Genomic DNA, 576716 nt, shown 5'->3' with positions numbered 1-576716 from the left:
CCAGCCTGGTCACCCTCCAATTACCCTCCCCTGCAGGCCTGGTGATCCCCAACTGCCCTTCCCTGCTGGCCTGTTCCCCCCCCAACTTCCCTTCCCTGCCAGCTATCTTGTGATGTGTGAGGGGGGTCATGTTGTGGCATAGGACCACCTAAGTTTTACTAGTATAGATTCTTTATTGTTGAAAGTGTTACATGTTTCCCCTCTGTTCCCTTCCAAATGCCCTTTTACAGTCCCCCACCGCAGGCCTTTACCACTCTATTGTCATAAGGTCTTTGGTTGATTACCTTTCACCCACCCACTCTTCCTCACTTTTCCCTCCAATATTCCAGTCTCTGTTCCTTAATGTATTCTTAATAGCCTTAGTATTTTAGTCCTTACCACATGCATTATAACTTAGCGTTCTTAATGTAGGAAATTGTTAGGGACTTTTAAAAATTGAAAGATAATGATAATATCAATAAAGATTTCAAGTTAAGGATACTATGTGACCCTAGGTATTAAGTTTCTAGCCTGGAGCTATAGGTAGCGAATTGCTCTTAAGCATTTATGATTGATTACTGGAGGTGTTAGTTGAATTTTCTTATATCTGGGGTATCCATTTTTTTGGTAGCAGATACTTTATTGCAATAGATTATATTGTTGCTTAAATCATTTGTCTGGTGGTTAATTTTTATGACAGTATACTTGTAATTAGGAAAGCAGAACTGAGTTATGGTAACTTCTAAGGGCAGGGAAATAAAAAATAAGCCTTTTGTGGAACTAAAACCAACAAAAAATGATAGTTTTGATTTATGTCTGACAGATTATTTGTAATAGGTATCTTTATCAAAATAGAAGTATTTGGGGAAATTTCTGTGTTTTTAGTAAAGGATAAGGAACAGATGGAAGAAAGTTCTTTCTAGAAAGTAGTGGTTAGTTTTTAAGATACTGGGGAAACACTAGTTCTGAATATGGTCTAATTGCCTTTTGATATAGAAGTATACTTATGATGATAAGTACTCCAAATCCATAATCTTTAGGAAAAATTGATAAATGTCCTATTGATTTGAGTTGAGTGGGAAATCAGATATTTGTCTCGTTTCTTTCTTTTTTTTTTTTTTTTTTTTTTTTTTACTGTTTGTAGGTCTGATTTATTCTGTTGCATTTATTTATTTTTTTTAATATATATTTTTTATTGCTTAAATTATTTCAAAGAGTATTGCATATTTCTCTTTTCTCCCCCCGCCCGCCCCCCCCCCCCCCCCCCCCCCGCCTTGACAATCCCCTGGCCTCCCCTACCCCCCAGTGTCTTATGTCCATTGGTTATGCTTATATGCATGCATACAAGTCCTTTGGTTGATCTCTTACCACCCCGCCTACCCCTGCCCCCCTCCCCGGCCTTCCTGCTATAGTTTGACAGTCTGTTCGAGGCAACTCTGCCTCTGTATCTATTATTGTTCAAAAGTTTATAATGGTCTCTGTTATCCATGAATGAGTGAGATCATGTGGTATTTTTCCTTCATTGATTGCCTTATTCCACTTAGCATAATGCTCTCCAGTTCCATCCATGCTGTTGCAAATGGTAAGAGTTCCTTCCTTTTTACAGCAGCATAGTATTCCATCATGTAGATGTACCACAGTTTTCTAATCCATTCATCTACTGATGGGCACTTAGGCTGTTTCCAAATTTTAGCTATGGTGAATTGTGCTGCTATGAACATAGGGGTGCATATATCCTTTCTGATTGGTGTTTTTGGTTTCTTGGGATATATTCCTAGAAGTGGGATCACAGGGTCAAATGGGAGTTCCATTTCCAGTTTTTTGAGGAAACTCCATACTGTCTTCCATGGTGGCTGCACCAGTCTATATTCCCACGAGCAGTGCACAAGTGTTCCTTTTTCTCCACATCCTCTCCAGCACTTGTCGTTTGTTGATTTGTTGATGATAGCCATTCTGACAGGTGTGAGATGGTACCTCATTGTTGTTTTGATTTGCATCTCTCGGATGATTAGCGACTTTGAGCATGTTTTCATATGTCTCTTGGCTTTCTGAATGTCCTCTTTTAAAAGGTGTCTATTTAGGTCCTTTGACCATTTTTTGATTGGATTGTTTATCTTCTTTTTGTTAAGTTGTATGAGTTCCCTATAAATTTTGGAGATTAGGCCCTTATCAGATATAATGTTGGCAAATATGTTCTCCCATGTAGTGGGCTTTCTTGTTGTTTTGTTGATGGTTTCTTTTGCTGTGCAGAAACTTTTTATTTTGATGTAGTCCCATTTGTTTATTTTCTCTTTAGTTTCAACTGCCCTAGGATCTGTATTGGTGAAGAGATTGCTTCGGCATATTTCTGAGATTTTGTTGCCTTTAGATTCTTCTAGTATTTTTATGGTTTCCCGTCGTATATTTAAGTCCTTTATCCATTTTGAGTTTATTTTTGTGTATGGTGTAAGTTGGTAGTTTAGTTTCATTTTCTTGCATGTATCTGTCCAATTATCCCAACACCATTTATTGAAGAGACTGTCTTGACTCCATTGTATGTTCTTGCCTCCTTTGTCAAATATTAATTGAGCATATTGGTTGGGGCTGATTTCTGGGCTCTCTATTCTATTCCATTGATCTATATGTCTGTTCTTGTGCCAGTACCAGGCAGTTTTGAGAACAGTGGCTTTGTAATACAGCTTGTTATCTGGTATTGAGATCCCACCTACTTTGTTCTTTCTCAGGATCGCTGCAGCTATTCGGGGTCGTTTTTTATTCCAGATGAATTTTTGGAGAGTTCGTTCTAGGTCTATGAAATATGCCGTTGGTATTTTAATGGGAAGTGCGTTGAATTTATAGATTGCTTTGGGTAGTATGGACATTTTAATGATGTTGATTCTACCAATCCAAGAACATGGTATGTTCTTCCATCTCTTTATGTCTTACTCTATCTCTTTTTTCAACGTGCTGTAGTTTTCTGAGTAGAGGTCTTTCACCTCTTTAGTTAAGTTTATTCCTAGGTAGCTTAATTTTATTGGTGCGATGGTAAATGGGATTGCTTTTTTAGTCTCTCTTTCTGCAAGTTCACTATTGGTGTATAGAAATGCCTCAGATTTCTTGGGGTTAATTTTGTATCCTGCTACATTGCCGAATTCTTTTATTAAGTCTAATAGTTTTTTTGATGGAGTCTTTAGGGTTTTTTAAGTATAATATCATGTCATCTGCAAATAAGGACAGTTTTACTTCCTCTTTTCCAATTTGGATACCTTTTATTTCTTCTTCTTGTCTAATTGCAATGGCTAATACTTCCAGGACTATGTTGAACAGGAGTGTGAGAGTGGGCATCCCTGTCTTGTTCCTGTTCTTAGGGGAAATGGTGTTAGTTTATGTCCATTGAGTATGACGTTGGCTGTGGGTTTGTCATATATGGCTTTTATTATGTTGAGGTATGATCCTTCTATTCCCACCTTGCTGAGAGTTTTTATCAAAAATGGGTGTTGGATTTTGTCAAACGCTTTTTCTGCATCAATTGATATGACTATGTGGTTTTTTTCCTTCAATTTGTTTATGTGATGTATCACGTTTATTGATTTACGGATGTTGTACCATCCTTGCATCCCTGGGATAAATCCTACCTGGTCATGGTGTATGATCTTTCTGATGTACTGCTGGATCCGATTTGCTAAGATTTTGTTGAGGATTTTGGCATCTATGTTCATGAGGGATGTTGGCCTGTAATTCTCTTTCATTGTGTTGTCTTTACCTGGTTTTGGTATTAGGGTGATGCTGGCTTCATAGAATGAGCTTGGAAGTGTTCCTTCCTCTTGAATTTTTTGTAGTAGTCTGAGGAGGATAGGTTTTAGTTCTTCCTTGAAAGTTTGGTAAAATTCCCCTGAGAAGCCATCTGGTCCTGGGCTTTTGTTTGCTGGAAGCTTTTTGATGACTGCTTCAATTTCTTCCATAGTTATTGGCCTGTTGAGATTTTTAGATTCTTCCTGATTAAGTTTTGGAATGTTGTATTTTTCTAGAAATATGTCCATTTCCTCCAGGTTGTCTAGTTTGTTGGAGTAGAGTTGTCCGTAGTATTTTTTAACAATCATTTGTATTTCTGTGGGGTCTGTTGTTATTTCGCCTCTATCGTTTCTGATTTTGTTTATTTGGGTCCTCTCTCTTTGCTTCTTGGTGAGCTTGGCTAGAGGTTTGTCAATCTTGTTTATCCTTTCAAAGAACCAGCTGTTGGTTTCATTGATTTTCTGTATTGTTTTTTTGGTCTCTATGTCATTGATTTCTGCTCTAATCTTTATTATCTCCTTCCTTCTGCTCATTCTTTGCTTTTCTTGTGGCTCTCTTTCTAATTCTTTGAGCTGTAGAGTTAGATGATTTACTACCATTTTTTCTTGTTTTCTGAGATAGGCCTGTAGAGCTATAAACTTCCCTCTCAGGACTGCTTTCATTGTGTCCCAAAGGTTTTGTATTGTTGTGTTTTCATTGTCATTAGTTTCCAGGATGTTTTTAATTTCTTCTTTGATCTCATTGGTAACCCAATCAATATTTAATAACATGCTATTCAGCTTCCAAGTGTTTGAGTATTTTGGGTTGTTTTTATTGTAGTTTATTTCTAATATTATGCCCTTGTGGTCTGAGAAGATGCTTGGTATGATTTCAATCTTCTTGAATTTGGGGTGTCTCCTGTTTCTTAATGTCTTTTTGAAAATCAAAAGAGAAAGGTTGTCTGTCTCCTTATTAAATTTTATTGTGAATATATAATATAGTCAGGGTTTGTTTGTTTTCACTTTTTCATAGTCAAAATAATTAAGTAGGCAACGTATTTATAGCACTGAGTTTTACTCAACCAATGCACCATCCTTTTATTTTGTAATACTTTTTAGGTCTCGTTGGTTGGTTCCTGTCTTGCCAAAGGGAGAATTAGAAGTACTTTTAGAAGCTGCAATTGATCTTAGTAAAAAAGGTGAGTTTTTAAGGTTACTATGTTTTTCATAATGTGTGCTGCACATATACTTCCACATTGTTCTTGTGGCTTTGCTTTTCTCTAGTGCAGCGGTTCTCAACCTGGGGGTCGCAACCCCTTTGGGGGTTGAACGACCCTTTCAAAGGGTTGCCTAAATACATCCTGCATATCAGATATTTACCTTATGATTCATAATAGTAGCAAAATTACAGTTATGAAGTAGCAACGAAAATAATTTTATGGGTGGGGGTCATCACAACATGAGGAACTGTATTAAAGGGTCATGGCATTAGGAAGGTTGAGAACCACTGCTCTAGTAGGAAGTTATTATGTATTCCAGAAACTATGCTATCTCACTAAAACTCCTTAGTAATGCTTATGTATACCTAGAGCAAAGGTTAATAGAAACTTTGGAGGGTTTTCAAGAACATCTGAATACTTAAAAATTTTAGATAGACTTTTACATTTCAATCATATTTCTAAGGACATGATCTCTTTCATTATATTTTTAAAGGAGTTGTTACTCAGAAGTTGAAAAAAATTTTCTAGAGTTGATTTAAAAAATCTGTTATGTGAAATGGTATCATTAAAGAATACTATATGACAATATAACTTCAAATAGAAGTCTTTACTTTTTTGCACTTATAGCATTTATAATTGAGAAATACGCTATTTTTTAAATAATTTCAGTAAAAAATATTTGAACTTGCCTATCTGGTATCACTCAGTTATTAAGGGTCCTCCCCATGAATCAAGAGGTTTGGGGTTTACTTCCCTGTCAGGGCACATGCCATGGTTTCAGATTCGATCCCCAAGAGGGGACATGTAGGATTCAGCATATCATGTTAACTCAGTATTGCGTGTTTGACTTTTTTAAAAACACACAGTAAGTTGTGAGGTTTTGTTTTTGTTTTTGTTTTTTTCTTGAAAAATTATGTATTTTGCAACCAGTATAGAAAATCTGGTATTTTTATTGTTGGCTAGAAGTAAAAGTTTGATTTTGGAATTAATCATTTTTCAGTGACTTTTCTAATATTGTATACAGATGAATTCTTTTAGTAAATGACTAATCTTTGTATTGATCTCTATTTGATCAAGGCCTTACAACTTAAAACAAAGGGCAAAAAACATTTTCTTTACTTGGTCATTAAATAATGAAATGGTTTATTTAGTAAGATGTATTTATTGAGTGGTAATGTCATTAGTAAATATTTTAATATCTTTGGTATATTAGGAATTTTGATGCTGAATCTGACTCTGGGAAGGGAGATCATTTCAATGAACCTAATAGCAATTATCCTGTGGTAATTTAAAGAGTGTTTTGTTATGTTTAAGTTTAATCTTATTAACATAATCTAGTCACTGAAAATATCTTACCAGTAAACAAATGTTTTTCAATACTCAGACTTACTTTATTTGCAAATTTATCCATTAATTATATGAGTTATGAACTAGGCATGTTCGAGGTAGAAGATGAGGAGAAATTGAAAATGTACATTGTTTCATAGGATTGCCAGTGAATGTATGTCATTAGCAGGAACTTTTCCCATTCTTTTTCAGGGACCATGGTTACGATAAAACAAAATTTTAAGTGTTTTTAAGGAAAGTCCTAGGTTTACATGATATATCTATCAATAATTTTATAATTAAAACCCAAACTTACTGTATTATATTGTGTACATTTCATATTTCTGAGTTTCAGTGAAGAGTTAAAAATTTTCTTTTTATATAAAGGCACATGAAACTATTGATTTTCTTAAATCAGAAGAAATTTAAAAAACTAAAAATTTTTAGAGAACAAAAAGTGAAAGGACTCATTAGGAATAAATGATAACTTTCATCTTTTAAATTTGGTGGTAAACGGATGATTTACAGTGATATGAAATTTTATTTATTTTTTTAAATATTTTTTTATTGATTTCAGTGAGGAAGGGAGAGGGAGAAAGAGATAGAAACATCGATGAGAGAGAATCATTGCTTGGCTGCCTCCTGCATACCCTCTACTGGGGATTGAGGCTGCAATTTGGGCATGTGCTCTTGACTAGAATTGAACCTAGGACCCTTCAGACTGACAGCTAATGCTCTACCCACTGAGCCAAACCTGCTGGGACAGTTAAATGAAATTTTAGCACAGTCATTTTTGTAAAGCTTTGAACTGTATTTTTTCTTAGTAAAGTGGTTCATTATTCTATCTCCCCAGTTGTCTTTGTTGAAAGTCCAGTATTACATTTGAAAGCATTTTCAGTTACTGTAATATTATTGACTTGATGTGGTTTAATGCAACTCAGTATTTCTAAAATTCATTAAATATAACATTTCACTTTTCTAGACTCCACATGTTTTCAATGTAAGTTACTTTTAATTTCTTATAATGCCATGTGTTGGTTCAAAAATTTTAGTACTATGTGAGTTGGAAACTATATAGCTTCTAAAAATTTGTATCTTTGTTCTTTTTTTTTTTTTAATCCTTACCTGAGGATATCTTTCCGTTGATTTTTGGAGAGAAAAAGACAGAAATATTGGTGTGAGAGAAACACATCGATTGGTTTCTCTGAATGTGCCCCATTCAGGGCCTAAGCTGGGCAGTAGCCTGCAATCAAGATATGTGCCCTTCACCGGAATCAAGCCCAGTCCATGGGTCAACGCTCTATCCAGTGAGCCAAACCAGCTAGGGCAGTTTGTATCTTGATTTTAAAAAGTGTTTTTATCGGTTTCAGAGAGGGAGAGAGAGATAGAAACATTAATGGTGAGAGAGAACCATGAATTGGCCACCTCCTGCATGCCCCACACTGGGGACCGAGTTCACAACCCAGGAATGTGCCCTGACCGGGAATCGAAGTGAGACTTTGTTTACAGGTTAATGCTCAACCACACAGCCATGCCGGCCAGGCTAAAAATTTATATCTTGAATGATATAATTGGCAAGAGAAATATTTTCTTTACATTGTTTATTTGAACTTTTCATCTTTTCTTAGGTCTTGATGTGAAGAGTGAAGCATGTCAACGTTTTTTCTGTGATGGGCTGACTGTATCTTTCACGAAAATTCTTATGGATGAGGCAGTGAGTGGTTGGAAGTTTGAAATTCATGTGAGTTTTGTCATTTCTTTTGAAGGATCAGATTGACATGGTGATCCCTGTGAGTTTGTCTCTGGAAAACATCACAGTGAATAATAATTAAGTTTGTTGATATATTTGACACAATTGAAGTACTTTTTAAAAAATAATAGTCATTTCAAATTAATTTGAAATTTTTAGTTATGAAACTGGTTTGTCACCTGGAATTCCAAGTGACTGTATATAAGATACTGTATTTAATCAAATGTATTACATTACATATTATAAGAGTTCACTATTTTATGTACCATTAAGAAAGAAAAATATCCAAGATAGGGAATGCAATTAGGGACTTCTAATCTAGCTGGGACACCAAATGGAATAGTTTCAGCTAAATACAGTCATCCTGCAGAAATGATAAGCAAGGAATCTTGTATGGTTTAAGCTTGGCAACTGGTAGAGAAAAGAAAGTTTTCTGTGGAAATTTGAACTAGACACTAGTATTTTCATTTTGTGTATTTTCATTAGTTTCATTCGTGTGTTTGATATTAATTCAAACAACGGCTTTAAAACAAGTCAAACAGAATTTAAAGTGTTCTCATATTGATAGAATCCTCAAGTGCCTACAGCATGAAGCACAAGTACTCACAGGAATACCTTCAGTCTATGACAAAAGTAATGCAAACTACTATAGACTAAGATACCTTCATTTTCTAGAAATTTTGAAAATGAAACAGTATGTATCTTATTAAAATTATTGAACTAATGTACTTCAAACTTCTCCTTATTAAAGAAAAATGGAATTAATCAGAAATTATGCAGTAAACATACTTTTTGTGGAGTTTGTTGTAGAAAACATAACTTGAACATTTCTCAAAAATGACTGTGGCATATAAGTTCTAATATTTTCTGATGGATGTGTAACTTTTTAGTTGTAGATATAGATACTTTGGAAATGACCTGTGACTTTTTAATTGAGGCTTAGATTACATCTCCACATCTTAGATAATGGACATGACTCTAAATGTTCACATTTTGAAATTATTGCCTTTAAAGTACAAATTCCGAAGAAAGAAAGTGATCATTTACATGTGTCCTATGGACATAGAGATGAAATAGCTAGCCTATAGTACTTAGTTCATTTGTAACCCTACTAAAATAGTTTTTGAAGTTTGGTGAGTTCAATGAAATACTAATTTATTTTTACTGATATATATTTATTCGATCACTATATTTGTGAAATTAAGCAGAATTTAAGTGACCAATATAGAACTACTAGGGGCCCAGTGCACAAATTCGTGCAGCTTGAAAGGAATGGTGGGCCATGAGGCTGAGTTGGGCACAGGGGCAGGTCTCAGCCCATCATCCGCGCTCCCACTAAGCCCCTCCTGCTACGGTCCCCTGTCTGCCTGTAGCCCTGTTCCCACCACCGCCGTTCCCACACGCTGATGGCGCCAGCCCCGCTTGCATTTGCTGACGGCGCAGAGCAATTGGGGCCGGCACCAGCAGCAATGGGGTGCAGACGGCAGCTGCTACCCTGATCGCCCCTCAGGAGCAGGGGAAGGTGGAGAAGCCCTTACGGTGATCTTGGCTGGAAGCCACCAATTGAACCCACTGACTTCGCTAAACATTCGAGACTGGCGTTGGGCACTGGAAGCAGGTGTGGGTGGCGGCTCTGGCGCCGGCAGCAGATGTGAGCACCAGGCAGGACCGCAGCATGTGGGAGCAAAGAATTTTCAGTAAACAACAGTGACCAGCACCCCTCCTTGGTCTGGCTCACCCGCTCACCTGCTCCACCATTCCTCCGTAGCCGATGCCCACCATGTTCCATGCATGCCCCTTGGTGGTTAGTGCATGTCATAGTGACTGGTGGTTCAGTTGTTCCACTGTTTGGTCTGTTTGCATATTAAAGTTTTATATATTATACTAGAGGCCCGGTACAGAAAATTTGTGCATGGGGCGAGTTTCTTCGGCCCAGCCTGCACCCTTTCTGATCCGGGAACCCCTCGGGGAATGTCTGACTGCTGGTTTAGTCAGACATTTGTCTCATAATCCTGGACCACTTGCTCCTAATTGTTCACCTGCCTGCCTGCCTAGTCGCCCCTAACTGCTCCCCCCGCTGCCGGCCTGATCGCCCCTCACTGCCTCTGCGTCCTGGCCTGAGCTCCCCTAACTGCCCCCTGTTGCTGGCCAGGTCACCCCAACGGCCTGCCTTCCCCACCCCCCCACCGGCTTGATCAGCTCTCACGGCTGCCCCACCAGCCTGGTTGCCCCATGCAGCCTGCTGTTCAGTCATTTGGTTGTCCCTCACTAACCCCCCTTCTGGCCTCGTCGCCCTTCAGTAACTCCTCTGCCGGCCTGGTTGTAGGCAGCCATCTTGTGAGGGTGTGAGGGTTAATTTGCATATTGTCTCTTTACTATATAGCACTAGAGCCCTGGTGCACAAAATTTTGTGCACTGGGCATCTCCCTCAATCCAGCCTGCCCCCTCTCGCAGTCTGGGAACCCTCAGGGGACATCCTCTCCGGGAAGTGACTGGGCCTCTCAGGGCAATGTGTTCCCCATCACCCCACCACTGCCGGCCACCACGGTGGCCTGCCCTCAGCCCTCAGAGCCATTGCCTGCCCTCAGCCCTCACAGCCATTGCAGCTTTGTCTGGAAGGCTGTCCGGAGGGACATTCGACTGTTTGGTCTAATTAGCATATTACCGTTTTATTATTATTGATAGATGAGGAGAAATTAACAACATTAGAATGTTTTTTTATTAGAAATTGCAATGTTTTCTTTTTCTGAATTAACTTTCCTTCTCTTTTTGTCTACTTCCCCTATAACAGAGGTATATTATTAATAATACTCATCGCCTAGTAGAGCTTTGTGTGGCCACATTGTCCCAAGACTGGTTTCCACTTCTAGAACTTCTCGCCATGGCCTTAAATCCTTATTGTAAATTCCATATCTACAACGGTACACGCCCATGTGAATCAGTTTTCACAAGTGCACAGTTGTCTGAAGATGAATTATTTGCTTGTTCTTCGGATCCTAGATTACCAAAAGTGTGTTGGTTTGTTATTATCAAAATTAAGTAGTAAAATTATTTTGTATTTGTGTCAACATTTAAATGACATGAACCTCCCTTTTAACATAACTTTGTTTTATATGATTTTCTGTTGAAAGACACATTTACTACAGATTGTTTATTAACATTCCCCACATGACCTGCCGCATTATAATTCATGCCTGAGCAAAGCCTATTATGTTACTTGGTTAATGAATATACCCATTGGAACTTAATCTATATTTTCCATAGCAGCAGTGATTCAGTGTTTGCTGCTTTGGTGTTAGAGAATATAACTAAGGAGCATCAACTGTACATGTTGATACTATTATATATATTTATAAGCATAAAACATACATTTATATACAGACCATGTAAACAAAAATGTTTAAGTTCTACAGTTTTGCTTTTATGTCATACTGTTAGGCTTTTTTAAAAAGAAATATATTTTTATTGATTTTTAGAGAGAGAGAAAGGAGAGCAGTAGAGTAATAGAAACATCGATGAAAGAGGAATATCATTAATTGGCTGCCTCCTACATGTCATTTACTCAGGATCAAGCCCGCAATCCAGGCATGTGCCCTGACCGGGAATCAAACTGTGGCCTCCTGTTTTAAGGCTTGATGTTTAATCACTGAGTCATACCTGCTGAGCCTATTAAACAACTTTTATGATGTTTTTTGTTTCATAGGATAAAATCTACAAATTATAGTATAACTAATTCAAGGAAGGTAAAAGAAAATAGGAAGAAAACACATCAACAGAACTAAGAAAAATAGCCAGAAACAGTGAACTAGCTAGTCCAGGCTATGTAGAAGGGTCCGTATTCTCTGAGTTTATTTTAAAACTAGAGGCCTGGTGCACAAATTCGTGCATGGGTGGGGAGTCGATCGGGGGCGAGGCTGGCCTGGGGGAGGGGCCTCGGGCAGTTGGCCGGGTCTGCTGCCCCCAGTTGAACTCTGGTTGAATTCCCTGTTGAGGGGACAATTTGCATATTAGCTTTTCATATTATACTAGAGGCCCAGTGCACAAAAATTTGTGCACTCAGAAGGTTTCCCTCAGCCTGGCCTGTGCCCATTCGCAGTCCAGGACACTTTGGGGGATGTCCATCTGTCGACTTAGGCCCACTCCCTGGGGGATCAGGCCTAAGCTTGCAGTCAGACATACTTCTGGCAGCCAGGAGGCCTCGGGGGATGTCTGACAAAGGCTTAGGCCCCCAAGGGATCAGGTCTAAACATTAGTTGGACATTCTTAATGCTGCCATGGAGGTGGGAGAGGCTCCTGCCATCACCACTGCGCTGGCCAACCATGAGCCAGCTTCTGGCTGAGTGGCACTCCCTGTATGAAAGCGCACTTACTACCAGGGGGCAGCTTCTGCATTGAGCATAGCAACCGGCCATTCTGTTGTTCAGTCAATGTGCATATTAGCCTTTTATTATTTTATAGGATGACCCTATTTTCTCCTTTTTTCCCCCTCTACCCATCTCTTGCCCCTCACTTCTGGCCATCACCATACTGTTGTCTCTGTCCATGGGTTGTGCATATATTTTCTTGGGCTAATCCCTTCTTTAAATTTTTATTTTCAGATAAGTGCTTATAACTGCACGATTATATATTTTCTATTATATCATTTAGAATTAAGATGTTTTTTAATTGAACCCTTGTAAATTTTAGCACAATTTAATAAATTATGCTAGAAGCAATTAGGAGATTTTTCATGTAATGCATACACATTTCAATATTTTATTAATTTTTAATTTTTTAATATTTTTATTTGAAATAATCTCATACATGTAAAAAAACCTAGAAAATACTACAGCATATTATATGTACCTTCACCCAATTTATTAGGTGTTAGTAATTTAAACATAACCATTATACAACTAACAAAATTTGGAATATATTTTTCTTATAATCTCTTTAATGTTACTTAATTGATTTACTTTGTTTTTGTTAATCTTCACCCAAGGATATTTTTCCATTGAATTTTAGAGAGAGTGAAGGGAAAGGGAGAGACACATTGATTGGTTGCCTCCTGCACATGCTCTGATAGGGATTGGGGATCAAGCAGCAACTGAGGTACATGCCCTTGACTGGAATCGAACCTGGGACCCTTCAGTCCACAGGCTAATGCTCTATCCACTGAACAAAACAGGCTGCAGCTTAATTCATTTACTTTTAATCTATATGTGTCTTTATATTTAAAGAGGGTTTTGTTTTTGATTCACCCTCATAATCTTTTATTTTTTTTATTTTTTATATTTTTAAATTAAATCTTTATTGTTCAGATTATTACATTAGTTACTCTTTTTTCCCACCATAACTCCCCTCCACCCAGTTCCAACCCCACCCTCTGCCCTCACTCCCCACCCACTGTCCTCATCCATAGGTGCACGATTGTTGTCTAATCTCTTCACTCACCCTCACACCCCTTTCTCCCCCGCCCCACCAAGAATAGTCAGTCCATTCCCTTTCTATGTCCCTGATTCTATTACAATCACCAGTTCATCAGATTATTTACTCACTTGATTTTTAGATTCACTTGTTGATAGATGTGTATTTGTTGTTCATAATTTGTATCTTTACCTTTTTCTTCTTCTTCCTCTTCTTACAGGATACCTTTCAGCATTTCATATAATACTGGTTTGGTGGTGATGAACTCCTTTAGCTTTTTCTTATCTGTGAAGCTCTTTATCTGGCCTTCACTTCTGAATGATAGCTTTGCTGGATAAAGTAATCTTAGTTGTAGGTTCTTGGTATTCATCACTTTGAATATTTCTTGCCATTCCCTTCTGGCCTGCAAAGTTTCTGTTGAGAAATCAGCTGACATTCGTATGGGTACTCCCTTGTAGGTAACTGACTGTTTTTCTCTTGCTGCTTTTAGGATTCTCTCTTTGTCTTTTGCTCTTGGCATTTTAATGATGATGTGTCTTGGTGTGGTCCTCTTTGGGTTCCTTTTGTTTGGGGTTCTCTGCGCTTCCTGGACTCGGAAGTCTATTCCTTTCACCAGGTAGGGGAAGTTTTCTGTCATTATTTCTTCAAATAGGTTTTCAGTATCTTGCTCTCATCTACTGGCACCCCTATAATTTGGATGTTGGTGCACTTGAAGCTGTCCCAGAGGCTCCTTACACTATCTTCATATTTTCGACTTCTTTTTTCATTTTGCTTTTCCGGATGGGTGTTTTTTGCTTCTTCATATTTCAAATCTTTGACTTGATCCTTGTGACCCACTGGTCTGGTTTGGGAATCTGTATAATATTCTTTATTTCAGTCAGTGTATGCTTAATTTCTAGTTGGTCCATTATCACAACATCGAGAGTCTCATTAGATTTCTTGAGGATCTCACTACATTTATCGGCGGTCTCACCAGTCTTTTCGAGGGCCTTACTCAATTTATCGGCGGCTTCTAAACAGTTCTTTAAAGACCTTAAAAGTGTGGTTTTGAACTCTATATCCAACAGTTTGCTTTCCTCCAATTCTGTCGTTTGTGTCCTGTTTCTTTGTCTTGGCATTTTTTATGCTTCGCTGTGTCGATAGAGTGCCTTTCTATGCTAAGTGTCCCAATTACCTGAGGTAGACACTCTTGGTGCACCCCCTTGTGGACTTTGTGCACAGTCTTGTTGTAATTAAGCCTTGATTGTTGTAGTTATCACTGTGAGAAGTTGACCTCCAGGCCAATTGGCTGTGAGAATCAGCTGTGTCTGCGGTGGGAGAACTTCTGTGCTGGAGACACCCCTCTGGGGCTAGACTTGCTTCGATGGGGCTTTGGTGCTCACTGAGTCTGCCCCCTGAGTGTGTCTTTTATGGTTCCACGGAGCTGCAAGCTGGATGGTCCCACGCTGACCTCTGGATTTCCAGGCTCCTGGATCTCTAGGGAGGTGCTAATCTAGCCTTTGCCTGAGGCTATCCAGCAAAAGCCTCCCTGCAGGGCTTGGGTGAGGTGGGTCCCACGGGATCACCAGGGCGGGGTTAGCAATTATGGCTGCTCTCAATCTTGCCCTCAGAGGCTCTGCTTCTCAGTGTCCCAGTAGTCGCTGCAAGCCCCATGGAGAGAAAGCTGCCCTAGGGTTCTGAGCGATGCCAGACAGTCCCACTTCTCCTGTATGATTGTGGGTCCTTAGAGACTCGCCTGGAACTGGAGCTCAGAGCCTGAAACTCCCTCCCGATTGAAAACGACAACCGCGCCCTCAGCCTCCAGCCCGCTCCGCATGCACTCCGAACCTTAGTATTTTACTTCAGCACTGCGCCTCCTCTGAGCCTCGGTATGCTTTTCTCTTTCCTCCTAGTTGTAGAACTTCCACTCAGCCAGCTTTCCTGTGGTTCTGGATGATGTCCGTTCCGTCTTTTAGTTGTATTTTTGAAGTGGTTGTTCAAGGGAGCAAACTCCCGTGTTTACCTATGCCGCCATCTTGGTTTCTCCCATAATCTGTCTTTTAATTGGTGCATTTATGCCACTGACTTTCAGAGTGCTTAGTGATAGAGTTACTACCATATCAGGTGGCTTCTGGGGCTTCTGGGGCCGGCCTGCTGCCCGGGATCGGATCTGATCACGGGCTGCAGGCAGCCGGCTTCTGTGGTTGCATATGGGGGCCTAGTTTTTGGCTCACGCTGTCCCGCCCTGCCTGCAGTATGCAAATTAGCCGCCATCTTCTTTGGTGGTTAATTTGCATGTTGTGCTGATTCGCCAGTGGGAGGTGTGGCGAAGATACGGTCAATTACCATATTTGTCTATTATTAGATATGGTAGGATCTCAATGGCTTACTATCTTTAATGGCTTTTTACAAATGTTTCAGATCCTATTTTAATTTATTCATTTGAATTAATATTTAAACCCATGGAAAAAACTGACCAGCAATAGAAACAGAAAACAGATGATAGTTTTAGTGCACACTCATGGGCACACATAAGCACAAATCAAGAATATAGAACAACATAGAATTTCTGTAATATAATTATCAGAGATAATTCTGTTTTTTACCTACTTGGATGCCTTCACTAATTATATAGTCCTGTTCACAATTTGTATTCCTGATTTGGTTGTGGTATAGGTTAGGTGTTATTTTGTACATTATATTTAGGCTATATACATATATGATGATATTTTGGCATACAATTATTCATAGTATGTGTTAATCTTTTTTACTTCTGTGAAATCTATAGACTTCTCTTCATTTCTAATTTTAGTTATTTAAGTATTTTATCTTTCTTCACCTAATTCATCTTTTTCAATAAATAATTCTTGGTTTTGTTGATTTTTTTTTTACCCCCCCCTCTATTGTTTTTTTTTGTTCTCAGTTTTGTTTAAGCCTTTCTATTTTTTTCCTCTTTTGTTGTTAATCCTCACCTGAGGATAATTTTCCCCTTTGTCTTTTCAGAGACAGTCGGAGGGCAGGAGGGTAATGGAAGAGAGAGAGAGAGAGAGAGAGAGAGAGAGAGAGAGAGAGAGAAACAGAAACATTGACTACTTGCTCCCTCAGTTAGTGCAGAGACCAAATCCAAAACTGAGGTACCTATCCTTGATGGGGAATCAAAGCTGAGACTCTGTGGTGTGTAGTCAGACAGTCTAACCATTGAACAACATCAACTATGGTCCTTTTGCTCTTTTTTAATTTAGTTTGGCATTTTGTTTTGGTTTTTCTTAAAGAGTAAAGTTAGATTGTTGACAAGATTTATTCCTTTAATGTCTTTAAAATGATAAATTTTCCTTTTGGCATTGATTCTTTTTTTGACAGTTAGTGAAAAATTTACTGTTGCCCTGGAAAGTTTGATCAGATGGAGGGAGTGTCATTCTGTGCAATAAAGGATTGCCTGTTGGATTCCTGATCAGGGCACATGCTCAGATCGCAGGTTCAGTCCACATTTGGGTTGCCTGTGGGAGGCAGCTAACCGTGTGTTTTTTATTTCATTTTTCTTGTTTTTTTTTTTTGTTTTTAATCCTCACCAGAGGATATGTTTCCGTTGATTTTTAGAGAGAGGGAAAGACAGAGAATGTGAGAGAAACACATCAGTTGGTTGCCTCATGCACTAGACCTGACCAGGGTCTAAGCTGGGGAGGAGCCTGCAACCAAATACATGCCCTTGACCAGAACCGAACCCTGGACCCTTTGGTCTGCAATATCAACTAAGACAAACTGGCTAGAGCAGTGTTTTTTTCTCTCTCTCTCTCTTTCTCCCTCCCCCTTATTCTCTGGAATCTATAAAGACATTTTTTTAAAAACAAATATTGTTTATTTCTATAGATTTGTTCATTTTCCCAGTTTCCTGCTTTTCAGTTAATTCCATTGTCATCCAAAAAGTTTCTATTATTTCACTCTTTTTTTAATAGACTTGTTCTGGCAGCATGTTTCATTGTCCTTAAGAAAAACGTGTATTTTGCGATACAGTGTTCTGAGATGTCTGAAAGGTTGAATTGTTCCATAGTACTATTGTGTTGGACCATTTCTTCCGTACTGATCTCTGTTTGATTGTTCTAGCCATTATTAAAATGCATAATTAGGTCTCAGATTAGTATTATAGAACTATTTCTCCAATATAGTAGTTGCTTCATATATTTGGACCCTCTGAAGTTTGGTGCAGAGATATTTAAATAATTATATCTTCTTGGTAAATTTATGCTTTATTCATTTGTAAATTTATCCTTTTGACTTAAAATGTATTAGTATAGCCATTTCTGTTCTCTTTTTGTTACTATTTGCATAGAATATATTTTCTGTCCTTTCATTTTTAAGCTATTTCCTTAAATCTGAAGTGACTTTTAAAGCCAGCATTTTATTGGATCCTGGTTTCTTCTCCATTTTGCTAACCTGTGTAGTTTGATTAAAGGGCTTAATCCATTTATACATAGAGTTATTACTCATAAGAGGATTTACTATTATTTTCTTTGTATGTCCTATAATGTCTTTTTTCCCCCTTCTACCTGCTTTTTATTTCTTTATTGTTTAAAGTATTAATATGTCTCCTTTTTTCCCCATTAACCCTCCCCTGCCACTCCCACCCCTGAGGGTAAGCCCCCACCGCCCCAGTGTCTATTGGTTATGTTAATATGCATGCACACAAGTCCTTTGGTTGATCTCTAATTCCCCCTCCCCTGTCATCTATCTCTGGATCTATTTTTGTCCATCAGTTTATGTTGATCATTATTTCCCACATCATGTGAGATCATGTGGTATTTACCTTTCTCTGACTGGCTTATTTCGCTTAGCACAGTAGTTCTGAACCTTCCTAATGCCATGACCCTTTAATACAGTTCCTCATGTTGTGGTGACCCACAACCATAAAATTATTTTTGTTGCTACTTCATAACTGTAATTTTGCTACTGGTATGAATCGTGATGTAAATATCTGATATGCAGGATGTATTTTCATTGTTACAAATTGAACATAATTAAAGCATAGTGATTAATCACAAAAACAATATGTAATTATATATGTGTTTTCCGATGGTCTTAGGCAACCCCTGTGAAAGGGTTGCTTGACCCCCAAAGGGGTCGCAACCCACAGGTTGAGAACCGCTGGCTTAGCATAATACTCTCCAGTTCCATCCATGCTGTAGCAAATGGTAAAAGTTCCTTTTTTTTCATAGTGGCATAGTATTCCATTGTGTAGATGTACCACAGTTTTTTAATCCACTCATCTGCTGATGGACACTTAGGCTGTTTACAAATCTTAGCTATGGTAAATTGTGCTGCTATGTACATAGGAGTGCGTATATCCTCTCTGATTGGTGTTTCTGATTTCTTGGGATACATTCCTAGAATTGGGATTACTGGGTCAAATGGGAGTTCCATTTTTAACTTTTTGAGGAAACTCCATATTGTTTTCCAAGTGGCTGCACTAGCCAGCATTCCCACTAGCTGTGCACGAGGGTTCCTTTTTCTCCTCATCCTTGCTAGCACTTGTCCGTTTGTTGATTTGTTGATGATAGCCATTCTGACAGGTGTGAGATGGTATCTCGTTGTTTTGATTTGCATCTCTCAGATGATTAGTGACTTTGAGCATGTTTTCATATGTCTCTTGGCCTTCTGCATGTTCTCTTTTGAAAAGTGTATATTTATGTCCTTTGCCCATTTTTTATTGGATCTGTAATGTCTTTATTGTGCATTTCTCCCTTGCTGACTTTTATTTGCTCAATTGATTTCTTTATACTGATATGTTTTCATTCCCTCCTCATTTTCTCTTGTTCTTTAAGGTTACTATAGGAATTCAATATAGCATTGTAAAGTTTCAACATTCTGTTTTAAACTGATATCAGTATGAATTCAGTTGCATACAGAAAACACTTCTTTGTAGCTTAACCACCCCATATTTTATGTTGTTGATGTTACAAATGTACATATTTGTACCCATTAGCAGATTTCTAATTTTTATTCTACCTTTTTATCTTTTAAATCTCATGAAATATAAAATTACACTAATACTGATTTTTATATTTGCCCATATATTTACCTTTAGATCTTTTTAGATATTTGTATAGCATTGAATTACTCTTAAGTGTCTTTAAGTTTGAAAGACTTTATTTAGCATTTTTTTATACAGTGGTTTCTAGTATGCTAGGCTTGCTCAGCTCTTTCTGGGAATGTTTTACTTCTTTGTTTTTGAAGAGCTGTTTTGTTGGATGTATAATGTTCATTTAACATTTCCCCCCCAGCACTTTAACTGTATCATCCTTATGAATTGCAGGGTTGCTAGAGGTATATCAGTTGATAACATTACTGAGGCTCTCTTGTATGTGGAAAGTCATTTCTCTCTTGCTGCTTTTAAGAGCTTTTTTATCTTTTTACTCCCCTGTTTTTGGCTTTAAACAGATTACATGATTACTCCTACTTTCTGAGAGTTCATGCCACTAGCTTTTAAAAAAAAGCCTGTGTTACTACTTATTTTTACTAATCAAAAGAAATCTTAACAGGGCTTTTGTTTTTATGAAAATAAATCTTATTGTACTAATGTAGGACTTTCATAAAGGTAAGGTGGTATACTGCGGACTTGGAAACTGGAGGATACTCTTCTCTTCACTTTACACTATTTCCATGTAGGAGAGGTTTCAAGGTAATCCTCTTTGGATAGCAGGGGAACCTGTAATGTATCTTAATGTGGGTCCCTTTGGGTGCTTCCTCAGTTTTGGGAAGGTGAGGAAATTATTTCTGTATAAGCTATTTGCCTTTTTTGATCTATTTTCTTTTGAAATTACTATAATGTATGTATTTTGATACTTGGTGGTCTCTCTTATGTGCCTTAAATAGTGTTCACTTTTCTTTAGCTTTTTATTGCTTCCTTTTTTTTACTCCTCAGACTTGAAATTCCAAATGGCTTGTCTTCAAGTTCAGTTTCTTCTGTCTATTTGAGTCTGCTGTTCAACCCCCTCTGGCAAATTTTTAGTTCAGTTATATTTTCATCTCCAGAATATCCCTTTTGTCTTTCATGTATATGTCATTTTGCTCATATTTCCTAGTCCATCTTTATTTTTTTTTGTATTTTTGTTTGCTCTTAAACATATTCAGCGCATTTGTCAAGTAAGTTTGATGTCTGTTTCTCCAGGAATGATTTCTGAAAATTTATATTGTTCCTTTTATGGGCCACAATTCCCTTTTTCTTTTTACAACTTTTGTTGAAAATTGGGCATTTGAAAAAGTGCCTACTTCCAGGTTTTGCAGACAGGCTACTTGCTAAGGAAGACCTTCATTAATAAATTCAGTATGAAGCCTTAAGATAGATCATCAGGGTCTTTTCTAGGCATGTGTTTTCCTTGACTTCTCTGTGTAAAAAGGCAAATAGCTTTTTTTTTCTTGTTCCTCTTTTACATGATTGCTTTTAAATGTTTTAATTCCTCCTTAATTAACAATTAGTAATTTGTCCAAGGAGTCTTGTGTATCTATTGTCCCTTTGTGGTTTTCATTAAATATGCCTGCTCTTTCCTGTGGCTTTCTTTATCCTGGGTTCCAAACCACTTTTGGTTGTTTTATTTCCAAGGTAGGTCACGTCACACAGACCAATTTTCTCAGGCCTCTAATGGACAGGCTATACTGTTACAAATTCAGTCCTTACTCTCTTCAGTTTACATGAGAGAACTGGTGATCAGCCCACTGCTTCTTTTAAACTGCGCTAGCAAGATAAGGAATAGAAATAAGTGAGTAAAAATACAGGGAAATCACTTAAACCTTTTGAATGGAATTTCCTTGGTTGCTATAAATTTGGGACTAGTTCCTAGAGCAGGGTGGATGCCAAAACCAGCAAAATCTCTGACTCAAAATTATTCTGCATGCCAACCCTAATTTTTTGAGAACATGTTACGCCTACTTGATACCTTGAAGAAATAATAAAATGCATTCGAGCAACAAAAACACAAAATATGATGATGAAAAATACATTTTTTAATGTATACATGTACACAGATAGTTTGACAGAAAACTTTATGACTCAGTTTGATATTATCAGTGGGACTTTTCCTGCTGCATCACTGATGACAGAGATTTTACCTCAGGTTTATATTTTGTGACCTTCAGAGATATGCATGAGCTACTACTTTCATCCGTCAGGCTACTCCTATTATGAGACTTAACAAAATTCATCACTGAGAACAAAGATTCACAAGCGTATGTTGATGAAAACATGGAGAGTAACGCTGTTGCAAAGTTGTTTAAACAGAAAAAATTTTCTGGAATGTATTCCAAGTCCTCAATAGTTCGTTTTCGACACTTCTCTCTGGTACTCCTGTCTCTAATCGCCTTTTTTCAGTGTTTTCCAAGTCAACTCTAAGGTCAATAAATTTCTGCTTCCAAATTGAGCTACTCTAAAATTCAATCAACTGCATTTCAAAGGCATCAATATCTATCCATGAAAACATTTGTAAGTTTAGTTCCTCCAGTTTCATGCTGTCTGGAAACCTCATGAATTTTGCTGTCTTTTCCAGTTCTCTGAATTTTGCAAATCTTGAGAAGAACTGCTCAATAGTTGACTCGATGATGTTTAAAAACTGCTTTTGAAGGCTTTGACAGTCTGTTCTGTCATCTTTTGGGAGGTCTTTGGATGTGCCTCTTGAGGTTTGGGAAATATCTAAATCTCTCACCATCCACATCCCTCTTAAAGACTTCCAGTTTCTTTTCAAAAGCCTTTATGTAACCAAACATAACATCAAGTATCTTGCCAGTTCCTTGTAATTTAACATTTAAGTCATTCAAATGTTCACAAAAATTGTAAATGGAAGATTATAAGAGAGGGATGGCACGTGTGCCAGGGGTTGCCCACCCCGTCCTAGAGCCTCATATAAAGTTATTTAACAAGCTTTTAAGATTCATAATCTACATCTTGCTGATGTCACTCCTTATATAAACCTTTTGAAACTAAAAAGTTAGGAAAATGTTACAGTAAATCCATTCAGAATTAAAAGTGTCAATTTACTGCAGTTTTAAATTTTATTTAGATTTGTATGATATAAAACCTAGAATCCTATATAATAAAAGCATATTATGCAAATTGTCCCCTCGACCAGGAGTTGTCTGGGAGTTTGACCAGGGGGCGGGCCGGCCAGGTGAAGGGAGGGAAGTCCTGGCCTGCAGCCACTAGGTACCCTACCAGTGCACTAATTTTGTGCCCTGGGGCCTCTAGTTAGGACAGTGGTTCTCAACCTTCCTAATGCCATGACCCTTTAATACAGTTCCTCATGTTGTGGTGACCCACAACCATAAAATTATTTTTGTTGCTACTTCATAACTGTAATTTTGCTACTGGTATGAATCGTGATGTAAATATCTGATATGCAGGATGTATTTTCATTGTTACAAATTGAACATAATTAAAGCATAGTGATTAATCACAAAAACAATATGTAATTATATATGTGTTTTCCGATGGTCTTCGGCAACCCCTATGAAAGGGTCGTTCGACCCCCAAAGGGTTCGCAACACACAGGTTGAGAACCGCTGAGTTAGGATTTAATGGTGTATTATTTAACAGATTTTAATAGCATTTCTCATGTATCTTGAATAATTTTTTATTTAAATTAAAAATTATTTCTACTTACAATTAATAGTAAAAAGCCTATCCCACTCCTGACACCAAAAAAAAAAAAAAAATAGTAAAAAGCTTGCTCTTTCCTGTTTTTTGTTCATATTTTCTTATTATCGTGGCACTTGGGCCCAAGCCAATGTGGCTCAGTTGGAGCATCCTCCTGTACATCAAAGTTTCATGGGTTTAATTTCCAGGCACATGGGTTCAGTTTCAGGGCACATACCCAGGTTGTGGTTTTTGATCTGTAGTCAGGTCAAGTACCTGAGGCAACTGATAGATGTTTCTCTCTCTCATCAATATTTTATTTCCTTCCTTTTTCTCTAATTTGAATAAAAAACATAACCTTGAGTGAGGATTAAAAAACCCCACAAAATTTTAAAAATGTGGCATTTTGGAAGGCGAGATTTGAAGATATTTCTTCCACACTTATGCTTGTACACTTGATTTTTGTATTTATGTAACTTTTCCATTTTTCATTTTTACATATGTAAATGTTTTTAGCTACATCACAACCCCTGCCTAATTCCTGTTTATGAGATACTATTGGCCCGGTGCATGAAATTTGTGCAGGGAAGTGGTGGGGGTTCTCCCTCAGCCTGGCCTGCACCCTCTCCAATCTGGGACCCCACAGGTATCGGGCTAAACCACAGTCGGACATCTCTCTCTCAGTCCGGGACCACTGGCTCCTAACTGCTCGCCTGCCTGCCTGCCTGATCTCCCATAACCACTCTTGCCTACTGGCCTGATCGCCCCAATCCCCTTCTGGCCTCATCACCCCTAACTGCCCCCCACCCCCTTGCTGGCCTCTTTGCCTCAAACCGCCCCCCCTGCCGGCCTGCTCTCTCGCAACTGCTCCTTCTGCCGGCCTGATTGCCCCCAACTGCCCACCCCCCCCGCCCTGCCAGCCTGCTCACCCCCCAACTGCTGCCCCCTGCCGGCCTGATCGCCTCCAACTGTCCCCCCCTGCCACCTGCTCACCCCTAAGCACCTCTCCCTCAGCCCCACCACCATGGCTTTGTCCAGAAGGATGTTCAGAATTTCTCCCAGTCTAATTAGCATATTACCCTTTTATTAGTATAGATACTTAGTATATGTGGGATATGAACAAAAAACCAGTCTTGCCCCTATAATCTCTGTAATTGTAACCTTAGCGTGGTTTTGTTTCAAGGGATGCAAGATAAGTTTTAAGTCTCAATGAATAAATATATGTATGATCATATAATAAAAATATTTTCAATTCTTTTTAAAGGTAACTTTATTATTGAATTTTCTAATTCTGACTTATTTTAGATATTAACTTTTTTATTTCTTTAAGGAAAGAATTAACTAATTATAAACTATGTTGCAGGGTTGGCTAGTGGATCTCATCAATAAATTTGGATCATTAAATGGGTTCCAGATTTTGCATGATCGTTTTATTAATGGATCAGCATTAAATGTTCAAATAATTACAGCCCTTATTAAGTAAGTTATATTTTAAAGTTAATATTTAGTGTAGTATAAAACTTACTGCCTTAAAATACACTGAAATTTTTCAAGTAGTGCTTTCTATTTTAAAGTGTAATCACTTGAATTTTTTCTAAGTATTGGAAATATTAGTTCAGTTTTGATAAAATTATTGGACATTACAGAAATTTATGTTTTCCTTATTTCAGACCATTTGGACAATGCTATGAGTTTCTCAGTCAACATACAGTGAAAAAATACTTTATTCCAGTTATAGAAGTAGTCACACAGTTTTTAGAAAATTTAACTGAAGAAGAATTGAAGAAAGAAGCAAAAAGTGAAACAAAAAATGATGCCCTTTCAATGATTATTAAATCTCTGAAGAATTTAGCTTCAAGGATTCCGGAACAAGATGAAACTGTAAAAAAATTAGAAATTTTTCGGTTAAAAATGATACTTAGGTAAGATATATCCCTCTATAACAGGAAGGCTGGGGAGTGTTGGGGCTGGGGCCGGGAGGTCGGGGGGGGGGGGCGTAAGAGATCAACCGAAGGACTTGTATGCATGCATATAAGCATAACCAATGGACACACAAGACACGGAGGGGTAGGGGAGGCCAGGGGAAGGTCAATGGGGTTAAAAAAGGAGACATATGTACTACTATTTATAATACTTTAAACAATAAAATTTTAAAAAAAGAATCAGAAGAATTGGATGAAGACTGAAAAAAATTTAGAAATTTTTCGCTTAAAAATGATACTTAGATAAGCTATTTCCCTCCATAAATAATTATTTGCTTTACTTTTTATAATAATACTTAATCCTAATTTCTCTTCTAGATTGTTGCAAATTTCTTCTTTTAATGGAAAGATGAATGCATTGAATGAAATTAACAAAGTTATATCTAGTGTATCATATTATACACATCGGCCTGGTAATCCTGAGGAGGAGGAGTGGCTGACAGCTGAGCGAATGGCCGTAAGCCCCTTTGATTTTTCTTTTAAGAATAAGAACCTGCTTAAGGCAAACATGGTGGACACCAATTGTTTGTAGAAACAATAACAAAAACTATTCATTGACATTGGGAGATTGATTCATGATCATTAAACCATTAAACTTTACAATAGTGATAAAAATTGATTTATTAGAAATGATAGGTAGCTTTAGTTAATATTTTTGTTTTGGGTTTTTTTACTTCAAGTATTTTTATTTTTAATTTTAATTACAGTTGACGTACAATATTTTATTAGTTGCAGGCTTACACCCAGTGATTACACATTATATAACTTACTAAGTAATCATCCTGATATATCTTATACTCATCTGACCCCATACATAGGTATTACAATTAAATGCTATATTCCCTGTGTTATATTTTACATCTTCATAACTATTTTATAACTACTAATTGTACTTCCTTGGTCCCTTTACCTTTTTCATCCACTCCCTCCCATCTGGCAGCCGTCAAAATGTTCTCTGAATTTATATAGTAGTGGCCTGTTTCTGATCAGCTTGTTTTTTTATTTTGTATGTTTAGATTCAGTTGTAGAGACATATATTTATTGCCATTTATTATTCATACTTTTTATCTTTTTTTTTCTTCTTGAAGAAGACCCTGTAACATTTTATACAGGGGGGAGGGACCCCTTCGGGAATGTCCCACCCCCCATTTAAACATCCTTCACACAGTCCTGGACTGCTGGCTCCCACCCACTCGCCTGCCTGCCTGCCTGATAGACCCAACCACTTCTGCCTGCCAGCCTGATCACTCCCTAACCACTCCCCTGCCAGCCTGATCACGCCCCCAACTGTCCTTCCCTGCCGGCCTGATCTCGCCTCTTACTGCCTTCCCCTGCTGGCCCGATCGCCCCCAACTGCCTCCCCTGCTGGCCTGGTCATCCCATCTGCCCTCCCCTGCCGGCCTTCTTGCGGTAGCCATCTTGTGCCCACATGGGGTCGGCCATCTTGTGTGAGGATGTGATGGTCAATTTGCATATTACCTCTTTGTTATGTAGGATAATGGTTTGGTGGTGATGAACTCCTATAGCTTTTTCTTGTCTGGGAAGCTCTTTATATGTCCTTCAATTTTAAATATCTTCATATTTAAATCCTTACTTATAGAACTTCTGTGCAGCTAGATTTCAGGTTATTCTTTGGTTTAGTTGTAATTTTGATGTGGTTGTAGGGGGATTTCAATATCATATTTACCTACTTTCCCATCTTGACAAGCATTAATTTACTATTGTTTAATATAGGTGTTTATATTGTGATTATCGTTTGGTGGTATAGTTAAAATAAAGCAGATACAGGTGATCTTCAGAATAGGTGGGTAGATTTAAAATTTAGTGAATAAATTGTCACCTCAGTTTAGTTTTAAAATGGGGATTACATTAAAAAATAACATTCATGGATTAATATTTTATTTTAATGACTGCATTTTTAAAATTACTGCTCTATGGCTATTGAAATTGAAAGAAAACTATTTACCATAAATATTCACATATTTACAAATGTGTGAATTTTTGTTGGGGCAAAAGTAGGCTCACACCCGTTTTTGTAGAAAGTAATACAATAAATAATAACATAATGTTTTGCATACTCAAAAACTATGAACCTACTTTGCGCAGTCTGTATTTTACTATTGAAATGAATAGCATGCAGTATACCACATGAGTTACTCAATAATATTGTTTGAGTGGGTAGTGTATGCCAGCACTTGGGTTATGTCTATGAAGAATAAGCTCTACATTAAAGAGGTCTATAGCTTAATAGTGTAAAAGATAAAATGTAATAAAAGTAATAAGTTTTGAAGACACTGGATGGTAGTGAGAAATAGTATTACTGTAGACCAGTGATGGCGAACCTATGATACTCATGTCAGAGGTGACACGCGAACTCATTTTTTGGTTGATTTTTCTTGTTTAAATGGTATTTAAATATCTACACTAATAAAAGAGAAACATGGTAATTAGCCTACGACCGCTACCCTTCCCATTGGCTAATCAGCATATCCTTATGCAAATTAACGTGTCAGCCAAGATGGCGGCCGGCAGTTATCCACTGAAACGAACAGGGAGGCTTGTTTGCTCCAGTGATGGCGAACTCCAAGGTTCCCCGCCTGACTTGCCGGCCTCTCAGCTGCAAGTCTAAGCAACTATGTTGCAAATATAGAAGCTAAACAAAACCCCAGAAACCGGCTTTTAGTCAGCTGGGCTTCCGCCAGCCGGACCGCAACATTGTATCAAATACAGAAGGTAAAGGTCAGAAACCTGCTTTCAGCAGTGAGGCCTCAGAGCTAAAGCTGGCCCAGAATAGAAAAAAAGAAAAAGAAAACAAGGAGCGGTTGGGAGCTTTAGTCACCCGCCAGCCTGAAAACGGCCCTCAGCCCCTCAGCCAGGCTCACCAGGCACCCCAGTGGGGACCCCCACCCTGATCCAGGACACCCTTCAGGGCAAACCAGCCGGCCCCCACCCATGCACCAGGCCTCTATTCTATATAGTAAAAGGGTAATATGCCTCCCGGCACCGGATCAGCGGAGCAGTGAGGCTCCCGGCACCGGGATCAGTGTGACAGGGGGCAGCGCCCAAACTGTGAGTGAGTGACAGGAGGCGGGGCCACAACCTCCCTATCTGCTCTGCTCTGTTCGTGACAGGGGAAGGCGCTCCAACCCCCTGATCAGCCCTGCTCTGTGCCTGATAGGGGGGAGCTCCCCAACCCCCTGATCGCCCTGAGGCTCTGTGTGTGACAGGGTGCGGCGCCCCAGCTCCCTACCCCCCTCCCCCACGGGCCCTGCTCTGTGTGTGACAGGGTAGAGCCATAACCTCCCCATCGGCTCTGCCCTGAATGTGACAGTGGCGGTCCCCCAACCCCCTGATCGGCCCTGCTCTGTGGGTGATAGAGGGTGGCGCCCCAACCCCTCTCCACGGGTCTTGCTTTGTGTGTGACACGGTAGAGCCATAAACTCCCCATTGGCCCTGCCCTGAGTGTGACAGGGTGCAGCGCCCCAACCCCCTGATCCGCCCTGCTCTGTGCGTGACAGGGTACAAAGCCCCAACCCCCCTGATGGGCCCTGCTCTGTGCGTGACGGGGTGGTGCTGCAACCTCCCCATCGACCCTGCCTTGAGTGTGACGGGGGCGGTCCCCCAACCCCCTGATCGGCCCTGCTCTTTGCGTGACAGGGGCTGGCGCTGCAACCTCCCCATCGACCCTGCCTTGAGTGTGACTGGGGGCGGTGCCCCAACCCCCCAATCGGCCCTACCCTGAGTGTGACTGAGGTTGGATCGCAATCTCTTGATCTGCCCTGCTCTGTGCATGACAGGGGGCGGCGCCCCAACTCCCTAATCGGCCCTGCTCTTACCCTGACCAGGGGCTGCACCTAGGGATTGGGCGTCCCCTCTGCCACCCTGGAGCAGGCCTAAGCCAGCAGGTCGTTATCTCCCGAGGGGTCCTAGACTGCGAGAGGGCACAGTCCGGGCTGGGGGACCCCCCCTCCCCCCCGAGTGCACAAATTTTTGTGCACCGGGCCTCTAGTATAAAATAAATATCAAAAATATAAGTCTTTGTTTTACTATGGTTGCAAATATCAAAAAATTTCTATATGTGACACGGCACCAGAGTTAAGTTAGGGTTTTTCAAAATGCTGACACACACGCCATCACTGATGTAGACCCATGTCCTGACTCAGTGATGGGGTCAAGTTTTATGTATGCAATGTTCCTTTATGGAGTGTCCATACTAAAACTACTCAAAATGCCCTTGAATTTTGATAGTTTCAGAAAATGAGAGTATTCAGAAACTTTGAAGCACTTTGTTATTCCTGTTACTTTTTTTTTGTTTTTTTTTTTACACAACATTGTTTCTAAAATTAGAAATAATACATAAATTGTCCAGTTATCTTAAGAAGTGTACTAAGATATGTAAATATATGTATACTTACATATGTATATATTCATGTCATATAATAACTGATAATTTATTAAAGGTTAACTATGGTCTAGGCACCATTTTAAGCATATCACAAATAAAATCTCATTTAATAATCAACACTAATAATATTTTTTCACACTAATAATAATTTTAAGAATATGTCAAACCTGTGAATGGAGGAAGAAAACCTCCCCCAAATTAATCTATAGGCTTAGTAAAATAAAATACTAATCCAAAAAGTCTGAATGTTTTCAGAAATAAACAGAATGGAATTGAAAAATATTTTTTAAATATTTTGATTGTGGTAATTGTAGAGACACTGTTATGGGTTCACTCAGCATGATAGACCACCAACTCAGAATTTAAATTTAAGAGCCTTTATTAAGCTGGCCAGCTGACCACCGTCACAGCACCCTGCTGAAGCAAAGGCTGAACTGCAGCCCAGACTGAAAAAGTTACCGCGTTTTTATCTGCAAAAACCACAAAGTTACAAAGCCTTGTTTACACTTTTCCCGACACAGTATAGCATTATCACCTTCCTATCTATGTTTTCCTGGAACAGAGAGCACAGCATATTGAGGAGGGACCATGAGACCATATCTCAAGGCCTGACCTGATGTCAGTACCTTCCTATCTATGTGTTTCAGGAACAGACAGCACAGCGTGCCCCGTCTGGCCGAAGTGCCAGATATGCAGCCCAGTACAACACATGCAGTTACTAGTATAAGAAAAAATATATTGAGGTTTGATCTCCCTGTTTTGCCCTTTTTTTTCTTAATAAGCTTATTTTTAGTTTCTGTATTCTTTACTCAGTTTTTCCAGTGGCAACTTCATGGGAAAAAAAATGGTAGGACAATATTACAACTATGATATTGACATTAACACAATCAAGATACAAAATATTTACATGACCACAGAGATCCCTTGTGTTGAACTTTATAACCATATCCACTTCTTTTCTGCCAATCACTTTCTCACTCGTACATCCACTAATCTAGTCTTTATCTCTATAATTGTACTTAGATATATTTATAGGAACATTTCTCCTGAAGATTTAAATTCCATGCAATTATTTATTGATTTTGTATTAAAACAAATAAGTTAATTACATTAATTGGGTTATAATTTGTAAACGAAACTACATTTTTTAGTATAATTTATGAGCACAAATAAATTTTTTTAACTTTTTGTTTGTTAATCAACACCCAAGGATATTTTTTTCATTGCTTTTTAGGAAGGGTGGGAGGAAGGGTTGGAGAAAGAGAAAGAGAAAGGAACTTCATTGTTAGACACATAGAATGATAGCTTCCTCCACAAGCCTGGACCAGGGCTGGGTAGCAAACCTGCAGCTCAAGGTATCGTACATGCCATTGGCCAGGAATTGAGACCCTTTGGTGCACAGACCAGCGCTCTAACTACTGAGTGACACTGGTCAGGATGGGTTTTTATTTGTTTAATGTTAGTTAGAAATCGGAACCATGTTGTTATTTTCATTTCTTTTTAGTTTTATTTAGGTGTAATTGAGATACATGTTTGTATAAGTTTAAATTGCACAGCATAATGACTTAGGTTTATTGTGAAATAATCACAAATTTAGTTAACTTCATCATCTTCTGCAGATACAAAAAAAGAGACCAAAGGGCTTTTTCTTGTGATGAAAACTTTTAGGATTGTTGTCAATACTTTCAATTGTATAAAAATAGCTGGTTAACTTTAACCATTATGTTATACATTATATCCCCAGTACTTATTTTTCTCAGAACTGGAAGTTTTTAATTTTTTACCACTTTTTATTAAATTGTCTCCCTATTTTGCCCTTTTTTTTCTTGATAAGCTCATTTTTAGTTTCTGCTTTGAAACAAACTATTGTATTACATTTAGGAATGGATACAACAGAACAATATCTTATCCATAGTCTTGCAAGATAATCTTCATCAACCTCAGTATGTAGAAAAGCTAGAGAAGATTCTTCGTTTTGTGATTAAAGAAAAAGCTCTGACATTACAGGATCTTGATAATATCTGGGCAGCACAGGTAAGGAATTTAAGATGATAGTTATTTCATTTTTATAAGAAAGAACAGTTTTGCCCATCTTGACACTATTTGCTAAAGGTATGAGTTATAAATTATAACAATTCTATATGTTAAATGTATATGTTTTTCCTGTGTATTAATAAAAGGAAACAAACATTAGAATAGCATTATTACATCACTTATAAAGACTTATGATTGTTATAGAAGTTGATAAGTTTTCATAAATTTATGTGACTTTCCTGGTCTCAGAAGGATTAATGTGTAATTTGTTTAATTAGCTTTATGACATGTTTTATTTTCAATGATTAGTTGGGAAGTATTAAGATTCAAATAACAAAGCTTTTTATTTTTATGAGAAACCTCCAAAATATTCATTATTGTTGTCATTGAGCACTTAGTTTGCAGGTTTGAAATGTTTACTATTTGGCCATATTTTTCTTAATTTTATTAGAAAACTAGAGTCCCGGTGCAGAAATTTGTGCACGGGGAAGGGTTGGGAGGACCCTCAGCCCAGCCTGCACCCTCTCCAATCCAGAACCCTTGGCTCCTATCTGCTCATCTGCCGGATCACTCCTAACCACTCTGCCTGCCTGCCTGATCGCCCCTAATCCATCTGCCTGTCTGCTTGATTATCCCTAACTGCTCTCCCCTGCCAGCCTGATCGCCACCAACTGCTCTACCCTGCCAGCCTGATCACCCCTACTCTCTCTCCTCTGTTGGCCTGATCTCCCCTAACTGCTGTACCTGTCTGCCTGATCGCCCTAACTGCCTCTGCCTTGGCCCCACCACCGTGGCTTTGTCTGGAGGACGTTTGGAAGACGTCCAGTCTGATTAGCATATTACCCTTTTGTTAGTATAGATATGTATTCTGTAATAAACTTTCATATAAATTCCTAAAGTGTGTTACCATTCATACCAAGAAATTGAGTATAAAATTAATGTAAATGGCAAAAGCTTTAAGCATTTAAAACACAAGGAGTTCTTAATAAATAACCTCAGATGAAGCAATTGGGAATGTTTTGTTAATAATGGAGGTTGACATATACACTATAATTTTTTGTTGTTTGCTTAAGTTTATGTAATATTTATTTTTCAACAGGCGGGGAAACATGAAGCTATTGTGAAGAATGTACATGATCTGCTAGCAAAATTGGCTTGGGATTTTTCTCCTGAACAACTTGATCATCTTTTTGATTGCTTTAAGGTAGTAGTAGTTCAAACAGTAAAGTAGTACCATTTCAAATAGAATTAATTATATATACTTTTTAGTAAATTAGCAATATACTTACTAACAAATTTCACCAAAGAATAAATTCTGTAATTTATTCCAATTCAAATTTAGTATTTTTATTACAATAATAATTTCCATCACAAATACAGAATTATACTTTACTAGAGGCCCAGTGCATGAAATTTATGCAATTGGGGGGAGGGGTTCTTCAGGGAGCACTTGGGGGATGTCAGGCTGACAGCTTAGCACTGCCATGGAGGTGGGAGAGGTTTCTTCCACCGCTACTGCACTTGCCAGCCTGTGAGCCCAGCTTCTGGCTGACCGGGGCTCCCCCTGTGGGAGCATACTGCATTGAGCATCTGCCCCCTGGTGATGGGTGTGCATCTTAGTAACTGGTCGTTCTGCCATTTGGTCGATTTGAATATTAACCTTTCATTATATAGGATTCCCTCATTTTCTCTGGCATTTTGTTTTTCTATAGGTTAAAATAAACAGTTCGATACAGGGAAATGTTATTTGTTGTAATGGAAAGTTTGACCTGGTAACAAATGTTGACCTGAAAATAAAATAAAAACAAAGTGGTTCCCTCAGGTAATGTACACAGGTGTATAGAAATTCCATTCAAACGGCCCTGGTGAGGCTCAGACGGCCCTGGTGAGGTTGAGACTACTCCAGTGAGGTTGGGACAAATAAAGGGGACCAGTATGGACTGATGAACAGGTGTAGATACAGAAGCAGAGCAACATTGAACAGAATGTTAAACTACAATGGGGAGCCTGGGGAGGGTTGGGGGGGGATTAAGAGACCAACTGAAGGACTTATATGCATGCATATAAGATTAACCAATGGACACAAGACACGGGGCGGGGGGGGCGGGGGGTAGGGGCCGGGGGAATATCATGGGGGGGAAAAAGGAGACATATGTAATACTCTTTGTAATACTTTAAGAAATAAAAATTATTAAAAAAAAAAAAAAAAAAAAAAAAAGAAATTCCATTCAAAAGAAAAGTCACATCTTTAATATCAGAGTTCTGAGTGGCAACCCCTCATAGCTGAGATCTCTTCAGAACTTCAGTTGCTGTCTGTGGGCAGCTGGTCAGCCCTTTCACACCTCTGCCCTTCCAACCAGTGTCTTAGGCTGTCTCCACTCTCCATATTGATTATCAGAGTTCTCTCCAGCTAGTCTTCAGTTGATAATTAAGGATGTCTTTTTTGTAATTGAGTTGTAATTCCATTTTGGTCCTGGGAACAAGTGTGTCTGTGTAGTACCCACCTACTACCTCTCATGTATTCTTTATTTTTTTTATTATTATTTTTTTAATATATTTTATTGATTTTTTACAGAGAGGAAGGGAGAGAGATAGAGAGTTAGAAACATCGATGAGAGAGAAACATCGATCAGCTGCCTCCTGCACATCTCCTACTGGGGATGTGCTCGCAACCCAGGTACATGCCCTTGACCGGAATTGAACCTGGGACCTTTCGGTCCGCAGGCTGACGCTCTATCCACTGAGCCAAACCGGTTCCAGCCTCTCATGTATTCTTTATATAGTTTCTTCAAATGGTAACATCTTGCCCAAAATGTAGTGCAGTGTAATAACCAAAATATTGATACTCATACAATTTTGGTATTGGACACATTTCCATCATCACAGACATCCCTTAATTTGCCTTTGGTAGCTACACTCAGCTTTCTTTTACCTCGTTTTCTCATTCACTCTGGTAATCACTAGTCTCTTCTCTGTTTCTATAATTTTGTCATTTTTAAATGGTTGAATTAATGAAATTTTACGGTCTGTAGCCTTTGGGGGTGTTTTTTCCACTCAGCATAATTCCCTGCAGGCTCCCAGTTCTTGTATAGTCTATAGTTTCCTTACTATTTAGTACATAATATGAATTTACTGTGATTTAGTTAACCACTCACCCATAAATGAACATACAAGGTGTTTCTGTTCAGGGGCTTACAAATAGAGCTGGCTGAACATAGATGCAGATTTTTATTTTATTTTTTGATAAATATAATCTTTGTTTTTCTGTGATTATATTGCTGGATTGAATGATAGTATGCATACAGTTTGATTTAGTTTAGTTTTTCTCAAAGCAGTCTCATAAAGATAAAATTTAAAAACTATAAGGTTTGCTTTTAAATGTACAGTACAGTGTATTTTAGTCTATTTTCACAATTATGCAATAGTCAAAATTATCTAATTTCAGAATATTTTCATTATCCCAAGCAAAGCTTTATATCCATGATCCTCATTTTGTCCCTCTTCCACCCTTTGTCTCCACTAATCTGTTTCTATGGATACGGTAGGTCCTCACGTCAGAGATCCGTTCCTAGATGCGACTTACCCGATTTTCGCCCTAAGTCAGAAACCACCTACATAAACACCTACGTCACTCACATGGAGCACACACACAGCAGTAAGAAAGTGAACCAGTAAAAAAAATTTAAAAGAAAGATAACAATTCCTGACCTTTACTTGTGGTAAATAAATAATAAAAAACATAAAGAACATATGTACAAACATCGAAATGATGGAAATTTTTTTTTATAAATACTGTAAATGGCAGATGGTGACGTAACGACATACGTTGAGTCCAATGTAACCTGAGGACTGCCTGTATTTCTATTTTGCACATTTCATATAAGTATATGGCTTCTTTTGACTGGCTACTTGCACATAGGATAATGTTATACTGTGTATCAAACTTCATTCTTTTCTTATTGCCCAACTAGAGGCCTGGTGCACAAATTTGTGCACAGGAGGGGTCCTGCCAGCATGCCCCGACAGGGACCCATCGGGCTGGGTGGTGGGGAGGAGGGGATGCAGGAGGTTGACTAACCAGCCCCGTTCACGATCAGGGTGGCGGGAGCTGGTTGGAGGCCAGATCGGCTGGGGGTAGGGACCGTGGGCCATTGGCCGGCTGGCCCTGCCCTGATTAGGGTTGGGGGGACCAATCAGGTTCCAGCCAGCTGGGGGGGGGGGGGGGGTGTCCCAGGAGGTTGGGGTTCAATCAGGGCCCCGATCAGGCTGGTTGGCCACCACAGTGTGCGTCATAGTGACAGTTGTTTCCATCATTCCCATCATTCTGGTCGCTTGGCATTTATATAGAGAGATTATACTTAGTATGGTCGGTAGTGTAGAATTATATTAAGAATGTGGATATACAACTTTGTTTATGTATGGATTAGTTAATGGACATTTGGGTTTTTACTTTTTGTCTATTATGATTCTGATGCTCTGAACATTTATGTATATATTTTTCTTAGAATACATGTTTTTTTGTATTATCAAATAATAATCTTTATATACATATACACATTTTATTTTATCCGATTGTCAGTAGGTGAACATTGGACATTTACCAATTTTTTGGCTCTTATGAATAATGCTACCGTTAACATTAATGTTCAGCGTTTTATATGGACTTAGATTGTTAATTTTCTTGGGTATGTATTTCTTGGAATTGCTAGGTCATATGATACCTCTGAGGATAACATTTTGAAGAACTTTCAAACTCTTTTCCAAGTGGCTGTACCAATTTATATTCCCAATAATGTATGTGGGTTCCTGTTTCTTCTTAATGTCATTTCTTATTATTGTCTCTTATTTCACCCTTTTTGAAGGCTGAAATTAAAGTGATATCTAGTGGTGGGTTTTGTTTTAATATATTTTATTGATTTTTTTACAGAGAGGAAGGGAAAGGGGTAGAGAGTTAGGAACATCGATGAGAGAAAAACATCGATCAGCTGCCTCCTGCATACCCCCCTACTGGGGATATGCCTGCAACCAAAGTACATGCCCTTGATTGGAATCAAACCGGGAACCATTCAGTCTGCAGGCCGACACTCCATCCACTGAGCCAAACCGGTCAGGGCTAGTGGTGGTTTTGAATTATATTTCCTCAGTAGCTAATGATGTTGAGTATCTTACGTGTCTATTGGCAATTTGTATAAATTTAAAGAAATTTCTACTCAAGTTATTTAATCATAACTTTTTAAAAAAATATATGTTACTGATTTTTTACAGAGAGGATAGGAGAATGAGAGGGATAGAGAGTTAGAAACATTGATGAGAGAGAAACATCGATTGAGCTGCCTCCTACACACTCCTTACTGGTGATGTACCCGCAACCAAGGTACATGCCCTTGACCAGAATCGAACCTGGGACCCTTCAGTCCACAGGCCAACGCTCTATCCACTGAGCCAAACAGGTTAGGGCAATTACTTATTTTTTTATTTTGGCTTTATAACAACTCTTTTGTTATTTCTCATGTCTTTTATATATTTTTTTAAATTTATTTTTTATGTATAAAAATTCTTCTGTATATTAATTCCCCTATCAGATTAAAATTTGCAAATATTTTCTCCTTTTAGATAGTGTCTTTTTTTTTAAATATATATTTTTATTGATTTCAGAGAAGAAGGAAGAGGGAGACAGAGATAGAAACATCAGTGATGAGAAAGAATCATTGATCGGCTGCCTCTTGTACGCTCCGCACTAGGGATTGAGCCCACAACCTAGGCATGTCCACTGACTGGGAATCAAACCCTGACTTCCTTGTTCATAGGTTGGCACTCAGTCACTGAGCCATGCCACCCAGACACTTTCACTTTCTTGTTGGTATCCTTTTTATAATTAAATTTTTTTTTCAGGTAAATTTCACATAACATAAAATTAACCATTTTCAAATGTACAACTCAATGGAATTTAGTACAACGGTTGTACAGCCAGTATCTTTATCAAGTTCCAAAATATTTCCATCATCTCAGTCATTTCTTCTCCTCCTTTCTCTCCAACCCTGAAATATAGCAGTCTGATTTCTGTCTCTAAAGATTCACATGCTGTATAATTTTTAATTTTGATTAATTTCTATTTTGCTGGTGAGGGTTTTTTTGTCACATGCTTTTCATTTCTTGTTTAAGAAATTATTGGCTAATCTGTAGCCTAAGATATTAAGAAAAAAATTCTTATTAGTTGCAGCTCTTTTATTTAGGTATGCATCCCATTTTAGTTAACTTTTTGCATGTGGTGGAATAAGACTTCTAAATTAATTCTTTTAAATGTGAATCTTATTTGTTCCAGAACATTTGTTCTTTCTTCTTTTCAACTGTCCTTGGCCTTCTGGTCTAAAATCAGGCATATCATACATAATTCTTTTTAGTTCTATTCCATTTATTATATCTCTGTTGTTATGTCAGTACCACATTGAAATGATTACTATGCTTTTGTAGAAAGTTTTCAAATTATTGAGTTCTTAAACTTTTCCTTTTTCATATTATTTGGCTACCTTTAATTTTCTGAAATTTTATGTGACTTTAAAAATTAGCTTGTTAGTATCTGGAAAGAAATTAGCTGGGATTCTGATAGAGATTGTGGGACAGTTTGAGATTACTTTGTATTGCATTGGCCTCTAATCCATGAATATGGAATAGCTTTCCATTTACTTAGAGAATTTCTTACTTAGGTTTTCAATTTCTTTCAGCCACTCTTCTTAGTATTTTTTGTATTTTTGTAAAATTTATACCACAGTAATCTGTTGTTTCCAATGCTGTTGTAAATGGAAGTATTTTCTTTATTTTTGGTTGGTTCTTATCTAACTTATGGAAAAAATACCTAATATATAGAAATACAGTTGATTTTTTAAAGTTCATTTTGCATCCTGCAACCTGTTAAAAATTAGTAACTTGTAATTTTTTTTTTTTAAATCCTCACCTAAGGACATTTTTCCCATGCCTTTTTATTTTTAACTAGAGGCTGAAATAGTGCACTGGGATGGGGAGGTTCCCTCAGCTTGGCCTGCACCCTCTTGCAGTCCGGGATTCCTCAGGGTATGTCTGTCTGCCGGCTTAAACCTGATCTTTCTCGCAGTCCAGAGCTCTTGCAGTCCTGCACCCATCACTCCTTTCCTTCCACCACTGCCACTGTGCTCTCTAGAAGCTGTGAGCCTGGCTTCTGGCTGAGTGGCACTTCCCTTAAGGGAGCACACTGACCTTGAGTGTCTGCCCCCTTGTGGTTAGTGCGCAACATAGGAATGGTTTGGTCAATTTGCATATTAGCCTGTTTTTATATAGGACTAGTGGCCCAGTACACAAAATTCATGCACAGAGGGAGGGGGAGGTCCCCTCAGCCCAACTGGTACCCTCTCCAATCCGGACCCTCTTAGGCAACAAAAACCAATTGATGTGTTTCTCTCATACCGATGTTTCTTTCTGTCTCCCTCCCTCTATAAAAAATGAAACACTTAAGTATAAAATACAAAACATGCACAAAATTTGTAAGCTAAAACTATACAAATTTCATCTTTACCTGAAATTGAATAAAAGTGTCTGTCAGGACTAAACTGGCAGGCAGACATTCCTCTCACAATCCTGGACCACTGGCTCCTAATTGCTCACCTGCCTGGTTGCCCCTAACTGCCACCCTCCTGCCAGTCTGATCGCCCTCACTGCCTCTGCGTGCCGACCTCTTCAACCCTAACTGCCCCCCGTGCTGGCCAGGTCGCCTCCAACTGCCCTCCCCCTGCTGGCCTGGTCACCCCTAGCTGTACATCCTCCCCGCCCCCACCCCCCACCCCCCTGCCAGCCTGGTTGCCTCTTACTGCTCCCCCTGCCGGCCTCCTCGCTCCCAACTGTCTCCCTTGATGGCCTGGTCACCTGGAACTGTCCCCCTGCCAGCCTGGTCACCCCTCATGGCCCCCCCACTCGCCTGATCACCCCCCACAGCTTGCTTTGCTTGTTCAGTTGTGTGTTCGTCCTTCACGGCTTCCCCTGCGGCCTGGTCTCCCCATGCAGCCTGCTGTTCAATCGTTTGGTCGTCCCTCACTAACTCCCCTGCTGGCCTGGTGGTAGGCAGCCGTCTTGTGAGAATATGAGGGTCAATTTACATATTACCTCTTTATCATATAGGATGTTTTTTGTACTCATTGAATAGAAACTTATTTGGCCACTAGGTAAAGCTAGCAATAAAATTACTGGTTCCCAGTGTGTTAATTTAGGGAGGGAGGACACAATGAGTGAGAGAGACATAGAGAGAGATCTTTGTGAGAGAGAATCATTGATTGGCTGTCTACCACATACACACCCCAACCAGGAATCGAACTTAAAACCTAAGCCTGTGCCCTGACAGAATCAAACCCAATACTATATTCTGGTATGGGACAATCAACTGAGCCATACCAGCCATGACACAAAATTATTTTCATAAAAATCTAATTAATTTATTTCTGTTTGAAGATCACACCCTTGTTTTGGTGTCAGGACTAAGAATTTGTTGCCTAAGTGTAAATTCCACAAAATTTCTCCTATGTTTTTTTCTGAAGGTTTTATATGTTATACTTAAGTGTAGATGAGAAGCTAAAGATTGCAGTGGATTTTTGTTTGTTTGTTTTTGTAACCTGTATATTTCCATTGTTCTAGCATTATTTGGTGAAGTACTCTCTTTTGTTTTCCTACATTAGAATATTTTTGCACTTGGGAAAATATCAGGAATACTTTATGGATATACTTTTAGGTTCCTTATGTAGTTACTTTTGTCTGTTTCTTGATTTCTATTTTCATGTATGTTTTGAAATCAGGTTAACAGAATCCTCTCATTTTTTCAAAGTAATTATTCTCCTTCTTTTGCCTTTGCATATTTATTTCAGTATATTCTGGTCCATGTGTTTGGAAAATATTGTTGGGATTTTATAAGAGTGCTTTAAACTTGTATATTAATTTGGGAAGAATTAACCTTTTTCCTATCACAAGTCTTCATTCCATAAACACTGTATAACTCTTTGTTAATGTAGATCTTTTTGAATTCCTTTTGTTGTATAGTTTTAGCTTACAAATTTTATGCATGTTTTGTATTTTATACTTAAGTGTTTCATTTTTTATAGTTACTGTATTATCAGTACTGATTTTCTATAATTTTATTACTACTGTACATAAATATTTAATTTATGTTTCCTGTGTTTTTGACAGTTTTTGCATAGGTACATATAATCTTATAAGAAGAGTTTTACTTCTTCATTCCCAATTAGAGTGTTTTTTATTTGTTTTTCTTATTTAATTATACTGGCTAGAATCATCTTTACCTGAAATTGAATAAAAGTGGTTAGAGCAAACATGTTTATTTTGTCTTGATATTAGGAAGACAAAGTCATCAGTGTTTAACTATTAGGAATGTTAGCTATATGTTTTCTTCTCTTTTTAAAAAAATATTTTTATTGATTTCATAGAGGAAGGGAGCAGAAGAGAAAAATAGAAACAACAATGAGAGAGAAACATTGTTTGGCTCCCTCATGCCTGTCCCCTACTGGGGATTGAGCCCGCAACCCAGACACGTGCCCTGACCTGGAATCAATGCTTAACTACTAGGCATATCGGCCAGGCTGTATGTTTTCTACAGATGCCCTTTACCTGGTTGAGAGAGTTCTCCATTCCTATTTTCTGATAGTTTTTGTCATGAATACATATTCAGTTTTGTCTACATTGATTTATGTATCATAACATTTTCTTTACTCTGTCAGTGTGTTGAATTACAAATTATTTTTCAACTAGAGGCCTGGTGCACAAATTCAAGCATGGGTAGGGTTCGTCAGCCTGGCTGGCGATCAGGGCTGATCAGGCCAGGACGTGGCCAGCCAGGGGGAGGGGCCACAGGAGGTTGACTGGCCACGGGAGATTGGCTCTGGGATCCCAGTGACCACCAGGGGGCATCTCCTGCCTTGAGCGTCAGCTCCCAGCTGGTCAGTGTGCGTCGTAGCTACCGTCTGGTCATAACGGTCCCTTAGGCTTTTATATATATAGACTAGAGGCCCGGTGCAGGAAATTTGTGCATAGGGCTCGGCCCTCACAGCTGCATCTGCTTGCCTCAGCCTTCACAGCCCTGGCTTCGTCCAGAAGGACATCTGGTCTAATTAGCTTATTACAATTTTATTATTATAGGTAGTTGAAACAGTCCGGCTGACATAGCTCAATGGTTGAGGATTGACCTATAAACGAGGAGTTCAGGGTTTGATTCCTGGTCAGGACACATGCCCAGGTTGCAGGCTCAATTCCCAGTGTGAGCAAGTGGCTATATTCAGGTCTCTTAAGAAGACACCTGAATCTACAGTAGCATTCATTTTATCCTGACGGAATGCCTGCTGATTTTCACAACTAGATCTAGTGGGGACTTTTTTTCCTTGTACTGTGCCACAGGTTGGGAAACCCATTGTGGGGTGGGATCCCTCAACCTTTAGGGGGGACATACACATGAGATATCCTGCCAATTCTTTTTTTAAAATATATTTTATTGATTTTTTACAGAGAGGAAGAGAGAGGGATAGAGAGAACACATCGACGAGAGAGAAACATCGATCAGCTGCCTCCTGCACACTTCCTACTGGGTATGTGCCAGCAACCAAGGTATATGCCCTCGACTGGAATCGAACTGGGACCTTTCAGTCCACAGGCCAACACTCTATCCACTGAGCCAAACCAGTTAGGGCCCTGCCAATTCTTAAAACTCGTGTGTGTGTGTGTGTGTGTGTGTGTGTGTGTGTGTGTGTGTGTGTCCCCAACATGTTTTGTGTCTCCACAGTCTATAGACTTAGCGTTTTCCTTACATCCTTAGTTATAGGAGTAATTTTAAGCTCGTGTTCAGGTGATTCTCAAGGTGGTTATTCTATAATTTAGTTGTAATTTTAATGTGAGGCCATCATTGCGTTTACTTACTCTTCCACTCTTTTTTAGGTCCTTCAAATGACTGGGGTTATTCATTTAAGCATTTTATCTCCCAACATATGTACTAGTATCTAGTGTTCTATATTTCTTTATTACTACTGCTTTCTTAATTGTCTACATAGCATGTAAATTTTGGTGTATTTGATTTTTTTTTTGTTGTTTTTTGTTAATCCTCATCTAAGGATATTTTTTCCATGGATTTTTTTTTTTTTTTTTTAGGGAGTTGATGAGTAGGACGGGAAAGGAGGTAGCGATAGAGACAGAGAGAAACATTGATGTGAGAGAGACACATCTGTTGGTTGCCTCCCAATATGCCCTAACCGGTTCTGGGGATCATAACTGCAAACTAGGTACATGCCCTTGGTAAGGAATGGAATCCACAACTCTGGTGCCAGGGTTGGTATCTTTTAAAACATATATAGATACTTGGTTTTCCCGTAGTAGAATATTTTTCTGACATATTTTGTTTTTGTTTTTCAATTATAGTTTGATTCCAGTATGGTCAGAAACACTTTGATGTTCATTCTTCTAATTTGTTGATGTTCATTTTCCGGCCAATGAAATTGTCCATTTCATTACATTTTCTGTGGTTATCTTCAAAGAAGGTGTATTCTGCTGCTTATGGGTGCAGTGTTTGTATAAATGTCAATTAAATCCTGTTGATGTTCTTGTTGAGTTCTATATTTTGCCCATTTTGTTTTGTTTTATTCTGTCAGTTGTTTAGGTTTTTATAATTATGGATTTGCCTTTTCCTCTGAATTATATCAGTTTTGTTTTACATGTTTTTCAGCACACACATATTTGATGCATACATATTTAGGATTGCAATGTCTTACTGATTTTCTAATCTGTTTTCATTATATAATGTCGTGTGCTCACTCTGGTAATGTGATACTTGTGCTCACTCTGATAATGTGATACTGTGAAACCTGTTTTATCTATGACTAACATAGCTAGTCATGCTTTCCTTTAATGTTTCTTTATCTTTTTGCACTCTTTTACTTTCAACCTGACTGTATTTTATAATATAAAGAAGTTAACACGTATACTACTGTGAATATTTCTCTCTTCTCCACGTCCAGCATGGCTAGAGAGCGGTCCGGTTCCTTAGTAGGGGCAGCTGGAATTGGAAAAATGAAAGAAACAGACAGACACAGAGATGGAAGAAAAAAGCTGGGGCCGGGTCGGACCACTGTCCTCTGATGATGAGACAGGAACAGGGACCCAGAGCCAATTCAGCGTGTTTATTTTATACAGCAAAAAATAGGAAATTTACTAAAAGTCAAGACAAAGGAGATTATGTGCATTGTTGGGTGGGCCCGAGTCATATTCATTCCTGGTGCTTGGCTGGATATAAGTAACAAAACCCACCCAATGGCACCTGGGCTGAAGGTCAAGCTGACAATACTCCTGCCTTTTGGCAAAGCGTGTTTCCAGGATGTGGCTTTGCCAACGCCACTGGATTCAGCTGATAGTAATTAAAGAAATGCCCATGTGCCTTCCCAGGCGCACTCTACCCAGTGATGGTGATCCTATGACACTCGAACTCATTTTTTTGGTTGATTTTTCTTTGTTACATGGCATTTAAATATATAAAATAAATATCAAAAATATAAATCTTTGCTTTACTATGGTTGCAAATATCAAAAAATTTCTGTATGTGAACGGCACCAGAGTTAAGTTAGGGTGTTTCAAAATGCTGACACACTGAGCTCAAAAGGTTCGCCATCACTGCTCTACACACTACTTAATGTGATTGTTGATATATTAGGGCTTAAGTTTGCTATTTTTCTTTTTGTGTTCTTTGTTCTCTTCAGTTTTTCAATTTATTTTCCAACTGAGGGTTATGTGTACATTTTTTATATTTCTATCACAGCTTTTCTTTGTAATGGCTACTTTAATATCTTTGATAATTCTAACATTTGTCATTACTTAGTGTTGAACTTTTTTTTTCAATATAATGTCTTCATGATTCTTGCTATTGAATAATTTGCAACTGAAACCTGGAAGTTTGATACTGTTATGAGATTGTGAGATTATTTAAACTTTTTAAGGGTTGTGTTTTTACCAGCCAGAAGTGTTGTATGTGTTTTTTTAATCTTTAAACAGAAATTCTGATTAAATTCAGTGTTAATTCAAACTCTCAAACATGTATTGGCTAAAACCAGTAGGTGCATTAGAGAAAAGCAGGCACCTCATAACAATTCTTTGTTGGAAAAATATTGTGCATACTTATACAAGCTGCCCTAATGGTTAATCAAGCCCAAGTTTTGTTTTTCAGAAGTAAATTTTAAGATCTATCAAAAAATCATACATACAACCTCAACAAGAAATCATACATACAACCTCAACAAGAAATCATACAGATGAACAAGAATAGATCTAGAGACAAATGGCAGGGGTGGAGAGGTATTTTTTTAAAAACCTACATACAAATTTTGGACCAGGAAAAGGATAACCTAGCATGACAGAAATCATTTAGAAAATGACTGTTCTATTTCAAGCCAACAGTTCAGAAAAAAATGTGGTCCATGAGTGGGAAGCCTGGATTTCATAAGGCTATAACAAAGTTTATCAACCCCTTCTGGGGTAACATAAGAGAAGGCTAAGAGGGGTGGAATTTGTATGTAGAAATTAAGGGTGTTTTTTCTTATATATAAACAAATTTAATATATATATAAAATACATATATATTTTTTAAATATATTTTATTGATTTTTTACAGAGAGGAAGGGAGAGGGATAGAGAGTTAGAAACATCGATGAGAGAGAAACATCGATCAGCTGCCTCCTACACACCCCCCACTGAGGATGTGCCTGCAACCAAGGTACATGCCCCTGACCGGAATCAAACCCGGGACCCTTCAGTCCGCAAGCCAACGCTCCATCCACTGAGCCAAACCGATTAGGGCACTAAAATATATTTTAAAAAAAAACACAGATATTCTATACCCATTCAACAATAACACCTCTTTCCACTCTTCCACCCTTCTTATTTTTGTTTGTATGACTTGACTGCTCAGTTATGTGTGTCATTGGGAAGAATCAAATATAAATACATGCATGGGTTGTGATATTTACATAATCTAAATATATTTTCTAGGCAAGTTGGACAAATGCAAGTAAGAAACAACGTGAAAAGCTACTTGAGCTGATACGTCGTCTTGCAGAAGATGATAAAGATGGTGTGATGGCACACAAAGTGTTGAATCTTCTCTGGAATCTCACCCGTAGTGATGATGTGCCTGTAGACATTATGGACCTAGCTCTCAGTGCCCACATAAAAATACTAGATTATAGTTGTTCCCAGGTATGGGAGAACTTACTTACTGCCTATTTTTTATGACTTTTTCCTTCACAATTAAGGTGGTCTATTTATAGAATAATTTCTTTTTTTTTTTAAGTAGTTTTGAATAATTCACTTATTTTTGTTATATAAACTTAGTTTCCTCCTCTTTTGTCAGCAAGTTTTTGTATCATTTAGGCTTTTTACCTACTTGCTAAAAGAGTTTGTATAAATTAAACAATTTGGTATAGTGGTATTATGATCTGTGAAAAAATAGGTTAGGAAGATATTTTGCTCAAGAGGTTAATGAAATTAACAGAATTTTCTAAATAGTGTCTTTTTTTATTTTTTATTGATTTCTTACAGAGAGGAAGGGGGAGGGATAGAGAGTGAGAAACATCGATGAGAGAGAAACATCAATCAGCTGCCTCCTGCACACTCCCCACTGGGGATGTGCCTGCAACCAAGGTACATGCCCTTGACCGGAATTGAACTTGAGACGCTTGAGTCCGCAGGCTGACGCTCTATCCACTGAGCCAAACCGGTCAGGGCATCTAAATAATGTCTTTATGAACAAATCACAGCAGCTTCCTTACAGGTAATTTAAGTCACTTATGTTGACTGATTTTAAGTATAAATTTCATACTAAATTTTACTTACATTCTTTTTTGTTAAATATATGTTTATTGATTTCAGGGAGGAAGGGAGAGGCAGAGAGAAATAGAAATACCTGTGATGATAATCCTTGATTGGCTGCCTCCTTCATATTCCCTTCTGGGAATGAAGTCTGAAAGGCATCCATGTGCCCTGATGGGATTTGAACCATGACCTCCTGGTTCATAGTTCGACACTCAACCATTGAGCCACACCAGTCAGGCACAATGATGTATTTTAATTTAAAAAAATATATATACTTGATAGGGTCTAACTTAAGGACAGGCATTCTGTTTGACTTTTAATTATGTCAATCAAGGTGAAAGGTGCTTTCAGATTTGAAAACTAATTTTAAAGGTTCAGAAGTATTTGTTGAACTCACTGCCTTAATCAAAAAAGTACCATCATATATACACACACATATATCTAGAAATAACAATCTAGAGAAAAACATTTTTACCTGAGATACTTGAAAAATTAAGATATCATTCTTCATAGTCTGTGAATTAATTTAATCCCACCTGTCCAAATAAAACTAATTTTTCCAGTTCTAAAGAAGATATAAATTAAAATTTGTTCTAGCCACTTTTCTTAATAAGTAGTTCAAAAATAGAGAGCTTTTTTTAAAAAAAATTGCAGACTGCAGTTATGTATTTGGAGCTTCAGATTTTTCAAACAAAAAAACAACAACTGCCCTAGCCAGTTTGGCGTAGTGGATGAGCATCAGCCTGCAGACTGAGAGGTCCCAGGTTTGATTCCTATCAAGGGCACATTACCAATTGCAGGCATGATCCCAGTAAGGGGTATGCAGGAGGTAGCCAATCAAATATTCTCTTTTATCATTGATGTTTCTATCTCTCCCTCTTCCTTCCTCTCTCAAATCAATTTAAAAATTTTTGAAAAAGAAAAAAAAAACACCTAGTTTAGTTGCCAGTGTTGTACTACTATACTTGGTTTTGACTATTCATTAAATATTCATTCAGCATCTCAAATGCTTATATAAACCTTGATTTTAGATTCTGTTTTATTAAGTATAGAATTGTAGAGAATTAGCAGTATATTTTCTGTAGATGCTCAACTCTTACTTTCTTTATTAGTTTTTCATATAATTGTATGGCTCAGTGTCTTATATGTTGCCACATTAAATTTAGTAAGAGTTTTCCTTTTGTAACTTCAGCCTTCATTTGTTATCATTATGGAAAACTTGTAAATATATCACTTTTTTTGACCTACACAAGGTGCTTTTAAGAGTTATTGACATATTAAGTATTCATGAAATATTTTTAATATGTAGGAATTCAGACTAGTAATTTCACATTCATAAATTTTTCCTAGAAAGTGATACGAAAACAGCATAATATGTACACACTAGGATATATTCCCCCAAGTGAGACCTTAAACATATATGCAGAATTGCCTTTTCTTTACTATGCATGCAAAGAAATAGTTACTTCAATTAAAAACTTTTTAGGTACTCAAACCTGAACTTCTCATGACTAGTGATCTTAGATTAGGCAAGTAACCCATGGCAGAATATTAGAAATAAACTTATAACATACTTCAACATTCTTAACTTTTCTTTAGGTGAATAATTGCACTATTTTATTTAACATTCACTGTATATTGATATATTTTTTTTTAGTGATTTTTTTTTTTAGTGATTTTTTAAAAATATTTTTATTGATTTCAGAGAGGAAGGGAGAGGGAGAGAGAGATAGAAACATCAATGATGAGAGAGAAACATGGATCAGCTACTACCTGCACACCCCATACTGGGGATTGAGCCCACACCTGCGCATGTGCCCTTGACCGGAATTGAACCCAGAACGCTTCAGTCTGCAGGCCAAAGCTGTATCCACTGAGCCAGACCGGCTAGGGCTTTAGGGACTTTTTTTTTCAAGTTACATCAACTTGGTTTTGTTGCTAATGTCATCATAGGATATTTTTTCACTGAGACTGGGAGAGAAAGAGAAAGAGTGTTATGAAAAAAACATGAAATTGAGAGGGCAGGTGAGGGAAACATGGATGTGAGAGAGAGAAAAACATGGAGGTGAGAGAGACACATTAATGGTTGCCTCCCACAACTCTAGATCGGGATCAAACCCACGACCCTTCAGTGTGCTGGCTGAAGCTCTAACCATTGAGCACAGCAGCCAGGGATATATTGTTTTTTGATGAGATATAATTGTCGGTGTTTCTTGCTCTTTTTAGAAAAATATGCACTATCATACCCCGTATATGTTAATATTTGGGATTCTATGTTTATCTAAGTGTCATAATAAGTAGAAACTTTAAGAACAATGAATAAAATACAATACCCATGTTTAATCATATTTTTAAAAATTTTCTGTGATTGTACCTAAGGTTGAGATTTTTTTTTAACTTTGTAATTCAACATATTTATTCATTTATTAAAAAAATTATTTTAGCCCTGACCGGTTTGGCTCCGTGGATAGAGCATCAGCCTGCGGACTCAAGGGTCCCAGGTTCGATTCTGGTCAGGGGCATGTACCTTGGTTGCAGGCACTTTCCCAATGGGAAGTGTGCAGGAGGCAGCTGATAGATGTTTCTCTCTCATCCATGTTTCTGACTCTCTATCCCTATCCCTTCCTCTATGTAAAAAACCAATAAACTATATTTAAAAAATTTTTTTTATTAAGTTATTACATATGTGTCCTTATCCCCACATTACCCCCCATCCTCCCCACCTAAGGTTGAGATTTAAAATCTTGGTGTAGATATACCTGACTCCATGAAACACTAGATTTTTGTAGTGGTGCTTCACACTTTGTAGTTTGGTGATTTCAAACTAAGAATCTATTTAAAGCATTTTTTAAATTCAACTATTATAATTATATCATAATTTTGTGACATCAGCTTAAGCTTTTGTGCTCAAATTCTCAAATAATTTGAGGAATAGTTATATCCATGTTTATCTTTGTTTGCAAGGATCGAGACACACAAAAGATCCAGTGGATAGATCGCTTTATAGAAGAAGTTCGCACAGATAATAAGTGGGTAATTCCTGCCCTGAAACAAATAAGAGAAATTTGTAGTTTATTTGGTGAAGCGCCTCAAAACTTAAGGTAAGTCCTTTAATATAGAAAAATTTCTAATTTTAATTTATATGTTATGTGGAGAATAGTGTATCAGAAAAAGTAAATTTAAAAAAAAAAAAGTGTGAAAACCAGAAGCTTAATGCTTAGTTCTTTGAACAAACACAATTCCTTAATTGTGTTCCTCTATTTTTATATTTATTATACAGAAGTTAAGTATTAGAATCAAGATTATTTTGGACTCTAAACAAAAGCCCTTGCTGGTTTTGCTCAGTGGATAGAGCAGACGGAAGGGTCCCAGGTCCGGTCAAGGGCACATGCCAGGGTTGCAGGCTCGATCCAACATGCAGGAGGCAGCCAATCAGCGATTTCCTCTCATCATTGATGTTTCTACCTCTCTCTTCCTCTCCCTTCCTCTCTGAAATTTAAAAAAAAAAAAAAATACATTTTTTTAAAAAAAGGTTATCTATGGCTCTTATTTCAGAATTGTCTTGATTTTCTAACATATATACAGACATTGTAGTATGGATTGTATTTATCTTTCCCTCCTTTTTAAACCTTCTCTGCTGCTTTATTTGGCTCAGTATTCTTTTTTTTTTTAAGTTGAAAGAATTTTAAAAAAAAACATATTTATTGATTTCAGAGAGGAGGGGAGAGGGGAAGGGAGATAGAAACATCAATGATGAGAATCATTGATTAGCTGCCTCCTGCATGCCCCCTCCTGAGGATCTAGCCGCATCCTGGGCATGGACTCTTGACCAGAATTGGACCCAGTACCCTTCAAATCTGCAGGCCGACTCTGTTCACTGAGCCATACTGGCTAGGGTCCTATATTCATTCTTAATTCCATGTTGTTATATTTATACAGTACTTATTAATTAGTTCCTTAAGTGTCCTACTCTTAACATTTCTCAAAAAATTTTATTAACCTAAATTTCATGCTAGGACATAGTAAGTTCCAGAGGGGGAGAGAAGGTTTCCTTTTCTTGAATTTAGAAATTAATTTTCAAAGATTGTTATGCCCAGATTTCAAGATCCCCCAAATGACACCACCAGGGAGCGCCGAGTCCGATGCAAAAGCATAGAGCCTTTATTCAAGCTGGCTTGGTCCCTCTCTGCCTCCGTTACTGGATGCGAGAGAGCCCGGAGTTTCGAAAGAACAAAGATTTTATAGGGCTTGGGGTCAGGGGGTGAGGGCTCACTCGGACCACTGATTTGGCCGATTCCGGTTGGTTGAGTGAGGGCCCAGGGCTAATGACGCAAGGGCAGGGTGCAGTTAGGATCTGGTTACACAAAGACGGGGTGACTAGCATACTCTTGCATTCCCATTGGCTGAGATAAGGGCAGGCTGAGTAACTGATACATTCTATGGCTTTTTCTTAGAAGAGGGGTTAAAGATACAGCTATCAGTCCTGTTCTGTCCTTTCATTCCCCCCTTGTCTTGGAACTTCCGGCTCAATCATGAGATGGACTGCATTTCTATTTCACCTTCCGTCGCTAGAGGCCTGTACTGGGCTTGCAAAACCATCAACTGGACTACCCCTATGCACTCTTTGACAAATTGGAGTAGTCCGTTAATAATGCAAGGACCGAAAGTCAACAGCATTAGGAGGATTACAAGGGGTCCGGCGAGGTCTGCTGTCTTCTTGAGGGTGATCTGCAGCGGGTGTGTCTCGTTAGAGGTCACCTTCCACTCAGGCTCCCTGCTGTCCTGGGCACAGAAGGAGCTGGGCTTGTTACCTGGCAGAGACAAACTATAACAAATGGTCCGGTGGAAGGGAAAGAAACCATTTTAACTTTAACAACTTCTATTGAAATAAGATTTTTCTTCTTAAAAATTCCTCTATGGTTATCAAAAAGCCAAATCAAGACTAATTTATCGACTGTATTCAATTTGGCCTGATGTTTGCATAAACACAACAAGAATGGTAACTGACTATCTTTGCTGGAATTTCATGATTGAATCTTAATGTGCCCCGTAGGGCCAGGAAGCCAAGCCATCCAGCTGCCATCAGGCCTGCCTGCAGTATCTGCTGAGTTAGGTGAATCCCTCACCTGTAGCCACTCCACCTGAGCCCACGCTCTAGGCTTTAAGGCCCATCTCAGTAGCCCTCCTACTCGTTTCGGCCCAGAGTGTATGGGGATTCCGCAGGGACGCAGAGGTGTCCTTATTGCTCCCCTTCTACTCTGACCAACCTCCAGTGATGTTAGGGCATGGGCCTGATGCTCCAGCGCCAGCCATCTTCAGGGCTCCCAAGCAGGATACCAGGCTTTTCCTGTGGCACTTTTATTGGCTTCAAGTTTTCAGAGTTCAGACAGATCTCTTTAAAACACGATACTCCAGTTAAAGTTTTCCATTAATAAAATCACTATTGGAAACTGGTCTTACTGAATTTATGCAAAGAAATGTATTGTCATGATTTATTTAGCATTGTCAAATTTTGGAGGAATTATATAAGGAGACATACTGACCTGACCTGCTCCAAGATTTTCTGATTTCCCTTGCCAGTCCCTTTTCATGGACTCTTGAGAGTTATAACAAAATAGTAACTGTTGGATTTCTTTTATCAGTCCCCCCTAAGTACTTTGGCATAACTATTTACCCTCTGTTTAGGGAGGCATAATGTAAATTATTTACTCTTTTTGGGTTACTGGCCTGTACTATTTGATTGATTTCCTTTTAACATTTCTCTTCTCCTCCTTATCACATACCTAATCTTTCTAAATTTTATACTTTCAAATTAGCCTTTAAACCTTCCTTCTATATCCTTTAAAAATGCATAACTATGCCTTAGACCTTCTACTCAGTAATTTCTTATAGGCTTTTACCAGTTTTCTACAGTTGAGGTTTGTACCACCTCTGACATGGGCATGGTCACGCAGGCTTGCAAGACAGTATACAGGCTGCCAACTGTCAGCTGTTTCTCAATAGAAACCAAAACCTGATGGGTATTCTTCTTTGCCCAGTTGGGCACCTGCCCTCTTGGCAGCTAGACACCCTTTACTTTTGGGGATTCACCCCACATAGCCTCTTTCCAGGACAGCTAACTCATAGCTATAACAATGTCCCTCATTGTGGGAGACTGGACACTTGCCAGTTACTCCCAAAGACTGCCAAGGACTGTAGACCATCACCGGTCTACAGCAACTGCTGGCTACATTTAAACCTGTAAGAGAATTGAAGGTTAATACAACATATTAATACAATGAAACATAATATTGGCACCATGGCTGCTTCAGGCAGCTAAATCTTCTGCTACTAAACATGAGATATGGTAGGGCTATACAAACATCTTAGGGAGGTGACTAAAGTCTACTCCTGACCTTCTTATATAAGGCAAAATTGTCCTTGTCTCTTTGGAGCCATGTCCATGAAGATGCAGGCATTATCTAAGTTTATTATACAGTTTTCTGCAGGTCACTGTCAGGGCTGTGCACTGTAGCCAGTTCTTCTTTCTAGCAATGAACACAGTCTGTCCAATTTCCTTAAAATGTATCCTGGCACATTTTGTATCCAAGCCCTGCCCCGAAGCACCCCCTGCACACGCCGCACTGTCAGCTCCAGCACCTCGGAGTTCTCCAGCTTGGCCTGCACCTGCGCAGGCAGGGGTGCCAGGTGGGGAAGGGAGGTGAGGCCAGGCAATGCCCTGACCCCCATCCGCCCGTGCAGCAGCCCGTTTTCTCCCCACTCTCTGGCTGCTGCTTCTTCTTTCAGGGCCGCAGTGGGCAGTTCAGGCATTCAGCCCCCTCTTCTTTGACCTGGCTCTCAGGGGCTGAGTCTGCCTAGCAAAACAGTTCTAAATCACCAGGGCGGCTGCGGATTTCAGCTTTGTACCTCCTCCGCTTTTCTCCTGGGAGTTTAGTTGTTTTTAACGTATTAGAATTTTTTTTTATTTTTAGACAAAACTAAGAACAGGTGTCGGTTTAATTTAGCATTGGAAGGGTTAAAATAATAAACCAGGGCAGAGAAAGACTATTTGTGCTTATAGAAAACTTGTTGTGACCTTGAAGTTCATTGATAAGACCTTTTAGGTCTGCAGCCATTAACATAACTGCCAACACTCCTGCCCCCCTTCTCTCAGCCCAGGCCCGTTGCTTTCCCTCACAGAGTTGGCCTGGAAAGATAACAGGTGCATAGGGAGATTTCTTGCAGACAGAAAGCCTGGAGAGCACCTGAAATCCAGTTACAGATGCTTTCAGAATCAGAAGGAGGGAGGAAGGGAAAGACCAGGTTATGTCCTCTATGAGGATTCTAATAAATAATTGAAAACAGCAAGTCAAACAAAATACATCACAGGCAGGTTAGGGCCAGTAAATCTCTCCGCCCTGTGGAGCTGTAAGCCCTTTGTGTCCACCAAAGAGATAAGAAAACCACAAATAACAAGTTCTTTGAAATTTATTACTTTGTTAATTTGCTAAGCAAATAGTTAACTTGAAGAGACTTCTTTCTTGCTTTTTTTACAAGCAATCTCAGAACTAAGCAATCTTGGAACCTAGCCAGCCTTTGCTAAACTTCTTGGGGTTGCAACCTTATACCTTTAAATTAGCCTTACACTTTTAAAATTTTAACCTAACACAGCAAAATTATACATCAGAGCAAAAGCAATTAAAAGTTCTCTACTGTCTTCCCCTTAAAACAGGGTTTTTCCTCATGTGTACATCCAGACAGCACAAAGTAGCTTTCGCTTCACACAGACTCTCACACTTACATTCATACACCAGACAGTCCAACTTTTTGACTTCTACCAAATGTTTACTCAGTTTAAGCAATCCATCCAATTCCTAACAATTTCCTAATTCCTGAGGGAGCTCTATAGCCTCCCCTAATCTCTTTGAAATGATCAATCATAATAAAACAGAAAAACGCAGAAATAGACAAACAAAAAGCCCCCCAAAAAACCAGCCTTCCGACTCCGCGGAAGCAAAACTGAAAGGCGGGAACAACCCGCCTTGTCTCAGATCCTTGTAAGGGGATTCCACATCCCTCCTGAAGGAGAGCGGAACGTCTTCCGACTTTCCCCGCCCGTGGTCCTTCAGCAGTGCGTCCACCTAGACCACTTCGGGCATTACAGAATTTCAGAAATGAGCTCACACAGGAAGAAACACACAACACAGGACAAAACATATAACACAGAGAACAGAATACACAACACACAGACACCTCCCGTGGTCAGTCAGACTCTCCGGATCAGGGTCCCTCGTGGGTCTTGGGGGTCCCAGCGAGCCCCCAAATGTTATCCCCAGATTTCAAGATCCCCCAAATGACACCACAAGGGAGCACCAAGTCCGATGCAAAAGCATAGAGCCTTTATTCAAGCTAGCTTAGTCCCTCTCTGCCTCCGTTACTGGATGCGAGAGAGCCCGGAGTTTCGAAAGAACAAAGATTTTATAGGGCTTGGGGTCAGGGGGTGAGGGCTCACTCGGACCACTGATTTGGCCGATTCCGGTTGGTTGAGTGAGGGCCCGGGGTTAATGATGCAGTTAGGATCTGGTTACACAAAGACGGGGTGACTAGCATACTCCTGGCCTTGAGTTTGTTTTCCCTTGCATTCCCATTGGCTGAGATAAGGGCAGGCTGAGTAACTGATACATTCTATGGCTTTTTCTTGGAAGAGGGGTTAGGGACACAGCTATCAGTTCTGTTCTGTCCTACAGGAAGATAAGACTACAGCAACTTAAATTGTAGAAAATGACAAGGCTTAAGTCTTAATTTATTTTAGCTAGATTTAAAAAGCTAATTTTTACATTACATTAGCTAAGTTGCTAATGTTATGTGTTTAAATTATAATTATTGCAATAATTTGTCTTTTTAAATTTGGGGATATATTTGTAATTAATGGCATGAAAATAAATGATATAGAGAACGTCAGGTATAGTGGCAATAATTATTTTCAATACAGTTAAGATTTCTGGTAGTGAACCACAGTTCTGTCTAATTAGCTGTAATCTTAGAATAATTCTCTGACTTTTCAGAAATATCTTTTGTGTGTATAAGACAGTTACAAGAATCTTTACAAATAACAATTGATGTGATTATGCATGTAAACAATTATATATTGTCGGCATTTCCGAAGGGAGCAGTGGCAGCGGGAGGGGCGGGCGGGGCCCTTCGAGAAGGCAGGGCCTTAGGGGTCCTTTCTGGCCTGGGGGGAAAAAAAGAGGAAAAAAAAAGAATTATATATTGTCATTTTGATGTTTTTATTTTTCAAGTTGAATTTTAATACCTTTTTCTAATGTTGGAAAAATTTCATGAAATTAAGACATTTCATGGAGATAAATATTAGAGAAAATTATGAAATTATCTTTTAATGTTATTTATTTGTGAAGGGTATACTTTGATTATGTTTAACTTACATTCTTATGTATTGTCAAAGTCTCCATTTTTTGGTTACTCATATACACAAAAAATACTACATATACTCTTCCAATCAGAAGATTTGATCACATATGTTATAATGTGAGTTGATTTGTTTTATTGAAAATGAGAAAATAGGAAAAGGAAGATAATTAGGAATCTTTTTGGTGATATCCGTAGCCATAACTGGCTTCAAACTCAGTGTTCCAGACTGATCTATAATGGCTAACATTTTTGTCATGTACACTTGTGCATGTGCTTTGAAACTAGTACTGTGTAAATTAGTCTCATAGGTAAAATTTGAGAATACTGGTTGGTGGTTTTGTGTAAAATAATATTGGACTAAATATGTTTTGAAGCATTGGTTATTCTCTTCCAATTGCTTGCTGTTTTATTATTAAAAGAAGGATATTGTCCTGAATGTAAGATGTTTTATACTTTTAAAGTAATAATTGGAATTTTGGTCACTGTAAACTTAGTTGATTTGCAACCGAAACTTGTTACAGTAGTGTTCATTTGCCTTATTATACTGATAAGTTCTTCTCGTTTTAGTCAGACTCAGCGAAGTCCCCATGTATTCTACCGTCATGATTTGATCAACCAACTGCAGCGTGATCATTCCTTAGTTACTTTGGTAGCAGGAAATATTGCAACTTATATGAATAGCATGCAACTATATGCTAGAGGTATGTATTATAAACTAACATTAACTATAGGGAATCACATGAGCTCTTCTTTCCTGTTTTTTTTTTGTTTTGTCCTTACATAATTTGTCCTTACCTCAGAGATGACAATATTTTTTTTCATTCGTAATATATTTTTTATTGGTAAAGATATTACATATGTGTCCTTATCCCACGTTACCTCCTATCCCCCCGCCCCGCTCATGCCCTCACCCCCCGTTGTCCGTGTCCATTGGTTAGGCCTATATGCTTGCATATAAGTCCTTTGGTTGATCTTTCCCCCTTACCCCCACCCTCCCCTACCTTCCCTCCAAGGCCTGACAGTCCAATCAATGCCTCTCTGTCTCTGGATCAGTCCTTGTTCATCAGTTTATGTTGTTCATTATATTCCACAAATGAGTGAGATCATGTGGTATTTACCCTTCTCTGACTGGCTTATTTCACTTAGCATAATGCTCTCCTGTTCCATCCATGCTGTGGCAAATGCTAAGAGTTCCTTTTTCTTCTTCCTCTTCTTAAAGAATACCTTTCAGCATTTCATATAATGCTGGTTTGGTGGTGATGAACTCCTTTATCTTTTTCTTATCTGTGAAGCTCTTTATCTGACCTTCAATTCTACATGATAGCTTTGCTGGATAAAGTAATCTTGGTTGTAGGTTCTTGCTTTTCATCACTTTGAATATTTCTTGCCACTCTCTTCTGGCCTGCATGGTTTCTGTTGAGAAATCAGCTGACAGTCATATGGATATTCCCTTGTAGGTAACTGACTTTTTTTCTCTTGCTGCTTTTAAGATTCTCTCTTTGTCTTTTGCTCTTGGCATTTTAATTATGATGTGTCTTGGTGTGGTCCTCTTTGGATTCCTTTTGTTTGGGGTTCTCTGCGCTTCCTGGACTTGTAAGTTTATTTCTTTCACCAGGTAGGGGAAGTTTTCTGTCATTATTTCTTCAAATAGGTTTTCAATATCTTGCCCTCTCTCTTCTTCTGGCACCCCTATAATTCTGATGTTGGTATGTTTGAAGTTGTCCCAGAGGCTCCTTACACTATCTTCATATTTTTGGATTCTTTTTTCTTTTTGCTTTTCCGGTTGGGTATTTTTTGTTTCTTCGTATTTCAAATCTCTGACTTGTTTCTTGGGATCCTCTTGTCTGATATTGGATCTCTGTATATTATTCTTTATTTCAGTCAGTGTATGCTTAATATCGAGTTGGTCTTTTTTCATATCCTCCAGGGTCTCACTACATTTATCGGCGGTTTCCAGAAAATTCTTGAAAAACCTTATAAACGTGGTTTTGAACTCTATATCCAGTCATTTGCTTTCCTTCATTTCTGTCATTTGTGACCTGTTTCTTTGTCTCCACATTTTTTATGCTTCCCTGTGTTGGTAGAGTGGCTTTCTGTGCTAGGTGTCCTATAGGGCCCAGTGGCTCAGCCTCCCCAGTTATCTGAGGTGGACACTCTTGGTGCACCCGCTTGTGGGCTTTGTGCACAGTCTTGTTGTAGTTATGCCTTGATTGTTGTAGGTATCACTGGGAGGAATTGACCTCCAGGCCAATTGACTGTGAGAATCAGCTGTGTCTGCAGTGGGAGAACTTCTGTGCTGAAGACACCCTTATGGGGCAAGACTTGCTTCAGTAGAGCTTTGGTGCTCACTGAGTCAGCCCCCTGAGTGTGTCCCTTATGTATCTGAGGAGTTGTAATCTGGATGTTCCCACTCTGACCACTGGGTACACTGGCTCTTGGACCTAAGGAGGTGCTAATCTAGCCTCTGCCTGATGCTACCCAGCAGGAGCTACGAAGAGATCTGCAGATTCCCCTTCCTTGTTTGGGATTTGGAGGTGCCCAGATGAGGCCCAGCTGTGAAGTGATGCAAGCTGCTGTGGGGCCTTGGGCCTTCTCTTGGAAGTTCTGTGTCTGTCTGGCCCAGCTGCAATTTGTTAGGTAATTTTCAGGTTGCAAAGGGCCAGGGCATTCATATGCAAAAGCTTCTGCCGCAGCCTGGGTGGGGTGGGGTCTCAGGGAATCAACAGGGCGGAGCAAGCAGCTATGGCTGATCCTCAGGCCTGCCCTAAGGAGTCCCGTGTCTCAGTGTCCCGGTAATTGCTGCAAGCACCTCTGAGGGAAAGCTGCCCTCAAGTTCCGAGTTCCGCCTGCTGCCAGACAGTCCAGTTTCTCCTTATATAATTCCTGGGTCTCCTGAGACTTCCCAGAACCGGAATTCAGAGCAGTCGGTAGCTTGTGACTCCCTCCCGATTCAAAAAGACAGCCACGTACTCAGGTGCCAGACCCTTTCCGCGCGTGCTTGAGCCTCCATTCTTCTGCACTTTACTTCCGCAGCTCCTCTGAATCTCAGTGTGCCTTTCTCTTTCCTTCTAGTTGTAGAATTTCCACTCAGCCAGCCTTCCTGTAGTTCTGGATGATGTCCGTTTTGTCTTTTAGTTGTATTTTTGAAGTGGTTGTGGGAGGCAGCAATTTCAGGTGTTTACCTATGGTGCCATATTGGTTTCTCGACAATATTTATTTTTTATTTGTTGTCAATATTACAGATGTCTCTCATTTTCCCTCCTTTTGCTCCCCTCCACCTAACTCCCACCCCAACCAAAACTTTCCCTACATTATTGTCTGTGTTAAGCATGGGCTAAGCACATATGCATATATCTTCTTTCATTGCTGTCTTCCTGCAGTATATTCTGACTATATTTTTAAAGGACCAAAAATGTAAGTGAATTATTTGTACAATGTTTGCACTTATGGATCCATTTGTCCTCCCATTTTTATGTGACCTAAACTCTAGGCTAGCTTTTTAATGCTGTTACTGAGTCCTGTTCCTCCCTGCTCACCCTGTTAAATTCGTTTCTTTTCTGTTGTATCTGGGAATTATATCTGCTTATATCTGAAATTGCTACTTTCTTGGGTATGTAATTTACTCATTTTAAATCCTTTTTTTTTTTCTGACACCACTGTTAACTGCTTTTCAAGGAAACTTGGTTATAACTTGCCAGTTGTTATTTTGCGCAGCTCTGTTTTTGCATACTTTACAGTAGTTTTTAAACCTTTAGTTAATGTTTTCTGTTGTTCAAAGAGTTTATTTAAAATTTACAAGGTTGTGATCACTATTAGTCCTGATTGGTTCTTAGGATATGAAATTATTTAAACATACTGGGATAGAGTTCCCTATAGTTATAACAGAAAAGTATTTAATATTTTTAATTTGGAGGGCTTTCTTCTGGTGCTTTACAGATCAATTTTATTTATTTGTTCTTTGCCACTTTTGTCAGAAATCTGTGTGTGCATAAGTATGAAGAATTCTTTGTACATTTATACCTCCAAAGGCTAATGTGCATCACCTTTCAGCATCTCGTGGAGTCAATGCCAAGAAGAATGCCGCAGTATTGAAGGCAAAAGGTGGCCCAACGAAATACTGATGGGGTGGTCATAATAATCTGGCCATTCAGTGTGTATCTAAAACTAAAATCTTTTAAATATATACACATGTCAATATGTATGTGTGTATATGCATTTATACACATACTTTGAATAATTACATGGATGTATATACATATGTGTGTACATATACATGCAAATATCCTATATAATAAAAGTAATATGCAAATTGACCCTAACAGCAGAACGACTGGTCACTGTCATGTGCACTGACCACCAGGGGGCAGATGCTCAATGCAGGAGCTGCTTCCTAGTGGTCAGTACACTCCCACAGGGGGAGCTCCGCTCAGCCACAAGCAGGCCTGATGGCTATGAGCGCAGCAGCAGTGGCGGAAGCCTCTACCACCTCCTCCACAGTGCTAAGGATGTCCAACTGCAACTTAGGGGGAGCGGGCCTAAGCAGGCAAGTGGATATCCCCTCAGGGCTCCCAGGCTGCGAGAGGGATGTTTGACTGCCAGCTTAGGCCCAATCCCCCGGGGAGCAGGCCTAACCTGGCAGGTGGACATCCCCTGAGGGCTCCAGGCTGCCAGAGGATGCAGGCCAGGCTGAAGAACCCCCCTACCCCCACCCACTCACCCCCTACAGACACAAATTGCATGAATTTTTGTGCACTGGGCCTCTAGTGTTTTAGATAATAGTCTTTTTAAGAGACAAAGAGCAGTCTATGGACAGTGGCAGTCCAAAGTTTAGTCAGAGGCTTTAATGTATGTGCTCAGGAAAAACAAAAACAGAAAACTTGTAGGTAGTAGAAAATAATTTTGGAGACCTGAGGTTTGGTACAATGAATTACTTTTGATGAAAGTAAGCAATAAAATTTTAAGATTGCTGGCTGATCCTTTGCATGTGGAAGTATAAAGCAATCATATTCTTTTTTTTTATTAATTTTATAGAGAGAGGAGGCGAGAGAAACATCGATTAGTTGTTCCACTTATTGATGTATTCATTGGTTGATTCTTGTATATGTCCTCAGGGGGGACCAAACCTGCAATCTTGGGATATTGGGACTAGTCTCTATCCGACTGAGCTACTTGGCCAGGGCAATCACAATATTCTTTACTAAATCCACACCCAGATCAATACATAACTAAACATTTTCTATGATCCATTTTTTTAGTGAGTCAGGATTTTACTTCTAATTGAGGTGTTTCTGATAGAAAAAATTTTGTCGTTTTGAAGATTCATTGCCTTTACCAATTTCAAAAGGAGCTGTTACAACAAATATTGAAAAGGAATTATATAACTTCCAAATTACAACTTCAAAATTTTGAAATAAATGTGTTAGATTCTTGAATGGCTAATAGCACTTAATGCAGTCATTTATTTTCAGTGTCTTCCTCTTTTACATAGCAAATTAATTTTGTCATTTCTAGACAGTTTTATCCATTTTTTCTAATTCTTTAGTGACTTTAATTTTCCTTGATATTGAATTGAACAGCCTATATGAATTTTTAAGCCATGCTTTTCATGTTGTAAACCCATATTTTAGTTGAGTTCTTCATTCTTTTTGAATGAAGCATATCAAACACTGATGAAACACTATCAATAGTATTTTTAGGACATAGGTAGTGTTTATTTTTTCCACTGCTTTTTTATTTTTTATCTTAGGGAAAAAGAGAGCGAAACATCAATAATGAGAGAGACTAATTGATTGGCTTTCTTCTTCCCTCAGTGGGTATTGAGCACACAACCCGGACATGTGTCCCAACTAGAAATCAAACTGACCTGGTTCATAGGTCGAGGCTCAACCACTGAGCCATGTAAGTCAGGCTCTATTGCTTTTTAATTGATAAACACTTAAGACTTTTCACTCAGTACATGAGGTTAATGAAGTACATCCAGAGTACTTTTTAGCGCTAAAAAATATTAATAATAAAGGATACCCAACCCTGGCCAATGGTTCTCAGGTGGGGTGTCATCCCATACACCAAAAGGATGCAGGTTCTATTCCAAGTCAGGGCTCATACCTAGGTGTTGTGGGTTTGATCCCCATTCTCTGTCCAATGTGCTGACAGGAGGCAACTGATCAATGTCTCTTTCCCTTCTTTAAAAAACAATAAAAGCATATCCTCCAGCCCTGGCCAATGTGACTCTGTTGGTTGCATGTCATGCAATGCAACAATGGGGTTGCCTATTTGATTTCTGGTCTGGTTGGGAAATATGCCCAGGTTGGGGGTTCAATGTGTCAAATGGGTGGATACAGAGGTAACTGATTGATGATTCATTCTCACATCAATGTTCCTCTGCCCCTGCATCTTTTTCCTTCCCTTCTCTAAAAATCAATTTAAAATGATTTAAAGAAAGAAAACATTTTTTCCAGTGAGGATAAAATAAAGGATTTTCAACCTAGGCTAGGAATACTTACCAAAATGTATATCTATATCTATAAAAGGCTAAGCGACTGCCCATCTGTCCAACCAGTAGCTGTAACACACACTGACCACCAGGAGGCAGGCACTCAATGCAGGATCTGCCAAGCGACAGCAATTTTGCAGAGTGCCCTCTCACACTCTGGGACACCTCAGGGGATGTGGGAGAGCCAGTTTCAGCTCCATCCCCAAAAGCCAGGCCGAAGGACCCCACCTGCCGGAGGGACCCCACTCACTCCGCAGACATCCTTTGAGCCATGGAGCCACCCCAGGTGTGGCTGGCTGGGGAAGGACTGCGGGAGGTTGGCTTCAGGGCATGTCTGGCCCGTCTCACCCAATCCACCCCACCAGCAACCATTTAATTAATTTCCTTTATATGTGCACAAATCCGTGCACCGGGGCACTAGTATATTCATAACCATAATGGTAGTGGTAGGTTTCTTGAATACTTGATCATAGTTTGTAATTGAGGTAATTGTGTGATCACTTCATCAAATGCAGTAACAGTTCTGTCACCCTAATTTTCTATGAATTCTTTTAATGGTATTTTGTACATAAAATACTTTTCTGTACAATGGTTGATTTTAATATAACAAGGAAAAATAAAAGGGGAAAAAATCACAGACTGTAGTTACAAATTGCTTTAAAATATTTGAAGAATGGGAGTTGTGCTTAAAAATTATTTTTAATACCACAGTTGATCATATTTTTCATCAGCTATGTAACAAGTTTATTTTTGTGGGGCAAATTGTATATATGTAAATATTATTACAGTTGACTATTAATGATGAATAATTATTGGCTTCTTAATTTTCTTTGTTTAAAGTCAACAGTGATGTGGATATACATGTGCATAATGCATTGTTTTTTTAAACTTCAGAACATGAAGATTATGACCCACAGACTGTAAAGCTTGGAAGTAGATATAGTCATGTTGAAGAAGTCCAAGAACGGCTTAAGTTCCTTAGGTTGGTTTTAAGCAATTTGTAGTGCTGTTCTCTTTTAAGGCACACATATAAGGAATGCAGTGTAATACTCCTCATAGCCAAGTCTTTCTCTTTTTTTCTTTTTCTTTTAATAGCTAAGTCTTTTAGATAACCATTCCACCCTGCAGCTAAATATTTTACCAAATAAATACTGTTGCCAAAAGTTAATTTACATTTTCTGTTTGTTGATTATTAAGTATTGGTTAACATTTAACTTTCTTAAAAAATTCAAATGGAGTTATTTGTGTTATAGTTTGTGTAAAAAAGTTTATTATACATTTTTCAAAGTTTGAACTATAGGACACAAAAACAGTCAGCTAGGAAATTGCATTTTCATTAGTGCTGTCGTGAGCAGTAAGGATTAAGATGGTTGGCGCTCTCTGGTGCTCTGTTTATTCTAGCAATGGCTGATATGATAAAGGCATAGGTAATAACATCACTTTACATTTGGATAAGGAAAAATTACCTATCTTTTAACTTAAGCCAAAGCTAAAGATAGTCCTAGGCTGAATTTGTTCAGTAATGCTTGTCTGTTGGTAACAATATATGTGTGTGTGTGTTTATGGATATATAACTTAAAGAATGACTTTTTTTATGAATGCAATTAACACATAATAAAGCAAGCATATTTGAAACATATGCTGTGTAATCTTCTGGGTTGACCTGATCATAAAATTTGTTGACTGGAATTTTTCTCATGTTTTTTAACAGCCTTGAAAAAAATGATTAGCCCTCCTGTGTTGAGACTCTCTTCCTTGTTATAAATGCATATATACTGTGTCACTTAGTTTTGTTGGAAAAGACCAGTGATTTAGAACTTATCTACTCTATTGAAGTTTAGAATCAGAAGACCCTTTATAGTTCCTGCTCAGTAAATACTTAGTACTGCAATTAATTCTTTAAAGGGTAAAAGGAGTAAAGAGTTAATACTTTATATTTAGCTTTGTACTTAGTAATCATTTTAATCCTCATAGTAATACTGGATTTCTGGATTAATCCAGTATGTCTCACTTTAAAGTCTCCGTTCTTCCTATGACAGCAGTGATTTTTCAGACTTATCATAGAGTCTTAGTTTGAAAACTATTGATTTTAGGGTTCTGGACCACATTTATAAATAAAGGTAGGAAAGATTAAATAAAATTAAGAGCTAGAAAAAAAGCTTCATACCTACAATTATGGTGACATTAGAAATCTAAATTTGGATCTAAATTATGGGGATATTAGAATACTTTAGTTAAGACACAAAAGAAGAAACCCACTTACATTAAATAAGCATGCTATACTCTGTTGGGCATGAAGCCACCATCATTTTGATAACAGAATTAAATGCGTAGTCATTTTTTACATTATTATTACCTTGTTTTGTTTAACTGTCATTCATGGAAATTGCAGACAATGGTAGAAGAAACTAGAATCTTACTGAGGAGACTGCTTGAAGCAGAATCTTCAAAACTTCATAATATTATTTTAATGAATAAACTAATAGTGACACAACTAAAAAGCTCTAGAGGACATTTTAAAATAAGCATACTAATAATGACTAACAGAAATAAGTTTAAATTATGTATGTATTGTGACCACCAGGTTTTGAGTATAATATTTTCAGAAACTTAAAAATTTTAAACAGCTTTATTTTGTAAAAACATTGTTATCTCTGAAAGTCATTTTTAGTATATTGCCTCATTTTTCAATGTATACGCATATATAGGCAGGGAAACCATATATAAGCAGGGAATTAATCAGTATCTGGTTTCAAAGACTGAACTTCTTTAGAACAAGGAAAAAGCTTTAATATTTATGTCAAGTCACCTAACTTTATAGTTTTCCCATAAATACATGCTTATTCACAAATGAACTACCTGATTATTTTTTACTTAGTTATATGGATTAGAAGTTCTTTTGAAAGAATATCTTTTTTGCTGTAATTGTGATAAAAGTATTATTTCAGACATATCAAAATAAATTGTCTTCGAGAATAAAATGATATAACCTAATTACTGACTTCTTAAATTTTTCAAGATTTTTACTGAAGGATGGCCAGCTGTGGCTCTGTGCTCCTCAAGCAAAACAAATATGGAAATGCTTAGCCGAGAATGCAGTTTACCTTTGTGATCGTGAAGCCTGCTTTAAATGGTATTCCAAGTTAATGGGGGATGAACCAGACTTAGATCCGGATATTAATAAGGACTTCTTTGAAAATAATGTGCTTCAACTTGATCCTTCCCTTTTAACTGAAAATGGAATGAAATGTTTTGAACAATTCTTCAAAGCTGTTAATTGTCGAGAAGGGAAACTAGTAGTAAAAAGAAGAGCCTATATGATGGAAGATTTGGAACTTATAGGATTAGACTACCTTTGGAGGGTAAGTTAGAAGTAGGAGCTCTTGTTCTATTCCCTTTCTTTTCCCTCCCTAAACCTTTTCCAGAGTCAGTCCTGAAACGTCTTTAAAGCCATTGGATTATAAACCTAGTTTTGAAAACATTGATTTAAATAAATAATTGATAAAGATATGCAAAAATTCCGGGTGTTATCAGGATTGCTCTTTCTATTGTATAAATTTTGTAATTTATTTGAGTTAACTCGTTGAAAACACAGCTTGGCTACCAAACTGCAAAGTTAAATAATATTGTTTAAAGTATATTTTATCATTTTCATTATTCCATTAATTCTTTATTTTAAAATGTATTAGACTTTGTTACTTGATTTCAGTGTCAAAATCAACTCAGCCTTAAATTCTTGAATACTCTTTAAAATAATTGAGCATATTTTTAAAATTTAAGTGTCAAATTAAATATATCTTCACTGTTACTTACACTATAATTTTGGATCTAGGTAGTGATTCAGAGTAATGATGACATTGCCAACAGAGCTATAGCTCTCCTTAAGGAGATATATACAAACCTTGGCCCCAGGTTACAGGTCAATCAGGTAAGCATTGAAGTGCATAAGAAGTTTCACTACAGTTAGTTTGAAAGTCATCTTGTGTTTTAGTATACTCTTTTTAAACTTAGTATTAATGTAAAAACTACGGATTAATTTTACTCTTGTCTAAAATATTTAACTATTTAATCCACAATTTACCCTTACATGATGCTAATTTAATGAATGATGCCACTTACCTTTAGGTGGTTAGGATTTTTTTAAATATAGTTAATTATTTTATAGGGACATTATAATTATACTAGAGGCCCGGTGCTTGAAGATTCATGCACGGGGAGGGGGGAGGGGGGAGGGGTAGGGGGGTTGGGGGATGGTTAGGGGAGGCCCTCAGTCCAACTTGCACCCTCTCCAATCCAGGATCCCTCAGAGAATGTCCGACTTCCAGTTTGTACCCGCACTTTTAACAGATGATAGCTCCATTGTTCTTTCTTTCTTTTCATGCTTAAACCCATTGGAATTACTAGGTATTCTAAGTGTGTTGTATATCTCTAGTCAGCAGTGAAAGGAACCAATGGCAGATTTGGAACCCCCAGACAGGGAACCTTGCTCACTCCTCGCATGTCTCCCTACTCTACTTTCCACCTTCGTGGACAGTGGGAGAATCAATGTTTTTTCTCATTAACTCAGAAAAGCACGTCCTGTCACCCACTGCCCGGCAGGAGTACGCGAGGCTCAGTCAGGGCAGGCTTCGCTCATGGGTGCCAGCACCCAAAGTGCCCATTCCTTCTCTACAGTCGCCCTGACTATCCCACTGTTTCACTGAGAGGAAAGAACTCCTCATCTCCTCTGGGTTCCCGATCTTGAACGCTGACCAAAGGCACCTCAGCGAGGGCTGCCTGCTCCCACGGTGTCTGTCCGCACCTTCTCCCGCTTCAGCATCTGCAGTTACCCCATGGAGGTGATCTTGTCGCAGCACTGGCCTTCACAGGAACAGGGCATCACCACTCCACCCTCTCACTGTCATCTCACAGGCGCCCACCCTTAGTACCCAGAACATCCAGACACTGTCCAAAGGACGTGTGCATGCCGAACTGTTGCAGGCGCGAGTGGGTGACCGCCCTGGGGGAAGTTCGCATGCCAGGCAGGGAGGAGAGGATGTGCGCACTGGAGGCCTGAGGCTTCGCAGACCCGAAGATCCCATTGGCTTGCCCAGGAGGATGTCAATCTGGCCTGCCACAGTGACTGTCCCTGCAATCGTGCACCTGGGCCAGGAGGCAGGCCCTGCTGGGTGCTGCCTGTGGGCCCATTTGCCTGCTCCCCAGTCGCCATGGCAATGGCCAAACAGGCTTTGCTGGGCGCTGCCTGCAGGCTGCACTTCCCTGCTCCCCAGGTTGCCCTGGCGACGGCCAAGCAGGCCCTGCTGTCTGCTGTCAAGCAGTGTTGCTGCCCTTGTCTCCCAGGGCGGCGATGGTCCCAGAGACCCAGGCTGCTTGGTGCCTGCATATGCAAATTAACCGAATAAAGATGCGTACTCCTAATTGGCTGGTGGGCATTGCAAGAGGTACAGTTAATTTGCATCTTTCTCTTTTGTTAGTGTAGATAATGTAAACTGATGTAAGAACTAAAAACCAGCTTTTCTCTGCTCAGTCTCCCCTATTTCCTTTTTCTTCCCCAAACCTCTTAGAGGGTCAGTCCTGAAACATCTTTAAAGCTCTAGGATTCGAAATATCCTATATAAAAAAAGCCTAGGTGGCATCATGCCCTCAGTGACATCATCACAAGATGGCTTCCACAAGATGGCCGGCAGGGGGGGGCATTTGGGGGCAAGATCAGGCTCTCAGGGGAGGGCAGTTGGGGGATGATGAGGCTGGCAGGCAGAAGCGGTTAGGAGCCAGCAATCCCAGATTGGAGAGGGTGCAGGCTGGGCTGAGCGACACTCCCGCGCGCCCCTCCCCCCATGCACAAATTCGTGCACCAGGCTTCTGGTAGTTTAATAAACACTGATCTAGTTAGATAATTGATAAAGATTTGAAGAAATTGCTGGCATTGACAAGATAATGTTATATTGGGTCAGCCAAAAATTTGTTTTACTTTAACACTTAGTACAGAAGGTTTTGGTTTAGTTTTGAAAAATAAATGCTTATTTTGTTATCAGGTTCTTTTTGTGTCTTATTGCTTAATAAAATATAATATGATTGAGAATTACCTATTAGTTGACATTTTTCTATCTTTAATTAGATCAGCATATATGATTTTCATGTTGCAAAACATCTTGACTTGTCTATTTCCCCTATTGGTTACAGGTTGTTATACATGAAGACTTCATTCAGTCTTGCTTTGATCGTTTGAAAGCTTCATATGATACATTATGTGTGTTGGATGGTGATAAAGACAGTGTTAATTGTGCAAAACAGGAAGCTATTCGAATGGTTCGCGTTTTAACTGTTTTAAAGGAATACATAAATGAATGTGATAGTGATTATCATGAGGAAAGAACAATTCTACCTATGTCAAGGTTTGTCAGATATTGACCTATCAGTGTTAACTTGCAATTATTTTTTATTTCCTTAACCAGTTTTTTAGGAAAGTAATGACAAACAGGTTGAAAGGATAGGAAAAAAAATTATTTTTTTTGTTAAATCTCACTTGAGGATATTTTTCCATTAATTTTTGAAGGGAGTGGAAGGGACGGGGAGAGAGAGAGAAAAACATCCATGTGCCTCACATCGATTGGTTACCTCCCACATGTGCTCCGACTAGATGGGGCTGGAGCCTACAACTGAGGTACATACCCTTGTCCAGAATTGAACCTGTGACCTTTCGGTCTGAAGGCCGAGGCTCTATCCACTGAGCAAAAGTGGCTAGGGCCAGAAAAATTTTTTATTTCTGGATTTCAATAACCTGTCTTAAAAATAATCATTTGCATCTTACACATAATTTATTTTTAAGTATATGGTCTTGAGATATATTTTGGTGAGGCATTCTCACTTATCAAGTATAGTTTTTCTCTTTATTGTTTCAATCTTTATCAAAAATTAAATGTGGCTCTTGTCTCCTCCTTGGATTGTGTCTTTAGGCATTTAAAATGATCCAGTGTTTGACATACCTTTTGAGGTGGTTCTAAAATTGAACCTAACCAAAACTAGGTTTTCCTGAACCCTGATAATAGAATTGTTTACCTTTTTACCAAGAAGTTTGGGAAAGCACTGTTATCTGCTTTTGTCCTGTGCCTAGGCCAACTTCCACAGAGTTCATGCTATGAGACCTAATGTACTTAAGAAGTTGTCTTACACAAAAATTACGTGTTAGCTCTGGCATGGTAGTTCAGTTGGTTAGAGTATCATCCCATTAAGCCAAAGTTACATTTAGATCTCCAGTCAAGGAACTTACAAAAACCAATCAATGAGTGCATAAATAGTGGAAAAGCAAATTGATATTTCTTTTCTCATTCCCTTCCCCTCTCTCTTTATAATCAGTCAGTAAATTTTTAAAAAGAAACAAAAAACATGTAATAGGCCTTTTGTGGAGACATGTGGTAAATGTGTCAACAGGATGAAGCTATTTTTATAGAGAAGCAGAAAGTCATTGTGAAAGTGTTGAAGTAAGCAGTCAGAAACCTAATTATTTTTTAAATTGAGCTTTTTTCAGTAAGAAAACTACTAAAAGGTTTGTTCTATTTTTTTAAAAAGTGTGACACTATTATTATGTAGTTGATATGATTTTTATTTTCATGTTATTTATTCATGCTGTTAAAAATAAAAATTTAAAAGTTGCTTATCCTGTTCTGGCTGGGTGGTTTTGTTGGTTGGAGCCTCTTGTATACCAAAAAGGTTGCAGTTTCTATTCTAGTCATCGAACCTAGCATGAAGGTTTGATCTCCAGTTGAGTGTATATGGGAAGGATGTTTCTCTTACATCAATATTTCTCTTCTCCTCCTTCCTCTCTCTAAAAATCAATGAAAACATATCCTTCGGTAAGGATTACAAAAAAAAAAAAAAAAAGAAAGCTATCCAGTTACCCAGTAATTTTTTACAAAGAATATTTGTAAATTGTTCTTGCAAAAATTTCTTTAAATTTAGAAATTAGAAATTTACTAACTCATATTTTAGTATAATAAATTATACACAAATTTTGTGATATAATTCATATCATTATAAATTAAGTAAATAACAAACTACATTATTTTATAATAGTTTAAATGGCATGTCTGGTTTTTGAAAAGTTTCTAGAATAACTTACCAGATTTTATGAAATTACAATGTTAAAAATGAAAAATATAAAATCTTGAATATGATTTATATTTACATTCTATTTTGTCTGTAAGAAGAGAATATGCAGTGATAAATATTTTTAGATGAATTTTGCTTTCAAGAATTTTTCCAGCCTCCCTGTTAGGCTCATTGGATAGAGTGTCAGCCTGCAGACTAAAGGAAGGGTCCAAGGTTGGATTCCCATCAAGGGCACATGCCCAGTTTTCAGGGTCCCCACAATAGGGGGCGTGCAGGAGGCACCCAATCGATGATTCTTTCTGTTCATTGATGTTTCTCTTTCCCTCTCCCTTCCTTCCTGAAATCAATAAAAAATATTTTTTAAATAGAATTTTTACAGGTTTTAGTAGAAACATTTTACCATATTTATTGATGCTTCCTAGCTGAAGCTATCTCTTTCAAAAATAACCTAGTGAATTGAGCTTTGTAGCTTATAATTAACTAGAGGCCCGGTGCACAAATTTGTGCACTAGTGGGGTCCCTCGGCCTGGCCTGTGGGATTGGGCAGAAACCTGCTCTCTGACATCCCCCAAGGGGTTCCAGATTGCAAGAGGGCACAGGCCAGGTCAAGGGACACCATCAGTGCACTATCAGGGCGGGGAGAGACAAAGGAGGTTGGCCAACCAGGAAGGGACCACCATGGGAGGGCTCCAGGGCGTGTCCGGCCCATCTCAGTCCTGATCAGCCAGACCCCAGCAGCAAGCTAACCTACCAGTTGGAGCATCTGCCGTTCCCCCTGGTGGTCAGTGCACATCATAGTGATCAGTTTACTGTCTGCCCCCTGGTGGTCAGTGCATGTCATAGCGAATGGTTGTGCAGCCTTAGCATATGATTAGCATATTATGCTTTGATTGGTTGAATGGACAACAAGACATTTAGCAGATTAGGCTTTTATTAAAGATAGGTTAATATATTACATCTATTATAAATATAAATTATTTAATTACATCTCTTTCTTATTAAGAAAATATTAAATTGTCATATTTATGTTCTTGAAAATCTTCAAAAGTTGATTATGTGTGTTTTTTTAAATTACTTCTTTTTTTCAGAGCATTTCGCGGTAAACACCTCTCTCTTATTGTTCGATTTCCAAACCATGGTAGAGAGGTTGATGACTTGGACATATGGTCTCATACAAATGATACAGTTGGTTCAGTACGACGATGTATTCTCAATCGTATAAAAGCAAATATAGCCCACACAAAAATTGAACTTTTTGTGGGTGGTGGTCTGATAGATTCTGAAGATGACGGAAAACTAATTGGACAATTAAACTTAAAAGATAAATCAGTAAGTACACATAATTTTCAAATTTTCTCCAAATATTAAACATGAAGGGTGTTTTTCATTGATTGTGTAAATGTTTTTTGAGCTATCTGTTATGTAGTCTAATAGTATGTTATGTGTTTTGGTTATAGACCTGATTAAGAAAGGTATCATGACACTGGTATGGTAGAGGAAATAAACTACTACATGGTATATATTGGATACTACTTTTAAAGTGTGTATTTCTAAAGTTAAAGCATGAAATATTTTTAGTCTTTTGTTATATCCAGTTGCTGTACTTTGTGAAGTGTTTTCCTATGTCTTTGCTACTAATATATACTTTCACTATTCAGGTAATTACAGCCAAACTTTCTCAGGTAAGTTCCAATATGCCTTCAAGCCCTGGTAGTTCTTCTGATTCCTCAACTGGATCTCCTGGAAACTGGTGTAATCAGTACAGTGATAGTCCCATTCCAGAAATGGAAAGTTGTTTGCCTGGAGTGGTAAGTAGCTATTATATGCAAAACATTACACTCTTCTTCAGAAAAACAAAGAAATGTGTAGGAGTTTCTGAGTTTAAATGTTTCATGAGTGGTCAAATGCCAAATAAATATAGTTACCTATTACCTTTTGGATGGATTTTTTAATTGTTGGAAATAAAATTATACACATATATATAGTATTATGTTTGCATAAAACTAACCAATTTTAGTTAAACTGTAATACTACCAAATATATACCCCAGATAATACTACTATGAGTCTTTCTTTAAAACTGTTTTTGCTTTTTGTTTTTGTTAAGTAGTTAATTTAATTGCTGATAAGTAGCTCACTTAAAAGACACATCTTTAGTATATTTCATAATTACAAAAACTCAGGAGAAAGGGATGAAGCTTCAGACTGATCCACATTTTAACCAGTCCTTCCCAAACATTTTCTCTTTTTAATCAACTTATAACTTTTTAAGGAAATACACAATTTGCTACCTTGCCTAGATTCTTAATGTATAACTAAAGAAACAACTCCTATCTTTCTTAGGCTTCCTATTTTTCTAGTTACCCTTGAGAATTATTATAGCTGTAAATAAAACCAGCCACTTGAATTTCAGAGGAATTTAGGTTCCTGCAACTGTTGGATTAGGATTTTAACCAGTAATAGTTATCCCTGACAAAATGAAGTGCTTTTTATAGTAAACAGTTTCTGAGTTCCATATTTTATAAAATAACAGAATGCCTCTCACAAAGAAACCACTCAAAGTGGCTTAGAAATCCTAATAAATGTAAGTTTGTATCATGAAGGATCACTGCATTTGTGAAAATGAAAAGATGTGAGGGAAACAAATTTTCAGGGAGTAAAAAATTGCATAGGCAAAGATGTGATGACAAGTAAGAAACAGGGACAGAGAATAGGTTAATTTGAATAAAACACTTTTTTACATAATTGATGCCTAAAACATTTTTTTATTTCATATTTCAGATAATGTCACAGCATCCCAGATACATCTCTTTTCTTTGGCAAGTTGCAGACTTAGGTAGCAAATTGAAAATGCCACCACTTAGAAATGGAGCAAGACTACTTATGAAACTGATGCCACCAGGTAAGAAAAATGCCTGGATTCCCTTAAATATTGCTTAACATATTTTTATGCGAAGTTTAGATATTATACACTGGTTTAGTGTAGTGTAGACGAAAATGTATTTCTTACATACTTTTGCATCCTTTTTTTCTGATCATCTAACAATTTTTGCTTAAATTTGAATTATTTACATTTTTAAGACTCTAAATATCTATACTAATAAAAGGGTAATATGCTAATTAGGGCAGATGTCTTCCAGACGTCCATTTGGACAAAGCCACAGCAGCTGCTCAGTCAGCCCTGGGCTCAGGCAGCTGCGAAGCCTGGGGTAGGTAGGATAGGATACGATAGGAGGGGATAAGGAAGGAGAGGGAGATGAGGCAGGCCTGCATGCAGACAGGCCCGAGAGGAGAAACAGAAATACAGAAAGGGAACAAGAAAAAGACAGGAATGGGAAAGGGAAGGAAACGCAGGGCTGCACGCAGGGGTCATAGAGGTGTGCCCAGTGAGGGGCAAGACATAGGCAGCCTGGAGTGGGAACCTGCCCGGACTGGGAGGAGGGCGGTGGCCCCCAGTGCAGCAGAGAGGTGCCCAAGGATCCCAGGATAGAGGAGCAGACAGTCCGAGGCCTTCTGAATGGAGGCGCTCCTGCTCCACTCCTGGCCTCGGCCTCCCCTGTTGGGAGGGGAGGTGCAGTTTAGCTGGGGCGGAGTTGGACACTAAGGAGGGTATCCCTTTCTCCCCAGAGTGCTGGACCCCAAACAGAGTGGCCAAAATTAGGTTGGTGGCACAATAAGTGTAGTTTGTTGACTAGAAGTTGGGGCATCCCAGGCAGGGAATGGGAGGAGGATGGCAGTGGGGAGGCCGGAGAAGAGGAGGACAACAAAGGCTGAGGCTTTAGCCTTGGGAAGGGGCCTCTTCAGCTCCGATTGCAGGCTCAGCCCTGCCCAAGAGCCCCAAGGCTCAGGCCCATCCTAGGCTGCTCAGGGCCCACACGGGGACTACCTTGGAGTGACCTGGGTGCCGATGATGTTCCTGGGACCCAAGGAGCTAGGCACCTACATATGCAATTTAACTGCCATCTTTGTTGGTTAATTTGCATAGTTGCTCTGATTGGCTGGTGGGTGTAGCAATGTGACGCCAATTTGCATGTTTGTCTATTATTAGGTAAGATGGGATTTTTAAATAGTTAACATAGAAAAAATTTTTCATTGACTTTTAGTTTTTTTATTGTAACGTTTTTATTTTTATTCTTCCTTTAGTTTTGTTTTCATTTTGTGGACACTTTACAGTGTTTTTGCTGTAATAGTGTGTTTGTATGTGTGTGTATATGTGTGTGTGTGTCTGTGTGTGTGTGTATAGATATATATATATATACACACACACACACTAGAGGCCCGCTGCACAAAAATTTGTGCACTCGGGGGAGGGGGTCCCACAGCCTGGCCTGTGCCCTCTCGCAGTCTGGGACCCCTCGGGAGATAACAACCTGCTGGCTTTGGCCTGCTCCCGGGTGGCAGAGGGCAGGCCCAATCCCTAGGTGCAGCCCCTGGTCAGGCTCAGAGCAGGGCCAATTGGGGAGTTGGGGCGCCGCCCCGTCATGCACAGAGCAGGGCGGATCGGGAGGTTGCGATGCCACCCTCAGTCACACTCAGGGCAGGGCCGATTGGGGGGTTGGGGCACCGCCCCCTGTCACACACAGAGCAGGGCGGATCAGGGGGTTGAGGAGCTACCCCCTGTCACTCACAGAGTAGGGCCGATAGGGGAGTTGGGGCACCGCCCCCTGTCACACACAGAGCAGGGCGGATCAGGGGTTGGGGCGCTGCACCCTGTCACACTGAGGGCAGGGCCAATGGGGAGGTTATGGCTCTACCCTGTCACACACAGAGCAAGGCCCGTGGAGGGGGCTTGGGGCGCCACCCTCTATCACCCACAGAGCAGGGCCGATCAGGGGGTTGGGGCGCTGCCACTGTCACACTCAGGGCAGGGCCGATGGAGACGTTATGGCTCTACCCTGTCACACACAGAGCCTCAGGGCAATCATGGGTTTGGGGAGCTCCCCCCTGTCACACACAGAGCCGCAGGGCGATCAGGGGGTTGGGGAGCTCTCCCCTATCAGGCACTGAGCAGGGCTGATCAGGGGGTGGGGCGCCTTCCCCTGTCATGAACAGAGCAGGGCGGATAGGGAGGTTGTGGCCCCGCCCCCTGTCACACACAGAGCCGCAGGGTGATCAAGGGGTTTGGACGCCGCCCCCTGTCACGCTGATCCCGGTGCCGGGAGGCATATTACCCTTTTACTATATAGGATAGAGGCTTGGGGGCCGGCTGGTTTGCCCTGAAGAGTGTCCTGGATCAGGGTGGGGGTCCCCACTGGGGTGCCTGGCCAGGCTGCCTGAGGGGCTGAGGGCTGTTTTCCGGCTGGCAAGTGACTGAAGCTTCCAACCGCTCCTTGTTTTCTTTTTTTTTCTTTTTTTTTAATTCTGGGCCAGCTTTAGCTCTGAGGCCTCGCTGCTGAAAACATCAATACAATGTTGCGGTCTGGCTCGCTTTTAGTCTGGCTGGTTTCTGGGGTTTTGTTTAGCTTCTTATTTGCAACATAGTACATAGTTGCTTAGAGTTGCAGCTGAGAGGCTGGCAAGTTAGGCGGGGAACGTTGGAGTCCGCAGTCACTGAAGCAAGCAAGCCTCATGTTCGCTTCCAGCTGCCTGGCTACCGGCTGCCATCTTGGCTGACAGTTAATTTGCATATACTCACTGATTAGCCAATGAAAAGGGTAGCAGTCATACACTAATTACCATGTTTCTCTTTTACTAGTGTAGATATATATATATATATATATATATACATTTTTTTTTTTTCTTTTAACGAGAGGAAGGGAGAGGGATAGAGAGTTAGAAACATTGATGAGAGAAACCGATCAGCTTCCTCCTGCACACCCCCAACTGGGATGTGCCTGCAACCAAGGTACATGCCCTTGACCAGAATCGAACCTGGACCCTTCAGTCCACAGACTGACGCTCTATCCACTAAGCCAAACCAATTAGGGCTCTAATAGTATATTTTTGTGTACACATAAACCTTATTGTTGTTACTGAGCTAGTCATAAAATTAGAGAAAAGTAGGAAATGCAATACAACAAACTTTTCTTCCTTAAACCAAATGAGAATAATTTGTTTCTTTGCTATTCTCTCATCCCCCACAATGTTCATTTGTATTTTTTTCAAACTAAAATATTCTTCTATATAACAACTAGGGGCCCAGTTTACGAAATTCATATACTGGGGGCGGGGAGGTCCCTCAGCCTTGCCTGCCTCCTCTCACATACTGGGAGCCCTTAGGGGATGTCCTCCTGATGGCTTAGGCCCGCTCCCTGCTTCCCTTGGGGAACGGGCCTAAGTGGCAGTCTGGCCTCCCTTTGTGGGAGGTGACTGGGCTGATGAGGGGAAGGCACCAGCCCCATCACCCCGCTGCTGCAACCACTGTCAGTCAATGCAGCCACCAAGGTGTTTTCATCAACACCAACTCCAGTCCCTTCACCATGAAAAAATGACAACTTTCTTTAGTCATTTTCAAGATGTGTCTTTCATAGGATATAACATTTCTTTATTATTTTTTTATCCTCACCTGAGGATATGTTTCCATTGATTTTTAGAGAATGTGGAAGAGAAAGGGAAATACAGAGAGAAACATCAAAGTGAGAGGAACACTTTGATTGGTTGCCTCCTACATGAGCGCTGACCTGAGCTCCCGCCAGGGAAGAGCCTGCAACCCAGGTACATGCCAATGGTCAGAATTTTGGTAAAATAATAGGAGTATGATATAAAAATTGTAATAGTTTGTCTTTTAGTAGGTGACAATTAAGATCTCCTGAATATCCACTCAGTCCAATTTGCCAATTTAAATCAGTTTGAAGTAACATTTCTAATTGCTTTCCAGTAAGGGGAAGGTAAGTACATTGGGGTTCTTGTCCTCTAAGCTGTCTGCAGCGTTTTTTAAGCTGAAATATTAATTGAGCCATAAGCTCTATATATGTAAGTACAGTTTTAGAGGATTGATGTCCTAGGTGGACCCATTCAATAGCAAGAGAGTTTTTATTTTGGAAGATGATTCCAGTGGGACTGTTTGCAGTAGGATTAATCTGTCCCAATAAAGGCAACTCAAGCAGTATTCGTGCCACTTAGGCTAAGGAGATTGCCTGCTCAATTCTTTGTAACTCCTTTCTAGCTTCATCTGTCAATACTCTCTAAGTATATTAAATAAATTTGTCATTTCTCCTGTAGAGCTTTTTAGATAAGGTCTTAAACAATGTCCCCTAATAATTTAAGGTTTTAAGGCAGTCTTTCCTTATTTCTACCTTCTGAGGCCTAATATATTGGTTTTCAATTATGGTACCTAGCTATTTAAAAGGCATTTCTTCTGTACTTTTTCTGGAGCAATTTTTAACCCTCATTTAGGAAGTTCCTTTTCTAATTGAGAAAACATTGCTAAAGTCTGTTCTTCCCGTGGACTCGCTAGGAGCAAGTCACCCATGTAATGGACAATAGAACATTGGGAGTATTTGTTCCTTAAAGGTTGAATAGCTTGAGCTACATATTTTTGACATAAAATAGGGCTATTGGCCATTCCTTGAGGCAAAACTTCCTGTTGATATCTTTTTGTAGGCTCTATATTATTAGTAGATGGCACTGAAAGGCAAATCTTTGTTTATCTTGCGGTGCCAAGGGAATGGTGAAGAAGATCTACTACTTAAGATCTACTACTATGTGGGACCAATCTAGAGGGATTTGTGAAGGCACTGGGAGTCCAGGCTGTAAAGCTCCCATGGTATGCATAGTAGTGTTAACGGCTCTAAGATCATCTAACAATTGCCATTTTCCTGCCACTTTCTTAGGTATTGTAAATATAGGAGTATTCCAAGGGCTATTGGAAGGCTCTGTGTGACCAGCTTCTATTTATTCCTGTGTTAACTCATGAGTATGATTTAATTTCTCCTTGGTTAATGGCCACTGATCCACCTATATAGGCCTATCATCTTCCATTGTATAGGCTCAGCATGGGGGTGAGGAGATTGAGCAGTGACCACTCCTAAAAAGGCTGATATTCTAATCCTTGTTTTCCTGTGTTTTCTTTGCCCTGAATGGGTATTTTAATCTCCTGATTATCTTTTCCTAAACCTTGACCAGCTTGATATCCTATCTGAGTTATTAACTGTTGTCTTTTGCCAGTAATAATACAAGCTTGTAAACCTTCTAAAATGTCTCATCCCCATAAGTTGACTGCAATTCCAGAGGCAATATAAGGCTGAAACCATCCTGTTTGTCTTCTTCATCTTTCCACTTTAACACTGCAGCCCTGCGTTGCGTGTTATCAGGAATTCTAACACCGTGATAGAGCCCATAGCTTCTACCATGGACCAACTTGGAGGCCAGAATTCTTGACTGATGACACTAATATCTGCTCCAGTGTCTACTAGACCTTTAAACATTTTTCCCTCTATTTTTAGATTAATCATAGGACGGGTCTTGCTAATTTCCTGTATCCAATATATATCTGAGCTTCCAAATCCTTGTGTCCCTCTCTTCCTATTTATAACTTCACCTTGCTGAATATAAGGTAAAAGCACGAGCTGAGCAATTCTTTGTCCTGGAATAATTTGCATAATATGTTTGCATTCTAAAATTACTTTGATTTCTCCCTTATATTCTGAATCTGACTCTAGGAAAAAGTCCTTTTAGCATATTTTCACTCTTTCCTAGGATTAAACCTGATATTCCTGGTGGTACAGGTCCCCAAATTCCTGTAGGAACAACTTTTCTAGCCATATGGGGGATCAGGGTGATTGTTATTGTGCTATTAAGATCAAAGTTAGCACTTCTTTCTGGAGTGACTTGGAGGAGGGGATCTGCTGTGGTCCTGGCAGGGTGGAACTTCCCCTTATTTAATAACAGGGCTTGGGGGAGCCCCTCTGGGCATTCCCTGTGCCTGGCCATTTCCTATGTCTTGATTTAATGGCTGGCCATTTCTATGAAATTTAGATCTACACCTACTGGCCCAAGATTCCCCTTCTTACATCTGGGACATAGACCTGCGTTACCTGAGTTAGGAGGCAGAATGTTTACACCTTCTCACTGAGCATCACCTTGTGTCCCTTTTGGTTGCTTACATTCCTTTTTAAAATGTCTTTATTGTCCACAATTGAAACATAATTTGTTTTTTGTTGTAGTTGCGGCAGCTAGTAAGCTTACCTGAAAAATGCCTGACTCCACATTCTGACATGCTCGGATCATTTCTCTAACGGTGCTATTTTTTCTTAGAGGCGTTAGACATTTCTTACAGTCAGCACTGGCATTTTCATAACCTAATTGCTGAGTCAAAATGTATCCTGCTGTCTCATGTTGAATTTGCCTTTTCACTGCTCGAGTGAGGTGAGCTACAAAATCAGAGAATGATTTAGTGGGCCCCTGCATGCACTCACTAAAGCAGGGTGGGCAAACTTTTTGACTCGAGGGCCACAATGGGTTCTTTTTTTTTTTTTTTTTTTTTTTTGCTAAAAGTATTACAAAGGGTATTACATAAGTGCCCTTTTTATCCCCCCCACCCTAGACAAACCCCTGCCCTCCCTTACCCCCCCAGTGTCTTATGTCCATTAGTTATGCTTATATAGATGCATACAAGTCCTTCGGTTGATCTCTTACTCCCCTCCCTTTTGTCCCCATGGGTTCTTAAACTGGACCGGAGGGCCGGAACAAAAGCATGGATGGAGTGTTTGTGTGAACTAATATAAATTCAAAGTAAACATCATTACATAAAAGGGTACGGTCTTTTTTTTTTTTTTTTTTTTTAGTTCTATTCATTTCAAATGGCTCACAGGCCGTAGTTTGCCCACGGCTGTACTAAAGGCTCCTTCAGGTTCCCCTTTTGCTGGTAAACTCCACCAGGTTTTTCATCCACAAAGTCTCATTTTCTCATACACCTGTTGAATGTATTGGAGCTGATTTTTGATGTCACTAAATTGTCCCTGTCCTGCAAGCATCTCAAAAGTTACGAGAACATTCTGTCTGAGATTTGAAGAAGCTTGTTCCTGACATTTCTCTAAAAATTTTCCTTTCCATAGCAAATAATCTCCTCCATCCAGAGTTGCATGTCCTAGAGAATACCAATCATGAGCTAGGAACACTTCAGAAATGTTAGCTATAATTTCTCCAGTAAATGGATCATTTGCACCATTCTGTATTACACTATCACGCAAGGCCTTTTTCATTTTAAAATCAAATCTTTTCATGCTGTCTTATTATTTGATTTGGGAATTGTGGATTAGCTACCTGTATAATAGGAAAAGCAAGTCTATCTTCTACTATCATGTCCTTTAATCCTTTTCTGAAGGCTTTTTGCATAGGTGATTCTGTTAGTGTCTATTTAAATGTTTCAAAATCAGGACGTGAAGACCACTCCAATTTATCTTTCTGCTTTTCTTTAGGAGCAGAGGGTGCAAAGGGAGGAGGTCTTTCTTTGAAAGGCTCTAACAAATGCAATATTGTTTTCCACAAAGAGAAACAATTTGGAGGCAAATTTTTCCCCTGCTACTGAGCTACTTACAAGTTCTGACCTATACATTCCCAACATTCAATATTCAATGTACCCTCATCAGAAAACCATGGATTATATTCTATAATAATCTGTAGAAACTGTAAAAGAAGATCTTCTGAAACTGCAACTCCCTTATCTTTTAATAAGCAAGCCAGAGCCTATAGGAAAGTCTTTCCTCTTTCGACAAATTCTGCCCCATTATGATCTGGCTGAAACAAAAGAAATCACTCGAGCACTTACAGATCCTCGGACTTCCACATCTGACATGAGTTTTGCACACAGTTAATTTTCCAACACAGAGTCCAGTGATATTTTCTGCTCTGGCGAAGCCTTTTTCTCTAAGTCCCAGTTCAAGAGTGCCAATTGTGAAAGGCAATGGCCAGCGTGGCTTTCAGGTTCAAAGGCTTGGAGAAAGAACTTGCACACAAATTGACACAAAGACAAGAAATATTAATTTTGAAATTATGGGGGAATACCAGGGGAAAACTCAACTGTAGTAGTCAAGTTCCACTTGAGTCTCTGTTCCTGTCTGCTTTTATTTAGTAGAATACACAATTGCCTTTTAGGAATGGAAATAGACATATCAATGGTAATGTTTAGTAAACAGTAAGATTATCAGGTTTTGGGGTGAGTTTGCTTTAGGCCATTGAGTCAGCAGTAGGTAATAAAATGTAAATATTCACCCTGTGAATATCAAAGGAGTCCAAGTCAGCCTTCTGCCTGACTCCTCGCATTTATATTAATTACTGTTGATCTTGGTTTCCAGCAAGCAGTGGCAGTGACTGGGGTGGGGCCAGCTGCCTGCAGCCTGGGGAAGGAAACCCAGATAGGCACTGATCTCAAGCCAGGCCTAGGGATCCTACCTGAGGGGTCCCAGATTGTGAGAGGGTGCAGGGTGGGCTGAGGGACCCTCCACATGCACAAAATTTCATGCACTGGGCCTCTAGTATATATATATATTCGTTTGATTAATCCTGTAATTTACTAGTCCCTTGTCTCCAATAGCACCCCTTTGTATATACTCTCCAGTTTTTTAGGCCAGACTGCCCTTCCACATAAAATTTAAGCAGAGCACTACCAAAAACTGTAATTATTGTCTTAAACATAACCTGGACAGTTATGCATGTACCTCAGTGTACAGGATCCTGTTTTTGTATATGTTATTCAAGGAACAAAAAAGAGGAGAGTGTACCAGCTTTGAAATAAGTTGGATTAAAGGTCTGACATGAGGGTCAACCAAAGAGTGGACATAAAAGGAAATGAAGATTGTTGTAGGTAGAGAGCATGGTAAGGCTGGGAATAGTTCACTTTTTTTTTTTTAATCATCAGCTGGAGATACGTTTTTTTTTATTTTAGAGAAGGAAGTGGGGAGACACATTGATACATCGATCAGTTACTTCTTGTAAGTGCCCTGGGTATGTGCTTTGACTGGGAATCAAACCTGCAACCATTATGTGTACAGCAGGACACTCTGAGTCACACTAGCCAGACAGGAGTTCACTTTTAAATTTCTTAAAGTCCAGTTGAAAAGGCTTTTGCCCTGCACAGTGTTTGCTAAGTGGTAGAGTGTCAGACCAAGGACTGAAGGGTCGCATGTCAATCCTTAGTCCCAGTTGGGTTGAATGTGGGAGGCAACCAATCCATGTGTCTCTCTCACATTGATATTTCTCTCTCTTCCCCTCTTTTTTCCCCCGTGTCCCCCATCCCTTCCACTGACTCTAAATTCAAGGGAAAGAAGTATTCTCAGGTGAGAATATTAAAAAAAAGATAATGGCTTTTATTCTTTCTATATGAATATTATACTTCTGTCCTCCCAATCTGGTTTCTTTGTCTAGAGTAGATACTATATGAACAAGTTTAACTTCGTATCATACTGTCATTATTCTTCTATTTGCCAATTGAAGATGAGCTAATTGGTTGTACAGAAATTTATTATTGTAGGACAGGCAATACTTTTTGTCTTACACTATAATTGGTAGGTTTTTCTTTGTTTTCTTTTCTTTCCAACATTGTTACCCTTATTTCCATTGAAACTTTTCCTGTGATTACAAAACCAACCCTTTATATAGTGACTAGGGGTCCAGAGAAAGAATTCATGCACCTTGAAAGGAACTGTGGGCTACGAGGCTGCAGTGGGCCCAGGGGTGGGTCTCGGATCATCCTCCACACCACTGCCCAGCCCCTCTTGCCGTGGCCCCTGGTCCCCTGTCTGCCAGCAGCCCCGCTCCCACTGCTGCTGCATCCACCTGACAGCACAAAGCAATTGGGGCCAGCGCCATCAGCGGTTAAGCAGCGGCTGCTACCCCGAGCGGTTAAGCAGCGGCTGCTACCCCGATCGTCCCTCAGGATTAGGTGATGTGGAGAAACCCTGAGGGGCAATTGGAACCAGCAGCTGCCACTCGCCCAGGTGCCAGGCTCTGGCAGCCAGTGCGAGCAGCAGGTCTGGGAGTAAAGAATTTTCAGTAACTACTAGAGGCTTGCCCCAGTGAAAGCAATTTGCTCCCCGCCTTGGTCTGGTGCCCCTGCTCCTCTGCTCCACCATCCACTGCGGCCAACACCCACGCCCTGGTGGTCTGCACACGTCATAGCGACTGGTTGTTCAGTTACTCAGTTGTTCCTCCATTTGGTCTATTTGCATATTAGGGTTTTAGATATATAGATAATATTGAAGTTACATAGAATAACACAGAGAATTTCCAAATAATGCTTGTTAACACTTGGGCACATTTGCTGTATCATTCATTCTGTATAGAATTTTTTTAAAACTTTGAATGTTATAGACAACTACACCTTTTTACCTATACCTATTTACCTAAATATCTCAAAGTGTTTTCTAAGATCAAGAATATTCTTACTTAATACTAAAGATTTTATTCAAGTCAGGAAACTAAGGTCTTTGATGACTGACATTTTGAAAGGTACAGAATAGTTGTTTTGTATACTCTCCTTCAAATTGGACTTTGTATGCTTTCTTATAACTATATTCAATTACCTTGCTTTAAAAATGTGTAAAGTGTGCATGACATAAAATGTACGATCTTAAATGTGTTAAGTTGTGGTAAGTTTTAAATGCATTTACATTGTTGTGCAGTTCATCTCCAGAACTTTCCATCTTGTGACACTGAAACTCTATCCCTATTAAATAATGACTTCTCATTTACCCTCTTCTTCGAGCCCTTGACAACCATCACTCTACTTTCTGTTTGTGTGAATAAGCGTCTTCATATTGTGTTTATCTTCATGTGACTGTCCTACTTTACTTGGCATAATTTCCTCAAAGTCCATCCATGTTGTAAGATATTTCAGAATTGAATTTTCTTTCTTTTTAAGACTGACTTGTATTTCATTGTATGTGTAACATTTTATTCATGAATGCATAAAAAACAACTTGTGCTGTTTCCATTTTTGGGTTACTATGAGTAGTGCTGCTATGAGTATTTGTATTTGACTTTTGGCACCTCTTTGCATTCTCTTGCAGATATACCTAGGAGAGAAATTTCTAGATAGTACAGTAAATTTATGGTTAACATATTGGGGAACTGCCTAAGTACTTTACAAAAAGAAAGAGTGTGTGTGTGTGTGTGTGTGTGTGTGTGTGTGTGTATAAAAAATATTGGTGTTCCAGTTTCCTCACATTTATTACCAACACCTATTATTAGGGTTTTTTTGGTGGTGTTTTGTATGTATGTTTTTATTAACTTGGTAACATAATCCTGGTTATATTAAAGTGGCCAAAGTGTGGTTTTGAATTGCATTTCCCTACTGATTTTGAGTATTTTTTCATTTGCTTTCTGTTCACTATCCATTTGTTGTAGTTTGGAGAAATATCTGTTTAGAGCCGTTTGGTTGTTTTTTTTTTTTTTTTTTTTATTAATTTCAGAGGGGAAGGAAGAGGGAGAAAGAGCTAGAAATCCTATATAATAAAAGTGTAATATGCAAATTGACCGAACAGCAGAATGACCAGTTGGCAGGGGGCAGGGCTAGAGAGCTGACAGCGCCAGGCCAGCCAAGGTGAATGCCAGCATGTAGAGAGAGGGGACAGTGATCTGGATGGGTGGGAGCAGTAACAAATAGCTGAGGTGGAGGGGCATTTGGCGGAAGGTGGGGTCATGCCAGCTGGCACCATCCCCTAATTGGCCACCCAGTCACCTCCTGCCTAGGGAGGCTGGCAACAGCAGGTTGATGGGGGTTGCACTGTCCCCTAATTGACCTACCCTGTTGGCTCCCACAGAGGGAGGCTGGCGTGGCAGCCACGGCAGGGTGATGGAGGCAGCGGCATCCCCTGATTGATCACCTGGTCGCCTCCGGCAGAGGGAGGCCAGCAGTGGCAGCAGTGATGGGGTGATGAGAGCAGTGCCCTCCCCTGATCGGCCTGCCCCATTGCCTCCCACAGAGTGAGGCCAGACTGCAGCTTAGGACATCCCTGAAGGCTCCTGGAGTGTGAGAGGTCACAGGCCAGACTGAAGGACCCCCCTAACCCCCGAGTGCATGAATTTTTGTGCACCCGGTCTTTAGTGTCAATAATGAGAGAGAATCATTGGCTGCTTCATGCACACCACCTACTGGGGATTGAGCCCAAAACTTGGGCATCTGCCCTTGACCAGAATTGAACCCAGGACCTTTCAGTCCACAGGCTGATACTCTATCCACTTGAGCGAAACTGGCTAGGGTTGCTTATTTTTTAAGTGTCTTATTTGTCTTTTAATTATTGAACTGGAGGTCTGGTGCATGGAAATTACACACAGGTGGAGTCCCTAGGCCTGGCCAGCGATCAGGGCTGATCAGATTCCCGCCTCTCAACCTCCTCCTTCCTTAGCTCCCTCGGCACCCCACTGCCACCACTAGATACCCACCATGTTCCTTGCCACCCCTTGGTGGTCAGCACACATTATAGAGAGAATTGAACTCCATGTCGAACTCTCTAGGGGACACTTTGCATATTAGTTTTTTATATAACATAAATATTGCTGTCCTCTTTTCATCTTTTCACTAGTGTCATATTTTGGACAAAATATTTTAATAGTGGAGCAGTCCATTTTTATCTCTTTTTTTCTTTCATTTATAATTTGGTATCATGTATAAGAAATTGCCTAACCTAAGATCATGAAGACTTACTGCTGTTTTCTTCCAAGATAGGATTTTCTTCTCAATGTATCTTTTCATAGTTTTTTAAAAGTGTCACATCTTTATAATATAACTAGAAGCTCATTGCACGAAGAGATTCGTGCAATAGGCCTTCCTTCCCCTGGCTGCTGGCACCTCCGGCACCCAGGACCCAGGCCTTCACTCCAGCCGAAGCGGAGAAGCCAAGCCTCTTCAGTCTTCAGTCTTTGTCGGGCTGGAGACTTCAGTCTTTGCTCTGTGCCTGTATATGCAAATTAGCCGCCATCTTTGTTGGGTTGATTTGCATACTCATCCTGATTGGCTGGTGGGCATGGCAGAGTGACACCAATTTGCATGTTTCTTTTTTTTTCCATTCTTTTTTTTTTTAATCTTTATTGTTCAGATTATTACATTAGTTACTCTTTTTTCCCCCCATAACTCCCCTCCTTCCAGCTCCCACCCCACCCTCCGCCCTCACTCCCCACCCACTGTCCTCATCCATAGGTGCACGATTTTTGTCCAGTCTCTTCCCGCATCTCCCACACCCCTTTTCCCCCCAAGGATACACCCCTTTTCCCCCCAAGAATAGTCAGTCCATTCCCTTTCTATGTCGCTGATTCTATTATAATCACCAGTTCATTCTGTACATCAGGTTATTTATTCACTTGATTCTTATTCATTTGTTGATAGATGCATATTTGTTGTTCATAATTTGTATCTTTACCTTTTTCTTCTTCCTCTTCTTAAAGGATACCTTTCAGCATTTCATATAATACTGGTTTGGTGGTGATGAACTCCTTTAGCTTTTCCTTATCTGTGAAGCTCTTTATCTGACCTTCAATTCTGAATGATAGCTTTGCTGGATAAAGTAATCTTGGTTGTAGGTTCTTGGTATTCATCACTTGGAATATTTCTTGCCACTCTCTTCTGGCCTGCAAAGTTTCTGTTGAGAAATCAGCTGAGGGTCGTATGGGTATTCCCTTGTAGGTAACTGAGTTTATTTCTCTTGCTGCTTTTAAGATTCTCTCTTTGTCTTTTGATCTTGGCATTTTAATTATGATGTGTCTTGGTGTGGTCCTCTTTGGATTCCTTTTGTTTGGGGTTCTCTGCGCTTCCTGGATCTGTAAGTCTATTTCTTTCACCAGGTGGGGGAAGTTTTCTGTCATTATTTCTTCAAATATGTTTTCAATATCTTGCTCTCTCTCATCTTCTGGTACCCCTATAATTCTGATGTTGGTACATTTGAAGCTGTCCCAGAGGCTCCTTACACTATCTTCGTATTTTTGGGTTCTTTTTTTATTTTGCTTTTCAGGTTGGGTGTTTCTCGCTTCTTCACATTTCAAATCTTTGACTTGATTCTTGCGCTCCTCTGGTCTGCTGTTGGGAGTCTGTATAATATTCTTTATTTCAGTCAGTGTATGCTTACTTTCTAGATGGTCCTTTATCACACCATCGAGGGTCTCATTAGATTTCCTGTATATCTCATCAAGTTTATCGACAGACTCTAGAAGCCTCTCAAGAGACGTCTAAAGTGTGGTTCTGAACTCAATATCCTCCCTTGATAGTTTTGTCCTGTTTCTTTGTCTCCGCATCTTTTTACGCTTTCTTGGTACACCCCCTAGTGGTCTTTGTGCGCAGTCTTGTTCTAGTTAAGCCTTGATTGTTATAGTTAATACTAGAGGGATTTGACCTCCAGGCCGACTGGCTGTGATAATCAGCTGTGTTTGCAGTGGAAGAACTTGTGTCCTCTAGGGAGGTGCTAATCTAGCCTTTGTCTGAGGCTATCCGGCAAATGGCTCTGCGCAGGGCTTGGGCGGGGCGGGTCCCACGGATCAACAGGGCGGAGGAGGGAGCAGTTATGGCTGCTCTCAGTCCGTCCCCAGAGGCTCTGCCTCTCTGTCCCAGCAACAGCTGCAAACCTCGGAGGGACCGTAGCCTGACAGTCCCGCTTCTCCCGTTTGAGTCTGGGTCCCTAGAGACTTGCCCGGATCTGGAGCTCTGAGTCTGAGGCTCCCTCCGGATTGAAACAGACAACCGCGCCCTCAGCCACCAGCCCGCGCCGCGCGCACTCCGCACCTTAGTATTTTACTTCAGCACTGCGCCTCCTCTGATTCTCAGTTCCTCCTAGTTGTAGAACTTCCACTCAGCCAGCCTTCCTGTGGTTCTGGATGATGTCCGTTCCGTCTTTTAGTTGTATTTTTGAAGTGGTTGTTCGAGGCAGCAAACTCCGGCATTAACCTATGCTGCCATCTTGGTTTCTCTCTATTAGTGTAGATAAAAGGAAAATGCAAGGCTTTTCTTTCTTGTAGCTATACATTAAATAGTTGTATCTTTAGTTCTTTTCTTGAAACTCACCTTTCTTTCAATAAAGCAAAAATAGCTCATGAATGTCATGTGAGGCAAATAACTTGGTGGAAGTAGCTGTGTCCAAGAAAAACTAATTCCTTTTTAGTGTTGTGGGGTTTTATAATTATTTATGTTTTCTGTCTCTTATATTTAAGGAGGACATGTTGATTTGAAGTCTGGATAGGAAAACTTTCCTTCATATTTTGGGTTAATGATGAAAAAGTTCTGGTTTATTATTAACCAGTTTAGTTCTGGTTAAATTTTTTAACGTTTTATCTTATAATCAGCCTAACTCATAATTATTATGTTTCAGATTAACAATAATACTAATCAGTATATCAATATATCCAATGTGATTTATAAGCATAAGAATTATATTTTAAACTAATCTGTGTTTTGGGTTTGTTGTTGTTGTTATTTGCAGATACCACAGCAATAGAAAAACTACGAGCTATTTGTTTGGACCGTGCAAAACTTGAAGAAAATGACCTTGTACCATCTCTTGATTCACTTTTCTTTGGTCCTTCTGCCTCCCAAGTGCTATACCTAACCGAGGTTATTTTTCTTTTTTTACAAAACTGAAATTTTTATTATCACATGGTAATATAAAAATATATAAGATAATCTTTTGAAATAGTTAAAAATGTCTTAGTAATGATGATAGAGGAAGTTAAGTTTTAAATTATTCCTGCCCTACCTAGTTTGGCTCAGTGGATAGAGCATCATCCTACAGACCAAAGAGACCCAGTTTCGATTCCAGTTAAGGGCACGTACCTCACATCTCAGTTGCAGGCTCCTCCCCCGCCTGTGCAGGAGGCAACCAATGGATTTGTTTCTCACATCGATGTTTCTGTCTTTCCTTCTCTTTTCTACTCTCCGTAAAAATCAATGAAAAAACAAATTTAAAAAATTATTAATTTTTTTTAGCACTGTCATTAACTTTATTTTTTATTTAGTTTTTAGTTTTTATTTTATTGGGGTGACATTAGTCAACATGAAAATAGAGGTTTCATGTGTGGATTACTAATTTAAAAAATCTGTATATAGGACCATGTCCCCACCACCCAAAGTCAAATCTCCTGTCACCTCATATTAGGACCCCTTTCTTTCCCCACCCCCTCCCTCTGGCAACCACCACACTGCTGCTTGTGTTTGTAAGTTTCAGTTTTATATTTCACATATGAGTAAAATCATATAGTTCTTAGCTTTTTCTGTCTGACTTATTTTACTTCTCATAATGTTCTCAAGATCCATCCATGTTGTTGTAAATGACACTATTTCATCCTTTCTTATGACCATGTAGTATTCTATTGTGTATAAATACGATATTATCTTTATCCAGTCCTCTGTCGTAGGGCCCTTTGGCTGTTTGTAGCTATTGGCCACCGTGAATAATGCTGCAATGAACATAGGGGTGCATATATCTTTGCATATAAATGATTTTGGATTTTAATTAAGTTTTCTTTCTCCCTCTTTTCTAGGTAGTTTATGCCTTGTTAATGCCTGCTGGTGCACCTTTGGCAGATGCTTCTTCTAATTTTCAATTTCACTTCTTGAAAAGTGGTGGTTTACCCCTTGTATTGAGTATGATAACAAGAAATAACTTCCTGCCAAATACAGATATGGAAACTCGAAGGGGTGTATTCCTCAATGGCCTTAAAATTGCCAAACTGTTGTTAACTGCCATAGGTTATGGTCATGTTCGTGCTGTAACAGAAGCTTCTCAACGAGTTGTAGATGGTACAGATCCCATAACACCGGTAATACATTTTTTTTAACTCTTTACAATAAATTTTATAGTTAATATTTAATTTTTCAATTCCTCAGTGTCTCTTACTTAAGCAATGTAAATTCAACTCAACCTATTAAGTTATATTTGTATTGAAATATAAGTTTTCTGTGCTGACTTCAGTATTCTCAAAGGACACTTCATCCCCCTAGCAACTTCACCTGAATCTTTCCTTAACCCATACTGACAGATATATAAAAGAAGGGTAATAAAATAAAATATTTAATTGGCATGAGCCTGCCTCTCCTCCCACTATGACCAATGTAACTCCTCAGACAAAAATTTTCTCTTTGTCCTAGAATCATCCTTGATGCATATTGTCCAATGTTCTGAAGATATACTAAGATTTGATGCAATAGTTGAATGTGGTGTTTAATTTTTACTAAAGCTGAGTTTATTTATGATTTTTTAAAATTACTGACTGAAGATAAAAATGGTTAGCAATACAGATTTTTTTTAGCAATGGGTTAGTTTTTAATCGGAATTTTGAGTAGCGATTAGATATTGGTGTTTAGAATTATTAATTTAGGTAGGACATCAATATTTTTGGGTTTTGTTTAAAAAGGTAATCATGCTAAGGCATTTCAAATAAAATAGAATGTCTACGATTTTCTCAGATAATACTGGGGTATCTGGGCAGAGTCAGTGACTGGGGGATTTAGTGAAACAAGTTACGCCTTCTGTTGGTAAGTACTGAGGGTACTAATATAGTCTCTCTATATTTATGTAGTTTTGAAATTTTATTATTTACAAAGGTTAGAAGAAGAGTAGTTTATAAAAGCAAATTAGGAAAGATATAATGCTTTGTCTCCACTCTAAGTTTGATTGCTTTATATTGTGGATTTTGTACATTAATAAATAAAAACAGGTAGGTTCTTGCCCAGCCAGTATAGATCAGTAGTTGGACATTGACCCATGAGCCAGAGGTCTCAGTTTGATTCCCAATCAAGGCACATGTCGGGTTGCCAGCTCCATCACCAGTGTGGGGCATGTAGGAGGCAGCTGATCAAACATGTTCTCTCACCATTGATGTTTCTATCTCTCTCCCCCTCTTCTTTCCTCTCTGAAATAAATTAAAACATATATATTAAAAAATAGGTAGGTTCCTATCGTGATCCTTCCACAGAAATCAGTGAGGTAAATATACAGTGCAATTTTATATCTCTATATCTTTTCTCTATTTATATACTAGAGGCCTGATGCACAAAGATTAGTGCAAGAATGGGCCTTCCTTCCCCTGGCTGTCAGCACAGCCTGCACTCCGGCTGGAGCCACCTTTCTGCCTTCCCACGCTGCCCAGAGTCCCAGAGCAGCTGGGGCAGTGCGGAACGCCTGCGTCATCACCTGCCCTACCCCTGGCCACTCAGCGTCTGCATATGCAAATTAACCTGACATCTTTGTTGGGTTAATTTGCATACTCACTCCTGGTTGGCTGGTAGGCGTCGTGAAGGTATGGTCAGTTTACATCTTTCTCTTTTATTAATGTAGACTAGAGGCCTGGTGCACAGATACATGCAACCAATGGGGTCCCTCAGCTGGGCCTGTGCCCTTTCGCAATCTGGGACCCTATCAAGGGTTGTTGGGCTGCTGGTTCCTGCAGGGATTGGGCCGAAACCAGCAGTTCGACATCCCCTGATGGATGTAGCAATGCATGAAGCAGCAGGCAGCTGGAGAGGAGCCTGAGCCTGAGCTGGGGCCCGGTGACACACCGCTCCCACTCATCCCAGCCCCACTACATCTGCTGCCTACGCTGCTGCCACCGCCACAGCTGTGCTCACCAGCATGAGCCTGGCTTCTGGCTGAGTGGGAGCGCACTGACCACCAGGGGTTAATTTCTGCATTGAGCATCTGCCCCCTGGTGGTCAGTGCGCATCATAGCGATTGGTCATAACAGTTTTATATATATATACTAGAGGCCCAGTGCATGAATTCCTCCATGGGTGTGGTCCAGCCAGCCTGGTCCCTATCGGCAGATGGTAGCCGGGCCTGTCAGGAGGAGGAGATGGCAGGAGGTTGACTGGCCGGCCTGTCCTGACCAAGGCCCAATCAGGGCAGGGCTGGCTTGGGGGAGGGACTACGTGCAGTTGGTCCGTGGGCACTGCCCCTGATTGCGGGGGGGCAACTGGGGGGAGGGCCAGCCATGGGGAGGGGCTGTGGGCGGTTGGCAGGGGCTGATCCGGGGTGGAGCTGGCTGGGGGTAGAGGTGTAGCATATTGGGGTGGGGTGGGCCCATCGGGGATGGGGACAGCCAGGGGGAAGAGCCTCGGAAGGTTGACCAGCCGGCCCCACCCCTGGTTCGCTGGCCACAGTGGGCGTCATTGCAACCAGTCATTCCGGTTGTTACAGTGTTCCAGTCATTGGCTTTATATATATATATATACTAGAGGCCCGGTGCACAAAAATTTGTGCACTCCGGGGGGGGGGGGGGTCCCCCAGCCCGGCCTGTGCTCTCACAGTCTGGAACCCCTCGGGAGATAACGACCTGCTGGCTTAGGCCTGCTCCCGGGTGGCAGAGGGCAGGCCCAATCCCTAAGTGCAGCCCCTGGTCAGGCTCAGAGCAGGGCTGATTGGGGAGTTGGGGCGCTGCCCCGTCATGCACAGAGCAGGGCGGATCGGGAGGTTGCAATGCCACCCTCAGTCACGCTCAGGGTAGACTGATTGGGGGGTTGGGGCACCGCCCCCTGTTATACTCAAGGCAGGGTCAATGGGGAGGTTGTGGCGCCACCCCCTGTCACGCACAGAGCAGGGCCGATCAGGGGGTTGGGGCGCTGCCCCCTGTCACTCACAGAGCAGGGCCAATCAGGGGGTTGGGACGCTGCTCCCTGTCACTCACAGAGCAGGGCCGATCAGGGGGTTGGGGCGCTGCCCCTTGTCACTCACAGAGCGGGGTCCATCAGGGGGGTTGGGGCGCTGCCCCCTGTCACTCACAGAGTAGGGCCAATAGGGGAGTTGGGGCACCGCCCCCTGTCACACACAGAGCAGGGCGGATCAGGGGTTGGGGCGCTGCACCCTGTCACACTCAGGGCAGGGCCAATGGGAAGGTTATGGCTCTACCCTGTCACACACAGAGCAACGCCCGTGGAGGGGGGTTGGGGCGCCACCCTCTATTACCCACAGAGCAGGGCCGATAAGGGGGTTGAGGCACCGCCACTGTCACACTCAGGGCAGGGCCAATGGAGAGGCTATGGTTCTACCCTGTCACACACAGAGCAGGGCCGATCAGGGGGTTGGTGCGCTGCACCCTGTCACACACAGAGCCGCAGGGCAATCGGGGGATTGGAGAGCTCCCCCCTATCAGGCACAGAGCAGGGCTGATCAGGGGGTTTGGGCGCTGCCCCCTGGCACGCTGATCCCAGTGCCGGGAGCCTCGCTGCTCCGCTGATCCCAGTGCCGGGAGGCATATTACCCTTTTACTATATAGAATAGAGGCCTGGTGCATGGGTAGGGGCCGGCTGGTTTGCCCTGAAGGGTGTTTTGGATCAGGGTGGGGGTCCCCACTGGGGTGCCTGGCCAGGCTGCCTGAGGGGCTGAGGGCTGTTTTCCCACTGGCAGTTGACTAAAAGCTCCCAACCGCTCCTTGTTTTCTTTTTTTTTTTTTTTATTCTGGGCCAGCTTTAGCTCTGAGGCCTCGCTGCTGAAAACATGGATACAATGTTGCGGTCCGGGGCTGACTGAAAGCTGGTTTTGTTTAGCTTCTTATTTGCAACATAGTAATAGTTGCTTAGAGTTGCAGTTGAGAGGCCGGCAAGTGAGGCGGGGAACGTTGGAGTCTGCAGTTCCTGGAGGAAGCAAACCTCCCTGCTCGTTTCAGTGCATGGCTGCCGGCCGCCATCTTGGCTGACAGTTAATTTGCATAAGGATATGCTGATTAGCCAATGGGAAGGGTAGTGGTCGTACGCCAATTACCATGTTTCTCTTTTATTAGTGTAGATAGACTAGGGGCCCAGTGCACAAATTTATGCACCTTGCAAGGATCTGTGGGCCCCGAGGCTACAGTATGCACAGGGGTCCGTCTCAGCCCTCCTCTGCATCCCCACCTGGCCCCTCCTGCTGTGGCCCCTGTCTTTCAGCAGCCCCGCTCTCACTGTCCCTGAAGAACCAGGGTTGGTGGAGAAGCCCTCAGGGGCAATCAAAGTCAGCAGCTGCCACTCGTACCCACTGATGGCTCCAAGCAATTGGGTCCGGCATGCCAGCACTGGCAGTGGGTATGAGTGGCAGCTCTGGCACTAGCTGCAGGGGCAAGCTGGGCCAACGGTGACAGTGGATTGCGAGCGGCGGCACCGGCAGCGGATGTGAGCGTGTCCATTGCTGGCAGCAGGTGCAAACAGTGGTTACTGGTCCCGATCTCCCCTCAGAAGCAGGGGAAAGTGAAGAAGCCCTGAGGGACAATTGGGGCCGACAGCCATCGCTCACACACGCTGACGGCGCCAAGTAATTGGGGCTAGTACCAGGCACTGGCAGTGAGTATGAACTCTGGTGCCAGCAGTGGGTGCAAGTGAGGCGGGCACCAGTGCTGGGTGGGACTGCAGCATTCTCAGGAGCAAAGAAATTTCAGTAACCACCAGAGGCTCGCCCCAATGGTAGCAACTGGCACCCCGCCTTGGTCTCGCGCCCCCGCTCACCTGCTCCACCATCCTACCACAGCTGACATTTGCCACAATCCACACAAGCCCCCTGATGGTCAGCGCACATCCTAGCTACCTGTTTGGTGGTTCCACCGTTCGGTCTATTTGCATGTTGCTTTTTTATTGTATAGAATAGGATAGATAGAAAAATGTGCCATTAAGGAAGCAAAGGTACATAATAGTGTCTAATTTCAGGTTTCCCACTTTCTAGTAGGGAGCTAAATACAAAATTAGTATTAAATATATTATTGCTACAGAAATGCCTATAATATAAAGAAGAAGGGTTATAATTTGAGAAATAGAATAACTGTTGAGTAAAATTTTAGCTATTTTTCCTCAGAGATTTAAGAATTTATTTATACTTTTTGTAAACTGAGTGTATCTTTTGCAAATTTTTACTTTTATTCCTCATTTAACATAATTTTTTTCTCCTGAATAGTCTGGGGACTTGATTTTTGAATAGAAAATATTTAATTCTGTAATATTATAGTTAAAGAAAACAATTATTTTTAACCTGCAGAGCATACCTAATTCTTATCTCAGTTTATTGAGTTGAATTGGGAAATGTATCAATGGTGATGTTATCAAGCAAGGTTTCAGTATAAGAAAAGTGTCACAAGACTTTACTGACCTAAAAAATAAACTAATTTATTGGTAAAAATGAATTACTAGTTTTTAAAACATGTAACCTCTTACTCATTCAACAAATAATCTACCATGTATCTATTATATTCCTCATACATATTGATAGAGGTAAGTTAAAAACTTACATTATTTCTACCTATGTGCAAGTTATTTTATTGGGAAATAGTAATGATCAAACCCCAGGTCAGATCATTACCCATGGATAAACATCAGCAATGGACTGAGGGTTTCTGGGTTCGATTTTGGTTAAGGACATGAACCTTGGTTGCAGGCTCTATCCCCCGCCCTGGTTGGGACACATGCGGGAAGCAACCAGTCAATGTCTCTTTCTCTAATATTGATGTTTCTTTCTCTCTGTCTCTGAGTGTTCCTTACCACATCCTCAAAAAAAAAAGAAAAAAATATCCTTGAGTGAGGATTAATAAAAGTTAAAACATATATATATATATACACACACACACACACACACACAGACATACACACATAAATGCTATATATTTTATACTAATTACTATACTCTGTCCCTTTTAGTCATTAATATAGCTATATTTGGTGTCAGTCTTACTACACCTATTTTATAACTGAAAATTAAGATAAAAAGAGATGAAATGACCAAATTGTGAAAGTGACCTGACACTTAACTCAATGAAGCATAATGGCTAACTCTGACACTGTACTTCCACCACTTACGCTAATTTTCTTACTTGAAATCTTTTGTAGGTAGCACATGGTAAATAGCACCTCAAATATTAATTAAAGGATTAAAATAATACCCATGTAACAATGAATAGACATCCTGTATAACAAAAGCCTAATATGCTAAGTGTCCGGTTGTCCAGTTGGCCATTCAACCAATCAAAGCATAATATACTAATGATATGCTAAGGTTGCTCAACTGCTCGCTATGACGTGCACTGACCATCAGGGGACAGACACTCAACACAGGAGCTGCCCAGTGCACTCCCACAGGGGGAGCACTGCTCTGCCAGAAGCCAGGCTCATGCTTGGCGAGCACAGCAGCGCACACTAAGGATGTCCGACTGACGGCTTAGGTCCCAAAGGCTCCCGGACATGAAAAGGCACAGGCCAGGCTGAGGAACTACCCCCACTTCCGAGTCCACGATTTTCATGCACTGGGCCTCTAGTATCCTATATTATAAAAAGCCTGTGGTTGTGACACCCTCACACTGTAATGACCGATCACTGGGAGGCTGTGTGCGTGGCAGGTGTGTGCGGGTGGGTGGGGACTTGACCAGAAGGTGCATCAGGGGAGTCCTGAGGCACCAGTCGAGGGGCAGGTCTCGGAGTCCCACGCAGCACCGGCCTCATGGGGCAGACTTCGGGACTCGGGAGTCCCATGCGGCACTGACCCTGCAGGGCAGGACCCTGGGACTCGAGGGATTAGCATGCAACATTGGGAGGGACTCGACGCTGCGTCCCCGTGGATGCCAGGGCGGGGGGGGAGGCGAGGGGGAGGCGGGGAGCTTGATGCTGGGTCCCCACAGAAGCCAGTTAGGCTTGATGCTGCAAGAGAAAGGGCAAATAGTGATATTGAAATATTTCTGCTAATTCTCTTTCTTTGTGCACAAATATGTGCTCCAGGCCACTAGTAAATTTATAAAAATTTAAACTCTGATTTGAGGTAAAAGAGAAAGGCTAGCAGCATTATACCTAGTAAGTATGCTTTGTCTCCCTAGTGACTGCAAGAACACCACCACAAACTCTTGTTTTGTTTTGTTTCTTAAAATCTTTATTGTTCAAATTATTACAATATGTCCCCTTCCCCCGCCTCCCCCCCCCCCCCCCCATTAATCCTTTTGGTGATCGAACAACCCTTTCACAGGGGTCACCTAAGACCATCCTGCATATCAGATATTTACATTACGATTCATAACAGTAGCAACATTACAGTTATGAAGTAGCAACGAAAACAATTTTATGGTTGGGTCACAGCATGAGGAACTGTATTAAAATGGCTAGAAGGTTGAGAACCACTGCTCTAAGCCTTCATCACCCTTTTGTCTGTGTCCATGGGCCATGCATATATACATACAAGGTTCTTGGTTGATTTCCTCCCACTCTCCCCTGCCTTCCTTGTGAGATTCCACACTCTGTTCCATGCTTCTTTGTCTCTGGATCTACTCCACTCATCAGTTTATTGTTTAAATTAGATCCCACATATGAGTGAGATCATGATACTTGTCTTTCTCTGACTGAGTTATTTCACTCAGCCTAACACTCTCTAGGTCCTCTATGCCAGGGGTCCTCAAACTACGGCCCGCAGGCCACATGCAAATACAAATATTGTATTTGTTCCCATTTAGTTTTTTTACTTCAAAATAAGATGTGTGCAGTGTGCATAGGAATTTGTTCATAGTTTTTTTTTAAACTATAGTCCGGCCCTCCAACGGTCTGAGGGACAGTGAACTGGCCCCCTGTTTAAAAAGTTTGAGGACCCCTGGTTTATGCTGTCTCAAAGGGTAAGAGATCCTTCTTTTTTACTGCTGCATCATAGTCCATGGTATACATGTACCCCAGCTGTTTAATCCACTCATGTACTGATGGGCACTTGGGCTGTTTCCAGATCTTAGCTATTGTAAATGGTGCTGCTATGAACATGGAGGTGCATGCATTCTTCCTGATTGGGGTTTCAGGTATCAGGGTTCTTCTCAGGGAATCTTCAGTTGATTAGTCAGGGAGTTTTTCTGTATTTTAGTTGTAATTCCAGTTTGATCCTGGGAGCATGTCCTTGCATCATCCACTTACTCCTCTGCCATATTTTATATCCCCACAAACTTTTTTGTTTGTTGATTTTTTACAGAGAAGAAGGGAGAGAGAGAGAGAGTTAGAAACATCGATGAGAGAGAAACATCGATCAGCTGCCTCTCGCACATCTCCCACTGGGGATGTGCCGGCAACCAAGGTACATGCCCTTGACCGGAATCGAACCTGGGACCCTTCAGTCCGCAGGCCGATGCTCTATCCACTGAGCCAAATCGGTTTCGGCCCCACAAAACTTTTTTTTAAAATTAAACTTAATTGTTATATTAAATTTATTGTGGCAACATTGATGAACATGAACATACTTGTTTCAGGTACAGGTTTCTATGTTACAAGATCTATATATTGCACAGTGTGCCCACCACCCAAAGTCAAATCAGTCACCTTATATTGGGTCCTTCTTTTTCCCCCTTTGGCAACCATCACAAGTTTGTGTTCACAAGTTTCAGTTTTACTTCCCACATTTGAGTGAAATTATATAGTACTTAGCTTTTTCTGACTGACATTTCACTTACCATAACTTTCTCAAGGTTCATACATGTTGTTTCATATGGCGCTATTTCATCCTTTCTTTTGACTAAGTAGTATTCCATTATATATATCTAGCATATCTTCTTTATCCAGCCCTCTATCACAGGACACTTTGGTTGTTTCCATGTCGTGGCCACTATGAATAATGCTGCAAAGAAAATAAGGTGCATATATCTTCACAAATCATGATTGTGAAGTTTTCGGGCATATACCCAGGAGAAGAACTGTTAGGTCATATAGTAGCTCTAATCTCAGGTGGGGTTTTTTTTTTTCAGGAATTGCAAGACTGCTTTCCACAGTGGTTGTTTCAGTATACATCCCCACCAGGAATAGATGAGAGTTCCCTGTTTTCCACAATCTCTCCCACACTTGTTATTGCTTATCTTGTTAATAATGGTCATTCTAACTGGTGTGAGGTGGTATCTCATTATAGTTTTGATTAGTATTTCCCTAATTGCCAGTGAGGTTGAACATCTAATATATCTATTGGCTGTTCATATGTTTTCTTGGGAGAGGTGTATTTTCAGATCCTCTGCCCACTTTTGAATTGCATGCTTTGTTTGGTGTTAAGTTTTATGAGTTCTTTATATATTTTGGAAATTAAACCCTTGTCAGATCTACTGTTTACAAATACCATCTCCCATATGGTTGCCTGCCTCTTTGTTTTGTTATCAGTTTCTTTTGCTGTACAAAAGCTGTTTAGTTTGATATAGTCCCATTCCTTTATTTTTGCCTTTACTTCCTTTGCCTTTGGTTCAAGTTCATAAAATGTTCTCTACCATCAGAGTCCGTAAATTTGCTACCTAGATTTTCATCTATGAAACTTACTGTTTTGGATCTTATACTTAGGTCTTTGATCCATTTTGAATTAATTTTTGTACTGGGAGACAAACTCGAATCTAGTTTAATTTTTTCCACGTGGCTTTCCAGTTTTCCCAGCACCATTTATTGGAGAGACTAGCTTTACTCCATTGTGTGTTTCGGGCTTTTTGTCAAAAATTATCTGTCCAAATACATATGGAATTATAGCTGGTTTCACTATTCTGTTCCATTGATCTGTGTGTCTGTTTCTTTGCCAATACCATGCTGTTTTGATTATCAGAGCTGTGTAGTATAATTTTAAGTCAGGTAATATGATATCTCCGATTCATTCTCTATTTTTTTAAGTATCACATATTTTTTTCTCAGGATTGCCTTGGTTGTTTGGGGTTTTTTGGGGGGTCTCTAGAACTCTGATGATTCCTCTTTTTTAATTCTTCAAAAAATGACATTGAGATTTTTATGGAGATTGCATTAAATCTATATATTGCTTTAGGTGATGTGGCCATTTTAGCTACTAGTATGTTGATTCCTCCAATCCATGAACCAGAGATATTTTTCCATTTTGTTGTGTCTTTTTCAATCTCTTTTAATAATGCTTTGCAATTTTCAGTATATAGGTCTTATACATTCTTTGCTAAGTTTATCCCCAGGTATTTTATTCTTTTGGTTGCAATTGCAAAAAGAATTGTTTTTTTCTTTTTTTTCTGGAGTTTGTTGTTAGTATAGAGGATGGCAATGGATTATTACACCTTGATTTTGTATCTTGCAACCTGACTGCATTTGTTCATTGTTCCTAAAAGGTTGTTCTATGTACAGAACCATGTCTTCTGCAAAAAGTAACACCTTTACTTCTTCCCTCCCTATTAGGTGCCTTTTCTTTCTTTCTTTTGCCTTATTGCTATGTTGAGGTCATCCAGCACTATCTGTCCTATATAATAAAAGACTATTATGCAAATTGACCAAATGGCGGAATGATCAGCACAACAACTGGTTGTTACGATACGTACTGACCACCAGGGGGCAGACGCTCAATGCAGGAGCTGCCCTCAGGCTCCAGGCCAGCCAAGGCGGTTGCCAGTAGGGGTCCCCTGATTGCCCCATCATTTGCCCCACAGAGGGAGGCGCCTGGCGGAGGCGGCAGGGGGCAGTGCCGGTGAGCAGGTGATGCCAGGCTGGCCAAGGTGGGTGCCAGAGGGGACCCCCTGATCACCTCACAGGGGAAGGCGACCGGCTATGGCAGCAGGGGACAGGGCCAGCAGTAGGTGGTACCAGGCCGGCCAAGGCATGTGCCAGCAGGGATCCCCCCTTTGCCCCGCCAGTTGCCCCACAAATGGGCCCTGATCTCCAGCCAGGCCTAGGGCCCCTACCCATGTACAAATTTCATGCACCAAGCCTCTAGTCTATACTAATAAAAGGATAATATGCTAATTAAACCAGGAAACCTTCCGACAAAGCCATGGTGGCAGGGCCAAGGCAGAGGTGGTTAGGGGTGATCAGGCCAGCAGGCGGGGGGCAGTTGGGGGCGAGCAGACTAGCAGTGGGGGACAGTTGGGGGCTATCAGCCAACGGGGAAGGAAGTAGGGGATGACCAGGATGGTAGGGGGAGCAGTTGGGTGTGAGCAGGCTGCCAAGGGAGGGGCAGTTATGGGTGAGAAGGCCAGTGGGGGGGAGGGCAGTTAGGGGCTAGCAGGCTGGCAGGCAGAGTGGTTAGGGGCAGTCAAGCAGGCAGGCAGGTGAACGGTTAGGAGCCAGCAGTCCCAGATTGCAAGAGGGATGTCCCAGATTGAAGAGATGCAGGCTGGGCTGAGGGACAAACAACCTCACATACAATGCATGAATTTCGTGCACCGGGCCATTAGTATATAGATAAAAGCCTAATAAGCTAAGTGTCTACCTGATCTGTTGACCCTTTGGTTGACCGCTCAACCAGTTGCTATGATGTGCTCTGACCACCAAGGGACAGACACTCCGACCGGTAGGTTAGCTTGCTGCTGGGGTACAACTGATTGGGACTGGATTCAACAGGCCAGACATGTCCTGGAGCCCTCCCACGATCCCTCCCCTTCTGGCCAACCTCTCACTGTCCCTCCCCAGCCAGCTGGCCCCCATCAGATTGGGACTAGGCAAGACAGACCTGATCAGCTCTGATCACCAACCAGGTCAAGGGGCCCCACCCATGCACAAATTTATATACTGGGCCTTTAATGTTGAAAAAGAGTTGTGAGACTGGACATCCATGTTCTCTTCCTGATCTTAAAGGAAAAGCTTTCAGTTTTTCACCATTAAGAATGATATTAGCCCTGACCGGTTTGGCTCAGTGGATAGAGCATCAGCCTGTGGACTCAAGGGTCCCAGGTTGGATTCCGGCCAAGGGCACATACCTTGGTTGAGGGCACATCCCCAGTAGGGAGTGTGCAGGAGGCAGCTAGCTGATCAATGTTTCTCTCTCATCGATGTTTCTAGCTCTCTATCCCTCTCTCTTCCTCTCTGTAAAAAAAATCAATAAAATATATATTTTTTTAAAAAGAATGATATTAGCTGAAGATTTATCATAGATGACATTTATTATGTTGAGGTACTTTCCTTTCCCTATTTTGTTGCGTGTTTTAATCATAAATGGATGTTGCAACATATCAAATGCTTTTCCTCTTCTATTTATAATAGTACATGATTTTTATCCTTTCTTTTGTTAATATGTTGTATTACATTGATTGATTCACATATGTTGAATCATCCTTATGCCTGTGGAATAACCCTATTTGATTGTGATGTATATTTTTTGGATGTACTGTTATATTTGACTAGAAGCCCTGTGCACGAAATTCGTGCACTGGGGGATGGGGTTCCCTCAGCCCAGCCTGCCCCTCTCACAGTCCGGGAGCCCTCAGTGGATGTCCTACTGATAGCCACAGTCTGGCAGCAGAGGCTCAGAGTAGGCGTCGTGTGTGTGTGTGTGTGTGTGTGTGTGTGTGTGTGTGTGTGTCTGTGTCCGTCCCTGGGGGCCTGTCCCCAGCTGCATTGGAGGCTCAGAGCAGGCGCTGTGTGTGTGTGTGTGTGTGTGTGTGTGTGTGTGTGTGTGTGTGAGTGTGTGTGTCCGCTGGGGGCCTGCCCCCAGCCACACCATGGAGGCTTGGAGCAGGCGCACCTCTGTGTTGAACTCTCAGGCTCCTGGCCTCCACTGCGTGTTTTTCTCTCCCTTGAGCTGTGGCCAGGATGGGGTGCTGCCTGCAGGCTGCGCTTTCCTGCTCATGGATTACCGGAACACTGCAGAGACCGGGGGCAGTCCCTGCTGGGTGCTGCCTGTGGGGAACTTTCCTGCTCTGGGATCACCATGGCAGGCCCACCTCGGGGATCCCTGTCCTCCGCACTTGCCTACTCTGGGATCAGTCCCACCTGGGAGCCACCTGCCCTGCGCACTTGCCCGCTCTGGGATCGCCATGGGATCCCAGCTGGCAGCAGGGCTTAGGCAGCACACGGGGGTCCTGGCTGGGGTGGGGCTTAGGCAGCAGGGGCTTAGGTGGCACACAGGGGTCCCGGCTGGGGCGGGGTGTAGGTGACGCAATCATGCTGCCTAAGCCTGGCCGCCTAGGGCCGCACACGGGGCCCGGATGGCGACGGGCGCCACTGCCTGCAGTATGTAAATTAGCCAATGGGAAGCGTAGCAAAGGTACAGTCAATTACCCTTTTTGTCTTTTATTAGATAGGATTAGCTAGTATTTTATTTAGGATTTTTGCATCTGTATTCATCAGTGATATTGGTCTGTAGTTTTCTTTTGTTGTGTTGTCTTTGTCAGGTTTTGGAATCAGGGTTATATTGGCCTCAAAGAATGTGTTAGGAAGTATTGCCTCTTTAATTTTCTGGAAGAGTTTGAGGAAGTCTAGGTTTTCAATTTTCTTTGAATGTTTGGTAGAATTCACTGGTGAAGCTACTTGGTCCTGAACTTTTGTTTTTTAGGGGGGGGGGCTAATAAAAATATCTTATACTTTAATAAAACTTTAAAAATTCAAAACAATTTTGCAACATAATAATTAGAGCATATTTCATGCCTCATACCATTTCATGGTAGGCTATGATATCAGCTTTCAGATAAAACTGTAGTACACTTTCTTTGGCAACCTGGGCCTTTAATCTTCCAACATGTTTCTTTTGAAAGAAAAACTGCCTGTTGAGGTTGCTGACATCAATAGTATCTAGTTCATTCAGGTCAATGTGGAAGAACACGGTGAGCATGAGGTTCTTGAGGAGCTCAAAGCCTATGCCGCCCACACCCACCACCAGCACCCAGCCCCTGGCCACAGCCTCGGCTAGCTCTTGGGGGAGCCCCCACATCAGAGCCATGGTGGGAAGACTACGAGCCGCAGTGGAGGCAGGAGAACTTCATGGTGATTTCAATTTCCTCACTACTGATCCATCTATTTAGATTTTTTTTAAATTCTTCATGATTTAATCTAGGAAGGTTATATAATTCTAGGAACTTACGCATTTCTTCTGGATTATTGAATTTGATGGCATATAGTTTTTCATATTATTCTAGTACAATCATTCATATATTTCTTATGTCTTCTGGTGACTTCTCTTTCATTTCTGATTTTATTTATATGTTTCTTTTCCCTTTTTTCCTTAGTGAGTTTAGCCATGGGTTTTCAATTTTATTAATCTGTTCGAAGAACCAGCCTTGTTTTATTAATTTTCTTGTATAGTCTTTTCTCTATTTCATTCATTTCTGCTCTAATTTTTATTATTTTCTTTCTTCTACTGACTTTTGTTCTTCCTTTTCTAGTACTTTAAGATGTGATATTAGGTTGTTTACTTGAGATTTCTCTTGTTTCTTGTGATAGGCCTGCAATGATATAAACTTCCCTCTTATTACTGCTTTTGCTGGATCTCAGAAGTTTTGAAAGTTGTCATTCTCATTTGTCTCTTTATATCTTTTAATCTCAACTTTTATTTCTTCTTCGAACCAGTCACTTTTTAGTAGTATGTTGTTTAATCCCCACATATTTGTGGATCTCTTTACTTCCTTTTCCAGTTAATTTCTAACTTCAAGGCATTAGTGGTCAAGGAATATGCTTGGTATAATTTTAACCTCTAGTATTTGTCGGTGGTAGTTTTGTGATCTAATGGGCACTGGAGAAGAATGTATATCTCACGTTCTGGAATAAAAGCTTCTATAAATGTCAATTATGTCCATTTGGTCTAGTGTTTCATTGAAGGCCGATATTACTTTATTGATTTTATGTTTGGTTGATCTATCTAGAGCTGTCAGTGAAATTTAAAGTTTCCAACTATGATTGTGTTTTGATCTGTTCCTCTCTGTAGTTCTATGTGTAGTTGTTTTATATATATCAGTGCTCCTTGGTTGGGTGCATATATATTAAGAATTGTTATGTTTCCTGATGTAGAGTTCCTTTATCATTATAACGTGTCATCTTTGTCTCTTGTTATCTTGAAATCTATTTTGTCAGATATAAGTATGGCTATACCAGCTTTTCTGTGGATTTTTTTACTTGAAGAATCATTTTCAACCCTTTTACTTTGAATCTACCTTTGTCTTTGCACCTTAGATGTGTCTCTTATAGGCAATACATGGTTGGGGAGATTTTGTGTGTGTGTGTGTGTGTTTTAATCCATTCTGCTACTCTGTGCCACTTTATTAGTGAATTCAGACCATTTTATCTTTTGTTTTCTGGTAACTCTGTGCCTCCATTTGTTTTGTTCCTTTGTGTTTCTGTCTGTTGGTTATTGCTTAGTGATATTTCATGCTACTTTTCTCTGCTTCCTCTTTTTTAAAACTATGTGTCCTGGTTTGGGAGACTTTTATGTGTCGCTACCATTTAGATGTATCAAAAATAAATTTACATATATCATCATGACTTTTTTCTTCTGAGTGCATCTGATCCTCATACTTCTATGCCAGTTCCCTTTTATGTTTTTTTTGTCATAAATTATCCCTCATAATGCTGTAATATTTTAGTGGTCTTCCTTGTAGTGTTGTGACCATCTGTTGTTTCAGATAGAATAATTTCCTTTAGTATTTACTGCAATGGAGGTTTTCTAATGATAAAATCCCTCAGCTTCTGTATATCTCTGAATACCTTCTTTCTCCTTCATATTTAAACAATTATTCATGGCTGGTAATTTCTCTCTTTCAGATGGTTGAATATTCAGTTCCACTCTCTTCTGACTTGTAGAGTTTCTGCTAAGAAGTCGGATGAAATTTTGATGGATTTTTCTTTGTAGGTCACTTCCTTCTTTTTTCTTGCTGCTTTGAGAATTTTTTCTTTGTCATTAATTTTTGATGGTATTACTAAGTGCCATGGAGAGGGCCTTTTGTATTGAGATAAATAGGTGTTCTGTTTGCTTCTTGGATTTGAGGATCTAGTTCTTTTCATAGGTTTGGATAGTTCTGATCCACTCTTTGTTTGAATAGACTCTGTCCCATGCTCTCTCTCCTCTGCCTCGGGAATGCCTAAATTTTTAATACAGCTTTTTCAAATGGAGTCAGAAAATTTTTTCATAGAGTTCTTTTATTTTTCTTTATGCTCAGGTCTCTCTCTTCTCTTTGCATCATTTCTTGGTTCCTATCTTCTATGCCATTAATTCTCCATTTGGTTGACTGGTTTCTATAGTCAATAGTTTATTCTTAATCTTCTTAGTTTCATGCTTCATTTCCAGGATTTCTGATTGGCTCTTTTTTAAAGTTTCAATCTCTGTGGTAAAGTACTTCTTTTGTTCATTGATTTGTTTTGAGTGCACTGAATTGCCTATTGGTATTTTCTCACATCTCAAGTATTTTCAGAACTGTAATCTTGAAACTTCTGTCACTTACATATTTTATGTTTTCCAGCTTGCTTTCTAAGGATTTTTCATTTTCTTTCTGGTCATCCTAATTAGTGTGGTTCTTCATGTTATTTGTTGTCCTCCTTTGCATATACATTTACCTCTGAAGATAATTTTCCAGTAGATGGCGATGAATTGCAAGATTTTTTATGTCTGTGTTCTCCCAGTATTGAACCTCCATGGCTTCTGTAAAGAGTGTACAGCTGTGCTGCTTGGAGTTAGGGTTTGTTTTGGCCTCACCTTAATGGCCTCCATAGGATCTCATCTGGGGGCCTGCCTTCCATAGGGTACCACACAAACTCCTCATGGCATCAGTCACAGAGGGAAGCAGGATTCTACTGAATCAGCCCTTGGTATACACGATTTCAAGGGCAATAGGAGGCGAGTTTTGCGAGTCCAAGTGGCGGCAGGGCTCTGTAGTTTTGTTTCTTTGTCTGAAAGACCACCATGGGCCCAACAGCCCACATGGCAGAACCCCATATCTATCAGGCATCTGCTAACTCAGAAGCTTGCCCTGAAGGGCTTCCTTATTACTTCTCCCCTGCCCAATTCCCCAGCTGCTCTCTGATTCTCCCAGCAGAAGGAAGTTCCTTTCACTGGCTTTCTCCCCTCTTCTGGCCTTCTGAGCCTCAAGCTCCTGACTGCAGAGCTGGTTCTGCCAGCCCTCTGTGCTTTCCTCCTTGCTTATCTCATCTCCCTGTATATCCCTGGTTGCCCACCTTTAGATGCTTCATTGTACAGGTCTCTCAGGCATGTGTTTCTGTTGAGCAGGGATTTCTTTTTTTTGTTTTGTTTTCACCTGATTGTTTGGCTATTTCTTTTTTTATTATTATTAAATTTTTATTGTTCAGATTACATTTGTTCCTCTTCCCCCCCCCATAACTCCCCTCCTCCCAGTTCCCGCCCTACCCTCCGCCCTCACTCCCCACCCACTGTCCTCATCCATAGGTGCACGATTTTTGTCCAGTCTCTTCGCGAATCTCCCATTCCCCTTCCCCCCCCAAGAATAGTCAGTCCATTCCCTTTCTATGTCCCTGATTCATTATAATCACCAGTTCATTCTGTACATCAGATTATTTATTCACTTGATTCTTAGATTCACTTGTTGATAGATGCATGTTTGTTGTTCACAATTTGTATCTTTACCTTTTTCTTCTTCTTCTTCTTAAAGGATACCTTTCAGCATTTCGTATAATACTGGTTTAGTGGTGATGAACTCCTTTAGCTTTTCCTTATCTGTGAAGCTCTTTATCTGACCTTCAATTCTGAATGGTAACTTTGATGGATAAAGTACTCTTGGTTGTAGGTTCTTGGTATTCAGCACTTTGAATATTTCTTGCCATTCCCTTCTGGCCTGCAAAGTTTCTGTTGAGAAATCAGCTGACAGTCATATGGGTATTCCCTTGTAGGTAATTGAGTCTCTTTCTCTTGCTGCTTTTAAGATTCTCTCTTTGTCTTTTGCTCTTGGCATTTTAATGATGATGTGTCTTGGTGTGGTCCTCTTTGGATTCCTTTTGTTTGGGGTTCTCTGCGCTTCTTGGACCTGTAAGTCCATTTCTTTCACCAGGTGGGGGAAGTTTTCTGCCATTATTTCTTGAAATAGGTTTTCAATATCTTGCTGTCTTTCATCTTCTGGAACCCCTATTATTCTGATGTTGGTACGCTTGAAACTGTCCCAGAGGCTCCTTACACTGTCTTCACACTTTCGGATTCTTTTTTCATTTTGCTTTTCCAGTTGGGTGTTTTTTGTCAAATCTTTGGTTTGATTCTTGTGCTCCTCTGGTCTGCTATTGGGTATAATATTCTTTATTTCAGTCCGTGTATGCTTACTTTCTAATTTCTTTATCGTAGCATCAAGGGTCTCATTAGTTTTCGTGAGGCTCTGCTCAAGTTTATAGCAAGCCCTCAAAATTGCAATTCTTAGCTCCATATCCTCCATTTCTGACATGTTTTTTTGTCTCCGCATCTTTTATGCTTTCTTGGTGCACCCCCTTGTGGTCTTTGTGCGCAGTCTTGTTCTAGCCAAGCCTTAATTGTTGTAGTTAACACTAGAGGGATTTGACCACCAGGCCGACTGGCTGTGAGAATCAGCTGTGTGGAAAACTTCTGTCCTCTGGGGAGGCGCTAGTCCAGCCTTTGCCTGAGGCGATCGGCAAATGACTCTGCGAAGGGCCTAGGTGGGGCGGGCTCAACAGGGCGGGGGGAGGGAGCAGCTATGGCTGCTCTCAGTCCATCTCCAGGGGCTCTGCCTCTCTGTCCCCACAACCGCTGCAAACCTCGGAGGGACCGTAGCCAGACAGTCCCACTTCTCCCGTTTGAGTCTGGGTCCCTAGAGACTCGCCCGGATCTGTAGCCCAGAGTCTGAGACTCACTCCTGATTGAAAACGACAACCGCACCCTCAGCCACCAGCCCGCTTTGCGCGCGCACCGCTGCACCACCGTACCTTTAAATTTTCCACACTGCGCCTCCTCTAATCCTCGTAATGCTGTTGTTTTTCCTTCTAGTTGAAGAGTCTCTCCTCAGCCAGCCTTCCTGTGGTTCTGGGTGATGTCCGTTCCGTCTTTTAATTGTATTTTTGAAGTGGTTGTTCGAGGCAGCAAACTCCGGTGTTTACCTATGCCGCCATCTTGGTTTCTCGAGCAGGGATTTCTTTGTTGAGTTATAGTTGGTTAACTTGTTAATATTAGAGGGACAGGACAAGGAGCTCTCTCACATCGTCGCCATTCCTCTGACACCACTCCCATAAACACTTGAATTTCTTCAAGCATGTATTAAAAAAAAAAAAAAAAACCTGCAAAAGAAAGAGAGGATAGGGGATTAAGCTGTGGAGACTTGAGCATGTTTTCAGATAAACATTACAGCTTAAGTAGCAAAAGTACCTTTGAACAAAATAAGGTACTTTTTGAAAGAGTGAATGAGAAAACTTAAAGATTAAGGGATAAGAGATTGAAAGTTTATTTATCTGGAATCCTCACTTTTCTGTCATATTATGGCAGGTATGGCCATCTGTTGAGAAAGGAGGTCTAAGGAGAGGATTTACCTAGAGACATGTTAAAAAGAGTTTTTCAAAGCTGGCAAATGAAAGTGAACCCAGTTGTAGGAACAATATTGAATTCATCTGAAATTCGAATTTGCAGAAGAGCATTCTCACTTGAAAAGGCAACTAAGAGAGGTTTACATTGTTGGTAATTTGAATTGTTTTTTATGCGAAACATACATTTACAGTGAATATGGCAAAAGGATAACATCTAAACAGTAGTACTGAATGAGGAGCAAATAGTTGAGCTTTTATTATGTACCTAACACTTGAAATTTAGTTATATACAAGTTTTTTACTCCTAATAAGATGGTTAACTTTTTTTTTTTTTTTTTTTCAGATTAACCAAGTAACTCACAATCAAGCAGTCGTGCTACAAAATGCCCTTCTGAGCATTCCTAATCCATCATCTGAGTGCATGCTTAGAAATGTATCACTACATCTTGCTCAACAAATATCCAGTGAGGTTAGTATTAAACTATGAAAGCTCTGAGATCTTGAATGTTTTATTAATCTGATCCAGTTTCTACTTACTCATAAATAAAGAATATCACAATTTCAGGTTAAATGTTCTGAGACAATTTCACTTTACCTCTTATTTTAGCTAAAGTTTCATAAAGTTGTATGCAGTGTTATCTGCTAACATTAGTACTTTATAAAGTACTTTTAAAAACTTTTAAACAGGCTTTTGAAGGCATAATTTATATTGCATAAGCTAAATCAAAATAAAGAATTCAGTGAGTTATGACAGTTATTTAAACTATGCATGATGTACTGAGCAAATAGCATTTGCATTACCCCCCAAAAGTTTTCTGCTCCTTATTCCAGGCAGTCTTTTATCTGCTTTTGTCACTGTACAGTCGTATTCACTTTCATGAATTTTACATAAATAAAATCATACAGTAAAACTTCAGTATAATAGACTAGTTCAGGTGAGGAGATGTCCTTTAAAACAGAAAGTCTATTTGTAATAGGTTTTCTAAATGCATATGTTAAAAAATTGACAAATTAGCTTACTTGTTTTTACTTGTGTAATTAAAATTAATGTGTGAAAAGTTTAATTTTACACAAAATTTTCATATAACTATAATTTTAAGTTTATACTGAATAGGTGTAGTTAATGCATACATTCACCAGTCACCTTGAATAAACTAATGCACACAGCTGAGTCACACGGCTTAGCACACTTTGGAACATACCCCACTCCTTCTACACATGTTAAAACTGCGGAAAGTTGCTCCACAAAACAACAGAACCAATTACTGCTTGAGGTGGGGTGTGATTACCTGCTAATCATTCCTTGAATATTGTTTACAACTGGTAACTCTTGGACTTAAATATATAGACTATAGGTGTAGATATATAATATTTATTTATTGTGGCAAAATTACTGGTGTTTTTCCAACATATGGCCTACTTGGTAAAACTAATAGTGAGATAATAACAAAAAATAACCTGTTAATTTAATTATAAGTAAATCTTAGTTAAAACCATTCTTAAATTGACTGGTTGTTTATTTTCATATGTGACATGTAGACCAGAAATACTGTTCATTAAATATGAAGTCCATTAAATTGAGGTCCACAAAATCGAGGGTTTATTGTATTGTGTACTGTTTAGTATCTGGATTATGTAAATCAGCATGATTTGTAAACTTTACAATGTTATTTTATATATTTGTAGTTTATTTAATTTTTTATTTCTTTATGGTTTTAAAGTATTAAATATGGCCCTAACCTGTTTGGCTCAGTAGATAGAGCATCGGCCTGCGGACTGAAGGGTCCCAGGTTCGATTCTGGTCAAGGGCATGTACCTTGGTTGTGGGCACTAGAGGATGTGCAAGAGGCAGCTGATTGATGTTTCTCTCTCATCAATGTTTCTAACTCTCTATCGCTCTCCCTCTCTGTAAAAAATCAATAAAGTATTAAATATGTCTCCTTTTTCCCCCATTGAACTATCCCTAGTTCTCTCCTCCTCTTCCACCCTCCCAACATATGCCCTCACCCTACTGTCTTTGTTCATGGGTTCTGCTTATACGTATGCATACAAGTCCTTTGGTTGATCTCTTAGGTCTCCCCCAACCCTCCACCCCCCACCTTCCCTCTGAGATTAGATGTTCAGTTCAATGCTTCTGTATCTCTGGATCTGTTTTTGTTATCAGTTTTTGTTGTTCATTATATTCCACAAGTGAGTGGAATATTCTACATGTAGTATTTATCTTTCTCTGACTGGCTTATTTTGCTAGCAAACACTCTCCAGTTCCATCCATGCTGTTGGAAATGGTAGGAGTTCCTTCTTTTTTACACCAGCATGTATTCCATTGTGTAAATGTACCACAGTTTTTAATCCACTCATCTGCTGATGAGCACTTAGGCTGTTTCCAAATCTTAGCTATTGAACATATGGTGCATATATCCTTTCTGACTGGTGTTTCTGGTTTCTTGGGATATATTCCTAGAAGTGGGATTACTGGGTCAAATGGGAGTTCCATTTTTAATTTTTTGAGGAAACTCCATACTATTCTCCATAGTGGCTGCACCAGTCTGCATTCTTACCAGCAGTGCACAAGGGTTCCTTTTCCTTCTCATTCTCGCCAACACTTGTTTGTTGATGATAGCCATTCTAACAGGTGTGTGAAATGGTACTTCATTGTTGTTTTGATTTGCATCTCTCGGATGTTTAGTGACTTTGAGCATGTTTTCATATGTCTCTAAGCCTTATGTATGTCCTCTTTCAAAAGGGGTCTATTTAGGTCCTTTGCCCATTTTTTTATTGAATTGTTGGATTGCTTATCTTCCTTTTGTTAAGTTGTATGAGTTCCCTATAAATTTTGGAGATTGAAACCTTACTGGATACAGCATTGGCCAATATGTTCTCCCATGGGGTGGGCTCTCTTGTTTTGTTGATGCTTTCCTTTGCTGTGCAGAAGCTATTTATTTTGATGTAGTCCCATTTGTTTATTTTCTCCATAGTTTCCATTGCTTTAGGAGCTGTATCAATAAAGATTTTGCTACGACATATGTCTGATATTTTGCTGCTTGTGGATTCTTGTAAGATTTTTATGGTTTCCTATCTTATATTTAAATCCTTTATCCATTTTATTTTTGTGAATGGTGTAAGTTGATGGTCTAGTTTCATTTTTTTACATGTATCTGTCCAATGTTCCCAAAACCATTTATTGAGGAGACTGTCTTGACTCCATTGTATTCTTATTCCTCCTTTGTCAAATATTAATTGAGCATAATAGCTTGGGTTGATTTCTGGGTTCTCTGTTCTATTCCATTGGTCTATATGCCTGTTCTTGTGCCAGTTCCAGGCAGTTTTGAGAACAGTGGCTTTGTAAATATAGCTTGATACCTGGTATTGTGATCCCTCCATCTTTGTTTTTTTTTTCCCCTCAAGATTGCTGTGGCTATTTGGGGACTATTTTTCTTCCATATAAGTTTTTGGAGAGTTTTTCTAGGTCTATGAAATATGCCATTGGTATTTTAATGGGGATTGCATTAAATCTGTAGATTGCTTGGGGTAGTATGGACATTTTAATGATGTTAATTCTACTGATCCATGAACATGGTATGTTCTTCCATTTGTTTATATCTTCCTCTATCTCTTTTTTCACCATCCTGTAGTTTTCCGATTATAGGTCTTTTCCCTTTTTAGTTAAGTATATTCCTAGGTATCTTAATTTTTTGTTGCAATGGTAAATAGGATTTTTTTTTTTTTTAAGATTCTCTTTCTGTGAGTTTGTTGTTGGTGTATAAAAAAGCCATAGATTTTTGGATGTTAATTTTGTATCCTGCTATATTGCCAAATTCATTTGTTAAACCTAGTAGTTTTTTGATGGAATCTTTAAGGTTTTCTATAGCATGTCATCTACGAATAATGACAGTTTTACTTCTTTTCCAATTTAGATGCCTTTTATTTCTTCTTCTTGTCTGGTCGCTATGGCTAGCACTATGTCGAACAGGAGTGATGAAAGCAGGCATCCTTGTCTTGTTCCTGTTCTTAGTGGAAGTGGTTTTAGTTTTTGCCTGTTGAGTATGATGTTGGCTGTAGGTTTGTCATAGAAGGCTTTTATTATGTTGAGGTATGATCCCTGTATTCCCACTTTGCTGAGAATTTTTATCAAGAAAGGGTGTTGGATTTTGTCAAATGCTTTTCTGCATCAATTGATATAATTATGTGATTTTTATCTTTCAATTTGTTTATGTGATACAACACACTTATTGATTTGCAGATATTGTACTAGCCTTGTATTCCTGGAATAAATCCCCCTTTGTCATGGTGTATGATCTTTCTAATGTAATGCTGGATCTGATTTGCTAGAATTTTGTTGAGGATTTTACCATCTATCTTCATTAAGGATGTTGGCCTTTCTTTATAGTGTCTTTATCTGGTTTGGGGATTAGGGTGATGCTGGCTTCATAGAAAGAACTTGGAAGTATTCCTTACTCTTAAATTTTTTGGAATAGTCTGAGGAGGGTAGGTTTTAGTTCTTCTTTGAATGCTTGTTAGAACTCCCTTGTAAAACCGTTGAACCAAGGCTTTTGTTTGCTGGAAGTTTTTTGATTACTGCTTCAATTTCATAGGTAGTTATCAGCCTATTCAGGATTTTTTTATTTTTCCTTATTGAGTTTTGGAAGATTGTATTTTTTAGGAACATATCCATTTTGTCTATGTTATCCAGTTTGTTGGAGTAGAGTTGTTTGTAGTATCTTTTTACAATCCTTTGTATGTCTGGTTGTCGGTTGTTATTTCACCTCTTTTATTTCTGATTTTGTTTATTTGGGTCCTCTCTTTGTTTTTTGGTGAGCCTGGCTAGAAGTTCATGTAGTTTATTCCATTTTTAAAAATTACATTTTATAAGCCATCCTGCATATTACAAGTTTTTGACCATTGGGAATAGAGCCATTATGAAACTGTTATAAGAAATATTATAGAGCAAGATTAGACATTAATCTGAAGTACACCAATCTATCTCTGATAAATGTGGTTTTTGCTTCATCTACATATATTTGACTTGGATAGAAGATACAAAAAAGGGGGTGGGAACCAAATCCACTTTGGATTTTAAAGAATGTGAAGATTTTCCGCTCTATTTACAGCCATTTCTACTATTCCTTTTGCAAAAAGAAATTTTTTTTCCTGATTATTTCACTTTATACTTACTCATTTTCTTTCAGGCTTCAAGACATATACCTGATACTTGTGTAATTATAGCTATACAAAAAATTATCTGGGCTTCAGGATGTGGGGCATTAGAGCTAGTATATAGCCCAAATGAAGAAATCACTAAAATTTATGAAATGGTAAGAATTATTACAAAACAATATTACTTTTATGTAAATGGTAATGTATCTGACTGAATTTCTATCATATCTGCCTCTTTAAAGCCCGAGACCCCTTTACCTAATGGTTTAAAATAAACTTCCAATAATTATTAAGGTGAGAATAAATATACTTCTGTTTTGAAAATAAAACAGTTCAATAGCTCACTGTAAGGCAGTCATTTTTTAAAACTTATTTTTTAAAACTTCTCATTGGATTGAGTATAGGTGTGCTGTAATGAATTTGGTTTTCCCAGTTTCCTTAATTATTTCTCTTTAATATTTTATCTCCTAAATCTTGATAACAGTAATTGTGGAATCATGACATTGAAGTATTTTACTTGATTCTTTTAGAGCACTCAAAAACAGGAAAGATTTCTTCCAGCATTTAGGTATTACTTCTAGTCTTTGTTGAAGTAAGCAAATTATTTGCAGAAATTAGATTTTGTTTATGTCTTTGATTTTTCTATCATATTTATTTGTTGTGTTGTGGATAGTCGCTTAGAAACTGTGTAATTGTACATCATTGATTTTTAGAATATTTGTATGATTATCTTATTTCAGACATTATCTGTACTGAATTTTTAATGACTAAAGGCAGATACGAATTTACTAGATACTTAAAGACCCAAACTACAGTGCAATCGTATTTTTTTTAGAAAGGAATCATGATTTTTGCAAAAGTAACAATATTTACACCCAGAAGATGAAGGAAGTGCTATTTTTAGTATTTACAGAGTATGCTCATTTAATCCTCTTAAAAGGTCTCAAAAGCTACAGGTAAAGAGACTGAAGATAAAGTGTCTTTAGTGAACAGATAAATTTTAAATGCTAACTAGAAGGATTTGTTGAGTTTTTAAAACTGTATGGTTTTTATTATAATTTTATAGACCACCAATGCAAGCAATGAGCCAGACATGGAAGATGAACAGGTTTGCTGTGAAGCATTAGAAGTGATGACATTATGTTTTGCTCTAATTCCAACAGCCTTGGATAATCTTAGTAAAGAAAAGTACTGGCAGACATTTATCATTGATTTAATATTGCACTGTCCCAGCAAGTAAGTGATTTTTTAAAAATTGGAATTCAAGCTGACCTAATTTTTTTTGGTTTTTTTTTTTGGTTTTTTTTTATTGCTTAAAGTATTACAAAGAGTATTACATATGTCTCCTTTTTTTCCCCCGCCCTTGACAATCCCCCTGGCCTCCCCTACCCCCCAGTGTCTTATGTCCATTGGTTATGCTTATATGCATGCATACAAGTCCTTCAGTTGATCTCTTACTACCCCCTCCTGCCCCCCAACCCTCCCCGGCCTTCCCGCTGCAGTTTGACAATCTGTTTGAGGCAGCTCTGCCTCTGTATCTATTATTGTTCAAAAGTTTGTAATGGTCTTTATTATCCATAAATGAGTGAGATCATGTATTTTTCCTTCATTGACTGGCTTATTTCACTTAGCATAATGCTCTCCAGTTCCATCCATGCTGTTGCAAATGGTAAGAGTTCCTTCCTTTTTACAGCAGCATAGTATTCCATCGTGTAGATGTACCACAGTTTTCTAATCCATTCATCTACTAATGGGCACTTAGGCTGTTTCCAGGTCTTAGCTATGGTGAATTGTGCTGCTATGAACATATGGGTGCATATATCCTTTCTGATTGGTGTTTCTGGTTTCTTGGGATATATTCCTAGAAGTGGGATCACAGGGTCAAATGGGAGTTCCATTTTTAGTTTTTTGAGGAAACTCCATACTGTCTTCCAGAGTGGCTGCACCAGTCTGCATTCCCACCAGCAGTGCATGAGTGTTCCTTTTTCTCCACATCCTCTCCAGCACTTGTCCTTTGTTGATTTGTTGATGATAGCCAGCCTGACAGGTGTGAGATGGTACCTCATTGTTGTTTTGATTTGCATCTCTCAGATGATTAGTGACTTTGAGCATGTTTTCATATGTCTCTTGGCTTTCTGAATGTCCTCTTGTGAAAGGTGTCTATTTAGGTCCATTGCTCATTTTTTGATTGGATTGTTTATCTTCCTTTTGTTGAGTTGTATGAGTTTCCTATAAATGTTGGAGATTAAACCCTTATCAGGGATAAGATTGGCAAATATGTTCTCCCATGTAATGGGCTTTCTTGTTGTTTTGTTGATGGTTTCTTTTGCTGTGCAGAAGCTTTTTATTTTGATGTAGTCCCATTTGTTTATTTTCTCTTTAGTTTCCAATGCCCTAGGATCTGTATCAGTGAAGAAATTGCTTCGGCATATGTCTGAGATTTTGTTGCCTTTGGAATCTTCTAGTATTTTTATGGTGTCCCGTCGTATATTTAAGTCCTTTATCCATTTTGAGTTTACTTTTGTGAATGGTGTAAGTTGCTGGTCTAGTTTCATTTTCTTGCATGTATCTGTCGAATTTTCTCAACACCGTTTATTGAAGAGACTATCTTGACTCCATTGTATGATCTTGCCTCCTTTGTCAAATATTAATTGAGCATATTGGTTTGGGCAAATTTCTGGGCTCTCTATTCTATTCCATTGATCTATATGTCTGTTCCTGTGCCAGTACCAGGCAGTTTTGAGAACAGTGGCTTTGTAATACAGCTTGATATTTGGTATTGAGATCCCACCTACTCTGTTCTTTCTCAGGATCGCTGCAGCTGTTCGCGGTCGTTTTTTATTCCAGATGAATTTTTGGAGAGTTTGTTCTAGGTCTATGAAATATGCTGTTGGTATTTTAATGGGAAGTGCGTTGAATTTATAGATTGCTTTGAGTAGTATGGACATTTTAATGATGTTGATTCTACCAGTCCATGTTCTTCCATCTGTTTATGTCTTCCTCTATCTCTTTTTTCAATGCCCTGTAGTTTTTGGAGTAGAGGTCTTTTACCTCTTTAGTTAAGTTTATTCCTAGGTAGCTTAATTTTTTTGGTGCGATGGTAAATGGGATTTTTTTTTCTTAGTCTCTCTTTCTGCAAGTTCACTATTGGTGTATAGAAATGCCATAGATTTCTTGGCGTTAATTTTGTATCCTGCTACATTGCCGAATTCTTTTATTAAGTCTAATCGTTTTTTGGTGGAGTCTTTAGGGTTTTTTATGTATAATATCATGTCATCTTCAAATAAGGACAGTTTTACTTCTTCTTTTCCCATTTGGATGCCTTTTATTTCTTCTTCTCTAATTGTAATGGCTAATACTTCCAGTACTATGTTGAACAGGAGTGGTGAGAGTGGGCATCCCTGTCTTGTTCCTGTTCTTAGGGGAAATGGTGTTAGTTTTTGTCCATTGAGTATGATGTTGGCTGTGGTTTTGTCATATGGCTTTTATTATGTTGAGGTATGATCCTTCTATTCCCACCTTGCTGAGAGTTTTTATCAAAAATGGATGTTGAATTTTGTCAAACGCTTTTTCTGCATCAATTGATATGACCATGTGGGTTTTTTCTTTCAATTTGTTTATGTGGTGTATCACGTTTATTGATTTTCGGATATTGTACCATCCTTGCATCCCTGGGATAAATCCTACCTGGTCATGGTGTATGATCTTTCTGATGTACTGCTGGATCCGATTTGCTAAGATTTTGTTGAGGCTTTTGGCATCTATGTTCATGAGGGATATTGGCCTGTAGTTCTCTTTCATTGTGTTGTCTTTACCTGGTTTTGGTATTAGGGTGATGCTGGCTTCATAGAATGAGCTTGGAAGTGTTCCTTCCTCTTGAATTTTTTTGAATAGTCTGAGAAGGATAGGTTTTAGTTCTTTCTTAAATGTTTTGGTAAAACTCCCCTGTGAAGCCATCTGGTCCTGGGCTTTTGTTTGCTGGAAGCTTTTTGATGACTGCTTCAATTTCCATAGTTACTGGCCTATTGAGATTTTTAGATTCTTCCTGATTGAGTTTTGGAATGTTGTATTTTTCTAGGAATTTGTCCATTTCCTCCAGGTTGTCTAGTTTGTTGGAGTAGAGTTGTCCATAGTATTTTTTAACAATCATTTGTATTTCTGTGGGGTCTGTTGTTATTTCGCCTCTATCATTTCTGATTTGGTTTATTTGGGACCTCTCTCTTTGCTTCTTGGTGAGCCTGGCTATAGGTTCATCAATCTTCTTTCTCCTTTCAAAGAACCAGCTCTTGGTTTCATTGATTTTCTGTATTGTGTTTTTGGTTTCTATGTCATTTATTTCTGCTCTAATCTTTATTATCTCCTTCCTTCTGCTCACTCTGGGCTTTTCTTATTGCTCTCTTTCTAATTCTTTGAGTTGTAGAGTTAGATGATTTACTACCATTTTTTCCTGTTTGTTGAGAAAGGCCTGTAGAGCTATAAACTTCCCTGTCAGGACTGCTTTCACTGTGTCCCAAAGGTTTTGGATTGTTGTGTTTTCATTGTCATTATTTTCCAGAATGTTTTTAATTTCTTCTTTGATCTCATTGGTAACCCAATCAATATTTAATAACATGCTATTCAGCTTCCAAGTATTTGAGTATTTTGGGTTGTTTTTGTTGTAGTTTATTTCTAATATTATGCCCTGAGAAGATGCTTGGTATGATTTCAGTCTTCTTGAATTTGACGAGACTTTGTTTGTGACCCAATATGTGGTCTATTTTTGAAGATGTCCTATGTGCACTTGAGAAGAACATATATTTTTGGCTTTGGGGTGAAGTGTTCTGAGGATGTCAACTAAGTCCATCTGATCTAGTGAGTCATTTAGGATTGCTGTTTCTTTGCCGATTTTTTTAATTATTTTATTTTTTTTAAAGATATATTTTACTGATTTTTTACAGAGAGGACGGGAGAAGGACAGAGGGTTAGAAACATTGACGAGAAAGAAACATTGATCAGCTGCCTCCTGCACACCTCCCACTGGGGATGTGCCCGCGACCAAGGCACATGCCCTCAACTGGAATCGAACCTGGGACCCTTCAGTCCACAGGCCGACACTCCATCCACTGAGCCAAACCGGTCAGGGCATGCCAATATTTTGTTGGAGGATTTATTTAGTGATGTCAGTGGTGTCTTACAGTCCCTTACTATGATTGTATTGTTGTCGATGTCTCCCTTGAAAACTCTTCCAGGAGTTTTTTTATGTATTTGGTTGCTCCTGCATTGGGTGCATATATGTTTATCAGGGTTATATCCTCTTGTTGTATTGATCTCTTTAGTATTATGAAGTAGCCTCCCTTATCTCTTGTTATGGCCTTCACTTTGAGGTCTATTTTGCCCGATATAAGTATTGCTACTCCAGTTTTTTTTTTATTTCCATTTGCCTGAAAGATATTTTTCCATTTCTTCACTTTCAGTCTGTGTGAGTCCTTTCTTCTGAGGTGGGTCTCTTGTAGACAGCAAATCTATGGGTCATGTTTTTTTATCCATTCAGCCACTCGATGTCTTTTGGTTGGAGCATTAGTCCGTTATGTTTAAAGTTATTATTGAAAGTTACGTGTTTGTAGCCATTTCTATTTTTTGTGGCTGTTTTCTTTCTGAGGTTTTTATTTCTTCTTTTTACACCAGTCCCTTTAGCATTTCTTGCATTGCTGGCTTGGTGGTGATAAACTCCCTTAGCGTTTTTTTGTCTGTGAAGCTTCTTATTTCCCCTTCAATTTTGAATGATAGCCTTGCTGGATAGAGTATTCTTGGATTCAGTCCTTTGGTTTGCATCACTTTGTATATTTCTGTTCATTCTTTTCTGGCCTGATGTGTTTCTGTTGAGAAATCATTTGATAATCTCATGGGAGATCCCTTGAATGTAACTTTCCGTCTCTCTCTTGCAGCCTTTAAGATTCTCTCTTTGTCCTGAACATTTGCCATGGTAATTATGATGTGTCTTAGTGTTGCTCTTTTCGGGTTCACCTTGTTTGGGACTCTCTGTGCTTGTGTGACTTTTTTCTATCCCACCTCAGGGAAGTTTTCTGATATTATTTCTTCAAATAGGTTTTCTAAGTCTTGTTCCTCTTTCTGTTGTTCTGGCACCCCTATTATTCGTACGTTGTTCCATTTCATGTTGTCCCATAGCTTCCTTAGGCTCTCCTCTGTCTTTTAATTTTTTTCTCCAATTACTGTTCAGTTTGAGTGTGTTTTGTTTCCCTTACTTCTAATTCGCAAATTCGGTCCTCCACTTCTCCTAGTCTACTGTTGAAACTTTCAAGGGTGTTTTTTATTGCAGCTATATCACTCTTCATTTCTTCATGGTTCTTACATAATTTATTGATTTTTTCATCTGTTTCTTGCTTCTTGCATAAGTTGTTGATTTTTTCCTCCATCCAGTTTATGCATTCTAGGATCCTTAATCTGAACTCTTTTTCTGTCATGCTGCATGCCTCAGTTTCACTTAGCTCCTTTTCTTTCCTTTGGGGGTTTCTTTGTCTACCCATGTTTGATCTCACCGACATATCTAGATGTTGAGTCGTTCAGTGGCTGCTCCCTGGGTGGCAGTGGCTCCTTGGGCTGCGGTTGCTCCTCGGGCGGTTGTAGTAACAGCTGCTCCTCAGTTTGGAGCAGCTCCTGTGGTGGGTGCTGTTCACTGCTGTGGTGGCTCCTCTGGCTTGCTGACCTTATTTTTAAGTATATATGAATTAATTTTTATATGAATGTATTTCAAAAATTAAGTATGGAAATTTTTTTCTTCTCTACATTAGAATTCTGCGTTTAGAATACTTATGTTTAACATATTTTATTTTTTTATTTTTATTTTTTAAATATATTTTATTGATTTTTTTTATAGAGAGGAAGGGGGAGAGATAGAGTCAGAAACATCGATGAGAGAGAAACATCTATCAGCTGCCTCCTGCACATCTCCCACTGCGGATGTGCCCGTAACCCAGGTACATGCCCCTAACCGGACTCGAACCTGGGACCCTTCAGTCCGCAGGCCGACGCTCTATCCACTGAGCCAAACCGGTTTCGGCAGTTTAACATATTTTATTAAACCAAAGATTATTTTTAATCTCTGCAAATGTCAATGTTGATCTTTTTTATTAGTTTTTTTAATGTATTGGGACACGTACACACAACACACACGCGTGCACACATATATGTATGTGTGTGTATATATAAATATATATAAATTTGCATTGTGTGTGAGTATACATATAGGGTGTCCCAAAAAATGTATACACATCCTATATATAAACACATACTTCTTTACATTGTGGTAAATTCTATACAGTATTCCTCTTTTCTTCGTGTAGCATATATACTAAGACCACACCCCCCCAGTGGATACGTTAAACCCCTGACAGCTCTAAGTCCTACATATGCTGTTATTTCTATACTATAGTCCCGATGCACAAAATTTGTGCAAGGTCTTTGGCCCCGGCCCCCATCCACAGCTGCCGCCAAGGCTGGGGGCCTCTGCTGCCTCTCCCTCGCCCCCGCCCGCTGCAGCTTTGCCAGAAGGAAGGATGTCCAATCTAATTAGCATATTACACTTTTGTTATTATCGATACTTAGGGTAGCATTTAATTTACAAAATAACAACAACAGGTAATAAAATAAAACAACTACAACAATATAAAAATTGTCAGTCTCTTTGATAACTGATCTGATAATTATGACAGCTACTAATTGACTAAAGGGTAAGGTGTATACACTGTGAAAATCCTGGGCAAACATGAAGTAGCATGGTGCAACGTTTTATCATGCCTCTCAGCATGAAATTTAAAACTTAATGAATTGTTTATTTCTGGAAATATTACTAATAGATTGTGGTTGACAATGGTAACTGAAACCATAGAAAGCAAAACCAAGGACAAAGTTTCATTATAAGAAAACGTTTTGTATTTTAACAACTTTTAAGTGGACAATTTGGTGGCCTTACGAACATTTATAATGTTGTGTAGTCAGTTAAGCACTAATTCTCAATTCCCAAGCCTCCTAGCCCTTGGTTACCTCTAATCTTTGTATCCTGTATCTATTAATTTGCCTTTTCTCAGTATTGCATATATATAGAATTATACAATACTAGAGGCCTGGCGCACAAATTCATGCACTAGTGGGGTCCCTCAGCCTGGCCTGTGGGATTGGGCCAAAACTGTCTCTCCAACATTCCCCAAGGGGTCCTGGATTGTGTGAGGGCACAAACCAGGCCAAGGGATGACACTGGGACATGATTGGGTCCATGGAGGGATGCGGAAGGTTGGCCAGCTTTGGAGGGACTACGGGGGGCTGCAGGGCATGTCCAGCCCATCTCACTCAGTCCCAATCAGTCGGACCCCGGCAGCAAGCGAACCTACTAGTAGGAGCATCTGCCCCCTGGTGGTCAGTGCACATCATAGCAATTGGTCAACTGTCTGTCCCCTGGTGGTCAGTGCATGTTATAGCGAGTGGTTGAGTGGCCTTAGCATATCGTTAGCAAATTACACTTTGAGTGGTTGAATGGGCGACCAGACACTAAGCATATTAGGCTTTTATTATATAGGATTAGTTTTGAGTATGTATATATTGGGGGATTTCACTTAGCATAATATTGTCAAGTTTCGTGCGTGTTGTAGCATGTTTCAGGACTCTTTCATTTTGAAGGCTGGATAATATTCCATAGTATGTATATATATCACATTTTTATTTATGCATTTATTGGTTGGTGGACAACTTGGACTGTTTTCACTTTGGACTATTGTAATGAGTGCTATTATGATTTTTGCTATGAACACAGATATTTGAGTCCCCATTCTCATTTCTCTTAGGTATATACCTTGACATGAATATACTAAATCCCATGGTAATTCTTTGTTTATTAACATTATAAGGACTCAACAAACTGAGTTACACAGTGACTTCATAATTTTATAGTTCACCAATAATGTAGAAAGATTTCAATTTCCCCATGTCTCCCATACTTGTTATTGTCTGGTTTTTAAAATAACAGCTATTCTACTGAGTATGAAGTGGTTATATCATGGTTTTCAGTTTAATTTCCTAATAAATAATGCTGTTGAGTATCTTTTTATGTGCTTATGGTAAATCTTCCATGGATAAATGTTTGTTCAAGCCCTTCTTAAAATTGAGTTGTTTATGTAAATTTTAGGATATGTTGGAAGAGATTAAATCTATAGATTGCATAGGGTAGTATTGACATTTTAACAATATTAAGTTTTTTAAGTACCTGGGCACAAGTGGTTTTTTTTTAAATTTAGATGTTTTAGTTCTTTCAACACTTTTGCAACTTCTTAGGTTTATTTATTTCTAAGTATTTTATTCTTTTTGCTCCTATTATAACTTCTCATTTAACAGACAATATTTCTGGTCCATATATCAAATGTGAAAATTAATATCCTGTTAATTTTAAAATGCTTTTAACTAAGGTTGGCTTATAATTAAATTAACAGGTCATTTTGTTTTGTTTCTGTTATTAATTCACTGTCTCTCTGTCTGTCTTTTCTCCTGAGATTTTAATATTTTAAATATTGGTTCTCTTTCTGGTGTCACTCTTTTTTTGTGTATGTATGTGTCACTCATTTCTTAAGCCTTTTTAAATCTTTCTTTGTTTGGCCATACTGTTCTATTTCTTTGTATGTTTTGTGATTGTCACTGTGTCAGAACTTTATATTTGACTATTATAATGTAGCTGTGAATATTTGATTTATCCTTTCTCTAGGATTTACTCTTTTTTGGGGGGAGGGCGGGTCCTCATCTGAAGATATGTTTCTTATTGATTTTAGAGAGAGGGAATGGTAGAGCAAGAAACCTCAATCAGTTGCCTCCCATACAGACCATGTATAGTGATTGAACCCTCAACCGAGTTATGTGCACTAACTGGAATTGAACCAGTCACCTTATGGTATAAAGGAGAATGATCCCAACCAACCAGAACTAAGACTTGCTCTTTTAAATTAATGAAGAGTTATATTTTGTTCTACTAGTGTTTTGACTGAATATAAAAGAAGAAATCTGTTTTGTAGATTGTATCTGTGTTAGCATTTTATATACATACAAGTGGTCTGGTGCACAAAATTCGTGCACGGGGTGGGGAGGGTGTCCCTCAGCCCAGCCTGCACCCTCTCCAATCTGGGACCCCTGTGGGTTTGGACCTAAACTGGGTCTAAACTCACCTTCTTGCCTACCTGCCTGAATGCCCCTAACCACTCTGCCTGCTGGCCTGCTCGCCCCCAACTGCCTCCTCCCCACCAGCCTACTCGCTCCCACCTGCCCTTCCCGCCAGCCTGCTTGCCCCCAACTGTCCCCCTCCCCCGTGCTGGCCTGATCTCCCCCAACTGACCCCCACTGATGGCCTGCTCACCACCAGCTGACCCCCCCTGCCAGCCTGCTCACCCCCAACTGCCCCCTCACCACCGATCTGATCACCCCCTTGCCCCTCTCCGCCCCCCCACCCCCCACCCCCCGCCGCCACCAGCCTGATCACCCACAACTGCTGTCCCATCCTGGCCTGATCACCCACAACTGCCCTCCCCTCTTGGTCCCTAACCACCTTTACCTGGGCCCCGCCACCATGGCTTTGTCCAGAAGAACGTCCAGAAGGTTCCTGGAAGGTCTCCCAGGCTAATTAGCATATTACCCTTTTATTAGTATAAGTAGAGGCCGGGTGCATGGGTGGTGGCTGGCTGGTTTGCCCTGAAGGGTGTCCAGGATCAGGGTGGGGGTTTCCTTGGGGGCGGCGTAGCCTGAGTGAGTGGCCTGTGGTGGTTTGCAGGCCGGCCATGCCCCAATTGGGGTGGGGGTCCCTGCTGGAGGCAGATGGCCAGCCTAGGAGAGGGGCTGAGGGCAGTTTTCAGGCTGGCCATGCCCCCCAGCAGGGACCCTCACTCCAGGGGTGGCATTGCCAGCCTGGGTGAGAGTCTGAGTTCCATTTGCAGGCCCCTTCCTCGGCAGCCGGCCTGGGCGACCCAAGCCTCCCACGTGCTCAGATCGGCTGTGGTCGCTGCCCACAGGTTCCTCCTTTAGCAGCCAGCCAGCGCGGGCAGGAAGCTGGGGTCACCCCTGGTATTGCCCGGGGAGACCCAAGCTTTCATTCACTATGGCTTGCTCCATGGCTGCCGCCCATAAGCCCCTCCTTCGGCGGCCAGTTCAGGCGGGCAGGAAGCTTGGCTTCCTCCATCGCCGGGGCGACCCAAGCCTCCCACCCACTCCTACTGGCTCTGTGGCCACTGCTATTTTTGTCCCGCTAATTTGCATTTTCCCTCTTGATTGGTGTGGGGTGTCGCAGAGGTATGGTCAATTTACATATTTGGGGTTTTTTTTAATGTATATACATATACATATTTTTTAAGATGGACTTTAGAGAGAAAGGGAGAGGGAGAGAAACAGAAACATCAGTGATGAGAGAGAATCACTAGTTGGCCACCTCCTACTGCCCACCACTGGGGATCAAGCCCAAACTTGGCATGTGCCATGACTGGGAATTGAACCATGACCTCCAGGTTCATAGATCAACACTTAGCCATTGAGCCACGTTGCTTCTTCTATGTCTTTAAAGTTTATGTGTGTTTTCTTCTAATTCTCACCTGAGAATATTTTTTTCATTGATTTTCAGAGAGAGTAAAAGGGAGAGCATGAGGAAGATAAAAAGAGAGAGAGAGAAAGAAACATCAATGTGAGAGAGGCACATTGATTGGTTGCCTCCTGCACCCTCCCTGAGGGGGGCCTGAGATCAAATCTGGAACCCAAGTATGTGCTCTTGACCAGAATTGCATCTGCGATCCTTCTGTACACAGACTGGTGCTGTAACCACTACAGCACTTGGGCCAGGGTTGTCATTTTAATTATGATGTGTCTTGGAGTATGCACTTTGGGTACATCCAGTCAAGGATCTCTATGCTTCCTTAACTTAGGTAACTTTTTTCTTCACTAGGTTAGGAAAATTTTTCAGCCATTATTTCTTTTTTTTTTAATATGTTTTATTGATTTTTTTACAGAGAGGAAGGGAGAGGGATAGTTAGAAACATTGATGAGAGAGAAACATCGATCAGCTGCCTCCTGCACACTCCCTACTGGGTATGTGCCCGCAACCAAGGCACATGCCCTGGACTGGAATCGAACCTGGGACCCTTGAGTCTGAAGGCCGATGCTCTGTCCACTGAGCCAAACCGGTTAGGGCATCAGCCATTATTTCTTAAAACAGGTTCTCTATTCCTTGCTCACTTTCTTCTTTTTCTGGTACACCTATTATGCTGATGTTATAACCTTTCATGTTGTCCTAGAGTTCCCATAAACTATCCTCCTGCTTTTTAGTTTTGTTTTTTCCATTGGTTTTTGAGACAGTGGGTGGGAGGGAGGGAAACATTGATGTGAGAGAGAGACATAGATTGGTTGCCTCCTGCACATGCCCTTACCAGGCCCTGGGATCAAACCTGCAACCCAAGTGCATGCCTTTAACTGGGAATTGAATTCCCAACTCCTAGGTGCCCAGGCCCATGCTCTATCCACTAAGGCAAACCAGGTAGGCCTGTCCTCCTGCTTTTCAATTGTTTTTTCTTTTTCCTGCTCTAATTGGATGAGGTTTTTCTACCTTGTCTTCCAAATCACTGCTTCAATCTTGTGCCTTATTCAGTCAACTTTTGGTTCTTTCCAGTGTATACTTTTTTTTGTTACTCTTCACCCAGAGGTATTTTTTCCTTTGATTGTTTTTGGGGTGTTTTTGTTTGTCTTTTTTCTTTAAAAAAAAGTGAAGGGAAGTTCGAGTGTGAAAGAGAGAAAAACATGGATGTGAGAGGGATACATCTATTGGTTGCCTCCCACATGTGCCCCCACAGTGGCTAGGAATCAAACCTGCAGCCCAATTATGTGCCCTTGAACGAGAATTGAGCTCACAACCCTCCACTGCACAGGTTGACTGACTCTGTAAACCAGGGGTTCTCAACCTTCCTAATGCCGCGACCCTTTAATACAGTTCCTCATGTTGTGACCCCCAACCATAAATTATTTTCGTTGAACTTCATAACTGTAATTTTGCTACTGTTACGAATCATAATGTAAATATCTGACATGCAGGATGTATTTAGGTAACCCCTATTAAAGGGTCGTTCGACCCCCAAAGGGATCTCGACCCACAGGTTGAGAACCGCTGCTCTAAACACTAAACAGTACTGACCAAGGCCCAGTGTATTCTTGGTGTCAGATATGTTATTCTTCTTTTCCAACTGTTTTCTATGTCTTGTTTCTTGTAGTTCACACTAAGTTCCTTGTAATTCTAAGTTCTTTGAGCATCTCTTATGACCAGTACTTTGAACTCTAGATATGAAAAATTGCTTTCCTCCTTTTTAGTTAGCTCTTTTTTCTGGAGTTTTTCCTTTTCTTTCACTTGGGGTTGTTTCTTTGTCTGCCCATTTTAGCTGTGTATTTATTTTTGTTTCTGTGTATTAGATAGACCTGTTATATCTTAGTGTTCACGGGGTGGCCTTAGGTAATAAGTGTTCTAAGGGATCCTGTAGTGCAGTCTCTTTGATCTTATGAGCTGGGTGTTCTAGGAATGTCCTTTGTGTAGGTTATTTGGGCTTTCCTGTCATAATTAGGTCATGATTGTTGTTGTCCCCTTTGTTAGTTGGATCTCCTCTCAGACTGTCTGACTGTGAGGCTTTCCCTTGACCACGTTATGCAAGTTGTTATGCAGGTGCTGACAGAAGAAAACAAAACAAAAACATACAAAAGACCCCTACAACAAGAACAAAACAGTTACAAAATAAAAGGGAATTAGGAAAGAGTAAAGAGAACAAGGGGAAATAAAGAAAAATAGTATAAGGAGGGGGAAGAAATCAGAATATGAATGGATATAATGAAAATTAAAACATAAGAATGAAGAATAGGAAAAGGAAAATTGTATAAAAGAAAAAATTATGAAAAGGAAAAAAGGGGAAAGAAGAAAGATAAAATAATAAGAAAAGGAAAAAAGTAAGCAGGAGAAAGAAGTAAAAATAGAGTAAGAAAAAGAAAGAGGAAAATAGGTGAAAGAAAAAGAAACAAAAATAATACAGTAAAAATGAAGATAGTAAAAAAGAAAGAAAGAAAGGGGAAAAAGTTAAGTGGCATTCATCTCAGCACAGGTTAGTGCATCCTGGAAGTTCCCTTTGTATCATGCTCTTCTGATAAAAAACAGGCTGATTCTTTCATCTGCCATTTTTGGGCCTCTCAGGTGGTACTTATTAAGTCAGCGATGGCGAACCTATGACACGTGTGTCAGAGGTGACACACAAACTCATTTTTTTGGTTGATTTTTCTTTGTTAAATGGCATTTAAATATATAAAATAAATATCAAAAATATAAGTCTTTGTTTTACTATGTTTGCAAATATCAAAAAATTCTATATGTGACATGGCACCAGAGTTATGGGTTTTTCAAAATGCTGACACACCAAGCTCAAAAGGTTCGCCATCACTATACAAGGTGTACCTGTTAGTAATGTAGATTTTGTACTCAAAGAAAACATGATAATTTCAAGAGAAAAATCAAAAGTGCTTTATTCAAAGTAATTGTAGTCCATCTCTAGAACTTTTCTTGTTCTGAGGCAAACCATTCAGAGACTCAATTTTCCGAAGCGATTTGGTCTTGCAGTCAATGTTGATGGTTGACTTGGATCAACCCATGATTTTGTGTGTTTAGAATTCTCAAAATAAATCCACTTTTCATCACTAGTCACAAAAAAGACTGTTTCATGCCGTTGAAGCAACATTTTACTGATGACTTCAGTTTTCCATTTGTCTTTCATTCAGTTGATGTGGCACCGATTTTCCTTCCTTTAAAATCTTTCCCATTGCTTGTAAATGATTGAAAGTTATTTGCTGAGCAACGTTTAATCTTTCTGCAAGTTGTTTTTGAGTTTGACATGCATCTTCATCCAATAATGCTTATAATTGTTGGTCTTCAAACTTTTTCGGTTGACCTGGACATTCTTTATCTTTCACATCAAAATCATCACTTTTAAAGTGTTTAAACCAGTGTTCACAAGTATCTTGAGATGGAGCATGTTCACCATAAGCTCCCCGAAATATACAATAACTTTGAGCAGCACTTTTCTTCAAAATAAAGTAATGAATTAAAACTTCCGCAAATGCTCTTTTTTTAGCACAAAATTCGACACTTTTAAGCATAAAAATATCTATGATGTTAACATCTTTAGAAAATTTGACATGAAATTTTGAAGCTTGCTGTCAATACAACAAAATAGCATACATGTGAAATTGCATATATATCAACCTATGTATAACTCCATCTATTTAAAAAAATCCGCATTATTAACCGGTGCACCTAGTAGGTGCTAGCCACTGTCATAAGCTACCCACGGTTGGTTCTCAGCAACCTGTGAAAAACTTCAAGCAATTCAGTTTGTGTCTGTCTCCACAAGGCCTAGCTGTGTGCAGGAGATTTCAAACTACTCTAGGGCCGAGGGAGGGGTCAGCAACCTTCTGTAGGTTCCAGGGCTCTGCCTCCCCCTGCTTTCTCCCGCCGCCAGCTGTCAATCTTTACCTCTGAAAAGGTTGTTCCTAAAAAATCTTTTTGCAGGAAAAAATTAGGCCTCTGGGTCTCCCATGGGCAGGAGGTGCCTTTCAGATTTCAGTGAAAATGGTAGATGTGTTTTCCTATCCCAGAGCTACTCCTCTGAGAGTGTCTCAGAATATTTCTCTGTCCTCAACTGGTGAGAGATCCTCGTATGCAGTCCAGTGGGATCTGCTGGAAATTGGAAATAGTTTCTATTAGCTCTCCTGTGAGGGGTAAGTACTAGTCATGTTCCAAGGACAGTGGGACAGATGGCTCCACCCCCAACCCAGTCACTGAGACTGAATTTTCCTAGCATCTTACTATCTTGCCTCATTATTTCTTCTGTTCCTCCTTTGTTACTTGTTTATATTTTTGTGGAATATTAATAAAATTGAATGAGACCTCAGTCAGCTTCCATTTCTGTAATGATGATGGGACAGAAGCAGGAGAACTGGATTCTTGGCTTTTGAATAATCAGACTTTGAATAGAAGCCTTTTATATTTATTATATCACGTTTTACATACTGGTAACTTTAATTTTGTTTCTCCTGGTATAAAATTTATCCTATACTCAAATTTCCTAATGAAATTTTTTATAAGTAAAGTTGACAGAATTTTGCTCTGAGTTTAGTAAGAATAGCAATCAAATAATTTCTACCATTTGAGGAAATATTTGAAAGTTATAAACTATCTATGATGGGTTTGCTATACTTTGTCTTGTTTCAAAAGGAAAATGCAAGACAATAAGAAAATGAAAATACAGCATTGAGGATATTGGAATAAAATTAAAGGAGGAAAAGTTAAGATGAAGCCAAAAGTGGGCTTAACGAGGGACTCTTTCCCCTTCCCCACATGGGAGTCTGTGCTGTGGTATTCTTTTTCGTCGTGGGAATCTGTACTTGTTCTTCAATAAGTTCTTCAATAAGTTTCCACCTTTCCTATTAAAAAAAGGGGGGGCAGGCTTAATGCAAGAAACTTAAAATTCTTTATATTTGAACTACAAATTTGTTTTAAAGGTTTAGCAGCTAGCAAATGAACAGAAGCATGGTATTTATTCACACAAAAATGGAACCATAATGTTTTACTCAGGCATTTTTTAGGCCCTAATATGTCTTTGGCTCTCTATTCTTGGTACTGGAGGCTCTCTCAAGAAAGCCTGAAAGAGCTTGCTTTTGACAAGCATTAGTGAGGTTGCTGATCAGTATCTGAAATAGACACATTAGTTGAGCAAGCAGTGTGGGTCATTGCCTTAGAAGATTTGCACAAGTCAATTGAAATTATATACAGATTCAGGTTATTCAGGTATAACTGCTTGTTGTGTGTTTTTTGAAGTCTGTTCCTGATTAATTGATTTTGCAAAAAAGGGCTAGCATTGTTTGGGTTGTTTTCAAAAGCTTTTCACTGAGACAGTTGTCCTTTACAAATTTTAACATGATGTTGCTCGCTTTATTTTATCATGACTACAGAACAATGTTTTTTCCCAAATTTGTGAGAACTTTTCATTTCTCTCTTTTTCTAAAAAAAATATATCTTTATTGATTTCAGAGAGGAGGGAAGGGGGAGAGAGAGGTAGAAACATCAATGATGAGAGAGAATCATGGATCGGCTACCTCCTGCACATCCCCTACTGGGGATCGTGCCCACAATTCGAGCATGTGCCCTTGACCCAAATTGAACCCAGGACCCTTCAGTCCACAGGTTTTCACACTGTCCACTGAGCCAACCAGCTAGGGCTCATTTCTCATTTTTTAATAGGAGATACAGACCCCTAGATTGTGTACAACTCGTGTTTACCAGTTACTGAGCACATCTTATATTGAAATGATCCAGTGTCATAGCAATAAATTAATTGCAGTTGATCTTGACCAGCCTGGGAGTTAGGAGTGCTGTGTATCTTCCTCCCCACCCCGCCCCCCCCCCCACAGTCAAAAATCTGTGAATAGGCCCTGGCTGGTTGCTCAGTTGTTTGAAGTGTCATCCCATACACCAGAAGGTCGCGGGTTCAATCCCCGGTCAGGGTACTTACAGGCAGGAAGCAATCAATGTTTTTCTCTTACATTGTTGTTTCTCTCTTTCTGTATTTCTTTCTTTCTCTTTCTTTCTCTTTCTTTCTTTCTTTCTTTCTCTCTCTCTCTCTCTCTCTCTCTCTCTCTCTCTCTCTCTCTCTCTCTCTCTCTCTCTCTTCCTCTCCTCTCCTCTCCTCTCCTCTCCTCTCCTCTCCTCTCCTCTCCCCCTTCCCCCTTCCCCCTTCCCTCTTCCCCCTTCCCCCTTCCCCCTTCCCCCTTCCCCCTCCCCCCTTCCCCCTTCTCTCTCTCTCTCTCTCTCTCTCTCTCTCTCTCTCTCTCTCTCTCTCTCCTTTCCTCTGTAAAAATCACTAAACATATTCTGGGGTGAGGACTTTAAAAACTCTGTGTATAATTTTTGACTCCCCCCAAAAGTTAATTACTAATATCCTATTGTTGATCATAGACCTTAGTAATAATTTTTTAATTTAAATCCTTTAATGTTTAAAGTATTACATATGTCTCCTTTTCCCCCATTGACCTTTTCCCGGTCACTCCCACCTTCCAACACATGACCTCACCCCCCTATTGTCTGTGTCCATTGGTTATGTTTATATGCATGCATACAAGTCCTTAAGTTGATCTCTTACCCTCCCCTGCCTTCCCTCTGAGGTTTGACAATCTGTTTGATGCTTATGTATCTCTGGATCTATTTTAGTTCATCAGTTTATTGGTATGTTGTTCATTATATCCCACAAATGAGTGAGATCATGTGATATTTATCTTTCTGTGACTGGCTTATTTCACTTAGCATAATGTTCTCCAGGTCCATCCCTGCTATTGCAAATGATGAGTTCTTTCTTTTTTGTAGCAGCATAATAGTATTCCATTGTGTAGATGTACCACAGTTTTTTAATCCACTCATCTGTGGATGGGCACTTAGGCTGTTTTCAAATATAGCTATTGCAAATTGTGCTGCTATGAACCTATGTGGTGAATATATCCTTTCTGATTGGGGTTTCGGATTTCTTGGGATATATTCCTAGAAGTGGAATTATTGGGTCAAATGGAAGTTCCATTTATAATTTTTTGAGGAAACCCCATACTGTTTTCCACAGTGGCTGTACCAGTCTGCATTCCCACCAGCAGTGAAGGAGGGTTCTTTTTTTTTCGCATCCTCACCAGCACTTGTCGTTCGTTGATTTGTTGATGATAGCCATTCTGACAGGTGTGAGGTGGTACCTCGTTGTTTTGATTTGCATCTCTCAGATGATTAGTGACTTTGAGAATGTTTTCATATGTCTCTTGGCCTTCTGTATGTCCTCTTTTGAAAAGTGTTCATTTAGGTCTTTTGCCCATTTTTTGATTGAATTGTTTATCTTCTTTTTATTGAGTTGTATGATTTCCCTATAATTTTGGATATTAAACTGATATTGGATGTTACCTTAATAATGATTTATCCCTGGTTGATTTGGCTTAGTGGATAGAGCATCAGCCTGCAGATTGAAGGGTCCTGGGTTCAATTCCGATCGGGGTCACATGTCTGGGTTGCAGGCTCAATCCCCAGTAGGGTGCATGCAGGAGGCAGCTGATTGATGATTCTCTCTCATCATTGATGTTTCTGTCTCTCCCTTCCTCTCTGAAATCATTTTTAAAATATTTAAAAAATAATAATTTAAACAGTCAATTAATACATCATTTCTCAGGTATATATAGAGGCAAAAGTAGACTTGTACTTTATTCTTGTATAATTTATTAATGTATTATTTTTAATAAGAACAACTGTGAATATACTTTTGCCTGACCTTTATTATATACTGTATTCTTACAATAAACTACAGAAAATAAAATGTTATGTGAATACATTTATAATTCTGTGAATATGTATTGAAAAATATCTGCATATACCAGTAAGTATACCTGTGCATTTCAAACCTGTATTGTTCAAGGTTCAATTCCAGGTAATCTAGAGAAATCAATACATTATACTACATTTTTAAAAAATATTTTTTATTCTGGGGGTTGGGGAGGCCAGGGGATTGTCAAGGGTGGGGGGAAAATGGAGACATATGTAATACTCTTTGTAATACTTTAAGCAACAAAATATATATATTTTTTTTAATTGATTTTTTTTACAGAGAGGAGGGAGAGGGATAGAGAGTTAGAAACATCGATGAGAGAGAAACATCAATCAGCTGCTTCCTGCACACTCCCTACTGGGTATGTAACCCGCAACCAAGGTACATATCCTGGACTGGAATCGAAACTGGGACCCTTGAGTCCGCAGGCTGACGCTCTACCCACTGAGCCAAACCGGTTAGGGCTATTTATACTACATTTTTAAAAGATATAGATAAATATAATCAGATGAAGTTTCTGTTATTAAGATTAGAGACTGATTTTTCTAAAACTTCTCAAATAGATATTATTCATTATAATACTTGGTCTTCAAATCTTGGTATATATAAAAATTATTGGGATTGCTTATTTAAATATAGATTGCTGGACCTCTCTCCCTGACTTCCTTAATCAGTAAGTATAGAATGGGGCCAAGAACTTGTATTTCTAAAAAGCTCCCACACTCCCACATTCCCAGGTAATGCTGCTGGTTTTCAGAACAATTTTTGAGAACCACTAAATTCTATAATAATAGTCTATGACAATAAAAGTGTAATATGCTATTTAGACTGGATGTCCTTCCTTCCAGACAAAGCTGCAGTGTGCAGGGCCTGAGGCAGAGGCAGCAGAGGCTCCCCACCCCCAGCAGTGACGGTGGCAGGTGGCAGGTGGAGGCCGCAGTACAGACCCTGGCTATGCCGGGCCGGGGCCAAGGCCCTTGCAAGAATTTTGTGCATCGGGCCTCTAGTCCTATCTAATAATAGACAAACATGGTAATTGACTGTACCTTCTCTACATCTCCCATTGGCTAATCAGCGCAATATGCAAATTAACCGCCAACAAAGATGGCGGCTAATTTGCATACTGCAGGCAGGGCGGGACAGCGCGAGCTGCCAGCCTGCCACCATCCAGGGCAGGCCCGGCCCCACCTTGCCGCCCGGGACCCGATCGGCGAGTCCGGGCGGCAAGGCAGCCCCACCCCAGAAGCCCCAGAAGCCAGCCCCTCCTTGCCACCTCAGAAGCCCCAGAAGCCGGCCCCGCCTTCCCGCCCAGGACCAGCCCAATCGGGCGGCAAGGCAGCCCCACCCCAGAAGCAGCCTGATATGGTAGTAACTCTATCACTAAGCCCTCTGAAAGTCAGTGGCATAAGTGCACCAATTAAAAGACAGATTATGAGGGTGAATCAAAAACAAAACCCACTTTAAATATAAAGACACATATAGATTAAAAGTAAATGAAATAAGCTGCAGCCTGTTTTGTTCAGTGGATAGAGCATTAGCCCGTGGACTGAAGAGTCCCAGGTTCGATTCCAGTCAAGGGCATGTACTTCAGTTGCTGGCTTGATCCCCAATCCCTATCAGAGCATGTGCAGGAGGCAACCAATCAATGTGTCTCTCCCTTTCCCTTCACTCTCTCTAAAATTCATTGGAAAAATATCCTTGGGTGAAGATTAACAAAAACAAAGTAAATAAGTAAGTAACATTAAAGAGATTATAAGAAAAATATATTCCAAGTTTTATTAGTTGTATAATGGTTATGTTTAAATTATTAACACCTAAGAAATTGGGTGAAGGTACATATAATATGCTGTAGTATTTTCTAGGTTTTTTTACTTGTATGAGATTATTTCAAATTAAAATATTAAAAAATTAAAAATTAATAAAATATAAATTGAAATGTATCTGCATTACATGAAAAATCTCCTAATTGCTTCTAGCAAAATTTATTAAATTGTGCTAAAATTTACAAGGGTTCAGTTAAAAAAATCTTAATTCTAAATGATATAATAGAAAATATATAATCGTGCAGTTATAAGCACTTATCTGAAAATAAAAATTTAAAGAAGTGAATTTATAAAAGGGATTAGCCAAAGAAAATATATGCACAACCCATGGACACAGACAACAGTATGGTGATGGCCAGAGAGAAGTGAGGGGCAAGAGCTGGGTAGAGGGGGTAAAAGAGGGAAAATAGGGACATCCTATATTATAATAATAAAAGGCTAATATGCACATTGACTGAACAGCAGCAGAATGACCAGTTGCTATGATGCGCACTGGCCACCAGGGGGCAGATGCTCAATGCAGGAGCTGCCCCCTGGTGGTCAGTGCACTTTCATATGGGGAGTGCCACTCAGAAGCTGGCTCATGGCTGGCCAGCGCAGTGGTGGTGGTAGGAGCATCTCCCACCTCCATGGCAGCACTAAGAATGTCCAACTAACAGTTTAGACCCGATCCCTTGGGGGCCTAAGCCTCTAGTCGGACATCCCCCGAGGGTTCCCTGGCTGCCAGAAGGATGTCTGGCTGCAAGCTTAGGCCTGTTCCCCCGGGGAGTGGGCCTAAGTCGACAGGTGGACATTCCCCAAGGGGTCCTGTACTGTGAATAGGCGCAGGCCGGGCTGAGGGGACAGCCCCCCCTCTCCCCCCCCCCCCCCCCGTACACAAATTTTTGAGCACCATGCCTCTAGTCTACACTAATAAAAAACAAAGGTGCTAATTGACCGTACCTTCACTATGCCCTAAGCCATGCCCACTGGCCAATCAGAGCGACTATATGCAAATTAACCCAACCAACATCGTGGCCGACAGCCACGGAGCTGGAGCAAGCAGGAGGCTTAGTTGCCCGGGCGCTGGAGGAAGCGAAGCTTCCCACCAGCCCTGAACCGGCGGAGGCCTCTGCTCGTGGCAACAAAGTTTTGATTATAGAAGACAAATAAATCCCAGATACCTGCTTCCAGCCAGCCTCTACTGGGAGCTTGGGTTCCTGGGGGTTGTGGCCAGCCTGAAAAGAGCTATTAGCCCCTCACCCAGGTTAGCCACATCCTCATGGGGTGAGGGTCCCTGCTGGAGGCTTAGCCAGCCTGAAAACGGCCCTCAGGCCCTCACCCAGACTGGCCAGGCACCCCAGCAGGACCCCCACACTGAAGGGGCTGTGGCCAACCTGAAAACAGCCATCAGCCACTCACCCAGGATGGCCAAACCTCCATTGGGTGAGGGTCCCCACTGGGGGGCTTGGCCAACCTGCAAACTGCCATCAGCCGCTCACCCAGACTGGCCAGGCATCCCAGCAGGACCCCCCCAACCCTGAAGGGAGTGTGGCCAGCCTGAAAACAGCCCTCAGCCCCTCACCCAGGCTGGCCTTGCACCCCAGGGGAGACCCCTACCCTGAAGGGGCTGTAGCCAGCCTGAAAACAGCCATCAGCCCCTCACCCAGGCTGGCCAGGCACTCCTATATAATAAAAAGGTAATAGGCAAATTGACCCTAACAGCAGAACCACTGGGAATGACTGGTCACTATGACACACACTGACCACCACAGGGCAGATGCTCAATGCAGGAGCTGCCCCCTGGTGGTCAGTGCGCTCACACAGGGGAAGCTCTGCTCAGCCACAAGTCAGGTTGACGGCTGCCAGTACAGTGGTGGTGGTGGGAGCCACTCCCACCTCCTCAGCAGCACTAAGGATGTCTGCAGCTTAGGCCTTCTCCCCGCTAGCAAGTGGACATCCCCCGAGGGCTCCTGGGCTGCCAGAAGCATATCTGACTGCCAGCTTAGGCCTAATCCTCTTGGGAGCGGGCCTAAGCCAGCAGGTGGTCATCCCCCGAGGGGTCCCAGACTGCGAGAGGGCATCGGCCGGGCTGAGGGACCCTTGTGCACTGGGCCGCTAGTATATATATAAAAGCTAAGCAACCAGAACGATCCACAGCCTGCCATCTTGTTATTGGCTCCCCAGAATCTGATAGGTGGTGGGACCGACCAACAGCTCACAGCTCCTCTCCCCCAGCCAGCAAATCGCTCTCGGGGGCAGGCCAGCCAAACTCCACCCATACATGAATTTGTGCACTGGGCCTGTAGAATAATATAGTTCATTGAAAACAATTCTGTGGGAGGACAAAAAAGTATAGCACATGCACCTTTTATAGCATTTGTAGATGTCATCTAGTATTGTATCTGTAGGGGTATTTGCAAAAGAAGTTTTAGATAAAGATGTGTTTTATTTACTTACATAAATAAAAGTAAAGATATGTTTTTTTCACGTTTACTTGTCCTTTACATGGTTTTTGTCCCACCCTTGATTTACACCACATATTAGACTCTAAGAAATTAAATATTAAACTAACATAGTGATTTTTATATTATATGGTTATTATTTCAGATTTAACTCCCTGAAATATAGCTTAAGTTGTCATGTTTAATGTTGTTAAATGATAATGGGGGTTAGCTTATATTTTTACTGTTATTATTTATCCTCCCAGTCAAAGATAAAACAATTTTGGAATGTTTTTATTTAATGAAAATAATAAATCACATAGAAAATGTTTTTATTTCAGAACTATTCGTCAGTTGGCACAGGAGCAGTTTTTTTTAATGTGCACCAGATGTTGCATAGGACACGGGCCTCTGCTTTTCTTTGTTACTCTGCTCTTTACTGTTTTGGAGGTGAGATTTTTTTTTATTTTTATGGAATTATCAATATGCTTTATCCTTAAAATGAAGGACATTGAAGAAATTACAGTTTTAACTTTTATTAAAATTAGGTCAATAAATATTTAAGAAATGTAATCTTTCCCACTATTTTCTATACCAGGGGTCCTCAAACTTTTTAAAGAGGGTGCCAGTTCACTGTCCCTCAGACTGTTGGAGGGCCAGACTATAGTTTAAAAAAAAACTATGAACAAATTCCTATGCACACAGCGGTGGCAAAAACACCCGGCAGGCCAGATAAATGTTTTCGGCGGGCAGCACGTGGCCTGCAGGGCGTAGTTTGAGGACCCATGTTTTATACTATTTGTGGACTTGTTCTCATTTGCTTTTTATAAATACTTAAGGAAAAAATATATATTCTTGGGAAAAAAGAAATCAAACATTTTATTGTTTTATGTTATTGATGTAAGGCAATGCCACTTCATTTACCAGTACTCTTTGTTTTAGAAAAATTAAATTTTGAGTATGGACTTGTAAATTCATACTGTATAAATTATTATATTTCAGAGTATAGCAAGAGAGAGCAGTAAAAATTCAGATGACTATTTCACTCTTCTACGGCACCTTCTTAATTATGCATACAACAGCAATATTAATGTACCCAATGCTGAATTTCTTCTCAACAATGAAATTGATTGGCTCAAAAATATTAGGGTATGTTACATGATACTGTTTATTTTTTCACTGTGAAATTATTTGCCTTATTTTAAAAGAATTTATAATTTTGATAATTTATGTTAAAAGCCCATGGGAATAATAAAACAAACAAAATATGTTCTATCCATTGATGAACTAATAATTCACTATTTGTAGAAAGACTGTACAACAAATTTTATATAAATACTAGAGGCCCAGTGCGTGAAATTTGTGTAAGGGCGGGGAGGGGGGGAGTCCCCTTAGCCCAGCCTGCACCCTCTCCAATCCAGACATCCCTCTCACAGTCTGGGACTACTGGCTCCTAACTGCTCGCCTGCCTGCCTGATTTCCCCTAACTGGCTCCCCTGCCAGACTGATCACCCCTAACTACCTCTGCCTTCCTTCCTTATCGCCCTTTACTGCCCCCTATTCCTCCTCCACCGGCCTGGGTTGCCCCTAACTACCACCTTCTACCATCCTGGTTGCCCCTTACTGCCCCCCCACATCAGCCTTGTTGCCCCCAGCTGCCCCCCTATGCCGGCCTGGTCACTCCTAACTACTCCCTGCCCCTTGCCAGCCTGGTCACTCGATGCAGCCTGCTGTTCAGTCATTTGGTCGTCCCTCACTAACCCCCCTGCCAGGTTGGTTGCTCCACGCAGCCTGCTGTTCAGTCATCTGTCCGGTTGTTTCGGTAGTGACAGTCCTTGGCTTTTTATATATTGGGATCCTTTTTTATATATATACTAGTAGCCCGGTGCACAAAAATTTGTGCACTCGGGTGGGGGGGTAAGGGATGGGGGGGTAAGCCCGACCTGCACCCTCTGTCATGTTCCGGGACCCTGGCCGCTCCTGGCCTAGGCACAGGCCTACAGGCTTGGGGCGGCCTGGATCCCAAGGCCCCATTTTATCAAGAGAACAAAGTCGGCATTAGTTACAGCCCTCACCAAACCCAGAACAGTGCATCTGTGGGTACAACTGCCTCATTCATGTGCCTGCTTCGGCCTACTGAATTACTAACATCTTGAGGACATAGGTCTTTCTTATCCTGCTTCAACTTCTGTGCCTGGCCCGGTGCCAGGGATCTGAGAAGGTTTGCTGAGTGAGTGAGTGAATAATGAGTGAGTGAATGAGTGAATGAATGAGCTCGTAAGTGAATGCACAAACAGCTACTGGCCCCACTCCCGGCTGCCTGACACCCACCCTAGGAAGTTCCCGCCCTGCTCCCAGCGGCCCAGTGCCCCTCTCCTGGCTGCATGGTTCGTGCCTCACTCCCAACTGCCTGATGCAAACCCCTGGAAGTTCTTTCTCCGCTCCCAGCGGCCCTGCGCCCCTCTCCTGGCTACATACTGAATTATTAACATCTTGAGGACATAGCTCGGTCTTATCCTGCTTCAACTTCAGTGCCTGCCTGGTGCCAGGGATCTGAGAGGGTTTGCTGAGTGAGTGAGTGAATGAGTGAATGAATGAGCAAGTAAGTGAATGAGCAAACAGCTACAGAGCAGGAACTTCTGGCTGCCTGATGCCCACCCCAGGACGTTTCCGCCCTGCTCCCAGCAGCCCGGCATTCCTCTCCCAGCTGCATAGTTCACGCCAGGGAAACACGGCCCAGGTTCTCCGCCTTTGCCCTGCCACCCGGATCTTGCCTGCCACCTGGGTTTCAGATCACTGTCAGCGGCAGGCAGCTTCTTCTGACCTTCCGCTTTCACCTCCCAGCATTGCGCCTATATGCAAATTAACCGCCATCTTTGTTGGCAGTTAATTTGCATACCACCCTGATTAGCCAATGGGAAGCATAGCAAAGGTACGGTCAAGTACCATGTTTGTCTATAATTAGACTAGACTAGAAGCCTGTTGCACGAAGATTTGCGCAATAAGCCTTCCTTCCCCTGGCTGCTGGCACCGATTTTTCTCTGGCACCCGGAACCCAAGCCTTTGGTCCGGCCGCAGCGGAGAAGCCAGGCCTCTTCAGTCTTCAGTCTTCACTCCACTGGAGGAGCCTTCAGTCTTCGCTCCGTGCCTACATATGCAAATTAACCGCCATCTTTGTTGGTTAATTTCCATAGTCACTCTGATTGGCTGGTGGGTGTAGCGGAGTGACACCAATTTGCATGTTTCCCTTTTATTAGTGTAGAGTAGAGGCCTGGTGCACCTGGCCTACAGGATCAGGTTGAAACCAGCTTTCCGACACCCCCCAAGGGGTCTTGAGTTGTGAGAGGGCGCAGGCCAGGCTGAGGACCCCATCGGTGCACGATCCGGTCCAGGAGGTACATGGGAGGGTTCCAGGGCGTATCCAGTCCATCTCATTATATCTAAGATGTCACTCCCCTCCAGCAGCAAACTAACCTACCGATTGGAGCATCTGCCCCCTGGTGGTCAGTGCACGTCATAGCAAGCGGTTGAGTGACCTTAGCATATCATTATCATATTGCACTTTGATTGGTTGAACAGATGACCGGACATTTAGCATATTGTGCTTTTATTATATAGGACTACAGGCCCGGTGCTCAAAAATTTGTGCACTGGGGCGGGGGGGGTCCCTCAGCCCAGCCTGTGCCCTCTCGCAGTCTGGGACCCCTCGGAGGATGAATACCTGCTGGCTTAGGCCTGCTCCCCGGGGGATTGGGCCTAAGATGGCAATCAGACATCCCTCTGGTAGCCCGGCAGCCCTCGGGGGATGTCCACTTGCCAACGGAGAGCAGACCTAAGCTGCAGTCAGACATCCTTAGCACTGCTGAGGAGGCAGGAGAGGCTCCCACCACAACTGCTGTACTCGCAGCCATCAGCCTGGCTTGTGGCTGAGCAGAGCTCTCCCCTGTGTGAGCGCACTGACCACCAGGGGGCAGCTCCTGCATTGAGCATCTGCCCTGTGGTGGTCAGTGTGTGTCATAGTGGCCAGTCATTCTCAGTCTTTCTGCTGTTAGGGTCAGTTTGCATATTACCCTTTTACGATATATGATAGAGGCCTGGTGCACAGGTGGGGGCCGGCTGGTTTGCCTTGAAGGGTGTCCTGTCAGGTTGGGGATCCCGCTGGGGTGCCTGGCCAGCCTGGGTGAGGGACTGCTGACTGTTTGCAGCTGGTCCCACCCCCTTCAGGGTGGGGGTCCCCACTGGGGTGCCTGACCAGTGTGGGTGAGGGACTAAGGGCTGTTGTCAGGCTGGCCAGCAACTGAAGCTCCCAGCCTCTCCTTTTTTTCTTTTTCTTTTTTTATTCTGGGATTTATTTTTCTTTTATAATTGAAACATTGTTGCCATCACTGGAGCTGAGAGCTGGCTCCAGCTCAGTGGCCACGGCCTGCTGAAAGCAGGTACCTGGAGTTTGTTTAGCTTCTATAATTGAAACATTGTTGCTTTCGGGCTCAGAGCCGGGCCACGGCAGGTGGGGAACCTTGGCTTCCTCCATCACTGGAGCAAGCAATCCTCATGTTCACTTCAGCTGCGTGGTTGCCAGCTGCCGTCTTTGTTGGCAGTTAATTTGCATATTGCCCTGATTAGCCAATGGGAAGTGTAGCGGAGGTACAGTTAATTACCCTTTTTGTCTTTTATTAGATAGGATAGTTTTGTTGATTTCAGAGAGGAATACAGAGGGAGAGAGAGAAACATCAATCATGAGAGAGAATCACTGATTGGCTGTCTCCTACACACTCCACACTGGGGACTGAGCCTGAAATCAGGGCATGTGCCCTGATATGCAAATGTCTTTAGAAAATGATATTTAGTTGTATTCATTTTGGTGTTTTTTTACATTTACAAACTGTCTTTTAATGAAGATTTTTTTGTTTGTTTATGTTGTTAATCCTCACTCAAGGAAATTTTTTCCATTGATTTTTAGACACTGGGAGCAAGGGCGAGAGAAACATTGATGTGAGAGAGACACATCAATTGGTTGCCTCCCACAGAAGGGCCAACGAAAATTGGGAATTGAACCTGCAATCCAGGTGTATGTACTCTTGACCAGGAATGCAACCCAAGCTTTTCAGTGCGCAGACGAATGCTCTAACTACTAAGTAACATGGGCCAGGGCTAATGAAGATTCTTAAAATTATTTTTAAGCAAGAGTCTGATCATTTCTCTTGCTCCCAATTTTTTTGAGGGGAGGCAACCAATATTTTTGGTGGCCTAAAAAATAAAAAAGTCTAATAAATTAGCATTTATATTATCTGCTTAATACGTTTTACTTATATAGAGTTCTATGAGAATATAGTTCTGAAATGTGTAGCTTTTTGGCTTTTAGATTAGCATTCTCCCAGTGCTTTATAAAGCCAATTTTTTTAATATGATTTCTTAATATTGGCACCATTAACATTTTGGATCAGATTATTCCTGGTTTTGAGGGGCTGTGCTAACTGTACACTGTAGCATGTTAAGCTGTACATCACCTGTAATCATTAGATAGTTCTTTAGTAATTTCTCTCTGTTGTGAAATCAAACATATCTTCAGACATTGCCACTGTCTGTCTTCTTAGAGTGAAATTATTCAGATTTACTGTTTGATAGAGTTCTATAAAATAAGAATTGGTAAGATTTAGGGAAATTATATCTGAGGTGTCACTCCCAGCCAGATCTTTTTTGTTCTGACTTCTTTTGTCTTCCTTTCCTGTAGTTAGGCCTTGTAATGTTTTGTCTTTGGCAGGATAATGTTAAAAACACAGGTGAAACAGGTATAGAAGAGCCTATATTGGAAGGCCACCTTGGGATAACAAAAGAGTTACTGGCCTTTCAAACATCTGAAAAAAAGTATCAGATTGGTTGTGAAAAAGGAGGTGCTAATCTCATTAAAGTAAGTTCTAAATGTAGGTACTAAACTGGTTATAATCCTTTTTTTTTTTCTTTGTCCTCCTCATGTGAGGATATATTTTCATTTATTTCTTAGAAAATAAGGAGGGGGAGAGAGAGAAACATCTGTGTGAGAGAGGCCTTGATCAGTTGTAACCCACAACATGCCCTGACCAGGAATCAAGTCTTTTTTTCAGGGGATGGATGATGCTCCAACCACTTGAGCCACCCAGCCAGGCCTAAACTGGTTGTGACCTTTTAAGTGTTTGTTAGATTTAGCTGTATATTATATTTTATCTTTATGATATCATCTTGACCTTTTTTCTTTATCTTACAAAAACCTTATCTCTGAATGTTAAATATTTTTTTTACATGTATGCCTCCCTCTCTTTTTTTTAAAATATATTTTATTGATTTTTTTACAGAGAGTAACGGAGAGAGATAGAGAGTTAGAAACATCAGTGAGAGAGAAACATCAATCAGCTGTCTCTTGCACACCCCCTACTGGGGATGTGCCCGAAACCAAGGTACATGCCCTTGACCGGAATCGAACCTGGGACCCTTCAGTCTACAGGCCAATGCTCTATCCACTGAGCCAAACCGGTTAGGGCTGCCTCCCTCTCTTAAGAGATTTTTAAGTTAACTAGAAATCAAAGTTCAGATTAAATGTTTTAGAAAGTTAATCAGCATTAGTGATTTTGCTATTAAGTAAATCTGAATTTTTATTTGATGATACTTTAAACTGAGGAGAATGTTTATCCTGCAAGACTTAATCTTTTATGACGTGTGTGTAATAAATTTCCTCAGGTATATCTTGCAATGCAAGGAAAAGTGTATTATTTTATTGTGTAATTAAGATAGTAGACTTACTTATATGTATATTTTAAATTCTAGTCAATTTTTTTAATAATTTTAAATATCTAGGAAATGGATGATGTTTATTATAGTAAATACTGTTTTGAAATCGAATTGTATTTTTTTAATTTGAAAATTCAAAATTGTTTTTGAGATATTTAATTAAAAATACTTCCTTCCAAGGATATTTTCTCCTAAAACATACATTATGCTAACAAGTGATCTGTTTCTTTTAACTCTTTAGGAATTAATTGATGATTTCATCTTTCCTGCTTCAAAAGTTTACCTACAATGTATGAGAAATGGAGAATTGCCAGTTGAGCAGGCTATTCCAGTCTGTGGTTCACCAGCTACCATCAGTGCTGGTTTTGAACTACTTGTGGCATTAGCCATTGACTGTGTGAGGAATCTCAAACAGATAGTAGACTATTTGACTGAAATGTACTACATAGGCACAGCAATAACTAGTAAGTATTTTAACTTGTAAAGATGGTTTTATTGGTTTATAGTAGTTACATGTTTAAGTTCTGGGTTTGTTTTGGTTCTTATGTGTATGCATAATCTACACTAATAAAAGACAAACATGCAAATTGACCGTACCTTCAGTATGTCTTAAGCCATGCCCACCAGCCAATCAGAGCGCCTATATGCAAATTAACCCAACCAAGATGGCGGCCGGCAGCCACAGAGCTGGAGCAAGCAGGAGGCTTGATTGCCCCAATGATGGAGGAAGCCAAGCTTTCTGCCTGCCGCGGCCGGCTCTGAATTCCACTGAAGGCAACAAATTTCAATTATAGAAGACAAATAAATGCCAGATACCTGCTTTCAGCAAGCCATGGCCACAGAGCTGGAGTGAGTAGGAGACTTGGGTTGCCCCTGGCGATGGAGGAAGTCATGCTTCCCTTCCACCCACCCTGGCTGGCTCTGCGCTCCACTGAAGGCTACAAATTTTCAATTATAGAAGGTAAATAAATCCCAGAATAAAAAGAAAAAAAGGAGAGGCTGGGAGCTTCTGTTGCCAGAGGGGCTTGGCCAGCCTGAAAACAGCCCTCAGCCCCTCACCCAGGCTGGCTAAACCTCCATGGGGTGAGGGTCCCCATGGTGGGGACGGGGGCTTGACCAGCCTGCAAACAGCTATCAGCCCCTCACCCAGGCTGGCCAGGCACCCCAGGGGGACGCCCACCCTGATTTGGGACACCCTTCAGGGCAAACGAGCCGGCCCCCACCTGTGCACCAGGCCTCTGTCCTATATAATAAAAGCATAATATGCAAATTGACCCTAATAGCAGAACGACTGGGAATTACTGATCACTGTGACACACACTGACCACCAGGGGTCAGACACTCAATGCAGGAGCTGCCCTCTGGTGGTCATTGTGCTCCCACAGGGGAAGCTCTACTCGGCCACAAGTCAGGCTGAGGGCTGCCAGTATAGCAGTGGTGGTGGGAGGCTCTCCCACCTCTTCAGCAGCGCTAAGGATGTTTGACTTAAGCTTAGGCCTGCTCCCCGCTGGCTAGTGGACATTTCCTGAGAGCTTCCGGGCTGCCAGAGGGATGTCTGACTGCCAGCTTAGGCACAATCCCCCGGAGAGCGGGCCTCAGCCAGCAGGTATTCATCCCCAAGGGGTCCCAGACTGCGAGAGGGCATAGGCCGGGCTGAGGGACCCCTCTGAGTGCACAAAAATTTGTGCACTGGGCCTCTAGTCTACACTAATAAAAGAGAAACACAGTAATTAGTGTACGACTGCTACCCTTTTCATTGGCTAATCAGTGAGTATATGCAAATTAACTGTCAGCCAAGATGGCAGCCGGCAGCCAGGCAGCTGGAAGCGAACATAAGGCTTGCTTGTTGCAGTGAAGGAGGACTCCAACAATCCCCGCCTCACTTGCCGGCCTCTGAGTTGTAACTCTAAGCAACTATGTACTATGTTGCAAACAAGAAGATAAACAAAACCCCAGAAACCTGCTTTCATTCAGCCGGGCTTTAGCAACATTGTATCGATGTTTTCAGTGGCCAGGCCTTAGAGCTAAAGCTGGCCCAGAATAAAAAATAAAAAAAAGAAAGAAAACACGGAGCGGTTGGAAGCTTCAGTCACTCGCTTCCGGAAAACAGCCCACAGCCCCTCACCCAGACTGGCCAGGCACCCCAGTGGGGACCCCCACCCTGATACAGGACACCCTTCAGGGCAAACCAGCCAGCCCCTACCCCTGCACCAGGCCTCTATCCTATATAGTAAAAAGGTAATATGCCTCCCGACACCGGGATCAGCGTGACAAGGGGCAGCACCCAAACCCCCTGATCACCCTGCAGCTCTATGTGTGACAGGGGGTGGGGCCACAACCTCCCTATCTGCCCTGCTCCGTGCCTGATAGGGGGGAGCTCCCCAACCCCCTGATCGGCCGTGCTCTGTGTGTGACAGGGTGCGGCGCCCCCACTCCCCCACCCCCCACAGGCCCTGCTCTGTGTGTGACAGGGTAGAGCCATAACCTCTCCATCGGCCCTGCCCCAAGTGTGACAGTGGCAGCTCCCCAACCCCCGATCGGCCCTGCCCCAAGTGTGACAGTGGCGGCTCCCCAACCCCCGATCGGCCCTGCTCTGTGGGTGATAGAGGGTGGCGCCCCAACCCCCCTCCACGGGCCTTGCTCTCTGTGTGACGGGGTAGAGCCATAACCTTCCCATTGGCCCTGCCCTGAGTGTGACAGGGTGCAGCGCCCCAACCCCCTGATCCGCCCTGCTCTGTGCGTGACAGGGGGCAGCGCCCCAACCCCCTGATGGGCCCTGCTCTGTGCATGACAGTGGGTGGCGCTGCAACCTCCCCATCGACCCTGCCTTGAGTGTGATAGGGGGCGGTCCCCAACCCCCCAATCGGCCCTACCCTAAGGGTGACTGAGGGTGGCATCGCAACCTCCCGATCCGCCCTGCTCTGTGCATGACGGGGCAGCGCCCCAGCTCCCCAATCAGCCCTGCTCTGAGCCCGACCAGTGGCTGCACCTAGGGATTGGGCCTGCCCTCTGCCACCCGGGAGCAGGCCTAAGCCAGCAGGTCGTTATCTCCCAAGGGGTCCCAGACTGCAAGAGGGCACAGGCCGGGCTGGGGGGCCCCCCTTCTGCCCCCCCTCCCCCAGTGCACAAATTTTTGTGCACCAGGTCGCTAGTATATTAATAAAAGGGTAATATGCTAATTAGACTGGACATCATCCAGACATCCTTCTGGACAATGCTACAGTGGTGGGTGCCGAGGCAGAGGTGGTTAGGGGCAATTAGGCCGTCAGGAGATAGCAGTTAGGGGGCGATCAGGCCAGTAGGGGAGAGCAGTTAGGGGCGATCAGGCTAGTAGGCAGAGGCAGTTAGGAGCCAGCGGTCCCAAATTGCGAGAGGGATATCCTACTGCCAGGCCTAAACCAGCAGTCGGACATCCCTCTAGAGGTCCCGGATTGGTGAGGGTGCAGGTGCTGGGCTGAGGAACACCCTGTCAGTGCACAAATTTTGTGCACGGGTCATCTAGTGTATATATATATGTTCCTAAGTGACTGTTATGACCGAACGACCAGAACGACAAATTGCTATGACATGCCCTGACCACCAGGGGCAGATGCTTAATGCAGGAGCTAGCCCCTGGTGGTCAGTGCACTCCCACAGCCAACCCCCCAGCCAGCCAACCTCCAGGGGTCCTAGCCCTGGCCAGTAGGCCCTGATCACCCACTCGGGGCCGGGCTCCAGGCTGGGACAGGAAACCTGTCCATCAGCCCTGCCCTGAGTGTGACAGTGGCGGTGCCCCAACCCCCTGATCGGACCCCTCGGGAGATAACGACCTGCTGGCTTAGGCCTGCTCCCAGGTGGCAGAGGGCACGCCCAATCTCTAGGTGCAGCCCCTGGTCAGGCTCAGAGCAGGGCTGATTGGGGAGTTGGGGCGCCGCCCCGTCATGCACAGAGCAGGGAGTGGGTGACAGTGGATGCAGCCCCTTTCCCAGGGGGGCAAGGGCCAGTTCCCTCCTCAGGGCCAGCAGCCAAATTCCCATGCCCCATTCCTTCCCCCAGCCAACAGAATCCAATTGGCCCGCCGCCCGCCATGGTGGTTGTGGTGGTGGTGCAGCAGTGAGGGAAGGAGGAGGAGGAAAGGGGGAAACCACGTGGTGGCCTAGGGACCCCACCTGTGCAAGAATTTCTTGCAGCAGGCCTCTAGTAAGATTATAATGGAGCTGAAAAATTTCTACCACCTAGTGACATCTTACCTGTCATGTCATGACTTAAGACATTACTTTTGGTAATGCTGGTGTAAATAAACTAACTGTGCTGACCGTCATATAAAAGTGTAGCACATACAAAACAAAAAACTGTTGCCCTAACCAGTTTGGCTCAGTGGATAGAGCGTCAGCCTGCGGACTCAAGGGTCCCAGGTTCGATTCCAGTGAAGGGCATGTGCCTTGGTTGCGGGCACATCCCCGGTGGGGAGTGTGCAGGAGGCAGCTGGTCGATGTTTCTCTCATCGATGTTTCTAACTCTCTATCCCTCTCCCTTCCTCTCTGTAAGAAATCAATAAAATATATTTTTAAAAAAAAACAGTTGGCTATAAAAGAGTATGCTATGGCGAGCTGGCATCGCTCCGTGGTTGAGCCATGAACCAGGAGGTTACAGCTTGATTTCCTATCAGGGCATATGCCTAAGTTGCTGGCTCAATCCCCAGAGTGGGGCATGCAGGAGACAATCAATCCATGATTCTCTCTCATCATTGATGTTTCTGTCTTTCTCTCTGTCTTTCTTCTTCTCTGAAACAAATAAAAAATAAAAACAAAACAAAACATTATGAAACATGTCAGCATCCTTGTACATAAACATTTCATCATGTCTATTAAATACCTTAATTGCATCATTTTCTCTTGTGTGTAATTAACACTTTGTTCACCATGTCTCCTAAGTGTACAAAATCTACTACTAATGTTATCAGTAAGAGGCCACATCTAAAATTTGATTGATCTGAAATTAAATTAAATGTAATTAAGAGCCATAATGGTGGAATGTCAGTGATGGTTATTGCTTTAAGTCAAGCATGTCCCATTCTGCCAAAGTTACAATCTTGAAGAACAAGAACAAGATGATAGAAGTTGTTAATGATCTACTTCATGAAGACAGCCAGACTATTAAAAATTTAAGAAGGGCTTGATATCATTGTGAGCACCCATTATAGTCAAAGCCAAATAAAAAATGTTGTTTGCAATGTCAAAAGAAAAGACAGTATCCAACTACAATTTTGAATATACCAAAAGCTCTGCATGATTTTCACAATTCAAGAATAGTTATTTTATAAAGTGATAGTGAGTGGTGAGTCTCCAAGTGTTACTATAAAGCCTGCTGAAGGATTTTTGGAAATTCTAGATAAGCTCATTATAGGAAAAAATTACTTCCCAGAACAAATATTCAATATGAATGAAACCTCCCTGTTCTAGAACCAAATGTCTAAGGGGACTTTTATCCATAAGGAAGCCAAGTCATTGTCAGGTTTCAGAGCCTCTAAGGACAGAAAATACATGCTTGGATGCAATGCTGCAGGCTACAAATTAAAACCCTTTGTGAGCTGGCTCAGTAAGAAGCCAGGGTCTTTAAGCATATCAATAAACACACTATCAGTGTACTACAGGAGCAATAAGAAGTTATGATTGCCCAGCTTTTCGTAGATGCTCTCCTGAATTGGTGTGCCAGTGAAGTGGAGAAGTTCTCTGTTTAGAAAATAACATGCTTTCAAGATTTTGCTTGTTGATAATATTGTTTTTATTGGTGATCTTCATCCCAAAATCAAGCTGGTGTTTCACCCTCCAAACACCACCTCTGATCCAACCAATGGATCAAGGATTTACTAGTATAACAGTTTTGAATTCCCACTAAGATCTAGTCCCCCACTTGTGAGGGACTTATATGAGAAATAGGGAGGCAAAGGACCTTAGCCCAGGCTATTGGTGCAACTGAGGGAAACACTAAGAAAACACTGGTGTATTTGGAAAAATCTACAAGAATTACAGTTATCAATGATGGCATCAAAAACCTTGCTTGACCTTGGAGTGATGTCACCAAAAAGTGTATGAATGTCATATGGGAACACACTCAAGAGTTTCATCCATGACTTCAAAGCTTTGCCAAGGATAAGATGGTTGCAAAAATCAACAAGGGGTTGGTTGTCAATGCAAACAGCTTTAACCTTGGTGTGGATGGGACTGACACTGAGAATATCCTAGAGGTGATTTCTGAGGAACTAATGATTTGTTGAAACAGGAACAGGAACACATAACTGAAGAGGCAAAAAAAAGGACCCTGTAAATAAAAAGAAAGAAGAATCCCAAGAAAATTCACAGTGAAAGGTTTAGCAGAAGGTTTTGCAGACCTTACTTACTAGCTCCTTAAAATGTTTGAAAACTTGGAACCCACACTGAAAGGTTTGCAGACCTAGATAGGAATATACAGGAATATAGCATTATCTATGTACTTACAAGCAAAATCTGTCATGAATAAAAGAAAGAAACCAAATCACCTTGGACATATTTATAAAAGAATGGCACCTCCTAACGCCTCATATAGGTTCTTCAGGAAGTCTTCTAGGAGAAAGTGTTGTTACCAAAGGATATGACAGCCTCGTGTGTTATTGCCCCTGAAAACCTTCCAGTAAAACAAGATGTGAAGGTGAAAGACAGTGATATTGATCATCCTGACCCTGTGCATGAGTAGGCTAGTGTGTGTGGGGGTGGGTGTGTCTTAGTTTATAATGAAATAAGGCTTTTCATTTAATAATTTTAAATAGGAAACAGCCCACAACATAAGGATATAAAAATATTTTTGGCCCTAACCATTTTGGCTCAGTGGATAGAGCATCAGCCTGCAGATTCAAGGGTCCCAGGTTCGATTACAGTCAAGGGCATGTACCTTGGTTGCGGGAACATCCCTAGTGGGGGGTGTGCAGGAGGCAGCTGATCAATGTTTTTCTCTCATCAAGGTTTCTAACTCTATCCCTATCCCTCTCTGTAAAAAATCAATAAAATATATTTTTTTAAAAATATTTTTGTACACTTGAGTGTATACCACACGTAGCGTGCTTCTCTTTGGTTTTGTTTATTTTGGCACTTAGTAATATATCAGCGCATAGTATATATCTATCTGCACATGAAAATCTTATTGTCTTTATTAACTACAGTTTGCAGCTCAGTATTACTATTAAGTAGTGGTTCATGTTATGATGTTTGTTTTTATGGTAATTGGAATATGATGTAAAGTGATACATAGCTCTTATATACCTTTTAAATACACTATCTCATTTACTCCTCAAAATAACATTGGGTGTATGAAAACCAGTTTTTACTTTTATACAGAAGATAAATAATATCAGGGGTAGGGAACCTTTTTTCTGCTAAGGGCCATTTGGATATTTATAAATCACTAGACACCCAGTGTGCGAAATTGCGTGGCCCTGCCCACCCACGTGCCTCACTGTGCTTACAGTCCTGCCCACGCATGCATAACCCACCCACTGCCCCACCACACTCATAGCCCTGCCTACCCACACGCGCCTCACCACATTTGCAGCCCCTTTTGATCCCACCACTGTGGGATCCATCAGTGCACTTCCTGGTGACCAATTGTTTGATCATTATGGCGTTATGGCCACGGGATCTTTATAATATAGACTAGAGGCCCGGTGCACAAAAATTTGTGCACTGGGGGGCGGGGAGGCCTCAGCCGGGCTTGTGTCCACTTGAAGTCTGGGACCCCTCGGGGGATGTCCACCTGCTGGCTTAGGCCCGCTCCCTGGGTGATCAAGCCTAAGCTGGCAGTCAGACATCCCTCTGGCAGCCCGGGAGCCCTCAGGGGGTGTTCACTTGCCAGCGGGGAGCAGGCCTAAGCTGCAGTCCGACATCCTTAGCGCTGCTGAGGAGATGGGAGAGGCAGCCGTCAGCCTGGCTTGTGGCTGAGCAGAGCTCCCCCTATGGGACCACACTACCACCAGAGGGCAGCTCCTGCATTGAGCGTCTGCCCCCTGGTGGTCAATGTGTCATAGTGACCAGTCATTCCCAGTTGTTCTGCTGTTAGGGTCAATTTGCACATTACCCTTTTATTATATAGGATTCTCAGGCCATATGAAATTATCCACTTAAAAAATAAGCCTTCTGCATTAGGTCAAACGTTTAACTCAGCACCTAATTCTTTGGCAGGGCCAGACCAAATGATTTTGCAGGCCTTACACAGCTACAATAGATACTCACTTTAGGATTACAGTTTTTGTGATACGGGACCCTGACTTGAATCTAAACAGTTTTAAATAACTTTAATATGTAATTAAAATGTGAAGTATAACATTTTGATTCAGATGTAACATTTTGATTTATTAAAAGATCTGACCCCAATGAATTGAACACACCTAACTAAGTACATAAGGTAAATCTATGATGACACAAAAGAAATTTAATGTTATACCACCTATATGGCTTTCTATGAAGATTGTCATTAAAACATATTGATAAAAATATAGACTAATCAAACAGTTCTGTACTACAGTGACACGTTATTAGGGGAAAAATTGAGTGTTCTCTTTCACAGTGTCTGTAGTAGTGATGGTGTTATTGCCAATATTTGTCAGCACAACAGAGCTGCCAGGGGACAGAATCATGTTCATGTTCCGAGAATCTTTTTTTCTTTTTCTCTCAGCTTGTGAAGCACTTACTGAGTGGGAATATCTACCACCTGTTGGCCCTCGCCCACCAAAAGGATTTGTGGGACTCAAAAATGCTGGTGCTACCTGTTACATGAATTCTGTGATCCAGCAGCTATACATGATTCCTTCCATCAGGAACAGTATTCTTGCAATTGAAAGCACAGGTAGTAATATAGATGACGATATGTTCAGTGATGAAAAGCGGGACAATGAGGTAAATTTTAATTATAAATTCTGCATTTTGTGTGTTTTAATATCTTATTTTTTCTCTTTGAATATTATAGTTCTTGTCAGATTTTTTTGAACTGCATTTGACGATAGGACAAAAATCTTTGAGTACCTTTGGCATATTATAGTGCTCATTAATAGAATTTAAACTGCAATTAATCTTTAATCACAGATTTTCTATTTATTTCTTATATAGCAGTTGATATAATCATGTTTTATGTTCCAGAAATTAGTTTGTTGTTTGTACAGTCATAAAATGTTCATTATTTTTAAAATATGTTCAATTTTTTTCTATATTTTTATTGATTTCAGAGAGGAAGGGAGAGAGATAGAAAAATCAATAATGAAAGAGAGCCCAGCCGGCATGACTCAGTGGTTGAGCGTCGACCTTTGAACCAGAAGGTCAGGTTTCAGTTCCCAGTCAGAACACATGACTGGGTTACAAGGCTCAATCACCATTGTGGGGTGTACAGGAGGCAACTGTTCAATGATCTTCTCATCATTGATGTTTCTATTTCTCTCCCTCTCCCTTCCTCTCTAAAATTAATAAAAAATGTATTTTAAAAATAAAAAATAATGAGAGAGAATCATTGATCATCTGCCTCCTGCATGATCAGGGACAAAGCCCTCAACCCAGGCATATGCTCTACCTGTAGTCAAACCGTTACCTTCTGGTTCATAGGTGAACACTCAACCCTATGCAACTGTTTCTGGGCAATATGTTCATTTCTTTTTTAATTAGGTTATATTTTCACTTTTTTAATGCTTTAAAGCAGGGGTGAGAAATGTCCGGCCCATGGGCCATATAAAACTCACAAAATCATTTGGGCTAGCCCTACCAAGGCAATAATAATGGGTGAGTTAATTAAATGTTTGACCTAATAATAGCATTTAATTTAATTTAATTTAATTTAATTTTTAAGTTGATAATTTTTAATAGTCTAGGAATGATGTTATAAATACCCAATGGCCCTTGGTAGAAAAAAGATTCTCCACCCTTGTTTCAAAGTATATTTAAATTCTGCCTTTTTTGATTTATGATCTGTTGATTCTTAGGGTATTTTATATTTTTCTCTGGTAAAGAAACAGACTTTTTCATTAGTTTAAATAATGCTGTATGGTCTCATTAACAGTATTAATTAACAATAATAGATATTCAGGCCATCAGTCCAAAGTATCCAATCCTATATAGTAAGAGTAATATGCAAATCAATCGAATGGTGGAATCATCAGTCGCTATGACACGCACTGACTACCAGGGGGCAGACACTCAACTCTCCTTGGTGGTCAGTGTGCTCCCCTAGGGAGAGCCCCGCTCAACCAGAAGCTGGCCTAAGCCAGCAGGCAGACATCCCCCAAGGGGTCCCGGACTGCAAGAGGGTGCAGGCCTGGCTGAGAGGATCCTCTCCACCCCCTAGTGCATGAATTTCATGTACCAGTCCTCTAGTATAATATATGAAGAATGTGTTATTTCTATAAGAAAAAATGGAAACCTAGAAAAGCTAGGTAACTTACTTCCCCAGGGTTACATATTGCAAACATTCCTTTGTCTCTAGTTTAATCTACTCACCTTTACCTCTTTCATATTATACAACCTTCAATAAATGTTCAGTATTATACTTTTATGATATTTCTATAATGACTCTCCTATGAAATAGTTTGTATAAATACTAACATTATAAAATGAAAGTTATGTGCTATAGATATACAAATTATAAAATAATGCAAATCATTTATTCACTATTTGTTTCTACTTATTTCACTGTACTCTCTAAGTTATATTATATAACTTCATCGATGATGTTTTTGGTCTCTAGAGTAATGTTGATCCCCGAGATGATGTATTTGGATACCCTCATCAATTTGAATACAGACCAGCATTAAGTAAGACAGAAGACAGGGAAGATTACAATATTGGTGTCCTAAGACACCTTCAGGTCATCTTTGGTCATTTAGCTGCTTCCCAGCTACAATACTACGTGCCCGAAGGATTTTGGAAACAGTTCAGGTAAGTTATGAGTGGATAATTTGGTTTTATGAAAACTCAATATACTAATTTTAAACTTCCAAAATATATTAGAATATATATACTCATTTAATATTTAGTAGTATTCTGTTTAAGTTTTTTCTTTATCATTGCCTCAATAGGAGGGAATAAAAATGATCCAAGTCTGGATTTTGTTCATTGCATTCCTGTGCTATTTTTAGTATTTACTGTTTTCCTTTGTTCCTGTATTTTTTAGGATTTCAGATCATATGGTTTGTGATAACTACTCAGCTCTGCTGTTACAACAACAAAGCAACCATAGATAATATGTAAATAATGGGGTGTGGCTCTTTCAATAAAACTTTGTACATGGACACTGAAAGTTGAATTTTATACTCCATATAATTTTTACATATAATGAAATACTGTGGTGTTTTTTTTTCAATCATTTAAGTATATATAAAACTTTCTTCCCAGACCTAGTGGATATGTTTGTATTATAATACTATAGTACAACTGAACCAAAAATGTGAAAAGAAGGAAGGGAGGGCGGGGGCAGGGGTGGGTGGGAAGGGAAGGAGGAGAGGAAAGGAAAGAGAGAGGTAAATTAAGAGAGAAAAGGAGAGAGGGAGGGAAATTAAGTAAGAGGGAAAAGGAGAGAGGAAGGGAGATTAAGGGTATGGAAATATGGGTTTGAATACTATATGATAACAGTAGAAAATTTGGTGGTGTTTTTAATTTTTGGGGTTTTCTTGAATCCTCACCCACCTGAGTATATGTTTCCATTGATTTTTTTTCAGAGAGAGTGGAAGGGAGGGGGAGAGACAAAGATATATGCAACCCAGGTACATGCCCTTGACCTGAATCAAATCTCAACTCTTCATTCTGCAAGCTAACACTATCCACTGAGCCAAACCAGCTAGGGCTGGTGGTTTGTTTTTAGTTATCTTCTAACATGACCTAGGTATTAGCAACAATTTTTTTTTTTACATCATACATGGTATTTTTGTTTTCTCAGCACTGGGCCTATTTTTAATCCATTTTCTAGCCCAGGCTGGTGTCACTCATTTGTTTGGAGTGTCATCCCCTATATCGGATGGCATTGGGTTCTATTCCTGGTCAGGGCTTATAGCCAGGTCAGGACACATGCAAAAGCAACTGATTGATGTTTCTGTTTCTCTAAAATCAATTTTTTAAAAACTAAATTAAATGAAATCCATTCTCTAAAACAGTAATGACTAATCTTTTCTCTTTTTCTTTGGAAATAATCCCTTTATTTGGGCATAAATAGCTATCAATTTTTCAATATGGCACTAAAAGTTGATGCAGAATTAACCATCCAAGTAGCATTTATAAGGTCCAAGCGAGGGTGACTTTTTCCTCTCATAATGATCTCTTTGCTTGAATTCAAAATACATCAATGTACTGATTTATCAAACAACTACTACTCTTATCAAGGGCTACCTATCAGCCACACCAATAATTTCATGGTAATTCTTTGACACAGGAGTACCATTTTTAATATGCTCTTCACTGTCATTATGATTGCCCCCCAATACATAGAATGTATTAGTTTGTTTCCACTTCTTTTATGAAGGGATAAACACTTAACATTTGCCCTAGCCATTTTGACTCAGTTTAGTCAGCACCTAAACTGAAGGATCCTAAGTTTGATTCTGGTCAAGGGCATATACCTCGGTTGCAGATTCCTCATCCCTGGTAAGAGTGTGCAGGAGGCAACCAATCAATGTGCCTCTCTCACATCAGTGTTCCTCTCTGTGTCTCCTTCTCCCTTCTACTCTGTCTAAAAATCAATAGGAAAAATATCCTCAGGTGAGGATTAACCAAAAAGAAAAAAGACTCAGCTTTCATTTCTAATGTTATTTTGGTTTCTGTTATGAAAAACATCTATTCTGCAATAGTATAGTACTTGTTTTATTCCATTTTCTCCTTAGGCTTTGGGGTGAACCTATTAATCTACGTGAACAACATGATGCCTTAGAATTTTTTAATTCTTTGGTGGATAGTTTAGATGAAGCTCTAAAAGCTTTAGGACATCCAGCTCTCTTAAGTCAAGTCCTAGGAGGTTCCTTTGCTGATCAGAAGATTTGCCAAGGCTGCCCACATAGGTAATTGCTATTTAATGTTTTTAATATATACTTTCTGTAGGTCTTTTAAAAAATTATGTAAATTAAATCTTCACTAGTACTTATGTATGGAAATAGTGCATGCCAGTTACTACTAAATGTCTATAATTGTGAAGGAGTTATATTCTGTGTTCTATTGAAATATATACATACTACAGGTCTGGTGCATGACATTCATACACTTGGGGGTGGGCAAATTCCTCAGCCTGGCCCACGTCCTTTGCAGTCCTGGAGCCCTTGGGAGATGTCCAACTGACTCGGCTTAGGCCTGTGGGGTCACAGTTGGACATCCTCAACACTGCCACGGAGACAGGCCGCTGTGCTCGCCAGGCATGATCCCAGCTTGTGACTGAGCAGCGCTCTCCCTGGTGGTCAGTGCCTGTCATAGCAACCGGTCGTTCCATCTTTTGGTTGATTTGCATATTACCTTTTATTATATAGGACTAGTAGCCCGGTGCACGAAATTCGTGCACTGGGGTAGGGGGGAAGAAGGGGCTCCTCAGTCTGGCCTTCACCCTTTCCAATCTGAGACTCCTCAGGGAATGTCCAACTACCTGTTTGTGCCCACACTTTTAACAGATAACAGCTCCATTGTTGTTCCTTTCTTATGCTTAAAACCATTGGGATTAGTAGGTATTCAAAGTGTATATACATTTTGGGGGGACACCCTGTATATCTCTAGTCAGCGGTGAAAGAAACCAACAGCAGATTTGGAACCCCCAGACAGGGAACCTTGCTCACTCCCCACATGTCTCCCCACTTCACTTTCCACCTTCGTGGGCAGCAGGAGAATCAGTGTTTTCTCTCATTAATTCAGAAAAGCACGTCCTGTCACCCGCTGCCCGGCAGGAGTGCGCTAGGCCCCAAGCAAGCGAGGCTCAGTCAGGGCAGCCTTCGCTCATGGGTGCTGGCACCCAAAGTGCACATTCCTCCTCTACAGTCGCCCCGACTATCCCACTGTTTCACTGAGAGGACGGAATTCCTCTTTGCCTCTGGGCTCTTGATCTTGAACCCTGACCAAAGGCACCTCAGAGAGGGCCGCCTGCGCCCACCAAGTGTGTCTGTCTGTACCTGCTCCTGCCTCAGCACCTGCATTAACCCCCTAGAGGTGATCTCGTAGCTGCACTGGCTTCCGTGGGAACAGGGCATCACCACTCCGCCTTCTCATTGTCATCTCACAAGGCGCCCACTCTCAGCACCCAGAACACCCAGACACTCTTCAAGGGACATGAGTGCATTAGAGGAGATGTGTGCACATCCTGTGGGGGTGTTAGGCATGCCGGGTTGATGGAAGTGCGGTGGAGAGGCGGGGGGAACTTGTGCATGCCTTGGTTTACAACTGTTGCAGGCGTGGGAGGGTGACAGTGTGCTGGGGGATGTTCGCATGCCAGGGTGGGGATGTGCACACTGGAGGCCTCTGGCTTTGCCGATCCACAAACCCCCATGATGCGGCCAGGAGGACGTCAGTCTGGCCCGCCACGGTGGCTGTCCCTGCGATCCTGCACCTTCTGGGCCAGGAGGCGGATCTTGCGCAGTCACTCCTGGGCGCTCATGGCTGCCTCCCCACTGTGAAGGGTCACGGATCCGAGTCCCGGGACCGTGCACAGCCTCAAGCGCTGCCCCCTACCCGGCAGGGTCACAGATCTGTGTCTTGGTCCCATGGACAGCCTCAAGCACTGCCCCCCGCCCGGCAGGGTCACAGATCTGGGTCCCGGGACAGCGGACAGCCTCAAGCACTGCCCTCCACCCGGCAGGGTGACGGATCTGGGTCCCGGGACAGCAGACAGCCTCCCGAGGTGCCGCCCGTCTGGCAGGGTCACAGATCTGGGTCCCAGACCGCAGACAGCCTTGCCTGCTGCCACCCGCCTTCAGTATGCAAATTAGCCGCCATCTTGTTGCTTCAGGGTGGGGGTCCCCACTCGGGGTCCTGGCCAGTCTGGGTGAGGGGCTGAGGGCTGTTTTCAGGCTGGCGGGCGACTGAAGCTCCAAACCTCTCCTTTTTTTTCTTTTTCTTTTTTATTCTGGCATTTATTTACCTTCTATGGCTGTCACTGGAGCTGAGAGCTGGCTTTCTCTCTGAGGCTCGGCTGCTGAAAGCAGGTTTCTGGCCTTTGTTTACCTTCTGTATTCGAAACAATGTTGCAGTCTTGCTGGCTGAAGCCTGGCTGACTGAAAGGAGGTTTCTGGGGTTTTGTTTAGCTTCTATATTTATTACAATGTTTCAAATTGCAAGCTCAGAGGCCAGCAAGGCAGGCAGGGGAGCTTGGCTTCCTCCGTCACTGAAGCAAGCAAGCCTCCCTGTTCGCTTCTAGCTGCCTGGCTGCTGGCCGCCATCTTGGCTGGTAGTTAATTTGCATATCTCCCTGATTAGCCAGTGGGAAGGATAGCGGCCATATGGCTAATTACCATGTTTCTTTCTTATTAGATAGGATATTTTTATTTTCAGTAAATTTTTGTTACTATTACTGTAGTAAGTATTTGAGTAAATAATTGAGGAGTAATAGAAACCAGTGATAAATAGTTGTATACTTTTTGGTTTGTTTTGTTAATCCTCACCTGATGATATTTTTTAATTAGTTTTTAGTGAGAGTGGAAGGGAAGGGAAGAGACAGCGAGAGAGAAACATGGATGGGAGAGAGACCCATCAATTAGTTGCTTCCTGCATGTGCCTCAGGTGGGGCCAGGGATCAAGCATGCAACCAAGGTACATGCCCTTGACAACCCTTCAGTCCTCCCACCTTCACTATAACCACTGAGCAAAACTGGCAAGGGCAAGAGTTGTGTACTTTTTCTTGTCTAGGACATTTTGTCATGAAATGTCAGTTTCCATAAATCAATAGTTATTACTTAAGATATTTGCCTGTCATGGTATAGTTAGAATAATAATTGAAATATCTTAAATAACTTTGGAAGATAGCTGGCAGTCTGGAGCACTATTTCCTATGGAAATTAAAAAGTTGCCCTTTAAATTATCATCACCTAGTGGCCTGGTGCACAGATTCGTGCACATTGAAAGGAAGTTAATTTGAAGAAATATTTTAATATCACTGTTCACCCTTTCTCTATATTAGAAGTGTCAACCAAATTTATGATTGACAATGACAGATCGAAACACACTCGTGATTGGCGCCAGCGGGAGCTTTATATATATATCACACATGCTTGCGACAATGTTTATTTTTAAATTGCCAGTGTGCATCATATATGCTGGCCGGTCAGTTGGTCAGTCATACAGATGGTTGGTCACTTAGCCTTATATATATATAGATCTTTGTCATTCTTAAGATAGGTTGGATGTGTTTGCACATCAAACCATTTATCAAGAGTTAAGACATTCTGTGTTATGGAGTTAATGAAAAGACAAATTGATTTATATAGGGCTTCTAATAAAAATTAAATTTAATACTCAGTTATTGATAGTTCACAAAGTTAATCAATGGGCACACATTTATTCTTACTGTGTGGAAGTTTTACTTTAGGGCTTGACTTGTGTTCACATAATGTTGATTTGAAATCCTTTCTCACCAAAATAATCAGTCTTATTCTCTAAACATTAGTTCTGTGTGTGTGGTTGGATAAAAGCAGGTTCTTTTGAAGATAGGGAAATCATTTGGGGAAATGTAATATTACATAAATGAGAAATTTTATCATGTCATTCTTTTCATAGTGCCATTCGTTTGGAAGTTGGGGATATACTTAATCACCTGGCTTGACCACTTTTAGTTCTTAGGAAAAGACATTTTACATTAAACAGACAATAAAAGTATACAATTCTTTATCACCTGTTGCTGTTACTCCTCAGTTATTTACTCAAATTAAGTACATATTTCAAGAAGTTCTAATTATTGTCGTCTAGACACCCAGTGCGAAATCGTGCAGGACCCAGACCTGCCTCGCCAGAGGGACCTATCAGTGTACCTCCTGGTGACTTGTCATTTGGTATTTACAGTGTTATGACCACTGGCTTTTTATAATAAAGACTAGAGGCCCCAGTGCACAAAAATTTGTGCACTCGGGTTGGGGGGGACCCTCAGCCTGGCCTGTGCCCTCTCACAGTCTGGGACCCCTCGGGAGATAACGACCTGCTGGCTTAGGCCTGCTCCCGGGTGGCAGAGGGCAGCCCCATCCCTAGGTGCAGCCCCTGGTCGGGCTCACAGCAGGGCTGATTGGGGAGTTAGGGGCGCTGCCCCCTGTCATGCACAGAGCAGGGCGGATCGGAAGATTGCGATGCCACCCTCAGTCACGCTCAGGGTATGGCTGATTGGGGGGTTGGAGCACCGTCCCCTGTCACACTCAAGGCAGGGTCGATGGGGAGGTTGCGGCGACACCCCCTGTCACGCACAGAGCAGGGCCGATCAGGGGGTTGGGGCGCTGCCCCCTGTCACTCACAGAGCAGGGCCAATCAGGGGGTTGGGGCACTGCCCGCTGTCACGCACAGAGCAGGGACCATCAGGGGGGTTTGGGCTCGTTACCCTGTCATGCACAGAGCCGGGCCAGTCAGGGGGGTTTGGGCTCCTTACCCTGTCACGCACAGAGCAGGGCCAATCAGGGGGTTGGGCGCAGCCCCCTGTCATGCACAGAGCAGGGCGCATCAGGGGGTTGGGGAGCTCCCCCTGTCATGCACAGAGCAGGGCCGATCAGGGGGTTGAGGAGCTCCCCCCTGTCACGCACAGAGTAGGGCCGATAGGGGAGTTAGGGCACCGCCCTCTATCACCCACAGAGCAGGACCTATCAGGGGGTTGGGGCGCCGCCACTGTCACACTCAGGGCAGGGCCATGGGGAGGTTATGGCTCTTCCCCGTCACACAGAGCAGGGCCCGTGGGGGAGTGGGGGTTGGGACGCTGCACCCTGTCACACACAGAGCCACAGGGCGATCAGGGGGTTTGGGCACTGCCACCGTCACGCTGATCCGGTGCCAGGAGGCCTCGCTGCTCCGCTGATCCTGGTGCTGGGAGGCATATTACCCTTTTACTATATAGGATAGAGGCCTGGGGGCAGGCTGGTTTGCCCTGAAGGGTGTCCTGGATCAGGGTGGGGTCCCCACTGGGGTGCCTGGCCAGCCTGGATGAGGGGATGATGGCTGTTTGCAGCTGGTCACACACCCTTCAGGGTGGGGGTCCCCACTGGGGTGCCTGGCCAGTCTGGGTGAGGGGCTGAGGGCTTCTTTCAGGCTGGCGGTTGTTGATTGAAGCTCCCAACGGCTCCTTTTTTTTAATTTTATTCTGGGCCAGCTTTAGCTCTGGCTCTAGCTCTGAGAGCAGGTATTTGGTTTGTTTCAGTTCTATAATCGAAACAATGTATAACTCCAGCTCTGAGATCCCGGCCTATATTTGTTAGAATGTTTCAAACTGCCAGCTCAGAGGCTGGCAGCGCAGGCGGGGAACGTTGCAGTCTGCAGTCCCTGGAGCAAGCAAGCCTCATGTTCGCTTCCAGCTGCCTGGCTGCCAGCCTCCATCTTGGCTGACAGTTAATTTGCATAAGGATATGCTGATTAGCCAATGGGAAGGGTAGCGGTCGTACGCCAATTACCATGTTTCTCTTTTATTAGTGTAGATACTTTAGTGCTACTGAAGAGTCCAAAGTATTTTTTATGTAATAGAACATTGTTTTAGTAGAGCATTCTATATTTTAAGAGAAATTGTCAATTCCATATATCCTCTAAGATTTCTTTTCTATTCCCTGTGGACTAATTTCTATCACAGTAGTATCATGCATTATAAACCATCTATAAAAACTTTTATTTGTACACGCATTTTATTTTTTCTTGACCCATTGTATGCCATAAACACCTATAGACGCAAGCAGTGGACCTTCCCCACACACCACGCGCGCCTATTGAAAAAAAAAAAAGTTTTCCCTACGTGGCAGCCCTGATCAACTTTAAAATCATTTTTTGTGAGAATTTTCAGCTGAAAATATTCAAAAACACCCGAATTGTAACAATTATTCTTAAAATATTCGTTGCAAATTATTTTTTAAATTAAATTCAAAATATCATGGAATGTGGGGATGGTTTCTGTTTTGGACACATGGCAGTTAACTGATTAATTAAAAAATTTCTAAATGTGAAGATTATGTCTAAAACAATATCTGTGTCCATAGGCTATGCATATATGCATATAAATCCTTTGGTTAATCTCTTCCTACCTCTCTCTTACCACTTCCCTCTGAAATTTGTTGGCCTGTTGCTTGCTTCTGTGTCTCTGGATTTACTATATTCATTAGATTCCACATATAAATGAGAATATGTGGTACTTGTCATTCTTTGACTTATTTCACTTAACATAATAATCCCCAAGTCCCTTCATGTTATCTCAAAGGGTAAGAAAGAAATCCTTTTTTATAGCTGCATAGTGTTCCATTGTGTAAATGTACCACAGCTTTATAACCTGCTCACCTATTGAGGGTACTTTGGCTGTTTCCAGATCTTAGCTACTGTAAAGTGCACTATGAACAGAGGGGTGTTCTGATTTGGTGTTTTGGGATTCTTTGGATATAGTCTTTTTTTTTTCCTTTGGCTATATTCTTAGAATTGGGATCACTGGGTCAAATGGAGTTTCCATTTTTAATTTTTTGAGGAAATTCCATACTGTTTACCACAGTGGTTATATAGTCTGCATTCCCAACAGCAGTGCACTAGGGTTCTTTTTTTCCCACATCCTCAGTAGTGCAGTGCGATGAAGTCCTGGGAAGAGGGCAGGAGCAGGGTGGAGATGTTCAACAATAAAGATAAATTTAAAATAAATCATATAAAAATATATAAATAAATAATATTCCCTTGTGTTTTAAACATGGTAGGCACTCTTGATATGTCTACTGCATGAATGGACTTAATGGTTGAGTCTGTTTTCCACCTTCCATTATCTGAGTTTATTAGTGTGTGTCATAAATTTCTAAAAGTCCCTTTTGTAGGATATCACTACAATTTGGAATGCTGACTTCATCCCACATTTATTCTTAACTAATTTTTGTGACTGTAGAGCAAAGAAGTAGAGGCATACATTGTGTTGGATCCTAATATCTAAGTGCTATAAATATTAATTGCTATTTTTCCATTATAGAAATGGTAATCTTTTCCTGAACTTTATGAATCCTTACCTTTATCTTGTCAATAATTACTATTTAAACAGATAATGCAAGTTGCAGTGTGAGAAAATATAAAGAACTTAAGCAATTAGGCCAAATAAGCTTTAACTTCAAATCAGCACTCTGCCTGTAATAAACTGGACCATATTAGTCTTTTTGACACCAAACCCCCGACCCTGCCTGTTTCCTCATGAGAGAAGAATTTATTCATAGCTCTTTTGGGGTTTTTCATGAAGGCAATGGAAAGAGATTATGTGTATAAAAAATCTAATACATTGACTAAAAAAAGATAACTGTAAAATATTAATAACACAGTTACTAATGCACCTGACATGATAAAGTAAATACTGCAAATTTATTTTTCATCAAATTCAAAACTAAAGATAATATTTAGAAACCAAAGTAATAAATCCTTTTGATTATTTCCTTTTTTTACATTCATATTACTGATCATATTATTTAATATCTTTAGATACGAGTGTGAAGAATCTTTTACAACTTTGAATGTAGATATTAGAAATCATCAAAATCTTCTTGATTCTTTGGAACAGTATATCAAAGGAGATTTATTGGAAGGTGCAAATGCATATCATTGTGAAAAATGTGATAAAAAGGTCTGTATGGTTCAATTTTAAAAAATACATATAATTGCGTTTAATAGAGCTGGAATACATAACAGTTGTTTGTGTCTAACGTAAAAATTTACCTTTGCTCCATCTCTGCTTTTTCATAGTGGTAACAGAGGTAGTCAAGATGATAACTGATTTAAGAATTTGTCAGGGAAATTATTTTGAGAGAAAATAATGCAGTGGACTAGGAAAAACCATTTCAGTTGGGTAATTAATTTTAGAAATCACTGTAGCTAAAAGTTGCAGTTACTTTTTATTTTGCCCTGAAGTAAGTTGCCATTAGCCAACTACCACCTTAAGAGTTGATAGAAAATATTTTTCCCTTTCTTACTCTAAGTTATTCTCCAAGTTTAGATGAACAGAATGCTAATTTTATTTGATTACATGAGATTTTTAAGTCACTTTTAATTTTAAAAAGATCTAGCCAATAATTCTTTAGATCCAGCCAACTAATTTTATTTCTAGCCACCAATTTTGTCTATCAACAGTTTGTGTGATACATTTTTTATGGCAAAGAGTAAACATTTATTTTGGCCCATCATGCTCTCTCATCTGTAGAGTATTTGCATTGGTTTGACTTGAAATGCCATTTAGATTATGACCTCTAAAGCCATTTGTTCTGCTACCCACAGCTCTAGACAGTTTCTTCTGGGTTACTACTTCTTTCTTTGCTTTTTTTTTAAAATATATTTTTTATTGATTTTTTATAGAGAGGAAGGGAGAGGGTTAGAGAGTTAGAAACATTGATGAGAGAAAAACATCAATTAGCTGCCTCCTGCACACCCCCCCACTGGGGATGTGCCCGCAACCAAGGTACATGCCCTGGACCAGAATCGAACCTGGGACCCTTGAGTCCATAGGCCGACGCTCTATCCACTGAGCCAAACCAATCAGGGCCCTACTTCTTATATATACACTCATAAATCACATTTTATTTTATTTTATTAAATATATTTTATTGATTATTTTACAGAGAGAAAGGGAGAGGGACAGAGAGTTAGAAACATTGATGAGAGAAAAACATCAATTCAGCTGCCTCCTGCACACTCCCCGCTGGGGATGTGCCCGAAACCAAGGTACGTGCCCTTGACCAGAATCGAACCTGGGACCCTTTAGTCCACAGGCTGACGCTCTGTCCACTGAGCCAAACCGGTCAGGGCATATTTTATTTTTTTATAAAAATAATAGAGGCCTGGTGCACAAAAATTCGTGCACTCAAGGGAGTCCCTCAGCCCGGGCTGCGCTTTCTCACAGTCAGGGACCCCTCGAGGGATGTCCACCTGCTGGTTTAAGCCCTCTCCCCTGGGGGATTGGGCCTAAATGGGCAGTAGGACATCCCTCTCACAATCCAGGACTGCTGGCTACAAACTGCCTGCCTGCCTGCCTGATTGCCCATAACCGCATCTGCCTGCCAGCCTGATCACTCCCTAACCACTCTCCTGCCAGCCTGATTGACACCTACCTGCTCCCCTGTCAGCCTGGTTGCCCCTAATTGCCCTCCCCTGCCAGCCTGGTCCCCCCAACTGCCCTCCCCTGCAGGTCTGGTTGCCCCCTAACTGCCCTTCCCTGCTGACCATCTTGTGGCGGCCATCTTTTGACCACATGGGGGAAGCCATCTTGTGTGAGGGTGTGATGGTCAATTTGCATATTACCTCTTATTATATAGGACTCAAGGCCCAGTTTATGAATTCTTGCATGGGTAGGGACCAGCTTTCCCCATCCCTTGCAGTGTGTGTAACAGCAACTGGTCATTGCAGTTGCTTAGGGTTTTATATATATAGATATATTTTTATTGATTTCAGAGAGGAAGGGAAAGGGGGAGAAACATCAATGATGAGAGAGCATTGATGTTCTGGGGATGGAGCCTGTTACCTGACCAGGAATCAAACTGACTTTCTTGTTCATAGATCAATGCTCAACCACTGAGCCACAGCAGCAGGGCATAAACTACATAGTTTATAGTAAGGACCTTAGTAGCACTTTTTTCAGAACATAAGATTAAATGCATTAACATATGCAGCCCCTTACCTGGCTTCTAAATGGCATACATAGTAGCTAGTTTTGTAGTATTTCTCTTGTTTGTTCAAATTATATTCTGTTAATTAGCATAAAATAAACATCAAAATACATGATTGATCAGTAAGCAGTAGTAGTATTGAGTCAGCTAGCTATCAGTTTCTGCATCACTAATCTTTGTAATTTGCAACCAAATGAGAAATTATTTACATATTTTTGTTTGCTGTGAACATTTTGAAAAAGTCAGTAGTTTGTTACCATTTATTCACCTATTTGTAAATAAATTCAGATAGATCATAAGTTTTAATATATGTTAAGTTGCTCTGTTGTATTTGATAAAAGAACATTGTTATTTTTTATTTATTGTAGGTTGATACAGTAAAGCGCTTGCTAATTAAGAAACTGCCTTCTGTTCTTGCTATCCAATTGAAACGATTTGACTATGACTGGGAAAGGGAATGTGCAGTTAAATTCAATGATTATTTTGAATTTCCACGAGAGCTGGATATGGAACCTTACACAGTATCAGGTGTTTCCAAGCTCGAAGAAAATAATGTAAACACAGATAGTCAGTCAATACAACAGATTTTGCAGTCTGGAAGTGAGACAGCAGAAAGCACAAAATACAGACTTGTAGGAGTGCTTGTACACAGTGGACATGCAAGTGGTGGACATTATTATTCGTACATCATTAAAAGAAATGGTAAAGATGGTAATAGAAATCGCTGGTATAAATTTGATGATGGAGATGTAACAGAGTGTAAAATGGATGATGATGAAGAAATGAAAAATCAGTGTTTTGGTGGAGAGTACATGGGAGAAGTATTTGATCATATGATGAAGCGCATGTCATACAGGCGACAGAAAAGGTGGTGGAGTGCTTATATACTTTTTTATGAACGAATGGACGTAATAGACCAAGATGGTGAGATGATAAGATACATATCAGATCTAACTATCACAAGACACCATCAGATTATGTCACCAGCCATTGAGAGAAGTGTATGGAAACAAAATGTGCAGTTCATGCATAACCGAATGCAGTACAGTTTAGAATATTTTCAGTTTATGAAAAAACTTCTTACATGTAATGGTATTTACTTAAGCCCTACTCCAGGTAAGTTTCTGGAATATAGCTTCTTGTTAATAAAGAATACTTTTTGTATCACAGACTTTTTTTATTAGGCATCTATGTTTATATTTAGTAGGTTGGGGTTTTTTTTAAGTTTTTCCCATAAATTTATTAGCATTCCAATTTTTAAAAAAAATATTTTTATTAATTTTAGAGAGCAAGTTAGAAGTTGAGATAGATAGAACATCAATGATAAGAGAGAATTATTGATCAGTTACCTCCTGCACAGCCCTCACTGGCGATCTAGCCTGCAACCTAGGCATGTGTCCTGCCCGGGAACTAAACCTTGACCTCCTTGTTCATTGGTCACTGTACAGTCACTGTACCATGCTGGCCCGACTATCATTCCAATCTTAATGTGTCAGCATTTTTAGTTCAAAGTCAAATATTTAAAATGCCTATACTTTTGAATAGTGATGTTCAATATTTAGAAACACAGAAGAGCTTTTACTTGTAAACAGTTGTTTTGACTCAAAAATTAGTTTGAAACATAGTTTGGTGAAGTGCTGAGATAACCACAAAAGAATGCTTTTACCTAAGATTTTATAAGCATGGGGCATTTGTTTAAACACATTTAAACAATTCTTTTTTATGTGTGCTTTTTATTCAAGGACAAGATCAGTTGTTGCCTGAAGCAGAAGAAATCACCATGATTACTATTCAACTTGCTGCTAGATTCCTCTTTACTACTGGATTTCACACAAAGAAAATAGTCCGTGGCCCTGCCAGTGATTGGTATGTGGCTTTGCCTTTTTTTTTTAATTGATTTTTTAGAGACAGAGAGAAAGAGATCAGTTTGTTGGCTTATGCATTTATTGGTTGATTCTTGTATGTGCCTGACTGTGTATCAAACCTACAAGGTTGGTGCATCAGGACAATGCACTGAGCTGCCTCTCTGGCTTTGCATTTTGTTCTTACTATTCTTATAGTTGGTTTAATCATTATTATAGTGCTTTATTTTTCCCTAACCAAGGGAATCTAATTTCAGATGTCAAAGATAATATAAACATCTGGTAATAATGTTGAGAGAAGTTATATTAAATTTCTTAGTGTGCCTTTTATTAAAAGACTGGAGTCCGGATGCACAAAATTTGTGCAGGGGGCGGGGATCCCTCAGCCTGGCTTGCGTCCTCTCAAAATCTGGGACACCTCGGGGGATGTCAGACTGCTGATTTAGATAGATCCTAAACCTGCAGTTGGACATCTCTCTCGCAACTTGGCACCCCTCGCTCCTAACTGCCCGCCTACTCTCTCCTAGCTGCCCTCCTGCTTGCTCCTTATTGCTTGGCTCGCCACTCCTTAGTGCTGCCACTGAGGTGGGAAAGCAGTGATTCTCAACCTTCTGACCTTTAAATACAGCTCATGTTGTGACCCAACCATAAAATTATTTTCGTTGCTATTTCATAACTGTAATGTTGCTACTGTTATGAATCATAATGTAAATATCTGATATGCAGGATGGTCTTAGGCAACCCCTGTGAAAGGGTCATTCAACCACCAAAGGGGTTCATGACCCACAGGTTGAGAACCGCTGTGGAAAGGCTCCTGCCACCGCCACTGTGCTACCAACCTGGCTTCTGGCTGAGCGGCACTTCCACTATGGGAGCACTCAGACCACCAGGGGGCAGCTCTTGTGTTGTGTGTCTGCCCCCTGGTGGTCAGTGCGTGTCATAGCGACCGGTCATTCTGGTCCTTCCGCCCTAAGGGTTACTGGGCTTTTATTATATAGGATAGGATTGGCTCCTCCCTGGCCAGTGTGGCTCAATGGAAGTATCAACTCATGAATCAGAAGATCATGGTTCAAATCCTTGTCAAGGTACATGCCCAGGTTGTGGGCTTATTCCCCAGTAGGGGACGTGCAGGAGGCAGCCAACCCATGATTCTCTCTCATCATTGATGTTTGTCTCCTCTTCCTCTCCCTCTCTGAAATCAATAAAAATGTATTTTTAAAATTTGGCTCCTGTTTTTATTGTATTTGTTGTCTATTTTATCACAAAATACTAAACTTTATCTCTACTGGAGAGAATTCTGGCTTATGTTTATAAAGGTAGACGATTATTAAATGGTTATAGTCTCAAGTTTCTAATTATAAAAGTATGGAGGACATTATAATACCTTGTTCTAACAACTATTTTTTAAAATATATTTTTATTGATTTTAGTGAGGTAGGAAGAGTGAGAAGGAGATTAAAACATCAATAATTGAAACATTGATTGTCTGCCTCTACTGGGTATCAAGCATGTCCCCTTGACCGGAATCGAACCTGGGACTTTTCAGTCCAAAGGCTGATGCTCTATCCACTGAGCTGAACTGGCTTGGGCTCTAACAACTATTTTTAGCACCGTTCAGATTAGAAGATGTTAAGGAGATAATCTGGATAAAGAAGAGTTTGATAATTTGTATTCACCTATACAAGTTCTCATTTAATTCATTTTGTGACTAAGATTAACTACATCAAGTCACAGACTGATAGTTATATTTCATCCAGCCATGACCATTAATTATACAAAAGATCTTTCCTCTTTATTTGGTTTATTAAATAAACTGGTTGGGCCCTAGCCAGTTTGGCTCATGGATAGAGCGTCGGCCTGTGAACTGAAAGGTCTCAGGTTCAATTCTGGTCAATGGCATTTGCCCAGGTATTGGGCTCGATCCTCAGTAGGGAGTGGTGTGCAGGAGGCAGCTGATCGATATTTCTCTCTCGTCAGTGTTTCTAACTCTCTATCCCTCTCCCTCTCTGTAAAAAATCAATAAAATATATTTAAAATATATATATATATACACACATATATATACACACACACACACATACATATATATATATATATATATATATATATTCAATAAAAAAAACTCTTTGGTTCACTATGGTAATCAGAATGAAAGCACATAAGTAAAAATTTATTTATTTATTTGTTTGTTTATTTTAGGTATGATGCATTGTGCATTCTCCTTCGTTACAGCAAGAATGTACGATTTTGGTTTACTCATAACGTCCTTTTTAATGTTTCAAATCGCTTCTCTGAATATCTTCTGGAGTGTCCTAGTGCAGAAGTGAGGGGTGCTTTTGCAAAACTTATAGTATTTATTGCACATTTTTCTTTGCAAGATGGTCCTTGTCCTTCGTCTTTTTCATCTCCAGGACCTCCTAGTCAGGTAATTAAAAATATTTTTGTAATTATGATATGCTTACAAGTAAGTCTGATTTCTGCAAGGTCATGTCAATAGACATAGATATCTGCTTGACATATTTACCATATATAAATCCAAGCATACATTATTGAATTCATTAAAATTGTTTCACAGTAATGAGTAATGGTTATTGGGCACTTCAAAAAACATAAGGAAAATTTCTTCTGTTTATTCTGTTACTTGTAGTTGTGTATAAGTCTTCAGATTCTGTATGTTCTGTTAATTTGACTTTTTTAAATATATTTTTTATTGTTGCTAATATTACAGATATCTCCATTTTCCCCTCTTCCCCCGCCCCCTTCCCAGCTCTTACCCATCCCTCTAGATCAGCGGTTCTCAATCTGTGGGTCGCAACACCTTTGGGGGTTGAACGATCCTTTCACAGGGGTCGCCTAAGACCATCCTGCATATCAGATATTTACATTACAATTCATAACAGTAGCTAAATTACAGTTATGAAGTAGCAACAAAAATAATTTTATGGTTGGGGGTCACCACAACATGAGGAACTGTATTAAAGGATCTCGGTATTAGGAAGGTTGAGAACCACTGCTCTAGATCTTCACTACCCTATTGCCTGTGTCCATGCATATCTACACTAATAAAAGACAAACATGCAAATTGACCATACCTTTGCTACACCTTAAGCCACTCCCACCAGCCAATCAGAGTGACTATATGCAAATTAACCCAACCAAGATGGCGGCCGGCAGCCACAGAGCTGGAGCAAGCAGGAGGCTTGGTTGCCCCAATGATGGAGGAAGCCAAGCTTCCCTCCCGCCCACCCTGGCTGGCTCTGTGCTCCTCTCAAGGCTACAAAATTTCAATTATAGAAGGTAAATAAATCTCAGAATAAAAAAAAAGAAAAAAAGGAGAGGCTGGGAGCTTCCATCGCCGGGGGGGGGGCTTGGCCAGCCTGAAAACAGCCCTCAGCCCCTCACCCAGACTGGCCTAGCACCCCACTGGGGACCCCCCACCCTAAGGGGGGTGTTGCCAGCCTGAAAACAGCCATCAGCTTCTCACTCAGGCTGGCCAAACCTCCATGAGGTGAGGGTCCCCACTGAGGGGGCTTGACCAGCCTGCAAACAGCCATCAGCCCCTCACCAAGGCTTGCCAAGCACCCCCAGGGTACCCCCACCCTGAAGGGAGTGTGACCAGCTGCAAACAGCTATCAGCCCCTCACCCACACTGGCCAGGCACCCCAGTGGGGACCCCCACCATAAAGGGGGTGTGACCAGCCTGCAAACACACATCAGCCCCTCACTCAGGCTGGCCAGGCACCCCAGCTGGCCCCACCTGTGCACCAGGCCTCTATCTAATCTAATAAAAGAGAAACATGGTAATTAGTGTATGACCGCTACCCTTCCCATTGGCTAATTAGCGAGATATGCAAATTAATCACCAGCCAAGATGGCGGTTAACCGCCAACAAAGATGGTGGTTAATTTGCATACGTAGGCACAATACAGGGATGCGAAGGGAAAGCACAGAAGAAGCCCCCTGCCACTGACAGTGATCGGAAACCCAGGGGGGAGCTAAGAGCCGGGCCACCTTTGCCCTGCCCCCCAGCCATGATCGGAGAATCGGGTGCCTTTGCCGCCCCGGCCAGTGATAGCGGGAAGTAGGGGTGGAGCCAGCAATGGGAGCTGGGCAGGGGCAGAGCCCACGATCTCAGGGCGGCTGCAGCTGTGGGTCACCGCTGCCCGGGCCTAACGCCTCAGCCAGAGGCATTAGGCCTGGGCAGGGGCGGAGCCAGCAATCATGGGGATCAGGGGCAGAGTTGCTGATGGTGGGAGCTTGGGGTCCCCTGCCCAGGCCTAATGCCTTGGCCACAGGTGTTAGGCTTGGGAAGTGGTGGAGCAGGAGATCCCTTGGAGAGCTGTGGGTCCCCTGCCCAGGCCTAATACCTGGGTGAGAGGCATTAGGGCGGAGCTGGCAATTGCAGGGAGCAGGGGCTGAGTTGGCAATGGTAGGGAGCTGGGGGGTCCCTTGCCCAGGCCTAATGCCTTGGCCAGAGGTGTTAGGCCTGAGCATGGGCAGAGCCAGCGATCGTGAGCAGGGGCGGCATGGGCGATCGTAGGGAGCTGGGGGTCCCCTGCCCACCCTGATCCAGGACACCCTTCAGGGCAAACCAGCTGGCTCCCACCCATGCACCAGGCTTCTATCCTATATAATAAAAGGGTAACGTGCACATGCAATTTTTTTTCAAATATATTTTATTGATTTTTTACAGAGAGGAAGGGAGAGGGATAGAGAGTTAGAAACATCGATGAGAGAGAAACTTTGATCAGCTGCCTCTTGCACACCCCCTACTGGGGATGTGTACGCAACCAGAGTACATGCCCTTGACAGGAATCGAACCTGGGACCCTTCAGTCCGCAGGCCGATGCTCTATCCACTGAGCCAAACCCGTTAGGGCGGTAATGTGCAAATTGACCCTAACAGCAGAATGACTGGGAATGACTGGTCACTATGACACACACTGACCACCAGGGGGCAGATGCTCAATGCATCTCCCACAGGGGGAGCTCTGCTGAGCCACAAGCCAGGCTAACAGCATCACAGCGGCTATGGTGGAGCCTGTCTTGCCTCCTCAGCAGCTCTGTGGATGTTCAACTGCAGCTTCAGCCCGCTGGCAAGTGGACATCCCCCAAGGGATGTATCACTGCCAGCTTAGGCACAATCCCCCGGGGAACAGGCCCAAGCCAGCAGGTGGACATTCCCCGAGGGGTCCCAGACTTCGAGAGGCCACAGGCTGGGCTGAGGGACCCCCGAGTGCACAAATTTTTGTGCACCGGGCCTTTAGTCTTATATAATAAAAGAATAATATGCAAACTGACCCTAACAGCAGAACAACTGGGAATGACTGATCACTGTGACACACACTGACCACCAGGGGGCAGACACTCAATGCAGGAGCTGCCCCCTGGTGGTCAGTGCACTCCCACAGGGGGAGCTCTGCTCAGCCACAAGCACAGTGGTGATGGCGGGAGCCTCTCTCGCCTCTTCAGCAGCGCTAAGGATGTCCAACTGCTGCTTAGATCTGCTCCCTGCTGGTAAGTGTACATCCCCGGAGGGCTGCCAGGCTTCCCAAGGGATGTCTGACTGTCAGCTTGGCCCGATCCCCCAGGGAGTGGGCCTAAGCCAGTAGGTAGACATCCTCCGAGGGGTCCCAGACTGCAAGAGGGCATAGTCCGGGCTGAGGGACCCCCGCCTCACCGAGTGCACAAATTTTTGTGCACCGGGCCTCTAGTAAGTATATAAGTTCTTTGGTTTATCTCTTCTCGATTCCCCAACCCCACATCAAGTTATGTCAGTCACTTAAATGTGGAATCTAATGAACAAAATGAATTGACCAACAATTAAGATCTGAAGCATGAAGGCAAGGAACAAGATTGACTTTTTAATGGATAAATATATATTCTTAGTTAGTTAACCTTTTTTTAGTAAAAATATGCACATGATTTGTTTTGGATATTTTTTTACAATTAAAATATAGTCTGGCTGGTGTTGCTCAGTGGATTGAGTGTCATCCCATGGACCAAGAGGTCTTTGGTTCAATTCCTGGTCAGGGCACATGCCCAGATTATGGTTTTCATCCCCAGTAGGGGTGTACAGAAGGCAGCCAATCAATGATGTTTTTCTCTTATCAATGTTTCTATCACCCTCTCCCTTCCTCTATCTAAAAATCAATAAAAACCTTTTTTTAAAATAACAATATAAAGTGTTTGTAATTAAATCTATTTCAGCTCTTCATTCCCTCTCTTCAAACGCAATTATATTTTACTAGAGGCCCGGTGCACAAAAATTTCTGCACTCGGGGGAGAGAGGGGGTCCCTCAGCCCATCCTGTGCCTTCTCACAGTCTGGGACCCCTCAGGAGATAATGACCTGCTGGCTTAGGCCTGCTCCTGGGTGGCGGAGGGCAGGCGCAATCCCTGAGTGCAGCCCCTGGTCGGGCTCAGAGCAGGGCCGATTGGGGAGTTGGGGCACCGCTCCCTGTCACACTCAGGGCAAGGCTGATGGGAAGGTTATGGCTCTACCCCGCCACACACAGAGCAGGGCCCGTGGGGGGGGGGGGGGGGGCGCCGCCCTCTATCACCCACAAAGCAGGGCCTATCAGGGGGTTGGGGCACCGCACCCTGTCACACACAGAGCTGCAGGGCGATCAGGGGGTTGTGAAGCGCTCCCCATCAGGAACAGAGCAGGGCTAATCAGGGGGTGGGGGCGCCTTGCCCTGTCATGAACAGAGCAGGGCAGATAGGGAGGTTGTGGCCCCGCCCCCTTCACACACAGAGCCGCAGGGCGATCAGGGGGTTTGGGCGCTGCCCTCTGTCATGCTGATCCCGGTGCTGGGAGGCATATTACCCTTTTACAATATAGGATAGAGGCCTGGTGCACGTGGTGGGGGGAGGAGGGGCTGGCTGGTTTGCCCTGAAGGGTGTTCTGGATCAGAGTGGGGGTCCCCACGGGGGTGCCTGGCCAGTCTGGCTAAGGGGCTGAGGGCCATTTTCAGGCTGGCAGGTGACTGAAGCTCCCAACTGCTCCTTTTTTTCTTTTTCTTTTTCTATTCTGGGCCAGCTTTAGCTCTGAGGCCTCGGCTGCTGAAAGTAGGTTTCTGGCCTTTACCTTCTGTATTTGATACATTGTTGCGGTCCGGCTGGCTGAAGCCCGGCTGACTCAAAGCCAGTTTCTAGGGTTTTGTTTAGCTTCTATATTTGCAACATAGTTGCTTAGAGTTGCAGCTGAGAGGCCGGCAAGTCAGGCGGGGACCGTTGGAGTCCGTCAGTCACTGGAGCAAGCAAGCCTCCCTGTTCGCTTCAGTGCATGGCTGCCGGCCGCCATCTTGGCTGACAACTGTTTGCTTAAGGATTTGCTGATTAGGCAATGGGAAGGATAGCGGTCGTATGCTAATTACCATGTTTCTCTTTTATTAGTGTAGATAAGTCCCTTCCTGATATTTGTGACTAATGGAGCCACATATATGATATAATTCTTTTTTATGCAAATTGAAGTATATTACTTTGCATCTCATTGCTGATGAAATATCTTATCCTTACAGGCATGTGATAACTTAAACTTGAGTGATCACCTATTAAGAGCAGTATTAAATCTCCTGAGAAGGGAAGTTGCAGAGCATGGCCGTCATTTACAACAGTATTTCAACCTGTTTGTAATGTATGCAAATTTAGGTAAGAGCTTTTTGTGTATTGTTTCATATTTATGTATTAAATGATGAGAGCATTTTATTTTTTATTGTGTTTTTATTGATTTTAGAGAGAGAGAAGGGAGAGGGAGAGAGAGAAAGAAACATCAGTGAGAGGGAGAATCATCTCTTTCGCTGCCTCCTGTATGCCCCCTACTTGGGATCAAGCCTGCAACCCAGGCATATACTTTGACTGGGAATCACACTATGATTTCTTGGTTCCTGGGTGAAGGCTCACCCATTGGTCCACCCCTCTTTGTCATGAAAGCATTTTAATGCAGTGATGACATTTTATTTTTTCTAATAGAAGCAGTATTCCATATTCATATTATTCAAAGCCATTTCAGTCCTAACCAGTGAGGCTCAGTTGGACATTTTGCAGTGTACCCAGAAGTTGCCGGTTTGATTCCCCCATAGGCACATTCCCAGGTAGGGTGCTCAATCCTTGGTAGGCAGTGTGCAGGAGGCAACTGATCAATAATTCCTTCTCATTACTGATGTTTCTGTCTGCCTCTCCCTCTCCCTTCCTCTTTCTCTAAAAATCAATCAACTATTCTTTTTTAAAAAAGGTTTGATCACTTTTTTAAAAATGCCATTATAGTTTTTCTGTATAACTTTTTGTTTTGTTTTTTTGTTGCTATTAATCCTCACCTGAGGATATTTTTTCCATTGGTTTTTCAGAGAGAGTAGAAGGGGTGGAAGGGAGGGGGAGAGAGACAGAGGAAAACAAGAGAGAGAATCATTGATGTAAGAGAAACATTGATATGAGAGAGCCTCTGGCATGCACCCCAACTGGGGATAAGGAGCAAACCCACAATCAAGGTATGTTCCCTTGACTGGGAATCGAACCTACAATCATTCAGTGTTAGGGTTGATGCTCTAACCACTGTACCTCACAGGCAAGGGCTTTCTATATAACATTTTTTAAAATATATTTTCATTGATTTTAGAGTGAAAGGGAGAGGGAGAGAGAGAGAAATATCAATGATGAGAATCATTGATTGGCTGCCTCCTGCACACCCCACCTGGGGATTGAGCCCGAAACCCAGGCATGTGCCCTTGGCCGGAATCGAACCTAGCACCCTTCAGTCCGCAGACCGACGCTCTATCCATTGAGCCAAATCATCTAGGGCAGTTTATATAACTTTTTAATGGTAATTTTCACCTGCTACTTTAAGATAATACACGTATCTCTGATAGTTTAATTATTTAAGGTCAGAAACTAACTCATTTTTTTACCTCTTCATTCTCATTTTAAGAACCTGATTTTCAGGTTATATGCCCTAGTCAGAATTAGAATTCCAAGGACTAAGAAAAGAAAAATGTATTTTCTCAAAATGGTTGTACATATCAGGTTTAAGAATCACTTCCTGCCGAAACCGGTTTGGCTCAGTGGATAGAGCGTTGGCCTGCGGACTGAAAGGTCCCAGGTTCGATTCCGGTCAAGGGCATGTACCTGGGTTGCGGGCACATCCCCAGTAGGAGATGTGCAGGAGGCAGCTGATCAATGTTTCTCTCTCATCGATGTTTCTAACTCTCTATCTCTCTCCCTTCCTCTCTGTAAAAAATCAATAAAATATATTTTTTAAAAAAAAAGAATCACTTCCTAAAGAAGTTGGCCTATCCAAAATGTTTTTTTGTTACAATAAAATAAATTTACAGGAGTGATAATATACATAAAATATTCACTAATAACTACATTTTTAAGATACTGTTTTTAGGGTAGCTTGCATCTATTCTTTCTACTCAGCGGTTCCAGATTCTTACCTAAGAAAATCATGCTGTGTTATTTTATTTTGTTTTATTGTGTGTTGATAATTTGTAAGTTTTTTGTCTTGTTCCCCAATCAGACTGCAAAATTTTTGTGACCAGAGCTTTGCACAGTAGCACCCAGTCACTACTTACTGAATAAATGCATTGATAATCAAGAATATACATCAGAAGTTTTCTCTTTTTTAAAAAAAAAAACAACATATTTTTTATTAATTTTAAAGAGGAAGCAGTAAGAGATAGAAGCATCAATTGGTGAGAGAGAATCATTGATTGGCTGCTCCTGCACACCCCCTACTGGGATCAAGCCTTCAGTTAGGGCAGTGGACGGCAAACTCATTAGTCAACAGAGCCAAATATCAACAGTACGATTGAAATTTCTTTTGAGAGCCAAATTTTTTAAACTTAAACTATATAGATAGGTACATTGTTATTAACTTAATTAGGGTACTCCTAAGCTGGCCTTTGCTAAAAACATCCTCAATCTGATTGAGAGACGTTCGCTGAGGTCGACCCCTTCCAACTCTCCCATCCACACTCGTCTTGTTGTACTTGTTTCGTCTATCTCCTTTCATTCATCCTCTCTATATGTCCAAACCATCTCAACATACCTTTCTCAATCCTCAACACTACATCTTCTTTCCCTCCACTACATTCCCTAAAATTAACTAAATAAAGTTTACTTAAAGTTTTAAGTCCTAGTTAAACTATAGATACGTTGAATAAAACTTGATATCATACTTAATAATGATATTATTTATTGATAAAATTAAATTCCTTACAATATCCGTAAAATTAAATCATGACAATGACTGACAAACACTAATGTGAACAATGGCCTTGCGTCTCCTTGGAAAGTTTGGGTAAGTCAGGTTTGTATGTTGTTTTTAATTTTAGGCACGATTCCAGGTTCTCATTAATAAGACGACTTTTCAATTTAATCTTGATAAGGTTCATGCTTGAAAATGATTGTTTGCATAAATATGTAGACACAAAAAGGAAAGAACTGCAAACGCTAGTTTTTTCAGTTGATTATATGAGTCAGGAATACTTTTCCAGGTGTTAAAAATCAACATATCTTCCTTCTACAGGTCTTTCAAAGCAGACCACTTGTGCTATGAACTAAGTTCACATTTGTTTTTCTCCAATATTTCTGTATCAGCACAAAGACGTTCAAATTTCGAGCTCCACAGTTCTTTGTTTTTTAAATCCTGCAATTGCATTTCAAAGTTGCCAATGTCAGTATTAAAGGGAGAAAAATGTAATTCTGTTACAGTAGCATTGAGAGGTTTTTTAACAAAGGCTATAACATCGCTTTGCTGTTTCTGAATTCTTGAAACCTGTTGAGAAAAGCTTCCCTCATATTTAAAAGTGTTGTTTTGAAATAGCAAATGTCAATATAACAATTATTTTCTTGGCGATGTTTCAACAGGCTTGGAAAGTGAATCAAAGTTTCTCTTTCTAACTCTTGAGCAAAAAGGATTTGTTTTCGAATGAAATAACTTCTAACATCGAAAAAATTGTGTTTTCTTTGCCCTGTAGTTTATGATTAAGTTGATTTAGATGAGACGTAACGTCTACCATGAAATAAAATTTTTGGATCCACCATTAACCCCCACCACCTTCTCACCAAGGCCTTTTTTTATTTCATGACAATCAGCAGGTATGTTTTTACCTGTCGCAACCTCATGCTCTATGAGGGACCTCACAAAAAAGTGTATCCTCTGCTCAGCCTTTGTCAATATCTTTAGCCATTCCTTTCAAGAACTTGTTTCAGTTTCTATGACATGATCTATTCTTAGTGAAGCCATGCTAGGGAGTCTTAAACTCTCACATTTTCATCCAAGTGACTCAGTAGTTTGCTCTCAATAAGGAGGGATTCTAACCTTACAAAAGCAGGTTACAAAGGACTTTCACAACCGCAGTTGCCTTTTTAGGAGATAACACTCAACTCTGTCTCAGGTTTATCCAAGTCCCTTTCTTTGTTTATCCATGCTACTTAGAGCAGTGGCCTCAGCCCTGGCTGCTCATGCAAACCATCTGAGGAGCTTTTAAAAAGCACAACAGGTGTCTGGACCTCATCCCCTACAAATTGAATCAAAACTCCTGTGAGTAGGGCCTGGGCACTGGGATTTTTGGTAGTTCCGTGGTGAAATGTGCAGCCAAGGCTGAGAGCTAATGCCTACAAGTGTCAATTAGAATTGTTTTGTTACCATCGCCTGAGCAAAAGGTTTTAGCAATATATTCCACTGAAATCCATCAGAATTTAACAAATGTTACTAATAATGATTTTGCATTTGCCTGTTGACTGACTGACTAACTCAACTCGTGCATGAGTCGCATGCACCTCCCCTGCACCGCGTCCCCCGTCGCCCTCTCCCTTCACCCGACCGACCAACACCCCCCACTTTTTCTAACGCCACTTCTTCAAAATAGACTTGCCCAGGCCAAAAACCGACTTCTGCGCATGGGTCAGGAAGTTTCAATCGCACTGTAATTGTGCACCCGCACGTAGTATTTTGTGGAAGAGCCACACTCAAGGGGCCAAAGAGCTGCATGTGGCTCACCGCGGTTTGCTGACCACTGAGTTAGGGCATGAGCCCTTGAGTGGTTCTCAACCTTCCTAGTGCCACGACCCTTTAATACAGTTCCTCATGTTGTGGTGACCCCCAACCATAAAATTATTTTTGTTGCTACTTCATAACTGTAATTTTGCTACTGTTATGAATTGTAATGTAAATATCTAATATACAGGATGTATTTTCATTGTTCGCAGCCACAGGTTGAGAACCGCTGCATGGGAATTAAACTGTGACCTCCTGGTTCATAGTTTGATGTTCAACCATTGAGCCACACCTGCTGGGCTACATCAGAAGTTTTCTTACATTTTCAGTGTTCTTTTAAATCATTGTTTATTACAGTTGCCAAGAAATTGAATATCAGTGATTCAGATGTTAATGAATCAAACACTCAGAATTATTTTTTTGATATGTAATCTAGTTAAAAGTTTTGAAATATTAATATATATTGGTTTCATTTTTATGAGGAATTGATTTAGACTGAGTTAGACTGTTTTGATAGGTCAATGTTCAACCACTGACCACTCTGGCTGAGCTTGAATAACATTTTTTAAATCACAAATACTTTTTATTTGGAATTACGTTTTTATACTAGTGCATTCCTTTTAAAGTGTTATCTGTATTAATCAGCTATTAATCACTATCATTTATTTAATTAAAAGAAAATTCTACTTCCCTGTCTCTTATTTTCCTTTGTAGTTTATTTTCCTGTCTCTGAGATTCTGAGACACTTGTAGGAAGCACACAAACAAGCATAAATGAAATCATTTTCTAATTCCAATTTTTACTGTAAAATTCCCAAATTTAAATGTTTGTTGGGGTATTATTATTATTGACTAAAGGCCAGTGCACGAATTCAGGCTGTGAGGCTGCGGTGGACACAGAGGCTGGTCTCAACCCATTTTCTATGTCCCTGCCCAATCCTCCCACCGCAGCCCCTGGTCCCCTGTCTGCTGGCAGCCCGCTGCTCTTACCCACTATTTGCAACTGTTGACAGCACAGAGCTATTGGGGCTAGTGCCAGGAATAGATGTGAGAGGTGAATGCCAGCGCCAATTGCCCTTCGGGAGCAGGGGAAGGTGGAGAAGCCCTGAGGGGCAATCCGGGGCCAGCAGCTGCTGCTAGCAACCGCTGACAGCACTGAGCAGTCAGAACCAGCACTGGGTGCCGGAAGCAGGTGCGAGCGCCCAGTGGGGCATGCAGGAGCAAAGAATTTTCAGTAACCACCAGAGGCTCGCCCGGATGATAGCAACCGGCAACCCACCTTGGTCTGGCGCCCCCACTCACCTGCTTCATCATCACGCTGTGGCCGACGCCCACCATGTTCCACGTTCTGCTGCCTGCTGCCAATGCCCGCCATGTTCCAAGTGTGTCCCCTGGTGGTCAGTGCATGTCATAGCAACCAATTCGGTGGTTCCGCTGTTAGGTCTATTTGTATATTTGGGTTTTATATATGTAGATTTGAGAGAGAGGGGAAGGCAGAGGGAGAAACACCTATTCGCTGCCTCCCGCATATGACCCACTGAGGATAGACCCTGAAACCTGGATATGTTCTCTTACCAGGAATCAAACCAGCCATCTTTCTGTGCAAGTACTAAGGCCCACCAACTGTGCCTTCCAGCCAGTACTGAAACTGTTAAATTTTAATCACTACCAAAATCCTGTTTTGTCATTTTCATTTTATTTATTTTATTTATTTTTAATCCTCAGCTGAGGATATGTTTCATGGAATTAAGAGAGAGAAATATTAATGTGGTAGAGAAACATGAATTAGTTGTCTTCTGGATGCACCCAACCCGGTGACCAAACATACAACCTGAGAATTGAATCAGCCTCTCACTGGAATATGGGATGACACTTCCAACCAACTAAGTCAGGATTGTAGTTTTTATTTTAGATAGTGCTTGTTCACATATCACTCACTCTTGGTCCATAACATATTTTATATATATATATATATATATATATATATATCCAAAATGCTGTGTTCAACCATTCAGTTGACCAATCAGTTGCTATGATGTGCACTGACCTCCAAGGAGCAGACCCTCCAACAGGTAGGTTAGCTTGCTGCTGGGGTCTGGCCAATTAGGACTGCGCAAAATGGGTCAGACAAGCCCTGGAGCCCTCCCCTGGTCCCCTTTCCAACCAGCCAACCTACTGCAGTCCCTCCCCTGCCAACCAGCCTCCATCATCCAGAAGTAAGTATAATAATAAAAGTGTAATATGCTAATTAAACTCGACATCGTTTCGGACAAAGCCAGGGCTGTGAGGGAAGCCAAGGTCCTGGGTGCCAGAGGGAAGTCCGTGCCAGCAGCTAGAGGAAGGAAGGCCTACTCTTGCTTGAATTCGTGCATTGGGTCTCTAGTGCAATAATAAGGAGAGAGGGAATTCAAAGAGTGTCAAGAATGAGGGAGTATATAATTTTAAGAACTCTATTTTTAGCTTCAAACAAAAAATATTACAGCAAATTAAATGCTCATGAGGACTAGCAAAATCAGAAACGTGGAAATAACAAGTGTAGGATTTGGAGGTTCCCCCCCCCCCCCCTAAAAAAAGTTTTACTAGAGAGGGAAGAAACTAGCCATTTACAAAAGACTTTTCATTTCTCTTGAAATTTAGTTTCTATATATTATTAATTTATTTAGATGAGAGTTGCTATCTAGGCTTCAGTAGTCTCTTTAAGATGTCTTACACAGTGTGTCTTTTTCTTAAAGTTTAGTGTAATTGGAATTCCAAAATCAATTACTACTTCACAGTTAGAATTCATTAAATCAATGTATTTTCTATTCTATTTGCATTCTACTTGCATTTCTGCGGTAAAAACAAAGAGGATGAACTTTAATCATAAATATTATAGGTAGCCACATTAGATAGTATTTTTTATTAGGCAACACAATTGTTTTGTTTATTTTCCTTATACATTTTTCTTTTTCCTTTTTTTTAAAGGTATGGCAGAAAAGACACAGCTTCTGAAATTGAGTGTACCTGCTACCTTTATGCTAGTGTCTTTAGATGAAGGACCAGGTCCTCCAATTAAATATCAGCATGCTGAGTTAGGGAAGTTATATTCAGTAGTGTCTCAGCTTATCCGCTGTTGCAATGTCTCATCAAGGATGCAGTCTTCAATCAATGGTAAAGTTGAAGTTCTTTTTTTTCTTTTTAATTTATTTCAGAGAGGAGGGAGATGGAGAGAGAGAAACAGAAACAATTATTAGAAAGAATCATGGAGTGGCTGCCTCTGCGCAACCCTCACTGGGCATATGCCCCAACTGGGAATCGAACTTTGACCTCCTGGTACATAGGTCCACGCTCAACCACTAAGTTACCATGGCCACTGAATGTTCTGTTCTTCACAGTAGTTTAAAAACAATGCTATTCTTTAATTAAGACTACTTAATTAAAGTTCTGAAGGTTTATAAAATTATGAGTCTGAAGGTTCATGCTTTGGTGTTATATTTTTATAACATTTAGTTTAAATGACACCTTTTAAAGCTTATTCCTCCCTATTATGATAAATCCTTTATTTATGAGATGGTTAGTTTAATAATTTTTAAAATTTATGGTTTTGCTTTTTGGTGGGTTTTTTTTGTTCTTCATTGTCAGCATTTCTATTTTTTCATCTTATCAGTCTTATGTGTCTGAATCTCATCATTTTAAAAAATATTGTTTTATGGTTAGGAGATATTCTGATATCTTTTGAAGTAAAAATTCAGTAATATAATTTTATGAAGAAATCTTCTTATTTTTCATTGATGACAAATCTTTTATAGGTAATCCTCCTCTTCCAAATCCATTTGGTGACCCTAATTTATCACAGCCTATAATGCCAGTTCAGCAGAATGTGGCTGATATTTTATTTGTGAGAACAAGTTATGTGAAGAAAATTATTGAAGACTGCAGTAACTCAGAGGAGACCATCAAATTGCTTCGTTTTTGCTGCTGGGAGAATCCTCAGTTCTCATCTACTGTCATCAGTGAACTACTCTGGCAGGTTAGCAGAAAATAGATATTTATATTATCTGTAATTTGACTCATTAGTCCTTTATGTAACAAATTTAACCAAGTTTTATCTAATTTTAGGTTGCATATTCGAACACCTATGAACTTCATCCATACTTGGATCTACTTTTGCAGATTTTGTTGATTGAGGATTCCTGGCAGACTCACAGGTAGCTATGCGTTTTGCTATCAGAATATTACCTTTTTCTATGTTCTAGAAATAAATGAAATTGCTAGTAGCCAAATATATTTTTTACTTCTTGAAGCTCTGTTAAATGGTTTATCTTTAAAAAATATGAACAAAATGAAAGAAAAGTCTCACCTTCTCTTGCAATTTTATTTTTATTCTTATTCCCCTCCCCTTTTTTTTAAAGATCAGTTCTTTTCTACTGTGTTTGTTTCCTGTGTTTCTTTTTTAAAAAAATATATTTCATTGATTTTTCTTTTTTTTTTTTAAATATATTTTATTGATTTTTTACAGAGAGTAAGGGAGAGGGATAGAGAGTTAGAAACATCGATCAGCTGCCCCCTGCACACTCCCCACTGGGAATGCGCCTGCAACCAAGGTACATGCCCTTGACTGGAATCAAACCTGGACCCTTCAGTCCATAAGCCAACGCTCTATCCACTGAGCCAAACCAGTCAGGGCTATTTCATTGATTTCTTACAGAGACGAAGGGAGAGGGATAGGGAGTTAGAAACATCGATCAGCTGCCTCCTGCACACCTCCTATTGGGGATGTGCCCGCAGCCAAGGTACATGCCTTTGCCCGGAATCGAACCTGGGATCTTTAAGTCCGCAGGCCGACTGTCTGTCCACTGAGCCAACCTGGTTAGGGCTTATTTTTTTCTCTTAAAGCTCTAGTTTTATACTTACTACTTCATTTTTCCCCCACTTAATATTTTTCACTCTACTTTTTTATTAAGATAACTAGCATAGGCTTTTGACAAGTACTCAAGTTTTATTAATACCAGTTTAAGATACAGTAGATCCTTGAACAACATGGGTTTGAACTGGATGGGTCCACTTATATAAGGATTTTTTATTTTTCAGTACACACCTACATTACTGTAAATATATTTCTTTTTTATTTTCTTCTCTCTACCTTTTTTGTAAGAAAATAGTATACACTACATATAATGCACAAAATAAGTGTTTGTCAACTGTTTATATTACCAGTAAACTTACTACAACAGTTTTGGGGAATACAAAAGTTATATATGAATTTTTGTAATGCTCAGTCAGGGGTGGGTATATCTAGCCCCTGCATTCTTCAGGGGTTATCTTTACTTGTTTTTTTAACTAGTTATGCTAGATAACATTTAGTTACCTAAAACTAATCCCTAGCCCTAGCCAGTTTGGCTCAGTGGATAGAGCATCAATCTGCAAACTGAAAGGCCCCAGGTTCATTTCTGCTCAAGGGCACATGCCCAGGATGTGTGCTCAATCCTCAGTGGGGGACTTGCAGGAGGCAGCTGATCCATGATTCTTTCTCATCATGTATGTTTCTCTCTCTCTCTTCCTCTTCCTTTCTCTTCCTTCCTCTCCAAAATCGGTAAAAATATATTTTACTAAAATAAAACTAATCTCTAGAATGTTAACTCCTTTTATTAGTACATAAAGACTCAAGAATGATAACTTTTGCCCTAACCGGTTTGGCTCAGTGGATAGAGCCTCAGCCTGTGGACTGAAGAGTGCCAGGTTTGATTCCAGTCAAGGGCATATACCTTGGTTCCAAGTACATCCCCAGTAAGAGCTATACAGGAGGTAGCTGATCAATGTTTCTCTCTCATCGATGTTTCTAACTCTCTATCCCTCTCCCTTCCTCTCTGGAAAAAAATCAATAAAATATGTTTAAAAAAAAATAAAAAGAATGATAACTTTTGCCCTAACTGGTTTGGCTCAGTGGATAGAGTGTCCCTGGGGACTGAAGGGTCCCAGGTTCAATTCCAGCCAAGGGCATGTACTTGTTTGTGGGCTCAATCCCCAGTAGGGGTTGTGCAGGAGGCAGCGAATTGATGCTTCTTTCTCATCAATGTTTCTAACTCTTAATCTCTCTCCCTACCTTTCTGTAAAAATCAATTAAAAATACATATATTTTTTTAAAATTGTAACTTTTAGTTGCTTAGGCCTTCAAATTTCCTTTCAGAAATTCTCTGTGTTCTTTGTAGTAAACTCAGCCTAAAAATGATAATACAGAATTAGTTGCCAGATCTTCCTGTTAACTCACTTTTCTCCCCACAGGAATTATTTTATTATGGTTTATTTTAGGAAATATTGTCACAAATTGTTCATTGTAATAACCAAAGAAGAATCTAAAAATAAATATAGGGGGTTTTTATGTGTGGATTTTAATATATATACTAGTGGCCCGATGCATGAAATTGGTGCACGGGCGTGGGGGTTCCCTCAGCGTGCAAACTCTCCAATCGGGAACCCTTTGGGGGATGTCCGATGGCTAGTTCAGTCCCACACTAGCCTGATCTCGCCCCCAACTGCCCTCCCCTTTTGGCCTGGTTGCCCCCAACTGACCTCCCCTTTCAGCCTTATCTTGCCCACAACTGCCCTCCCCTCCCTGTCTGATTGCTCCTAACCCCCTGCTGGCCTGATCGCCCCTAACTGCCTCTGCCTCAGCCCCCACCACCATGGCTTTGTCCAGAAGGCTGTCGGACATCTGGAAGATGGCCGGTCGATCTGTTCTGATTAGTATATTACCCTTTTATTAGTATAGATAGATTATATTGGATAGGATTCTTAAATAGGGGTAAAATCCTTTTCAGCAGGAGGAAATGCTCTTAACAGACAAAAATACCTAATCCCTATATCTGGATGGATAGCCAGCCATATGCACTATACTGCCAAACCAGTCATGAAAAAATTGAACCGCTTTCTTACACCTTACACCAAATAGCTGTTGCCCTTAAGACCCTTTTCAGCCCCCACCTTAGGTTCTGCCTTAGCAGTTTCTATGCCAGTCAGAGTCAAAAGCTCCGCCTCCTAGGCAGCCATTGGCTCCTGGCACTTCACCCAGATTTGGTTCTGATTGGTCGGTTTCTATACCAGTCAGCATTTCTGGGCCTATCTCTGGGCCTGATCAGAGAGGCATGGCTGATCAGCAGCCCCCTCAGAGGCCCTAAGAGAAACACAGGCGAGAGTGCTGGCAAAGCCAGGAGAGAAAGAGAGGAGCAACAGCTAATCAACAGCTGCTATGGAGGCTGCAGATTAGACCCTGCCTCTCTCTTTGGGCCTGATCCGCACCCCACTTGGCAGTCAGTGCTGGGTCACCATGCCCGGAGCAGGGGCAGTCAGTGCTGGATCGCCACGGCAACCCAGCCCTGACTGCAGGACTGACTTCCAGTCAGTCCAGCCTTTGGTCTTTAAGGACCCTGAGTTTTTATATATTAGGATTTTTAGTCCTCACCCAAGGATTTGTTTTAATTGACAGAGAAAGAGAGAGAAGCATCAATAGGTTGCCTCCCATACATGCCCCAACCAGGGATAGAACCCACAACTTAGGTATTTGCCCAGACTGAAGATCAAACTGTCAACCTATTGGTGTATGAGACAAACTCTCCAATCAATTGAGCCACCATGGCCAGGACTAAACGTATGCCTTTTTATAAGTTTGTAAAATTCAATGCTTAAATTAAGATATATCATTACAATCTTAAATTTCACAGGGACTGAAAATGTTAGACTTCTTGAATTAATGTTTTCAAATAGTCATCTAATTCACCATCACATATTTCAAATAAGTCATTTAATGCTGTCAAAATTGCATTACCCAAAATCAGTTGCCATGAAACTTATAGTCATTTATTATTTAGAACCAATTTCAGTATAATGGAATAATTGGATATTTTATAATGAGTTTGTTTTAATCGAATGTTTTTTAAGAACTTCTAAGCATATATTGTTTGTTATGTAACTTTCTTATTATTCTTTAAACTGATTAATTACACCCTAGTCTTGTCTCAAGCAAATAATAATAAATATATCAATACTGGAATAATGGCCCTAACCGGTTTGGCTCAGTGGATAGAGCGTCGGCCTGCGGACTGAAGGGTCCCAGGTTCGATTCCGGTCAAGGGCATGTACCTTGGTTGTGGGCACATCCCCGGTGGGGAGCGTGCAGGAGGCAGCTGATCGATGTTTCTCTCTCATTGATGTTTCCAACTCTCTATCCCTCTCCCTTCCTCTCTGTAAAAAATCAATAAGATATATTTAAAAAAAAAAATACTGGAATAATGTAGAAAGTACTACACTTCTGTGAATAAACCAGTAAAATGTTGTTATTATGAGCCTAAACTTTAAATGTTTTGTACAATTAACATTTATTCAATAAACAGTATTTAAGAGATATTCACAAATCATTTGTATGTCAGGCATTTGTTATAGTCAACAGAACAAGACAGCAAAGAATATTTTTTTAATATATTTTTATTGATTTCAGAGAGGAAGGGAGAGGGAGAGAGAGATAGAAACATCAATGATGAGATAGAAACATAAATGATTGATTGGCTGCCTCCTGCATACCCCTACTTGGTATTGAGCCTGCAACCTGGGCATGTGACCTTGGCAGGAATTGAATCTGGGACTTTTTAGTCCACAGGCAGAGGCTCCATCCACTGAGCCAAACCAGTTAGGGCAGCAAAGACAATATTGATTACTAGAGGCCAGGTGTATGAAATTTGTGCACTGGGGGACAAGGGATCGCTCAGCCTGGCTTGTGCCCTCTTGCAGTTCAGGTCCCCTCGGGGGATGACTACCTGCTGGCAGTCAGATATCCCTCTCGCAGTCTGGGACCCCTCACTCCTTACCACCCACCACCAGCGTTGCACTTGCAAGCTGTGAGCCTGGCTTCTGGCTGAGTGGCGCTTGCCCTGTGGGAGCGCACTAACCAAAAGGGGACAGCTCCTGCATTGAGTGTCTGCCCCTGGGTTGTCAACATGCCTCGTAGCAGCCGGTCATTCTGCCATTCAGTCTATTTGCATATTAGGGTTTTATTTTATAGGAGGATAGTAGTATGCAAAAGCAGTTGACACTAATGGATATATGGCAAAAATGTTTAAAAATCACTATTATTTAAAACTGAAGAATAAAAATAGGATATATATTTTATATTAAAGTATATAGGATATATACTTTATACTTAAATTATTTTTAATATAAGTATTACTTATGCATGTTATTTTTTGTCTGAAATTATTAGACTTTGAAAAATTATTGAAATTGTTTTTTATACAAGGCTGACATTATGATTTGTATACTGAAAAAAATAACAACAACTTGTCTTTGATTTGGACTATAATGATATTCTATTAAGTAAAACAAATTGTGTTAAGAAATTTTTCTAGATATTTTCTGTCCAGGCATCTTTTGTCTCATAAATAATTTTTAAGTTGACTGTGAAGAAAAACAGGACATAATTACCTTTATAAAATGTTCAGGTTTGGGAAAAAAAAAAAACTGCCGAAACCGGTTTGGCTCAGTGGATAGACCGTCGGCCTGCGGACTGAGGGGTTCCGGGTTGGATTCCAGTCAAGGGCATGTGCCTGGGTTGCGGGCACATCCCCAGTAGGGGATGTGCAGGAGGTGGCTGATCGATGTTCCTCTCTCATCGATGTTTCTACCTCTCTATCTCTCTCCCTTCCTCTCTGTAAAAAATCAATAAAATATATTAAAAAAAAAAAAATGTTCAGGTTTGCCCTAACCGGTTTGGCTCAGTGGATAGAGCGTCAGTCTGCGGACTCAAGGGTCCCAGGTTTGATTCCGGTACCTTGGTTGCGGGCACATCCCCAATGGGGAGTGTGCAGTAGGCAGCTGATCAATGTTTCTCTCTCATCGATGTTTCTAACTCTCTATCCCTCTCCCTTCCTCTCTGTAAAAAAATCAATAAAATACATTTAAAAAAAATTTTTTAAATCATAATTCTCCCTGATTTAAAAAATAAAATAAAATGTTTAGATTTTAAATAAATAAATAAATAAATAAAATGTTCAGGTTTGGTTAAAGCTAAATGAAATTATTGGTTACTAGAGGCCTGGTGCATGAAATGCATGCACGGGTAGGGTCCTTAGGTGTGGCCGGCAATCAGGGCCAATCTATAGGGCAATCAGGGGTCCACCACTGGCACCTGCCTTGGCTGGCCTGGTGCCACCCACTTGCCAGCCCCACTGCCGTCACTGGTCGCCTCCCTCAGCGGGGCAACCGGTGGGGCGGATGGGGAGGGGACCCTGCTGGCAATGGCCTTGGCTGGCCTGTGACCTGTAGGCTGGGGGCAGCCCCCGTGTTGTGCGTCTGTCCTCTGGTGGTCATTGTGTGGCATAGCAACCTATTGTTCCACCAATCATTCCACTGTACAGTCAATCTGAGTATAAAGCTTCTATTATATAGGACTAGAGGCCCGGTGCACAAAAATTTGTGCACTCGGGGGGAGGGGGTCCCTCAGCCCGGCCTGTGCCCTCTCACAGTCTGGGACCCCTCGGGAGATAACGACCTGCTGGCTTAGGCCTTCTCCCGGGTGGCAGAGGGCAGGGCCAATCCCTTGGTGCAGCCCCTGGTCGGGCTCAGAGCAGGGCCGATTGGGGAGTTGGAGCACCGCCCCCTGTCACGCACAGAGCAGGGTGGATTGGGAGGTTGTGATGCCACCCTCAGTCCCGCTCAGGGTAGGGCCGATTGGGGGGTTGGGGCACTGCCCCCTGTCACACTCAAGGCAGGGTCGATGGGGAGGTTGCAGCGCCACCCCCTGTCACACACAGTGCAGAGCCAATCAGGGGCTTGGGGCGCTGCCCTCTGTCACGCACAAAGCAGGGCCCATCAGGGGGGTTGGGGCTCCATACCCTGTCACACACAGAGCAGGGCGGATCAGGGGGTTGAGGAGCTCCCCCCTGTCACACACAGAGCAGGGCGAATCAGGGGGTTGGGGCGCTGCCCCCTGTCATGCACAGAGCAGGGCCCATCAGGGGGGATGGGGCGCCGCCACTGTCACACACACAGCAGGGCCGTTGGGGAGGTTATGGCTCTACCCGTCACACACAGAGCAGGGCCCGTCGGGGGTAGGGGGTTGGGGCGCCACACCCTGTCACACACAGCCGCAGGGCTGATCAGGGGGTTGGGGAGCTCCCCCCTATCAGGCACAGAACAGGGCTGATCAGAGGGTTGGGGTGCCTTCCCCTGTCATGAACAGAGCAGGGCGGATAGGGAGGTTGTGGCCCAGGCCCCTGTCACACACAGAGCCGCAGGGTGATTAGGGGGTTTGGGCGCTGCCCCCTGTCACGCTGATCCCAGTGCCGGGAGGCATATTACCCTTTTACTATATAGGATAGAGGCCTGATGCATGGGTAGGGGCTGGCTGGTTTGCCCTGAAGGGTGTCCTGGATCAGGGTGGGGGTCCCCACTGGGGTGCCTGGCCAGCCTGGATGAGGGGATGATGGCTGTTTGCAGCTGGTCACATATCCTTCAGGGTGGGGGTCCCCACTGGGGTGCCTGGCCAGTTTGGGTGAGGGGATGATAGCTGTTTGTAGCTGGTCACACACCCTTCAGGGTGGGGGTCCCCACTGGGGTGCCTGGCCAGTCTGGGTGAGGAGCTGAGGGCTGTTTTCAGGCTGGTGGGTGACTGAAGCTCCCAACCGCTCCTTTTTTCTTTTTTTTTTTATCCTGGGCCAACGCCTCTGCTGCTGAAAGCAGGTATCTGGTTTGTTTCGGTTCTATAATCATCTCCAGCTCTGAGATCCCTGCCGGCTGAAAGCTGGTTTCTGGGGTTTTATTTAGCTTCTATATTTGTTACAATGTTTCAAACTGCCAGCTCAGAGGCCGGCAAGGCAGGAGGGGAACGTTGGAGTCCTCCTTCACTGAAGCATGCAAGCCTCATGTTCTCTTCCAACTACCTGGCTGCCGGCCGCCATCTTGGCTGGCAGTTAATTTGCATATCGCCCTGATTAGCCAATGGGAAGGGTAGCGGATGTACGGCTAATTACCTTGTTTCTCTTTTATTAGATAGGATTAGCAAAATCAGCCAAATTATACTGTTGCCAGTGAAAATAGCTTTACCTACCCCTATGTATTCTAGTAATTAGTATTCAAGTTAATTTTGTACTGCCAAATTATAGGACTACCATGGTCATTAGAACCTTACTCTACAAATGCAATCTTAAAAAATGATAACTCAAATTATTCTCAACTGAAGCAGTCATGAAATCAGTTGTAGTTTAATTTAATTTAAAATCATGTAATATTGGTAAACTTAATTCACATTTAGTAATGCATTTAAATTATGATATAGCAAAATTATTTTGTATTAATAGTAATTTTTTAAGATTGCTGATTTTTGGGTCAAACTGTTAGCCAGTTCTCCATTTTGCTATTTCTGACATCCATAAGCTGTTTGACTTCTGTAATTGATTTCTCATCTATTAAATGAATTTATGAATGCTGCCTTCTTGGATAATTAACTCTAGAGTTAAATAGAGTAGATGATTAAATCAAAACATGTATTGAATGGCAGACAATAGTCACTACAATGTTAATCCTAGACATTACAAAATTTTATATCTGGTTCTTTTTTAGAATTCATAATGCACTTAAAGGAATTCCAGATGATCGAGATGGTTTATTTGATACAATCCAGCGTTCTAAAAATCACTATCAAAAAAGAGCATACCAATGCATAAAATGTATGGTAGCTCTCTTTAACAATTGTTCAGTTGGTTACCAAATATTACAGGTGAGAATTATTTCTTATAATTTTGTTACAATCTAAATCATAATTAATGACTGCTTTAAAAGAAATTCTGAAAAATTAGTATTTTAAGTTAACATAGTAAATTATTCCAAATTCTTTTACATAATTGTTTTTGTTTTGTTTGTTTGTTTGTTTGTTTGTTTTAAGAGTAATGGAGATCTTAAAAGAAAGTGGACGTGGGCAGTGGAATGGCTTGGAGATGAACTCGAAAGAAGACCATATACTGGCAATCTTCAATACGCTTACAATAATTGGTCTCTTCCAGTACAAAGCAATGAGACATCAAATGATTATTTCTTAGAGAGATCACATAGTGCTAGGATAACACTTGCAAAAGCTTGTGAACTCTGTCCAAAAGAGGTAAAAAAAAAAAAAAGCCACTAGTAGGCAGCAGGTAGAAATGGAAAAAAGAAGTTTTTTAACTTATAGTCCAGTGTTTATTGTGTAAATTATGTTTGTGTTATCATTTTATTGATTGTAATGGTTACCGTTGATTGGTTTGTTCTTAAGTAATCAAAGGATCTTGTTAACTCTAGTTATTTTGAACAAGTACCTATGAAATTGTCTAAAAATTATACATCTAGGAATCTGAGTTTTTTTCTCTTATTGTAAACTAGAGGCCCGGTGCATGAAACTCGTGCACAGGGGCTCGGGGGAGAGGGGGTCCTCCTCAGCATGGCCTGCACCCTCTCCAATCCAGGACCCCTCGGGGGCTGTCCGACTGCCGGTTTAGGCCCGATCCCAGGGATCGCCCCCTACACCCTCCCTTGCCAACCTGATTACCCCCTAACTGCCATCCCCTGCTGGCCTGATTGCCCCAAACTGCCTTCACCTGCCGGCCTGATCTCCCCGAATGCCCTCCCCTGCCATACAGATCACCCCTAACTGTTCTCCCCTTCTGGCCTGATCGCCCCTAACTGCCTCTGCCTTGGTGTCTGCCACTGTGGCTTTGTCCAGAAGATGTCTGGTCTAATTAGCATATTACCCTTTTATTAATATAGATTATTTTATCTACAGTAAATGGTAAGTATTAAAGAGGTCAGCTTTGTGGATTCTTCCCAAATTTATCTCAAAATAAGGAGATTAAGAATCCATTTAAAGTTGCAACTCCTATAAGTAATCAAATGAAGCTTGATTACTATAGCTGTTCGGGTCTGGCCTGGTGTGGTGAGGCAAGGCGAGGCGAGGCTCTTTGGGGTTAGCCTAGCCCAGAAGGGTCATGGTTATCTCTCTAAAGTAATTAAATGAAGTAAAATATTCCTTAACAGAGCACAAGACTCTGTGACCCTAAAAAATAATTCAAGTTCCTTTCATAATCAAATTCTTAATCTCTTTTTATATTTAAAATTAGGAGCCAGATGATCAAGATGCCACTGATGAGCATGAGTCATCTCTACCAGAAGATGTCCCATTATATCCTAATTCATCTGGATCTCACTCTCAACAGGTAAATAGTAGTTTGTTTCATTTTTATTTATCCCTAAACAAAGTTAGGGTTTCTTTAAAAGTATTTAACTCTTTTTTATATATATTTTAACTTATTAGCTATGCCTATCCTATATAATAAAACCCTAATATGCAAATTGACCAAATGGCAGAATGACTGGTCACTATGACACGCGTTGAACATCTGCCCGCTGAGAGGGAGATGACCAGTGGAGGCAGGGCCGGTGGGTGGTGCCAGGCCACCACCCAAGGCAGGTGCCAGCAGGGACCTCCCCATCTTCCCGCCTGCCAGTCATCCCGCAGAGGAAGGCAGGGGGCAGGGCTGGCCAGCAGGCAGTACTAGGCTGCCAGCCAAGGTTGGTGCCAATGGGGGCCCCCTGATGGCCCCACCCACTGGTCACCTCATAGATGGGTCCTGATGGCCAGCCAGGCCCAGAGACCCTACTCTATATATTGGAAACAGACTCTTAGATTTAAAAATTAATACCTGGCAAGGTTACTCTAAAACAAGATAGTGCAGCAATGACATGCATGGATTCTGACTTTTTGGCACCATTGCTGATTCTGATACTTACAACTTTGTGACAAAGCTAATTACTTAACTTCTCTCTGCTTCAGTTTTTCCACCCATAAGATGAGGAAAATGGTACTATTGCCTCAGAAGGGTCATGTTATGTACTACTTTTTTATAATTAGGGCAAAAAAATGTAACTGCCCATAGAACATCAAGATGCCTTTCACCTGTATACAAAATATGGTCACTGGTGCATGCAGCATTCCAGATTTCGAGAGGGATGTCTGGCCCCAAGGGTGCAGGTGGGGCTGAGGAGACCCCCCACCCCTGTGCACGGGGTCTCTAGTAAAGTAATAATGTGATTATCTAAATAGCGTAGACAAATGATCAAAAAGTAGTGGTTAAGGTGGGGTTATGTTGAAGCATGTTTGACCTACCCCTATGATATTATTTTTGTCAACCAAGGGCTAAGAGTTGTAGTTAATAAAAATATATTTCATCCTATATAATAAAAGGCTAATATACACATTGTACCCTTGATCGAGAGTTCAACCTGGAGTTCAACCAGGAGTTCAACCAGGGGGCGGGGCTGGTCCACCAACCACTCACAGCCCCTCCCCTGGCGAGCCCTGCCGCTGATTGGCCCTCCTCACCCCAATCGGTGGTGGAGCTGGCCAGCCAACTGCTCACACCCCTTCCCTCCAGCCGGCCCAGCCCCATCAGCCCCTATTGGGGCAGGCCAGTCAGACCCCACCCATGCACAAATTCGTGCACCGGGCCTCTAGTAGTAACCTAAAACTAATTATTAAATGTTAACAAACATACCTTGCTTTTGCTGCAATATTTAGTTGTAAAAAAAATTAATCAAAAATTTGATTTTATAATAGTTCACTTGAAAAAATAACATGAAATAGATAATGAAATTTTCATTCAAAAACAAAATTTTTAGGGAAAAATTTCTGAGATTTTTTTTGAGTTTATACCTCAAAATGTCACTAATTTGGATCTTTTAAGGTGATGATTCTTAAATTGAATGTGCCACAGAATCACCTAAAGGCACTTGTTAAAAACAGATTGCTGAGTACCCCTTCCCCACATTATTTAATTCAGTAGGTGTGGACGTGGGGTGCAAGAGTTTACATATCTAACAAATTCCTAAGTGATGCTGTTGCTGATGGTGTAGGGACCATACTTGGGAAATCAATGTCTTAGAAGAGCAGTTGGAAATAAGCACTCTTAAAACACTCTTGATGAAGGTTAAATCAACCTTAAAGATTTGTTTGCTTTTTTTTGTTCAAATACTATCGTTCGGTACTTAACTTTCTTTACAAAATGAGAATTGATATATAAATTATTTTAGAACTACTACATGAGTTTTTTAAAATATAAATCCCTAGAAATAAGAGATATACCTACTTTCAGAAAAATTTTAGTCTGTGATTTTTAATTTTAATGTGTGAAAAGTTTGACATGGAGATCTCTTTTACCCCCCAGAATAATTATGTGCATGGACAGCCATATACAGGGCCAGCAGCACATCACTTGAACAAACATCAGAAAAGTGACCAGCGAACACAAAGTGATGAAGGCAATGAAGATGTTTCCTCATCTCAAATGAGGGATCAGTGAAATGTCCATAACTGGTTCCATTAAAATCATGCACTCAGGCCTTACATTCCAAACTTTTTCTGTGTAACTAGTATCTAAAACAATTAGACAAATTGTTCAACGTGAATTGGATAGTCTATTCACTATCTCATTTGCAAAAATTTGCTGTCAATATATAAGCCACCTGCAGGAGAAAGTATATAGTGTTTTATAATTAGTGGTTGATAATATATAAATGGCAAAGGGGTATATAGTATATATTAATGTTTAACTTAATTCTTATGCTAAAATTTTTTTGATGGAATGACTGACAAATACAAAAAATGATTTTCTTGCGTCTACTGAATTCTGCAACCAGTATTGTCTGCTTCATGGCAGTTCAATCAATCCTTTACCAAAAAAATAAATAAATAAAAAGGTAACATAAGAGAGTGTATCCACATCACTCACACAGATAATGTGGAAAAATTTAACATGGCTTCACACTAAGTTTGTGTAGCCAATGAAGACAAAATTACCTGAATGATAGCAGTTTCCCAAAAGTGATAGCTATATTGCCCAATATTCAATAGTTATTGATATATAAATTATTTTATAACTATTCTATGATTTTTTTAAAATATAAATCTTCTTGATTTCTCATAACAAGAGTAAATAAAAAGCAAGGGGGAAATGTGACCAACAAGCACTTTTTATTTACACATATAATCTTCATACTTAATGGTTGACAATTCAGTCTCTAATGGAAAAAAGGATGTGAATGTATTGGTAATAGTTAATAGGAATTTTAAGGTTTAAAATAAATATGCAAAATTTTGCTATGCCAGAATATATAAAGCATAATAGAAGATCGTATTTGGTGTGCTTATTTTATCTTCTGATACAGTTTATTAGATGAAGTTTCTAAAGTTTTGCTTCTACTGGAGTCTGGTGAAGTGAATATCATCAGAATCCCACCATGGTGCCATAGCACTAAGATGTCTGCCTGATTTTCTAATCAGTCACATTTTTCCTTGAAAGAAAGAATTGTCCCAATTCCTTTTCCATTCAAAACTTACTGTTGTGGGGTTTAATTAAAATATGAATTTCTACCTTGTTAATATAATTCTGAAGTAGTATTTTAGAAAAAATCATTTGTTTCAGGATTCTAAGAAATTCATGAGTTAATACCATATTTAAAAAAGAATTGGTAACTTTTGAATGTGTGTAATATTTTAGAACTTGATTCAAACCCAAATGTCCCTGCAAAGAGGCCTGTCCTAAATATTTTGCTGTTTTATTATATAGAAATTATTTTGCTGAATTCACAGATAGAATTTGATTTATGAAGAATTTGTCATATGGTGCTTTTGTTTCCTGTTATCTTTTGTTTTGTTCTTAAAGATTGCACTTTAAAATTAATTCTTTGTCATACCTTGTCATGAATTCAACATTTGTGACACATTGAGGTTTTGTGCTAAACCTATTTGCCTTTTACCCTTTATTACAAAGATTTACAGAAAAGACAAAAGAGTATTAGCACCTTAAAATTTTCTTATACTTTGGGTACATTTTTATAAAAAGTCAATTATTTATTTACTTATTTAATTAAATCGTTGTTTTTGAAAGTATTATATATGACCCTCTTTTCACCCCTTGACCTCTTCCAGCTGGCTTCCACCCCCTATACCCTTCATGATCCTTGTCTGGGTCCAAGGGTTATTCATATACACATACAAGTTCTTTGGTTGATCTCTTTTCACCCACCCACCCTACCCCACCTTCCCTTTCAGATTGGACAGTTCCATGCTTCCATTTTTCTGGATCTATTTTGTTCATCAGTTTATTTTGTTAATTAGATTCCACATATGAGTGTGATCATGTGATACATGATGTCTTTCTCTGACTAGCTTATTTCACTTAGCATAATACTCTCCAGGTCCTTCATGCTGTCCCAAAGGATAAGAGATCCTTCTTTTTTACTGCTGCATAGTATTCCCAGTTAGTGTCCCAATTAGATTAGAGGAGTGACTTCCCTGGAGGCAGGTGTGTTGCCCCTGTCTAAAGTCCTTCTGTCCACCATACTTAATTTAAATTAAGCTAAGGGAAATATTCTGACATTTCCCCATAAGAAATTGTGGGCTGTGCTCGCTTCGGCAGCACATATACTAAAATTGGAACGATATAGAAAAGATTAGCATGGCCCCTGCGCACGCAAAAAAAAAAAGATGACACGAAAATTTGTGAAACGTTCCACATTTAGAAAAAAAATAAAGAAATTGTGGGCTTTCTTTGTCTGAATAGTTTGGGGAGAAAAGGGAAAATAGTTTCCAGCGAAATTGATATCCTGTCCATGTTTATTGACTTAATCATAAATCCAAACCCTTAGGTCTCATTTCAGAAGATGGTGATGCAGATGGCTTCTAAAGTAAGGCCTATATTGTGTGAGGAAGCAATTCAGTCAGTAAGGACATAGATATATGTTCTAGGAACAGAAACTTAAAACACAGAGGTTAATGCACACAGCAAATCATCAATCAGTTGTAAAGATTTCCCTATTCAAAACTTTTGCTGGAATGAAAGCATTAAATTAGTTAGAACATCTCTGGCGATGTCATCAGATGCTGAGGGAAATTTTCTAACATTTCCCCCCTGAAATCTGTATGCTATACATAGACATAGCCTTAAAAATACACTTGGAAGACAGCTGTAATGGAGTTTAATATCTATAGTTGGGTATTGTGATTTCCATTGAAACACAATTTTGTTTTTTTCTTGAGAGCTTGTTTGGAGGTTCTAGCAGGGGAGCGCAGCTACTCGTATACCCTTGACCGAGGACCGGTCCTCGGGGGGGAAGGTCGTCCTCTTCAACCAAGCGCGCAGCTTCGGGAGGGACGCACATGGATCGGTGAGGGAGGAGGGGGACACCCGCCTAGCCAGCCAGATCAGCCGAATCAACCCTGGCGATCAATGGGGTGACAGATGTCGCAGCCAGATCGCCCTCACATCCATTGTTTTTTTCCTAAGATTATCCTCACATTTAAGGAGACTATTAAATCCAGTTTTAGTTAGGCTTGGTTATTCACATAACCACAAGAGTAGTAATTGATCAAGTGGATTGCACAGGTTTTCTCAAATTTACTTGGCTAGAATTTCATTCACAAGGAATTCTTAGGTTGAGCTCTAGTGAGCAATCAGGCCCTCAAGTCAGAGAAGCCAAGGCCACAGTTAACCATCAGGCTGTGCCTAGACTACCTATAGGTTTGGGTCATGTCCTTAAGTCCTTGAGGCATCAACGGTGTCTTTCGGTTCCTTTCTTATCATCTATAAGGAAGGCAATCTTCATTCCTTCCCTGGAAAGATTGTCATGAACCACATGACCAAGCAAGACATCAGGTCATTTTTGCAATTGGCTCTGAGAGTCCATCTCAGTTCCTCAAGGCTTTTTGGCAACATCCAGAATCCAGGTATGTCTTAGACATCATGTTGTCTTACTGGATTTTTGCAAAGAAATGTATTGTCATGAATCATTTATATATACACTAGAAGCCCTTTGCACAAAATTCATGCACAGGGTGGTGGGGAGTGCTGTCCCTTAGCACAGCCTGCACACTCTCCAATCTGGGACCCCTCGGGGCAGTCGGACATCCCTCTCACAATCCAGGACTGCTTGCTCCTAACCACTCGCCTGCCTGATTGCCCCTAACTGCTTCTGCCTGTCAGCCCAATCAACCCAACTGCCCTCCCCTGCAGGCCTGATCTTGCCCACAACTGCCTTCCCTGCAGGCCTAATGGCCACCAACTGCCCTCCCCTGCCAGCCCATTTGCCCTCAACTACCCTCCTCTGCCAGCCCAATCTCCATCCACTGCTCTCTCCTCGAGGCCCAATCGCCCCCAACTGCACTCGACTGCTGGCCTGATCCCCTACAACTTCCCTGCCCTGCCCACCATCTTGTGGCACCATCTTGTGATGAAGTGAGGGCGTAAGGGCCACCTAGGCTTTTATTAGTATAAATGTAAATGTGAGTGTGTGTGTGTGTGTGTATGTTTATATTCATATTCATATTTATATTTATTGATTTCAGAGAGGAAGGGAGAGAGAGAGAAACATCAATGATAAGAAAGAATCATTGATCTCCTGCCTCCTGCACTCCACCTACTGGGGATAGAGCCCACAACCCGAGCGTGTGCCCTTGACCAGAATTTAACCTAGGACCCTTCAGTCCACAGGCCTATGCTCTATTCACTGAGCCAAACTAGCTTGGACATGATTCACTTATTAAGAATTGCCAGATTATGGAGGGATCAAGTAGAGAGAAAAGGTAAAAGTGAACAATTCTAATTGTTCCCTAGATTGGCAAACATTTTATAATTTTTAGAAACATAGGATTCTTTATTGGCAAACACATTTACACTTTAAGAGACATACTTCTGTAAAGATAGGTATACTAGGATAGTAAAATTCTATGCTTGTTGGTACTGATGGTGGCGGTGGATGGTGATGAATGTTGGTGGTGGTGAGTGGTGATGGTGATGTGTTTCTGTATAAAGACATCGTATTTAATATATGTTTTTTTAAATATATTTTATTGATTTTTACAGAGAGGTATAGTTAGAAACATTGATAAGAGATAAATATCAATCAACTGCCTTCTGCACATCCCAATGTGCCCACAACCCAGGTACATGCTCTTGACTGGAATCAGACCTGAGACCCTTCATCCGCAGGCCAATGCTCTGTCCACTGAGCCAAACCGGTTAGGGCTAATGTATGTTCTTTTTTTTTTTTTTACAGAGAGGAAGGGAGAGGGACAGAGAGTTAGAAACATCGATGAGAGAGAAACATCGATCAGCTGCCTCCTGCACACCTCCCACTGGAGATGTGCCTGTAACCAAGGTACCTGCCCTTGACCAGAATCGAACCTGGGACCTTTCAGTCCACAGGCTGACGGTCTATCTACTGAGCCACCCAGGTCAGGGCTAATATATGTTCTTGATTAACATTAAACTCAAGTCCAACAGCACTATAACTCATACCTAACTGATTCTTATCTATCACATGTGTTTTCTCCATTAGGCACATCCCAGGCTTCTTGTCCACTAAATAGCCCTTACATACTTTCCTTAGAAGGCATTTTAAACAGGTGTTAACATAAAAACACTCAATCCTGTAAAGAATTTTTGTGAGTTTATTTAAGCCAAACTGTTGACAAATCCGGGGAAGCAGAACTTCAACTGATTGAGATAATGCTCTGGAGAATGGCAGGTTACTTCTGCATTTATACATTGCAATCGAAGGGACATAGGTGGATTACATGAAATCCATTGGTGATAGACTAGAGAGGCAGGAGAAAGCAAAGTGGGGTAACCCCTAGGATTGGATAAAAAGTAAAATGATGGACACATACTTAGGTGGGTGCAGGCACATTGAACATGATATCAGTGAAGAAATCTGTTGTATCTGTCCTGGTGCCCAGCACATTTGGTTGTGCCCCAAGGGGTCCAGAAAAAGGGAAGTTACAAGTTAATCCGACATTACAAGGGTATGCTAAAAGACAGGTAGGCTCAGGTAAGGTAAAGGTTGACCTTATCAATGAAGATACCAGTTTAGGATGTGACTAAGCACCATAACTGCTTTTAGTTAGTTTAATTTCAGACCATCCTTTGTGGTGACTTTAGGTCTTGAGTTTGCAAGACCGCCATACTGGCCTTCCCTGAGCTTGTCAGTTTAGCATGTGGCCCCTTTCATCCACACAGGAAAATCAGAACCAAAAAGAAAAGAAATTACTGAAAATTGGTGCTCAATAGATTTTTAAAGACCTTTTATTATAGTGTGGGAGCTAAAATATGAAGGCAGGTTGTCACCTCATTCTGAAGCATAGTAACCTCCATCCTGGGTAAAAACTGCTGTTTAAAATTTAACCCTGCTATTCTGGCTTCTGTAGACGTTTGCTTGCTTAAATATAGGGAAAAGTAAGACTATTCCCCATTCCAGAGAGGCCATAAACTATGCCCCTGACAGATTTGTCAGTGCTGATGCTCATGGCCCTATCCCAGCACACAGGACTTTTTCTCAGAAGGTCCAGAAGTCTCCTTTTTTTCTTTTTTCTTTTTTTCATTCTGGGCCAGCTTTAGCTCTGGCTCTAGCTCTGAGGCTTCCGCTGTTGAAAGCAGGTATCTGGTTTTTTTGTGTTCTATAATCGAAACAATGTATAACTCCAGCTCTTAGATCCCGGCCGGCTGAAAGGAGTTGCAGCTCAGAGGCCGGCAAGTCAGGTGGGGAACGTTGGAGTCTGCAGTCACTGGAGCAAGCAAGCCTCATGTTCCCTTTCAGCTGCCTGGCTGCCGGCCGCCATCTTGGCTGACAGTTAATTTGCATAAGGACATGCTGATTAGCCAATGGGAAGGGTAGTGGTCGTACACTAATTACCATGTTTCTCTTTTATTAATATATATATATATATATATATATATATATATATATATATATATACTTTTCTTAAAGTAAGCATTTGGAATTTTCCAGTAAATAAAGTTGTTCTTTGAGAAGGGGGCTGTCAGAAGGTCCTGAGGTGAGAGAATGCTGGCCTTTGGATCTAAAGGCTCAGTGAGGTGTCCCTTTATCATGTCATAGAGGGGCTTTGTGAGAGAACAGATGTTGGGAACCCAGTGTTAGGCACATTCTTGTGCTCCGTTATGCCCTGCTTGGGGCTCTTGCCCCTCCCTGCAATTTTCCTGTTATTCTCATTACAGATCTCATGATTAACAGCTTTCGGCTTCCAGTAAACCACCTCACCTAGTTTCCAGTGACTGCCTACACCTAGCCCCCGCCTGCACCTATTCCCACTGGTTACTCTGACTGACCTTTACAAGGGACATATATATCCTGCTCCCCCTACTCGGCCCTGTTGATGCTGTTTTAGCCTCAGCCCTTCTGCTAGCAGATGTAACGATAAATTTGTAACTCTTTACCCCTTTTAGTCTTGTATGTTCCTCCTTCAGTCACCCTAACATTTGGTGCAGAAACCTGGGAGGGTTTCATTGGAAAGGGGAGATATCACTCCAGCTTTGGTCACCCCAAGTTTGCTACTGAGAGCTCAGTAGGCAACAGCAGCAGCTCATCCTGGGCTTACCTACAAATCATACTAGGGTGAGATGATTGCCAGCCTTGATTAGGCTTCCCTCCCAGATGGACCCTCCAGAACTAGCCAAAGAGGACACCAGATCAGGGACCTCTCCTTCCCACTGCTAACCCTGCACTCAACACTAGCTCTGAAAGGACAGAACGGGACTGACTCCATTTTATACTGCATCCTCCATCGTGTATAGCTGTGTCCCTGACCCCTCTTCCAAGAAGAAAACCACATAATGTGTCAGTTACCCAGCCCGCCCTTAAATCAGCCAATGGGAATGCAAGGGGAACTAACCCAAGGCCAAAAGTATGTTGACTACCCCCTGTCTTTGTGTAACCAGACCCTAGCCACACCCTGCCTTTGCATCACTAGCCCCTAGCCCTCACCCAACCAATTAGAATCGGCCACCAAGTATGCCCCCACCTCCCGACCCCAAGCCCTATAAAATCTTTGTTCTCTTGGGCTCTTCGCATGCTGCTGCTGCTGCGTCGGTAGGGGCGGAGAGACTGAGCTCAAGCTTGAATAAAGGCTCTTGGCTTTTGCATCGGACTCGGCTCCCTGGTGGTCTTTGGGGATCTTAAAATCTGGGCATAACAGCTCATTTCATCTCTGGTAAATGACAATTGGGTCACCCTTCAGGATTTTTGATTTTCCATCTCAGACAAAAGGTTTAGCGCCAGGCCAGAAATCCTCTCCTGTCCAGCTTCAGCCCTGTGTCCCACAGTCTTCCTCGTGGCAGGGTATGCTCACCACGTGGATTAGACTGTTCTCCTTGCTCCGGAGCCTGACTAGATGGTTGGAACACCCTCCTTCTAGTCTTGAACCCTAGGTCTCCCTTTGTTGCTTACCTTGTCTTTCTAATTTATACCATGGGGGAATTCTTTTTCTGTCCCCTCAAATAAACACTCCTCTGGAATGTCTCCTTCATTCTTTCCCACAGAGATCTGCCAAAGTGCCTTATTCACAATATAAATTAGACAATGATTACGCTGGCCCAAGAATGGAACTTTTGATTTTAATATTCTCCGGGACTTAAACATTTCTGTCACTGCAATGGGAAATGATCAGAGATCCCCTACATTCAGGCCTCCTTCCTTCTCTGCAGTCACTCTTCTTTCTGTCAGGACTGCACCACTTACCAAATTCTTCTTCTTCATGCTAAACCTTCCTGCATGTAATCCCTTCCTGATGAATCTCTCTTTGACCAAACCTACTGCTCCTCTCTTAACTATAGCACCATTTTTTCCTATAACCTCCTCTATTCTCTTCCAGGTAGAAAATCACAAAATTTCTTTCTTAAATAGTTAAAAAAAATCTCACCCTCAAACTTGAAAAAGGGAGATTGATTTTCTTCACCAATATCAACTCTGGGATAGAGAAGTCTGGCCTGTAAATGAATCTCAAAATTTAGCACTGTTCTCCAACTAAATTTGTGTTGCTCATGCTTATAGTCCTTTTACCAAGGTAGGGATTTAAGGAAAACTTTCCTCAAAGCTCTGGAAACTGTTTGCCTCTCACAAAGGCAGAACAGCCTTCTTTCCTCCACTCTTCACTCCTCTTTCCCAGGAAGCAGCAGCTCTTTAAGCCTTTCTTTGCTGCAACACTGTAGACACTGGCCTGCAGAACTATACGCACTTGTCTAACAATCCTGCCATTACCAGGAGCAGAGCTCATTATTGAAAGGTTCATAATGGGCCAGGGTCATGCACCTATAACATGAGGCCATAATGTACCAAAAGAACTTTTATTTCAAGCACCTGGGTGCTGATGGGCTGAGTTCAAAAAAAGGATCAGTGAAGACTGAAGTGAGAGGCAGGGTTTCATTAACTTCTGCTGGCTGCAAACAGTTCTGCTGATAAACAGAGCTTGACTAATGTGTCTTGTCTTTGGCTCCTCCTGACACCAGATGTCCAGTGGTTATCTGGGCTATGAGGTGCTCAAGGCTGCAAGCTTTCTGCAAGATATCTGCTAAGCACAATAAGTTTTCTCTGCCCTGTTTTATTCTCTTTAACCCTTTCATTCCCATCTTAAAGGGTACACATAAAGGACATAAAGGGGGATGGGGTCAGTTTCTCTTTGTCTGCTTCATGTGTGGAAGGGGCTGTCATGAACACCTAAGGAGTAAATTCAGGTTATTTCCTGGGGTATAGGCCTATAGGGTCCCTTCACCTGGGTAAGGACAAACTGTCCTATTGTCTGGTTAACTAGGACTTGTAATCTTGTTTATACAAATTTGGTAACTGCCCTGGAACTGCAGGGCCTGAAGAGGAGGAAGAGGAGAAATAGTGTGAGGGAGCCCAAAAGGGTAAAAGCCAGGTTATTTGGGCAGAGATGCTTGTAGGTTGGACCATATGGACTGCTCTATGCTGTCCTGACTGATCTCCTTGAGCCATTGCGTATTCTGTAGAATGCATTGTGTTTCTTCCTCTATTTGACCTGTAGAGTTTAGATGAAAACAACAGGAGGTGTTAGCAATTAAACAAACCCCTTTCTATTTGGCTAAAAGATAGTTTAGGGCAGTGGTTGGCAAACTCATTAGTCAACAGAGCCAAATATCAACAGTACAACAATTGAAATTTCTTTTGAGAGCCAAATTTTTTAAACTTAAACTATATAGGTAGGTACATTGTTATTAACTTAATTAGGGTACTCCTAAGCTGGCCTTTGCTAAAAACGTCCTCAATGTGATTGAGGGACGTTCACTGAGGTCCACCCCTTCCAACTCTCCCATCCACACTCGTCTTATATACTTGTTTCGTCTATCTCCTTTTGCTTGTCCTCTCTATATGTCCAAACCATCTCAGCATACCTTTCTCAATCCTGGACACTACATCTTCTTTCACTCCACAACGTTCCCGGTACGTGCACGCCCGCACGTGGTATTTTGTGGAAGAGCCACACTCAAGGGGCCAAAGAGCCCCATGTGACTCTCGAGCTGGGGTTTGCCGACCACTGGTGTAGGGCGGTGGTTCTCAACCTTCCTAGTGCCATGACCCTTTAATACAGTTCCTCATGTTGTGGTGACCCCCAACCATAAAATTATTTTCGTTGCTACTTCATAACGGTAATTTTGCTACTGTTATGAATCGTAATGTAAATATCTGATATGCAAGATGTATTTTCATTGTTACAAATTGAACATAATTAAAGCATAGTGATTAATCACAAAAATAATATGTAATTATATATTCAATATGTGTTTTCCGATGGTCTTAACGACCCCTGTGAAAGGGTCGTTTGACCCCCAAAGGGATCGCGATCCACAGGTTGAGAACCGCTGGTCTAGGGCAAGTAGGAGAACCATTTTAGGGATATAAGAGATCTGTGAAATTTAGAAGCACTATTACGGTAAACAAATAGATGTGATCTGGAGAGAAATCCTTTAAACCACTGGAGCCAGAGGTCTAAAATGAGTTTGAAAATACCTTGCACTGTTTGGATGGGATAGTCTGTGCCATGTGGGGGAATGTCACTAACAATCTGCAGGAATGTGGAAGCCTGTGTATATAATTTATTAGTTATTTGGCTGATATGTGAGAGGGGCTACTTTTCTCCAGGGAGACTAATGGGAGGGTTGGTTATCAGGGGGGTGAGGTTTTGTTTTCTCCAGTTTTGTCCATTGCTAGGCATCTGGAGCTTTCTGCCCTGGTGAGTTTCTACATCTGTGTCTGGCCTATTGTCCTTGCTCTGGGGGCCAAAGGATAAATGAGGCCTGGGCACAAAAGGAGGTTTTGGTGGTGTCTAGGGGTGGTATTTCCTGAGTACAAGTAGGGCTTGTAACATGGTGGAGACAAACTGTTTTATACACTTTAGTATTACTGGGGTAAAAGAATAATTAGAGTTATGATAAATGGTCAGATAGAAGGAAGGAGACATTATTTTGGAGAGTTGTAGTATAATGTATCATAATGAGGTTTATTCTCAAATCATTTATTCTTAAGTGTCCTTGGTTTAGAGAAGATAGGATTTTTTAGATGGTTATGGACTGCTGTTTTACTATTTCAGTTTCCCTATTCTGCATGTTTTGGCTTCTGGTCTGTGTCATTTATATGACTTCCTTTTAATATTTCTCCCTACAAACCTTCTATTACTTTCACAAACCTTCTTACAACTTTAACTCACTTTCTTTTTCCTTTAAAAATGCATGTCCATGCCTTCTATTATTAAAACCATACAATTTTTAAACTTTAAATTTCCAATGATAATCAAAAAGTAAACAGCCAGCATTTCTTAGATTGACATTTATGAACATTCTTACTTTTAAGAAATATATCTTTGCCGAAACTGGTTTGGCTCAGTGGATAGAGCGTCGGCCTGCGGACTGAAGGGTCCCTGGTTCGATTCCGGTCAAGGGCATGTACCTGGGTTGCGGGCACATCCCCAGTAGGGGGTGTGCAAGAGGCAGCTGATCGATGTTCCTCTTTCATCGATGTTTCTAACTCTCTATTCCTCTCCCTTCCTCTCTGTAAAAAATCAATAAAATATATTTAAAAAAAAAAAAAAGAAAAGAAATATATCTTTGCCCTAGCCGGTTTGCTCAGTGGATAGAACATTTGCCTATGGACTGAAGGGTCACAGGCTCAATTCCATTCAAGGGCACATGCCTGGATTTTGGACTCGATCCCAGTAGGGGGTATACAAGAAGCAGCAGATCAATGAGTCTCTCTCATCATTGATGTTTCTGTCTCTCTCTCCCTCTTCATTCCTCTCTGAAATCAATAAAAATATATATTTTTAAAAATATATATTTTTAATAAAGTATAGGATATTATATTAACTGTTCTAAATTTACTTTATATAGATTTTCTGTAATAAAATCTAAAATAAGATGAACTTGAAACTTGTTGAAATATTTAGATGTTTATAATTTAATCCAGCAATGCTCCAAAGTTTTTAAGTTGTCAAAGACTTTAGAAAATTATGTATAGGCATATGAGGCTGGAGAAAAGGCAGAAGAGGAGAGAGCAGGCCCAGCAGCCTGTTCCCAGGCCTCCTGCCACTTGGATTTAAAACTGCCACATTTTTCTTTAGAGATATCATGCTAAGGTTTGGGTGATAATGAGTTCAGCTTCTAATAGTAGCTGGACTGTTAAGTGTTTATAGTTTTGCAGTAAAGAAAGTTGTTCTTAGATGGCCCGGGAGACGATTCTGGAAATGACATCATCATGGCTGCCCAAAGAGAACGCCAAGTGCAGTTCAAACTGGTGCTGGTTGGGGACGGGGGCACCGGGAAGACAACCTTCGTGAAGCACCACCTGACAGGGAAGTTTGAGAAGAAGTATGTCGCGACCCTGGGCTTGGAGGTGCACCCCCTCGTGTTCCACACCAACCACGGACCCATCAAGTTCAACGTGTGGGACACGGCTGGCCAGGAGAAGTTCGAGGGGCTGTGTGATAGCTACTTCATCCAAGCCCAGTGTGCCATCATAATGTTTGATGTAACTTCAAGAGTTACTTACAAGAACGTGCCTAACTGTCATCTAGATCTGGTGCGCGTGTGTGAGAACATCCCCATCGTCTTATGTGGCAACAAAGTGGACATCAAGGACAGGAAAGTGAAGGAAAATCCATTGTCTTCCACTGAAAGAAGAACCTTCAGTACTACGACATTTCTGCCAAAAGTATCTACAGCTTTATAAAGCCCTTCCTCTGACTTGCCAGAAAAATAATCGGAGACCCTAACTTGAAGTTCATTGCCATGCTTGCTCTCACCCATGGACTCCACACTGGCAACACAGTATAAGCATGATCTAGAGGTTGCTCAGACCACCGTGCTCCCAGACGAGGATGACGACCTGTGAAAGGGAAGCTGGAGCCCAGCATCAGAAGTCTAGTTTTATAGGCAACTGTCCTGTGATGTCAGTGGTGCCGCGTGTTTGCCACTTTACTATATAGCTAAGCAAAGAAGAACCTGTGCTTGATCCTGGGATGCTGAAAGATGAATGGGCTTTGAGTGAATGTGGCAGTTAAAATACCTTCACTTTTTGGACCTGCATATTTAGCTGTTTTGGAATGCAGTTTCCTTATTGAGTTTCAACTATAAGAATGCTGCAGTCGCATCACAATACTCAGTGGTGAAACCTTGTTTGTTACTGTCATTCCCATTCCTTTTCATTTAGACTCAGAATAAAGTTGTATTTCAAATATCTAAAAAAGAAAAGAAAAGAAAAGAAAGTTGTTCTTTGGGGGAGGGGCAGGGGTGTGCGAAGGCACTGAGGACAGAACAATTTTCAGAGCATTAAAAGGATGAGAATGTTGACCATGGGATCTAAAGGCTCTGTCCCTTTGCCATGTCATGTCATAGAGGAGCTTTGTGAGAAGACAAGTTGGGAACTCAGAGGTGAGAGTACCTAGTGAGCCTGAGAAAGGAGAGTATTTCTTGTTTAGAGAAGGGGACAATGATGGAGGAGATAAGGAGTAAGTAGGTGACTGTCATTTGGGACAGCTGGGCTTTATGAGGGATACCTATACTGCTCCAGTCAGGCAAGGAGAGTGGATAAGGGGTACTTAGTAAGATGCAGTGTAGAGGTGGCTACTGACTGTGAGACTAATCTGTCAACCCCTATAATAGAGACTGAGGAGGGGACAAGCGTCCCCGCGAATTTGGAGAGGGCAGAATGAGTGGCCCCATTGCCAATTAAAAAGAGATTGACTTACCTGCCACCACAGTTGTTACCCAAGGCTCTGTCCTGGTGATGTAAGTCTGTAGGATTTAGCCCCTGACTTACGCTTGGTTGGAGGACCAGCACTTCGTTTGGTGCTCATGAGAGTGGTGGCTAGGGGCTGAAAGGCCTTTGTCTGGGCTTTGGCCTGATCACAGCTTTGTTTTCAGATTTGGGTCTCCTCGTCTCTATTATTAAAGACCTTAAAGGTCATGTTTAAAAGATCTCATTGGGGGGTTTGTTCCTTCTGGGCTTATAGGATCAAGATTGGTGTATTTTCTCATGGCCTGTGTAAGGCAAGAGAGGAAGATTGCTGGATTTTCATGTCTTTCCTGGATGACCTCTGCTAATGTTTCATAATTAACTGCTTTGTGGGTTGCCTTTTCAGGCTACTGAGACAGAGGAGCTGTAAGCTGGGGATCAGGAGATAGTTGGCGGGATCAAAAGTGGTAAAGGAGTTGGGGGGACACCCTGTATATGGCTCTATTCATTACACTGAGATCTACAAGGGGTAGATATAGGAATTAAACACAGGAAGATTGCTGAGCTGTCTCTAAAAAAATTGTTCAAAACCCATAGAAGTTGTTATTGAGTTCCTTCATTATCTCATGCCCTTCCTATGCAGATGTTTTACTCTACCACATGATTATTTAGAGCATGATTTTTGGCCTGGCCAGTCTGGCTAAGTGGATAGAGCATTGGCCTACAGACTGAAGGGTCACAGGTGAGGAAGGAAAATCTGTGAGGGAGAGCAGCTGTTACAGAGAGAATGATGTTTCCCTGAATGTAAAAAAATCCTGGATATATGAGACCTCAGGGTACTTGCCTTGCCTGTGGCAGGATAGTCAAGGTCAGTTAGGATTTGGAAATCGAAAGTGCTGTTTTAATTTATCCTGGGGCCAGACAGTATTGCAATAAAAAATTAGTCGCTTAAGTCCTGCTCGAACTGTATGGTCTGAAGATTTTTAAGTAGACACCCAAGGGGTCTGGGGAATGATGTGGGAATGGTTGACTGTGAATTTCCCATGGCAACTGTCAGTGGCTTAAGGTCTGTTCTCTGTCAAAGGTTAAGGTAGAGAAAGGTGTCCCTGTCTCCCCTAATGTTCAACAGAAACAGATGGAAGCCCTCCCTTTGTGACAGGTGTTCCTGTCAGGAGAGTGGGTGAGGGAACCTGTTTCCCCCGGAGGACTTGTCCCAACCAGTGCTGATTTCCATGGGGCTGGCCATGCAGTAACCTGGCTCCAAATCCAAAATTACTGTCTGGAACATGGGAAAACAGACTAAAGCCATTTACCCATGAATTTATGCCTGGTGTTGATGCAGGAGGAGGCGAGGCAAGGAGAGATCCACTATCCAGTCACACATGACCCAGACTAGTCTGGAGGAAGGCTATGGGGTCTTAAGCAAGTGTCGTGAGTTCAGCAGAAGTTCAGCCTTGCAGGAATGTGGCTGTGAGGCTTTCCCGAACACAAGGTGGGCTCAGGAGCTGGATGATCATGGTCTCTCTGAGTGCCAAGTGCCCAGTTGCTGGAATCCTGCAATGGCTCTTACTGGACCACTCACTATACCTTCCTGGGTTTCGGCGCCAAATGAAAGGTTCAGAGTGGGCCAGGGTCACGCACCTATAACATGAGGCCATAATATATCAAAAGAACTTTTATTTCAGGCACCTGGGTGCAGGTAGGCTGAGTCCAAAAAAAAGGAGTCAGCAGAGACTGAAGCGGGAGGCAGGATTTTATTAACTTCTGCTGGCTGCAAACAGTTCTTCTGAGACACAGAGCTTGACTGACGTGCCCTGTCCTTGGCTCCTCCTGGCACCAGATGTCCAGTGGTTACCTGGGCTATGCGGTGCTCAAGGTTGCAAGCTTTCTGCAAGATATCTACTAAGCACAATAAGTTTTCTCTGCCCGGTTTTATTCTCTTTAACCCTTTCAATTATCAACTAAACCTTAGCATGTTATATCTAGGAAATCCATAAAAAACATGTTAAAGAAATTATTTGTCTGTTAAGGGCTGAAAATTTTTGGAATACATTTTACCCAATAGACTGCCTCAGGCATTAGGAAAAATTACCAAAAGTAGCCTTAGGACCCTAGACCTCCACTGATGTCACTTGCAGTGTTTTTAACACCTATAACAGGGCAGAGAAACAGCAAGAAAACCATCCCATGAAAACAAAAGGCTCAGTTTTAAGCCATATGTCAGTCACCTCAAGGGCTGTGCCACAAGTTTAGCCACTGGAAGAGGGACTGTCACAGGGACTGAAAGATCCCCAGGACCACAGCCTACCCACACAGTGGCCTTAAACTGATAGGGCCCGACACTCCTGTCAGCCTCCAGTAAGGGCATCACCATTAAAGGAATGGAGCCAAAGGTAGCCCTCATTGTGACAGGTAAGAATTAAATTTTCTTGAATACAAGACTGCTTACTCTCTCACCAAGGACTCTTTCTTCCAAAGCCTGTTCAATCACTGCAGTAAATAGGCGTTCTCAACACTACCCTTAAAGTCTACCCCTTCAACTGCAGCCTGGAGAATCTTATTTTTAGCCATGCTTTTCTGAAACTACAGGGAGGAATACAGCCCCTTCCCTTGTAAAGAAAAAATATGGAGCTTTTGAATCCAAGCAGCTGGCAATGGTACAGGACCTGCTTCCCCCTCTTTTCCCACTCACCACACACACCTTTTTCTTTCTTTCTTTTTTAAAAAAATATGTTTTTATTGATTTCAGGGAGGAAGAAAAAGGGAGAGGTAGAAACATCAATGATGAGAGAGAATCATTGATTGGCTGTTTCCTGCACACCCCACACTGGGGATTGAGCCCGCAACCAGGGCATGTCCCCCAACTGGGAATCGAACCGTGACCTCCTGATTCATAGGTCGATGCTCAACCACTGAGTCACGCTGGCCAGGCCACACACCTTTTTCCTTCTTCTAAACAAAAAGGCTCCCTATAAGGTAGTCAACTATGACAAAGGTAATGAAATCACTAGTAGCTGTCTGTGGGAGATCAGTGGAGTGATTGGATGCCCACTTGCACCTGCCTTGGCCTGGCACCGCCTGCTCACCTGCTCCACCATCCTGCCTTGGTCCCGCTCTCATTAGGGTCCATTTGGGCTGACAGCACCTCCACTGTTGCCTACTGCCAGCGATATGCCACCAAATTCAGACTTGTTCTGTGCCACTCCCTGGTGGTCAGTGCACATCACAGCGAGCAATTTGCACATTAGGCTTTTATTATATAGGATCAGGCCTGACATATACCACAAACTTCAAAAAAAAAAAAAAAAAATAGACACAGGTCCACAAATCCCTCAAAAGACATCCTTAACCTGGCCTTTAAAGTCTTTAACACTTGGAGTGGGGGAAACGAGTTAAGTCGGCTCGCGTGAATTGCGCGTACTCCGCGGGAGCCGTCTTAACTCGGTTCATATAGATTTGCGGTGGAGTGCGGGAAACGTGTAAACTCGGGCCGATTGTAACTGCGTATTACCAAATATTTGTTTGTTTGCCGTTCACAAAGATACCTACCTGCGTATGCGAACCGTTTCATACCCATTGGGGTAATAGGTATCATAAAAATCCCTGATTTTGCGCGGGAAACCTAAATAATTGCCCGCGCCATCTTATATTTTGGCGGGAAATTCACCCCACACCGGAGTGTTAATAATAGAGTTGAGGAGACCCAAATTCAAAAACAAAAGTGAGATCAGGCCAAGGCTGAAGCAAAGAAGGAGGCCTTCCAGCTCCCCCACTCACAAACCCCAAACTAAGTGATGATCTTCCAACCAAGGGTAATTCAGGGACTAAGCCTTCTCTGGGCCCATGCAACAAGGAAGGACATGGGCCAAAACCTGGGGCTTGACCCCCCACCCCCCTGCTCTGCCCAAGGTCCGGAGGGAAGGCCACTGGAAATTAGGCTGTAGTCTGGCCCTCCAGCTTTAACTGTCCCTCTGGATATGATTTAGAGCTCCCAGACTTCCTGGGATTGGCCAGCGAAGATTGAAGCTGCCCAGGTCCTGACAAGGTCCCACAAACTTACATCACCAGGACAGAGCTTTGGGGAATGATTGTGGTGGCAAGTAAACTGATCTCTTTTTAATTGATAATGGGGCCACTTATTCTGCCCTCTCTGAATTCGGTGGGACCGTTGTCTCCTTTTCAGTCTCTATTATAGGGGGTGACAGGTTAGTCTCACAGTCATTAACCACCTCACCTCTACACTGCATCTTACTAAATAACCCCTTATCCACTCTTTTCTTGTTCTACCTCAGTGCCCAACCATGGCTACTGCACATGCCCTCATAAAGCCCAATTTTCCCAAACCACAGTCACCTACCTTGGTTTCACTCTCATCCCACAAAGTTAAGCCATTACATTGGACCATAAATGCCTTATGCTGTCCTCTCCTGTAAACAAGAAATACTCTTTTTTCTTTTGCCTCTGGGTTCCCAACTTTAGTCTTCTCGCCCCACAGACAGCTACCAGTAGCAGCGGTGGGGGGGCGGGGCCGCCTCCTGTCTCCCAGGCGCTGAGAGAGCTGGAGGGCTGGGGAGGAGCTGGCCCCAATCAGTCGCCTTGCAGGTGGGATGGTGGAGCAGATGAGGGGGTGGCGCCAGGCCAAGGCAGGTTGCCAGGCGGGACTGTGGGCATGCGAGGCTGGAGTGCGAGTTGGAGCTGCAAGGCTGAGGGTGCGAGTTGGGGTCTGATCTCTTCAAGCCACCATGAGGATAATGCAGTGAAGGGACCCCTCCCTGAGCTTTTAGATCCCAAGGCTAGCATTCTCACTGCCTTTAATACTCTCCTTGGTACTCATCTATGGTCTTTGCATCCTACCCTGTCTTCCTTTCTCCAAAACCGTATTCAGGCAATTACCAATAGATCCATAGGGGAAGTGATGCTATTCCAAAGCTATACTAGATAATATCTCCTTTCTCAAACACTGACTAATTAGAGACATCTCTACACCACACCTAAGCATATAGAAGCTACAGAAGAATGAGATAGGCATCCCTCATCAACCCCAGGGTGAAGCGGGGAATAGAAAGGCTGGAAAATTAGGCACATTCTTGCACTCCATTATGCCCTGCTGGGGGATCTTGCCCCTCCCAGTGATTTTCCCATTATTCTCATTGTCCATTTCATGATTAACAGCCTTTGTTTTCCAGTAAACCACCTCACCAGTGACCACCTACACCTAGCCCCCACCTGCTCCTGGTCCCACTGGTTACTCTGACTGACCTTTACAAGGGACAAAAATATCCCTCTCCTCCTCCTCTGCCCTGCTGATATTTTGGTCTCAGCCCTTCTGCTAGCCTATGTAACAATTACCAGGGGGCAGATGCTCAATGCAGGAGTTGCCCCTTGGTGGTCAGTGTGCTCCTACAGCAGGAATGCCACTCAGCTGACTGACCCATCCTGGTGACCCACCAGCCCTGAAGCAGCCACTCACTCCCTCAGTAGTCTTGCAGGTCCAATCTCCAGAGAACAGGCTAAGCACCAACAGACCTAGCTGGGACCAGAGCCACCAGCATGATCCTGACAGGGACGCTTAAATCTTCAGGGGCCAGTCCCAGGAAGTCTGGAAATCAACCTCGCGCACTGTGGCTGCTTCCCCATCCTAGATGCTCCATAAGGAAGAAATGACATAAAAGCAGGTGCCAGGTGGCTCCTGACATCTACTGTGAACTTCAGTGGGACAGATCTAGATCCCAGGCTGGCAAGGGAGTCCCACTGCCTGCCTGAAGGGCCGATCGTGCCCGTGCTCCCCCCTCACCCCACCTCTGCACCTCATGCAGGGCTCATGGATGATGAGCACAGCTGCAGCAGCGTAGCCTCTCCTAATCAGAACTGACTGGGCAGGAGACCGTGGCAGGCGCCTCAGGGCCAGGATGAGCAGGAGCAGCAGACAAGAGCAGTAGGCTGTATTGGACTGCTGGTTTCAGCCCAATCCCTGCCGGCCATACCAAGGGATCCTACCCATGCACAGTTCCTCTACTCCTATATAATAAAACCCTAATATGCAAATCAATTGAACAGTGGAACAACTGGTCGCTATGACGTGCACCGACCACAAGGAGGCAGATACTCAATGCAGGAGCTGCCCCCTAGTGGTCAGTGCACTTCCACAGGCGGAGGGCTGCTCAGTCAGAAGTGGCAGGAGCCTCTCCCACCTCTGCAGCAGTGCTAAGGACCCCTCAGGGCCTAAGCTGGCAGGCAGACATCCCCCAAGGGTCCCAGACTGTGAGAGGGTGCAAGCCGGGCTGAAGGGGTCCTCTACCCCCATTCACAAATGTTGTGCACCAGGCCTCTAGTACATTTATAACTCTTTACCCCTTTTAGTCTAGTATGTTCCTCCTTCCCCGACCCTAACACCCAGAAAGCCCCAGAAAGAGTATTTTTTGTCTAGAGGAGGGGATAGTCATGGAGGAGATAAGACATTTACATCTAAGGAAATGCCTCTACTTTGTGGGGTGAAAATGAAATTGAGATGACTGTTTCAGCAAAACGGGTTTTATGAGGAGATTCATGGTAGCCCCAGTCAGGCAACCAGGTAGAACAAGAAAAGAGTGGCTAAAGGGTACATTTATAAGATGCAGTGTAGAGCATTCCCCAAGACTCTGTCCTGATGATGTAAGTCCGTGGGGCCTTGTCAGGGTCTGGGCAGCTTCAGTCTTTGGTGGCCAGTCCCAGGGGTCTGGGAACTTCATACCAGATCTAGAGGGCAGTCTTGCTGGACTGGCTGAGGTCTGATCTGGAGAGGCCAGGCAGCAGTCTGATTTCCAGTAGCCTTTTCTTCCACCGCTAGGGCAGGGCTGAGATGCTGGGGAGGTGAGTGTGTCAAGTTTGTGCAGGACTTGGCCCGGTGTTCTTCCTTGTTGCTTTTAAAGCATGGGCCCAGAGGAGGCTTAGCCTCTTACTTACCCTTGGTTGGAAGACCGGCTCTTTGTTTGGGGTTCATTTGTGAGATGATGTCACCTTTGTCTTTTGTTTCTCCTTATCTCTATTATTAAAAACCTTAAAGGCAGGTTAACAAGATCTTTCTGAGTGGTTTGTGGGATATAGTAAGTCGAGAGCTGATTGGTATATAAAATGGTGTTCAGAAGAAGAGTTCCCTCTGGGTAGGTGGAGGGTCTAATGTGGTAAATTTCTGTAAGGCCTCCATGAGGTGGAAGAGGGAGAGAGCTGGGTTTTCATCAGGGATCTGAATGATTTCATTAAGTTTGTCATAGTTGACAGCCTTATGGGAAGCCTTTTTGAGTACGGCAATGAGACAGGTGATCATATAGCTACAGAGCCAGTACCTGGAGAATTGACCTGAAAGTCCCATCTCGGGTCAGTTTGGGTGACTGTGTCAGTGCCAAACTGGGTTGGCCACCATGACCTGTCTATGGAGGGTGTCGACATAGTTCTGAGCTGCTAGACAGATGCACTCCTTTCTTCTGGGGTGAGGACAGGATGACATAGATGTCATGTCAGGTTAGGTCTGAGGACTGCATCAGGTATTCAGATTCCTTGGTAAAAGTGGTTGGGTTGGTGGAAAAAGAACCTAGTCTTTCTTCAATCTGTGCAAGGTCGGACTTTGATAATGGGATGTGGACCTGGACTATGCCCTCGGTTCCTGTTATCTCCCTTGGGGCTAGAATGGGCATGGGAATAGAAGTGGCTGTTGAGGAAGGTGATCTTTGGGTGGCCCAGGTGCAAGTGTTAGATGGGGAAAAGGCTGTATTTGAACTTGAGTTTCTCCAGTTCTCTCAAGGGCCAGGGGAAGTGAGGGAAGGGGCACATAAGGAGGTGGAGTTAGGTGGTCTGTTAGGTTCAGCTCTAACCAGTTTGACTCAGTGGATAGAGTGTTGGCTTGCAGACTGAAGGGTCCCAGGTTTGATTCTGGTCAAAAGCATGTACCTTGGTTGTGGGCACATCCCCAGTAGGGGGTGTGCAGGAGGCAGCTGATCAATGTTTCTAACTCTCTATCCCTCTCCCTTCTTCTCTGTAAAAAATCAATAAAATATATATTTTTTAAAAAGTAGGTTCAGAATCAGAAGTGTTAGAGGTATGATGTTTGTGTAAAGAAGAAGGATATGATGGGTAGAGCAGGACTGAGAGGATCAGGACTGAAGGATGAGAGAGGCATGGATTTAAGGAACCTCTAACCATTTTCCATGGTGGTGACAGCAATTATCTTAATACTAGAGGCCCAGTGCATGACATCCGTGCATTAAGTGTGTGTGTTGTGGGGGGAGTCCCTCAGCCCAGCCTGTGTCCTCTTGCAGTCTGGGACCCCTGCCAACTTAGGCCTGGTCACCGAGTGGGTCCTTAGCGCTGCCTTGGAGGCAGGAGATGCTTCTGCCACCGTTTCTGCACTTGCCAGCCATGAGCCCGGCTTCTGGCTGAGCGGCACTCACCCTGTGGGAGATCACTGACCACCAGGGAACAGCTCCTGCGTTGAGTGTCCGCCTCCTGGTGGTCAGTGCATGTCATAGCAACCCGTGGTTCCACCATTCTATTGATTTGCATATTAGGGTTTTATTATATAGGATTGCACTGTGTAAAAATTGAATTGCTGTTTTTAGGCCATTTAGATTCATTATTTAGTTTATATTGTGGCCAAACAGTGTTACAAAAGAAAATGAGGGGCTTGGGCCTAATCTCCACCCTGAGTCTAAGGCAGTTGAGATTTTTTTTTTTTCGCTTTAAGTATTACAAAGGGTATTACATAAGTGTCCTTTTTTCCCCCCCGCCCTTGACAAACCCCTACCCTCCCTTTCCCCCCAGTGTCTTATGTCCATTAGTTATGCTTATATGCATGCATACAAGTCCTTCGGTTGATCTCTTACTCCCCTCCCTCCTGCCCCCCAACTCTCTCTGGCCTTCCCAGGCAGTTGAGATTTTTAAGGAGACAGCCAGGAGGGATCATTTTAGGGGTTCCCCATGATAAGGAGAATAAGCATGGCTAACAGGGGAAGGATGAGTGACAGACCACAAGTCCAAAGGTGACTGTTTAGGACAGGTGTCCCACTGCTAAAAAATTGCCATGAGAAACGAGGGGTGACCCTCCAGACTGGGCATCCCAAGTCCAGAAGAACCTGAGGCTGTATGTTCAAGGAGTCTTCTGGCTTAGTGCTAGGAAAACTCATTGAGAGTAAGTGGACAAAAGATTTGATACGAGGAAAATTGTGGAATGTCACTCACTTAGATAAGATTGGCTGGTGTGTGATGGTGGGTCAGCAATGAAGAAGAAGAGGTTCCCGATGCAGTGTCCTCCTTGAGTGATTTGAGAGGGCACATAATGGAGTGAGGCCTAATGCAGGCCAGTGATCATGTCACCCAAGTAGGATTCAGAAGTAACCCCAGAACAAGCTGCTGCTGCCTACTGCTCTCAGAATAGCAAACTCAGGGATCAAACTTAGAATAATGGCAACCTTTCCCCCTGGAATCCTCCTGGTTTTTTGACACCAAATGTTAGGACTGCCAAAGGAAGAATGCACCAGGGCCAAAAGTGGTAAAGGAATATAAACTTACTAGAGGCCCTGTGTACAAAATTTGTGCACTGGGAGCAGGGAGGGTCCCTCAGCCTGGCCTTTGCCCTGTCGCTGTCCAGAACCCCTCACTCCTTACCACCCGCCTGCTTGCTGCTCCTTACCACTCGGCACACTGCTCCTTAGCGCTGTTGCAGAGGTGGGAGAGGCACCTGCCACCGCCGCTACACTTGCCAGCTGTGAGCCCACCTTCTGGCTGAGCAGCACTCCTTCCCCCTTCCCCCTCCTCGCTATGATGCGCACTGACCACCAGGGGGCAGTTTCTGTGTTGAGTGTCTGTCACATGGTAGTCAGTGCACATCATAGCGACCAGTCATTCCACCCATGGTTCCACAGTTTGGTCAATTTGCATATTAGGCTTTTATTATATAGGATTAGGCCCTCTGGAAACCATATGGACTGAGCCCCAAAATGGCAACAGCATCCAGGTTCAGGGAATCAGATATTTTAGAGGACTCTAGGTGGACTTTTTTTTTCTTTTTAAATATATTTTATTGATTTTTTACAGAGAGGAAGGGAGAGAGATAGTCAGAAACATCGATGAGAGAGAAACATTGACCAGCTGCCTCCTGCACATCTCCCACTGGGGATGTGCCCGCAACCCAGGCACATGCCCTTGACCAGAATCGAACCTGGGACCCTTCAGTCCGCAGGCTGATGCTCTATCCACTGAGCCAAACCGGCCTCGGCTAGGTGGACTTTTTTTGGTGGGAAATTGTTTGGGAGGGTTGGGATCCTGGCAGAGTCTAGAAGGAAAGTTATTGGTCTTAGCAAATGGAATGTGTTGTAAGCAAAAGAGAATGTTGATTGTGAAAATGATCTATAGTCAGTTCCCAGGGTAGGGGTATGGATTTAATGATCAGACCTACCAAAGAGTACATTTTGCAATATGTGTAAGCAGTTTTGGTTTCACCATGATGGGCAAAGGCTACTAGTATTTTAGTAGGTAGTGGGCCAAGCACTTTAGATGTTCTGTAATGCAGTGGACAGTTCTTTGCAAAGAATCATTCACAGGGGTGAAAATCCGGTTTTTTTTCAGAACTCTGCTTAAATGGAGTCACTTTTGCTAAATCCATATTACCAAAACAAGACTAAATACTAACCAAATTGTAGTTTCAACCTGGCAGTCTGGAATTTCCTGGTCATTGGTAAGTGTGGTAATTCACTGGATGGACTCCTTTTGTGTCCCCTAAAGAGGGGTAACCTTGTCTGAAACGATTAACTTTATTCCTTCTGCCTATGAAAGCCTTTCATTTTGTATAGCTCCTGAGCTCCTTTTTGCTTGATGGGATTCATGAATAGTTGGATAAAGCCAATTTTATCAATTAATTTAGGTGAATTTTGTTTAACAACATAAGCAAAATATTTTTAACCAGTCTGAATATACTGGGATTTTTCCCCCCAGGACTTTTTGCAACTACTGTATAATTAAGGTAAACTTATTGTTTTCACCTTTTTGGAAATAATACCAGCAACAGGTGACACTATATACAAGAGGTATGAACAGGTTTTATTTCTATTGCCAAATGGGACAAATGCGAGACTATTATTAGCATGATAGTGTAGAATATTTACATATTTACTATTTAAATATAATTATTTTTATTACAAGTAGGTCATTTGGGGGAGAAATTGTGCATCAGTCGTTTTAATTTATATTGTCTATGAATTTAATTTCAGCATGATAAAAATGTTAGGAAAATATTTGCTATAAAAAGGGTTATTTGATTCAGCTGATAAGTTGAGAAAGAGTAAATTGTTAGAATCATCTTTCAATTTTGAAACTAAAAAAGCAGAAGTTTCTCTATGGTGTTTTGAGAATGGACTTATCACAATGGTAGCAGCAGGAGACCTTGATCAAGCATGGTGCATATGCAAAGCTAAGAGAAATGCAAGCGCATTTAAGGAACTGTGCACCTGCTGTCTCTCACTGAAAATCAGGGATTCAGTAGTGAATACGTTTTCTGACATTTGAGGATCATATAGTGCTGAATACGGAGTAAGGTACCTAGACGAGAGCTATTTCTTTCCATTTACCATCCACTGCAGTAGCCTGAGCGTCACTTGGAGCTTGGCTTGGTAACATCAGAATTTCTTTGACTGGCTGATTCCGCCCAGCCACAAAAAAACCTGAGCCCCTTGGCCCCCAAGAGGGTTGTTCACTATCCCTAGGGCCCTGCGTCTAGTGAAGCACTAGCGGCCACAGGACATGGACCGCTGGAGAATCGAAAACCCTATTGTAACCTGAATGCAGTAGCGTGAGGGGGTGGGGGGAGGGGAGGGAGTAAAGGCTGAGGGGAGGGGGGCAGGTCTCCAGGGAGATGAGTTAACTAGCGTCATTCGCCTTACAATTGTTTCATTGTTGGCTCACCACGTGACGCGGCGGCCGAGAGCAATAAATGCTCAGTCCCGGCTAGGAAACCGGAGAGGCCTGGGGTTCCTGGACAAGCCTGGCAGCCTGAGCCGTTAACGCCGGGCTGCTTCGGCCGCCCGGACGACCTGCGGTTTCCACCTCCGCTTTCCGTCCTCCCTCCGCAGAGTGCCTGCGTCCACTGACTCGTCTTCCACCTCTCCAGACAGAAAATACTACTCAAGTCATCGTTGATCGCTGTACAAAGGTATCTATCTACTCGGTTGTAGTGCATTTTGGACTAGTTCCGACTTTGGTAAAGCTAGTTAGAACAGAGAGGTTTTAAGAAATTTACGATTTCAGGAACTGAAAGGGAAGATAAAGCGGAAGATAAAGGGAAAGTTAGAAGAAGGAGGGGAACTGGGAGGGTAAAAAGGAGAGTGGGAAAGAAGAGGATATTTTAACCCTATGTTTAAGATTCTCCCGCTTAACAAAACTATCGCGAGTTTTGAGAGCTTTGGGAACGAGATTAACCAGAAAATCTCGCGACGTTTTGAGTGGAAGAACGGGAGTTAGAAGTAACGGTAGAAATAAAGCAGTTGGTGGTGGTCTAGGCAGGGGTGACGTTAAGCTCTTGTCGTCAGTATACTGCGGCTTTGGCCAAGTTTTCTACCTAGGGAGCTGTAGATATTCTGACGAACTGGATCAGCCGTCGGATACTCCGGATCCTCGCCTCTCTTCAGGCATGAGGCATGTGGCGGTGGAAAACGCGCTCGAGTTAGACCAGCAGGTAAGCCAAAATGTGTCTACAGACAGTATTCGTGGAACCCTTTTTCTTGTTTAACGTTGTTTGTGGCGTAGTGATAACTAACCACCGCCTTTTACCTTATCCTAGTTCCTGGTGGTTTGCGGTGGGTGTTACGGTGGGCGGACGGGGAAAGAAAGTAGGTTTATTAAACTTTGTGGAGGCTGCGTGGAGAATAGACCTTCGGTAGCGGTAATGTTGTTTGTAACTGTTTTTTGGGCCTAGGTGTAACTCGGCCGCGGAATTGGCGGCTTTTGTGTGCTTGGCGCGGTCATTAACTGACCAGTGATGGGATATAGGTTACGACAAAGCTTTTTTTTGTGTGTTTTTTGTATTGAGCTTAGCTCTCATTGACCGGCTCTGATTTAGGCTCTGAGACGTCGTTCACATGTAGGTGGAAGGAGGTTTTCGGCCGCGGAATGTGTGGTGAGGGGAACTGGCATAATGGCGGTAGTACACTAACAGAAAGCCCGGGCCTGTGAGACCCGGGTTGACAATTGACTAAAAAAGATCGCCAAATGGCTATCTTGCTCTCTCCTACGGGCTATTGCCGCTGGGTGGTACGGCAAATGAGGCTGTTTCCGGAGTGAAAAGTTTTGTGACGCAGAAAAGCGGAAAGGGATAGGGGGCGGTGGGTAAAATGGCCGTCGAGCGCTGCTTTTTACCAGTACCTATAGATAATGAAAGTTGGACCCTGGATGGCATTGCTCTGGGTGTTACAGAGTGGAACTGCCTTTTTTTTTCATTTTCAGACAGTAATTGAATGGCCATTTTAGCCGGGGATCCTGCGTTTGGGTGGGGGTGGGGGAGTTGTTACAGTAAGTTGTATGTGTTAGGCATTTGACTCCGGAATTTATCAGAGGAAAAGCCTTTGCATTATGAGGACAGGTGAAGTTTTTGTTCCTAACTTTGTCGTGCTTGAGAAAAACGTTGAAGTAGGATAAAGCCATAGCTTGTTCTTTTTTCTTTTGAAGTTTGGGAGTGAGGATTGGGATATGTGATCTGAAAGTATGTATTAGAGGCTTGTTTTCCAAAGCAGGAAATTTCGATATCCTTCCTCTGGTATTGCTTCCAGAGAAAGTCTCCAGTGAGTCCTTTAGACACTATAAGTGAACTACCTAGTCTTGGAATCTATCTTATACATTTAGTAGGTGGAATTGATTTAGGACAGCATTTTCAGTCTGTTTCAACTCATGAAAAGCATAAACTAATCACCAGAATTCTGCCACATACCAAAAAGATGTTTTAAAAAATTATTTTTTGTAGGGTGTGTGTGTTTTGTTTGTTTTTTCAATCTAAGGGAAAAAGACTTCAGTGTCCCTGACTGAATATCAGGTTTTAAAAATAATTAAGGCACACCAATTGAAAATTGCTGATGTAGGATATAAACCATTTACAAAAAATGTTTGACAAACTTCTGAATTGTAAAACAAAGTTTAATGACACAAATAGATTATACATCTTACTGTGTAACTTATTTGCAGAATTTGAAGGTCTGCTTCTTTTAGGATATTTTCCCACTAATTATATTGTTAACACGTGCAATGTGTTCAGACTTAGTATGTTAAAAAAGCGTATATATAGAAAATCTGATATCAGTATCGAGATCGCATTTGTAACGTTTTCTGTGTAGCTAGAATCCTATTGTTAAATTGTGCTATATGTCATTTGAGTTTAGTACCAAACTAATTTAATCTGGAAAAGTTTGATAATTTAAAGTAATATCTTAATTCATGGTTCATGTAATTTGAAAGTATCTTGAACTTTTTAATGCAGTGTTTTTTTCCTTTGCAAACAGGTGGCAAGCTTGCTTTTTATTTTGGTGTTTTGTGCTTTTTAAAACTTAATGTTTTGGCATGTATGATTATTGTACTGCTTCTAAATAGTTCTTGGTTACATATTACATAATGCAATAGAACAAAGATCCTCTTTTTCCTATGATATTAAAATCCATCAGTGTAAAGGGACAGATAGGAATGGAGATTAAAGATCTCTTTTGAAAGTTTGGGACGTGAGTTGTGCCATTTAGTAGCTTTGTCTTCATAGTGTGGCAAATGACGCAGTGCTAAATGAAATGGCAAAGTACTCTGACTATATGATGGGTGGTGGTGTGGCTGCTTAGGAATTTATCCAAATTAAAAACAGTTGCATAATCTTCAGTGGGTAAAGAAATTAATCTTCAAACTGCCCTAATGTTTTTCAGGTAGACCTTTAGTGTGGTTATTGCAGAACTTTTACTATGCATAGTTGTTACAGGAAAATTTGTTTCTAATGAATGTATTTTGCAAGTATTATACAGTACTAGAGGCCCAATGCAAGAAAATTTGTGCAATAATAGGTCTTCCTTCTCCCGGCTGCTGGCACCGGCTCCCCTCTGGCACCCAGAACCCCGGCTGGCTTCCCTTCTCCAGCTATCTGCAGGCACCAGTACCTGGGTGGGCTTCCCTTGGGCCACCGGAGGCAGCTGGCTTTGTCAGGAAGGATGTCTGGTCTAATTAGCATATTACCCTTTTATTGTAGACTTTAAAAAGCATTCTTACAGCCAGAAAGGCAGACAGGGCAGCTAGCCAGTGAATGCTACTTGGGGTAGAATTGGATTTTAGGACTTGATTTGTCTTTTGTAAGGCTATCTATACTAGACACTCACCCCACTCCCCAGCACACAGAGTGTATCAGCACGTGAACTGTTAACATTTCTCTCTTCCTAGTTTGCTGGTCTAGGCCTGAACACTTCTGATAATCAGAGTAAAGGGGGAAGTACAGCAAGCAGTAAGTAAAAATTACTTTGTTGTCTAGAATCTTTATTAGTACTTAATGTTAATATGTCATTGTAACTTTCTAATTTTAAGTTTAAATATTTCATTTTTTAACTATAAACTTTGAAGTATTCTGGATAATAAACTGGTTGGCTCTTTTTTGAGAGGAAACAGTTAATCATGTTGAAAAAATATTAAGGTAATACATTTTTAGAAAACTTATCTCCAGTATAAATTGTGACCAAGCATGAAAAGGATTAGGATGTGTCTATTTCTCTTGTGAGTTGACCTGAAATGTGTTCTATCTAATAAAGAGAACCTGTACATTTATGTGCTATAGCTACTGCTATTCATTTCCCATAAAGAACTGGAGACTTAATGATATAAGTAGATTGTTCTGATTCTTGGGTAGTAGTTAGAATTAAAATGTCAGCCAAGTTAAAACCTTTTGAAATGAAGATATTATGAAAAGAGGGAGGTGTTTTATTAATATAATAAGGCCCAATGCACAAAAATTCCCCCTGTCTGCCAACACCAGCTTCCCTCCTCTGCTGCCAGCAGGCACCCAGGACCCGGGCTTCACTCCGGCCCGGCTTCGGCTTCATCCCGACATCTGGAAGGATGTCCCATCTAATTAGCATATTACCCTTTTATTATAGATTTACTTACTTATTTTTGAGACTTAATAGTTTAATGTTGGCTAGGGAAAGGAACTTGGTGGTTTATTATTTGGCAGCAAGAGCTCAGCTTGTATCAAGGTTTACAACATCGGTTCTCAACCTGTGGTTCGTGACCCCTTTGGGGGGGTCGAACAACCCTTCCACAGGGGTCGCCCTAACATTTGGTGTGCAGGAGGCAGCCAATCAATGATTCTCTCTCATCATTGCTGTTTCTGTCTCTCCTTCTCCCTTCCTCTTTGGAGTCAATAAAAAAAATACACACTTAAAAAAATTTTAGCTAAGGATAACCACTTTTTAATATATATTTTTTAAATCTTTAATGTTTCCTCCCCCACCCCCCATGAACTCCCTCCAGCCTTCATAACCCCATGTTATGTCAATGGGTTATTAAACATAACCCATTTTTATATATTTTCCCCCAATAGCAAAGTATTTAAAGAAAAGCAGTTTTGAAAGTGTTTTTCTAGTATTTTTAAATAGACATTTTTATAAAATGCTGTGTTTTAGAGAATATGATAGACTTAATTTTACATTTTCTCTTCAGAAGGGCGCTATATACCTCCTCACTTAAGGAACAGAGAAGCGTCTAAAGGTAGGTGGTTATGGCAACTTGAAGGTAACTTTGGGAAACATACACACTTTTTTTCTCTTGTGCTTCTTTACGTTTCCTAATTTTGAAAAGTTGATCTAACATTGCAATAATGGGTTGTTCTTACTAGCATAATTTTACTATGTGCTTTTTCTATATTGATAAACAGTGATATGATTTCACTTTGAAAGAGGTGTTTTTGTGGGGGTGGCCAATTAGATAAAACCACATGGCAATGAAGTCCTACCTTATCGCAGTCTTGAAATGTTGCCAAAGTGAAAATGGGATTATTGCAGAATAGTTAGCAATTAAGATTACAATTTTGGGCACACTCAATAGGGTGGTGGGATTGGCTAGTGTCACCTTTTTGTCTGAACTTTGATAGTGTTTGCCAAAATGTTATTAAAATTTTGATATCTTTTTGTATCTTTAATGTAGAGTGATGAATCGTTAAGTATATGTTGTTGGGTTATTAAGGACATATTGTTGGGATGACAATTTAAGAGCTGTATATTTATAAGATAGGGATATAAAATTTTCAAAAAGGGAAAGTAAAGCCAAAAGGAAAGAAGATTGTTGATAATATAGTGTGTGTAGGCATAGTATTATTGGAAAGGGATAAAAATGAAATGTAGATTATATTTGGGTATTATTCCTTCACATGTAGTTGTAGTTTACAGCATGAAACATTTAAGTCTGTATGTGTTTACCAGGTGGCCACTTTGCTGATGATAGGAATATTCTTTTTTAAAGTAACTGCAGAGTTTTCTTTTTATCATGAGTACTTTCATTGTATCTGGCTGGACTGCATCCAAAATTTAAGTGTTACAGAGGGACTTAGCAGTATCTTAGGAAGTTAAGAAATGAAAGAAATCTAAAAAATAACAATCTTGCCTGGCCAGTGTGGCTTGATGGTTAAGAGTTGACCTATGAACCAAGAGATCGCTTGTTGGATTCCTGATCAGGGCACATGCCAGGTTGCAGGCTCAATCCCCAGTAGGGCACATGCAGCAGGTGACAATAGGTCTCTCTCATCATTAATATTTGTGTGTCTCAGCCTCTCTCTCTTCTCTGAAATTAATAAAATATTTTTTAAAAGCTAACAATCTAAAGGCTATTGGTTAACTGGCTGGCTACTAAAGGAACCATAAAGCAGAGGGGAAGTAACTTCATTAATTTGTAAATGGCAAAACATTTAATAAAATGTTTGAATGTAAACTTAATTGTTGAGTGAGCTTACCCTTGTTGCCTTTCTTTTATCGGTGTCTTCTGGAGTCATGTCCATAGAGAAATAAGGCAAGGGTGGGAGTTTTCTTTTTCCCCTCTTATACCTGATTCTAAGATTATACAGATAGCACAATATTGTTAGACACTTAGAATTTGAAAAACAATATGCATGCGTATGAAATACATTAAGGGTTCTTTTGTTATTTTGGTAATACTGAAACAGGAACTATGGCAATACCTCAGTATGAAATTAACTTTAAAACTTGGAGACATCCATGACGATAGATTGAGCAATTTTAGTTTCTAAATACAAAGGTTATTTACTTTTTAAAATATATTTTCATTGATTTCAGAGAGGAAGGGGGGGAGAGAAGAGAGAGAGAAACATCAATGATGAGAGAGAATCACTGATCGGCTGCCTCCTGCATACTCCCCACTGGGGATTGAACCCACACACAGGCATGTGGCCCCGACCGGAATAGAACCTGGGATCCCTTAGTCCTCAGGCTGACACTCCATCCACTAAGCCAAACTGGCCAAGGCAAAAAAGGTTATTTTTAATGATTTAAGAAGTGGGTTATGAATTTTTAAGAATTAACCTTGTATGGGAAAATCTATTTGCTCTAAATGTTTCCTTATTTTATATTTGTAGTTGTTATTTTATTAAGCATATTTTTACTGATTTTAGAAAGGAAGGGAGAGGGAGATAGAAACATCAATGGTGAGAGAGAATCATAACGGGCTGCCTCCTGCACGCCCTCTGCTGCTCTCATATGACCTGGACTAGAATCAAAACCGGGACCCTTAAGTCTGCAGGCTGATGCTCTATCCACTGAGCTAAACCAGCTACGGCAAGTAGTTATTTTAAATACTCAGGTGTAGTTTTTGTTTTTATTTTATATACTTTTATTGATTTAAGAGAGCAAGGGAGAGTGAGAGTGAGATAGACACATCAGTGACAGAGAATCATTCATTGGCTGCCTCTTGCATGCCCTCTACAGGGCATTGAGCCCGCAACCTAGGCATGCTGGGCATTTGCCCTGATCTCCTGGTTCGTAGGTCCATGGTCAACCACTGGGCCACACCAGCTGTGCTGTTTCATTATATTTGTTAAACTCTCAGGGTGGTATTCATCATTCAGCACATTGTTTTTAGATCTTGAGGTTACTTTGCTTAATACAATTTGTAGAGGAAAAGAGGATTAAATATAGTAAAACAAAAAACAACCTATTTGATACAAACCAATTATTTAAATCTTTTTCCAATGGTTTGATAAAAATAATCTTATTGACATTTTTGTGTCTCTTTTCCTCTTCTACCTCACCCCCCATTACGAGAGGCTAGCTGTGAATAACCACTTAGTTGAAGAGATAGGAATTTTCATGAAAGTATTGTCAACTTCTAATTTTTGCTTTTTTTGGAAGGATTCCATGATAAAGACAGTTCAGGGTGGAGTTGTAGTAAAGATAAAGATGCTTATAGCAGTTTTGGGTCTCGAGATTCAAGAGGAAAGCCCAGTTACTACAGTGATCGTGGAAGTGGATCAAGAGGAAGGTAAATTCTTAGCTTGCCACTATGTGTACGGTAGCAGCTTAGGAATCAACTGTTTGATATATTTTCATTCTTTGTACTTTCCTTGATCTTTAATTACGATGTTTTTTCCCCTTAATAGACCATCTTTCTGTTACAGATTTTAAGCAGTCTTTACCAGGTTTTTTTTATTTCTGATACACAAATTACACACAATAAGAACACACTATTTGACATAATGGATCTGTTACTTTTATGTAATTATGGGTTCTCTGTGGCAGACAATTCTAATGACTGTACCACTGTGAAAAATGGAACTTAAGATCTTAATATCTGTGATTATTCTTGTACAGTTTTTTTCACAAATAAAACTAAAAACCTTAAGTCTTATCACATAAGTTGCTTTTCCTGTATATCCAAATATGACCAGGATAGTTGACATTCATATCTTGTTTTCCTATTAAGTATATTTAGATTACTATAAAATGGATATGTAAAGTACATGTTATAAGTATTATAAAACAGCATGTAAGATTTGTTTAAGCTGAATAATTTTGTAAATAGTTATAAAATATGTATTTTTTTAAATAATTAAAGATGTATGTCATACAATAACCACTGATTAAGCAGAGAGTCTTATTTCACAAATGAGAATTAAAATTGAATGTTGACATCTTTCAAAGGACTTGTGAATAACAATTCAACTCATATAGGAGTACCTGACTAAAAGGTAGTAATATGATATTGGTTAAATGACATACTCTGATCAATTGCTTGTGCTTTTCAGGTTTGATGATCGTGGACGGAGTGACTATGATGGTATTGGCAGTCGTGGTGACAGGACTGGTTTTGGCAAATTTGATCGCAGTGGACACAGTCGATGGGGTGACAGATCAGATGATGATGATTGGTCAAAACAACTTCCACCAAGTGAACGTTTGGAACAGTAAGTTTTTGAAATGTATTTTGATTGTTATGAAACTTACTATTTATTGTAACGTTATAATCATTTAATTTTAGGGAACTATTTTCTGGAGGAAACACTGGGATTAATTTTGAGAAATATGATGATATTCCAGTAGAGGCAACCGGCAATAACTGTCCTCCACATATTGAAAGTGTAAGTTGTATTGTTTTATTTTTTTTTCAATTCTCTGAAGTTACTACCAAAAACTTCATTGAGTTATGAAAAAGGAGAGACTGAAATTAATGCCACCATTATGAGTAATCCTGGAGTAGAAAAATTTCCAAACATAATAAGAACTCAAAACTTTTTTATTGTACATTAGACTCAGAAATCTGTTTTCTTTATAAGTACTATGATACCTTTGCCTAAAATCAAAGCAACTGTAAATTCAATCACAACTCGACATTTAGTTGATTACTTTGTATTTATGTTAGTATAAAACGGGGGTCCTCAAACTGCGGCCCGCGGGCCACATGCAAGTACAAATATTGTATTTGTTCCCGTTTTGTTTTTTTACTTCAAAATAAGATATGTGCAGTGTGCACAGGAATTTGTTCATAGTTTTTTTTATACCATAGTCCGGCCCTCTAACGGTCTGAGGGATAGTTGAACTGGCCCCGTGTTTAAAAAGTTTGAGGACCCCTGGTATAAAACAAATTTCAGCAGATAAAGCATTTCTAGTTGTATATGTATCTGACCTAGTTAAATTTCTTTGACAGTTCAACGATATTGAAATGGGAGAAATTATCATGGGGAACATTGAGCTTACTCGTTATACTCGTCCTACTCCAGTGCAAAAATATGCCATTCCTATTATCAAAGAAAAAAGAGACTTGATGGCTTGTGCCCAAACAGGTAAATACTCTTGATGAAGAATAAAAGTTAATTTTAACTCGGTTTACTCTAAAAATAATTCTATATGGAATATAATTTGTCCTATTATGAGTTTTTTTAAACATTATTTTGAGTTAGATAAAGATTAAATGGAGCTGTCTTTTTTTTTTTTTTATCTTGTTTCTTTGGTTCCTTTTATCCAAACTAGGGTATCTTGAGAAATTCTGTATAAAATTGTCATCCCTCACATTATTGTAAAAGGGTGAAAATTTTGAATGCAGTGGAGGGAATATAATTGTAATAGGAAATATAATATCTTGGATGATCCTATGATCCATAAAAATGTGGATGGGGAAAAGGTGCTGTCCATCTTGCAGTATTTTGGAAATTGGGGAATGGAAGGGTTCAGGTAGTTTAATCTGTAAAACTTGAGTCATCTGTCATGGCTAATATATTTCCTTCTTTAAAAAATAGAATTTTTAAAAAAAAGTCTAACTAGGGCCTATTACCAAACCCAACACCTGTTTTTTAAATTTTATTGAAACAGTTAGACCCTTAGCTTTTATTTTACAAAGCAAGACAGACTATCATACAAAGCCCTTTACAATTTAGACACTTCAGAAAGTTGGATGGTTTACATTTCAACAGTTTATAATAACAAAAAAGTATTAAAATGGGAGTTGTACCAGTACAGGCAAAATGGTTCTTTGTACTAATTAAAATTCAAAGGAATGAATATTGCATTGTTTAAAAGGGATCACAGGCCTGACCACTTGTGGCTCAGTTGCATATCATTGAGTGCAATCAGTACACCCTGAGGTCCCCGGTTCCATTTCTAGTCAGGGCATACGCCCAAGTTGTGGGCTCCATCCGTGATAGGGGATGTGCAGAAGACAGCGATCAATGTTTCTCTCATTGATGTTTTTCTCTCTCTCTTCCTCTCCCTCCCCTCTCTAAAAATCAATAAAAAAATGTTTTTTAAAAAAAATGGATCAAAGAAGTCATTTGGCATTATGTGCTTAGCTGTAAATATACCATAATTTCCAGAAAACTTATGCATTAGAGTAAGTAAATTATCTTTTATTAAAAGAACATTTGAAACACTTTATTAATATTCAAATTTAATATGCCAATATTTTTTTAACAGGGTCTGGAAAAACTGCAGCATTTCTTTTGCCTATCTTGAGTCAAATTTATACAGATGGTCCAGGCGAAGCTTTGAAGGCTGTGAGGGTAAAGGTTTTTGTATAAAACAAGTTATTTCTTTGAAAACATTTTGTAAATACTTGTTCAGATCTTTCTGTAAACTATACCAAATACACTTTTTTTACATTTCAGTACATTTTCTTTTCAGTTTATTTCTTCAGTGAAAACTTGTGGGATTTTTTTATTTTGTTTTGATGTGATTCTTAAATTAAAAGGAATATTGTGTTAGGACTTTTAAAAGGAGTAAAAGTTTTAGGTCTTTGATTCTAATTTATAAAATTGTACTTATTTCTTAGGAAACTGGGAGGTATGGACGCCGTAAACAATATCCAATCTCCTTGGTGTTAGCCCCAACAAGAGAATTGGCTGTACAAATCTATGAGGAAGCCAGAAAAGTAAATATACATTTCATTGATAATTGGCATTTTTATTGATTCTAATGTCTTACGATAACCTAAACGATTCTTTGCTTATAGTTTTCATACCGGTCTAGAGTTCGTCCTTGTGTGGTTTATGGTGGTGCTGATATTGGTCAGCAAATTCGAGACTTAGAACGCGGATGTCACTTACTAGTTGCCACTCCTGGACGTTTAGTGGATATGATGGAAAGAGGAAAGATTGGATTAGACTTCTGCAAGTATGTTAATTTTTATATATGGGGTATACATTTAAAAAAATAGTGGTCATTAATTTTATAGCATATACTAATATTTTTAAGATGGAAAGGTAATTTTAATAATTTAACTATATATTGAAAATTAAAATTACTTTTTTGTTTTTTAGATTCAATTGTTGATAAATTTATTGCCATTGTTGATATTTTTATCTTATTTTTCTTTTTAAAGAAGACTCTCTAACATTTCATGTATTAATAGTACTGGTTTGGTAGTGATGAATTCCTTAGCTTTTTTTTGTCTGGGAAGCTAGTTATATGTTCTTTGAATCTAAGTGATAGCTTTGCTGAGTAATCCTGGTTGTAGGTTTTTGATTTTCATTATTTTGAATATTTTTTATTTCTTCTGGCCTGCAAAGTTGGCCAACTTTCTGTTGAGAAATCAGTTGGCAGTTGTAAGGGAGCTCCCTTGCAGTTAACTGCTTTTATTTTGCTGTTTTGAAGATTCTTTGTTTTTAACCTTTTGCATTTTAATTATGATGTGTATTGGTTTGGGCTTCTTTAGATTCCTCTTGTTTTGGACTCTATGCTTCCTGGACTTGTATGTCTATACCCTTCCCTAGGTTAGGGAAGATTTCCATCATTTTTTCAAAGAGGATTTAAATTTCTCCCTTTCTCCTGCTTCAAGCACCCCTGTGATACAGATGTTGGTACATTATTAATACAGAGGCTCCTTACACTATCTGCATTTAAAAAATTGTTTTATTGCTGGTTTGGTCAGGTGGGGTTTTTTTGCTTCCTTTTATTCCAAATTGCTTATTGGATTCTCAGCTTTATCTACTCTAATGTTGATTCTCTGTAAAATATTTATCATTTCACTTAGTATATCCTTCATTTCTGTGACTGGTTCTTTTTTTATGCTGTTGAGGTTCTTACTAAGTTCAGTGAGCATCCTTATAACCAGTGTTTTAAGCTCTTAATCTACTAGGTTGCTTGTCACCATTGTTCTATTCTTTCAATTTGGACATCTTTGTTTCCTCAATTTAAGCAGCCTCCCTTGTGATTCTATTAAGTCTGGTATTAAGTAGAGATACTATGTCTGGCCTTGGTACTGTGGCCTAACAGGTATACTATAGGGTATAGTGGCACAGCCTCCCTGATTACCCTCACTCGGCACTGGAGGTGTGGCCCTCCTCCCCATGTACGCTGTGTACATGTTCCTCTTGTTGAGCCCTTATTGCTGTTGGCACATCAATGTGAGATAATTATCCTCATGTCAGTTAGCTGTAAGGATTGGCAGCAATCACGAATCTCCACCTACGATGGAAGATCAGTAATGCAGGGGCTAACCCCACAGAGCAGGACTTATTTCAGCAGGGCTCTGGTGCCTGCTGAATTTACCCCTTGGGTGTGTCTCTGTGGAGATGATTATGTGGTGCTTCAATGTGGTGTGAAGCTGTCCAGGCTTTGCGGCATCGCAGGAGGTATAGTCCAGGGCCACTTGGTATGAGATACAAAGTGATTTGCAGATGGCTACTACTTGTGCTGGGCGTGGAGGTGTCTAGGTGGGTAAGATTAAGCTGTAAACCAAGCCTGATTGCTGTTAGTGCCTGTCCTGAGGCCAATTAGTAAGAGGTATGGGGCACACAGAGACCAAATTCTGTTGAAAATCTGAAGCATGAGCCAACACATGCAATTCCTATAGAAAAGCCCCTAGAAACTATTTGTTGAGTCGGGGTGAGGCAGGCTTCAGTGAACCACCGGAGCAAGTCAAAGAACGTGTTAGCCAGGTTGATGGAATTGTGGGCTTTGCGAGGAGTGATTTTCAGGGGAATAATAGCCAGCACTTAAGAGAAAATGCCTTACCCCACCCCAAGTGTTCACCCTGATGCCAAACAATTCAGTTCCTCCTTGTATGTCTCTGCTGCCTTTCAGGCTGCTGCCCTGTGCTGGAGCTCAGATCCAATAAATCTGAGTAAGTCTTTGCACATACCCTTGAAGAGGAACTGTCTGGGAATCCAGCAGCCCTCCCTACTAGTTTTCACAGCCAGAAGTTAGAGAATTTCCCAGGACTAGATGGCCTGGATTGGGACTGGCACCCATCCTCCTCAATGGGGGCTCCTCCAGAGCGGAGCTATTCCTCTTTATTCTTATTTGCCACAAGTGGGTGGGAGACTTGCCTTTCTTGGTTTCTGCCCCTCCTGTCAGTCTCAGTGTAGCTTTTTAAATTCCCTAGTTGTAGAACCCCAGTTACATTTCAGGCAGTTCTGTAGGATGGTTGCTTTTGTAGATTAGTTGTAATTTTGATGTGGTTGTGGGAGAAGGCAAGTACCATTTACGTTTATTGAAAATTATAACCAACTTGTATGATTCATTGGGAAAAATAATGGCTAGTTTGGTGCATTGGTTTTTGTGTTCCACATGTGTTGAAATGTGTGGCTGACTATAGAATGACTATATTAACATAACTATAGACACAACTATACTCAATGATCAGTTTTTCATAAAATTCTAAACTGAGTTTTTTATAACAGATACTTAGTGTTGGATGAAGCTGATAGGATGCTAGATATGGGGTTTGAACCTCAGATACGTCGTATAGTTGAACAAGATACTATGCCACCAAAGGGTGTTCGCCACACCATGATGTTTAGTGCTACTTTTCCTAAGGAAATACAGGTATTGGATATACTTCTTTGAAGACGTTTTTTGTTTACAAGTAATACATTTTCTTCAGATAATTAGAAAAACTGAAATAGATAACTTTAGGGTTTCTTCCCTTTTTCAGATGCTTGCTCGTGATTTTTTGGATGAATATATCTTTCTGGCTGTAGGCAGAGTTGGCTCTACCTCTGAGAACATCACACAAAAAGTAGTTTGGGTGGAAGAATTAGACAAACGCTCATTTCTGCTTGATCTGTTAAATGCAACAGGTAAAATCATCTCTCTGTATAAAACCCTAATATGCAAATTGATCTAACGGGGAACAACTGGTTGCTATGACATGACTGACCACTAGGGGGCAGGTGCTCAATGCAGGAGCTGCCCCCAGCCTGCAGGCCTTGACTGGTGGCGGTGGCAGGGATCGGGGCCAGTGAGCGACGGCTCCACGGTGGGTGTGAGCTGGGGGAACCCCCCCATCATCTGGCCGGTCGCCTCATATATTGGCCCTGATTGCTAGCCAGGCCTAGGGACCCTACAGTGTATGAATTTTGTGCACTGGGCCTCTAGTAAATAATAATAGTGTAAGTTCAATATTTTTGGACCTAGTTCCTAACCTGCCTTTTGCCCACCTTTCCTTAAGCCCTAAAACAAAGTTTATTTTAAATAACTCCAATGTGCATGCTTATTACTAAGGTTGAAGATAACTAAGCTGATAAATACTTAGGTCTAATCAATACTTTATGCTAAGTTGCAATTAATGAAACTTTTATATATAATTTTCAGGGAAAGACTCACTGACCTTAGTGTTTGTGGAGACCAAAAAGGGTGCTGATTCTCTGGAGGATTTCTTATACCACGAAGGATATGCTTGTACCAGTATCCATGGAGACCGATCACAGAGAGATAGAGAGGAAGCGCTTTACCAGTTTCGTTCAGGAAGAAGTCCAATTCTAGTGGCTACAGCTGTGTGTATATTTTCATTTTTTCTTAAGCATGTTTTTTTAAAAAAAAAATATATTTTATTGATTTTTTTTTTACAGAGAGGAAGGGAGGAGGATAGAGAGTCAGAAACATCAATGAGAGAGAAACATCTATCAACCGCCTCCTGCACACCCCCCACTGGGGATGTGCCGGCAACCAAGGCACATGCCCTTGACTGGAATCGAACCTGGGACCCTTCAGTCCCCAGGCCGATGCTCTATCCACTGAGCCAAACCGATCAGGGTTCGTAAGCATGTTTGAATATTGCTTTTTTTAAACGAAGTTTATTTTTCAGGTGGCTGCAAGAGGACTAGATATTTCCAATGTGAAACATGTTATCAATTTTGATTTGCCAAGCGATATTGAAGAATATGTACATCGGATTGGCCGTACGGGACGTGTAGGAAACCTCGGTAAAGTGTTTTTAGTTGACAATCTGACACAAAATCTTAAATACTAGAACACTAATTTCCAAAGGGCATCTGGGACCCCTTTAACATCAGTTGTCATACACTAAAAGTTTTTGTTTTAATTTCTAAGGGTTTAATTGCAAATAATGTTAAGTTTTTATGTTTTACATGTTTAACAATACAAGGCTACTTTATGGAAACCTACATTATATGTTTTTTGTTTGTTGTTTATTTTTCACTCTTATAGGCCTTGCCACCTCATTTTTTAACGAAAGAAATGTAAATATTACAAAGGATTTGTTGGATCTTCTTGTTGAAGCTAAACAAGAAGTGCCGTCTTGGTTAGAAAATATGGCTTATGAACATCACTATAAGAGTAGCAGTCGTGGACGTTCTAAGAGGTACAGATTGTTTTGAGCCTTTATTCTTACTACTATTTACACTGGAAACATAAGAGGAATTGACCACAATGGAAAATGAGTTGAAAAATCAAAAATTGGGATTTAGGGGAGTTAGATGTGTGAATTTTCATTCTCATAAACCATCACACAATGTTTTTCTTTATAGTAGATTCAGTGGAGGATTTGGTGCCAGAGACTATCGACAAAGTAGCGGTTCCAGCAGTTCTAGCTTTAGTAGTGGCCGTGCAAGCAGCAGCCGCAGTGGTGGTGGAGGTCACAGCAGCAGTAGAGGATTTGGTGGAGGTAATATGAATTTTTCTCTTTTATAACTTTGGAAGGAGCTTTTGCCCCCTTACTCTTGTTTTGTTTAATCTTACCTAAGGATTTTTGCCCCCATTACTTTTCAGAGGTAGTGGGAGGGAGGGATGAGAGGGGTCCAGGGAAAGAGAGAGAAACATTAATATGAGAGAACATCGACTGTTGCTTCCCAAACACATCCTGAGTGGGGTCACTGAGCAATTCTGTAACTCGGGTATATATCTTTGACTGGGAATCAAATCCATGACCCTTTGGTGTGAGGGTTGACGTTCTATCCCCTGAGACACACTAGCCAGGATTCACTTACTCTTTTTCAATGTGATAGTGAAGAAATTTTATTTTCAAAGAACACAAAATCCAATATAGTTTTTTTCTTTGAGCCTTAAAGTACTTGAGAAACAAGGGAGATAATTACAGTGGCTAACCTAATCTCTCTCTAAACATTTTTTAATAGGTGGCTATGGAGGCTTCTACAGTAGTGACGGATATGGAGGGAATTACAACTCCCAGGGGGTTGACTGGTGGGGCAATTAAACCTGCTCTACAGTCACATCACCCTTTTAAACAAGTTAATATGGAAACCACATGTAACTTAGCCAGACTATATCGTGTAGTTTTAAGAACTTTCAGTACATTACCAGCTGTGATTCTCCTGAAAAGCTATTGAAGATCAAAGTCACAAGAAGAAAGGAACAGTAACAGCTCCATTCAGAAGTTGGTTGAAAGACTTAATTGCTCTAGCTTGGATTAACTCCCATCCTGCTTATTTTCCATCCTAAGCTGCATTTATAATTTTGTGACTGAGAATCATTTGTTTGTTAATATACTGTAACTTTAGACAACTTATTATTTTGATGTTCTGTTTGGCTGAGTAATGCTCAAGGTATCAATTGTTTTGGAAAAATAAATTTCTGAACTTGGGCTAACACCAAACTTTTGCATAAAGCTGTGATAAACTTACTAGGAGTTACCAATTTATTAGTAAGTATTATAAGATTAAAAATAATTTAGGTAGTAGCTTCTTAGGACTTTTTGGGTATTTACTTGTAGACTGGGAAGAAGAACATCTTAAGCAAAATTAGATTCTAATGTGCCCAAATGGACTATGCTAAAGTTCTGATTGACTTCTCACTCTGTCGTGGGTAAGCACTTAGAAACTTTGTAGTAGTTAAATGTCATTCAGTCATGATGAAGTAGCAGGTACGAATATATCCATGCATTTTCAAAGCACTCTTCAAAACGAATGCAAGTAAATACAGCAATTCCTCTTTCAATGTTTATTAATTGTAAGCTAGGCGAGTGTGGGCGTACTATTATAGGGAAAGTTTAATGTTTGCTTTAAAAAATGTTTTGGGGGAAATTAGATTATTTTAATGCCTGCGATAACTAAAATTGAATTGGTAGAATGGCTGACCATGAGCAATGCCTTGTCTTCTTTATAGACCTGGTTGGATTTTGGTCTGAACTGCATGCTAGTGTTGTTTTTTGGTCAAGAATATATAAGCAGGGAGAATTATACACCAGGCTTTATTTAATGCAGATTCATGTTACTCTGTTAAAGCTGTATTGAAAGGTTAAAATGGCTTACACTTGTAGACTTAGTAAATTTTAGCAAACAAATCCTTGAGATCCCACAGGTTGGAAATATGTACTAAACTGCACCTGGTGTTATTTCTATATAGTGCACTTTTAGTCTTCTTTTAGTTGCATAGGTTTCCATTGTACTTATACTCTCTTTGCTAAATTTGGCCAAAGATGATTGTCCATCACTAAAAATGCCTCTGCCATTTGGAATTCTGTGCTGATTTTATAGCTAGAAAGCAGTGATATTTACAAACTAATTTTTACGGTTGCATAAGAAGGTAAAATTTTCTTAAAAGTGCAATAGATTTTTCAGGAGTATTGTGCCTTGTTCTAAAACTTTAAGTAGGTGCAGTTGACAGTATTAAGGTCATTTGTTACGGTGCTATTTCAATTGGTATATATTTAGACTCTTGTATACTTTGCCCATAACTTTTTACAAAGCACTTATTTTATTGCACATTCAGAGAATTTTATATATATATACATATATATATATACACACACACATATACATATATATATGTCTTGTTGTATGTGTCCTTAAACTTCCAATCTCATTTTATCTCTTGGAGATTGTTGAATGCAGCTTATAAACTAGATTGTAGAATTTTATTTGGGACCATGGAATGATAGTTATGAAGAAACTGTTTGCACATGACAGATTTTAGATACTTTTTGCTGCTAGTTTGTGTAATATTTATTGAACATTTTGACAAATATTTATTTTTGTAAGCCTAAAAGTGATTCTTTGAAAGTTTAAAGAAACTTGACCAAAAGACAGTACAAAAACACTGGCACTTAAATGTCACCATATGTGAAATAATATATTTTGGGGTAGTGTGAACTTTTAATGTTGAGTCCTGTTAAACTTGAGTTCTTATTAAGCAGACCCAGCATTGGCTGTGACTTTCTGACAAAATTTAAGTAAAATTGGCAACTTAAAATTTGCTAAGGTTTTGATACACTTGTCTTAAAAACATTAATGATACACTTTTAAATACTGGTAGGAAGTGTCCACATTCTCAAAGGTTTTGAGTTTTGTTTAATGTGTGTGGGTTTTTTTGGTTTGTTTTTCACTTAATGTCTGGCTTATTTGCAGTCCTCAAACATGTGGTTACCTTTGTAATTCCATAATCTGTGACTTTTACATTCCTTTTTAATCAACCAGTAAATAAGGGTTGGTTTAAACTTGCTGAGTGTAGTCATTGGACCTGAAGTCACTGTAGGTTTTGTAGTTGTTTATTGTATTAGTTTTAGATGCTAGCACTGCACGTGCTGTGTTTATTCTGGTTTTACTAAAATAAAAAGTTGAACACAATCTTTTTGCCATCAGTTGTGATTTAATAAGAGAGATAGAAAAGTCATTATACTCTAAACCTGAGGAATTGGAAATGTTTCGTTATTGGACATTTATTCGTTATCCACCAGAGCTATTTGTAGAGCAAGAAGTACTCTTGTGCTTTTAAGGTTGAGATATGTGAAGCCGAGTTTTTATTGTAAGTCATAGAAATCTGTAAGGCCCAGATTTCTGTGACTTATAATATGCACTGCATTAATCTGTAAAAGGATCAAGAATTAATTGGAGCAGGTCATTTATGCCGGAGATGGTATAGGTACCCAACTTTGATTTCTAATGTTGGTTAGTAATCCATTATTATCGCAGTGATGTAGGCAGCTATATGAATTAACAGATGTTGTAAGAGCCAAACCAGGTTAACATACATGAAAAAGTAAAATTTTTTAAGGGAACCACCCTCAGTGTTCTTTTGTGTCCCCTTCTTGCAACTAACTTGCCATCACTGTAAAGAGTAGGTACTATTCTGATGTCTAACTGTGTAGTTGGCTCTCATCTGTTATTATGCTTTGTATATAGTAAATTATAATTTATATCATACAGGTTCTTTCAGCATTATATCTGAGATAACATATTGTCTGTAGTTAGTCTTGTTTTTTAAAAATATATTTTAGTGATTTGAAAGTGGAAGAGAGAGGGAGAGAGAGAGAGAAACATCATTGATGAGAGAGAATCATGAATCGACTGCCTCCTGCATGCCCTACACTGGGATCAAACCCAGAATCCAGACATGTGCCCTGACCTGGAATTGAATGGTGACCTCCTGATTCATAAATTGACTTTCAACCACTTGGCCAACTTCGCTGGGCTGTTAGTGTTTTGATTGCTATGTAGAACTATGTTACATGCTGAACATCTGGGTTGAATGCAACATGGATTAGTGGGAATTGATAGCAAAGGAACAAGTTGGAGTTGGTGGATGGGAAATTGCTGAAAAGAAAATTGAGATAAGGATGGGGGAATTCTGCCTAACCTAACAAAACTCTTGGTGATGGCAGACCAGAGTTATTAAACAATACCTGGGGGAGAGGTATAGGCTGAGGGGATAGAATGGATAATAACCTCACTGTCATTGAAAGTGATGATAGTGAAGGTGGAATTCTGGCTAAGCTGTTTAGCGTTAGAGCTAAAATTGGACATTGCAAACATACTGCTATATTTTGTGAGTCCTAGGAGCTACCCTCGTCCCCCAAATTTTTAACTTAAGATGCTGACATATTTGAGATAATGATTTGCACTGACTAGGAAATCAAGCCTCCTTACAATAGCTGAAATATTGCTATGTGAATATTTGTATCTCTAACAAATACCATGGTATTGAAAATTTTAAGGATTTTACTGAGGCTCTGGCTTGTGTGGGTGGGCTCAGTTGCACCAAGAGATTGCTGGTTTTGATTTCTTGGTCATAGAACATGCCTAGATTGTGGGCTTTATCCCCAGAAGGGGGCATGCAGGAAGCAGCCGATCATCAGAGTTTCTCTCTCCCTCTCCACTCCCTCTACCTCTAAAATCAATAAAAACATCTTAAAGAAGTATTACACTATTTTGAAGTAAAAATCTGGAAAAATGTATATGACTTCTACATATATAACTTATTTTTGGACAGATTCTAATGCACATTTGCAAAAACTTTTCAGGGATATTTTAAGTTTTAAATGTGTAAATACAGAGAATACATCACACATTATAGTAATCTATGCTTGTCAACAGCCTTAAATACATATTTTATTGATTTTTTTACAGAGAGGAAGGGAGAGGGATAGAGAGTTAGAAACATCGATGAGAGAGAACCATCGATCAGCTGCCTCCTGCACACCCCCTAGTGGGATGTGCACGCAACCAAGGTACATGCCCTTGACCGGAATCGAACCTGGGACCCTTCAGTCCCCAGGCCGGCCGACAATATCCAGTGAGCCAAACCAGCCAGGGCTTATATATTTTACATTTTAAAAATTCTAGTTTTCTTAGTGCTGGTCAGGTTGTTTATTGGTTAGAGCGTCATCTAGATATGGAAGGTTGTGGGTTTGACCCCCGGACCAGGCATATGCTGCTGATTGATGTTTCTCTCCCATCGATGTTTCTGGATCTCTATCCCTCTCCCTTCCTCTCTGTAAAAAATCAATAAAATATATTTTTTAAAAAATCTCTGAGAAATAAAAATCTAGCACAGTAGTCTCTGTTAGAATTTAAACTAGAAAATCTAATATGAATATGGAAAAGTGGACTTAAATTTAACTGTTATATGTTTTGTTTTACAGATTCGCAAAGTAATAGTCCTGGGAAAAGCCATTTACAAGTGGCTATTCCCAAATTCTTGTTCCCTCTATTATGCAAAAGTTCTGTGGTCCTTAAAAGTTTAACTCAACCCACCTCTGTTAATTGTAGCTGTCTGCTAGAAAGAAATCTTAAAAAGTGAAGAGAAGTAGTTGCTTGCAGGGATGTTTTCTACTGACACCAAATTGTGTAGGGCTTTGCTCTGGCCAGTGTGTCTCAGTGTGTCAGTTCATGCACTAAATATTAAGGCCTAGAATTATACAGAATTCACAGTTTAAAGCCTCAATCCCACAAGATTGTTCCCCACATCATATGGCATATGTAAGGGGGGACCTATTCTACCCACACTTGCCTATTTTTAAATTTGGAGGTTTAATTACTTGCTAGTTAAACAACTTAGGGAAGCATGTAGTACTACCAGTTTATTACAAAGGATACAACACAGAAATGGGCAAATTGGGAGAGATGCATAAGCCAAGCTGTGGGGAAGGAAGGAGATGGCAAAGAGCTTCGATACTTTCTCAGTATGCCATCCTCCATGCACATTGATGGTTTCACAAACCGGGAAGTTCTGTGATTATCATTTTTCCAGACTTTATAAACCAATCTTCAGTTCCCTATGTTTCTTAGAGGCCAAGTGGTGGGAGTTGAAATTACCAACCCTCTAGTATGTTTGGTTGCAAAAGACACTGAATCATGTAGGAAATTCCAAAGGTTTTGAAGCTCTATGTCATTAGTTAGTGTTTGTAAGTTGACAATTCCTTTAGGAGATAATTTAGCATATTTCAAAAAGGTAAAGTCTTGCCCTAGCTGGTTTGGCTCAGTGGATAGAGCTTTGGCCTGAGGATTGAAGGGTCCCAGGTTCGATTCTAGTTAAGGGCACATATCTGGGTTCTGGACTCAGTCTCCGGTGGGAGTGTGCAGGAGGCAGCCGATCAATAGTTCTCTCTCATCGTTGATGTTGCTATCTCTTCCTCTCCCTTCCTCTCTGAACTCAATAAAAATATTTTTTAAAAAATGTAGTCTTTGAAGCATTCCACTGGGTTGCGGGCTCGATCCCCAGTAGGGGGCGTGTAGGAGGCAGCTGATCAATGATACGCTCATCATTGATGTTTTATCTCCCTTCCTCTCTGAAATCAATAAAAATATATTAAAAAAAATATTGTTGCATTATTTGTAATAACATACTGGGACCAGTCTATTCGTCGATTATAGGAATTGGCTAGCTTCTAATTTATAGCTGTTTAAAAGATTTAGGTAGAGTCCTGGCAGGTGTTCAGTGGTAGAGTGTTTCTTACATTGTTAATAATTACTGGGTCAAAGTAACAGGCAGATGTTTTCTTTAAGAGACCAGATTTCTTTCAGGTGCTGAGGAGATTCATTCTATATGTGGTGGGTGAGAGTAGGGTGGAAATAAAAGAAGCAACAAGGAAACAATAGAGAAATCTATTTGTTTTTTGTTTTCTCTTTGTGTTTCTATTTGTCCTAGTGTCAGAAATAGCCAAAACCAAATTCCATTGTTACATCAGAACATGTGACCAAATCTGCTGCTTTAGAAGAAGAAGCACTTTTTCCTGTGATGGTAAATTTGTAGAACTAGTGCTGGCAACTAAGACTACTCAATATGCAATACAGGGCGCCTCCACGATATAGGAAGTGTAGTTTTGGGACTGGGGACAAAGTAGAAAAAGAATATACTCTTTAAAAAATTAGTATCTCACTGATTTCAGAGAGGAAGGAAGAGGAAGACAAACATCAGTGATGACAGATAATCATTGATTAGCTGCCTCCTGCTCATCCACTATTAGGGATCGAGCCAGCAATCAGGCATGTGCCCTGACTATAGGTCAGTGTTCAGCCAGCGAGCCATACCAGCTGGGCAAATCTATATTAACACATTTCCTATGTTGTCTCAGAACTAGTTGGAGTAAGGTCATGCCTAACATTGGTTACTGTCTGATTATAGCCCAAAGTCTTTGTTTTGTTAATTCTTATAGGAGGGTATTTTTTCCATTGTTTTACAGAGAATGGAAGGGAGGGAGCAGGAAAAGCGGGGGGTATGGGTAGTTGGAAGAGAAACATCAAGGGTTGCTTCCTACAAGTCCCCTAATGAGGGCTAGGGAGCAAACCCAAAACCCAGGTACCCTTGACTGGGAATCCACCACCCTTTTGTGCACTTGCCAACACTTTAACTACTGAGCAATACCAGCCAGGGCTCTTTATTTTCTTAGTCCATCATGAAGATCTGGACCTAGTCTTACATCATTGCCTAGTCAATGGTCTTCCATACTCAAGTAACTCGTTTGAATTGGGTCCCAGAGTCCAATTGTAATTGTCCCAATAAACTGCGTTTTGCATAATTTTATTTTCTATTTGAAGATTCAACATGTTACCTGAATTCTCCCCTTCTCCCTGAAATCCATAAATTCAATTATGTATAATGACTGTAAAGTAGCATCAAAAGTTTTTTAGGCACTGACCCATGTCACTCAGATGGTTGGGCATGGTGCCATGCACTGAAACATTGCCTATTTAAGTCCTTTGCACTTGCCTGGGTTGAAGACTAAATCCCAATAGGGGGCATGGAGGAGGCAGCTAATCTGTTTGTTCTCATTTAGATGTTTCTCGCTCTTACCTTTCCTCTGTTTAAAAAATGAAATTTAAAAGAAAAAACAGCTTTTTAGGCTTTTGAAGAGCTGTTGAGTTAATTCTTAAATGTATGTAATAGAGATGTAGGAAAAAATTAAATACCTGCTTGCCCAGTTGGTGTAGCTCAGTGGTTGGGTTAACCAATGAATCCCAAGTCATGATTCCATACCTGGTCAGGGCACATTGCCTGTGGGCTCAGTCCCCCGTAGGGGTCATGCCGGCGCAGCCATCTTGATCTCATCCATGTTTGTTTCTCTCCCTTTTCCTCTCTGAAATCAATAAAAGTATATAAAAATAAATTATAGTGGGTCCTCAGGTTATGTCAGAGATCCATTCCTATAGCGTGACATAGTGGGAATCACTGTAAGTTGGAACCCATCTACATAAGCACCTGTCACTCACATGGAGCACATACACAGCAGTAATGAAGTGAAACAGTAAAAAAAATTTGAGAGATATTCCTGACCTTGTGGCAAATAATAAAAAACAAAGCACATATGTACATACATCGGAATGACAGAATTTTTTTTTTTATAAATGCTGTAACCACGAAACGACGTACGTTGAGTTCGACGTAACCCGAGGACTGCCTGTAATTACCTGCTTAATTTATTAATATTTACTCTTCAACTGCAGGATGAATTTACTTGCCTTATTAACTTTATATCCCATGAACAGCAATAGTGCCTTGCATGTACTATGTGATTAATATTTATTAAAAGAATGATACTGTTTGTTACAGGATTTTACAGGGTAAAGAAACAGATCAGTCCTACTAAAAATGTCCCAGAAGCAGGTTCCTACTAAAAATAAAAGCTTTTTAAGCCTTGAGACTTAACAATTACTCTTTTTAAAAAAAATATATTTTATTGATTTTTTACAGAGAGGAAGGGAGAGGAATAGAGAATTAGAAACATTGATCAGCTGCCTCCTGCACACCCCCTACTGGAGATGTGCCCACAACCAAGGTACATGCCCTTGACCGGAATCGAACCCGGGACCTCTCAGTCGGCAGGCTGACGCTCTGTCCACTGAGGCAAACCAGTTTCGGCCCTAAAAATTTAAAAATATTTTTAATTGGAAAAGAAAGCTAACCACAATGTTTAGTTTCAAATATACCTGTTAAAAATTGAAAATGGCACAGCAAACACATTTGCAAATAAAATGGCAAGAATGTAATGGAAAAGATGAATTACATTGGTAAGTTTATCATCTCTTCTGTAAAAGTACATAAGACATTTACAAGCCTGGATTTTACAGTATTAAATAAAGGTTATCAAATTCATGGATATATGTCTGAAATACTTAATCCCAGTGTCAGATACAGCAGGAACAATTCTTGGCTCTGCTGCTCTGAGTTGTTCTGATCGTTTCATGAATCCTGCCCACTGTACTAATTGCTGGGAACTTAATCCAACCAGCACATCTTCAGATCCTTGGGCCTCAGTTTCCCATCCTGCTATTGGCACTACGTGTCAGAGTCAGCAGGATCAATTCTCAGCGATAGGGCAGACGGAGAAGCCATGAGAGGTTGTTGTGGGTATATAAGAATTAGTCTATTGCAGAAGCCAGTGGCACAGCTAGTTTTACAAGTTTACGGAACATAAGAGTACTTTGGTGGTTTATCCTACCTCTAAAAGTAATGGTCCTTACTACAACTTTGTTTAGGAGTCTCCACCACCTATGGAACCCTCACCTAACAAACAAAACATATAGTAACTCCCTTTCTTATCTAGGCAGAAATAGCCCAGCAAAAGTGGGTGAGGATGAGGGTGGAATCAAGAGTGTTTTGCCTCAGTATTAAAAGCATTGTCGGTAGCCTTAGTATGTTATTCTCAGTGGATAGAGTGTTGGCCTGTGGACCAGAGTCCCAGGTTCAGTTTCAGTCAAGGGCATGTAGGCTCTTCCCACGCCACACCCTGACCAGGGTGACCGCTGGAGGCAATCAATAGATGTGTTTCTCTCTCATCGATGTTTCTCTCTTTCCCTGCCTCTTTCACACTCCCTAAAAATCAATAGAAAAATATCTTTGCTTGAGGATGAAAAAAAAAAAAAAGGCATTGTCTATGATCAAGAACTATTGCTTATATTTTTAGTAATGGCATGAGAAACTGGTTTTTAAACAAGAAGGAACTTCCAGGCTCTTTTTGCTTTTTTCCCAGTGTATTACAAACAGCTAACTATGTAAGTTAAAAATTTGTTTAGATATTGTAAAAAGTGGGAAGTAGATGCATTGAAGTTAATTTTGATGATATACCTATTTCTGCCCTGACCGTGCTAGGATTGTATGTTTGTAACCTGGACTATACACCATTTATGAAGGGAAACTGAAGCCTAGAACAGTGTCATCACTTGCCTGAGGACACAGAGCAATACATAATTTTCCCATTAATGTATTTTTAAAAAATAAAACAGGTGTCTTTTGCACCATTCTGTTCTCAGTTCCTGGTCCATAATATCTGATCAATTACTGTTTGTTGAACCCAACATATTATTTAATTTCATCAGTTAGCACTTCTCACATTCTTTGGTCTTGAACCATGTTACACTCTTACACTCCATAGCTCTCTTTACACTCTATAAGCCACTATAGTAAGTTATTTGGGGGTACTTAACAGCCTCTTGAGATCTATCAGTTTTTTTAAGCATACATGGAATAGATCTCTAATATTTTTATTGATTTCAGTGAGGAAGGGAGAGGGGAGAGAGAAACATCAATGATGAGGGAATCATTGATCGGCTGCCTTATTTATGTCCCACTACTGCAACTCTGGCTTGGGTTCCCACCATAACTGAATCATGACCTCCTGGTTTATAGATTGACGCTCAACCACTGACCCACAAAGGTAGAGTATGATTTTGCTTATACACAAATCATTCTTTGTAGATAATTAAGTTGAAGAACCCTAGGAATAAAGTTTGGAACAAAATGTTAGAAAAAAGGGGGGGGGGAGGTTTAAGAGAGTTGTAGTAAGTAATCCAGCCTGTAAGAAGGACGTGAGCTGAAGTTTCAAGAACTTTCGCCTTCTGTTTCAGTGATTGAGAATGGGGCAGAGGGCAAAGGGAGAGTCAGCCACGGGCCCATTACTTTCAGAGGTGCTAAAGAATCAAATCTTTTGACAGCGTAGGTTCAGTACTATGCATTGTTTATTAGTAACGGGAACCAGGCCAGTTCCCGAGGCTCTTGCTACCAGTGGTGCAGAGCAAGTAGAGGAGGTCCATGCGTCCTCGACCGCACTCGAGTCCTCTTCAGTATCTTTCTGATGTCATCCTTCCCCACAGCTTCTTTCTTTGTATATCTCTCGTGTCTGGTTACAGGCCCGGAATACTTCCTTGGGCGAAGGTAAATAGCAAAAAAACGACTTCGCTCATCTGGTGACTACCATTTAACGACAGATGTGTCCAACAACCAATTAGCACTCGCAGTTGCCAGTTCTCTTTCCCCAGCTCAGTGGGCAGGATTCCGGCAGCTAGCAAGTTTAGTTGAACTACAGCTGACGTGAGTCAACAAAGGTCACGTGAGACAAACCGGTCGCGTCAATTGGCAGCGCCTGGCTGCTTGGGACAGGGGAGGCATCACGGGAACTTTGGGTTCGCTCCTTGACACAATTACAACTTTGCGCTAGAGGTTTCGAAGTTTGTGATTCTACGAAATCCTCCCAGCACCGCTAGCTTCCGTCTGTTCTGGTGTCCCCGCCTATCCTGAGATGTGATCGGTAGCCAAGGTTCGTAGCCTTTGCATCCTCTGCTTTCGCCATCACCTTGGGATTCTTTTCGCTACGATCCGTGGTGGAGGCCGTGGCAGTGTTAGTGTTAGTCTCACACGGCAAGGGCGTCTTTTGAGAGCTAGACTGAGGGTTGGCGAGTTTCGGAGGTAGAATTTTAAATTTGTTGCTTTTCCATGAAATCCTGCGGAGTGACGCTTGTTACTGCCACCTCCTTCTGTGATGAGGGAAAGAAAATGGCGGCGGGAAAAACGAGCGGCGAGAGCAAGGAGGAGTCCTTAAGCCTGACAGCCGAAGAAGAAGAGGTACTCGGCGGATTGGACAGGTACGCACCACCATCACTTCCTTAACCGGTTCTAGACAGGCTGGCGTCGCTTTACCAGGTAGCTGCAGTGCAACGTGGGTCGGGTGGCAACAGGGGGGTTATCTCAGAGCTTTCCGGCGTCAAATACCGGAACCTTGGGCTCCAGAAGAGTCTAGACTAGACTCTAGTCAGTGGCTTTTATATAACCTTAACTAACGAGCTTCATGTATTTCTTATCATAGCCGGCTCTTTGGGTTCGTGAGGCTTCAAGAAGATGGCGCCAGGACGAAGACCCTATTGGGCAAGGTAAGGCAACCGCATGGGCCTTGTGTGTCTGCCCCTGTTTCGGCTCCCGCGGCTGCCAAGGCTGGTTTTCACTCATTGTGACTGCAAAGGGAAAGCAATATTTTTGGTCTTATTTCACTCTGGATAACTAGATTGAAACTCTGTTATATACTTTGAGGGGCAGAGACAGCGCCGCTTTGGGGCTCCAAGTTATTTTAGTGTATTTTGTGTATCTGAAATATAGAAATCACAATGTAAGCTGCTTTAAATATTTCGACTTCTATTATCCTCTTCTCGCCCAGTTATTTATTTATTTATTTATTTATTTATTTATTTATTTAGGCTCCGGCCTGGGATGGTTAATTTTAACTACACTTTTTAATGAGTTTCTTGTGTCCCTTTTCTCGGGTGAATTAAGCTACAGGTACTTTACAACTGTAAACAGTTCGGTTTTTTAACCAGTATCTTTATCAGTTCGTGTCTGACTTAAACTTATGTGATTTGTTTACTTGTTTGGGGCTACCTGCCACACATATAATGCTTTGAGTACTATTTAATTTATTTTTTTCTCTTGTGCCTTGTTTCTGATGGAGACCAGGCCTGGATTTTCTGTTTATGAGTGTGAAAAGTTCTGGCACTGCTATTTAGTTAATGGCTGCCCCTATCGGCCATGGCCAAGATGGCGGGAAATAGTGGGAGGAGAAATGAAGGGACAAGGGAAAAGATAAACAGGAACATAGTAAATATAAGTAGACCTTACCTTCTGCCTGAGTACTTTGTTGCTGTTTCATAAAGATTGACCACTATTATTTATAAGTAGTATTCTGATATCTTTACAAGCTTCTCACCAGCATTTTTAAATCTAAAATGTTCTCATTGCCCTGGATGGTTTGGCTCAGTGGATAGTGTTAGCCTCTGGCCTGAAGGGTCCCAGGTTTGATGCCAGTCAAGGGCACATGCCCATTGTGGGCTCGATCCCCAGTAGGGAGCCTGCAGGAGGCAGCTGATCCATGATTCCCTCTTATCATGGATGTTTCTATCTCTCCCTCTCCCTTCCTCTTTGAATTCAATAAAGAAATATATATATATACATATATATATATATATATATATATTTTTTTTTTTTTAAGAGAAAGAAAAGGAACTTCAAAGGGGACTGGAGTACACTTGGAAGTGATGAATTTGTATTATCTCGATTGTGGTGATGGGTTCATGGATATGCACATATGCCAAAACTTTTTGAGTTATGTATATTAAACGTGCAGTTTTATTTCATGTCAACTTTAACTCAATAAAGATGGGGGTGGGTAGAAGGCTAACATTTAGGAGGCAGAGATCTGAGAAATTTCTAGCATACTCCCCAGAATACTTTATTGCACTTTAATTTTTCAGTTAATGAGTCTTGACCTAAGCAGGTAAGAAATCATAAAAGTCTCAAAGCTAAGAGAAGTTAATCAAGTTAATTTATATTTCCATTTCACACAAAATATTCATAGTAGTTAAACAAAACATATTACCCTGTATCTTATGAATTCTTTCAACCAGTATTTCTGTTTCTTTTTAAAAATGTATGTATATTTTAAGCTTTTATTTAATTGACTTAGAGGAAGAGGAAGGAAGAGAAACATCAATTTGTTGTTTATCCATTTATGCATTCATTGGTTGTTTTTTGTATATGTCCTGACCCAGGATTGAACCAAAACCTTGGCTATTGAGACAGTGCTTTAACAAACTGAGTTAACTAGCCTAGGCTCTCTTTCCCTCACTCTACAATTAATAAATAAAATTGGTTAAAAGAAAAAAAAAATACAGTATCATTTTTATTAACATTTCTTTAATGTAATGCTAGACATCTGAGAAATCTGTCTCAAGAAACTATTGCTAAAATGCCCATTGTTGTTTATTTTGAAGTGTCTTTATCAGTTATTTCTTGTTTTAATTCCCACCTAAGAACATTTTTTTCATTGACTTGTAGAGAGAGTGGGAGAGGGGGAGGGGAAGAGAGAGAGAGAGAGAGAGAGAGAGAGAGAGAGAGAGAGAAAGGAAGATTGATATCAGAGAAACACATCAATTGGTTCCTTCCTGTACATGCAACCCAGGTACAGTATATGTGTTTGGAAATCTGAACTTGAGACCCTTTGGAGCTGGAGCCAATTCTCTACTGAGAACACTGTCTAGGGCTCTTTATCAATTTTTAGTTTGATCTAGATAATTTGTTATTGAAATTTTTTTCTTTCCTTTTTTTTTTTAATCCTCATCTTAGGATATATTTTTCATGATGAGAGAGAGAGAAGAGGGAAAAAAACCAAAACATTGATATGAGAGAGAAACATGCAACAGTTGCCTTCCACATATTTACCACAAAAACCTAGGCATGTGCCATGACCAGTAATTGAGCCACAACCATTGTGGTGTACCAGATACACTCCAACCAACTGAGTCACGCTGTACAGGACTGCCCTGGGGATAACTTTAGAATAGTTGGTGGTTAAATCTTTTTTGTTAATGGAAGTATTGTAAAATATATTAAAGCATGCATTTTTCTAAATAATATTCTAAATATTACATGGAGAACACTTTCTTGAAGTGTTCTTTTTTTTTTTAATCACTCACCCACCCTCCCCTTTCCCTTCCTTGAAGTGGTTTTTATACCGTAATATTTGGTGATTTTAAAGATAATTTTGCTTTATATATATATGTTCTGTTTATAAACATATACTCCTTTTCAGTTAAGAAGGTTGCGTTCAACTGACCATAGAAATAATGTCATATTGATAACCTAAAGTGCCCCAAGGTTTTTTCCCTGCAGTCATGTCTTATGATGCCCAAGAATGAGCTCTGCAGACCAGAAGATTTAAGCAAAATGTGGAAAATTTATTACAAGTTGATTCAGACTCCCTTCATGGGGAGAGGTGGCCCAATCATAGGCTGCCCATTGAAACCTTTTAGTCCAGAGGTATATAGTTTCTACATGTTTGGTTCCTGTGATTAGGCTGGCTCAAACTGCTGTGTCTGCTTTTACCTATGTCCCACCTGTTTTGTTTCCCTCTGGACCCCTGCCCTGCATGTTTCCATTTAACCCTGTCAATATTCTGTTACTTGGAAATTAAGCCTTTAATTTCTGATTAAAAAGGGTATTTTCTTGTTAGGAAAGTTGTCTTCTAAACAACATGGTTTTATTGTTTACATATTATTCGACAAGGTCTTTTTTTTTTTTTAATTAAATCTTTATTGTTCAGATTACACTTGTTCCTCTTTCCCCTCCCCCATAACTCCCCTCCTTCCAGTTCCCGCCCCACCCTCCGCCCTCACTCCCCACCCACTGTCCTCATCCATAGGTGCACGATTTTTGTCCAGTCTCTTCCCGCAACTCCCACTCCCCTTTCCCCCCCAAGAATAGTCAGTCCATTCCCTTTCTGTGTCCCTGATTCATTATAATCACCAGTTCATTCTGTACATCAGATTATTTATTCACTTGATTCTTAGATTCACTTGTTGATTGATGCATGTTTGTTGTTCATAATTTGTATCTTTACCTTTTTCTTCTTCCTCTTCTTAAAGGATACCTTTCAGCATTTCGTATAATACTGGTTTAGTGGTGATGAACTCCTTTAGCTTTTCCTTATCTGTGAAGCTCTTTACCTGACCTTCAATTCTGAATGATAGCTTTGCTGGATAAAGTACTCTTGGTTGTAGGTTCTTGGTATTCAGCACTTTGAATATTTCTTGCCATTCCCTTCTGGCCTGCAAAGTTTCTGTTGAGAAATCAGCTGACAGTCGTATGGGTATTCCCTTGTAGGTGATTGAGTCTCTTTCTCTTGCTGCTTTTAAGATTCTCTCTTTGTCTTTTGCTCTTGGCATTTTAATGATGATGTGTCTTGGTGTGGTCCTCTTTAGATTCCTTTTGTTTGGGGTTCTCTGCGCTTCTTGGACCTGTAAGTCCATTTCTTTCACCAGGTGGGGGAAGTTTTCTGTCATTATTTCTTCAAATAGGTTTTCAACATCTTGCTGTCTCTCTTCTTCTGGCACCCCTATGATTCTGATGTTTGTAGGCTTGAAGCTGTCCCAGAGGCTCCTTACACTATCCTCGTATTTTCGGATTCTTTTTTCATTTTGCTTTTCTGGTTGGGTGTTTTTTGCTTCTTTGAATTTCAAATCTTTGACTTGATTCTTGCGCTCCTCTGGTCTGCTATTGGGTGTCTGTATAATATTCTTTATTTCAGTCAGTGTATGCTTAATTTCTAATTGGTTCTTTATCACAGCATCGAGGGTCTCATTAGATTTCGTGAGGCTCTCATCAAGTTTATTGGCAGCTTCTAGCACATTATTGCAAGCCCTCAAAATTGCATTTTTTAGCTCTATATCCTCCATTTCTGTCATGTTTTTTTGTCTCCGCATCTTTTATGCTTTCTTGGTGCACCCCCTTGTGGTCTTTGTGCGCAGTCTTGTTCTAGTTAAGCCTTAATTGTTGTAGTTAATACTAGAGGGATTCGACCACCAGGCCGACTGGCTGTGAGAATCAGCTGTGTGGAAAACTTCTGTCCTCTGGGGAGGCTAATCTAGCCTTTTCCTGAGGCGATCCAGCAAATGGCTCTGCGCAGGGCTTGGGCGGGGCGGGCTCAACAGGGCGGGGGGAGGGAGCAGTTATGGCTGCTCTCAGTCCGTCCCCAGGGGCTCTGCCTCTCTGTCCCAGCAACCCCTGCAAACCTCTGAGGGACCGTAGCCAGACAGTCCCGCTTCTCCCATTTGAGTCTGGGTCCCTAGAGACTCGCCCGGATCTGGAGCTCAGAGTCTGAGACTCACTCCTGATTGAAACAGACAACCGCGCCCTCAGCCACCAGCCCGCTTTGCACGCGCACCTCGTTACCTTTAAATTTTCCACACTGCGCCTCCTCTGAGCCTCGTAATGCTGTTGTCTTTGCTTCTAGTTGAAGAGTCTCTCCTCAGCCAGCCTTCCTGTGGTTCTGGTTGATGTCCGTTCCATCTTTTAGTTGTATTTTTGAAGTGGTTGCTTGCAGCAGCAACCTCAGGTGTTTACCTATGCCGCCATCTTCGATTTTTTATTCGACAGGTCTTAAAGTAGATATTACATGGGATTGTTATAAAATTTTTTTTTTAATTAAATCTTTATTGTTCAGATTATTACAGTTGTTCCTCTTTTTTCCCCCCCATAGCTCCCCTCCAACTGGTTCCCACCCCACCCTCTGCCCTTACCCCCGCCAACCACTGTTGTCATCCATACGTGTACTATTTTTGTCCAGTCTCTTCCCATACCCCCCACACCCCTTTCTCCCCTGAGAATAGTCAGTCCACTCCCTTTCTATGCCCCTGATTCTATTATATTCACTGGTTTATTCTGTTCATCAGATTATTTACTCACATGATTTTTAGATTCACTTGTTGATAGATGTGTATTTGTTGTTCATAATTTGTATCTTTACCTTTTTCTTCTTCTTCCTCTTCTTAAAGGATACCTTTCAGCATTTCGTATAATACTGGTTTGGTGGTGATGAACTCCTTTAGCTTTTTCTTACCTGTGAAGCTCTTTATCTGACCTTCAATTCTGAATGATAGCTTTGCTGGGTAAAGTAATCTAGGTTGTAGGTTCTTGCTATTCATCACTTTGAATATTTCTTGCCACTCCCTTCTGGCCTGCATAGTTTCTGTTGAGAAATCAGCTGACAGTCCTATGGGTATTCCCTTGTAGGTTCCCTTGTAGGTAACTGACTGTTTTTCTCTTGCTGCTTTTAAGATTCTCTCTTTGTCTTTTGCTCTTGGCATTTTAATTATGATGTGTGTTGGTGGGGTCCTCTTTGGATCCCTTTTGTTTGGGGTTCTCTGCACTTCCTGGAATTGTAAGTCTATTTCTTTCACCAGGTGGGGAAAGTTTTCTGTCATTATTTCTTCAAATAGGTTTTCAATATCTTGCTCTCTTCTTCTGGCACCCCCATAATTTGGATGTTGGTACGCTTGAAGTTGTCCCAGAGGTTCCTTACACTACCTTCATATTTTTGGATTCTTTTTATTTTTTAATATATTTTATTGATTTTTTACGGAGAGGAAGGGAGAGGGATAGAGAGTTAGAAACATTTTTTTTTTTTAAATATATTTTATTGATTTTCCACAGAGAGGAAGGGAGAGAGATAGAGAGCTAGAAACATCGATGAGAGAGAGACATCGATCAGCTGCCTCCTGCACATCTCCCACTGGAGATGTGCCCGCAACCCAGGTACATGCCCTTGACCGGAATCGAACCCGGGACCCTTCAGTCCGCAGGCCGACGCTCTATCCACTGAGCCAAACCGGTTTTGGCGAGAGTTAGAAACATTGATGAGAGAGAAACATCGATCAGCTGCCTCCTGCACACCCCCTACTGGGGATGTGCCTGCAACCAAGGTACATGCCCTTGACCGGAATTGAACCCGGGACCCTCCAGTCTGCAGGCCGACGCTCTATTCACTGAGCCAAACTGGTCAGGGCTGGATTCTTTTTTTTCTTTTTGTTTTTCTGGTTGGGTGATTTTTGCTTCTTTGTATTTCAAATCTTTGACTTGATTCTTGCAGTCCTCTAGTCTGCTGTTGGAACTCTGCATAATATCCTTCATTTCAGTAAGTGTATGCTTAACTTCTAGTTGGTCCTTTTTCATAACATCGAGGGTCTCACTAGATTTCTTGAGGGTCTCACTAAATTTATCGGTGGTCTCACTAGACTTCTTGAGGGTCTCACTAAATTTATTGGCGGTTTCTAGAAAATTCTTGAAAAACCTTAAAAGTGTGGTTTTCAACTCTATATCCAGTGTTTTGCTTTCCTCCATTTCTGTCATTTGTGACTTGGTTCTTTTTTTTTTAATATTTTTTTATTTTTTATTTTTTTTGCTTAAAGTATTACAAAGATATTACATATATCTCCTTTTTTTTTTTTTTTCCTGCCGTTGACAATCCCTTGGCCTCCCCTATCCCCCAGTGTCTTATGTCCATTGGTTATGCTTATATGCATGCATACAAGTCCTTCGGTTGATCTCTTACCCTCCCCCCTCCCTCGCCCCCCACCCTCCCCGGGCTTCCCTTGTAGTTGGACAGTCTGTTTGAGGCAGCTCTGCCTCTGTATCTATTTTTGTTCAAAAGTTTATTATGGTCTTTATTATCCATAAATGGGTGAGATCATGTGGTATTTTTCCTTCATTGACTGGCTTATTTCACTTAGCATAATGCTCTCCAGCTCCATCCATGCTGTTGCAATGGTAAGAGTTCTTTCTTTTTTTCAGCAGCGTAGTATTCCATCATGTAGATATACCACAGTTTTCTAATCCATTCATCTACTGATGGGCACTTAGGCTGTTTCCAGATCTTAGCTATGGTGAATTGTGCTGCTATGAACATAGGGGTGCATATATCCTTTCTGATTGGTGTTTCTGATTTCTTGGGATATATTCCTAGAAGTGGGATCACAGGGTCAAATGGGAGTTCCATTTTTAGTTTTTTGAGGAAACTCCATACTGTCTTCCATAGTGGCTGCACCAGTCTGCCTTCCCACCAGCGGTGCATGAGTGTTCCTTTTTCTCCACAACCTCTCCAGCACTTGTCGTTTATTGATTTGTTGATGATAGCCATTCTGACACGTGTGAGATGGTACCTCATTGTTGTTTTGATTTGCATCTCTCGGATGATTAGTGACTTTGAGCATGTTTTCATATGTCTCTTGGCTTTCTGAATGTCCTCTTTTTTTTTTTTTTTTTAATATATTTTATTGATTTTTTACAGAGAGGAAGGGAGAGGGATAGAGAGAATCAGAAACATCGATGAGAGAGAAACATCGACCGGCTGCCTCCTGCACATCTCTCACTGGGGGTGTGCCCGCAACCAACGTACATGCCCTTGACCAGAATCGAACCCGGGACCTTTCACTCCGCAGGCCAACGCTCTATCCACTGAGCCAAACCGGTTTCGGCTGAATGTCCTCTTTTGAAAGGTGTCTATTTAGGTCCTTTGCCCATTTTTTGATTGGATTGTTTATCTTCCTTTTAAGCTGTATGAGTTCCCTATAAATTTAGGAGATTAGGCCCTTATCAGATATGACATTGGCAAATATGTTTTCCCACACAGTAGGCTTTCTTGTTGTTTTGTTGATGGTTTCTTTTCCTGTGCAGAAGCTTTTTATTTTGATGTAGTCCCATTTGTTCATTTTTCTCTTTAGTTTCAAGTGCCCCAGGAGCTGTATCAGTGAAGAAATTGCTTCGGCATATGTCTGAGATTTTGTTGCCTTTGGATTCTTCTAGAGTTTTTATGGTTTCCTGTTGTACATTTAAGTCCTTTATCCATTTTGAGTTTATTTTTGTGTATGGTGTAAGTTGGTGGTCTAGTTTCATTTTCTTGCATGTGTCTGTCCAATTTTCCCAACACCATTTATTAAAGAGACTATCTTGGCTCCATGTATGATCTTGCCTCCTTTGTCAAATATTAATTGAGCATATTGGTTCGGGCTAATTTATGGGCTCTCTATTCTATTCCATTGATCTATATGTCTGTTCCTGTGCCAGTACCAGGCAGTTTTGAGAACAGTGGCTTTGTAATACAGCTTGATATCTGGTATTGAGATCCCACCTACTTTGTTCTTACTCAGGATCGCTGCAGCTATTCAGGGTCGTTTTTTATTCCAGATAAAGTTTTGGAGAATTTGTTCTAGGTCTGTGCAATATGCCTTTGGTATTTTAATGAGAAGTGCGTTGAATTTATAGATTGCTTTGGGTAGTATGTACATTTTAATGATTTTGAGTCTACCAATCCAAGAACATGGTGTGTTCTTCCATCTCTTTATGTCTTTATCTCTTTTTTCAACATCCTGTAGTTTTCTAAGTAGAGGTCTTTTATCTCTTTCCTTAAGTTTATTCCTAGGTAGCTTAATTTTTTTGGTGCGATGGTAAATGGGATTTTTTTTTAGTCTCTCTTTCTGGAAGTTCACTATTGGTGCATAGAAATGCCATACATTTCTTGGGGTTAATTTTGTATCCTGCTACATTGCCAAATTCATGTATTAAGTCTAGTAGTTTTTTGATGGAGTCTCTAGGGTTTTGTATGTATAATATCATGTCATCTGCAAATAAGGACAGTTTTACTTCTTTTTTTCCAATTTGGATGCCTTTTATTTCTTCTTGTCTAATTGCAATGGCTAATACTTCCAGTACTCTGTCGAACAGGAGTGGTGAGAGTGGGCATCCCTGTCTTGTTCCTTTTCTTAGGGGAAATGGTGTTAGTTTTTGTCCATTGATTATGATGTTGGCTGTGGGTTTGTCATATATGGCTTTTATTATGTTGAGGTATGATCCTTCTATTCCCACCTTGCTGAGAGTTTTTATCAAAAATGGGTGTTGAATTTGTCAGATGCTTTTTCTACATCAATTGATATGACCATGTGGGTTTTTTCTTTCAATTTGTTTATGTGGTGTATCACGTTTATTGATTTTCGGATATTGTACCATCCTTGCATCCCTGGGATAAATCCTACCTGGTCATGGTGTATGATCTTTCTGATGTACTGCTGGATCCGATTTGCTAAGATTTTGTTGAGGCTTTTGGCATCTATGTTCATGAGGGATATTGGCCTGTAATTCTCTTTCATTGTGTTGTCTTTACCTGGTTTTGGTATTAGGGTGATGCTGGCTTCATAGAATGAGCTTGGAAGTGTTCTTTCCTCTTGAATTTTTTGTAGTAGTCTGAGGAGGATAGGTTTTAGTTCTTCCTTGAATGTTTGGTAAAACTCCCCTGTGAAGCCATCTGGTCCTGGGCTTTTGTTTGCTGGAAGCTTTTTGATGACTGCTTCAATTTCTCCCATAGTTACTGGCCTATTGAGATTTTTAGATTCTTCCTGATTGAGTTTTGGAATGTTGTATTTTTCTAGGAATTTGTCCATTTCCTCCAGGTTGTCTAGTTTGTTGGAGTAGAGCTGTCCGTAGTATTTTTTAACAATCATTTGTATTTCTGTGGGGTCTGTTGTTATTTCGCCTCTATCATTTCTGATTTTGTTTATTTGGGTCCTCTCTCTTTGCTTCTTGGTGAGCCTGGCTAGAGGTTCATCAATCTTCTTTATCCTTTGAAAGAGCCAGCTCTTGGTTTCATTGATTTTCTGTATTGTTTTTTTGGTGTCTTTGTCATTTATTTCTGCTCTAATCTTTATTATCTCCTTCCTTCTGCTCACTCTGGGGTTTTCTTGTTGCTCTCTTTATAATTGTTTGAGATGTAGAGTTAGATGATTTACTACCATTTTTTAAAAAATATATTTTATTGATTTTTTTCAGAGAGGAAGGGAGAGAGATAGATAGTTAGAAACATCGATGGGAGAGAAGCATCGATCAGCTGCCTCCTGCACATCTCCCACTGGGGATGTGCCCGCAACCCAGGTACATGCCCTTGACCGGAATCGAACCTGGGACCTTTCAGTCCCCAGGGCGATGCTCTATCCACTGAGCCAAACCGGTTTTGGCTACTACCATTTTTTCTTGTTTTTTGAGATAGGTCTGTAGAACTATAAACTTCCCTCTCAGGACTGCTTTCATTGTGTCCCATAGGTTTTGGATTGTTGTGTTTTCATTGTCATTAGTTTCCAGGATGTTTTTAATTTCTTCTTTGATCTCATTGGTAACCCAATCAATATTTAATAACATGCTATTCAGCTTCCAGGTGTTTTAGTATTTTGGGTTGTTTTTATTGTAGTTTATTTCTAATATTATGCCCTCGTGGTCTGAGAAGATGCTTGGTCTGATTTCAGTCTTCTTGAATTTGGGGAGACTTTGTTTGTGACCCAATATGTGGTCTATTTTTGAATCTATCCCATGAGCACTTGAGTGGAATGTATATTCCGTGGCTTTGGGGTGAAGTGTTCTGAAGATGTCTATTAATTCCATCTGGTCTAGTGAGTCATTTAGGATTGCTATTTCTTTGCTGATTGTTTGTCTAGAGGATTTATCCAGTGATGTCAGTGGTGTATTAAAGTCCCCTACTATGATTGTATTGTTGTCGATCTCTCCTTTGATATCTTCCAGGAGTTTTTTCTTATGTATGTGGATGCTCCTGCCTTGGGTGCATAAATGTTTACCAGGGTTATATCTTCTTGTTGTATTGATCCCTTTAGTACAATGAAGTGGCCTTCCTTATTTCTTGTTATGGCCTTCACTTTGAGGTCTATTTTGTCCGATATAAGTATTGCTACCCCAGCTTTCTTTTCCTTTCCATTTGCCTGAAAGATATTTTTCCATCCCTTCACTTTCAGTCTGTGTGAGTCCCTTCTTCTGAGGTGGGTCTCTTGTAGACAGCAGATGTATGGGTCATGGTTTTTCATCCATTCAGCCACTCAATGTCTTTTGGTTGGAGCATTTATTCCATTTACATTTAAAGTTATTATTGAAAGGTACTTGTTTGTAGCCATTTCTTTTTTTGTGTGGCTGTTTTCTTTCTGAGCTTGTTATTTCTTCTTTTTACACCAGTCCCTTTAGCATTTCTTGCATAGCTGGCTTGGTGGTGATAAACTAACTCCCTTAGCCTTTTTTTGTCTGTGAAGCTTCTTATTTCCCCTTCAATTTTGAATGATAGCCTTGCTGGATAGAGTATTCTTGGATTCAGTCCTTTGCTTTGCATCACTTTGTAAATTTCTGTCCATTCTTTTCTGGCCTGATGTGTTTTTGTTGAGAAGCCATTTGAATCTGATGGGGGATCCTTTGTAGGTAACTCTCTGTTTCTCTCTTGCAGCCTTTAAGATTCTCTCTTTGTCTTGTACATTTGCCATTGTTATTATGATGTGTCTTGGTGTGGGTCTTTTGGGGTTCATCTTGCTTGGGACTCTCTGTACTTGTGTAACTTTTTTCTTCCCCATGTCTGGGAAGTTTTCTGTCATTATTTCTTCAAATAGATTTTCTAATCCTTGCTGCTCTTCTTGTCCTTCTTGCAGCCCTATTATGTGTATGTTACTTCGTTTCATGTTGTCCCCAAGCTCCCTTAGGCTCTCCTCCTGCTTTTTAATTTTTTTCTCCAGTTGCTGTTCACATTGAGCTTGTTTCTCTGCCTTATCTTCTAACTCAATAATTCGGTCCTCTGCTTCTTTTAGCCTGCTGTTGAAACTTTCCATGGTGTTTTTGATTGTAGCTATATCACTTTTCATTTCTTCCTGACTCTTGCATAGGTTGCTGATTTTCTCATCCATCCGGTGAATGAATTGTATAACCATTATTCTGAATTCTTTTTCTGTCCTGTTGCATGCTTCAACTTCATTGATTTCCTTTCTTGGCGACTCCTCATTGTCTTTCCTCTGGGTGTTGTGTTGTCTCTTTATTCTGATTATCTCCCGATGATTCAAACGTCGAGTTGCGTGGGCCTGGGCCCTGTGCAGTGGGAGCCTCCCACCACCCTAGTTTCACTGAAGAGCTCTGACACTAAGATGTGTGGTTGTTGTGGGTTGGTTTTAACCAGGCTCTCTCAGAGTCAGTGTTGCCAGCGCTCAATGTGGGCTCGTGTGCGCCGTTAGAATCAGGGACCCTGCCTGCACCGTGCTGAAACAGAGACCCCCCTGGAGCGTGTTGAGAATCAGCGCCCCCTAGCGTGCTCCAGGAGTCAGAGTTCCCCAGGAATCCAGTATCAGAGTTTCTGTTGCTTCGCGCAACCTCGCCTTGAGAATCAGGGTTCCTGTGTGCCCTTGCACCAGGAATTGGAGTCACTGGCTCTTAGTATGAATGCACAGGGAATCAGGATCTCAGGCGCAGGTGATAAGAAACACAGTCATGTCACTGGTGCTTGGTGCTGCCTACTGCCCAGAGAATCGGGGTCCCTGGGCCTGTGCTCCGTGGGACAAATTCCCGGTGTTTGCACAATTGCTCCCAGCCCAGGGCTCTTGGAGCAGGCAGTGCGAGCAGGACCAGTTCCCGGTGTTGGCGCAATTGCTCCCAGCCCAGGGCTCCTGACCCTGGCCCTAAGCGAGATCAGTTCCAAGGTGCTCGTGCACTTCCAGGCTAAAGTTTCTGTGTCAGTGCTGAGGTCCTGGCAAGGGGTGGGTCTATCAGTTACTAAGGCGCTGCCCGCGAGCCTGTGGGAAGGGGGATGGGCTCTGTTACTCACGGATCTGCCGGGGGGATTTCTGAACTTTTGGTGTCCGCAGGTCTGATGCTGTGGTCACAGGTCTTTGTCCCCAGTGGCTGCAGGGTCCTGGTATGCCTCTGAGATCAGACTGGGTGGTGCCGAGGCCAGGATTCTAGTCTCAAGCAGCTCTGTTTCCCAAGATGGCGTGGTCGCTGTGCCCTTGCCGTGCCAGCTGCCCAGGAGTGTCCGTGCAGGGAGCAGGGCTCCGCTGCCTAAGACTGCCCGGTTTAGCAGCCCCTTAGAAGACCTGCAGAATTTAACTGTCCCTAGCTCATACACACACACACCACACACGTCCACACACTCCTCTATCACTTCCTTGCACTCTCACACTCCCTCCCTCCCTACCTTCCTGCTGGTCGCCATTTTTTTTCTTCTGACTTGTTTCTTTGTCTCCGCATTTTTTATGCTTCCCTGTGTTAATAGAGTGGCTTTCTGTGTTAGGTGTCCTGTAGGGCTCAGTGGCTCAGCCTCCCCAATTACCTGAGGTGGACACTCTTGGTGCACCCCTTTGTGGGCTGTGTGCACAGTCTTGTTGTATGTAAGCCTTGATTGTTGTTGGTATCACTGGGAAGAATTGACCTCCAGGCCAATTGGCTTTGAGAATCAGCTGTGTCTGCAGTGGGAGAACTTGTGATTTGGAGACACCCTTCTGGGGCAGGACTTGCTTCAGTGGGGCTTTGGTGCTCTCTGAGTCTGCCCCCTGAGTGTTTCCCTTATGGATCTGAGGAGTTGTAATCTGGATGGTCCCACTCTGACCACTGGGTACACTGGCTCTTGGATCTCTAAGGAGGTGCTAATTTAGCCTCTGCCTGAGGCTACCCAGCAGGAGCTATGGAGAGATTCCTCTTTGTTTGGGGTTTGGAGGTGCCCAGATGAGGCCCAGCTGTGAAGCAATACAAGCTGCTGTGGGGCCTTGGACCTCCTTTTGGAAGTTCTGGGTTTCTTATTCAGCTGTAGTTTGTTAGGTAATTTTCAGGTTGCAAAGGGCCAGGGCATTCATATGCAAAAGCCTCTGTGCACAGCTTGGGTGGGGCAGGGTCTCGGGATCAACAAGGCGGAGCAAGCATCTATGGCTGCTCCCCAGTCCTACCCTAAGAGGCCCTGCGTCTCAGTATCCCGGTAATCTCAGCAAGCACCTTTGCGAGAAAGCTGCCCTCGAGTTCTGCCGGATGCGACAGTCCAGTTTCTCCCCGTATGAGCCTGGGTCCCCAGAGACTCACCTGGAACTGGAGTTCAGAACAGTTGGGAGCTTGAGACTCCCTCCCGATTGAAAAAGACAACTGCGGCCTCAGCTGCCAGCCCTTTCCATGTGCGCTTCGTCCTCAGCTGCCAGCCCTTTTTGCGTGCGCCTCCGTACCTCTGCACTTTAGTCCCGCACCTCCTCTGAGTCTCAGTGTGCTTTTCTCTTTACTTCTAGTTGTTGAATTTCCACTTATCCAGCCTTCGTGTGGTTCTGGATGATGTCCGTTTTGTCTTTTAGTTGTATTTTTGAAGTGGTTGTGCATGCGAGGCAGCAATTTCCAGTATTTACCTACTCCGCCATCTTGGTTTCTCTCCTGGTTTTTTCTTTTAGTTTCTCAAACACACTTGCTCCTCAGGAGGTGGCTAACATTCAGCATCTCAGTGCAGGCTCCTGGCCCTTGTCAGGGGCTTATGGAAGGCAACCAATCCATGTGTCTCTATCACATTGGTGTTTCTCTCAGTCCGCTAGGTTCTCCTAAATTTTGATACAATACTGATCATAAAGATTGGGAAGGTTATAAAAAGTGTTTTCTGCCCTAACCGGTTTGGCTCACTGGATAGAGCGTAGGGCTGGGGACTGAAGGGTCCCAGGTTCGATTCCGGTCAAGGGCATGTACCTTGGTTCAGGCACATCCCCAGTAGGGGGTGTGCAGGAGGCAGCTGATCGATGTTTCTCTCTCATTGATGTTTCTAACTCTCTATCCCTCTCCCTTCCTCTCTGTAAAAAATCAATAAAATATATTTTTTAAAAAAGTGTTTTCTTATCTGATAACACAATTCAGAACTTTCAGGTTATAAACTGTCACTTTCAAGTTTCAGTTTAAAAATAATTAAATGGGTCTATCTCTATATAATCAAATAAAATGACTAAGGAGCCATAGCCAGGTGACTCAGTTGGTTGGATTGTTTTCCCACACACCAAGAAGTTGTGGTTTTGATTCCTGGTCAAGGAACATACCTTGGCTGTGTTCACATAAGAAACATTCAAACTTGTAAATAATTTTTGTGAGTTTATTTGAGCCAAACTGTTGACAGTTGTCAAGAAGCAGAATCTCAAGGCATTGAGACAACGCTCCAAAGAATGGACGTTTTTCACCTATTTTTATAAATTACTATCAAAGGAGGAGACAAAAGTGGGTTACATGAAATCTATTGGTGATAGATTAGGGAGGTGGGAGAGAGCAAAGCGGGGAAAACCTGGGATTATTGGATAAAAAGTAAAATGATAGACACATGCTTCTTTTGCATAGATGGGTTTAGGATAGTTTGCAGTTAAGAATTAACAAGATAACAATAACAACGAAGGAATTTGTTGTCTTTACCCTGGTGCCTGGCACATTGTTTGTGTCCTGAGGGGTCTGGAAAAAGGCAAGTTACAAGTTACCCTGACATTCCAAAGGTATGTAATATAAATGCAAAAAGACAATAAGTTCAGTTAAGATAAAAATTGATCTTTGTCAGCCCTAGTACATGACTACCAACTCACTATAAGTTGCTTTGTAATTTAAAAAGTCTTAATTTCAGACCATCATTTGTGGTTACATTTAGGTCTTAGTCTTCAAGGCCGCCATGTTGGCCTTTCCTAAGCTTGTCATGTTATCATGTGGCCCTTTCTGTCTACAGTTGTAGGTTTCCTCCCAATCATGCGCATGGGAGGGAACTGATTGGTGTTTCTTTCTGCTATTTCTTTCTCTTCTTCCTTCTCTTTAAAAATCAATAAACATATCCTCAGGTAAGGAGTAAAAGAAAAAAGACTAAGGAAATTTGTTGTCATTTAATGTACTGAGTAAAACTTTTACCAGGTATGAATTTTTGTAACTTAGATGATAAAAATAAAGCTTCACTCTAAACCAAAATGAAGTTTAGTGTTTGGTAGACTATAAAGTTAATGTAAATATTTTTTCAGATATAGATTATAAAATTTTTCATTTTGATGTTTGTTTTTGTGATGCTTTAAGCTCTTTGCAACTGATGCTAAGTGAACAATACTAATTTTGTCAAATGAGGTATCCAGAGAGCTAATTTGTGTTAAGAGAACCATAATACTGTTTGAAATGACAAATTAAGTCCTGTGTATGCATATGTATTTGTAGACTGTTAAGGGAACTTAGTTAATGATTGGCATATTTTATGACCTCAGATTGAGGCTTATAAGTTGAAACAGTAAATCAGAGCAATAAAGAGGAAGAATAATTTGCCCTCTAACGTTTTTAGTCCTTGCTGAGACCTGCCCTGTAATAAAAGACAAAAGAACATGAGAAAAAGAGGAGTTTTATGACATGTACATACCTTCTATTTACATAGGAAATAACCCAGGAAAATTGGGTAACTTTTCCAAGTGGCTCAAGCCTTATCTTAAATGCTATCTCCAGCTTTAGGCAAAAAAAAAAAAAAAAAAAAAAAAGATTTTGGGCTTGGAAGCTGGTTAAGGGAAATCATAGTAAATGTGGGTAAGATTGTTAAGCAAATTTAAGTTTGGGGCCTTTTCCATTGATGAGAGTTTCTTGTGATTTACAGTAACTCTCATCTTTCTGGTTAAATAGAGTCAACCTAGCAAAAGGAGTTTTCCCTTTAAATGTAAAAGACCCTTACAAAAGGGCAATTGCTACTCATTTTTAAGAGATTGTGTGTACAAGCCTCTCAAAAGTAATCAGTTCAGCCCTGGCAGGTGTGGCTTGGTTGGAGCATCCTTCTGTACAGTAAAAGGTCTAGGGTTCCATTTCTGGTCAGGTAACACACTGGGGTGCGGGCACGTGGAAGGCAACCTATCCATGTTTCTCACATCATTGTTGTTTCTGTCTTTTTATCTTCCTTTCTCTAAAACAAATTAAAATAAATAACAGATTTATTTTTTTAAAAATTAATCAAAATAATCCTGTAAAATATGGAAAATGCCCCAAACTTAAATTTGCAGTTATAAAAGGACAACTGCTACTCCTTTTTCAGAGATTCTCTTGTGTTTACAAGCCTCTCAAAAAGTAATCAGTTCAGAATAATCCTATGCCTAAGAGCCATAGTATGGGATGGCATAGTGTGCTACCCATGTAGCTATCTACACTAATAAAAGAGAAACATGGTAATTGGCGTACGACCGCTACCCTTCCCATTGGCTAATTAGCGAGATATGCAAATTAATCACCAGCCAAGATGGCGGTTAACTGTCAACAAAGATGGCGGTTAATTTGCATATGTAGGCACAATGCAGGGAGGCAAAATGGAAAGCACAGAAGAAGCCCCCTGGCACTGACAGAGAATCCTGGCCTTTGCCGCTCTGGCCAGTGATAGCAGGAAGTAGGGGTGGAGCCAGCAATTGGAGCTGGGCAGAGGTGGAGCCAGGGATCTTCGGGTGGCTGCAGCCACTGCCCAGAGCCCACGATCAGGGAGCGGTTGCAGCTGGGTGGGGGGGCGGCTGCAGCTGGGGGTCCCCGCTGCCCTAACGCCTCGGCCAGAGGCATTAGGCACGGGCAGGGGCGGAGCCCATCAGGGGGCGGCTGCAGCTTGGGGGATCCTCTGCCCGGGCCTAACGCCTCCGCCAGAGGCAAAAGGCCCGGGAGGGGCGGCTGCAGCTGGGGTCCCCACTGCCCGGGCCTCACGCCTCAGCCAGAGGCGTAAGGCCCGGGGCAGGGGCGGCTGCAGCTGCGGGGGGTCCCCTGCCCAGCCTAAAGCCTCGGCCAGAGGCGTTAGGCTGGGCAGGGCCAGCTGCAGCTGGGGGTCCCCACTGCCCGGGCCTCACGCCTCAGCCAGAGGCATAAGGCCCGGGCAGGGGCGGAGCCCACGATCGGGGGGCGGCTGCAGCTGCGGAGGGTCCCCAGCCCAGCCTAAGGCCTCGGCCAGAGGCGTTAGCGAGGCGTTAGGCTGGGCAGGGGCAGCTGCAGCTGGGGGTCCCCACTGCCCGGGCCTCATGCCTCAGCCAGAGGCATAAGGCCCAGGCAGGGGCGGAGCCCACGATCGGGGGGCGGCTGCAGCTGCGGGGGATCCCCTGCCCAGCCTAAAGCCTCGGCCAGAGGCGTTAGGCTGGGCAGGGCCAGCTGCAGCTGGGGGTCCCCACTGCCCGGGCCTCACGCCTCAGCCAGAGGCATAAGGCCTGGGCAGGGGCGAAGCCCACAATGGGGGGCGGGGGGCGGCTGCAGCAGCTGCGGGCGGTCCCCAGCCCAGCCTAACGCTTCGGCCAGAGGAGTTAGTGAGGCGTTAGGCTGGGCAGGGGCAGCTGCAGCTGGGGGTCCCCACTGCCGGGGCCTCACGCCTCAGCCAGAGGAGTAAGGCCCAGGCAGGGGTGGGGCCCACATCGCAGGCGGCTGCAACTGGGGGTGTCCCTTGCCCAGGCCTAACGCCTCAGCCAGAGGAGGTGTTAGGCCGGGGCAGGGGCAGCTGCAGCTGGGGGTCCCCGCTGCCCGGGCCCAACGCAGAAGCGTAAGGCCTGGGTAGGGGTGGAGCCCATGATCTTGGGAGGCTGCAGCTGCGGGGGTCCCCTGCCCGGGCCTAATGCCTTGGCCAGAGGAGGTGTTAGGCCGGGGCAGGGGCAGCTGCAGCTGGGGGTCCCCGCTGCCCGGGCCCAACGCAGAAGCGTAAGGCCTGGGTAGGGGTGGAGCCCATGATCTTGGGAGGCTGCAGCTGCGGGGGTCCCCTGCCCGGGCCTAATGCCTTGGCCAGAGGCATTAGGCCTGGGCCGGAGCAGTGCCAGTGATCATGGGGAGCAGGGTCACAGTCGCTGATGGTGGGAGCTTGGGGTCCCCTGCCCAGGCCTAATGCCTTGGCCACAGGCGTTAGGCCTGGGAAGGGGTGGAGCAGGAGGTCCCTTGGAGAGCTGTGGGTCCCCTGCCCAGGCCTAATGCCTGGGTGAGAGGCATTAGGGCGGAGCAGTCAATTGCAGGGAGCAGGGGCCGAGTTGATGATGGTGGGGAGCTGGGGGTCTCTTGCCCAGGCCTAATGCCTTGGCCAGAGGTGTTAGGCGTGAGCATGGGCAGAGCCAGCGATCGCGAGCAGGGGCGGCGTGGGCGATCGTAGGGAGCTGGGGGTCCCCTGCCCACCCTGATCTGGGACACCCTTCAGGGCAAACCAGCTGGCTCCCACCTGTGCACCAGGTTTCTATCCTATATAATAAAAGGGTAATGTGCACATGCAATTTTTTTCCCCAAATATATTTTATTGATTTTTTACAGAGAGGAAGGGAGAGGGATAGAGAGTTAGAAACATCGATGAGAGAGAAACTTCGATCAGCTGCCTCCTGCACACCCCCTACTGGGGATGTGTACGCAACCAGAGTACATGCCCTTGACGAGAATCGAACCTGAGACCCTTCAGTCCGCAGGCCGATGCTCTATCCACTGAGCCAAACCCTTTAGGGCGGTAATGTGCAAATTGACCCTAACAGCAGAACGACTGGGAATGACTGGTCACTATGACACACACTGACCACCAGGGGGCAGAAGCTCAATGCAGGAGCTGCCCCCTGGTAGTCAGTGCACTCCAACAGGGGGAGCTCTGCTCAGCCACAAGCCAGGCTGAAGGCATCACATTGGCGATGGTGGGAGCCTCTCCTGCCTCCTCAGCAGCTCTGTGGATGTTCAACTGCAGCTTTGGCCCGTTGGCAAGTGGACATCCCCCAAGGGATGTATCGCTGCCAGCTTAGGCACAATCCCCCGGTGAGCAGGCCTAAGCCAGCAGGTGGACATCCCCGGAGGGGTCCCAGACTGCGAGAGGGCACAGGATGGGCTGAGGGACCCCCGAGTGCACAAATTTTTGTGCACGGGGCCTCTAGTATATATATAAAAAGCCAGCGACCAGAATGCCATACTGTTGCTATGATGCCCACTGTGGCCCGTGAACCACCCAATGGGGGTGGGGGACTGGCTGGCCAGCCAACCTCCTGCAGCCCCTCCCCCTGACCAGCCCCACCCCTGATTGCTCTCCCTCTGCACTAATAGGAGATGGGGCCAGCGGCTAACCTTCTACAAACCCTCCCCCCCATTTGGACCCACCACAGATCGGACCTCCTACCCTGGTCACGGGCAGGGCCACCTGGTCAACCGCCTGCGGCCCCTCCCCCTGTCCCTGTCTCTGATGGGCTCCCACACACCATCCCGATTGGCCCGTGGCCCCTCCCCCTAGCCAGCTCTACCTCTAATCAGCCCCCCCCATAAATTGGGGGCAGGGCCCACTGGCCAATCGCTCTCGGCCCCTCTCCCAAGCCAGCTCAGCCCTGATTGGGTCCCGATTGGGGTGGGCTGGTCAGTCAACCTCCTGCCGTCTCCTCTTCCTGAAAGGCCTGGCCCCAATCTGCCTGGATCTGGGTGGATGTTTCTAACTCTCTATCCCTCTCTCTTCCACTCTGTAAAAAACCAATAAAATGTATTTTAAAAAAAAGATATATTTAAAAAAATCTGCAAATAACAGGATTATTTCTATTATATTCTAAAATATTTTCTCTGGCTCTAATTTGTTATCAGTTTATGTTGTTCATTCTATTCCACATTTGATTGATATCATGTGATATTTATCTTTCTCTAACTGCTTATTTTGCTTAGCATAATAATGTTCTATAGTTCCATCCATGCTGTTGCAAATGGTAAAAGTTCCTTCTTTTTTAGTGATGTAGTATTCCATTGTGTAGATGTACCACAGTTTTCTAATCCACTCATCTGCTGATGGGCATCTGCCTAGGTTGTATCCAAATCTTAGCTATTTTGAATTGTGCTGCTATGAACACAGGGGTGCTTATATCCTTTCTGATTGGTGCTTCTGATTCCTTGAAGCATTTAGAAGTAGTATTCCTAGAAGTAGGATGACTGGGTTAAATGGGAGTTCCTTTTTTAATTTTTGAGGAAACTCCATACTGTTTTTTATAGAGGTTGCACCAGCCTGAATTCCCACCAGCAGTGCAAGAGGGTTCCTTTTCTCTACATCCTCACCAACACTACTTGCTTGTTGATTTATTGATGATAGCCATTCTGACAGGTTTGAAATGGTACCTCGTTGTTTTGATTTGCATCTCTCGGGTGATTAGTGACTTTGAGCATGTTTTCATGTCTGGGCCTTCTGTATTTCCTCTTTTGAAAAGTGTCTATTTAGATCCTTTGTCCATTTTTTGACTGGGTTGTTTATCTTCCTTTTGTTAAATTGTATTAGTTCCCTGTAAATTTTGGAAATTAAAAGCTTCTCAGAGATCACATTGGCAAATGTGTTCTCCCATTCAGTGGGCTTTCTTGTTTGGTTGATAGTTTCTTTTGCTATGCAGAAACTTTTTATTTTGATGTAGTCCCATTTGTTTATTTTCTTCTTAGTTTCCTTGCCCTAGAAGCTGTATCGGTAAAGATATTGCTACAATATATGTCTGGTATTTTTCTGCCAATGGATTCTTCTAAGATTTTTATGGTTTTCCTTAAATTCTTTATCCATTTTGAGTTCATTTTTGTGTATGGTATAAGTTGGTGGTCTAGTTTCTTTTTTTTTGCATGTATTTGTCTAATTTTCCCAACACTATTGAAGAGACTATCTTGACTCCATTGCATGCTCTTGCCTCCTTTGTCAAATACGAATTGAGCATAATAGCTTGGGTCGATTTCTGGATTCTCTGCTCTGTTCCATTGATCTATATGTCTGTTCTTATGCTACTACCAGACAGTTTTGAGAACAGTGGCTTTGTAATATAGCTTGATTTCTGATATTGTGATCCCTCCAACTTTGTTCTTTTCTCAGGATTGCTGCAACTATTCGGCGTCTCTCTATTCCATATAAGTTTTTGGAGAGTTTTTCTAGGTCTGTGCAATATTCCGTTTGTATCTTACTGGGGATTTCATTGAATCTGTAGATTGCTTAGGGGGTAGTATGGACATTTTAATGAGGTTGATTCTACTGACCCTTGAGCATAATATATACTTCCCTTTTTTATGTCTTCCTGTATCTCTTTTTTCAATGTCCTGTAGTTTACTGAGTAGTTAGCTAAGGTTTTTCCTAGATATCTTAATTTTTTTATTGCAAAAAATAGGATTTTGTTTTTAGTGTCTCTTTCTGTGAGTTCATTATTGATATATAAAAATGCCATAGATTTCTGGGTTTTAATTTTGTATCCTGCTACATTGCTGAATTCATTTGTTAAGCCTGGTAATTTTTTTATGAAGTTTTTGGGGTTTTCTATGTACAGTATCATGCGGTCTGCGAATAATGACAGTTCTTTTCCAGTTAGGATGCCTTTTATTTCTTCTTATCTGATCAGTATGTCTAGCATTTCCAGTATATATCAAGTAGAAGTGGTGAGAGTGGGTATCCCTGTCTTGTTCCTGTTCTTAGAGGAAATCAGTTTAGTTTTTGCCTGTTGAATATGATGTTGGCTGTAGGTTTGTCATATATGGCCTTTGTCATGTTGAGATATGCTCCCTCTATTCCCATTTTGCTGAGAGTTTTTATCAAAAATGGGTATTGGATTTTGTTGAATGCTTTTTCTGGTCTATTCATATGATCATGTGATTTTTGTCTTTCAATTTCATTATGTGATGTATCACAGTTACTGACTTGTGAATATTATACCAGCCTTACATCCCTGGAAATTTTTTTCTATATTTAGGTGTTCCTATATTGGCTGCACTTATGTTTTCTACATGTAGAGCTCAGAAGGCAGTTTCCTGGGCTGTCATTCCTTCACATGACATGTAGCCTCTCAGGCTTTTATCCTCTTTGTGGATTGATACCTTTAATATTATGTAGTGACCTTTTTGTCTCTTGTGATGGTCTTCATTTTAAGGTCTATTTTGTCCGATATTAGTATTGCTACTCCAGCTTTATTTTCTTTTCTATTTGCATGGAAAATTTTTTTCCATTCCTTCACTCTCATCCTGGGTGTGTCTTTTGTTTTCTTTTGTTTTGAGGTCATTCTCTTGTAGAAAGCATATAGTTGGGTCATATTTTTGTATTCATTCAGCTACCTACTCCTTTTGATTGGAGCATTTAATTCATTTACATTTAGAGTTATTATTGAGAGGTACTTATAGCCATTTTAATTCTGTATGGCTAGGTTTCTCTTTTTTTTTCCTCTCAGCAATCCCTTTAGCATTTCTTGTAATACTGGCTTGGTGGTGATGGTGCTCCTTTAGCCTTTTATTTTTTTTTCTTTTTTTGTCTGGGAAACTCTTTGTCTATTTTGAGTGATAGCCTTGCTGGATATAGTAATCTTGGTCTCAGATCCTTGCTTTTCATTACCTTGAGTACTTCATGCCATTCCCTTCTGGCCTGTAGAGTTTCTGTTGAGAAATCAGGAGTCAGCATTATGAGAATTCCTTTGTAGGAAACAATTTTCTCTTGCTGCCTTTTAGATTCTCTCTTTGTTTTTAATTTTTGGCATTAAAAAATATTTTATTACAGAGAGGAAGGGAGAGGGATAGAGAGTTAGAAACATTGATGAGAGAGAAACATCGATCAGCTGCCTCCTGCACACCCCCTGGGGGTGTGTCTGCAACCAGGGGTGTCAGGGCCAGCCTGACAGGTTGAACTGGGCTGAGATAGGGAGATGGGAATTGAGAAAAGAAAGAAAGACAGGAGAGCAGGGTCGGGAGGACTACAGCTCATTTGAGAAACTGCAGCAAGTTTATTAACCACGCAAGGCCTTTTATACACAAGACACTGAATAGGAGGTCTGTCAAGAGGAATGTATTCTTTGTTCCTCTTAATCTCTAAGGGAGAGATAGAGCAGAAGGACAAATTCTCAGTACAGCAAATCTCAGTAAATAGTTACAGACTTCTTGGTAAGCCATGAAAGGCCATTCTCATTCTACAAAGGTTGCTCTCATTTCTACTGGTAACTGCCATCCAAACAAGCCTGGGAAAACTGTGTGGGTAAGGGTTCCAGCCTTGCTAGCCCCTTCAGGTGCAAGGACTATGTCAGCTTACACCTGGTCTCCAACACAAGGTACATTGCCCTTGACCGGAATCAAACCTGGGACCCTTCCTTCAGTCCCCAGGCCGATGAGCCAAACCAGCTAGGGCTAATTTTTGGCATTTGAAGTATGATGTGTCTGGTCATGGGCTTGTTTGTGTTCTTCTTGCTGGGGGTTCTCTTGCCTCCTGCACTTGTGTAACTTTTTCCTTTACCAGGTTAGGCAAGTTTTCTGCCATTATTTCTTCAAACACCTTTCTTATGCCTTTCTCCCTTTCTGCCTCTTCTGAGACATCTGCCATTCTAATATTGTTACATTTCACATTGTCCCACAGCTCCCTTAAGCTGTCCTCCTGCTTTTTAATGGTTTTTTCTTTTTGGTTCTCTAATTGAGTGATATTTTCAACTCTGTCTTCTAATTCGCTGATTTGATACTTAACTTCACCTAATCTGCGGTGTATTCCTTCCAGTGTATTCTTTATTTGTGTTATGTCATTCTTTATCTCAGACTGTTCTTTTTTCATAGTTACTGTATCTTTTTCATACTGATGAGCATCTTTACCATCATCATTCTGATTCAGATAAATTTCTTATCTCTGCTTTTTTATCTCTTCATCTGGAGAATTCTCTAGTTCTTTCATTTGGTGGTTGTTTTCTTGTCTCCTCATTTTGGCAGCCTGTTTTGGTTTGTGACTATGTATTAGGTAGATCCACTACACCTCTCAATCTCTAGTGCTGGACAGTGTCAAATGCTGTTTCTAACTAATTAGATGAGGCAAAGACTCAGCCTCTAGAGGAAGTATGTCAAACTCAAAGGCTAACATGGGCCAAATAAACAAGGTTTAAGTTTATGTGGGCTGCCAAAAAACAAAAGCTTCAATTTTCATAGAAACGTAGGTTTATTTCGATAGAGACACGTTGAATACAAAGGGCTGAAATAAATGAATAATCTATACTAATAAAAGGGTAGTATGCTAATTAGACTGGATGACTTTTGGACGACCTTCTGGACCTCCTTCTTGACAAAGCGGGGCCTGGGAAAAGCTGCCCGCCCATGGTCCTGGGTGCCAGCGCCTGCGGCTCCAGCCTAAGAGATAGAGAAAATCCACCAGTTCTGCAGTCTCGGGTACCAGCACCTGCAGCCCTGGAGATGGAGAAAAGCTGCCTTCCCTGCAGTCCCGGGAGACAGAGAAAAGCCTGCCGACCAGGAAATTGTGCTGTCCAGGAGATGGAGAAAAGCCGCCAGCCCTGTGGTCCCAGGCGCCAGCGCCTGCGGGCCTGGAGATAGAGAAAAGCCTCCCGCCAATGTCCCCTGTGGCTGCGGCCTGCCTGGGCAAAGCTGGCCCGGCTCCTGGGTGCTTGTGGCTGGCTGGAGGGGGGAATCCTGGGTCTCAGGTGCAGGGCTGAGGTAGAAGTGGTTAGGGGTGATCAGGCAGGCAGGCAGGCGAGTGGTTAGGATCCCGCAGTTCCGGATTGCTAGAGGCATGTTCAACTGCTGGTTTAGCCGGAACCCACAGGGATGGGGCCTAAACTGGCAGTCAGACATCCCCTGAGAGGTCCTGCCTCTGCCTGCCTGTCTGATTGCCCCTAACCCCTCTGCCTGTCTGCTTGATCGCCCATAACCTCTGCCTCCCTGCCTGATCGCCCCTAACTGAACTCCCCTGCCGGCCTGATCTCGCCCCCAACTGCCTCTGCCTACTTGCTTGTTCCCAACTGCCCCCCCTGTGCAGGCCAGCTCGCCGCCCACTGGCCCCCTGCCAGCATGCTTGCTTCCAATAGTCCCCGCTCCCCCCTCCCCCCCCCCGGGTCCTTCTTGCCCCCAATTGCCTCCTCTGCTGGCTTGCTCACCCCCAACTGCAGCCCACCCGCCGGCCTAATCGCCCCCAACTGCCCTCCCACCCCCCGCCCCCCAGCTCCGCTGGCCTGGTCATCCCTAACCATCTCTGCCTCAGCCCTGCCACCATGGCTTTGTCCGTAAGGACATTTGGAAGGTCTCCCAGTCTAATTAGCATATTACCGTTTTATTAGTATAGATTTTTTTTTAAATTGATTTCAGAGAGGCAGGAAGAGGGAAATAGAAACATCAGTGATGAGAGAGAATCATTGATTGGCTGCCTCCTGCAAGCCTCCTACTGGGGAACGAGCCTGCAATCTGGGCATGTACCCTTGACCAGAATTGAACCTTGTGTACCCTTCAGTCCGCAGGCCGATGCTCTATCCACTGAGCCAAACCTGCAGGGCAAAGTAGTGTATGTTTAATTTCTGACTGGTCCTTTTTCATATCTTTGAAATTCTTTCTAAAATCCTTGAAGTCTCACTAAGTCCCTTGAAGCCCTCTTTGAACCATTTCTTTGAACTCTATTTCTGATAGTGTACTTGCTTCCAGTTCATGTATTTCTGGGAGATTTTTTCTGTTTTTTTTTCACTTGTGACATTTTTTCTTGTCTCCGCATTTTGCCTGCTTTGTTAGAGCTGCTGTGTTTCCTGGAATTGTTTGTTGGCCTTTTATAGCAGGTGTCCTGTAGGGCCTAGTGGCTCAGTCTTCCCAGTCACTTGAACTGGGCTCTCTAGGTGTGCCCTTGTGTGGGCTGTGTGCAGTCTTGTGGTTGAGCCATGCTTGCTGTTGGCATTGCTGGAAAGAGTTGACTTCCAGACCAATGGCTGTGAGGACCAACTGTAATTACAGTGGAAGAGCTGCTGTGCAGTAAATACCTGCTGAGGGGAAGACTTGCTTCAGTGGAGCTTCGGTGCTCACTGAGTCTGCCCCTTGAGTGTGTTGCTTGTGGATGTGTAAAGTTGTAATATGGTATTATCTGAAGCTGTCCACTGGGTGCACCTGCTATGGGGACTCCTGGGAGGTGCAAAGTCAGCCATTGCCTGGGGTCACCCTGCTGGAGCTACCAAATGATATGCAGAGGGCTGCTATTTGTATTGGGCTTGGAAGTGCCCAGGTGAGGCCAAGCTGTGAAGCAAGGCAGGTTGGTGTTAGTGCCATGTCTTGATAGGTATGGGCCTCTTATTGATAGGTATTGGCACACTGAAGCCATGTGCTGCTTGTTTAACCCCTAGAGTGCCGGGGAAGTGCGATTGTGCTCTTCCTGTCTTTTGCCAAAAGTGCCAGGAGCGCTATCAAAGCTTTGAAATGGTGTCCAGTTCTAAGTCTGCTTTTATTAGTGTTGATGATATTACTAAATATGTCACTGTAGTAAAGGTTTCCTTAAGTTTTTGAATATGTAACTTAATTTACTTGCGATTCATAATTTTTTTCCTAAACTGCTGTAAAATCAGCAAAAATGCCTTGGCAATTTTAGCATAGTTCCTAGGATATTGGTTGGCACTCAAAGGGTTAAGAGATTTTAGGAAAGTCTAAAGCTGAGCCAGGACAGGCCATTTCTACGGAAAAGCCACTGCAAACAGCTTGGTGGGGCTGCAAATTAGATGGGGTGGGGTGCCAGGGTTTTTGTTCTAGCATTAAGAAGGGTTCAGCAATCTGGAGAAGGGGCTGTGTGTAATTAAATAAGAGTCCAGAGACAAAGCATAATTTTGAAAGGCATTTGGGGGGTCAGAGGAGCCTAGCTAAAGAAACTAAGATCTCCTCATCTCAGGACCCCATGCTTTTTATTAACATAAATTGTCCTGAGTTGAGGCAGAGATATACACATTAAAGGGTCAGGGTTTCTTATACAGAGTCCATTGTCAGAATGGGGAGAATTAGCCTATGGCTGTTCAGGTGTTTGGCCAGTAAGAGGCAATAACATGTAGGTTAAGATTCCCTGAGCTGTCTGGCAGCAAACAATCATCCTGTTACAGGTTTGCGGGAATGCCCTTGCCACTCCAGATGATTCAGCCTTTGCTGACATGCTGGAATTGGCTTCCAGCAGAGGGGTCTCAGGGAATCATCAGGGTAGATCAAACAGTGTGCTTCAGGCTGATGGAGACTGCCAGTCAGCTCTGGTATGGGGGAGGTCCCAGCACATGAACAGTGATTCCCCTTGAGCACCTAACTCTGGGAGAAAGCTGCCTCTGAGTTCCTGCCCCAGTGCCAAACAATCCAGTTCCTCCCAGTATGTCTTTGGGTCCTCCAGTGCAGCCAACCAGTGCTGGTGCTTAGAGGGATCAAGTCTGAGTAAGTTTGTGTGCCAGCCCTTTAAGAGGAATACCTGGGTCTCCAGCACTTAACCATAATCCCTGCTGGTTTTTACAGCTCAAAGTTATAGGGACCCTGGGCTGGGGTCTGGTTTGGGGCTAGGACCCCTTGTTCCTCATGGCAGTCTCTGCAGAGACTATCTCCCTCCTGATTAAAGCGTGTGTGGTACCAGCCAGTTCTGTGCCTCCTCTCTCCTACTAGTCTCAGTGTGCTTTCTTTTCACTTCTCTAGTTGTAGAGCTTCCTTTCAGCCAGCTTTCAGGCGGGTCTGAATGATGGTTATTCTGTATTATAGTTGTAATTTTGATGTGGTTGTGGGAGGTGGAGAGTTCTGACTTTCACCCACACAACCATTTTTATTTTCTCTGCTTTTTTCCTAATACACACACACACACACACACACACACACACACACACATATATATATATATATATATTTTTTTTATTTTTTTATTTCTAGGCCGTTCGCTGCTATGAATCTTTAATCTTAAAAGCTGAAGGAAAAGTGGACTCTGATTTCTTTTGTCAATTAGGTCACTTCAACCTTCTGTTGGAAGATTATCCAAAAGGTAATGTTTTTATTGTCTTTTAAAGTTAGTGCTTGAGTTGTTTGCATAATATATAAATGTCAATATCTTTATTTTTTTACCAAGGGCAAAGAGTTTTTTAGTTTCTTACATTTCTTCCAGTTAGTTCATAAATACAAATGACAATGTGAAAGAAAGAGTAGATGGAGATAAAACAGAAAGCAAAAAAAAAAAAAGCAACAAATGAACAAATAAAAACTCAGACACAGACAGTAGTATAGTGATTATCAGAGGGAAAGGAGGTAGGCGGGCAGTAGAGGGTAAAGAGGTTAAATGGTCTGACTCAGTGGTTGAGGGTTGACAAATGAACCCTCAACCAGGAGGTCAGTGAGGTCAGTGTTCAATTCCTGGTCAGGGCATATGTGGGCTTGATCCCCAATAAGGGGTGTGCAGGAGGCAGCTGATCAGTTATTCTCACTTGTCATTGATATTTCTATCCCTCTCTCCCTCTCTGAAATCAATAAAAAAATACTTTTAAAAAAGTGGTTAACACGTTAAGCGCCCAGCCTTATGATGACAAAAGATTTCACTTCGTATAATTCTATTGCCAACCAATAAAAAAGAGTAGATGGAAATATTAATGGAACAATTTTGTGAAAATCACAGCTTCAAAAGCATTTGGATGATATCACTTGGGGGATGTTAGATAGAAAAGATAATTGCTGGGACAGGAAATGGGGGAACAGGAGAAGAGAGATTTTATCTCACTCACTAAACAGAGAAATCAGCCACTTTAGGATTTGCAAACAGATGACCAAATATATGTATGAACATTCCTAGATAAGCCACAATTTAGAAACCTATATAGGGAAGAGTATAAAACCGTTTGAACTCCCACAGGGAGGAGCACTTAAATTAGCTGAATTGCTAGTTGTGTTCGATGCCAAGTGCATCTAAAAAAATTTTTTTAATTGATTTCAGAGAGGAAGGGAGAAATAGAAACATCAATGATGAGAGAGAATCATTGATCTGCTACCTTCTGCATGCCCCCCATTGGGGATCCTGCTGGAAACCAGGAATATGCCTGACGGGAATTGGACCCTCACTTCCTGGTTCATAGGTTGATGCTCAACCACTGAGCAACACCGGCCTGACAATGGCAAATACATTTTTAATAAATCCATGTGCTTTGCTTTAAGGCTGTTGTCTGCCACTCATCTGAAATCTTTCATACAAGATTGACAGGAGCTGAGGAGGGGACAGTCCCCCACTATTACTCAGGGGTATTTCAGGAAGAATGACCCCCAGGCTACTTTCCCATGAACCATACAGAGGTGGAGCAGGCCTCAGAGCTCTCCTCAAGACCTGAAGAAATGATCCATTACCCTTACCTCACCCCCCACCAAGATCATCCCAGGATGACCCAGAACCCCTAACCCACAGTGTTAAGTGACTTTGCCTTGTATCATCTGTAACCTGCACACACACCATTGGAAGTAGGATCTTGACCTTGAGAACATTTCAGCTTGACCAATTCTATAAACTACTTCCTTTCTACATTGCAAACTCCTGTTTATGCATTTATTATAGCCAGGGAGTGTAGCCAAACAAAGTGAAATACTGGGGTTCAGTAAAATTAATCTGTCTCATTATGTGAGAGGTCTCAGCCAAGAACTCAAAAAGATAAATAGGAAAATTTCCTTTCCATTAATTTACTGAAGAGTGGAATACAATAAACTATGCTACTAAGGCACCAAAGTAGCATACCACCATTACACTCTAATCCTAAAACAAGTACCCAATTGTTTCTGCTAGACATAATTGTTAAAAATAACCTGTCCAACTCTCACAAGAGATTTATGACCATAAAGTTTAATTATTCTTACTTATAAGATACTTTTTCTTTGATATAGGTGTTTTTTTGAAAGGGAAGTGAAGGCATTTTTCTTGGTGTCTTTAACTTACTAATAGAGCAGTGGTGTTGGGAGGATTATGAAAGCACACATCTTTTAAAGATTTATCTCAAATTATATACCCCTACCTTTTTCTGAGAAAAATATTTCAAATGAATAAAAAATGTTTTATTCAAGGCTCAAACTTAGAGAAGATTATGTCTATTACTATGCAGTACCATGAATAAAGTTTGATTTTATGACTAAACTGAAAAAATTTAAAGAAAATCAAGAGCAAAAATCATTTAGAATGCTCTTTGTTCGTTGTACTCAAATTTTTTTGGGGGCGAGTCTATAACCTCATTCCTGAATGATAGGGAATTATTTCATTATTACAGGCCCGGTGCATGACATTTGTGCACTGAGGGTGGAGGTGGGGGTCCTTCAGCTCAGCCTGTGCCCTTTTACAGTCTGGGAGCCCTTGGGACATGTCTGACTGACGCTTAGGGAAGCAGGCTTATGCCGTCAGTCGGACATCCTTAGCTCTGCTGCTGTTCCCAGCAGCCCATTGTTCCCTTCTTGCTGAGGGGCTCTCCCGCTGTGGGAGAGCACTGATCACCAGGGAGCAGCTCCTGCACTGAGTGTCTGCCCCTGGTGGTCAGTGCACATCATAGTGACCAGTCATTCTGTCGTTCGGTTGGTTTGCCTATTAGTCTTTTATTATATAGGGTTCCAGAGAGGCTTACCAGAGTTTCTGCTGATGAGATGATTTACCATGGAGCCCTTATGTAGCCTCAACATGAACTGAGGATAAGGGTGAAAAGAATGCAAAATAAACTCTTCAATGCTCAAATTTGATGAGTTTATGAGTTTCCAGGTTTGTAAATCAGCCCTAATTCCTCAGGAACAGAAACTCCTAAACTCTGCACACATCTAGACCTCACTTTGTTCAATTGGCTGTTCATCTGTATCCTTTACAAATCCTGTATAATAAACTGGCAAATATTCCCTGGGGTATAGTGAGTCATCCTAACAGATAATCAAACCCAAAGAAGGGGTTGTGAGAACCTCTGATTTAAAGCTGCTCTATCATTAACCTTAACTTGGAATTGGCATCTGAAGTGGCACAGTCATGTGGAAGGAACTGAGTCCTTTACCAGTGAGATTAACAAGAATTGAGCTAATTAGTAGGACACCACTGAGTTCTGGCTAGGAAAGAATTCAGTCAAGACTCAAAACTATAAGAAAACATCCTATATAATAATCCTATATAATAAAAGGGTAATATGCAAATAGACTGAACGGCAGAACAACCAATCAAAGTGTAATATGCTAATGACTAGAGGCCTGGTGCATGAAATTTGTGCACTTGGGTGGGGGATCCCTCAGCCCGGCCTGCAGTCCAGGAGCCCTTCGGGGCAGGGAGTGGGCCTAAGCCGGCATTTGGACATCCTTAGTGCTGCCTTGGAGGCAGGAGAGGCTCCCGCCACCACTGCTGCACTTGCCAGCCGTGAGCAGGGCTTCTGGCTGAGTGGCTCTCCTGCTGTGGGAGTGAACTGACCACCAGGGGCAGATCCTGCATAGAGTGTCTTCCCCCTGATGGTCAGTGCACGTCATAGTGACTGGTCTTTCCTCTGTTTGGTTGATTTGCATTTAAGCCTTTTAATATTTAGAATATGTTAAGGCTGCTCAACTGCTCACTATAATGTGCACTGACCACCAGCGGACAGATGCTCTAACTGGTAGGTTAGCTTGCTGATTGGGTCCAGCCAATCGGGACTGAGCCAGATGGGCCAGACATGTCCTGGAGCCCTTCCTCGGTCCCTCCCGCTGGCAAACCTCCCGTGTCTCTCCCTGTCACATCATGTACTGGTGGGGTCCCTCGGCCTGGTCTGCACCCTCTCACAATCTGGGACCCCTGGGGGATGTCGGAGAGCTGGTTTTGTCCTGATCCCACAGGGGGAGTGCCATTCAGCCAGAAGGCAGGCTCATGGCTGGTGAGCACAGAGGCAGCCTTTCCCGCCTCTCCTGCCACTGTGGCAGTGCTAGTCTGACATCCCCAGAGGGCTGCTGGACTACGAGAGGGTGCAGGCCGGGCTGAGAGTTCCCGCTCCTCTGAGTGCACAAATGTTGTGCACTGGGCCTCCAGTTTATTTATAAAATCATAGAGTAGAAGAAATGAGCTTAAGAAACATGTTATAGAGGCAAAGAAAGGACCCTTGGAAATTAGAAATGAGGTAAGTAAAAGTGGTATGCCTTGGGGGAGGGGTAGAGGGGAAGGGCAAGGAAAATGGAAAGGCCCTGGGAGGGTTTCCTGGCCTAGGGGTTTTAGGGGAGGTCCCAAGGGAAGATCTTAATGGAATAATCACCAGCTTTCCTGGTGTGTCCTTTCAGTGTCAGGGTCTCCACTGATTGATTGGTCCATGTCAGGACAGGGGGTCATTATTGAATGCCGCTGGCCCTGAGGTCAGCCATGGTCTATTTTTCCTGCTTTTCTGGGCCTGTAGCTGAAATACAGCTGAGGCCTAGATGTTATCTCTAGGGAGGAAAGGTGAGAGGGTTTAAATCCCATGAGCAGTGATATGCTAGGGATGGAAAGGTCATCCCCGGATGAGGTTTTACCCTTTAGTTGTCCTTTGCTAGGCACCTGGAGCTCTCCACTCTGGTGAGTTTCTGTACCTGCCCCATCTTTCTTACTCTTCTCATGTCTGTCTAACTGCCTACTACATCCATAGGATAGTATAGTTAACACAATTTATATTTCACAGAGATGTTAATTTTGGCAACAACATAACAATGAGGAGTACTGTGGTCTCATGGTGAGAGAAATACATCAATTGGTTGCTTCCTGCACACACCCTGACCAGGGGAGGAGCCTGCAACCGAGGTTCATGCCTGTGACTGACATTGAAACTGGCACCTTTCAGTCACAGGCTGTTGCTTTATCCCCTGAGCCAAACTGGCTAGGATGGCATTTAACTTCTTGATAGAATATTCTTGAGTCCAAAACACTGTCATCGAGAGATTTAGCCATTTGATAAATAGAAGTTGGCTTAATCATTTGTAATAGTAGAGAGGAAAGGGATCAGAAATATTCTTATGTATTTTAAATTTTATGGTGAATTGAAAGTTTTCTAGTTAAAAGCTCCCTGAGAGCCACCCATTTACAGTTTTCTTTCTCCTTCAAATAATTTGTTATTTGTTGATTGACTGCACCTTCACTAAGAATATTGACTTTAATGGGGCCTGGCCAGTATTACTTGGTGGTTAGATTTCTGGCCCATGCACGGAAGGGCAAATACCTGGATTGCAGGTTCTTTCCCTGGGCCCCTCAGGGTACGTGCAGGAGACATCCACTCAGTATGTTTCTCACATCAATATTACTCTTCCTCCCTCATTCCATTCCTTACACTCTGTAAAAATCAATGAAAAAAAAATATCACTGGGTGAGGATTAACAACAACAACACAACATTTAAAAATAGACTTGAAAGTTTAGGTTACTCCATGTTTTTTAATGGGTAGGTGAAATTTCTATGCCAAGGATGACAATGTTTGTGAAAGTTTGATGAGCTTTCTTCTCTCCTTTGGCTCCTTTGTCAGCCTTGCTGGAGTAACAGTATTCTGCCCTGGGATATCTTCTTCTATAATAATAAAAGTGTAATATGCTAATTAGACCAGACATCCTTCTGGATGATTTTCCGGACGAAGCTGGGACTGCAAGGAAAGCTCAGGTCCTGGGTGCCGGAGGGAATCTGGTGTCCGCAGCCTGGGGAAGGAAGGCCTACTCTTACATGATTTCATGCATTGGGCCTCTAGTAAAGTAGAACATAAACATAAAATGAGTGCTTTCTAATAATAGATCTTTGAATTTATCCACAAATAATTATTTAAAAAGGAAATCTTGGATATGGTAATATAATATACTACAGGCCCGGTGCACAAAAATTTGTGCACTCGGGGGGGGGGTCCCTCAGCTCGGCCTGTTCCCTCTCACAGTCTGGGACCCCTCCGGGGATGTCCACCTGCTGGCTTAGGCCCACTCCCTGGGGGATTGGGCCTAAGCTGGAAGTCAGACATCCCTCTGGCAGCCCAGGAGTCCTCGGGGGATGTCCACTTGCCAGTGGGGAGCAGGCCTAAGCTGCATTCGGACATCCTTAGCACTGCTGAGGAGGCGGGAGAGGCTCCTGCATCACCGCTGTGCTGGCAGCCATCAGCCTGGTTTGTGCTGAGCAGAGCTCCCTTGTGGGAACACACTGTCCACCAGAGGCCAGCTCCTGCATTGAGCATCTGCTCCCTTGTGGTCAGTGTCTGTCATAGTGACCAGTCATTCCCAGTCGTTCTGCTGTTAGGGTCAATTTGCATATTTACCCTTTAATTATATAGGATAGAGGCCTGGTGCACGGTGGGGACCGGTTTATTTGCCCTGTAGCATGTCCCAGATCAGGGTGGGGGTCCCGCTGGCGTGCTTGGTCAGCCTGGGTGAGGGGCTGAGGGCTGTTTGCAGTCTGGTCAAGCCCCCCAGTGGGGACCCTCACCCTGTGGGGGTGTGGCTAGCCTGGGTGAGGGGCTGAGGGCCATTTGCAGCCTGGCCACACTCCCTTTATGGTGGGGGTTCCTACTGGGGTGCCTGGCCAGCCTGGGTGAGGGGCTGAGGACTCTTTTCAGGGGGCCCACACCCCCTGGTGACCCAAGCTCCCAGCCTCTCCTTTTTTTGTTTCTTTTTTTTTGGTTTTATTTATCTTCTGTAATTGAAACTTCGTAGCCTTGAGTGGAGCCCAGGACCGGCCAGGGCAGGTGGGAAGCTTGGCTTCCTCCATCTCTGGGGGCAGCCCAAGCCTCCTGCTTGCTCCTGCTCCATGGCTGCTGCCATCATAGTTGGGTTAATTTGCATACTTGCTCCTGGTTGGCTTGTGGGTGTGGCTTGAGCATGGTGGAGGGGCAGTTCATTTGCATGTTTCTCTTTTATTAGATAGGACTAGTAGCCCAGTGCACAAAATTCGTGCACTGGGGTGGGGGGTTGGGGAGAAGGGGCTCCTCAGTCTGGCCTTCAGCCTCTCCAATCTGACACCCCTCAGGGAATGTCCAACTACCTGTTTGTGTCCACACTTTTAACAGATAACAGCTCCATTGTTGTTTCTTTCTTATGCTTAAAACCATTGGAATTAGTAGGTATTCAAAGTGTGTATACATTTTGGGGGGACACCCTGTATATCTCTAGTCAGCGGTGAAAGAAACCAACAGCAGATTTGGAACCCCAAGACAGGGAACCTCGCTCACTCCCCACCTGTCTCCCCACTTCACTTTCCACCTTCGTGGGCAGCAGGAGAATCAACGTTTTCTCTCATTAATTTGGAAAAGCACGTCCTGTCACCTGTTGCCCGGCAGAAGTGCGCTAGGCCCCAAGCATGCGAGGCTCAGTCAGGGCAGCCTTTACTCATGGGTGCTGGCACCCAAAGTGCACATTCCTCCTCTACAGTCGCCCCGACTATCCCACTGTTTCACTGAGAGGACGGAATTCCTCTTTGCCTCTGGGCTCTTGATCTTGAACGCTGACCGAAGGCACCTCAGCGAGGGCCGCCCACGCCCACCAGGTGTGTCTGTCTGCACCTGCTCCTGCCTCAGCACCTGCATTAACCCCCCAGAGGTGATCTCGTAGCTGCACTGGCCTCCGTGGGAACAGGGCATCACCACTCCGCCCTCTCATTGTCATCTCACAGGCGCCCACCCTCAGCACCCAGAACACCCAGACCCTCTCCAAAGGACATGAGTGCATTAGAGGGGATGTGTGCATATCCTGTGGGGGTGTTAGGCATGCCGGGTTGATGGAAGTGCGGTGGAGAGGCAGGGGGAACTTGTGCTTGCCTTGGTTTGCAACTGTTGCAGGCATGGGAGGGTGACAGTGTGCTGGGGGATGTTCGCATGCCAGGGGGTATGTGCACACTGGAGGCCTCTGGCTTTGCAGATCCGCAAACCCCCGTGGTGCGTCCAGGAGGACCTCAGTCTGGCCCGCCACGGTGGCTGTCCCTGCGATCCTGCACCTTCTGGGCCAGGAGGCGGATCTTGCGCAACCACTCCTGGGCGCTGATGGCCTGCAGGCGCTATTTCAGCTCAGCCTGCAGGCTCCGCTTGGCGTGCGCACAGCTGTCACCACCACCATGTGGGAGTACAGGCCGCCCTCTGCCGGCCTGCCTCCCCTGTCCAGAGGCTCTCTGTGTTGCTCACCTGCCAGAGTGATTGGGGCTGGGTGGAAGCCAGGTGTCCTGCCCTGCCCAACACCAGCCTATCCGCCCCTGTGCGAGCTGCCTCCCTGCCATGAAGGGTCACAGATCCGGGTCTCAAGACCGTGGACAGCCTCAAGGGCTGCTCCCTGCCCCGCAGGATCACAGATCCGTGTTTTGGTCCCATGGACAGCCTCAAGTGCTGCCCCCCCCCCGCCCGGCAGGGTCACAGATCCGGGTCCCGGGACCACGGACAGCCTTGCCCGCTGCCGTCCGCCTTCAGTATGCATATTAGCCGCCATCTTGTTGCTTCAGGGTGGGGGTCCCCACTGGGGTGCCTGGCCAGTCTGGGTGAGGGGCTGAGGGCTGTTTTCAGGATGGCAGGCGACTGAAGCTCCCAACCTCTCCTTTTTTTCTTTTTATTCTGGGATTTACTAACCTTCTATGGCTGTCACTGGAGCTGCGAGCCGGCTTTTGCTCTGAGGCTCGGCTCCAGCTTGAGGCCTTCGCTGCTGCAAGCAGTAATCTAGGGTTTGTTTGGGTTCTATAATCGCAACATTGTTTCAGTCTTGCTCGCTCCAGCTCTGCAGGCTGAAAGCAGGTTTCTGGATTTTGTTTAGCTTCTATAATTGCAACATAGTTGCTTAGAGTGCAAGCTCAGAGGCCAGCAGCAGCAGGCGGGGAACCTTGGCTTCCTCCATCACTGGAGCAGGCAAGCCTCCTGTTCGCTTCAGCTGCCTGGCTTCCAGCCGCCATCTTGATTGGCAGTTAATTTGCATATCGCCCTGATTAGCCAATGGGAAGCGTTCGGGGGTATGGTCAATTTGCATGTTTCTCTTTATTAGATAGGACTAGAGGCCTGTTGAATGAAATTTTGCACGGGGCAGGGGGAGGTGTTCCCTCAGCCCAGCCTGCACCCTCTTCTATCGGGGACCTCTTAGGGGATGTCTGACTGCCGGTTTAGGCCCGATCACACCCAACTGCTCTCCCCTGCTGGCCTGATCGCCCCCAACTGCCCCCTCTGCTGGCCTCGTTGTCCCAACTGCCGCCTCTCCCCTACCCCCGCTGGCCTGGTCACCCCTAACTGCTCTCCCCTGCCAGCCTGGTCGCCCCCAGTGATCCTCCCCTGCCAGCCTGGTTGCCCACACTGCCCCTCCCCTGCTGGCCTGGTTGCCTCCAACGGCCCTCTCCTCCAGGCCTGATCTTGCCCCCAACTGTCCTCCCCTGCCAGCCTGATCTCACCCACAACTGCCCTCCTCTGCCGGCCTGATCTTGTCTCCCAACTGCCCTCCCCTGTCCCCCTGATTGCCCCTAACTGCCTCTGTCTTGCCCCCCTCCACCATGGCTTTGTCCAGAAGGAAATCAGATGTCCGGTCGACCCGGTCTAATTAGCACATTACCCTTTTATTTGTATAGATTATATAGGATAGGATTGCTTAAATGGGGCGGGGGGGGGGGGGGGAAGCCTTTTTTAGCAGGAGTAAATGCTCTTGGCAGACATAAATACCTAATCCTGATATCTGAACTGATAGCCAGCCATGTGCACTCTACTGCCAAACCGGTCATAGAAAAATTGAACTGCTTTCTTTTTAAAAAAATATTTATTTTATTGATTTTCTTACAGAGAGGAAGGGAGAGGGATAGAGAGTTAGAAACATTGATGAGAGAGAAACATCGATCAGCTGCCTCCTGCACACCCCCTACCGGGGATGTGCCCGCAACCAAGGTACATGCCTTGACTGGAATCGAACCTGGGACCCTTCAGTCCGCAGGCCGACGCTCCATCCACTGAGCCAAACCGGCCAGGGCTTGAACTGCTATTGCCAAACAGCTATTGCCCTTAAAACCCCTCCTCAGCCCCCTCCTTAGGTTCTGCCTTCGAAGTTCACCTGGATTAGGTTCTGATTGGTCAGTTTCTATGCAAGTCAGCATCAAAATTCCGCCTCCTAGGCAGCCATTCGTTCTGATTGGTCGGTTTATATGCCATTCAGCGTCAAAAGCTGATCAGGCCCCCCTTCTCTTTTTCTCTGGGCCTCCCCAGCAGCCACAGTGGCTGCTGATCAGGACCTGCCTCTCTCACTAGGCCTCTCTCTGGGCCTGATTCGCAGCTGCCATGCCTGCCTCACCCTGACCATCCCACACCGCCCCACCCACCTGCTGCCGGCCTTGTGGGCTGTGGGGGAGGGACTGAAAGGTGCTCCATACACTTCCTGGTGACCGGTTGTCCATCTGGTCGTTTAGGTCATGACGGCCCTATGCTATTATTAGCATAGATAGTGTTCACATATGTCAGTATATCTTATTTATTATACACTAGAGGCCCATTGCACGAATTCATGCATGGGTGGGGTCCAGCCAGCCTGTCCCAATTGGGATGGAAGCCGTTTGGAGGCGAGGCCGTCTGGGGGAGGGACTGTAGGCAGTTGGCCTACCAGTCCTGTCCCCTGGTCAAACTCTTGATTCACCTCCTGGTCCAGGAGACAATTTGCATATTATCCTTTTATTATATAGAATATATATATATTATAACATACACTAGAGCATTGGTCGCCAACCGGTGGTCCGTGGACCACTGGTGGTTTGTGAGGTCCAGAAGGTTGGCGACCACTGGTTTATGGAAACCTTTGGAGCAGCAGTTGCCAACCAGTGGTCCTTGAGGCCTGAAAGTTTGGTGACCTTTGCACTAGAAGTCTGCTGCATGAATTCATGCATGGGTGGGATACCTGCAGGGGTTGTGCCCCAGGCTCGCAGCCCCAGCTCACACCCCCAGCCTTGCAGCCCTGCAACCCTGTCTGGCACACTGCCATGGCCTGGTGCTGCCCCCTCACCTGTGCCACCATCTGGCCTGTGGGGCGATCACAATCAGAGCTGGGCATTGGAGCTGGGCGGCAGCCTGGCCCCTTGGCACTGCCACTGGTTGCTGTCTGCAGGGTTATCGGCGGGCCAATCAGGACCCTGCTTGCACTTGCCTTGGCCTGGCATCGCCTGCTCACCTGCTTCACCATCCCTCTGTGGTCTCTCTGTCATCAGGGTCCGTCAGGGTTGGCAGCGCCTCCCTGCTGCCCGCTGCCAGCGCCACATGGCTGATGCTCGCCATGTTTTGCACTGCACCCTGGTGGTCAGTGCACGCCATAGCAAACTCCCGGTTGAACAATTTGCATATTAGGCTTTTATTACATAAGATTACATTATGCATAATATGTAAAATATAAAGTTATTAGACATTTCATGTATATGTAACATATTATATACAATATAACATAATTTATGTAATTACAAATATATACACTAAATCCTTTAAGTAGTAGTTATAAAGTAGCTGGCAATGCTGTTAGCACATACTGAACCATTGTTTCTAAGGGAAATGCAACATTAACTTCTTGTTAGCCTCTTTTATTAACAAATCACGTTTTTATTAACAAATCAGTACAAATCTTGCTTTATGTGTGCTTATTTAAAGGCATATGATTTAATATATATTGTTGAGCTATTAATATTGAACTCCATTGGAAGTGCTGTTACTCAATCCTTGAATCAAGTTACTAATCTGTGTTCTATGTAAGGCTCATTATATCCTTTTGAGTTTAGGAATACTAGCCCATCAACTCTTCTCAGGATAGCTACATCACTAATAAAAAGCACAAAAGTGCAAAAAAAAAAAAAGTAATATTAAATACACCATAGATAGGACTTTTTTATAGTGTGATTCCTAAAACAAGAAGGCAGAGCATTACCGTTGTGAGCAAGGGAGCATCCCCAAAAGGACACACACACACACATACACACACACACACACACATTTGTCTTTCCACAATCTCTGGTTTATTAAGGGAGACCTCCCAGTTAACCAACAGCGTCACATACAGAGCAGAGAACTTAATGTGATAGAAGTGATATGAGTGAGCATCTAATGTGAAGTCTCAGTTTGCAGATGGAGAGGTGGGTGTTGGTTTCAAGCCAGGTAGCTGCTGGGCCAGTATGCATTGTATGGAGTAGAAATATGTGAGAGATTTGAGTGTGACCCCAGTACAACCAGGCTTGCATGTTGGGAGGTTTGACCAGGGGTGGAGGTCCCTCCATATCATTGTCCACATGGAGGCCTTATCCAAGAGTTCAGACTTACAGTTTTGGGCCTTACCAGCCCCTTTTCAGGGCTTCCTATCACATCCCATTACTTTAGTCTTGAGTAGCACTTAACATAACTGTCATTACTGATTGACTCCATATTGGATTGTTAAAAGTGTCTCAGTCTTGGCCCTGGTTCAGTTGGTTAGAGCATTGTCCCAATTCACCAAAGTTGTGGATTTAATCCCTGGCCAGGGCACATACAAGATTCAACTAATAAATGCATAAGTAAATGTAACAACAAATCAGTGTTTGTTTGTTTGTTTGTTTGTTTCTTTCTTTCTTTCTATCTGTCTATCAGATCTATCTATCTATCTATCTATCTATCTATCTATCTATCTATCTATCATCTACCCATCCACCTATTCTCCCTTCCTCTGTCTCTCTAAAATCAGTAAAATAAAGTGTCCAAGTCTTCTCTGCTCTTGTTCTGTACATAATACATGACTTTTTATTCATGAATGTCTCCTTACTCATGTACTAAAGAATTTTTAGAGATTACATGGGCCCCAAAAGTCAGATGTAGTGACTTTATTGAGATGGTGAGGTTAGATTTGTAAGACCTGGGTTGGCTTGATGTTGGGGTCCAGCCCCAGCAGGTCCAGGGTTTCCCAAAGGTGTGGACGGAGTCGGCGAAGAATGAATGACACGAAGGCTGCGTTCAGTTGATCAGCAGCCTAGCCAGGTTCTCCAGCCAGATTCTATTTTTATTCTCCTGTTACATCTGAATTTATACCAGTTGATTTTAATCCTATCCATTCTATTCCAAAGGTTAGGGCGTTCGTTATCTCCATTCCAAGGTCCCTACTCTATTGTTCTGTTAAGCTACAAGGAAGTAACTGAAGGAGATTGTCCTAAATAAAGATTATGTAGGTTAAGCGTGATTGTTCGTAGTTAAAGAATTACCTGCCTGGCACTTAGTTAAGGGGTTTTATTCCCTTCCTTAGTCCTGTTAATCCCTAACTCCAGGGAAAAATCCCCACCTGGGGAAACAACCTTTCTCGCATAGGTGATCTTGGTTAAAACACATAGCGATAAGAAGGGGAGCAAACATATTAAGAACAGTATGCCATATACGCCAGGTCCCTTGAAACATATGCTGTGCAAATGTTTCTTCCCTGCAGTGACTGTGTCAAGCAGCAAGGATGGACCGGCTTCCGGTAGCTTGACTTTAAAGCCATTTATTTTCCTGCTGTCTCTCTACTGTCCTTCATTTCAAACTGTTGATTATTTCCTTTTTAAAAATAAGTTTTTGTTGATTTCAAAGAGAAAGGGAGAGGGAGAAAGAGATAGAAACATCAATGATAAGAGAGTCATTGGTCAGCTGCCTCCTGTACATCCCCTACGGGGGATTGAGCCTGTAACCCTGGCATGTGCCCTTGACCTGAATCGAACCTGGGACCTCCTGGTTCATTGGTTGATGCTCAACCACATGGCCAAGTGACTATATCCTATTTTTAAAATAAAGTCTAAAAGTATAATAATTTTAACATTAACACAAAACTGTATTCATTGTTTAAGATATATCAGAAAACTAACAAAAATTTTGAGAGCTTTGGCTCTATGTAGTTGTTTTCCTCTGCACTTATTTTGGTGGTAGATATAAACCATATCATGTCCATTTTATACATGCTTCAGTGATCCAGTTGTCGCAGTCTTTTTATAATTCTTATAGACTAATGTATCAGTATAAATGTTTTCTTCTAAATTTAAAGATATACTCTGCATACTAATTTTCCCATATCAAGTTATTGAAGTATATACACTGCATTTATAACTTAAAAAAATGTATAATTTCTGTGTAGTAATATATTTAGGTAATGCAATTTCTTATTGAGCATTTGTGCACTTTGCTTCTTTTTTTAAACTTTGTAATGAGTTTAATCTAGAAAAATTTCTGTAGTTTTGAATTTATTACATACTTGATTTATGTTTTGTAATTTTACTGATTTATTGAAGATACATTAGTTAATAAAATTATATAGGTTTTAGGTATACAATTCCATAATATACTATCTGTATATTGTATTATTCTCCACCCAAAGTTTAGTCTCCATCACATTTATCACCCTTTGCCCACTTTTACTTTCCCCACTCCCATTTGCCTCTGGTAATTACCATATTCTGAGTATTTATTTTCATCCCTTCACCTTTTTAAAAAAATATATTTTTATTGATTTCAGAGAGGAAGGGAGAGGGAAAGAGAGAGAGAAAGAAACATCAATGATGAGAGAGAATCATCGATTGGCTATTTCCTGCATGCCCACCACTGGGGATTGAGCCCACAACTTAGGCATGTTTCCTAACCGGGAATCAAACCATGACCTTCTGGTTCATAGGTTGATGCTTAACCACTGAGCAACACCAGCCAGGCTATCCCTTCACTTTTTTACCCAATCCCCCAACACCCTTCCTCTCTGACAGCTAATGTCTGTCCTCTATATCTATGAATCTGTTTTTATTTTGTTTATTTTGTTTATTAGTTTCCACATATAAATGAAATTATATGTGATTTATCTTCCTCTAACTAGCTCATTTCAATTACGTAATAACCGCTTGGTCTATCCATGCTGTAACCAATGGTAAGATCTTATTCTCTTAATAGCTGAATGGTATTCCATTGTATAAATGTACCACAGGTTTTTTTTTTTTTAACCACAGCTTTTTTATCCACTCATCTACTGTTGGACTGTTATCAGATCTTAGCGATTGTCAATAATGCTGCTATGAACATAGAGGTGCATATATTCTTTCTGATTGATATTTTGGGTTTCTTAGACTATATTCTTAAAAGGGATAGCTGGATAAAAATGCAGTTCCATTTTCAATTTTTTTGAGGAAACTCCATACTGATTTCAATCAGTCCATTGATATCCATCAATTTGTTGATTTTTTTTTATGGTAACAGGTGTGAGGTGCTACCTCAATTTTGCTTTTAATTTTCATCTCTGATCATGAATTACTTACAGCATTTTTTCATACGTCTCTTGGCCTTCTGTATGCCCACTTTGAAGAAGTATCAACTTAGGTTCTTTGCCCATCTTCATTCTAATCTTTATTGTCCTTACTTTTGATTGCTTTGGGTTTAGTTTGCTGTTACAGGATATTAATTTGAGATCCTATTCATTTTAGGTGTTAATAGTTATAAATTTCCTTGCGGTTTTGGTATGTTGTGGTTTTAATTTTGTTCAAATAAAAGTTTTTCTAATATTCCTTTGATATATTGGTTGTTGAAGAGTGTGTTTTTTACCCTTTTTGGGAATTTTCCAGTTTTCCTTCTCATATGCTTTTCTAGATTTTATTATAATTGGAAAGATGCTTTGTGGTTTTCCCCCTCCAGAAAAGAATATTGATTTTCAAGTAACTGCGCCATCAAAATAGGCTCCCTTCCTGCTCACTCTGCTGCAGCATCCTAGGGGGAGAGCCTCACCTTCCCTGAGAATGGGGTAGTCTATTCCCAGCCTGCTTTGTCCCTTGCTCCTTCCCAAGAGCATCTTGGAGTGGAGTATGGGTGCATAGGAGGCAGTGCGGGTGTTCATGGCGCTGGTAGCAGCAATGACCGATGTCTAAGATTGAAACGTTTAACAAAAACCCCCCACAGCTATCCAGAGGTAGTTTGTGAACAGGAAAGATGGAACCAGAACCTTAGGGAGTGGGGAGGACCAGGGGGTGGGATTGAGTAAGTCTAGCTTCTTGTTAGTGCCCCATGTAAGGGAGGGGAACTGGAGGCCTAGAGTGGAAGCAGATGGGGTAGGGGGTTCACACTCCTTCTGCTTTCTATCCTGTGTGTGTGTGGATGGGGGGAGGGGAGGGTGCTGTCCAACATAGTTCAGGGACTGTGCAAAGTGGGGAAGAAAGGAAAAGTAGGTGTGAGCCACTTCTGGTGAGACACTGGTTGGTTGGGGCATTTTGGGACCAAACAACCCTATCCAAGGCCAAATGTACTGGCTACTGCCAGTACAGTAGAATGGGCATGTGAGCTGGTGTTTGGGCTCCTTTAAGGCCAGGGGAATCCTCCCAGATCCCCTAGTGGGAAGCCAGATGTAAGAGTGGGGATGGGACCCACTAAAATCAGGAGTCCAGTCTACAGTGTACCTTCTACCAAGAAAGCAGGATGCAGCAGGCCAGGGGGTGGCAAGTTAATGCACATCGGTGGGTGAGGTATTGCTGGTAACCGAGACCAAAGGAAAACTTCCAACTTGGGCCACCAGGATCCGACTGGTATTCTGTGTAGGGTGCCATTGTAGGAGGTTGCAGATGGGTGGCAGTGACCCGGGGGAAAAGGGTGGGGGCAGTGGGTGCCGGTGTCTGGTCCCAGAAGGAAATTGCTCTCTGAGAATGAAGCAGGTGGAAGCAGGTAGGTGGCATGGCACAGTCACTGCTACTCCTCTGAATGACTTCTGCTAGATGCCCTCTCTATTCTCCATCTCTAGTTTTTTTTGGTCTGTTCCTTGGTTTCCTTCCCAGAATCATGGTGGTTTTCTGGGTTTTGAGAGCACTCATATGTTTTTGCTCCCCTTTGGTCTTTCCTGAAGTCTCTAAGGTGTTTGACACTTCACTGTACTCTCTCTGATTCCCTACCAGCAACATCCCAGGACTCATCCAAGGCTGCTAGTGATGCCTGCCCCCGAGATTCTCAGTGTTATCCTTTTCCTGCTTGGAAGCATCTTCCCTTCTCTACAGAGCAAGTGGGGAAGTGATGGCTGGGATGTGTGAGCTCAGTTGCCAGCCTGTAGTGGCACTCCAGACTGTTAGAAGCAAGGGTGCTGGGTGCTAAGAACCCCGCCTGGCCATCACTAGTAGTGAATGCAGATGCCGTCTTGGAGCAGCGCCAGTGCCAGAAATAGCCGGGCTGGGAGTCCTAATTAGAGGCGATACTTTGTCTTTAATATATTTTAAGGCCAATTTTTTCCTTAACCTATCATTTACCCTAGAGAATGTTTCATATGTGTTGAGGAGTAGATGTAATCTGCAGTTGGCAGGAGTGTTCTATAGGGTCTGTTAAGTCTATGTGTTTTATATGTTGGTCAGGTCATCTAGTTTTGTGTTGATATTATATAGCTGAACTATCTTGTTGAAAGTAGAATAATTGTTTCCATTTTGATGGTAAAATATCTCTTTTCTATCCATCTTGACTTAATACGTTTTTAGACAGTTGTTTGGTATGTCTTTATAATTGCATTATCTTGATAAGTTGAACCTTTATAAACATACTAGAGGCCTGGTGCATGAAAGTTGTGCATGGATAGGGTCAGTGGAGATTGGCCAGTTGTGGTAAGTTGGCTGTGGGAACGCCCTGACCACCAGGGGACAGCTCCTGCATTGAGCGCCTGCCCCCTAGTGGTCAGTGCGTATCATAGGGACCGGTGGTCCCGGCGTTCCGGTTGCTTAGATTTTTATATATATATATGGTCTAGAGTCCCGGTGCCTGAAAATTGTGCACTGGGGTGTGTGTGGGGGTCCCTCAGCCTTGATTGCAAGAGGGTGCAGGCTAGGCTGAGGGACCCCACTGGTGCATGATGGGCGTCAGGGAGTGACGGTGGGAGGTAGGCCAGCCAGGAAGGGGCTGTGGGAGGGCTCAAGGTATGTCCAGCCTGTCTCAGTCCCAATTGGCCGGACCCCAGCAAACTAACCTACCAGTTGGAGCGTCTGCCCCCTGGTGATCAGTGCACGTCATAGTGACTGGTCAACAAGTAAACTGTCTGCCCCTTGGTGGTCAGTGCACGTGGTAGTGAGCAGTTGAGTAGCCTTAACATATCATTAGCATATCATGCTTTGATTGGTTGAATGGATGACCAGATGACTGGACACTTAGCATATTAGGCTTTTATTGTATAGGACTAGTGGCCCGGTGCATGAATTCGTGCACATGGAAAGGGAATTAATTAGAAGAAATATTTTAATATCACTATTTGCCCTTTCTCTATAATAGAAGTGTCAGAGATTAAAGAAAATTAGAGAAATATATATGAAAGTAATATATAAATTTATTAATAAATAAACAATAACCACCTGTCTGGGTCCTGGTTGTGGGTGAATGGGATTCCTGGCTGTCAGGCTGCTGATATCAAGCTAACCAGTGGTCAATTCCACGAGAGATGAGGCTCCCGTTTCCCTACTGTGTGGGTCCTGTGTGTGGGTGTATGGGATTCCTTGCTGTCAGGCCGCCGAAGGCAAGCTAATCAATTGGTGATTCCGCAAGGGATGCATTCCTGTCACCCTCCTGTGTGGGTCCTGGGTGAATGGGATTTCTGGCTGTCAAGCTGCTGAAGGCAAATTAACCAATGGCCGATTCTGCTAAGGATGTGGTTACCGCTGCCCTGCTGTGTGGGTCCTGGGTGTGGGTATTAGGCTCCCTCCTCCCTCCTGTCAGAGTGTTGGGTGTGCTGTGGGACCAGGGTCAAGACCCCGCACACCTGTGCATGCCTCAAAATCACTTGAAACCCAGACTCAGCAAGCCCCACCCCACTGGGCAAGACCCAGGGGGACACACGCAGGCAGTGTCACGAACCTGTCTAGGGACGCAGGCAGATAGGTTCACCTCAGCACAGGGTGGGGATGCACATAGGCAGTGCCAAGTCTGAGGTCAGGGACACAGGCAGGCAGTGTCACGTCCCTGGTCAGGACGCAGGCAGCTTCACCTCAGCACCTGAGAGGGAAGCACATTGGCTGTGCCTTGTAGGCAGGCAGCTGGTGGCCACTTCCTCTGGGGGCCACACTACCTAAGCACAGGGTGGGGATACCGCGGGCCTGCTAGAGACCTCCAACCATCTGGCCTCCAGGCTGGGCGTCACCGCAGGCCCACATGTGCCCCTGCTGGTGGCCATTCCCACTGGGGGCTGCTCCCAGGACAGGCAGCATGGCATGCTTGCTCGTGAACCCCGGCCGGCGGCTTCCAGGCTCGGTGGCGCCGTGGGCTGGCGTGTTCCACTGGGGGCTGCTCTCTGGCCAGGCAGTGTGGCGTGCTTGCTCACGACCCCCAGACAGGTGGTGTGGCGTGCTTGCTTGTGACCTCTGGCTGGGCGGCGCGGTGGGCCCATGCGCCATTGGCCACTCCAGTCAGGGGCCCTCCTTGGCTGTGCCTGACTGGTCATGACTAATTAGCATATCTGGACTAATTAGCACATTCCATATATATCTAATAAAATAATATGCAAATTAACTATCACTCATCACAAAGATGGCGGCAGCCACGCAGCTGGAGCAAGCAGGATGCTTGGGTTGCCCCTGGTGATGGAGGAAGCCACTTCCCGCCTGCCCTGGCTGGCACTGGGCTCCGTTCAAGGCTACAAAGTTTCAGTTATAGAAGATAAATAAATGCCAGGTACCTGCTGAAAGAAAAAAAAAGAGGAGAGGCTGGGAGCTTGGGTCATGGGGGGTGTGGCCAGCCTGACAACAGCCATCAGCCCCTTACCAGGCTGGCCAAGCACCCTAGTAGGGACCCCCACCCTGAAGGGGGTATGGCCACCTGAAAACAGCCCTCAGCCCTCACCCAGGCTGGCCACACCCCCATGGGGTGAGGGACCCCACTGGGGGTCTTGACCAACCTGCAAACAGCCATCAGCCCCTCACCCAAGCTGGCCAAGCACCCCAGCGGGACCCCCACCCTGATGTGGGACACACTACAGCCTGCTGTTCAGTCATTTGGTTGTCCCTCACCAACCCCACTGCTGGCCTGATTGTAGGCAGCCATTTTGTGAGGGTGTGAGAGTTACTTTGCATATTACCTCTTTATTATATAGGATGTATATAAGTTTCATTTTTAGTTTCATTTTTCTGATGGCATATGAGTTGAAGGAAGCATCTTTTCATATGCTGCTTTTACTATTTGTAAATCTTCTTTGGAGGGTTTCTGCTTAGCTCAGTGGCCCATTTTTAATTGGGTTTGTTTTCTAATGGTTGAATTTTTGGTGGTGTTTTTTTTTTATCATGCTCTCTAGGATATTTTTTCCCTTTGATTTATAGAGAGACTAGAAAGGAGGGAGATGAGAAGAAGAGAGGAGGAAAGAAATAGTAATGTGTTATATTGATTGGTTGCCTCCTAATTTGACCAGGCCAGGGGTCAAACTGACAACCCATGTATGTGCCCTTGACTGGGAATTGAACCCAAGACCCTTTGTAATTGAACTGACACTCCAACCACTGAGCAACTCTGGCCAGACCAGAGCTGTATATTTTTAATAATAGTCCTTTATCAGATTTGTCTTGCAAATATTTTCTTCAAAATGTAAGTCTTGTATCCTGTAACATTAATATAATTTATTAGTTCCAGTAATTATATAATTTTCTTTCTCAGATTTTTTGCATAGATAATTGAGTCATCTTCAAACAAAGACAGTTTTATTTCTTTGTTCCCAATCGGTATTTTTTATTTCTCTTTCTTGTATTTTATCAGCTAGGACTTCCATTATGATTATGATGAAGAACAGTAGTGTCACAGGACATCCTTGCCTTATTCTTGATTTTAGTCTGAAAGCTTTGAGTTTTTCACCAATAAATATGATGTTAATTATAGGTTTTTGATAGATATTCTTTGTCAAATTGAGGAAGTTCTCCTTGATTCTCAGTGCCTTGTGTGTTTTTCTTTAATCACTAGAAGCCTGGTGCATGAATTTTGTGTACGGGTAGGGTTCATAGGTCTGGCTGGTGATCAGGGCTGGTCAGGGTCTTCTGGCTCCCAGCCAGGAACTTCCTTTGTTCCACCCCGCCCCTGGTGGTCAGTGCACATCATAGCAAGTGATTGAACTCCCGGTCTCCCGGTCGAACTCTGAGGGGACATTTTGCATATTATCCATATATATGATAGGTGTTTGATTTTGTCACATGATTGTCTATATTTTTATATGATCATGTGATTTTTTATTTTTATCATATTAATGTGACATTACGTGTTTTTCATTTAAAAAAAATATTTTTACTGATTTTAGAGAGGAAGGGATGGAGAGAGAGAGACAGAAACATCCATGATGAGAGAGAATCACCGATTGGCTGCCTCCCACACACCCCCTGTGGGGGATTGAGCCCGCAACCCAGGCATGTGCCTCCTACCGGACTCGAACCTGTAACTCTTCAGTCTGCAGGCCGACATTCTATCCACTGAGCTAAACCAGCTAGTGCTATGTTTTTTATTTTTGTACCTGCCTTTCATTCCTGGGATAAATTCAACTTGGTGTCATATATGGTACTTTTTATGTATTGTTGGATTCAGTTTGCCTGTGTTTATTTGAGGATTATTGCAGGTATGTACATGAGAGATATTGTATGTAGTTGTATGTCTTTGGTTTGGGTTTTAGGGAAATCTGGCCTCATAGCATGAGTAAGGAAGTACTTCCATTGTTTGCTCTTCCTTTAATATACTGTTTTCCTCATTTTATTTTGATTTTAAGCCATTGTTCATTTCTAGCTGTATTTTAGTCTGAAAGTCTTCCTTGGGGAACTTTAAGTAGTAAATTAAGAGACATTCTGATTGCATTTGAATCATTGCTGAGTTTCCTGTTTTGTTTTGGTAAGTTTTTTACCAAAATATGCTCATTGCTTGATTCCTGAATGTGCCCTGACTTTGTATCCAACCCACAACTTTGACATATAAGGATAACACAACTAAGCTGTACCCGACTAGCTCCTGTTTTTTTTTTTAACTGTCCCCACTAATTCTAATGTGTGTATGTGATTTCTCTGTTATCTTCTTAATTTTTTTTTTAATATATATATTTTATTGAATTTTTTACAGAGAGGAAGGGAAAGGATAGAGAGTTAGAAGCATCGATGAGAGAGAAACATCGATCAACTGCCTCCTGCACACCCCCCACTGGGGATGTGCCCGCAACCAAGGTACATGCCCTTGACCGGGATCGAACCTGGGACCCTTCAGTCCGCAGGCTGACGCTCTAACCACTGAGCAAAACCAGTCAGGGCTATCTTCTTACTTTTTATGTGCCCCTTTTTCAGGCTGGCATGAACTACTTTGTGTGATTATAGGCCTTTAATGTCTTTAGGTGGGTAAGAGAGTGTGGACATAACCATCTTGGAATTAGATTGATGCTAGTAGTTTAGGTAATGTTGATCATGTGAAGGGAAACATTAGAAATAAGGGTTTGATGTATCAGTGGTTTTATCTTTCTGGAAAGTAAGTTGCATTTTGAGAAGAAATTAGAAGATTCCATTTAATATGTAAAAACTTGAGAGAATTTACATGAGAATTAGTCTGTGAGAAAGATCAAGTTGATTGGAAGTAATTGCCAATATTTTACGTTTGTTTAATTATGAGATTTTATATGGTTTTATATAGCTGATCTACAGATCATTTATTTCAATTATAATTTTTATTGTCTCCACAAGTGATTAAGTTATTAATAAAAATACTAAATTATTTGGTGTTTGCTCTTTGCTGAGAAGCAGTATGATGAGCACTCTGTATTAAAATATTGATATCTGTGTTGTGAATTTTTGAAAGGGACATAATTTGACTACTAATTATTTTCTTTTTCAGCATTATCTGCATATCAGAGATACTACAATTTGCAGTCTGACTACTGGAAGGTTAGTAAGTACACACTTGAATGCCAGTGGTTTTTTTTTTTTTTTTTTCATTTGGGAACAAATTATGTAAGACACTGATTGTAATAAGTTAAGGTATATGGAAAAGAGGAAAGACATTATTTTGTGCCAACTATTTGAGTATCTTGTTCTTTATTAGTATTTAGTCTGACATTTTAAAATAAAAAACATTACATTCTTAATGTGATACTTTAATAGTAAACAAAATAATACTGTTCCTTTTTAAGTTTATAGCTGGGAATAAATGAAGGATAGAGGATGGTGATTTTGAAAATAAAGGTTGAGTTAGGCTGAGGCTAAAGAATATTCCTCCTTTTTATAGTTTCTCTATGATTGAAACTCAGGGGAGAATTAAAACTTAACTTTAGGACCTATCAAATAAACAGTTATGTTTAAGGATAAATTATCCTTTGTTATTTCAGTTTACTCGCTAAAGTTAAATTATGAGATTATAGCATGTATAATTTTAAGTGTGGTACAACTAGCTAAATAGTTGCTTTTAATAATATGTGTTATTAATACTAGAGGCTGGTGCACAAAATTTGTGCACTGGAGGAGTGATGTCCCTCAGCCTGGCCTGCACCCTCTTGCCAGGGGAGTGGGTCTAAGCCAGCAGTCAGACATTTCTCTCACAGACCGGGACCCCTTGCTTCTTACCACCTGCCTGCTCTCTGCTCCTTACCACTTGGCTTGCTGCTCCTTAGCGCTGCACTTGCCAGTCGTGAGGCCTGTGGGAGTGCACTGACCACCAGTGGGCAGCTCCTGCATGTCTGTTCCCTGGTGGTCCATGTGCATCATAGCGACTAGTTGTTCTGCCATAACAGTCACTTAGGCTTTTATTATATAGACTAGAGGCCCAGTGCATGAAATTTGTTCAGGGGGTGTGTGTATCCCTCAGCCCAGCCTGCACCTTGTCCAATATGAGACCCCTCGGGGGATGTCCGACTGCAGGGATCAGGCCTAAGCCAGCAGTTGGACATCCCTCTCACAATTCGGGACTGCTGGCTTCTAACTGCTCGCCTGCGTGCCTGCCTGATCACCCCTAGCCACCTCTGCCTGCCTGCCTGATCACCCCCAACTGCCCTCCCCTGCTGGCTTGATCGCCCCCAACTGCCCTCTCCTGTCGGCCTGATTGTCCCAACTGCCCACCTCTACTGGCCTGAGATGGCTTGATTGCTCACAACTGCCCTGCCCTGCTGGCCCGATTGCCCACAACTGCCCTCCCCTGCCCGACTGATCGCCCCTATCTGCCTTCCCCTTCCACCTGTTCGCCCCTAACTGCTTGCTCCCCCATGCCGGTGGCCTTGCCCCTAACTGCTTGATCTCCTGCGCCGGCCTTATCTTGCCCCTAACTGCTTGCTCCCTTGCTGGCCTGATTGCCCCTAACTGCTGGCTTCCCTGCTGGCCTGGTTGCCCCTAACCGACGCTGCCTCAGCCCCCGCCACCATGGCTTTGTCCGGAAGGAAGTCGGATGTCTGGAAGATGTCTGGTTGACCCAGTCTAATTAGTATAATACACTTTTGTTAGTATAGAAGATAACTTGTAATAAGATGTAACACATGTCAGTTTTATTATATATTTATTTATATTTAAACTAGAGGCCCGGTGCACAAAAATTTGTGCACTCGGGGGGGGGGGGGGGGTGTCGGGGTGTCCCCAGCCCGGCCTGTGCCCTCTCGAAGTATGGGACCCCTCGGGAGATAACGACCTGCTGGCTTAGGCCTGCTCCCGGGTGGCAGAGGGCAGGCCCAATTCCTAAGTGCAGCCCCTGGTCAGGCTCAGAGCAGGGCCGATTGCGGAGTTGGGGCACCGCCCCCTGTCATGCACAGAGCAGGGCAGATCGGGAGGTTGCAATGCCACCCTCAGTCAAGCTCAGGGTAGGGCCAATTGGGGGGTTGGGGCACCGCGCCCTGTCACACTCAAGGCAGGGTTGATGGGGAGGTTGCGGCACCACCCCCTGTCACGCACAGAGCAGGGCCCATCAGAGGGTTGGGGCGCTTCCCCCTGTCACGCACAGAGCAGGGCTGATCAGGGGGTTGAGGAGCTCCGCGCTGTCACTCACAGAGTAGGGCCGATAGGGGAGTTGGGGCACCGCCCCCTGTCACACACAGAGCAGGGTGGATCAGGGGGTTGGGGCGCTGCACCCTGTCACACTCAGGGCAGGGCCAATGGGGAGGTTATGGCTCTACCCTGTCACACACAGAGCAAGGCCCGTGGAGGGGGGTTGGGGCACCACCCTCTATCACCCACAGAGCAGGACCCATCAGGGGGTTGGGGCGCCACCACTGTCACACTCGGGGCAGGGCCGATGGAGAGGTTATGGCTCTACCCTGTCACACACAGAGCAGGGCCCATGGGGTGGGGGGGGGTTGGTGCGCCGCACCCTGTCAAACACAGAGCTGCAGGGCAATCAGGGGATTGGGGAGCTCCCCCCTATCAGGCACAGAGCAGGGCAGATAGGGAGGTTGTGGCCCCGCCCCCTGTCACACACAGAGCCACAGGGCGATCAGGGGTTTTGGGCGCTGCCCCCTGTCATGCTGATCCCGGTGCTGGGAGGCATATTACCCTTTTACTATATAGAATAGAGGCCTGGTGCACAGGTGGGAGCTGGCTGGTTTGCCCTGAAGGGTGTCCTGGATCAGGGAGGGGGTCCCCACTGGGGTGCCTGGTCAGTCTGGGTGAGGGGCTGAGGGCTGTTTTCCGGAAGCGAGTGACTGAAGCTTCCAACCGCTCCTTGTTTTCTTTCTTTTTTTTTTTTATTCTGGGCCAGCTTTAGCTCTGAGGCCTCGCTGCTGAAAACATGGATACAATGTTGCTAAAGCCTGGCTGACTGAAAGCCGGTTTCTGGGCTTTTGTTTATTTTCTTATTTGCAACATAGTAGATAGTTGCTTAGAGTTGTAGCTCAGAGGCCGGAAAGTGAGGCAGGGAACGTTGGAGCAGCAAGCAAGCCTCATGTTCGCTTCCAGCTGCCTGGCTGCCGGCCGCCATCTTGGCTGACAGTTAATTTGCATATACTCACTGATTAGCCAATGAAAAGGGTAGCGGTCATACGCCAATTACCATGTTTCTCTTTTATTAGTGTAAATCATCACCCAAGATACGTTTTTACTGATTTTTAGAAAGAGAAAGGGGAGGAAATACAGAAACATTAATGTGAGAAACATTCACCAGTTGCCTCCTATATGAGCCAAGACCAGGGATTGAACCCAAACATTTTGATGTATGGAATGATGTTCCAACGAACTGAGCCATCCGGCCAGGGTAATATCCATTTCAGACATAAGTAATATGAGTATCAGCTATATAGTGCTGTGTGAATGAAAGGAAAATTTTAGGTTACTTATTGACTTTGAAAGGCTGTGTATTGACCCCTGTTACAGGTAAGAACATTGGTGGTTTTGTGAATTACTTGCAGTGCAAAGAAACAATGAAAAATGAGGACTACTTAATCCAAAAATATTTGTATAAACTTATATTAAGTTATTTTTTAGAACATCATAATGAAAACATACCTATCATAAAACTCACCAATTTGAAGAGTATAATTCAGAGGAAATATATTCACAAAGTTGTGTAAGTGGTACCACAATCAGTTTTAGACTATTATCTTATACTAGAGGCCTGGTGCATGAAAATTTGTGCACTGGCGGGGGGGTGGGGCAGCGGGGAGTCCCTCAGCCCCACTTGTGCCCTCTCACAGTCTGGAACCCTCGGGATATAACGACCTGCTGGCTTAGGCCCGCTCCCTGGTGGCAGAGGGCAGGCCCAATCCCTAGGTGCAGCCCCTGGTCGGGCTCAGAGCAGGGCCGATTGGGGAGTTGGGGTACCGCCCCCCGTCACGCACAGAGCAGGGCCAATCGGGAGTTGGGGCTCTGTACCCTGTCACGCACAGAGCAGAGCCAATCAGGGGGTTGGGGAGCTCCCCGCTATCAGGCACAGAGCAGGGCCGATCAAGGGGTTGGGGCGCCTTCCTGTCACGAACAGAGCAGGGTGGATAGGGAGGTTGTGGGACCGGCCCCTGTCACATACAGAGCCGCAGGGAGATCAGAGGGTTTGGGCGCTGCCCCCTGTCATGCTGCTCCAGGGGCCAGGAGGCCTCAAGGCTCCGATGATCCCAGTGCTGGGAGGCCTCATGGCTCTGCTTGACACAGGTGCAGTGAGGCCTCGCTGCTCCGCTGATCCTGGTGCTGGGAGGCCTCGCTGCTCCGCTGATCCTGGTGCTGGGAGGCCTCGCTGCTCCGCTGATCCCGGTGCCAGGAGGCCTTGCGGCTCTGCTGATTCCAGTGCCAGTAGGCCTCGTGGCTCCGCTGATCTTGGGCGTGAGGCCTCGCGGCTCCACTGATCCCGGTGCTGGGAGGCATATTACCCTTTTACTATATAGGATAGGGGCCTGGTGCACGGGTGGGGGCCGGCTGGTTTGCCCTGAAGGGTGTCCTGAATCAGGGTGGGAGTCCTGTTTGGGTGCCTGGCCAGCCTTTATGAGGGGATGAGGGCTGTTTGTAGCTGGTCTCACCTCCTTCAGGGTGGGGGTCCCCACTGGGGTGCCTGGCCAGCCTGGATGAGGGCATGATGGCTATTTGCAGCTGGTCACACCCCCTTCAGGGTGAGGGTCCCCACTGGGGTGCCTCGCCAGTCTGGGTGAGGGGCTGAGGGTCGTTTTTAGGCTGGTGGGTGACAGAAGCTCCCAACCTACCTTTTTTTTTTTTTTTTTTTTATTCTGGGATTTATTTACCTTCTATGGCTGTCACTGGAACTGAGAGCCGGCTTTAGCTCTGAGGCTCGGCTCCATCTCTGAGACCTTGGCTGCTGAAAGCAGGTATTTGGTTTGTTTGGCTTCTATAATTGAAACACTGTTGCAACTCCAGCTGGCCGGCTGGCTGAAAGCATGGGGTTTGTTTAGGGTCTATAATTGCAACATTGTTTCTTGGAGTGCAAGCTCAGAGCCCAGCAGTGGCAGGCGGGGAAGCTTGGCTTCCTCCTTCACTGGAGGAAGCAAGCTTCCTGTTCACTTCAGCCGGCCCCCATCTTGGTTGGCAGTTAATTTGCATATCGCCCTGATTAGCCAATGGGAAGCGTGCAGGAGGTACAGTTAATGACCATGTTTGTCTATTATTAGATAGGACTAGTAGCCCGGTGCACGAAATTCTTGCATTGGGCTGGTGGGAGGGGGAAAGGGGGCACCTCAGTCTGGCCTTCAGCCTCTTCAATCTGCCACCCCTCAGGGAATGTCCAACTACCTGTTTGTGCCCACACTTTTAACAGATAACAGCTCCATTGTTGTTTCTTTCTTATGCTTAAAACCATTGGAATTTGTAGGTATTCAAAGTGTGTATACATTTTGGGGGGACACCCTGTATATCTCTAGTCAGCGGTGAAAGAAACCAACAGCAGATTTGGAACCCCAAGACAGGGAACCTCGCTCACTCCCCACCTGTCTCCCCACTTCACTTTCCACCTTCGTGGGCAGCAGGAGAATCAACGTTTTCTCTCATTAATTTGGAAAAGCATTTCCTGTCACCTGCTGCCCGGCAGGAGTGCGCTAGGCCCCAAGCAAGCGAGGCTCAGTCAGAGCAGCCTTCGCTCATGGGTGCTGGCACCCAAAGTGTACATTCCTCCTCTACAGTCGCCCCAACTGTCCCACTGTTTCACTGAGAGGACGGAATTCCTCTCTGCCTCTGGGCTCTTGATCTTGAACGCTGACCGAAGGCACCTCAGCGAGGGCCGCCCACGCCCACCAGGTGTGTCTGTCTGCACCTGCTCCTGCCTCAGCACCTGCATTAACCCCCCAGAGGTGATCTCGTAGCTGCACTGGCCTCCGTGGGAACAGGGCATCACCACTCCGCCCTCTCATTGTCATCTCACAGGCGCCCACCCTCAGCACCCAGAACACCCAGACCCTCTCCAAAGGACGTGAGGGCATCAGAGGGGATGTGTGCACATCCTGTGGGGTGTTCGGCATGCCGGGTTGATGGAAGTGCGGTGGAGAGAGGTCGGGGGAACTTGTTCACGCCTTGGTTTGCAACTGTTGCAGGCGCGGGAGGGTGACAGTGTGCTGGGGGATGTTCGCACGCCAGGGGTGGATGTGCACACCGGAAGCCTCTGGCTTTGCAGATCCGCAAACCCCCGTGGTGTGGCCAGGAGGACCTCAGTCTGGCCCGCCACGGTGGCTGTCCCTGCGATCCTGCACCTTCTGGGCCAGGAGGCGGATCTTGCGCAGCCACTCCTGGGCGCTGATGGCCTGCAGGTGCTATTTCAGCTCAGCCTGCAGGCTCCGCTTGGCGTGCGCACAGCTGTCACCACCACCATGTGGGAGTACAGGCCGCCCTCTGCTGGCCTGCCTCCCCTGTCCAGAGGCTCTCTGTGCTGCTCACCTGCATAGAGTGACTGGGGCTGGGCGGAAGCCCGGCGACCTGCCCTGCCCAACCCCAGCCTATCTGCCCCTGTGCGAGCTGCTGCCCCGCTGGGAAGGGTAATGGATCCAGGTCCCGGGACTGTGGACAGCCTCAAGCGCTGCCCCCCACCCGGCAGGGTCACAGATCTGGGTCCCGGGACCATGGACAGCCTCAAGCGCTGCCCCCCACCCGGCAGGGTCACAGATCTGGGTCCCGGGACCATGGACAGCCTCAAGTGCTGCCCCTCGCCTGGCAGGGTCACAGATCCATGTTTTGGTTCTGTGGACAGCCTCTTGCAGTGCCCCCCGCCCGCCAGGTTACGGATCCGGGTTCCAGACTGCGGTCAGCTTCAAGCACTGCCCCCCGCCCGGTGGGGTCACAGATCCAGGTCCCGGGACAGTGGACAGTCTCTTGCGTTGCCCCCCCATAGCAGGGTCACAGATCAGGGTCCGGGACCGCGGACAGCCTTGCCTGCTGCCGCCCGCCTTCAGTATGCAAATTAGCCGCCATCTTGTTGCTTCTGAGTAGACGTCCCCACTGAGGTGCCTGGCCAGTCTGGGTGAGGGGCTGAGGGCCATTTACAGTCTGGCGGGTGACTGAAGCTCCCAACCTTTCCCTTTTTTCCTTTTTTTTAATTCTTGGATTTATTTACCTTCTATGGCTGTCACTGGAGCTGAGAGCCGGCTTTAGCTCTGAGGCTCCACTGCAGCTCTGAGACCTCGGCTGCTGAAAGCAGGGATCTGGGTTTTATTGGCTTCTATAATTGTAACATTGTTTTGGTCCTGCTCGCTCCAGCTTTGGCGGCTGAAAGCAGGTTTCTGGAGTTTGTTTAGCTTCTATAATTGCAACATAGTTGCTTAGACTGCAGCTTAAAGGCCGGCAAGGCAGCGGGGGAACCTTGGCTTTCTTCATCATGGAGCAAGCAAGCTTCCTGTTCGCTTCAGCTCCCTGGCTGCCGGCCGCCATCTTGGTTGGCAGTTAATTTGCATATCGCCCTTATTAGCCAATGGGAAGAGTGTCGGAGGTACGGTTAATTACCATGGTTTGTCTATTAGATAGGACTAGAGGCCCGGTGCACAAAAATCTGTGCACTCAGCAGGGGAGTCCCTCAGCCTGGCCTGTGCCCTCTTGCAGTCTGGGACCCCTCGGGAGATAACGACCTGCTGGCTTAGGTCTCCTCCCGGGTGGCAGAGGGCAGGTCCAATCCCCAGGTGCCTGCCCCTGGTCGGGCTCAGAGCAGGGCCATTGGTGAGTTGGGACGCCACCCTCATGCACAGAGGGTGCACCGTCATGCACAGAGCAGGGCGGGTCGGTAGGTTGCGATGCCATCCCTAGTCATGCTCAGGGCAGGGCCGATTGGGGGGTTGGGGCACCGCCCCCTGTCACACTCAAGGCAGGGTCAGTGGAGAGGTTGCGGTGCCACCCCCTGTCATGCACAGATCAGGGCCGATCAGGGGGTTGGGGTGCTGCCCCCTGTCACTCACAGAGCAGGGCCCATCAGGGGGTTGAGGAGCTCCCCCCGTCACTCACAGAGTCGGGCCGATAGGGGAGTTGGGTCACCGCCCCCTGTCCCACACAGAAGAGGGCAGATCATGGGGTTGGGGTGCTGCCACTGTCATACTCAGGGCAGGGCCGATGGGGAGGTTATGCTCTACCCTGTCACACACAGAGCAGGGCCCATGGGAGGGGGGGTTGGGGCGCAGCACCCTGTCACACACAGAGCCCAAGGGCGATCACGGGGTTGGGGAGCTCCCCCCTATCAGGCACAGAGCAGGGCTGATCAGGGGGTGGGGCGCCTTCCCCTGTCACAAAGAGAGCAGGGTGGATAGGGAAGTTGTCGCCCCGCCCCCTATCACACACAGAGCCACAGGGTGATCAGGGGGTTTGTGCGCTGCCCCCTGTCTAACTGTACCCTGTGCCAGGAGGCCTCGCGGCTCCGCTGATCCCCGTGCTGGGAGACATATTACCCTTTTACTATATAGGATAGAGGTCTGGTGCACAGGTGGTGGCCGACTGGTTTGCCCTGAAGGGTGTCCTGGATCAGGGTGGGGGTCTCGCTTGGGTGTCTGGCCAGCCTGGGTGATGGCTGTTTGCAGCTGGTCACACCCCATTCAGGCTAGGGGTCCCCACTGGGGTGCCTGGCCAGTCTGGGTGAGTGGCTGAGGGCTGTTTTCAGTCTGGCGGGTGACTGAAGCTCCCATCCGCTCCTTTTCTTCTTTTTTAAAAAATTCTGGGCCAGCTTTAGCTCTGAGGCTTGTCTTCAGCTCTTAGGCCTCAGCTGCTGAAAGCAGGTATCTGGTTTGTTTGGGTTCTATAATCAAAACACTGTTTCAACTCCAGCTCTGAGATCCTGGCTGGCTGAAAGCAGGTTACTGGAGTTTTGTTTAGCTTCTATATTTGTAACAGTGTTTCAAACTGCAAGCTCTGAGGCCGGCAGCGGCAAGCGGGGAACGTTGGCTTCCTCCGTCACTGGAGTAAGCAAGCCTCCTGTTAGCTTCAAGCTGCCTGGCTGCCGGCCGCCATCATGGTTGGTAGTTAATTTGCATATCGCCCTGATTAGCCAACGGGAAGGGTTGCGGAGGTACGGCTAATTACCATGTTTCTCTATTATTAGATACGACTAGAGGCCCAGTACAGAAAATGCGAGCACAGGTAGGGTCCCTAGGCCTGGCTGGTGATCAGGGCAGCTGGGGCCTTGTCCTGCTGGCCGGGGCCTCCCTTTCCCAGCTACTGGCTGGGGTCTTGCTTCATTCCGCACCTCTCCCTGGTGGTCAGTGCATGTCATAACAACTGATCGAACTCCCAGTCTCTCGGTCCAACTCCCAAGGGGACACTTTGCATATTAGCCTTTTATATATATAGATGTAAAAGAAACCCCATATTCTCTCTCTGATTCTCCATGACCCCTCAACCATTAATTTACCTTTTGTTTCTAATTATTTTATTAGTCTGTACTTGCTTTTTTACTTTTTTATATGTATTTTTATTGATTTCAGAGAGGGAGAGGAATAGAGAGATCAAAACATCAATGATGAGAGAGAATCATTGATTGGCTGCCTCCTTTCTGCACACTTGCTACTGGAGAGGAGATTGAGCCCGCACCCTGGTATGTGCCCTTGGCCAGAATTTAACCTGGGACCCTTAAGTCTGCAGGCCAACGCTCCAAACTGGCTAGGGCTGGACTTGCTTTTTTAACTTAGTATGTTTGCTGAACCATGTATCAGAAGTATTTCATTAATTTTTATGGCTGTAAATTCCAGTATGTGGATATTAATTTTTGTTTATATTCCGCTAGAGGGCCGGTGCACGAAATTCGTGCACGGGGATTGGGGCGGGGAGGGTATGTCCCTAATCCCCGCCTGCACCCTCTACAACCTGGGACCCATAGGGGGATGTCTGCTGCCTGTGGGATTGGGCCTAAATGTGCAGTTAGACATCCCTCTCACAGTCCAGGACTGCTGGCTCCAAACCGCTCGCCTGTCTGCCGGCCAGATTGCCCATACTGCTTCAGCCTGCCAGCTTGATCACCCCCTAACCACTCCCCTGCCAGCCTGATCAACGCCTAACTGCTCCCCTGCTGCCCCGATTGCTCCCAACAGCCCTCTCCTGCAGGCCTCGTCCCCACTGCCCTCCCCTGCCGGCTTGGTTGCCCACAATTGCCGTCCCCTGCCGGCCTGATTGACACCTAACTGCTCCCCTGTTGGCCCGATTGCCCCCAACTGCCTTCCCCTGCTGGCCTGGTTGCCCTTAACTGCCCTCCCCTGCAGGCCTGGTCGCCCCCAACTGCCCTGCCCTGCTGGCTTGGTCGCCCACAATTGCCGTCCCCTGCTGTCCTGATTGACACCTAACTGCTCCCCTGCTGGCCCGATTGACCCCAACTGCCCTCCCCTGCTGGCCTGGTTGCCCCTAACTGCCCTCCCTTGCTGGCCTGGTTGCCCCTAACTGCCCTCCCCTGCAGGCCTGGTCGCCCCTAACTGCCCTTCCCTGCTGGCCATTTTGTGTCCACATGGCGGCAGTCATCTTGTGTGTTGGCGTGATGGGCAATTTGCATATTACTCTTTATTAGATAGGATTTTTTGTTGATGAACATCTTTATTCACCCTTTTGCAATGATGAATTATGCTGCTGTGAAAATTTGTGTACATATTTTTGTTAGAATACATATTTGTGTGTGTCTCTGTGTGTGTATACCTAGGAATGGAATTTCCTTGGTTAAATAGTAATTTAATATTTTTGATGATCTATAAGACTAATTAAAAACATTTTTATTTATGTCAGAGAGGATGGGATAAGCAGAGAGAGAGAAACATCAGTGATGAGAGCGAATTGATTGGCTGCCTCCTGCACACCCTACGCTGGGGATCCATTTGCAAACCAGGCATGTGCCCTGACTGGGAATCGAATTGTGACCTCCTCCTCGCTCATAGGTTGATGGTCAATCAAAGAGCTATGCCACAGTCTCATATCCAATGTATGAAGATCCCCATTTTTATATCATTAAAAAAAAAATAGTTTCATAGTTGAAACTTTTATTTTTACATCTTTGATCATTTTGAGTTAGCTTTTCTGTGTGTCATATCAGGTTTCAACTACGTTATTTTTTATGTAGCTATCTTTAATTGTCCTAGCACTGTTTTTTGAAGACTATTCTTTTTCCATTTGGATGGTCTTGAATGTTGTCACAAGTCTCTTGGCTATAGATGTGTGGTCTTATTTCTAGACTCCCCATTCTATCCATTGTTTATTTATATCATATCTCTGTATACACTTTGCGTACTATTTCTTGTAGTCTACTTGTACCTTTGAATTTGAATATTGTCTCATAGAGAACATATACATATTTGAGTCATATTCTATCTAATAAAGAGGGAATATCCAAATTGACCATCACATTTTCACAAAGATGGCAGCGCCCATAGCCACAAGATGTTGGCGTCCAGTTCCCTCAGCCCCGCCGGAGTCCCCCAATCCTTTTAGCCTTGCCAGGGGGCAGAAAGTGGCAGACGTGTTGTGTGGCCGAATCTGGTGGGTCCTGATGCTCTGTGCACCTGTCGCCAGAGTCGCACAATTCTTTCAGTCCAGCCAGGAGGAAGGCAGGCACATGGTGCGGCTGGACCTACCTTCAGCCCCCCAGCTGCCCAGGCCCTGCCCGAGGCGGATGGCAGATGCCCAGCTGCCCAAGGTAGGCCCAAGGTGCAGGCAAGCCTCGGATGTCGGATGCCCAGCCACTAAGGGCTGCTTGACGCTCAGGTAACCAGGATCGGCCGAGGTTGCAGGCAGTGGCATCAGCAGAAATGTGATGGGGGCATTGCCTTCTCCTGATCGCTGGGTCGCCTCCCGCCTCTGAGGGCTCCCGGAATGTGAGAGGGGGCAGGCCGGGCTCAGGGACACCCCCCTCTTGTGCATGAATTCTCATGCACTGGGTTCCTAGTTTTATTATAGTTGTTTTCATTGTTTCCCATTAATTTAAGCGTTTATTCTGAAGTATGTAGAATTGTAGCTGACTTGTATATTTTGTAATAACAGCCTTGCTAAATTCTTCCATTTAAATAGTTTTTTGTGTGGATTATTTTATATATCCTACTTAAAAGATCATGATATCTGAAAAATAGAGGTAAGTTTACCACTTATTTTTCAATTTGGTTTCTTTTGAAATAAATACATTTTTATTTATTTTAGAGAGGAAGGGAGAGGGAGAGATAGAAACATCCATGATGAGATAGAATGATTGGTTTGCTGCCTCCTGCATACTCCCCACTGGGGAATGAGCCCACATTCCAGGCATGTGCCCTTAACCAGAATCGAAACCGGGACCATTTAATCCGCAGGCCAACACTGTATACACTGAGCCAAACCAGCTAGGCTGGGTTCTTTTTATGTTTATATTCCTTTCCTTCTTTGCTTTCTTTCTCTCCTCTCTACTATAGAGTTTGTACTTACACACTCTAGTACAGTGATCCCCTTTATCTGTGGTTTTGCTTTCATTGGTTTCAGTTACCAGTGGTCCACTGTGGTCTGAAAATACTGAATGAAAAATTCCATAAATAAATAGTAATAAGCTTGAAATTATGCACCATTCTAAGTAACCTAGTGATAATCTTGTGTTATCCCACTTCATCTCATATAGGATTTATTTTTGTCTTTGTTCTGAATATTCATTCTGTATACGTAATTTGCATGTTAGTCAGTAGCTAGCTGTATCAGTTATCAGAGCAATTGTTTTTCTTTGAGAAAGTGTAAGATCTCAACTTATGAAGGAAAAAATAAAATTGGTATACTGAGGCCCTAACTGGTTTGGCTCAGTGGATAGAGCATTGGCCTGCAGACTGAAGGGTTCCAGGTTCAATTCCGGTCAAGGGCGTGTACCTTGGTTGCCGGCACATCCCTAGTGGGAAGTGTGCAGGAGGCAGCTGATCAATGTTTCTCTCTCATTGATGTTTCTAACTCTCTATCCCTCTCCCTTCCTCTCTGTAAAAAAATCAATAAAATATGTTAAAAAAATTGGTATAGTGAGGTTGCTAACATTCAGTAAAAATACATATTGCTTCTATCTGTTAAATTGTGAAAAACAAAAAAGTTTAATTTTGCTCTTGCACCTGAAATTGCAAAAGTCATGACCATATACTTACATAATCAAATACTACTTGGCCATTTAAAAAAAAAAGAACTCTTGCCCTGGCCTGAGTTACTCAGTTTTCGGAACATTGGCCCATACACCTGGATCACTGTTTAAATTCCTGGTAAGGGCAGGTACCTGGGTTGCAGGTTCATTCCTTGACAGCTGTATGGGTGATGTGGCTCTCTCATATTGAAGTCTCCTCTCTCCCCTCCATCACCTTCTTCCATCCTCACTAAAAATCAATGTAAAAAATACCCTCGGGTTAGGATTGAGAAAACAAAGGGGTTGTGTTGTTTGGGGAACACTTATCTTTTGAGACAGCATGGATGGACATGGAGAGCATTATGCTAAATAAAATAAGCCAGTCAGAGAAAGACAAGTACCATATAACTTCACTTACATGTGTAATCTAATGAACAAGATAAAACTAACAAACAAAATAGAAAGAGACGAATAGTTACAGAGAAAACCTGGACAGTTGTCAGAGGGGTAGAAGGTTTGGGGGCTGTGAGAAAATTTGAGGGGATTACACAAAAATGATCTCATAGATAGTGTGATGACTACTAGAGGGAAAGTGGGGAGGGGGAAATTAGAAGAGGGTAAGGACAGGAGAGGAGAAATATGATTGACTTGGGGTAGTGAATATACAGTGCCCCATACAGATGATGTAATATAGAATTGTAAACCTGAAACCCATAAATTTTATTAACCAACTAGAGACCTGATTTATGAAATTCATGCAAAAGGTGGCTTGGCCCACACTGTGGCTGTGGCTTCCTCTGCCTTGGCCCCGGTGGCTCTGGTGGCTTCCTCTGCCTCGGCCGCCTCTGCCTCGGCCTTCGTCACCCAGGTTTCGTCTGGAAGGACGTCCAGTCTAATTAGCATATTACACTATTATTTTTATAAACTAGAGGCCCAGTGCATGAAATTCGGGGTAGGGGTGGATGCCTCATCCTAGCCTGCACCCTCTCGGGTCTAAAACGTCAGTCAGACATCCCTCTCGCAATCCGAGACTCTGCCTGCCTGCCTCATCATCCCTAACTGCTCACCTGCCTGCCTGATGGCCCTAATTGCCTCTGTCTTGGCCCCTGCCACAGTGGCTTCATCCAGAAGGACGTCTGGAATGACCTCCGAAAGATCACTTGGCTGTCCGGTCTAATTAGTATATTATGCTTTATTATTATAGATGTCACCCCAATAAATTCAATAGAAACTCACAACCATCTATGATAATAATCTATAATAATAATAAAAAAGGATAATATGCGGATTAGACCCAATGTTTTTCCCAGTGTCATTCCAGATGTCCTTCCAGAGGAAGCCGGGGCCAGAGCGAAGCCTGGGTCCTGGGTGCCTGGCAGTGGTGGCCAGAGGGAAGCAACCCAGGTCCTGCGTGCTGGAGGGAAGCTGGTGCTGGCAGCCAGGGGGAAGGAAGGCCTACTCTTGCAGGAATTTTCGTGCATTGGCCCTCTAGTGGTTTACGATAAGTGCTTGGTTAAGATGGAAAAGGCATTATGTTTTGGGTGGAAGACATGAATGGAAAATGAGTAGTGATTGATTGCAACATGTTCCAGAAAGTATTGAGCCTGTACGATAATTTCATCAAGGGATCCCTTAAAACAACACTATTTACTGCAAGTTATGGGATGCTTACCTAGATTCAGGAATAAGTTTGTACTGAAAATTAAATTACTCAGGAGAGAGAGAGACCACGTTAGCATAACTTGTATTACAGTATTTTGTTATAATTGTTCTATTTTGCATTTTTGTTAGTATTTTACTGTGTCCAGTTAAAAATAAAACTTTACCATAGGTATGTATGCATAGGCAAAAAAGAGTAATATATGATTTGGTGCTAATTGTGGTTTTAGGCATTCACTGGGCATCTTGACACATCCAATTCCCTATTGTTCTTCTCCCTAGTAGTTCTATTCTCATTAAATATCAGATTAATATCTACAATATTGGTCAGTTTCCTACTTTTTGGGTTAGTTTTGTAGGTTTTGTTTTTAGTGTTTTAGTGTGTTCTCTTTCTTAGGTACAATTATTTTTATAATTGCTATATACATATTTTTAAAAATATATATTTTACTGATTTTTTACAGAGAGGAAGGGAGAGGGATAGAGTAAGAAACATTGATGAGAGAGAAACATCGATCAGCTGCCTCCTGCACACCTCTTACTAGGGATATGCCTCAACAAAAGTACATGCCCTGGGACCTTTCGGTCCTCAGGCTGACACTCTATCAACTGAGCCAAACTGGTTCGGGCACTATATATATATATTTTTATAATTCTTTTTTTTTTTTTTAATTTTTATATATGCATTTTTATTGATTTTTTTACAGAGAGGAAGGGAGAGGGATAGAGAGTTAAAAACATCAATGAGAGAGAAACATCAATCAGCTGCCTCCTGCACACCTCTCACTGGGGATGTGTTCGCAACCAAGGTACATGCCCTTGACTGGAATCGAACCCGGAACCCTTCAGTCCGCAGGCTGACGCTGTATCCACTGAGCCAAACCGGTTTCGGCTAATGTTTTCTTATAATCCTTGTATTTGTGTGTCATTGGTGTGATTTCTCTTTGAATTCTGATTTTATTTTATTATGCCTTCTTTTTTGATGAGTCTGATTAAAAGTTTATCAATTTTGCTTATCTTCAAATAACCAATTTTTTATTTTATTCATCTCTTTTATTGCTTTATATAATTTTTTTCTGCTGATTTTTTAAAATATATATTTTTATTGATTACAGAGAGGAAGGAAGAGGGGGAGAGAAAGAAACATCAGTGATGAGAGAGAATCATTGATTGGCTGCCTCCTGCTTGTCCCCCATTGAGGATTGTGCCCTGGACTAGAATTAAACCTGGGACTCTTCAACCCGCAGCCTGATGCTCTATTCACTGAACGAAACCAGCTAGGGCTCTGCTCTGATGTTTATGACTTCATCTTAGTTTGTGCTTTATATATTCTTTGTTTTCCAATTTTGGCAGACTCTCTGTGGTTTTTTCTTTGTATTAATTAGGTAAATCTTGCAAATTTTCCTGTCTTGACAGGCTGTATTTTTTGTAGTAGGTGTTCTGGGGACCCACTGGTACAATCTCCTTGGTCATGTGAGTTTAGTGCATTAGGATTGCCCCTTTTATGGGTCATACCCTCAAGTTATAGTTGGTCCTTGATTGTTGTTCATATTTCAGTGGGAGGGATTGACCCTGAGGATGAGCATCTGTGTGGACTGGTAATAACTATAGTGATTAAGATGTGTGTGGACTGATCCCAAGGATGAACTTACACTTTTGGTGTGTCACTGAGGATCTGATCCATGATCATCTGTTGTGGACTGAATAGGAATTTGTCCATTTAGCCTCCACCTATTTGAACGCTTTTGAGTGTTTTTATTTTTGATTTCTAATTTCATGCTATTGTTATCTGAGAAGTCACTTGTGATCTCAATCTTCTTGAATTGGTTGATACTTTGTGTCTTAACCTCTGGTGTGTCCTTGAGAATGCTCCATGTGCATTTGACAAGAATGTATAATCTACTGCTATGGAATAAAATGTTCTATAAATATCAATTAAATCCACATGATCTAGTGTGTCATTTAAGGCTCCTGTTTCCTTACTGATTACTGTCTGGAAAATAGAAACAGTGATGTTGTTAAAGTCCCCTACTATGTCTGTATTGCTGTCTGTCTTTTCCTTAAAGTGCTCCAACAATTTTTTTAATGCATTTCAGTGTTCCTATATTGGGTGTGTATATGGTTTCTCTTGTTAGATTGTACCTTAGGTATCCTATATAATAAGAGGTAATATGCAAATTGACCACCATGCCCTCGCACAAGATGGCTGCAGGGGAGGGCAGTTGTGGGCGATCAGGCCTGCAGGGGAGGGCAGTTGCGGGTGACTGGGCCTGCAGAGGAGGCCAGTTAGGAGTGACCAGGTCGGCAGGGGAGTTCAGTGAGGGGCGACCAGGCTGGCAGAGGGGAGCAGTTAGGCATCGATCAGGTTGGCAGGGGAGTGGTTAGGGGTGATCAGGCTGGCAGGCAGAAGTGGTTAGGGGCAATCAGGCAGGCAGGCAGGTGAGCAGTTGGGAGCCAGCAGTCCCGGATTGTGAGAGGGATGTCCCAGATTGGAGAGGGTGCAGGCTGAGCTGAGGGAGAACCACCCCCCCCCCCCCCCCAGTACTCGAATTTAGTGCACCAGGCCTCTAGTTATGTAATAAGTTTCTTTTTCTTTTTTTGTGGCCCTTGTTTTGAAGTCTGTTTTGTCATATTTGAGTATTGTTACCCCAGCTTTTTTGTTTCCATTTGCATGGAATATGTTTCCAATTCCTGCACTTTCAATTTGTGTGTATCTTTTGCTATCAGGTGGGTCTCTTGTGGACAGCATATAATTGGGTCATGTTTTTGTATCCATTCAGCTACCCTATGTCTTTTTTTTTTTTTTTTTTTAATATATTTTATTGATTTTTTACAGAGAGGAAGGGAGAGGGATAGAGAGTTAGAAACATCGTTGAGAGAGAAACATCAATCAGCTGCCTCCTGCACACCTCCTACTGGGGATGTGCCCACAACCCAGGTACATGCCCTTGACCAGAATCGAACCTGGGACCCTTCAATCCGCAGGCCGACGCTCTATCCACTGAGCCAAACCGGTTTTGGCTACCCTATGTCTTTTTCTTTTTAATATCTTTGTTGATTTCAGCCTCTCACCCGTATTGGCCAGGCACCCCAGCAGGTTCCCCCAGCTGTGGCCAGCCTGCAAACAGCCATCAGCTCCTCACCCAGGTTGGCCAGGCAACCCAACAGGACCTCCCTCCCTGAACGGGGTGTGGCCAGCCTGAAATCAGCCCTCAGCCCCTCACCCAGGCTGGCCAGGCACCCCAGTGGGACCCCCACCCTGATCTGGGACACCCTTCAGGGCAAACTAGCCGGCCCGCACTGTGCACCAGGCCTCTATTCTATATAATAAAAGGGTAATATGCAAATTGACCCTAACAGCACAACGACTGGGAATGACTGGTCACTATGATGAACACTGACCACAAGGGAGCAGATGCTCAAAGCAGGAGCTGTCCCCTGGTGGTCAGTGCGCTCCCACAGGGGGAGCTCTGCTCAGCGAAAAGCCAGGCTGACGGCTGCTAGTACAGCGGTGGTGGTGGGATCCTCTCCTGCCTCCTCAGCAGCAGTAAGGATGTCTGATTCCAGCTTAGGCCTGCTCCCCGCTGGCAAGTGGACATCCCCCGAGGGCTCCCGGGCTGCTAGAGGGATGTCTGACTGCCAGCTTAGGCCCAAACCCCCCGGGAAGCAGCCTAAGCCGGCAGTTAGACATCCCCTGAGGGGTCCCAGACTGCGAGAGGGCACAGGCCGGGCTGAGGGACCACCCCGAGTACAAAAATTTTTATGCACCGGGCCTCTAGTTCTTATGTATGTAGATAGAAATATTTGGCAAAGCATAAATTTAAGTGTAAAATGTTAACTTGGTAATATAACTTTTAATATGATTACCTTTGTAATGGTGATTAGCACTTCTATCACATTATATTATTTTTTAAATTAAATTTATTGTGGTTGAATTGGTTAATAAGATTGTGTAAGTTGTAGATGTACAATTGTATAATACATTACTTGTATATTGTATTTTTTGCTCTTCACCCAAAGTTTAATCTCCAGTTTCTAGATTTTTGATATCTTTAATAATTAAAAAAATTTTTTTTACTGATTTCAGAGAGGAAGGGAGAGGGAGAGATATAAACACCAATGATGAGAGAGAATCATTGATTGATTGCTTCTGGCACACCCCCTAGTGGGGATCAAGCCCACAACCAGGGCATGTGCCCTAACTGGAATCGAATGTGGGACCCTTCTGTTCACAGGCCAGTGCTCTGTGCACTTAGCCATACTGGCTAGGGACACCTTTATCACTCTTAAACCTCTCTCTAACCCCTTTCCTTTCTGGTAATCATCTTGTTGTTTGTATCATGAGTTTTTGTTCATTTGTTGCTATTTTTTTATATTTCATACTAGAGGCCTGGAACATGAAATTTGTGCATGGGTACGGTCTCTAGGCCTGGCATGTGATCAGGACAATCTTTCCCAGCTTCCCCCAGCCGGCCCCTGCCCCACTGCCACCCACCCCCAGTTCCTTGTTTGCCATCAGGTGATTGTTGCTTGACGGCCAGGTGAAGGGACCAAGAGGTTGGCTGTTCCCACCCATTCACTGGCCCCAGCCCCACAGTGCGTGGCCATCAGGCGATCGGAGCCTGCTTGCTGGGGAAAGGGACCAAGAGGTGGTCAGTGTGCCTCATAGTGACTGGTCCAATGGTCATTCTTGTCGTTCTGCTGTTAAGCTCAACTTGCATATTACCCTTTTATTATATAGGATAGAGGCCTGGTGCACGGGTGGGGGCCAGCTCACCTGCCCTGAAAGGAGTCCTGGATCGGGGTGCGGGGAGCCTGCTGTGGATTGGGGCCGCCGGGGCGGGGGCTGCAGCGTTTGCAGGCTTGCCCTGCCCCTGATCGGGTTGGGGATCCTTGCTGGGGGGCAGGGCTAGCCTGGGCAAGAGGCTGGGAGCTATTTGCAGACTGGCCCCTCCCCCAGCAGGGATGGTCTGGGTGAAGGGCCACCGTTGGTTTTCAGACTGGCCATGCCCCCAGTTGGGGTGGGGCCAGTCTGGGAAAAGGCCCAAGGTCCGTTTTTAGGCTGGGGACACCCCCATTGGGGTGGGGGAATCTGATGGGGCGACACTGGCTTGGGCAAGGGGCTGCAGGCAGTTTGCATGCCAGCCACACCCTCAATCGGTGTGGGAGTCCCCGCTGTGTGGCAGTGCCAGCCTTGGAGAGGGGCCTGGGGCGGTTTTCAGGCCAGCCCTGCCCCTGATTGTGGTGGGGGCCCTCGCTGTAGTGTGGGGCCAGCCTGGCTGAGGGCCTGAGGGCCGGTTGCAGGCTGGCTACGCTCCCATCGGGGTTGAGGTCTCTGCTGGGGGCTTGGCCAGCCTGCACAAGGGGCTGAGGGCAGTATGCAGGCAGAGCAAGCCCCTGGTTTTGTCAGGTAGGACATCTGGTAGACAGAAGATGTCCAGTCTAATTAGCATATTATCCTTTTTTTCATATAGATGAGTAAAATTATATATTTCTTTTTGAGCCACCGATGTTGCTGCAAATGATAGTGTTGTATCTTATCTTATGGCTGAATATATTTCACTTACATATGTTCCACATCTTATCCAATTATCAGAGGTCATTGAGGTTGTTTCCATATCTTGCCACCATGAATAATGCTGTGAAGTACATATATATCTTTATGAATAAGTGCTTTAAATTTGGGGAGTAGATAACCCAGAAGAGGATTGCTGCTTCATATGTTCACTTGTTCTTCATTTTTTGAGCAAACTCCATACAGATTTACAGAGTGATTGTACTGTTTTATACTAGCATGGTGTTTTTATTTGTTGTTAATCCTTACTTGTGGACATTTTTTCCATTTATTTTATTTTATTTTTTTTAGAGAGGGTGGAATGGAGGGAGGAAAGAGATCTGATATGAGAGAGACATATTGATTGGTTGTCTCCTGCATGTACCCTGACAGGATTGGGGATCGAACCTGCAATTCCAGTACATGCTCTTGACCTGGAATTGAATCCATGATCCTTTTGTGCTCAGGTTGCTGCTCTTACTGAATTGATCCCCTAATTATTAAAATGTCCTTCTTTGTCAACTTGTTTGAAAGTCTATTTTGTCTGAGATAAGTATTGCTACCCAAGCTTCTTGTTTCCACTTGCATGAAATACCTTCTTCCATACATTACTTGCAGTCTTGATCTGAAGTGTGTAGACAGCATATGTATGGTTATTGTTTTCTTAGTCAGCCAACTTGTGCCTTTTGATTTGACAACTTAATACTTACATTTGAAGTTATTAGTGATAGGTATGTAGTTATTATTTTATTATTCACTAGAGGCCTGGTTCACAAAATTCATGCACTAGAGGCCTAGTTCACAAAATTCATGCAGGCGGGGGGGGGGGGGGCGGGGGGGGCGGGTCCCTCAGCCTGGCCTGCACCCTCTCCAATTTGGGACCCCTCAGGGGATGTCCGACTGCCTCTCGTAATCTGGGACTGCTGGCTCCTAACCTATCGCCAGTCTGCATGCCTGATCACCCCTAATTGGCCTGATTGCCCCTAACTGCTTCCCTGCTGGCCTAATCGCCCCTAATCGCCTCTGCCTTGCCCCACACCAGGGACCCAGGATTTCCTCTGGCCAGTCGCAGGCACCTGGGATCTGGGCTTCCCTCCCTCAGGCTGGCGGCAGTCACCCAGGACGCAGGCCGGCTTCATCCAGGGCAAGTCGCAGTTGCAGGGGACCATAGGTGGGCGGCTTCACCCAGGCCACAGCCACAGGCACCCGGGACTGTAGGGTGGGCAGCTTGTCCCTCTCCCAGGCCGCAGCCCCAGTCGCTAGTGCCTGGGATCACGGGGAGGGCAGCTTGTCCCTTTCCTGGGTCGCAGGCACAGGCGCACCTGCTGGCGCCCAGTACACGGGGCGGGAGGCTTGTCCCTCTCCCAGACCGCAGCCTGGCTGGTCCCCATTCGTCTCTCGTGAGCTCCTTTGTGCCTGGCTGGTCCCCATTCCTCTCTCCCAGTGTTGAGTGTATGAGCCGTTATGGTGTGATGGCGTGAGGGTGTGATGACCATTTGCATATTAGTTCTTTATTATATAGGATTATATAGGATACTTATGATTTTTTCCTTCATTTTCTTAATCAAGTTTTTTTTTTTATTTCTTTGTAGTAGTTTTATGGTGATGAGCTTCTTTAGGTTTTTCTTATCTGGGAGGTACCTTATCTGTCCTATTATTCTGAATAATACCCTTTCTGTGTATAGTAGTCCTGTTTATAGGTTCTTTTCCTTCACTTTGAATATTTTGTGCCAATCCCATTGGCCTGAAAAGTTTTCGCTAAGAAATCTGTTGACAGTGTTATGGGAGCTTGCCTGTATATGTAAGTAACTGCTTTTCTTGTGCTGCTTTCAAGATTCTCTTTTTGTCTTTAACCTTTGACATTTAAAAAAGTTTTTTTAATTGATTTCAGAGAGGAAGGGAAAGGGGGAGAGAGAGAAACATCAATGATGAGAGAGAATCATTGACTGCCTGCCTCCTGCACGCCCCCACTGGGGATTGAGCCCGCAACGCAGGCATGTGCCCTTGACTGGAATTGAACCCGTGACCCTTCAGTTCTCAGGCCTACACTCTATCCACTGAGCCAAACCGATGAGGGCTAACGTTTGGCATTTTAATTATATGTCTTGATGTGAGCCTCTTCTGGTTTGCCATGTTTGGGACTCTGCATTTCCTGGGCTTGTATGTCTGTTTCTGAAGGAATTATAGTCATTAGTTCTTCAAATACATGTTTTCAATGCCTTTCTCTGTCTCTTCTTGTGGTGCAAATGGTGTTACATTTGATGCTCTCCCAGATGTTCCTTAAACTGTTCTTATTTTTTGGATTCTTTTTTTCTCTTTGCTGTTCTGACTGTTTTTTTTTTTTTTCCCCTTTCAAATTGCTGAGTTTATTCTCTGCTTCATCTAATCTGTTGTTGATTCCTTCTAATGTATTTTTTTATTATAGTTATTGTATTCTTTATTTCTGACATTTTCTTAAGATTTTTATGTTTGTTCAAGTTCTCACTTCATTCATGTCCATTTCCCTAAGTTCATTGAGATTCTTACAACTAGTGGTTTGAACTCTGTGCCTCGTAGATTGCCTGTCTACATTTTGTTGACTTTTTTTTGCTGGAGTTTTATCCAGTTCTTTGATTTAGCATGTTTCTTTGTCTCCTCATTTGGGAGCCTCTCTGTTTGTTTCTTTATATTTAGGTATAGCTGCTAAGTCTCCCACTCATGGTAGGATGTCCTTATGTAGTAGGTGTCCTGTTGGACACTTTGAAAGTGTCCAGAGGTGCATACTTTTTGGTCACCTGAGCTGGTTGCTGCAGTTGTAAGTTTAACTTTGATTATTGTTGGTACATCAGTTATGTGATTGAACTCCTCACTGGCTGGCTATGAGGACTGGCCATGACAAGCTGCTGTCTGGGATCTGACCCAGTGGAGTGGCATGTGCACCAACAAGGCTTTTCCTAGCTACCAAAACCATCATTTGGGTATGCTGATTGTGAAGTGTGCTCACAATTTAATGTGCTCAGGTGGTTCTCTGCTGTTATGTAAGCTCAGCTACTGGCATTTGGTTATGGTACCTTTTGGCAGGCACTCTGGTGCTGGCCAAGTTCATCTGCTGCTGTTCCTGCCCTATGTCACCTGGTGGTTTTAGTATCAGTCCTTTGTTCTGAGTCATCGGGAGAGACTCTAAAGAAAGGTTGCACTCTGAATCAAGGCTGGTGCCCCAGTGCGGGGCCTCAGGTTTCTCTGCAGTTGCACAGGGCACACTGATTACATCCACCATTTTCTTAGTGCCTGCGGGGTCTTAGAGTTTCTAGAAAAGTTTGTAGCGTGGGCCAACCTCATACCTTTGAGGCTCAGGTCACTGAAATAGACTGGGGTGCTATGTGAGTTGTGTTGGTCTGCAAACTGTGGTTGGGGTGAGTGGTGTTCACCTGGTTAAATCATATCTGGTGCTTATTTGTGCATGCAAATTGTGTGTGAGGAGGTCTCAGCAAAGGAACTATGATGGCTGCTCTTCAAGCCCTTGCGTTGAAATCACAATTCAGTTTCTTTGTGAATGTCACTGCATCCTTTGAGCTGCTGTTCTTTCACTGTTGGAGGTTAAGGGGATTGTTTGTACATAAGTGACATATGCAGACACTTGAAGTGGAAACCTGGCTCTCCAGTGATCCTTTGTCTCCCCCAGCTGGAATCCAGGCTGATTTTCACAGCTGGATGTTGTGAGGACTCCTTTTCCTGGCACTGGTGCTTCAAACTGTGTAGCGCAGTGTGGGCTTAGGATCCCTAAGCTTCCCAGGGTGAACTTATGCATTAGAGATATCTAAGTTCTTAACTGTCATGCAAGGTGTGGGACTAGCCCATTTATGTCCTTGCCTCTTCCACCATTCTCCATGTGGCTTTTTCTTTATTAGAGGAGTTCTGTTTAGTTACCTACAGATTGTTTTGCAGGGTGATTGTTCAGTTGTAATTTTAATGTGTTCATGTGAGGTGGCAAGCACAATCTTTACCTACTCTGCCATCTTAATTGGAAATCTCAGTATCCGTTTTTATTTTCTTTGAATAAATACTCAGTAGTGGAATTGCCAAAACAGTGTTAGATCTATTTTTAAGTTTGAGTAGTACATTATGTTGAACCAATTCACATTTTCACCAGGAGTGTATGAACTTTCTTTTCTTCACTTGTTATCTCTTGTCTTTTTGATGATAGCCATTCTAGCAAATGTAAGGTCATATCTCAATCTGATTTTGAAATTATCTTCCTAGTAATTAAATGTTGAACATCTTGGCCATTTGAATATCTTCTTTGTAAAAATATTGATTTAGTTCTTCTGTCCACCTGTTTATTTTTTGTCCTCACCTGAGGCCATCCTTAGAGAGAGGAAAGCTGACAGAGTGAGGAATATTGATGTGAGAGAGAAACATTGATGGATTGGTTACCTTTCATACATGCCATCCCTGGGGATTGAGCCTGCATTCCAGGCATGTATACTTACCGGAAATTGAACCAGTAACCTTTGAGTGCACACGGTGACATTCCAACCAACTGAGCCACTCCGGCCAGGCAGTCACTTTTATTCAGAATGGTTTTTTGTTGTTGCTCTTGATTTGTAAATACTGTATATATTTTGATGTTACTCCTTGGTTTACATATGTGGTTTTTACAGATATTTTCCTATTCTGTAGTTTGATTGTTTTTAATGTTAATTGTTACCTTTGCTCTGCAGAAGCTTTTCTGTTTGATATTTTCCTCTTTCTTGATTTTTGCTTTTATTGTTTACACTAGAGGCCCCGTGCACAAAAATTTGTGCGCTCGGGGTTCCCTCAGCCCAGCCTGTGCCCTCTCGCAGTCTGGGACCCCTCCGGGGATGTCCACCTGCTGGCTTAGGCCTGCTCACCGGGGGATTGTGCCTAAGCTGGCAGTGATACATCCCTTGGGGGATGTCCACTTGCCAGCGGGCCGAAGCTGCAGTTGAACATCCACAGAGCTGCTGAGGAGGCAGGAGAGGCTCCCACCATCGCCAATGTGATGCCTTCAGCCTGGCTTGTGGCTGAGCAGAGCTCCCCCTGTTGGAGTGCACTGACTACCAGGGGGCAGCTCCTGCATTGAGCATCTGCCCCCTGGTGGTCAGTGTGTGTCATAGTGACCAGTCATTCCCAGTCGTTCTGCTGTTAGGGTCAATTTGCACATTACCGCCCTAACAGGTTTGGCTTAGTGGATAGAGCGTCGGCCTGTGGACTGAAGGGTCACAGGTTCGATTCTCGTCAAGGTCATGTACTCTGGTTGCGTACACATCCCCAGTAGGGGGTGTGCAGGAGGCAGCTGATCGGAGTTTCGCTCTCATCGATGTTTCTAACTCTCTATCCTTCTCCCTTCCTCTCTGTAAAAAATCAATAAAATATATTTGGGGAAAAAAATTGCATGTGCACATTACCCTTTTATTATATAGGATAGAAGCCTGGTACACGGGTGGGAGCCAGCTGGTTTGCCCTGAAGGGTGTCCCAGATCAGGGTGGGCAGGGGACCCCCAGCTCCCTACGATCGCCCACGCCGCCCCTGCTCACGATCGCTGGCTCTGCCCATGCTCACGCCTAACACCTCTGGCCAAGGCATTAGGCCTGGGCAAGAGACCCCCAGCTCCCCACCATCATCAACTCGGCCCCTGCTCCCTGCAATTGACTGCTCCGCCCTAATGCCTCTCACCCAGGCATTAGGCCTGGGCAGGGGACCCACAGCTCTCCAAGGGACCTCCTGCTCCACCCCTTCCCAGGCCTAATGCCTGTGGCCAAGGCATTAGGACTGGGCAGGGGACCCCAAGCTCCCACCATCAGCGACTGTGCCCCTGCTCCCCATGATCGCTGGCACTGCTCCTGCCCAGGCCTAATGCCTCTGGCCAAGGCATTAGGCCCGGGCAGGGGACCCCCGCAGCTGCAGCCTCCCAAGATCATGGGCTCCACCCCTGCCCGGGCCTTACGCCTCTGACCGAGGCATTGGGCCCGGGCAGCGGGGACCCCCAGCTGCAGCCTCCCAAGATCATGGGCTCCACCCCTGCCCAGAGGGCAGGGGACCCTCGCTGCAGCTGCCCCCCCATGGTGGCAAGGGGACCCCCCCAACTGCAACCGCCCGCGATCGTGGGCTCTACCCCTGCCTGGCCGAGGCATTAGGCCCAGGCAGGGGACCCCTGCAGCTGCAGCCGCCCCTCCCGGGCCTTTTTCCTCTGGTGGAGGCTTAGGCCCGGGCAGAGGATCCCCCCAGCTGCAGCCGCCCCCCGATTGTGAGCTCCGCCCCTTCCCGGGCCTAACGCCTCTGGCCAAGGTGTTAGGCTGGGCAGGGGACCCCCCAGCTGCAGCCCCCGTCCCCCCATCGTGGGCTCCGCCCCTGCCCGGGCCTAATGCCTCCGGCTGAGGCGTTAGGGCAGCAGGGACCCCCAGCTGCAGCCGCCCCCCCCACCCAGCTGCAACCGCTCCCTGATCGTGGGCTCTGTGGGCTCCGGGCAGCGGCTGCAGCCACCCCTCGATCCCAGGCTCCACCCCTGCCCAGCTCCCATTGCTGGCTCCACCCCTACTTCCTGCTATCACTGGCCAGTGCGGCAAAGGCCAGGATTCTCCGATCATGGCTGGGGGGCAGGGCAAAGGCGGCCCTGGGGGCCGCCTTTGCCCTGCCCCCTGGCTCTTAGCTCCCCCCTAAGAGTGCCGGGGGCTTCTTCTGTTCTTTCCATTTTTCCTCCCTGCATTGTGCCTACATATGCAAATTAACCGCCATCTTTGTTGACAGTTAACCGCCATCTTGGCTGGTGATTAATTTGCATATCTCTCTAATTAGCCAATGGGAAGGGTAGCGGTTGTACGCTAATTACCATGTTTCTCTTTTATTAGTGTAGATTAGAGGCTCAGTGCATGAATTCATGCATGGGTGGGGCCCATCAGGCTGGGTTGGTGGGGAGAGGGGGGAAGGGAAGAGGAGAAGTGGGAGGTTGGCCAGCGGGCCCGCCCCTCATCGGGTGTGGGGGGCCAATTGGGGGTGAGGCTGACCAGGGGGAGGGGCCAAGGGTAGTTGGCTGGCCAGGCCTGCTCTCTGGTTGAACTCCTGGTCCAGGGGACAATTTGCATATTAGTCTTTTATTATATAGGACTTTTTCTCTAATTGCAAATTATTTTGTTAAGACAAGTGTCAAGGTGCTATTTCTACATTTTCTTTTAGGAGGTTTATAGTATCAGGTTTCATGATTAATATTACTCTCTGGTTGTTTTGAGTTAATTTTTTGTGAGTGATATAAGATACGGTTTCAATTTCACTTTTTTGGCATGAACTTTGCATGTGTTAATCTCTTTTCTTCACCACCTTTTGTTGATGAGACAACCCTCTTGCCATTGTGTTATCTTGGCTCTCTTATTGAATATTAGTTGAGTGTAAATGTGAGGGTTTGTATCTGTGCTCTGTGTTCTGTTCCTTTGGCCTGTTCTTTTTTTGATGCCAGTACCATACAGGTATTTTTTATAGCTTTATTGTATAATTTAAATTAGAAAGTATAACACCTCCAGCTTTGTTCTTTCTCTGGATTGTTTTATTTTTTTGTGTGGTTTTCACAAATTTTAAGATTTTAAAAAGTGTTTTTTTCTCTAGAGTTGATTAAAATGAAACTGGAAAGGTTTCTTCAAGCTTTTAGTCTTCTTCCATGTTTCCTGTTGACTCATGATTTTATTGTTTCTTTTAATCGTATTGTAAGATGTGAAATAATTTTTAGAATTTAGAAATCTAAAATGTAAAACTTTTACTATTCTTTTTAACAGAATGCTGTCTTTTTATATGGCCTTGGTTTGGTTTACTTCTACTACAATGCATTTCATTGGTAAGTTGACTTACAGTAGAAGCTTTCAGTGTGTGTGTGTATGTGTAAGAAATAAGTACAAAATATTTTAATGTAGACATACATTTCATTAGTAGCATATTTACTTTTTAAAACTTCCACTAAAGGTTAGCACTCATTCTAAACTCTCAGTATTTTTCAATTAGGATATGTCTTTCAGTGTTGAGGATTAACCGCACTAGTCAGTCATAAGTAAGATTTTGTATACTGTTTTCTAAAACTTTTTAAAAATTGGCTTGTTTTTTTTATTTACATGTTATGAGAATTCAAAGGAAGAGTACATGGCCAGTGTTTATAAGTATGTTGTCTAGATCATTCTGAATATTAATTCAGAGTTCTTAAATTTGCATTGACCAGATTTTCATGTCATTTTCCAGAGGTGAATATTTAGCTTTTAGTCGCACAATTGGACTACTAACTTACTTAACTTGTTGGCTTTGGGGTTTTTTAATTATGCTATGCTTGGATGCACTACATTGCTTACTAGATAAACTTGTGGATTGTAGATGTTACAACTTTTTTTTCCTGTTGAATGACACATTGCTTTGAGAGATCTTAAAATTAAACCACCCCCTTTATTTTGTAAGAATCTTATTTTAAAATGAGCCTAGATTAGCACCATTTTAAGGTCTCTGTAAATTTTCTGAAAAATCCTAGTCACGTAATTTACAATTCTGAACTTTTAGAACTAGAAAAGATCTTAGAGATCACATAGTTTTTTTTTTTTTTTTAATATATTTTATTGGTTTTTTACAGAGAGGAAGGTAGAGGGATAGAGAGTCAGAAACATCGATGAGAGAGAAACATCGATCAGCTGCCTCCTGCACATCTCCTACTGGGGATGTGCCGGCAACCCAGGTACATGCCCCTGACCGGAATCGAACCTGGGACCCTTCAGTCCGCAGGCCGACGCTCTATCCACTGAGCCAAACCGGTTTCGGCGAGATCACATAGTTTTTTAATTCTTTCTTTTTGTTGATAGGGGAAATAAGTTGTGTTAATTTTTACTCCATATTTTTTATCTATTTATTTAGGGACAGAAGCAGTTCTTGAGTTCAGGTCCCTACTCTATTAATTTAAAGCATACATATTCCGAACTGAAAGAAAAACATGGCATTTTTTTTGCACAACTATCAATATTATATTCATAGACTTGTGATCACTTATAAATGGAAAGGGGACAAGAGGTTACAGTAGTTAGAGATAGGACTTTATCAAGTTTATAGGGAAATTTTTTTAGAAAGAAATCTAATAGTTATACTAAATGAAATAATTTGTTGTGGTTTGTGCTACATGAAGGTGGAATATTGTCCATTTTTTAATCAGTACTTACAGTTGTTTGTTCACATAGATACAATTATTTTAGCTAGCCAGAACAAATATGCATAAAATTCAATGTGAGGCTGGTAACAAAGAACTTTACAGCAGTTTTACATAGTTAAGGTAGAAACCATGAGCCTCTTTAGATTGCAGAAAATAAAATAGTGAGCTAAGTTAGTTTACATTGAAAATATTAATTGCTTTAAATATAGCTTTGGACAAATTAGATTTATAATTGTTCAAATAAATAATACACAATTGATAAGTAATAATGCAACAATAATCTGTTTTGTGTGCTTACAACTCTAAACTTACTTTTGCCAACCTCTGAATATATGTGAAAATGTTTGTGGAGTAATGATTATAAATTTTTAGATAACTCATAAATGATGTCTTTGTATTTCCAAAAATGCTCAGTTTTGTAGTAAATGTATATATAGCCATGCAGTTTTAGAAATAAGACAAACTAATGACTTACTGAAGTGCTTTCTCTTCATGGTATGCACATCTATTTGTAGTACAAATAAAATTGACTTTGAAACATTAAGATTCTAAAAGTGATCTCTAGGGGATATAGTATTTGACATCAAAATGAAGTTTTTTCTTTTTGTCTTTTTTCATGCTCATTAGTAATTCACAAAATTTAAATGCTAAGAAATATTCAAAATGTGTTCAGTATATCTGGAATTTTTAATGGTAATCAACCCCTGTTAAAAAGACAATTAAGACAGAATACAATTAGGACAAAGGTAAGCTGATAGGTTGAGGTATGTAGACAAATCAGCAGTCTCTAAATCCTGGGCCATTGATTTATGGCAAAAGTGGCACTGCATTGCTGTAGACCTAAGAATAGTCTTTTCCAGAAATTATTCTCTTTTGTAGAAATTGAATATGGAAAAATTATATACTAGCCCCTAACTATTTTACATAATATTCTTACAGTAAGTAAAACTTCTGAAAGTTGATTTCTATGGAACAGTATATATCCAAGTTTTATTATTTTTATTCTCTTGCCCTCATAAACTTTCTTACTATACTATTTCTAAGATGTTTTGGAAAATTTAAATTGATTATTTACAATCAAAATGTTGTAAATATTGTTGAATTCAACTGACATTCCTTACGTTTTCCTAATGTCGTTTAATATTCATAATGTTTTAATAAAATTGTCATATTTGTAGTAAACATTGTTGTACCAGAATGTTTCTTGAATTACTAAGGAAAATACCTGTAAATAAATAGAATCTTACAGTTTCTTATGTCTATATTCTTTAAGGGCAATTAAGGCATTTCAGGAGGTGCTTTATGTTGATCCCAGCTTTTGTCGAGCCAAGGAAATTCATTTACGTCTTGGGCTTATGTTCAAAGTGAACACAGACTATAACTCTAGCTTAAAGGTAGGTGGTTGGGGCATTTCCTAGATATATTATATCTGTATTATTTCAGTTTGTATTTAAATAATAAGAATATTGAGAAATTTGCAATTTATATAACAATAAAAATGAATAATTTAGGATATGAACTAAAAGATTTAAAAAAAGGATTGGCTTTCAGGGCACAAAGTAGATTATACATATAATGCTAAGATTTGCACTATACCTTAAAACATATTTTTACTGATTTCAAAAAAAAAGTTAGAGGGAAAGAGAGATAGAAACATCAATGATGAGAGAGAATCATTGATGGACCTACCTCCTGCACACCCCACATTGTGGAACGAGTCAGCAACTTGGCTATGTTCCCTGACTGGGTATCAAACTGTGACCTCCTGGTTCATATGTCAATGCTCAATCACTGAGCTATGCCGAAATAACTTTTTAGTGCTTTATATTTTTTGGGGTTTTTGTTTTTAAAAAGATGAATACCAGAGTTTCTGACCCAGAAACAATGAATGTTTTATTTCATTTGATATGTAAAACACTTTTCTATATGTGATGGCCACCAGAGACATACAAAGTATATATGTTAGTATATGAAGAGAGTATGTATGTTAGTGATGCTGTAACTGGGATCTAATTATTAAGTTTACTTTCTTATGGGTCTAATTAGAAATTACCCACTTCTAGTTGGAGGGCATGTGTTATAGCAGAATGATAGAATAATAGATTATCCTTTATTAAAGCTTGTAGATTGCTAGTTGGTAAGTATAAAAACTTTGGGAAAAATAATACATTAATTTTAAGTGCCTTAATTCTGATGAAAACTTGATTTGTCAAAACTTCTAATTTTTCAGAGTTTCTGTGTTTGTGCTATCATTTTATAATTTCTAAGGTTTTTATGGGAATAGAACTTTCCTACCTGGCAAACATGCATAGCTCTTTGAAACAATATGGTTTTCTGGAAAAAAAAAAAGGTTTTGTGAATTTGTGATTATGTAGAATGTTTGTTCTTTTTTTTCAAATAGATCTGTTATACATTATCTTTTTTTTTTATTTTATTTTATTTTATTTTTTTAATATATTTTATTGATTTTTTACAGAGAGGAAGGGAGAGAGATAGAGAGTTAGAAACATCGGTGAGAGAGAAACATCGATCAGCTGCCTCCTGCACATCTCCTACTGGGGATGTGCCCGCAACCCAGGTACATGCCCTTGACCGCAATCGAACCTGGGACCCTTCAGTCCGCAGGCCGACGCTCTATCCACTGAGCCAAACCGGTTTCGGCAACATTATCTTTTAAAAAAAAAAAAAAATTTCTTTATTGATTACAGAGAGGAAGGGAGAAGGAGAGAGAGAGATAGAAACATCAATGATGAGAGAATCATTGATTGGCTGCCTCCTGTACACCCCCAACTGGGGATCAAGCCGGCAACCCAGGCATGTGCCCCTGGCCGGGATCGAACCTGGGACCCTTCAGTCTGCAGGCCGACACTCTATCCACTAAGCCAAGCCGACCAGGGCCTCTTATACATTATCTTGATTGCAAAGACTGTGTGCATGTGCCCAGTGTGTGTATGTGTGTGTGTGTGTGTGTGTGTGTGTGAGAGAGAAAGTGAGAAAGAGAGAGAGAGAGAGAGAGACTGACTTCACCCTGAGTTCCCCAACTTAAGGTCAGTCCTAGAACTAAGTTACTTTATGTTTTTTTGGTTTTTTTTTTATTACAGTAAGAGAATACAAATTAAAATTGTCAAAGGAAATAGGTACAAAAGAAAGAGTCCATAAAAATTATTCTTTGCAGTCCTGTGGATAGCACTAATTTCCCCACCTTTATGTGTGAATCATAATACATATGTACTATTACTAACCAGGGGCAGTACTCAAGCCTTTCTTTCCAGGGCTCTTTCTATTTTTTTTTTTTCTATTTTCTATTTAATACTAGAGGGCTGGTGCACAAATTTCATGCACATTGAAAGGAAATTAATTAGAAGAAATCTATATTTTAAAAGGCCTGTGGCCCTAACGCTATAATGACCAAAGACCAGCGCGGGTGGGAGGGGCTGTGAGTGTCACGAGGCCCGTGGGAAGGGAGGGCAGGGCTGCGCGATTTTGCATGCTGGCCTTCTTGTATTTTAATATCGCTGTTCACTCTTTCTCTGTTATAGAAGTGTTAACCAAATTCACGATCGACAATGACAGATGGAAACATATGCGTGCGATTGGCACCTGCAAGAACTTTATATATATAGATAAAGTTGCTTAATTAGACCTGCTTTCTGTTTTAACTGAACTTTTTTCAGCCCAGGGAAACACCCCAACTTCTCTTTCAGTTAATTGTCAGCAACACAGCAGTAAATGTCAACACCAAGCAGATTATTATTATAGATCATGCAGGGAGAACAAAGGATAAGATATTTAACTGCAGCAGTGTTTGACTATATTCTGCACGGTGTGAAAACCTGAAGTCATTTTCAAGATCCACCATTTATTACTTCTTTACAGTCTAGTCAACTTTCTAAATCTCTGTTTTTCTGCTACTGAAAAGAAAATAGGATTCCACTGAATCTCCTACCTACCTACTTCAGGACTTCTGTGAGGATCAAATGAAATGAGGCATGGAAAATGTACATTTGGTTATACAGACATTTGGTTACAGTGTAAAATGTTTGAACCTGGCTATAAAGCAAATCTGTTCCTGGGCTGAAGAAACTCCAAGGAGGCTAGTTGGGAGGGAGAGAAAGGTGGGAGTTGCTACATGATGTCATTACCCAGCACCCACAGCCACCTTTTCAGGGCTGGGCTAGGCTGTTGCAGGCTCAATCCCAGTAGTAGGTCTGTCTCTGTCCCCAGTCCTGTTGGGTCTCTCCCTTTCTCCGCTCCATCTAACTTGGTGGGCTCTGCCCTGTCCTCCTGGAATGTCTTTTCTGCTGCCTCCCCTTTCTTCTCTGGAGGTGGAGCTTTCCAAAGGCTGAGTGGGGCGGGGCTGTGGGGGTGGGTGAGGCTATGCAGGTGAGGCAGTGTGGGCGGGGCCAGGCAGCAGTGCGGAGCTCTGCAGGGCAAGCCCAGGCAGGGCCTTAGAGGAGAGCTAGGGATACAGGTCTTGGGGAGGAGGATGGAAGGATATGGAGCCTGTTGCGTGGGAGAGGCACCAGGGTCCCCCCATCCAGCATTTTTTCTAGGCCCCTGAGCAGCTGTCACCCTGTGCCCCTGTCTGCCTCCCACTTCCTTTCAAGTTTTGGGCTCAATTTCTCCAACACATCCTCACCCCCCTCTCTGCTGTGTCCTACCCACTCTTTTGGAGTAGTTAGTGAAACGTAGCAAATAAAAAGAAGCAGCTCTGCCCTAACCAGTTTGGCTCAGTGGATAGAGCGTTGGCCTGCGGACTGAAAGGTCCCAGGTTCGATTCCGGTCAAGGGCATGTACCTTGGTTGCGGGCACTGGGGAGTAGGAGGTGTGCAGGAGGCAGCTCATTGACATTCCTCTCTCATTGATGTTTTTAACTCTTTATCCCTCTCCTTCCGCTCTGTGAAAAATCAATAAAATATATTTTTTTAAAAAAAGAAGTTCCCGACAGCCAATCAGCCTGGTGGTCAAATCTCTCTAGTATTAACTGCAACTATCAAGGCTTAACTAGAACAAGACTGCGCACAAAGACCACAAGGGGGTGCACCAAGAAAGCATAAAAAATGCGGAGACAAAAAAACATGACAGAAATGGAGGATATAGAGCTAAAAAACGCAATTTTGAGGGCTTGCAAGAAAGTTGAGGAGAGCCTCACAAAACTAATGAGACCCTCGATGCTACGATAAAGAAATTAGAAATTAAGCATACATGGACTGAAATAAAGAATATTATACCTAATAGCAGACCAGAGGAGCGCAAGAATCAAGCCAAAGATTTGAAATTCGAAGAAGCAAAAAACACCCAACCGGAAAAGCAAAATGAAAAAGAATCCGAAAATACGAAGATAGTGTAAGGAGCCTCTGGGACAGCTTCAAGGGCACTAATATCAGAATTATTGGGGTGCCAGAAGATGAGAGACAGCAAGATATTGAAAACCTATTTGAAGAAATAATGGCAGAAAACTTCCCCCACCTGGTGAAAGAAATGGACTTCCAAGTCCAAGAAGCGCAGAGAACCCCAAACAAAAGGAATCCAAAGAGGACCACACCAAGACACACCATAATTAAAATGCCAAGAGCAAAAGACAAAGAGAGAATCTTAAAAGCAGCAAGAGAAAGAGACTCAATTACCTACATGGGAATACCCATACGACTGTCAGCTGATTTCTCAACAGAAACTTTGCAGGCCAGAAGGGAATGGCAAGAAATATTCAAAGTGCTGAATACCAAGAACCTACAACCAAGATTACTTTATCCATCAAAGCTATCATTCAGAATTGAAGGTCAGATAAAGAGCTTCACAGATAAGGAAAAGCTAAAGGAGTTCATCACCACTAAACCAGTATTATACGAAATGCTGAAAGGTATCCTTTAAGAAGAAGAAGAAGAAAAAGGTAAAGATACAAATTGACAACAACAAACATGCATCTATCAACAAGTGAATCTAAGAATCAAGTGAATAAATAATCTGATGTACAGAATGAACTGGTGATTATAATGAATCAGGGACATAGAAAGGGAATGGACAGACTATTCTTGCGGGGGAAAGGGGGATGGGAGATTCGGGAAGAGACTGGACAAAAATCGTGCACCTATGGATGAGGACAGTGGGTGGGGAGTGAGGGCGGAGGGTGGGGCAGGAACTGGGAGGAGGGGAGTTATGGGGGGGAAAAAAAAGAGGAACAAATTTAATCTGAATAATAAAGATTTAATTAAAAAAAAAAAAAGAAGTTCCCATGAAGAAGGGGTGCCAGAGAGCAATATCCCTTGCAATGTTACAAGATGGAAAACTAAAAAAAAGGAAAAAAAAGAAGCAGCTCTGAAGATTATAAATTGTGCACTGAGAACGCCATAGTCTGCGGAGGGTTGTGCAGTCCACGGCTCTCGGATCACCTGTAGCAGCCTCCTGTGCCATCTGGTCCCACCTGGCTCCCGTCCCTACCCACCTCCACCTGGGACTTGGGCCAAACCCTGGGAGCTTCCTGATGGCTCTCACCTTACACTTCACTTTCCAGTCCAGCCCACCAGTGCCCTCAGCAAGGTAACCTATCAGTTGGAGTGTCTGCCCCCTGGTGGTTAGTGTGCATCATAGCGACTGGTCGAACTCCCAGCAGAACTCTGGTTAAGGGGACAATTTGCATATTATGCTTTTCTTAACATAGGATTACTAATTATATTCTCTATGCTTTATTTTACAAAATCCTGTGAGTATTTATTTTATAACTATCTATCTGTACTTCTCCTCCCTTCACCTGTTTTTCTCAGCCCTGTAAACCTGTGCCCCTCTGGGCACCATCTGTATATTCTCTCTTATCTATGTGTTTCAGTTTTGTGTGTTCATTTATTTGTTCCTAGATTCCACATGTAAGTGAAATTATGTGGTATTTGTCTTTTCCTGACTGACTTATTCCACTCATCCTAATACCCTCTAGGTCAGCAATTTTCAATCTTTTGTCACAAGAATTTTTTTAAAATGGATTTATTTTTTCTCTGACCATTTTTTTCTTAGATTATCGAATAAAAAATGACAGCGACCAACACAAGAATCATCCAGTTTGTCAGATCTGAAAAAATTTACTTTTTGATGGGCCACAGAGTTTTAATAATTAGTTTAAATGTGCAATGAGATGAAAAAGTTGGAAATCATTGCCCTAGGTTCATTAATGCTATTGAAATGGTAGTTTTTTTTCTTTCTTTCTTTATTTTTTATTGCTTAAAGTATTACAAAGGGTATTACATATGTCTCCTTTTTCCCCCAGCCCTTGACAAGCCCCGGGCCTCCTGTACCCCCAAGTGTCTTATGTCCATTGGTTATGCTTATATGCATGCATATAAGTCCTTCGGTTGATCTCTTACCCCTCCCTACCCCCCCACCTTCTGCCCCCCTCCCCTCCCCGGCCTTCCCGCTGCAGTTGACAGTCTGTTTGAGGCAGCTCTGCCTCTGTATCTATTTTTGTTCATAAGTTTATAAGTTTATCCATGAATGAGTGAGATCATGTGGTATTTTTCCTTCATTCACTGGCTTATTTCACTTAGCATAATGCTCTCCAGTTCCATCCATGCTGTTTCAAATGGTAAGAGTTTCTTCTTTTTTACAGCAGAATAGTATTCCATCGTGTAGATATACCACAGTTTTCTAATCCAATCCTCTATTGATGGGCACTTAGGCTGTTTCCAGATCTTAGCTATGGTTAATTGTGCTGCTGTGAACATATGCGTGCATATATCCTTTCTGATTGGTGTTTCTGGTTTCTTGGGATATATTCCTAGAAGTGGGATCACAGGGTCAAATGGGAGTTCCATTTTTAGTTTTTTGAGGAAACTCCATACTGTCTTCCAGAGTGGCTGCACCAGTCTGCATTCCCACCAGCAGTGCACGAGTGTTCCTTTTTCTCCACATCCTCTCCAGCACTTGTCGTGTGTTGATTTGTTGATGATAGCCAGCCTGACAGGTGTGAGATGGTACTTCATTGTTGTTTTGATTTGCATCTCTCGGATGATTAGTGACTTTGAGCATGTTTTCATATGTCTCTTGGCTTTCTGAATGTCCTCTTGTGAAAGGTGTCTATTTAGATCCTTTGCCCATTTTTCATCTTCCTTTTTTTTTTTTTTAAATCTTTATTGTTCATATTATTACATTTGTTCCTCTTTTTTCCCCCCATAACTCCCCTCCTTCCAGCTCCCACCCCACCCTCCACCCTCACTCCCCACCCACTGTGTTCATCCATAGGAGCATGATTTTTGTCCAGTCACTTCCCGCATCTCCCACACCCCTTTTCCCCCCAAGAATAGTCAGTCCATTCCCTTTCTATGTCCCTGATTCTATTATAATCCCCAGTTCATTCTGTACATCAGGTTATTTATTCACTTGATTCTTAGATTCATTTGTTGATAGATGCATGTTTGTTGTTCATAATTTGTATCTTTACCTTTTTCTTCTTCTTCCTCTTCTTAAAGGATACCTTTCAGCATTTCATATAATACTGGTTTGGCGGTGGTGAACTCCTTTAGCTTTTCCTTATCTGTGAAGCTCTTTATCTGACCTTCAATTCTGAATGATAGCTTTGCTGGATAAAGTAATCTTGGTTGTAGGTTCTTGGTATTCAGCACTTTGAATATTTCTTGCCATTCCCTTCTGGCCTGCAAAGTTTCTGTTGAGAAATCAGCTGACAGTCGTATGGGTATTCCCTTGTAGGTAATTGAGCCTCTTTCTCTTGCTGCTTTTAAGATTTTCTCTTTGTCTTTTGCTCTTGGCATTTTAATGATGATGTGTCTTGGTGTGGTCCTCTTTGGATTCCTTTTGTTTGGGGTTCTCTGCGCTTCTTGAACCTGTAAGTCCATTTCTTTCTCCAGGTGGGGGAAGTTTTCTGCCATTATTTCTTGAAATAGGTTTTCAATATCTTGCTGTCTCTCATCTTCTGGCACTCCAATAATTCTGATATTAGTCCGCTTAAAGCTGTCCCAGAGGCTCCTTACACTATCTTCACACTTTAGGATTCTTTTTTCATTTTGCTTTTCCAATTGGGTGTTTTTTGTCGAATCTTTGGTTTGATTCTTGAGCGCCTCTGGTCTGCTATTGGGTATAATATTCTTTATTTCAGTCCGTGTATGCTTACTTTCTAATTTCTTTATCGTAGCATCGAGGGTCTCATTAGTTTTCGTGAGGCTCTGCACAAATTTATGGCAAGCCCTCAAAATTGCGATTCTTAGCTCCATATCCTCCATTTCTGTCATGTTTTTTTGTTTCTGCATCTTTTATGTTTTCTTGGTGCACCCCCTTGTGGTCTCTGTGCGCAGTCTTGTTCTAGCCAAGCCTTAATTGTTGTAGTTAACACTAGAGGGATTTGACCACCAGGCCGACTGGCTGTAGGAATCAGCTGAGCGGAAAACGTCTGTCTTCTGGGGAGGCGCTAATCCAGCCTTTGCCTGAGGCAATTGGGAAATGGCTGTGCGCAGGGCTTGGGCGGGCGGGATCAAGAGGGCGGGGGGAGGGAGCCGCTATGGCCGCTCTCAGTCCGTCCCCAGGGGCTCTGCCTCTCTGTCCCAGCAACCGCTGCAAACCTCGGAGGGGCCGTAGCCAGACAGTCCCGCTTCTCCCGTTTGAGTCTGGGTCCCTAGAGACTCGCCCGGATCTGTAGCCCAGAGTCTGAGACTCACTCCTGATTGAAAACGACAACCGCGCCCTCAGCCGCCAGCCTGCTTTGCGTGCGCACCACCTCACCACCGCACCACCGTACCTTTAAATTTTCCACACTACGCCTCCTCTGAGCGTCGGAATGCTGTTGTTTTTGCTTCTAGTTAAAGAGTCTCTCCTCAGCCAGCCTTCCTGTGGTTCTGGTTGATGTCCGTTCCGACTTTTAGTTGTATTTTTGAAGTGGTTGTTTACGGCGGCAATCTCCGGTGTTTACCTATGCCGCCATCTTCGATTCTCCCTCATCTTCCTTTTGTTAAGTTGTATGAGTTCCCTATAAATTTTGGAGATTAGGCCCTTATCAGATATGACATTGGCAAATCTGTTTTCCCACACAGTGGGCTTTCTTGTTGTTTTGTTGATGGTTTCTTTTGTTGTGCAGAAGCTTTTTATTTTGATGAAGTCCCATTTGTTCATTTTCTCTTTAGTTTCAAGTGCCCTATGAGCTGTATCAGTGAAGAAATTGTTTCAGCGTATGTCTGAGATTTTGTTGCCTTTGGATTCTTCTAGAATTTTTATGGTTTTCTGTCGTATATTTAAGTCCTTTATCCATTTTGAGTTTATTTTTCTGTACAGTGTAAGTTGGTGTTCTAGTTTCATTTTCTTGCATGTATCTGTCCAATTATCCCAACACCATTTATTGAAGAGACTATCTTGACTCCATTGTATGTTCTCGCCTCCTTTGTCAAATATTAATTGAGCATATTGGTTTGGGCCGATTTCTGGGGTCTCTATTCTATTCTATTGATCTATTTGTCTGTTTTTGTGCCAGTACCAGGCAGTTTTGAGAACAGTGGCTTTGTAATACAGCTTGATATCTGGTATTGAGATCCCATCTACTTTGTTCTTACTCAGGATCGCTGCAGCTATTCAGGGTCTTTTTTTATTCCAGATGCATTTTTGTAGAGTTCATTCTAGATCTGTGAAATATGCTGTTGGTATTTTAATGGGAAGTGCGTTGAATTTATAGATTGCTTTGGGTAGTATGGACACTTTAATGATGTTGATTCTACCAGTCCATGAACACGGTATGTTCTCCCATCTCTTTATGTCTTCCTCTATCTCTTTTTTCAACGTCCTGTACTTTTCTGAGTAGAGGTCTTTTACCTCTTTCCTTAAGTTTATTCCTAGGTAGCTTAATTTTTTTGGTGCGATGGTAAATGGGATTTTTTTTTAGTCTCTCTTTCTGGAAGTTCACTATTGGTGCATAGAAATGCCATAGATTTCTTGGGGTTAATTTTGTATCCTGCTACATTGCCAAATTCATGTATTAAGTCTAGTAGTTTTTTGATGGAGTCTCTAGGGTTTTGTATGTATAATATCATGTCATCTGCAAATAAGGACAGTTTTACTTCTTTTTTTCCAATTTGGATGCCTTTTATTTCTTCTTGTCTAATTGCAATGGCTAATACTTCCAGTACTCTGTCGAACAGGAGTGGTGAGAGTAGGCATCCCTGTCTTGTTCCTTTTCTTAGGGGAAATGCTGTTAGTTTTTGTCCATTGATTATGATGTTGGCTGTGGGTTTGTCATATATGGCTTTTATTATGTTGAGGTATGATCCTTCTATTCCCACCTTGCTGAGAGTTTTTATCAAAAATGGGTGTTGAATTTGTCAGATGCTTTTTCTACATCAATTGATATGACCATGTGGGTTTTTTCTTTCAATTTGTTTATGTGGTGTATCACGTTTATTGATTTCCGGATATTGTACCATCCTTGCATCCCTGGGATAAATCCTACCTGGTCATGGTGTATGATCTTTCTGATGTACTGCTGGATCCGATTTGCTAAGATTTTGTTGAGGCTTTTGGCATCTATGTTCATGAGGGATATTGGCCTGTAATTCTCTTTCATTGTGTTGTCTTTACCTGGTTTTGGTATTAGGGTGATGCTGGCTTCATAGAATGAGCTTGGAAGTGTTCCTTCCTCTTGAATTTTTTGTAGTAGTCTGAGGAGGATAGGTTTTAGTTCTTCCTTGAATGTTTGGTAAAACTCCCCTGTGAAGCCGTCTGGTCCTGGGCTTTTGTTTGCTGGAAGTTTTTGATGACTGCTTCAATTTCTCCCATAGTTACTGGCCTATTGAGGTTTTTTAGATTCTTCCAGATTGAGTATTGGAATGTTGTATTTTTCTAGGAATTTGTCCATTTCCTCCAGGTTGTCTAGTTTGTTGGAGTAGAGCTGTCCGTAGTATTTTTTAACAATCATTTGTATTTCTGTGGGGTCTGTTGTTATTTCGCCTCTATCGTTTCTGATTTGGTTTATTTGGGACCTCTCTCTTTGCTTCTTGGTGAGCCTGGCTAGAGGTTCATCAATCTTCTTTATCCTTTGAAAGAGCCAGCTCTTGGTTTCATTGATTTTCTGTATTGTTTTTTTGGTGTCTTTGTCATTTATTTCTGCTCTAATTTTATTATCTCCTTCCTTCTGCTCACTCTGGGGTTTTCTTGTTGCTCTCTTTATAATTGTTTGAGATGTAGAGTTAGATGATTTACTACCATTTTTTAAAAAATATATTTTATTGATTTTTTACAGAGAAGAAGGGAGAGAGATAGATAGTTAGAAACATCGATGGGAGAGAAACATCGATCAGCTGCCTCCTGCACATCTCCCACTGGGGATGTGCCCGCAACCCAGGTACATGCCCTTGACCGGAATCGAACCTGGGACCTTTCAGTCCGCAGGGCGATGCTCTATCCACTGAGCCAAACCGGTTTTGGCTACTACCATTTTTTCTTGTTTTTTGAGATAGGTCTGTAGAACTATAAACTTCCCTCTCAGGACTGCTTTCATTGTGTCCCATAGGTTTTGGATTGTTGTGTTTTCATTGTCATTAGTTTCCAGGATGTTTTTAATTTCTTCTTTGATCTCATTGGTAACCCAATCAATATTTAATAACATGCTATTCAGCTTCCACGTGTTTGAGTATTTTGGGTTGTTTTTACTGTAGTTTATTTCTAATATTATGCCCTCGTGGTCTGAGAAGATGCTTGGTCTGATTTCAGTCTTCTTGAATTTGGGGAGACTTTGTTTGTGACCCAATATGTGGTCTATTTTTGAATCTATCCCATGAGCACTTGAGTGGAATGTATATTCCGTGGCTTTGGGGTGAAGTGTTCTGAAGATGTCTATTAATTCCATCTGATCTAGTGAGTCATTTAGGATTGCTATTTCTTTGCTGATTGTTTGTCTAGAGGATTTATCCAGTGATGTCAGTGGTGTATTAAAGTCCCCTACTATGATTGTATTGTTGTCGATCTCTCCTTTGATATCTTCCAGGAGTTTTTTCTTATGTATTTGGATGCTCCTGCCTTGGGTGCATAAATGTTTACCAGGGTTATATCTTCTTGTTGTATTGATCCCTTTTGTATAATGAAGTGGCGTTCCTTATTTTTTGTTATGGCCTTCACTTTGAGATCTATTTTGTCCGATATAAGTATGGCTACCCAGCTTTCTTTTCCTTTCCATTTGCCTGAAAGATATTTTTCCATCCCTTCACTTTCAGTCTGTGTGAGTCCCTTCTTCTGAGGTGGGTCTCTTGTAGACAGCAGATGTATGGATCATGTTTTTTCATCCATTCAGCCACTCAATGTCTTTTGGTTGGAGCATTTAGTCCATTTACATTTAAAGTTATTATTGAAAGGTACTTTTTTGTAGCCATTTCTTTTTGTGTGTGTGGCCGTTTTCTTTCTGAGCTTGTTATTTCTTATTTTTACACCAGTCCCTTTAGCAATTCTTGCATGGCTGGCTTGGTGGTGATAAACTCCCTTAGCCCTTTTTTTGTCTGTGAAGCTTCTTATTTCCCCTTCAATTTTGAATAATAGCCTTGCTGGATAGAGTATTCTTGGATTCAGTCCTTTGCTTTGCATCACTTTGTAGATTTCCGTCCATTCTGTTCTGGCCTGATGTGTTTCTGTTGAGAATCATTTGATAATCTAATGGAAGATCCCTTGTATGTAACTTTCCGTCTCTCTCTTGCAGCCTGTAAGATTCTCTCTTTGTTCTGAACATTTGCCATGGTAATTATGATGTTTCTTGGTGTGGGTCTTTTCGGGTTCACCTTGTTTGGGACTCTCTGTGCTTGTGTGACTTTTTTCTTCCCCACCTCAGGGAAGTTTTCTGATATTATTTCTTCGAATAGGTTTTCTAATCTTTGTTCATCTTTCTGTTATTCTGGCACCCCTATTATTCGTATGTTGTTTCATTTCATGTTGTCCCAAAGCTCCCGTAGGCTCTCCTCCTGTCTTTTAATTTTTTTCTTCAATTCCAGTTCAGTTTGGGTGTGTTTTGCTTCCTTTTCTTCTAATTCACTACTTCGGTCCTCCGCTTCTTCTAGTCTACTGTTGATACTTTCTATGGTGTTTTTTATTGCAGCTATATCACTCTTCATTTCTTCTTGGTTCTTACCTAAATTATTGATTTTTTTATCCATTTCTCTTTGATTCTTACATAGGTATTGATTTTTTCATCTGTTTCTTCTTGCTTATTGCCTAAGTTGTTGATTTTTTCCCCCAACTGGTTTATGCACTCTAGGACTCTTAATCTGAATTCTTTTTCTGTCATGTTGCATGCCTCTCTATCACTTAGCTGCTTTTCTGGTGAGTTCTCCTTTTCTTTTCTTTGGGGGTTTCTTTGTCTACCCATGTTTGATCTCACCGACAAATTCAGATGTTGAGTCATTCAGGGGCTGCTCCTTGGATGGCAGTGGCTCTTCGAGCTGTGGTTACTTCTCGGGCGGTTGTGGTAGCAGCTGCTCCTCAGTTGGCAGCAGGTCCTTTCGTGGGTGCTGTTCACAGATGTGGTGGCTCTTCTGGCTGGTGGGGGGAGCCTTCGCATGCAACTGCTGATCCTCAGACAGGGAGTGTGGTGATCAGGAGGCTGCTGTTGCTTGGATCTTCCTGTGAGAAGCATGACTCCATGTAGTCACACTGTTCCAGATCCGGTGTCTTCGGGTTCGCAGCCGATCTCTGGATGCTGGGTCTTTGGGTGTACAGTATACCTTTCGAAAAAACAGCCATTCAAGATGGCGCGGTCTCCGCAGCTGAGCTGGTACTATGGGCATGATTTTAGCCGCAATCTCCAGCTTTCAGTCCGCTTTCTCCAGGATTCCTCCGCTTTTCCCGGCTGCAAACTGTCTCTCAGCTGAATATCCTCTGCTTATTTGAGCTGTTTGTTACCCACTTCAGCTGCTCACCCTAACAGTTCCGGGACAAGGCACGGGACATGTCCGTCTATACCTCCGCCATTTTTTTTTTTTCTGGTAGCGGTTTTTTTTTAATGGGCAAGTAATATTCCATTGTATATATGTACCACAACTTCTTTACCCACTATCTACTGATGAATGCTGCATTTCTTCCATATCTTGGTTATCTAGCTATATATAACTCTAATATGCAAATAGATCAGAAAGTGGAACAACCTAACAACTTGTCACTATGACTGTTACTGACCACCAGGGCGTGCGCGTGCGGAACATGGTGGATGTTGGCAGTAACGGGATGCTGGAGCAGGTGAGCAGGGGCTCCACACCAAGGCAGGGCAGTAGTTGTCATTGGGACGAGCCTTTGGTGGTTACTGAAAATTTTTTGTTCCTGTATGCTGCAGTCCTGCCTTGCGCTTGCACCTGCTGCCGATGCCAGTCCCACTTGAACCTGCTACCAGTGGCAGAGCCGCTGCTTGTACCCGCTGTTGGTGCCTGGCATCAGCCTTGATCACTCGGGGCCGTCAGTGAGTATGAGCGGCAGCTGCGGGCCCCAATTGCCCCTGGGGGCTTCTCCACCTCCCACTACTCCTGAGGGGTGATTGGGTCTGGCAGCTGCCTCTCACACCTGCTGCCAGCGATCTCCCCGCTCTCATCCGCTGCCGGCCCCAGAGCTGCTGCTGGGACTAGCCCCAATCACTCCACGCTTTCCTTGCATGGGAGCGGTGGCAGTGGGAGCGCTACTGCCAGCAGATAGGAGACCGGGGGCCACAGCAGTAGCAGCCAGGTGGGGGCATGGAGGATGGGCCAAGACCCACCCCTGTGCCCACACAGCCTAGTGGCTAACAGGTCCTTTCAAGGTGCATAAATTCGTGCACTGGGCCCCTAGTTTTAAATAACATAGCAGTGATCATAGCGGTGCATGTATTCTTTCAAATTATTTGGGTTATTTTGAATATATATGCAGAATTGGAATAGCTGGGTTATAGGCAGTCCCATTTGTTAATATTTTGGGCACCATCCATACTGTTTTCTATAGTAGCTACACCAGTGAGCATTCCCACCAATAGTGTAGGAGAGTGTTCTTTTCTCCACTTTGTCCCAGAAACTGAATTGTTGATGAAAACTATTCTGATAAGTGTGAAGTGCTGTGTCTTTGTGGTTTTAACTGGCACTTCTCTGATATTTAGTGACATTGAGCATCTTTTTATACATTGATTGGCCATCTCTATGTCCTCTATGTTGCTTGGATCTTTCTGTGAGAAGCATGACTCTTTCTGTGAGAAGCAGATACCTCTGATTGGGTATCTCTATTTAGATCCTCTGTACATTTTTAAATTGGATTGTTTGTTCTTTCTTTTTTTTTTTTTTTTTTTCTTTTAAAACATATTTTTATTGATTTTCCACAGAGAGGAAGGGAGAGAGACAGAGAGCCAGAAACATCGATGAGAGAGAAACATCGACCAGCCGCCTCCTGCACATCCCCCACTGGGGATGTGCCCGCAACCCAGGCACATGCCCTCGACCGGAATCGAACCCGGGACCCCCCAGTCCGCAGGCCGACGCTCCATCCACTGAGCCAAACCGGCCTCGGCTGTTTTTTCAGTTTGAACTAGTGGCCCATTGCACGAAGATTCGCGTGATAGGTCTTCCTTCCCCTGTCTGCCAGCACTGGTTTTCCTTTGGCACCCGGGACCCAGGCCTTGGTCCGGCTACAGCAGCGAGGCTTGGCTTCTCAGCTCCGGCTGCTCCCAGTCCCTCATTTTTTTTTTCCAGCTCCTTGAGCAGAGGCCAGGGCTGGCTGGAAGCTTGGGTAGCATCTTCATCCACTGAGTGGGTTGTTTTTATGTTTTGTTGACGGTTTCCTTTGCTGTGCAAAACTCTTTAGTTTGATGTAATCCCATCTGTTTTGTTTTCCTTGCCCAAGGAGATTTATCAGAAAAAATAATTGCTTAGAGAAATGCCTGTGATTTTAATGCTTATGTTTTCTATACCAGTAGTCCCTGACTGGTGGTCCGTGAGGTCTGAAAGGTTGGAGATGGCTGTTCTATACCATAGGAGCTTTATGGTTTCAATTCTTTTTTTTAAAAAATACATTTTATTGATTTTTTACAGAGAGGAAGGGAGAGGGATAGAGAGTTAGAAACACTGATGAGAGAGAAACGTCAATCAGCTTCCTCCTGCGCACACCCCACTGCAACCAAGGTACATGCCCTTGACTGGAATCGAACCTGGGACTTTTGCATCCGCAGGCCGACGGTCTATCCACTGAGCCAAACCAGTTAGGGCTGGTATCAATTCTTTTTTTTTTTAAACTATTGTCTAGTTACATTTTAAAAAAAATATATTTTATTCACTTTTACAGAGAGGAAGGGAGAGGGATAGAGAGTTTGAAACATCGATGAGAGAGAAGCATCGATCACCTGCCTCCTGCTCACCCCCACTGGGGATGTGCCCGCAACCAAGGTACATGCCCTTGACCGGAATTGAACCCGGGACTCCCCAGTCCCCAGGCCGACGCTCTATCCACTGAACCAAACCAGCCAGGGCTTTTTTTTTTTTTTTTAATAATATATTTTATTGATTTTTTACAGAGAGGAAGGGAGAAGGATAGAGAGTTAGAAACATCGATGAGAGAGAAACATTGATCAGCTGCCTCCTGCACACCTCCTACTGGGGATATGCCCACAACCAAGGTGCATGCCGTTGACCAGAGTTGAACCTGGGACCTTTCAGTCCTCAGGCCGATGCTCTATCCACTGAGCCAAACCAGTTAGGGCTGTTTTCAATTCTTACATTTAAAATTTGATTTCTATAGTCTTGCAGTATAATTGGATATCAGATATTGTGATTATTCCAACTTTGTTATTCTTTCTCATGATTGCTGTGACTACTAGTAGTCTTCAATGGTTCTATATAAATTTTTGGATTATTGGTCCTAGTGCTGTGAAATACACCATTAGTATTTTAATAGAAATTGCATTGAGTTGGTAGATTTCTTTGGGTAGTGTACACATTTTAAAGTTATTATTCCTATCTATGAACATGGTATTTGCTTCCACTTATGAGTATTTTCTTTATTTTTAAAAAAATTTTTAATGCATGTATATATTTTATATATGTTTATATATGCACATATGTATTTATTTTTAGAGAGAGGAAGGAAGAGGGATAAAGAAATAGAAACATCAACGATGAGAACCATTGATTGGTTGTCTCCTGCACTCCCCACACTGGGGATTGAGCCTGTAATCCTGGAATCTGCCCCAACAGGGAATGTAACTGTGATCTCCTTGTTCAATATTCAGCTAATAAGCCACACTGGCCAAGCTGTATGTTTCTTTTGACTTTCGTGGGTCTCTGGTAGACAGCACACATACTAGTATGGGTTTTGTTTTCTTATTTATTCAGCTATCCTATGTTTTTTGATTTAGGCACGTAGCCATTTATATTTAAAGAGATTATTGAGCCCTAGTCAGTTTTGCTTAGTGGATAGAGCTTTCGCCTGTGGACTGAAGAGTCCAGGGTTGCATTTCGGTCAAGGGCTCGTACTTTGGTTGGGTTGTAGACTCCTCCCCTGGCCTAGACCCTGGTCAGCACACTTGCAGGAGGCAACCAATGATATGTTTCTTTCACATTGATATTTCTGTCTTTCTCTCTTTCACTCTCTATAAAAATCATTGGGAAAATAGCCTTGAGTGAGGATTAAAAAAATAAAATAAAGGGATTATTGAGCCTTGGCCGGTGGCTCATATGGTTGGAGCATTGTCACAAACACCAAAAGGTTGTGGCTTCAAATCTCGTTAGGACATATATAGAAGGCATCTGATCCACTTTTCTTCCTCACATTGATGTTTTTCTCCCTCTCTCTAAAAATCAATGAAAACATATCCTTGGGTGAGGATTTAAAAAAGTGATTATTGATAGGTACATATTTATTGCCATTTCATTCTTTAAAATTATGGCCTTTTCTCATTGCTTCTTAGTTTTCTTTAACATTTCTTACAATATTGTTTTGTTGGTGATGAGCTTCATTTCTCCTTCAATTTTAAATGACAGCCTTGCTGGGTAGAGTAGTCTTGATTTGTAGGTTATTGCTTTTTATCACTTTGGATATTTCATGCTAATCTCTTCTGCCTGGAAAGTTTCTGTTGAGAAATCAGGTGACAGTTTTATGGGAGTTCCTTTCTAGGTAAGTCTTTGTTTTGCTGCTTTTAAAAATCTTACTTTATCTTTTACTTTATTTTTTATTGATTTTTTAAATAGAGGAAGGGAGAGAAACATTGGTCAGCTGCCTTTCACATGTGCTTCCCCTGGGAATAGAACCTGCCATCCTTTGGTGCATTGAACAACACTCCAACCAACTGATCCATACTGGCCAGGGCTCTTATTTTGTCTTCAACCTTTACCATTTTAATTAAGTGTATTGGTTTTGGGCTTTGGGGCTTTAACTTTTTGAGACCCATTCTACTTCACCATAATATGAGTTTTTTAGTAATTATTTTCAAGTAGCTTCTCAACCTCTCTTTTCCTTCCAGTTACTCCTATAATGCAAATGTTGTCACCACTTGATGTACCAGATGCCCCTTAAACTATACTTGATTAACATTTTTTTTCCTGTTTTGAGTAGGTGTTTATGCCACCTTGTGTTCCAGATCTCTGACTCAATTATGTGCTTTATCTAGTCTGTCATTGTTTCCCTCCAGTACTATTTATTCTTCATTTCTGAGGTTACATTCTTCATTTGTATCTGTTTATTATTATTACTAGAGGCCCAGTGCACAAAACTTGTGCACTGGGGGGGAGGGGTGTCCCTCAGCCCAGCCTGTACCTTCTCCAATCGGGGACCCCTTGGGGGAAATGTGACTGCCGGTTTAGGCCCGATCTCTCTCACAAGCCAGAACTTCTGGCTCCCAACCACTTGCCTGCCTGCCTGCCTGATTGCCCCTAACCACTTCTGCCTGCCAGTCTGATTACCTTCTAACCACTCCCCTGCCAGCCTGATTGATGCCTAACTGCTCCCCTGCCGGCCTAATTGCCCCCAACTACCCACCCCTGACAGTCCCGGTTGCCCCCAACTGCCCTCCCCTGTAGGCCTGGTCCCCCCTAACTGCCCTCCCCTGTTGGCCTGATTGCCCACAACTGCCCTCCCCTGCTGGCCATCTTGTGGCAACCATGTTGTGTCAACATGGGGGCAGTCATCTTGTGACCACATGGCTTGACCATCTTGTGTGAGGGTATGGTGGTCAATTTGCATATTACCTCTTTATTATATAGGATTATTACTACTAAAGGCCCGGAGCACAAAAATTTGTACACTGGGGGGGGGGGGGAGGGGCGGCCTCAGCCCTGCCTGTGCCCTCTCCCAGTCTGGGACCCCTCGGGGTATGAGTACCTGTTGTCTTAGGCCGGCTTTCCGGATGATTGGGCCTAAGCTGGCAGTCAAACATCCCTCTGGCAGCCTGGGAGCCCTTGGAGAATGTCCACTTGCCAGTGGGGAGCAGGCCTAAGCTGCAGTCGGACATCCTTAGCGCTGCTGAGGAGGTGGGAGAGGCTCCCACCACCACCCTCTGTACTGGCAGCCGTCAGCCTGGCTAGTGGCTGAGCAAAGCTCCCCCTGTGCGAGCGCACTGACCACCAGGGGGCAGCTCCTGCGTTAAGCATCTGCCCCCTGGTGGTCAGTGTGTGTCATAGTGACCAGTCATTCCCAGTTGTTCTGCTGTTAGGGTCAATTTGCATAGTACCCTTTTATTATATAGGATAGAGGCCTGGTGCACAGTGGGGCCCGGCTAGTTTGCCCTGAAGGGTGTCCCGAATCAGGGTGGGGGTCCCGCTGGGGTGCCTGGCCAGCCTGGGTGAGGGGCTGAGGGCCGTTTTCATACTGGCCACACCCCCTTCAAAGTGGGGGTCCCTGCTGGAGAGCCTGGCCAACCTGGGTGAGGGGCTGAGGGCCGTTTTCAGGCTGGCCATACCCCCTTCAGTGAGGGGGGTCCTGCTGGGGTGCCTGGCCAGCCTGGGTGAGGGGCTGATGGCTGTTTGCAGGCTGGCCAAGCCCCCCAGTGGGGACCCTCACCCCATGAGGGTGTGGCCATCCTGGGTGAGGGGCTGATGGCTGTTTGCAGGTTGGCCACAGCCCCTTCATTGTGGGGGTCCCCACAAGTGTGCTTCGCCAGCCTGGTTGAGGGGCTGATGGCTGTTTGCAGGCTGGCCACAGCCCCCAGCCACCCAAGCTCCCAGTGGAGGCCGGCTGGAAGCAGGTATCCGGGATTTATTTATGTTCTGTAATTGAAACTTTGTTGCCTTGAGCAGAGGCCTCAGCTGGCCATGTCAGGCGGGAAGCTTGGCTTCCTACATCGCCGAGGCAACCAAGCCTCCTGCTTGCTCCAGCTTTGTGGCTGCTGGCCACCATCTTGGTTGGGTTAATTTGCATACAAATGCTCTGATTGGCTGGTGGGCATGGCTTGGGTGTAGCAGAGGTGCCATCAATTTGTATGTTTCTCTTTTATTAGATGATATTATTAATTATTATTATTATATTTTATCCTGTTGGAGTTCTCACTAGGTTCTTTGAGCATCTTTATAACCATTCTTTTTACCTCTGTATCTAGTAGACTGCCTCCATTTTATTATTATTTTTCTGTAGATTTCTTGTGATCTTTTATTTGGGGTATGTTTCTGTTTGTCTTCATTTTGTCTGTCTCTTTGTTTTTGTTTTTTTATGTTATGTAGATCTTCTGTGTGTCCCAGTAGTAGCTGGTATTAAAAAGTAGGTGTTCTGTAGGGCTCAGTGGTTCACTTTTCCTTATGACCCGATCCCTATACATTTAAGTATCTCTTGTGTGGGTTTTATGAGCCCTCCTGTTGTAGTTGAGTCTTGATTACTTTTAAGTCATTGTGGGTGGGTTTGACTCTCAGGCTGGCTAGCTGTGAGGATTGATACCAAGCTTGAGCCCTCTTGTAGAGTTGATTACATGAAGCAGAATTTGCCCAAGCAAGGTCTGTTGCCTACCATGAACTTCCTTTTTGGGTGCCACTTGTTGAGTTAATAGGGTGGTGTTCTGATGTGCTATGAAGCCAGTTACTGGGTGTATGATTTTGGTGTCTCTTGGTTGGCACACTCATACAGGTAGGTCAATGTCAGATGCTGCTTGTAACCAGCCCTGGGCTACCTATTAGGCTATAGAAAGTCATCAACAATTGGTAGTTGCCTTGCTGGGCCTTAATGTATGTGGGAGAGGCCAAGCTGCACATTGAAGCTGTGTAGGCTCTGGCCAGTTGGCAGAAGACCCATGACTTACAAGGTCTGCTGCCTCCTTCTGGTTTTGCTTAGCCTCTGAAATAGCCTCAGACAGTTTTGCAATTGTGTGAGGCAGGTTCTAGTGGGTTACCAAGTAGCAGCAAGTGGTTTTCACAAGTTTAATACAGATTCTAACTCTGAGGACATCCAATAAATGTCTCAAGGTACAAGAAGACTAGCCACCACCATTCTGAGGATTGCATACCTTTACAATGGAGCTGTGTTTCAGGGAGTTAGGTTAGGACCAATAGATTAAGTGCTAAACATAATAAGAATTGGTAAGAGACTAGAGTGCTCTTACACAGTAGCTATGGTTCTTAGAGTTTTTCAAGAAAGATTGCAGTGGGGCTTAAGCTGACTTATACCAGCAGATGAAACCAAAAGATCTCTCCAACATATTCAAGGTTGGAAAGGTGAGGCCTCTGGGATTCTGCAGAGACACGTTAGTGCATGTTTCCAGGCTGATGTTTTATGGACAAAGGAAAATGACAATGGTGTAGGCCGGTGGTCAGGAAACTGTGGCTCGGCAAACTGAGGCTTGCGAGCCACATGCGGCTCTTTGGGCCCTTGAGTGTGGCTCTTCCACAAAATACCGGCTGTTCCACAAAACACTGACTTCTGCGCATGGGCCACGAAGTTTCAATCGCACTGTACGTGTGTGCCTGCACGTGGTATTTTGTGGAAGAACCACACTCAAGGGGCCAAAGAGCCGCATGTGGCTCACGAGCCAGGGTTTGCCGACCACAGGTGTGGGCAGTTTGGGACAGGGACTCAGCACAGGGATAGTGGTGGCTGTCCCTCTACTCCTTTCCCGAAGTTACTCAACTCAATCTCTCTGTGTGACTCTGGCACCTTCAAAGTTACAGCCCCTTTGCTGGATCCTAGACTGAGTGCTCTCAAGGAAAATTTTATGTGCCAGCCGGCTGAGCTGGAGTTGCAACAGTGTTTCAATTATAGAAGTCAAACAAACCAGATATCTGCTTTCAGCAGCCGAGGTCTCAGAGCTGGAGCCGAGCCTCAGAGCTAAAGCCGGCTCTCAGCTCCAGTGACAGCCATAGAAGGTAAATAAATCCCAGAATAAAAGAAAAAAGAAAAAAGGAGAGGTTGGGAGCTTCGGTCACCCGCCAGCCTGAAAACGGCCCTCAGCCCCTCACCCAGACTGGCCAGGCACCCCAGTGGGGACCCCTACCCTGAAGGGGGTGTGACCAGCTGCAAATAGCCATCATCCCCTCATCCAGGCTGGCTAGGCACCCCAGTGGGGACCCCGACCCTGAAGGGGGTTTGACCAGCTGCAAACAGCCATCATCCCCTCATCCAGGCTGGCCAGGCACCCAAATGGGACCCCCACCCCATTCCAGGACACCCTTCAGGGCAAACCAGCCGGCCCCCACCCGTGCACCAGGCCTCTATCCTATATAGTAAAAGGGTAATAGGCCTCCCAGCACTGGGATCAGCAGAGCAGCGAGGCCTCACTGCCCCTGTGTCAAGCGGAGCTGCGAGGCCTCCCAGCACCGGGATCAGTGGAGCAGCAAGGCCTCCTACCACCGGGATTAGCTGAGCAACGAGGCCTCACTGCCCCGGTGTCACGCGGAGCCTCGAGGCCTCCCAACACTGGGATCAGCGGAGCTGCGAGGCCTCCTGGCTCCTGGAGCAGCGTGACAGGGGGCAACGCCCAAACTCCCTGATCTCCCTGCAGCTGTGTGTGTGACAGCGGGTGGGTCCACAACCTCCCTATCCGCCCTGCTCTGTTTATGACAGGGGGAGGCGCCCCAGCCCCCTGATCGGCCCTGCTCTGTGTGTGACAGGGTGCGGTGCCCCAACCCCCCCATGGGCCCTGCTCTGTGTGTGACCGGGTGGCGCCACAACCTCCCCATCGGCCCTGCCCTGAGTGTGATGGGGGAGTGCCCCAAACCTCTGATTGGCTCTGCTCTGTTGGTGACGGGGCGGCGCCCCAACCCCCTGATCCGCCCTGCTCTGTGTGTGATGGGGCGGTGCCCCAACTCCCCTATCGGCCCTACTCTGTGCGTGATGGGGGGAGCTCCCCAACCCTCTGATCGGCCCTGCTCTGTGTGTGACATGGTATGGAGCCCCAGCCCCCCTGATGGGCCCTGCTCTGTGTGTGACAGGGCAGCACCCCAACCCCTTGATTGGCCCTGCTCTGTGCGTGACCGGGTGGCGCCGCAACCTCCCCATGGACCCTGCCTTGAGTGTGACGGGGCGGCGCCCCAATCCCCCAATTGGCCCTACCCTGAGCGTGACTTGGGGTGGCATCTTAACCTCCCGATCCGCCCTGCTCTGTGCATGACAGGGGGTGCTGCCCCAACTCCCCAATCGGCCCTGTCCCCGACCAGGGGCTGCCCTCTGCCACCTGGGAGCGGTCCTAAGCCAGCAGGTCGTTATCTCCCGAGGGGTCCCAGACTGTGAGAGGGCACAAGTGGCGGCCCCCCCACCCCCCCGCCAGTGCACAAATTTTTGTGCACTGGGCCTCTAGTAGAAATATAAATGTGTATAATATTGAGATAGTTAATGTAGACATGGAACACTATTTGATTGATCTTAGTTACCAGCCCCTCTAAAGTTCAAACTGATACCATATAGCCTTGGCTCCCACCGTAAGTAATATTGTCAATATAAGTTTTCCTGTTGACCCACGGTTCTATACAATAGCACACTTGTAAGACAGGATAATTGAAGAATTTATTGATCCAGGGCTAGACCTTTCTTTAATATGTAGGGTTTGGACAGACCATGAGTTAATCCCGTTGTGCACTCTGTACTCCTTCAGTGCCTTAGTTCTTTTTAGAGTTTTAAAGTATTAAAGTCCTTAAACAGTCTCTGTATTTTATGGCTTTATAAAGGAACTAGAGGCCTGGTGCATGTGCACCAGGGATGGAGGGTGGGGGGCGGGGAGAGGCTGTCCCTCAGCCCAGCCTGCACCTTCTCCAATTTGGGACACCCCTCTCGCAATCCAGGTCTGCTGGCTCCCAACCGCTCCCCTGCCTGCCTGATCGCCTTAACTGCTTTCCCTTGCTGGCCTGATCCCTCTAACTGCTCTCCACTGCCAGCCTGGTCCCTCTAACTGCTCTCCCCTGCCAGCCTGATTGCCCCTAACTGCCTCTGCCTCGACCCTGCCACCATGGCTTTGTCTAGAAGACGTCCAGTCTAATTAGCGTATTACCCTTTTATTAGTATAGATGATAGTGATCGCACACAGATATTCAAGAATATAAAACCATTGCAAGTAAACTGTAATAATGTAGATCATGTTGTATGAGAGTAGTTGAGGAATAAATGTAAGTGTAGTTGAATAAATCGAAGGTTAATTGCAACTGGTGCAGAGAATGGGATCGGATTTGTCAGTTTTCTTTCCTTTTGAAAAAATACATTTTTATTGATTTCAGAGAGGAGGGGAGAGGGAAAGAGAGATAGAAACATCAATGAGAGAGAATCATTGATTGGCTGCTTCCTGTATGCCTCCTACTGGAGATTGAGCCATTACTTTGGGCTTGTGCCCTTGACCGGAATCGAACCCAGGATCCTTTGTCCGAGGGTGGACGCTTTACCCACTGAACCAAACTGGCTAGGCACTTTCTAAGTTTAGAGCAACCTTTTTAAAACTGTGATAAGGAATATTAGTAGATTTGAAGAAAAGTACAGTGATGGCATCTTGTAGATTTTAATCCTTTCATACTGTGTTATATTAGTCTTTCAAAGATGTTAACATGTCTTACAGCAGAAAATAAATTAAATATGGTGTAATTTTTTCATAATATGGTTGTTTTATTTTGTAATTGCACTTTGATGTGTTTTCTTTGGAAACATATCAAAGTTAGAATGTGTAATAAAAAATGAGTGGGTAGCCCTAGCTGGTTTGGCTCAATGGATATAGTGTCGGTCTGTGGACTGAAGGGTCCTGGGTTTGATTCCGGTAAAGGGCACATGCCCAGGATTTGGGCTTGATAGCCAGTAGGGGGTGTGCAGGAGGCAGATTAATGACTCTCATTATTGATGTTTCCATCTCCCTCTCCCTTCATCTCTGAAATCAATAAAAATATATTCTTAAAAAATCAGTGGAGAAAAGATTAACTGAACAGTAGTACAGTGTTTGTTATCTATAGATGTAAAAGCCTAAGCGACTGTTTCGACCATCAGTGCTATGACCACGCACTGACCACCAGGGGGCAGACGCTTAACACAAGAATTGCCCCCTGGTGGTCAGTGCACTCCCATAGCCAACTTCCCGTGGCTGGCCAACCTCCTGTGGTCCCTCCTCCCTGGCCCTCTGGCTGGCTGGCTGGCCAGCCCCGATGGGCCCCACCCATGCACATAATAAAAGCCCAGCAACCATTACCGGTTGCTATGACATGCCAGCCCCAGGGGCTGCCACCAGCACTGCTACCGAGCCAGAGGGCCTCAGGGCCAGTTTCACAGCCACCGCCAAGACACTGGTAAAGAAGAACACAAAGGTGGCCAGCGTGAGTGTGCAGCTTGAGACGAAGGCTCTGTAGGACAAATTCAATCAGCTGGCCACCGAGATAATTGTCACCAAGGCTGGCAGGTCATGGCGCCCCTCTTCCTGCTATGACCCTCCCCATGTGGTGCCAGTCTTGGGCAGCGGGCTTTGGTCCCATCCACCCAAGCAAGACTGAGAAGACTCTAAAACAGTGTGTTCTGTTCCATGGAGATTGCTACCCATTTGTCTTAGGCCTAAATTCTGGGTGATTGTGGGCCTGGCTCTGCTACTGGGGCTTACGTCTTCCAGTCGGCCTGTGTTTGTTCTAAGGGCCCAAAGAGAAGAAGGGGAACACGTTTTTTGATGCAATATGCAAGTGCTGGGCTGTGTCTAATGTACACACAGAAACACCAGCTCAGTCATCCTGGCCAAAGGGAGCTTAGGGCCTGTTTGTAGAGTCTTCTGGTGGTTTCTGTTTCCTTGCTGAGGTCGTCCTCCCTGGGAAGCCAGGGGCCCATGCTCAGCTCCAGCTCAGTGGGTCTTCTCCAGGCCCCTCCTCCTGGCTATTCCTGCCCGAATGGCCCCTCTCCCACCTTGGCAGCGCTAAGGATGGCCGACTTCCGTCCCAGGCCCACTCCTCACAGGGAACAGGCTTAAGCCGTCAGTTGGACATCCCTGAGAGCTCCCAGACTGTGAGAGGGCGCAGGCCGGGTTGAGGGGCCCCTCTAAGAGCAAGAATCTCTAATTCATATGAAAGTGTCTGGATATGATGCTCACTTGTTTCAAGCTCTTTTAGTTCTATTTCTTTTGTTTAAAATCCTTCTAATTGGTGGGGACTGAATTTTGTCTTTGTTAATTCTTTTTCCCCATCAGAGAATATAATTTATTCTCTAAAATTTGATTTTTATACCTGGCCTGTGTTTAATTATATGATCTTATCTTTAATTAATTACCAAATAGAATTTTATATGTTTAATGGGTTTTGCAAATGATAATTCTCAATTGGTGTAGTAATTAAAACTTCATATGAACTGTTCCATTCCAAAATAACATTTTCAGTTTTTTCTCTTTCAGATAATTTTTCCTAATACATTTTGTGGTCTTTGTACCTGTACTGTATTAATTTTATTTTATTACCTTTTAATTTAAGTATTGTTGATAATGCATCTGGTCCCCAACATAAGTGAATGTTCAACAGTAGGGTTTTTCAAATTTATGGTCATAAAAAAGCAGTACTAGCCTCGCTGGCATTTCTCAATGGTTAGACTGTCAGCCTACATACCCAAGGGGTTGTGGGGTTTGATTCCTAATCAAGGACATGGCATGTATCTGGGTTGCATATTCAATCTGCAGCGCCAGTTGGGATGCGTGCATGACGCAACCAGTCAATGTGTCTCTCTCACATCGATGTTCCTCTCGTTCTTTTTCTCTCATTCTGTCCACTCTCTTTAAAAAGTCAATGGAAAAATATCCTTAGGTGAGGATTAACAAACAAATAAGTACATGGCCTTGCTTGGTAGCTCAGTTAGTTGGTTGGAGAATTATCCCAATTCACCAGAGTTATGGGTTCCATTCCCAATGGATGTTTCTCTCTCTTTTAATAATTTATAAAAATGTAAAGGAAAATAAAAATGATGCACATTCAGTAGAAACCTCACTTCAATTTTTGAATATTGATTATTTCCCTGGGATACTGATATGCTGTACTATATTCACTTGTGATGCTTGGCAGGGGCAGTGACTCACAGCTTCTCTCAACCACATGTTCATGAGGGTAAAGACTATTCCGTGTTGTCAGCATGTTTTGAAATACTACATTTTATGTTTGTGCTTACCATCATGCCTTAAAAACACCCATGTACATCTCTGGTGAGTAGAAAAGCAAGGTTGGGCAATTATCTTGACTCTTGAAATTAAAGTTAAGATAATTGCCCAATTGTAGATTAGTAGGTGTTTTGTCCACATTTAAGGTAGGGTAGGCTAGGCTATGATGGTTGGTAGATTAGGTGTATTAAGTGCATTTTCAACTTAATATTTTCAACTTATCATTGGTATAGTGAGATGTAACCCCATCCATCTTAGTTTTAGAAGCATCTGTATGGCTATACAATTAAATCTGAAGTAATGAGTTATCATTACTTTAATAAAAATAGACATTTTGACAATTTGCTCTATATAACGCAAGTTACTTTCCTATACTGTTAATCTGTTACAATGGATTCTTCTAGATCAGCAGTTCTCAACCTGTGGGTCATGACCCCTTTGAGGGTCGAATGACCCTTTCACAGGGGTCACCTAAGACCATCGGAAAACACATATATAATTACATATTGTTTTTGTGATTAATCACTATGCTTTAATTATGTTCAATTTGTAGTAATGAAATTGGGGGTCACCACAACATGAGGAACTGTATTAAAATGTCACGGCATTGCGAAGGTTGAGAACCACTGTTCTAGATGAGCATGCTGCAGGCATACCCAATTGATATATATGTCCTTGGAGATATTGGAGGAGCGGTTCCAGACCATTGCAATAAAGCAAATATTTTAGTAAAAGTCACATGAATATTTCAGTTTCTCAGTTCATATAAAGTTACATTTACACTATACTCTAGTCTGCTGAGTGTGAAATAACAGCATATGTCTAAACACACACACACACACACACACACACACACACACACATACACACACACACACATGCACAATGTACTGCTCTTAATTTAAAATACTTTATTGCTAAAAAACGTTTAACATCATGTGAGGCTTCAGCCAGTTGTAATCTGCTTAATAGTGGAGGGTTTTGCCTCAGTGTTGGTGGCTACTGATTGATGAGGAGGTTGGTTGCTGAAAGACAGGTGGCTGTGGCAATTCTTTCTTTGCTTTTGCAATGCCAGTCTTTGTCAGAAAATATATTTATTATTGATAGTTAAGTAAAGATGTAAGTATTCATGGCTGTATAAGCCAAGTTGCCTTATGTTGATTTTTTTAAAATGCCTTATTGTAATCATAAACATTATTCCAATAACCAGGTACGTTTTCTCTCCTTTTGGTCTTCTTACATAAAGGATTGACATAATCTCTCTATATGTTATCCTATATAATAAAAGCCCTGCGACCATAATGGTGGAATGACTACTTGACCAGTGGCTATGAGGTGCATTGACCACCTCTAGGTCCCCCCCCTCCCTGGCCGGCAGGCTCTGATCACAGCATGGTGAACAAGGAACCACAGGGAACTGGGGTTGGTGGCAGTGGGGCAGGACTGGTGAGCTGGCAGAATGGCTGACCTCTTGGTCTCTCCCCCTCCAGTCCACAGGTTGTGATCGCAGCATGGCAAACGGGGAACAGGGATAGGTGGCGGTGGGATGGGACTGGGGACTGACAAGTGGGCGGAACGCCTGACATCTTGGTCCCTTGCCCCGGCCTGCAGGCTCCCAATTGCAGCATGGCAAATGGGAACCACAGGGAACTGGGGCGGACTGGGGACTGGCGAGTTGGTGGAACAGCCAACCTCTTGGTTCCTTCTCCTGGCCTGCAGGCTCTGATCGCAGCATGGCAAATGGGGGGCCATGGGGAACTGGTGTGGATGGTGGTGGGGCGGGACTGGGGACTAGCGAGCAGGCAGAAGATGGCCCTGATCACAGGCTAGGCCTAGGGACCATACCCACACACGATTTTCTGCGCTGGGCCTCTACACTAATAAAAGGGTAATATGCTAATTAGACCGGGCATCTTCTGGATGTCCTTCCAGACAAAGCCAAGGTGGCAGGGGCTGAGGCAGTTAGGGGTGATCAGGCCAGCAGGGGAGGTCAATTAGGGGGCGACCAGGCCAGCAGGGGAGGGCATTTAGGGGGCATCCAGGCTGGCAGAGGAGGGCAGTTAGGGGGCGACCAGGCAGACAGGCAGGTGAGTGGTTAGAAGCCAGTGGTCCCAGATTGCGAGAGGGGTCGGGCCTAAACCAGCAGTCGGACATCCCCTGAGGGGTCCCAGAGCGGAGAGGGTGCAGTCTGGGCTGAGGGGACCCTCCACACATCCTCCCCCCCATGTACAATTTCATGCACTGGGCCTCTAGTTTATACTAATGAAAGGGTAACATGCTAATTAGGGCGAATGTCCATCTGAACAAAGCCACAGCAGTTGTGAGGCCTGGGGCTCAGGCAGCCGTGGGTTCAGGCAGCCGTGAGTCCCGTCGGCTGCGAGGCTCAGGGTTCAGGCCTCACAGTTGCCACGACCGACAGTGGCAGTAGCAGCGGGGTGCTGGGGGTGGCGCTTTCCCCTGTTCAGCCTAGTCGCCTCGCGCAGAGGGAGGCCAGACTGCGGTTTAGGCCCGCACTGAGTGGGCCTGAGCTGTCAGTAGGATGTCACCTGAGGGCTTCCGGACTGTGAGAGGGAGCAGGCCGAGCTGAGGGATCCCCCACCCCTCCAGTGCATGAATTTCATGCACCAGGCCTCTAATGTTGAATAAGAGTGGTGAAAGCATACATGCCTATCTTGTTACTGATTTTAAGGGAAACACTTAGTTTTGCCCATTCAATATGATATTGGCTTTGAGTTTGTCATATTTGGCCTTTTTATTATGTTGAAGTATAATCCCTCTACTCCCACTTTTCTGAGATTTTTTTTTTCATCACAAATTGTACTGGATTTTATCATTTTCTACAGTTACTAGTGTTAATAAAATTATATGGTTTTTTTAATGTCTCATGCTTATGGATTTGTACATATTTTACCAACCTTGTATCCTTGAAATACATCCCATGTGATCAGGATGTATAATATTTTATTTATTTATTTATCTATTTTAAATATATATTTTTATTGATTTCAGAAAAGAAGGGAGAGGGAGAGAGAGAAAAACCTTAATAATGAAAGAGAATCATGGAATGGTTACCTCCTCCATCCCCCATACTGGGGATCGAGCCTGCAACCTGGACATATACCCTGATGGGAAATTGAACCATGACCTCCTGATTCATAGGGTGATTCTCAGTCATTGAGCCATCTTTTATATGTATTATTGGATCTCCTTTGCTAATATGTTGTTGAGGATGTTAGCATGTTTATCAGGAATATTGGCATATAATTTGCTTTCTTTATAGTGTCTTTATGTTGTTTTGAAATTTGGATAATGCTGGTTTCCTAAAATGAGCTTGGGAGTCTTGCTTCCTGTTGAATTTTTTGGAATGGTTTGGGAAGAATAGGTGTTAGTTCTTGCAATACTTGGTAAAACTCACCTGTGAAGCTATATGACACAATGCTTTTTTTTTTTGTTTGGAGTTTTTTGATCATTGCTTCAGTAATATGTCTACGGTATTTAGACTTTCTGACTTAGTTTTGGAAGATTGATGTTTCTAGGAATTTACTATATCTTGCAGATTCTCAAATTTGTTGGGATATAGTTCATAATATTTTCTTAAAGTGTTTTGTGTTTATTTGTTGTCAGTTGTTACTTTTTCTCTGTCGTTTCTAATTTTATTTATTAGGGTCCTTGCTCTTTCTTTTTATGATGAGTCTGGTAAGGTTTGTCAATCTTTTTTACCTTTCAAAGAACCAACTCTTCATTGATCTTTTGCTGTTGATTTTAACTCTTCCATTTATTTCTGCTCTTTATTATTTTCTTTTTTCTACTCATTTTGGAATCTGTTGGTGTTTTTCTTAATTTCTTTAAGTCTAAAGTTAGATAGTTTATTTGTGATTTTTCTTGTTTCTTGAGATAGGCCTGTAATTTTATAAATTTTTTCTTATGACTACTTTCTCTGTTTCCCATAGATTTTGGGTTGTTATGTGTTAATTTCCAGGTTTTTCAAGGTATCTTTTTATTTTTTCTTTGATCTGATTGTTAATCAAGTCATTGTGTAGTAATGTATTATTTTGTCTCCATATCTTTGTGTGTTTTCATGGTGTTTTTCTTCTGATTGATTCCTATTTTTTTACTACTAAAATTAGAAACGATGTTTTATATTATTTTAATATTTTAAAATTTATTGATACTTGTTTTGTGTACTAACGTGTGGTCAGTTTTAGAAAATGTCTCGTGCTCTTATATATTCTGCAGCTTTGGGGTGAAATGCTCTAAAATGTCAATTAAATTTATCTTGTCTAGTGTGTCATTCAGGGCCACTGTTTCCTTTTTGATATCTGTCTCCAAGATTTATCCATTGATGTGAATGGAGTATTAAAATTCTCTACTGTGACTGTATTACTTTCATTCTCTCCTTTTATGTCCATTAAGACTTGCTTTATATATTTAGGTGCTCCTATGTTGGGTGCATAACTGTTTACAATGGTTATATCTTGTTGGATTGTTTTTTTCATTATTATGTAATGTCCTTTTTTTTGTCTCTCACTATAGTCTTTGCTTTAAAGTCTATTTTGTCAGATTTAAGTATTGCTACTTCTTCCTCTTTTGCATAAAATACCTTATTTTTCTATCAACTTTCGGTGAGTGTGTATTTGTCTTTCATTCTGAGGTGGATCTCTTGTAGACATATATGCATATATACGGATATACATATAATTGTAGACTAGGGGCCCAGTGCACAGGGGTGGGACAGTCCCCTCAGCCCAGCCTGCACCCTCTTCAATCGGGCCTAAACCGCCAGTTGGACATCCATCCCTCTCACAATCCTGGACTACTGGCTCCTAATTGCTTACATGCCTGCCTGCCTGGTCGCCCCTAACTGCCTCCCACTGCTTACCTCGTCGACCCCAACTGCCCCCTGCTGCCAGCCAGGTCACCTCTAACTGCCCACCTCCTGCCAGCCTAATCGCCCCCAACTGCCCCCCTGCTAGCCTGGTTGCCCCCAACTGCATCATCCTCCGCCCCCCCCCCCCCGTCCATCCCCCCGCCAGCCTGGTAGCCCCATGCAGCCTGCTGTTCAGTCATGTGGTCGCCCCTCATGGTCCCCCCTGCTGACCTAGTCACCCCACTCAGCGTGCTGTTCAGTCATTTGGTTGTCCCTCACTAACCCCCCTGCCAGCCTGGTATGCAGCCATCTTGTGAGGGTGTGAGGGTCAATTTACATATCACCTCTTTATATAGGATAGATACATATCCCATTTAATGATCCTGTGTCTTTTGAATGGAACATTAAGCTATTTACATTTAAAGTGATTATTGGTTGGTACCTTTTTATTGCCATTTTATTGTATCCTCTTCTCCCTTCTTATTCTTCTTTCAGGCCCTTAAACATTTCTTGTAATACTGGTATGGAGGTATCAAACTCCTCTTTTAGCTTTGTCTTGTCTGGGAAGCTCTTTATTTCTCTTTCAATTTTAAACGATTGTCTTGCTGGGTAAATGATAGCCTTGACTGTAGGTCTTTGCCTTTCATCACTTTGAATATTTCTTGCTAATCCCTTCTAGTCTGAACTATTTCTGTTGAGAGAATAGCTGACAGTCTTATGGAAGTTTTCTTGTAGGTAATTAATTGTCTTTCCCTTGTTGCTATAAGATTCTCTCTCTGTCTTTAAGCTTTGTCATTTTAATTATGATTTGTCTTGGTGTAGTCCCTGGGTTCATCTTGTTTAGGATTCTTTGCACTTCCTGCATTTGTGTCCCTTTTTCTTCAACAGATTAGGGAAGTTATTGGTCTTAAAATAGGTTCTCGATTCCTTGCTCTCTCTTTCTTCCTCTCTGTCTCTGTCTTCTTTTTCTTCTGGTACCCCTGTGATGTAGATGTTATATGTCATGTTATCCCAAAGGTTCTATAAATTATCCTCATTTTTAATTTTTTTGTTAATCCTCATCTGAGGATATTTTTTCCATTGCTTTTCAAGGAGAGTGGAGTGGGGGAGAGAGATAGAAAGAAACATCGATGTGAGAGAGACATATCTACTGTCTTCTTCATGTGCTGCAACAGGGGGTGGGGAGCGAACCCACAACCAAACTACAAGTCCTTGGACAGGAATCAAAACTGGGATCCTTTGGTGTGTAGGACAACACTCTAACCACTGAGCACCGTCCAAGGCTGTCCTCATTTTTAAAAACTCTTTATTTTATTGCTGCTCTGAGTGTTTTTGTTTTTTGTTTTTACTTTGCTTTTGAAATTGCTGGTTTGATACTTTGTTTCATCTATTTATTGTTTCTTTTTTTTTTAACTTTTCTTTTTTTTTTTTTTAATTAAATTTTTATTGTTCGGATTACATTTGTTCCTCTTCCCCCCCCCTCCCCCCCATAACTCCCCTCCTTCCAGTTCCCGCCCCACCCTCCGCCCTCACTCCCCACCCACTGTCCTCATCCATAGGTGCACGATTTTTGTCCAGTCTCTTCCCGAATCTCCCATTCCCCTTTCCCCCCCAAGAATAGTCAGTCCATTCCCTTTCTATGTCCCAGATTCATTATAAGCACCAGTTCATTCTGTACATCAGATTATTTATTCACTTGATTCTTAGATTCACTTGTTGATAGATGCATATTTGTTGTTGTCAATTTGTATCTTTACCTTTTTCTTCTTCCTCTTCTTAAAGGATACCTTTCAGTATTTCGTGTAATACTGGTTTAGTGGTGATGAACTCCTTTAGCTTTTCCTTGTCTGTGAAGCTCTTTGTCTGACCTTCAATTCTGAATGATAGCTTTGCTGGATAAAGTAATCTTGGTTGTAGGTTCTTGGTATTCAGCACTTTGAATATTTCTTGCCATTCCCTTCTGGCCTGCAAAGTTTCTGTTGAGAAATCAGCTGACAGTCGTATGGGTATTCCCTTGTAGGTAATTGAGTCTCTTTCTCTTGCTGCTTTTAAGATTCTCTCTTTGTCTTTTGCTCTTGGCATTTTAATGATGATGTGTCTTGGTGTGGTCCTCTTTGGATTCCTTTTGTTTGGGGTTCTCTGCGCTTCTTGGACTTGGAAGTCCATTTCTTTCACCAGGTGGGGGAAGTTTTCTGCCATTATTTCTTCAAATAGGTTTTCAATATCTTGCTGTCTCTCATCTTCTGGCACTCCAATAATTCTGATATTAGTCCGCTTGAAACTGTCCCAGAGGCTCCTTACACTATCTTCACACTTTCGGATTCTTTTTTCATTTTGCTTTTCCAGTTGGGTGTTTTTTGTCAAATCTTTGGTTTGATTCTTGAGCGCCTCTGGTCTGCTATTGGGTATAATATTCTTTATTTCAGTCCGTGTATGCTTACTTTCTAATTTCTTTATCGTAGCATCGAGGGTCTCATTAGTTTTCGTGAGGCTCTGCTCAAATTTATAGCAAGCCCTCAAAATTGCGATTTTTAGCTCCATATCCTCCATTTCTGTCATGTTTTTTTGTCTCCGCATCTTTTATGCTTTCTTGGTGCACCCCCTTGTGGTCTTTGTGTGCAGTCTTGTTCTAGCCAAGCCTTAATTGTTGTAGTTAACACTAGAGGGATTTGACCACCAGGCCGACTGGCTGTTGGAATCAGCTGTGTGGAAAACTTCAGTCCTCTGGGGAGGCGCTAATCCAGCCTTTGCCTGAGGCGATCGGCAAATGGCTCTGCACAGGGCTTGGGTGGGGCGGGCTCAACAGGGCGGGGGGAGGGAGCAGCTATGGCTGCTCTCAGTCCGTCCCCAGGGACTCTGCCTCTCTGTCCCCGCAACCGCTGCAAACCTCTGAGGGACCGTAGCCAGACAGTCCCGCTTCTCCCGTTTGAGTCTGGATCCCTAGAGACTCGCCCGGATCTGTAGCCCAGAGTTTGAGACACACTCCTGATTGAAAACGACAACCACGCCCTCAGCCACCAGCCTGCTTTGCGCGCGCACCGCCGCACCACCGTACCTTTAAATTTTCCACACTGCGCCTCCTCTAATCCTCGTAATGCTGTTGTTTTTCCTTCTAGTTGAAGAGTCTCTCCTCAGCCAGCCTTCCTGTGGTTCTGGGTGATGTCCGTTCCATCTTCTAGTTGTATTTTTGAAGTGGTTGTTTACGGCGGCATAGCCGGTGTTTACCTATGCCGCCATCTTCGATTCTCTCCTATTTATTGTTTCTTTCTTCCATTACATTCTTCACTTCAGATATTGTACTTATTTCTTATTGGTTTCCTTTTTGGTTTCTTTGTCCTGTTCCATGCTATTGAGCATCATTATAACCATTACTTTGAACTCTACATTTAATAAATTGCATACCTACATTTTATTTAGTTCTTTTTCTTTTTCCTCCTGTTCTGTCATTTGGGGTCTCTTTATTTCCCCATTTTGGCTGTTTCTTCATTTGTTTCTTGTTTTTTGTTTTTGTTTTGAGAGAGAGATATAGGAGAGAGAGAAATATCGATTTGTTATTCCACTTATTTATGCACTCATTGGTTGAATTGTTATATATGCCCTGACTGGGAATTGAACCCGCAGCCTTAGTGTATTGGTACAATGCTTTAACCAACTGAGTTACCCAGCCAGGACTCTGTTTTTTTCCTCTGTATTAGGTAGGTCTGCTATGACTTGCAGTCTTTGTAGGGTGGCCTTCTGTAGTAGGTGTCTTATGGGATCCTGTGGTGTAGTTTCCTTGAGCACCTGAGTTGGGTGCTTAATGAATGTCCCATGTGTGGGTTGTGTGGGCCCCCTTGTTGTAATTGAGTCTTGATTGTTATTGGCCCATTCATGTTTTGGATTAACCCTCAGGCTGGCTGACTGAGGCTCAACCCTAATGAGGGTATAGGAGCTGCTGTGCAGGTGTTTGCCTCAGCAGTTTGTCCTTGCCCAGATTTTCCTTTGGACTTGCAATTTGTGAAGCTTATTGTATCGAGATAGAGTGTTGTATGAACGTGGCCATTGGGTGTGTTGTTTCAGGACCTCTTAGGAGGAACTTGGTGCAAATTAATGTCAGATACTATCTATCACTGGCCTTGGTCAATCTGTTTGGAGCTACAAGTAATCCAAAATTACATTTTGTGGCTACCTCTATTGGGCCTGGGTGCATATGGCAAGCTATGCAGCAAGGCTGGTTTTTACCAGCATTGGTCCTTGGGGCAGGTCAGGAAAAGTCCCAAGGCACTCTGAGATTTGCTTTTGCTTGCTAGCTGCCTGTTAGGCTTAGTCACTGAAATAGCCTCTGGTGGTACTTGAGTTGCACATGATAGGCTCACAGTGCATCACCAGATTAATGCAAGTCTAAACTAGATGCCAGTGTTTAGTGTGAGGCTACTCAGCAAATGTCTGTAGGTATACCATATCTAGCTGTTATCTACTGGGTGCTTATACACCTTGTGTTGGGATGGAGTTATACAGTCATCACAGTGAGGCCAGCAGAGTTTATGAGGCCCAAACAGTAAATTTGACTATGTTAAGGGAGGCCTCTGCTTTGTTTAAGCTTGTGAGTTGGGAAGATGGGACTAGTGGATCTCCCATGAAGCGGCAGTAGTGATCAGGCTTGGGGAAGATAGGAGGTGTGGCCCTACCCAGAGCCATATACCTCATTCTGTCCTGATTCTGCCTGGATCTCAGCTGGGCAGAGCCACTAGGTGTGTGTGGGGGTATGCCAAAAGTACAGAGGGGATTGTACAATCTCCCTGTTGGGGAAGGGACAGTCAGAGTCATGGGAAAGTAAGGGGAATGGCCCAGTTCCAAAGTCAGACAACTCTGTTACTGACTCCTCACTAGGGGGTTAGCTCTGCAGGGTGGGGAAAGGGGTAGTCCAGAGGATGGGGCTGTTGAATTCCCCCAGGTTGATGCCACTCAGGGGGAGGGGAGGCACTCCACCAAGAAATATGATTCAGCACAGGGATCCTGGAAGCTCCCCCGCCCCCCCCCCCCCCCCCCCCCCCCCCCCCCCCCAGCAACAAACCCAATTCTCTCATGATGCAATTGTAGTTTGCTTCATCCTCCCTCCACAGGAGCCCAGGGTGACTGGCTGCAAACAAGATCTTGTGCATTGGCATTTTAAGAGGCAAAAGTGTCTCTAGCTGACTCTGTTTCTCCCTGGTGGATAGAATCCTCACTTATTTTCACATCCAGATGGGCTGCTCTTTCCAGCTCTGGTGCTGTGGGCTGGGAAGCCTGGCATGATGTTATAGCCCCAGTTTTTCAGGCGGAAGCCCCCTCAGCTGAGATATTTCTCTGGAATTATAGCCACCACCCTTGGGAGTAGGACCATCCCATTTTATATCTCCACCCTTGCTGTCACTCTTGATGTGGTTTCTTCCATAAATCCTTGGTTATAATATTTCAGTTCAGTTGGTTTTTCAGTTGACCAGAAATGGGTCAGAGTAACTGGCACTTACTCTGTAGCCATTTTGGAATCTACCACATCATTTCATTATTATATACTTGACCTTAAAAGCCTTAAATATATAAATCAATTTTATGCAACTCTAAATTTAGCGCATTAATATTTTTACTTTTCTGTTACAGCATTTTCAGTTAGCGTTGATTGACTGTCATCCCTGTACGTTGTCCAAAGTTGAAAGTAAGTATTTCTAAATACCATAGTTTTATTGTCTTTTTGAGGAATAGACTATGTATAAGACATTTCAAATCATGACCACGAATACCTTTTGTTGGTTTGTAGAAAACAAACCTGAGAGATACAAGACTAACTCACAGACTTTAAGGCAATTAGTTGATTTGAATAGTTTGTTTTTTAATAATAATCAATGCGTTACTTGATAACCATAAATAAGTCTAGTTTCTCACAGAACACTAACTCATAGTAGTTGACTCCTTTGTGTTAGATTATTATTAGTAGTTATTGTTATCTAATAGTGTCTGTCTTTTTAAATGGAAAAATTATGTCTTTTTTCTTTCAGTATTTTTTTTCATGGAAGGGAATTTATGGGTTGGGTACCTTGTGCAGTATTCTTTATTTTGGGTATACAGAATATATATTTATAATGCTGGGAAACATAATGAAACAGTATTAAAGCCTTCATACAACAGGCTCAATGAATCAGAATCTTAAAGAGCTAAGCACTGGTAATTTTTTTTTACTTCCTAGAAAGAAGTTTATCTTTACGTTATTCATTGAGATATATAATAAGAGAGAAGATGTGGGAAAAGAGAAGGAAAGAAGAGAAAAAGTCATTTTGGGATTTATATTAAATGAGAATTTCTGTTTTCTGTGAGAGTCTTTCTAGACAAAACCCATGTAATTAAATATTCTACATATAACTATTTTTTTTATTAATCTTCACTCTATGATATTTTCCCCATTTTTATTTATTTATTTTAAAAATATTTTTATCGATTTCAGAGAGGAAGGGAGAGGGAGAGAGATAGAAACATGATGAGAGCGAATCATTGACTTGCTGCCTCCTGCACGCCCCACACTGGGGTTCAAGCCTGCGACCTGGCCAAGTGTCCTTGACTGGAATCGAACCAGGGACCCTTCAGTCCACAAGCTGATGCTCTATCCACTGAGCCACACCAGTTAGGGCTCCATTTATTTTTAGAGAGAGAGAAAGGAACATCACCGTGAGAGAGACACATAGATTGGTTGCCTCCAGCATGCACCCCAACTGGGACTGGGGATCAAGCTGGCAACCAAGGAACATTCCTTTGATCAGGAATCAAACCCTTTGGTCCACAGCTGACACTCTAACCAGTGAGCCAAACCAGCCAGGGCATATTCTGCATATAATTTGAAAGTTTTTTCTAGTTAAAACCTAACCCAAAATAGAAAGGATATTTGTTCTTGCAAATAAGAACAGTATAACTCAAATATCTAGAATGTAGTTGTTAAACTTTTTGTGATTTTTTTTTATGGTCTTTGGTAAATCATTCATGCATTTTAGGAATTGGGTATCAAAAAGAGTTTATTTTTATTTATTTATTTATTTATATATATTTTATTGATTTTTTACAGAGAGGAAGGGAGAGGGATAGAGAGTTAGAAACATCGATGAGAGAGAAACATCGATCAGCTGCCTCCTGCACACCCCCCACTGGGGATGTGCCTGCAACCAAGGTACATGCCCTTGATCGGAATCGAACCCGGGACCCTTCAGTCCGCAGGCCGACGCTCTATCCACAGAGCCAAACCGGTTACGGCAAAAAGAGTTTCTTTTTTTAAAAAAAATATTTTTATTGATTTCAGAAAGAAAAGGAGAGGGAGGAAGAGAGATAGAAACATCACTGATGAGAGAAAATAATTGATCGGTTGCCTCCTGCATGCTCCCAACTGGGGACTGAGCTCGCAACCTGGGCATGTGCTCTGACCGGAATCAAATCCGGGACCCTTCAGTCCAGAAACTGGCGCTCTATCCATTGAGTCAGACCAGCTAGGGCAAGAAGAGTTTCTTTAAAAAGAAGCAAAATACTCTGTCTTGAAGTTTTCAGACATACTTATTTTATAGTCTTGCTTTTTAAAATTGGTTTGACCCTTTTCTTTTTTAAGTCACCTAACTCTGAAGAGCTAAAAAAAACCCAACAGTAAAATTATTTACTAAAAATGTTCAATAAACTAAAATAGTAGTAAAAAATAGTTCACTAATATTTTTTCTTGTGTATGACTTTTTCAAAAATATTTTTAGATAAAATTTACTATAAAGAAAAACTGTACTTTAAAAAAATCTTTGTTTAGTAAAGAGTAGCTTTACTATAATTATAAAGTGACAATACTGAATGCCATATGTCAAGATATTTACATTTAGAATATTATACTTAATATTGTCAGTTTGAACTTTGTAAATTTATTAATTACTGATTTCTATGGGTGCAAATGTTATTTGCAATTAAAAATAAGTGGATGAAATTTTTATTTAATATAATTATTTATTATTTAATAGTAAAGAATGCTTTTTAAAGCATGCTTATGATATTTAGTCAGTTTAGTAGATAAATAAAAGTTACACCTTCTAAATCAAATTTGTAATCTAGAGTTAGCATTTTATTAATTTGCATATTTTTATTATCTATTTTTGTTTATTGCCTGAAACTCGGATGTATTATAATTAATTTCTTTCTATGATTCTTTATAGTTCAGTTTCATATAGCTCACTTGTATGAAACACAGGTAAGTGTTTTAATTTATTTTTCTTAAAATAAGAACAAGAACTTACAACAGAATCATCACCATGTTTTAATTGAAATTATGTAAGATAAATATAGGTTAATTGAGTTCTGGGTATATACTGGTACTTTCATTTAATAGTTTACACTCATTGAATGTTTAAAATTTTGCTTAGTCATAAAATTTATAAGAGCAATAAGGGAATTTGGGTTTATATTCAATTAGTATAGTTTTTGTAACTACTTCAATTAACTGATTTAAAATATTTTCCACTCTGCTTGCTGTATAATAGAAAATATCATTTAATGTGATTTGCCTCTAATATTCGGTCATCTACATGCTGTTATATCACTCTCCTTAAGTTTTTTGCCCTCCTGATGATTCTGTCTAGTTTTATTTTAAAAAATATTTATGGACGTATGTCCTAAGGCATTGTCTTTGAATAATTTCTTCTGTTTTTCTCTTAACAATGAAATATCTTTAAACCACTTTTTTTTTTATTAACAAACAGTTTTGTCATCCTTTGGTATTATTATTATTTCAAGGTAGATTTTTGAAACTATTTCAGTTTAATTTTAGAATAGTTACTATATGGCAGATTGTGTTTGGTTGTTGAATTGAGTACTATAATGATATACAAATTTAAAGTCCGAGATAGAAAATAAGGAAGTTTGTAGGAGACTGAACACAATTATGTAGAGTTCATCCAGAATGTGTGTAGTTGAATGTTTATTATTATATTTCAATTATAAGATATTACATACATGTAATACAGAGTTCCAGGAGAAAAAACACTGGATAATAAAAATTTGTGAATTTCATCCTTTTGTTTTAACCCAAGTATAAAGTAATGGAGTGGAAAAAAAAATATATATATATGTATATACAAAGTAATGGAATTGGGATACATTTTATGCAAAATTATACTCAAAAGAGGAAAGATCCTTGCATGTTTTATTATTTATATTATTAAGGATATAATAAGATAGTTTGAGGTCATTTAAGTTAGTGGTTGCTAACCTTTTGGACCTCACAGACCACCAGTGATCCGAAGATGACCGGTTGGCGACCGCAGATTTAATTGTCTGGTTGCCAAACCCATTTTATGGAGTAAACATCAGGAGAACTTTAAAAATCTTTGTGTCAGTTATCGGTATTTCACCTGCCCCCTGCCACCTCTTCCGTCACATAGACACACCCCAAATTCCTATATTTACTTAATCAGAATTGATACACCATCAAGGTAGGAAATTTTGCTAATAGGGGATTATTTCTATTTTAGAAAATGCATGTTGAGAATTTTTAACCTTTTATGATTGTCATAGATAAAAATTCTTATTTTCCAACTGAATAATATATACAGTTTTTCAAATATTTATATTTTAATTTTATTAAATTCACTGACATGATATTGGTTACTAAAATTATATAGGTTTCAAGTGTAAAGTTCTTTTTTTTTAAATCTTCACTTAAGCAGTGAAGACATTTTTTCCATTGATTTTTTTTTTTTCAGAGAGTGTGGAAGGGGAGGGAAAAGGAGAGAAAGAGAGAAAGATTGACTGATTGCCTTCCACACACTCTTTTCACCGGGAATCAACCTACAACTCTTCAGTGCACAGGCAACGCTCTAACTGCCAAGCAGTGTTCCAGTATACAATTCTATAATACATCACCTGTATATTGCATTGTGTGTCCACCACCCAAAGTTGAATCTCCTTCCTTCATTATTCACTGGACTTCCTTGACCCACCTTTAGGGTTCCTTTTTTTCTGTTGCCTGTGCTTATGAGTTTCTATTTGTATGTCTTATTTGTTCATTTGTTCCTTTATATCCCATATATGCAGTGGATCTCAACCTTCTGGCCCTTTAAATAAAGTTCCTCATGCTGTGACCCAATCATAAAATTATTTTCGTTGCTACTTCATAACTATAATGTTGCTACTGTTATGAATCATAATATCTGATATACGGGATGGTCTTAGGTAATCCCTGTGAAAGGGTCATTCAACCGCCAAAGGGGTTGCGACCCACAGGTTGAGAGCCGCTGCATATATGAGTAAAATAACACAGTTTTTGATTTTTTCTGTTCAACTTATTTCACTTAGCATGATATTCTCAAGATCCATCCATGTGGTCCCAGATGGCAATATTTCCATCTTTTCTTATGCCTGAGTAGTACTTCATAGCATATATAAACTACATCTTCATTATCCAATTATATATAGAAGGGCATTTTAGTTATTTCCATGTCTTGGCTACTGTTCATAATGGTGCAGTAAATATAGGGGTCATATAATTTTGTGAGTAAATGTCAAATTTTTCAGGTAGATAAACTTTCCTTAATAGCTAATGAAGTTGAGCATCCTTTTATACATCTCTTGGCCATTTATATGTCATATTGGGAAAAGTGTTTGTTCAGACCACTGCCAGCTTTTAAATTGGATTGTTTGTTTGGTGTTGAGTTGTATGCATTTTCTATGTAGTTAGGATATTAACCCCTTATCAGAGCTGTTGTTTGGTTGGTGTCCTTTTTGTTTTGTTTGTGGTTTCTTTTGTTGTACAGAAGCCTTTTAGTTTGATATACTCTTATTCATTTTTGCTTTTAAGACCAAGGTCCTTAAATTTAGTACCAATGTTTTCTTCTGTGTGATTTATTGTTTCAGTTCTTATCCTATCTAATAAAAGACAAAAAGGGTAATTGACCATACCTTTGCTATGCTTCCCTTTGGCTAATCAGGGCGATATGCAAATTAACTGCCAAGAAAGATGGTGGTTAACCGCCAACAAAGATGGCGATTAATTTGCATACATAGGCGCAATGATGGGAGGCAAAAGGGGAAGGACGGAAGAACGGTGATTGGAAACCCAGGCAGCAGGCAAGAGCTGGGTGGCAGGGCAAAGGCGGCCCTGGAGGCTGCCTTTGACCTGGCCCTCAGCCCTGGATCTGAGAACTGGGGACACCTTTGACCGCCTCCAGCCGGTGATTGTGACCGAAGGTGCCGCCTTGCCTGCGGCCCTGTGATCTGCCATCGCGATCGCAGAGCCCAGCCGCAGGCAAGGCGGCACCCGGGCACCCCAGCACCTGACATGCAAAAGTCGGGGATGAAATGACTTTTCCCAACCACATCTGCAAATATCCTGGGGAAGGCATCACTGAATAGTTCACAACAACTCTCTTACTTGGCAAGGAAGAAAAAAGTTGGCAACAGAAACAATCCTTACATCAAAATTAAGGTCCCTCTGAGTAAAAAAGAATATTTCCAATGTAAAGGAGGAAGCAGATAAAAATAATAGGTTCTCATGACTTCCACTGAAGTTTGAGCATATGGCAATGTCAAAACGAACATATAAATTAAAACAGACAGTGGACATTCAGATGACCTGAATCAGCTGTCACTGTTTGTCCCAATAGTAGCAATGCTTATGTGATAATATAGTTTAACAAACATACAAAACAAGTCACATGATAAGAGAGGTTCAGCTTCTAAAGTAAATTCAATACATTCTTTAAAAATTCTCATGTCCTCCCCTCTGACTATAATTCTTAATTTTCCAGTCAGAAAATTACCCCAGGTGATCCAATAACATGTAGAACTCCAGTAACCTAACTTATTTAAAAAAAACAAACATCCCAACCATTTTTAAAATATTTAAATTGATATTTTTAGGGTTAAAATGATAGAAGATATTTAGATCCAAATATATTTTTTGAATAGAAAATATTTCCGTTTTTGATTTAAAAAAAATAAACATAAAAAAATATATGTGACACATTTTCCCAAGGAACTCTGAATTAGTACCTTTCCTCCTAACTTTCAAATTAAGAGAATCTATGGAGTTCCCTATACTGCACAAGTTTTAATGAAAGAAAATAAGACTTCTAAGAGCATCAAATACATGTTTTCTTATTTGCAAACATATATATTCTTCTCTCTCTCTCTCTCTCTCTCTCTCTCTCTCTCTCGTATATTCTTACTGATTCAGAGAGGAAGGGAGAGGGAGAGAGATAGAAGCATCAATGATGAGAGAGAATCATTGATCGGCTGCCTCCTACACGCCCTGTACTGGAGATCAAGCCCACAAGTAGTTTCAAAAAAACTAGCTTTTAAGTGACAAGAAAATAGTTATAGAAGAAAGTTTAAATTTAAAAAGAAATTGTTTTAATTAATTCAAGAGTGGGAACATCCTCCATGAAAATGTGTATCTTGACTGTGGATGGCTGGGTGGCCTTATCACACTTTAGGAATTAAAATGCTTTTTACAATGAAAAGAAAGAGAATTTCATCTCATTTCTCTCCCAGGGTAGATGTCTGTCAATAGAAGGTGGACATCAATAAAAGGAGGGCCTTGCACAATCAATCCAGGAAGTCAGCAATCTATGAATAATCCAGAACCCAGTATTTATCTCCTCTGCCACACACCCTCCCTCCCAGCCAATGAGCAAGATAATTACTCTCAAGTCAAGCTAAGTGCCCCCCAGTCAGAGTGGCCCAATGCTGACATACAAAGCATACAAATAATTCTCACTCTGGCATAAAAGTGACAACTTTCTTGGAAGAAAAGCAGATACTGTAAATTTCTCAAAGTCTTCCAGAAACATTTTTTAAAGTAATTTTTAAAGTAATTTTCTTTAGAAAAAATGCATACATGGCAAACCATCTGTAATAAAAGGCCCATTCTATATAATTTTACCTGGTCCTACTCATGTCTGCAATCATAACCATATTTACAGACAAATATATCTATACTAATAAAAGAGTAATATGCTAATTAGACTGGGAGACCTTCCAGGAGACCTTCCACATGTTCTTCTGGACAAAGCCATGGTGGTGGGACTGAGGTAGAGGTGGTTAGAGGCCAAGAGGGGAGGGCAGTTGTGGGTGATCAGGCTGGTGAGGGGTGGGGCTGTTGGGAGTGAACAGACCAGCAGGGGGGTCAGTTGGGGGCAAGCAGGCCATCAGTGGGGGTCAGTTGGAGGTGATCAGGACAGTGGGGGGGGGGCAGTTTGGAGTGAGCAGGCCAGCAGGGGGGCAGGTGGGGATGAGCAGGCCAGTGGGGAGGGAAGATAGGGGCCAGCAGGCCAGCAGGGGGGCAGTTTGGGGTGATCAGGCTGGTGGGAGGGCATTTGGGGCCAAGCAAACCATCAGCGGGCCGGCGGGGGGGGGGGGCAGTTGGGGGTGAGCAGGCCGGCAGTCAGAGTGGTTAAAGGCAATGAGGCAGGCAGGCAGGCAGGTGAGCGGTTAGGAGCCAGCAGTCCTGGATTGTGAGAAGGATGTCCGACTGCTGGTTTAGGCCCGATCCCTGTAAACTGGCAGTAGGACATCCTTCGAGGGGTCCAAAATTGGAGAGGGTGCAGGCCAGGCTGAGGAACACACTCTCCCCCGTGCATGAATTTCATGCACCAGGTCACTAGTATATATACATTTTTTTCACTATTAAAAAATATGTATTTTTATTGATTTCACAGAGAAAGGGAGAGGGAGGGTGTCAGAAACATCAACGATGAGAGAGAATCATTGATGGGCTGCCCCTGCATGCCCCACACTAGGCATCAAGCCCACAACCCAGGCATGTGCTCTGACAATGAATCGAACCATGACCACCAGGTTCATAGGATCACACTCAACCAATGAGCCAGGCTAACTGGGCTAATCTTTGCCACTTTTGTCCATGTTCCCAGATAGCCTTTTCTATGGGAGGGCCCACAGAAGATGTTGATGGGTAGACAGGCACCCCGAAACGCCTAACTCCATAAATTCTCCCTTTTAATGTCCACCAGTGTCCTGAGTTCAGGAGCTGACTCAGGCTTGGCTTATATGAAGAGCAGTTAACTTGCATTTCTGGGCTCCCATTTAGCTCCCCTCTCCATGCCCCCCTGGGTGGGAGAAGGCAGGGCAGGGACTGCAGCAGCTCAGAGACCCCAGGCAGGTTGAATGTCAAATGCACTCTGCTGGGCCCTTGGGTCTTCCTCACAGAGCCTGAGGCACCTCTCAACACCTCCAGCTGCATAGGAAATGAGGTGGGTAGAGGGTGTACATGAAGTGGTTCATTCTCCTCTAAAGGGTCTTGGGTAATGCTGGGCCAGAACTGCTTGCCTCTTCCCCTGAAGCCCCATCCCATCTTCAGTAGCTAGACCCTCCTCAGGGTAGAGAAAGGGGATGGCTGGGCCTTCAGCACAAGAAGCTGGCTTCAAACCAGCCACCTGTTCTGCTTAAAATGGGGCAATGGGCCACATGCAAATCTCTACCAAGGGTAACTGTGCAGTAGAAGGGAGAGCAGTCTGCTCTTGTTGAGAGAGCGCAGGGCAGACCCTGGGAGCTAGATTGGCCCTTTCCCTTAGGCCCAGGGAGCTGGTGATTAAAGTGGTGAGGTTTAGCCAGCTGAGGCTAGAGAGTACTGATAGCCAGGTGGGGCAGCTGGTCCAGTGGGTGCCCCTTCCACCTTGACCATGGGTCTCCAGTCCTGCACAGCTGGTTCTCAGTAGGGCAGGCCTAGGAGTCTGAAGACAACCTTCTCAATTGGGGTGGGAAGCACTCGGCCAGACCCTACCTTGAGACCTTGGGTGTCCTGCACCACAGCTGCGCTGAGGCCGTGTTCCGACAAGCTCATGCCCTTGGTCTTGACCAGAGCCTGCTTGGAGCGGTTTTAGTGGGCAGAGCCAGTGAAGTAGAGCAGTGTGCACACAAACTCGCTTTAGAGCACAGTGATGATGTCCAGTCATTGGTACCGTTGCCCTGGTCCTGGGAGTTTGCACACAATTAGGTACTTCTGCTGCTGACCATTCTCCTCCTGGCTCACCAAGTCATCAGTCAGGAGCCTTTACTGCTGAAGGCTGTCAAGCAGGTGACTGAAGATGCCCTGGTGAGATTAGCCATCTGGGTGACTGAGCAGCACGTGCAGATCACCACAGGTTGCTTTCCCCTGTTGGTAGGAACTGCATGGCACACGCAATAGCCCAGGCTTGAAATTCTGAGCTGATTCCTGGACTCTCTGCTCAAACTAGGCAGCCCCCTCCCTGGGCATGAGTTCCAGAAAGTCATCGAATTGCTTCAGGTCAATGGCCTGCTGAGTATTCATGGAGGCCTGGTTGCAGATGTCTTCTAAGCTCCCGAAACACATCTGGATGGTACCACATCTGGGTAGTCTTGGTTCCAGCTCCCCAAATATTAGAGAAGAGTTCTAAGACAGGCACACTATTGCTGATGTGGTCCCGCTTCTGCAGATGTCCAATTTTTAGGATCTCTACGATCTCCTTGGCCATCTGTTTCCCAATCCCAGGGATACTGCAAGCTTCCTATTAGGAGGTGATAGGCTTGTGGAAGCTCTTGAGGGCATTGATGACCTTGGCATAGCCAAGGGCCCTCCACTTGTCTCCCTGAACACTGTAGGCTTTGGCCAGCACTTCCAGTTTTTCTGTGATATGGGTTTTGTGGTTGGTCACCTTTTGATTTGAAGGCTGTGCTCAAACCCACTAATCCAGACCCTCAGGGGCTGGACTAGGCTCATCATCTCCCTCAGGAGGGATGGGGTAGTGGCCACTGATCAGGGCTTCCAAATTAGCTGCATTAACTTGGGTCTCTTCCTCATCACTGGTTTTATCACCAAAGCCAGGCTGGACTTGAGTGTTTGGAGTATCTTCTGTTCTCTGGTGCTTCTTCTGTCTAGTGGGAATAGAGGGAGGAAAGAGGGCTGTCCTGAGCAGATCCTTACAAGCTCCAGTAGAAGAGTCTTGGTCTGTCTTACTGAGCTGTGGTTGGTCCAGGTACCTGTTGGGGAGGAAAATGCTGAATCCTGCTGTGTCCACCAGCCTTCTCTCCTGTAGGCACATGCTCAGCCAGGTTGACTTTACCCCTGAGCACTTGGGGATAGCTGGGACAGTCTAAGGAGGCAAAGGGCTAGCTCATAGTCTATGCCATTGGCCACCACAATGTGAGTGACCCCTGGGACCAGGGCAGAATATATCTGGCCGCCATGTTGGACAACCTGCTTCTCAAAGAGTTCTGCCTCGGCTCACCCAATGCCAGTGGGTACATGGGCCCATAGGGAACTCAGCTACTCGCTTGCTTCTTCTCTGTACTCCCTCTACCCACCTCATTTCCTATGCAGCTGGAGGTGTTGAGAGGTGCCTCAGGCTTCTTGGAAATCTTCGTGAGTGCTTTTGATGATGGATTGGCATGAATTTTCTTCTGCTTGGGAAATGGCTTTCAAGATGTCCCTGGGGTCCATTGAGGCATGGTTGGATCCTGGCCTTTCTGTTTGAGGGTTGATCAGGGCAGCTGTCATGTAGAAATCTAGAACTGGGGTTCCCCAACTTCTTTGACTATAGAGGTGGGATCTCTACTGACCCCAGTTCCCAGGGTCTCCCCAAACCCATTTGAACTTCAGTGGCTTAGCCTAGCTCTATACTCACCAGACTTTCAAAGTCAGAGTAATGGGGCGAAGAATGGAACTATGGGGGGAAATATGAAGGGGTACTAAATGGTATCATTTTTCAGAGGGATTGCTCTAAAGATTCAGTGCCATGCTGCATCCCAAAGGGGTTTCCCTAAATGGGATGCCAAGTTAGGAAATGGAACTATATCTTTAGGAAGGACTTGGTCTCCCAAGAATAATGGAGATTGAGTGAGATTCTGCACCAACTCCACATAATCTTTCTCTACCTCCATCACTGACCTGCAGAGGTAAACCTGGGAGTGTGGGTGTGAAAATGAGAAGTTAGGAAGGCAGGGGGAACACCCTGCACCTGCCTTGGTTTCAGCTCTCTTGGCATGGCAGTGCTTAGCCCCTCAGGTGCAGGAAGACCAGGTGTGCAATGTCTTCTAGGACTGGGCGAGTCTCAGCCTAATAGCTGGAGGTGAAGACTCCAGCAGGTGTGGGGCATCTGCCGTGGTCATAGCTGGAGCGTGCTCACAACTTTCCCAGCTGGAGGTCATAGGAGGGTTGACTTTATGGACCCTTCCCTGAGTCCAGACCCCCACCCCAATCCCTGGATTTGGTCTAGGGTAGGGTCCACTTCAGGCCCAGCAAGCCACCCAGGGGTTAAAGCAATATACAAATTTAATGAAATCTCCATCAAAATCACATTGGCATTTTTATTTTAAAGATTTTTTTATCTTTAATTTCTTTATTTGTTAAGGTATTACAAATGTGTCCTCATCTTCCCATTAACTCCTAACCACCCCTCCACCCCCAAACTCATGCTCTCATCCCCCTGTTGTCTGTGTCCATTGGTTTGGCTTATATGTATGCATACAAGTCCTTTGGTTGATCTCTCCCCCTTACCTCCTCTCCCCTACTTTCCCTCTGGGGATTGACAGTCTGATCGCTGTTTCTCTGTCTCTGTTTTTTAAATTAATTTTTAGAGAGCAGGGAAGGGAAAGAGAAAGACAAACATTGGTGAGAGGGAAACATTGATCAGCTGCCTCCTGCATGCCCCCTACCAGGGATTGAGCCCACAACCCTGGCGTTTGCCCTGACCAGGAATTGAACTGACAACTCTTTGGTGCATGGAATAACACCCAACCTATTGCGCCATACCTGCCAGGGTGACAAAAGCACTTTTTAGAGAAAAAAAATCAGATTTCTATGGAATCAAAAGAGCCAAAGCAATCCTGAGAAAAAAGAATGAGGTTGGAGCTATCTCACTTCCTGACTTTAAACTATACTGCAAAGCAACAGTAATCAAAATTGCATGGTATTATCAAAAAAATACACAGTCCAATGGAACAGGATTGAGAGCCCAGAAACAAATTTGCATTAAATATGTGGGCAAATAATTTTGACAAAAGACCTAAAAACATACAATGATAAAAGAAAGCCTCTTTAATAATTGTGCTGAGAAAATTGGAAAGGCATATGCAAAAGAGTGAAAATAGGTAGCTGTTTGTTTCCAGTTTGTTTATTCTTTTGATGTAGGAAAAATGATTTTAAGTACATTCAATCTATTATTATCATTGTGCACTTTAGAACCTTAACAGTATCTTAATTTCATAGCATGCTCCAAAGAAGGAAAAGTATTAATTTTACACTTGATTACTAAATTAAGTTATAGAATTGCTGCATTTGAATTTTTAAAAATTGGAGTATGTCTGTTACTAAATTTTTAAATTGATGCTATTATCATAGAATGGGGCATAAATTCTGAATTGAGTATTCTTCTCAGAAAGGAAAACCTGGGCAGTATACTTTCACATGATATTTATAAGAATTCTTAATCTCAGTGGAAAATGTTTTATTATTAATGCAAGAAAATTCTCCTGTTAGAAAATTTTTACTTATAAATTTTAATGGTCATTAAAAGAATCTAAAACAAGTAGTTTGCTATGGATTTAGAAGTAGGTCTTTTTATTTTCTAATTTTTAACTGATAAGTGAAAGTTTTTATAAACACTTGATTTTCTCATATCTTCATTCTTATATTTCTGTCACATGATAATTCTATTTTCTGAAATTTGTTAGGATTAGTTTTTAATTTTTAAAAACCGTTGCTGCCTATTGAGATATTTTCTGAAGCTTTTTGGATAAATATAGGATTTTAACTGTAATACATTCTTCTCACGAGTTACACTGATTTTTTTTAAACTTAAAAAAGAGGAAGTTACAGATATGGGACAAGAGACAATGTGTAGTATTCACCCAGTTCTTCAAGTGGTTACATTTTGCATAATTGTAATACAATATTAACACTGAGAAATTGACATTGGCCCAGCCTGTTTATTTGATTGTATACTTTAGACTAGTGGTAAAGGTGATCATAGAGTCATATTGTATTTGCTGGAGAGGCAACTTACTGCCTTAAGTTTTCCTTCTTCCTTTCTTTTTTGGTCTTTTAAGTAAAGAGAACAATCTTTTCTTGATGCTTTTTTTATTTGCACCTGTTGTTTTCAAGTAGTATCTTTTCCAGAATGCAATAAGGGATATATTAGGCAAAACAAAGCAAAGTGAACAACAAAACACCAAAAAACAAAAGGAGACAAAGAAACCCAGGGAACTCACTGCTTTATTTTTTTTAATTCAAAGAGCAGTAACTGGTTTTCTTTTTCTTTTTTTATTTTAAATTAAATCTTTATTGTTCGGATTATTACAATTATTCCTCTTCCCCCTCCCCTACCCCCCCCCCCCCCCAATAGCTCTCCTCCACCCAGTTCCCACCCCACCCTCTGCCCTTACCCCTCCCACTGTCCTCATCCTTAGGTGTACAATTTTTGTCCAGTCTCTTCCCGCACCCCCCACACTCCGTTTCCCCCAAGAATTGTCAGCCCACTCCCTTTCCATGCCCCTGGTTCTGTTATATTCACCAGTTTATTCTGTTCATCAGATTTTTTATTCACTTGATTTTTAGATTCACTTGTTGATAGATGTGTATTTGTTGTTCATAATTTGTATCTTTACCTTTTTCTTCTTCTTCCTCTTCTTAAAGGATACCTCTCAGCATTTCATATAATACTGGTTTGGTGGTGATGAACTCCTTTAGCTTTTCCTTATCTGTGAAGCTCTTTATCTGACCTTCAATTCTAAATGATAGCTTTGCTGGGTAAAGTTATCTTGGTTGTAGGTTCTTGCTGTTCATCACTTGGAATATTCCTTGCCACTACCTTCTGTCCTGCAAAGTATCTATTGAGAAATCAGCTGACAGTTGTACGGGTACTCCCTTGATGGTAACTGACTGTTTTTCTCTTGCTGCTTTTAAGATTCTCTCTTTGTCTTTTGCCCTTGGCATTTTAATTATGATGTATCTTGGTGTGGTCCTCTTTGGATTCCTTTTGTTTGGGGTTCTCTTCGCTTCCTGGACTTGGAAGTCTATTTCTTTCACCAGGTAGGAGAAGTTTTCTGTCATTATTTCTTCAAATAGGTTTTCAATATCTTGCTCCCTCTCTTCTTCTGGCAACCCTAGAATTTGGATGTTGGTACGCTTGAAGTTGTCCCAGAGGCTCCTTACACTATCTTCATATTTTTGGATTCTTTTTTCTTTTTTCTTTTCTGGTTTGGTATTTTTTGCTTCTTCATATTTCAAATCTTTGACTTGATTCTTAGGATCCCTTTGTCTGCTGTTGGATTTCTGTATGTTATTCTTTATTTCAGTCTGTGAATGCTTAATTTCCTTTTTTTTTTTTTTTTGCAGTTTTATTGGCTGATTTGGTTTTTTTTTTTAATTTTTATTTTTCGCTAAAAGTATTACAAAGGGTATTACATAAGTGTCCTTTTTTCCCCCCCCGCCCTTAACAAGTCCCTGCCCTCCCTTACCCCCCAGTGTCTTATGTCCATTAGTTATGGTTATATGGATGCATACAAGTCCTTCGGTTGATCTCTTACTCCCCTCCCTCCAGTCCCCCAACCCTCCCTGGTCTTCCCACTGCAGTCCGACAATCAGTTTGAGGCAGCTCTGCCTCTGTATCTATTATTGTTCAAAAGTTTGTAATGGTCTTAATTATCCATGAAAGAGTGAGATCATGTGGTATTTTTCCTTCATTGACTGGCTTTTTTCACCTAGCATAATGCTCTCCAGTTCCATCCATGCTGTTGCAAATGGTAAGAGTTCCTTCTTTTTAACAGCAGCATAGTATTCCATCGTGTAGGTGTACCACAGTTTTCTAATCCATTCCTCTATTGATGGGCACTTAGGCTCTTTCCAGATCTTAGCTATGGTGAATTGTGCTGCTATGAACATCGGGGTGCATATATCCTTTCTGATTGGTGTTTCTGGTTTCTTGGGATATATTCCTAGAAGTGGGATCACAGGGTCAAATGGGAGTTCCATTTCCAATTTTTCAAGGAACCTCCATACTGCCTTCCATAGTGGCTGCACCAGTCTGCATTCCCACCACTAGTGCACAAGTGTTCCTTTTTCTCCACAACCTCTCCACCACTTGTCGTTTGTTGATTTGTTGATGATGGCCATTCTGACAGGTGTGAGATGGTACCTCATTGTTGTTTTGATTTGCATCTCTCGGATGATTAGTGACTTTGAGCATGTTTTCATATGTCTCTTGGCTTTCTGAATGTCCTCTTGTGAAAGGTGTCTATTTAGATCCTTTGCCCATTTTTTGATTGGATTGTTTATCTTCTTTTTGTTAAGTTGTATGAGTTCCCTATAAATTTTGGAGATTAAGCCCTTATCAGATATGACGTTGGCAAATATGTTTTCCCACGAGGTGGGTTTTCTTGTTGTTTTGTTGATGGTTTCTTTTGCTGTGCAGAAGCTTTTTATTTTGATGTAGTCCCATTTGTTCATTTTCTCTTTAGTTTCAACTGCCCTAGGAGCTGTATCAGTGAAGAAATTGTTTGGGCATACGTCTGAGATTTTGTTGCCTTTGTATTCTTCTAGAATTTTTATGGTTTCCTGTCGTACATTTAAGTCCTTTATCCATTTTGAGTTTATTCTTGTGTATGGTGTAAGTTGGTGCTCTAGTTTCATTTTCTTGCATATGTCTGTCCAATTTTCCCAACACCATTTATTGAAGAGACTATCTTGGCTCCATTGTATGTTCATGCCTCCTTTGTCAAAAATTAATTGAGCATATTGGTTCGGGCTAATTTCTGGACTCTCTATTCTATTCCACTGATCTATATGTCTGTTCTTGTGCCAGTACCAGGCAGTTTTGAGAACAGTGGCTTTGTAATACAGCTTGATATCTGGCATTGAGATCCCACCTACTTTGTTCTTTCTCAGGATCGCTGCAGCTATTCGGGGTCTTTTTTTATTCCAGATGAATTTTTGGAGAGTTCGTTCTAGATCTTTGAAGAAGGCCATTGGTATTTTAATGGGAAGTGCATTGAATTTATAGATTGCTTTGGGTAGTATGGACATTTTAATGATGTTGATTCTACCAATCCAAGAACATGGTATGTTCTTCCATCTCTTTATGTCTTCCTCTATCTCTTTTTTCAATGTCCTGTAGTTTTCTGAGTAGAGGTCTTTAACCTCTTTAGTTAAGTTTATTCCTAGGTATCTTAATTTTTTTGGTGCGATGGTAAATGGGATTGTTTTTCTAATCTCTCTTTCTGAAAGTTCACTATTGGTGTAAAGCAGTGCCTCAGATTTCTTGGGGTTAATTTTGTATCCTGCTACATTGCCAAATTCATGTATTAAATCTAGTAGCTTTTTGATGGAGTCTCTAGGGTTTTGTATGTATAATATCATGTCATCTGCAAATAAGGACAGTTTTACTTCCTCTTTTCCAATTTGGATGCCTTTTCTTTCTTCTTCTTGCCTAATTGCAATGGCTAATACTTCCAGTTCTCTGTTGAACAGGAGTGGTGAGAGTGGGCATCCCTGTCTTGTTCCTGTTCTTAGGGGAAATGATGTTAGTTTTTGTCCATTGAGTATGATGTTGGCTGTGGGTTTGTCATATATGGCTTTTATTATGTTGAGGTATGATCCTTCTATTCCCACCTTGCTGAGAGTTTTTATCAAAAATGGGTGTTGGATTTTGTCGAATGCTTTTTCTGCATCAATTGATATGACCATGTGGTTTTTTTCTTTCAATTTGTTTACGTGATGTATCACGTTTATTGATTTACGGATGTTGTACCATCCTTGCATCCCTGGGATAAATCCTATTGGTCATGGTGTATGATCCTTCTTATGTACTGCTGGATCCGATTTGCTAAGATTTTGTTGAGGATTTTGGCATCTATGTTCATGAGGGATATTGGCCTGTAATTCTCTTTCATTGTGTTGTCTTTACCTGGTTTTGGAATTAGGGTGATGCTAGCTAGCTTCATAGAATGTGTTTGGAAGTGTTCCTTCCTCTTGAACTTTTTGTAGTAATTTGAGGAGGATAGGTTTGACTTCTTCCTTGAAAGTTTGGTAAAACTCCCCTGAGAAGCCGTCTGGTCCTGGGCTTTTGTTTGCTGGAAGCTTTTTGATAACTGCTTCAATTCCTTCCATAGTTATTGGCCTATTGAGATTTTTAGATTCTTCCTGATTGAGTTTTGGAATGTTGTATTTTTCTAGTAATTTTTCCATTTCCTCCAGGTTGTCTAGTTTGTTGGAGTAGAGTTGCCCGTAGTATTGTTTAACAATCATTTGTATTTCTGTGGGGTCTGTTGTTATTTCACCTCTATCATTTCTGATTTGGTTTATTTGGGACCTCTCTCTTTGCTTCTTGGTGAGCCTGGCTAGGGGTTTTTCAATCTTGTTTATCCTTTCAAAGAACCAGCTCTTGGTTTCATTGATTTTCTGTATTGTTTTTTTGGTCTCTATTTCATTGATTTCTGCTCTAATCTTTATTATCTCCTTCCTTCTGCTCACTCTGGAGTTGTCTTGTTGCTCTCTTTCTAATTCTTTGAGTTGTAGAGTTAGATGATTAACTACCATTTTTTCTTGTTTTTTGAGATAGGCCTGTAGAGCTATAAACTTCCCTCTCAGGACTGCTTTCATTGTGTCCCATAGGTTTTGGATTGTTGTGTTTTCATTGTCATTAGTGTCCAGGATGTTTTTAATTTCTTCTTTGATCTCATTGGTAACCCAATCAATATTTAATAACATGCTATTCAGCTTCCAAGTGTTTGAGTATTTTGGGTTGTTTTTATTGTAGTTTATTTCTAACATTATGCCATTGTGGTCTGAGAAGATGCTTTTTATGATTTCAATCTTCTTGAATTTGGGGAGACTTTGCTTGTGACCCAATATGTGGTCTATTTTTGAATATGTCCCTTGAGCAGCTGAGAGGAATGTATATTCCGCAGCTGTGGGGTGAAGTGTTCTGAAGATGTCAATTAAGTCCATCTGATCTAGTGAATCATTTAGGATTGCCGTTTCTTTGCAGAGTTTTTGTCTAGCGGATTTATCCAGTGATGTCAGTGGTGTATTAAAGTCCCCTACTATGATTGTATTGTTGTCGATCTCTCCCCTGATATCTTCCAGAAGTTTTCTTATGTATGTGGGTGCTCCTGCATTGGGTGGATATATGTTTACCAGGGTTATATCTTCTTGTTGTATTGATCCCTTTAGTATTATGAAGTGGCCTTCCTTATCCCTGGTTATGGCCTTCACTTTGAGATGTATTTTGTCCGATATAAGTATTGCTACCCCAGCTTTCTTTTCCTTTCCATTTGCGTGAAAGATATTTTTCCATCCCTTCACTTTCAGTCCGTGTGAGTCCCTTCTAATGAGGTGGGTCTCTTGTAGACAGCAGATATATGGGTCATGTTTTTTTATCCATTCAGCCACTCGATATCTTTTGGTTGGAGCATTTAGTCCATTTACATTTAAAGTTATTATTGAAAGGTACTTGTTTGTAGCCATTTCTTTTTTGTGTGTGTGGCCGTTATCTTTCTGAGCTTGATAATTCTTCTTTTTACACCAGTCCCTTTAGCATTTCTTGCATGGCTAGCTTGGTGGTGATAAACTCCCTTAGCCCTTTTTTGTCTGTGAAGCTTCTTATTTCCCCTTCAATTTTGAATGATAGCCTTGCTGGATAGAGTATTCTTGGATTCAGTCCTTTGCTTTGCATCACTTTGTAGATTTCCGTCCATTCTGTTCTGGCCTGATGTGTTTCTGTTGAGAAATCGTTTGATAATCTAATGGGAGATCCCTTGTATGTTACTTTCCGTCTCTCTCTTGCAGCCTGTAAGATTCTCTCTTTATCCTGAACATTTGCCATGGTAATTATGATGTGTCTTGGTGTGGGTCTTTTCGGGTTCACCTTGTTTGGGACTCTCTGTGCTTGTGTGACTTTTTTCTTCCCCACCTCAGGGAAGTTTTCTGATATTATTTCTTCGAATAGGTTTTCTAATCCATGTTCATCTTTCTGTTGTTCTGGCACCCCTATTATTCGTATGTTGTTTTGTTTCATATTGTCCCAAAGCTCCCTTAGGCTCTCCTCCTGCCTTTTAATTTTTTTCTCCATTTGCAGTATAGTTTGAATGTGTTTTGCTTCCTTGTCTTCTAACTCACTAATTCGGTCCTCCGCTTCTCCCAGTCTACTGTTGATACTTTCAATGGTGTTTTTTATTGCAGCTATGTTGCTCTTCATTTCTTCTTGGGACTTACTTAAGTTGTTGATTTTTTCATCTCTTTCTTCTAGCTTCTTGCATAAGTAGTTGATTTTTTCATCTGTTTCTTCTTGCTTCTTGAACATCCAGTGCATGTACTCTAGGAACCTTATTCTGAATTCTTTTTCCGTCATGTTGCATATCTCTGCCTCACTTAGCTGCTTTTCTGGCGAGTCCTCCTTTTCTTTCCTTTGGGGGTTTCTTTGTCTACCCATGTTTGATCTCACTGACATGACTAGTTGTTGAGTCGTTCAGTGGCTGGACCCTGGGTGGCAGTGGCTGCTCCCTGGGTGGCAGTGGCTCCTCGGGCTGTGGTTGCTCCTTGGGCGGTTGTAGTAGCAGCGGCTCCTCTGTTGATAGCAGAGCCTCTGGTGGGTGCTGTTCACAGCTGTGGTGGCTCTTCTGGCTGGTGGAGGGAGGCTTCATACACAGCAACTGTTCCCCAGGCAGAGTGTGTGGTGATTAGGAGGCCGCTGTTGCTTGAATCTGCTGCGTTGATTTAAAGGCACAAAATACAACACAACAAGGCACAACGTACCAGGCACTGAACACTATTGCATTTACGATATTACTAACCCCAAATAAAGGTGGCCACCGGAGCTAAGAGAGTTAGGAGATAAGGGGGAAAGAAGAGAAAAATATAGAAGAGAAAAAAGAAAGAAAGAAAAAAAGGAGTGCAAAAATGAAATTGGAAAAAGGGAGGGGAAAAAAGAGGAGAAAAAAAAAAGAAAAAAGAAAAAAAAAAGTAAGAGAGAAAAGAGAATGAAGTATAAAAGGGGAAGAGACTACTTATATGAGGAGAAAACTCCTATAGATCCGCCACTAATACCAACAAATTACAGCAACAGATTCCTGGAGATGAATACAAACTACAAACAACCAATAATATCAAGCGACGCAAGGGAAAACAGAAGCACAGAAATAACGGGGGGGCGGGGGGGTATAGGGGCAGGAAAATAAAAAGAATAAGCAGTCTAACCTCACAAACAATTGTAAAAAAAAAAAACCCCAATAAACTCGTCAATCAAGCAAACAACAATAAAACAATAGCGAGAGAAAAGAAGAAGAAGAAAAAATAAAAATAAAAATAAAAAATAAAAAATAAAAAATTGGATAGTGAAGGAAGATAAAGGAAAGGTGTATAAGGATTTAGAGCAGGGGATTGGACGTAGGATATATAAGTAGGGTGAAATTTTGACAGGGGGTAAAAAGAATAGGGAAAATCAAAAGCTGGAGTAGGGTAAGAGGAACAGGACAGCAAAAGGGAAAAAGTGGGGAAGATTGTTTAGCACAGAGGCAAATTGAGGTAGAGAAAAATGTTGCTAAAGGAACGATGAAAATAGAATGGAGAACATTAGTCCCAAAATAAAATAAAGACAAAATAAAATGACACTTAAAAAATGGTAGCGGTAATAATACTAGTTAAAAATAAAAATGTAGTAGCTGAAAGGGCAAAATCAGGTGATGGAGAAAAAGAAAAAAGAAAAAAAAGAAAAAAGATGTTTTCTTAGTTAAAAGGAGAAAAAGTAATTTAAAAAAATAAAAATAAAAATGTGCAGTAATGCAGGTGCTTCAGATCTTCTACTCTTCTTATTGGCACGCCCAGAATTCAGGAGAATGTTGAATTTCCCTCTGATACACTGTTCCTCCGTGTTGTAAGCCACAGTCCTGATTTTAAGGCCGGCCGTAAAATCCCCTTATTGCCTTATCTGTATTTACAGAAGAGTCAGTTCGTGGCTCTGCCTCTGGGTGGCGGTGTGTCTGGATTGACCTCCGAGGCTATAAGTTCTCTCTGGCCAGGAGCTCTCTATTGTACCTGAACCAGCTCCGCCCAGAGCTGGTTCCCCAGGCGCCACTCCCAGCTCTGTTTCCCAGGCTCCCCGAAAACAATCTTCCCCTACAAGCTCTGCTAGTGACCCCAACTGGGCAATCACATGTACTGGGGTCAACAATCAAACTCACAGAAGTAAGAGGAAGTGTGTAAACAAGAGCCTGGGAAGCCCCTCCAAAACTGCGCGGAGTCTCTGCGCGCGCTCAAGCCCCTGGCACCAAGTAGCCGGCTATCAGGGAAACTCTGAGCTAGCCCTTTTGCATCCAGTCCAACTATGGGCTTATTTATAGTGTTACCTTCTGGCAGCAGCCCTGCGGGAGCCCGCCCCACTTGCGGGTCACGCTGGCCTCTATGGGCGCGGATTTTGGGGGGCGCAGATTTCCCCCCGCGCCCTCGCGCGCGTTCCTCGTTCCAACCTGAATTGCAAACCGCACCTTTGGGGTAAGTCTAACCTTTCCATGGAGGGATGCAGGTCTCCTCTGGGCTCTTGCAATCGTGCTGCTTTAGAGTCGTTGCCTCCGGGTTAGTAGCCGATCTCTGGATGCGGATAACAGCTACACAAGATGGCGCGGTCTCGCCACTGCGCTGGCGCTCAGGGGGAGGTTTCAGCCTCAATCTCTAACCATCCCCATTTTTTAGGAGTTCTCTGTCTTTCCTGGCTGCAAACTGTCTCTAAGCTGAGCCTCCTTAGCTTGATTGGGCTGATTGTTACCCGTTTCAGCTGCTCGCCCTTATCTGCTCCGGGACAAAGCACCAACACGTCCGTCTAAGCCTCCGCCATTTTTTTCCCAATCTGAATGCTTAATTTCTAGTTGGTCTTTTTTCATATCCTCCAGTGTCTCACTAAATTTATCGGTGGTTTCTAGAAAATTCTTGGAAAACCTTTTAACCGTGGTTTTGAACTCTATATCCAGTAGTTTGCTTTACTCCATTTCTGTCATTTGTGACCTGTTTCTTTGTCTTCGTATTTTTTATGCTTCCCTGTGTTGGTAGAGTGGCTTTGTGTGCTAGGTGTCCTATAGGGCCCAGTGGCTCAGCACCCCCCAAATACCTGAGGTGGACACTCTTGTGCACCACTTTGTAGGCTTTGTGCACAGTCTTGTTGTATGTAAGCCTTGATTGTTGTTGGTAACAGTGGGAGGAATTGACCTCCAGGCCAATTGGCGGTGAGAATCAGCTATGTCTACGGTGGGAGAACTTCTGTGCTGAAGACACCCTTCTGGAACAGGACTTGCTTCAGTGGGGCTTTGGTGCTCACTGAGTCTTTCCCTTGAGTGTGTCCCTTATGGATCTGAGGAGTTGTAATCTGGATGGTCCCACTCTGACCACTGGGTACACTGGCTCTTGGATCTAAGGAGGTGCTAATTTAGCCTCTGCCTGAGGCTACCCAGCAGGAGCTACGAAGAAATCTGCAGATTCTCCTTCCTTGTTTGGGGTTTGGAGGTGCCCAGATGAGGCCCAGCTGTGAAGCAGTGCAAGCTGCTGTGGGGCCTTGGTTCTTCTCTTGGAAGTTCTGGGTCTGTCTGGCCTAGCTGCAGTTTGTTAGGTAATTTTCAAAGGTCCAGGGCATTCATATGCAAAAGCCTCTGAGCACAGCTTGGGTGGGGTGGGGTCTCAGGGAGTCAACAGGGAGGAGCAAACAGCTATGGCTGATCCTCAGCCCTTCCCTAAGAGGCCCCGTGTCTCAGTGTCCCATGGTAATTGCTGCAAGCACCTCTGAGAGAAAGCCGCCCTTGAGTTCTGAGTTCCGCCCGCTGCCAGACAGTCCAGTTTCTCCCCATAAGAGTCTGGGTCCCCAGAGACTTCCCAGAACTGGAGTTCAGAGCAGTCGGGGGCTTGTGACTCCCTCCCAATTGAAAAAAGACAACCATGTCCTCAGTTGTCAGCCCTTGCCTCATGCATATGCCTCCGTACCTCTGCACTTCACTTCCGCACCTCCTCTTAGTCTCAGTGTACTTTTCTCTTTCCTTCTAGTTGTAGAATTCCCACTCAGCCAGCCTTCCTGTGGTTCTGGATGATGTCTGTTTTGTTTTTTAGTTGTATTTTTGAAGTGGTTGTGCGAGGCAGCAATTTCAGGTGTTTACCTATGCCGCCATCTTGGTTTCTCTGGTTTCCTTTTTCTTTGTTTTTGGGAGTCTTGTTTTATATGTGTCATGTTGAGTGACAGTGGGCTTTAATCGGGAGATATAAAGAAAAGTGTGTTTCCTGCATTTTGTTTGGATTTTGAAGTTAATATTGATCTTTCAAATTGTAATCAGCCTTGTGGTCCTGAAGTAAACAAAACTTGATCTAGATATATTATTATTATTATTATTATTTTAAATATATTTTATTGATTTTTTACAGAGAGGAAGGGAGAGAGATAGAGAGTTAGAAACATCGATGAGGGAGAGAAACATCGATCAGCTGCCTACTGCACATCTTCTACTGGGGATGTGCCCACAACCCAGGTACATGTCCTTGACTGGAATCGAACCTGGGACCTTTCAGTCTGTAGGCCGACGCTTTATCCACTGAGCCAAACCAGTTTCGGCGATATATTATTGTTTATATTATTTGACCTTCTTATTGGAAATTCAACCAAATCCAGATTGGAAGTATTCCAAAAAGAGTTACATTGTTCTTGATATGTACTATATAGTTTTACGTGTATGGAACATGTGCATACTATTCTTGCCATTATAGCCTAAGCAATACAATGTAACTGCTCTTTAGCATGTATATTGTGATTATGTATTACTAGAGGCCCAGTGCACGAATTCATGCACCAGTGGGGTCCCTTTGCCTGGCCTGTGGTATCGGGCCGAAACCAGATCTCCAACATCCTCCAACGGGTCCCAGATTGCGAGAGGGTGCAGGCCAGGCCAAGGGACCCCACTGATGCATGATTGGGGCTGGGAGGGATCGCTCGGCACCATCAGTGGGTGCGAGCAGCCACTGCCAGCTCCAATTGCCCCTCAGGACTTCTCCACATCCCCCTGCTCCTGAGGGGCGATTGAGGCCAGCAGCCACCGCTTGCATCCACTTCTGGCACCAGTCCTGATTGCTTGGTGCTGTCAATGGGTGTGAGCTGTGGCCAAAAGCTCTGATTGCCCCTGAGGGTACACCTGTTGGTGGTGCCGGCCCCAGCTGCTCCACATGCACCCCAATCAATCCACGCTGTCAGTGGGTGTGAGCAGGGCCGGCACCATCAGGGTTTGGGAGCATGGTGGCGGGAGTTGGGCTGCGGGCAGATAGGGGACCAGAGGCTGTGGAGGGAGGGGCCAGGTAGGGGCGTGGAGGATGGGTGGAGACATGCCCCTGTGACCACCACAGCTTCGTGGCTCACACTGCCTTCCAAGGTGCACAGATTCATGCACTGGGCCACTAGTAATTACATAATTTTCTGGTTATGTTGTGTTATTATTGAATAATTTTACATTGCACCCAGTCTTTGTAAATTACCTAATCCTTGTTTTTATTAGAAAGAATGTATATTTTGTTTTTCTTGGACAAATCATGGTAATATGTAGAGTTGGTAATATGTTGAGGTGTCCACTATATGCTTTTAAACTTATTTTAAAACTAGATGCCCGGTGCACAAAAATTTGTGCACTTGGGGGGGGGTCCCCAAGCCCGGCCTGTGCCCTCTTACAGTCTGGGACCCCTTGGGAGATAACGACCTGCTGGCTTAGGCCTGCTCCCGGGTGGCAGATGGCAGGCCCAGTCCCTAAGTGCAGCCCCTGGTCAAGCTCAGAGCAGGGCCGATTGGGGAGTTGGGGTGCTGCCCCGTCATGCACAGAGCAGGGCGGATCGGGAGGTTGCAATGCCACCCTCAGTCACACTCAGGGTAGACTGATTAAGGCGTTGGGGCACCGCCCCCTGTTACACTCAAGGCAGGGTTGATGGGGAGGTTGCGATGCCACCCCCGTCACGCACAGAGCAGGGCCGATCAGGGGTTGGGGCGCTGCACTAACAGAGCAGGGTCCATCAGGGGGGTTGGGGCACTGCCCCCTGTCACTCACAGAGCAGGGCCCATCAGAGGGTTGAGGAGCTCCCCCCTGTCACACACAGAGCAGGGCGGATCAGGGGGTTGGGGTGCTGCACCCTGTCACACTCAGGGCAGGGCCAATGGGGAGGTTATGGCTCTACCCTGTCACACACAGAGCAAGGCCTGTGGAGGGGGGAGTTGGGGCGCCGCACCCTGTCACACACACAGCAGGGCCGATCAGGGGGTTGGTGTGCTGCACCCTGTCACACACAGAGCCGCAGGGCAATTGGGGGATTGGGGAGCTCCCCCCCATCAGGCACAGAGCAGGGCTGATCAGGGGGTTTGGGCGCTGCCCCCTGTCATGCTGATCCCGGTGCTGGGAGGCATATTACCCTTTTACTATATAGAATAGAGGCCTGGTGCACGGGTGGGGGCCGGCTGGTTTGCCCTGAAGGGTGTCCTGGATCAGGGTGGGGGTCCCCACTGGGGTGCCTGGCCAGGCTGGCTGAGGGGCTGAGGGCTGTTTTCCTGCTGGCAGGTGACTAAAAGCTTCCAACAGCTCCTTGTTTTCTTTTTTTTCTTTTTTTTTTTTATTCTGGGCCAGCTTTAGCTCTGAGGCCTCGCTGCTGAAAACATGGATACAATGTTGCGGTCCGGGGCTGACTGAAAGCTGGTTTTGTTTAGCTTCTTATTTGCAACATAGTAATAGTTGCTTAGAGTTGCAGTTGAGAGGCGGGCAAGTGAGGCGGGGAATGTTGGAGTCTGCAGTTCCTGGAGGAAGCAAGCCTCCCTGCTCATTTCAGTGCATGGCTGCTGGCCGCCATCTTGGCTGACAGTTAATTTGCATAAGGATACGCTGATTAGCCAATGGGAAGGGTAGCGGTCGTACACCAATTACCATGTTTCTCTTTTATTAGTGTAGATTATTGCATGTCTATTAAATCAATTCTTGAAGAAGTATGTTAATGGAATTAAACATCGTTTTATGTATATTAGCCTGCTCTATCCCCTTTTGTATTACAAATCTCCTATTTTTGATGAATGTTTTCGATGAGTATAGAATTGTATTATTTTTCCACAGTTTGAAATTTGTATTCCATTGACTTCAGATTTTTATTCTTTCTTTATGAGAAGTCTCATGATTTTATTATTAATCCAAAAAATATTAAGTGCACCTTTACCCAGGTTTTGGTTTATTTTATTACTTCTTTTGTGGACTACTTAAGAATTTGCTTTATATTTGGTTTTCTGAAGTTTCTAATCATGATCTTAATTCTTTAGGATATCTTGTTTGTAATTTGCCGTATTTTTTGCGTCTGTATCTTGTCCTCTTATGTTGTGTAGGAGGTTACCTCTTTAAAATTGCTCTTCCTCAGTTGTTTTTCTTTTCTTTTTTTAAAAATTTATTTTATTGATTTTTTACAGAGAGGAAGGGAGAGGGATAGAGAAGTTAGAAACATCGACCAGCTGCCTCCTGCACACCCCCCACTGGGGATGTGCCTGCAACCAAGGTACATGCCCTTGACCAGAATCAAACCTGGGACACTTGAGTCCACAGGCCAATGCTCTACCCACTGAGCCAAACCGGTTAGGGCCAGTTGTTTTTCTTTTATCTGTTTAAGTACTTGTGTGTTACAGCTTTCACTGTCTCTCTTCTGGTTTTATTGGCAACTTTTTTCCACTTCTATGTTTATTTTCTTCTGAGTCTTATTTCAGTAGAATCTTTTTCTATATCTCACCTAAAGTTAAACAACTTTTGAGTTACTTTGTTTACTCTATTTTTTCCCCTAAAATTTTGGATGGATTCAGATATAGTTTATAACTCTGTGTTAAAATTATTCACCACTTATTTTTTGAGTATTTGTTTTTGTTAATCCTCATTTTTCCATTGGATTTTACCGTGGAAGGGAGGGGAAGAGAGAGAGAGAAATATTAATTGGTTGCCTCTCACTTGCTATCATGGCTGGGGGTCTAACCTGCAACTGAGGAATATGCCTTGACTGGAATTAAACTCCAGAATTTTTTTTGCCATAGCTGGTTTGGCTCAGAGGATAGAGCATCGGCCTATGGATTGAAGTGTTAGGTTTGATTGTGGCCAAGGGCACATGCCCAGGTTTCTGGCAGGTTCTATTATAGGGGTGTGTAGGATGTAGCTAACCAATGATTCTGAACATTTGGTGTTTCTATTTCTCTTTCCCTTTCCCTTTCTCTCTGAAGTCAATAAAATACATTTTTTTAAAAATAAATTTATTTAAAAAGCCCTCCAGAAATTTTAAAATACATTTTAGAGCTCCAATATTGGTTGCATATATTATGTTTATATCCTCTTGTTGGATCAATCCCTTTAGTATTATGTAATGACCCTTACTGTCTCAGTGGTTAGAGCATCTGCCCTATCACCGAAGGGTAGTGGGTTTGGTTCCCACTCAAGGGCAAGTACCTGGTTTGAAGGTTCACTTTCTGCCACCTGTTGTGGTTTGTGAGGGATACACTAGTTGATTTGTCTCTGTCACACAGATGTTTCTCACTCTTTTTCATTCTCTCTCTCTCCCCCACTCCCTCCCTCTCCTGTACTCTCTGAAAAGCAGTGGGGAAAAAATCCTCAGATGAAGATAAACAAACAAACAAAAAAAGAAATATAATTCACAAGGCTTTGGGTCTCATAGATAGTGTTAATTCTAATGCATCTGGTCCATGTAAATTGAAAATCTTCTGAAAAAGAGTTGCTATAGCCAGGTGGTGTGGTTTATTGGTTGAGCATTGACCTGTGGACCAAGAGGTCACGGTTCAATTCCCTGTCAGGGCACATGCCCAGGTTGTGGACTTGATTCTCAGTGGGGGTGTGCAAGAGGCAGCTGATCAAAGATTATCTTTCATCATTGATGTTTTTATCTCACCTTCTCCCTTCTTCTTTGAAATCAATTAAAAAAATAGAGTAACTGTAGATGCCATTAAGAACAGTTGTGATTTGTGGGAAGAGGTCAAAATGTCAACAATGAGTTGGGAAGAAACTGATTCAGCAGTTTTCATGGAGGATCCTGGCCATACAGTACTGTACATCCCCAGTTCTTGTCTTGCTTATAGGAATAAATTCAAACAAGAGACAACCAATGTTTGCAAAAGCATGGGAGGATTTCTTTGTAGGAAAGAAATACCCTCAGAAACAGGACCTTTGTGGGCAGCTGGCTGAGACCAAACATAGTGTTCCAATATTTGGGAGTTTTAGAGTATTTATACCCCTAGGCTGGAATGCTCCTAGGCAAGAAGCAAGTAACCCCCTCCTTCATGTCTCAAAAAAGTATATCTTTTAGCTATAAGGCCTCTTTTTTTTAGATGGTTTGCCACCAGTTAGACCACTTCCTGGAGGGCTCAGAACCTTTCCTCCTCACATAGTGGTCTGCCACTTCCATTGTGTATTTTCAGTTTTTCCCATCTCATACATACTCCAAGCCCCTACTATCTTTCTAGCTCATATCTTTCTGCCTACCCTAATAATTCCAGATCTCATGGTTGACTTTGAGGTTTTCATTACTACAGTGGAGGAAGTAACCATGAGTTGGAAATATCAAGAGAACCATAATTAGATAAAACCTGAGTGACTGAGGAGTTTCTTTTTATGGATGAACAAAGAGTGGTTTCTTGAGATGTAATCTACTTCAGGTGGAAATAATGAGAAGATTCTTGAAATTACAATTTAGGATTTAGAATATTACATACTAGTAAGCTTAGTTGATAAAGCAGCAGCAGGAATTGTAAGGACTGACTTTAATTTTGAAAGAATTCTGTGGGTTAAATGCCATCAAATAGCATTTTAGGTAATACAGAAATCTTTGTTGAAAATAGTGTCAGTTTGGCAAATTTCATTATTGTTTTACTTCAAGAAATTGCCCAACCACCTCCAAACTTCAGCAACCATCACTCTGTTAGGTTAGTAGCTATCAATATCAAGGCAAGTACCTCAACCAGCAAATAGATTGAGTTATTGAAGGTTCATATGATAGTTAGCAGTTTTTAGCAATAAAGTAATTTTTAAGTTGTTTTGTTTTGTTTTGTTTTGTTTTAGACATAATGCTGTTGCACACTTAATAAACTGGAAACCAAAAAAATTTGTCCCTTGTTTCATTGAGATATTCACATTATTGTCTTGAATCAAATGCACCACATCTTTGAAGTATTCCTGTAGTGAAATGGTCATATCATCTGTAAATATGGATAGTTTAACTTTTCCCGTTCCAATTTCAAATTCTCTTTTTCTAAATGTTCTGCAGGCTAGAATTTCCAGTTAAATATTGAATAACAGTAGTGAAAATGTATGTCCTTATCCTTATACTGATGAGCTAGTCTTTTTATCTTTTATCATTGATTCTTATGTTTACTGTGTTTTTAAAACAGTGATAAGAATAGGTTAACTACAAAATTGAGATGAAGGTACAGAGATTTCCCAGATATCCACTGCCCTACACAGTATCAACATCCCCTAGTACAGCGGTTCTCAACCTGTGGATTGTGACCCCTTTGGGGGTCGAATGACTCTTTCACAGGGGTCGCCTAAGACCATTGGAAAACATATATAATTACATATTGTTTTTGTGATTAATCACTATGCTTTAATTATGTTCAATTTGTAACAATGAAAATACATCCTGTATATCTGATATTTACATTACGATTCATAACAGTAGCAAAATTACAGTTATGAAGTAGCAAAATTACAGTTATGAAGTAGCAATGAAAATAATTTTATGGTTGGGGGTCACCACAACATGAGGAACGAAAGGGTCATGGCATTAGGAAGGTAGAGAACCACTGCCCTAGCAGAATGAAACATTTACTACAATTGATAATCTACATTGATACATCATCATCATTATATGGTCATGGCTGACTTAGTAGTTCACACATAATGTTGTACATTCTATGGGTTTTGGCCAATATATAATGATATTTATACTAGTAAAAGGGTAATATGCTAATTAGACTGGTCGATTGGATGTCTTCCAGATGTCTGACTTCCTTCTGGACAAAGCCATGGTGGTGGGGGCTGAGGCAGAGGTGGTTAGGGGTGATCAAACTGACAGGAGAGCAAGCAGTTAGGTGTGACATAAGGCTGATGAGGGGGAGCAAGCAGTGAGGGGGCGATCAGGCCAGCAGGGGAGGGCAGTTGGGAGCGATCAGGCTGGCATGTGAGGGGTTTGGAGCCAGTGGTCCTGGATTGTGAGAGGGATGTCTGACTGCCAGTCTAGGCCCAGTCCCAGCAGTTGGACATTCCCTGAGGGGTCCCAGATTTCGAGGGGCTGCAGGCCAGGCTGAGGGACACCCCCCTTGCCCATGCATGAATTTCATGCACCAGGCCCCTAGTGTTTTTATAATTGTGGTACCATGCAATTTTTTCATTTCACTAGAAATCTTTTCTGTACTCCTCCCCAATCAATCTTTTTACTGTTCACATAGTGTGCCTTTTCCAGATATCTTAGAATTGTAATCAGAGACTAGGTAGTTTTTTCAGACTGGCTGCTTTTATTCAGTTACTAGTAGCCCTGTGCATGAATCCGTGTGTCAGTAGCTCACTGCCACCCTCCAGTAGCTCTTTGCCTGCTGCCCCCCCCTTCTGTAGTTCCCCCCACACCCCTTCATAGACTGCTGCCCTGACCCCTACTATAGCTCTCTATCTGCTGCCCCACCCTCCTGTAGCTCCCTCCACCTCCCCGCCCCCGTCTCATAGCTTGCTGCCCTGCCCCCTCCTGTAGCTCTTCGCTGCCCACTTGTAGCTCCCTTCCCCACCCTCCTGCTGATCTGCGATATTGTCATTATGCGGTTGGTCGTTATGCTTCATGGCGTAATGACCATTTGCATATTACATCTTCATTATATAGGATATATATTCAAGGTTCCTCTTTTTTCTTTTTTTTAAGCCTGATGTCTCATATCTGTTGAGGTCTGAATAACATTGTTTGGATGTATCATAGTTTATATCTTCATTCACATACTAAAGGACAGTGGGGTTGCTTCCAAATTGTGGCAATTGTAAATAAAGATGCTATAATCGATTTGGGTTTTTATAAATGTCCTTCCTTACTTTAGGTAGTTTCCCTATATTCTTTTTTTTAATATGTTTTTATTGATTTCAGAGAGGAAGGGAAAGAGTGATAGAAATACCAACAATGAGAGAAAACCATGGATCAGCTGCATTCTGCACACCCCTTACTGGGGATCAAGCCCACAACCCAGGCATGTGCCCTAACCAGTAATCCAACCATCACCTTCTGGTTCATGGGTCAACGCTCAATCACTGAACCACACCAGCCAGGCAGTTTCTCTGTATTCTTAATATGCAGTGTTATTTATTATCAGTGGAACTGATCTTAGGGTTGTTTTTTTAAGTTATTCTATTAATGTCAAGTATTACATTGAATGATATGAGTATGTTGAATCATCTCTCATTGAGGGATAAAATCCTACTTTTTCATGGTTTATAAATTTCTTTTATTATGCCAGTAAATTAATTTTGGCAGTATGTTTGAAAATTTTTACATGATATTCCAAAAGGGTGTTGTCTTTTGTTTGTTTGCTTGTTTTTTGTTTTGTTTTGTTTTTCCAGGTCCAATCTTTGGTTTGGGGATCAGTATAATACTGACTTCTCAGAATATGTTACAGAGTGTTCCCTTCCTCATATTTTGGAAAGCACTTGAGAAAAATTGGTAGTTTTTCTGTAAATGTTTTGTAGAATTTACCAGTGAAGCCAGAGGATCCAAATCTTTTTTTTAAAGTGGAAATCCTCTCCCCCTTTTTAAGGTGGAAATATTTCAAATACTGAGTTAATCTCTTCACATATAAATTTGTTGAAAATTAACTATTTTTTAAAAGTTAGTTTTGATAATTTATGTGTCAGTGACAATTTAATTGCATCTGTTATATAAATTTATTATACAATTTTTATATATCCTGTAATAATTTATTTATATATTTTTAAATCCTCCTTGGAGGATTTTTTGTCCATTGATTTTTAGAGAGTAGAGGGAAGTAAGGAGGAGAGAGAGAGAGAGAGAGAAAGAGAGAGAGAGAGAGTGAGGGAGAGAGAGAGAGGAGGGAAAGGGGGGAGGAGAGGGGAGAAAGGAGAGAGAAAGAGAGAGAAAGAGAGAAAGAAACACCAATGAGAGAGATAGACGTCGATTGGTTGCTTCCCACATGTGTCCTAACCTGGCCTGGGGAACCTGCTACAGAACTACTAGTACATGCACTAGATTCTGAACCAAACCTAACATCCTTCGGTACACAGGCCGATGCTCTAACCACTGAGAAAAATTAGCCAGGGCATAACACTGTTTTTATGATATTAGTAGTGACTCACTTTAATTTATAAGAGTTAATTTTATCCTTTCAAAAGTCAGTCTACTAAATTTTTAAATTCTTTTGTACTTTTTTTCCCACTCATTGCTGTTTAAGGGTATGGTGCTTATTTCAAATACTTCTAATTTAATTAATCAGTTTTCTTTTTGTCACTCACTTGTGTTTTATGGTGGTTGGAGAATATATAATTGGTATAAATTTTTGCCTTTTAAATTTGAGACTTTATTTGTGCCCTGTCTTAAGCATGTTTCTTTAAAGGATGTATAATTAACATTATAATATAATATAATTAATATAATATAATATAACATAATATAATCTACACTAATAAAAGAGAAACATGGTAATTAGCATACGACCGCTACCCTTCCCATTGGCTAATCAGAATATCCTTATGCAAATTAACTGTCAGCCAAGATGGCGGCCGGCAGCCATGCACTGAAGCAAACAGGGAGGCTTGCTTGCTCCAGTGACTGGTGGACTCCAACGTTCTCCGCCTGACTTGCCGGCCTCTCAGCTGCAACTCTCAGCAACTATGTTGCAAATATAGAAGCTAAACAAAACCCCAGAAACCGGCTTTCAGTCAGCCAGGCTTCAGCCAGCCGGACCGCAACATTGTATCAAATACAGAAGGTAAAGGCCAGAAACCTGCTTTCAGCAGCGAGGCCTCAGAGCTAAAGCTGACCCAGAATAGAAAAAAAGGAGAAGTTGGGAGCTTCAGTCACCTACAGCCTGAAAATGGCCCTCAGCCCCTTAGCCAGACTGGCCAGGAACCCCAGTGGGGACCCCCACCCTGATCCAGGACACTCTTCAGGGCAAACCAGCCGGCCCCCAAAGGGTATGCCTCCCAGCACCGGGATCAGCGGAGCAGCGAGGCTCCAGGCACCGGGATCAGTGTGATAGGGGGCAGCTCCCAAACCCCCTGATCGCCGTGCGGCTCTGTGTATGACAGGGGGCGGGGCCATAACCTCCCTATCTGCCCTGTTCTGTTCATGACAGGGGAAGGCGCCCCAACCCCCTGATCAGCCCTGCTCTGTGCCTGATAGGGGGGAGCTCCCCAATCTCCTGATTGCCCTGCGGCTCTGTGTGTGACAGGGGGCGGGGCCACAACCTCCCTAGCCACCCTGCTCTGTTCATGACAGGGGAAGGCGCCTCAACCCCCCGATCAGCCCTGCTCTGTGCCTGATAGGGGGGAGCTCCCCAACCCCTTGATCGCCCTGCAGCTCTGTGTGTGACAGAGTGCAGCGCCCCAACCCCCTGATCGCCCTGCGGCTCTGTGTGTGACAGGGTGTGGCATCCCAACCCCCTCTCCCTCCATGGGCCCTGCTCTGTGTGTGACAGGGTAGAGCCATAACCTCTCCATCAGCCCTGTTCTGTGGGTGATAGAGGGAGGCGCCCCAGACCCCCTCCACGGGCTTTGCTCTGTGTGTAACGGGGTAGAGCCATAACATCCCCATTGGCCCTGCCCTAAGTGTGACAGGGTGCAGCGCCCCTACCCCCTGATCCGCCCTGCTCTGTGTGTGACAGGGGGTGGTGCCCCAACGCCCCTATCGGCCCTACTCTGTGCATGATGGGGGGAGCTCCTCAACTCCCTGATATGCCCTGCTCTGTGAGTGACAGGGGGCAGTACCCCAACCCCCTGATTGGCCCTGCTCTGTCCGTGACGGGGTGGTGCCACAACCTCCCCATGGACCCTGCCTTGAGTGTGACAGGGGGCGGTGCCCCAACCCCCCAATCGGCCTTACCCTGAGCGTGACTGAGGGTGGCATTGCAACCTCCCGATCTGCCCTGCTCTGTGCATGACAGGGGGCGGCGCCCCAACTCCCCAATCGGCCCTGCTCTGAGCCTGACCAGGGGCTGCACCTAGGGATTGGGCCTGCCCTCTGCCACCCGGGAGCAGGCCTAAGCCAGCAGGTCGTTATCTCCCGAGGGGTCCCAGACTGCGAGAGGTCACAGGCCGGGCTGGGGGACCCCCCCTCACCCCCCGAGTGCAGAAATTTTTGTGCACCGGGCATCTAGTATAATATAATATAATATATATAATTAATATAATATAACATATATAATATAATATAATATAATATAATATAATATATACATATACATATACATATACATATATCAAATACACATGTGGTATATACATGTCTATATCTAAGGATTTATAGTCAGGTTTGTAAATTTTATTTTTTAAAATATATTTTAATTGATTTCATAGAGGAAGGGAGAAGGGGAGAGAGAGAGAGAAGCATCAGTAATGAGACAGTATCATTGACCTACTGCCTCTTGCACACCCTACACTGGGGATGGAGCCTAAAGCTGGGGTGTAGGGGAGGATCCAACCACAAACTCCAGATTCACAGGTCTACACTGAACCACTGAGCCATGCTGGCCAGACTCAATTTTATTTTTTAAATTACATTTAACATTCAGTATTTTTTTGATGTATATAGCATAGTGGTTAGACCATGATATACTTTATAAAGTGATCTGCCTGCTATTTCAAATACTCACCTGGCTTCTGTGTAGTTATTATTATACTAGAGGCCTGGTGCACAAGTTCATGCATTGGTGGGGCACTAAGGAGGATAGTGGGTTGGGACTCGATTGGCCCTCTGGGAGGGTGGTAGGAAACCCTTGCCAGCCTGTGATCTGGATTCATCCCGCTGACATTCATGCCGGTTGTCAGGAGCCACCTGCTGGCCGATTTTACATTGTTTCTTCCTCGTAGAGCATTTAGGGAGGGGAAGCGATCATGATATCCGAGGCTGACTTCCAGGAGGCCAGCAGCACTAGTGGGATTGTGCAGGCGGCACTGATTCGTTGGTGCCTGGCCTGTTCTCTGGAGATTGGACCTGTAGGACTACTGAGGGAGTGAGTGGCTGGCACCGGACTGGTGGGCCACCGGGACAGGTCCATCAGTTGAGCGGCACAGTTGATGTGGGAGTGCACTGACCACCAACAAGCAGCTCCTATGTTGAGTGTCTGCTCCCTGGTGGTCAGTGCGCATCATAGTGATAGGTTCCAGTCTTTTGGTCACTTAGGCTTTTATATATATAGACTAGAGGCCCAGCGCACGAAATTCATGCACCGGTGTCGGGGGGGGGGGGGGCGGTGAGTGTCACTCAGCCCTGCCTGCACCCTCTCCAATCTGGGACCCCTTTAGGGGATGTCCACCTGCCAGTTTAGGCCTGATCCCTCTCACAATCCAGGACCGCTGGCTCCTAACTGCTCACCTGCCTCCCTGCTCACCTGCTAACTATTTCTGTCTACCAGCCTGATCACTGCCTAACCACTCTCCTGCTGGCCCGATTGCCCACAACGGCCCTCCCTGCCGCGACCCGCCCGGACTGGCCTCCTCCATGCTGCGGGGAGCCACAGGACCCCCGGGCCTCAGTGCATGGAGCGGCCGCCAGGTGCTGCCTCTGCTGTGTGCGCGGCCATCTTGTGGCGGCATTGCGCGCAAGGGCCACATAGGCTTTTGTTAGTATAGACTAGAGCAGTGATGGTGAACCTATGACACGCATGTCAGAGGTGACACGCGAACTCATTTTTTTGGTTGATTTTTCTTTGTTAAATGGCATTTAAATATATAAAATAAATATCAAAAATATAAATCTTTGTTTTACTGTGGTTGCAAATATCAAAAAATTTCTATATGTGACACGGCACCAGAGTTAAGTTAGGGTTTTTCAAAATGCTGACACGCTGAGCTCAATTCGGCACCGGTGGGGTCCCTTGGCCTGGCCTGTGGGGATCCAGCCAAAACTGTCCCTCCGACATCCCCCGAGGGGTCCCAGATTCTGAGAAGGCGAAGGTGAGGCCCAGGGACCCTACCAATGCAAGATTGGGGCCTGGGAGGGACATGGGAGGTTGGCCAGCCAGGGAGGGAGGGCTCCAGGGCGTGTCCGGCCTGTTTTGGTCAGTCCTGATAAGCCGGACCCCAGCAGCAAGCTAACCTACTGGTTGGAGCGTCTGCCTCCTGGTGGTCATTGCATGTCAAAGCGACTGGTCTAACGGTCGGACTCTCAGCATAATAAGCTCTTATATAGGTTTATTGACTACATTTCCTAGGCTGTGCTTTACATTCCTATGACTATTTTGTACCTATCAATTTGTGCTCAAGGATGGTTTAACACATGCATATCAATAAATTTAATCCATTTATGCTTAAAATCCTCAATAAAGTAGGAATAGAAAGAAAGTACCTCAACATAAAGACCATATATGATAAACCCTCAGCGAATATCACACTCAATGGTGAAAAACTGAAAGCTTTTACTTTAAGGTTATGAACAAGACAAGCATGTCCTACATTAGCACTGTTACTCAACATACTTCTAGAATTCCTAGCAGAGGCATAAGGCAAGAGAAAGAAATTAAAGTTGTCCAAATAGGGCAGGAAGAAGTAAAACTGTCAGTTTTTGCAGGTGGCATGATTTTGTACATGGAACTCTCTAAAGACTCCACCAAAAAATTATTAGAAACAGTAAACAAATACAGTCAAGTTGCAGGATACAAATTCAGTGGACAAAAATCGATTGCCTTCCTGAATACTAACAGATTTCTGAAAAAGAAGTGGAAAAAATAATTCCTTTTGCAGTTGGAATCAAAAGAATAAAATATCTAGGAATAAACATGAAAGATCTATATCCTGAAAATTACAAAGCCATATTTAAAAAGATTGAAAGAGACAAAACAAAAAGGAAAATATCCTGTGAAAGAATCAACATAATTTAGATGGCCCTATAATCCAAAGCCATAAACAGATTTAATGCATTCTCTATCAAAATCCAAATGTCATTTTTTAAAGAAATATGATGAGAAATCATCAGATTTGTTTGGAGCTTCAAAAGACCGCGGAAAGCCGAAGCAATCCTGAGAAAAAAGAACAAAGCTGGAGTTATCACACTACCTGACTTCAAATTATACTACAGAGCTACAATAATCAAAACAGCATGGTATTGGCAGAGAAATAGACTTACAGATCAACAAAACAGAATGGAGAGTCCAGCTATAAGACCACATTTCTATGGACAGATAATTTTCGATGGGGCCAGAAACACATAATGGAGTAAAGATAGTCTCTTCAACAAATGGTACTGGGAAAACTGGAAAGCCATATGAAAAAGAATGAAACTGGATTATAGTTTTTCTTCAAGTATAAAAATTAATTTTAAATGGATCAAAGACTAATATAAGATCTGAAACAATAAGTTTCATGTAAGAAAATATAGGTCCCAAACTAATGCACCTTGGTTATAGAGAACATTTTATGAACTTTATCCCAAAAGCAAAGGAAGTAAATGCAGAAACAAAGGAATGGGACTATCAAACTAAAAAGCTTCCACACCACAAAAGAAACTGACAACAAAACAAAGAAGTGACCAACTAGATGGGAGGTGATATTTGCAAACAATAGCTCTGCCAAAGGTTAATTTCCAAAATATATAAAGAACTCATAAAACTCAACACCAAACCAACAAACCACCCTATCAAAAGGTGGGTAGAAGACCTGAAAATATTCTCTCTCAAGAAGACATACAAATAGCCATTATGTATGTGAAAAGATGTTCAACCTCACTATCAATTAGAGAAATGCAAATCAAAACTACAATGAGATACCACCTCATATATATTAGGGTGATTATTATGAACAAGACAAGCAATAACAAGTGTTAGAGAGATTGTGAACTCTCATTCATGGCTGGTGGAAGTGTAGACTGGTATAATCACTAAGGAAAGCAGTCTGGCAATTCCTCAAAAATTAAGAAAAGTGTTACCATAACAATCAGCAATCCCTCTCCTGGGACTATAACCATAAAAGTTGAAAACATGTATTTGCAAAGATAAATGCACCCCTATGTTCTCTGCAGCATTATTCACAGTGGCCAAGACATGGAAACAACGCATCCGGTGATAGAGGACTGATAAAGAAGATGTGGTATATATAAACACTGGAATACTATTGAGCCATAAAAAGGAGGAAATACTGCTATTTGCAGCAACATAGGTGGACCTTTATATTTCCAAATGGATTTTAAGATGTTCTTTATTAATTTCTGTAAAAATTGCAATGTAATTTTGAAAGACATTACATTATATCAATCAATTTGTTTGAGTAATCTGTCAAGTTAATAGTTCCAAACCATGAATATAGTATTCTTTCCATTTATTTGTATCTTTAAATATTTCAATAGGTTTTGTTGTTTTTTTAATGTTTACTTTGCTAAGAATACTTCACATGAGATCTACTGTCTTAATATTTAAGTGTACAGTACAATATTAACTACATGTACTACGTTGCATTGTAGATCTCAGATCTAGAGCTTGATTTTTTTAACTAAAACTTTATTCTCATTAATTAATAACTCCCCAATACTATCTTCTCCAAGCTGGTAACAATCACTGTTTCACTCTTTGAGCCTATGAATTTTCACTATTTGTATGCATAAGTACAATTATGCCATATTTGTCTACCTATGACTAGTGTATTTCACTACTCAGATTATCTTCAAGTAAGTAAAATAATAAATATATATATCTACACCAATAAAAGAGAAAGATTCAAATTGACCGTACCTTCACGATGCCCACCTGCCAACTAGGAGTGAGTATGCAAATTAACCCAACAAAGATGGCGGGTTAATTTGCATACCCAGGCACCAAACGGCCAGGGGTGGGATGCTTTCATCATTGCCATGGCGATGACAAGGCATTCCATACCACCCCAGCCACTCCTAGTCTCTGGGCTGCATGGGAAGGCAGAAAGGTGGTGGCTCTGGGCCGGAGAGAAGGTGGAAAGGCAGCTCCAGCCCGAGTGAAGGCGGTGCTAGCAGCCAGGAGAAGGAATGCTCATTTTTGCAGAATCTTCATCATTGGGCCTCTAGAGTGTGTGTGTGTGTGTGTGTGTGTGTGTGTGTGTGTGTGTATGTGCCTAAGCAACTGTTAAGACTGGCCATTATGATACACACTGACCACCAGGGGGCAGATGGTCAACACAGGAGTTGCCCCTGGTGGTCAGTGCGCTCCCACAGCCAACCACCCACTGCCGGCCAACCTCCTGCGGTCCCTCCCCCCAGCCATGGGTCCAGCCAGCCAACTTCCCATTGCCATGATTGCGCCGGCTGGCCCTGATAGGAACTGGGCAAGATGGCTCTGATTGCCAGCCAGGCCAAGGAACTCCAATCGTGCACGAATTCGTGCATCAGTCCTCTAGTATTAAAATATTTAGCAATACACTTAAGTAGGGAGGTGAAAGATTTGTATACTGAAGAGTAAAAAACATTAATGAAAGAAGATATGAGCAACTGGAAAAACATCCCGTGTATTGTCAGAAGACAGTATTATTAAAATGTTCATACTATGGCTTACAGATTTTGTTAATTTCTGTCTGAATTCTAATGGCATAGTTTTTTACAGATATAGAGAAAAACAATTCTATAATTCAAATGGAACTATAAAAGACTACAAAAAACCAAATCAGTCTTTAGAGAACAGAGCATAAGAGAGCCAGAAGTAAATCCACATATGCATGGTCAACTGATAGTTGACAGGGTCCCAAGAATACACAATGAGATTGTTACTAGAGAATTAAACTCCCTGGTCCTTCATGGGAGTGAGGTTGTGGTTCTTCAGGCACCGATTAAGCATTTTTAGCAGTACCCCCTAGGAAGATGGGATATGGAAGAAGGCTTCATTGGCATAATGTTATATTTCTCAGGTTCCAAAGTCCCTGCCCATTAAGTCCTGAAAGAGATGCAGTTGGATTCTAGAAAGCCTACAAAGGGCCAATGTCCAATTTGTGTTCCATGTTGCAGCTGCGTAGAGTTAAGTATCCAAACTAATTAAAGTCTATTAGTTCATATGAGGAGTTCAACATGGCTATGAGCCATGTATGCAGTGGGGACATTTACATCTCCAAAATGTGAGATCACTTCAAATTTAAGATGGCTGTCACCAAAAACCAAACAATTTACAGATGAATGGTTATAGAAATTATGGTGTTTTTACAAGTCTGAAACATCCTTGGTAAACTTATTTTTCTTTTAAATTACTTTTATAGTGGAATTATTTTTCTTTGTTAATTCTTTTTAGTGTATAGAAAACTTTTTTTGTTGTTAATTTTGTATCCTGCAAATTTCCTGGTGTGTACTAGTATGCATGTACTTGCTTGCGTGGGGAAGTATTTAACCTTGTGTACATTGCCATCTTTTTGGAGTTGGTATCTTTATTTAAATTGTGGAGTGCTTATGTATTTGTATGTGTATACTAATAGCCCAGTGCACGAAATTCGTGCACTTGCGGGTGGGGGAGGGGGGCAGCCTTGCCTATGCCCTGTCACAGTGCAGGAGCTCTGCGATCCATAGGCCCCACCCGCCCATCTGGGGCTCCTCCATGGCCTCAAAGAGGTAGGCCGGAGCTGGGGGTCCCGCTTCCGCACCAGGAGGAGCTGCAGGACCCCAAGGCCTCTCTGCATGAAGCTGAGGAACCCCAGGCGCAGGTGTGCGAAGGCTTTCGCTGCAGCCCCGCCCTCGGCCCCAAAGCTGCAAGTCCCCGCCTACCCCCACCTGCTGTGCACTCAGCCTCCTGCTGATTGGTCTTATGTGTGAAGGAGTCCCAATCATGTGCATATTACCATTTTATTAGGGTAGATATGAAAAGAGATAAAAAAATAGTGGGCTGTTTGTTTTTTTCCCCCCCATTTATCACATTTAGAGTAAAAACTGAGGGTTTTTTTAGTCCCAATTGATATATGTATTTGAATTAAGTATATTACTCTATCCATTTAATACACATATCCGTAAATGACATTTCATCCTCCATTTATCATTCTTTAAAAAATGTCCAGCCCTGCCCAGCCAAAGTAGCTCATTTTGGTTGCAAGATTGATTCCAGATTGGGATGCATATGGGAGGCAACTGATGGATGTTTCTCACATCAATGTGTTTTTCCTCTCTTCTCTCTCTAAAACTCAATTAAAACATATCTATGGGTGAGAATTTTAAAAAATGCCTAAAGCCATTGGTTTTCCAAATGTGTTTTAAACATAAAATAATTTTATGTTTTTGTTTGGAGGAATTAAACATATCACAGTAACAATAATGTATTTTAGCCTTAGAAAATTTTGAAAGATAAGTGTAGGCATTGGCCTCATTTAGAAATTTGTCTGTACTTTAAATACTAACATTGTTAGATCATAACAACAGAAAATGTTATTTTTTTAAAAACATAGATCTTTTTCTAATAATATTTAGAAAGAGTATGTAATTGTTGAATAATGCAGTTTTGGATTTGCAGGTCCTTTACATTGATTTTTTTTCTTAATAAATACATATAGTACTGTAAATATATTTTATGAGTTTCTTAACATATTTATTGTATAAAAACATGCCCTGGCTTGTGTACTTAAGTGTTTACAGCACTGGCCTTTGGACTGGAGGGTCTCAGGTTTGATTCCTGGTTAAGGACATGTACCTGGCTTGCAGGTTCAATCCCTGGCCCTCGTTGGGGTACATGTGGAAGGCAACCAATAGATGTGTCTTTTCACATTGATGTTTCACTATCTATATTTATCTCTTTCTCTATCTCTGTCCCCATCCCCCTCCTGGAAGTCGACATGGATTGTTGACTGCATAGGAGTCAGCATTACCTTGTTCAAGAGTCAATTGTATTTCAAAATTAAGATATTTAACTACTTCTCTTGTCTTAGATTTGTAAAGGATAATAGCAGTGTCTCTATTTACTTATTAAAAATTTGTGCATATTTTTGAAAGTTGTTCTAGACTAAGTATATATTTGATGATAGAATAAACCTATAGCTTTGTGACGGTGAAATAACATGAGGTTGAAAGAATTTTCTAACTTTAGGAATACAGCAGATTTTTATAATGTCACTAGAGGCCCCATGCACAAAATTTGTGCAAGGAGCTCGGCCCCCCACCATCATGGCTTCATTAGGAAGGACATCCGGTCTAATTAGCTTATTATGCTTTTATTATTATAGATTTTGTTGACACCTTGTTATTTGGAAGGATATTTTGATTTTATTAGCTGTTATTCCAAACAAGGCTGTCCTGGTTTAAAGAATAATCAGTTAATAAGTTAGCAGTTTCAGTATAATAGAAACTTAAATTATTATTACCTAAATATTTATATACAAGCTAGTTTGAAGTATGTATTAGTGTTAGTTTATTTTATTACTTGAAAAGTTAACTAAATCAAGTCATCAGTTCCTTTTTACAATATAGAGTATTTCTATTTAAAGGTTTATCATCTTTTCCTATGAATATTCCTCTTTTTTTTTTTTTTTACTCTTTAGAAGAAGTATCATTTTGCAAAAGAAGCCTATGAACAACTTTTACAGACAGAAAACCTACCTGCACAAGTAAAAGCAACTATTTTACAACAGTTAGGTACATAAAAATTTACTTTTTATTATATATTGCATTAATTTAGAAAAGTTTGGGGTGCAAGGAAACAATTTTAACTTCCAATTTAAAAGTCAATATTTATTTAGAATTCTGTGTTTTAGTATCGTGACATGCATTATTTTGAAATTGCACTTAAAATGAATACTCTGTTATAAATGTGTTCTTCTGTTCAGAATTGGGATATTTACATCTAACGTCTAGCACAGTTAATCTCAAAGTGATTCCAAATATAGTACTTCAGTGCAGCTAATTCTTTTAAATTCTCAGTTTATATCCTACTACTTTCCCTTCTGAAGGATGTTTGAATACTTGCATATGTGTGTTTAGCACTCTATTTTAAATTGAATTAAAATAATTTGCATAGCTAGTAAGTGGCTTCTGATATGAATAAATGTAAACATCTCACCTAAAAATGAAAGAATATATTTGTTTTATAAGTTTATTATATTCTTATGTATTAAAAGAGAAAGATTTGATGTCCAAAGTAATTTTTATACTTAGGATTTTCCCAAGTAATTCATATTTTTGGTTATCATTTTTAGGTTTAATATTTAGGTTGGTATTGTTTGCTTTTCTTTTAGTTTTTATTTGGTCTTGATTAAATAATTTCTAAATTTTAATCAAAATTATGAGTGATAATATGAGTATTTTTATAATTACACTATTTTATTTATAACATTAAACATAATTAAAGTTTGCCTCAGTAGCATTTTTGCAAAGGTATTAAAATATACTTGAATTGACTCACAAGTGAAAAACTGGTTTCTATTTGTACTAAATGATTAACGTTTTTTTCATAACATAATCTTTTTATTGTGTTTGTAGCTGTAATTGTAAGCACTAGACTGCTTTGAGCCTGTTTTTCATTTAGATTTCAATATAGCTTTAGAGTTTTCCTGTTTGGTCTTTTTATTGTTGGTGAAATGTTAATGAAAATAACCAGTGATTTATCTTTGATTATCTAAGTTGTTATGTATTCCATAGAAATAAATATTGCTTTGCTAGATTTTCAAAAATACTTCAACCTTGTTGTTGTTTTGTGAATCCTCATGGAAGATATTTTTGCCATTGATTTTTAGAGATAGTGGAAGGGGTCGGGGAGAGATAGAGAGAGAAACATCCATGTGAGAGAGACACATCAATTGGTTGCCTTCTGCATGCAACCCAATCAGGTTGGGGGTCAGAGCCTATAACCGAGTTATGTGTCCTTGACCAGAATTGAACCCGTGAACCTTCAGTCCGCGGATGATGCTCTAACCACTGAGCAAACTGGATAGGGCAAAAATACTTCAGCCTTTAAAGGTATAGTAAATTAATCATGTTTATATTATTTGGCTCATAATTGGACTTTTCTAGTTAGTTTCTAATCTATTTAGTGCCAATTCAGTACCTGAAATCAGTTAAATTTTCTCTCTGTTCTTTACAAGACCTTGGTAGCTTTGGTTGTATCTTTACCTGTGAAATTTGGGAAGTTTGATCAAAGGTAAATAAAAATGTACTGAAAGAGTATTATAATTGGTGTTCTTCTATTTTTAAAGCTCATAGGATAGTTGAATTATGGGTAAATGGTTATAATTTTTAAATTATAGGATGGATGCATCATAATGTGGATCTACTGGGAGACAAAGCCACCAAGGAAAGTTATGCAATTCAGTATCTCCAAAAATCATTGGAAGCAGATCCTAATTCTGGCCAGTGTTGGTATTTCCTTGGGAGGTAAGACCAGACACTTGGATTATACTGCTTAAAGTTGACTTAAAATCCAAATTGTTAGATCATGTAATATAACCTGGTCAGTAACATTTTATTTAAAATACAATATAGCAAAAAGTCTTGGGAGATAAAACTGGGTCTCTTAAATGTGGTGCTTTTACTGAAAAATTATTTTGCTTATTTCTGTTTTCACATTGTGTTCATGTGATTTGAATTTTGCTCATTTTTCATTAAAAATGAGCAATAATTAGTTTTTAAAAGTTTTAAAGAATTTTTTTTTTAAAGAATCTTAGAGGATAGTAATCATTGATATTTTTTTATTCAGCATTTAAATTGTGTATCCCCCGATTTCTGTCATTTTTAATGTATTCATTTTTATTGATTATTTTTATTCTGCCTGATGATTATCAGTATCCTATAGAAAAGTTCACTTAACAGTCCGAGATCTCAGTTTTTATTTGGATTATATCTGTCAGACCTTTATTCAAGGTTATAAACTTAATTCAATTGTAGTGCTTTAATTGTACATTTTGCTCCAATTTAAAAAAAAAAAGAATAGTTCATTAAAAACTATGTGGAAGTTTATGATGAAGTGTAATTGAAATTTAGTTTTTGAGTTAACTTTAGATGTGTTATTTTTTAAATTTTGTAAATTTAAGTATCTTTTAAATTTTATATATTCGAGGGCAATTATTACAATACTTTAAAAAATTTATTAATCATGAAGTTAGCTACTTTCAATAGAATTCTTTAAAAAATATATATATTTAAATTACAGTTGACATACGCTATTTTATTAGTTTCAGGTATACAATGCCCATGATTAGACATTTATATAACTTACAAAGTTATATCAATCTAGAGGCGATATGACACCATACATAGTTATTACAATATGTACTTTTGAATCCTTTCACCTTTTTCTCCCATTCTCCCAAACTACTTCCCACCTGGCAACTTTCAAAATGTTCTCTACTTATATACAAGCTTTTATCTGTTCTGCTTTCTGTTGTTGTTACTGTTTTTAGATTCCACATATAAATGAAATCATGTGGAGCTTGTCTTCCTCCGTGTTATTTCACTAAGCACAATATCCTCTAGTTCCATCATGTTATTACAGATCACAACATTTCATTCTTTTTTATGGCTGAGTAATATTACATTGTATGCATAAGTTATACTTTACTCATCTATTGATGGACACTTTGCTTCCATATTGTGGCTATATTGTTTTATATGTTAGCATTCCTACCACTGTAGATTAAATGAATATGAATCTGGATATTTTATTCGTTGTGGCTAAAGATTTAAAATTGATAGCTTGAGATAATATACATAATGTAAGGAAAATTGTTGTTTAATCACAGCTATGTATGTCCAAGATACAATGAAGTATGTTTAGAAATGATAAACTTTTTCATGTCTTTGAGAATAGCAATCTTTTATGCAAGGCTTTTCATAATTACCTGAATTTAAAACATGACATGTGCTTTTATTTTTAATCTTGTTAGGTAACTACTGAATATACAGAAAACTTTTGATTTCTCAAATAGAAGATACTTTTTCTGAGTTCAGGATTATCATTTTAGACAGTAATTATTTTTAGTCTGTTATATTTTTTTATGATTTTTTTCTTACTCTCATCTACTGCCTTTTACTATATTGTTTTATTGTTATAGAAAATCAAGTTTGTCAAAAAGTTATATTTTAGAACTTATTAAGTTTCCAAATAAAGATTTCAATGTTAATACAATTGATTGGGATTTGATATCCCTAGTATTGGAGAAACTTCTTACTTCTGCATTCAGCTCTCTATTGCATATTGATATTGCATATAGGGTGTTCCCCAAAAGTATATACACACTTTTTGAATAATAATAAAGTCACTTTTTATTAAAATACATTTTATGTTCCATATTGAGCTATCAGCTGTTAAAGTGTTTAATTGTGAAGGTAGCTATGACCTCTCACAACATCCCACAGTCACAGAACTGTTAGAATTGGGAATGATCAGGCAGCACCTTAGTTCACCCTCCCATTTTACAGATGAGAGGAGTGGGTCCAAAAATAAAAAATGTTTTCAAGTTCACATAGCGAATTTGTGTCCCAGAAAGACATAGAACCCAGTTTACTCAGTTTGCTACTTCCATTAGATAAGCCAAACTCAGGGGAAGCTGGATAAATTGTGTTAGAAGAAAAGTATCTGGTGATGAAATCCCAAATATTGGTATCCCAATATTAGACACATTGACTTTCTCTTTGGACAATTTAAAATTTGAATGTGAAAATGTTGGTTTCAGAAATTACTTATTCCTCTTAGCATTTAGGAAGATTTGTATAACAATCTGAAATTTGGTTTTGTTAATAAAATATTTTTCTGTTATTATATTGTTTCTTATCTATTCTTGTTTGTATCACTGCAGGCACATAGATTGTTTTCACACTTTGAATTTGCTTTCTATTTTGTGCTGCCATTCTTTTATCTCCCAACCCACAAATTAGCCACCTTAAGGTTTACTTCTTTCCTTCTCTTATGTGCACCTTTAAACCACTCTGTCATATGGGTGAATTCTAAATTAAAATATCTAACTCTTAAGATGTCTGAACCTAAATTTTACTCTTCTTTTTACTGAATATTATAAAAGTCAATGCCATACATCTCAATCAGCATCCTTTTAAAACATCACTCATGTTCTTTCTCAAAGCAGTTACTTTTTTATTATTTTGTTTTGACATTGACTGATTTTTTAAAAAATACAGAGCACATTTAAAAACAAATTTCCTCAAATCTAATTAAATCATTGAGTCTTTATCAGTAATTTGGTGTTATTCTTTCATATAATTTTCATTATTTCCATTCTAGTCCTGGCTCAAGTGTATCAGCTTTGTAGTTTTATCTGAAATTTATTTTCACTTCAATCCCTTAATTTTTCATTATACGTTGTTATAAAATTGTTTCTGTAAAGTGCTTTGTTATGCCACTTACCTTTTTGAAAAGACAAGCCTCAAGTAGACCACAATTTGATCTAAAATTATCAGTTTATACACAGGCAAGTTTTGCTTCTAATATTCAAACCTATGTGAAATGCCTTCTGTCCTGTTTTCTGCTTAATCTGTGGTTCTCAACTATTTCTGCTAATTGGATTACCAAAATTTCAACAATTAATTATAGTGCCCAACTTATAGTTGCTATACAATTCAAGATATTAAAACTTTTCTTTTATTGCTATTTTCTATCATCTAATGCCATAAAAAGTAAAAGTATACAAATAGTTTTATGGAAACACACACACTCTATTCCTGCATCTTTAAAATAATGTTAAGGACAAAGAGAACTAATTATGGATATTTTTATGATAAATTCAGTTTTATTTCTTAATAGTTGACAAATAGAACAATCATTCTTTTACACACACAATATATATGTAATTTTGTATTTTTGTGTGGTTATTTGATTGATAAAACCACCACATTCTGGCCTTCCTCTTAATACCTGTACAAATGCTTTTTAAAACTAGAATTAAATTTTTATAAATTATTTATAATACCTATTGAATTAGATATTTATATGTTTTATATTAACTTAATAACATTAACTATCTCAGTTTTTTACTTTTCATGAATTAACCAATGTTCTGAGAGTTGGAAGTTCAGAAATGAAAATTCAGATCTGCTAAATCAAAATTAGTTTCTGTTTGTTTTTTTAGCTCTATATTCTTATTATGTAGGAAATCTTAGTTCAAATTGCATAAATAGAGCTCTGTGTGTTTAACTGCAAATATTATTGTATTGAACACATTTGGGCTATGATGGTTTCAATAAAGTTCATTAATACAATGTAATATAATAAAGTTCATTAATATAATAAGAGAGTTCATTTAAAAGCAAATTATAATGTGGACATATACACTGAGTGGCCAGATTACTATGACCACCTGACGTTTATAGGCAAATTAGCCATACACTCCATTGTATGGGATATGGAAGCCGAAGGCCTGTTCGAACACTTTTGCTGTCTGCAGTTACCATTATAAAATGTCTCCAATTTGCACAGGAACACAAGGATTAGACAGTCGAGCATTAGAAAAAAGTCATGTGATCCGATGAATCACGTTTCCAGTTGCATCATGCAGTTGGCAGAGTGAGATTTTGATGGAAACAGTATGAAAGCATGCACCCTTCAAGCTGGTGGGGGCACAGTTATGGTTTGGGGCATGTTTTCCTGGCATGATTTGGGCCTTTTAATTCGTGTGGAACAACATCTGAATAGCACAACATACCTAAGTATCATTGCTGATCAAGTTCATCCTACCATGTTGATGGCGTATCCCAATGGAGATGGCTTCTTCCAACAAGACAATGTGCCATGCCATAGTGCTGGTATTGTGCAGGAGTGGTTTCAAGAACATGAGGGAGACACTCTACCTTGCTTAGGTGGCCCCCACAATCACCAGATCTCAACCCAATTGAGCATTTGTGGGACGAAGTTAAAAGAGCCATCAGGCAGCTGGTACCACAACCATCAAATCTCACAGAACTGGACAGTGCTATTCATCAGGCATGGTGTCAGATTCCTCGCATCACCTTTCAACGTCTCATGGAGTCAATGCCAAGAACAATTGCAGCAGTACTGAAAGCAAAAGGTGGCCCAACAAAGTACTGATGGGGTGGTCATAATAATCTGGCCATTCAGCTAATACTAGAGGCCAGGTGCACGAAAATTTGTGCACTTGGGGGTGTCCCTCAGCCTGTCCTGCACCCTCTTGAAGTCTGGAACCCCTTGGGTGGATGTCCACCTGTCAGCTTAGGCCTGCTCACCAGGGGATTGGGCCGGAGCTGGTAGTCAAACATCCTTCTGGCAGCCAGGGAACCCTCGGGGGATGTCCGACTAACGGCTTGGGCCAAGCCTCCTCCCTGCGAGGAGCGGGCCATAAGCCATCAGTGGGACATCCTTAGTGCTGCTGCAGTGTGGGAGCCTATCCCGCCTTCTGCCGTGCATTGACCAGCCAAGAGCTGGCTTCTGGCTGAGCGGTGCTCCCCCTGTGGAAACTGACTGACTACCAGGGGGCAGCACCTGCATTGAGCGTCTGCCCCCTGGTGGTCATTGCATGTCATAACGACCAGTTGTTCCCCATTAGGGTCAATTTGCATATTACCCTTTCATTATATAGGATTATTATATAGGATATGTGTATTGTCTAGATATTAGCTTATTAATCTTTTTCCTTTCCATATATGTCATTTTGACAAATAAATGTTGCTTTAATTTTTAGTGGAATACTTCATATATATGTTTATGGCTATCTGATTTTCTCTATTTTTATATATATATGTCTCCTCTTTTCCCTTTACAGGTGCTATTCAAGTATTGGGAAAGTTCAGGATGCCTTTATATCTTACAGGCAGTCTATTGATAAATCAGAAGCAAGTGCAGATACATGGTGTTCAATTGGGTAAGGCTTGTGCACATAAGAGTAACAGCATTTCAATAGATACATAAATAGACTGAAATACATAAAGTATAATGTTATACCCAGTCAGTTTGCCTGTTCTTTGTTTCTCTTTCCAGTGTGCTCTATCAGCAGCAAAATCAGCCTATGGATGCTTTGCAGGCATATATTTGTGCTGTACAATTAGACCATGGGCATGCAGCAGCCTGGATGGACCTTGGCACTCTCTATGAATCCTGCAGTCAACCTCAGGATGCCATTAAATGTTACTTAAATGCAACTAGATGCAAAAGTTGCACTAATACCTCTACACTTGCAGGAAGAATTAAGTTTCTTCAGGTAAAAATTTTAAGTAGCATGTTTTACAAGACACATTTTAGTGTGATAACTGGTAGAAAGAGGGTGGCTGGGAAGTTTGTATATTTTTGTTTTGATGTCAATAATTTGTTTTCATAATTTTTAATATTTTGTGATATTTTACTTTTTATTTTAGTTAAGCTTGTAGCATTTAAAATATTTTTTGCACATAAGTTTTTTGATGCACATTAATTTGCATCATTTTTCAGTTTATTTGTTTTAACATTTTAGAGAAAAGAACACTTTTTTTTAGTTTTGCTTGAAATTTCATGAGAGAATACTCAAGAGAATTCTGAAAAACAGAACTTAGCTTTGTTCTGATTCACCCAAGTATAGCCTAGCCTCCCTCTTTATACTTAGCATATATCTAAAACCCCACAATTAAAATATGTTTTCTTTAAAAAATAAGTACCTGTAACATTCAGGAAGAGTTAGTGGACTTACTTTAGTAGGCCTGTGTTAAATTTGCTTTCTACATAATTTTTCCTAGGCTCAGTTGTGTAACCTTCCACAAAGTAGTCTACAGAATAAAACTAAATTACTTCCTAGTATTGAGGAGGCATGGAGCCTACCAATACCTGCAGAGCTTACTTCCAGGCAGGGTGCCATGAACACAGCACAGCAGGTGAGAAGTTGGGTTATGTTCTGTAGGTACCCAGCTTTAAGGGTTCTTTCCAGTCTGTGGTGATCAAAGTTACATTACTAAGAGCAGGATTGGCATTTTGAAAAAACTCTTTCAAATTTAATTGGAAAGGGATTTTAGATAAAAATAATGACTTCCTCTGATATGGGAGGAATCTTGACATAACCTTTTAAAACCTTAAAGTTTCTCATGCTTTTGGAAGGGATTTCTTAAGGGACTATCATACTGATTTGTTTAAATGAAAAAAAAAACACAACTTTTTCCATAGAAGGTACACAATTCTCCATTGATGATTCATTTGAGTTTGTTTTTCAATAATTTTATTACATGATGTTCACATAGTTTTGGAAATAATGTAGCTAAAAAAAAGTTTTATAATTGGAAGGAAGGAATTATGAATATGTAGAACCGTATTTTTGTCTTCTATAATCCTTAGGCTTCTAAAACTCATCATCCAAAAACTGAACCTGTATTAGGCCTCAGTCAAACACCAATTTTACAGCAACCCTTGCCAGTACAAATGATTCCTTCTAGCCAAGTTGATGGCCTGTCCAGTCCTGTCAAGAAGAAAAGAACATCTAGTCCAATAAAGGTATATGTAAATTTTAGAGAAATGAAAATTCCCAATCAAAAATGAAGCTTTTTCCCTGGTCAGGTAACTCAGTTGGTTAGAGCATTGTCCCAATATGGTAGTATTCCTGGTTTGACCTCTGGTCAGGGCAAATACAGGAATCAATCAATGAATGCTTAAATAAGTGGAACAGAAATAGATGTTTCTCTCTCCCTCTCCATCTCCATCTTCCTTTTCTTCTCCCTCTCCCTGTTCATCCTCTTCTCTCTCTAAAATCAATGAATTTTTTTAAAATGAAGTTTTTAAGTGTTCTGAAGAGTTACTTGTCTTATATTTTAAACTTCTTGTATACAAGGGTGAAAAGTTCTTTGGTTATTGGCAGTATATTCTGACATGAAGTTGTAGTATTATTTAAATACAAGAGCTTTATGTTCATCAAATCATTTTACTCATTTTCCTGCTTTTACGAAATTAATACTCGTTTTTCCACCACATTCTAACATTGTAATACATTAAATTTTGTAGATAATGAAACACCATGTTAGTTTTTCCAACCATTATTTAGTAGAGACTTTTTAAGGTGGACTAAGTTAAATTCATAGGTTTCTAATTTGATTATTCACTTAAAATTATTTTTAAATGATTTTAAAACAGAAGTCCTATGTATAAAAATTCTCCAGTTCTTAGTCTTATGATTTCTCAATACTCATTACAGTTAGAGTTTGAATTCAACCATATATTTTTCAGAATTAAATTTTTTCCAGAATAGTTCTGAGAACTCCACCAGTGGTCAGACTGTTTCACACACTTAACTATATCGCAACAGGCTAATGCATGGTATTTGCAATTACAGAAATTATAGATATGAAATATTCTATCAATAGTTTTTGCCCTATTTAAAGTAGTAGGAATCCTTTCAGATATTTTTAGATACTAATATAGCCATTCCATTTTAAATGGCAATAAGCATAATGAACCCATATTTTTCAGGCCAAAAAAAAACAACACCAAAAAAAAACAAACACCTGCAGAGTTTATAATTTTGTTTTGTTTTTTAATTCTTTTAATGAATTAATCCACTCATGTGTTTAAAATGTAAAAATTAATAGAAGATGGGTATACCACTTAAAGGCTCCTTACAGTTCCTTCCTTTAGACACTTAATATCCCTTTCCTTCCAATAATCAATGTAAATAACTTCTTTTGTGTTTTTATTTTTATAGATAATATTGTACATGTCCAAGAAAAAATGCTTGTATTATAGATCCTTTCCTATCTTTGTTGTACAGTAAATGTAGGTAGAATGTTATATATATTAGTATTCATGACTTTGAAAGATCTATGTATCTTCCAGATCTTTTTTGTCTATCTTACTACTTCTTTGTTCTTTTATAGCTACACTAGAGTACCAGTGCACAAAATTCAAGCACAGGTAGGGTCCCTAGGCCTGGCTGGCAATCAAAGCCGGCCGGGGCCTTCCTTCCCGGCCACCCTGTGGTGGTCAGCGCATGTCATAGTGAGCAATCAAACTACCTGTTGGTCACACTCTTGGTGGGTCAATTTGCATATTAGCCTTTTATTATATAGGATAGGACTAGAGGCCCAGTATACAAATTCGTGCACAGGGTTGTCCCTCAGCCTTGCCTGCACCCTCTCCAATCTGGTACCTCTTGGGGGATGTCTGACTGCTGGTTTAGTCCTGATCCCACAGGGCCAAAACCGGCAGTTGGACATACCTCTCGCAAACCGGAACTGCTGGTTCTTAATGACTTGCCTGCCTAATCGCCCGGAACCACCTCTGCCTCCCTGCCTGATCACCCCTAACTGCTCCCCTGCCGGCCTGATTGCCCCAACTACCTCTGCCTCGGCCCTGCACCTGGGACCTGGGCTTTCTTCCCTCTGGCTGGCTGCAGGCACTTGGGACCTGGGCTAGCTTTGCCCAGGCTGCAGGCAGAGGTGCCTGGGACTTGTGGTGGGACGGCTTTGCCTTGCTGTTGTAAGCCTGCCTGCTTCCCAACCACCTGATGAATTAATTTCTTAAAGTGAGGGCTGCCTATTATAGAGTTTGTGCTCCTGCCAGGCCCTGTTCTCATGGAACTCTCCAGCCCAGGGCCTCAGCTACGGGTGCCTGGGACCGGGTCAGGGCAGCTTCGCAGACGCCGGTTCCGGGGGTAGGGCAGCTTCACCTGGGCCGCAGTCACAAGGTCTTGGGACTGGGGACAGGCAGCTTCTCCCAGGCTGGCTTTGTCAGGAAGGACGTCTGTAAGGTCTTTCGGAAGACATCCGGTCTAATTAGCATATTACCCTTTTATTAGTATAGATATTACTTTTTTCCTCCATGTAAACTGCTGTTGATTTAACTAGATTCCTATTTTTGCACTTTGGTCATTTACAATATTTCTTCTACAAATAATGTTGCTTTTAAACTGCTTTGCTATAATACTGTATAATAAAAGGCTAATGTGCAAATCAACTGAATGGCGGAACAACCGGTCACTATGATATGGACTGACTACCAAGGGGCAGACACTCAATGCAGGAGCTGTCCCCTGATGGTCAGTGCGCCAGAAGCCGGCTCACAGCTGGCGAGTGCAGCTGCTGTGGTAGGAGCATCTCCTGCCTTCACACCAGTCAGACATCCCCCAAGGGCTCCTGGACTTCCAGAGGGCGCAGGCCAGGCTGAGGTGCCTTCGCCCCACCCCCTTCTCCTCCCACCCACCCCCAGTGAAAGAATTTCATACATCGGGCCTCTAGTACATTATAAGGTTAAATAGCTTTATTAAGATTGTAATTTCTTGCTCTAGCCAATTTGGCTTACTGGATAGAGCATTGGCCCATGGAATGAAGGATCCTGGGTTCATTTCCGGTCAAGGTTATACTAGGTTATAAGCTTGGAGTGTGTGCAGAAGGCAATCAATCAATGTGTCTCTCTCTGTCTCTCCCCCTTCCTTCCACTCTCTAAGAATCAATGAGAAAATGTCCTCAGGTGAGGATTAATAACAATAACAAAAAGATTGTAATTTCTTCTCTGCGAAATATATTTAACTAAAAACATAAATAACTTTCAGATGAATTTATGGTTTTTACCATTTTCCTCAAAGAACTTAATCTTTGCATTAATTAGTTTTGGTTAGAAATCATTATTATTGATCACACAAAGGTTCTGAGTTTATAGTCTTTTCAGTGATAGGTTATTTGAGAGTGTCTTATTTCTTAGATTTAACTTTGTATTCTTTTTCATTTTATTAGCACTTGGAACAACTACATGCAAATAAAGATAATTTAAATCCAGCACAGAAGCTGATGCTGGAACAGTTGGAAAATCATTTTGTTTCAATGCAACAAGTATGTATACCATTTTTATTCCAGTATTTGTTATCATGTTAATTGTTTTTCTGGACTAAAATGTTAGAGTATTTTTAATGCTCAACTTTCTACATATATTCAATAGAATTTATATATCTGAATTTAAATACTAATAAACAGATTTTTCTTTTAAATAGACATAAATAAATTTAGAACAAAACACTGGTATTTTGCTCTTTATTTGCATAACATTTCAGGCACATTCTATAGACTTATTTTTATTATTTTATAATAAACAATTACCCAGACTGAGGTGGAGCTATTTAAAGGATCGTTTGATAGCAAAGATTTGGCATACATGTAATAGAATGGAAATTTCAAGTCCACTCTAATGATGAAAAATAAGATCTGTATACTGCTTTTTATAATTTTCAAGTGCTTTTTTTGTCCTTATACCTTTAATAAAGTTTTCTTTAAAGAATTAAAAAGACTTCTACTTTACCCATATGAACATTAGGTGTCATTTTTAAAATGTATATTTTTTAATCTAGAGAGATTTAATGTTATACTAAGTTAGATGTGTATTGATAACATATTCTCAGAGTCACACAAAGCAGGTTTTATTTTTTGTTGTTGAACTTGAGACAAACTACTGGATTTCCTTATTTGCTAATAACTGATTCTTCTGTGCCTGCAAATTCTGTCTCTATCCAGCAACCATATTCTCTGCTGAGAGTATGTAGTGTCTCTCAGCTTGAAGTTTACTCTGCTTGTTTTGAAAAACCTTTGTCCAATGGACCTTTTTCTGCAGGCTGTGCTCCTTGTGGCACACCAAAAACACTAGGGAGTGCAGACACTATTTTGGTAGGCAATAATTAGGTAACAGGAAGTGGAAGTAATGGAAATGTGCCTTACCTACAGCAAAACACACTCACTCTACCTCATAACTGCATAAACCTGAGCAGCAGCACAGAAGAGTCATGGAGAAAACAGCTATATAACTCTACTCAGCTAAAAAAAAAAAAAAAAAAAAAGATGAGCTGTTTTGTTTGCTCTTACATACTCTTTTTTTGGCTTTTGTACATTTTAAAAAGAAATAAATATGTAAGGAATATTATTTTTAAAAACGCTTTTAATAATTCATAATTATATGAGAATTTTAAGTTTTATGGTATTATTACTATATTGCGGCAGTCGTCAAACTTTTGGACCTCACAGACCACCAGTGGGAGATGACCGCTGCTATGAAGTTAATTCAGTCTTTGTACCTTACATTCAGTTATATAATAAAAAATTATGTTAGGATAGAATGGAATAAAGGAATAGAAGAGATAAATACCAATAACCTTTCAGTTCTCCGAAGTATTATTAATAATTAAGTCATGAGGACCATGTATTTTTGTTTTGTTTTTTTAAGCCCCACCTGAGAATATGTTTATTGATTTTAGAGAGAGGAAGGAGGTTAAACAGAAAGAGAGAAACATTGATTGGTTCCCTCCCATACACACCTAGACCATAGATTGAACCTGCAACCTAAATATACAGTAGGTCCTCCGGTTACATTGGAGATCCATCCATTCGTATGGCGTGATGTAACGTGATTTTCGCCGTAACTTGTAACCCACCTACATAAGCACCTACGTTACGCACATGGAGCACATACGCAGCAGTAATGAAGTGAAACAGTAAAAAAAAAATTAAAAGAAAGATAACAATTCCTGACCTTTACTTGTGGTAAATAATAAAAAACAAAGCACATATCTACATATGTCGAAATGATGGAATTTTATTTTTTTTAATAAATAAATGGGAGATGGCAATGTAACCACTAAATGACATACGTTAAGTCCAAAGTAACCCGAGGACTGCCTGTATTCTCTGACCAGGAATTGAACCCACAACCTTTGGGTGTATGGTACAATCCTAAACCAACTGAGGCAGCAGGCCAGGCCTATGTTTTCTTTAAATATCTATAAACACTCCCTGAATAAGACCAGTATTATGCCTTGTATTAACATTTTTTTTTTTATCCTCATAAGAGGATATTTTTTCCATTGATTTCTTTCTAAAGAGAGAGTGGAAGGAAGAAAGAAAAGGAAGGGAGAGTGAGAGAGACACATCAATTGGTTGTCTTCTGCACATCCCTGACCAGAACAGGGAAATCCACTATCTCTGTGCCCTTGACCAGGAATCAAACCCACAGTCCTTCAGACCAAGGGCCAACACTCTAACCAGGGAGTGAAATTGGCCCTGGATAAGCATTTATTTTAATAAGAAAGAAAAAGACTACTAAAATGTTACTTAACAATAAATTACATTAAAATATAACCTGCAAAGTGGACAGTCAATGGGTCCGTGCTGCCTAAATGATATTATATTAGGGTCCCAGTACACAAATTTGTGCACCTTGAAAGGAACTGTGGGCTGCGAGGCTGCAGTGGGCACAGGGGCAGGTCTTAGCCCGTCCTCCATGCCCCTGCCCGGCCCCTTCTGCCACGGCCCACAGATCCCCGTCTACCGGCAGCCTCACTCCTGCTGTTCCACTCACACATGCTGACGGCCCCAATCGCTCCACGCTGTCAGCAGGTGTGAGCAGCGACTGCTGCCCTGATCACCCCATAGGAGCAGGGGGAGGTGAAGTGCTCAGGGGTGATCGGGGCCAGCAGATGCCTCTTACACCTGCTGATGGCTCCGAGCAATCAGGACCAATGCTGGGCGCTGGCAGCGGGTGCAAGTAGTGGCTCTAGTGCTGGCTGCGGGGAGAGTGGTGGCTTTGGTGCCAGCAGTGGGTCTGAGCAGGGCCAGTGCCATCAGGAGGTGCCAGCTGTGGCTGTTGTCCTGATCACCCCTCAGGAGCAGGGGGAGGTGGAGAAGCCCTCTGGGATGATCAGGGCCGGCAGCCACCACTTGCTCCCACTGATGGCACTGAATGATTGGGACTGGTGCCAGGCAGCAGGTGTGAGTAGTGACACTGGCCATGGGTGCAAGTGGGGCTGGTGCTGGCAGTGGGTGAGAGCAGCAGCTCTGGCGCCAGCAGCGGGTACAAGCGCCAGGTGGTACCGTGGCGTACGGGAGCAAAGAATTTTCAGTAACCACAAGAGGCTCGTCCCAATGACAGAAACCAGTGCCCCGCTTTGGTGTAGCGCCCCCACTCACCTGCTCCATCATCCCACTGCAGCCAACACCTGCTCTATTCCGCACACACCCCCTGGTTGTCACCCCAAGTCATAGCAGCCTGTTCCGCCATTTGGTCTATTTGCATATTAGCCTTAGGATATACCTATGTGTATATATATAAAAAACCTGCACTAGTGTGGGAAAGTGGCTTAGGAAAAATGAATATATTTAAGTCTTAGAAAATTGAGAGAATTAGAAACAGGAAAAGTCAGGTAAAATGTGGTTAGAGTATAATTTATAAATAGAGGGTGAGCCAAAACCGCTTTGGCTCAGTGGATAGAGCGTCAGCCTGCAGACTGAAAGGTCCCAGGTTAGATTCCGGTCAAGGGCATGTACCTGGGTTGTGGGCACATCCCCAGTGGGAGATGTGCAGGAGGCAGCTGATCGATGTTTCTCTCTCATCGATGTTTCTAACTCTCTATCTCTCTCCCTTCCTCTCTGTAAAAAATCAATAAAATATATTTTAAAATAAATAAATAGAGGGTGAAATGTGAACCTAAAGAATGGCCATAATTTATCTTGAGGGTAAATTGGAAACATTAAAGGTTTTGATGTAGAGGTTCTTGAATAACTTCTTTTTAAAGATTTATTGATCACTAGATACATTTTAGAGCATTTTATGTTTATTGAAGATTTAGCAGACATTACAAAAAATTCTCAAAACTTCCATTACCCATGGTTTTTCCCCATCTTGAACACCTTATAGAAGTGTAGTACTGATGCCAGGGGCACTAAGTGAGGCAAACAGAGTCCTCAACCCAATACCGGGATTCAGGTTCTTGTCGCCCTCCAAGAAAGGCTTTGAGAGTGTGAGAGAAATTTAACAAACATCAGTAAATCTATTAAAGCAATAGTATGCTCTCAAGAAGTGAGAGTGGAGACTTTGGAGAACAAGACCCAGATGGGGTCTGGGTCAGATGTTTTTATTAAATGGTAACAGGAGAATAGGATGGTCCTTGGTTTCTGATGTTGGTGGGATGACTACCTGTGCATCTTGTCCTCCATAATTGTCACAAAGTTTTGAGAACAAGTGTACTTTCAAAATTGTAATATAAATGTACTAGTGCCCCCGGTGCACAGATTCATATACATTGAATGGAAATTAATTAGAAGGTGCCTGGCAGGGTGGGACTGGGCGAGATGGACCAGACACGCCCTGGAGCCAACCTCTTGCAGTCTCTCCCTGGCTGGCTGCATCTTGGGCAGCACTGCAGCTTGAAGGGCATCTGTTGAGTGAGCATGGTCCCTCCGGCAGGTGGGGTCCGTTGGCCTAGCCTGTGGGGATTGGGCCGAACATGACAGTCCGACATCCCCCAAGGGGTCACGGATTGCAAGAGGATGGTTCTCAAGTGATGAAATCTGGAATAAGGCTCCCTCCTCTCGGTTAATCCAAGAACCACCCCTGCCAAGTCAATGCAGCTCAGTACCTCCTGTGTTGACCTGTGTGTCTGCCCCTGGTGGTCATTACGCGCCTTAGCTACTGGTCAGATGGTCACTTAGCCTTTTATATATATACTAGAGGCCCGGTGCACAAAAATTTGTGCACTCGGGGCGGGAGGGGCGGTCCCCCAGCCTGGCCTGTGCCCTCTCGAAGTCTGGGACCCCTCAGGAGATAACGACCTGCTGGCTTAGGCCTGCTCCCGGGTGGCAGAGGGCAGGCCCAATTCCTAAGTGCAGCCCCTGGTCAGGCTCAGAGCAGGGCCGATTGGGGAGTTGTGGCGCCGCCCCCTGTCATGCACAGAGCAGGGCGGATCGGGAGGTTGCAATGCCACCCTCAGTCATGCTCAGGGTAGGGCCGATTGGGGGGTTGGGGCACCGCCCCCTGTCACACTCAAGGCAGGATCGATGGGGAGGTTGCGATGCCACCCCCTGTCACGCACAGAGCAGGGCCAATCAGGGGGTTAGGGCGCTGCCCCCTGTCACTCACAGAGCAGGGCCCATCAGGGGGTTGGGGCGCTGCCCCCTGTCACTCACAGAGCAGGGCCCATCAGGGGGTTGGGGTGCTGCACCCTGTAACGCACAGAGCAGGGCTGATCAGGGGGTTGAGGAGCTCCCCGCTGTCATTCACAGAGTAGGGCTGATAGGGGAGTTGGGGCACCGCCCCCTCTCACACACAGAGCAGGGCGGATCAGGGGGTTGGGGCGCTGCACCCTGTCACACTCAGGGCAGGGCCAATGCGGAGGTTATGGCTCTACCCTGTCACACACAGAGCAAGGCCCGTGAGGGGGGTTGCGGCGCCACCCTCTATCACCCACAGAGCAGGGTCGATCAGGGGGTTGGGGCGCCACCACTGTCACACTCGAGGCAGGGCCGATGGAGAGGTTATGGCTCTACCCTGTCACAGAGCAGGACCCATGGGGGGGGGGAGGGTTGGGGTGCCGCACCCTGTCACACACAGAGCAGGGCCGATCAGGGGATTGGGGAACTCTCCCCTATCAAGCACAGAGCAGGGCTGATCAGGGGGTTGGTGTGCTGCACCCTGTCAAACACAGAGCTGCAGGGCAATCAGGGGATTGGGGAGCTCCCCCCTATCAGGCACAGAGCAGGGCAGATAGGGAGGTTGTGGCCCTGCCCCCTGTCACACACAGAGCCACAGGGCGATCAGGGCGTTTGGGCGCTGCCCCCTGTCACGCTGATCCCGGTGCTGGGAGCCTCGCTGCTCCGCTGATCCCGGTGCACTGGTGGGGGCCGGCTGGTTTGATCTGAAGGGTGTCCTGGATCAGGGTGGGGGTCCCCACTGGGGTGCCTGGCCAGTCTGGGTGAGGGGCTGAGGGCTGTTTTCCGGAAGCGAGTGACTGAAGCTTCCAACCGCTCCTTGTTTTCTTTCTTTTTTTTTTTTATTCTGGGCCAGCTTTAGCTCTAAGGCCTGGCCGCTGAAAACATTGATACAATGTTGCTAAAGCCTGGCTGACTGAAAGCAGGTTTCTGGGGTTTTGTTTATCTTCTTATTTGCAACATAGTATAAAGTTGCTTAGAGTTGCAACTGAGAGGCCGGCAAGTGAGGCGGGGACGTTGGAGTCCACAGCAAGCAAGCCTCCTGCTCGCTTCCAGCTGCCTGGCTGCCAGCCGCCATCTTGGCTGACAGTTAATTTGCATATACTCACTGATTAGCCAATGAAAAGGGTAGCGGTCATACGCTAATTACCATGTTTCTCTTTTATTAGTGTAGACTAGAAGCCCGGTGTCTACACTAATAAAAGAGAAACATGGTAATTTTTGTGCACTCAGGGGGGTGAGGAGGGGTCCCCCAGCCCGGCCTGTGACCTCTCGCAGTCTGGGACCCCTCTGGAGATAACGATCTGCTGGCTTAGGCCTGCTCCCGGGTGGCAGAGGGCAGGCCCAATCCCTAGGTGCAGCCCCTGGTCAGGCTCAGAGCAAGGCCAATTGGGGAGTTGGGGCGCCGCCCCCTGTCATGCACAGAGCAGGGCGGATCTGGAGGTTGCAATGCCACCCTCAGTCACACTCAGGGTAGGGCCGATTGGGGGCTTGGGGCACCGCCCCCTGTCACCCTCAAGGCAGGGTCGATGGGGAGGTTGCAGCGCCACCCCCTGTCACACACAGAGCAGGGCCAATCAGGGGGTTGGGGCGCTGCCCCCTGTCACACACAGAGCAGGGCCCATCAGGGGGTTGAGGAGCTCCCCCCGTCATGCACAGAGTAGGGCTGATAGGGGAGTTGGGGCACCACCCCCTGTCACACACACAGCAGGGCGGATCAGGGGGTTGGGGCACTGCATCCTGTCACACTCAGGGTAGGGCCAATGGGGAGGTTATGGCTTTACCCTGTCACACACAGAGCAAGGCCTGTGGAAGGGGGTTGGGGCGCCACCCTCTATCATCCACAGAGGAGGGCCGATCAGGGGGTTGGGGCACCGCCACTGTCACACTCAGGACAGGGCTGATGGAGAGGTTATGGCTCTACCCTGTCACACACAAAGCAGGGCCCATGGAGGGGGAGGAGGTTGGGGCGCCGCACCCTGTCACACACAGAGCAGGGCCGATCAGGGGGTTGGTGCGCCACACCCTGTCACACACAGCCGCAGGGTGATCGGGGTTGGGGAGCTCCCCCCTATCAGGCGCAGAGCAGGGCTAATCAGGGGGTTGGGACACCTTCCCCTGTCACTCACAGAGCTGCAGGGCAATCAGGGGGTTTGGGCGCTGCCCCCTGTCATGCTGATCCCGGTGCTGGGAGGCATATTACCCTTTTTCTATATAGAATAGAGGCCTGGTGCATGGGTGGGGGCTGGCTGGTTTGCCCTGAAGGGTGTCGTGGATCAGGGTGGGGATCCCCACTGGGGTTCCTGGCCAGTCTGGCTGAGGGGCTGAGGGCCGTTTTCAGGCTGGTGGGTGACTGAAGCTCTGAACTGCTCCTTTTTTTCTTTTCTTTTTTTTTATTCTGGGCCAGCTTTAGCTCTGAGGCCTCGCTGCTGAAAGCTGATTTCTGGCCTTTACCTTCTGTATTTGATACAGTGTTGCGGTCTAGCTGGCTGAAGCCTGGCTGACTGAAAGCCGGTTTCTAGGGTTTTGTTTAGCTTCTATATTTGCATCATAGTTGCTGAGAGTTGCAGCTGAGAGGCCGGCAAGTCAGGTGGGGAACGTTGGAGTCCACCAGTCACTGGAGCAAGCAAGCCTCCCTGTTTGCTTCAGTGCATGGCTGCCGGCCGCCATCTTGGCTGGCAGTTAATTTGCATAAGGATATTCTGATTAGCCAATGGGAAGGGTAGCGGTCGTATGCTAATTACCATGTTTTTCTTTTATTAGTGTAGACTAGAGGCCTGGTGCAGAAAAATTTGTGCACTTGGTGGGGGCCCCTCAGCCCGGCCTGTGCCCTCTCGCAGTCTGGGACCCCTCGGGGGATGACCACCTGCTGACTTAGGCCCGCTCCCCAGGGATTGTGCCTAAGCAGGCAATCATACATCCTTCTGGTAGCCCAGAAGCCCTCGGGGGATGTCTTTTTGCTGCAGTCGGACATCCTTAGTGCTGCTGAGGAGGCGGGAGCGGCTCCCATCACCACCACTGTACTGGCAGCCATCAGCCTGGATTGTGGCGGAGCAGAGCTCCCCCTGTGGGAGCGCACTGACCACCAGGGGGCAGCTCCTGCATTGAGTGTTTCACCCTGGTGGTCAGTGTGTGTCATAGTGACCAGACATTCCCCGTCATTCCGCTGTTAGGATCAATTTGCATATTACCCTTTTATTATTATAGGATAGAGGTCTGGTGCATGGGTGGGGGCTGGCTGGTTAGACCTGAAGGGTGTCCCAGATTAGGGTGGGGGTCCCACTGGGGTGCCTGGCCAGCCTGGGTGAGGGGCTGATGGGTGTTTGCAGGCTGGTCACACCTCCTTCAGGGTGGGGGTTCTCCCTGGGGTGCCTGGCCAACCTGGGTGAGGGGTGGATGGCTGTTTGCAGTTGGTCACACCCCCTTCTTAGTGGAGGTCCCCACTGGGGTGCCTGGCCAGCCTGGGTCAGGGGCTTATGCCTGTTTGCAGGCTGGTCAAGCACCCTTCAGGTTGGGGGTCCCCACTGGGGTGCCTGGACCGCCCGGGTGAGGGGCTGATGGTTGTTTGCAGGCTGGCCACACCCCCTTCAGGGTGGGGGGGCCCACTGGGTTCCTGGCCAGTTTAGGTGAGGGGCTGAGGGCCATTTTCAGGCTGGCCACCCCCCCCCCCCCCCCCCCCCCCCCCCCCCGTGAGGGAAGCTCCCAGCCTCTCCTTTTTTTCTTTTTCTTTTTCTTTTTTTTATTCTGGGATTTATTTACCTTCTGTAATTGTAACTTTGTAGCCTTGAGAGGAGCTCAGAGCCGGCCAGGGCAGGCAGGAGGGAAGCTTGGCTTCCTCTGTCGCCAGGGGCCCCCCAAGCCTCCTGCTTGCTCCAGCTCCTTGGCCATGGCCAGCTGAAAGCAGGTATCTGGGGTTTATTTACCTTCTATAATTGAAACTTTTTTGCTTTGAGTGGAGCTCAGATCCAGCCGCGGCAGGCGGGAAGCTTGGCTTCCTCCATCTTTGGGGCAACCAAGCCTCCTGCTTGCTCCAGCTCTGTGGCTGCCGGCTGCCATCTTGGTTGGGTTAATTTGCATATAGTCGCTCTGATTGGCTGGTAGTTGTGGCTTAAGGCGCAGCGAAGGTACGTTCAATTTGCATGTTTGTCTTTTATTAGTGTAGATAGCCTAGAGGTCTGGTGCATGAAATTGTGCATGGCGCGGGGCTGTCCTTCAGCCTGGCCTGTGCCCTCTCGCAATCCGGATGCCTCAGGGGATGTCCGACTGGTGATTTAGGCCTGATCCCACAGTTGGACATCCATCTTGCAATCAGGGACCGCTGGCTCTTCACTGCTTGCCTGCCTGCCTGATTGCCCCTGACCACTCACCTGCCTGTCTGATCACCCCTGACCGCCTCTGCTTCAGCCCTGCACATGGGATCCAGGTTTCCCTCTTCCTGCCGGCCACAGGCAACCGGGACCCGGGCTTCCCTCTCTCTGGCTGGCCGCAGTTACCTGGGACCTTGGCCCGCTTCGCTTGGGCCGGCCCTAGGCACCCGGGACACCTGGTGGCTTTGCCCAGGCCCTGGCTTTGTCATGAAGGATGTCCGGAATGACATCTAGAAGACGTCCAGTCTAATGAGCATATAACCCTGTTATTAGTATAGATTATATAGATATTAGAATGTCCCCGTTGGTTACTTTTTAGGTGAGTATGGTCACCAAATCTGGTTGAGATGGGTTTTGTTTGTCTTAATTACAGGAAATTGGGGAAGGCAAAAGGATATAGGTGGTCAGTTACATCAGTGATCTTCCAGCAAGACAGAAAAGGGGAGAGGTAGAACTTCAGGTTATTGTTCCCTATTCTAATTTTCCTGCCTCAATATATTAAATACTATATTATCATTAACTAAATCCCATAATTCACATTATAATTCACTCTTTGTGTGGGACATGTGAGTAAGCATGTAATGACCAGCACCCATATTCACAGCGATACAAAATACAATTCACTAGCCTAAACATACCTTGTGCTTCATCTATTTATTCCTCATTGCCTTTTCCAGAATGTCATATGGTTGAACTCATATAGAATGTATTTTTTTTAGAATAGTTCTCTTCACTTAGTAATGTGCATTTCAAGTTCCTCCATTTCTCTTCTTGACATCTTAGCTATTTTTCTTTCAAATATACACTTATTGATTTCAGGGAGAAAGGGAGACAGAGGGAGAGAGAGAAACATCAATGATGAGAGAATCACTGATTGGCTACTGGATTCTCTCTTGATTATTTCTTAGAAGTTACATCTGAAATGTAATTGCCATACCCAAGGTATCTAGATTTTTTCATGTTAACTTCTTAGCATTTCATACATTTTCATTCACTTTAACTTGATTTTTGTGAAGGATGTAATACCTCTGTGACGTTTCATGTTTTTAATGTGCTGTTTTTATTTCCTCATTTTTTGAAAAGACTACTTCTGTTCCATTATATTACATTGCTTCGTTATCAGTTGACTCTTGCCATGTGGGTGTATTTCTAGGCTTCTATTTTTTTCCATTAATGAATTTGTCAATTGTTTATGCCAGTAACATGTTGCTTTGGTTAATTTAGCTTTAGTGTAAGTCTTGAAATCAAGTTATGTCAGTCTTCTCTGACTTTGTTATTCTCCCTTTAAATTTTCGTAGCTCTTTTACCTAACAATGTAAACTTGAGAAGCACTTTGCCACCATCTATAAAAATAATGCTCAGCTTTTTATTTGCATATATTGAGTCTATATACTAAGTTTATAAGAACTGATGTCAATATTGAGTCTTCCTACCGGGGAACATGGAATGTATCTCCAAGTGTTGAATACTTTATTTCCTTTATTAAAAGGTTTTCTTTGCAATAGCTCTGCATATATTTTGTTAGATTTATCCTTAAATATTTCACTACGGAGGGAGTGCTGATTGGTATTGTGATTTTGACTTGAAATCTGACTTTACAATTAGAATGATACATCGACTTCTGCATATTATCTATGCTACCTTGATATATTGCTTATTATATGCAGGAGGTTTTTATTACTGATGTGGGCAGTGATTCACCTTCCAACAAAGAAAGCTTTATTTTTAATTTGTATTTTTTACATCTCCATTTTTTATTGCACTAACTGGACTTTCAATAAACTGTTGAAAAAGCAGCTGAAAATTTTTCTTGTCCTCCTCTTATTAGGCAGTGTTTTCAGTTTATCACTCTAACATATTTTAGCTGTAGTTTTTTGTTAAATATTTTTATCAAATGTAGGAGGTCCGCTGTATTTCTCAGTGAGCTGTATTTCTAGCTCACTGAGAATAATTTTATCATACATAGATGTTTGGATTTATCATGCTTTGTCTACATCTCTTGTTATGATCAAACTAGTGACCTGGTGCACGAATTTGTTTACGTTAAAAGGGAATTAATTAGAGGAAATACTTTAATATTGCTATTTGCCTTTTCTCTATAATAGAAGTGTCAGAGATGAAAGAAAATTAATAAAATGTATATGAATATCTCCCTCCTGTCAGAGTCTGGGGTGCACCGTGGGACCCAGAGTCAAGTCCCTGCCCACCCGTGTGCACCTAGAAATTGCACAAAGCCCAAATCTAGCCGACCTCACCCCTGTGAAGCCCTGCAGGTTGTGGGGGGTGCAGCCTCAGGTCCCCCATATCAGAGCCAGGTGGGGCGCGCGGTCTCGGGTTCCCCAGTGTAGCTTCATGTCCCCTGGCTGGGAAACTGGGCGGGGGGTGGGGGGGTGCGGCCACAGGTTCCCCTTCCCTGGAGCCAAGGAGTGCGACCTCAGATCCCCCAGCCTGGCCTCAGGTCCCCTGGCCCTGGTGCGAGGGCATGATGTCCATTTGCATATTAGCTCTTTATTATATAGGACTAGAGGCCGGATGTGTGAAATTGGTACACATGGAGGGTGTCCCTCAGGCCGGCCTGCGCCCTCTAGCTATCCAGGACCCCTCCGATAGGGTCCCCAGGCCTGGCCAGTGATCAGGACCTATCAGGGCTTTCCTTCCACCGGCTGCTGGCATCTGGCTCTGCCCCTGTCACTGCCACTATTTACCATCTGTGCTACACTGCCCCCTAACTCCTTTACCACCGGTTGCCTCTCTGTGGGCAACAGATGTGGGGTGCAATCACTTGGCTTGCCTGGGCCTTCCTTTGCAGGGCGATCACTGGCCGGCTCCGCACACACATCACAGCGTCGCTGATGGGTCTCCTGGGTCTTTCTCTGTGGGGTGATCCATTGCAGGGCCCCAGATTAATTGCCCCACAGTGGAAGTCCCCGCCCATCCAGCCAGGGCTCCGTGATCAATTGCAGAAGGTGGCCTGGGCCTCCCTCTGAGGGCCAATAACGAAGGGCCCCCCCCCCCCCCCCCCCGCCCCCATTGATCACCCTATGGGCCCGTGGCTTGGGCCTCCCTCTGCTGGGTTATTGTGGGGTGATGGCTGTGCCCCCTGACCAGTCGCATTGCACCCCCCTTAGCTGGCCTGGTGCCAGTGCATGTCATAGCATGGTCGTCCGGGTGGTTGTTCTGCTGTTCGATCTTTTGGTCTATTTGCATATTATGCTTTTATTATTATACATGATCACATGACACTTCTTTTTTGGTCTGCTTGATGTGATGGATGACAATCATTTGTTTCCTAATGTTGAGCCAGCCTTGTATACCTAGGATAAGTCATATTTGGCCATGGTGTGTAATTCTTTTTATCCATAGCTGGATTTGTTTTGCTTGCATTTTGATGAGGACTTTTGCATCTATGTTAATGAGATAGATTGGTCTGTAGTTTTTTATAGTTATGAAATGTTACCTCCTCTTCTATTTTCTGGGAGAGATTATAGAACATTGGCATCTATTCTTCCTTAAATGTTTGGTGGAATTCATCAGAGAATTGCTCTGGGTGTATTGATACTTTGTGTTGTGAAACGTTACTGTTAATGATTTCGTTTCCTTAATATTTACTAGGTGTACCGGTTAATAATGTGGATTTTGTAATCAAAGAAAACACGATAATTTCAAGAGAAACATCAAAAGTGCTTTATTCAAAGTAATGTCCATCTCTAGCTGCACATTTCCCAACTTTCAAGTAATTGCTGGATACAGTCCCAATAGAAGTTTTTTTATTCTGAGGCAAACCATTCAGAGACCCAATTTTCCACTTCTTCATACGTTTTGAAGTGTTGCTCAGAAAGTACATGAGCCCTCAATCGGAACAAATGGAAATCTGAAGGAGCAAGTCTGGTAAATACAGTGGGTGCGTTAATACTTCCCAGGCAAGATCTTTTAACGAGTCTTTAACTGGTTTGAAGTGTGTGATGGTGCGTCATCATGAAGAAAAATACTTTTTGCCGTGTCTTCTGGCCCATTCTGGTCATTTTACAATCAAAGTGTGGTTCAAATTGATTATTTATTGTCAGTAGCGATCAGTATTAACAGTTTCACCTGGTTTTAGAAGCTCATAATACACCACACCTTCCTGATCCCATGAAATGCAGAGCATTGTCTTCTTTCCGAAGTGATTTGGCCTTGCAGTTGATGATGAGGGTTGACCTGGATCAACGCATGATTTTGTGCGTTTGGGATTCTCAAAATAAATCCACTTTTCATCGCCAGTCACAATTCGATGCAAAAAAGACTTTCTTTCATACCGCTGAAGCAACATTTTACTGATGACTTTGCGGTTTTCCATTTGTCTTTCATTGAGTTGATATGGCACCCATTTTCCTTCCTTTAAAATCTTTCCCATGACTTATAAATGATCAGAAATTGTTTGCTGAGCAATGTTTAATCTTCATGCAAGTTGTTTTTGAGTTTGACACGCATCTTCATCCAATAATGCTTATAATTGTTGGTCTTCAAACTTTTTCTGTTGACCTGGATGTTCTTTGTCTTTCACATCAAAATCATCACTTTTAAAGCATTTAAACCAGCGTTCACAAGTATCTTGAGATGGAGCATGTTCACCATAAGCTTCCCAAAACAAAGTATATGATAGCTTTCAGCAGCACTTTTCTTCAAAATAAAGTAATGGATTCAAACTTCCTGCAAATGCTCGTTTTTTTGCATGAAATTCGATATTTTTAACCATTAAGATACCTATGATGTTAACACCTTCAGAAAATTTGACGCATGAAGTTTTGAAGCTTGTTGTCAATACAACAAAATAGCATACATATCAAATCGCATACATATCAACATATGTAACTCCATCTATTGAAAAAAATTGCATTATTAATTGGTACACCTAATCTACACAAATAATAGAGGAATATGCAAATTGTCTGGGATGCCGTCACAGTAACATTAACGACCAGCAGGCTGCGTGGAGCGACAATGCCGGCAGGGGTGTTAGTGTGGGACAACCAAACGACTGAACAGCAGGCTGCATGGGTTGACCAGGCCAGCAGGGGGTTAGGGAGGGATGACCAAACAACTGAACAGCAGGCTGCGTGGGGTGACCAGGCCTGCAGGGAGGGCAGTAAGGAGCAACGAGGCCAGCAGGGGAAGGGCTATTAGGAGCGACCAGGCTGGCAGAAGGGGGCAGTTGGGAGCAACCAGGCTGCCAGGGGTGGCAATTGGGGATGACCGAGGGGGGGCAGTTAGGGGCGACAAGGCCAGCAGGGGGTGCAGTTGGGGGTGATCAGGCAGGCAGGTAGACAAGCGGTTAGGAGCCAGCATTCCTGGTTTGTGAGAGGGATGTCTGACTGCCGGTTTATGTCTGATTCCCAGGATTGTTAACTAGCCAATATGCTGGTTTGACAGAACAAGCTGCAGAGCCAGAGAGCTCAGGTGCCACTACTGTGTGAAGCGGTGTCTAGGGCAGTGATGGCAAACCTTTTGATCTCAGCGTGTCAGCATTTTGAAAAACCCTAATTTAACTCTGGTGCTGTGTCACATATAGAAATTTTTTTATATTTGCAACCACAGTAAAACAAACTTATATTTTTGATATTTATTTTATATATTTAAATGCCATTTAACAAAGAAAAATCAACCAAAAAAATGAGTTCGCGTGTCACCTCTGACATGCTTGTCATAGGTTTGCCATCACTGGTCTAGAGGCAACTTGTGGCTGCTAAGGTAATGACTATGGATACAGAGACTGATGCTACTTTGTGGGAAATACATATATTTACCAGTCCGGGTACCTGCCTGTATGGACTTTGCTGTGAGGACTGTTCTTGTCTGATGGCTATGTGACCACTGGCTTCTGCAATAAAGACTCCTCCTTACACACCCACAACCTCTCATGGCTTCTCCATTCTGCCCTGCTTCCGAGAATTGACCTATGTCTCTGACACTTAGTAAAGGAGGAACTTGGACTAAGTTCCCAGCAGTTAGTACAGTGGGCAGGGTTTGAGAAGGACCTGCCCTGGCATAGTCAAATGGGAGAATTCAGAAGAATATATGGACTCAAAGCCACTCGGTACCAGAGCTCGTGCAGGAATCTGGCTCTTCCCACTTGATCATGATGTATTATTTTCTTGGATATACTGTTGTATTCATTTTACTAGTATTTTGTTTAGGATTTTTGCATTTGTAGTAATCAGATATATTGATCTGTAGTTTTCTTTTTGTGTGTTACTCTTTCCAGATTTTGATGTCAGGGTTATATTGGCTCCATAAACTGTGTTAGGAAGTATTGCCTTTTCTTCAATATTTTTTGAAGAGCTTGAGAAACATAGATTATTAAATCGTCTGTGAACATTTGGTAGAATTCACTTTTATTTTGGGGGAGGTTTTTTTTTTTTATGGTTCTTTCCATTTCCTCACTGCTGAGAAGTCTGTTTAGATTTTCCAACTCTTCATGATTTGGTCTAGATTACATATTTTTAGGAACTTATTCATTTCCTCTAGGTAATTGAATATATAGTCTTTCATAATGTTATAACATGATCCTTTATTTTGTAATATCTGTGGTGATTTCTCCTTTGCCCTTTCGTTAGTGAATTTGTATATGTGTGTCTTTTCCCTTTTTTCATTAGTGAATCTAGCCAGTGGTTTGTACGTTTTATTAACCTTTAAAAAAACCCCACCTGTTTAATTTTTGTATAGTCTTTATAGTCTTTTTGTTCTCTATTTCATTCATTTTTGCTCTAATTTTTATTGTTTCCTTTCTTCTACAAACTTTGGGTTGTTTTAGTTCTTTCTTCAAGATTTGCTGTTAGGTTGTTTACTTAGAATTTCTTTTATTTCTTGAGCTAGGTCTGTAATAATATAAATTTCCCTCTTATTACTGATTTTGCCACATCCCAGAAGTTTTGATGTGTTGTATTATCATTCTCATTTGTTTCTATATATCTTTTAATCTCATTTTTTATTTCTTCTTTGATCCAGTAATTTTTTAGTAGTTTGTTGTTTAATCTCCACATATTTGTGGGATTCTTTACTTCCTGCTTGCAGTTAATTTCTAATTTCAAGGCATTGTGGTCAGGAAATATGCTTGGTATAATTTCAGTCTTCTAGTATTTTTTGATGGTAGTTTTGTGACCCAACATTTGCACTGGAGAAGAATGTATATCTGATATTCTGGAACAAAAGCTTCTGTAACTGTCAATTATGTCCATTTGGTCTAAAGTTTTAGTTAAGGCCGATATTTCTTTATTGATTTTATGTTTGGTTGATCTATCTAGAGCTGTCAATTGAGTATTAAAGTCTCCAACTATGATTGTGTTTTGTTCTGTTTCTCCCTTTAGTTCTGGGTGTGGTTGTTTTATATTTTTCGATGCTCCCTGGTGCATATACTTTAAGAAGTGTTATGTTTTCTTGATGTAGTGTTCCCTCTATCATTATAAAGTATCCATCTTTGCTTCTTGTTATTTTTATTTTAAATATGTTTTATTGATTTTTTTTTACAGAGAGGGATAGAGAGTTAGAAACATCGATGAGAGAGAAACATCAGCTGCCTCCTGCACACCCCCTACTGGGGATGTGCTCACAACCAAGGTACATGCCCTTGACCAGAATTGAACCTGGGACCCTTCAGTCCACAGGCCAAACTGGCTAGGGCGCTTCTTGTTATTTTTAAATCTACTTTGTCAAATATAAGTGTGACCACATGTGCTTTTCTGTGGATGTCATTTAGTTGGAAAATCATTCTTCACCCTTTAACTTTGAATCTGTCTTTATCTTTGATGCTTACATGTGTGTCTTGTAGGCAGCATATGGTTGGGTTTTATTTTTTGATCCACTCTGCTACTCTGTGCCTCTTTATTGGTGAATCTAGACCATTTACATTTAGGGTAATTATTGATGTATGAGGATTTCCTATAGCCATTTTTTTCTTTGCGTTTTTGTCTGTTGTTTTTGTTTGGTGGTATTTCACACTTCTTTTCTCTGCATCTTCTTTTTTTAAACTATATGTCCTAGTTTGGGGAATTTTGTGTGTAGAATTTGTATAGGTTTATAAGTTACATCTATACAGAAGTTTGTTCTTATGAGTACATTGGATCTTCATTTTCCTTGGCCAGTTCAGACCCCTCCCCTTTTATGTTTTTGTTGTCACGAATTATCCATTTATGATGTAAGTTTTTTGTGCTCTTATTCATAGTGTTGTGACCTTATGTTCTTTATTCAGATAGAATAACTCCCTTGAATATTTCCTGCAGTGGAGGTTTTCTGGTTGATAAAAATCCCTCAACTCTTATATGTCTGGGGATGTCTTTTTTTTCTCCTTCACATTTAAAGGATAATTTTTCTGGATATGTTATTCATGCTTGGTAATTTCTCTCTTTCAGATATTTGAATATTTGGTTCCACTCTCTTTTGGCTGTGGAGTTTCTGCTGAGAAGTCTGGTGAAATTCTGTTGGGTTTTCCTTTGTAGGTCACTCCCTTTTTTCTTTTTGCATCCTACTTTGAGAATTTTTTTTCTTTTTCATTAATTTTTGACAGTATTAAAACCAAGTGCTTAGGAGAGGGACTCTTTGGACTGAGGTAGCTAGGTGTCCTGGTTGTTTCTTGGATTCAAGGATCCATTTCTTTCCTTAGATTTTTGAAATTCTCATCTACTATTTGTTTGAATAGACTCACCATTCCTTTCTCCCTCTCTTTCTCTTCCGGAATGTCTATTTTCTAATGAGTCGGTAGAGCAGGAGACTCTTAATCTCAGGGTCGTGGGTTCATGCCCCACGTTGGGCGCCAGATGTTGGGGTCCAACCCCAGCAGGTCCAGGGGTTCCCAAAGGTGTGGACGGAGTTGGCGAAGAAGGAATGACAAAGAGACAGCGTTCAGTTGATCAGCAGCCTAGTCAGGTTCTCTAGCCAGGATCTCCAGCCAAGTTCTGTGTTTATTGTCCTGTTACATCTGTATTTATACCAGTTGATTTTAATCCTATCCATTCTATTCCAAAGGTTAGGGCGTTTCTTATCTCCATTCCAAGGTTCTCTATTGTTCTATTAAGCTACAAGGAAGTAACTGAAGGAGATTATTTTAAGTAAAGATTATGTAGTTTAATCGTGATTGTTCATACTTAAAGTGATTAATTACCCGCCTGGCACTTAGTTAAGGGGTTTTATTCCCTCCCTAACTCCAGGTAAAAATCCCCACCTGGGGAAACAACCTTTCTCAGAGAGGTGACCTTGGTTAAAACACATAGCGCTAGGAAGGGGAACAAACATATTAAGAACAGTATGTCATATATGCCAGGTCCCTTGAAACATGCTGTGCAGATGTTTCTTCCCTGCAGCGACTATGTCAAGCAGCAAGGATGGACCGGCTTCCAGCAGAGTCAGATAATTCTTGTTGAGCTGTTTCATTTTTCTGTATGCTCACGTCTCTCTCTTCTTCCCTTTGTGTCATTTTTAGATTCCTGTCTTACGTATCACTAATTCTTTCCTACATTTGTTTTCTATGCTGTTATTTATTCTTTTAAATTTTTTTAAAAAAATACTATTTTACTGATTTCAGAGAAGAAGGGAGAGGGAGAGAGATGAAACATCAATGAGAAGAGAGAATCGTTGATTGGCTGCCTCCTGCACATCGCCCACTAGGGACTGAGCCTGCAACCTGGGCCTGTGCCCTTGACCAGAATGAAACCTGGGACCCTTCCGCACCCTGACTATCTACTGAACCAAACTGGCTAGGGCTCATTTGCTTATTCTTAATCTCCTTAATTTCATGCTTCATTGCCAGGATTTTCGAGTGGTGGTTTTTTCAATCTTTTTGGTAAAGTATTCATTTTATTTATTTGTTTTCTGAATATATTAATTTATCTGTTGGGTATATTCAGAACTGCAGTCTTGAAATCTCCATCATTTATATCACACATTTCCATGTATTCTAGCTTGCTTTCTGGGGATTTTTCATTTTCTTTTTTATCATCCTCGTCACTATGGTTATTCATGGTATTTTGTCTAAGCATGTATGTACATCTATTTTAATGGTCTTCTGTAGCAACTTTCTGTGAAGAGATCTTTCTACTATTTTCCAGTAGATGGTACTGAATCACAAGGTTTTTTACATTTGTGATCTCCCAAACCTGACCTTCACTGCTTCCAGAAGCCAGTACAATGGTGTTGCTTGGGTTGGGATTTGTTTTGTCTTCATATTAATGGCAATCCCTGTCCTATGTCAGTTACAAAGGCAAACAGCAATTCTACTACTGGATGCCAGTTTTGGGAGTCCAAGTGGTGGCATGGCTCTTTGGTTCCATTTCTTTATCTAAAACACCACTGACCTCCTGGACAGTGGAGAGCCACATGGCAGAAACCCATACTCTGGCATATGCTGGCTCAGTCACTGTTCACACTGCTCACCGTGCTAAACTGCCTCCAACAGCACTCTGTTCCTCCCAGCCGAAGGGAGCTTGAAGCTCCCAACTGTGGGGCTGTGTCTGTGGGCTGTTTGAGCTTTCCTTCCTTCTTACCTTTGCATTTATTCCCATTTGCCCACCTTCAGTTGTCTCAATGCATGGGCCTCTGCATTGAATAGGGAATTCTTTATTAAATTAATTTGTTGATATTTCAGGGAAGACACCATGTAATTCCTCTAACATCACCTCAACAATACTGTCTTTTGAAGTTAAATTATAAAGCTCTAACATTTTAATTCTTTTCAAAGTTGATAGGTTCTGTGTGTTTTTTTCATAGTCTCGGATTATCAGTTTGTACCAAAAGTGTTGTATATTATGTGTAAATTAATTTGGGGCAAATTGCGATATTCATAATGTTAACTTTTCCAAACCATGAATTTAGAGTCTCTACATTTATTTAGTTCTTTTTTAATTTATCTCAGATGTTTTTTATATGGATATTAGTAGAAACATGTCCTCAATTTATTTTCATATTATTTCTTGTAAGAATATAGAAATATAATTGGTTTACAATTTGAGAGTTTACTTATTTATTTTGTAATATTATGTATTTGATTTTTTGGGTAAGATTATGAATTTTATCTCTAATTTCTTGTTACCTAGCCTAGAACATCTAGGACATTATTGTGTAGAAGTGCTAATAGCAGATATTTTTGAATTGGTGCTGTTATTTTGGTAAAGCATTTTGTGTTTCAGCATTAAATTAAATGTGTTACTTATATGTTTAATAAATTCCCTTGTTATCGGAGGGTTGATTTTTTTGCTTTTTTCAAATTTATTTCCTAAATGTATTCAGATATTTTGATGCCTTTTGTCTCTATACTAATAAAATGGTATATTACATTTATTAGTCAGTGTAATGAATATATTATGTTGATTTTTTCAGATGTTCAACCTACCTTTATTTCTAGGAAAACCCTCATTGATCATGGTGCATAATTCTTCTTAAGTATTGCCTAATTTCATTTGCTTATATCTTCTCAAGGATATTTGCCTTTGTGTTTAAGAAGAATAGTAGTCTGTGTTACTGTCTTTTTCTAGTTTTTGTATTATAGTAAATGAGTTGGTAATATTTCTGTATTTTCTAAATAGATTTTGTAAGATTAATGTGATTTCTTCAAAAAATTTCTTGTAGGATCTGTCATGATGCCAAGTCTTGTTTTTTGATAAGGTGTAAATTTTACTTTTTATTGTTTTTATGTACTTAATTTTAAAAGTTTTGTTGGGTTAACCTTTATTAAGACAAATACTGTCTTTTTTCTCCTAAGTTTTTTGTTTGGTTTTCTATTTTTTTATTTTATTGACTTTTTCTTTTGATTTATAGTATTTCTTTCCTTATAGTTATATTCTGTTTTGTATCTTCTCAGCTTTGTAATGTGGTAGCTTACTTTATCTTAGATCTTCTAACAATGTTTTTAAAGTTATTAATATCCTAAATGTAGTTTTAAACATAAATTTGAATGTATTATGTTTTGATTCTCATCAGAATTCCTTGTTTTTGTTGTGACATCTAAACTGACACATGAGACATTTATTATTCTGTTCTTTATATTCCAAAATTTGGGTTTTCCTCACATGTTTTTGATATTTGATACAGTTCCACATTTTGAATATGTTTTGTTTGATTTCAGTTTTAATAATGTTATTGAGACTTGTTTTTGCTCCTAGTTTATGGTCTGTTTTAGACAATATTTCGTGTGAACTGTGAAGAATATATATTTTGTTGATTTTTTAAAAAAATATAATTTATTGATCTTTTACAGAGAGGAAGGGAGAGGGATAGAGAGTTAGAAACATCGATGAGAGAGAAACATCTATCAGCTGCCTCCAGCACACTCCCCACTGGGGATGTGCCCGCAACCAAGATACATGCCCCCGACTGGAATCGAACCCGGAACCCTTCAGTCTGCAGGCCGACGCTCTATCCATTGAGCCAAACCAGTTAGGGCTATTTTGTTGATTTTGAGTGGAAGAGTGAGACATGTAGTTGGTTTATATTTTTGCCAAATTTTTTATATCATTGCCTATGTTTTTACTTGTTTTAATCAGTCATATACAATGAGTTAGTTAAATCTTCAACTATTGTTGAATTGTATATTTGTCTTTTAAAAAAATATATACCTTTTTTTTTTTTTAGGGAGAGAGAAAGATGGAACCATCCAGGATGAGAGAGAATCACTGCTCAGCTGTCTCATGAACACCCCACACTGGAGATCAAGCCTGCAACTCAGGCATATTCCCTGACTGGGAATCAAAACATGACCTTTGGTTCATAGGTTGACACTCAACCACTGAGCCATGTCCACTGGGCTGTATATTTCTCTTTCACATCAGAAATGTTTTACTTTATATTTTAGAATCTCAGATGTGGTAAATGTTTATTTATAGTTTTTTAAGAAAATATTTTTAGCCCTGGCCAATTTGGCTCAGTGGATAGAGTGTTGGCCTGCAAAGTGCAGGGTCCCGGATTCAATACATGATTAAGCGCACATGCCCAGGTTGCTGGCTTGATCCTGGGTAGGGAATGTATAGGAGGTAGCCAATTAATGATTCTCTGGTCATTGATTTTTCTCTCTCCCCCCGCCCCCTCTTCCTTTCTGAAATCTATAAAAATATATAAAAGAAAAGAAAATGTATTTAATCTAATAACTTTTTCCATTGAGAAATTTTTTTTTTCATGTTAAATATTTTTCTGCAATGTGTTCTTTGATATTAATATCATGCTAACTCTCTTTGGTAATGTTTGCAAAGTAGGTCATTTTTCACTTTAAACATTTTTATGTCTTTGAAGATAATTGTCTCTTGCATATAGGGTGTTGGTGTTTTTAAGCAGTCTGACAAGGTTTGCTTGTAGAAAGAATATTCAGCCATTTATGTTTAATATAATTATTAATGGGGTTAATTTTCCATTTATTTCTTAGCACTTTGTTTCCTATTTGTAATATCTATTTTCTGTTTTACCATATTTGTTGTTTTTCATTGTGTTTAGCCAAATAGATAATAATGTACCTTTGAATACTTTAAATATAGAATAATTATTTTCATCAATTTTCTCTCCCATATTTGTGGCATTACTGTTATATTTATTATTGATAAACTAGAGACCTGGTACACAGATTCGTGCACCGGTGGGGTCCCTTGACCTGGCCTACTGGTATAGGACTGAAACCGGCTCTCCAACATCCCCCAAAGGATCCCAGATTGTGAGAGGGTACAGGCCAGGCTGAGGGACCCCACTGGTGCACAATTGGGGCCATGTAGGGACTGCAGGAGGGCTCCAGGGCATGTCCGGCCATCTTGCCCAGTTCCAATCTGGGCCATCTGGCCCAGACCTGACCCTGGCTGATTGGGGCTGGCTGGCCAGGGAAGGGCCATGGAAGTTGGCCAACCAAGGATGGACTGCGGGAGGGCCCCAGGATGTGTGTGGCCCATTTTTCCCAGTCCCGATCACCGGATCCTAGCAGCAAGCTTACCTACTGGTCAGAGCTGCCCCCTGGTGGTCATTGTGCATCATAGCGACTGGCCGAATGGTGGAATGAATGAACGGACGCTTAGCATATTAGGCTTTTATTATATAGGATGTGTTATAGTACTGTGTTAAAATTGCTTTAAACATTTATATGATTAAAAGACAAAATGTGTATACAGTATTTTTTACATTTTTAATATTTAAAAATTTCCCACTGTCTCTTCTTTACCTAAGTTACTAACTGATGTCATTTCTTTCCCTTAAATTATATGTTTATTGTTTGTATTTTGTTATTGTTTGACTCCTCTGGTAGCTGGGTGCTTTTTTAGAAATGTCTTTATTTCATCTTTGCTTTTGAAGAACAGTTTTACATAGAGTTCTTGTTCAGAATTTATTTTCTTATGAGTACTTTGAATGTTTCATTTCACATACCTGGATTCCAGTTTTAATGAGAAGTCTCCTGTTTATCATATCATAACATGTTTCCTTTTAAAAAGTTGTGTCATTTTGTTTGCTGCTTTTGCATTTTCTCCTTGTAGCTTTCCACAGTTTTATTATCATGTCTGATATATGATTCTCTTATTGTCTGTACTATTTAGTGTTTCCTTAAAGTTATGAGATTGGTAAACTGGATGAAGTTTTCATCAATATGGGAAGTGTTCCTCAATTTTTTAAAATATAATTTTTGAGGGTCTGTTCCCTTATGTTTAGCAATTTTTTATTGTCTACTGATTTTTAAAATCTGTGTTTTACCTATTCTCTTTTCTTTCTTATGAGCTTAATTTTGTTCACTTTAGTAAGTTGCTTGTTGAGTATTCTCACCAGAAGTTAACCACTTTTTCTGTTTTTATTTTAGTTTTAAATTTTACCCTAGTTTTCTTGTATTTTTCTCTGTGTTTATAGTATATTGGTGGTCAGCTAATTCTTAGAGTTAAAATAGTTTTCATAGTCCATCAGTTTTCTTATTCAGTGTCTGTTGAGAAACAAATGGAAAGTTGCAGTCAGTTGTCAAGTATTCCTTTACTTTAACTCAACCATAGATTTCCTTTAAAAAAAAATTATAAACTCAGAATATTTTGATCTCTGTGTTTGGAATGTCATACAATGTTACTTTTTTATCTGGTTTCTTATTTTCTAATTGTTATCAACAGGATTTTATCATACTTCATTTACATACTCCTTTCAGCTTTTAATTTGTCATTTTTAATGTGTCCAATGTTAAAGTAGATAACAGGCAATCTGGTTAAATACATGGTTAGTTCAAGGTGTTTTTTAAAAATATTTATTTATTTATTTATTTATTTTAAAAATATGTTTTATTGATTTTTTACAGAGAGGAAGGGAGAGAGATAGAGAGTTAGAAACATCGATGAGAGAGAAACATCGATCAGCTGCCTCCTGCACATCTCCTATTGGGGATGTGCCTGCAACCCAGGTACATGCCCTTGACCGGAATCGAACCCGGGACCTTTCAGTCCGCAGGTTGACGCTCTATCCACTGAGCCAAACCGGTTTCGGCGTCAAGGTGTTTTTTTAATAAGAAAACTCAATGTCAGAGTCATGCTATAAAATTTTAATTAGATGATTAAAAGTGACTAGGGTATATATAACTTATCAGTTCAATTTTTATTATGTTACATTTTATTAACTGACAAATTTCATTTCACATGACAGCAAACAGGCTTACCCAGTTATTAAACTAATTATCTAATTCAGAAAGTATCATCATAAGATTTTCTCCATGTTTCTAAAGTTCCACTTAATATGGAGTTTGAAATTAAAAATGTTAGTTTATGGTTATATTTCTAACTCCAATGTTACTAGCTTTCAGGTTTTCTTGTTAAAATAGTGTGGAAGCTGTAACAGTGTTTTAGTATTATCGTATTACCTTAATCAGTGTTTATACATTAGTTTATTAATTACTTTGTCAGTAAATTAGGATGAGAATCTTCTGAGAGAAATTTATGACAGCAACCAAGCACAAATTTCAGGTAAAACATACATAATTCATTGTATATTTTTATTCTATGAAAGAGTTTTTCTCTGTGTTCAAACTTTTAATTTTGATAAATTGTCCCATCAAAAGTCTTTAACAATATCAGTACATGCTCCTAATTATGTGTATCTCTTTGCAAGTCATTCAGGGGGACACTGCTAGAATGTTTTTGTGGTTTATGGGGAGAGAAAATGGAAGGGTGGAAATTCATATGAGTTATTCCTTGCAACACTTTATAGATTTTTAGTTTTGCTGTTTTGATTGAGGATAGCTGCCATTTACATATGAAGTTTATTGATAACACTAGAAGGCCCATGCACTGGCAGGGAAGGGGGGTCCCTTAGCCCAACCTGTGCCCTCTCACAGATCACGCTGCCACTAGCCCTGCCCCCACAGCCCACACCGCCCACCTTACCCAAGACACCACAGGCCTGGATCCCGTGCTGGGGCGGACAGCAGCTCGGATCATGCTGCCGTTCACCCCTCCCAAGACATGGCAGGCCTGCATCCAGTGCCGGATCTCCCGTGGGAGGGCCGGTTGGGGGCTTGACTGCTGGCGGACCGCTGCGGTCGCCCCACCAGCCCCAATCTCCTGCGGGAGGGCCGATTGGAAGTTTGGCTGGTGGCGGATCGCTGTGGTCACTCCCGCCAACCCTGGGTCGGGTCGCACACGAGTCGCCCGCCACCCAGGTCACAGATAGCAGGCCTGGATGGCGGGGGGCAGGGGGTGGGGGCAGGCAGGATGGCACTGTCCCATCCTGCCTGCAGTATGCAAATTAGCCGCCATCTTTGTTGGCGGTTAACCGCCATCTTAGTTGGCAGTTAATTTGCATATTGCCCTGATTAGCCAATGGGAAGGGTAGTGAATTTACGGTTAATTACCATGTTTGTCTATTATTAGATAGGATTAAAGACTTAATAAACTTATTTTTTGTATTAAACTTATAATACATTATAGATGAGTGGTTTGTGTTTATAGCTTTAATTGGAAATGGCTGTATGTATGCTTTTTCATACCTAAATTTACCGATAAATTTCTGTAAAGATGAAAATGTGTGCATCGGAATTTAACAAAGTAAACCTCAAAACCTTAGTCTGAATTCTTTTTCTGTCATGCTGAATGCTTCTGTTTTACTTAGCTGCCTTTCTGGCGACTTCTCCTGTTCTTTCCTTTGGGGGTTTCTTTGTCTACCCATGTTTGATCTCACCGACAGATCTAAATGTTCAGTCATTTCGGGGCTACTCCTTGGGTGGCAGTGGCTCCTTGGGCTGAGGTTGCTCCTCAGGCGATTGTGGTAGCAGTTGCTCCTCAGTTGGTAGCAGCTCCTCTGGTGGGTGCTGTTCACAGTTGTGGTGGCTCCTCTGGCTGGTGGGGGGAGGCTTCACACACAGCTGCTGTTCCTCAGACAGAGGGTGTGGTGATCAGGAGGCTGCTGATCCTTGGATGGGGGCAGGCTACACACGCAGCTGCTACTCCTTGAACTGGGGTTTACTGCTCACATGGCTGCTGATCCTTGGATGGGGGCTGGCTGCCTGCTGCTGTTGTTCCTGTGATGTGGTGGGCTGCTTGTGGGGCTACTGCTCCTAGGACTTGGACAGGTTGATTGCAAGTCTGCTGCTCCTCAGACGGGGGTGGGCTGCTTGCAAGGCTGCTTTTCTTTGGACGGGAGTGAGCTGCACGCGTGGCTGCTCCTCCCCGGATGGGGATGTGCCACTCACCTGGCTGCTGCTCACCGGACAGGTGCAGGCTGTTGTGGCTCTGCTCCTCAGACAGCTGCGTGCTGCACAGGGCTGCTGCTCCTTGGACATGGGCTGTCTGCTCGTGTGGCTGCAGCTCCTCGGACTGCGGTGGGCTGCTGCTGCTCCTCGAATGGGGCTGGGCCGCTCGCAGAACTGCTTCTCCTTGGATTCGGCAGGCTGCTCGTGCGGCTGCTGCTGCTTGGACGAGGGCAAGATGCTTGTGTAGCTGCTGCTCCTCAGACTAGTGCAGGGTGTGCCCAGCTGCTGCTCCTCGGATGGAGGCGGGCTGCACAGGGCTACCGCTCCTCAGTCATAGGAAGACTGCTCGTGAGGCTGCTCCTCCTCGGACAGGTCAGACTGCTCACGTGGTTGCTGCTCCTTGGACAGGGAAGCAGGCCACTCACACAGCTGCTACTCCTTGGACAGGGGTAGGCCACATGAGGCTGCTGCTCTTAAGCTCGAGGCAGGCTGTAAATGGGGCTGATGCTCCCTGGACAAGAGCGTGCAGCTCACATATCTGCTGCTCACGTGGTTGAAAAAATAATGTCTAAACCTCAAAACCTTAAGTGAAGAAATACTACACCAAATAATAAAAATAGAATCACCCCAGTTTCATAATTTTCCCTAAAAGTATTACTTTAGTCATTTGGTAATGGAAACTTTAAAAATTAAATTTTGGGATTTGAGGTAAATTGTATTACACATTTAACTGTGGTTTTGTGTGTGTGTGTGTGTGTGTGTGTGTGTGTCTGCTTTTATTTAACATTTTTAATCCATTTTATTGTTGGATTTGAATAATTATAGATTTAAACCTTTTTAATTACTTTATTTCTGTTTCTCTTTTTTTTTAAAGGAGCTTCACAAAGGTCAGAGTTCACATTTGTCAGGACCTACTGATGAACAACCTTCATTTTCCACTGGACCTGTCCAGTATCTCCAAGCAGCTAGTGTTGGCATTCAGAAACAGATTGGACATGGAACTCTCTCTAGCAACTCAGTGACACAGGGAGCTGCTCTCAATCACCTCTCATCTCATATTGCTACCTCAGGTGGACAGCAAGGCACTACCTTTACCAAAGAGAGCCAATCTTCAGGAAATAGGTCTTTGGTGCCTGAAACAAGCAGGCATACTGGAGACATAGCTAATGGCTGTGCTGTTGTCAAGGGACTTTCTAATTATGTTCAGCAGCTGACAGTAGAATCTGTTTGTGACCCTAACCATGGAAATTGTACATCACCAAATTTACTATCTAACAGTCCTCATATCTCTTCTTCATTGATTGGAGAAGCCAGTGACAGTGTAGGTACTGGAGCCTATGACAAAGCCAGTAATATTTACCCAGCTATTCATACGAAGACTAATAATTCTATTACCTCTTCACCCTCTTCAGTCGTTTTCACCACAATACCTTTTTCAAAATCTACTGAGCAGACAACCACACACAGTGTTGGCAGCATTAGCAGTCCTCAAAATAGGTTACACACAATTAATAGAGAAGGACTAGAGAACATACAGAGCTCTAAAAAACCAGACTCACCTATAATTAACCTCAAATCTGATTCTCAGATTATTCCATCAATGTCTGTGTCTATATATTCAAGTTCCACAGAAGTTCTGAAGGCATGCAGGTTAGTATGGGAAATTTAATCACAAAGTGAATATTGTTGATTACTACTCAAATCAGAAAATGGAAAAAATATTTTTATTTTATAATAAATAGAAATTATATATAAAGTGAGGTAGTAATTTATCTAAAATATTTTCATAAGCAACTTTTTTATGCTTTAGTATTAATGAACATCTCAACATTTTTATGTTTTAATTTTAGATCCTGATTTAATAAAATCATATATTTAAATTTTTTTATAATAGTACATTTACATTATGAAAAGTTAAAAAATATAAACAATAACAATATCATATTCCAGTCTCTCAGACTACCACATATTTGCTGTGTATTTATATATACAGTTAGGTACTTCACAACATACTTCCTTTTTCAGTTTATAATTTCACGTTTTTCATGTCATAAATTTTTAATATATTTTTATTGATTTCGGAGAGGAAGGAAGAGGGAAAGAAAGATAGAAACATCAGTGGTGAGAGAAAGGGAGAGGGAGAGGGAGAGAGAGAGAGGAACATCAATGGTGATAAAGAATCATTGATTGGCTGCCTCCTGCATGCCTGCAACTCAGACATGTGCACTTGACCGGAATCAAACCCAGGACCCTTCACCCTGCAGGCTGACGTTCTATCCACTGAGCCACGCCAGCTAAGGCTCCATATCAAATTTTAACTTGTAATACCATCCATATTTAAACATTTTCATTGTTCCAGAAGTAACTATTTCAAAGGCTTAATAGTTTTTAATATTTGCTTTCCATTTAAAATATTAAGGATTTATAAGTATCTGATGTTTATACTAAAAATAAAGAAGTTTGAGTTAAGGAGTAATTTTCCTACATATTTAGAATTTATAACTTAGCAGTATGATTCCTTTAGTTAAAGAGAAAAAAACGTTCATCCAGATAAGTATGTATAATACTAGAGGCCCAATGCACAAAAATCGTGCAAGGAGGTTGACACTTGCAGCTGCTGTGGCTTGCCTCGACCCTCACAGCCCCGACTTTGTCCAGAAGCTCGTTCAGCTGACCGATCTAATTAGCATATTACTCTTTTATTATTATAGATGAAAATTCATAGCAGCTATACAATTGACTTTAAAATTATTATAATTATAAATTTAATAAAGTAGAATCTTGCTGAATATCATTTTTGAGAATAGAGAACAAGTGGACTTTTTAGATTTTAAAGTGACCACATAGGTATTCTGGAAATAGTTAAAATATATAGAAAAGGAGAGAAGTATTAGAAATTAATGTAGATATAAAAACTTGTTTTTTGTATAAGTTGCTCTTTTAATAGTAAGTGAAGAAAATCTAAGGGTAAATATGTTGAGAAATTTGGATTATTTATATCATGTCGCTATAAATATATCTTGTTTAATTTCAATTAAAAGGTATAAAAAGTCAAATTGAATATGCGTTTAAAGTTACAATTATTCTGTCTTGTTATTTTACTGAATAGATTACAAATATCCTAAATGATTTTATTTTTATAAATGCCCTATACTTAAAACTTAGATTTAAAATATCTATTTTCAAAATTAATAGCTGATGCAGTTTTTCTAATTATTATTTTACAGGAATTTAGGTAACAATGGCTTGTCGAATAGTCCCATTTTTTTTGATAAATGTCCACCTCCAAGACCACCTATGTCACCATACCCTCCCTTGCCAAAGGACAAGTTGAATCCACCTACACCTAGTATTTATGTGAGTCTCATTAATTACTTAGAAATCAAGTGCTGAACTTGTCTGTCTTTTGAAGATATATTTTAAACCAATGCAAATTAAATTGATTTTTAGAAGTTAGGTAAAGTTAAATTTTTTTCTCAGTAATTTGGAGATTTTGCAAAAATGTGTATCTCAGAGAATAGGTGACAAATTTTAGAGGATGGATGACAATTTGTATCTCTCAGTCTAAATATGGTAAATACCTCTTTTTGTAAACAAAGTTTTACTGGTATACAAAGTGGTTTACATATATGCATTATCTCTGATTGTTTTTGCATGAGTTTGGCAGTATTAAGTTTTGCAAAAAAGAACACGTAGTTGATAATACCAAAAATATATATTTGTCCTCTCACAGAAAAGGTTGTTGACCACTTTTATATTTAGAAATACTTTTTAAACAATATTTAAAGTGTTTTCTCATCCATGCGTTGGGCATATGAGAGTAGTAAAAGATAATTTGTTTTTGTGTCATCTTTTTGTTAACATGTTTCTATAACTACATTCCTCCACTTGATGGTTTGTATGGATCTTCAAATTCATTTGATTTTATGTGATTAAAAAGAAGAATTTTTTATCTTTCAAAAAAGTGGTAGTGAATATAAAATTGATGAGAATATAAAATACATATCACTAAAAAGGTTACAGTAAGTATAAGTAGATATTTTTAAATTTGAAGCTGACTTCATTTTTTAGTTCTCACAAATTGAAGCATTTAATATGAAAAGTTGCTATGAATTAAAATACTTTATGTTTTTCCCAGAATCTCTTGTTATCCATTCTTGCCATTCCTTCTAACACACAAGATAAAAAAATTCCCAACTAAAAATTAAACATTAAATACTTAGAATGATTTTGCAGATGAGAGGATTTTGGAAATTTGGATCTTTTAAAAAATCTTTTTTTTTTTAAATTGATGAGAGAGAGAGAGAGAGAGAGAGAGAGAGAGAGAGAGAGAGAGAGAAAGAAGAGAGAAGAGAGAAGAGAGAAGAGAGAAGAAGAGAGAAGAAACATTAATGATGAGAGCGGATCATGGATTGGCTGCCTCCTGCATGCCCTCTACTGGGGATCGAGCCCACAACCTGGGTACATACCCTGACCAGGAATCAAACCATGACCTCCCTGGTTCATAGGTCAATGCTCAATCACTGAGCCTACCAGCCAAGCAAATTTGGCTTTTTTTTCCAGCTGTTAGTTAATATTTTACTAAATTAAATTTTACTGATATCTTAACATGATAGGAAGGTTCTGAGATTAAGATGAAAATAAACCTTTCAAAGTAAGCTTTAAGAAAATAAAGTACAAAATGAAGATTTATCTTTTGTAGGTTACGTTGAATAATTTTGTATTTTGATAATAGGCTAGTAAATTTCACTTTTCCCACTCTTATAAAAGAATTATGGAATTATATTTGAAAAACAAACTCAGTAAATATTTTTGAACTGCTAAAATGTTTAAGTATATCTTGTAAATTTTGTGATACAGTTGGTTGGTAACATATCAAACTTACTAAATTTAAAATCCATTTCTCTAAAGGGGAAATTTATATGCAGTTATGTCTTAATTACTTGGAAACACTAATGATAAATAATATGTAGCAATACAACATTAATAGTTAAGATACACAGTAGATGTTAAAGTGCTTGGTTGATAAATGAAAATAAATTGTATAATATTTAGTCATTTTTCTTCATAACAAAACATTTTAATATTACAGTTGGAAAATAAGCGTGATGCTTTCTTTCCTCCATTACATCAATTTTGTACAAATCCCAAAAACCCTGTTACAGTTATACGTGGCCTTGCTGGAGCTCTTAAATTAGGTAAGGTTTTTTGTTTTTGTTTTTAAAGTTTGAATTTTCTTTTACTACTATTAATTTTTAAAAACGCTAAATTTTTGAGTTTTTATTTTAATGTTCGCTCCCTTTCTCAATGTTAATACATGCTGTCAATATTAATTATTGATGAATTTATGGTGGATTTTTAGTTTTTAATTTGGTATCATTATGCTGCATTAGTGGTTTAGGTTAGATAACCAAGAACCTTTTGAATATAAAATGCAGATAAAATTAGATTCTCATAAATTCTCTTCTCCCTTATTACTCTCATAATGGCTAGATCAGTTGCTTCAAGGGAGTTTTATGCAAATTTGGTACCACAGTGATTGAAACAGTCTTAAAGGAAATGTATGGAGCTCCGCGCTCTTTTAAAAGTGTTTTTGAAATGTTCATTGTACCAAATACAAATTTATTTATTAATGCAATTTTTTGTTTATGAAGATCTTGGACTTTTCTCTACCAAAACATTGGTAGAAGCTAACAATGAACACATGGTAGAAGTGAGGACACAGTTGTTGCAACCAGCTGATGAAAACTGGGACCCCACTGGAACGAAGAAAATCTGGCATTGTGAAAGTAATAGATCTCATACCACAATTGCTAAGTATGCACAGTACCAAGCCTCCTCCTTCCAAGAATCATTGAGAGTAAGTGTTTATTTCCAGGATATTACTTTTATACGCATTACTTTTTTTTTCTTAATATATTTTTATTGATTTTCCACAGAGAGGAAGGGAGAGAGATAGAGAGTTAGAAACATCGATGAGAGAGAAACATGGACCAGCTGCCTCCTGCACATCTCCCACTGGGGATGTGCCCGCAACCCAGGTACATGCCCTTGACCGGAATCGAACCTGGGACCTTTCAGTCCGCAGGCCGACGCTCTATCCACTGAGCCAAACCGGTTTCGGCTATACACATTACTTTTATAACAATCTGTTTCATTCATATAATTTTACTTTAACACTGTTGTAATTTACAAATTATTAAAAACTTCAAAAATTTAAGCAAAGTTAATAGTTCATGAGATACACATAGTTAAATGAAGAATAAAGTTACTGTCTTATAGTAATTTCACTTTGAAGGTAATTCTCTATTTTTTTTAATCTTCACCAAAGATATTTTTTCATCGATTTTTAGAGAGAGGGAAATACAGAGAGAAATATCAATGTGATAGAAACACATTGATTGGTTGCCTCCTACACACTTCCTGACCAGGACCCAGGCCAGGGAGGAGCTGCAACCACGGTAAGTGCTCTTGACTGGAATTGAACCCAGGATTCTTCAGTCCACAGGCTGATATTATCCACTGAGCCAAACCGGATAGGCTTTGAAATGTTTTTTTTAGAATGTTAGTTTACTTAAATAATTTAAAAAATGATTTCAGAGAAGGAAGGAAGATAGAGAAAAGAGAGGGAAGCATTAATGATGAGAGAGAATCATTGGTCAGCTTCCTCCTGCATGCACCACACCGGGAATCCTGCCTGAAATCCAGACATGTTACCTGACCAGAATCGAACTGTGACCTCCTGGTTCATAGGTCAATACTGAACCACTGAGCCACACCGCTGGCCAAAAAATGACTTTAATAGGAAGGAAATTAGGTGTATAGCTCTCATTTTCATCTGGTCAATGAAAAAATATTTCTATTTTGTTTTATCTGAAATATATTGCCATAGAAAGCATTACTACTTTCTCTGTGTTAATCTTAGTTTCTAAAGAAAACTTCAGGAAAAGCAGAAATTTACTAAAATAGCTCAAAATTGTTCAAGAATGAAAGGTGTTAGTTCTGAGATTGGTAAAAATCATCTGGGAAACCATGTGGTATAGGACATTTATTTGATGGGAGTTTTTTGACTAGTTTGTTGTTAACAGTTATTTGTTCAGTTATTGTTTTATTTACTTATTTATTTATTTATTTACTTACTTACTAGAGGCCCGATGCATGAGTTGGCCTTCCTTCCCCGGGCTTCCCTCCTGCACCTGGGACCTCGGGTTCCCTCTGCGGAATGATCATGGGTTGATGGCTAGGCTCCCAACCAATCACATCACATCCGCCTTAGCTGGCCTGGCACCATTGGGTGTCATAGCGTGGTCCTGGGTGGTCATCCAGAAAGGTTGTCTGGTCTAATTAGCAAATTACACTTTTATTATTATAGATTTATTTTTTAATCCTCACCTGAAGATAGGGAGAGAGAGGGAGAGAGAGAGAGAGAGAGAGAGAGAGAGAGGGAGAGAGAGAGAGATATCAATTTGTTGCCTCCCATACACCCTGACAAACCTGAAATCTAGGTATGTGCTCTGAACAGGGTTCAAACCCACACTTTAATAATACAGATGAGCCGAAACCGGTTTGGCTCAGTAGATAGAGCGTCGGCCTGCGGACTCAAGGGTCCCAGGTTCGATTCCGGTCAAAGGCATGTACCTGGGTTGCGGGCACATCCCCAGTGGGGGATGTGCAGGGGGCAGCTGATCAATGTTTCTCTCTCATCGATGTTTCTAACTCTCTATCCCTCTCCCTTCCTCTCTGTAAAAAATCAATAAATATATTTTTTTAAAAAAAATAATAATACAGATGACATTGAGCTACCTGGCTAGGTTCAGATGTTGTTTTCTCTTGATTTAGTCTTGGAAGGTTGTATATTTCTAAAAATTTATTCATTGCCTGGTTGTCCAATTGTTTGGCATATAATTGTTCCTAGTAATCCTATCTAATAATAGAAAAAGATTCAAATTGACCGTACCTTTGCTACGCCCACCACTGGCTAATCAGAGCGATATGCAAATTAACTGCCAACAAAGATGGTGGTTAATTTGCATACGTAGGTGCAAAGCTGCGGAGCAAAGACTGAAGGCGGCTCAGGTCGGAGCGAAGGCCAGGGTCCCGGGTGCCAGAGGAAAACCAGTGCCAGCAGCCAGGGGAAGGGAAGGCCTATTGCACAGATCTTTTTGTGCAACAGACCTCTAGTCTATGTATATAAAAGCCTAAGTGACCGAACGACCAGTTGACGGGTCACTATGACATGCATTGCCCACCAGGGGACAGACGCTCAATGCAGGAGCTGCCCCTTGATGTTCATTGTGCTCCCACAGTGGCAGTGCCATTCAGCTGACTGATGGGTGCCAGATGCAGGGCTCAATGCTGGTGAGCACTGCTGCAGTGATGTGAGCCTCTCTCAATCAGGACTGACTGGGTGATCAGGACTAACTAGGCGTGAGCCTGCAGCAGATGCAGTGGGGCCGGGCCAATCGGGTTTCAGCCTGATCCCTGCAGGCCATGCCGAGAGACCCCCCCGCCCACTAGTGCATGAATCTGTGCACTGGGCCTCTAGTTTCTTATAATCCTTTGTTTCTGTGGTTGTAGCTGTCACTTTTTACATATCTGATTTTATTAATTAAGGTTCTCATTTTTCTTTTCTTTTTTAAAATTAAATATTTATTGTTCAGATTATTACAGTTGTTCCTCTTTTTTCTCCCCATAGCTCCCCCCCACCCTCTGCCATTATCTGCCCCCCTGCCCCACTGTCCTCATCCATAGGTGTACGATTTTTGTCCAGTCTCTTCCCACACACCGACACTGCTTTTCCCCCGAGAATTGTCAGTCCACTCCCTTTCTATGCCCCTGGTTCTGTTATATTCACCAGTTTATTCTGTTCATCAGATTTTTTATTCACTTGATTTTTAGATTCACTTGTTGATAGATGTGTATTTGTTGTTCATAATTTGTATCTTTACCTTTTTCTTCTTCCTCTTCTTAAAGGATACCTTTCAGCATTTCATATAATACTGGTTTGGTGGTGATGAACTCCTTTAGCTTTTCCTTATCTGTGAAGCTCTTTATCTGACCTTCAATTCTGAATGATAGCTTTGCTGGGTAAAGTAATTTTGGTTGTAGGTTCTTGGTATTCATCACTTTGAATATTTCTTGCCACTCTCTTCTGGCCTGCATAGTTCCTTTTGAGAAATCAGCTGACAATCGATCGTATGGGTACTCCCTTGTAGGTAACTAACTTTTTCTCTGGCTGTTTTTAAGATTCTCTCTTTGTCTTTTGCTCTTGGCATTTTAATGATGATGTGTGTTGGTGTGGTCCTCTTTGGATTCCTTTTGTTTGGGGTTCTCTGCACTATCTGGACTTGTAAGTCTATTTCTTTCACCAGGTGGGGGAAGTTTTCTGTCATTATTTCTTCAAATAGGTTTTCAATATCTTGCTCTCTTCTTCTGGCACCCCTAGAATTTGGATGTTGGTAAGCTTGAAGTTGTCCCAGAGGCTCCTTACACTGTCTTCATATTTTTGGATTCTTTTTGCTTTTCCGGTTGGGTGTTTTTTGCTTCTCCGTATTTCAAATCTTTGACTTGATTCTTGGGATCCTCTAGTCTGCTGTTGGATCTCTGTATAATATTATTTATTTCAGTCAGTGTATGCTTAATTTCTAGTAGGTCCTTTTTCATATCCTCAAGGGTCTCACTAGATTTATTGAGGTTCTCATTAAATTTATCGGCGGTTTCTAGAAAATTCTTGAAAAACCTTATAACCGTGGTTTTGAACTCTATATTCAATAGTTTGCTTTCTTCCATTTCTGTCATTTGTGACCTTTTTCTTTGTCTCCACATTTTGACTGCTTCCCTGTGTTGGTAGAGTGGCTTTGTGTGCTAGGTGTCATATAGGGCCCAGTGGCTCAGCCTCCCCAATTACCTGAGGTGGACACTCTTGGTGCACCCCTTTGTGGGCTGTGTGCACAGTCTTGTTGTAGTTAAGCCTTGATTGTTGTTGGTAACAGTGGGAGGAATTGACCTCCAGGCCAATTGGCTGTGAGATTCAGCTGTGTCTATGGTGGTTGAACTTCTGTGCTGGAGACACCCTTATGGGGCAAGACTTGCTTCAGTGGGGCTTTGGTGCTCTCTGAGTCTGCCCCCTGAGTGTTTCCCTTATGGATCTGAGGAGTTGTAATCTGGATGGTCCCACTCTGACCACTGGGTACACTGGCTCTTGGATCTCTAAGGAGGTGCTAATTTAGCCTCTGCCTGATGCTACCCAGCAGGCGCTACGGAGAGATCTGCAGATTCCTCTTCCTTGTTTGGGATTTGGAGGTGCCCAGATGAGGCCCAGCTGTGAAGCAATGCAAGCTGCTGTGGGGCCTTGGGCCTTCTTTAGGATGTTCTGGGTCTCTCTGACCCAATTGCAGTTTGTTAGGTAATTTTAGATTGCAAAGGGCCAGGTCATTCATATGCAAAAGGCTCAGCACACAGCTTGGATGGGACGGGGTCTCAAGGAATCAACAGGGTGGAGCAAACAGCTATGGCTGATCCTCAGCGCCCCCCCAAAGAGGTCCCGAGTCTAAGTGTCCTGAGGTAATTGCTGCAAGCACCTCTGAGAGAAAGCCGCCCTTGAGTTCTGCCCAATGCCAGACAGTCCATTTTCTCTCCGTGTGTCAGGATCCCCAGAGATTCGCCCGGAACTGGAGTTCAGAGCATTTGGAAACTTGTGCCTCCCTCCTGATTGAAAAAAACAACCACATCCTCAGTTGCCAGCCCTTTCGGCTTGCGCCTCCATACCTCTGCACTTTACTTCCACACCTCCTCTGAGTCTCAGTGTGCTTTTCTCTTTCCTTCTAGTTGTAGAATTCCCACTCAGCCAGCCTTCCTGTGGTTCTGGATGATGTCTGTTTTGTCTTTTAGTCGTACGTTTGAAGTGGTTGTGCGAGGCAGCAATTTCAGGTGTTTACCTATACCGCCATCTTGGTTTCTCCTCATTTTTCTTTATGAGTCAGTTTTACTTATCTTTTCAAAGAACTAGTTCTTGGTATTTTTATCTTTTGTATTTTTTTAGACTATTTCCTTTATTTTTACTCTGAACTGTATTAATTTTTTCCTTCCACTGACTTTAGGCTTTACGTTTTTGTGCCTTTATGAGTTCCATTATGTGCAAGGTTAGTTTATTTGAGATTTTTCTTGTTTCTTGAAGCAGACCTGTGAATTTTCCTTAGAACTGCTTTTTTTGTGACCCATAGATTTTGGGTAATTATGTTTTCATTATTTTTTTCAAGGTATCTTTTGATTTCTTCTTGAGTTCATTGTCATCCCATTCACTGTTCAGTAGCATGTTATTTAGCCTTCATTAATGTCTTTTTTTTCAATATTTTCATATAATTGATTTCTGTTTTTATACCTTTAAGATCAGAGAAATGCTTGAAATTATTTCAGTCTTCTTAAATTTACTGAAGGCTTTTGATGGCCTATCAGGTGTTTCATGTGCATCTTAAAACAATGTATATTCTGCTGCTTTGGTATGAATGTTTAAAAATATCAATTAAATCCATCTGGACAGATGTGTCATTTAAGGTGTTTTTTTTTTTTTTTAGTTGATTTTCTGTTTGCATGATTTAGCCATTGATGCCAGTGGAGTGTTAAAATTTCCTACCATGACTTTATTACCATCAATCTCTTTTGTTTTGTCCATCAATATTTGTTCTGTATATTTAGATGCTCCTGCCTTGAGTTTGAAAATGTTCACAAAAACACAGTGTTGTTAGATTATTACTATAAATTGTTCCTTTTAGTCTCTTATTATAGTCTTTTTTTAAAGTGTATTTTATTCAATACTAGAGTCCCGGTGCATGAAATTCGTGCATAAGGGGCAGGGTGAGGGTCCCTCAACCTGACCTGCACCCTTTCCAATCCAGATCCCCTCGGGGGATGTCCAACAGTCGGTCATCCCTCTCACAATCTGAGATCACTGGCTCCTAACCACTCACCTACCTACCAGCCTGATCCCCCTAACTGCTCTGCCCTGCTGGCCTGATCTCCCTAACTGCTCTCCCCTGCCGGCCTGATCACCCCTAACCACCTCTGCCTCGGCCCCGCCATCATGGCTTTGTCCAAAAGGATGTCTGGAAGATGTTTGGTTTAATTCGCATATTACCCTTTTATTATTATAGATAAGTATTGCTGCCCCAGCTTTTTTTTTTTTTTTTTTTTTGGTTTTGTTTTAATTAGCATGAACTGTCTTGATTCATTTTTTATTTTCAATATGTGTATACATTTTTCAGTCTGAGGTATGTTTATTTTAGGCCACATATGTTTAGGTCATGTTTTCTTATCTTTTCAGTCTTTGATTTAAGCATTTACTTCACTTAATTTAAAGTGATTATTGGTAGGTTATAATTATTGTCATGAATTGTCTTATTTTTGATAATTCTTTTTTTTTTTCCTTACTAATGAAGTCTATTTAACATTTCTTGTAATACTGGTTTGGTGGCAAAAAACTCTTTGGTTTTTCTTTTCTTGAAGCTCTTTTTCTCTTTTTTTATCCCAAATAACACCTTTTGGTAAGAAAATTTTAGTATGGGTTCTTTAATTTTATCACTTTGCATATTTCATGCCAGTCCCTCTGGTCTGCAAAGTTTCTTTTGAGATAGTAAGCTGATAGTCTTATGGAAGCTTCCTTGTACCGTCTTCGTGTTGTTGCTTTTAAGATTCTCTTTTTGGCCCTAGCCAGTTTGACTCAAGAGTTGGCCTGGGGAAGGGTCCCGAGTTTGATTCTGGACAAGGGCACATGACTGGGTTTCGGGCTTGATCCCCAGTAGGGGGCATGCAAGGAGGCAGTCAATCGATGATTCTCTGTCATCATTGATGTTTCTGTCTCTCTCCCTTCTCCCTTTGTCTATGAAATAAAAAATAAATAAAAAAATAAAAACATTCTCTCTTTGTGTTTGTTAACCTTTGGCATTTTTATTGTGATTGTTTCTTGGTGTGGGCCTTGTTGGTTTGCTCATATTTGGAATTCTCTACACTTCCTGGACTTATATATCTACCTCCTTTGCTGGTTTAGGGAAGTTTTCAGTCAATCTTTTCAAATAGGTTTTCAGTCTCTTATCCTCTCACTTCTTTTTCTTTGTCTTTTTTGTATAAAGTTTCACTGAATTCATCAATCCTTTTTTGTGGTTGTTGTCCATATCTCAAAGGCTCCTGTGGATGTCATTGGGAGTAGAGCTAGCACAGTCCCGAATACATGGACCCTCTCCTAAGGACTCCATCCCTTTCAGGCAGACTCTATGAAGGCAGGGAGAGGCCAAAGAAAACTCAAGGAATTAGGATCAGGGCTATTTCTAGTGGCAAGCAACAACCCCCACTCTCCCAGAACTGTTTATGGGATATCCCCTTGGGGCCTGGGGTCTGGGGTCAGTGTCCAAGGGAACAGTCCTCTAGATCTGGCTAGTCACCTTGTCTCCTTGGCTGGCTTGCCCCATTGGAGTCAGGACAAGGGCAGAATTTGAGTTATCAGTTAGGCAGTGATAGCGGCAGGAGTGGTTTGAGGGGGAGGGCAGGTACTCTGGTGGGAGGAAATCACATTTGCTCCTTTGGAGTGGGCAAGACAGCTAGAAGTAGAGGAATGAAGTACATTCCCTAGAGGCAGTCAAAGGACTGCATTGTAAGGAGGTAATGGTGTTTCCATGGTGAACCACATCCTCCTAAGCTGGGTGTTTGAAGGTGCTGAGGAGGCAAAAGTTAAATAGTGATGAACTGGTGGGAACGGGGCAAGGTCCAAGGCACGCCTGGTAGTAGACCAAGAAGTTGATCTCATGCTGCTGCTGCTGCTGCTGCTGCTGCCAAAGTGGGTGACAGAACATGTGAGTTTGTCAGTAAGTTTGTGCACAGCCCCTGTCTGAGGAATGGTTGGGTTTCCAGTAGCCCTTGTTCCACCTGAACAAAATCCCTGCTGATTTCTCACCTGCTACCCCTAGCCTCACTGATGTTTGGGGATAAGGAGTCATTGTGGCATAAGGAGTCACTGTGATTTCCCACTCAGTGGTTACCTCCACAGCCAAGGTATCTCTCCCAATTTTTTTTCTAATCCTCACCTGAGAACATGTCTTTATTGATTTGAGAGAGAGAGGAAGACAGAGAGAGAAATATCTGTCGGTTACCTCCAAGAAGCACCCCAACAAGGAAACAAACCCATAATCTTGTTGGATATAGGATGATTCTCCAAACAACTGAGCCACCCAGCCAGGCTCCCTTCCCATTCCTAATTACCACATAAGTATGGGACTAGCCATTCTTAGTCTTCGCCCCTTCAACAGTCTCAGCTTGCCTCCTCCCTATATTCTTAATTATAGGAGTTCTGTCAAGGTAAATTACAAGGTTAGCTGTTCTATAATTTAGTTGTAAGCTTGATGTGGGCATGGGGAGAGGTGGGCCAGTACTCTCTTAGTCTGACATTTTGACTACAGGTGTTCCTTATCTGTCCTCTTCATTCTAGCTATTGTCATGGTTGTGAAGTGGTATATTATTATAATTTTTATCTGTTTTACTAGTGAGTATTTTTAAGCGTCATTTAATGCATTTATTGTCTTTTTATTCACATAATGTATATAGTGAAAGTGTATTGAGTATTTTGGTTCATTGTGATTTTGAGCTGTTGTCTTTGTTATTGAGTGTAACATTTGCTTTTTTCAAAATAAAATATCTTTTTAAACATTTTAGGGATGGAGCAAAATTGGGAGGTACTGATATTTTCTATATACCTCTGTTCCCACATATGCATAGCCTCCTGTATTTTCCCAAAACAGTGGTGCACATTGGGAATATATGCAACATAGACTTTTGCATCTATATTAATGAGATAGATTGGTCTGTGTTTTTTTATAGTTATGACATGTTACCTCCTCTTTTTTCTGGCAGAGATTATAGAGCATTTGGCATAATTTCTTCCTTAAATATTGGGTGGAAGTCATCAGAGAACTCCTCCGTGTAGTGCTTTCTGTTATGAAAAGTTATTGATTCTGTTTTCTTAAAATTTATAAGCTCATTTTAATTAGTTCCTTCTCTAGGTGTTGTTTTTGGTAGATTGTGTCTTTCAAGGAACTAGTTGCATTCAGGTTATCAGATTTGTGGATATAGAGTTGTTTGTAGTATTTTCCTGCATTAGCTTTTTTTTATAATCCTCACCTGAAGATATGTTTACTGATATTTAGATAAAGAGGAAGGGAGAGGTAGAAAGAAAGTGAGAGAGAAACATTGATCACTTGCCTCCTGAATGTACCCCAACAGGGGATCCAACGCTGACCAGAAATCAAATCCACAACCTTTTGATGTATATAGGATGATGCTCCTATGAACTGAGCCACCTGATGGGGAATTCCTGTTTTAACTTTTAATAACCATGTGATTTATAGTGATGTCCCATCTTCTGTCTCTATCATTAGCAATTGTGTCTTGTGTTTGTTCATTGATTTTTTTTCTTCTTCATAGATTTTCAGTTTTCACTGTCATTGGATTTTGTTTTAATTCTTAATATTTCTCTTCTTCTGCTTACATTGATTAAATTGATTACTCCCAGCTCCCTAGTTTCCTGCAGCAAAAACTTAGATGATTGATTTTAGAGGCTAATTTTGTTATTGTTGTTACATGTATTTATTGCTCTAAATTCCTGCCAAGCACTGCCTTGGTGTATTCTCAGAAATTTTAAGTAATTTGTGTTTTTATTTTATTTTGTTCAAAGTAATATTTCATTTTTTGGTAATTCCCTCTCAGTCCATGTGTTGTTTTGAAAAGTGTTCTTTAATTTGTGCATATTTATGATTTTTCAGCTATATTTGTGTTAATGATTTCTAGTTTAATCCATTATGAGAATGGATTTGTGTTATTTCTATTTTATATTTTTTAATTTATCTTTATTGTTGAAAGTATTATAGCTGTCTCCTCCTTTTCCTCCTCCACTGCACTCCCACCCCATCCCCAGGCCTTCACCACACTACTGTCTATATCCATCTGTTATGCATATATGCATATAAGTTCTTTGGTTAATCTCTTTCTGTCCATCCATCCCCCTCTGAAATACCTCAGTCTGTTGTATGCTTCAATGTCTCTGGTTTAGTTTTGTTTGTCAGTTTATCTTGTTCATTAGATTCCACATATAAATGAGATTATGTGATACTCACCCTTCTCTGTTTGGCTTATTTCACTTAGCATAATATTCTCTAGGTCCACCAATGCTGTAACAAAGGGAAAGAGATTCTTCTTTTTTATAGCTGTGTAGTATTCCATTGTATAAATGTACCACAACTTTTTTATCCCTTTGGGCACTTGAGCTGTTCCTTAGTTATTGTAAATTGCATTGCTATGAACACAGGAGTGTATATATTCTTTCAGAATGACCAGAATCAAACCCGGGACCTTTCGGTCAGAAGGCCGCCGCTCTAGCCCATTGATGGCGAACCTATGACATGTGAACTCATTTTTTTGGTTGAATTTTCTTTGTTAAATGGCATTTAAATATATAAAATAAATATCAAAAATATAAATCTTTGTTTTACTATGGTTGCAAATATAAAAAAATTTCTATATGTGACATGGCACCAGAGTTAAGTTAGGGTTTTTCAAAATACTTACACGCTGAGCTCAAAAGGTTCGCCATCACTGCTCTATCCACTGAGTCAAACCGTCTAGGGCAGGGGTGGGCAAACTTTTTGACTCGAGGGCCACAATGGGTTCTTAAACTGGACCGGAGGGCCGGAACAAAAGCATGGATGGAGTGTTTGTGTGAACTAATATAAATTCAAAGTAAACATCATTACATAAAAGGGTACGGTCTTTTTTTTTTTTTAGTTTTATTCATTTCAAACGGCCGGATCCAGCCCTCAGGCCGTAGTTTGCCCACGGCTGCTCTAGGCTTGGTTTGCTTTTATATTTTCCTCTTCTTTGATTGCTGTGGCTACAGGACTTCTAGTACTATGTTGAATACAAGTGGTGAAAGCGGGAATCCCTGTCTTGTTCTTGTTCTTTATTATGTTGAGGTGTGCTCTCTCTACTCCCACTTTACTGTGAGTTTTTATTAAAAAAACTAGAGGCCCAGTGCACAAAACTTTGTGCACTTGGCGGGGGAGGGGGGCCCCCCAACCCGGCCTGTGCCCTCTTGCAGTCTGGGACCCCTCGGGAGATAACAACCTGCTGGCTTAGGCCTGCTCCCGGGTGGCAGAGGGCAGGCCCAATCCCTAGGTGCAGCCCCAGGTCGGGCTCAGAGCAGGGCCGAATGGGGAGTTGGTGCGCCGCCCCCTGTCATGCACAGAGCAGGGCGGATCGGAGGTTGCGATGCCACCCCTAGTCACGCTCAGGGTAGGGCCGATTTGGGGTTTGGGACACTGCCCCCTGTCACACTCAAGGCAGGGTCGATGGGGAAGTTGCGGTGCCACCCCCTGTCATGCACAGAGCAGGGCCCATCAGAGGGGTTGGGGCTCCATACCCTGTCACGCACAGAGCAGGGCCGATCAGGGGGTTGAGGAGCTCCCCTCTGTCACTCACACAATAGGGCCGATAGGGGCGTTGGGGCACCGCCCCCTGTCACACACAGAGCAGGGCAGATCAAGGGATTAGGGTGCTGCACCCTGTCACACACAGAGCCGCAGGACAATCAGGGGGTTGGGGAGCTCCCCCCATCAGGCACAGAGCAGGTCTGATCAGGGGGTTTGGGTGCCTTCTCCTGTCACACATAGAGTCGCAGGGCGATCAGGGGGTTTGGGCGCTGCCCCCTGTCACGCTGATCCCGGTGCCGGGAGGCCTCGCAGCTCCGCTGATCCTGGTACTGGGAGGCATATTACCCTTTTACTATATAGGATAGAGGCCTAGTGCACAGGTGCGGGCCGGCCAGGTGCACTGGTGGGGGCCGGCTGGTTTGCCCTGAAGGGTGTCCTGGATCAGGGTGGGGGTCCCACTTGTGTGCCTGGCCAGCCTGGGTGAAGGGCTGATGGCTGTTTGCAGCTGTTCACATCCCCTTCAGGGTGGGGGTCCCCACTGGGGTGCCTGGTTAGTCTGGGTGAGGGGCTGAGGGCCGTTTTCAGGCTGGCGGGTGACTGAAGCTCCCAGCCACTTTTTTTTTTCTTTTCTTTTTTATTCTGGGCCAGCTTTAGCTCTGAGGCTTGGCTTCAGCTCTGAGGCCTCAGCTGCTGAAAGCAGGTATCTGGTTTGTTTGGGTTCTATAATCGAAACACTGTTTCAACTCCAGCTCTGAGATTTTGGCTGGCTGAAAGCAGGTTACTGGGGTTTTGTTTAACTTCTATATTTGTAACAATGTTTCAAACTGCAAGCTCAGAGGCCGGCAGCAGCAGGCGGGGAACTTGGCTTCCTCTGTCACTGGAGCAAGCAAGCCTCCTGTTAGCTTCAAGCTGCCTGGCTGCCGGCCGCCATCTTGGTTGGTAGTTAATTTGCATATTGCCCTGATTAGCCAATGGGAAGGATAGCGGAGGTATGGCTAATTACCATGTTTCTCTTTTATTAGATAGGATGACAAAATCTTCCATTTTGGAATATTGTGTTTTGTTGGATTTTGTCTAATGCTTTTTCTGTGTCCATTGATATGATCATGTGATTTTTGTCTTTCAGTTTGTTTATGTGATGTGTCACATTTATTGATTTGCGAATATTGTACCAACCTTTCATCCCTGTAATAAATCCCACTTTCTAATGGTATATGATCTTTTTAATATATTACTTGATCCAATTTGGTAATATTTTGTTGAGGATTTTAGCATTTGTGTTTATTAGTAATATTGGCCTGTTATTCTCTTTCTTTGTAATATCTTTATCAGGTTTTGGAATTAGGATTTGCAAGTGTTCCTTCCTTTTGAATTTTTTGGAATAGTTTGAGGAGGATAGGTGTTAAGTTTTTCTTTGTCTGGTAAAACTGTGTGAAGCCATCTGGACTAGGGCTTTTGCTGGGAGATTTTTTTATTATTTCTTTATTTCATCAGTTGTTATTGGCCTATTCAGGTTTTCTGATTGTTCCTGATTCAATTTTTTACGCTTATATTTCTTTAGAACTCGCCCATTTCATTCACATTGTCTAGCTTGTTGGTATATACTTGTTCATAGCATTTTCTTACAATCCTTTGTATTTCTGTGGTACCAATTATTTCTTCACTTCTTTCATTTATTTTTTTTAAACCTCACCGAAGGATATTTTTCTGTTGATTTTTAAAAAGAGTGGAAGAGAGAGAAATATCTATGTGAGAGAAACACATGGAATGGTTGCTTCTATACACACCCTGACTCAGGAGGCGCCTGCAACCTCAGTACCTGTGCTTAACTGGAATCGAACCTGGGACCCTTTAGTCCACAGGCTGACACTCTATCCACAGAGCCAGACCAGCTAGGGATCTTTCATTTCTGATTTTATTTATTTGGGCCCTCTCTCTCTGTTTCTTGATGAGTTTGGCTAAAGGTTTGTCAAACTTGTTTATCTTTTCAAAGAACCAGTTCTTGGATTTACTGATCTTTTGTATTTTTTTTTCCATCTCTATATCATTTATTTCCACTCTGATCTTTATTATTTTTTTCCTTCTACTTACTTTAGGCTTTTCTTATTGTACTCTTTCTAATTCTTTTAGTTGTAGTGATTAATAGTTTATTAGAGCTTTTTCTTATTTCTTTCGATATGCCTATAGTTCTATGAACTTCCCTCTCAGGACTTTTGCTGTGTCCCACAGATTTTTGGGTTTTGTGTGTTCATTTTCATTTGTTTTCAGGAAGTTTTTTATTTATTTCTTGATCTCATTGATAACCCATTCATTGTTTATTAACATGCTATTTAGCCTTCATGTGTTTGAATGTTTTTGAGTGCTTTTATTATAATTGATTTCTGGTTTCATACTGTTGTGATCTGAGAAAATCCTTGATATGATTTCAGTCCTCTTGAACTTGCAGAGACTTGTTTTGTGTCCTAACATGCAGTCTGTCTTTTTTAGTATCGCATGTGCACTTGAAAAGAATGTATATTCTGCAGCTCTGAAGTCTAATGTTCTGTAAATGTCAGTTAAATCTATCTGTACTAATATGTCATTTGAGGTTGCTGTTCCCTTGTTGATTCCATTTTTTAAAAATATTTTTTGTTTGTTTTTTGTAGAGAGAGAGAGAAAGGGAAGAGGAAGAGAGGGAGAAGAGAGAGAGGAGAGAGAGAGAGGAGAGAGAGTGTCACTAATATCAGAAGGAAACATTCATCGGCTGCCTCTTGCATGCATCTGTCAGGGATCCAGCCTACATCCTGGGCATGTGCCCTATCCTCAGATTGAACCTTGGGTGCCCAACCATGAAGCCATACCTGGCCAGGACTCATTACATATTTAAAAAATTTTAAGGATGTTTCTTGGCCCAAAATGTGCTGTCTCTAATTCAGTGTTCCATGTGAGCTGTAAAAGAATGTGTGTTCTGCTGTTGATGTAGTAGGCTATAGTTGATCATTATATTCAGAAAACTGGTGGTACTCTTAAGTTCCATTCTATCCTTAACTGACTTTGTACTAGTTACTACTATATGTATTTCTAATGACTATTTAAATCTTCAACTCTAGCCGAAACCGGTTTGGCTCAGTGGATAGAGCGTCGGCCTGCGGACTGAAAGGTCCCAGGTTCGATTCCGGTCAAGGGCATGTACCTGGGTTGCGGGCACATCCCCAGTAGGAGATGTGCAGGAGGCAGCTGATCAATGTTTCTCTCTCATCGATGTTTCTGACTCTCTATCTCTCTCCCTTCCTCTCTGTAAAAAAATCAATAAAATATATTTTAAAAAATAATAATAATAAATTTTCAACTCTAATTGTAGTATCAGTTTGTGTCTTAAGTATTTTAATTCTCTATTGTTAGGTCATAGACGTTAATTTTGCCTTTCAAAGAATGTATACTTCTATCATGGTCTACTTCTTTCTGATATTTTCTTGTAGAGCAGCGGTTCTCAGCCTGTGGGTCGCAACCCCTTTGGGGGTCGAATGACCCTTTCACAGGGGTCGCCTAAGACCATCGGAAAACACATATATAATTACATATTGTTTTTGTGATTAATCACTATGCTTTAATTATGTTCAATTTGTAACAATGAAATTGGGGGTCACCACAACATGAGGAACTGTATTAAAGGGTTGCGGCATTAGGAAGGTTGAGAACCACTGTTCTAGAGTGTAATCTGGAATTAATATTAATATTAACTACTCTCACTCACTTTACTTTGATTACTGTTAGCTTTCTTTATTCATTTACATACAGATACATATATATTAGTTGGTTTCTTACGACGCACATGTATTTGGGTTTTAGTATTTTATTCACTCTGACAATCTCTGTCTTTAAATAGGTGTATTAACATTGACCATCATAGTGATTATTAATTTTGTTAGGTTAGTATCTACCATTTTGTTACCTATTTGTCTTTATTTATTTATATTTTGTTCTAACTTTTTATCCCACTGTTTCTGTGTCTATAAATTTTAATTACGCATAATATATTAATCTATTTTTTCCTTATTATATGTTATACTTTAAAAAAATATGTATTTGTTCTAGGGTTTGCATCACACATTTACAACTAACCCAACTTCACTCTCAGATATACCACTAGAGATTCAAGCCTAGTGTAGGTATTTTATAAAAACATAGTATTCTTAATTTTTCCTCCTACTCTTTGAATTACTGACCACCAGGGGCAGACACTCAATGCAGGAGCTGCCCCCTAGTCGTCAGTGCGCTCCCACAACCAACCTCCCGTGGCTGGCCAGCTTCTCGCCGTCCCTCTCCTGAGTCAGCTGGCCCTGGTCTGCCCTGATCGGGACTGGGTGAGTTGGCCCCATTGGCCCTCTCACCAGCCAGGCCTAGGGACCCCACCTGTGCACGAATTTGTGCACCTGGCCTCTAGGATACACAGAAGAATGCATAATGAACACCTTGTTGCTATTATTTTTAACTAACTAATCTTTTAAGTCAATTAAAAATAAGAAAAATCTTAGACCACTGTCTTACATCATACACAAAATTGAGCTCACAATGGATTAAAATGTTGACTATAAGACCTGAAAGTAGAGAAACTTCTGGAATAAAACATAGGGTTAAACCCAATGCAGTTATTTTTAGCAATTCTTGTTTTTTTTTATTTGGCAGCAAACATTAAGACAACAAAAGCTAAAATGAACAAGTGGGATTACAACACACTGAAAATATTCTTTTTAAAAATTATTTTTATTGTTGAAAGTATTACAATACTTTGTGGGTTTTTCCCATTGACACCCTCTACCCAGCACACGCCCCTCCCAGGCCTTCATTACACTATAATCTCTGTCCATGGACTATGCATATTTTCATATAAGTTCCCTAAATCTCTCCCCACCCACCATTCCCACCTTTTGTCAGTCTGTTCCAGGCTTCTAAGTCTCTGGATCTCTTTTGTTCGTCAATTTATTTTCTTCATTAGATTCCACATATGTGTGAATCACATGATACTTATCTTTCTCTGACTGGACTATTTCTCTTAGCATAATACTCTCAAGGTCTATCCATGCTGTTGCTAATGGTAAAAGTTCCTTCTCTTTCTTTCTTTCTCTTTTTTCTTTAACAACCGTGTAGTATTTCTTTGTATAAATGTACCGCAGCTTTTTTATCCACTCATCTGCTGATGGGGCACTTGGGCTGTTTCCAAATCTTAGCTATCTATAATAATAAAAGCGTAATATGCCATTAGACTGGACCCCCGAATGACCTCCGGATATCATTCTGGACAAAGCTACAGCAGGGGCCGAGGCAGAGGCAGTTAGGGGCGATCAGGCAGGCATGTAGAGTGGTTAGGGGCAATCAGGCAGGCATGCAGAGTGGTTAGGGGCGATCAGGCAGGCATGCAGAGTGGTTAGGGGCAATCAGGCAGGTAGAGTGGTTAGGGGCGATCAGGCAGGCAGGCGAGTGGTTGGGGGTGATCAGACAGGGAGGCGAGTGGCTAGGGCAATCAGGCAGGCAGGCAGAGTGGTTAGGGGCGATCAGGCAGGCAAACAGGCCAGCAGTTAGGAGCCAGTGAACCCAGATTGGGAGAGGGATGTCCAAATGCCAGTTTAGTCCCTGCAAGATTGGGCCTAAGCTGGCAGTCAGACATCCTTGTGGGATCATCGGATCGTGAGTGGTTTCAGATTGTGAAAGAGTGCAGGCCAGGCTGAGTGGACACCCTCCCCCAACCCCCCAGGCATGAATTTCATGCACCGGGCCTCTACTGATGGGGCACTTGGCTGTTTCCAAATCATAGCTATCTATAATAATAAAAGCGTAATATGCCAATTAGACCAGACAGCCAAACGACCTCCGGATATCATTCTGGACGAAGCTACAGCGGGACCCGAGGCAGAGGCAGTTAGGGGCGATCAAGCAGGCATGCAGAGTAGTTAGGGGCAATCAGAGTGGTTAGGGCGATAATGCTGTTATGAACATAGGGGCGCATATATTCTTTCATATTGGTGTTCTAGGTTTCTTAGAATATATTCCTAGAAGTGGAATCACTGGGTCATATTGGAATTCCATTTTTATCTTTTGAGGAAACTCCATACTGTTTTCCACAGTAGCTGCAGCAGTCTACATAGACCACCAACTTACATCATATGCCATAATAAATTCAAAATGGATAAAAGACTTTAAGTCGTGAAACCATAAAAATCTTCAAATAAACCATAGGCAGCAAAATCTCAGACATCTCTCGTACGAATATGTTTGCGTATACATCTCCTTGGGACAAAGGAAATTAAGGCAAAAATAAACAAATGGGACTACATAAAAATAAAAAGCTTCTGCATAGCAAAAGAAACCATCAACAAAAGGAAAAGAGAGCTCATTGCATGGGAGAACATATTTGCCAATGATATATCTGATAATTACTATCCAAAATATATAAGGAACTCATACAACTTAACAAATGGAAGGCAAATATACAATTAAAAAATGGGCAAAGGACCTAAATAGACACTTCTCCAAAGAGGACATACAGATGGACAAGAGACATATGAAAACATGCTCAAAGTCACTGATCACCAGAGAGATGCAAATTAAAACAGCAATGAGATATCATCTTGTACCTGACAGAATGGCTATCATCAACAAACGACAAGTTTTGGTGAGGATGTGGAGAAAAGGGAATCATAGTACACCAAAAATGTTTTAAACAGCAAAGTAAACCATACAACATGAAAAGACAACTTAATGAATGGGAGAAAACTTTCAAATCTTTTATTTGAAAAGAGATTAATAATTAAAATACAGAAAGCACTCATATTACTTAATAGGAAAATACCAAATAATCCATTTTAAAAACAAGCAAAGACTCTCAATGGACATTTTCAAAGAAGATATGAAGGTGGCCAACAGTTTCATATATAGATCATTACTGAACAGGGAAATTCAAATCAAAACCGTAATGAGAGCCAGCTGGCCAGTGTATCTCGGTGGTTGATCCTTGACCTATGAACCAGGAGTTCATGATTCAATTCCCAGTCGTGATGCATGCCCCAAGGGCCTGCAGGAGGCAGCCAATTAATGCTTCTACCTTATCATTGATGTTTATATCTCCCTCTTCTTTCCCCTCTGAAATATATATATATATATTTTATAAAAACTATAATGAATTATCACCTCATACCTGTTAGAACAGCAATCTTCAAAAGGACAAGAGATAAGGGGTTGGAGAGGTTATAGAGAAAAGGAAATCTTGATCATGGTTGGGAGAATGTAAATTGATAAAGCTCCTATAGCAAACTGCTTGTAGGCTCCTCAATAAAACTAAAAATAGAACTACCATATTACCCAGTAGTTGTACTTCTAAAATATATCTGAAGGAAATAAAGTCACTATCTTAAAAAGTTATCTGTACCTCCTTGTTCACTGTAGCATTTATAATAGCCAGGACATGGAAACAACCCAAAATGAAGAGGTAAAGAAATTGGTGTATTTGTACACATACAAAGAGACATATGCAGTTTATCCTTAAACAACTTGGCTTTAAATTGCACAGGTCTACTATTTGTGGATTTTTTTCATAAACATAAGGTAGCCCTCTGCATTTTCAGGTTTGTACCTTCTGATTGAGTTAACCATAGATTAAAAACTGTATTTTTTTTTTACATGAGGTTGGGAATCCAGAGATGTGGTCTATTGACTTAATGCATTACTTTACGCAATTATAAGGGATTGGTATTTGCAAGAGTCATGAATCTTTCACATATATTAAAGCACAACTGTAAAGTTATGGGGGACTCAAAAGTTATTTAGGGTGTGGGGGTTGGTGCACTTACTCCTTGGGCATTGTTCAGTCATTTGTGACATCTTGGATGGGCCTTGAGGATGTTATGCTAAGTGAAAAAGTCAAAAGATGACAAATAATCTTTAATCTTATTTATATGAGAAAATAAAAATAAACCAAACTTATAGAAAGGTTGGTGGTTGCTAGAATTGTTGGTGGAAGGAATAGGTGAAGTGGATGAAGGTGGTCTAAAAGTAAGAAGTCCTGAAGATGTAAATAAAATATAGTGTAGTGATTGTAGCTAATCCTATATAATAAAAGGCTAATATACAAATAGACTGAACAGCGGAACAACAGAACATCTGAACAACCAGTCTCTATGATGTGCACTGACCACCAGGGGTTGTGTGCAAATCATTCGGGTGTTGGCTGTGGTGGGATGGTGGAGCAGGTGGAGCAGGGGGCACCAGACCAAGGGTGAGGCATTGGTTGCTATCTTTGGGGTGAGCCTCTAGTGGTTACTGAAAATTCTTTGCTCCCGCCTCAGTCCCATCTGGCACTTGCACCTGCTGCTGGTGCCAGCCCTGCTCATACCCGCTGCTGGTGCCCAGTGCTGGCCACAATGGTTCGGGCACCATCACTGGGTGCAAGCTGTGGCTGCTGGCCCCAGTCACCCATCAGGGCTTCTCCACCTCCCCCTGCTCCTGAGGGATGATCGGGGCTGGCAACCGCCTCTTGCACCCATTGCAGGCGCCGGACCCAATTGCTTCACACCTTCAGTGGGTATGAGTGGGGCCGGCACCATCAGTGTGTGGGAGCAGCAGCAGCGGGAGCGGGACTGCCAGCAGACAGAGGACCTAGGGCTGCAGCAGGAAGGGCCGGGTGGGGAGCGGAGGATGGGCCTAGACCCGCCCTTGTACCCATTGCATCCTTGTGGCCCACAGTTCCTTTCAAGGTGCATGAATTCATGCACTGGGCCCCTAGTAATGTATATTGGAAGGTTACTAAGAGAATAAAGTTTTAAATTCTCATTGCAACAAAAAGTTGAAATTATATGGAGGGGGGAGAAGGGAACATATGTAATACTTTCAACAAGAAAGATTTTATTTAATAAAATTGTAAACATGTTAATAACGTCATTGTTTTAATCCCTCAATTATATACTTGTATTACATCATTTGTTGTACACCTTATGGCACGCTGTATTTCATGTCAATGTATGCATATCAGTTTCTGACCTATGGCAATTTTATTTTGTGAAGATCGATTCAAGTTTTTTGGTTGTTTTGTTCTGTTTTGTTTGGCAAGGTAGTATTTTTAGCAATAATCTCTAAATTTCTGTTCATCTAAAAATGTCTTTATTTTTGTTTCACTCTTAATGTATAATTGTTCTGGGTCCAGAATTCTAGCATGTTTTTCCCCCTTTTAATTCTAAATATTTCACTCTTCTGTCTTCCTTTCTGAAGAGAAATTGAGTGTAAGTCTTATGCTTGATCCAGGATAAGTAAGTTTTATTGTTGTTATTAATCCTCACCCCTGGATTTCTCCCAAACTCACCCTCCCCTGTGAATATTTTTTCCATTGACTTAGAGTGAAAGGGGGGAACTTTTTTTTTAATATATTTTATTGATTCTTTACAGAGAGGAAGGGAGAGGGATAGAGAGCTAGAAACATCAATGAGAGAGAAACACTGATCAGCTGCCTCCTGCACACCCCTACTGAAGATGTGCCCGCAACCAAGGTACATGCCCTTGACTGGAATCTAACCTGGGACCCTTCAGTCCGCAGGCTGATGCTCTATCCACTGAGCCAAACCAGTCAGGGCAAGAGGGGAACATTTTTGTTCTGAGGTCAGAGTCTTGTAGACAGCATATATGTGAGTCATATATAAGTCATGTTTTCTTATCCATTCAGCTACCATATGAATTTTGATTGGACCATTTCATCCATTTACATTTAAGGATATTCTTAATATAAACTTGTTTTCATTGCCATAGGTCAGAAACTGATATGCATACATTGACATGAAATACAGCGTGCCATAAGGTGTACAACAAATGATGTAATACAAGTATATAATTGAGGGATTAAAACAATGACGTTATTAACATGTTTACAATTTTATTAAATTGCCAATTTTATCCTTTTTGCCTATGTTTCTCTCTCTTTCTTACTTTTTCTTCCAATAGTCCCTCTAACATTTCTTGCTATGCTGATTTGGTGGTAATAAATTTCTTTTGCCTTCTTTTGTCTGTGAAACTCTTTATTTCATCATCTATTTTTTGAATGATAACCTTGCTGGATAAAGTTGTCTTATTTTCAGATCCTTCCCTTTCAATACCTTGAATACTTCATGTCATTCCCCTTAGACCTGTGTCTGGGCATGAGCCTCTTTGGGTTCTTCTTGCTTGATACTTTCTGTGCTTCCTGAGCTTGTTTGACTTTTTCCAGCCCTTGACCGGAATCGAACCTGGGACCCTTGAGTCTGCAGGCCGACACTCTATCCACTGAGCCAAACTGGTTAGGGCTCTTCATTCTTTTAAATAGGGATTTTCAGTTGTCTCAGCACCATTTACTCCATGCATTATATCAGCAGCTTTGTCAAGAGGTTTTTATTCACACTTTTTATTCACAGCTCATAGGTTAGGGACGTTTTTGGCCAATATTTCTACAAACAGGTTCTCTATCCTTTGCTGACTTTCTTCTCTTTCTGGTACCTCTATGATGCCAATACTGTTTCATTTAATGTTTATCTGCACCTCCTATTGTAATTGCCTTCTGATTGTACATTTCGTGGGTGGGCTCAGTCCTCAGGCTGGCTGGCTATGAGGCTCAATCCCAGATAGCTGTTATACATGTGCTGACAGAACAAGACAAGATAAAACAGGACCAAACTGAATACAACACAGACAAATAGAACAAAAGCTAATAATAAGAACCAAAACAACCCTACCACCAACCAAAAGCATAAGGAAAGAGAAGATAAAGAGAAATAAAAGGGAATATTATAATACAAGTGACCAAAAAGAAGAGAAGAAAATGACGGGAGAATGTGAAAGAAAAGTAAAATATAAGAAGAGGATGTGTGTGTGTGTGTGTGTGTGTGTGTATAATTTTAAAAGGTAATAATAATATATGGAATAGGAAGAGGAAAAACAAAAAAAGAAAAGAAAATTTAAAGAAAAGCGAAAAGTGAAACGAATATGGGAGAAAAAAGCAGTAATGAAGTGGAATCTAAAAACAAAAAAGATTATATACAAAGTAATATTAAAGAAATATGAAGAGAAAAACAATTTCCACAGATTTTGGTGCTTAGATATAAACCCTTTGGATCTCCTATTTGTGCAGCTTGTTGGATGTTGTCCAAGACCGGCCTGTTGATGTGCTGGTCACAAGCCTCCAAGTTGATTCTCTGGTGTTATCAATGTCAGTTGCTAAAGCCAGGCAGCCTAACACTTGTCAGAGCATAGTCCCAAACAGTACAGTTGGTGGGTCCTCTGAAGCCCAGAGACTGTATCTTTCTTGGGTCTCACCCTTTGAATGTCCCTGCTCTGAGTTGCTCTCCCATCTCCCATGAATCTTCACTCTATGAGGGTTTCTGGTACCTGTCAGGGTATGGTTTAAGGTGTTGAAGGTAATGCTTGTAAACTGTGGGAGAGGGGATGGGCACTTCATCATTTAGGCAGGACTGGGCTGACAGGCTGTACTCACTGAGGAGCTGCATCGACTTCCCTGCAGAGCTGTGGAAGGGCTCAAGCACACCCACCCAGACAGAAAACTACCAGGTGGACACTGTTGAAACACCTCATTTCTGGTTTCCTGGCAGTCCATTGCTGCCACTCAGAATAGGAGGGGATCAAAAAAAACAAAACAGCCCTAGATGGTTTGGCCTCTGGACTAAAGAATTTGATTGTAGTCAAGGGCACATGTCTGAATTGCCAGCTCCATCCCCAGTAGGGGGCATGCAGGGAGGCAGCCAATCAATGATTTTCTCTCATAATGGATATTTCTAATTCTCTCTTTCCCTCTCTGAAATCAATAAAAAATATATTTAAACAAACAAAAGCAAATATAAAAATCAGACCCTCTTGGCACTTGAATTTTTTGCATAGGCCTCTGTCCTTGAACAGGGTTTTTGCTGGTCAGTTGTGTTCCCGGACCTGCATATTGAACCTTACTGGTACAGATTTGTAGCCCCAGGACATTTGCCTTTCATTGGGATCAACAGCAGAACAGGGTAGATGTGACAGATTTTTCAGGTTGGGCCAGGGTTCCTTTAGTGCATTTATGGAAGGGAGGTAGGAAAGTCCGGTCTCTTTTTCCTCCTAGGCACACAGACTAGCCTCCCCCCAGCTATCTTGCTTTCTGCCCAATGTTCTACCAGGGGCTAGAAGCTATCTCTGAGTCACTGTTGGTTGTACCTGTTAGCTCCCTTCACACCAAGCTCTGCAGTGTGGAGCTTTGCTGTTTGGCCATTCCCCCCAGTCCTAGATTAGGTCAGTTGTCCTTGATGCTGTAACAAAGAAATTGCTCTTTATTTGGGCTTTTGCAGTTTGAGCTTCCAAGGTGGACTTTATCTCTACTGCTTCCCGCCCAGTGCTACATGAATTCCCATCCCCTTCTCTGTTTTCTGAGTTGGGGATACTTGCATGGGCTTAGATTCTGTACTCTACTCTCGGGGGTGTGGGGGCATTGTTGCCACAATGTCTCTCCCGCTTACTAGCTGTGCTCTCCCTAGTTGACCCACCCTCTCTGCCTCTCCTTGCTTTTTTCTGTGTTCTCTGTTCACAGTATTTCAGGTCAGCTTCACTTCAACTAGTTTTTCATGCCTGATGTCCGGCAGTTCGGTCACAAATACCTCTGGTCTTGGGAGCAAGGAGTGGGAGGTTCCACCTATTCTGCAGCCATGATTATTCTTCATTCTTTTCTTTTTTTAAAAAAAAATATATATTTTATTGATTTTTTACAGAGAGGAAGGGAAAGGGATAGAGAATTAGAAACATCGTTGAGAGAGAACAATCAATCAGCTGCCTCCTGCACACTCCCTACTGGGTATATGCCCACAACCAAGGTACATGCCCTTGACCGGAATTGAACCTGGGACCCTTGAGTCTGCAGGCCGACACTCTATCCACTGAGCCAAACTGGTTAGGGCTCTTCATTCTTTTAAATAGGGATTTTCAGTTGTCTCAGCACCATTTACTCCATGCATTATATCAGCAGCTTTGTCAAGAGGTTTTTATTCACACTTTTAAAAAAAAACATTCAATGTCCTTACTAGTGCTATGTAAATTTTTATTATTGATATGGAATTTATTGTGTCAAAAACTTAAATTATGAAGAACTTCTCTAAGTACCAGTAATTTTATTAGTATGGTCTACACAAGCAGGGTCAGGTGACTGAACAAAATCATAATTAGAAATAGAAAATCTTACCTTTTTTCCTCAATATAATCTTTAGCTATGTATATTTGTATTTGTATGCCCTCGGTCAGTTTAGAATGTGTGCTTTTGCTTTGCTACTTGGGTATCTATAAGCGATTGTGATACTTCATTCCATAATCTCACTTTAATTTTTTTTCATTCTCTTTTTGAATATCTGGTAAAATGTTAAAAACTACAGATTTCATTCTTTGAGAAGAGTGTCAGTAAGGAAAAACATACCCTGCTTTTTGTTTTTGAAATAGGAAGAAAGTTTTTCTCTTAGGAGTATGTACTTGCAAAATATTTTAATCCTAAAAAAATTGTGAGGTTTTTAAAATATTATTTTATTTTATCTTTTAGTCCTCTCTCAAATTCCTTTGATACCATTTAAAATAAAATTCAGCCCTTCCCTAACCTGTTTGTCTCAGTGGATAGAGCATCGGCCCTTCAACTCAAGGGTACCAGATTCAGTTTCTGTCACGGGGGCTTATACCTTGGTTGTGGGCTTGATCCCCAGTGAGGGACATGCAGTAGGCAGTTGATTGACGTTTCTCTCTTACTGAAATTTGTATCACTCTATCCCCCTTTCTCCCTTTTTCTAAAAAACAATCAATAAAAATATGTTTAGAAAATAAAAAATAAATAACTTTTAAAATTATAAAATGAAATTTATCTTTAGACCACAATGAATGCATGTTTTTTTTATTTGAAAAATAATTGTGTTCTATAATATTGATTTTGTGGCTGATGGAAGAGGATGAGTATTGTGTTATTTGGGTTGCCTTTTCTTGATTCTTTACTTAATGTGGTCATTGAAAATATTTTTTATGAAATGTTTTTATAGAAACTTAGTTTTCAAAGTATAACCAAGTAGGTTATATGTAGACTAGAGGCCCAGTGCACAAAATTCATGCACTGGCGGTGGGGGTGGGGGTCCTCAGCCCTGTCTGCACCCTCTCGCAATACAGTAGCCCTCGGGGGATGTCTGACTCTGCCACAGAGGTGGGAGAGACTCCACCACTGCCACTGTGCTCGCCAGCCATGAGCCCAGCTTCTGGCTGAGCAGCACTCCCCCTGTAGGAACACACCTAGCCACCAGGGGGCAGCTCCTGCATTGAGCGTCTCCCCCTGCTGGTCAGTGCCCTTCATAATGACCAGTTCTGCTGTTGGGTCAATTTGCATATCTTTTATTATATAGGATAGGACTATTTTATTCACTTGTGTAATTAAAACAGTAGCCTGTGATGGAATACTATGCATGAATGTTTATTTAATCTATAGGAAGAAAATGAGAAAAGAATGCAACACAAGGATTATTCAGACAATGAATCTACATCTTCAGATATGTAAGTAACGTTAAGTGTTCAGTCAATATTTCTGTGCAAAAAGCATGGAATTAATTATTTTTATTTTTTTTAAGTTCTGGAAAGAGAAGGAAAGGACCTTTTAAAACCATAAAGTTTGGGACCAACATTGACCTTTCTGATGACAAAAAGTAAGTTTTCCAGTTCTGTTTATGTAAAGTAAAAATAGGATTGCAGGATTGGAAATTCCCTAGTAGTTACGTTTTTGTTTGTTTTTTATTCCTATATTTTTTATGTTGACATTAGTTAAAAAACCAGCATTTTAAAACTTCTTTATTAGGTTTTGAATTCGATTTTTTTTTTTACTTGAAGAATGCCAGAACATGAATTTTATAAATTTTAAAATAAAAATTATGTGTTTCATTTACATCAAGCATGTCAAACTCATGGCCCATGGGCCACATGTGGCCCACAATGAATATTTTTGCGGCCCAGCCATTATAACGGTATGTAAGAAATGTTTTAGTAAAAATTTCGCTACTTAATTTCTACAATATCCTGTTATACATAATTATTAATAACAAATACAACATTCGCTAATGACTGATTACTATAATCGTGTTGCATTCATTTCCCTTGCGTGCAGGCGCACCATTTCTCTCCACTAATACCAGCAGCGAATATTTTGGCAGCTGATTACCAGATCATTAGTCTTGTACTGACTTGTTTGATGTGTGCAACAGAAAATATTTCACTTTCAGAGAATAAGAAAAATAGTTTTATTTGTGTTACGCTTATTAATTTGTGCAATTATTCAGTGTCTGGTAAGTTAATGTTCAAGAAAAAATGTTAATTTTTATTAAAATGTTCTATTATTTTAACAATTACTCATTTATTCAGCATGTCTCTATTGAAATAGACCTACATTTCTATGAAAATTGAAGCTTTTTTTTTTGCGGCCCACATAAACTTAAACATTGTTTATTTGGCCCATGTTAGCCTTTGAGTTTGACATGCTTGATTTACATGATTATAATTTTTTTGTTTTTGTACAATTATCACTCTGTGTGTTTGAACTTTTTTAAAAAAAAGTTAAACATTTTAGGACTTTTGACGTTAAAAGTATAATAGAAATGTAATGTTTTCTGGTCAGATCACAAGATTTTTAAGACACAGTTAATTCTCAAATATTTGTAGCGAAGTTAAACTTTTTTTTTCTTTATTGATTATGGTATTACATATGTGTCCTTATCCCCTCATTGTCCCTGTTCCTTCTCCTCCCCCTACCTCCCCCTCCCCGCCCCAGCTCATGCCCTCACCCCCTGGTTTCTGTGTCGGTTGGTTATGCTTATATGCATGCGTACAAGTCCTTTGATTGATCTCTCCTCCTTACTCCCACCCTCCCCTACCTTCCCTCTGAGGTTTGAGCATCTGACCGGTGCTTCTCTGTCTCTGGATGCAAAGTTAAACTTTGATCTGTTATTTTATTTCAGGTGGAAGTTGCAGCTGCGTGAGCTGACTAAACTTCCTGCTTTTGTGCGGGTGGTATCAGCAGGAAATCTCCTAAGCCACCTTGGTCATTCTATTCTGGGCATGAATACAGTTCAGCTATACATGAAAGTTCCAGGGAGTCGAACACCAGGTTATTTTTATGGGCTAACATATCTTTGTATTTCAAAAGAAAGTGATAGTCAAACGTGACACATTTATATAGTTTCTGTTTATAATTATTTTATTCAAAAATTTTTAAATTCTTTCTAATTGGTAAAATATTTGTAATTATTCTTATAATTGATCTGAGAGTATTAATTTGTGTCTCATCTTTTTTATATGTAAACATCAAAACTGAAAAATATAACTTGGGAAGGAAGCAATAAATCACTCAGTGAGTGAACTATATTACAGCATTACATAAAGATTTTGTCTTGATCTCATTGATTGCAAGCTGACAGTTTTCCAATTTTTTTTTCACTGTAGTTACATTAAGAACTATATCATATTATATGAACTTAACATTTATATAATAAACGTTTTTTGGTTTTGTTTTATAATATACATACTAGAGGCCCATTGCAGGAAGATTCCTGCAAGAATAGGGCTTCCTCGGGCCTAATCCTGCAAGAATAGGGCTTTCTGCAGCCAGAGCGAAGCAGAGAAGGGAGCAAAACCTGCCCTCCGCTCCAGTGTCTGCTGCCTCGAGTCTGCTACTGTCTCCACTGCCTCGGCTCCCTCCCTTCTCCGCCGCTTTGCTCCCTTCTGCAGCGCTTGGCTTCCTTCTGCACTGTCTTCGTTCAGTCTTTGCTCCGCACCTACATATGCAAATTAACCGCCATCTTTGCTGGGTTAATTTGCATACTCTGATTGGCTGGTGGGCATAGCGGAGTGACACCAATTTGCATGTTTCTCTTTTATTAATGTAGATTTTTTATTGATTTCAGAGAGGAAAGGAGAGGTAGAGAGAGATAGAAACATCAATGATGAGAATCATTGGCTGCCTCCTGCACGTCCCCTACTGGAGATAAGCCTGCAACCCAGGCATGTGCCCTGACCGAGAATTGAACTTGGGACCCCCTGCTTCATAAATCAACACTTAACCACTGAGACACTCTGGCTGGGCTTTACTAAAAGTTTTTATTGAAAATATTTAAGTATGTACTAATATATTCTCACTTCTCATTTTACTACATTTTTAAAAATTGCAAATGTACATCTTTTAAAGCTATTCTACAATGAGATAATATTTTATTTTTAAAAATAAAAATATGTCTTCACAAATAGGTATTACCAAATACTGCTATCAATGTATGGGCATATATTATTTAATATATTAATTGGTTGTAACGTATATAAAAAGTTCTGTTAGCCCTGACCAGGGTGGCACCAAAGGGTCAGGGGCACATACCTGGGTTGCAGGTTTGATTCCCGACTCCTGTTGGGACTTGTGCAAGAGGCAACCATTCAATGTGTCTCTCTCACATCATTGTTTCTCTCTCCCTCCTCCTCTCCCTTCCACTCTAAACTATCAAAGGAAAAAATATCTCTGGGTGAGGATTAACCAAAAAAAAGTTCTGTATTTTTTTACTTGCTGTATTCCTTTCACATTTCATTGCACAAATGGCTTTTGCAAAATGGAAATATTCTGTGCATTGCCCTGTTTGAAAAATGGTTCTAAAGCTGTAGTGCTGCAAATTGTTGCAGGGATGGACATCTAGACTTTTGTTTAATTTTTAATACCACACAGAGTGTTTTAAGCAGCTTAATAGTACTTGCAGTGCCAAAAACATTGTCTTTCCTATCACTTTACTGTGTAGTATTGTTTTGCAATATAAGATTCTGGGGTTTTTTTAAAGAATCATAAAAATTGCAAAAAAATTAATGACCAATGACAGCAGCTGATGGTTGTTCTCATTCAAAAAAATTTTCAGTCTCAACCCTGAGTGCTAAGCCATAAGTGACCAGCTTCTCTTTCCAACAAGAATTCATGAAACTGATGTTCATTAAGTCTTTGAGAATGGCACACAATAAAGTATTTTGCATAAAGTATGTGCCAGTGAATAATAACATAATTAACCATAGACATTAAACACTTTACATTTTCATAAACTTTGTTAATATATCCAAGAAAGGCTTTTCTCACTTCATTCATATTTTTCCCACCATTAGTTGTAATATATCTTAGCAGATGCCTCTTCAGTAGTATTTAAAGTTTTTTCAGTTTCTTAGAAAATATTCCCTCTTGTAATGGTCCTGTGGAGACCACTTACAGAGGTGAATTCTTGAGTCACTTCACATTTGGGATTGACTTCTCAAAGAAACCAATTATATAGTATTAATAATCTGTTGACTTGTCAAGAGACAAGAAATCTGCTTGAAGTTATTTATTTTTGAATTGCATATTGATGCTTCCAACATCTTCGTTGAGTAATCTGTTCTCAACAAAAGGATAACAGTCTGGGACCATTTTATTTTCTCTAGAAGTACCCACTGCAACCAAACATGATTTAATTAACTCACAATCTGTAAACTGTTTTTTCTTGCCTGGCCAGAGATTTCATTTAGTCTTGCCTTAATTTTGTTTTAGTTTTTGTGAAGCAATTTTTTTTTTTAAATATATTTTATTGATTTTTTACAGAGAGGAAGGGTGAGAGATAGAGAGCTAGAAACATCGATGAGAGAGAAACATCGATCAGCTGCCTCCTGCACATCTCCCACTGGGGATGTGCCCGCAACCCAGGCACATGCCCTTGACCGGAATCGAACCTGGGACCTTTCAGTCCGCAGGTTGACGCTCTATCCACTGAGCCAAACCGGTTTTGGCTTTGTGAAGCAATTTAGCTTTAATGAAATACTATATTTTACATTTTTAAAATTTTCTGTCTATATATATTGTTAATCCTCACCCGAGGATATACTTTTCATTAAGTTTTAGAAAGAGTGGAAGGGAGGGGTGGGAAGAGAGACAGACAGAGACAGAGACAAACATTGATGTGATAGTGACATATAAATCTGTTGCCTCCTGCATGAGCTCTGAGGGGAGCCAGGGACCTAACCCATGACCTTTTGCTGCACAAGCTGATGCTTCACCATGTCCAGAGCTGAGAGATATATTTTAATGAGCATTTTAAATGTTTTTGCTTGTTTTTTTTTTTATTTCAGAGAGAAAGGGAGAGAGAGATAGAAACATCAGTTATGAGAGAGAATCATCAATTGACTGCCTCCTGCATGCTCAGTACTGAGATTGGAACTCGCAACTCAGATATGTGCCCTGACCAGAAATCAACCGTGACCTCCTTGTTCATGGGTCAGTGCTCAACCACTGAGTCAAGCTGGCTGGGCTCCACATGCTTTTAAAGTGTCCCATTTTCTTTTTTCTTTTAAATCATCACTGATTACATGCTTATTGATTTTAGAGAGAGAGGAAAGAAGTGGGGATATGAATGCAAGAGAAACATTGATCAGTTACCTTTTGTAGGTGCCCCAACCAGGGATCAAAATTGCAACCCAGGTACATGAGCTGATCGGGAATTGAACCCACAGCCTTTCAGTATACATGAAAATGCTCCAACCAACTGAGCCCAACAGGCCAGGACAAAAGTGCTACATTTGAAGTCTTTCTTATTTTGACATGATGGCTATACACGGTAATAAAAGAAAAAAATGTTGAAGTATGGATGTTACGTGTAGCAGTTGAAATGATTTTGCATTATAACTGTTTGCTGCATTTTATAGTTTGCCAGGCAATACAAGGCGATTAAAATGTATATGGTCTCTGTCACTCTGCTTAGTTCTGCTGTGTTAACATGATAGCACTCATAGACAGAGCATATCTGTGTCTTATATGATAGTCTTACCCATAAGAACAGGTGTTTGCCCTTTGAGCCATATTTGCCATGCCCTGATTTAAAATCTTAAAGTTTCATTTAACCCAAATATTTTCGTTAAATGAAAAAAAAACACATTCAAATATAACTCCCCCTTTGATAACCTTTGCATTGACTTGATATGTCATAAGTGATAGTTCATATATTTAGTCATTTGTAAGCTCCAGCCATTAGTCAATTAGGGCAAGTGATAGTTAGCAAACAACCAGTTCAGCCATATACTAATGTCTACACACACAATCATCCTCTTTTTGTTTTTGCTGCTTACAGTTGTTATCTGCAGCAGCTGTAGTTTGAAAATCCAATTATTTGCTTCTTCAGTATATTCTCACTGTATAGTGCCAACTGATTAAGTTAGGTTTTGCATATTTGTGAATGAGTTAAGCTTCCAAAGTTTCCTATTGGAATTTCCTGTGAAAGTTTTTGGAAGAAATATTTAAAATATCAGCATTTTCGGAACAAGAGAGAGAGAAACATCACTTTATTATTCTACCCATTCCTGCTTTCATCAGTTGATTCTTGCATGTGCTCTGACCAGGAATCAATCCCAGAATCCTGGCATATCGGGGTAACATTCTAACCAACTGAATTAGCTCCTCAGGGTTTTTTATGTATAGTTAGATATAGAGTCCATTGGTTAGAATTTTTACTTCTAGGCTATAATTGGAAATTCACTTTGAATTGGCCATCATTGTAGTTACTATTGAGCAAGAATTTTTTCCTCTCAAGTTTTTTCTTCCTCCTATTATATACCATTAAACTGGATCTATTAAGATTTATTTTAATTATCTCATTCAATTTGAAAGACTTCTAAAAGAAAATATTTGAAAATGAAAGAGAAATTTTAAAAAGCCTTTTTTCTTTAAAATTTGGAAGGCATATCAAGCTTAATAGTATATGTCTTCGTCATTTGTGCCTAAAAGTGCTTGAACTTTTTTATTTTTTCATTTATGGATTTCACTTAACTCTAAAAGTATTGTTAGCATATTATACTATATTAGTTTTATGTGTTTCAATGGCTTATTGTTTTGACATTTAAATACCTTACGATATGATCACCACTTCGAGTCTATTAATTACCCGTTCAGCTACCACACTCCCCTTCACTTTTTTTATCCATGTTCCCAATGTCCTACCCTCTAGCAATCAATAGATTGAGATGGATATACAATTAGTAATGTTAAAAAGTGAGTTTTTGTTTTTATCTTTGGGTGTTTTTTTTAAATTTCACATATAACTGAAATCACACAGTATTTGTCTTTTTTCTGTAGGTACATCCATGTTGTCACAAATGGCAAGAGGTCCTTATTTATTGCTGAACTCTAATATGTGTGCAAATGCACACATGTGCACATTATATTTTGCCCATTTTTTCTATGGATATCTGTATTACTTTAATCTTGGCTAACATATCTAGAGCTCTTTTTAATTTTTTTGACAAAACTCCATACTGTCTTCTATAGTTACTGCACCAATTTACAATCCCACCAGCAGTGCATGGGGCTTACCTTCCTTCCACATTCCTGCCAACACTTGCTTTTTTTTTCCTTTTTTTTCTTAATGATTAAGGTATTACATATGTGCAATACTTGTTTTTTATAATAGTCATTGTGATAGGTATGAAGTCCTATTTTGTAGTTTTGATTTGTATTTCTCTGATGATTAGTGATGGTGAGCATCTTTTCATATATCTACTGGCCATCTGTATGTCTTTGTTTGAGAAATGTCTGTTCATGTCCTCTGCCCATATTTTGATGGGATTATTTATTTTTTTGTTATTGAGTTGTATGAGTTTCTTATATATTTTAGATATTACCCCTGAAATTGGATATATCATTTGCAAATACATTTTCCAATTCAGTAGACTGTCCTTTTGTGGTATCCATCACTGTGCGGAGGCTTTGTACTTTTTATTTTTAAATTTATTTATTTATTTGCACGTATCTGTCCAATTTTCCTAATAACATTTATTGGAGACTGTCTTTACCCCATTGCATATTTTTGCCTTTTTCTTAAATTAATTGACCATATAAGTGAGGGTTTACTTGACTGCCTATTCTTTTCCATTGTTCTATGTCTGTATCATACTGTTTTGATTATTATACCTTTGTAATGTAGTTTAGTCAGGGTAAATATATCTCTTTGTTCTTTCTCAAGATCATTTTGGCTAGTAGTAGTCCTTTTGGTTTCATATAAATTTGAGAACTTTTCTAGTTCTGAAAAGAAGCCATTAGTATTTTGATAGGGATTGTTTCAAATATGTAGATTGCTTTGGATAGTATGGGCAATTTAACAGTATTAATCCTTGCAATCAGTTAGCAAATTATATATTTTTCCTTTTCTTCCTTGTCTTATAGTTTTCAGAGTACAGATCTTTTACCTCATTGGTTAAATTCCTAGATATCTTATTCTTTTGATAGCATTGTAAATGGGATTGTTTTCTTAATTTCTCTTATTATTGTTCATTGTTAGTGTACAGAAATGTGGCAGGTTTCTGTACATTAATTTTGTATCCTGATGCTTTATGAAATTCATTTCTTATTCCAAAGATAACTTTTTTATATGTATTTATTGTGTGCAAATAATGACAATTATTTTCCAATTTACCTTTGTTTCTTTTTCTTGTCTTGTCTAATTACCTTGTTTAGGTAATTAGAGTAATTGAGTAATAAAGGGTGGGGCAAAAGTGGGTTTACAGTTGCTCATATGAAAAAAAATAATACAATAATCCTATATAATAAAAGGCTAATATGCAAATTGACCAAATGGCATAATGACTGGTTGCTGTGACACACACTGACCACCAGGGGACAGACACTCAGTGCAGGAGCTGCCCCCCTGGTGGTTAGTGCACTCCCACAGGGTGAGTGCCACTCAGCCAGAAGCCTAGCTCACAGCTAGCGAGGGCAGCAGTGATGGTGGGAACCTCTCCTGCTTCCGCAGCAGTCAGACAGACATTCCTTGAGGGCTCCCAGACTGCGAGAGGGCGCAGGCCAGGCTGAGGGACCTTTCTCCCCCGGGGCACAAATTCCGTACATCAGGTCTCTAGTCTATATACTCGTAATAAAAGCCTAAGCGACCGTTATGGCGGAATGACCAGAACGACCGGTCACTGTAGTGCACACTGACCACTAGGGGGCAGATGCTCAACGTAGGTCAGTGGGCTCCCACAGGGGGAATACCACTCAGCCAGAAACTGGGCTCACAGTTGGCAAGCACTAAAGGAGCAACACTAAGGAGCAGTGAGCCAAGCGGTAAGGAGCATCGAGCAGGTAAGGAGCGAGGGGTCCCGGACTGCAAGAGGGTACAGGCTGGGCTGAGGACCTCCCACCCCCCATTGCATGGGCCACTAGTTAATAAATAATTACACAAGAATAAACTCTTATGTTTCACATATTCCTGACTATACACCGACTTTTGCCCAACCCTGCATTGTTGAGAGTGAGCATCCTTATCTTGTTCTGATCTTAGAGTAAAACTTTCATCTTTTCACAGTGGAATGTGTGCTGTTAACTATCTTATATAACTTTATTATTTTGAAGTAAGGTTCCTCTTACCTATCTTAGTGAGGGTTTTTAAAATCATAAATGGATGTTGAATTTTATCAAGGGCTTTATCTACATCTATTGAGATCTACTAATTTTTATCTTAGGTGTTGTTGATGTGGTATATAATGTTAACTGAATTGCATATATTGAGCCATCCTTGAATCTTTGGTATAAATCTTATTTGATCAAGGTCTATAATCTTTGTAATGTATTATTGAATTTGATTTGCCCGAATTTGTTGAGGATTTTGGCATATCTCTATATCTATATCTATATCTATATCTATATCTATATCTATATCTATATCTATCTATATCTTATCTACATATCTCTATATCTCTATCTTTATCGCTTTTCTATCTCTATATCATCTATATCTATATCTATATCTATATCTATATCTATATCTATATCTATATCTATATCTATCTATATCTATATCTATATATCTAAGCCTAAGTGACCGTTCAACCATTCAACCTATATCTATGCACACTGATCACCAGGGCCATATGCTCCGATTGGTAGGTTAGCTTGCTGCTGGGGTTCATCTAATCAGGAATGGGCGAGATGGGCCAGACATGCCCTGGAGCCCTCCTGTGGTCCCTTCCCGGCTCGCCAACCTTCCACATCCCTCCCCAGCCCTGATTGTTCATCAGTGGAGTCCCAGATAGCGAGAGGGCATAGGCCAGGCCGAGGGACCCCACTAGTGCACGGGTCCTCTAGTATATTCATAAGGGATATTGGCATGTAAATCTTTTTTTGTAATGCCTTTGTCTGTTTTGGCTTTAGGGTAATGCTGGCCTCATAGAATGAGTTTGAAAGTGTTCCTCTTAAATTTTTAGGAATTTTTTGAGAAGGACAGTTACTACTTTTTTTGATTAGTTGGTAGAATTAACTTGTCAAGCTATCTTTCCTGGACATTGCTATGAGGTTTTTTTTTTATTACCGCTTCAGTTGTTAATCAATCTGTTCAGTTTCTTTGTTTCATCTGTTTCAGTATTGGCAGCTGTATGTTTCCAGAAATTTATTTATTTTTCCAGGTTATTCAATTTGTTGGCATGTATAAATTGTTCATATTATCCTTTGAAAATCCTTTATTTTTCTGTTGTATCAGTTGTAATCTCTCCTCTTACATTTCTGATAGTAGAGGCCCAGTGCACATCACAGCGAGCAGTTGAGCAGCCCTTAGCATATCATTAGCATATTATGCTTTGATTGATTGAATGGCTGACTGGACACTTAGCATATTAGGCTTGTATTTTATAGGATTATTTATTTGAGCTCTCTTTTTGTCTTGATGAGTCTGCCTAAACTATGTTGATAGTTTCATTACTCTCCATTTTTGTTTTAGTCTCTGTTTCTGCTTTGGTCAATTATTTCCTTAATTTTGCTCATTTGGATTTATTTGTTCTGTTTCTAGTTCCTTTTTGTGTTGTTTATTTTAGCTTTTTATTTTTTATTTATTTTTTATTTCAGAGAGAGAGAGGGAGACAGAGATAGAAACATCGGTGATGAGAGAGAACCTATGATTGGCTGCCTCCTGCACGCCCCCTACGGAGGATCAAGCCCACAACCTAGGCATGTGCCCTTGACCAGGAATTGAACTGTGAAGTCCTGGTTCATAGGTTGACTCGCAATCACTGAACTGCACTGGTGGGACTGAGCTTTTTCTTGTTTCTTAAGATAGATGTATATAGCTATGAATTTTCCCCTTAGAACTACTTTTACTCATCTTTTAAATTTGGGGGAGTTGTGCTTTCCTTTTTGTTTGTACCTAGGTGTATTTTATTTTCTGTTTGATTTCTTCTTTGATCTATCAGTTGTTCAGTCACGTTGTTTAGTGTTTATGCATGTGTGCTTTTTCCGGTTTTTGTCTTATAGCTGATTTCTAGTTCCATTCCATTATGGTAAAAAAAAATATGCTTGATGTGATTTCAGTCTTCTTGAGTTTATTGACTTGTTTTGTGGCCCAGTGTTTAAACAATTTTGAAGAATGTTCCATGTGTACTTAAAAAAATTAGTATTCTGCACTTTTGGGGATGCAGTATTCTGGTAATTTGATGTGATCTAACATGACAACTAAGGCCATTGTTTTCGTATTAATTTGCTGTCTGGATGATCTCCCCAATAATGTTAAAGTAATAGAGTAGTAAATTAGTAGAATAGTAAAGTAGAGAGTAAAGTTCCCTCCAGTATTATTGCTGTTAATTTTTACCTTTGTGTTCATTAATATTTATTTTAGATACTTAGGCACTATTTTGTAGTTCATAGACATTTATAATTGTTACTAGTATATCCTCTTGGATTGACACCTTAAAAAATTGTGTAATGTCCTTTTTATGAGTATTGCTACCCCAACTTTCTTTTTCATTCTGTTTGCATGAAATATCTCTTTTGATCTCTTCATTCAGTTATATGTGTATCTCTCCATCTAAAATGAGTCTCTTGTACACAGGATAAAGATACTTTTTTTTTAATCTATTCTGCTACCCTATGTCTTTTTTAATTTTTATTTTATGTTATTTTACTTTTAATTACAGTGAATGTTCAGCATTCTCTGTTAGTTTCAGAGGTACAGCATAATATTTTTTTAAAGATGTTTTTATTGAGTTCAGAAGGAGAAAGGGAGGTGGGGAAAATATATACATCCATGAAGAGAGAGAATCATTGATCAGCTACCTCCTACATGTCCCCTACTGGGGATAGAGCCTGCAATCAAGGCATGTGCCCTGACCAATCACTGAGCGATATCAGTCAGGCTGTTAAAATATTATTGATTATATTCATTATGCTGTAACTTACATCCCTGTGACTATTCCGTCTTTTGAATGGAACATTTTAGTCTGTTTACATTTTAAGGTCTGTTTACATTTAGTCTGTTTACATTTTAATTCATAGGAATGTGGCTCAGTGCCCCCCCTCCCCTCCTTTTTTTCTTTTGGTGGTGGAAGTGTTTTTTTTCTTGATCTCTTTACTTTTGATTTGTTGGCTTTCTTTAGTGTTTTGATTGGATTCCTTTTTCTTTGATTTGTATATTTTTTATTGTTGGTTTAAAGTTACCAGGAGGTTTATAAAATCCTTCTATATTTATAGCAGTGCATTGTAAGATGATTGGCATTTAAGTTTAAACATATTCTAAAAGCACACTTTTGATTACCCCTTTCCATACTTTGTGTTTTTGATGGTATATTTTATATCACTTTGTTTTATTTCCTGATTATTGGAGTTACAGTGACTTTGCTACTTTTGTCTTCTTTTATATTCGCTTTTTAGCTACTTTACTATATTCTGTATTTGCTTTTATCTATGAGATTTTTCTTTTTTGTATATTTTTTATTACTGGTTAGGGTCTTTTCTACATAAAGAAGACCCTCTAATGTTTTATGAAGTGCTAGTTTGGTGATGATGAACTTCTTTAGTTTTTGCTTGTTTGGGAAACTCATATTTTTTCCTTTAATTCTGAATGATCACCTTGATGGGTATAATATTCTGCATTGTAGTTTCACACCATGCCCCTTCTGCCCGCCCCCCCCCCCCCCCCCCCCCCCAGCATTTCAATTGAAGATATTTCCTCCCACCCCCTTCTGGCCTGCAAAGTTCTGCTCAAAAATCAGCTGATAACCTGACGGGAGCTCCCTTTTATGTGACTTGTTGATTGACTCTTAGTACCTTCAAGATTATCTCTTTATTTTTAACTTTTGCTATTTTAATTACAATTACCCACTTGGTATGAGTCTCTTTGGGTTCATTTTGTTTAGAACACACTGTTTGCTGGACCCGGATGTCTCTTTCCTCCCCCAGATTAGGACAGTTGTCAGATATTATATCTTCAAAATACACTTTTTGCCCCTTTCTATCTTGTAGGATACGTATAAGGCAAGGTTAGCGTGCATATTTGATGTACTGATTGCTCTCATGCCCTAATCTATTTTCATTAAAAAATATATTTTTTTGCTGCTTTGATTGGGTGATTTTTACTATTTGTTTTCAAGGTTGCTAATCCATGTAAAGTAACTAGTCTGTTGTTTATTCATTCTAGTATGTTTTCCATTTCAGTTATTGAATTCTTCAGCTCTGAATTTTTCTTTGATATATATATACATATATATATAATTGATTTTTTACAGAGAGGAAGGGAGAGGGATAGAGAGTTAGAAACATTGATGAGAGAGAAACATCGATTAGCTGCCTCCTGCACACCCACTACTGGGGATGTGCCCACAATCAAGATATATGCTCTTGACCGGAATCAAACCTGGGACCCTTCAGTCCACAGGCTGACACTCTATCCATTGAGCCAAACCGGTTAGGGCTCTTATATTTTTCAACTCTTTGTTGAAGTTCTCTGTTTCTCTATTTTAAAATTGTTGGGCATTCTTATGACCGTTTCTTTAATTCTTTATCAGGCAAATTACCAGTGCTACTTTCTTAAGAGTTTATTTCTGCTTTTTTTGTTGTTCTTCAGTTAAGAAATATTTTGTCTCCTTATTTTGCTAGAGTTTCTGTGTTTCTTTCTGTGAGTTAGGTGAAATGACTCTCTCTCCCAATGTTGAAAACATTGCTTTTATAATAGTGAATTTATTAGACTGTGTGCTGGATGCTTTTAGGCTGGATGAAGTTGGATCAGCCACCTGTAACAGTGGGTGCCACTGGCCAGGAGGAGCATTCATGGGCAAGATGGCCTGATGACTGATTAATTGTGCCCATCTGGTCTAGGTGGTGAGTCCCTGTTGGTGACTTTATAGCACTCTTCCTGGATCAAAATTAGACCCATTTCTATTATTTGACTGCTGCTTGAGCCCAGTCTGTGTTGGGTCCCCTTGTGTGTGTGTGTGTGTGAGCAGACTCTGCTGTATCATGCTGGTTCCATCTCATACAGCAGGGCTGCCCTGTGCATATGTAGCAGTGGGTTGGTCTGTGTGTGTCTCAAGGCCTTATTGGATCCATTGGACCTTGTTCACTTGCTGTAGTGCCATATTGTTTCTTTTTGAGCTAGCTTCAGGAGAAACACTATTGCAGCCGTGCAGATTAATCAGAATCACTGGATAGAACTCACATCTGAGCTATCCAAGTTGGGGGAATGCAAAGAATGCCACACACTTGTTCCTTTAATTTTGATGGGTTCTCCAGTGGTCTCTATGTGGTCTCTCTCTCTTCTGTGTGTGTTTGTTCAGTTGCCTCTCAGGAGAAATTCCTCTAAATATAGGTATGTGTTCAATATGTGGGAGTGGGTGAGCTTTATATCTTCACATTGTTATGTGTGTTGGACCTACCTTCTTGGTTTTTTTCTATTTTTTGTATAGCATTATTTCTCCAACATTGTTATGTAGTATATTTCATTTTTCTCAATGTAATTCACAGAACCAGTTTTGAGTAGCCATTTATTGGTAAACATTTTGTATCTGTTCTTACTTACATAAATAAAAATGTACTTACCATCAGTGTTTACATGTGACATGATTTTTAAATATTCTGAAAAATTCTGATTGCTCTGAGGGCCTATTCTGAGGGATTGTTTGTGTGTGTGTGTGTGTGTGTGTGTGTGTTTAAACTAAATCTATCATGCTGTCCCAAATCTCTAATTTTAAAGCTTTGTGCCAGGGTAATAACCTACCTGTGGTGGGAGAATTACAAGCATTTAAAGTGTGTACCAATATCAACTTGGGATGTTTATAGGAGTTAACAGGTGTAGGTTGTTAGGGGATCAGTTACATTTTTTAAAATAGATGTTTTTATTAATTTTTCTTATAATCTTTGTGAGAACTGGGAGTAATTTATAGAGGAACTAAAGGTAGTAGTAATGACAATAGCTAATATTTATTGCTTGTCACTTGATACTGACTTATTTGCAAGCATTTGTTTTTCATACAGTTCTTGAAACCCAGTGACTTAAAGGCACTTTTGTTTCATTCAGTATATAGTATAATAATGACCCTTTTTTTTCCCCATTAATTTTCAGGTCATCAAGAAAATAACAACTTCTGCTCTGTTAACATAAATATTGGTCCAGGTGATTGTGAATGGTTTGTCGTTCCTGAAGATTATTGGGGTGTTCTGAATGACTTCTGCGAAAAGTGGGTTTTTGAACTTTTAAAGTAATTTTGAAAAACATCTTTTGTAAAGGACAAAAGCATGATGCTGAATTTCAATTTATAGTTTAGCAGAAATTTTATTTGAAATTATCCTATTTCAAATTTTTTATTTTATATTATTTGGAATAATATATGAAAGGCCCTGAAACCAGAAGTAGTAATAGGCATGAATTCAGAAGACAAAGAGTGAATTATTTCTTATGTTAATTTTTAAAATTGTTACCTGAATCCACATTCATTTGGCAAGTGTGCTTTAAGAGAAACTTAGCTTCCTGTAACTGAATTTAAAAATTGTAAGAATTCTAAAATTAAGTGCTCTTTTACTTTGTTAATGTGTATCTTTGTGAATCAGCTAAAATTTTCACTTTTCCAACAGTAAGCAAATCATCTGCTATTTTCAGAGTGGATAGTGATACTAGTATAACCATGTAAATTATTGGGATAACCATGTAAGTTTTACATACTTATAATGATAAAAAAAATTGGATGAAATTCTCATAATACACATCAGATTATTTTTAAATCAATACACATTAATTTTTTAACATTTTGGAGGGTTTTATCAATATATTTTATTTAGTAAAAAGTACATCATAGTGGCTAAAAAAATAATATTCATTTACTGGCACTTTTTTTTTTAATTACCACTCAAGGATATGTTTAAAGAGAGGGGAATGTGGGGGGAGAGAGAGAGAAATCCTTGTGAGAGAGAAATGTCGATCAGTTGTCTCCCATATGGGCCCTGACCAGGGTTTAAACCCACTGCTTGGGAGTGTGCCCTGACCAGGAATCAAATCCACAACCTTTTTTGGTGTATGGTACCACACTCCAATCAGCTGAATTACGTGGCCAGGGCAAGATAGGATTACTTTTAAAATTTTGTTTTATGTATATGTTTTCCTCATGCTGAGGTGAAATTTAAAAGAATTTTTTAGGAAAATAATCTTTTTTTTTTTATAAATATATTTTATTGACTTTTTACAGAGAGGAAGGGAGAGAGATAGATAGAGAGTTAGAAACATCGATCAGCTGCCTCCTGCACATCTCCCACTGGGGATGTGCCCAAAACCCAGGTACATGCCCTTGACCAGAATCGAACCTGGGACCTTTCAGTCCGCAGGCCGACGCTCTATCCACTGAGCCAAACCAGTTTCGGCAGGAAAATAATCTTATATCTGAACTTTATCAGCAAACTAGAAGCTTAAGCAAAGAAAAGAGAATTGAGTCTTCAAATTAAAAAAAAAAATGTATATTGTAGTATTTGTTATACATTTAGTACACTGGTTCTTACTATATTGGGTGGGAACTATTTTCACACAGACAGGTGAACCAGGTCACAAATAGTTGGAAAAGTCAGATGATGTCCCAGAAGTTTGAATTCAGAGTAATAAATAAATCAAGTTAGAATGATTCACTTGTCTAAATTGTAAAAATGACACTTTCCATCTCAGCTTTTGCCTGTAATGTTATATTCCATAAAGATAATTGCTGTCAATGTTTATAATTCCTATTTTAATTTTATGACTCTATGAAACATTTATCTTTCAATTATTGTTCTCAACTTTAGAAGAAAAATGATCAATTGGACTTTGTTGGCTTTCCTTTCTTTAAATGGGAAGTTTTTTCCAACTTTATATTGGTAGTGTTTGGGTAAATAGAACTAGCTTGTACTGTCATTTTTTAAGAGGAAAGATAGAAATAAAGTAAAAACATCTTAAATCTTCAGAAAGGTACAATTCTATCATGTGAATTTCCTCTCCTTGAGATTAAATAATTTGAAGTACCTAAAGTCTATATCATTAAATTCTTTTTAGAAAAAAATTGTTAATGTTACTTAATCTTGTGATGGAGAGTAGTAAATAATTAAAATTTAAAATAAAGCTTAATAATTTGTTCTGTTTGTGTTGGTGGTGCTGGTAGTGGTGGTATATGTGATAATAGGGACCTTCTAGCAATTCCTGGGAGAAAGTAGAAAATAGAAAAAGTGTGGATGAATTAAGGGAAGGTTCTTGTTATATCTGCCACAGTGATTCTGATTAAGAAGTTTAATTGGCTTTATGTAGTCTTCGCTCTTAATTTCCTTTTCAGGAATTTTAGATAATAAAGAGATTCTTCAGGAAGAAGGGATAAATCAGACTATTCTTTATTGAAAGCAAATTATAAACCAGAATACCTAAATATAATGTTGGACTGTAATTTTTGGATTTTGAGAAGTGTAAATGTAAGCATATTGTAAAGATCTTTGAATAAATCTCCCTGCTCTTGCCTGCTGTCAATTTTGTTTTAAAGCCCTCACTTTTGAAAAATGTAGCTCTTATTGCAATGCTGTTAAATTTTAATGAAGTATGCCCTGAAAACTTTTTAATATTTTGAAATTATTTCCACATGTTTGATGAAACATTGAAAAATTTATTACCTTTATTTTTCAGAAATAATTTGAATTTCCTAATGAGTTCTTGGTGGCCCAACCTTGAAGACCTTTATGAAGCAAATGTTCCTGTATATAGGTTTATTCAAAGACCTGGAGATTTGGTCTGGATAAATGCAGGCACTGTGCATTGGGTTCAGGCTATTGGCTGGTGTAACAATATTGCTTGGAATGTTGGTCCACTTACAGGTATTTTAAACAATTCTTTAACAGATTTTACATGTTGAAGAGTTTTTTTAACGTAGATACTGTTTTTCTACTAGCAAATAGCTCACTAAAAATTGAAAGGTTGTGTCTGCTAGAAAAAATTGAAGAGTACAGAGAGTAAATTGAAGTTAAGAAATGGATATTCAAGAACAGATGTTCAAAATGTCTATTTTGTTTTTATAAAGGAAGTTATTCTATGGACAAAACTGAAACAGAACTGTTATTTAGAATTTTTATTTCCTCTGGTATACCATATGCGCTGTCTTAAAACATCAAACTGTTAAATATGGATAACTTAAAGAATCTGGCCTTTGGAGCTAAAAAGACCTTAATGATACCTTCTTGGTTCTACTTTTGTTAAACCGTGTAACTTCAGGAAAATGTTTAGAATTTTTCAGGGCCTCATTTATTGTTTTTTTAATCTGCAAAATGAGAATTGTAAAGTCAATAAGGCTTTGAAATAATGAAATGAGATAAAGTATAAAAAGCGTGGCACAGAGGTCAACCTTAGTAAGTGCTCTTTACAGGATAATTTTTTAAAAACTGTAATTATCATTTAAAAATCCTCTAATATTTTGAGTTTTCTAGAATCAGTATTGAAGTTATCACCTGAAAGGTGATAAATGATTATCTTTATATCTGTCATTACTTTGGGTTACTTTATAACTTTGAAAAATTCTTTTTCTCCTAGCCTGCCAGTATAAATTGGCAGTAGAACGATATGAATGGAACAAATTGCAAAGTGTGAAGTCAGTAGTACCCATGGTTCATCTTTCTTGGAATATGGCTCGAAATATCAAAGTCTCAAATCCAAAGCTTTTTGAAATGATTAAGTAAGTGCTTTTCAAAACTGAGATAGGGGTGAGGGGGTGGGTGTACAACTAATCAATTTTTCCCCCACACTGAAAAATGATAAAATAGTTGACAAATGCTAAAATAGTTCTGAAGTTTTGGCCAGAAAATGTAATAAGACAATTCACATGTTAAAGATATTTTCTTCCATAAATGAAAATATTTATGTATAAATTTATTTTCTTTCCAAATAGACTATATTTATTATGGTATAGAGAGGAATTAAGGTATACATGATTCTATACTAAATTCACACATCTATGCTTTCTATTAACCTCTGACCAAACTGATTTCCAATGACCTTGATTTTGTTTTTTGTTTGTTCGTTTGTTAATCCTCACCCAAGGATATCTTTTCCATCACTTTTCAGAGACAGTGGAAGGGAGGGGGAGGGGGGAGAGAAAGAGAAACATATATAGGAGAGAAACATTATCTCCTACACTCAGATGGGGAGCGAATCTGCATCCCAGGAATGCACCCTTAACGTTTGGTGCACAGTTTGCTGTCCTAACCACTGAGCACCATGGGCCAGGGCTGTTTTAATATTTGAAGTTTGCCAACACCAATTGAGAATGAGAATATAATACATATATTCCATAATAAAATTGTCACTTAGAATACTGATTTTACTGAAATGGTAAAAATTTTTGGCTGCTCTAATTAAATAATCCCTTTCTTAGTTTCATGATGCATTCATTACAAATTTAAAGATTATCAGTTTGAATTATATGTATTGTAGTAGCTTCTCTTTTATTTGCCTAGTTTCTATTCCTTAATTTTTTTTAAGAATACAGTAGGTCCGTGGGTTACGTCAGAGATCCGTTCCTATGGTGCGTTGTAATTTGATTTTCACCGTAAGTCAGAACTCACCTACATAAGCACCTACATCACTCACATGGAGCACATATACAGCAGTAATGAAGTGAAACAGTAAAAAAAAAAATTAAAAGATAACAATTCCTGATTTTTACTTATGGTAAATAAATAATAAAAAAACATAAAGCACATATGTACATATGTCAAAATGATGGAACTTTTTTTTTTTTATAAATAAACTAGAGGCCTGGTGCACGAAATTCGTGCACTGGAGAGGGGGGTTCCCTCAGCCCAGCCTGCCCCTTCTGTGGGAAGCAACCAGGTGGGCAATCCGGGGATGGCACCAGCTTACATCACCCTGCTGCTGCTGGTTGCCGCCCCCCCTCTTCCCTCAGCCCACTCCGTCGCCGTCCCCTCCCTCTGCCAGCTGTCATGCACCTTTGCTGGCCTGGTGACACCTGCTTGCCGCTGGCCCCGCCCCCCACTGACTGGTTGTTCCCCTGTTTGGTCGATTGCATATTACACTTTTATTATATTCTCATTCTCAATTGGTGTAGGCAAAATTCAAATATTAAAACAGCCCTGGCCCTTGGTGCTCAGTGGTTAGGACAGCAACCTGTGCACCTGTATTATTATATAGGATTGCTTTAGTTGGAGGGAGGTTTATCCACCAAAATGAGCTCTAGAATCAGTGGTTTTCAAGGTGTGACCCTACATTTTAACAGGCAACCCAGATGAGTGTTATGCATTCTATTATTTGAGAGGATCTCTTTTGAAGAGTGACACTTCAGTGAAGAGACATTGGCTCATTAAAATTATGCTTCTGGAATGACCACATTCAGTATCTGATTTTTATTGTTAAAAATTGAGCACCCAATATCTCTTTATCAATCTATATAGGCTCATAATGTTTCCACATCTTGAAAGTCCCCATACTCACAGAGCATTGAGTAACTTCAATAAGTATTTTTAAGAGATCATGCAGGAAAGCTAATTTAGGTGATAGGAATGTGTAGATAATATCCTAGATTAGGAGAAAAGATGGTACATTAGCCTTACATGGCGGTGGCTGAAGGCAGAAAAACAAACATTGCAGCAAAGAAAGAGCACTAAGTCTGTCTTCTGTCCTAATTGTCTGGCTATTGCTGAACTAAGCAAGCTCCCTTACACTGTTCCTTTTCCGCGATACCTTCTCTCAGTTATTAGAATCACCCATTCAACCAAATTGCCCAAACTGGAGAATCTGGGCTAATACCATTTGCTTTGTTCTTTCATCCCTGTGTAATCAGCCAAATAGTTCCATCAGATTTTCTCATAAATATGTCTCTGATCCACTGCCTCTATTTAGTCCTAGTCCCCAACATCAGTCTCCCTTTTTCTTGGGCCCAAAAACACGCAGCTGTCTAAACTGACCCCACAGCCACCAGAATGATTAACCTAAAATGAAAGCAAGACCCAGATGCTCCTGTGCTTGACATTCTTTACTTTTCCTCCTTCTGTGTGGTCTGTCCTCTGCCTACTTGTCGGGCTGCCGCGGACCCAGGCTTGACTGCCGCCATGGGCAGCCGGGACCTGGGGCTGTGGAGCCGGCGGGGTGGCTCAGCCAGCCCCAGACTCCCATGCCCCCCATGCCTCACCTGAGCACACAGCCTCCTTTTGATGGGTCATGATTGTTTCGGGGTCCCAGCCTAATTTGCATATTACCGCTTTTATATATATATGAGATGGCAATGTAACCACGAAACGACTTATGTCAAGTCCGACGTAACCCGAGGACTGCCTGTAGTTTATTTTTGGCCCTAGCTGGTTTGGCTCAGTGGACAGAGCGTTGACTGAAGGGTCCCAGGCTGTATTCTGGTCAAGGGCTCATGCCCTGGTTTTGGGCTCGATCCCTAGTAGGGGATGTGCAGGAGGTAGCCGATCAATGATTCTTTCTCATCATTGATGTTTTATCTCTCCCTCTCCTTCCCCCTCTGAAATCAATATAAACATTTTTTTTAAAAAGAGAATACTTCCTAATCCAGCAGTCAGAAATCCCTCTCACAATCCTTGACCATTGTTCCTAATCACTCACCTACCTGCCTGCCTGGTCACCCCTAACTGACCCCTCTATCCCCGGCCTGATTGCCTCTCACTGCCTCTACATGCCGGCCTGGTCACACCCAACTTCCCCCCACTGCTGGCCAGGCCGCCCCCTACTGGGGATCAAACCCCCAACCTGGGCATTTGTCCTTGACTAGAATCGAATTGGGGACTCTGCAGTCCACAGGCCAACCAAAACTCTACCCACTAAGCGAAACCAACTGGGCTCACAAACTATTCTTATAGATGAGAATAGATACTCCACTGTATAAAACAGAGACTCTGCCTTTGTGTGATGTAAATTCTAGTGAGCCAGATAGACAAACTCCCAGACACATAAACGAGTTACTGTTAAGTAATATGAGTGAAATAAAATAGGACAATACTTATTTTCTGGTTTGAGAGGTAGAGAATGCTGCTTTGTTAATGTGTCTTCTAAGATCATCTTTTCTATGCTTGCATCTAACTAGTGAAAAGGAGACAACCTTAGAAGACCTGAGAGTAAAAACATTGTAGACCCCCAAAATAAGTGAAAGGCTTTGGTGTATTTATAGGATAGAATGACCAATGTGACTGTAGCAGAATGACAGAAGGGAATAAACAGATGGGGTGATTTCACATAAATGTTTGGGTACCAAATTATAGATGGATTTATAGGTAATGGTAAGAACTTTGGATATTAATTCTGATTATTATAGACTTATTAAAGGATTTAAAGAAGGAAAGGGCTAGATTCTTTTTTATATTTTAAAAATACAAAGCTATTATTTAATGGCAAATGGATTGCAAGATGCAAGATTGGAACTAGAGAAAATGCAATTGCAACACTCTAGACTAATTTGCATTGAGATTGTAGCAAAGGAAGTAGTAAGAAGGATCACAGTGCAGCCCTGGCCGATATGACTCAGTTGTTTGGAGTGTTGTCCTATGCACCAAAAGATCACTGTTTCTATCCCAAGTTAAGATGAGTGTGGGAGGCAGGGGAGCCAATCAATGTTTCTCTCTGTTCCTTTCCCTTCCTCACTTTCTAAAAAACAATAAAAATAAATAAATATGAGGGAGGGGTAGACTGGAGGAAGTCAATGTGGGGAAAGAAATGGGAGATATGTAATACTTTGAACAATAAGAAATTATTTAAAAAAAATTTTTTTTTAAATAAAAGGTAAAAATTCTTTTTTAAAAAAGAAAGGTTCATAGAGCAGACTGTTGTAAAGTTTAAGCCTTAGGACTTATTCACAGATTGGATAGTGAGATAAGGAAAAATCAATCAAGAAAAGATGGTTATAATGTCTTGTTTTTACTTTTTTTGGTCAATTTAAAATATCTTTTAACTTCTGTCATATTTTTCCTCTACACTACCCTCATCCTTAATATCCTTTTAGAACCTCTATCAGTTTAGAAGGGTCCCTCTCAATATTTGAAACTCAGTATTTGAAACCTGGTGGCTAAGACTTGCCTTCCATGAACTAGAATGTTCCCATTTTTTTCTGTGGTGACAATTTAAATTGCATTGTCTTTGTTCTGGCAGTTGTTTTTGTGTTGAATTTGAATATACAAATTTAGCTTGTCTTCTACTTAAAATACTGGAAATATTTCCTTACACATTTTTTTAAAAAACCTGAATCTGTGTATGTATCTGTGGTACATTTCTCCTTGAGTTAATTTGGTTTTTGTATATATATATTTTTTAATTTTTACCTGAGGATAAGTTTTTGTTGACTTTTTTTAGAGAGATAGAGAGGAAAGGGGAAAGAGAGAGAAACAATAATGTGAGTGAGACAGTCAGACTGGTTGCTTCCCTCACACACCCCAACTGGGGCCAGGGATGAAGACTACAATTAAGGTACAACTGGGAATCAACCCAACCACCAGGAATGGAGCCGGCCGCAATTGGGGTGGGCTGGCTGGACCCCACCAGTGCATGTATTTGTGCACCGGGCCTTTAGTAGAACAATAAAATCAAAATTGATTAAAATTTAAATGTTGACTCAAAACCATAAAACTCCTATAAGAAAACATGGGTGTAAAATCTCAGACATGTCCTTTAGCAATACTTTCTCTGAAATGCCTCATTGGGTGAGGAAAACAAAAGGAAAAATAAATATAAATAAAAGTTTTTGTACAGCAAGGGGAACAAACAAAATAAAAAGACAACCTACTTCCCTAGCCCTTTTGGCTCAGTGGTTAGAGTGTTGGCCTATGGACTAAAGGATCAAGGGGGAGTACTTCAGTTGCAGGCTCTATCCCCAGTCTCAGTTGGCGTGCAAGCGGGAGGCAACCAGTTAATGTATGTCTCACATCACTGTTTCTCTCTAACTGTTTCTCTTTCTCCCTTCCATTTTCTCTTAAAAAAAAAAAAATCAATGGAAAGAAAATATATCCTAGGGTGAGTATTAACAACAGCAACAACAAAAAAGACAGCCATGTGAATGGGAGAATATATTTGCTAAAGGTATATCAGATAAGGACTTAATATCCAAAATTTATATAAAATTTATAAAGATTATGTAAAGTGAAGTGGGTGCGAATAATAGAAAATGAAGAGAAGAAAGTATAGAGAAGATAGTGTCTTTATATTGTTATTCATACTTGTTTTAATAATTTTAATAAAATATATAATTTTAATAAGTTTGTATATCTTAAAATAATTTTATCCAGCTTCAAGACTTGATTGGAGCTTCTTCCTGTGCACTGTACTGGTTCCAGGTTCAATTCCATTCGGGGCACATAACCTGGGTTTTAGGTTTGATCTCTGGTTGGCACATATGGGATGCAACTGATCAGTGTTTCTCCCTCACATCTTTCTTTTCTTTTCTTTTCTTTTCTTTTCTTTTCTTTTCTTTTCTTTTCTTTTCTTTTCTTTTCTTTTCTTTTCTTTCTTTCTTTCTTCCTTTCTCTCTTCCTTTCTCTCTCTCTCTCTCTCTCTCTCTCTCTCTCTCTCTCTCTCTCTCTCTCAATAAGAGCATATTCTCTGGTGAGGATTAGAACTAATAATTTTATCCTAGACATATTTATACGGTTTGGTTTTTTTGAAAAATAGTTACACTTGACAAGTAAAAATAGCATAGAAATATAAATTAAAAGAAGTTAATTCCTTTATTAGTGATTATATTATGAAGTTTATTTAGTAATCAAATATGTTAGTAACAATACGATGTATCAAAAAGCTCCAAGTTTTTTTTAAAAAGGGCTCCAAGTTATATTGGGTCTGCTTACCTGAGATAATACTGGCCACAAACATTGTCATTTTTGTTAAACCACTTTCATGCTTTTTAGGATAACTTTAGAGCTGGTATATGCCTTATAAATCAGCCTAGTGTAACTGCCTTCAAAGGAGAACTGCATGGGAGATTTATATATTCATGGAAACTTCAGCAGATGATTCTGAGCAATGAGAACAAATTATAGAAAATGAACACTTTGTGAAATTCACTATATTGTTGGCATCAGAATTACTAATGTAAAGAAAGTATAAATTATAGAAAGTTTATGGTAATATAAATGAATTCCATTATACTACCTTCAAATTAAAATTGAACCAATAATCTTTTTCCTTTGGTACTCTACTTAATTTCATGTCCTCAAATAACTTAAATCCATAAATAATTTTCTGGTTTGGTCTCAGAGTGTTATAATTAATTATGTATGTGATATTGTTTGTGAGTGTCCACTGGAAACATGTGCTTTCTTACCTTACTATAGTAAAAACAGTTTCAACCTGGAATTCAGATTGTATATTTCAAAGATAAAGAGGTTCAACCTTAGAATAAATAGTTCTTTCAGTTGTCCAGATCAGAGCAAAAATTGAACAAAGCTTTAAATAAGTGTCAAGGTTTTTTAGACTAAGATTATTATATTTTTATATTCAAATATCAATTTTCAATTTAGTCCTTTAATATTATCATTATTAGACTGTTATATATCAAAAATTGAGAAGGAAATTTTGATATCAATATACCATAGAATCAAGATTCTGAAAATTATTTCTTGTTGGTATATCATGTATGCTAAGAATCTTCAGCACTCACTTGTCATGAAAATTTTTCTCCACAATAGGTATTGTCTTCTTAAAGTACTAAAGCAATGTCAGACATTGAGGGAAGCTCTTATTACAGCAGGAAAAGAGGTTATATGGCATGGGAGGACAAATGATGAGCCAGCTCATTACTGTAGCATTTGTGAGGTAAACATTCTTATTGACAGTTGTTTTATTGTGAATTCACTAGTTGGTTTTTATAAAATTATAAATTTACCTATACTTTTATGTAATACATTTTTTTTTTTTGAAATTGACTACTATAGCAATTATATTAATTTTTTATTTGATTGTATAATCACTTCATTATGTATTAACTTAGCAGTATCTCCTGTAGAAGCATTCATGTAGTAGTACTTCCTTGCTAGGTGATAATCATCTCTGATTTTCAACTAAGAATAATCCTATATAATAAAAGGCTAATATGCAAATTTTCCCCTTGACCAGGAGTTCAGGGGTCAGGGCCGGCCGGCCAATCACCCATGGCTCCTCCCCCTGGCCAGACCCCACCTGTGCACAAATTTGTGCATCGGGCCTCTAGTCCATAATAAGTATACCAGTGCCAACAAATTAGATCTGTTTCACTATAAATTCAAACAAATCAGCATTAAATTATTTATATATGTTGATTTTTCTCTTGTGGCAATGGCTTGCAAGAAGTACAGTAATAAAGATATGATACCTCCCATGGAGGAGCTTACATTTTATTTGGAGAAGACATATTATAAACAACTAATTGTAATGCCCATAAGACTCTTGATAGAAAACTGTCATAGAAAATTTGAGGAAAAAATCTTTTTCTAATATTAGCATAAGATGCCTATGGACTTGTTAACATTTGAGTTTCTCCTTGAAGAATGAGTTTATTTCAACAGGCATTAAGTAGCTAGAATTGGAGGTTTATACATCATTAGGCTTTAGGAACAGAATAGTGATGGGGAAATTAATAGTGCATGTAATAAAGTCTGATACTGCAATGTGCCTAGAAAATTGTACTGGAAGGTTTTAGAAGAAGTCTTTAAGTGGAGGCTGTATGTAGCCAACAAAAGCATCTTAAATTCAGTTTAAGGAATTTGGTTTTTATCTCAGGATATTGATGCCATTCGAATTTTTTTACCAAAGCACTAAGTCAAAATATGTTTAAGGGAGTGGTGATTCATGATTGGAGGTGGAAAGAAAGCTCATTTTGGAGGCTATTGAAGTAGTCTTATATTCCTTATACTACATAATGTTAGGAATATAAAAGAACTTTATAAGTGTTTAGAAAGTAAAATCCACAGGTTTTTGATGAGATAGTGAAGTTGAAAAATCCATACTTAGCAAGTTGAAAAATCAGAAAACTTTCAACTGGGTCACTAAGCTATTTTACTTCCTATGAATAAGAAACCTTATGAACTCTGGAATTTTAGCAGAGCTATTCAAGGATGATTTAAGATAATGAATTTTTATTACTGACAAACTCAAGCAGAAGTCTGAGAACCACTTGACTAGAAAATCAGTTTTACACTAAACTTTAAATTGTATATTTCTGAGATAAATTCATGAAATCCATTGGTTTTATTTAATTTATATCCTTACCAACATGTATTATAAGATTAAACAGATTATGTTTAGGTGTTATACTTCAGGTAAATATGTATCTTTTTGGTATTTTAAAATAAATGATATACAGTATCAACCATAATTCACGCTGAGCCTTTGCAGCTCATTCTTTTTGTATGAGATGCTTTAATGTTTTTTGTATGTTAATGCTCATAATAGTCTCTGTACTATTTTCTTTAGTATGAGTCTTAGAACTGAACACTTGTTTATATTCATTCAAGTGGTTTTCTTTTCTTGTTTTTGTTTGTTTTGTTTTGTTTTTAAGCACAATGATAGGCTCTAGAGAGGGCCAAAAATGAATAATTTATAGTCGCTACCTTTGTGGAGCTCAGTATGGGAGGGAGAAATATCCGAACACTGTGAATACTATTATAGAGAAGTTAAAAGAAAAAATAATGACTTGATTATTTGTGTATTATATTTTGAGGAAAATAAAAATAGACTGACTTTTATCAAACTTAAAATTAATCTAGAATTAAACTAGTAGATGTAATGAGTATTTAATTCCCTTAGGTTAGTATTTAAATATGTAACATTAACCTTCATTTTGCATGTGCTACAAAATAAACCTGATGTTAAAGCCAACAACCATGGGTTTTTAAGTAATTGCATTCAGTGAAAAATCACTATCCAGAGTTTTACATAAAGTAGAATTTCATAGTTACATAAAAGTGGTGCAATAAATTTAATAATCTCTATTTATTGGTTTTTTTCTCTTGTATAAAATAGGTGGAAGTTTTTGATCTGCTTTTTGTTACTAATGAAAGCAATTCTCAAAAGACCTACATAGTACATTGCCAGGACTGTGCACGAAAAACAAGCAGAAACCTGGACAATTTTGTGGTGCTAGAACAGTATAAAATGGAGGACCTGATGCAAGTCTATGACCAATTTACATTAGTAAGTGAAATCAACATGTGAGTACATAGCTAGGTTGTGAGCAGCAGTGACGGTAATTAGGAAGATATTTAAGTTTTCCCATTTCATAAAGAGAAAATATTTCTATGTTCTCAAACTTATAAGCAGTTTATATGTAATAAATTGATATGTATTACTATTTCTTCTTAGGCCTAAATAATATGAAAAAAATAAACTTTAAATTTGTATGTACTTTTTTTTAACAATTTTTTTTATAACTTCAGAGATAGAAACATCAATAATGAGAGAGAATTATCAATAGTCTGCCTCCTGTGCCATGACCAGGAATAAAATTATGACATCTTGGCTCAAGCACTGAGCCAAATTGGCTGAGCATTTTTTCCTACTTTTAAATTAATATCATTGTCTTTATGCTCTTTGATTTAAATAATTAAACCAAAATAGTTAACTGTAGGAATGATCCAAAAAGAAATCAGTATTTTTAAAAATATATTTGTGCTTTCAGCATTAATTGTATTTAGTTAAAACTTAGTCTTTGCTGTTAAGTAGTAATCTTATAGGAATGTTTGATGATGGCTCATGTCTAGGTATGATATATGAGACGCATTAAATTTAACTATATTGTGAATTCCACAATTTTTTATTTCAAGGACAAGTTGCTTGGAATAGCATTTAGTACTTCTGGCTTTGAATAATAGCTTTATGAATGCAAACAGTAGTTATTCATGAGTTGTTAATATTGATCCAGTTCCATTGCTTTTGCTTCTAAATTTTGAAATTAAATTTCTGGTATTTTTTACTGGATGGCTCTCAGCATTGCTTCATAAAGAAAAAAATTTATGACATGCATGTCATATATAAGCCAGTTACTTACTAGTGAGATTTTAATTGAATTTTTAAAATTATTTTTCCATAAGACTCTGAGCATCTAAAAAATTTGTGATTTTAATGTTTCATAAGAATTTCTAACAAAGTGATGAAATATAAGAAAATGGGGGGGTAGTGATTAAGGAAACTTGGGGAACTAGTCATAATAGACTAGTCATAATAGGAGCACGTCACGTAGCAAGTTCCTGAACTTTGGACATGAGTGTTTGTTTCTAACTCACTTTATAAGTAGGTGGTATATTGTTTATAGCCATGAGCTAGAGAATACTGGTAAGAATTAATATACCAACTAACATACCTTATTTTTAATTTTAGGTTCCTTCAGTATCATCCTCTACTTCTTAATTTTGCCCCATGATATTAAATGATGCCTTTTCTGCTCTTCAGGAGAGTTTGCACCAGTGATGTTTCATGAGACTGCTAACTAAAAGCTATTTCTATGCAACCTTCCAAATATAGAGTGTCAATCAACTTGGCATGAGAGCACTGCCTGTACTCTCAGCAGATCCAGTTGTACTTAATAATAGACATGTTTCATGGTATCTGACAAAACTGGCAATTTTCAACACGCTAAAGACTTGACACCTTTTTTTGTTTCTCTATTTCTAGATTAAGAAATTTTTTTTAATTTATATTTCACCTTTTTAAGAATTTTTCTGAGGGGCAAAAACAGTTCTAGGTTGTCACTTGTTTGGTTAAGATACCAAATTTATATCTTTGATCAACTTTTTATTAATGTAAAAAATTAGATGAGAATATTTCTCTACTGCTTTAGTTTATTGATTGGAGGCCAATCACCAGGATGATTATACTTTTGGCTCCAAATTACTTTTGTTTAAATTTAATAGCATAATAGGACACAAAGATAATGGCTTGCACAAAGAATAAGAAATAAACTTCAAATTTGTGATTTTTCTTTTTAATTTCATACAGATTCATACTATTTATGAATATATATTTATTGCTTGAAAATACTTGTGAATGGAATGTTGTTGTTTTTTATATTTACCTGCCATTAAATATTAAGGAGTTCTGTCATTTTACACACTACTCCTTTTACATTTTCTATGTATAAATAAAACTATTTAGCATTGTACATAAACGTCTATTAAAATTGTTTAATGTTTAAAGTGTTTTGCACTCTTGAGTTTTAGAAAGTCTTCTGTAAAGATAAAGTTTGTGTTCATTTTCAAATCTGATTACATATATTTTATGTATACATATAAAGACACATGTATAACAAAATATATATTGTATAAACATAAAGCTTTTAAACTTTCACTTCTCTGGTAGTTTTTGAGGTGCCTGCTATAAAGTATCACTTACAAAGGTATGTTTATTTTTAAAGTACATCTTTCAGTCTGGTTTAAGTTGCAATTATTGCAGTGATAGCCAGTAAATAATTACTGGTGAAACGTACAGTAGAAAACGTAGTGACTGAGGGAACATTATGTAGATTTCATAAATTTTGTTTATCCTTTGTTTATTATGAAAAAGAAATTTAGAATGATAGCCTTCATTTGAGGGAACAAATGTATTAAGTAATTAGTTTTTTTTAAATTAGATGACTGAAATTTCATGCTTTATTTTTTTGTATAACATGTAGTGCAAGGAGGAATTACTCAAATTTTGTATCACAAATTCAGTAAATATTAACAAATTGTATGAAGACTGTTATTTCATATGAACAAATTACTTTAACCATAGTATCTCTCATCTTATAACAACTCTGCTTTCTGAGGTATTTGGCCTGTATTTTTGGTAGAGTTCTATAAATTAACTTGTGCGAGTGTTTAAAAGAATTTATAATTCTATCTAGTGAAGTGGCTTGAGGATTTCACATATAATGAATTATCCTTTTCAATTTTGGAGCATTCTGGCTTCCTAGAAAACATTTGAAGAAAAAAACTTGCAGATACTTTATTAAATTAGATAATAACTTTTTAAAAACATAAATCTCGCCCTGACCAGTTTGGCTCAGTGGATAGAGCGTCAGCCTACGGACTCAGGGGTGCCAGGTTCGATTCCGGTCAAGGGCATGTGCCTTGGTTGTGGGCGCGTCCCCAGTGAGGGGTGTGCAGGAGGCAGCTGATTGATGTTTCTCTCTCATCTATGTTTCTAACTCTCTATCCCTCTCCCTTGCTTTCTGTAAGAAATTAATAAAATATATTAAAAAAAACCAAACTTAAATCTCAACAGTAATTTTTATGTATAATAATTTAGAAGGAAATATTTGCAGATCTATTTTATTTATTTTTAACATTTTTTGTTGATTTCAGAAAGGAAGGGAGAGGGAGAGAAAGATAGAAATGATAAGAGGGAATCATTGATCAGCTGCCTCCTGCATGGCCCCTACTAGAGATCAAGCCTGGAACTCGGGCATGCACCCTGACCTGCAATCAAACCGTGACCTGGTTCATGGGTTATTGCTCAACCACTCAGCAATACCGGCTGGAACAGTATTTCAGACTACAAATACAATAGTGGTTCCATAGCTTTGTTTAGTATCTGCTAAAACAAGTGGAAAAGGTGTGACATTTACTTGGTATCTCTCATACACAAAAGGATTTTAACCACCAAATATGGGGAAATTGTGTCAGTATACCATATAAGAGTATTTCTAGGGTTTGTGTTAGAGGACTGGATTAAGACATTTACTGTTCACATCTCACATATGGGAGGTAACTGATTGTGACTTTGGAAAAGTAATGGGTTTTATTTTATTATTTAGGAAGAGACCCCAATCCACAAATTACATTTTAATGGGATAAAAACTTCTATTGCAGAGTAACATCATAGTTTTCATAATTTCACAGCACATTACATTAATGTTTTGATGATGCTGGTGTACAGTGTTTATAGTATACTGTCATTTTCTAGGCCTTCAATTCATTCACCACTTACTCCCTGACTCACCCAGAGCCACTTCCAGTCCTTTAAGAACCTAAACAGGTGTATAATTTTTTTACCATTTATTCCCTATTTTTACTAGTAAGCTGGGAAAATTTCTGGGCCAGTGGAATGAGAAAACTGAGACAAGATTATTAAACAAAGCCAAACAATTTGAATTTATAGCCAGCTACTGAATTGCAAGGCCTGATGTTCCCTAACCCAGGATACTTGAGAGCTAATGGTTTATACCTCCTCTCCCAAACAGAACAGAGATCCAAGTAATGCCATTTGTGCCGGTCAAGTCCAGGGATGAATGGAGTCAGGGGAATGAATAATAAAATAAATAGACTTAAAAGAAAAGTAAAAGATCCCTAACTCCTGTTTATGTTCATTTTGATGCATCAGGTTATTAAAAATGCACCTGTAAAGTATCTGCTGAAACATCCCCTAGAATTGCCACCAGAAGAAGCAAAATAAAAACCCTTAGACAGAAACCCAGTGTGGGCTCTAAAGCATACATACCTATGCCACTTTTCCTGGCATGAAGTTTAGTTCCTCCTAAACTCTTAAGGGTCCCCAACAAGACTTGGAAGCAGGGAAACAGTGGACAGCTCATCCAGGGCTTACTGCCTGCTCTTGTCTCCAAAGACCCTTTTCTCTGACTTCTCAATGAGCTAAAAGCAGCCCTGTTTTGGCTCACTTGTGTCTCATAACATTCCTAGAGACTCAAAGCAGACTACCACCTATGCCCTCCTGTTGCTTCTAACCTGAGTCCTTCATTTGTTTCACTGCTCCAACTTTAATAAATGTACTCTCAAATCACCTGGTCTCATAATGTGAAATCTTTCCGTCAGAAACCATACTGCAGGCCAGTCCTGGCCTGTCCCTGTCTGGTAACATAAGTACACTCTGGTGTTCACGCAACAATAAAATTAACACATTTTCAGAATTTGGCTGGACTGAGTGCTGCACAGATCTCTTAACTGCTAATATTTTTGTGATTCTCTTTTAACAACTAAATATTATTAATAAGAGTGGACAAACTCTTCCCAAATTAACCACCATAGAACAAAGATTATAAAGTACTAGCATGACATCTGATTTTTTTCTTAACCACTTTTATTTTGTGTTACTTATAACACATCTATTGTCTCATTTCTATTTGAAATGATTAATTGCCAAGATTAACATAAATTGAGTTTACTGTATTTACTGTCATGAAAATTACTTGTGTTCCTTTATTAGTAATACATATTTGAGTTATATGTCAACAAGTATATTTTGTAGAACCTTAAAGTCTTCATTTTATTTTATTTTTTAAATATATTTTATTGATTTTTTTACGGAGAGGAAGGGAGAGGGATACAGAGCTAGAAACATCAATGAGAGAGAAACCAATCAGCTGCCTCCTGCACACCCCCTAATGGGGATGTGCCTGCAACCAAGGTACATGCCTTGACTAGAATCAAACCTGCGACCCTTCAGTCCGCAGGCCGACGCTTTATCCACTGAGCCAAACCGGTTAGGCTTAAAGTCTTTAAATGAATAAAGAACAGGAAATGAAAAAACAATTTTATATTATTTAGGAATAGACTCCAAACCACAAATTACATAAAATAGCAGATATTAACAGAAATTGGGAACTAAGTTATATTATCTGCTCTTTGCTACCAATGAAGTAGGGACTTTTCTTATGGCACGTAAATTACTACTAGTTTGTAGTAATAATTTAATGAGTGTACAGTTCAACCTAGTCTGGGTTTTTTAAATTCACTTTTTAAAATATGTTTTTATTGATTTTAGAGAGGAAGGTAGAGAGAGGGAGAGAATCATCCATGATGAGAGTGAATCATTAATCAGCCGCCTCCTGCACTGCCCATACTGGGGATTAAGCCTGCAATCCAGCATATGTCCTGACTTGACCCGGAATCAAACCATATTAATCTGCTATTTACCAAAAAAGAATTTAGGCTTCTGCATTTTCAAATAAAACCCATTACCTTTCCAAAGTCACAAATGAAAATTCAGACCATCATGTATATCAAGAGGGAAGAGAGAAACATTGATGTGAGAGAGAAACATTGATCAGTTACCTCCCATATTTGCCCCTAGTGGGGATCAAACCAAACCCAGGTGTATGTATGCCCTTACTGGAATCAAACTCTCAACCTTTCACTGTGTGGGACGACATTCCAACCAATTGAGCCACTCTGATTTAGGCAATGAGGTACATAATTTTTTAGAAAGTAAAATTAAACCTTCAGAATATATTTGGTAAACTAAAGTTTGTAATAGGAACTCAGTATCAATAATAAGTTTGTTCTGAAATATTAGAGACTTTTTGTCTAATCTTTAAATTGTGCTATTTTCATTTATTTAAACCTGCTTGTTTAGTATCTGCTAAAGACCAAGGGTAGATAAGGTGTGACATTTACTTGATATCTTTCATACACAAAAGGATTTTACCATCAAATAAAGGGTACTTGTGTAACTATCTACACTAATAAAAGAGAAACATGGTAATTAGCGTACGACCGCTACCCTTTTCATTGGCTAATCAGTGAGTATATGCAAATTAACTGTCAGCCAAGATGGCGGCCGGCAGCCAGGCAGCTGGAAGCGAACATGAGGCTTGCTTTCTCCAGTTACTGCGGACTCCAACGTTCCCCACCTCACTTGCCGGCCTCTGAGTTGCAACTCTAAGCAACTATATACTATGTTGCAATAAGAAGATAAACAAAACCCCAGAAACCTGCTTTCAGTCAGCCAGGCTTTAGCAACATTGTATCGATGTTTTCAGCGGCCAGGCCTCAGAGCTAAAGCTGGCCCAGAATAAAAAAAAAAGAAAGAAAACAAGGAGCGGTTGGAAGCTTCAGTCACTCACTTCCAGAAAACAGCCCTCAGCCCCTCACCCAGCCTGGCCAGGTACCCCAGTGGGGACCCCCACCCTGATCCAGGACACCCTTCAGGGCAAACCAGCCGGCCCCCACCCATGCACCAGGCCTCTATCCTATATAGTAAAAGGGTAATATGCCTCCCAGCACCGGGATCAGCATGACAGGGGGCAGCGCCCAAACCCCCTGATCGCCCTGCAGCTCTGTGTGTGACAGGGGGGGCCACAACCTCCCTATCCGCCCTGCTCTGTTCATGACAGGGGAAGGCGCCCCAACCCCCTGATCAGCCCTCTCTGTGCCTGATAGGGGGGAGCTCCCCAATCCCCTGATTGCCCTGCAGCTCTGTGTGTGACAGGGTGCAGCGCACCAACCCCCTGATCAGCCCTGCTCTGTGTGTGACAGGGTGCGGTGCCCCAACCCCCCCCCCCCACCCCCCTACGGGCCCTGCTCTGTGTGTGACAGGGTAGAGCCATAACCTCCCCATTGGCCCTGCCCTGAGTGTGACAGGGTGCAGCGCCCCAACCCCCTGATCCGCCCTGCTCTGTGTGTGACAGGGGGGAGCTCCTCAACCCCCTGATCGGCCCTGCTCTGTGCATGACAGGGGGGAGCTCCCCAACCCCCTGATTGACCCTGCTCTGTGAATGACAGGGTATGGACCCCCAACCCCCCTGATGGGCCCTGCTCTGTGAGTGACAGGGGGCAGCGCCCCAACCCCCTGATCGGCCCTGCTCTGTGTGTGACAGGGGGTGGCGCCGCAACCTCCCCATCGACCCTGCCTTGACTGTGACAGGGGGCGGTGCCCCAACCCCCCAATCGGCCCTACCCTGAGCGTGACTGAGGGTGGCATTGCAACCTCCCGATCTGCCCTGCTCTGTGCATGACGGGGCGGCGCCCCAACTCCCCAATCGGCCCTGCTCTGAGCCTGACCAGGGGCTGCACTTAGGGATTGGGCCTGCCCTCTGCCACCTGGGAGCAGGCCTAAGCCAGCAGGTCGTTATCTCCCGAGGGGTCCCAGACTGCGAGAGGGCACAGGCCAGGCTGGGGGACCCCCTCCCCCTTCCCGCCCCCCGAGTGCACAAATTTTTGTGCACCGGGCCTCTAGTACCATATAAGAGTATTTCTAGGGTTTGTGTTAGAGGTCTGGATTAAGTCATTTACTGTTCACATCTCACAGAACATGAATGTTTGGGAACTTAATGCTTTAGGGCGGTTAACAGAGAACTGAAGAAATTAAAAGAACCTGATGGTAGATAGACCTTTTAGATTTTTCCTGCAGTTAGTAAGTGGAACTCTTCTGGATTGGTTTTAAACAAAGAATATTACATTTGCATTTGAAAAATTTTCCTGTTTTCAGTGATTCTGGCTATCTTGACTTCAGTCAGTTAAGTGCTACTCTCTCCCACACTGTTTATTCTAAACACATTTGCCAGAGAGATTTTTCTTTAAAAAAAAAAAAAAAAAAAAGCAAAGAAATGCTTTGGGTTTGAAAGTTTACATTTTAATTTTGTTTTCCATGGAGAAGGGGCCTTTGAATAAGAACAAAAGGGATGGAACATAAGATTATGTATCTGTAGAATATGGAAGTGATTTAAATTTGTTTATAAATGAACAGATGGGCATATAAGTCTGGAATTTAGGAGTGGCTTTGATTAAAGTTAGAGAAAAGGACAGTGTTGCTTGGAACATCAGAACAAGAAAATGAGAGGAAAAAGAAAGGAATATGCCAAAAATAACAGGAAGGGATAATATAGGTTAAATCAGAATTTTTGTAAAAGATTAAAAAATCGTTTATTAGCATAAGTGACAGCCTGAGCAGCTTTAGTGAAGTATTGGGAGGAGGGGAAATCTTTCCACAGTAGGGAAAAGATTGGGAATGTGAAACGGATCAGTTCTGTCCAGAACACCCAATATGACATTATCTTGGTAGTTGGCCTATACTAAACATATTAACCAACTTCAAGCAACATTTTTGTGGCATTGACATAGAGTGCTTTATTTTGAAACACTAATTTTCTAATGTTCCAAAATTTGAAGCAACTGAGATGTTTGTCTTTGGAAATACTTTTTAATTTGCCTAAGTATGACAACTATATGTACCATTTAAAAAATATATATTTTTACTAGAAGCCCGGTGCACAAAATTTGTGTACTGGAGGGGGAGGGGGGATCATTCAACCAGGCCTGCATGCTCTCACAGCCTGGGAGCCCTCAGAGGATGTCAAACTGATGACTTAGGCCTGCTCCCTATGCCCCGTGGAGGTGGGAGAGGCTCCTATCACTGCCACTGTACTTGATAGTCGTGAGACCAGCTTCTGGCTGAACAGCACTCCCCCTGTGGGAGCACACTGACCACCAGGGGGCAGCTCCTGCATTGATGTCTGCCCCCCTGGTGGTCAGTGCATGTCATAGCAACCGATTGTTTCACTGTCAGGCCAAAACCGGCTCTCTGACATCCCCCAAGGAATCCCAGATGCAAGAGGGAACAGACCAGGCCAAGGGACCCCACTGGTGCATGATCAGGGTCGGGGAGGGATGCAGGAGGTTGGCCAGCTGGAGAGGGACCGTGGTAGGGCTACAGCATGTGTCCGCCCATCTTGCTCAGTTCCAATTGGCCGTACCCCAGCAGCAAGCTAACCTACTGGTCAGAGCATCCGCCCCCTGGTTGTCAGTGCATGTCATAGCGACTGGTTGACCAGTCTACTGTCTGCCCTCTGGTGGTAAGTGCACGTCATAGCAAACAGTTGAATGGTCTTAGCATATCATTAGCGTATTATGCTTTATTTGGTTGAACGACCAACTGGATGACTGGACACATCATGCACTCTATGTCAATGCCACAAAAATGTTGCTTGAAGTTGGTTAATATGTTTAGTATAGGCCAACTACCAAGATAATGTCATATTGGGTGTTCTGGACAGAACTGATCCGTTTCACATTCCCAATCTTTTCCCTACTGTGGAAAGATTTCCCCTCCTCCCAATACTTCACTAAAGCTGCTCAGGCTGTCACTTATGCTAATAAACGATTTTTTAATCTTTTACAAAAATTCTGATTTAACCCATTAGGCTTTTATTAAATAGGATTGATTTTGGAGAGGAAGAGAGAGATAGAAACATCAATCATGAGAGGGATTCATTGATCGGCTGCCTCCTGCACACCCCCACTGAGGACTGAGCCTGAAACCCAGGAATTGAACCTGGGACCCTTGAGTCCGCAGGCTGACATTCTATACACTGAGACAAACCAGCTAGGCTATATGTACCATTTATTGTGCCCTTGTGAATAGCATATGCAAAGGACTTTTTATTTTTTGGCTTAACCCTCAGTGATCCTCTCTGACATTGACAATGTTTTATGTTTATTTTACAGAAAAGGGATTAAAGATCAGAGGTAAAAATTCAAATTCTGGCTATCTTGACTTCAGTCAGTAAGTGCTACTCCCTCCCACAATAACATTAGCATTGCTAAATTATTTCAAGAACTTTGTGTTTCAAGAGTCTTTTCCATGTGGTAACTTTGAATTTGATAACCTGTAACTAGAGTGACAATGTATATTTTGTTTCAATTAAGTTTTTATTTTTACACTAGAGGCCAGTGAATGAATTCGTACACTGGTGGGGTCCGGCCGGCCCAGCCCCAATCAGGGGGGATCAGGGCTGGGCCTGTTGGGAGGAGGAGATGGCAGGAGGTTGGCTGGCCAGCCCTTCTGGATCAGGGCCCAATCAGGGCACCCAATCAGGGCCAGGCCAGCTGGGGGAAGGGGCTGCAGGTGATTGGCCAGTGGGCCCTGCCCCACCCCTCAATAGGGGTGGGGCTGGCCATGGGGAGGGGCTGCGGGCATGGGCTAGCAAGCCCCACCCCCGAATGGGGTGGGTGGGGGGGGTGCCAATTGGGGCCAGGTGCCTGGGGGAGGGGCCATGGGTGTTTGGCCCTTCCCCTGATCGGGATGGAGGGGCTAATCTGGGGTGGAGCCTGGTGGGGGAAAGGGCTTCAGGAGATTGGCTGGCCAGTCGCACCCCCTATTGGGGTGGAGGGGGTGATCAGGGGTGGAGCTGGCCTGGGGGAGTGGCTGTGGGCTGATCAGGATGGTGGGGGCCCATTAGGGGTGTGACTGGCCTGAGGGAGGGGCTGCAGGAGGTTGGTCGCCCAGCCCCACCCCTATTGAGGTGGCGGTGTGTGATCAGAAACAAGCCAGTCGGGTGGAGGGGCTTTGGGCCTATCATGGTGGGGTGGGCTGATGGGGGCACTGCTAGCGGTGGCAGCGGGGGAATGGAGGGGGCATTTGGTCAGCAGGCCTGGCTCTTGATTGGGGTGGGAGAGTCCCATCAGGGGCAGGCCGGCAGGGGGAAGAGGGCCCACCCCCTGATTGGGCATCATAGAGACAGATTGTTAGGTCGTTATGGCTGAGAGGTGCTCCATGCACCTCCTGGTGACCAGTTGTTTCATTGTTTTGGTTGTGACACCTCTTGGCCTTTTATTATGACTAGAGTCCTGGTGCATGAAATTCATGAACGAAGGGGGCGGTTCCTTCAGCTCAGCCGCACCTTCTCCAATTGGGGGCCCTTTGGGGGATATCCAACTGCTGGTTTAGGCCCGATCCAGTGGTTGGACATCTCTCTCGCAAACTGCTCACCTGCTTGCCTGCCTGATTGCCCCTAATTGCCTCTGCTTGCCTACCTGATCACCCCTAACTGCCTTCCCTGCCAGCCTGGTTGTCCCCAACTGCCCTCCCCAGCTGTCCTGATCTCGCCCCAATGGCTCTCCCCTGCAGCCTAATCTCATCTCCAACAGCCTTCCCCTGAAGGCTGGATCTTGTCCCCAACTACCCTCCTCTGCTGGCCAATGTGGTTCTGATTGGTCAGTTTCTATGCCAGTCAGTGTCAGAAGCTCTGCCTCCTAGGCAGCCATTGGCTCCTGGCACTTCACCCAGATTTGGTTCTGATTGGTTGGGTTCTATGCCAGTTAGCATCTATCTCCAGGCCTGATCAGAGAGGCGGCTGATCAGCAGCCCCCTCAGAGGCTGGAGAGAAAGAAATCCCCGACTGCTGGCGAAGCCCAGAAAGAAAGAGGGAGAGAAAGAGAGAGGCAAGTACTGATCAACAGCTGCCACTGAGGCTGCTCTCTCTCTGGGTCTCAGCCCCCTGGGCAGTCAGTGCCGGGTGCCAAGCTGCAGCGGGGCAGTCATTCCTGGGTCCCCACGGAAACCCAGCACTGACTGAAGGACTTCCGGGTTGGTCAGCTTTCAGTCATGATTGGTCATTAGGATATGTGGGGATTTACAATTGTGAGAATCAAATGATCTTTTCTATCAAAGATGTAACCTAGACATGCTGACCCCATTTTGTAGGAGTGTCATTTTGTGACTTAATCTAAGATTTAGTTTAGTTTCTTTAAGCTGCATTTCTCTGAAAAACTGCAAAAGTCAACCCTGACCCTTCATGCTGCCCCATTTGAATTAGCCACTCACATCAGATTATGAAACCATGCTATTACCAATCAGAGAATGATGCAGCAATGTTTCAGGAGTAAAAGAGCAGGCTTCCTGATCCAGGCTTACTCTTCAAATTTTTGATTGGCTATGCACCCTTCTGCAGAAGTAAAATTGCCTTGCTGAGCCATTTTTGAGTATCACATTCCCCTGGCCATTTAAGAGCATTTCTGACAATTTTAGGATTCTTGTCTGGGATTCAACACCTGAGGAAGCCATTGCCCGCCTGCCCCCCCCTCTCCCACCCCCCCCGTCCCCAGTCCCTCCCTTACCTACCTAGATGAGGAGGAATAACCCTGCCATTTCCTTATGGTGACCCTTGGGAGAAGGAGATCTGCGGTGGCCCATTGGGCAAGCAGACTCTGATTAAAGGTTGATGGGCAGTGCAGAGGAAGGGCCCAGATAAGCACTGCAGTGACCAGATAACTTCATGCACAGACCAATATATGAGAAACTTTGGGGGAAGTAACTAATACCTTGGTGATTAGTCATCTCGGAGGTTGTATGCACATAACAGATGTGTCCCAGACACGAAGCAACCTATGGTTCTGTGAATATCCATCAGTGATCTCATATGGCATAAGGCAGTCCCAAAGACTCTTTAGTCTGGGTCAGTGATTTATATCCACCTGCCAGTAGCTAAGAGGCACCCTAATTGGATATATTTCCACAAGGGACACTGTGAGAGATGGAGGAAGCAACTAGGGAGAGTGTAAGAAACCTCAAGAAAACGGGAGGGTTGAGCCTCAAATTGAGAACACAACCAGGTACTAAGGATGTAATAAGGATTCCTGCTCTTATAAGATCCAAGACCCAGTAAATGGGATTAAAGATAACAAGATTCCCCCAGATAGTTCACTGGTGGGGCATGCCCCGATATTGGGGAGATAATCCTAGAACTAAAGGGAAAAGAAAGCAACAAATGATAAAATGTTGTTTTATCTGGACACAGGAACCCATTCTAAAATCATCTGACTTTAGGCCCAAGTTTGGGTTTCATGAGGATTGGATTTGTCAGTTTCTCATAGAAGATGTCAGTTTCTCATAGAAGAGTCCAGTGACTCAGGAGACTGACTATGCTCTCTGCTGGAGAATGGGACCAGTCATTCTTTCCTCTGTGAAGGCAGGGAAGCCTAAGGGAAAACAAGGGTCAACAGACAAATGGGACCCCTTGTCTTGCCTTCCTCTTCCTTATGCAACTGGGGAACAATCTGAGGACTGCCAATCCCAATCTCCCTCTCAGGGAGAATCCTGTCCTGATTATAAGGTTGGAGTCGCTCCAGGATTTAGGTGGACTCAGTGAGTGAGAGGGAAGTTTATTAGAGGGAATAGGAGTGGAGCCCCAACCCGGGAAGGTTAGACTCACGTCCACTGTCCTTGGCATTGAATTTTATGTGCAAAAACCGTAAGGGGAGGAGGCTGGGGATGTTCTAGTTCAGTGGTTGGCAAACTCATTAGTCAACAGAGCCAAATATCAACAGTACAACGATTGAAATTTCTTTTGAGAGCCAAATTTTTTAAACTTAAACTATATAGGTAGGTATGTTGTTATTAACTTAATTAGGGTACTCCTAAGCTGGCCTTTGCTAAAAACGTCCTCAATGTGATTGAGGGACGTTCACTGAGGTCGACCCCTTCCAACTCTCCCATCCACACTCGTCTTCTATACTTGTTTCGTCTATCATCAGTGGTCAGCAAACCGCGGCTCACAAGCCACATGCGGCTCTTTGGCCCCTTGAGTGTGGCTCTTCCACAAAATACCACGTGCGGGTGCTCACGTACAGTGTGATTGAAACTTCGTGGCCCATGTGCAGAAGTCGGTATTTTGTGGAAGAGCCACACTCAAGGGGCCAAAGAGCTGCATGTTGCTCATGAGCTGTAGTTTGCAGACCACTGTTCTACTGTGATTAGATGGAGTTCATTGTCCTTCTGATCGATTAGTACTGGCTGTTGAGGCTGTGGGCTGGTCACAGCCTTTGTTATCCTTGGTCTGCTGTCTCACCCTCTGGGGCAGCTGCCTCCTTTATGTTCATTTTTATCTCCCCTGTGCTCTCCCTGGGGGATGTAATGTCTGAATAGGATTGTTCCATGGTATTTAAAGGTTGATATTTCTATCTTTGGAGAAGAAGAACATGGTTAATTTGCATTTGAGTTGTGGTTTGGGTAGTTTTTTGGAGGAATTGTGTGAAGAGTTTAGAAGCATAGGGTCTGATGGATAGAAATAGAAGGAATAGTATGAGAGGTGTTAAGAAAGGCAGGATAAAGGTTATCCATGAGGAAGGTTGTAGTCAAGATTCAGCTGCTCCTTGTCTAATTAAAGAGGCTTTATCAATTAATGTCTTGGCTCCATCCTTTACTATGCCAGATTGGTTGGGATAAAAACAACATTCTTCCCCAAGGAATAAACCAAGTCCCCCTTTTTCCGCTGTGAGGAGGTCAAGACCTCTTCGATTTTGAAGGGTAACTTCTGCTAAGGAATCTATTTGGTATTGTACCACTACAATACTTTTGTTATTATCCTACCTATCTGCAAGGTATTTAGATAGGATATGATAGTAGGAAAGAGAGGCTGCTATTCCTCCTAATCTAGTGCCTAGGACTGCAGCTATCTCTAAGTCGTTAAGGAGAGGAAGAAAGACAATGCCTTTCTTGGTACAAGAATGAGTGCTGAGAGGAACCTTAAAGGACTGATTATTAGGGACAATGGTTATTCAGGGGCAAGAAAGACTAGGGTGCTCCCATCCAGTTGGCTGGGAGACAAAGAGAGGTCTTGGTTCTGCAGAGAAAGAAAATGCCTTGATTTTCTAAGCAGAAGGTATTTTTGATAGTAAAGATGTAAGATTGTTGTTCTCATTTTCCCAAATAGAGAGAAATCCAGATAGGGTTTTTCCCATAAGGAGTTGAAAAGAAATAGGGGGATTGACCTATGTAGCCCAGAGATGGTGTATTTAAAATATATATACTTCTTTTTGGTCTCTACCCAAAAGTATGCAAATTTTACTTTGGACTTTACTAGATCCAGTTGCTCATAAAATATTGGCTTCTCATATGAATGAGTTTATATGAGACCTTAATTATATTGTGGAAGCTAACTTATCAAGTATTTAAAGTGTGCTCCTTTATTGAAAAGCAAAGTAAGCAAACTTATACATTTGACCTATGAAGTATAGATGCCCCCCCCACTATCCACCAGCCAATCTGAAGAGCAGGCTGGGTGAGGGTCTGAGGCATTATGTATACTCCTGTCTTAAAATTCTGCTGCTGAATATTCTGGTTTAGCTTAAGAAGTATCCAGCAACCTTGTTTTTCAACATTTCTCTTTTCCTTCTCATCACATACGCAACCTTCACAAATTTCACACTTTCAAATTAGCCTTAAAACCTTCTTTCTATGTCCTTCAAAAATGATAACCATGCCTCAGACCTTCCATTAAGTGTTTCTACTCAATATTCTTTCTTTCTGTCATACCTTCAGCAACTTGTACAGACATTTTCTTTTTTAAAAAATATATTAGAATTCTTCACTCTTAGAAACCTTAATTTTTCAATGATAACCAAAAAGTAAACAGCCAACATTTCTTAGATTGACATTTATCAACACTCTTTATGAACACTCTTACTTTCAAGAAAATATATATTCAACAAAGTACAAGAGACCTTCTTTAATAAAAACTCAGAGCAGGCAGATTAAAATGTGTCTAGCAACCAATGTTTCAGAATTGTATGTATTTTAAAATATTTAGAGGTTTATCATTTAACCAAGCAATGCGCCAAAGTCTTTAGCTTAATAAAGACTTTGGAAAATTATGTATAGGTATATGAGGTTGGAGAAAAGGCAGGGGGAGGAGGGAGCAGGCCCCATAGCCTATTCCCAGGCCTCTAGCTGCTTGGATTTAAAACTGCAGGATTTTTCCTTAGAGATAACATGCTAAGATTTGGGAGATAATGAGCTCACCTTCTGGTGATAGCCAGACTATTAAGTAAGTTGTTTTTTGGGAAGGGTGGGGTGGGGAGGGAGTGAGAAGGTGCTGAGGTTAGAGCAATTTTCAGAGCATTAAAGGGGTGAGAATGTTGGCCTTGGGGTCTAAAGGCTCCATGAGGGGGTCCCTTCGCCATGTGATGTCATAGGGGAGCTTTGCAAGAAGACTAAAGTTGTGAACCTGGAAGTGAGAGTACACAGTGAGTCTGAGAAAGGAGAAAATTTCTTGTTCAGCAGAGAGGACAGTCATGAAGGAGATAAGGCATTTAGAGTCTTGTGGGGTGAGAGAGTGAAACTGAGATAGGTGACTATGGTTTGGGACAACTGGGCTTTATGAGGGGATACATGGTAACCCTGGCTGGGCACTGAGGTGGAATTCGTAAAGAGTGAATGGGGGGTATTTAGTAAGATGCAGTGTAGAGGTGAGGTGGCTAATGGCTGTGAGACTAATTTGTCAACCCCCATAATAGAGACTGAGGAGGGGACAAGGGTCCCAGTGAGTTTGGAGAGGGCAGAATAAGTGACCCCAGTGTCAATTAAAAAGGAGATTGGCTTACCTGCCACCACAGTCGTTACCCAAAGCTCTGTCCTGGTGATGTAAGTCTGTGGGGCCTTGGGGCCTGGACAGCTTCTTTGGTGGCCAGTCCCAGGAGGTCTGGGAGCTCCAAACTGGATCCAGAGGGCAGCCTTGCTGAGGTCTGACCTGGAGGGGCCAGACTACAGTTTGAATTCCCTTCCACACCTTGGGCAGGGCCCAGGTGGGGCTCTCAGGTTTGGGCAGGATGTGGTTTAGTGTCCTTGTTGCATTTCGAATGGTGTTTCTCAAAGTTTGCTCTACTCTATATTTTAGATACGGCTAAAGTGACAAGTAAAAGATTAGCAATGCCAGAAAACCAAGCTTGCTCAGAAAGACTCATGATCAACTTCAACAACATCATGCATGAAATAAATGAATTAACAAAATCATACAAGACACAATGAGGTAGAAAAGGAAGCCCAATCTGAAGCAGGTATTGCTCCCAAGGAAGTAACAATGGCGATTAAATATGACTATAATATTGATTCGGGTAGATATAATTATCCCTGTGTAACTGAGGTGCCATCATATTCAGAGATGAGATGGAAAACCTCCTTTTGAAAGGGAATTGCTCATTCATTGTAAACCAGATTTCAATAATCTGAATGCCACTAAACTAAATCAAAACAGTATCCTGTTTCCTACATTAGATGCAATGACATATCCTATTCTTTTTCCACATGGTGAAAAAGGCTGGGAAACAGATATTGCATTAAGACTCAGAGATGATAGTGTAATCAACAATAATACTCGACAAAATGTAAGGGCATGAGTCACACAAATGCAGTATTATGGATTTCATCTCTCTGTCCAGGACACGTCCCAGGACACATTCAATCATATTTTAAATGCAGAAAAATTAAGTTTATTATGGAATCATATGCAAAAAATGGAGGCCAATTGGATAAATTTCATCAAAGCAAACCAATGTAAGTTGAAAGTTCAAAAATATAGTGGTTTGATGGGTTATCTCACATCTAGATCAGAAAATGACAATGTGACAATTGGTAAAATGATAATACTTCTGTCATCTTTTGACATTTACCCAGAAATATGCAGCAGTGATATCAGGATGCTATGGCAATTGTAACAAAGTATGGCAAGTTCGATTTATTCATAACCATGCTGTGCCACTGTCCCAACCCGCAGGGCATGCTTCGTGGGTACACCGCACCAAATCTTGCAAAGGAATGAGAGGATAGGAAACTCGAAGAAATGGAGGCAAGACAAAGTTCTGATCAAGCCTCAATTTTATTTTTACAGCGGGTGGTATTTATGTTGTTCTAGAGGAGAGGGGTGGGCAAGGGGGTCCATGGGCGGTAGCCTATCATTAAGGATGTAACAGGCTCTGGAATGTCGCAGCTATGCGCTTATCAGCGGAGATGTAGCAGCTGTGTGCTTAGGGTGAGGGTATGTTATCTTTTAACTCCAGGCTAAACCGGGAGTTGGCTTGGAGGAGCCATAAACCTATTATGCTGTAAACTGGAGATGTATATGTGATTTATAATGGCTCCCAACATGCCACCCCAAATGGGTAGATATTATAAACAATTTACAATGCTGGCTAAAAGTTGAAAACAGACCTGAATTGTTAGCCAGAATTTTTAATATTAAGCTGAATGATCTTTTAAATGATATATGTAAATTCAATTTATTTGGCCAAGTTAGAGCTACAATTCATGTCATTGAATTTTAGAAATGCGGACTGCCTCATGCTCACATATTATTGTTAATAGATAGTGAATCCAGGTTATGAACGGAATATGACATTGATCATTATAGTTAAGGCAGAAATTCTGAATGAAGACCAGTGTCCTCGACTTTTTCAAATTGCAAAATCAAACATGGTACATGGACCATGTGGAATACAAAATCCAAATAGTCCATGTGTAAAAAATAGAAAATGTTCAAAGGAATATCCAAAAGAATTCAAAATATGACCATTGGAAATATCAATGGATATCCCAAATTCAAATGAAGATCTGCTAGCACAATGTCTATTGGAAATAAAGTTAATAACACTTGGATTGTCCCTTATAACTGGTATTTGTGCCTTAAATATAACTGTCATATAAATGTTGAAGTCTGCGCATTGATTAAAAGTGTCAAATATTTATTTAAATACATCTAAAAAGGGCATTATTGTGCAAATATTCAAATTTCTGGAGAAATATCAATCATGATGAAGTACAGGACTTCATTGACTCCAGGTATGTGAGTGCCCCTGAGGCTGTGTGGAGACTTTTGCAATGCGAATGCATGGCCAATCTTATGCAATCTCCAGATTATTCATTTGCCAAATGATCAAAATTTGTATCTTCATACCGATAATTTTGCTGAAGGTATAGATAGGGCTAAAAGTCATAACTCGACTTTGATGGCTTGGTTCTTATTGAATAGAGAAGATTCTAACACATAATAATTATAGTGATTATTATTATTGGGAGATTCCACAGCATTATGTGTTTAATAATTCTTATGGAGAAAATGTCAAAAGGGTGGGAATAAAGTATTAGGTAGACTGTTCACTGTGAGCTTTAGAGACCAGGACAATATTACCTTAGACTTTTGCTTCTGCATGTAAAAGGTGAGATAAGTTTTGCTGATCTGCAAACTGTAGGAGGTGTAATTTATGATACATTTCGTGAAGCTGCTAAACATAGAGGATTATTAATCGATGACACTATCTGGAAAGGTACAATTGATGATGCAATCATCCTTAATATGCCCAAACAATTATGGAAACTTTTTGCATATATCTGCATGTTTGGATGTCCTGATGCAGACAAATTATAGGACGAGAATAAATCTTTTTTTATTGAAGATTTTTGTAGGATATTATACCAAAGAGAAGATAGCTTTATGAACTGTGAAATGCATGCCCTTAACAAAATTCAACAAGTATTCACATTGCATGGAATAAAATGTTTGCATTTAAAACTTCCAGACTATTCTTTATTAACAACACAAAAACATGTGATGAATCATATGAGCAATAACAGGCAGAAGTTTTGATCAATTCTCTGAACAAGGAACAGTTGGAAGCCTTTCAGACTTTAACTTCTGCCATCAAAGATTAAACTGTATGCCCCAAATGCTTTTTCTTGGATGGTCCAATTGGTAGTGGAAAAGATATCTTTATAAAATTTTAATACATTATATTAGAGGTTGTGGTGGTACTGTTTTACCCACAGCATCTACAGGAATTGTTGCAAATTTACTTCTCGGTGGAAGAACCTTTCATTCCCAATATAAATGATCAATTCCATTAAATGAAACTTCAATTTCTAGACTTGATATAAAGAGTGAATTTGCTAAAAGCATTAAAAAGGCCCAACTTCTCATTATTGATGAATGCACCATGGCATCACTCATGCTCTAAACGCCATGAAGAGATTACTAAGAGGAATTACGAATTTGAATGTTGCATTTGGTGGGAAAGTTCTCCTTCTCGGAAGGGACTTTCGGCAATGTCTCAGTGTTGTGCCGCATGCTATGGGATCAGTCATAGTACAAACGAGTTTAAAGTACTGTAGTGTTTGGGGACGTTTCAGAAAGTTGTCTCTTAAATATGAGATCAGAGGATTCAGCTTATAATGAATAGTTAGTAAAACTTAAAGATGGTAAACTTAGTAGCAGTTTTCATTTAGGAATGGATATTATTGAAATCCCTGTGGAATGATTAGTAATAGATCTATTATTGAAGCTACCTTTGGAAATAGTACTGTATATTTATAGATAATATTAAAAGTATATCTAAATGTGCAATTCTCTGTCCTAAAATTGAGCACGTTCAAAAATTAAGTAAAGAAATTTTGGATATACTTGATGGAGATTTTCACAAATATTTGATGATTCCATCGATTCAAAGGATGATGCAGAAATAAAAAATTTCCCATATAATTTCTTAATAGTATTACTCCTTCGGGAATGCCGTGTCATAAATTAAAAATGAAAGTAGGTGCAATCATCATGCTACTGAGAAATTTTAATGGTAAATGGGGTCTTTGTAATGGTACTAGATTTATTATCAAAAGATTGTGACCTAACATTATCGAAGCTGAAGTATTAACAGGATCTACAGAAGGAGAAGTTGTTCTGATTCCAAGAATCAATTTGTCCCCATCCGACACTGGCCTCCATTTAAATTGATTCAATGATGGTTTTCCATGATGCCAGAATTTGCAATGACTATTAATAAATCACAAGGACAAACTCTAGACAGAGTAGAAATATTCCTGCCTGAACCTGTTTTTGAACATGGTCAATTATATGGTGCTTTCTCTCGAGTTTGTAGAGCATGTGATGTTAAAGTTGTAAATTCTTCATCACAAAGGAAATTAGTCAAGTACCCTAAAAGTATTTTTACTCTTAATGTGGTATACAGGGAGATAATAGAATAAGTTTAATCAATTTATCCGTCATTATTTGTATCGATATTGTTTTTATATCATGTTTTTGTTGATTTTATATCATGTTTTTGTTGTTGTTATAATGTTATTTGTTTGTTAATAAATTTATATATTACTTTCATATACATTTTTCTAATTTTCTTTAATCTCTGACACTTCTATTTTAAAGAGCGAATAGTGATATTAAAATATTTTTCTAATTAATTCCCTTTCAATGTGCATTAATTCGTGCACTGAACCACTAGTCTATAAATATAAAAGCCTAAGCGACCATTACAACAGAACGACTGGCCAATCAGCCCACTATGACATGCACTGACCACCAGGGAGCAGACGCTCAAAGCAGGAGCCGCCCCCTGCTGGTCAGTGTGCTCCCACAGCCAACTTCCCTCAGCCCCTCTCCCAGGCTGGCCAACCTCCTGTGGCCCCTCTTCCCTGGTGGCCAGCCCTCTGGATAGGCCCCAATTGTGGAGGGAGAGAGGGGTGGTGTGGCAGCTGTGGAGTGTGCAAGGCATCGCAGGGCAGCGACATGGCTCTAATGGCTGGCTAGGTCTAGGGGACCCTACATGCACATGATTTAATTATGTTCTGGGCCTCTAGTCCTATCTAATAAAAGACAAAAAGGGTAATTGACCATACCTTTGCTACGCTTCCCACTGGCTAATCAGGGTGATATGCAAATTAACCACCAACAAAGATGGCAGCTAATTTGCATATATAGGCACCAAGCGACAGAGCAAAGCCCGCTGGCCCTGGGCAGGTGCAGCAAGCGAAGGCTGGTGTGGCAAGTGAAGAGCAAAGCCCGCAAAGAGCTAAGCCCCTTGCCCGCTGCTCCAGCACCATCCCCTGGGCTTGCATGGCCTGCGTAGAACTAAGCACTGAGCCTGCTGCACAGGCTCTGCCCTCGGGGCCCGCACGGCCGGAGCAGAGCTAAGCGCTGAGCCCACCGCGCCGGCCCCACCCCTGGGTAAAGAGCGAAGGCCTGGGTTCTAGGCGTCAGAGGAAAACTGGTGCCAGCAGCCAGTGGAAGGGGACCCTGAGGGGCCCCAGACTGGGAGAAGGCACAGGCCAGGCTGAGGGGCCCAACTGAGTGCACAAATTTTTGTGCACCAGGCCTCTAGTATAGTATATAAATAGCAAAGTAAGTTAATGAGAGCTGTATTACCTGCAGAAATGTGAACGAACAGGCACTGAGGAGACAACCTTCAGGAGGGAGAGACCCAGGTTAAGACTAATCCACAACAAACAGAGTGATTATACTGAGATGCCTAAGATATGTCATCTCAAATACCTCCTGGTGATAGTACATAATTTGACTAATTGGGTTGAAGCTATTCCATTACCAAGTGCTACAACCAGTAAGGTAACTAAGATATTCTTTTTTTTTTTTAATTAAATTTTTATTGTTCAGATTACAATTGTTTCTCTTCCCCTCCCCCCCCAATAACTCCCCTCCTTCCAGTTCCCACCCCACCCTCTGCCCTCACTCCCCACCCACTGTCCTCATCCATAGGTGCACGATTTTTGTCCAGTCTCTTCCCGAATCTCCCATTCCCTTTTCCCCCCCAAGAATAGTCAGTCCATTCCCTTTCTATCTCCCTGATTCATTATAATCATGAGTTCATTCTGTACATCAGATTATTTATTCACTTGATTCTTAGATTCACTTGTTGATAGATGCATGTTTGTTGTTCATAATTTGTATCTTTACCTTTTTCTTCTTCTTCCTCTTCTTAAAGGATACCTTTCAGTATTTCATATAATACTGGTTTAGTGGTGATGAACTTCTTTAGCTTTTCCTTATCTGTGAAGCTCTTTATCTGACCTTCAATTCTGAATGATAGCTTTGCTGGATAAAGTAATCTTGGTTGTAGGTTCTTGGTATTCAGCACTTTGAATATTTCTTGCCATTCCCTTCTGGCCTGCAAAGTTTCTGTTGAGAAATCAGCTGACAGTCATATGGGTATTCTCGTGTAGGTAACTGAGTTTCTTTCTCTTGCTGCTTTTAAGATTCTCTCTTTGTCTTTTGCTCTTGGCATTTTAATGATGATGTGTCTTGGTGTGGTCCTCTTTGGATTCCTTTTGTTTGGGGTTCTCTGCGCTTCCTGGACTTGTAAATCCATTTCTTTCACCAGGTGGGGGAAGTTTTCTGTCATTATTTCTTCAAATAGGTTTTCAACATCTTGCTCTCTCTCATCTTCTGGCACCCCTATAATTCTGATGTTTGTACGCTTGAAGCTGTCCCAGAGGCTCCTTACACTATCTTCGTATTTTCGGCTTCTTTTTTCATTTTGCTTTTCCGGTTGGGTATTTTTTGCTTCTTCGTATTTCAAATCTTTGACTTGATTCTTGCAATCCTCTGGTCTGCTATTGGGTGTCTGTATAATATTCTTTATTTCAGTCAGTGAATGCTTAATTTCTAGTTGGTTCTTTATCACAACATCGAGGGTCTCATTAGTTTTCTTGAGGCTCTCATCAAGTTTATCCGCAGTTTCTAGAAAATTATTAAAAGTCCTTAAAAGTGCGTTTTTTTAGCTCTATATCCTCCATTTCTGTCATGTTTCTTTGTCTCCATATTTTTTATGCTTTCTTGGTGCACCCCCTTGTGGTCTTTGTGCGCAGTCTTGTTGTAGTTAAGCCTTGATTTTTGTCAGCAATACTGGGGGTGAATTCACCTCCAGGCTAACTGGCTATGAGAGTCAGCTGTGTCTGCAGTGGGAGAGCTTCTGTGCTGAATCTCTAGGGCAGTGCTAATCTAGCCTTTGCCTGAGGCTATGCGGCAAATGCCTCTGTGCAGGGCTTGGGCTGTGCGGGTCCCAGGGGATCTACAGGGCAGGCGGAGTGAGCAGTTATGGCTGCTCTCAGTTCCGTCCCCAGGGGCTCTGCAACCGTTGCAAACCTCAGAGAGAAAGCTGTCTTCCCACTTCTCCCGTTTGAGTCTGGGTCCCTAGAGACTCGCCCGGATCTGGAGCTCAGAGTCTGAAACTCCCTCCTGATTGAAAACAACAACCGCGCCCTCCGCCGCCGGCCCGCTCCACACGCACCTCCGCACCTTAGTATATCACCTCTGCATTGCGCCTCCTCTGAGCCTCGGTATGGATTTTTCTTTTCTTCTAGTTGTAGAATATCTCCTCAGCCAGCCTTCCTGTGGTTCTGGATGATGTCCGTTCCGTCTTTTAGTTGTATTTTTGAAGTGGTTGTTTGAGGCAGCAAACTCCGGCGTTAACCTATGCCGCCATCTTGGTTCTCCCCCAATATATAAATGTATTAATAAACAGTTACAAAAGGATATAACAACAGAGGCATGATATAAAAACAACAAAAACAAAAACACATGAAAACAACAAAAACATGATATAAAAACAACAGTGATGCATACAATGACTGATAAAGTGATTAAATTTATTCTAATATCTCCCTGTACACCACATTAAGAGTGTAAACACTTTCAGAGTGCTTGACTAATTTCCCTTGTGATGAAGTACTTAGAACTTTAACTGTAACATCACATGCTCTTCAAACTCGAGAGATAGCAACATATAACTGACCATGTGCAAAAACGGGTTCAGGTAGGAATATGCCTACTTTGTCTAGTTTGTCCTTGTGATTTATCAATAGTCATCACAAATACTGACATCGCGGGAAACTGTCATCGAATCAATTTAAATGGGAGGCCAGTGTCAGATGGGGACAAATTAATTCTTGGAATCAGAACAACCTCTCCCTCTGCAGATCCTGTTAATACTTCAGCTTCGATAATGTTAGGTCATAATCTTTTGATATTAAATCTGGTACCATTACAAAGACCCTATTTACTATTGAGATTTCTCCCTGCACACTCCCTACTGGGGATGTGCCCAGAACCAAGGTAGCATGGTGATTGCACCCACTTTCAATTTTAATTTATGACACGGCATTCCCGAAGGAGTAATCTACACTAATAAAAGAGAAACATGGTAATTAGCGTACGACCGCTACCCTTTTCATTGGCTAATCAGTGAGTATTGCAAATTAACTGTCAGCCAAGATGGCTGCCAGCAGCCAGGCAGCTGGAAGCGAACATGAGGCTTGCTTGCTGCAGTGAAGGAGGACTCCAACGTTCCCCGCCTGCACTGCCGGCCTCTGAGCTGCAACTCTAAGAAACTTTGTAACAAATATAGAAGCTAAACAAAACCCCGGGATCTCAGAGCTGGAGTTATACATTGTTTTGATTATAGAATGCAAACAAACCAGCGGAAGCCTCAGAGCTAGAGCCAGAGCTAAAGCTGGTCCAGAATAAAATAAAAAAAGAGAGAAAAAAAGGAGCGGTTGAGAGCTTCAGTCAACAACCTCCAGCCTGAAAGCAGCCCTCAGCCCCTCACCCAGACTGGCCAGGCACCCCAGTGGGGACCTCCACCCTGAAGGGGGTGTGACTAGCTGCAAACAGCCATCAGCCCCTCATCCAGGATGGCCAGGCACCGCAGTGGGGACCCCCACCCAGATCCAGGACACCCTTCAGGGCAAACCAGCCGGCCCCCAGGCCTCTATCCTATATAGTAAAAGGGTAATATGCCTCCCAGCACTGGGATCAGCGGAGCCTCGAGGCCTCCTGGCACCAGATCAGCATGACAGGGGGCAGCGCCCAAACCCCCTGATTGCTCTGCGACTCTGTGTGTGACAGGGTGCGGCACCCCAACCCCTGCCCCCCCACGGGCCCTGCTCTCTGTGTGATGGGGTAGAGCCATAACCTCCCCATTGGCCCTGCCCTGAGTGTGACAGTGGCGGCGCCCCAACCCCCTGATTGGCCCTGCTCTGCGGGTGATAGAGGGCAGCACCCCAACCCCCTGATCTGCCCAGCTCTGTGTGTGACAGGGGGCGGTGCCCTAACTCCCCTATCGGCCCTACTCTGTGTGTGACAGGGGGCGGTGCCCTAACTCCCCTATCGGCCCTACTCTGTGAGTGATGGGCCCTGCTCTGTGCATGACAGGGTATGGAGCCCCAACCCCCCTGATGGGCCCTGCTCTGTGCGTGACAGGGGGTGGCGCTGCAACCTCCCCATAGACCCTGCCTTGACTGTGACAGGGGGCGGTGCCCCAACCCCCCAATCGGCCCTACCCTGAGCGTGACTGAGGGTGGCATCGCAACCTCCCGATCCGCCCTGCACTGTGCATGACGGGGCGGCGCCCCAACTCCCCAATTGGCCCTGCTCTGAGCCTGACCAGGGGCTGCACCTAGGGATTGGGCCTGCCCTCTGCCACCCAGGAGCAGGCCTAAGCCAGCAAGTCGTTATCTCCTGAGGGGTCCCAGACTGCGAGAGGGCACAGGCCGGGCTGAGGGATGCCCCTCTTTCCCCCCCGGGTGCACAAATTTTTGTGCACCGGGCGTCTAGTCTATTAAGAAATTTGATGGGAAAATTTTCCTTTTCTGTATCATCTGTGGAATCAATGGAATCATCACTCAAATATGTGTGAAAATCTCCATTGAGTATATCCAAATTTTCTTCATTTATTTTTTGAACATGCTCATTTTTTGGACAAAGAATTGCACGTTTAGATATATATTTTTTAATAATTAAATCTTTATTGTTCAGATTATTACATTTGTTCCTCTTTTTCCCCCCCATAACTCCCCTCCTCCCAGTTCCCACCCCACCCTCTGCTCTCACTCCCCACCTACTGTACTCATCCATAGGTGCATGATTTTTGTCCAGTCTCTTCCCGCATTTCCCACACCCCTTGCCCCCACAAGCATAGTCAGTCCATTCCCTTTCTATGTCCCTGATTCTATTATAATCACCAGTTCATTCTGTTCATCAGATTATTTATTCACTTGATTCTTAGATTCACTTGTTGATAGATGCGTATTTGTTGTTCATAATTTGTATCTTTACCGTTTTCTTCTTCTTCCTCTTCTTAAAGGATACCTTTCAGCATTTCATATAATACTGATTTAGTGGTGATGAACTCCTTTACCTTTTCCTTATCTGTGAAGCTCTTTATCTGACCTTCAATTCTGAATGATAGCTTTGCTGGATAAAGTAATCTTGGTTGTAGGTTCTTGGTATTCATCACTTTGAATATTTCTTGCCACTCCCTTCTGGCCTGCAAAGTTTCTGTTGAGAAATCAGCTGACAGTCGTATGGGTATTCCCGTGTAGATAACTGAGTTTCTTTCTCTTGCTGCTTTTAAGATTCTCTCTTTGTCTTTTGCTCTTGGCATTTTAACTATGATGTGTCTTGGTGTGGTCCTCTTTGGATTCCTTTTGTTTGGGGTTCTCTGCGCTTCCTGGACTTGTAAATCTATTTCTTTCACCAAGTAGGGGAAGTTTTCTGCCGTTATTTCTTCAAATAGGTTTTCAATATCTTGCTCTCTCTCATCTTCTGGCACCCCTATTATTCTGATGTTGGTACGCTTGTAGCTGTCCCAGAGGCTCCTTACACTATCTTCACACTTTCGGCTTCTTTTTTCATTTTGCTTTTCCAGTTGGGTGTTTTTTGCTTCCTCGCATTTCAAATCTTTGACTTGATTCTTGCGCTCTTCTGGTCTGCTGTTGGGAGTCTGTATAATATTCTTTATTTCAGTCAGTGTATGCTTACTTTCTAGTTGGTCCTTTATCACACCATCGAGGGTCTCATTAGATTTCCTGTACATCTCATCAAGTTTATCAACAGCTTCTAGAAGCCTCTTGAGAGACCTCAAAAGTGTGGTTTTGAATTCTATATCCAGTAGCCTGCTTTCCTCTAGTTCTGTCCTTTGTGGCCTGTTTCTTTGTCTTGGCATTTTTTTATGCTTCGCTGTGTCGATAGAGTGGCTTTCCGTGTTAAGTGTCCCAATTACCTGAGGTAGACACTCCTGGTGCACCCCCTTGTGGTCTCTGTGAGCAGTCTTGTAGTCAAGCCTTGATTGTTGTAGGTATTACTACTTGACCTCCAGGCCAACCGGCTGTGATAATCAGCTGTGTTTGCAGTGGGAGAACTTCTTTCCTCTAGGGAGGTGCTAATCTAGCCTTTGCCTGAGGCTATCCGGCAAATGGCTCTGTGCAGGGCTTGGGCGGAGCGGGTCCCACAGGATCAACAGGGTGGAGGAGGGAGCAGTCCATCCCCAGGGGCTCTGCCTCTCTGTCCCAGCAACAGCTGCAAACCTCGGAGGGACCGAAGCCAGACAGTCCCGCTTCTCCGGTTTGAGTCTGGGTCCCTAGAGACTCCCCGGATCTGGAGCTCAGAGTCTGAGGCTCCCTCTGGATTGAAAACGACAACTGCGCCGTCAGCCACCAGCCCACGCCGCGCGCACTTCGCACCTTAGTATTTTACTTCAGCACTGCGCCTCCTGATTGGTTTCTCCTAGTTGTAGAACTTCCACTCAGCCAGCCTTCCTATGGTTCTGGATGATGTCCGTTCTGTCTTTTAGTTGTATTTTTGAAGTGGTTGTTTGAGGCAGCAAACTCCCGCATTAATCTATGCCGCCATCCTGGTTTCTCCTAGATATATTTTTAATATTATCTATAGCAGTGGTTCTCAACCTTGGCTGCACATTAGAATCACCTGGGAATCTTTTTAAAATCCTGATTCCTGGGCCTCATCCTTCGGAAATTGTTTCTTTGTTATGGGGTGGGACCACAACATCAGTAACAAAGAAACAGAATTAAAACTTTATTGTGGGGAGCTGCTACAGTGTTTTGGACAGGTTCAAGCCTTGGACTGATGAGAGGGCACGGTCCTCTCATTGCCACGTGCAAGTCCCAGCTTGGAGGACAGGGCCCTCCCAGCACAATTATAGCCAACAGCTGTAGTTGTAAGCTTGAACCTATGGTCCGAACACGTGGCCCCACGTGCCTGAGTGATGTGGGCTTGATAGAATTCAGGTGCATGTAGTTGAGTAGGATTGAAACCGAGGAGAATGTTGTAAACATCTTGGCCACGCCCTTACTTTGTCTCGTAGCTTCTGCTATTAAATAAAGGCATGGCTGTGGGCGTGGTCGCTGTCTCTCAGAGAAGCAACATCCCACTGAGACCCGGATTTCATTCTCTTGTCTGTCTTTTCTAAGCCTTTCAGCTGCCCTCACTCAGGTTCACCCTTGGCAGTGCTGGCGTGGCACACTTTATAAAGAGATGCCTCCACGCTCCCAGGGCCGGTTCCTGCCTCAAACCAGCCCTTACAGGAAACAGTTCCAGGAAACAGCTCGGGGGAGGGTGAAGCCATTTCCAAGACAACCCCTGCAGGATTCACTTCCTTCCACTTGGTCTCGATGGTTCTGGTCATGATGAACACCACCCAGGGTTTTCATATAAGTAGATACTAGAGACTCGGTGCAAGAAATTCGTGCACTCAAGGGCAGGGGGCGGGGGATGCCTCAGCCTGGCCTTGTGCCTTCTTGCAGTCCGGAAGCCCTCAGGGGATAACTGAGTGACAACAGTCAGAAATCATTAGTGCTGCCATGAAAGTGGGAGAGGCTTCTGCCACCGCCACTGCGCTTGCCAGCTGTGAGCCTGCCTCAGGATTTTTGGCTGAGCGGTGCTTCCCTGTGGGAGAAGCTCCTGCATTAAGCATCTGCCCCTGGTGGTCAGTGCATGTCATAGCGACCAGTCGTACTGCCATTCAGTTGATTTGTATATTAGCCTTTTATTATGTAGGATGATAGGAGAAAAAAATAAAATGTTTGGGACCAGCTAGAGTTGTAAGAAATATTAATCAAGCTCTATTAACTGTGATTGTTTTGTTCTGCTTAAAGAAAGCAGGCCTAAGCCAGCAGGTGGACATCCCCTGAGGGGTCCCAGACTGCGAGAGGGCACAGGCCAGGCTGAGGGACCCCCCGGAGTGCACAAATTTTTGTGCACCAGGCCTCTAGTCCTATACAGTGGGGCCTTGACTTACTAGTGTCCCGACTAACGAGTTTTTCAAGATACGAGCTGTCTCTCGGCCAATTTTTTGCTTTGAGTTGCAAGCTAAAATTTGGGTTAAGGGCCAGCTTCAGATACCCCACCGCTAGTTGGCGCAGCGAATGTCACAGTGAACGCCACAACATCAGCCCAGCATCACGTGTCTCACTCGTTCAGTTTTTGATTTGACATATGAGTAATTTGAGTTACGAGCTCTGTCATGGAACGAATTAAACTCGTAAGTTAAGGCCCCACTGTATAATAGAGAGGTAATATGCAAATTAACTATACCACCCTTGCACAAGATGGCCGCCCCCATGTCATCACGAGATGGCCATCACAAGATGGCCAGCAGGGGAGGGAAGTTGGGGTAGGTGACCAGGAAGACAGGGGAGAACAGTTGGTGAGGGGACCAGGCATGTAGGGAAGGGCAGTTAGGGGCAACCAGGTCAGCAGGGGAGGGCAGTTGGGGTGACTGGGACTGCAGTGGAAGGCAGTTGGTGGCAACCAGGCCTACAGGGGAGGGCTGTCAGGAATGACTGCGCTGGCAGGGGAGGGCAGTTAAGAGTGACCACGCTGGCAGAGGAGGCAGTTTCGGACGATGAGGCCTGCATGGTGAGGCCAGTTAGGGGAGACAGGCTGATAGGGGTGGGTAGTTAGGGGCTACTATTCTGGCAGGGGAGGGCCTTTGAGGGGGGACCAGGTCTGCAGGGGAGGGCAGTTGGGGGTGAAGGGCTGGCAGGGGAGGGAAGTCGTGGGAGGACCAGGCCTGCAGAGGTGGGCAGTTGGGGGTGACCAGGCCTGTTGGGGAAGAAAGTTAGGGGCAGCCTGGGTGGCAGCGGACGGCAGTTGGGGGTGACCAGGCCAGCAGGTGAGGGCTGTTGAGGGCTATAGGGCCAGAAGAGGAGGGCAGTTGGGGGCAACTGGGCCAGCAGTGGAGGGCAGTTGGGGGTCACTGGGCTGTCAGTGGAGCAGTTAGGTGTTGATCAGGCTGGGAGGGAAGTGGTTAGGGGGTGATCAGGCTGCCAGGCAGAAGCAGTTAGGGGTGATCAGGCAGTCAGGCAGTTGAGCGGTTGGGAGCCAGTAGTTCTGGATTGTGAGAGGGATGTATGACTGCCGGTTTAGGCCCGATTGCCCGACAGGTTCCAGATTGGAGAGGATGCAGGCTGGGCTGAGGGACAAGGCCCTCCCCCCTCCCCCCGTGCACAAATTTCGTGCACCGGGCCTCTAATATAAATATCTAATCTAATAAAAGAGAAACATGGTAATTAGCGTACGACCGCTACCCTTCTCATTGGCTAATCAGAGCGATATGCAAATTAGCTGCCAGCCAAGATGGCGGTTAACCACCAACAAAGATGGCGGTTAATTTGCATACATAGCCACAATGCTGGGAGGCAGATTGGAAACCCAGGCAGCAGGCAAGAGGTGGGGGGTGGGCAAAGGCGGTGGTGATCCCTGATTGCATTGTGGATTGGGGGCAGAGAGAGCCCCGGCCAGGCCAGCCGGCACCCCCAGGCACCCCCGGACTCCTGGGATGGGGTTGCCAGCTGGCCTGTTGCCCCGTGATCGCCATGGTGATTGGAGGGAGAGAGAGCCAGGGGCAGGCCAGGCGGCACCCGTCAGAACCCTGGGGGCCAGGGGTGCAGGCTGGCCTGCTCCTGGTGATCGCATGGCAATCAAAGGGAGATAGAGCTGCATTGCCATAGGAGAGCCTGGGCGCAGGCAAGGTGGCACCCCAGGCCTGTGTGCCGCTTTGCCTGCGCCCCGTGATTGCGATCAGCACTGAGGCTGCTTCCCCTCCCTTGGACTGGCTCCCTTAGTAGTCCTGCAGGTTGAATCTGAAGAGGACAGGCCAGGCACCAAGGGACCAGCGCTGCCAGCACTTGAATGTAAGCAGACAGAAGGAAAAAAGACCTTGAAGGCCTGTCCAAGGCGGGTTTGCGTTTAAAACCAAGTGGGGTGGCCCGGAGCTGCAGGCACTGACAACCATGGCACTGCGGCTGCTTCCCCTCCCTGGATGCTCCACAAGGTCACTTGAGCCCGCCCTGCTCCAGATGAAGTGTGATCACTGCACACGGAAACAATGTAGTAAAAAAATAAAAACCGATGACCAAGGGCCCACCTCCATGAGCTCACGGGAGCCTCTGAGCAGTGGGCACCCCGACTATTTTAGGGGCTTCAGGTGAGCGGGGGACACAGAAGGGTCAGGAAACCTCCCTGGAGGTCGGGTGGTAGGTCTGATGGCGGATCCATCCGCCCTGCTGTCTGCCAACAGCTGCCTCCTCCACGGAGAATGGGAGAACAAAGGGAGGGGGAGATTCTGCAAACCCCAGAGGGAATCCAGGGTCCCAGGTACTCTGCCCCACCCGCTGACACTGGCTATGAGGGCACTGCAGCAGCCAACCAGCCTCACCCTCCTCCCCCCCACCCCAACACACACACACACCTACTGGTCGCAGACGCAGGGAGCGCCCTTTCTGAGGGGAGACGCCCACCAGGTATACAGAAGGTATACAGAAGGCGCTCAGCGAGAAGTCCCCACAGGTTGTGTTTGCACCTTCCTGCTGTCTCCCACCCCCCCCCCCCCTCCGCCCCCTACTGCAATGCCGAAGGAAGCCTGATTCAGGAACACCCCCCTGTTGACCACCCACACGGAAAACAGCGTGTGATAAACATGTCCCCCCAGACGCCTGAATCCGCCTCAAAAGGAAGACCCTACAAACCCGGAGCAGGAAGATGGGGACTGAGACAGAAGGTCTGGGAAAAGCAGGGCTGCCCCACCTGCTCTCCGTCCCCCTCCCTGTGTGAAGCGCCTGCACCGCCGCCCTTGGACAGAGGCCTGCGAAGGAGTGAAGAACTGTGGCTATGCCTGTGCCTGCGCTTGGCCTGCCGTGGTGGATAAGCAGGAAACACATTTATGTGCCAGAATCTAAAACCATCTTTTTGGGTAACAGAGCAAATAATGCAAGACCCACACGTGTTTCTCAACAGGAGTCTGTCTGGCTGCGTGTGAACCCAGATCGAAGGCCTGCTCTCCACCGAGGAGGCTGCAAAGGCTGCTCCTCTCTCCAACAAAGGCAACCTAGAGGTTTAAAGGGAAAAGGAGATATAAATAAAACAAAACAGCAACAAGCTCTGAAGCTGCTGCTGTCAAATCCTCCACGCGGTGGTGACGTCAGAGCCTGTCTCCCCACGCTTAGGGCTCAGACAGCCAAGCTGCTGACACCTGTCAGGTCGCCTGGCACTGGCCTCACCCACCCACAGCCACTTTCAACCTCCCACCTGCTCCTGGAGCCGGTGGGCTTGCAGATGGAGGCATCTGTGTTAAAGCAACCCTGTTGGTGGAGCACAGACACCTGTGGACTTTTAAATGAGAACCCCTAGCATCACTTCACGAACGTGTTTTTAACTATTCTGAGATCACGCTGCCAGCCTTGGCAACTCTCAAATAGGCCTCAGCGATTCCACTTGCCCGATGCAAAGACTGACCCGGGTTTCACGGAGATGGAACCCTCGGCCTGGAACAGACCGGGAGGAAAAAGCGGGTCTGATCGCAGCCCCATGGCAGTCAGTGCTGGGTCGGTGTGGCGGAAGTCAGTGCTGCAGTCATTGAACATGGGGTCAGTTAATATTAAGTGACATAGGGTCAATTAATATCTCTTTGAGAGGAGTTGAGAATATAAAGTACAGTGTAGAGCAATTACTTATATTATTTCACATAAAACTCTTTTCAACTAAGATATTTTTCTTTAAACGTATCTTTATTGTTGAAAGTATTACAGATGTCCCTTTGTTTCAGTTTTTTTTTCCCCATTGATCTCCTCCACCCTGCACCCACCCCTTCCAGGCCTTCGCCAGACTATTGTCTGTGTCCATGGGCTATTCCTATCTAATACATAAAAATCTAGAAAGATTTAGAGAAAATAAAATAAAAGATATGCCATGTAAATATTGAACAGAAGCGCTGAAGTTGCTGCATGAATACTTGCAGGCTTGAAGCCAAAACACAACTCATGAGATAAAGTTAGTCATTGTAACATAACAAAAGGCTCCTTTCACTAAAGAGATAAGATGGATCCCAATACTTATACATATAATAGAACAGTATATGGGTTCAGAGTGAGCCTCACCAAGATGTGTCTCAGTGGTATGCAGATTTTTGAGCTAAGGGCAATTTTAGCTTCAGGCTCGAGTGAAAATTCTGCCCCTCCCTTTAACTACCTAAAGAAAATTGAATTAGAGGCCTTGCCCATAATAAGACATTATCCTATATAACAAAAGGCTAATATGCAGATCGACAGACCAGCAGAACAACCGGTTGCTACGACATGCACTGACCACCATGGGGAAGATGCTCAATGCAGGAGCTGTCCCCTGGTGGTCAGTATGCTCCCTCAGGGGTAGCGCCGCTCAGCCAGAAGCTGGGCTCATGGATGGCTAGCGCAGTAGCGGTGGTGGGAGCTTCTCTCTCCTCCACGGCAGCACTAAGGATGTCTGACTGATGGCTTAGGCCTGCTCCCCACTGGCAAGTGGACATCCTCTGAGGGCTCCCGGACTGCCAGAGGGATGTCTGACTGCCAGCTTAGGCCCAATCCCCTGGGGAGCAGGACTAAGCCAGCAGCTGGTCATCCCCTGAGGGGTCCCAGACCGTGAGAGGGCACAGACCAGGCTGAGGGACCCCCTGAGTGCACAAATTTTTGTGCACCGGGCCTCTACTCTACACTAATAAAAGAGAAACATGGTAATTAGCGTACGACTGCTACCCTTCCCATTGGCTAATCAGCATATCCTTATGCAAATTAACTGCCAGCCAAGATGGCGGCCGGCAGCCATGCACTGAAGCGAACAGGGAGGCTTGCTTGCTCCAGTGATGGCAGACTCCAACGTTCCCCACCTGACTTGCCGGCCTCTCAGCTGCAACTCTAAGCAACTATGTTGCAAATATAGAAGCTAAACAAAACCCTAGAAATCCGCTTTCAGTCAGCCCGGCTTCGGCCAACCTGACCGCAACATTGTATCAAATACAGAAGGTAAACAAAGGCCAGAAACCTGCTTTCAGCAGCGAGGCCTCAGAGCTAAAGCTGGCCCAGAATAAAAAAAAGGAAAAGAAAAAAAAGGAGCAGTTGGGAGCTTCAGTCACCCGCCAGCCGGAAAACAGCCCTCAGCCCCTCACCCAGACTGGCCAGGCACCCCAGTGGGGACCCCCACCCTGATCCAGGACACCCTTCAGGGCAAGCCAGCCAGCCCCCACCCATGCACCAGGCCTCTATTCTATATAGTAAAAGGGTAATATGCCTCCCGGCACCGGGATCAGTGGAGCAGCGAGGCTCCAGGCACCTGGCTTAGTCCTGTACTGGCGGGGCGGCTGCGGCATCCGCCTGCAGTCACTCACCCAACCCGTGAGAGCAGGGAGAGGGTAGGGGGAGGGGGCAAAGGCCCTCACTCATGCCCCCAACCCGCTGGCAGACCGGGGCTGGCGGGGTGGCTGCGGCATCTGCCCGCAGTCATGCCCCCAACCCGTTCTCGCGTGAGTGCAGGCGATCACCCCAAAACCGCTCCCGCTGGCAGACTGGGGCTGGCGGATTGCCCTGGACCTGCATTCCCCTGTGTGCACCTGCCCATGGGATCACAGCTGCGATCACGGAGCAGGAAAGGGCGGCCTGCAGCCAGCCCCTGTGTGCACCTGCCCATGGGATGCAGCAGCGATCACGGAGCAGGAAAGGGCGGCCTGCAGCCTTTCCCTGTGTGCACCTGCCCATGGGATGCAGCCGCAATCACGGAGCAGGAAAGGGCGGCCTGCAGCCAGCCCCCCTGTGTGCCTTTCCCTAGGTAGCCCTGGGGATCCCACAGTAGGGAAGGGCGCCCCACCCTGGCCACAGCTCAGGGGAGAGTACAACATGCAGTGGAGGCCAGGAGCCTGAGTGATCAACAGAGAGGGGTGCCTGCTTGAAGCCTTCAGGGTGTGGCTGGTGGTAGGCCTCCAGCAGACGCACACACACACACACACACACACACACACACCGCCTACTCTGAGCTTCCAATGTGGTTGGGAGCAGACCACCAGTGGACACACACACCCGGCAACTGCTCGGAGCCTATGTGGCGGGGCTGGGGGTAGGCCCCCAGCAGACACACAGACACACACACACACGGGGACGGCTGCACCGAGCCTCTGCTGCCAGACTGTGGCCATCAGTAGGACATCCACTGAGGGCTCCCAGACTGAGGGGCAGGCTTGGCTGAGGGAACCCCATCCCCCAGTGCACGAATTTCGTGCACCAGGCCTCTAGTATATATATATATATACACACACACACACACATACACACATACACTAGAGGCCTGGTGCATGAAATTTGTGCACATGGGGGGGGGATGTCCCTCAGCCCAGCCTATGCCCTCTTGCAGTCTGGGACCCCTCAGAAGATGTCCACCTGTTGGCTCAGGCCCACTCCCTGGGGGATAGGGCCCAAGCTGGCAATCAGACATCCTTCTGGCAGCCCGGCAGCCCTCAGGGGCTGTCCACTTGCCAGTGGGAAGCAGACCTAAGCTGCAGTCGGACAGCCTTAGCGCTGCTGAGGAGGCAGGAGAGGCTTCCACCACCACCACCGCTGTACTGGCAGCCATAAGCCTGGCTTGTGGCTGAGCAGAGCTCCCCCTGTGGGAGTGCACTGACCACTAGGGGGCAGCTCCTGCATTGAGCATCTGCCCCCTGATGGTCAGTGTGTGTCATAGTGACCAGTCAGCAGTGGTTCTGCTGTTAGGGTCAGTTTGCATATTACCCTTTTATTATATAGGATAGAGGCCTGGTGCATGGGAGGGGGCTGGCTGGTTTGACCTGAAGGGTGTTTTGGATCAGGGTGGGGTCCTGCTGGGGTGCCTGGCCAGCCTGGGTGAGGGGCTGATGGCTGTTTGCAGCTGGTCACACCCCTTCAGGGTGGGGGTCCCCACTGGGGTGCCTGGCCAGCCTGGGTGAGGGGCTGAGGGCTGTTTTCAGGCTGGCCAAGCCCCCGCTGGCAATGGGAGCTCCCAACCTGTCCTTTTTTTCATTTTTTTTATTCTGGGATTTATTTACCTTCTATAATTGAAACTTTGTTGCTTTGAGTGGAGCTCAGAGCCGCTGTGGCAGTCAGGAAGCTTGGCTTCCTCCATCATTGGGGAAACCAAGCCTCCTGCTTGCTCCAGCTCTGTGGCTGCTCCGTGGTTTTTTTAATTTGCATATAGTTTCTCTGATTGTCTGGTGGGCGTGGCTTAAGGCATAGCGAAGGTACGGTCAATTTGCATGTTTGTGTTTTGTTAGTGTAGATATGTAGATATGCATGCATGCACACATAAATGCACTTAGATAAACATTGAAACACATAGATACACATGCACACACACAAAATCCACCCTATTTGCTATTGCTATTACTGTCATCCTTCCTATAGGATACCAGAGAGGACATTGGCCACTATCCTGAGGTGGCCAGTCAGTGCCCTGTGAGTAGCAGGAGCCTTTCCGAGCCACCACTACCACAGTGTGTCACATGCTCCCCTGGCGCTGGCCCTTTGACCATGAAATGCAGGTTCCAGGTAGGCTAGGTCATCCAGCACTTCCCCTTCCACTGGCCCACCATTGCCACCTCTCATCTCACACTTGGTGGGTGAGCACGGGTTGGCTTATGAGAATAGAGAAGTCATCTTTCCTGTCAAAGAACAGTTTAGACAGCTGCCATGTTGGCCAGTGTTACTTGGCAGCCACCACATTGGCCGCATGACTTGCAGCCCCTTGGAGCCTCCCCTTGAATTAGCCAATTGTGAAAGACTGTGCACCTGAACTCCAATCAAGAGTGAGGACAGGTCACCAGCGTCAGGATGAAAAAGCCACGTGGACCACCTGCTTAGTGTGCGGGTGCTCCCAGACCATGTGTGCACAGCCTTCTGCAGGAGGAAAGATATTCTCCTTGCTGCCTGGCTCCCGAGTGCTTTGTGCTCTGCCAGGACCCCTGATTTGGGGGCTCACCTTATTTTTTACAGGTTCAAGGCTAGCAGCGCCCTGGCATATGGGCTGTGAAGCCCCTGGCTTCCCCACCTCCATGCAGCACCTGGGAGAGCCTCTGCAAAATAAACCTGCCTGACCCACGCAGCCAAGGCCTCAACCTGCATGTAAACATCTCCAAAGACGGGCGTGGCTGTGGGCACAGGGAGGCTCAGAACCACCTACCCAGCGGCCCAGTGGAACTCAGGCCTGGGCTCTTGATTCAATTGCTAAACAACATAAACTGGAAAGCAAATCATCTCTTCTGGCCTTGGTGTCCTAGTTTTTGTTTTTAGATGTTGCACAGGTGCCTGCACAGCAAACACATTAAGAGAGTCCCACAGCAGTGGTGTGTCCATGGCCTTTTCTCATCAGAAAAACAAAATCATTCTAAACTCAAGGAAGGCACTGTGACAATGGGGCTGGGAGGCTAAGTGTGTTTGCAGAGTCACACCTCCCATCATGCAGGCAGCATGCTTACCTGGCATGGTGTCGGCCGTGCCAGGATGGGCAGGCGCTGGTGGAAGACAGCTGGCAGGTGAGCACCTCGGGGTGGCCGTTGGAGAACTTGGTGGCATGCCATGAGTGGGGCCTCCAGCTCAGCTCATTCCTCCTGAAAAGATCACACATGACTCAGGGACTGTGCACATGACATGGTCATGCCGAGGAGGAGAGTGAGTCACAGTGACTTCTACTTGATGTATAGCACTGTGTCCAGGTGCTGCCCGCTGTCCCTAGGCACAGGCATGCTTTCTAAACATCTGTTGATGGAGGGCTTAACCCAATGAAGAGTGACAATCATGGGCTCCAGAACAGCCAGCCCTTATTCTTCAAATGAGTTCTAGTTAAGTCAATCTTGCCCCTTCCACAGTAAGACCTCAGATAGAACTTTCTATGCTTCTTGGTTGGCACAGCTTTGCAGGACCCTCACCTCCTGGAGAAGGCACTGGGCTGAAGAAAGCTCAGTGTGGTCCTACCTCAGCTAGGTCACAGCTTGGATTGCTTCTTTCTGTTTATTTCCTCACAGAACTCTACAGGTTCCTGTCTGACTCACGAAGTCCTGGTCCACCAGGGCTTTTGCATGTGTGTGTGCCTACCTAGGTCCCACTCTAATCCCAGCCATTCATTTGGTTGTGGCTCTGTTCACACCTGCCCAGATGTGACAGATATGCCCAGGTGGAAATCTCTCCAGTGGCCACATAAACATAACAGATCCTCCAGCCACTCCTGGCATGTCCAGATCTTCAATTTAGGACTCATGGTGGATAGTTGACAGTCCCACCAAGTACCCTTAGTTGAGCCTCTTTGAGTAGTTGAAGGAGATCAAACATTCAATCAGGCAAAAACAAAGAACATTATGCAATAAAGAATACTAAAGGAAAACCCAGAAAGCACGTACAACCTGAACCCCTGACGACGTGGGTGGCAGAACGTGGACTATGTGGACTTTATGATAGTTGTCTAAAAACTAAAGAATAAAACAGACGGATTCTTTGCGCCGCACAAGGGGTTGTAAAAACAAGACCATACCTCATGGCATTTTTCAAGATCCTCATAAGGAAGGTCCTAGCCCTGTGAGTATCAGTTTCAGATGGCTTTCTCTGGGCCACAATATCCACAGCTTCTTTCATCTTCTTCAGGGCTGGTTAGTGAAGGAAACTGACTAGACTGATTACAAGAGAGGCAAAGAGAGAAGGAAGGCTGGGGTGCGGGTGCTGGGGGGAGTACACTTGGGACATTACACTCTGAAATGCCTGGGGCAGGGCTGGAGTTACTGGGGCATACTGTCCTTCCTTTTGGAAAGATAACACACACTCATCTCTGTCTCAAATAGACACAGTCAACAATTACAGCACTAATCAGGGCTATTTTTAAAAAAGAAAAATCAGCCTGGCCAGTGTGGTTCACTGGTTGAGAGTGGACCTATGAACCAGGAGGTCATGGTTCAATTCCCTGTCAGAGCACATGCGGGGGTTGCAGGCTCCATCCCTAGTAGGGCATGTGCAAGAGGCAGCCAATTGATGATTCTCTCTTGTTAAGGGCCGTTAGAATACACTTAATTTATATCAGCTGGGACTCAGGGCAATGCCCTGAGGCGGGGACTAGTCAAAGACTGGACGCCACTCAGTCTGACTCTCCCGCCCAGTGTTAAGGAGATGGATCTCATGATGTCAAAGACCCACCCAGATGTGATGTAACTTCCTGTAATTCGAGTAAATAATAAACAGCTTTATGAGCTAGAGCTCCTCTGTGCCTGTACCTCCAGAGGACAGGCACCACACCCAGCCCAAGCTTTTAATCTATTTTATGTCTATCTTTCATTATTCTTTAATCCCGAAAGCGCCTCCTCCCTTGCTCGAATGGGTTCAAGTGTCCGCCTCTGTGCATGAGGCAGAGAGGAGACCACAGCCCCAGCACACCTGCCTTATTTTGGTGCCCATCCTGGGGGCCTAATTGGAAGTTAGACATTTTTTTCAAGGGATCGCTCCAGTGAATCTGAATCGCGGCCACCACAGAAAAGGAAAACGGTAAGTGGGAGTGGATTGTTTGCAAATAAATAACTGGGTGAATAAAACTGGGAAAAAAAGACTCAAAAGGAGTCCCCACTCTATTTGAGCTAAAAAAAAAAAAAAAAGGCTACAGCGTGTCCTCTCGAGTTCTGTGTACTTGTCTCGTTTTTTGGCTTAATTTGGTTTTTAAAAGGAGGCTGTTAGGTTAGGTGGCTCAGGAGGCGGCGCAAGAAATAGAGTCCAGTGAATCAGAAAAGAAAGGAAAGGAAAGTTTATTCTGCGTCCCCGGGAGACCCACGTACCCCCAAAGACAGGGCACGTGGATTCACACCAACATGGAGGGGGGCGCTTTTTTTATACTGCGGTTGGGTGAGGGGCGGGGACATGAGCTGAGGTATTCAGTTGAGGAGGCTTCAGCTGCAGGGGAGTATGTGGATTCAGGGAGAAGAAGCAGGTATCTGTGTCTGGCACATTGACCTGTGAGAAATCCCAGATCTGTGAGAAATTCCAGAGGAAGTCCATTGTCTCATCACATGTCTGCATGTATCCGATCCTGGGCTCTCTCCGACCTAACATCCCGGCCTTTTGGTGATAAGGGACTGCGACTCTCTGACTGCTTCCAGCTGAACAGGGACGACGTCGAGGGGGGGTGGTGGTTAAAGGCCAGGGTTAGGCAGAGGCAGGTCGGAGGGGAGCCGAGTGTAGGGATGGAGCAGGAGCTGATTCACAGTCACCCATGACATCTCCGCGATCTGGGAGCAGATGAACTTGAGGAGGCACGGGGCTAGGAGAAAAAAGACACAGATGAGAATCAGGGGCCCTACCATGGGTAGGACCCAGGTAGCTAAGGGGCTTTGGAACCAGCTGGAAGGAGAGTTGTCCTGGAAGTGTCGTGCATGTAGTTCTTCACTCAGCTTAGTCAGGGTCTGTACATTTTGCTCCACTACTCCGGACTCGATGTCGTTAACAGCATTCTTCCTGAAGGAATATGCAGGTTCCTCCTCTTTCTGCATCAGAAGGTCTAAGGTGCGCTGGTTCTGTAGGGCTACTTGGGCTACTGATGTCACTTGCTGCTGTAGGGAGGCTAAAAGAGACAGTAGTAGACTCCAGGGCTAACTGGAGCTTGTCATTAAAGTACTGAGCAGTGACCAGACTGTTCCCGAGGGCCCCCCCGTGAGGCCTACTGAGGCAGTGATACTCACCCCTAACATGACAGGGAGGAAGGCAGCCCGGTGCGTCTGGGGGCGGGATGGAGGGAGCAGCCAGGCGAGCTCCCACTCTCCATACAAGGTTAGTTGGGGAACTACTGTGACCACGAAGCAAGGCCCGGGGTCACGGGTTCATGCAGTTGCTTAAGGTGCCGCAGGGTGGGCTCTGGAGTTTCGGGTTCCCAAAGGGGAATCCCAGCCATGGGAGGCTGACATTCACCTTTCCCTTGGGTTCTTGGAGAAGTCATGAGTGGGACGGCAGCCAGCAAAGACCTGTCTGGGTTTCGCTGCCGGGTGACTTGTTTGCCGTTCTGGTAGTGGGTTTCAGGGACCTTGAACCTCCACACAAGAAGGTGGGGGTGTGTGTAGGTTGCTCAGGGCCTGGAGGAGAAGGAGGAGGGGAGGGCGGTTAAGGCAGACGTTAGTGGGGCCCAATACATCACATTTATAGAAGTCATGCTGCTCCGGGGTCCTCTTGAGTCTGGAGAAGCGGTGCCAGGACAGGTCTCTGGAGAGGCAGTGCCAGGACAGGTCGTCAAGCTGGGGTCGCCAAGCAGCTTGGCCACAGTGGGGGCTCTGAGGATTACAGTGTGAAGTCCCGACCACCTAGGCTCCAAGGCTTGTGGATGTAGGTTCTTAAGGAGGACCAAGTCACCAGGGTGAAGGGCTGGTCCTTGGGATTCCTGGTCGGTTGGCTCTGGCTTGGGCAGAAACCTGTTCTTGTGTTCTCGGAGCAATTGCCTGGGTAAAGGCAGATATGGGAGATATGTACCCAGGGGAGGGGGATCAGTAAGGAGACGGTGGTTGAGCAAGAAGGGTCAAAAGGGCTCAGGAAAGTGGGGCTCCTTGGTGTAGCCCGGACTTCTGGTTGGGGCCATGGGCAGAAGGTCCAGCCAGGAGCTGCGAATTTCTAGAGAGAGTTTAGTTAGACTGTCCAATAGGTTGGAATTGAGTGGCTATGATGAGGGTTCGAGCCAGTGACAGACAAATCCAGCAGGATGTAGAGAAGGGATTGATGTTAGAGAGTAGATGGAAAGTTGTGTTGATGAGTGTGGGCATAGGAGTAGGTCCAGGGTTTGTAAATAGAGAGTGACACTAGAGGATTTCCCATCCCAGACAGTAGAATTGATGACTCCGTCATCATTCCGTATCTGTTTCCCCTGAAAATATGAAAAACCTGAGAAAAATTGGAGGGTTGCTTGCCAGGTAAGAGCCTGTGAGGAATGATGAGTCATCTGGTCCTGGATGGTGTCGCCGAATCTTCTTTGGGGATGGTGGGAGGCACTTGGTGAGCCTGAGAGAGGTAGGTATTGCAGTGAAAGTGGGAGGAAATGTTAGAATGCGCTGCTATCCAAGGGAAAATGGAAGGAGCAGTGGAAGCCAGGGACCTGGAGGCTGGAGAAAAGGCTGGGAGGGAGGGAGCTGGTCGCGCAGCCTGTTCTCAGGCCTCTAGCCGCTTGGATTTTAAAACTGCCGCATTTTTCCTTTGGGAAGGGTGGAGGGGGATGGGTCAAGATCAGAGCAGTTTTCAGTTCAAAGGAGGAGACAGTGTGGAGGAGATAAAGAGAAAAGGCATTCACAGCGGAGACTGAGAGACTGAGCTAGGCGACTGTGGTCTGGGACAACAGGGCCCCATGACAGGACGCATGGCAGTGGGGAATTGGTGTCCCTGTAAAGGGAGGGGGCCAGGAGTGGAAGAAGCAGGGAGGCTGGAGTGGGGAGGCTGAAGGGCAGAGTGGCCGCTAGGATGGTGAGGATATCTCGTCCTAACAGGGGCACGGCATGACTAAGAACGAGTGGGTTATAGGGCTATGATGAAGGAGGCGAGGAAGGGGTCTGGTGGCCAGAAGGCAGGTGGATTTGCCGTCAATACCCATGTCCGAGATCTTGGAAGGATAAAGGGGCCCTAAAAAGGAGGGCAGTTAGAACTTAGAGAGGGCACTGCGTGGGGTACAGGTTACTAAGGCAGGCCTGTAAGGGGAGGGGAGAGCGCAGGAGAGGTGGCCTGGGTGGGCGTGGGAGAGGCACTGAGATTCTTTGATGCACACAGTGGGGTTGGCGGAGAAAGACACCAGGTGCTTCTCAATTGCGGCTTAAAGTCGCAACCTCCCAGGGGCGGGGCAGAACGAAGGCTCAGGGACAGAAGGAAGGTGGAGCCTGTGGACGCCTGCGTGCCTACTGGGGAGGCAGGCAGGGGCGGGATGGCAGGGGACTTGAGTTTCCGGCTCCCGCAGCGGCTACGGCGTTAGCGGCGGCGGTGGGGGCAGAGCAGGCAGACGGACAGACCGCCCGGCGGTGGAACAGGGAATGGGTCACAGTGCGCACGGCGGCAGCAGTGGCATTGGCGGCGCAGTGTGCAGGGGCATGGGGTTGTAAAAGGCGGTTTGAGTTTCCGGCTGCCGCGGAGCGGGCGGAAGAGGGGAGGCGGGATCAGGAGGCGGTGGAGAAGGCGTGGCTGGAGGAGAGTCCAGCAGGGAGGGAGGAGGGGAGAGTGTGGACGGATAGGGGGCACAAGGCCGGCAGGAGAATGGGCGGCTTTTGCCGGGGGAAGTTCGAGGTGGTCTGGTGAAGGGGAATGGGAGAACACGGAGACAACGATGATGATGGTCACGGCGCCGGCACCGCCACCCACACACAGCACATGAACCCACTCCCACACACATACACCGCACACACCGCGGGCTCGGTGGTGCACGGTGGGGGAAGCGCAGGGACAGCCCGGAGGGAGGAGGACGGACAGAGCGAGGAGAGATGGTGGAAGGAACTTTGGGGGACGGACGGGGAATGCAGAGAGATGGAGAGAGGCTGAGAGAGACTGAGAAAGAGAGATGTCACATTTCCCAGTTCACTGGCAGAAATTACTGAGATCGGTGTGACGGTAAAGTCAGGGTCCCGTTTTCAGACTGAGGCCATGCTACGTTACAGAAAAAGGATGCAGGTCGGGGACAGGCCCCGTGTTTAGCCAGATCGGCGAGCCGGCACCCTAGAGGTGTGCTCAGGTCAGGTTTGGAATTTGGATTCCCCGTGCTCGATACCCGTGGCCTGTAGCGGGGCTAAAGGCTGGCATCCCAGCGGTTTAACCCACGCTACGGCCGAGTTTTACGGACAGAGATGCCGGCGGGCGGGTGGCCACATGGGACCGGCACGGGGGGGGGGGGGGGGGGGGGGGGCGAGGTGGGACTCACCACTGATGTTGCCAAACTGGCAAAAGTTGCCAAGCTGAAGAAATGAGGTCCTGATGGGTCCAGAGCCACGAGGAGAGAGAGGCGGGCACTCCGAGCCGCAGAGGGACGGCCAAATGGAGTGCTCGCACCACCCGGGCTTCAAGGCACCAAATGTTAGGTTAGGTGGCTCAGGGGGTGGCGCAAGAAATAGAGTCCAGTGAATCAGAAAAGAAAGGAAAGGAAAGTTTATTCTGCGTCCCCGGGAGACCCGTACCCCCAAAGACAGGGCACGTGAAAATGGCCATCAGCCCCTCACCCAGGCTGGCCAGCCACCACAAAGAGAACACCACCCTGATCCGGGACACCCTTCAGGGCAAACCAGCTGGCCCCACCCATGCACCAGACCTCTATCCTATATACTAAAAGGGTAATATGCAAATTGACCCTAACAGCAGAAAGACTGGAAATGACTGTCAATATGACACACACTGACCACCAGGGAGCAGACGCTCAATGCAGGAGCTGCCCCCTGGTGGTCAGTGTGTTCCCACAGGGGGGAGCTCTGCTCAGCCACAAGCCAGGCTGACGGCTGCCAGCACAGCGGTGGTGGCAGGAGCCTCTCCCGGCTCCTCAGCAGCACTAAGGATGTCCGACTGCAGCTTAGGCCTGTTCCCCGCTGGCAAGTGGACATGCCCTGAGGGCTCCCAGGCTGCCAGAGGGATGTCTGACTGCCAGCTTAGGCCCGATCCCCTGGGGAGCGGGCCTAAGCCAGCAGGTGGATATCCCCTGAGGGGTTCCAGACTGCGAGAGGGCACAGGCCGGCTGCCCCTGCCCCCCCCCCCCCCCCCCGCCCCCCAGCGCCCAGTGCACAAATTTTTGTACACCGGGCCTCTCGTTTTAAAATAAAAAGACTCAAAATGGCTTATTTTTCATTCCCAGGCATATGGCCCTGCTAGGACAGGGAGGTTCAGAAGCCTGTAGGTTGTGCTCTGGGGGCTGCAAACTTGGACCAGGATGTCAGAATTCACTTGAGAGCCCACCTCTACCTTTTCCCACATTGAGGCCTCAATTATTCACTGCTCAGCAGAAAACACTGAGTTAATTATGTGCCCAGCTTACGATGGGCAAAAGTGTGCCGGGCCAGGCAGAAACATAGAATACTCCCCATGTCATTTTGTTCTGGGTCCAGGTGATTCCACACTCATCAAGGTCATAGCAAAGCTTCAAGGTCAAGGCCATTTTTGAAGCTTGGCTTCATTCCATCTCCTGTGCTTTGGTCCATCCTTTTAGGGACAGAATTTGCTGTGACACATACACTTATCTTTTAGAACTGACATGGAAATATTTGAGATCTTTAATTATTGTCTTCAAATAAGGGGGAGGCCGCTATCTCTCAAAATAAATTTGGCCCGAGGATTCCAAAGATAGCTAAAATACTAATGCAACTGGGGGGAGTCCCTTGGCCAACTTTTTGTTGGGAGCCATTATAAATCACATATACATCTCCAGCTTACAACAAGAGGTTTCTGGCTCCTCCAAGCCTACTCCCGATTTGGCCTGGAGTTAAAAGTTAACCTTGCGATTTAGCCTGGAGTTAAATAACATACCCTCACCCTAAGCACAAAGCAAGCTACATCTCCGCTGATAAGCTGCGACATTCCAAAGCCTGTTACATCCTTAACGACTTCCTTTGCCCACCCCCTCCTCTAGAAACAACATAAATACCAACCGCTGTAAAAATAAAACTGAGGCTTGATCAGAACTTTGTCTTGCCTCCATTTCTTTGCGTCTCCTATCCTCTCATTCCTTTGCAGGATTTGGTGCGGTGTACCCACGAAGCGTGCCCTGCAGGTCGGGGCATAACTGGCGCCCAGCCTTGGTCTCCGCTCTCCAATCCTCCTCAGGAACGTTCACTTTTTATGTCCGGCCGGACCCCCTTTGGCGCCACTGGGATCGCCCTGTGAGTCAGCCTGCTTTTTTCCTGGTCGCCGCTCTGCTTACCCGCTCTGCGAGTCAGACCTGTTGCCTTGGTAAGTGAACGCATTCATTTTGGATAGGCATTCTCTTCCCTCATTGCCTCCCCCCTTGTCTCCTGCCTCTAGTCCACTTTGAGCACTCTCTTGTTATTTCGGGGAAGAGTGAAAGGTACCCGATTTCGGCGGAGAGAACTCCGAATCACCCAGGCTTGTCCCTTGGTTTCGTTCCACGTGGTTGACTCCTTCCAAAAACCCTGCGTTCACCTTGTCTTAGTGGTCTTTCTGAGAAAATGGGGACTCCAGCTGAGACTCTGAAGTAAGTGTTTTTGCCTACTTTAAAGCTTAAACCGTCCACCCAAAATTAGAAGTAAACCAGTAAGAACTTGTGTCACTGTTACTCCGGGAAAACTCCTTGCCTACTTACAAACGCAAGCCGTCCACCTTGTGAGCACTCATGGGGTGCCTGACTCCCGACTGGTGAATGCCTGAGGGTCCTAGCAGGTTACCTGCCTCACAAGGGTCCGAGTTGGCGGGTTATACCAACCGGCTGTTTACGTAGGAGGAGCGAGCTGCAGAAGCAGCTCCGAGGAAGGCACGTGAAAACAAGTTTCGATCTGGGGAGCTCTGATTCAGGGTCCCGAGTTGGCGGATCATACCAACCGGTTGCTTACGTAGGAAAACACACCTGTGGCATAAACAGGACTGAAGTAGTCTCAGCAGAGAATTTCAACATCCAGACCTATGACATGTGGACAGGGGCCTCTCTTTTGAGGTGACGGTTGGCATCTTCCTCGCTGGTTCGTCTCCTTGTCGACTCCTGGGCTGACCTGGTACGGGGTTTATACGTCCCGGAGGCTTACGTGGAAGAGGCTAAGACATGGGTCAGGCTTTGAGTTCTCATGACCTGTTTCTTAAAGGACTCAGGGAGTCCCTCAAGGCGCGAAGATTTAGGGTTAAAAAGATTCAAAAGGCTTCTTACAGGACTCAGGGAGTCCCTCAGAGCATGAAGATTTAGGGTTAAAAAGAAAGATTTAAAAGGCTTCTTTACTTTAGAACATCTTATGACAACCAAACTTTGGCTAAGATAACCTTGGGTGCTAGCCATGACTTTAGAAAGCGAAATAGGAAAAAATTTAAAAAGTCTTTTTCTATTAAGCATGACTTTGGGGAAAAATATGCCATCTGAGTCATTTGCTAAAACTCCCCCCAAAGCAGGATATGTAGGGGAAAGGAAAAAGGAACACATGGCGATCCTATATGGACGCCTCCTCCCCAGTATTCAAATTTAAAATCTCCTTCTCGTAATTAAAAAAGTTTTACAAAATTTAGAAAATGCATCTGGGATTTCTGTTCACGTGTAAAGAGAAAAACTGTCTTGGAACTCAAAGCGCGCATCATCCGATTTTGGACCTTTAGATAGAGTTTTGAGCAAAAATCTCTTTACAAATATACAGAATAAAACCCAAGACTGATTATTTCCTAAGAAAAATGGCATATTTGAGCCAGGGAAGAAATGCAGGCTGGTTCTAGCAATAAGATTGGTATATTTCCATAATAAAGAGTGATTTTTGAAATGTTAATAAAGCCTGTTCCAAAGTTAATCTTAAAAGCCTCAAAGAAATTTAGTAAAATTGTCTGTTATAGAAAAGTTACCAAAATAACCTCCTTAAAATAATAATCTAGATTTGAATCTGAAGAATTATTGATCTATATTAATTATAAAAATCTAAGTAGCCTGGTAAAAAACCGGCCCTTTGTTAATTGAAAAGGCTGGCCAAAACATTTCTAATGAGAAAAGGGGCTAGTTGCTTCCCACCTGTAGCAAATTCTTACAGAATGTGGTCAATTTACACCTGATTAATGCAGGCTAGGCCAAACCTGTTCTTCCAGGGAAAACAGCCCTCCCCTTCCTCCCCCAGGCCAATATTGAAACTTCCCACCGACTAGCAAGGGGCAGGAAGCAATGTATCTACAACCTTGTTTGTTGGCCTTCCCCAGAGGAAAAATTATGGTCGTTTTAAAATCAAAGGCTGGGGCCAGGCCTGCCTTGCCAGCCTCAAGTGTGGTTTTCCAAATCTGCTGTGAAATTTAAGACCTTGGAGTTTATACCTAGGTATCTTGAAGTGACATAATACTGAATTAAATGAGATCTAAGTGTACTTCGTACAAAATCTAAAGAACAGAATTAAATCTGTTGGTTGATTATGTCCTGCATCTTTTGAAGTTTATTCCTAAAAATGTTACTGATTGAGAAATGCTAAATATTTGACTTGCCAGCTAAAAAGTTCTAGTTAAATCAAATTGGGAAAAATTATAATTGTGGTAACTAAATGCCTAACGTAGAGAAATTTATTTTTAAAGAAAATCTTGTGCTTTCTCTGAAATAATTAGAATTCAAAATATGTTACTCATTGATTTGATTAAAAAAGAGGATAAATTCTATGATCCCAACAGAAATTTTATATACAAAGATCAGTTTTAATTTAATTGATATCTCTTAATAATTATAAAAGGTATATAATCTTTAAATCATATATATATACATATATATTTGATGGTCTTTCAAGTTGGATTTCAAAACTATAACCAAGGAATGACTTTGGGACATTTCACGGGCCCTGAAATGTTTTCAAAAGTTTATTCTCTCTTCTTAAAGGTTTTTTAATAAAGCCAATTTAATATACTTGAAATCACATGGAAAGCTTTATCAGATATAAATTAATAAATATATTTTAGGTTTTTGCCTCTGAGAAAGGGCAAAACAAGTAATTTTGTTTAATATTTCTTAAAATACAGCAGTGGAATTTTAAGATGTAATTTGAAATAACAAAAGCTCCTCGCCGCTGCATTTTAAATTAGGCTGGAGGTGGGGCAGCATTTGTCCCTTGTGAATCAAAAGTTTACTAAATACTAAATTTACTTGCTTCGCTTTGCCTTTTTAAAATAATCACTTGAAATATATAGCTTTGCGACAGTATTTGTTAAAATCTCAAAAGGCAACCATGTTTCTTACATTTGTTGCTGGTGTGAGAAAGAAAGCTGTCTGGAAGGAAATAAAAAGGTTTCCTTCAGATGCCTAACTAAAATTAAAAATCAATATATTGGGCCTCAAAAGCGAAATTAAATAATTTGTGGTTTGTCTCCTTAAACAAAGTTTATGCAAATTTATCCAAAAACTAATAGCAGAAATTTAATTAAGGTCATTTACTGTCCATAACTTAGGACAAGTAAAGTTAAAAGAATAAATGCTATTTCAAACTGACTTAAAATTGGCAAATTGGGTTAAATGGATATTCAGGGGAACTTAGTTGTCACCTATTAAAAGATAAACTTTTACAATTTTTATATAAGACCTCCATCATTATACCAAAAAATACTACGCAGGAACCAATTCCTGGAGCTTTAACTGTTTTTACTGATGGGTCATCAAATGAGAAAGCTGCCTATCATACTATAAATTCTGACAGAGTCAGGGAAGCCCTAGTTCAGAACCAAATTGAAGAATTCATTGGAAACATGTATCCTCCCCTCCACTATCACCCTTTAGCCTTACCTAAATCACGAGGAGTAGATCTAGACACCCAAACCTCTGATATCTTAGAAGCCACACTCCGTGCTTTAAATGCCTCCAATCCATCCCTTGCAGAAAACTGTTGGCTATGCATGACCCTAGGTACACCTATGCCCCTTGTCATTCCAGATGACATCAGTAACATCACTTCTAATAATAATTGTACCCTCAGTTTGCCCTTTAGAACTCAACCTGTTGCATTCAACTTTTCCTCATGTCTACAAAAACTCCCTCAGAATAATAGTTATGATCTAGATGTAGGCTTCGTTAGCTTTGTTAACTGCTCTCCCGTTCACAATCACAGTTCCTCCCTTTGCCCCGCTCCTGGACGAGTGTTTGTATGTGGAGGTAATATGGCCTATACAGCTCTACCTTTAAACTGGACAGGATTATGTGTTCAGGCTAGTATTCTCCCTGACATTGATATTATTCCAGGGGGAGAACCTGTCCCCCTACCCAGCCTTGATTACATTCCTGGACGCAGTAAGTGGGCTGTCCAATTTATTCCTTTACTTATAGGACTGGGAGTCTCTGGAGCTGTGGCCACTGGCACAGCTGGATTAGGAACCGCATTACATACCTATAAGAAATTATCTAATCAGTTAATTGATGTTCAGGCTCTTTCAGGTACTATCAATGATCTCCAAGACCAAATTGACTCCCTAGCAGAAGTAGTTTTACAAAATAGAAGAGGATTAGATTTACTTATAGCAGAGCAGGGAGGAATATGTTTAGCCCTACAGGAATGCTGCTGTTTTTATGCCAACAAATCTGGAATCGTCTGAGACAAGATAAGAAAACTCCAGGAAGACCTGGTGAAAAGGCAAAGAGAGCTGTTCGAAAACCCCCTTTGGAGCGGACTCAATGGCCTACTCCCCTACCTGCTTCCTGCACTTGGCCCCCTTGTCAGCTTACTGTTAATTTTAACCTTTGGTCCATGGGCTTTTAAGAAACTGACAAGTTTTGTCAAACAGCAAATTGATAGCATCCTGGCCAAACCCATTCAGGTTCACTACCACCGTTTAGCTACTATAGACCGAGAACGTGATTGTGATTGCCAGAGCTCCCTCCCCACGGGGACAGCATAAAGCCAGAGGAATGCTTACCTACACTCTATATAGAGGTATGGTATGGGCACCGTCTGGGTGCAGGGCAAAGCACTGCAAGGGAAGGTCAAAACAGAAAATCAAAATTTTCTCGACCGCCTCTGGATTTCTCTGTGAGCACACCTGGTTTGCATAGAGGTTGGAATCCATACATATATAATTGTTGGCTCTGCCTCTCCTCCCCAAAAGATACCAAGAGCCACCAGAGGTGAGATCTGCCGATCTCATGGGAGGAACCAGGTCACTACTCCCCCAGTCGGTTAATGCCCACCCTTAACTAAATGGTAAGGGAGGAATTGTTGGGAGCCATTATAAATCACATATACATCTCCAGCTTACAACAAGAGGTTTCTGGCTCCTCCAAGCCAACTCCCGGTTTGGCCTGGAGTTAAAAGTTAACCTTGCGATTTAGCCTGGAGTTAAATAACATACCCTCACCCTAAGCACAAAGCAAGCTACATCTCCGCCGATCAGCTGCGACATTCCAAAGCCTGTTTCATCCTTAACGACTTCCTTTGCCCGCCCCCTCCTCTAGAAACAACATAAATACCAACCGCTGTAAAAATAAAACTGAGGCTTGATCAGAACTTTGTCTTGCCTCCATTTCTTCGCGTCTCCTATCCTCTCATTCCTTTGCAGGATTTGGTGCGGTGTACCCACGAAGCGTGCCCTGCAGGTCGGGGCAACTTTTGACACTAAGTGTTGAAAGCTACTCATTGTCTACGCTATCAGAAAGGTGTAAACAAGGAACCCAGGATGCTGATGGACCTTGAGCTCTGGCAAGGGCCAAAGCTATGCATCAATTGTTTAGTCGAGACAATGATTCTCAATTAATTTCTTGACCAAATAGTCTCAAAGTAAATCTTTACTAATATTTACTGACCTTTAAGATAGTCTGTCTGCTACAGGAATTTCCTGCCTGACTAAGGGCAATATGTGTATCTAAAATTGAATAAAAGTTGGCAGGGCCTGGGTACCAGCGAAGCCTTTACTCTTATGAAAGATTCTCTGTCTGGCCCCCTGTTTCCAAATTCATATTTCTTGTCTAGTCTCGTCATTTGCACATGGCCCTTCTCTAGATCCTGACCCCTAACTGTCGTGGGATGTGGCTTTTCATATCTGGTGTCTTGAAATATGGAAATCTGGAGAAGACGATTCGCCTAGAGTGAAAAACGAAGTTCACTGGATAGGTGGGGGAAATTCGTTGTGTTCAAAGCCCATGGCCGGCTGCAGAAGTTGCAATCTGTAAGTAGGGTGGGAATGTATTTTTTAGCCAGGCTAATAGGAAAGAATTCAGTTAAAAAGGAAGAAACTTTATTGTAGACTTTTGGTTTGCATGCTCAAGGATAAAGGAATCAAAGTGTCAGAAGGTATTCTCTTACAGTTTTTGCATATTATTATAGAACATAATCCTTAGTTTCCTGAAGAGGGTACATTAGATGTTGAATGTTGGGGAAGAGTGGGTCAGAACTTGAATAAAGCTCAGCATCAGGGGAAAAGCTTGCCTCCAAATGGTTTCTCCTTGTGGAACACCGTATTGCATTTGTTAGAGCCTTTTAGAGAGACAAAAGAGGATAAACCTCTTCCCCTTGCACCCTCTGCTCCTAAAGAGGAGCAAAAAAAAAAAAAAAAAAAAAAAATTGGAGGAATGGCCTTCATGGCCCCCTCCACCTCCATGTTCTAATCCTAAAACATTTAATTTGCAGTTAATAGAATCAACTATGCAAAGAGCTATCCGAGGATTAAAGGACATGATGGTGGAGGAGAGACTTGCCTTTCTTATTATACAGGTAGCTGACCCACATTTCCCAAATCAAATAATAAGCAGTGACTTGCAGAGTCAGCTACATTTTGCACAAAAAGCTTATGAGCAACTTAGACTTTGTGGAAAAACAGAATATTAAAAAGAAAAAGAAGAAGAATGTAGGCAACCAAAAAGGACACAAGGTGGTGCTCAAGGGAAAGGCATGAGCATTCCACCTCCAGTGTGGAAAGGCTCAACAGCTAGAGAAAATGGGACAGGCAGATTTTAGCAAAAATAACTTTGGAGAGAGAGAATATGAGCATTACAGGTGGACGATAACACAGGTTTTAAGAAAATTCCCTAGACAAAGGGAAGTAAGTAAAAAGTTACTAGGTCTTTTAGTGATCCTGTAAAATGGACACCCACTCTCGAGAGTGTTATTGAAAGTCTCATTTTTGCCATGTTTTTATTTCCCATTTCATCATTTGAAATTTAGACAAATGAAACATTTCTCAGAATTTAGGGGTGCATCTGGGATTTCTGTACTGTGAAAAGGCAAGCTTAAGAAAACGCGCATGCCTCATCTGATTTTGGGTGACTCCTTGAGTCCCAATCTCTTCACGAATGCTACAGAATAAACCCAATACTGTTTTTTTTTTCTTTAAAAGATGGCAAAAATGACACAAGAAAATATACAGGCTTTATTTGGGCAATAGGATTAAAGTTTCCATAATAATAGTAATTTTTGAATAATAATGTACTGCATTCCAAAGTTGCCTTCCAAATCTTGGAGGCACTCCTGTTTTTATAAAATAAAATAATACTTGAACATTAACGCCACTGAAGTCCGTAAGTTATCTCTGTTACAAAATTACCAAAAGAAAATGCCTTGGATAATAATTGGCTTTAAAATCTCAAAATTGTTAAAACATAATAAATGTAACTAAAATGAAGAATTTGTGGTGAACCTTTTCAGTAATAATATATTAATGATGAAAATCCAGTTGCTCCTCTCCTTATGTGTTATCTCTAAGGAGAAATGTGGTAGTTTTAAAATTTAAGTGAGTCTGCTTCCTCCTCTCCCTGCCTTTTTCGCCAGCCTCATAAAAAGTTTTTCAGGGGGGATTTGAGATCTGAGTTCTGTAATTACAGAGGACTGAGCCTAAAGGGGGCAGCCTGAAGCACTGACCAGACCATGCAGTGCCGGTAAGAGAGGAGCTTACAGAGACTCAGTCCTCTTCGTTTCTGTGGCCAGCGTTTGTTTGTTTGTTTTCACTGAACCCTCTTCATAGGACATTTCGGATACAGACACTCAACCGTGCTGAGGAGCAGGAGAAGGTGCGGATAAGTGGAATCTGGGGAGAGGCTGGGGAGAGAAGGGGGTCCAGGAGAGGTGGCAGCAAATTGAGTGCTGAGTCACACCTTAGCCCAGGACTTGGGCAGCCATTTTCTCCTGAGGTTTTAACTCCTCCCTCCAGGCCCCAGGTAAGGAATACAGCCACACCCAGATTCCACCCTGAATGGGATGAAGGATTAAAATAATCTGATTAGTCCCTGGGAGTTAACAGGGTCTGGCCTATATAGGGGCTTTCAGTCCCAGCAACAGAAAAAAAAAAATCACAGACATTCCAGAAAACTGGGATCTTAAGCCAGCCAAAGGAATGACATTTCAATTTTTCATTTTTATTTTTTATTATTATTATGTTAGCTTTCTTTTTGCCTTTTTCTTTGTTTTCCCTTTTTTTGTTGCTCTTTTTTTTGCTTTTTTCTTTGTTCTCCTTTTTTTGTTTGTTGCTTTCTTTCCTACTTCTTTTCACATTATTTTTTCAACCATGTGAGCAGCAGACACGTGAGCAGCATGCTCTTGTCCAAGGAGCATCAGCACTGTGAGCAGCCTGCCTCAGGCCTAAGTGCAGCAGCCTCATGTGGCCTGCCCCTGTCCAAGGAGCAGAGGCTGTGTGGACGGCCCACATCCCCATCCGAGGAGCAGCAACCACAAGAGCAGTCCGACTGGTCCGAGGAGCAGCAGCTGCACGAGCAGTCTACCTACGTCTGAGGAGCGGCAGCCCTGCGCAGCCCACCCCCATCCGAGGAGCAGCAGCTGCGTACAGCCCGCACCCTGCACTAGTCTGAGGAGCAGCAGCTGCACAAGCATCTTGCCCTCGTCCAAGCAGCAGCAGCTGCATAAGCAGCCTGCCCAATCCTAGGAACAGCAGCTGTGTGAGCAGTCTACCCCCATCCAAGGAGCAGCAGCAGCCCACCCCGGTCTGAGAAGCAGCAGCCACACAAGCAGACTGCCCACGTCCGAGGAATGGCAGCCCCATGCAGCACGCACTGGTCCAAGGAGCAGAGCCATACACAGCCTGCACCTGTCCAATGAGCAGCAGCCAGGTGAGTGGCACATCCCCGTCCGGGGAGGAGCAGCCACATGTGCAGCTCACTCCCATCTAAAGAGCAGCAGCCACACAAGCAGCCCATCCCCGTCCGAGGAGCAGCAGACTTGCAATCAACCTGTCCAAGTCCAAGGAGCAGTAGCCCCACAAGCAGCCCACCACATCAGGGGAACAACAGCATCATGCAGCCAGTCCTCATTCAAGGAACAGCAGTCACGTGAGCAGTCCACCCCAGTTCAAGGAGTAGCAGCTGCATGTGTAGCCCGCCCCCCATCCAAGGAACAGCATCCTTGTGATCAGCACAACCTCTGTCTGAGAAACAGCAGATGTGTGTGAAGCCTCCCCCCAACAGCCAAGGAGCCACCGCAGCTGTGAACAGCATGCATTAAAGGAGCTGCTGCCAACTGAGGAGAAGCTGCTATCAAAACTGCCCAAGGAGCAACCACAGCCCGAGGAGCCACTGCCACCCAAGGAGCAGCCCCTGAATGACTCAACATCTAGATATGTCAGTGAGATCAAACATGGGTAGGCAAAGAAACCCCCAAAGGAAAGAAAAGGAGGACTCACCAGAAAAGCAGCTAAGTGAAACAGAGGCATGCAGCATGACAGAAAAAGAATTCAGATTAAGGGTTCTAGAATGCATAAACTGGATGGAGGAAAAAATCAACAACTTATGCAAGAATAAAAAAGAAATGGATGAAAAAAATCAATAAATTATGTAAAAACCAAGAAGAAATGAAGAGTGATATAGTTGCAATAAAAAGCACCATTGAAAGTTTCAACAGTCAACGAGGAGAAGCAGAGGACCGGATTAGTGAATTAGAAGACAGGGAAGCAAAACACACCCAAACTGAACTGCAATGGAAGAAAAAAATTAAAAGACAGGAGGAGAGCCTAAGGGAGCTATGGGACAACATGAAATGAAACATGTGAATAATAGGGGCGCCAGAACAACAGAAAGAGGAACAAGGATTAGAAAACCTATTTGAAGAAATAATGTCAGAAAACATCCCCGAGATGGGGAAGAAAAAAGTCACACAAGCACAGAGTGTCCCAAACAAGATAAACCCGAAAACACTCACACCAAGACATATCATAATTACAATGGCAAATGTTCAGGACAGAGAGAGAATCTTAAAGGATGTAAGAGAGAGATGGAAAGTTACATAGAAGGGATCTCCCATTAGATTCTCAAATGATTTGTCAACAGAAACACATCAGGCCAGAAATGAATGGACGGAAATTTACAAAGTGATGCAAAGCGAAGGACTGAATCCAAGAATACTCTATCCAGCAAGGCTATCATTCAAAACTGAAGGGGAAATAAGAAGCTTCACAGACAAAAAAAAAAAAAGGCTAAAGGAGTTTATAACCACCAAGCTAGCAATGCAAAAAATGCTAAAGGGACTGGTGTAAAAAAAAGAAATAAAAAGCTCAGAAAGAAAACAGCCACAAAAAATAGAAATGGCTACAAACAAGTACCTTTCAATAATAACTTTAAACATAAATGGACTAAATTCTCCAATCAAAAGACATCTAGTGGCTGATGAATAAAAAAACATGACCCGTATATTTGCTGTCTACAAGAGACCCACCTCAGAAGAAGGGACTCACACGGACTGAAAGTGAAGGGATGGAAAAATATTTTCAGGCTAATGGAAATGAAAGAAAAGCTGGGGTAGCAATATTTATATCAGACAAAATAGACCTCAAAATGAAGGCCATAACAAGAGATAAGGAAGGCCACTTCATAATACTAAAGGGGCAATACAACAAGAGGATATAACACTGATAAACATATATGCACCCAATGCAGGAGCACCTAAATACAAAAAAAGCTCCTGGAAGATATCAAAGGAGAGATTGACAACAATACAATCATAGTAGGGGACTTTAATACACCACTGACATCACTGGATAAATCCTCTAGAGAAAAAAATCGGCAAAGAAACAGCAATCCTAAATGACTCACTAGATCAGATGGAATTAATTGACATCTTCAGAATATTTCACCCCAAAGCCACGGAATATACGTTCTTCTCAAGTGCTCATGGGACATTTTCAAAATTAGACCACATATTGGGTCACAAGCAAAGTCTTCCCAAATTCAAGAAGATTGAAATCATAAAAAGCATCTTCTCAGACGACAATGGCATAATATTAGAAATAAAGTACAATAAAAACAACCCCAAATACTCAAACACTTGGAAGCTGAATAGCATGTTATTACATATTGATTGGGTTACCAATGACATCAAAGAAGAAATTAAAAACATCCTGGAAACTAATGACAATGAAAACACAACATTTCAAAAACTATGGGACACAATGAAAGCAGTCCTGAGAGGGAAGTTTATACAGGCCTATCTCAAGAAACAAAAAAAATGGTAGCAAATCATCTACCTCTACATCTCAAAGAATTAGAAAGAGAGCAATAAGAAAAGCTCAAAGTGAGCAGAAAGGAAGGAGATAATAAAGACTAGAGCAAAAATAAATGGCATAGAGACCAAAAACACAATACATAAAATCAATGAAACCAAGAGCTGGTTCTTTGAAAGGATAAACAAGATTGATGAATCCCTAGCCAGGCTCACCAAGAAGCAAAGAGAGAGGTCCCAAATAAACCAAATCAGAAATGATAGAGGCGAAATAACAACAGACCCCACAGAAATACAAATGACTGTTAAAAAATACTATGGACAGCTCTACTCCAACAAACTAGACAACCTGGAGGAAATGGACATGTTCCTAGAAAAATACAACATTCCAAAACTCAATCAGGAAGAATCTAAAAACCTCAATAGGCCAATAACTATGGAAGAAATAGAAGCAGTCATCAAAAATCTTCCAGTAAACAAAAGCCCAAGACCAGACGGCTTCACAGGTTGAGTTTTACCAAACATTAAAGAAAAACTAAAACCTGTCCTCCTCAGACTACAACAAAAAATTCAAGAGGACGGAACACTTTCTAGCTCATTCTATGAAGCCAGCATCACCCTAAAACCAAAACCAGGTAAAACAACACAATGAAAGAGAATTACAGGCCAATATTCCTCATGAACATAGATGCCAAAATCCTCAACAAAATCTTAGCAAATCGGATCCAGCAGTACATCAGAAAGACCATACACCATAACCAAGTAGGATTTATCCCAGGGATGCAAGGATGGTACAATATCCGCAAATCAATAAATGTGATACATCACATAAACAAATTGAAAGAAAAAACCACATAGTCATATCAATTGATGCAGAAAAAGCATTCGACAAAATCCAACACCCATTTTTGATAAAAACTCTCAGCAAGGTGGGAATAGAAGGATCATACCTCAACATAATAAAGGCTATATATGACAGGCCCACAGCCAACATCATACTCAATGGTCAAAAACTAACACCATTTCCCCTAAGAACAGGAACAAGACAGGGATGCCCACTCTCATCACTCTTGTTCCACATAGTACTGGAAGTATTAGCCATTGCAATTAGACAAGAAGAAGAAAGAAAAGGCATCCAAATTGGAAAAGAAGAAGTAAAACTGTCCTTATTTGCAGATGACATAATATTATACATAAAAAACCCTAAAGACTCCATCAAAAAACTATTAGACTTAATAAATGAATTTGGCAATGTAGCAGGATACAAAATTAACACCAAGAAATCTGAGGCATTTCTATACACCAATCGTGAACTTACAGAAAAAGAGACTAAAAAAAAAAAAAAAATCCCATTTACCATAACACCAAAAAAATTAAGGTACCTTGGAATAAACTTAACTAAAGATGTAAAAGACTTCTACTCAGAAAACTACAGGACGTTGAAAAAAGAGATAGAGGAAGACATAAAGAGATGGAAGAACATACCATGTTCTTGGATTGGTAGAATCAACATTATTAAAATGTTCATACTACCCAAAGCAATCTATACATTCAACGCACTTCACATTAAAATACCAATGGCATATTTCACAGACCTAGATCGAACTCTCCAAAAATTCATCTGGAATAAAAAACGACCCCGAATAGCTGCAACGATCCTGAGAAAGAACAAAGTAGGTGGGATCTCAATACCAGATATCAAGCTGTATTACAAAGCCACTGTTCTCAAAACTGCCTGGTACTGGCACAAGAGCAGACATATAAATCAATGGAATAGAGTAGAGAACCCAGAAATTGATCCAAACCAATATGCTCAATTAATATTTGACAAAGGAGGCAAGAACATACAATGGAGTCAAGATAGTCTCTTCAATAAATGGTGTTGGGAAAATTGGACAGATCCATGCAAAAAATGAAACTAGACTACCAATTTACACCATACACAAAAATAAACTCAAAATGGATAAAGGACTTAAATGTATGACGGGAAACCATAAAAATACTAGAGGAATCCAAAGGCAACAAAATCTGAGACATATGCCGAAGCAATTTCTTCACCAATACAGCAACTAGGGCATTGGAAACTAAAGAGAAAATTAACAAATGGGACTACATCAAAATAAAAAGCTTCTGCACAGCAAAAGAAACCATCAACAAAATAACCAGAAAGCCCACTACATGGGAGAACATATTTGCCAATGTTATCACCGATAAGGGTTTAATCTCCAACATTTATAGGGAACTCATACAACTTAAGAAAAGAAAGATAAACAATCCAATAAAAAAATGGGCAAAAGACCTAAATAGACACTTTTCGAAAGAGGACATTCAGAAAGCCAGAGACATATGAAAACATGCTCAAAGTCACTAATCATCCGAGAGATGCAAATCAAAACTACAATGAGGTATCATCTCACACCTGTCAGAATGGCTATCATCAACAAATCAACAAACAACAAGTGCTGGAGAGGATGTGGAGAAAAGGGAACAGTCGTGCACTGCTGGTGGGAATGCAGACTGGTGCAGCCACTATGGAAGAAGGTATGGAGTTTCCTCAAAAAGTTAAAAATGGAACTCCTATTTGACCCAGTGTTCCCACTTCTAGGAATATATCCAAAGAAACCAGAAACACCAATCAGAAAGGATATGCGCATCCCTATGATCATAGCAGCACAATTCACCATAGCTAAGATTTGGAAACAGCCTAAGTGCCCATCAGCAGATGAATGGATTAGAAAACTGTGGTACATCTACACGATGGAATACTATGCTGCTGTAATAAAGAAGGAATTCTTACCATTTGCAACAGCATGGATGGAACTGGAGAACATTATGCTAAGTGTAATAAGACAGTGAATAAAAGAAAAATACCACATGATCTCACTCATTTATGGATAATAAATACCATTATAATCTTATGAACAAAAATAGATACAGAGGCAGAGCAGCTTTTAGCAGACTGTCAAACTACAGTCTGAAGCCTGCGGAGGGTTGGGGGAGGGGGTGGTAAGAGATCAACTGAAGGGGTTGTATGTATGCATATAAGAATAACCAATGGACACAAGACACTGGGGGGTAGGGCTGGCTGGGGGAATGTCAAGGAGGGGGAAAAAGGAGCCATATGCAATACTCTTTGTAATACTTTAAGCAATAAAATAAAATTAAAAAAAAAATAAACAAAAATACTAGAGGCCTGGTGCATGAATTCATGCACATTAAAAGAAAATTAATTAGAAGAAATATTTTAATATCGCTATTCGTCCTTTCTCTATAATAGAAGTGTCTAATAAAAGGGTACTATGCAAATTCATGATTGACAATGACAGATCAAAACACACACATACAATTGGTTCCAGTGAGAGCTTTATATGTATTGTGCAAGTCAACTTAGCCTTTTATAGATATAAAATAAACTTGCTTAATTAGACCTGCTTTCTGATTTAGCTAAACTTTTTCTAGCCCAGTGAAGCACCCAACTTCTCTTTCAGGTGATTGTCAGCAACACAGCAGTAAATATCAACATGAAGAGATTATTATTGTAGATCACACAGGGAGAACAAAGGGTAAAGTATTTAACTGCAGCAGTGTTTGACTACATTCTGCACAGTGAGAAACCTGAAGTCATTTTCAAGGCCCACCATTTCTTCCTTCTTTTCAGTTGGATCCAGTTTCTAAACTTTCTAAATCTTCATTTTCCAGCAAATGAAAAGAAAATAGGATTCCACTTAGTCTCCTATATACCTACTGCAGGACTTCTGTGAAGATCAAATGAGATGGGAAAATGCTTCACAGACATTTGGTTAAAGTGTAAAATGTTCCCACCTGGCTATAAAGCAAGTCGTCTTCCTGGGCTGAAGAAAATCCAAGGAGGCTAGTCGCTAGGAAGAGGATGCTGGATGTTGCTATGTGTCGTCATTACCTGGTGCACACAGCGACCATTTCTGGGCTGGGCTGTGGGCTGCATTTTGCGCCATGGGGTCTTTGCAGCGTTGGCTGTGATTTAGTGGGCTGTTGCTCTGGGGTGGTGGTGGGGCCTGTGTCCCACTTGGGGAAAGCCAAGGGTTGCTTTGTCAGCGCCAGGTCCGTGGTGCTGTTTCTTTGTAAATGGCAGTGTGCATCACAGCAGCTCCTATGTTGAGCATCTGTGCCCTGGTGGTTAATGTGCACCATAGCAACTGGCCAGACAGTTGGAGGGACACTTAGCACATTAGCCTTTTATATTTACAGATATTTAAGATAGAGGCAAGGCATACATTTAACTAACACTAGTACTTCCCTGAGAGTAATAAACTTATCAGTGTGCCATTAAGAAGTGTACATCCAGCCCTGGCTGGGTGGTTCAGTTGGTTGGAGCATCGTCCCTCCAATGGAGATCTTGGGTTTGACTCCTGGTCAGGGCACATGCCTAGGTTCAGGTTCAATCCCTGTTTGGGGGGTCTACAGGGAACAATCACTTGATGTACCTGTTACTCTCCCTATAAAATCAGTATGAAAAGGGGAAAATATTAAAAAGAAGTATATAGAAAACTGGGTTTGACCAAGATGGCGGCGTAGGTAAACACCGGAGACCGCTGCCGCAAACAACCATTTCAAAAATACAACTAAAAGACTGAACGGACATCACCCAGAACCACAGGAAGGCTGGCTGAAGAGAGACTCTACAA

At 42.0% G+C, this 576716-nt stretch overlaps 3 protein-coding genes and 3 pseudogenes across 13 annotated transcripts in view; 5 read left to right on the top strand and 1 right to left on the bottom strand.

Annotated features, from left to right (window-relative positions):
- The window catches only part of LOC139000635 (ubiquitin carboxyl-terminal hydrolase 9X), a 272439-nt gene extending 74487 nt beyond the window's left edge, over window positions 1-197952 (top strand). The window contains exons 4-45 of one of the 3 annotated variants that reach the window (XM_070402777.1): window positions 4848-4927; window positions 7903-8015; window positions 10816-11034; window positions 24389-24504; window positions 24696-24947; window positions 25326-25464; window positions 31294-31446; window positions 32546-32650; window positions 45496-45702; window positions 49282-49418; window positions 56296-56429; window positions 63116-63203; window positions 65241-65583; window positions 66054-66149; window positions 68405-68616; window positions 71419-71659; window positions 71989-72138; window positions 73111-73231; window positions 88671-88801; window positions 89728-90006; window positions 109659-109784; window positions 114502-114627; window positions 115536-115705; window positions 138496-138604; window positions 139157-139303; window positions 143916-144062; window positions 145158-145380; window positions 153599-153819; window positions 155651-155841; window positions 157776-157949; window positions 165526-165667; window positions 168068-168401; window positions 169442-169565; window positions 171761-171986; window positions 177083-177212; window positions 184524-184709; window positions 185348-185568; window positions 185658-185746; window positions 194145-194301; window positions 194467-194679; window positions 195671-195766; window positions 197774-197952. In XM_070402777.1, coding sequence (XP_070258878.1) covers window positions 4848-4927; window positions 7903-8015; window positions 10816-11034; window positions 24389-24504; window positions 24696-24947; window positions 25326-25464; window positions 31294-31446; window positions 32546-32650; window positions 45496-45702; window positions 49282-49418; window positions 56296-56429; window positions 63116-63203; window positions 65241-65583; window positions 66054-66149; window positions 68405-68616; window positions 71419-71659; window positions 71989-72138; window positions 73111-73231; window positions 88671-88801; window positions 89728-90006; window positions 109659-109784; window positions 114502-114627; window positions 115536-115705; window positions 138496-138604; window positions 139157-139303; window positions 143916-144062; window positions 145158-145380; window positions 153599-153819; window positions 155651-155841; window positions 157776-157949; window positions 165526-165667; window positions 168068-168401; window positions 169442-169565; window positions 171761-171986; window positions 177083-177212; window positions 184524-184709; window positions 185348-185568; window positions 185658-185746; window positions 194145-194301; window positions 194467-194679; window positions 195671-195766; window positions 197774-197908 — 7003 coding nt within the window. In that variant the 3' untranslated portion in view covers window positions 197909-197952. Of the gene's footprint in view, window positions 1-4847; window positions 4928-7902; window positions 8016-10815; window positions 11035-24388; window positions 24505-24695; window positions 24948-25325; window positions 25465-31293; window positions 31447-32545; window positions 32651-45495; window positions 45703-49281; window positions 49419-56295; window positions 56430-63115; window positions 63204-65240; window positions 65584-66053; window positions 66150-68404; window positions 68617-71418; window positions 71660-71988; window positions 72139-73110; window positions 73232-88670; window positions 88802-89727; window positions 90007-109658; window positions 109785-114501; window positions 114628-115535; window positions 115706-138495; window positions 138605-139156; window positions 139304-143915; window positions 144063-145157; window positions 145381-153598; window positions 153820-155650; window positions 155842-157775; window positions 157950-165525; window positions 165668-168067; window positions 168816-169441; window positions 169566-171760; window positions 171987-177082; window positions 177213-184523; window positions 184710-185347; window positions 185569-185657; window positions 185747-194144; window positions 194302-194466; window positions 194680-195670; window positions 195767-197773 lie in introns of all 3 variants that reach the window. The other 2 variants (XM_070402775.1, XM_070402776.1) reach the window with 2 other exon arrangements.
- Window positions 197953-200010: 2058 nt separating this feature from the next.
- Window positions 200011-200111, top strand: LOC139000690 (U6 spliceosomal RNA; annotated as a pseudogene).
- A 9732-nt stretch (window positions 200112-209843) lies between these two features.
- LOC139000550 (GTP-binding nuclear protein Ran-like) lies at window positions 209844-211106 on the top strand (annotated as a pseudogene).
- Window positions 211107-223636: 12530 nt separating this feature from the next.
- On the top strand, window positions 223637-242433 carry LOC139000591 (ATP-dependent RNA helicase DDX3X). 3 transcript variants are annotated; one of them, XM_070402736.1, is made up of 18 exons: window positions 223637-223818; window positions 224216-224340; window positions 227064-227124; window positions 228336-228383; window positions 231032-231161; window positions 231925-232083; window positions 232158-232257; window positions 232824-232959; window positions 234086-234171; window positions 234441-234539; window positions 234621-234781; window positions 237292-237436; window positions 237546-237690; window positions 238205-238386; window positions 238698-238815; window positions 239060-239213; window positions 239383-239516; window positions 239986-242433. In XM_070402736.1, the coding sequence occupies exons 2-18, from the start codon at window positions 224296-224298 to the stop codon at window positions 240063-240065; spliced, it is 1983 nt and encodes a 660-aa protein (XP_070258837.1). In that variant the 5' UTR covers window positions 223637-223818; window positions 224216-224295; the 3' UTR covers window positions 240066-242433. The 3 variants fall into 3 exon arrangements, with proteins under 3 accessions (XP_070258837.1, XP_070258836.1, XP_070258835.1); XM_070402735.1 differs by having other exon boundaries at window positions 223638-223818; window positions 228339-228383; window positions 239380-239516; XM_070402734.1 differs by having other exon boundaries at window positions 223638-223818; window positions 239380-239516.
- Window positions 242434-250961: 8528 nt separating this feature from the next.
- On the top strand, window positions 250962-517028 carry LOC139000587 (lysine-specific demethylase 6A-like). Of its 7 annotated transcripts, XM_070402726.1 has the most exons (28): window positions 250962-251442; window positions 251664-251727; window positions 280541-280649; window positions 303334-303383; window positions 331373-331431; window positions 334046-334166; window positions 371715-371769; window positions 374279-374313; window positions 414777-414870; window positions 416478-416604; window positions 421956-422054; window positions 422171-422390; window positions 422899-423033; window positions 423488-423643; window positions 426871-426966; window positions 454982-455757; window positions 457335-457464; window positions 459200-459305; window positions 459762-459967; window positions 486049-486113; window positions 486188-486262; window positions 487565-487713; window positions 500963-501077; window positions 503525-503712; window positions 504422-504563; window positions 511537-511663; window positions 513848-514018; window positions 515201-517028. In XM_070402726.1, exons 1-28 carry the CDS (start codon window positions 251294-251296, stop codon window positions 515228-515230), a joined length of 3849 nt encoding a protein of 1282 aa, XP_070258827.1. In that variant the 5' UTR covers window positions 250962-251293; the 3' UTR covers window positions 515231-517028. The 7 variants fall into 7 exon arrangements, with proteins under 7 accessions (XP_070258827.1, XP_070258828.1, XP_070258829.1 ...); XM_070402727.1 differs by lacking the exon at window positions 422899-423033; XM_070402728.1 differs by lacking the exons at window positions 331373-331431; window positions 334046-334166.
- LOC139000644 (DNA polymerase lambda-like) lies at window positions 380683-385715 on the bottom strand (annotated as a pseudogene).
- Window positions 517029-576716: the final 59688 nt, after the last annotated feature.

The sequence above is a fragment of the Myotis yumanensis genome, unplaced genomic scaffold (genome assembly GCF_028538775.1).
Source record: "Myotis yumanensis isolate MYYU_CA2020_CCGP unplaced genomic scaffold, mMyoYum1.0.hap1 SCAF_24, whole genome shotgun sequence".
NCBI classification, from domain to species: domain Eukaryota; kingdom Metazoa; phylum Chordata; class Mammalia; order Chiroptera; family Vespertilionidae; genus Myotis; species Myotis yumanensis.
This window is presented reverse-complemented; position numbering and strand designations above follow the sequence as displayed.

What these genes read in the sequence shown, in the direction of transcription:
- LOC139000591 (XM_070402734.1), top strand. Translation starts at nt 224,296, where the DNA reads ATGAGGCATGTGGCGGTGGAAAACGCGCTCGAGTTAGACCAGCAG. An exon ending in GGAAGTGGATCAAGAGGAAG is followed by an intron (nt 231,162 to 231,924) that starts GTAAATTCTTAG and finishes TGTGCTTTTCAG; the next exon opens with GTTTGATGATCGTGGACGGA. An exon ending in CAGTAGAGGATTTGGTGGAG is followed by an intron (nt 239,517 to 239,985) that starts GTAATATGAATT and finishes ATTTTTTAATAG; the next exon opens with GTGGCTATGGAGGCTTCTAC.
- LOC139000587 (XM_070402726.1), top strand. Translation starts at nt 251,294, where the DNA reads ATGAAATCCTGCGGAGTGACGCTTGTTACTGCCACCTCCTTCTGTGAT. An exon ending in CGAAGACCCTATTGGGCAAG is followed by an intron (nt 251,728 to 280,540) that starts GTAAGGCAACCG and finishes TTTTATTTCTAG; the next exon opens with GCCGTTCGCTGCTATGAATC. An exon ending in CTGAATGACTTCTGCGAAAA is followed by an intron (nt 501,078 to 503,524) that starts GTGGGTTTTTGA and finishes TTTATTTTTCAG; the next exon opens with AAATAATTTGAATTTCCTAA.